The sequence below is a fragment of the Tamandua tetradactyla genome, chromosome 5 (genome assembly GCF_023851605.1).
Source record: "Tamandua tetradactyla isolate mTamTet1 chromosome 5, mTamTet1.pri, whole genome shotgun sequence".
In the NCBI taxonomy this organism is placed as follows: domain Eukaryota; kingdom Metazoa; phylum Chordata; class Mammalia; order Pilosa; family Myrmecophagidae; genus Tamandua; species Tamandua tetradactyla.
Window position 1 is genome coordinate 99,198,418 of NC_135331.1, and position 487,587 is coordinate 99,686,004.

The 487,587-nt window shown below is 43.5% G+C and overlaps 10 protein-coding genes, 1 non-coding gene and 2 pseudogenes across 25 annotated transcripts; 6 read left to right on the top strand and 7 right to left on the bottom strand.

The window, feature by feature from the left end:
* Nucleotides 1–50,835: 50,835 nt before the first annotated feature.
* Nucleotides 50,836–97,228, bottom strand: TFEB (transcription factor EB). 3 transcript variants are annotated; one of them, XM_077161772.1, is made up of 10 exons: nt 73,608–77,220; nt 71,899–73,240; nt 57,382–57,592; nt 57,045–57,299; nt 56,468–56,548; nt 54,444–54,564; nt 54,289–54,345; nt 53,687–53,762; nt 52,993–53,140; nt 50,836–51,988 (listed from the first exon to the last, which is right to left on the bottom strand). In XM_077161772.1, exons 2-10 carry the CDS (start codon nt 71,907–71,909, stop codon nt 51,509–51,511), a joined length of 1,440 nt encoding a protein of 479 aa, XP_077017887.1. In that variant the 5' UTR covers nt 71,910–73,240; nt 73,608–77,220; the 3' UTR covers nt 50,836–51,508. The 3 variants fall into 3 exon arrangements, with proteins under 3 accessions (XP_077017887.1, XP_077017888.1, XP_077017889.1); XM_077161773.1 differs by lacking the exons at nt 71,899–73,240; nt 73,608–77,220 and adding an exon at nt 96,992–97,228; XM_077161774.1 differs by lacking the exons at nt 71,899–73,240; nt 73,608–77,220 and adding an exon at nt 84,718–90,923.
* Nucleotides 97,229–98,573: 1,345 nt separating this feature from the next.
* PGC (progastricsin) lies at nt 98,574–106,846 on the bottom strand. Its single transcript, XM_077159220.1, has 9 exons — nt 106,739–106,846; nt 104,638–104,788; nt 104,190–104,307; nt 103,153–103,271; nt 102,605–102,804; nt 101,457–101,582; nt 100,582–100,729; nt 99,707–99,805; nt 98,574–98,999 (listed from the first exon to the last, which is right to left on the bottom strand). Exons 1-9 carry the CDS (start codon nt 106,810–106,812, stop codon nt 98,847–98,849), a joined length of 1,188 nt encoding a protein of 395 aa, XP_077015335.1. The 5' UTR covers nt 106,813–106,846; the 3' UTR covers nt 98,574–98,846.
* Nucleotides 106,847–127,292: 20,446 nt separating this feature from the next.
* On the bottom strand, nt 127,293–136,706 carry FRS3 (fibroblast growth factor receptor substrate 3). The gene is made up of 7 exons (XM_077161775.1): nt 136,628–136,706; nt 134,344–134,476; nt 133,261–133,349; nt 132,144–132,330; nt 129,929–130,090; nt 128,914–129,071; nt 127,293–128,650 (listed from the first exon to the last, which is right to left on the bottom strand). The coding sequence occupies exons 3-7, from the start codon at nt 133,324–133,326 to the stop codon at nt 127,736–127,738; spliced, it is 1,488 nt and encodes a 495-aa protein (XP_077017890.1). The 5' UTR covers nt 133,327–133,349; nt 134,344–134,476; nt 136,628–136,706; the 3' UTR covers nt 127,293–127,735.
* Nucleotides 136,707–137,542: 836 nt separating this feature from the next.
* On the top strand, nt 137,543–143,504 carry PRICKLE4 (prickle planar cell polarity protein 4). Its single transcript, XM_077161797.1, is given in 9 exon segments — nt 137,543–137,731; nt 138,229–138,265; nt 139,520–139,663; nt 140,168–140,218; nt 140,220–140,264; nt 140,994–141,116; nt 141,419–141,622; nt 142,223–142,427; nt 142,901–143,504. Coding segments are annotated over 7 exon segments (1,134 nt in total). The 5' UTR covers nt 137,543–137,731; nt 138,229–138,265; nt 139,520–139,531; the 3' UTR covers nt 143,275–143,504.
* Nucleotides 143,505–143,697: 193 nt separating this feature from the next.
* On the top strand, nt 143,698–144,857 carry TOMM6 (translocase of outer mitochondrial membrane 6). The gene is made up of 3 exons (XM_077161796.1): nt 143,698–143,937; nt 144,302–144,402; nt 144,546–144,857. The coding sequence occupies exons 1-2, from the start codon at nt 143,810–143,812 to the stop codon at nt 144,396–144,398; spliced, it is 225 nt and encodes a 74-aa protein (XP_077017911.1). The 5' UTR covers nt 143,698–143,809; the 3' UTR covers nt 144,399–144,402; nt 144,546–144,857.
* Nucleotides 144,858–150,925: 6,068 nt separating this feature from the next.
* USP49 (ubiquitin specific peptidase 49) lies at nt 150,926–173,490 on the bottom strand. The gene is made up of 5 exons (XM_077161776.1): nt 172,135–173,490; nt 170,576–170,780; nt 152,962–153,070; nt 152,288–152,493; nt 150,926–151,294 (listed from the first exon to the last, which is right to left on the bottom strand). The coding sequence occupies exons 1-5, from the start codon at nt 173,488–173,490 to the stop codon at nt 151,104–151,106; spliced, it is 2,067 nt and encodes a 688-aa protein (XP_077017891.1). The 3' UTR covers nt 150,926–151,103.
* Nucleotides 173,491–226,177: 52,687 nt separating this feature from the next.
* Nucleotides 226,178–227,113, top strand: LOC143684638 (WD repeat-containing protein 20 pseudogene; annotated as a pseudogene).
* Nucleotides 227,114–240,224: 13,111 nt separating this feature from the next.
* MED20 (mediator complex subunit 20) lies at nt 240,225–322,907 on the bottom strand. 4 transcript variants are annotated; one of them, XM_077161791.1, is made up of 5 exons: nt 322,690–322,903; nt 320,045–320,199; nt 312,934–313,187; nt 289,010–289,091; nt 240,284–240,302 (listed from the first exon to the last, which is right to left on the bottom strand). In XM_077161791.1, the coding sequence occupies exons 1-4, from the start codon at nt 322,701–322,703 to the stop codon at nt 289,020–289,022; spliced, it is 495 nt and encodes a 164-aa protein (XP_077017906.1). In that variant the 5' UTR covers nt 322,704–322,903; the 3' UTR covers nt 240,284–240,302; nt 289,010–289,019. The 4 variants fall into 4 exon arrangements, with proteins under 4 accessions (XP_077017907.1, XP_077017906.1, XP_077017905.1 ...); XM_077161792.1 differs by lacking the exon at nt 289,010–289,091 and having other exon boundaries at nt 240,225–240,302; XM_077161790.1 differs by lacking the exons at nt 240,284–240,302; nt 289,010–289,091 and adding an exon at nt 310,599–311,233 and having other exon boundaries at nt 322,690–322,907.
* BYSL (bystin like) lies at nt 305,756–333,492 on the top strand. Of its 2 annotated transcripts, none has more exons than XM_077161778.1 (7): nt 305,756–305,843; nt 326,940–327,102; nt 330,344–330,482; nt 330,725–330,858; nt 331,445–331,605; nt 331,801–331,903; nt 332,466–333,492. In XM_077161778.1, the coding sequence occupies exons 1-7, from the start codon at nt 305,771–305,773 to the stop codon at nt 332,809–332,811; spliced, it is 1,119 nt and encodes a 372-aa protein (XP_077017893.1). In that variant the 5' UTR covers nt 305,756–305,770; the 3' UTR covers nt 332,812–333,492. The 2 variants fall into 2 exon arrangements, with proteins under 2 accessions (XP_077017893.1, XP_077017892.1); XM_077161777.1 differs by lacking the exon at nt 305,756–305,843 and adding an exon at nt 322,907–323,520.
* CCND3 (cyclin D3) lies at nt 333,458–437,216 on the bottom strand. 5 transcript variants are annotated; one of them, XM_077161786.1, is made up of 6 exons: nt 437,108–437,216; nt 386,820–386,983; nt 339,651–339,866; nt 336,603–336,762; nt 335,914–336,050; nt 333,458–335,443 (listed from the first exon to the last, which is right to left on the bottom strand). In XM_077161786.1, the coding sequence occupies exons 2-6, from the start codon at nt 386,838–386,840 to the stop codon at nt 335,276–335,278; spliced, it is 702 nt and encodes a 233-aa protein (XP_077017901.1). In that variant the 5' UTR covers nt 386,841–386,983; nt 437,108–437,216; the 3' UTR covers nt 333,458–335,275. The 5 variants fall into 5 exon arrangements, with proteins under 5 accessions (XP_077017901.1, XP_077017903.1, XP_077017902.1 ...); XM_077161788.1 differs by lacking the exon at nt 339,651–339,866; XM_077161787.1 differs by lacking the exon at nt 386,820–386,983 and having other exon boundaries at nt 437,108–437,212.
* Nucleotides 362,195–362,266, top strand: TRNAK-UUU (transfer RNA lysine (anticodon UUU)). Its single transcript has one exon. It is a non-coding gene; the product is annotated as a tRNA-Lys (tRNA).
* On the bottom strand, nt 370,307–384,047 carry LOC143684646 (small ribosomal subunit protein eS12 pseudogene; annotated as a pseudogene).
* Nucleotides 437,217–438,554: 1,338 nt separating the features above from the next.
* Nucleotides 438,555–487,334, top strand: TAF8 (TATA-box binding protein associated factor 8). Of its 5 annotated transcripts, none has more exons than XM_077161779.1 (9): nt 438,555–438,618; nt 439,383–439,539; nt 442,210–442,308; nt 442,616–442,678; nt 450,797–450,921; nt 463,557–463,704; nt 466,038–466,180; nt 473,241–473,380; nt 483,851–486,853. In XM_077161779.1, the coding sequence occupies exons 1-9, from the start codon at nt 438,574–438,576 to the stop codon at nt 483,891–483,893; spliced, it is 963 nt and encodes a 320-aa protein (XP_077017894.1). In that variant the 5' UTR covers nt 438,555–438,573; the 3' UTR covers nt 483,894–486,853. The 5 variants fall into 5 exon arrangements, with proteins under 5 accessions (XP_077017894.1, XP_077017895.1, XP_077017896.1 ...); XM_077161780.1 differs by lacking the exon at nt 483,851–486,853 and adding an exon at nt 473,933–476,095; XM_077161782.1 differs by having other exon boundaries at nt 438,568–438,659; nt 483,851–487,334.
* The last annotated feature ends 253 nt before the right edge of the window (nt 487,335–487,587 follow it).

Below are 487,587 nucleotides of genomic sequence, written 5' to 3' on the forward strand. Positions count from 1 at the left end.
CAGGAAAGGATGTTGAATTTTGTCAAATGCCTTTTCTGCATCAATCGAGATGATCATGTGATTTTTCTGCTTTGATTTGTTGATATGGTGTATGACCATTAATTGATTTTCTTATATTGAACCATTTTTGCATACCTGGGATGAATCCTACTTGGTCATGGTATATAATTCTTTTAATGTGCTGCTGGATTCAATTTGCAAGAATTTTGTTGAGTTTTCCATTTATATTCATAAGAGAGATTGGTCTGTAGTTTTCTTTTTTTGTAATATCTTTGTCTGGCTTTGGTATGAGGGTGATGTTAGCTTCGTAGAATGAGTTAGGTAGCCTTCCCTTCTCTTCAATTTTTTTTTTTTAACGTGGGCAGGCACCGGAAATCGAACCCAGGTCCTCGGGCATGGCAGGCAAGCACTCTTACCTGCTGAGCCACCGTGGCCTGCCCTTCAATTTTTTTTTAAGACTTTGATCAGGATTGGTACAAATTTATTCTTGAATGTCTGGTAGAATTCACATGTGAAGCCATCTGGTCCTGGACTTTTCTTTTTGGGAAGCTTCTTAATGACTGATTCAATTTCTTTACTTGTGATTGGTTTGTTGAGGTCGTCTATTTCTTCTTGAGTCAGTGTTGGTTGTTCATGCCTTTCTAGGAAGATGTTCATTTCATCTACATTGTCGAGTTTATTAGTGTAAAGTTGTTCATAGTATTCTCTCATTACTTCCTTTATTTCTGTGCGGTCAGTGGTTATGTCTCTTCTTCCATTTCTGATTTTATTTATTTGGATCCTCTCTCTTCTTCTTTTTGTCAACCTTGCTAAGGGTCCATCAATCTTACTGATTTTTTCTTAGAACCAATTTCTGGTTTTGTTAATTTTCTTGATTGTTTTCATGTTCTCAATTTCATTTCTTTTTGCTCTAATCTTCATTATTTCTTTCCTTTTGCTTGCTTTGGGGTTAGTTTGCTGTTCTTTCTCTAGTTCTTCCAAGTGGACAGTTAATTCCTCGATTTTTGCTCTTTCTTCTTTTTTGATATAGGCATTTAGGGCAATAAATTTCCCTCTTAGCACTGCCTTTGCTGTATCCCATAAATTTTGATGTGTTTTCATTTTCATTTGCCTTGAGTTATTTACTGATTTCTCTTGTAACTTCTTCCTTGACCCACTGGTTGTTTAAGAGTGTGTTGTTGAACCTCTATATATTTGTGAATTTTCTGGTGCTCTGCCTATTATTGATTTCCAACTTCATTCCTTTATGATCTGAGAAAGTGTTTTGTATGAGTTCAATCTTTTTAAATTTATTGAGACTTGCTTTGTGACCTAGCATATGGTCTATCCTTGAGAATGAGCCATGAGCACTTGAGAAAAAGGTATATCCTGCTGTTGTGGGGTGTAATGTTCTATAAGTGTCTGTTAACTCTAGCTCATTTATTGTATTATTCAAATTCTGTTTCTTTATTGATCCTCTGTCTAGATGTTCTGTCCGTTGATGAGAGTGATGAATTGAAGCCTCCAACTATTATGATAGATGTGTCTATTTCTCTTTTCAGTGTTTGCATCATGTATTTTGGTGCATTCTAGCTCGGTGTATAAATATTTATGATTATTATGCCTTCTTGTTGAATTATTCCTTTTATGAATACATAGCATCCTTCTTTGTCTCTTTTAATTGTTTTGTATTTGAAGTCTAATTTGTTGGATATTAGTATAGCTAGTTCTGCTCTTTTCTGGTTGTTATTTGCATGAAATATCTTTTCCCAACCTTTCACTTTCAACGTATGTTTATCCGTGGGTCTAAGATGTGTTTCCTGTAGACAGCTGTTCTAGTTTGCTAGCTGCCAGAATGCAATATACCAGAAACAGAATGGCTTTTAAAAGGGAGAATTTAATGAGTTGCTAGTTTACAGTTCTAAGGCTGAGAAAATGTCCCAATTATAACAAGTCTATAGAAATGTCCAATCAAAGGCATCCAGGGAAAGATACCTTGGTTCAAGAAGACCGATGAAGTTCAGGGTCTCTCTCTCAAGTGAGAAGGCACATGATGAACACAGTCAGGGCTTCTCTCTCAGCTGGAGGGCACATAGTGAACATGGCATCATCTGCTAGCTTACTCTCCTGGCTTCCTGTTTCATGAAGCTCCCCGGGAGGCATTTTCCTTCTTCATCTCCAAAGGTTGCTGGTTCGTGGACTCTCTGCATCTCATGGCTACATCATTCTGCTCTCTCTGAATCTCTCATTCTCCTTTTATAGGACTTCATAAACTAATCAAAACCCACTCAAATGGGTGGAGACATGTCATCCCCTAATCCAGCTTAACAACCATTCTTAACTAAATCACATCAACCAGGGAGATGACCTCATTACAGTTTCAAATATACAGTATTGCATAGGAAGTATTCTACCTTTAAGAAATGGGATTTATATTAAAACATAGCTTTTCTTAGGGGGCATACTTCCTTTCAAACCAGCACAACAGCATATAGATGGGTCCTGTTTTTTAATCCATTCTGCCAGTCTGTGTCTTTTGATTGAGGAGTTTAATCCATTAACATTTAATGTTATTACTGTATAGGCAGTACTTTCTTCTACCATTTTGCCTTTTGGATTTTATATGTCATATCTACTTTTCCTTCTTTTTATCTTGACTGATAGTCTTCATTTCTGCACTCTTCTCCACACCTCTCTGTCCTGTCTTTTTGTATCTGACTCTAGTGCTCCCTTTAGTATTTCTTTCAGAGCTGGTCTCTTAGTCACAAATTCTCTCAGTGATTTTTTTGTGTGTGTCTGAAAATGTTTTAATTTTGCCCTCATTTTTTGAAGGACAATTTTGCTGGATATAGAATTCTTGGTTGGCAGTTTTCCTCTTTTAGTAATTTAAATATATCGACCCACTGTCTTCTCACCTCCATGGTTTCTGTTGAGAAATTTACACACAGTCTTATTGGGCATCCCTTCTATGTGATGGATTGCTTTTCTCTTGCTGCTTTCAAGATCCTCTCTTTCTCTTTGACATCTGATGTTCTGATTAGTAAGTGTCTTGGGGTATATCTGTTTGGATCTGTTCTGTTTGTGGTACGCTGCACTTCTTGGATCTGTAAATTTAAGTCTTTCATAAGAGTTGGGAAATTTTCAGTGATAATTTCCTCCATTAGTTTTTCTCCTCCTTTTCCCTTCTCTTCTCCTTCTGAAACAACCACGGCACGTATATTCGTGCACTTCATATTGTCATTCAGTTCCCTGAGTCCCTGCTCATATTTTTCCATTCTTTTCCCTTTATTTTCTTTTACTTGTCAGATTTCAGATGTCCCATCCTCCAGTTCACTAATCCTATCTTCTGCCTTTTGAAATCTGATGTTGTAGGTTTCCATTGTTCTTTTTTCATCTCTTCTACTGTGCCTTTCATTCCCATAAGTTCTGTGATTTGTTTCTTCAGACTTTCAATTTCATCTTTTTGTTCATTCCTTGCCTTCTTTATATCCTCCTTCAATTCACTGATTTGATTTTTGATGAGGTTTTCCATGTCTGTTTGAACATTCTGAATCAATTGTTTGAAATCCTGTATCTCATTTGAATTGTTGGTTTGTTCCTTTAACTGGGCCATATCCTCAGTTTTCCTAGTATGATTTGTTATTTTTTGCTGACATCTAGGCATTTAATTACCTTAATTAGTTTATTCTGGAGATTGCTTTCACTTCTTTTACCTAGTCTTTTCTTGCTGGATAACTTTGTTGTCTATCTGTTCTTTGACATTCAGTTCAGCTTATTCTGGACCTCTGGCTTAGGTTTTCTTTAACAGATCAGATTTTTTCAGTTCTTGTTTTCTTGTTACTTGTCCTGCCTGCATGGTGTTCCCTGCCCCCCACCTTTCATAGGGTCTACTTAGGCATAATAGACCCCAGCCAGATTTTCCCAGACCAAACCAGTCTCCTGTTAGGAGGAAAGAGTCACCTGCATCAGTTTTCCCTGAGGGTGAGACCCAGAAGATTGAAAGTCTTTCCTATGAAGCCTCTGGGCTCTCCATTTTTCCTGTCCTGACCAGTATATGGCACTTGTCTGCTTGCAGGTCCCACCAGCATACGGTGATGTGGTACCTTTAAGTTCAGCAGACTCTTCCTGCTGGGGGTGTGGTGGAGGCAGAGGAGAGGTTGTAGGCTGGCTTTAATCGCTTCAAATTTCAGGACCCTGGGGTCTGAACTCCTTGAGGGAGGGAATCCACCTGAGCTGGGCCCCACCCTTCTCCTGGGGAAGGCACAGGCTCCGGACAAACACTCAAACAAGCTTATTTCTGGCTATGCCTGGGGGAGTGAAGCCCGAAAAGCCTTGCAGCTGTATCCAAAGAGCAGTCAAGCCGTAGAAATACAGCCACCAAAACGAAAGAGAAAATTCCTTCTCAGATTGAGATGCTGGTGATTGGTGAGGGAGAGCGGGGAGGGGTATGATATGTATGAATTTTTTTCTGTTGTCTTTTTATTTCTTTTTCTGAATTGATACAAATGTTCTAAGGGATGATCATGATGATGAATATGCAACTGTGTGATGATGTTGTGAGTTGCTGATTGTGTATGTAGAATGGAATGATCATATGTTAAGAATGTTTTTGTGCTTAAATATTTTTTAAAAATTAATTAAAAAAAATTTTTTTTAATCCTTTCCATAGCAGGACCCCCATTCCTTGGGCTTGCCAATCAAGAGCTTAAGTTGGGTTCCAGGTCAAGATGGCGACTTAACTATGTGCACGTTTTAGTTCATCTTCCAGAACAACTACTGAATAACCAGAAACAGTACAGAACAGCTCTTGGGGCCATGTCAGTGACCAGACACATAGTGTACCCCAGTCTGGACCAGTTGGACCGGCTGCAAGCACCCCCCCAAACCGTGAGTTCCCAAAGCTGCAGCGGCCAGTGCCCCTTCCCCACAGGCCGCTTCCCAGAGGGGAAAGGAAAGAACTTTACCAACAGCAGGGACTGGGCACAATCAAACACCAATTGTGGAACTAATTAACAAATTCTGACTACTAAAAATAGGCCCCCAGCTTAGGTGAACCTGATCAAAGCGGAGGTTGCTCATTTTTGCCCCGGTGCCAAGGAGGCAGGACTGACAGAAAAAGGGGGGAAAAAAAGAAGGAAACAGAGGTTTTTGTGGCTGTGTATCTACAAAGGCCTGACTGCCTCTGGATACAGCGGCAGGCCTTTTCAGGCTGCAACTGCTCCAGGCATAGGCAGAAGTGAGCTCTTTTGGGGGCTTGTCTGGAGCCTGTGCCTTCCCCAGGGGAGGGGTGAAGCCCAACTCAGGTGGAATCCCTCCATCAAGGAATTCAGACCCCAGGGCTTGGTAATTTGAAGCCATTAAAACCAGCCTACAACCTCTCCTCTGTCTCCACCATGCCCCCAGCAGGGAGAGTCTGCCAAATTTAAAGGTACTGCATCATCTTATGCTGGCGGGACCTGCAGTCAGACAAGCACCACACACAGGGCAGGATAAGAAAAACAGAGTCCAGAGATTTCACAGGAAAGTCTTTCAACCTGCTGGGTCTCACCCCCAGGGAAAACCAATGCAGGTGACTCTTTCCTCCTGATAGGAGGCCAGTTTGGTCTGGGAAAATCTGGCTGGGGTCTATAATATCTAAGTAGATCCTCCTAAGTGTGTGTGTGTGTGGGGGGGGAAGGCACCACACAAGCAGGGCAAGAAACAAGAAAACGAGAACTGAAAAATTCTCCTCTGTTAAACAAAACTTAAGCTAAAGGTCCAGATAAAACTGAACGAAATGTCAAAGAACAGATAGACAACAAATTCATCCAGCAAGAAAACCCTAGATAAAAGAAGTGAAAGCAACCTCCAGAATAAACTAATTAAGGTAATTAAATGCCTAGATGACAACAAAAAATAAAAAATCACACTAGGAAAATTGAAGATATGGCCCAGTCAAAGGAACAAACCAACACTTCAAATGACATACAGGAGCTGAAACAATTAATTCAGAATGTATGAACAGACATGGAAAACCTCATCAAAAACCAAATCAATGAATTGAGGGAGGATATAAAGAAGGCAAGGAAAGAACAAAAAGAAGAAACTGAAAGTCTGAAAAAACAAATCACAGAACTTATGGGAATGAAAGACACAGTAGAAGAGATGAAAAAACCAATGGGAACCTACAATGGTAGATTTCGAGAGACAGAACATAGGATTTCAAAACTGGAGGATGAAACATCTGAAATCTGACAAGAAACAGACTATAGGAAAAATATGAGCAGGGACTCAGGGAATTGAAAGGCAATATGAAGCGCACGAATATACGTGTTGTGGGTGTCCCAGAAGGAGAAGGGAAGGGGAAAGGAGGAGAAAAACTAATGGAGGAAATTATCACTGAAAATTTCCCAACTCTTATGAAAGACTTAAAATTACAGATCCAAGAAGTGCAGCATACCCAAAAGAGAATAGATCCAAATAGACATACTCCAAGACATTTAATAATCAGAATGTCAGAAGTCAAAGAGAAAGAGAGGATCTTGAAAGCAGCAAGAGAAAAGCAATCCATCACATACAAGGGAAGCCCAATAAGACTATGCGCAGATCTCTCAGCAGAAACCATGGAGGCGAGAAGACAGTGGGATAATATATTTAAATTATTAAAAGAGAAAAACTGCCAACCAAGAATTCTATATCCAGCAAAACTGTCCTGCAAAAATGAGGGAGAAATTAAAACATTTTCAGACAAAAAATCACTGAGAGAATTTGTGACCAAGAGACCAGCTCTGCAAGAAATACTAAAGGGAACACTAGAGACAGATACGAAGACAGAAGAGAGAGGTGTGGAGAAGAGTGTAGAAAGGAAGACTATGAGTAAAGGTAAAAAGAGGGAAAATTAGATATAACATATAAAATCCAGAAGGCAAAATAGTAGAAGAAAATACTACCCATGCAGTAATAACACTGAATGTTAATAGTTTAAACTCTCCAATCAAAAGACATAGTCTGGCAGAATGGATTAAAAAACAGGACCCATCTATATGCTGTCTCTACTCAAAGGACACAAGGCCAAGGACACAAATGGACATTTACACACCAATGTTTATAGCAGCATTATTAACAATTACCAAGAGATGGAAACAGCCAAAATGTCCATCAACAGACAGTTGACTAAACAAACTGTAACATTTACATAAGATGGAATATTATGCAGCTGTAAGACAGAACAAAGTTATGAAGTATGTAACAATATGAATGGACCTTAAGGACATTATGCTGAGTGTGATTAGCCAGAAACAAAAGGACAAATACTGTATGGTCTCACTGATATGAACTGACATTAGTGAATAAACTTGGAATATTTCCTTGGTAACAGAGACCATCAGGAGATAGAAATAGGGTGAGATATTGGGTAATTGGAGCTGATGGGATACAGATTGTACAACAGGACTGAATATAAAAACTCAGAATGGACAGCACAATACTACCTAACTGTAATGTAATTATGTTAAAACACTGAATGAAGCTGCATGTGAGAATGTTAGAGGAAGGAGGGCTGGGGACACAAATGAAATCAGAAAGAAAGATAGATGGTAAAGATCGAGATGGTATAATCTAGGAATGCCTAGAGTGTATAATAATAGTGAAATGTACAATGTACAAATTTTAAAAATGTTTTTGCATGAGGAAGAACAAAGGAATGTCATTATTGCAGGGTGCTGAAAATAGATGATAATTAATACCTTAAAATGTCACCTTATGTGTGAGACTAAAGCAAAAAATGTTTAATTGTTACAAAATTTGTATTTTGACTAGAGCATTTCCTAATATAACTCATGTAGATAGTTTGATTGAATGTCATAAGTACTTGGAATCTCAGGTAGGACATGAGATTTTGTTGGTTTGTCCAGAGTGATGAACCGATGAATCCCAGAGTGATTTGATCAGTGACTGGAAAAGTATTTGCAAGCCCCCTTCGGGGAATGGTGAGAGTGGGGAGAAATTCAACTTCCCCAAGTTGAATTCTTGATATTCTCACAAGCAGTGTGGACAACCAAAGCTATAGGCTGAGCCCCCAGTCTTGGGGTTTGTTCACATGAAACTTAACCCCACAAAGGATAGGTCAAGTCTACTTAAAATTTAGGCCTAAGAGTCACCCCCAAGAGAGCCTCTTTTTTTTTTTTTTTTTTTTTTTTTAAAGACAGAGAGAAGGAAGGAAGGATAGAAGGAAGGAAGAAAGGGAAACATTTTTAAACATTTTCTTGTTTTATTGTATTCTGTTTCTCCGTTTTTGTTACATGGGCTGGGGCCGGGAATCGAACCGAGGTCCTCCGGCATAGCAGGCAAGCACTTTGCCCGCTGAGCCACCGCGGCCCGCCCCGAGAGCCTCTTTTGTTGCTCAGATGTGGCCTCTCTCTCCAGCCAACATGATGAGCAGTCTCTCCACCCTCCCCCTCTCTGCATGGGACATGACTCCCAGGGATGTGGACCTTCCTGGCAATGTGGAACAGAGATCCTGGAATGAGCTGAGACTTAGCATCAAGGGACTGAGAAAAACCCTAGAATGAGCTGAGAATTAACCTCAAGGGATTGAGAGAACCTTCTCGACCAAAAGGGGGAAGAGTAAAATGAGACAAAGTGTCAATGACTGAGAGATTCCAAACAGAGTCGAGAGGTTATCCTGGAGGTTATTCTTACGCATTAAGTAGATATCACCTTGTTGTTCAAGATGTAGTGGAGAGGCTGGAGGGAATTGCCTGAAAATGTAGTGCTGTGTTCCAGTAGCCATGTTTCTTGATGATGATTGAACAATGATATAGCTTTCACAATGAGACTCTGTGAATGTGAAAACCTTATGTCTGATGCTCCTTTTAGCTACTATATCAACAGAATAGTAGAACATATGGAACAAAAATAAATGATAGGGGGAACAAATGTTAAAATAAATTTAGTTTGAAAAAAAAAAAAGAGCTTAAGTTGGTATGTTACTCTGTGCATCTCCAGGTCCTATTTGCCTCCTCCTTTCCTTCAGGGTCCACACCTTTCTAAATCCAAAAAAATCTTTTTTTTTTTCTTTTTCCAGAAGCCCTGCCCCCTTTGCACCATGGCAAAAACCAGGGGACCTCTGCTTTTACTCAAGGTTCAGCTGAGCTGGGGGCGTATTTTTAGTAGTCAGAATTTGTTAATTAATTGTTAAATTGGTGTTTGGTTGGACTCAGCCCCTGCTGCTGGTAAAGTCTCTTTCCTTTCCCCTCTGGGAAGCAGCCTGTGGGGAAGGGGCACCGGCCACCACGGCTTGGGGAACTCATGGTTCTGGGGGGGGCTCACAGCCAGTCCAGCTGGTCCAGACTGGAGTACGCTGTGTGTCTAGTCACTGACGTGGCCCCAGCAGTTGTTCTGTTCTGTTCCTGACTATTTATTAGTTGCTCTGAAGGACGAACTAAATCCCACACCTCACAAAGCCACCATCTTGGTCCCGACCTGAGGAGAAGGATCTTGCCGGAAAGAAGAGGGACCTAATATTTAGTGAATAAATACTATGTTTGCTAACTAGTGCTGTATAACAAGTGAACCCAAAGCTTAATAGCTTAAAACAATGATGAACATTTATTATTTTACATAGTTTCTGTAGGTAGGGTATTTGGACACAGCTTAGCTGGGTGGTTCTGGTTCAGGGTCTCCCACAAGAATGCAGGCAATCTCAAATGGCCGGCAAGTTGGTGCTGGCTGTTAGCAGAAGGCCTCAGTTCCTTAATTACGTATACCTCATCAGGGGGCTGCTGGAATGTACTTACAACATGGCAACTGACTTCCCCCAGAACAAGTGACCCAAGAGAGAAAGGTAGAAGCCACGGTGTCTTTTGTGAGCTAGCCTTGGAGTCATACAACTTCATCTTTCTGCATTACTCAGGACAGCCCTGTTCAGGGTGGAGGAGAGCTACACAGGGCAGGATTACCTGAATACAGGAGGCAAGAATCACTGGAAACCATCTTGGAAGCCGGCTACATTATTTACTATGAAACTAGGCTCCAGAACCTATTTTATCTTCACTCGTTCATTGTTAGAAATTCATTAAATATCTACAAAATACCAGTCCCCCTCAGTTCTCAGCACCTGCATGGTAGAAATCATTGTCCCTATTTTACAGATGAGGAAATTATGTTGGGAAACTTAACTTGTCAGGATGTTCCCTCCAGTGTGGCACAGAGCCAAGCCTGGGACCCAAGTTTTCTGGCTTCAATGCGAGAACATGTTTTATCTCCTCATGCCTCTTCTGAGAAACCAGGCTGTGCCTTGCACTGTGAGTTAAAGGTCCTGGATTCTGCCCCAGGCTCTCTGCTAACCTGCTGAGACACTCTGGGCAGTCACTGACTGTAGCAGACAATGTTGTCTGCCAGCCTGTGTACATGAGGATGGTAACTGCTGTGAGCCTTTTTCTCTCCTAAGTAAAAAAGTCTGGAGATGGCTGTACAGGGCTGAAATAACTGCTTTGCCCCCTGAGGTTCTCAGAGCCCCAGATCCCTTCCACTCACTGCTCTGCATGGCCCTTGTTTTCCTGGTTCTAAATGGTGGTATCCACAATTCCAGGCAGCAGGTTGAGGAAAGAACAGAAAAGAGAGCAAAGGGCTCTTACCAGATGTTCCTGAAATAAGATTCCCAGAAGCCATTGTGTGAAACTTTTGCTAACTGCCCATTGGCCAGAAGCTAATTATATGAATTACATGGTCACAATCACTTGCAAAGGAGTCTGAAGAATGTAAGCTTTATTCTGGTGGCCAGTAAAAAATTAAAATTCCATTGTTATGAAAGAAATGAAGAATGGATACTGGGAGGCAGCTAGCCATCTCAACTCTCCTACCCCACAATCTTTCACTTCTGTTAAAAAGAATTTTAACAGACCCCTGACTTAGTTCAAGCCCCTTCCAGCAGCCATGAGCTTCCAGGAGGGCAGGTCCTAGCTCCAGGGGCTGAATCATGATTGCTGTAGACCAGTTGCAGTGGGTTCATTCCTCTTGCCAGTGATTGGTTTAAGAATGGGCATGTGACACCATCCTGGACAGTGAGACATGAAGGCAAGGCTCCAGAGGGCTTCTAGGACGTGAGGTCAGGGTGTTCCTGCTCCTGCCCTACGACTTTGTCTGCCGTAACTTAGACTGAAATAGCCTTCATGGAACTATGAGGGGAGCCAGTCAAGAGGTCAAGACAAGCCTCAATATTCCAGAGTGGAAAAAAAGTAAAATATCTGTTCCTTATGACATCACTGAGTCACAGGATTAACCACCCTAGAATCACACTACCTCTGAACTTCCTGTTGCATGGAAATTATTATTTAAGCTGCTTTAATTGTTTTTTTCTATTATTTATAGTTAAAAACGTCCTGATGGGGTGCATGGGTGGTTCAGTAGTAAAATGCTCACTTTCCATGCAGGAGACCCGGGTTTTATTCCCAGACCATGCACCCAAAACAACAAAAAAATCCTGATGGATCTACCTCTCTTCTCTTGGCATTAGTTTCTGTTTCAGAGGAATGAAGGGGATGCGTCAAAGTCTCACTTACCTGGTTAGGAAGCCAAAGAGCCAGAAGCTGGTGACAGAAATCCTATGCAAACAAATTTAGGCAAAAAAGGAATTTATTGGCTTTCATAGCTGGAAGGAACACTGTGGTATTTGTAAAATTAAAGAGCCTCAGGAACCAGGATGGGAGTTGGAGACCTCGTGCCACCATGATTCTCTCTCCTTCCTTCTCTTTCATCTCTGGGTCTCCCTCTGTGTTGGCCTTGATGTCTCCTATTGCAAACAGATCTTTCTCCACATTGGTGGATGGACAGAGAGCAACCCCAGTGGGAAAACTGCATGGTTTGTCAATCCCAGGACAAGAATCTGGATCACATGTCCATCTCTTGGAACAAACACTGTTTCCAAAAGCATTAGACATGCTCATTGCTCAGACCTGGGTCATCTGCTTACCCATAGGGGAGGGGACTGTGGTCATTGAGAGCCTCGTGAGAACCACCTGGAGAGGAAGAGGGATGGTTCTGTAAGTGCAGGGATTACTGTTTCAGAAGCAGCAGGGAAAGGTTGCTAGGAAGAAACAATGAAAACAGATGCTTAAGACATTCCCCGCTCCTCCTACCTATCACCCCAAGAAAAAGGGCCCCAAGTGATTTCTTCTGCTAAAAGTTGCCATGCATTTTGCCATGTACATTAAGTGAAAACAACTCCACTGTCCTGGAAAGGGCTATCCATTAAAAAACTCTAGGGGAGCACCATTCACAGTGATTCTTTGTTGCAGCAGTGTGGCAGCCCTGAACTTGATCATGCCTGATTGGCCCAGGGATGAAATGTGCCTGAGCAGTAAAGGAAGTCAGCCACCTCTTGGGGGTCTTGGCTTAAAACTCTGGCCAAAAGGGATGCTCTTTATTTGGATAATGGCTCTATCAGTCAGGACCAATTAGGAAAATTTCAAATTGGGTGTGGGGCAAGGGAGAGTAGGGGGCTAACAGGGAATGAGTTACATGGGTTATAGAAGAACTGAGAGGCCAAATAGGATGGTGAGGCACCCCAGAGATTGGCAACCCCAAGAAAAGAGCAAGAGGAAACAGGAGGAATGGTATTATCAGAGTCCAGAAGCCAAGGCCATCTGGAAGGAACTAGCACTACAGCAGGGGCTACCTAGCAGAGGCTAGGACCATGGACGAGGGCTGTCTAGGGGAGCTGGAACTACAGAGGAGGCACAGCTGCTTCTGGAATGGCCACTTAAGGCAAAGAGAGAGGGAGAGAAATACCCTGTCTTCTCTCTTCTTTCTGTCTTACAACCTCCCTTCAGTGGCCCCATTGTCTGCATTCAGATAGAAACCAACCAACACAGGAGCCTCTTCTCTGTGAAAGAGCAGAGCAGAGGAAGGGCAAGGAATGGCTCTAAGTACAAATAGGCAAATGACAAACACAGTGGCCAGATGACCCGTCAGATCCTCTCCCTTGAGAAGGGTGAAGACTGCCAGAGGTAATTTTCATACAGCCTGCTGACATCCCAGTGCTGGGAACTCAGAACCCCTGAATGACTATGCATCTGTGTCTGCATGTTCTTGAGTGCCCTGTGGTGAACCCTCATCCTCTGAAAGGTCCTTCCCCATATACCTTCTCAGCCTGACATCCTTTGGTTCTGGGAGACTGGCTCCTACTTCCTCCAGACCCAGCTTGAGCTGGCAAAGTTGCTGCCAAGGACAAAGCAGCCAACTGTCCAGAAGAGAAGTCAGAAAGCACCACGTGGAGATGAGGAGGACAAGCCAGTGGGAAGCAGGTATCAGGGGCAGAAGAGACAGATGCCTCCTAACCCTACCACCACAGCTGCCACCACACTACAGGAAGTACTTTGAACTGAATGAAAATGAAAACACAACAGATAATTTTGTAACATGGAGCTAAAACAATACTTAGAGGGAAATATATACCACCAAACACCTTCATTAGATCAGAAGAAGGGTTTCTAATCAATGATTAAAACTTCCACCTAAAAAAGCTAGGAAAAGAAAAGCAAATGAAACCCAAGTAAGCAGAATAAAAGAAGTAATAAAAATCAGAGCAGAACTCAGTGAAATAGAGAACAGGAAAATAATCAAGAAAATGAATGAAACCAAAGGCTGATTCTTTGAGAAAAATCAGTAAATTTGATAAACTTCTAGTCAGTCCCAAATTACCAGTATCAAAAGTTAGAGAGGAACATAACTAAAGATTCTGCAGCTATTAAAAGGACTACCAAGGAATATTATGAACAGCTTCATTCAAATAAAGTCGACATCTTAGATGAAATAGACCAATTCCTTGAAAGAAACTACGTAACTCATTTAAGAGATAACCTGAATACCTCTATGTCTGTTAAACAATTTGTAGATAGAAACCTTCCCACAGAGGAAACTCCAGGCCTAAATGATGTCACTACTGAATTCTACCAAGCATTTCAGGAAGAATGAATTCCAATTTTACACAAAGTCTTCCAGAATATTGAAGAGAAAGGAATACTTTTCAGGTCAATATATGAGGTCATCATTACTCTGATACCAAAACCAAAGATCTTGAAACAACAAGATCTACAGACCAATATTCCTCATTGAACATTGGTGTGAAAATTATAGCACAATTATAGCTAAATAATTCCAATCATACATAAAAACAATAATACATCATGACAAAGTAGAGTTTATCCCAGGAATGTAAGGGTGGTTGAAACAAGAAAAAATCAATCATTGTGCAAATGTTCTAAAAAGTGATCATGGTGATGAATACACAACTATGTGATGATATTGTGAGCCAATGATTGTACACCATGTATAGAATGTGTGTGTGTGTGTGTATAGAATAAAGGGAATACCATATAATCATCCTCAGTAGACACAGAAAAAGCATTCGTCAAAATCCAACATGCAACAACTATTCCTAATGAAACTCTAGCAAAGTAGGAATAAAAGGGAACTTCCTCAAACTGTTAAATAGCTTCTGTAAAAAACTGCAGGTAACCTAATAACTAATTATAAAGAACTACGTGTTTTCCCCCTAAGGTCAGAAACAAGGGAGAAATGTTTGCTTTCAATACTTCTATGCAACATTTTACTGGATGTTCTACCCAGTGCAAAAAGAAGGAAGAAGAGAAGGAGGGAGGGTAGGAGGAAGGAAGGAAGGGAGAGCGTACAGATTGAAAGGAAGACCCCACCGCAATCCCACACACACAAGGCACTCACATATGCATCCGTGCCACACACCCCACTCTGCCTTGCACGTGAGCAAATCCCCACCATGGCAGTCGCACACGCACACACCCACATCCCGCTCCCCCACCCCACCTCCACACTCCGTGCCTCTAGCCTGTGCACCTCGAACCCCTGACCCATGCCACGATGTCCCCAACCCCCTTTGAACCGCTCCTATGTGCACTTCTGCCCCACACCTGTACATATCCATGTCCTGGACACCCACCCACCCATGCAAGTGTGCACCCTGTGTCCTGACCTCTGCACCTTGATCCCCATGACCCCTGCTTTTTAAACATACACTGCACCCATGCCATGCCCTCCCACTCCACCCCCGCACCCATGCCATGCCCTCCCACACATCACCCGTCCTGCAGCCTACAACTTCCCAGCCCCCCCGTCCATTTCCTGCTGTACCCTGTCTCTGTGTCCCCCATGTTGTGCCCTACCCCTGTGCTTCGAGGCCTGCCTGACCTGTACCCCATCCCTATGGCCCCCATGTCTCTGCCTGTGCTCCTGGGCACCAGCATAGCACCCACGACTAGCCCTGCTTTGTGCCCCACCTCTGTGCTACTGTGCCCCCCTCCACACCCTGCCCTACTCCCATCCCATAATTAAAATCCTCACACTAATGAAGGAAATCAGATTCTAAAGTAACCCTATCAAGATAATTACATGCCTCAAAGGCAACAGAAAATCACAAAGCATATGAAGATGACAGACAGATAGAGCCCAACCTAATGACCAAATTAAAACAGTGAAGGAGACACAGACTTTGGAACAACTAATCAAGATGTTCATATAACTCTACTAAATAAATTGATGGGATAGCTAATGACATAAAGGAGATCAAGAAGACACTAAAGGAGCATAAATAAGAATTTGAAAGAATAAATAAAAAATAGCAAACTTCACAGACATAAAAGATGCTGTAAACCAAATAAAAATATATACTAGAGACACACAACAGCAGATTTGAAGAGGCAGATGAAAGAATAAGGGAATTAGAGGATGGGACAATTGATTTCAAATGAATAAAAGAACAAATGGCAAATGAGATGAAAGATTTTGAATTGGATCTCAGGGAAATGATGGACAACAAGAAGCACGCAAATAGGAGAATCATCAATGTCCCAGAAGAAGAAGAGAAGAGTAAAGGGCTAGGAAGATTAGTTGAGGAGATAATGAAGGAAAAAAACTTCCCAACCCTTATAAAAAGACATAAATGTGCAACTCAAAGAATCCCAACAAACGCTAAATAGAATAAATCCAAATAGGCCTCCTCCGAGACACATACTAATCAGTCAGTCAAATGTTGAAAAGAAGCAGAAAATCCTGAAACCAGCAAGAGAAGAGCAATCTACTACATACAAGGGAAACCACGTAACTGAATTTGGACTACTCAACAGGCACCATAGAGGTGAAAAGGCAGTAGTTTAATGTATTTAAGATCCTGAAAGAAAAACTTGCAGCCAAGAATTCTGTACCCAGCCAAACCGTCCTTAAAAAGTGAAGGACAGGCATTTTGCATATGAGGAAACTGAGGTTCAAGACTCTTGAGTGATGGAACCAAAGACTGATCTCAGCTCTGTGTGACAGTAAAACCCCTGGGATAGAATTTTGGCCTGAGATGCCTACCAACTTGTCTGGCAGTGTGTGCTGCCTGCCCAGCCTTGCCAGGTGATAGGAAACAGCACTTAAACACGTGGAGACTCAGAGAAATAAAGGTGTTCTTTCCCTCTGAAAGGAAGGCCAAAGCTGTAGTGAGCCCAGATAAGCAGGTTTCCATGTAGCCAGTATGGAGCCAGGGCCTGGAAGGGCTACCTTGGATTCCATAAAGCCAGTTGAGGCGTGACCTCTGAGCCCTGTCAGGGTAGGGGACAGCGAGCCAGGGCATCTCACTGAAGTACTGCTGAATGACCCCTCTGACCTGTAGATGGACACGCGACAACAAGGCTCTTTTATTCCCAGCTGCAGCAGCACCACTGCTGAGCACCTCCCCCCCCCCCCAACCTTACACCAAGTTGTACTCAGAGCCTGTACAGATGCTGGGGTTTCTAACATCACATTCGTTCTCAGACAGTAGCTATGAGACTGTGTAATTCTACATTCTCCAGGAAGTAAAACGCCTCTATGCAACAGGTGGATCCCAAACTAAAATGCCAGGCCATCTCCATAGTCTGCTTCCCGGCATCCTAACAAGTGAATTCATATCCAACTTTTTATCTTTCAACACAAAAGGGTCTTACTTTTATAAGGAGCCTAAAGTTGCACAAAGTTGCTACATTGCCTGTAATAATTCTGATTTGTGCATATAAGAATGATGTGCGCAGAACACACATTTATATTTTTATTTGTATTAACTCTCTTATTCTGAAATAATTTCAAACTTACAGGACAGTTGCCAAAATAATATAAAACCCATACCATCTATGCATCCATCTTTTTTATCTTTACTCCTCTCTTCTTCTGGGACACCAGTGATTCTTATGTTTATGCGTTGTTTTGTCTATCATTTCCCTGAGTTCCCATTCTGTTTTTTCCATCTTTTTTTGCCATTTGCTGTTTTGAGTCTTCGAAGTCAATTATCCCATCCTCTGTATCACTTATTCTTTCTTCTGTCTCTTCAAATCTGGTGTTAAGTGCCTCTAGTATGTTTTTTTTTTTTTTGCATTTTTAATTGGAGATTGATTTTTTTTATTAATTAACAGAAAAAAAGAAACTAACCCAACATTTAGAAATCATACCATTCTACATATGCAATCAGTAATTCTTAACATCATCACATAGATGCATGATCATCGTTTCTTAGTACATTTGCATCGGTTTAGAGGAACTAGCAACACAACAGAAAAAGATATAGAATGTTAATATAGAGAAAAAAATAAACGTAATAATAATAGTAAAAAACAAACAAACAAACAAACAAAAAAAACCTATAGCTCAGATGCAGCTTCATTCAGTGTTTTAACATGATTACTTTACAATTAGGTATTATTGTGCTGTCCATTTTTGAGTTTTTGTATCTAGTCCCGTTGCACAGTCTGTATCCCTTCAGCTCCAATTACCCATTATCTTACCCTGTTTCTAACTCCTGCTGGACTCTGTTACCAATGACATATTCCAAGTTTATTCTCGAATGTCAGTTCACATCAGTGGGACCATACAGTATTTGTCCTTTAGTTTTTGGCTATACTCACTCAGCATAATGTTCTCTAGGTCCATCCATGTTATTACATGCTTCATAAGTTTATCCTGTCTTAAAGCTGCATAATATTCCATCGTATGTATATACCACAGTTTGTTTAGCCACTCATCTGTTGATGGACATTTTGGCTGTTTCCATTTCTTTGCAATTGTAAATAACGCTGCTATAAACATTGGTGTGCAAATGTCCGTTTGTGTCTTTGCCCTTAAGTCCTTTCAGTAGATACCCAGAAATGGTATTGCTGGGTCGTATGGCAATTCTATATTCAGCTTTTTGAGGAACCGCCAAACTGCCTTCCACAGTGGTTGCACCATTTGACATTCACACCAACAGTGGATAAGTGTGCCTCTTTCTCCGCATCCTCTCCAGCACTTGTCATTTTCTGTTTTGTTGATAATGGCCATTCTGGTGGGTGTGAGATGATATCTCATTGTGGTTTTGATTTGCATTTCTCTAATGGCCAGGGACATTGAGCATCTCTTCTTGTGCCTTTTGGCCATTTGTATTTCCTCTTCTGAGAGGTGTCTGTTCAAGTCTTTTTCCCATTTTGTAATTGGGTTGGTTGCCTTTTTGTTGTTGTTGAGTTGAACAATCTCTTTATAAATTCTGGATACTAGACCTTTATCTGATATATTATTTCCAAATATTGTCTCCCATTGTGTAGGCTGTCTTTCTACTTTCTTGATGAAGTTCTTTGATGCACAAAAGTGTTTAATTTTGAGGAGCTCCCATTTATTTATTTCCTTCTTCAGTGCTCTTGCTTTAGGTTTAAGGTCCATAAAACCGCCTCCAATTGTAAGTTTCATAAGATATCTCCCTACATTTTCCTCTAACTGTTTTATGGTCTTAGACCTAATGTTTAGATCTTTGATCCATTTTGAGTTAACTTTTTTTTTTTTTTTTTATTAACGGAAAGAAAAAAAAAAAAGAAATTAACACAACATTTAGAAATCATACCATTCTACATATGCACTCAGTAATTCTTAACATCATCACATAGATGCATGATCATTGTTTCTTAGTACATTTGCATCGGTTTAGAGGAACTAGCAACACAACAGAAAAAGATATAAAATGTTAATATAAAGAAAAGAAATAAAAGTAGTAATAATAGTAAAAAACAACAACAACAAACAAACCAACAAGCAAACAAAAACAAAAAAAACCCTATAGCTCAGATGCAGCTTCATTCAGTATTTTAACATGATTACTTTACAATTAGGTATTATTGTGCTGTCCATTTTTGAGTTTTTGTATCTAGTCCTGTTGCACAGTCTGTATCCCTTCAGCTTCAATTACCCATTGTCTTACCCTGTTTCTAACTCCTGCTGAACTCTGTTACCAATGACATATTTCAAGTTTATTCTCGAATGTCCGTTCACATCAGTGGGACCATACAGTATTTGTCCTTTAGTTTTTGGCTGGATTCACTCAGCATAATATTCTCTAGGTCCATCCATGTTATTACATGGTTCATAAGTTTATCTTGTCTTAAAGCTGCATAATATTCCATCGTATGTATATACCACAGTTTGTTTAGCCACTCTTCTGTTGATGAAGATTTTGGCTGTTTCCATCTCTTTGCAATTGTAAATAACGCTGCTATAAACATTGGTGTGCAAATGTCCGTTTGTGTCTTTGCCCTTAAGTCCTTTGAGTAGATACCTAGCAATGGTATTGCTGGGTCGTATGGCAATTCTATATTCAGCTTTTTGAGGAACCGCCAAACTGCCTTCCACAGTGGTTGCACCCTTTGACATTCCCACCAACAGTGGATAAGTGTGCCTCTTTCTCCGCATCCTCTCCAGCACTTGTCATTTTCTGTTTTGTTGATAATGGTCATTCTGGTGGGTGTGAGATGATATCTCATTGTGGTTTTGATTTGCATTTCTCTAATGGCCAGGGACATTGAGCATCTCTTCATGTGCCTCTTGGCCATCGTATTTCTTCTTCTGGTAGGTGTCTGTTTAAGTCTTTTTCCCATTTTGTAATTGGGTTGGCTGTCTTTTTGTTGTTGAGTTGAACAATCTCTTTATAAATTCTGGATACTAGACCTTTATCTGATATGTCGTTTCCAAATATTGTCTCCCATTGTGTAGGCTGTCTTTCTACTTTCTTGATGAAGTTCTTTGATGCACAAAAGTGTTTAATTTTGAGGAGCTCCCATTTATTTATTTTCTTCTTCAGTGCTCTTGCTTTAGGTTTAAGGTCCATAAAACCACCTCCAATTGTAAGTTTCATAAGATATCTCCCTACATTTTCCTCTAACTGTTTTATGGTCTTAGACCTAATGTTTAGATCTTTGATCCATTTTGAGTTAACTTTTGTATAGGGTGTGAGATACGGGTCTTCTTTCATTCTTTTGCATATGGATATCCAGTTCTCTAGGCACCATTTATTGAAGAGACTGCTCTGTCCCAGGTGAGTTGGCTTGACTGCCTTATCAAAGATCAAATGTCCATAGATGAGAGGGTCTATATCTGAGCACTCTATTCGATTCCATTGGTCGATATATCTATCTTTATGCCAATACCATGCTGTTTTGACCACTGTGGCTTCATAATATGCTTTAAAGTCAGACAGCGCAAGACCTCCAGCTTCGTTTTTTTTCCTCAAGATGTTTTTAGCAATTCGGGGCACCCTGCCCTTCCAGATAAATTTGCTTATTGGTTTTTCTATTTCTGAAAAATAAGTTGTTGGGATTTTGATTAGTATTGCATTGAATCTGTAAATCAATTTAGGTAGGATTGACATCTTAACTATATTTAGTCTTCCAATCCATGAACACGGTATGCCCTTCCATCTATTTAGGTCTTCTGTGATTTCTTTTAACAGTTTTTTGTAGTTTTCTTTATATAGGTTTTTTGTCTCTTTAGTTAAATTTATTCCTAGGTATTTTATTCTTTTAGTTGCAATTGTAAATGGGATTCGTTTCTTGATTTCCCCCTCAGCTTGTTCATTGCTAGTGTATAGAAATGCTACAGATTTTTGAATGTTGATCTTGTAACCTGCTACTTTGCTGTACTCATTTATTAGCTCTAGTAGTTTTGTTGTGGATTTTTCCGGGTTTTCGACGTATAGTATCATATCGTCTGCAAACAGTGATAGTTTTACTTCTTCCTTTCCAATTTCGATGCCTCTAGTATGTTTTTTATTTGGTCAGCAGAGTATTTAATTTCCACTATTTTTCTATTTATTCATTCAAATTCTTGTTTATGCTCTTCTCCTGTCTTCTTGATCACCTTTATGTCATTTGCTATCCCACTTATTTTATTAAGTAGAGTTGTATGAACATCTTTGATTAGTTGTTCCAACGTCTGTGTCCCTCTGGTGTTTTAATTTGGTCATTAGGCCAGGCTATATCTGTCTGCATTGTGATATGCTTAGTGATCTTCTGCTGTCTTCATCACATATAAATATCTTGGTTGATTTACTTTGGGAATTGATTTCTTTCAGTAGTCTAAGGCCTTGTGTTTGCTAGATGGTTGTACAGCAGGGAGCAGGGCATAGGGTGGAGCACTCAGAATGGTGATTTGTTTCAGGGTAGGTATGGGCGCAGGTTGGGGATGTTATGCTGATGCTTGTGAACATCAGCACCCAGAAGCCAGGAAGGATGTAGCTGTGTGGGTGCAGTGGTCTGGGGGTCGCAACCCTGGTGTGTGCTGGTCTAAGGGGCCCTTTGTGTGCATGCATAGAGTGGTGGCAGCAGGTCAGCATTACGCCTTTGTGGATTGGAGGCAGATGTGACCCGGCTGCTCAGGTCAGCACTTTCTCAGAGCTGGGAAGTGAGGCTGACGGCTGTGCGCATGCACAGTTCTAGGGCTTCTGTAAAGTGCGGTTCCTAGAGCTGAATGACGTGATTGGGGGCCCATGCACATGCGTGGGCCTGAGAGTGCCATAAATGGATGCGCTGAGCTCAGGAAGGTGGGGTGAGATTGTGTGACACTGTGGGCATGGGCAGGGGTAGCCTAGGTATGGAGGTTAGTACCTGCAACCTTTATGCACTGGCAACAGCCTGCAGGGAACAGGGAGGGGGAGGTAGTGCTCAGGAGGGGTGCAGGAGAGGTGGGTTGGGGTGCACTTGGGGTGAGGGTGGGGGGAAGGTGCATGCAGTGGGGGCTGGGGGAGAAGTGGCGCCTGGAGCACGAGGAATGGAAGCAGGCAATGGGGTTCAGGTGCATGGGATGTGGGGTGAGTCGCTGGTCATGGGGCTGTGCTGGTGTCGGTAGTGTGCCCAGGGAACATGGCCTGGCTTACTTCCTAGTCCTGAGTTCCCATCCATGCACTCCACGCCAGGCTCCAGCTTTCTGCCTCTCAGTTCCTCGGCCTCTGCAACCAGAGTTGTCGCATGTGGTGCAGAAGGCTCTCCCAGGTCAGCTGCACTCCTGAATTGCCGCCTCAGTAGTCCTCCTGTCCCTTCTCTAACTTTTCCAAGGAACAGAGCTAATCTCGAGCTACTGTAGCCAGCCATCTTCCCAGAAGTCTCTAAATAATGCACTCTTAAACAACCAGTGGGTCAAAGAAAAATTGCTAGAGAAACCAGTAACTATCTGGAGATGAAGGAAAATGAGAATATGATATATCAGAACTTATGGGATACAGTAAAAGGCAGTGCTGAGAGGGAAATTTATTACCATAAATGCCAATATTAAAAAAGAAGATAACAAAAAGTGAGGACTTAACTGCTCACTTGGAGGAACTAGAGAAAGAACAGTAAACTAACCCCAAAGCAAATAGAAGAAGAAAAATAATGATTAAGGTAGAATTAAATGAATTTGAGAACAAAAGAACAATAGAAAATCAATAAAACCAGGAGTTGGTTCTTTGAGTAAATCAGTAAAATCAGTGAACTCCTAGCTAGGCTGACGAAGAAAAAAAGAGGATGCAAATAAACAAAATCAGAAATTAGATGGGGGTCATTAACATAGACCCTGAAGAAATTTTTAAAATCGTAAGAGGGTATTCTAGTTTGCTAACTGCCAGAATGCAATATACCTGAATCAGCTGGCTTTTAAAAAGGGGAATTTAATAAGTTGCTAGTTTACAATTCTAAGGCCAAGAAAATGTCCCAATTACAACAAGCCTATAGAAATGTCCACTCAAAGGCATCCAGGAAAAGATACCTTGATTCAAGAAGGCCGATGAAGTTCAGGGTTTCTTTCTCAAGTGAGAAGGCACATAACGAACACAGTCAGAATTTCTCTCTCATCTGGAAAGGCACATGGTGAACATGACATCATCTGCTAGCTTCTTCTCCTGGCTTCCTGTTTCATGAAGTTCTCTGGGAGGTGTTTTCCTTCTTTATCTCCAAAGGTCACTGGCTGGTGGACTCTACTTCATGGTGCTACAGCATTCTCTGCTCTCTCTGAATCTCCTTCATTCTCTAAAATGTTTCCTCTTTTATAAGACTCCAGAAACTAATCAAGACCTACCCAAATGGGTGGAGACATGTCGTCACCTAATCCAGCTTAACAACCCCTCTTGATTAAATCACATCTCCAGGAAGATGATCTGATTACAGTTTCAAACACAGAGTATTGAATAGGGATTATTCTGCCTTTATGAAATGGGATTTAGATTAAAACATGGCTTTTCTAGGAGACATACATCCTTTCAAACCAGCACAGAGGGTACTGTGAACATACACCAACAAATAGACAACTTAGATGAAATTGGCAAATTCCTAGAAACAGACAAACAAGCTATGCTGACTCAAGAAGAAATAGAAGATCTCAACAAACCAATCATAAGCAAAGAGATTAAATCAGTAATCAAAAATCTTCCTACTGTTTAAGTGACTGAAAGATTTCAAACAGAGTCTACAGGTTATCCTGGAAGTTATTTTCATGCATTATATCGATATCCCTTTTTAGTTTGGCGTATTGGAGTGGCTAGGGGCAGGTTCCTGAAGCTGTTGAGCTGTGTTCTGGTAGCCTTGATTCTTGAAGACGATTGTATAACTATATAGCTCTTACAGCGTGACTGTGTGATTGTAAAAACCTTGTGTCTGAAGCTCCTTTTATCCAGGGTATGGACAGATGAGTAAAAACAGTAAGGAAAATAAATAAATAAATAAATAACAGGGAGGCATAAAGTAGATTGAAATACTAGTGGTCAATAAGAGGGAAGGGTAAGAGGTATGGTATATATGAGTTTTTTCTTTTTATTTCTTTTTCTGGAGTGATGCAAATGTTCTAAAAATGATCATTGTGATAAAAAAAAAGATCATTGTGATGAATGCACAACTAATGGTGATATTGTGAGCCACTGATTATATACTTTGAATGGACTATATGTGTGTGAAGATATCTCAATAAAAATGCATTAAAAAACACCTTCCTACAAAGAAAAACCCAGGGCCAGATGGCTTCACAGGGCATTTTTATTAAACATTCCAAAAAGAACTAACGCCAATCCTGCCCAAACTCTTCCAGAAATTTGAGGAGAACGGAACATTACCTGACTCATTTTATGAAGCTGTATTAGTTAGGGTTCTCTAGAGAAACAGAACCAACAGGGAACACTTGCAAATATAAAATTTATGAAAGTGTCTCATGTGACCGTAGGAACGCAGAGTCCAAAATCCACAGGCAGGCTGCGAAGCCGATGACTCCAATGGATGGCCTGGATGAACTCCACAGGAGAGGCTCACCAGCCAAAGCAGGAATGCAACCTGTCTCCTCTGAGTCCTCCTTAAAAGACTTCCCATGATTGGATTTAGCATCACTAATTGCAGAAGACACTCCCCTTTGGCTGATTACAAATGGAATCAGCTGTGGATGTAGCTGACGTGATCATGACCTAATCCTATGAAATGTCCTCATTGCAACAGACAGGCCAGCGCTTGCCCAATCAGATGAACAGGTACCACAACTTGGTCAAGTTGACACCTGTCCCTAACCATGACAGAAGCTAACATCACTTTAATACCAAAACCAGGTAAAGATGCTATAAGAAAGGAAAACTACAGGCCAATCTCCTTAATGAATATAGATACAGAAATTCTCAACAAAATACTAGCAAATCAAATCAAATGGTACATTAAAAGAATTATATACCACGACCAAGTGAGGTTTATACCACAAATGCAAGGATGGTTCAAAACAAGAAAATCATTAAATCAATCAATGTAATAGAGCATGTTAACAAATTGAAAGAAAAAAAAATCACCCGATCATCTCAATTGATACTAAAAAAGCATTTGACAAAATTCAGCACCCTTTTCTGATAAAAACACTCCAAGAGGTAGGAATCAAAGGTAACTTCCTCAATATGATAAAGGATATATATGTAAAAACCCATAGCCAGCATCGTACTCCGTGGTGAGAGACTGAAAGCCTTCCCCCTAAGATCAGGAATGAGTCAAGGATGCCCTCTGTCACCACTATTATTCAACATTGTGCTCGAAGTTCTAGCTAAAGCAATCAGGCAGGAAAAAGAAATAAAAGGCATCCAAATCAGAAAGGAAGAAATAAAACTTTTGTTATTTGCAGATGACATGATACTATACTTGAAAAATCCTCAGAAATCTATGACAGAGCTTCTTGAGCTAATAAAGAAATTCAGCAAAGTGGCAGGATATAAGATTAATGTGCAGAAATCAGTAATGTTTCTGTACACAAGCAATGACCTAACTGAGGAGACAATTCCATTCAAAATAAATTCATTCAAAATAGCAACTAAAAGAATCAGGTATTTAGGAATAAACTTAACTAGGGATGTAAAGGACCTATACATAGAAAACTACATAACGTTGTTAAAATAAATCAAAGAAGATCTAAATAGATGGAAAGACATCTCCTGCTCTTGGATTGGAAGGTTAAATGTAGTTAAGATGTCAGTTGTACCCAAATTGATCCACAGATTCAACACAATGGCAACCAAATTTCTAAACAACCTACTTTGAAGTCTTGGAAAAGCTAAGTTATCAAATTCATTTGGAAGGGAAAAAGACCTCAAATAGCTAGAAGTATCCTTAAAAAGAGAACACAGTGGGAGGATTAACACTTCCTAATTTTAAAGCCTATTATAAAACCACAGTGATTAAAACAGCATGGTTCTGGCACAAAGATAAAAGTATTGACCAGTGGAATTGAATCGAGAGTGTGGAAATAGACCACCAAGTCTATGATCAACTGATCTTTGACAAGGCCCCCAAATCCACCGCCCTTTGACAAAATAATATTTTCAATAAATGGGCATAGGAGAACTGGATATTAATAGCCAAAAGAAAGAGGACCCTTACCTTACACCATATACAAAAATTAACTCAAAATGGATTAAAGACCTAAATATAAGAGCCAGTATCATAAAACTCCTAGAAGAAAATATAAGGAAACATCTTCAAGATCTAGTCATAGGAGGTAGCATCCTAAACTTTACACAAACAATTTAAAAAAATAGATAAATGAGAACTCCTTGAAATCAAATGCTTTTTTTTTTCGCATGGTCAGGCACCAGGCATCAAACCCGGGTCTCCAGCATGACAGGTGAGAACTCTACCTTCTGAGCCACATGGGCCACCCAAAATCAAATGCATTTGTACTTCAAAAAACTTTGTCAAAAAAGCAAAGAGGCAGCCACCCAATGGGAGAAAATATTTGGAAATCACATATTGGATGAAGGTTAGTATGTATACATAAAGAAATCAAACAACTCAACAACAGAAGAATAAACAATTATAAAATGCTAGAGATACGAATAGACATTTTACTGAAGAGTGAATACAGATGGCAAAAAAGATCACATGAAGAGATGCTCATTTTAGTTAGCTATAAGGGAAATGTAGATGAAGGTTACAATGAGATAACACCTCACATCTATAAGAATGTCTACCATTAAACAAACAGGAAGCTACAAATGTTGGAGAGGATGTGAAGAAATTGGGTCACTTATGCACTGTTGGTGGGAATATATAATGGTACAGCCGCTATGGACAATAGTTTGGTAGTTCCGTGGAAAACTAAATATCGAGTTGCCCTATAACCCAGCAATACCACTACTCGGTATATACCAAGATGAGCTGAAAGCAGTGACACAAAAAGATATTTTCACACTGATATTAATAGCAGCATTATTTACAATTACCAAAAGATGGAATGCAATCCAAGTGTTCATCAACAGGTGAGTGGATAAACAAAATGATCTATACATACAAGGGAATATTATGCGGCAGTAAGATGAAATGACATCCTGAAGCATATGCCGATATGAATGAACTTTGGGAACATAACAAATGCCAGGTGAAATAAACCAGACACCAAAGGATAGATACTGTATGATTTTGCTTTTATAACCTTGGTAAAGGTAAGCTCAGAGGCTTATAATATAGAATATAGGGAACCTAGAGATATACAGAAGCTAGAGATGGGTGAACAGTTAGCTAATGAGGTTGAACTTAAATGTAAGGGAATGGATAAAAGTGAAGGTGGTTCATTAGTGGGTCTATAAATGATATTGCCATATTGAAAGGGGTTGAATGGAGCCATGTATTCCACCGATTAACACTATAAATATAACAAAGTTCTTGCTTGAACTACTTCAAAGGTATGAATCTTGTACAAAGAGTTTATAATATTGGGGTATAAGGGGAAAACTACAGTTGCATACTATGGGCTGTGTTTAACAGGAAGACATCAACAGTACCACAGCTATACCAGGGATAAATAATGTGGGGGAGGACAAGAGTTAAGGGGAGGTTTGGACTTTCTGTTTGGTGAAGATGTGTTTATTGGTTATTTTTCTCTTCGGAACAGTGAAGATTGTCTAAAATTAAGAGTGTTGATGATTATAAACACTTGGTGACGATAATATGAGACATGGACTATTGACTTTGGACATTATACGTGATGCCCAATGGATGGAGGTGGCTGAAGGATATACTGACTAAGAAGTAGAATGGTAGTGTATGCTTATGATCAAATATTGTGCTGTACAGAAAAGAACGAAGTCATGAGACATGCAACATTGTGAATGAACCTGTGGGACATTAAGTGATGCAAACTAAAGCCAGAAACAAAAGAGCAAATGTTGTATGGTCTCATTTAGAAAATACTTATAAGAAAATTGGGACCTAGATTGTGAGCTCTTATAACAGTCACATTTAGTCCGGATCTATAATTGTTATTTCTAGATTTTGAGAGCCTATGCTATATATGTATAACCTGGTATTTCCCTGGAACTTTGGGTACCTGTGTGTCACCTAAGGCTCAGAGCAGGAGTTCTGCAGTTCTGAAGGTTAGCATTGTCACATATGACAATTGAAAAAAAGGTCAGGCTTCAGTTAGAGATAAGAACGAAGCCAATTGGGGTGGGACTAAAGTAAGTCAGAATACAGGGGTAAGGAGGACATTGTCTATATTTTAAAACTTCATCTACTCTATGAGACCAAAGGAAGAGAGGTTTATTTTGTCCAAAACCTAAATTTTTTATAATACGTAATCTAACTCAACCATTCTGAATAGATCATTTTAACAACCCAAACACAGGGACCCCAGAATGGGAATGAGTGCTTGTAATTCTGTATAGCTTAATGTAATGCCAAGATACATCCCAGAGTATGTTGAGCAGATAATTTAAAAATATTGGCTTGCTTTTGTGAAGCTTATTTATGAAGTGGAGAAGCTAAGCCTACCTATAGTTAAGACTTAGAGTTACTTCCAGAGGACCTCTTTTGTTGCCCAGATGTGGCCTCTCTGTCTCTCTCTAAGCCCAACTCTGCAAGTAAAATCATTACCCTCCTCTGTACATGGGACAAGATATCCAGGAGTGAATGTCTCCCTGGCAACATGGGATATGACTCCCAGGGCTGAACCTGGCCCTGGCACCATGAGATTGACACTGCCTTCCTGACCAAATAGGGGGAAAGAATTGTAACAAAGAAGGCATCAGTGGCTGAGAGAGTTCAAAGGCTACTCTTATGCAAGCTTCAGCTAGATATTGCTATTCATCATGGTTTGCCAAACTCCAATAAAACTAGTCCTGCCAACACTAAAGAACACCTAGGGCTTTATCTGAGATTCTACAAAGGTTCCAGGTACTGTGATTACTTTCCAGAAACCTGCAACTCCCAGATGGGTTGCTAGGCCAGATAAGTCCTGAAGCCCAGAGGAGCCATGCGGGGAGCAGGTCCCGCTAGGCTAGCGAGGGTGCACTCTTCCTGCCGAGGGGGCTCAGGGAGTAGAACCACCAGGCGCAGAGGGTGCTCGAGCCGAGGGTCTGGGTTGGAGGCGCGCGCGCAGGGGACCACTGCGGGTCTGAAGGACTGGAGGCCGAGTCAATTAAGGCATGAAGCGAGGTAGCTTTATTGTTGGTAGACGCTTATGCCAGGGCCGCCAGTAGCTAAAGACCACGAGGCTCGATGAGCCCCGGATTATATACAGTTTGAGGAGAGGCGGAGTTAGGGCGTGGACTCCAGGGGAGGGTAGCCAATCACACAGGGAAGACGGATGAGTGACTGTGACGTCTGTAGGCACCATAGAGATGCTGTTCCTGAGTGTGCCCGTAGCAGCGGATGTTGGGCAGGTGGAGGACTAAGGAGAAGGCCAATAGGATTAGAGAGACAAGGCTGCGTCATCACTAGTCGCCGGTGAGGCTTGTAATTCAGAGGTTTAGAAGAACTGGATGTGCCAAAATGGCGAGGGAGGGAGAGAAAGAGACTAAGCTACCAGGCCAAGAATAAAATTATGCCACAATTCCTCTCTTTTTCGTTTTTAAAGAACACACTTGTGTGACAAGTGGCGGGCATGAACCTTTGCTGGGAGGGGTAGGGATGAGATTCCCCTTGCACGTGAGGCTCAGAATTTCAGGGAAAAGGTATGTGCTGAGCCGACCCTTATGCAAATCTCATGTGCCCCAGAAGAGCCAGAGGAGGTCTATCAGAGTGACCCTCTTCTGCGATCCTTGCGTCGCACCCAGCGGTGCCCATCTGGTGGACCCAGATGCACGTACTCTGGTAACATGCAGCCCCCGTGGGGGAGTGTGAGGAGTGTGGGCAGGCGATGACTGTTATAGCCTAGGGAAAACAGGAGAGACTAGTCCTCCACTGTCCCCGGCCCGAGGGTGATCAGTCCTCAGGCGAAGCTAGGCCTGCGAGTCAAACCTGGGCTTGTCTGTGTTCCTCCATAGAACAGTCTGGGCGAGTAGGCTGAACATAACAGCAGCCAGAACTTGGGCCTCAGCTCGAGACCGGCGACAGAGAATGAGCAGCCTAGAAATGAGAAATGTTAAGGAGCAATAATGAGAATTCCATTGGAAAGGTAGGGTTGTTGGTTGCGAGGGTGAGCAACGTTAGCCAACCATACCTGCGCCTGCTGCCGGTTGTTTGCATAAGAGAAAGGGTTATGAAGTTTTAGAGTTGCTAGAGCAAGAAGTTTTTAGTTATGTGGTGGAGATCCAGTCTCGTAAGTTGAGATGGGGCATGGAACGGTTAACCGGGACAGGAGTAACACAGATGTTAGTGAAGGGGTACCGCCCATCGCAAACAGAGGAGGCAAGTTCAAAAAGGGGCTTCTACATTTAGGGCAATTAAGTCTATATGCTGTTGTAAATTGAACACAGCACTATGCATTAGATGGTTGATATTTTCTTGCGTCTCCAGAGCTTGAGAGGTTGTTTGGGTCACGTTGAGGAGGGTCTCCGCAGTGACAGAGGTTTGAGTGAGGGCCACGGCGGCAACAGTACTGGCTGCTATAGCGGCGGCGATGGCGGCGGCGATGGGGCTACGTGTCGCGCTGGGCAAGTTGTCACTGGATTCCTAGAAACAAGGCTTAAAAAGAGAACTTATTTTATGCAATCACGGGGAGCTTAAATGAACTCCCCTTTCAAACGCATGTAATGAATGTGAGCGATCTCCCTTCCGGTGGCTTGGCCCCCGTGTCTCTCGGGTCAGGCTGATTAGGACACTCCCGAGCAAAATGTCCAGACTCACCGCACCGATAACATTCATTAGTAGCTCTAAGTGCGAGTGCTAGGGAGTCAGCAAGGTCTCTTGCGGAAGGATTAATGTTAGAACAAGCAAGTACCCAGTCAGAGATGGACTTTTCTCTAACGCCTGCTAGCGCTTGTCTGAAGATGGGACGGGCTCCCTCAAATATAAGTTCCTTAGCCAGTGCATCTTGCCCCTGATGATTATGTATTTTGTTTCTGCAAGCCTCTTGTACCCTAGAGACAAAGGAGGCGAAATCCTCGTCTGTTTTCTGAATTAACTTGGTAATTTGTTCTGGCCTGGAGGCTGAACAACTGCGGAAGGCCTGCATGGCTACTTCTCACAACTGAACCCAAAACCCATACGGGGCAGCGGTATAGACCGCTGGGTCGAAGTACTGACCGCTCCCGAGGAAAGACTCGAGAGGGATGCCGAGGCCCGGGGGCCCTCCTGGGTAATCTATTTGTCGAGCAGCCCGCTCGGCCTCTGAGTTGAAGTGCGCCTTCCAATCAACATACTGGCCTGGGGTGAGAATAGCTCTGGCTAGAGTTGTCCAGTCGTGAGGTGTATTAAGCTGCGTGGACATTTCCTCTAGCAGGTGGGTCACGTATGGACTCGCAAACCCGTCTTCCTTGACCGCTTTGCACAGTTGCTTGATTGCCTCTGCACTGTGAGGATACCAAGCAAGTGGGCGCTGCTGCGTCGGCTGGAGATTCATAGGGAAGCATCCAACCATGGGCGGCGGGAGGGGCCGCTGGGGCTCAGTAGGCCATGCCGCTGCAACGGACTGAACAGGTGGGCTACCAGGCCAGACTGGGCCGGCGGCCGTGGCCCCGGAGTCACAAAATGGTGGATGGGTCTCACAAAATGGCGGATTGGGCTCCTCCCCCTTAGAAAATGGCGGAGGAGGGGCATAAGATGGCGGACCAGGCTCCTCCCCTGTGAGAGGAGGGGCCGAGGAAGTGTTGTTCCACTTTTTTAACTCCGGAGGAGGCGGAAGTGGGTTGGGAGGGAGTGAGTTACAAGATGGCTCCTGGCCACTCCCTTTCGGGAGGGCGGGGTAGAGGTTCTTCCTGTTGCTTTGTTCTTTACTCGAGGAAGAAGCCGGAAGGCCGCCATTTGTATCCCTCAGAGGATCTACCTCTAGCCGATTATTAAGCTGATCGAGCAGCGACTCGGCGACCGAGTCTGACTCAGAATCGGAGCCGTCAGTCTCCGCGGCCATCGCCCGGGCCGGGCAGCCGTCTGTTGGCGGTGAGGAGCCCTGAAGGCAGGAGCGAATGGTAACGAGAGTGAGGAGCAACCCCGGAGGGAAACGCTTACCCTCGTGCTCCATTTTGTCCATTACTCTAGCAATTAGCTGATCATAAGTATCTGTACTCCACAGGTGGCAAGTAACTAGCCACGGGTTAAAAGGAAGCAGGAGATTCCAATAAACCTGCAGCTGCTTAACAGAGACTTTACACTTATGAGTGTCTAAGAGTGCCGCTAGGGCACGGACCTGTGGTGCCTGCTGCCGAGTAATTCTGCTACCCATGTTAACCAAAATTTAGTGAGACAACTAGCCACTCCGGTTAGGGCCTAGGACTTCCTTTGGAGTTTATTTGGGTGGCTAGTGCCGGGGGGCGCTTACCTCCGACGAGGTCCTAGGGTGCGCTGGGGTCCGATGGGCAGACAAAGAGGGTCCCTGTTCGGGCGCCAGCTGCGGGGAGCAGGTCCCGCTAGGCTAGCGAGGGTGCACTCTTCCTGCCGAGGGGGCTCAGGGAGTAGAACCGCCAGGCGCAGAGGGGGCTCGAGCCGAGGGTCTGGGTCGGAGGCGCGCGCGCAGGGGACCACTGCGGGTCTGAAGGACTGGAGGCCGAGTCAATTAAGGCATGAAGCAAGGTAGCTTTATTGTTGGTAGACGCTTATGCCAGGGCCGCCAGTAGCTAAAGACCACGAGGCTCGATGAGCCCCGGATTATATACAGTTTGAGGAGAGGCGGAGTTAGGGCGTGGACTCCAGGGGAGGGTAGCCAATCACACAGGGAGGACGGATGAGTGACTGTGACGTCTGTAGGCACCATAGAGATGCTGTTCCTGAGTGTGCTTGTAGCAGCGGATGTTGGGCAGGTGGAGGACTAAGGAGAAGGCCAATAGGATTAGAGAGACAAGGCTGCGTCATCACTAGTCACCGGTGAGGCTTTTAATTCAGAGGTTTAGAAGAACCAGACGTGCCAAAATGGCGAGGGAGGGAGAGAAAGAGACTAAGCTACCAGGCCAAGAATAAAATTATGCCACAGAGCCAGCCTCTCCAGAACATCAGCTAGTTCCATCCCCCTATCCCATATTATCAACAGCCCTTTTCCAACATGAAAAAGTTAGAATAGGCATAGCCCAAATACCCCTACAGATTGGGAGAAAGAGCAAAGGAGAAGGTAGAGTTACAATGGAGAAGATGGGGTTTAACAAATGAGTGTAACTCCTAAATCATTATATTGATATTTCTTTTGTTCTCCAGTGTCTTGAAGAGGCCAGAAGGGAAAACCTAAAATTGAAGAACTGTAATCTGTGCTGTTCTAGTTTGCTAGCTGCCGGAATGCAATGTACCAGAAACAGAATGGCTTTTAAAAAGGGGAATTTAACTAGTTGTTAGTTCACAGTTCTAAGGCCAAGAAAATGTCCCAATTAAAACAAGTCTATAGAAATGTCCAATCAAAGGCATCCAGGGAAAGATACCTTGGTTCAAGAAGGCCGATGATGTTCAAGGCTTCTCTCTCAGCTGGAAGGGCACATGGCTAACACGGGGTCATCTGCTAGCTTTCTCTCCTGGCTTTCTGTTTCATGAAGCTCCCTGGGAAGTATTTTCCTTCTTCATCTCCAAAGGTCGCTGCTTCTGGTGGCTATTCATTCTCGCTCTCTCAGAAATCTCTCTCATTCTCCAAAATGTTTCCTCTTTTATAGGACTTCAGAAAGTAATCAAGACCCACCCAAATGAGTGGAGTGGCGCCTCCAGCTAATCCAGTTTAACAACCACTCTTGATTAAATCACATCTTCAGGGAGATGATCTAATTACAGTCTCAAACCTACAATATTGAATAGGGATTAGAAGAAACAGCTATTTTAACAAAATGGGATTAGGATTAAAACATGGTTTTTCTAGGGTACATACATCATTTCAAACCAACACACATACCAAACTCTGAAATCTGTTCTATAACAGGTTGTTGCAGTGTGCTTTGAAATTTATTGCTTTTCATGTTTCTTGAAGATGATTGTATAATGATATAGCTTTTGCAATGTGACTGGGTGATTGTGAAAACCTTGTGTCTGATGCTCCTTTTATCTACCTTATCGACAGATGAGTAAAACAAATGGATTAAAAATAAATAAATAATAGGAGGAACAAATGTTAAAATAAATTTAGTAGATTGAAATACTAGTGATCAATGAAAGGGAGGGGTAAGGGGTATGGTGTGTATAAATTTTTTTCTGTTTTCTTTTTATTTCTTTTTCTGAATCGATACAAATGTTCTAAGAAGTAATCATGATGATGAATATACAACTATGTGATGACAAAAAAACTTTATTGCTTTTCTTGTATATATGTTATTTTTCACAATTAAAAAAAAGACAAGAGAAGAAGGGGGTGCAAGAGTAGTTCAGTGGTAGAGTTCTCACCTGCCATGCAGGAGACCTGGGTTCGATTCACTGCCCATGCTTCCCCCACCCCTTAAAAAAAAAGAAAATTCAACAAATGGTGCTGCAATATGGGATAGTCAAATGGGAAAAGAATAAAATGTGACCCCCACCACACAAATACAAAAATAAAATAAAATAAAATTGAAAGGAAGATGGCATGATCTACTAAGTAGAAAATCCTATAAAATCTACAAAAAAGCTACTAGAACCAATAAGAGTTTAACAAGGTTTCAGGATACAAGCTCAATATACGAAAATAAGTTGTCTCTACAAACTAGTAACAAATGATCAAAAATTGGAATAAAAAACATTTACAATAGTGTCAAAAAAACTATGAAATTGTGATAAGTCAGACAAAGGATACTTAAGACTGGTACACTGAAAACATTAAAAACACTGCTAAGAGAAATTAAAGAAGATCTAAATAAATGAAAAGCTTCTGTGTTCATGAATCAGAAAACTCAGTATTGTTAAAATGTCAATTCTCCCAAAAGTGATTCAGTGCAGAGGAGAGAGCTCAGAGCACCCAGCTCTTTTTCTGGGCAAACCCCCACGACAGAGAAAAATCTAAATGTTCTGATGATGTCTTTCTTCCCCAAATTTCATCCTGATGGAATTACTGGCCAGTAATTACCTAGCAAATTAGAGAATCTACCAGAACCCCAATTAGTTACCTGAGGACATAATTGGTCCCTAATTAGAAAAAGTTGTCAAATGGGAACAATTATCTGTTCTCTGTTTTCATTTCCTCCTCTCTTCAAGTCAAAGCTCTTGCTTCCCGTCCCCCACTGGACCCTTCTGCTCCCCCTGCTCCTGAGGGGGTGGTTAGCATGGACGAGGGGGAGGGGCTCCTGTCAGGTCTCCACCCGCAGCACCAGCACTGGGAACCTCTCCATGTACCCCAGGGGCTGCGAGTCCCATGCAGCGTGGGTGGCCCTCAGCGCGGTTTTCTGATAGCCTGTTCAATCCCACTGTTCTCGCTCACTGAACAGTAGTTTCCCTGCTGGCATTTCTCTCTCTGCCTCCACCTGGTCCAGGGCCCAGCATCCAGAAAATGCCCAGAAACGACTACTGAAAGAAAAATGACTCCAGCCGAGGGCCTGATGTGATATTGCTAAGTGTCCCTACCCACACACAGGGTCAGGGGCCCATTGCAGGACCCTCGGTTACCGCACCCAGAAAAGCCATCCTGCCCTACCCAAGCTGTCCACAACTGGGCAGCAGAGGCCTGGCTGGAAGCAGGATCTCAGCCAGCTTATGCTGCTCAGAAATTGGAGACATCCCTTCTGGATTGAGAGATCAGAGAAAACTTCATGGAGCAGCTGGCATTTGCTTTGGGAAATTTAGAGCTGAAAGGAAAAGCCAACAGAAGTAACAGCGGAGGTTCAGAAATGGGGCAGCCCAGGGCATGTGAGGAGGCTGCTATGGCTGAATTATTGGGGGTATACAGGGAAGCAGCCAAAGACGAGGCTGGGAGATAGTCATAAGCCTTGAAGAACATCCAACGAGTGTGGGTTTCCTTGTGTTAGTATTCAGGAAGCATCCAGAGCTTTTGACAGTGAAGAGCTCCCTGAAAGTTGAAGCTGGAGTTGATGTCTATGACTGAATAGAGAGGGAGAGATGAAAATGAGAGAAAGGAGGTATGAAGTGGCTGTAAAGGGTGGTAATGGAACTTCAGCAAGGAGGCTGTCGGGCAGGGGTGACAGCATGGCCGAGGAGTGGATCCACCAAATGCCTTAGCAATTTCATTTCCAGGAATTTACACTAAAGTAATTACCCAAGATGTGCTTGAAGGTTTTATGTTCAAGGATGTCCATCATGGTGTTTTAATAGTAAAAAGAGTAAGGAATTAAACGTTCCTACCTGGGAAATCCCTATTACTCTCTCAAACATTAGGAACTCCCAAGTTAATAGGCCAAGCCCTTGATCTTGAGGCTTGCTTTTATAAAACTTATTTCTTAGTGGAGAAGCTAAACCTACTTATGCCTGTTCTAGTTTGCTAGCTACCAGAATGCAATATGCCAGAAACAGAATGGCTTTTAAAAAGGGGAATTTAATAAGTTGCTAGTTTATAGTTCTAAGGCCAAATAAAGTCTCAGTTAAAACAAGTCTATAGAAATGTCCAATCTAAGGCATCCAGGGAAAGATACCTTGGTTCAAGAAGGCCAATGAAGTTCAGGGTTTCTTTCTCAAGTGACTTCGCACATAGCAAACACAGTCACAGTTTCTCTCTCAGCTGGAAGGGCACATGGTGAACACGGCATCATCTGCTTTCTCTCCTGGCTTCTTGTTTCATGAAGCTCCCCGGGAGGCGTTTTTCTTCTTCATTTCCAAAGGTCGCTGGCTGATGATGCTTCGTGTTGCTGCAGCATTCTCTGCTCTCGCTGAATCTCCTTCATTCTCCAAAGTGTTCCCTCTTTTATAGGACTCCAGAAACTAATCAAGACCCACCCAAATGGGTGGAAACATGATATCACCTAACCCAGCTTAACAACCACTCTTGATTTGGTTACATCTCCAGAGAGATGATCTAATTACATACAGTATTGAATAGGGATATTCTGCCTTTACAAAATGGGATTTTGATTAAAACATGGCTTTTCTAGGGGACATACATCCTTTCAAACCAGCACAATGCCTAAGAGTTACTTCCAGAAAACTTCTTTTGTTGCTCATATGTGGCCTCTCTCTCTCTCTCTCTCTAAGCCCAACTGTGCAAGTAAAATCATTACCCTTCCCCCTACATGGGACATGACATCCAGGGTAAAACTCTCCCTGGCAACGTGGGACATGACTCCCAGGAATGAACCTGTCCTTGGTACCATGGGATCAACAATGCCCTCCTGACCAAAACGGGGAAAGAAATGTAACAAAATAAGGTATCAGTGGCTAAGAGATTTCAAATAGAGTTGAGAGGCTATTTGGGAGGTTACTCTTACACACGCTTCAGCTAGATATTGCGAAATGCCATGGTATGCTAAGCCCCAACCAACGGTATTCTGTACACCCTAAGGAATACACAGGGGTCTATCTGAGATGCTATAAAAGTTTCACTCACGAAGTTTATTTTTCAGAAACTCACTAAGTTAATGTTTCAGATGGTTCCTAGGCCAGATAAGCCCTGAAACCCAGAGTTACCAGTCTCTCCAAGAGCATCAAGCAATTGTATCCCCCTCCCCCATAATGCTAACACCCCTTTTCAACATGAAGAACTTAGATTGCTCATTGCCCAAATATCTCTAAGGATTGGGAGAATGATCAAAGGAGAAGGAGGAGTTGTAACAGAGAAGACAGGATTTAACAAATGAGTGTGATTGCTGAATCATTATATTGTATTTCTTTTTAGTTCTGTGTCTTAGAGCAGCTAGAAGGAAATACCTTAAATTGTTGAACTGTAACCCACACCATGCATTGAAATTTGTTCTGTAACTACTTGTTTAAAATGAACTTTGAAATTTATTGCTTTTTTGTGTATATTTCACAATAAAAATGTAAAAAAAAAAAGAAGAAGGAAAACATAATGTCAAGTGAAAGAAGCTAGTCACAAAAGACTACAAATTGTATCATTCTTTTAGTATGAAATGTCCCAAAGAGGCAAATTTATATAGAGAGAAAATGAGTCGTTGCCTGGGGTGGAGGTGGGGAGCTGGGAGGAAATGGGGAGTGATTACTAACGGGACAGGGTGTTTTTGTGGGTGGTGATGGTAGCACAATGCTGTAAGTATACTAAAAACCATTGAATTGTATGTTTTCAATGGGTGAACTGTCTGATATGTAAATTATGACTCAATAAAACTTATTTTAAAAAGAGATAAGAAGCAACTCCAAATGCCCAACTTCTCATTTAATTGTATTCCATATCCACGTGCTGAGTGCAGCCATGTTTTCATTCATTCACCAATGAGTGTGTCCAGTCTGTGAAAGTTCAAGAATAACGTTTATGATTTATGCACATCTGTGGGTTTCTTAAGTCAATACAAAGTTTAAAAACAAGGGAAAGTCTTTTTAAATGGTGTAGAATATCAAAAACATGAAAAAAGTTCATGATGCAATGTTAAACAAAAACAACAGATCATTAAACAATATGTTTACAGTTTAATCTTTTTTAAATTCATCTGCAAAAAAAAAAACAGAAGTAGTTCTTTCTTGAGTGGATTTGGGAGTTTTTTTTTTATCTCTTTTGTGTTCTTCTGTATTTTCCAAATGCTCTACAATGAACATGTATTAACCTCTTTATTCAGAAAAGGAGAAGAAATGTTATTAAAAATTGAACAGGGCCACAAAAATTTGTACATGAAGGTTCATAGAAGCACTATTCATAATAGCTAACAAGTAGAAACAATCCAAATATCCATCAACCAACGAACAGATATGCAAAATATGGTATAGCTATACAATGGAATATTACTGAGTCATGAAAAAGAATGGGGGTTGTAGGGGTGGTTCAATGGTAGAATGCTTGCCTTCCATGCAGGTTTGATTTCCGGATCATGCACCTAAAATTTTTTAAAAAATTAAAAATTAAAAAAAATGAATGAGGTACTTTTGCATACCACAATGTGGATGGACCTCAGAAGCATCGTGCTAAGTGAAAGAAGTCAGTCATGAAGGACCACAAATTGTATGCTCCATTTATATGATATGTCCAGAATGGGCAAATCCATGGAGACAAAGTAGATTAGTGGTTGCTTAGGTCTGGGTGGGAGGAGACAATGGGGAGTGACTGCTTCATGGGTATTTGGGGGTGATGAAACTGTTCTAAAATTAGTTTATGGTAAAGGAATGATCAAAATAGGAATGTTTACATTTTCTTTGTGTTTTTTGGTATTTAAAAAAATTTTTTTTAATAAAAGTAAAATAGATTATGGTGATGGTTGCACAACTCTGTAAATATACTAAAAACCATTCAATTGTATACTTTAAACAGGTGAACTTTAGTTTGTAAATTATATCTCAATAAAGCTGTTAAAAATTTTTAAGAGGGCAAAGAGAAGTTCTGGGCATGGGAATTCTGTGCACTGTAAGGGGAGTGGTTTCTATGTCCTGCAATAGGAGAAGGCACCTCTATGTGGCAGGGGACAGGAGGGCCCTCAGGTGGCAGCTGGCTGGGAACTGAAGGGTGAGTAGGAAAACCCACCAAGTGTGACACTCCAAAGACTGGTGCATTCTCTGAGGACAGCCAGGCAGATGGGGTCCCCCTGCCTGGCATGGCACAGAGACTGCTCTACCAGGAATCTCCTGTCCGCAAGAGGGTAGCAAGTATTGCTTTGCACCCAGTCACCGGGCCAGGTCATGGCTAAGTAATAGAGAAAGGGGGTGGTGCCCAGGTGAGAGGCAGACAAGAGAGAAATAACCAGCAGCAGCAATAGAGAGTTCTGCCAAGGCTGGGGCCAGAGCCCTAAGCAGAGTTACAGAGCCTTTGTCCCTCTCCCTCTGGACTTTTGTCCTTGTACCTCCAAGGCGGGAAGCCAGGGAAATGCAAGGGAAACTCTGGGTGGGGAGCAGAGGAGGCAAAGGTAAAGAAAGAAACACTCACTGGTCACCTTCTTTGTGCCCAGCACACCAAGTATCTTGCTTAATTTAAGCCACACAAAAGGCATGACAGCAGATTTGTTCGTTCACTCATTCAACAAATACTAATTGAGCACCTACTAAGTGCTAGGCACTGAGGATGGAACAACAGAGAGTGCTATCTGAATGGAGGTTTTGTTCTCAAGGTGGGAGGCAGGCCACAAGCAAATATGTCAATATAGAATATGTCAGATAGTCATAATTGTTACAAAGGAACAGGGGCAGAGTGTGGGGTGCTATTTTATACAGGGTGATCAGAGAAATCCCCTCTGATGGAAGGTGACGTTTGAGCAGGACCTGAATGAATTGAGGAGGTGAGCCTCATGGATACTGGGGGGAAGGAAGCTTTCCAAGCACGGGGAACAGAAAGGGCAAAGGCCCCCAGGCAGGGTCCTGCTTGGCTACTCTTTGCTGTGCACTTGCCTTCCATGTCATGAATTTTCGCAGCAGGTCTTGGAGTCTGACAGTCCTGGGTTTGAATCCCAGCTCTGCCACTTAAGTGGCTATGTGATCTTAAGCAAATTACTTGACCTCTCTGGGCCTCATATTCCTCACCTTCCTCTGTGTTAGCAGCTGAAATTACCCTAAAGAAGGTGGAGAAAATGGGGCGCAATGCCTTCAGAGTCACCTTCCACAGGAGTTGGGCAGGTGCATCATCACCCTGGGGTAAGCGGATAAGCCCTGCTCCAGATCCCAGCACCCCTTGTGGCGGTAGAGGACCTCAGGGCAGAGGGTTCCAGAATCTCCAAGACCACTCACCAGTGGGGGTGAGGCTGAGGGGCAGTAAGTTACTTGTCCCTCCTAGCATCTGCCTCCCTACCCACATCTGAACATCCATTCTAGAAGCTTCAGCATGAGGGTCTTTCAGGGTACTCAGAAAAGGAGACTAATAAAACCTTAATTGACACTGCAGTAATTAGCTTCTTAATTACACGGAACCACATGATTAACCATGCAGCTGATACTAATTGTTCATTAGGAAGGAGCCTCCCCTCTCCCCCTCCCCTTTCTAGGATCTCTCAGCGGAGGGACCTGAAGGGTCCATCTAGCAGGTGGCACCCCATCCCCAGCCTGGCCTGAGCCTGAACCAATCTTCTAGGGAGTCAGCCTAGAGTCGTTTAAAAGGCCTGGGCCTGAAGTCAGAGACCCTCTCAGGATTAATAGTAGAAGTAATAACAGCTTCTACCAGCTCGAGACCCTTCTACTGGGATCCCTGCAGCCTTGCTCCTTCACAGCCTGGCCTGGATCAGAACTGGTGTGTGTACTCTGGAGCCCCAAATTCTGCCTCCTTGGGGTACGCAGAGCCCGGGGCAGGCCCAGCTTGAGAGTGAGAGGAGAGGGAACAGAATTCATGGAAGGCCACTTTATGCCTGTCACCTCCCACAGCTTAGTCTATTGGATCTCCCAATACCCAAAGAGACAGGTTTTTCCCAATGGCCATTCTGCCTCCTGCGGAATTCCCCTGATCCCAGAATGTTGGAGCAGGCCCCTGAGGGAACAGGAGCGGGCCGCCTGGGTTCAGATCCCAAGCTGTGTGACATTGGGAGAGTTACTCAACCTCTCTGTAATTCAGTTTCCTCATCTGTAATGTAGGGATCATAACAGAACCCCCATCTTAGGCACATGGTGAGGAGCAGATGAGTTAATTCATGAATATCCTTAGACCAGTGTCTGGCAAGAAACAAGTGCTTTACAAGGACACTCTTACTCTTGCCTGTAACAGGGGTTGCTCGAACCTCTAGGAGGGCGTCTTGAGATTTGGGGTCCCTAGCCCACTCCATCGTGCAGTCTCAGAGGCCACTCTGAGACACTTTCACCTTCCTTGTCCTCAGGAGGTCACCTCCCCCTCCCTCTTCCCCTCCCCCAGTTCTGCTCTGGGATGTGACCTCTGTTTCAACCCCGTAGCCAGTCTGTTCTGGTTCCGGAGCAGGCCCTCTAGGTGGCCAGGTCCCCTCTGGTGATGGCTCCCAGACTCCCCAGCCCATCGTGCCAGTGGCGTGGGAAGGAAGGGGCCACACCCTGCCTACAGATCGGGGGATCATACTCTTGCTTCTCCCAGGACAGTTCTAGTTTTCACCTGTTGTCCTGGTGTCATTACTAAGAGCGCTCCTTCTACTCAAAATACATTCTGATTTGAATAATAAATTATATGGTCCCTCATCGGACATCCCCAGGGCCCAGGTCTTTGACTGATGTAATATATGGCAATCCCCAGGGATCTTGGGAGGTCGGGCTATCCCCCACTGAGAAAAGAGGGAAACAAAGGCATGGGGAGATGGATGGAGGACTTCCCCATGTACCCACCGCAAGGAAGGTGAGGAATGGAGATTCTAACCCACACCCAGGGGCTTTTGAATCCCATGCCCCTTCTCCATCTGCCTCACCATGCCCCTTTCTCTGTGCTGGCAAGAGGGTGCTACAAGAGAAGGGTGTGTGGGACGAGGACAGTCAGAGGTTACTTGGGGGGAGTGGAAAGGGTCTATATGTGGGAAATGTGGCCTCCAAGTTGGGCCCTGGCATGGGTAGGGTTGGAGCACATGGGGTCTAGGGAAAGGAAGTTCAGGCAAAGAGATTGACATGAGCAAAGGTATGGCTCGGGGGGTGGGGGTGGGGGTGGGGGTGGGGGTGGGGGTGGGGGGCAGTGTTCCCAGGGCAGCCACTCTGTGTCTACAGTAAAGGCTGGGTGGGGTGAGGGTGGACGGGTACCCAAATGGATTAGGGACTAGGGAGAGGGAAGAAGCTGAACTCTATGGCTGGGGGTAAGGGTATCCCAAGAAGTAACAGGTGAGGTATTCCCTCATTCATATTGCCCCTGGCCCACGGGATTTGAGGTGTGCAGGTGCTTGAACTGAGAGCTTCATGGAGCATGGGACATTTACGTTGGTTGAGTATTGAAAAATCCACTGCAAGCGGTAACAGCCTTTGCAAAACAATTTTTTTTTTAAAACTGTGCTTTCTTTAAGGAATGGTGAGTAGAACAGCTTGTCAGACACTGGGGCAGTTTGATGGAGTAATGGGATGTGAGGCCCAAAAGGGGATATGGTGGCCTCTTTGAGGGGGTCCTTGAATGCCAGGTAAGCAGCTTATAACTTATTAATGAGGCCCCAGGGGAACCTCAGGAGGGTTTGAGCTGGACTCGGGGAAGATGGGGAGGTGGCGGGCTTGGGAGCTGGCCTGAGAGGGAGGCACAGCAGGGTGGGGAGAGCAGGCCGAGGTGGGTCAGAGGTTGCTGACACTTCCTGCCTGGGGTCCAGCAGTAGGGAGGCCCAGCCTCTGAGATGCCGTGATGCTACCTTCAGGGTGCGGTGGGCAGAGATTTGCCCACTATCCCCTTGCCACATCCTCCTCCAGCTCCCCACGACCTCCTCCTTTCCAGAGAGCCCAGCCTGGTTTCCAGGGCTGAGATGCTCGAGATGACCTGCCTTTTCCCTAATTGGGTCAGGCCCCAGTGCAGGGGATGGAGAGAAGCAAAGCTGCCCAGTTCCCTCCCCTGCCCCAGCACACTGCTGGCAATGCCAGCCACTCCCATCTCCCTTCCCCACCCAGAGCCCTGCAATTAGGTCAGCACACCCCTTCCAGATGCTTACCCCCTCTCATTATCTGGAAGCTGTTACAGTGTAACAAGGAAAGCCCTCTGGGTGTGTGTCCCCATCTGTTGCTCTATTTTTAACACACACTGCTCATCCCACCTGCAATCTTCCTCTTATCTAAACCCTCCCTGTCCTTGGACAGGTCACCAAGATTCTCTGCACCTTTTCCTCCTCTTCTGTCATCTGGGGTTAACAGAGAAGACTCACAGGGACAATTCATGTGAAGCACTGAGTAAGTACTCAATAAATGTGGCTACAGTGCTTCTTCCAGGCCCAGCCCAAATCCTTCTTCCTCCAGGAAGCCGTCCTTGACCACCCCAGCCACAGACGGGCACATCCTCCTCTGCCTTCCACTGCCTTCTCCTGGGTGTTTGCCATACCCTACCATATTTTCTTGGTCATAGATATGTACCTGGCCCCACATTTGTTTGGGGCTTACTACGTGTCAGGCACTGTGCTAAGTGCTTTAAATCTGTTAACTCATTTAATCCTCACAGCAGCCTTACGAGGTAGGTACACTATTACTATCCCCATTTTACAGAGAGGTTAAGTGATTTACCCAAGGTCACACAGCAAGTAAAGTAATGGACCCAGGCCAAGAACCCAGACAGTCTAACTCCAAAGTCCATGCATTTAACCTCTACTCTGAACATGGGTTTGATAAACATTTGGGCGCAGACAGCAGAATATACACATGACAAGTATCCATGGGCTTGTGTGAAGTTTCAAAGTTTACTGGTACAGATACTGGATGATACACAAGTGCTATGCATGTATGTTCACAGTGTGTGTGCAGTGTAGTGCAGAGATGTATCAACAGGTTGAGGGTTTGTATGTACAGAGAGACCCCACAGGTATAAAAGGTATGTGCACACGTGTGTAAAGTATGTAAGGGGTTTGTAGGAGGGCACGCCACACTCCTGTGTGTGTCTGTCGTTCTGCCTTAACAACAGTTACATGCTGGAATGGGAAGTAAAGCAGGACTTTTCCCCCCTTCTTTAGAAATTCAGATGCTGAGACCTAGAGAGGCCATATGAATAGTTTGCCGTGTTGCCCAGGGCTTCTTTTTCCAATATACACTGAGCACTGTGTGTGCATGGAGTGTGGACATTGTGTGACCAGTCCTGTACGCACATATGTGTATGTGTATGCATGTGAAGCACACGTATGCATATGGGTGCCAGTGTGCACAGGTGCATACCTGCAAGGTGCACTCTTATGTGCATTTGAGCGCACAGAGGCTATTTGTGCCCAGTATGAGGAATCTGCATGTAAACGCATGCATGCATATGTGTTTGTACGCTGAGAGCTAGTGTACATATGCCCCTACACATAAGAGAAAATGTGATGGGTAGAAAGATTGCAAAGTAGAACAGACCCGAATCCCAGTCCTGCCTCTGCCACTTACTAGCCTGTGACCTTGGACAAGTCACTTATCTTCCACACTCAGTTTCTGTATCATACATTGAGAACACTAGTCCCTACTGCAGTAGAGATGCAGGGGGACTGAAGGTAATAAACGTGAAGCACAGTAGGTGCAGAATTATTTATGAATGTGTTTGTATGTATGCACGTGTGTGGGTGTGTACATGAAGCGTGTGTTCACAGAAGGTATAGGTGTGCACGGTGTGGGAAGCACAGTGGGTGAGCATGTGTGTGTGCCCGTGCTGTGTGTGCACCCTGTGTGCCTGTGCCCAGATGTGGAAGTGAATGTGTGTGTGTGGCATGTGGGGAGGCATAATGAGTGAGCCCGTTTGTGTACGTGTATGTGTGCACCCAGGTATGGAAGCGATTAGGGCAGGGCGGAGATCCATAATGGGTGTGCCCATTTGTGTGCTCCATGCGTGTGCTCTTTTGCACACCGCACATACAGGACTGGCATGGAGGTGCTGTAACCCCAGGCCTCTCATTCTGCGTGGGGCTGGTGTTGAGGGGCCTGGTTAGGCCAAAGGGGTTATCTCCAGCTGTCAGCCCCTTGGTGGGTGGGGGGTGCCTCCGCCGACAGTGATGGAGCCCCCGCTCACCCACCAGGCCTGCCAAAATACAGTGAGACAGGGTGTAATTACTGGCACTTACCGCGGCCATTACCCCCCTCGCAGCCGCGCGTGACACACGACCCGTCAGCTCGGTGTTCGCACCATTAAGGGGCCTCATTAGCATCCTGGCTCAGAAGCAAAATTACCCTCACTGCTCATTTCAAGATGTCATCAATTTTAATTTAGGGCCCAAAGATAGTACAATGGGAAGGCCCTCCCTGGCCCACCGCACACAGAGAGAGGAGAGGGTGGGGGAGGGGACTGGAGTGGGTAACCAGGGTGGAGGGGGGTCATTGAGGGAGAAGAGGGACAGAGACAAGGAGAGGAAAGAGGGAGCTGAGTGAGGAGGGAAGAGAATGCTGTTCTCCTCTCCAGAGCCAGAAAGGTTCCCCGGCTGGGGCCTCCGCTGGCACCCACTAGGGAGAGAAAAGGAATTGAGTGCACAGCTGGGCGCAGGGCCCTGACCCACCCACACTCTCATGGGCTATCAGGAGGCTAGTGTCTGGAGCCAAATGCTGTGCCTAGCATGTCCTTTCAGTTATTCCTTTAATCCCTGCAACGACGTTAGGAGGTATAGATCATGCATATATATCCCTTTACAGGTGAGGAAACTGAGGCATGGAGAGGCTCCATCACACAGAAAACACTGGCAGGGCTGACATTCAAATGCAAGCCTGTTTGGCTTCTGCTCTCTGCCTTCCTGAACCCAGAACCCGTGGCCTTGTGGCACAGCCGTCCATTCGCTTTGCCTGGGCCCTTGGGCAGGGGCAGGGGGCGGCCACTCCCCCAGCATCACCGACTGCCAGGCCCAACGAGAACCTGCACATGCCACGTTCCTCAGGCCTCTGCACCAGTTATGCTCTGGGCCACCGCGCTCTTCCCTCACTCCTTGTCAGCTGGTCCCTCATGCTGCAGCCCCTTTCTCTAAACCCCATGCCGTATCATCATTGCTTCTCTACCTCACTTGTGTGTCTCCCCTGCCCCCATCCTGCACCTGGGACCAGCTCATAGAGAGCAGAGGTTGGCTCTTATCCACCCAAGTCTCCCCAGCACCCAACTTGGGACCTGCTCAAAGCGGTGACCACACCACCCCATCCAGTCTTCCTGCCTTCAGGTTGAGGTGAGGACTCCCGTCTGAGTGGAAAGGGACCACAGAGGTCTCTCCACGTTACCTTCCGTTGTTCTGATGAGCAGCTGAGGCCCAAGAGGTGGGCAGGGCTCAAGAAGGGCTATTTCTGTTTCTCTGTGCTGGCACAAATGTTTGTTGAATGAATGAGTGAACACGTGAAGAGCACCTCTACTCAACGCATTTTCAGGTCTCTCCAGAGACAAAATCTTAGCTATTGCTTCATCAGCCCTCGTAACTTATCAACTGCAACTTATCAACACTCCTGGGTTATTTTTTTATTTGAAAGCAGAGCCTTAAAAAGTCTCGGAAAAAGGGAGCTCCACAGGTCTCTAGCAAATGGGAAAGATCTTCCAGGAGGCCTGATTTGGGAAATGGGGGAAGCCTTATTTCCAGCCAGCTCTGCAACCCGGTTCTGCCTAACTCACAGTGGGGTTGGGGCCAGGTTCCTGACCCCATGAGCCTCAGTTTCTCTAAGTATAAAGGAGGAGGCCATAATCCAAGTCTCAACTCTCCAGGCTGCCACATGAGCCTCAGTGATGTTGCAGCAGGGGAGGGCCCGGCCTGGGGTGGGGGCTGGTGGAGGCACCTGGCTTACCAGAGGCCGAGCGAGAGGGAAGGACACTGCCAGTCTCTGTGCCTGCCCTCAGCCTGGCCAGGTCCTCCTACCTCCTGCCCGCCCCCTTGGCCCCCACAGCCCCTCCAGCTCTCTGGCTACCACTGTGGAGAGGAGAGGGACGGGCCCCCAGCCCGAGCCCCACGACAGGGTCCTTGCTGGCGGCAGGCACCGCTCCCTGGGCTCACAGAAGATGGATCGCTCCCTTAATCACTCTGGAAAAGAACCCCAAGCCGATATAATATTATAATTAATTAATTCACTAAAAAGGTATTAAATTTCTCTCCCCCCTGTGGATATTATCTGAATTCATTGACCTTTAGAAAAATCACCCTCTAATTGTAACCAGGTCCAAAAGCATTTGCAGCCCGTCCCTTTTACATTAATAATATCTTCCCAGACTCGGCTCAGGCTGCTTAAATATTGTATAAATTCCACTGCCCCCCTCGGAAAGGAGTGAGCAAAGAAAAAAGATGAGGCTGGAGGAGCCTGAGGGGGGATGGTGGCTGGACCCCAGAGAGGTGAGTATCCTGGGAGGCGAGGGGCGGGAGGTGAATTGGAAGGGCGCTTGGTACTCCAGCTGACATGTGGGGGGGGGGCGGAGGGGATAGGCTCAAGGGCAGGGGAGGGGGGTGGGAGCTAGAGTGCTAAATTTGGGGTTCATGCTTTAGGGGCTATGTCTGTTTATGGGGAGAAGATCCATAGTGTGAGGCAGATTCTCATCGATGGCCCCTAAATCTCGGCTTTAAAGGAACAGCTGGTGAAGGAAACTTGCAAAATTCTGAGCAGGACCCTCTGAGCTCCTGTTTCCCCTTTCCCAGGCCTCCCCTCCAGTCTGTGTCCCACAGATGGTGCTGCGGGCCCTGGGGTGCGGTGGACATGCACGACTCCCCAGCACTGAGGAGGTAGGTGTAAATCTGCTCCTGGCCTTCTGCCCTGACCCCCAGGAGGGGGAATGCCCCGGAGCAGGCACGGAAAGCCAGCTTCTTGGGTGTGCACCCAGTAAGCATGTCCAGGCTTACTCTGCAAGCCTGGGGTCCCGACTACCTCACTGAACCAGGAAGCCAGAGGCTGGCAGCTGATGGGGAAAGACAGACGGACGCAGGAATGGGAGCTGAGGATGGCTGGGTCAGGGGCTGGATGCCCTGCACCCCCCAGCCTCACTGCCTCCTCTAGCTGTGGCTTTGGGCCTCACATGGGACCCAGGCAAGCTGCAGCTACTCGTCCCCCCCCCCCCGCCTAGCTTGGTCCGCCTTTCCCAGACTAAGCACACTTTTCAGACTTTTGTTCATTCTCAAGACCTGGGGGTCCCCTCAGAGAAATGAGGGGGTTGGCACATTCATCCTGCTTTCACACCAGCCCACTTACCCACTCTACCTTTTTAAAAATAATGTCCCCCCATGGACTTGACACCTGGAAAGGTGTTGTCTACCAAATGCGGAGCGTGGATGACGACGAATGCATTTAACCAGAGCTGTTCATGACCACCAGCCAGGTGCTGGCAACCTGACTCCTTTGGGTTGAGCAAGCCAGTCTCAGACACAAAAACACTCTGGTAGCTTGTTGAAATGCTGGAGGTAGCACCTGTTCCTGCCTTAACCAAACCCGTAGGACAGCAGGACCCCCAGGGTGCAAACCACCGCAGCAGGCAGTCTAGAATGTACAATGAAGCTGAGACTCCCAGCCCCTCCCTCGCCCTGTCCTGGCTTGTGGTGCCCTCTTGTGGCAGAATTCCACTCACACCCTCAGTCCTGCCCAGCCCAGGCTGGGAGTCGGGGCTGGAGGAATCCAGGGGCAAGCAGCCAGCAGGCAGATGGAGGGAGGATAAGGGTGGACCTGAGGGGCTGAGTAAAAGGGCAGGCAGGCAGCCAGCTTTTCTCTCCAGGCAGCCATGGAGAGAAACCCAAGGGTGAAGGGAAAGACCCAGGGAGATACACTCAATCCCAAGTGGCCAAGTGGGATGGAGAGAGACTGCCTGAAGGACAGGCTTTAGGAATTCCCAGACACACACACACACACACACACACACACACACTCACACTCACTCACTCACACTCTCTCTCTCTCTCTCTCTCTCTCTTCCCAGTGCAGCCCCAGCCTGGCCTGCCAAGTGTCTCCCAGATAAAGTCCAAAGCTTGCCCCAAGAGGGGCGCAGAGGGGGCTTCCCAGCATTGGGACAGGCCCCCCAACTGGAGGGAGGCACCAGAACCAGGCTGGCTCAGGCTCCCAAGGTCACCCTCCGCTCCCTGGGACCTTGAGATTAATCCTGCAGCCTCCCCAGCCCAGCCGCCAGCAGCGCCTACACTGCCTGGCCCCCTTTCCTTCCTTCCCCTCGCACATTAATTGCTTCAACATTGATTTGATCTCCCAATCTGCACAGAGGAAATTGCCCTCTTAGCCATTTTCATCAGTAGTTTTTTAGACCCCTTTGGCCTCTCTGGGCCCTGCGTTGGGGTGTGGGGTCGGGGTGCCATTTTGCTCTCTGTCTGAAGAGACACCTGGGTGAAGCCTCCCTCCTGGGGCTAAGCAGAGGCTGTCAGTACCGCACAGCCCCTAGCCCATTTCCCTATCCTGAGTGAGGATAAAACCCCAGAATTTTGGAGCAGCGGCCCTTGGGAACTGCTGGGTGCTGGAAGATTGACGGCCAGAGAGAGGAAAGGATTTTCCCGGGCCTCATTGCCAGGCAGTGCCAAAGCAGGGAGTAGGCCACGCCCCTGACACCGACTCAGCGTGCTGGGTTCCAGCCTCCTCCCAAACTAGCTGGCGTGGTCCCCTCTCTCCCCTATCCTATGGGACATGGCCTCAGTTATCAGGAAGCTCTCCTGCTGGAAACCCTAAGGCAGAGAGCAGGGGGCTGGACTTACTGCCACCCAGCACCCACCTCGACCTTCTCCTGCTCGGTCTCAGCCCACCTACGGACGGGCAAGCATCTGGAGTGGTCGTCATTAGAACTGCTGGTGGGGCACAGGAGCCCCCACTCCGAGCCAGGGGTAGCTTGAACCAAAGGTGCCCAAGAGAAGCAGCGAAGGTGGTTCTTAAGCGACCCACCTCACCCGCACAGGCAGACGGCCGCAGGCCACGGTTGGTGTGGGACCAGCATGGCTACAGCGCCATCTCGTGGCCATGGGGAGGGACAACACCCCCATCAGCGCCCAAGGCCCATAAGCAAGGCTATGTCTCCAGCTTCCAGGGCAGGCCTGGGGAGTTGGGGCAGGGGATGGACCTGGTGATAGATTTATTTCCTTCGGCCACCGCCCCCCCCATCCTGACCCCTAGCAGGGTACAAACTCAGAATCAAGAAAAGAACCCATTGGGTTGAATCCCCCCCGTTTTCCTATCAACCCTAGACCCACTCCAAAGAGACAGGACAAGAGGGTACAAAGCACAGTGTTTACTAAAGGCACAAAGTGGGAAGCCTGGAGGGAGCTGCTCTTCCAGCAGCGACCTCGCACTCTGCCCCGATCCCAGCCCTTCCCTCTCTTCTAACCACCCCCCATTCTCACACCACCTGGCGGAGAGCTGTTAGCACCAAAGGGGGGTATGGCGCCCCACCTGTGGGAGGGGGGAGTCCCAGCTGGGGGGCAGGCTTATTGCCATCTGAATCCCAGAAAGACAGGTCTGGGCACCCAGTCGCTGCCTCAGAAAAGGAGCTTCCAAATCCCTCTTCTCCAACACACCCTCCTTGGTGGGGGTCAGGGAAGGACATCCAAGCCAGAAAAACAGAACCCCCAGGACCTCTTCTTACCTCTAGCACAACCCGTCCTCTCCCTTCCCCTCTTGATTTTGCACCTCTGGGAGCCAGGCTGAAGGCCTATTTCTGCCCACGCCCTCCCAGAGAGCTGCCTGGGAGGCACCGAGAGGGGGCCTTCTCCTGACCCCATAGGCTGCCAACAGGCACTAAGTCCAAACAGGGGTGACGGGAAGAAGTGAGGCAGGGCAGGTGGCTACTTCTCACATACAAGTGCAGCCTTGAAGGATGGGAGGAAGTCCCCTGGTTCTCCTAGCCCCCAAGCTTGCCCCTGCTCCCCAGCATGGGGGGGCAGCCAGGGTCACAGGACATCACCCTCCTCCATGCTGAAGCTGCTCCGGCGGCTGCTGGCCTTGGAAGCCTCAGGGGACATGGTAGAGAAGAGGGGGTCAGAGGCCAGTGGTAGCAGTGAGTCATCCAATAGCATGAGGTCCAGATCCTTTTTGGACAGGCCGGGGAACGGGGAGCCATGCTCTGGCCCCATGGGTTCTGAGTAGCCTGGGGGCCCCTCGTCGCCCCCGCCCCCAAAGCTCAGGCTGTGGCTGAAGTCCAGGTGGTGGAATGGGGAAGGTGGCTGGGCCGGTGGGGGCGGTGGGGCCTGGGGGGGCAGAGCTGGGAGCGGCTCAGGGTCGGGAACCTCAGCCCCCAGCAGCAGAGCCTCCCCCGGGCCCTCCTCACTGGGCAGCTCCTGCTTCACCACCTGCTGGGCCAGCTCGGCCATGTTCATGCCTGATGGGGAGGTGGTCGGTAGGCCGTGCACGCGCGCCTGCATCTCCAGCTCCTGCAGGTGGAACAGGAAAAGGGCTGGGGGCACATACACGCGGGTGCCAGCAGTCAGGCCACCCACCTCGCAGACTCAGATCACAGGCCTTGCCCTTCCCTTGTGGCATCTGAGCCCCAGAATGTCTCAGCTGGAAGAAAGCATAGGGTAGCTCTAAGGTCTAGAATCATTTCAAACTGAGTTACAACTCATTAGTGAGTTGTGAAACCACTGCATTGAGTCTTGACTAGCTCCCGCTTTCTTTTTCCATTGAAATAGACTTGCCCAAACAAGACTAGAATAGAAACTACCAGAATGCACAGCACCTATTAAGGATGAGTGTTCTATCATGAAACTTTGATTTCATTTGTGTGTGTGTGTGTGTGCACATGAGTGCTGGATTGTAATGTAAATTGCATTACCTCTCATGAGAAATAATCAAAAAAAGTTTAAAAAGCTGCAGTCCAACACCCCTTGTATAGAGAACCAGCCTCAGATTCAAAGAGGAAAAAGCCCCTCAACACAGAGCCAAGACTAGAACCTGGGGCTCCAGCTAGTAGGATTAACTCTCTGAAGCCTTTGTTCTTTAGCTTGCTCCTATGGTGGTTCTTAGTGTCACCCACCAAATATTTCCAGCCCTCTGCCTTCTAGGTACATGGGAGGTTTGCATTTTCCTGCTCCTTTGAGATTAGGTTTAGGTGTATACTTGACTAAAAAAATGTGAGAAGTGACATGTCACTTCCAGTGGAAGTTTTAAGAGCCAGCCTTAGATGTACCTGTCCATCAGCCTGGATCCCAGAATGAGGGTCTCACTGATATTTGTTGTTTAAAGTACTGACATGTGGGGACTGTTTGTTACTGCAGCATAACATAGCTCATCCTGACTGATACATCCCCCTTCCTCATGAGCATCCTTCCCATGTCTGTAGTTCCAGAAAGGTAAAAGCACTGGCCCCTGGAGTCAGAAGCCAGATTGGGAGTCAGCAATCAGAGCTACCCAAGAGGTCAAAGTTCAGGGGCCAGACCTGAATGCGGAGCCAGAGCTGCTTGTTGGTCATCTCCAGGCGCCGAGAGTGGTTCTCAAGCTCCCTTGACTTCTGCAGGTCCTTCTGCATCCTCCGGATGTAATCAACAGAGGCCTTGAGGATGGTGCCCTTGTTCCAGCGCACGTCCCTGCAGCAGGCCGGGCAGAGTCAGAGACGCAGGCTCCGAGGAGTGGCCAAGCACTTGTCATGCACTAAGGCAGTGGCAATTAAAGCCCTGGCCTGGCCACCCCCATTTGTGGAGAGGATGATCTCAGACTACACAGAACAGGTCCTTCCAGGCAACTTCTGTAGCTGCCACCCACCTCAGTCATTCCATGGAACCAAGTGATAAGGAGCAGCCTCCTACCTGAGGTCTCCTACTTGGGTGGCCCAAATCTTGGCTCACACTGCAGCTATTCCTGGACTTCCTCCTGCCTCTCCACCAATCCAAACTTGCCCAGCCTGACTCCTCCTCCCCAAAGTGAGGGATTCCAGCCCCACTTCCTGAGCATCTGCCACACTGTCTTGAACCTTTCTGATTTAGAAGAGGGAAGGACCTTCTTGTTTTAGGATGATAAGCTCCTGAAAGGCTAGCAATCAAGGGATTCTCTTCCCATCCCTTCCCTCTAGCAACTAGCAGGGAGGTAGGTGTAGATAGTACTGCAGGCTGCCCTTCCCCCGAATCTCAGCTTACAGGTCGTTGGCCTTGGGGATCAGCATTCCCAGCTCCTTGATGCGGTCATTGATGTTGAACCTCCGTCTCCTTTCAACTAAAGGTAAAAGACTCTCGGGAGGGAGTCATTAGAAGGAGGGGACGCCACCCGGGGAGAAGGGCCCAGCCTACAAAGAGGGGCCTCAGTGGCAACCTGCAGCTTAGCTTTAGCCCTTCTGGGAAGTAATGGGTGACCCATGGGCTGGGTGGGGCGGGGAGGGAACAGAGTCAGCCCCGAGCCAGCTGGCAGCACAGCAAAGGAGACAGCCTTGGGACCCTGCCCCTTCCACAGGACCCCAGCTGTGACTTCATGAATCTGATAAATTCCTCCACCCTAATAAGTCCTAGGGACTTATACCATCCCAGAAACCCCTCCTCCACATCCCTTCTAAAGAGGACTGGTGGTGAGTGGGCTGAACCTACCCAGCCATACCCCTGGGAGAATTTAAGGAATCTACAAGGGACTTGGTCTTAGGTAGGGGAAGCTTTCCTAGAATTTGTGCTGGTCAAGGAAGAGCTTTCTAGGCAGCCCAGGTGAGAGGGAGAGGGAAGGAAGGAGGGAGAGGGAGCTGGGTGAGACTCACTCAGGTTGTGATTGTCTTTTTTCTGCCTTTCCTTGGCCAGGGCCCGACTCTCAGCATCTGCAAGCCAGGGGAGGAGAAGAGAGAAGCTGAGAGGGAGGGAGGAAGGGAGGGAAGAGTGGGGAGGCGGGGGACTCAGTGAGGAATGGCGGTAGTACCTGTGAGCTCTCGCTTCTGGGTCAGGTCAGCAGGGCAGGAACTGCTGGTGACACCCACCAGGGAGGGTGTGACCTGGGGGTCACTGCTGTACACATTGAGGTGGCTGCTGGACAGGGGCAGCTGTAGGGTGAAGCAGGGAGGGCAACCTCGTGTGCAGCCCCTTCCACAAGGGGACCCCTCCCTAAGGCCCATCGTCTCAGCAGCCGGGTCCAGGGCCATCTGGAAAAAGCTGCGCCGATGTCTCCCAGTCTCAGTCTAGGTTTTTAGGGCTCTGCAGCTAGCCCCAGGAGCACCAGGATTCCCCCTGAGCACTCGCTCCCAGCAGCTGAGACTGAGAATCTGCCGAGTCCAGAGCTGAACAAGACACAGCCCCTGCCCTCAGGAGCTACTGAAGAGAATTATCAACCAAGATAAATGCAGAGATAAGATTACACTCCAGGCATTAGGGAAACCCAGGGGAGGGGCACCGAATCCATTCTGGAGTTTCTGGAAGGTTTCCTAGAGGACATGGGACTGGAACCGAATCCTGAGCAGAGATGCGAGGAAGGCACCGCAGGCTGGCATGAGTAACAAAGGGGAAGCTGGACAGGACGCGGCAGTTATGAGCAGCCCAAGGCTCTGGAGGGGGTAGTGATGGGGCGGGAGGGTGCCTGGGCCCTGAGTGCCGTGTTTCACCTGCAAAGACTCTGGGCTCTGGGAATGGGCAGCCAGCGCGGACTTAAGCAGAAGCCTAACAGGGACAGATCTGCGTTCTGGGAAGGTCTCCCCAGCTTATTCACAGAGGCAAGCACAGTAAGTGGCTGACCCCCAAATTTACATTTGGGGGTCAGCCACTTACTGTACAGACACTCCACAGTGCTGTACAGACACTCCACAGTGTACACAGGAACTACTAAAGGGGCCAGAGACCCCTCCTGCCCCATCACTGCCTACCCTGTGGAACCTTGGGCTGCTGGTAACCGCTGCATCCTGTCCAGCTTCCCCTTCTCTACTCGTGCCAGCCCCCTTCCTGACATCCCTGCTCACGCCCTCCCTTCCTCCCCCGCCCTCAGTGCCCCAGTTGGCTGCAGGTTTCAGACCCAACTGGTCCTGGCCAGCTCCTGCCAAGTGACTCGGCAATGTCACCAAGGCAGTGGGGATAAGGGGGTGAGTCCCCACAGCAAGAACTGGGGCTTCCCCTTGGTGGCATGGGCGGGGGGGGGGGGGGTAGGGAGTGGAGGGAGGGGGTGGGGCAGGATCTGGGCTTCAGGCTCAGCAGGTGGGACCCAGGAGGGAAAGGAGTAAGCAGCTGAGGTTCAGGACCTCAAAAGGGGTGGGGGTGGGGGTGCAGCAACCACTCTACCTGCCCAGGGTGAACAGTTGTCAGCGTGTATAGAGCATGCCTGCAGTTTCTTGCCTCATCTAATCTTCCCCATAATTCCTGGGTAGATAGCATCACCCCCATTTTGTAGCTGAGAAAGCTAAGACTCAGAGTGGTTGAGGGACTTCCCAAGCCCAGGTCCTTTCCACCCACCACTTCACCGCTGCCCAGGAGAGCCAGGAGGCTGCCAGAGGGAGGGTCCAGTGGTTGGAGAACGAGGTCAGCCCTTGTCACTAACCACGATTCTGCTCACTGAACCTGGGCTCCCTAAAGAAACTGGTCCTGCAGACACATTGTGCCATTTATGCCCCAGGCAATTGCTCCCAGGCTGGAATGCTCTCCCCACCTCTCCTCTGCTCAGGCCAACACCACGCCCCCTCCCTGAGGAAGCCCTCCCTGACTTTGCTAGTGACTCCTCGCCCCACCCCTGTGAGCGCACACTCAGGCTGAGGCACGTCTTCTTTCCCAACGGGCAATTCTGCTTGGCCCTGGGCCCTGTCACATTGTTTGGTGAAGGCAACTCTCATCTCTGCAGCACGATGCTGGTTCTGCCAGGGCGAGGACCCTGTCTCTAGCTCTCTCTCCAGGCTCAGCGCCACTGCAGGCCTTTGTCCCTCCCCCTCAGCCCAACACACCCACACGCCCCAACCCAGCCGGCAGTACCGTGTTAGGCATTTGAATTTCAGGATTGATGTAGCCCAGGACATCATCCAGACGCATGATGTTGTCGATGACATCATCAAACTGGAAGGAGAAAAAGTCCGTCTTGGGAGGGAGGCTCCTCTGGGAGAAGGCAGGAGGAAGGGGCACTGGGACAACCAGGGAGCTGGAGGGACCATGGATCCCATCTCGCCCAGTGCATTCGTATGGGCTTGGAGGAAACAGGCTCAGAGAAGGGATTTGCCGCTCAGGGAGTTTCCTTCACACACCCCTGCCTGGCACGGCTTTGTGGACACGCTGGCCTGCTTGCACGCGTCTCCTCTTTACCCCTAGCGGAGCTTTCAAAAGCGGGGATGGTGTTTCCCCTGTGAGATGGAGTTCCCTGAGGGCAGGGCCAGGTCTCCCCAGCAGGCTGGGGTTCCCTGAGAACAGGGGCTTGTGTCTCCCTCCTGAGCTGGGACTACCTGAGGGCAGAGCTGTCTCCCCCCTTAGACTAAGGGTTCCATGAGGGCAGCGCCCCTGCCTCTGCCATTGGACTAGGAGTCCCAGGAGCAGAGCCACAGGCCAGCCCCTCACTCACCTCCCTCTCGGGGTTCGAGCCGATGTGCAGCATGGCCATGGGGCTGTTGGGAGCGCTGTTACCGGCAGAGGACGGCAGCACGTGTCCGGCTCGCACCCCCGGGGAGGCAGCGGGCGGGGGCTTTGGGGAGCCCTGGGCAGGGCTGATGTGGGCGGCAAACTTGTTCCCGTAGGTCTCTGACAGGTACTCCCGCACCTTTTGGTCTCGGGACTGCTGCAGGTGGTAGGAGGTGGGATTCTCTAGATAGGACTGCACCTGCGAAGGGGGAGAAGACAAGGGCTCTAGGGAGCCGGAGACCACTGGGGATAGGGAGGGCCCAGACCGCAGCAGCCCCTACCTTCAGCACCTCCCCCGGCACAGGGGGTGCAGACTGGAAGTGGACAGGCGTGTTGATGGCTGAGGTGGGCGGCGCCCCCATCTGCTGCTGCTGCATGTAGTGCACGGCGGCCTGCTGCTGCATGCGCTCCCGCTGCTCCTCCTGCTGCGCCTGCTCCCGCATCAGCTGCATGCGCAGCCCGATGCGTGAGGCCATGGCGGCGGCTGGCTCCCTGAGGACAAGGGCGGCGATGAGGCCCTCATGCTCCTCAAAGCGCCGGGTCTCGGCAGCGCACACCCACTGTACAGGAGGGGACACTGAGGCCCTGCCGGGGGAGGGATCTGCCCAAGGTTATTGGGCAAGTGTATGAAGGGCTGAGGCTTGAAATATCCAAGTTTCCTGGCTCCTGGGTCAGAAATAGAGACTCCCTCTTCTTTGAATGAAGAAGATTTCACTCCATCAGCCCCCAAAGGCTTGGGTGCGTTCTCTGCTCCCCCCTTTCTCTCCTGATGCTGTTGGGTTTCACCTCAGATACATCCTCCACGGCTGCCACTTCTGCTGCCGCTGGCGTGGGCCCACCCTCTGTCCCGTCTTTTCTGGACCCCGAACGAGCCTCCTCAGGGTCAGACTCCCTCCTGCTGTCTTTTCGTACAACTCTGCTCTCAGTTCAATAACTACAGGGATCCTGTAAAAACTTAAGTCAGATCATGTCCCACGTCGGCCCAGAACCCTCCTGGGCACCCAGCCCACTTAGGATAAAAGCTGATATCCCCACGACGGCGTGAAAGGCCCTCTGTGATGTGCCCCACCCCTCCTGACCCCTCTCCTCCTGCCTCCCTCTCATTCCTTGTGCTCCAGCCATACCAGCCTTTGCACCTCCTGAGACGTGCCAGGCTCCCACCTCAGGGCCTTTTCCACTCGCCGCTCCCACTGCCCTCCCCCTACATACCATCCCCTTCTTAGAGAGACCTTTCAGGGCCATCCTATTTAAGTTGCACCCCCATGCCCCTCCCCTCCTTTGTTTTTCTCTGCATCACTCATCACCATCTTAAATGCTCCACATTTTTACTTAGTGATTTCACTCATTGTCTATCTCTTCCCCACCAGCACCACACACTCCCCTGAGGGCAAGCATCGTCTGCTGTGTTCACTACAGTGCCCGCAGCCTCTAGCCCAGTGCCTGGCATGTAGGAGATGCCCAAATGAAGGTGTGAAGAGAATGAAAATTATTTATGAGCCAGGCTGGGGATACTGCAGTGAGTCAAGTATAGTCCCTGAGCTCATGGCATCCGCAGTCTAGTAAAAGAGAAACGCAAGTCCACAGGCATTTATGACCCTGTGTGCAGACGTCTGCTCCCTGGCACCCAGTCCTGCCAGGGCCCAGGGTGGGCTTCCCGTCACCCAGAACGTAGCCCTGATCTTCCATGGGTCTTAGTGAGACAGATGGAACTCAGGCCTCCAAGCTAGCAGGAAGGTGGGAAGAGAAACCAAAATGAATCTGGTAATGGGGTCTACTCTGTCCCTAGTTCACTGAGTGACCCCAGGCAAGTCCCTTCCCTTAGCTGAGCCTCAATCCCCCCATGAGCAAAATGAAAGGGTTGGACAGTGTGAATTCTAAGATCCCTCCCAGCTGGTATGGTCTGAGACTCCCTGAGAGGAATAGGGCGCCTAAGGGTGCCCCCGACTCCCCAGGGATCCAGGCAGGGGCTGGAGGGGCCTGTCTGGGAAATAATGGTATTGCAAGAGACTGTGGAGCTGGACAGATGGGGGCTTGAATCCAGTTCAGCCACTTATTTATTGCCCATTTATTTTGGGCAAGTCACCTAACCAGTTTCACTTTCCCCATCTGTAAATGGTTTCTACTGCAGAAGGCTGGTGAGAGCACGAGATGAAAATAACACGTCTGCACACTGCATGGCACATGGAAGGCTGAGGTGGTGGGTAATGGACAAGAGCACAGTTGGCAGAGGGCAGAGTTATATCCCAGGTCCTAAAAGTCAGCCCCAGGCCTCTGGAGGTAGCAAAGGAAAGCACACTAGGCTGACAGAATCTGCCTAACGCCAGACAGCAGACCAAGTCAGCATTAGCACAAGGTACTGGCAAATATTCAGTGAATCATAGACACAATAACGTGCATTTATCTGCATACTTAGTGTGTGCTGGGCACTGTTCCAAGCAATTTAACCCCAAATGGCCCTGTGAGATATTTTATTATTTTCCTTTTACAGAGGAGAAACAAAGGCAGAGAGGTTGGGCCTCTGGCAGGAGGCACAGAGCCTGGGCCCAGTCTCAGGCAGTCTGGCTCCAGGGCCCACGCTCTGGTAGGTTCTGGGCCCACCATGGCTCCACGCAGAGCTGGGAAGGAGCTTGTCCCAGGGCCACCAATGGTCAGGAGGGTGCCCGACCCTCCTGACCCCCCAACCCAGGCTCCTTCCACAGCCGCAGGCGGCTTCCTCCCCAAGGGGGAAACACCATCCAGCCTCGAGTGTGAGTATTTAATGGCCCTCCCTCACCTTCCTTCCCCCCTCATCATCCCCCCTAGGCCATGAATTAGAGAAGGGGCTCCCTCAGCCCCAGGGGTCTCTCTGCCCAGTTCCCAACAGGGCAGTCCACAGAGAGAAAGGAGCAAGACACCCACTCACCCTGTCCTCCACCCTGCAGCAGGGACGCAGCTGCAACCTCCCCCCTTGCCTCCGCCCATCCCCTTCCCTGTGGCTCCTACAGAGGGCCATCCCTGTCTTTGCCCCCACCCCCGCTGCCCACCACGAGCAGCAGCCCTCCCCGGCTCTCACTCCAGCCTGCTGGTCCTGCTCCCCTCGCAGCTGCATCCCCTGCACACTCACACATCCTCCCCCTTGGGAACAATCTGGCTTCAGATGGGCCTGGGCTGGGGGAGGGGAGGCACTGGGCCTGGCAGTGCCAGCCGGCCTGGGGAGGGCTGGGGGAGAAGGAGCCTCTTGTTTCTCTGACAAAGGGCCAGGCGCCTGGGCCGGGCGGGGCTGACTTTGCCATGAGGAGAACCTGTGCTAGGCCCAGTTCAGCCTCTCACGGGCTGGGCCATCCTGCAGAGGTCATGTCCCTCCTCCCAGCCTCAATTTCCTCATTTGTAAAATGGACACGGGAATCCTTCTACCACCCACTCGAGGGCCATGGGACCCTCCCAGGGTGGGGGTGGGATGGGGGATGTTGGAGAATTATGACCAGGGAGGCTTCTGTGTGTCAGAGTGTCAGGAGCCTTATGCCCGGGCCTTGTCCTCGCATGGAGGGTGTCTAGGGACAGGACCGAATGAGTCCCTACACCCCACACCCCCTCCCAAAGCTGCTGCTTCCAGCAAAGTCCCAGCCTTCTCCCCCCAGCCCCTGGCCCCATCCTGGTGGCTGTGAGCATGGCCTGGGTGAGGTGGGTGTATGGGGTTAAGGCAGGGGCTTGAGGGGATCAAGGATAGATGGGGATGGTCAGGAATTCTCCTCCCCCCTCAAATACACTTGCTCTCTCTCAAAGTCTGAGGGGCCACTCCAACCTCCCCAAACAGCCACTCTGGCGAGGAAGAATTAAGAGGAAAAACATGGGAAAACCAAAATGTCCCTTGGCCCCCCAGCCCTGTGCACCTCTACACCCAGCAAGCCTGGAAAGGGTCCACCACACACCCATGCGGTGAATACCAGGAGCTGCCAGTGTCTGCTTCCCCTGGAGAACCGTCTCCCCTGATCCCCTCAGCCAGAGACTGGCAGGTCACACATCATCTTGAAGGAACCAGGCCTGACACCCCAGGGAATTCCTGCCCCTCCTCAAGCCCATGGAAAACTTCAGCCAAGGCAACCAACAACCTCCCACCTGGACCTGCACCCCGGGAAGCCACTGGCCGCCTTCTACTGCTGTCTGCTGGGCCCTAGCACCTGAATCTGGGTTCTAGCTTAATTGTGAGGAAAATGAGCTTTGTGGCCCAACAGATGCAGGCTGAGGCCCCCTGCTCTGCCTGGGTCTGGCTGGGTGACTTTGCGAAAGTCACTTAACCTCTTAATGCCTCAGTTTCCTCTTCTTTAAAGTGGGGCTAACAACAGTACCTGCCTGATGGCATTGTCGTGAGGATTCAGGGAGACAGTAAGTCAGACTTACTAGCAGGGCCTGAGGCATTCGAAAGGGGTGGATGCTGGTCTTCCCTTGGAAACGGTGGGCTCCTCTGGTCAGAGCCAGAGCTGGTCTCTTGTTAGCCTGCAAGTGGCCCTCTCCCCTCAGTCATTTACACCTCAACACAAATCTCTCCTGATGGGAGATCTGGACAGGGGGTGGCAGGGAGGGACAGGATGGAATCGCTGGACTCCATAGGGAAGAGGCACAGAACAGGAAAGGCTCAGATGGTGGACAGAAGATCTCCAAGAGCACTGGGTGGGAAAAGCCACTGCAGAACAAAATGGACAGCCCAAGCCCATCTGGGTGATAATGGCTAAATGCATAGAAAAAGACCAGAAGGTTCCTGATACCAGTAGCTAAACACTTACTCAACACTTGTAAGGGTCAGGGCTGGTCTATGGATGCTTCAAACATTAATGCATCTATTTCTCATAAGAACCTTAGGAGAAAGGTACAATTATCCCCATTTTCCAGGAGGAAACTGAGGCACAGAGAGGCTAGACAATGTGTGCAAAATTGCACATCTGATAAGTAGCAAGATGGAGAGTTGATTCGGGTAATCTGGTTCCAGAGCCCTCCCCTCCCCCATTCTGGGCCCCCCCACAACACACCAAACTTCAGTTACCTCTGGGGAGGGGAAGGGAGGGGAAAGGAGTAGTGAAGCAGGGGGTGGTAAGAAGGGCTTTTTATAGTTTTTCATTCCACTTATGTAGCACTTAACCCTTACAGTGTGAACATGGGCTACCTGTGTGATTCTTTTCATACAGGGGATAAAAGAAGCAGGGCAGCTTCTAGGAGGCTGTGAGGGAACTAACTTGCTTCCAGTCCTGCCAAAAGGTGGATCACAGAGGGGTAGAAATGTCCCCAGCGCCACCTGGAATCCAACCCACACCCTGCCTCGGTCAGTGCAGTGGTTGTTGGGCCACCCACCGACCCCAGGTAAGGGCACTGAGTGACCACCAGATGCAAGGGGCCAGGGTTAGAGGCCACATGCCAGTGGGAGCTGGAGGGCCAGGATCCAGCACCCAGGGCCCAGCTCAGTTTCCACTATGGCTCCAGACAGGAGCCTTCAGAGGGTGTGATCTCCACACCATGCCCCTCAGACTGCTTTTAGCCAGGCTGGTCCTTCAGTTGCTTGCCTGAGCTCCCTTGGGGTTTCTGTACCTTCCAGGGAATTCTTTAAAAATTAGAGCAGGAAGTGACTATGCACATACCCCATAGCCCAGCAACACCACTTCTAAGTATATGCCCAACAGAAAAGATCCATGCGCTCCAAGGACACGTACTAGAATGTTCATAGCCGAACTATGCATAGCAACCCAAAACTGGGAAATACCAAATACCCATCAACAGGAAAATGGAGAAGGGAACTGTGGTACATCCATACCCTGGAGTGCTGCTCAGCAATGGGAGTGAACAGATATTGCCACATGCACGGCCCAAGGTGCCTCTCACAGACACACTGTTGATAAAAGAAACCAGGCACAAAAGTAGAGAGAGACTGATCTATGTGCATAAGCCTTAAAACAGGCAAAATGAATTTACCATGTTAGAAGTTGGGATCACACCACAAGGGCAGCTTCGGGTTGTTCTGTAACTGGGGGTGGTGGTGGTGACATGAGCGTGTCTAACTTATGAAAATTCATCCAGCTCACAATTTGTACTCTTTTCTGTGTATGTATTACACTTTCATTTAAAAATTACGTAAGAGTTAAGGTAGACCTTAAATAATTTGAAAGAAAAGTTAAGTAAATTACCCATCTCCCTCAAAGTGTGGCTATGACTTTAAAATGCCTTTGATTCTAGGCAGACCCAACACAAGTGCCAGAGGAGAGCTTGGAACAACCTCTTTGGAAAAGCAATTTGGCAACATATGTCAAAAGCCTTAAAAATACTCACTAGCCCAAGTAAAGAAATCCTAAATTCAAAAAAGGCTTTTACACATGAAAATACATAGTTATTTATAGAGAGAAAAATCAGAAATAATCTCAATCTCCAGCAATAGGATGATTACATATATTATGGTGCATCTCTCGTGATGGAACTCTGTGTTTCCAATAAAAACACTGGGGACATGTCAAATGACACAAAATAGGACATAAAATTGCACATAAAATGTGAGCATGACTATGTAAAAATATGTGTAGAAAAACCTCTTGAGGAGAAATATACAAAAAATGTTAATAACGTCTTTGGATGATGAAATCATAAGTGGGTTTTTTTTTTCTCCTGTTTACCTTTTAGAATGTTGTTCTTTTTCTACAACAAATGTGTATATCTTTCTAATTGGAAAAAATATTTTATACTAATCACTAATGCTTATGGCATCCTTACTACATACCAAGCACTGCACAAAGCACCTGATTTAATTATCACCAGTACTTCAGAGCGGGAGAATCATCACTGCTGCTTCTTTCCAGGTAAAGAAGCAAAGGCACAGAGAGGCTAGCATTTGCCAAAAGCCACAGAGCCGATGAGTGGTGAAGCTGGACTCTGTAGTCTCGCTCCACTGCCCTACCTTAGGGCTTGGAGATCGGCCTCTGTCCTGCAGCTGGGGGTGAAGGTCACATTTTCTTTTCGCGATTCCCACTGAAGAAGCTCCTCTACCATCAAGGGCTTTCGGCACCTGATCTCTTCCGTGCAGCCCAGAGACCAGAGGGTGCCTGGGATGACAGAACAGTCTGGAATCCACAAATACAGAAACAGAAAAAATTCTGCCCTTCCTTAAAGGACAGAGATGATTTCCTGCATTCCCAGAAAAACACATGTCTGGCAGCTGAAACAACAAAGGGTGCAAGCCCAGCAGCCGGCATGGCTGTTTAAGACATTTATTGAGTTCTGTGCCTCTGTGGTTGGAAGTTTTCTTCTCATCCAGGGCCTTACAAACGGTCGGTTGTGCAGGAGCTGCCCTGTCGTGGCAGCCAGGAAATCAAACTGACCACAGAGGAAGGGCTCGCCAGCAGGTACCCAGGCTGCTGGAAGCAAGGGGAGGACCCCGCGACCTCCTAGGTAACCTTTCTGCTTTGGGAAGGGAAGAAAGGGGAAGATTCCAGGTTTGGACTTTGTTTTGTCTTCTCTGAGCTCTGTCTGGCAGGAGAGGTGCCAGAGGAAGGCCTGACAAACTAGGAGACGGAGCAAGAACGTCTGTTTCATTCCCAAGCCTTAGGACAAGGCTGTTCCAAATCTCTGAGACAGTCACGGGTCCCTGCAGCGCCCCAGGGGATGGGGAGGGGAGGCGGAGGGCAGAGCATCAGTTATGAACACAGCAGAGCTAAGGTGGGAGGTATCATAAGATTCCCGGAGGTATCATAAGATTCCCGGAGGTATCATAAGATTCATCTAGCAGTCCTGCCCACAGAATCTACGGAAAGGGCAGAGGGCTTGACATCAGAATGTTTAGGATTGAATCCCTGCCTTGGGCCTGACTTGAGGTCTGGGCCAGGCCACAGGCTCCCCAGCTGCCAAGCGGGGCTTACCAGCCTGGGCCACCTCTCCCACAGAGCCACTGTGACCTGGGTTGGGATGCTGGCTGTGGAGGCCCTCGGCAAGGGTGGAAGTGTGAGCAGAGGGGAGAAGCCACCATTCCGGTCATTGTCCAGTGTTGCTTTGTCTACTCTGACTTAGGAACTTCCCTGGACAAGTCCCTTCTCTCTGCTCCTCTTAGGTTCCTTTCAGGAAAAGGAGCTCATCTATGTATGGAAGCGTGAGTGCACTTTCACATGCACACACACCCACGCACACAGGCCCCCAGCTGGGCAGAGCAGCCCAGTGGTGACCCCAGCCTTGGCCTCTCCTTACTGTCCAGGGGCAGGAAGGCCTCGATCAGCTTTTCCTATCACTAGCACTCCCTTTGTTCCGTCTCCAAAAGACTTTCTTCCCCAAAGCTTGTATATCATGCAATTTATTACAGTTTGTTTCCCAAACTTTTAAAATCACAAATAGGGGGTGGATCCGCTTGAGATAAGTGTTCCCCTCGCCGACTAACGCTGTAAGGAAGCAACCAGACAGAAGAAGCCCACGCAGTGCCGTTCAAGGTCAGGTGAGACCGAGTCACGGGGATGGGGTGGGGGGGGCAAGCCGGAAGCTCCGTCTGTGGGCAGGTCCTGGAGGGAACTTTCCAGGGGGCTGGAAACATTCTCCCTCTTGATCTAGGTGGTGGTTACACAGGGGGATAAGCCCTACACTTCCAATCCATGCATGCTGCTGCAGTAAATTATCTCTTCATAAAAAGGAGAAAAGCCAAGGTTGATGAAATAAAAGTTTCAGAAGTGTGCTATCACTGACCTTCCTGCTCCCCACAGCAAGGGCCCTGCACAACTTATCATAGGAGTGTGACTTCTGGCAGCCGCTTTTCAGTACTGGAGGTAGCCGGAGGGCCCCACTTTTACTTTTCATCATCTCTGGTATTTACGGTGAGTCAAATCATATAACAACCCACGTTATTGAGTACCCTTTACTCAGCATCTCCAATGTGCTAAGTATTCTACCTTGTCATTATGTCTTCAGGACGCAAAGACATATTGCGTATTATTATTCCCACTTTATAGATGAGGAAGTCGAGGCTTGGAAAGTGGGACGGGCACAGTGCTCATCAGTGCAGCGGAATGCATCCCATCCCACCAGCTAAGCACCGCTGGCTCCGGGTCTGCTGCAGGGCCAGGGTGGGGGCAGAGAGCAGGGGCTTGTTTACAAATCTCTGAGCACCCGCAGGAGGAGGGGAGGAGGCAGAGGAAGGGGGTGGGGAAGGGCAGCAACATTAGCTTCTGGCCTGCTGAGCCGGCCTCCACTTCCCACAGCTCAGGCCCATCGGCCCCTATCCCAGCTCACACCCCACAGGAAAGGGTGGGAGCTGGCACCTCCTGGCTGGCCGGCCTGCTGCCCAGGGCAAAGCAAGGCAATTGTGCAGGGAGAGGACAGCTTCAAAGGCAAGTCCAGACCAGAGAGGCGCCCTGTCCTGTCCTTGGCGTGAGGCCTGCCCCAGGAGGAGTGCCACTGGGCATTGCAGGGCAGGGGGGCCATGGGGAGAAGCCAGGAAGGCCCTGTGGAGTGTTCCACCCTTGTGTGTGATCTCATGGACAAGGGGCTCCAGCCACTGCAGACCCCACCCGCCTCACACACACACACTCACACGCACACATGCGTGTTGCCAAATCCCTTGCCCTGCTCTTTGCACTCAAAGATCCTTTTTAGCGGGCAGCCTCCTTCCGGGGGCAGGGATAAGGGGACTGAAACCCCTCATTCTCTTGTTCCCCGGAACCCTTCTCTTTAGTGTCCTGCTGTGTCCACACTGCTTCATCCCTGGTCATTTTCTGAACACCCACCACTCTTCCCAGCTACAAGGAAGCTTCCAGGGACATAAGCCTTCTTCTTAGAAGGTCTGATCCCACCATCACACATCCCAGAACAAAATGCAGGGCCCTCAGGTACGGCTTGTCAGACGACCCCACACCTGTTGGATTATCTCTGCTCCTTCTCAGCAGAACCCCCAGAGTCCTACTGTCCACAGGTGCTGCCTGTCCTAAGCCTGTGACCATCAGAACTCATTCACCCTCACGACCCCTCACGGACAGTCACCTCTTTGGCAGATGAGAAAAACTGAGACTCCAAATGGTTAAGCGATTTGCCCACCATCGCGCTGCACAAGCACGGTGAGGTAGGGGCTCGACCCCAGGCCTCTCATGTGGCCTCAGGTGTGTGGCCACCACCTGCTCCCCGCCAGATGAGGAATGTGGGGCCCCACAGGGTATGCCCTTCAAATGGATGGATTATCGTCCCCCTCATTCCCAGCACGGCCCCCTTGCCTCACCCTCCTTTCTCTCTGTGAATCCTGCAGGTCTCAGGGCACTACGGCCCCCAGCCCTCCCAGATGCCCCAGGATGCAGGCTGGGCACCACCCACAGATACTGTCTTCTGCTAAACAGTCAGGGTGGCCCCATGCCCAGGAGTCCCAGAGAGACAATGTACCTGGATCTCACTGAGGCAGCTAACATGGCCAAGAGAGGGTCTCAGGGGGATTATATCAAGCCAGTTGGACAGAAGTGTGATTACGTGGGACAGAGGTCTGGCATTCGACCATGGCATGGTGTGTGTGGCAGGGGCCCAGGGCGGGCATATCCTGCTCATAGATGGCATGTCAGACAGGAACCAGGCCTGAAGGGTGAGAGAAGGGTTCCAAGTGCCCACAAGCACCAACTGACCTACCCTGGCCGATCCCCTCCTCTGCTCCCTCTGCCCGTTGAGCGAAGAGCGGCTAAGTGTGTATGGATGGGACACCAGCCCATACGGTCACTCAGGAACGCCCGTGTCCAGAAAAGATGAGGCCCTCGTGAATTCAGGGCCTGACAGCTTCGACCCTCTGGGATGATTCAGCTCTGAAAGGTGTCCTCAGCCCCAGCGAAGAAGCCTCCGGGACTGGCCCAGGGCCAGAGCGGGATTGGGAGACGGGAATTCGGGAATTCGGCTGTAGCACCGCCCCGCTGGGTGACCCAGGCAGGTCCCGCTCCCTCTCTGGGCCTTGGAGCCCTCGTTCCCTGTAGGGGCTGCATGGGACCTCTCTCAGGCCCCTTCCTGCTCCGCGCGGGAGGCCGAGGGCTCAGGCAGCGTGGACACATCCAAGGCTCGGACCCGTGGAGTGGGTGCTCGAGGTGGGAGGGGGAGGGCGCGTTTTTCACTCTCACTTCTGTTGCTGCTTCCACACTCAGGAGTCCCTCCCCACCAGAGCTGGGGCAGCCTTAGGGACCCAGCCTTTCCTTTTCCATAACTGGGCCTCTTCCGCTGGCTGCTAGGGGCAGGGAGGGCAGGCTGACTCCTGTGGGAGACGACAGGGAACCGCCAGGCACACGTGGCCGGGCACATAGAGCAGCTTTCCGGATCCCAGCCTCAGGAACTCGGGCCAGGCCCCTCCCAGCTACCCAGAAGGCTGCTATGGGATCTCAGGGTCCCAGTTCCCACCCCAAAGCCCTGAGCCCCAGCCCCTGCCCTCGGCCCAGGTCCTCAGAGCAACTGACCGGCCAGTGCTGGCCCGGCCCCTGCTCCTTGGAGGCGTCCTCCCCTCCGCCGGCCGCCCCCCTCCCACCCCTGCCATGCTTCGCCTGCTGTGAATTAACTCCCACTGCCTGGTTTCATTTTAAGAGTTTAATCTGCCTCTGAGTACTCTGGAAACAACCACTTCATAACTAAATGTCCAGGCTTTGCTAAATAAAAGACTGTGTAGGAGGAAAGGGGGACCGGAAGGAAGGAAAACACCTATGAGCCTGAACAATTGCATCACGTTCACAGAAGGTGGTGGCCTATTGTCTGCCGATGACAAATCAACCGGCATTAATAATTATATGTACTGGGCGCTTCCCCTATGCCAGGCATTGTTCTGAATGGATGTGTATTACTAATTTAATACTCAAAACAACCCCTTCCCCACCCCACGAAGACGGTACTAAATTGCCCCTATTTTATAGGCACAGAGAGGCTGGAAACTTGCCCAAGATCACACAGCTGGTAGGTAGTGGAGCTGGGGCTTGAATACAAGGGACTTAGTCTAGAGTCTGCACACCCAATCCCCGGCCACAGAGGCTCAAGAATGCACTGGGTACTGCAGGGTGCTGGGTACACACCGAGGGTCTGGAAAGGGCCTTGGAGGACAGGCAGGGGTGATGAAGCCCACAGCAGAGGGTCCCACTCGGCTCTTGCCAACTCCAGACCATTCCCCATTCAGTCCCTTCTTCCCCGCAAGGCAGTCCCAAGAACCACCCAGCCTCCCCCGGAAGTTCCTGACAGCCGCATTTGACCCCCCACTGCCCCCCACTCCCCTCCGCCCAGATTACTCTCATTTGTGAAAAGACAGTTAAGTTCAGTGGATACTAACAGACCAGAGTCCAAATCTGATGTTGTCACTTACCTACGGAATGACCTGGGGCAGGTTCTTAAACACTCAGAGCCTCAGTTTCCCCATCTTTAAAATGGGGTGACAGTAATGCTACTTTCCTCAGAGCAGGTGAGTGGCTCAAGCAAGATGAAGTGTGTGACATGCCTGGTCCCCAGGAATGTTCCAGGAGTGTCAGTCCCCTCTTGGGTGACAACTCTTAATCTGGTGTGGCATTAATCAGGAAAGGGTCCACCAGATTCCCTGCAAGCCTATTAGAAATGCAGAATCTCGGGCCCCAGCCCACCTGAATCAGAATCTGCATTTCAACAAGACCTCCGGGTGTTTTCATTTGTGGTTCTAGGGGCCTGGTTACCTGGCTCCAGGCATGAGAACTGGTGACAGGTGGGAGGAGACAGCAGAGAGGTGAAGGTCCAAGGTAGAAAAAGATCCTCAGGGAACAGGCAGGGCCCTTCTGAGCCCCACAGTTAACGTGAGCAAACAGCCCTGGCCCTCAGAGCCTAGGACCAAAGCGGGAGACCCCCAGGCCAGCACCCCACTCTGCTGGCTCACTCAGAGCTTGGGCTTCGGCCGGGACTGGAGGTGGAAATAGTCAAGGTCTGTGGGGAAATTGCCGGAAGCTGGTATGGTTTGGGAAACCAAAGCAGACAGGCCATGTGAGACACCCACTCACACACACGCACACACATCACACAACAATTCACACACACAAACACACACACCATCACATGCCACCCATCCTGGGCTTGCCTGCCCGAAGAACAGCTCCAGCAGAGAGCAGGCAGCCGTGGGCCCCAGGGGTGTCCCTGTGCACACAGGCCTGTGTGCGCCACAGGAGGTCGCGCGTGCTGCTGTCTTCTGCCCCAAAGCAGACCTAGGGGCCCACTCTCTCCTGCGGCTTTCCTCTCACCCTCCCTTTCACCTGCTTCAACCCCATATCTATCCAAATCAATCTGAGCAATCAGAAAGCCAAGTCCTGCTCACCTGAGGTTGGCAAAGACCCAACTTTCAATTGTCACCTACAATGTGCCTGGTGAAGCCATCTCACCCCTAGCACCAGCTCACACCAAACAATAATAGCAAAGGCCACCCTCTCCCCTATGGTATGGCTTCGGGAGAGATGGGCTCAGCTCTCACCTCTCTACCCCTACTGACCTCTTTTACCACAATGGGCTGGGCTACTAGGGTCCCCCAGATTCATACGGGCTCAAAAAAAAAAAAGGAAACCTAAAACACAGGGCCAGAACCCCAAGTGGGACTAGAATGCCCAAGAAAGAAGCATCAGCAGGAGGGTCAGCTGGGGCCAGAGGGTGTGTGATTTCACAGGGTTCTGGAAAGGCCCTCAGCCCCAAAATATCTTCCCTCTGGGTCTGGAAATCCCTCTCAACCCCCTGAGATTCACAGCCGGGAGCGCTTCCACCCGAAGCCCTCATCAGCTCACTCTCCTGGGAGAGGCAGCTGACAGCTGGGCTGAGAGTGGCGAAAGGTAGGGCAGGGGGGAGGGTGGGTGCCAGGGCCAGATGGGAGGTGCTGACAGCCAGTGACCCTCATCTTGCCAGGGCTACCTGCCCGCGAACTCCCACCCAAGAGGGGGCACTCTGGCCCTCCCAACACCCCCAGAGGGTTGATCCCCAAGAAACCAGAACCTCTTGACCAGGGAGGCAGTGTCCAGCAAAGGGGGAAGCTTTAAGCAGCCCCCTCCCATACAGGCCAGGGGAAATCAAGTCCTGCCCCAGTGGTCCCGTTGAGGAAGCCAAAGTGCTGGACCCAGGAAGGGGTGGGAGGGAGCCCTGAAAGAAGGGAGGTAGGGGGCGGGCAGGAGGGGGAATTAACCAGCTTCCAAAATAGCACAGTTGGTTCTGCCTCGCTTCACCCTGCGCAACGTCTGGCAGCTTCTGCTTTCGGTCTGACTCACGCCTGGTGGGGGCAGAACAGAGTGGCTGATGCGGACAGAGGCCACTGGGCTACCAGGAGCAGTGGCCCAGGAACTCCCTTCGCTGCATACAGCTATCCTGCCGGGCCGGGCTTCTGGATCCGGTCAACAGGGGCATGTCCCTGCGCAACTGGTCCGCATCTAGCTGAGCTCCAGGGAACTCCTTTCCTGGGCCCTAGCCCAGCCTCAGCCCACCCAGGGTTTCCCAGTGGTGCTGGGTACTGCAGACTCTGCACCCAGCTTTGTTCCCTCTGGGTAAAGGAGGACCTGCCTCCCCATGAAGGAAGCCAGAGGATCCCCTCCCCACCCCACCCCCAGAGGAGAAACAACGCTGCAGCAACGCTCCCACCCCCGGCACAGTCTGGGTGAGCCACCCTCCACCTCCCTGCCCCCTGCCCCACATGCAGGGATGAGAGGTAAACAAAGACCTTACTCTCAAAATTCGCACACAGACACATTCACCCCATTTTTTTCCTGGGTCTAAACCCCACAAGCACTTTGCCCTTAGCAGGACAGTGAGAGGAATTAAGGGCCCTGGAGCTGATTTTGCAGTTACTCCAAGTAAGAGTGTCCCAGCTCTCCCCCTTTCATTACCTTCCACCCATCTTTTCTCTGTGTCCTTCTGCTGTCCCCAGCTCCAAGGCTCGGAGCTGCTCCTCTTTCCCCTGCAGGGGTGAGCCTCAGGCAGGCAGGCCTGCAGCAGCTGCCTTCTCTCTCCTCCCTGGATTGAAGATGCTTCAGCTCAAACATGAGAGTCGGAAGGAAATACTCACCATAACCCCACCTTTCAACCCGGGTACAAATCCTCTCCTTTCCCCTCCCCAGCCCTTGCCCCCAACACACTTGCCCCAAATAACTGAAGCGGGGGTGGAGACGCAATCGGTGCTCGCCCCGGCAAGGACAGCACTGCCTGCAGGTGGGGAATGGATGCTGCTAGCAGGTAGGGGAAGAAGGTCAAAGGTAAGGAGGCGGGCCAGCCTGGGCAGACACCACTCCGTCCCCCGCCGCCCCTAGACACACACCCGGACCAAATCTGGTTTGGAAGTGAAAACATCAAGGGGAAAGGCTGCGGGCGGCGGCTAGAGAGATGAGTCAAAGTGCTTTTGGCATGCCTCCGGGTCGCCAAATATGGGCCTTGGGGCTTTCAGGGTGAATCCACTGGCCAGAACCCAGCATCTGCCCCATCCTTGTCTTGCATCTTTTCCCCTCCGTCCCCCATACCAGAAGACCTCACCTACACACCACTGCCATCTTTTCCCACTCCCTTGGCCCCATGAGGCATGAGACCTGTAGTGTGGAGCTGGGAGGTGTGGGGGATGGGAGAAGAAGTCTAGAGGGAGGAGGCCGCTTTCCAGGAATCAGATATTAGGCAGAACCTTCAGCAGGGACACAGAAGTGTGCCCTTGAACAAATGGACACACAGCCTACCGCCCTGTGAACACACACACACAGGGAGGGCACTAGCAGGCTCAGTTTCTGATTGACTAAAAGGCAGCCATGTGGCAGCCTACATGGCCCCAGTAGGGGAAGAGGCAGGAGCAGGAAAAGAAAGGAAAAGGAACTCAGGAAGCGTCCTATAATAACAGCCTCAGGATGCTGGAGTGGGAGGGGACTCGAAGGTGGCTCCAGGCCATGTGCCACCAGGCAGGTCTGTACGTTCTTCTAGGAGAAGAAGCAGCGCACAGAAGTCGGCTGGCTTCGAGTCAGGCAGGAAAGGTCTAGCCAGTGTCTGGCAAATGGTAAGCACCCCATTCATGTCTGGTCCCTTCCCTCTGCTGAGGGCTCTTAAAAGGATTCTGACAGCTTCCTCTTTTAATCCTCAGCACCTGGCACATCGCAGGCACTCCTTAAATCTCAACTAAATTCAGTGGATGTGATCCTGATGACTGGTTGCAGTGGGAAGGGTCTTCTCGGTGCAGCTGGGAGGTGGCAGCTTCTTGGGCATAGAAAGGCAGCTGTGAGAAGAGGGCTTGACAAAAGGCATACTCCAGGGGACTGGCCAGACCGCCAGCCCGGGGTGGTGAGCACAGAGGCCGTCAGTGCCCCAGCCATGACCCTGTATGGCCACAGTCCTGAGCCTGCTCACCAACTGGGCACTTCCAGCTACCAGCACCTGCATCTCAGCCCGTGGGCTTGCTCCTGCCATCAGAGCCAGCAGTTAGCTGCCCGACCCTAACAAAGACTGATGGGAATTGATGAATATATATTTCCCAATTCTCTTACCCTGCCCCCAAGGGATAGCTCTAAAGCATATTCCATAGAGGTCCCAGTGGGATTGAGCCTCAGGTGCCCACAGCAGTTACCTGCTCACTAATGGACATTTTCTTGGCTTCCTTCCGTTCCCTGTGTCACTTCCCCACTCCACTACTGGTGCTTCCTGGGGTAACTTCCCGAGTAGACTTCTTGCATTCACATCCTTTTACAGCCAATTGGCCCAAAAAGGCAGTTGTAAGCCAAAACTGAATGGCCAACTCTAAAGCTTGGACAGGAAGGCCAATAAAAGGGGCAGAGAAAAATGGGGAGTTGGCCACGCTGTGGGGAAGCTGGAGGCAGGGATACAGGAGCCCAATCACTGGGAGAAGACTGGCCAAGCTGGGTGCAACAGTTAAGCATGTACTGGAACTTTCCTCCTGTAGGAAGGCAAGACTGCCCTCAGAAGCAGAGTTGAGAAGGTGGAAGAAAGAAACAAGGATGTGCCAGGGTTGCAAGTCATGTGGAGAAGAAATCACCACACAGATTTAGGTTACTGGTGGCAAATGCTAAAATGGACTAGAAGCTCAGCATTGCCTCCCAGCCCAGGCTGCTCCTAGGATAGAACTACAGAACTCCAGCATTCCAGAACCTTAGCACGTTTGTTCATTCAAATAACACAGCTATCATGTTCCACATGCAGAAACAGGCACTGAGTGCCCATTAGAGCTGACACTAAGAGCATGCCTGTGGAGGCAGGTGGAGCTGATTCCTAGGTATGTCACTCACTAGCTGTGTGACCTTGAGCAACTTACTTACCTCTCAGTATCCTCAGATGTAAAATGAGGATAACCATGCCCATCTTTGAAAGTTGTTAGAAAGATGAAACGTAAAGCATCTACACACTGCTTGGCACAGGCTATGTACTCAAAAAATATTTGATGGATGTTTGGCTGAATGGGTATAATGGCTGGCTGCTGGCTGGCTGCCCAGATGGGTGCATGAATGGATGAATGAAGGATGCTGGATGGATATAATGATGGACAGACAGACAGATGGATGATGGGTGCATGTATACATGGATATGTATGTTAGATGTTAGAAAAGGAGATAGTAGCTGTTTGCAAAGAGCTCACAGTCTGGTTCAATATCACTTTCTGGTACATTTATAAGCAATAAAAAGGGATACCCACGGCCCCCCTAATTTACCTGTTATGTAAATCTGTGTTTCCATTTACCAGGTTGACAAATACAAAGTAAATCCCTTCTAATGAGCCTTAGCAACATTACTGGGGAGAGCTGTTCCTGAAAGATGCAGAGGGCTGTGTCCAAACAGGGAGACAGAGATGAATAAGACAGTCCCTGCCCTCAAGGTACTTGCTGCCAAGAAAAAGTATCATTACCCGATATTACATATTGTAGTACTTCTCCTACTCTGACTAATTCCACTATTACTACCACTAATAAAACTGTATTGAGCCCTTACCATTTGTCAGGGACCGTTCCTAAGAGTCTTACCAAGAATTAATTCATTTGACCTTCCAACAACACTGTGAAGTGGGAACTATTCGTGTACCCATTTTGCAAGTGAGAAACTGGACACAGGAAAGTTCCACTGTCTGGTTTTCCCAGCTAGAGGCAAAGATCCCCAAGGGCTGTCTTTTGGCCTCTCCCCTCAGGGCCTCCCCGCCACGTTGCACACATGCCAGGCTCAAAGTGCCCACTTTGGAGGCCTTTGGTGAATATGCGTTGGCTGGCTGAGGCGGGGAGAGGGGATGGTATAAACGGAGGAGGTGAACCCATGCAGAATGGGGAAGGAAACAAGGCTCCAGGAAGAGGTAAAAAGGGAGCTGACCTCGGTGTCCCCTTCTAGCTTCTCCACCTGTCCCCATGGCCCAGGCCTGGCATTTCACAATCTTATGGTCACTGCAGAAAGCCCTATTCCTTTGCAAAGAGGCTGAGTGGTGCTAATGGAAGGAGCCAGGCCTTGTACCCAGGAGGGTCAGTGGCAGAGGAGGGTGGGCCCGGGGAGAGGAGAGGAGCCGTCAACTCCCACCAGGCCGGGCGCGTGGAGTGAGCTGGGTGCGGGCAGTGAGGGGTAGGGTAGACTCCAGAAGAGCCGTGTCTGGGGCCTGGGCACGTCGCAGCCTAGCACAGGGCTGGCCCTCAGCAGGCTCACCCGGCCTCAGAGGTCTCTTCGGGCAGGGAAACCTGAGGCGACGGGGCAGCTCAGGCTTGACTCTCAGAATAGAAGCAACAGGAGACCTCATCACTCCACACTTGCCCTGGGGGGGGCACAGCTGGAGAAGGCAGACTTCCCAGCCAGCCTGTGGAGCACACAGAAAGGAGGTGGGGGTTCCCCAGCCCTGGCCACACCTCACCTCTACATCCCTTTGCCCTCCCAGAGGCATAAGGGATATACAGTGCAGACAGCACAGGGAAACTGAGGCACAGACCTGCCCTGCCTGCTCCAGACACCAACATTGCCCTTGAAGATTAAACATACATCTCGCAAGCAATCAGGGATGCTAGACCCTACCATTTCTTCATCCTCTTTCACCCTGGGGACACACGCTTTCCGGAAAGGGGCCTCCCTCACTTCCCAAGATTGGGCTGTGGAAAGAAGGGGCCCTGCCTTTCCTTGAGCCCCTGCCCTGGAGGTCAGGCAAGAAGCACAATAAATGGTTCAGAGCATGGACTCCTGACCCAAGGCTGCCTGGGTTTGAACCCCAGCTCTGCCACGAACTAGCTAAATGATTCTCTATGCCTCAGTTTCCTCATCTGTGAACTGGGAATGCTTCCTGCTCCTGAATCTCACAGCTGACAGGAAAACCACATTTATTTATTTGGCTTTTCCCATATCTGAAAGGTCCCAGTCCCTTCACTCGGGACACGGGCACCCTAACCACCAATCCTCCTTCATCCTCCTCACGGGGGGCCCTGACGGGGGGTGCTGAGATGTTGACGGAGCCACGGCTGTTGACAAAGCTGGTGCCAGGCCCACGTTGGGCACAGAGCCCGGGCACACAAAGGGGCTGTGTGTGCGCCGGGCATTAGCTGGAGCGGAGCTGGGCAGGACGGCATCTGGGGTCAGGCCAGGAATTCAATTCCCTGGAGAGAGCCTCCCACTCCTCCCGGGCAGCACAGCCCTGTCCAGGGCGAGCCCTGGGAGTGGAATGGCTACGTGCCCTGATGGGAACTGGGGGAATGGGGACCCCTGAGTCCAGCCGCCCGGCTGGGCTACCCGCTTGTGAGGCTGTTTCGGACACGTTACATAATCTGGGCTACAGCCTCCTCAGGGGGCAAAGGGAGGGCAGTGTCTGCAGCGGCAGGGAAAGGCGCAAGAGAAGTTTGGCTGCCAGCTCTTCCCCAAACCGAGGACCCCACCTCCCCAGCTTTGGGCCAGGGCCCGGCACTCAGCACAGGCATTCTGAGGCACCCACGGTTCTGGTCACCCTGCCTGCATCAGGACCCTGGGGTGCCTGAAGAAAGCTGGCTCACTCCCCAGGGGGATGAGTCACCAGCCACAGCAGTCGGGACGGCGGGTAGACAGTGGGCAGGTGCAGCCTCTCCTCTGCCCTCGCCGGCAGGTCCTTCCGAGCTGGAAAACCACTGAGTCTGAGGCTGGCACCGGCTCTGATCCCAGCAACACAACCCGGATCTCAGAGCGCCAAGTCCTCAGGTCCAGCACCCTCCTAGTCCCCACACTGACTCCCTTGGCTGCAAGTGTAGACCCTCTGCAAACCTCCCCCCCACAGCCCCCCACCCCCACCCCCGCTGTCAGACCACAGCCAGAGGCAGCCCCTTACCCCTGAGGGAGAAACGGGGTCTGAGGCAAGGAAGAGGCGGAGAACACGGGCGCCTGGTGAGCAGGAAGGACGAGGAGAGAGCCAGGCCACCTCCACCTCAGACTCAGGCCTGGGCTTGGGGGCCACAATGGGGAGGGACCCCTCTGCATGAATCACTTTCTGTTCTCCTCAGAGCCCAGCAAACACCGGCCACAGAGGACAACTGCCCCGCTCGCTCCCTCGTGCTCAAGTCTGCGTTCACACCCCCTCACACCCACTCCTAAGGACACCAATGTGTGCCCCCACGGGCTACCGCCCACACTCCCAGCAGGTCACAGAGAGGAGGCATGGCAGCAGCCCTAGCCCAGTGGACACAGTCGGGGGGCCCCTTCTGCTCGCCCCTACAGGCCCCACCTCTGAGCCCAGCACCCTGGAGTAGGCCCAGACGGCGCCAGGCCTTGGAGCACCTCAGCAACCAGGGCTGGTGGCTGGTCGAGCAGAGGACCTTCCGGGGCCAAGCCCGCTTTACCAAGCTCTCCACGTGTGCATGTGTGTGTGTGTGTGTGTGTGTGTGTGTGTGTGTGTGTGTGTGAGGTGGGGAGAGGTGGGGGTGTCAATCTGCTTGCCCTGAGAACAGTGAGAGCTGGAAGGGACCTTCTGAAGCAGAGCCCATCAGCCACATTTTACAGATGAGCAAACTGAGGCTCTGATTTGAGGAAGTGTCTTTGTTTGAGGTTATGAGCAAGAACAAGGCTGAAGCTGGACCCAGGGCTGGGTAGCTTAAAGTCAGTCAGACAAGGCATGGGATGAAGCCACAGGGTGGGGGTGCCAGTTAAGAAGGGGGGAAAGGGGAGGGGCGGAGATTTGCAACCACACCTGAAATTACACTTTTCCAGGATGCCGTACCGTTGCCATCTCATTCATTCTTTTCAAGTATCTCTTGAGCACCTCTCAGAAGCTAGCGCTGTGGTCAAGTGCACTTCCGCCCAGTCTGTACCCCTGGTCCTGTGAGACCTTGACTCTGAGATGGAGCATTTGTCTTCAGGGCACCCATATTGGCAGGCAGGCAGCGAGGCAGGCAGTGAGGCAGGCAGCCCTGGAACCTCTACCCCAGAGGACCAGCCTGGCCTCTCCCAGGGACGCAGCCCCCACAGTGCCCCTACACCACCCCCAGCATCCTGCTGGCATCCTGTGCCCGCAGGACACGAGAGTCCCCCCACCGGCCCCCCAACCTCCCACGGCCAACGCCGGGTCAGAGGCACACAGAACTCCAGGTGAGCCTGGGAAATCACCCACCAAACTGACGTTGTTTTCAGCCGCATAACCTTGATTTGTAAAACAGGAGAACATGACCAAGCTGTGAAGGGAGGGGGCAGGACCCCAACCACCTGCCTTCAGCTGGGAAACCCTCCCCCCACGCTCCCGGGTGCTCCCCAAGGCACCTTCTGGGGTCCTGAGGAAGAGTCTGAGAACCACATTTCCCTCCAGCCTCACCGTGTTACGGAAGCCCAGGGGAAGTACCCGACTTGCACAGGACCACACAGCTCAACAGGAGCTGGACGACAAGCCCCTGCCCCTCCCAACTTCCGAGCCAAGGTCTTCCCAGACTCCCAAGTCAATGAGACCCCATCCCTTTCATGGGACAGGAACACAGCGGCCCCCCGCCCCCCCAAAAAGCACATGGATTCAGCTCCTGACAAGAACCCACACTGAGACTGTGTGATTGCGAAAACCTTGTGTCTGATGCTCCTTTTATCTACCTTATCAACAGACGAGTAAAACATATAGAATAAAAACAAATAATAGGGGGAACAAATGTTAAAATAAATATAGTAGGTTGAAATGCTAGTGATCAATGAAAGGGAGGGGTAAGGGGTATGGTGTGTATGAAATTTGTTCTGTTGTCTTTTCATTTCTTTTTCTGAATTGATGCAAATGTTCTAAGAAATAATCATGATGATGAATCTGCAACTATGTGATGATATTGTGAACTACTGATTATATACATAGATCGGAACGATCATATGTTAAGAATGTTTTTGTTAGTTGTTATATATATTTTTTTAATTAAAAAGAAAAAAAGAACCCAGCACTGAGCAAAGTGCCCCCCACCCCCCACCCTCAACCCCACATCATCTGCTTTAGTTCTCAATAATCACCCTACAGCCTGGATATTTAATCTCAGTTTTGTAAGTAAAGAAAGGGATGTTCAGAAAGGTTAAGTGACTCATGCAGTGTCACCCAATCAGTGAGTGGCAAAGCCCAGACTCCAGCTCACCTGTGTTTACTCCAAAATCATGCTCTTGACAGCCCGCGACGGCCTTGCAAAAGTCCCCACCATCATGATTGCCGGCCTGGGTGTAAGGCTCCCTCTGGTTCTCCGACCCGACTCGCCCCAGCACCCTGGCACACACAGAGCCCCTCCTTAATAATAATAACAATACCACCTCCCTATAACAGAGCGCACTTCATACGTTATTAACTTACTCCATCCTCGCAACATTATGCTCCCATTCCCATTTCACAAATGAGGAGAAGGAGGCACAGAGAGGTTAGGTAACTCATCCAAGGTCATACAGCTAGGAAGTAGCAAAGCCAGAACTCAGCTCCAGGCAGTCCGGCTCTAGAGCCTGCTCCCCCAGCCACTGTGCTACACTCCCTCTCTATAATGACTGAGGCCCCTCTTTTAGTGCTGCTATAAAAAGTGCCCTAGATTGGGGCCTGAATCTCTCCCTTGAGAGACCGCTCTCTACAGGGGTCAGAGGCTGAATGGAACCCCTGAGGGTTGGACCTGGGAACGCCTACCTGGTGGGCATCCTCAGCCCATGTTCTCCAGCTGGATGGCAACACCCATCCCACCCACCCCCACGGGAGCGGGAGCTGGAAGGATGAGCTCCTGGGAAAGATATCGAGCCCAAGCATGGCTAGGACGTCTACTGCATGCCCAGCTTCAAATTGTGGCAAGTGCAGAAAGTAGAAAACTCTGTCCTTGCTCTCCTGCCAGAGGCTCCAGTCCCCAGAAATGCCCAGAGAGGGTGTCCCTGCCACCCCCACCATCTTCACTACTGGCTGCACCAGATGTTGGTGACACTTAGAAACGGGGCTAAAAATAGACTCTACACCGTGTCAGTGCTAAGAATAGTTCGGGCAAACAGCCCGCTGGGAGAGGACACTCACTGCCAGGGAGGCACCACCCCCTCCACCTCCCACCCCAGCCTGGCCCACCCCTGGGCTTTCACACGGAGCCCCCCACAGCCAGCAGAGGGCCTGGGGTACTTATACCCCCACTGTCCATGCGGACAGAGAGGTCGGCATGCCCACGTGTGCTGTCCTCACACAGGCCAGGGGGCTGGTCACCCTCCCCAAGGGGGGTAAAGGCATGGGCAGGAGTGCTTTACTGGGGCACCATGCACTTGAGTTCCTTTCTCAACTCAAACACCGAGGCCCAGCAGGAAACGGGGATAATCGTGCCCTAGGTCCCCTCATCTCGGGTCTCTCCCCTGCAGTCTTCCAGACTGACCTCTACCATGTGGGTGATGGGGGCAGGGGGGCAGAGTCCAGGGAGGGGACATTCGCGTCCCTGCTCAAGGCCTCCCTCAGCACCCGCCCCGGGTTTTGACCCCATCCGATCCTCTCCCTGTGTCACACTGGGACCCAGCGAGACTGGGGGGCCAAGCCTAGGGTCCCACAGCTGATTACTGGGGTGGGCTGCAGAAATGAAGATATTGGTGCCATTTTCTGTGCCCTTTTCATATATGAAGCACATCACAGCCATCATCTCATAATTCTCATGACAACCCTTTGAGGGAGACACTGCTGTTAGGCCCTTTTCACAGGGGAAGAAACTAATGACCAGAGAGTAAGTCACCAACTTTCTAAATGCTCAGCATTTTACTATGTTATCGCATGTCATCCTCATCATCACTCTAGAAGGTAGGGACTACTGTTATCCCCATTTTACACGTAAAGAAACTGAGGCCCACAGTAGATGGCGCAGATGGAATTCAAAGGTCCAAGGTCACAGAGCAGCCTGGATCCAAAACTCACGTCTTCAAGGCTGTAAAACCTTGGGTGAGAAGCTTAACCTTGCTATGCCTCAGTTTTCTCATTGCTTATTAAAAGCCCAGCTTATTAGATTACTGTATTATTATGAAGATTAAATTTGCAAATATACAAAAAGTATTTAACCCAGCGCCTGGCACACAGTAGCTGCTCATTAAGTATTACCCATCATTATCCACTACATTCCACAGCGGAAACCCAGGCCTGCAGCTGTGTGCTCTGAGCGCAGCAGGCTGGGCACGACCCAGGGCTCCCTAGAAATCAGGCCTCTGCCAATCAGATCTAGGACAATCCCCCCACCCCACTCTACTTGGCAATAGTGACCCCCAAACTGGGGCTCCTAGAGTAGTCCATACAGAGTGGGACTTGGAGGTTGGGGATCCCAGACCTGGGCCAGACCTGGGTCTCATCCTCTGAGGCCCCTAAAGGCAGTCTCCACCCCACCCACCCACCCCCGCCGCAGCCTGCATAATAGGTCCTGGGTTTCTGCCCCCACTTCCCGCACTGCTCCTACAACACCAGGCCACAGGTGGGTTCTCCAGCCATGCAGCTGATGTCCTCATGACCTTCCCCAGCCTTAGAAACAACAATGATAACCCATGTAGAGCTCTCCACAGTAAAGTCACAGGATGGCATCACACCCAGGCTGCGCAGCTCAGGGGTTAGCACACCCACTTTACAGGTGAAGAAAGTGAGGTATCAACTGGGCCAAAGACCTCTGGCCCTGGGTCCAGGCTCAGGGCTGAGAGCCATGTCCCAGCCAGCCCAGGCCCACCATGGCTGAGGCAGCAGAGAGGAGGAGAAGGTTCAGGAGACCCCCAGGGGCCTAGGGGAAGGGAGGAAACAGCTGAGCCATGCCCCCTGACCCTCACCCACAGTGACTGTAGATCCTGCACGCCTGGAAAGAGGCACCGATGACCCTGAGTCTTCCTCCATCCCACCCCACCCCCGGCCAGGGGAAATGGGCACAGCCCTCACCCAGTGCCCTGAGACAACCTCACCCAACCCCCCCCCCCCAGTCTGCCTAGCACAGACACCTCCCTGCAGGCTGGTCCTGCAGCCCTCTCCCACCAGGGAGACCCCACCTCTCAAGGTGGCTTTTCAGTTCCCAGACCCCAGACCCAACCATTTGCCCCCAGGCACTGTCACCTCTCACTATCTCCCCCAACACTCTGTCATCAATGGGAAGCCCTCCCTGACCCAGTCCTCTGCCTCTGCTGACCCCACCACACCCACCTCACAAAGACCCAGGCTCCCCAGACACCTTGCTAAGAATTGGGCTGGACTCTCCAGCCAGACCATTGGGTCTGCCAGGGACTTGCACTCTGAGCCCAGCCTGTGGGGCTGGGTCTTGCACCCAGTAGGTGCGCTATGAACACTGCGTAGGAGAGAAATAATCTCCAAGGCAATGGACCCCAATATTTTTAGCATGACTCACAGAAGAAAATGTGTTTTGCATTTCAACCCAGTACACACAAAGGTACACAACACACACAAATTTTTAAATAAAAAAGCAAAGGTTGTACAAAACAACACAGATAGTATGATGCGCTTGGGATGTTTCCTATTCTATTCTTTTCATTTTTAAAAAATGTTCATTGAGACACACTAAATTGGCTTCATGGCCAGAGTGGGGTCCAGTTAGTGGCCCTGACTCACCTTTTGAAAAAACCATTCCTCCACGGACATCTAGGCAGCCCGACTCCCTGCCTGGTGCTTGGCCCTCTCTACAATACGGGTGCCTGACAGAGGCATTCATTTACCAGGCACTGCCTCCGGGCTAGGCCCACCCCCCACACCCAACATTTTACTATGGTTAGCTCACGTTCTCTTTGCCATCACCCTAGGAGGTAGGGTCTGTTGTTATCTCCATTTTACAGGTAAGGAAACTGAGGCCCAAGGTCACATAGTAAATGGCCCAGATGGAATTCAAACCCAGGTGTATCAGAATCTAGAGCTGCATTCCTAACCACTGTACCATACCAGGTGAGTGGTCCTCAGCCCCTCTCTTAAATACCTCACTGGTAGGAAGCTCACTTCCCAAGAAAGTGTGCTCCAACTTCAACTACTAAAAAGCCATTCCCTATATTAACTGAATTCTTTCTATTTGTTGGCTACTAGATTGGCCATGGAACAGGGAGAAAGCAGGGCTTCAGGGGCTGCAGACCAACACTCACAACCCCCAGACAGGTCCTGCTCTCGCCTCCCCACCCACTTCCTCCAGCTGACCCCCAGGAAGGGGCTGGGCTGTGGGTGGGGATCTGCCTGAGTACCGGAAGCTGACGGTCCCTTACTCACATCACTGCCTGGGGCCGGGCACCTGTCTACTCTGCACCCCCGTTTCCCCATCTGTGAAATGGGATTGTAATGGTATCCACCCCAAAAAGGTGAAGATCCAAGGAGCTGATCCAGGTAAAGTACTTGGCACAGCACCTTGCACAGAGTCAGGCTTGGTAAACATGAGCCACGGCGATTACTTCCAGTTCCAACTCAATCCCCCACCATCTATAATGATCACCATCAACCCTGAGAGACTTTTTTTTTTTTTTTTTTGCATGGGCAGGCACTAGGAATCGAACCTGGGTCTCCAGCACAGCAGGCAAGAAGTCTGCCTGCTGAGCTACCTTGGCCCACCCCCTGGGCAGCTTTTTGCCATTTGCACAGAAACCTATTTACTCTCAGCGAAAATGGTGATCCCTGCAGGGTGCTTACTTACACTGGGGTGCCAGGCGCTGTTCTGATTAAGACTCTTAATTCACATAATGAACCCATGAGGTGGGCACTATAATCGTCTCCTCCATTTTACAGATGAGAAAACAGGGGCACGAAGACGGTAAGGGATTTGCTGGACCACACAGCTGGAGAGCGGCAGGGCTGAGATTCAAATCCAGGCGGACCTGCCCAGCGCGCAGGTGCTCTCGGAACTCGCTGCAGCCAGGCTGGCAACGTGCTGAGCTCACCACGCCCATCACCTTTTCACCAGAGGCCTGCCGCATCCCCATGAGATGTGTGCTATCTTACAGAGGAGGAAACCGAGGCGCAGAGTGCTGTGCTAAGTGGCCCAGCATGGCTCTGTCGGGCAGGGGCGGGGCTGGACACCAGGTTCGACCGACTCTGGATTCCCCATTCTTTGCACCATCGGGCTCTTTTCAGAGCCTCCCTGGGCCCCCTGCTTCCCCGGCTCCCCCTATCTGCTCCCACCCCTGTCTGTGCTCTGTGCCTCCCTCCACCCCTCCTCTAAGGACATTCCCACCCAAGCCCATGGTGCCAGTGCAGCCTGAGCAACTGTGACCCATCACCCACCTCCTTGAAGGTACACGCACACACACACACACATGCATGCAAATACATGTGTGCGCACACACTCTCATACCTGGGAGAGGGTGGCCCCCTGGAAGGAACCTCCTGGTGTGTTCAGACCATCTGGGGGCCAGAGCCCCGGGCAGCGACCCTGCCCCAGCTCAGGCACCAGTTTCCTCATTTTCCCCCAGCACTGTTTCTCACCCAGCCCCCTGCAGCCTTGGCCTGAGAGGAAGTTGCACAATCCCCCAGGAGCTGCAAAAGTGGCCAAGAATTACTCACTGCACAAAGGGAACCGCATGCCCGAAAGGGCCCCTCCACCCCCCGCCACAGGCTACCCAACACCGACGGGAGCCTGCTTCCAATCTCGCCAACCCAGGGCTCCAGGCCACCTGCTTTGCTCCTTCTCCCTCCCAGACTGGGCCACTCGCAGCCAGGCCCCTGCCCAACACATACATGAACCACACTGCCCCAGGGAAATGAAGGGACAAGAATTTTGCTGAAGTCAGGATCCTACCAGGTGCAGCATGGACCTAACCCTGATCCCTGCATCCTGCTGGTGCCTCCTGGAGAGACACACCTCCTAGCCAGAAGCCCGCAGCTCACTGCTCTTCCCACCGACCACCCACCCCCGCCTCCGCGCTGGGCCTCCCCAGGGCTTCCAGGCACCCAGTCTGCAGCCTCCCTGTAGCCCACCACCTTGAAAAGGACCCTGAGACCATGCCTGCCCCTACGAAGCTCTGCAAAGATCCCAGCCACCACGAAGGTGTGGGTGTAGAGAAAAAACATACAAAAAATTCCCATATATCACCCTATTATTAACACCTTGCATTGGTGTGGTACATTTGTTACAACTGAGGAAAGCACATTTTAATAACTGTACTAGTAACTATAGGCCATGGTTTAACTGAGGGTTCACTGTTTGTGTCGTGCAGTTCTACGGATTTTTCTTTTAATTTTTATTCTAGTAACATATATACAACCTAAGTTTTCCCCCTTCTAACCACATGCAAAACTATAATTCGGTGCAGCTAATGACATTCACAACGGTGTGCTAGCATCACTACCATCCATTACCAAAACTTCTCCATCCTCCCAACTGGAAATTCCGTACATTTTAAAATTTAACTCTCTATTCCCTACCCCCACCCCATACATTTTTCACTTGTGGGAAACTGCTTTCACTGTACATGCAATTTCAGAGGTTCCTCAGCCCCCAAAGTACTTCTCTAACAATCTGTCAGAGAGATTTGACATTTCACTTGGTGGTTTTTTTCTTCCGGCTATGGGATTCCTGTCTTTGATAGTAAATACTCTTGGTCAAGAAAGACAGGCACTCACTAAGTTGTTATCAGTCATCTATACCTCAGGGTGGATGGGTCTATTGGGCCTTTTCCAGAAAGCATCTTTCAGAAGAGGAGAGTACAGTAGAGAGACGATTAGATGGCCTTGGCCTCTGGGGGAGTGGGGATGGGGGGGTGGAGATGACACTGAGGTGAGGAGAGCCCCAGCACGGGAAGATTAGAGGCCCAGCAAGGATTGACCAGACTCCAGCCCAGCCCTGGACCCTCCCTGGGATGCCAAACTCTATACAAAAGGTGAGTAGGAAGTGGCCTGGGCATGCAGAGCCCCAAGGATGACCTCTGGCTCCCACCCCTCATTGCGGTGGACTAGCAATGGGGCCCCCGATAAGGAGCGTGATAAGTGCCTCTTATCACCCATGCAACCTTGGACTCCCACCCAACAAAGGACAAAGTCAGAAATGGTTTTGCCTGGGCCCCCCAGAGGCTCCCCCAGAGAGTCCCTCATTTCTGCAGCCCTCATCAAAAGGCAGGGGCCCTCAGGGCCGTTCCCCCACCAGCACCACCACAGCACTCTGAGGCCCAAAGCAGCAAGAACCAGGGCGGAGACTCACAGCTGATCACCTGACACCTGCAGCTGAGCGGCCAGGAGCCCAGGCAAGGGGGAGGGGCCGCTGCGGGAAAGCCCTCCCTCCCCTAGAACACAGTGGTCACAAGGCAGGAGTACCCCCCCAAAATGCCTGCACACCTACCATCTCCCCTATCGTGACAACAGCCCCAGGAAGGAGAAGGGGCAGCAACTCTTGCCAAATTTCAGATGAAGAGAGAGGCCCAGAGAGTTAAGTGACTCCCCTTTAAGTTCATACAGCTAGTGCAGGCAAACCTCCGTGTCCTGGCTCTTTTCCTAGATTCGGGTTTCTCAACCTTGATACCACTGGTATTTGAGGCCACATAATTCTTTGTTGTGGGGGCTGTCCTGCGCATTGTAGGATGTTGGATGCCAGTAGTACTCCCCTAGTTGTGACAACCAAAAAACTGTCTCCAGACATTGTCAATGTCCCCTGGGGGCAAAATTGCCCCGATTGAAAACTACTGCCCTAAAAGCTCCCTAAAGACTGGCATCTGCCAATTCTAAACTGAAGAGTATCTGCTGCGGAGAGTCTTCCCTTCTTTCTTGCCAGATGTGCCACTGTGGTCTCAGTGCCTCTGGGCAGGGGTGTCCCATTGTAAACACTACTGCTTGGGGAGGGTCTCTTCCCAAGATCAAATAAATACCACCCTTCTGCCTCCAAGCTTGGCATTCATTATCACAGTTCTAGTTCAACTATTTTAATCACAAAATTCTATCAGTAAAAAATTTTGAGCACCACCACATATACTTGTTTCCTCATCAACAGCAAGAACATATTATGCATGTAGCAAATATATGCACAAATAGGTCCTATTAAAAAAGACCAGAAGGCCTGGCACCGTGGGATCAACAACTGTATGCCGACCAAGAGGGGGAAAAGAAGTGTAACTAATAAGTATCAGCAGCAGAGAGTTCAAAAAGAGTCGAGAGGCTACTCTGGAGGCCACTCTTATGCAAGCTTCAGGTAGACATTGCCACCTATCATAACTTGCCAACCCCCAACCATATTCCAGCCAATCCTAAAGAACATCTAGGGCAATACATAAGATTCTACAAAGGTTCCATGCACTGGAGTAACTTTCCAGAAACCTACAACCTCCAGATGGGTCCCTGGACCAGATAAGTTCTGAAACCTAGAGGGCTCAGCCTCTTCAGAACATCAGCTAGTTCCAGCTCCCTACCCCATATCAGTGACAGCCCCTTCCAACATGAAAAAGTTAGGATGGGCATAGCCCAAACACCCCTGAAGAGAGGGATGGAAAGATCAAAGGTGATGGTGGAGCTACACAGAGAAGGCAGGGCTTAACAAACGAATATGACTGCTGAATCATTAAACTGATCTTTTAGTCTCCAGTATCTTAGAGCAGCCAGAAGTAAAAACCCAAAATTGTGGAATTGTAACCCATATCAAACTCTGAAACTTGTTCTACAACTAATTGTTGTACTGTGCTTTGAAATTTACTGCTTTTTTGCATATATGTTATTTTTCACATAAAAGAGGGGAAAAGTTATATGATGATAAAAATACATTTATTCCTTCTAGCCTCCTATATTCTGGAGCAGCTAGAAGGAAAAATCTGAGAGGATGGTATGGTAGCCCATGACAAACTCTGGGGGGATCTATCCTGTAACTTATACTTGTTGAAGAGGGCTTTGAAAACGATTGCTTTTATCTTTCTTTGCTTTGTATATATGTTATATTATACAATAAAAAAAGTCTAAAATAAAAGACCAGAAGGGTAAATTACACCCGTGATAAAATACCGTCACACCTTCGCCATTGTGGCAGATATTAAACAGGCTAACAACAGCAGGTGTTGGTGAGGCTGTGGAGCAACGGGAGTTGCTAGTGAAGAGGGAACTGGTACAATCACCTAAAAAATATCTACTAAGGTTGAAATATGCACCGCATACCCAGGGCTGTGACAATTTACTCATGAGTACATAGATGCTGGAGAAATGTATACACCAAAGAGGTAGAAAAAAAAAAGCACTGGGGTGCGGGGATAAGGACGTTCCTACACTATCGTTTTGGAGTAACCCAAAATGGAAAGCATCCCAAATGTCCGGGAGACGGAGGATGGATACCACACGGTGGCCTGTTCACACAGTGGAAAACTAAACAGCAGTGAAAATGAGCTTGCTACGGTTATATCCAGTGACATGGACAAATCTCCCAAATACACTGCCGAGTGGGAAACACATGACATAAAAGTTCCTTCTGTCTGAAACTCAAAATCAGGTGAAAGTGAACTCGGCTGGTAAGGGATGCAGGCGTGGATGGTTACATTACAGAGAAAAGCAAGGAGCTGACTGTCATAAAAAGGCCAGGGTCGACACCTCTGGGGGGTTATGACTGAGGTGGGGTACGCAGGTTGACTCCGGGATGCAGGCTACATTCTACTTCATCTCGATGGTGCTGACTTGTACACAAATGTTTATGCTCTGACTGTGGGGTTGGAAAATGTGTGTCTTGTGTCTGATACTCCTTTTATCCAGGGTATGGACAGATAAGTAATAAAAAAAATGGATAAAAATAAATAAATAATAGTGGAGACAAAGGATAAAATAAATTGGGTAGATGGAAATATAGTGGTCAACGAGAGGGAGGGGTAAGGGGTATGGGGTGTATGAGTTTTTTCTTTTTTCTTTTTATCGTTTTTCTGGAGTGATGCAAATATTCTAAGGATGATCATGGTGATGAATACACAGCTACATGATGATGCTGTGAGCCACTGATTGCACACCATGTGTGACTGTATGTGTGTGAAGGTTTATCAATAAAAATATATATTTTTAAATGGTTAGGCTCCTTTCAGTAATTATGTCATATTGCACAATAAAAGGTGGGGAGAGGAACAGATGAGAGAAAAACAAACAGAAATGGAAGCTCTGACATTTTCTTCCCTTACCTGGTCATGAAAACCAGTATGACTAGGCCAGGAAAATGAGATGAAGACCTAAAGTTAGTCACAGGCCTAGAGCATCGGGGGTTGCCTGCGGGGGCCTCCCAGCTGGCCCCGGTGGCTGACTGCTCTCAGCCCCCAGAAGCTGGTCACCGTGGCCCCTTTCATCTCCCACTCCCGCCCAGCGTGTCCCAGGCCCGACGCGGCCCTTCCTGGCCAAGGACAGGTGCTGCACCAGGCTGTGCACCTTCATATCTACCCCACCCCACCCTGGGCCGTTCCTTGGGGTCCTTGGCAGTGGGAAGGCAGCGGTGTGAAGGTGGGGGGGACCTTTGTCATCCTCTGAATACACCAAAAGGAGGAAAGAGGCAGAAAAAAAAGAAAGAACTAGGGTGGTGAGGAGGGGGGCAGAGAGCAGGAGAGGAAGGTACAGACATATCGAGGGCTAACGTTCCAGATGTTGTAGAACTGGGGAGGGGGTTAGAGGGATGTGGGGAAGGTGGGACAGGGACAGGACTGAAGGTGCTGGAGGGTGGGGGAGCAGATGCCCTGCCCCTTGATCCCGGGCCCAAGTTTCAGGGCTCAGTACCAGGCAGGCAGGTCCAAAGAGACCTGAGTTGCTGGGCCTGATGTGGCAGCCCACACCCCTGGCCCCAGGCTTCCCAACGGCTGGTGGGTGGCTCAGTGGCCTCTTCTTGCATCCAGCACCCTGGGGTCCTCCCACTCTATCCAGGAAGGAAGACTCCTGGGCCTGCAGAGGTGACCCCAGGTGAATGGACCTAAGAAATGGTGCCCACTCTGGGGCCTAAACCCCTCACTGTAAAGATCTCCAGGCTGGCATGAGCTCTTTTGTGAAAAAATTTCTCCCAACCAAAGAATGTTCCTTAGAGCAAAGGGCTACATGTCTTCACACTTGTGTTCAACATGAAGGAAATAGAAGTAGTGGTCTGGCTTCCAGCCCATCCTGGTAGGCCAGTCCAATGCTAGGCACAGAGGAGGCGGCCCCGAAGTGCTTGCTGGCTGGAATGGCACCGAGGCATGGGGTGTGTGGAGAGGCTCCCTCACCATCCCTGGGCCTCGGTCCCCTCCTCTGGGCAATGCGGGGGGAGCCTCAACGTCCAAAGCCCCTCCCAACCCGCAGCTCAGAATCAGTCCTCAGACTAAGTCAGCCAGATCCGCCCCAACCTGGGCAGCTGAGAGCAAGCCTGGCCAGAGCCTGGGAGGGGACGAGCATGGCAGGGGGTAGACAGTATAGTGTGTCACCTCCTGGCCACCCTGCACCCCTTGGGGACTGGGGGGACTGAGGCAGCTGCTGTCCCCAGACCAATTATAAACAAGGCAGAGGACAGGCTGTGACTTCCCTTGGCAAACAGGAGAAAACAAACCAGAGCCCCACCCCACAGACCTACTGGTAGACCCGGGGGGACGGGGAGGGAGGTGTTGTACACTGGGGGTGCTGGCAACCTCTCTGTGGGAAGGAACGGGCCATGAGCCCCAAGCCAAGAGGGGCTGGGCCTGGAGCACTGGCCGGGGTGGGGGTGGGGGTGCGCAGAGAGGCGGGGAGGAGGGAGGGGACAGGGTGGAGCTCAGGACCTGAGCTGTGTCCAAGCTCCCCGGGTATTAGATGGTGAAGTACCTGCAGGGTAGAGAACCTGGTACAGCGTTTTTGTGCGCTCACTTCCGGGCATATGTGGGGGCTTGATTCATGTTCATTCATCCATTCCACAAAGACTTACTGACCACCCCCCTACATACCAGGCACTCTTCTAGGGCCTTGGGTCCAGCATCGAACAAAACAGAAAAAGCCCCTGCCCCCAGGTGCTAACATTCCAAGGTGACCTTCAGCTGCTGACTGACGAGTGACCTCTGAGCTCATCCCACCCCCAATCGACGCGGCCAAAGGACTTGCCCCACCTTTTCTCACCTCCGACCAGGCTTCACTCCAACTCCCCCAGCTGCCCAGGGAGACTTCACCCCAACCTCAGGCTGCCAGCCCCGAGGCGCTCCCCTCTATCTGTGGCCAGCAAGGCCCGGGACCACTGGGACGTCCCCAAGCCCACAGCCCCCTAAACATCGCACGTCTGGGAGAAAAGGAGAAGGGGACGGCTTCTTTTTGTGCATGTTTTATCATTTTTATTATTAACTAGGAATTCAAACACTTTCACGTGAAGGGAAAGGAAAGCAATGGGACGGACCTTTCAAAACCCAAAGGGGGCGGGAGGGGCACATCGGACACCTCCACCTTATTCCAACAATGCTACTCGGGCTCCCGGCAGCGGTGTAGGAGCTTTAGACCCTGCCATGTGCTCTGACGACTCAGGGTTAGCGTGGTCCCTCTCTGCCCACCTCAGCCTGTCTTAATCAAGCAGTAAATATCTCCTAAGCGCTTGTCCCAGAGACCGGGATGCAGGACTACAGGGTTGAACAGCGGTGACGTCACCAGGAGGTGGGGGAAGGGGCCGGAGCAGGGCGGCGGGAAAGACGGATTGCACAGGACCTGGGGAAACCAGGTGGTCTCCCAAGTGGTCCCTGCCCCTGGCCTCGGGTCCTGGCTTCATAAAGGAGATGGGCCTGACAGGCCCAAAGCAACCAGAGCCGCCACGGAAACAGAAAGGTCCAGCCTGGGTAGCTGCAAAGCAGCAGGCCCTGCAGGCGGGGCTGCCCACTAAGAACGCGTCACACACGCTAGTTCTCGGGCCCTCTTCCACAGTTACCACGTCAGAACTCCAGGGCTGGGGCCTGCACCCCACTTTAACAGCTCCTCCATGTGATGCACAATCAAATTTGAGAACCACCAGAGAAAAAGCAGTGGAATCCCCTGTGACTTTTTTTAACACAGCAGCCTGGGCCCCTCCCCCAGAGATTCGGCTGCAACTGCATTTGTTCACAAGCTCCCCAGGTGGTCCTAACCTACAGCAGGGCAGGAGTGAGATGACACAGTCCCCTAGTGTCTTGGGAAACCTTCCTTGATGGGGGGAAGGCCTGGCCATAGGGAGGGGCGCAGGAGAGAGGACCAGCAGGGACCAGGGCTGGGAGGAGGGAACATGTGCCACAGATTTCTGGATAGAGTCTCTTGGAATTCCTGCATTAAGCCCTGTGGCATCACATCTTACCCCGGGCCCGCCCCCATGTGGATAAGAGCCGGCAAGTTGGCCTGCCCCAAGAAAGCTGGGGGTGGGTGGGGATGATCAGAACTCATTTCTCCTCTCCCTTATGCCCACAGTTGAGAGCCAGGAAAGAAAACTGGGGACGACCTTGCCTGTGGCTGCCCTTGGCGGCTGCCCTCTGCTCTCATCCACCATCCCACTGCGAAGTACTTCCTGTGAGTGCTGATAAATCCCAGTGCCTGCCCTATCACTGGGATTTTATCTCTGCCCTCTGTGAGAATCCAGCCAAAAGGGATGGTGTCTCTGGTGTATGATGGAAGAGGAGCAGGCAGCAGGAGGGCAGGGGAGAGCCACAGGCCGGGGGTGGGTGGGCGGTAATTGTCCAGGCCAGAAGCTGCTCAAGGAATCCCAAAGGGCAAGACAGGGGTGGTGGAGACACTGCACGCCCATAGCAGGGGCTATGGTTACGTCCCCCAAAACACTGCCTGGCTGCTCTGCCAGGGCCAGACCTGAGTAAAGCCTAAGCCAGTGGACTTCATTAATCTCCAACTTTTCTCTGCACCCATCCTTTCTGAAGCGTCACTCATCCTGGTGCGTTTACCAAAGGTCTATACGAAACACTTACATTGAAGGGAGCCCCACACATGATCTAGATTCAAAACTAGGGAAACTGAGGTCCAGAGAGAAGCAGGGACCTATACCAACCACAGGTGGATCAGAAGGAACATGGGGTCTCCTGATCCCTGGTCCATTACTCTTGTCACAACCTTAGCTGCTGTCCCACTCTCATCCATCCATTCCCCCACAGCCTTCTCCACATCTGATTACACAAGTGCCTGCTGAGGGGTTCACTGCTAAACTAATGGATATGAAGTCCAGGGCACCTCCCCTTCCTGGGTCATCTGAGGTCTCCAAGAAGACCCAGGAAGCTCTGTCTGAAACCAGTCTCTAATCCTGGCCAGTCAGGACAGGTTCTCACCAGGGGTCCTTTGATCACCCCAGTTGGCAGCTTAGGAGAGAGGCCAGGAGATAGGCGTGGTCTCTGGCTAGGGACCTCACTAAGTTCTCATCCTTACTCATAGCAGGGAACCCTACATAGCAAAAGAAGGTCCCTCAGCCTTCTTTCTCCGCCTTTTGAGACAATTCCTGAGAAACCCAGAATTGGTCTTTCTTAGGGATTGAGAACGTGGACTTTTGGTGTCAGTTGGGCCTGTGTTAGAATTTCAGTCCTGCCACTTCCAGGCTGTGTGACTTTAGGCAACTTGCTTAACTTCTCTGAATCAATATAATGAAGTGATCAGTGAAATGGTCAGTATAATTAAAACAATAATTCCTATCTCACTCTAAAGAGTAAATGTGCATAAAAAAATTATAAAGAGTAAACATGGCAACTATAGTTAGTAACTGAATTTTTATTGTATTATTCTATTATAGCATAAAGAAAACAGAATATTCTATTATATAGGGTGTTACTGTTATACTCTCACGACACCCAAACATACAGTTCACATATACACACATGTACACACAAGCTCACATCAATCACGCAAACCTCACACCGATACACAAGCAGTCAACAACCCTCCTCCAATACTCCTATACTTACCGCCTCCCAGGCACCGCTGCACAGCCTTAATCCTCACAACCACCCTGTGAGGTAAGGGTGTTTTTCCTCTTCCCCCTTTCAGATGAGGATACAGACATTATACGTAGACACTCTCGCTGCATTCTGGGATGTGGACATTTCTGGCAGCTCTAGGAACCCTGAGCTCTCCCCCTCCGTATCTGCGGAGGCCAACCTGATTTCCACGGTCATAGCCAGGGCAGCCCCGAGCCGGGCCCCTGTGCTGACTGCCCTCCATCCCCAGGACAAAGGCCCAAGCTGGTTTTCATGCCAGCTGCAATCGGGGAAACCCCTGTTGCCGGCAGAAACTAAGTTGACTTTGAAAAGACAGAAGCCAGGAGGTGAGAGGGGGTGGCCGGTGCTAAGTAACTCTATAAACTCTGGCTAATGATGCAATTACAGCTGTAAACAGAGCCCCAGGAGGGTAGCAGGGCCAGAGCTAGACCCTCAGTGGGCAGCCCGGCCTGAGTGTTGGGAGACCCCAACCACCTACTTTCCAGCTTCCAGGAACAGAAAGCTTGACTGGCAGTGGATGTGGGTGCTGGGCACTCCTACCCACCACCCATCCCCAGCCTGGGACCCTGGAAGGGCTCCTCCCTGCCCTGGCACATCTCCTGCCCCACTCTGAATGTGAGTCACTTGGCCATCAGCCCTTAGAGGCCCTGCTGGCTCTCCCTGGATTCAGTGCTTACCTGGGGGTATGTTCTCTGCCCCACCCCCTGCACCCCTTCCTTGGAACCGGGAACCAGGAGACCTGCAGTTCCCATTTGGCTCCACCTCCAAGAGCTGAGCTGAGAACAAAATAGCACTGGAACTTTACCAGGCCTGGTAAACTGTAAGCACTGTTGGTCCCTCCAATAGAAGCACAGCACAGAGTCATCCCAAACAGACCCACCCTTCATTTACTCCCTCTGATTCCTCAGCTCTCCACAGTCCTGGCAGCCAGGGAGTAGACAGTAAGGAGGCCAAGGGAGTTGCGATTTTTTCCCCTGGGCTGGGGCTGGGGAAACTGAGGCACAATAAAACTACACTCTCTAGCTACCAGGCAGGGCTCCCAAAGCAGCCAACCCTTCCCTTTCCTCTGCCTCTTACCATAGGCCTATAATACCTCTACTGCTGACTCCCAACCAGGCTGTGAGCAACCTGAGAGCAGAGCCCAGGGGCTGTCTCCAGGCCGTGCCCAGAGAAAGCCTCCAAGAGTACCTGCTAAGGAGCCAAGGACTGCGTTCTGGTAGCATCTACATCTGGCTGCCCGAGAAGCCCCAGGCCCTGGGACAGAAACCAAAGACCAGGCCCCAATGCCCACCCACCCAGGAGGGCCAGGTCTTAGCCAGCAGAATCTCCACCAGGGTAGGTACAGAGGCCCCCACACCCCAGCGCTGTCACTGGAGCCTGTACCGGCCTTGTCCCCTTCCTGGATCGACTAAGCACCCCCTCACTCGGGTTGGAGGCTGGGAGGTAACTAACTGACACTTCTCAAGCGAGGGCTGAGCCCAAGCACTAAGCTCAAGTTTTGTCCAGACAGACGGACGAGAGGGCTAGGGGGCTGGGGCTGACGTGGATAGGGTAAGGACCGCGGGTGAGAGGCTGGCGGGAAGTGGAGTGGGGGCGAGCCTTGGGAGCAGAGACTCGCTAAGACGAGCCCCGCCCCGGGCGCCCTCCCTTCCTCCCCCAGGACGCGGGGCCGGGGCGCGCCAGGCGACTGCGGCGCGAACCTGCTCGCGCAGCCCGGAGCAGCTTGGGGCAGCCGTGCGTGAAGCCAGAACCCTGAGTTGGGAGGGGGCGAGAGGCGGGGACCTGGCTGGCATCTGTCCGCTCCCTTCGAGGAGGCGGGCGCAAGCGCCGCGGCGGGATGGCTGATCCGAGTACTGGGGTGGGGGGGGAAGGGGTGCAGATTCGGGGGGCGGGACAGCCTGGTGTTGGGCGGTGCAGACTGCGGAGAGGGGGAGAGAAAGCGTATTTTCCGGGATTCGGAATCGAGAGCCGGGGGACGAGGGCGGGAGGGGGATGGGCCAGTTGCTTGGGGCTTTGATGAGAGCAAAAAGAGAGTACACTTCGGGGTTTAGGGTTCCCTAGGGCGATGGGATAATGCGAGGGGGAGAAAAAGTCTGCGCTCAGGAACACCCGGGGACGACAACGGGGGGAGCTCCTAAGAGACCGAGGGCAGGAAGGGACGCGAAGGGAAGGAGGATGGTACTTCCACCCGCCCCCTGCCCAGCAGCCCAGCCCCCGGGGCGTGGCGCCGCTCTGGTCCTCCCACTCCCCGGGACCATCCAGGCGGGGCCTGTCCCGGCCGGACTCGGCCCCCGCACACCGCCCCTACTCCTCACCCCCTCCCCCGCATCAACCGCCCAGCCGCGTCCGGTGGCTGGGGGGGCGGGGGCGCCGGGCCCACGCTTCTCAAACTTCTTGCAAGTTCACTCCCACGCCTCCCGCCCCTTCGACTCACAGCTCCAGGGTCGGGAAGGCCCATACCCGCCCCGGCCCCTCCCGCCCGGTTACATAAGGTCGGAGAGAAGCCGCCCCCGGCCCAGGCCTCCAAGGAACAGCTGGAGGGGTTCTTGGGCTCGGGGCGCAGCGACGTTCCCGGCACGCGCGGGGCGCCCGGGACTGGGCTGTCGGCGGGGCGGGTGGCGGAGCAGAGCCTACGGTCTCACTGCCATCTCCACTCCGCACCCCCCACCCACCTGTCTCTGGGACCCACAGGATGGAGACAGGGGAATCTGGGTCGGGGGTCTCGGGCCCTCCGCGCGCCCAGCTTCTCCCGGCTCTTCTCACCTCGCTGTGAAGGTCAATCTGTCCGCCTCCCGCACCCTGCGGCTCTGGCAACTTGTCCAAGTTCAGGTGCCCGGCCCACGAGCTGCGCCTGCCACCCGCTCCTGAGCTCCTCCGGTTCCGCGCCACACGGGCACCCGTCCCGTCCGACCTTCCCGCCGCCGCCGTGGCCACCGCTCCCTGCGTCCCGCCAGCGGCCGCCGCCTCGGCTGTCACCAAGCCCCGCGCCCGGCGCCCTGGCTCCGGCTGTCACTCCGCGCCCACTTCCCGCCGCGCCCGGCAGAGGGCAGCACCCACCCCCGCGGCCCCGCCCCAGCCCGCCCACCGCCGGCCCGCCACGGCGCTCGCCGGGAGGCGTAGTCCGCGCTGCGGCCGCGCTAGGCACGCCGGGACTTGCGGGCCACGACCTGCGGGGTCTCGGTGTCTGACTCGGAACCTTGGTTCCGCTTCGTTCCTGCATCTTTTGCAGGTTTCCTTTCTCTCTCAGTTAGTGATATGCCAGACCAGGGCTCACTGCAATACTCCCTGTGGCCTGTCTGACCCCATGGAGGGGCCTGCAGGAGGCTGTCTTTCCAAAAGTCTAGGAAATACGTCAAGTCCCAGATGGTGTGCCCTTACCAATAGAAACTCCTGCGCGGCAAACCCCAGTTGCCCCCCTGGTTTGAAGTGGGATACAGGACCTGGATCTCAGAAGTTATACTCTTTTGCCTGATCCTGACTTAAAGAGTAAGGTTGGGGTCAGCCTGGTGGACGCAGGATGTAATACAACTGTAGAATGGGCTCGTGCCCCTACCCGCATTACATGCCCTCCCTTACACCCCTTCCCGCCTAGCCCCTTCAGCCTGAATTCTCTGGTACCTCCCCGCGGCTGGGTGGAATTTTTCTGATCTCCTTCCTTGTCACCTTTCCCTTTTCGGAGTCTCAGGGTGCTGGGTCGTCATTCTCCCAGCTTTTCCCTACACCCTGTGGCCCCAGGTTTCTGGCTTAGGAGGCCTCTAAGGAGAACAGGGATAAAGTCTAGAGGGCAGGACTTCTTGCTGAGCTGGTTACAGCAGGTGGGCTTGAGTTCCATGTGATTCAAGAAGCTATCCCTTCTTGAAGGAGGCCAGCCCTGGGACCTAGGGTTCCCCTCAGCTCAGCCCAGGCCTTCTGAAGTCCTGTTGGAGATGGGTTCTGGCACACCCTCCGCCCTTCAGGACCATGGGATGTTGCACGTGTGCAGAGGCATCCGTGCTCTCCTAAGGAAACTCCTTGTCCATGCATAATTAGCAAGTGGGGAGACTGAGACCTAGAGTTGGGATGTGTCAGACTCCTGGTGGCACTGCTAGTGGGTGTGTGTGGGGGGCCCAAGGTCACCAAGTTAGTTCAGGTGCTAGTTTGGTAAATTTGGTCAGTGGGGCATTTCAGTTTTTAGAGTAGGGCCTTATGCCTCATCATAAAAGAATGGCCCCTAGATGCCACTACCACTGTCTTCCATCTCCAGAGGGAAGCTGTGAACAGACTCTAAGCCCTAAGGGCCCAAGAGTCCATCCCTTAGCCCTATGATGCCCATTCCTCTTAGAATCTCAGTGAGCCATCAAGAAACCTTTCAGCCACTCAGAGAGAACACTGTTCATCAGAGGCAAATTTGTCCCTGACCGTCACTCTCCTCATTCCCTGAAGTCTAGAGCTGCCTTATAAACCACAACCCTCCAAAAACAACAGGCTGGCCAACATGGAGAAAAATGATTTATTGTTAGAGAAGGTCCAGAGTCCAAAAAGGGAAGGCTGAATCCAGAGAGGAAGCTTAGTGAGAACCCGGGGGTGGGGGTAGGTGGGCAGAGGGGAAGAAGGGAGCCCAGGTATCCAGACAGTGAGTCTAGGCGGCAGTGGCAAAACCCACCCTGTTGTTGCCCATATCGTAGACGGAATAGTAGGACCTGAGGAAGACGTCCCCGAGGATCCACAGGGGCTGGCCATTCTGGGAGGGCAAGTAGGTGGCCTGCAGCCCCACGGTGCAGTAGGCATTGCTCTGCTCAACACAAAAGGGTGGCACTCATTCATTCATTCACACACGAACCGGACATTGCTCAGCCCTGAGTCCCAGACAGGGGCATGAATGCAGGACGAATGAACCAGGGACTCTGCCCTTGGGGGCTCACAAGCCAGCCAAGCTACCAGAGCAGGGGCTGGTGGGAGGGAATTTCTAGAATGGGTGAATTCAGCCTGCTGTAGCCTTCTGTGGGACGCGCTTTCCCCAAGGTGGGAAACTTCTCCTCTCCCAGGTCTCCCTCCTGCTCCCAATTTTGAAGCAGTTCTGCATGGCAGTAACCCTTTAGTGCCAGAACAACTTGGACTGAAGTCCCAGCTTCACCCTGACCAGCTGTGTAACTTGAGCCTCTCTGAACCTCCAAATTTTCAATCGTAAAATAGAAACAAGTATCTCCCTCATTGAACGTGAGAATTAAGCGAAGTGCTTCACACAGTGGCTGGCTCATAATAAATGTTCATCAAAAAGCCCAGTGCCTCTCCCCACTAATTAATAAAATAATTAATAACAGACGAGGCTTGTCAATTTCAAGCCTAGTACCTGATAAGAATCGATGAGTGGGGGAATAAATCAGTGCTTTGAGGAGTTGGCCGACAGCACGAGGGAAGGAGCCCTCTGACTCTCGCCCTGCCCCTTCCTCCCGCACCCAGCAAGCCCTTGCTGGCTCAGCCTAAAGAAGCAGGACTCACGCTGAGGATGTAGGCGGAGGGCGGCAGAGGGAACTGGACGCCATTGATGATGAAGGTGAGAGTTGGCAGGTTCTGAATGTTGTCACAGCTCACGGTGTACTGCGGAGAGGGGCAGAAGCCAGATTACCTCATCATCCACCTAGGAGTACCCCCCAACTGCGGCAGCTCAGCCTCCTGGTTGCAGGATGGGGCCTCCAAGGCCTGCTTTTGGACTGAAGGGAGTAGTGAAGTTCTGTCCAAATATGTCGGGCATTCCACATATAAACTCACATGCAGTGGGTGGGGTCTGGGGAAACCCGAAAATCTCCCTCACTGCAAAAACATTACTTTTGCTCGAATTTCCTCCATGACAGAGTGAATCTCTCTGCCCTTTCTCTGCAAGTTTCCTTTTAAAACACACAGATCTGTAGGAAGAGTAGCCCATCAGTCTTCCAAGGTTAGCAGGAATGTGTTAATGATGCAAACCCTTTCCTGGGCACAGGAGACGGGGGGTGGCAAGGGAGCCTGGCCCTTTAGAGGTGAGGGGGATCTGGAAGAATAGGGCTACCCACATGCCAGTTATTTTGTTTTTACCCCAAAACCTGACATGTGTTTCATCTGTTTTGTGTGTGACTGCAGCTCAAAAGAAAGTCTTTGCCTGGTGGTGACTCCCCATTCCCCCTCAGCGCAGACATCTGGCCCTACCAGAACCAGTCTCCAGCCCCCCTTCCTGCCCCCAGCCCCAGACTCCCCCAAAGCCCTCTCCTCCACTGTTTTGGGGTTGTTAGCGACATGGGGTCAAGAGTTATCTGTTTCCATGCTCCCTGGAGAAACCGCAGTTGCCTCTGGTCTGGCCTCTTGTGGGGAAGAGGTGTACACCCCCCCCCCATACCCACCTGTCCATACTGGTCCTGCTGGGCCCCAATGTCCTGCAGGAAGGCACTCAGGTACTGCTGGGGCACAGTGAGCAGAGAGGTGCCTGTGTCCACGATGGCCTGGCAGCCCTGGGAGCACCAGCCGGAGGCCTGGCCGCCGATGAGGAACCTGGCGGGTGAGAGGAGCAGCCTCAACACCCCACCGGCTCAGGGCAGCCGGGGCCTGGGCTCCCCCCACCCACGGAGGGAAAGACAGCTACAGCCACAGAATCCGAGTGCCCCGCAGGAAGAGAGGGACCCTGCAGAGGATGATCCAGCCATCCCCACTGCCTCACTCCACGCCAGAGTCTACCCAAGGCCTCCTAAATGGCCATGGGATCCTCTTTTTAAGAGGTGGCTCAGTGGCAGAGTTCTCGCCTGCTATGCTGGAGACCCGGGTTCGATTCCCGGTACCTGCCCATGCAGAAAAAAAATGAACAAAATTTTAAAATAAAGTTTAAAAAAGTCCCCAGGCAGGTGCTAGAAATATTGAAAGCCGGGGTCACAGATTTGCTGTAAGTACCTTGAGCACATTAGCTCCACCCCCACCCCCACCCCCCACCCCCCGCCTGCCAAGCACCACGATTTCCAATCTGTAAACCCAAGTAATAGGGCTGCAGGGTCTCTAACAATCGGAGTTTCCCGCTCCTCTGTATGCTGTCCCCACCCCACCGCTCCCCTCCGGGCTGAGCGGGGCCTTGACACTCCAGCAGAGGGCAGCCGCTGCTTTGTGGGGCAGGCGCGGGAGGTCCTCGGCCCTCACCCACCCAGGGCTGCCTGATACATGTGTGACAGGGAGCACTTGGAAGCCTGCACCAAGGATGCGCCGCCTTCCCAGGGTCCCACCGCAGACTCACTCCTCAATGGCAATCTGCCAGTAGAGCTCCTGGGTGACGGGGGCCCAGTAGATCTCGCCCGTGTACAGGCTGGTGTCTACTCCTCCAAAAATGACTTCTCCCCCGTTCTCGGAGCTCTGCTGGCTGCTGGAGACACAGGAAAGGGCAGGTCAGCGAGGGGCTGTGGGATAAAGACTTCCTGCTGGAGCAAAACATCCCCTCTCTGGTTCTAGACTAGGGGCTCCCCGAGGGCAGGGCTGGGTCTCCCCTAAGATTGGGACTCCCTGGTCTCAGAATTCCCAGTGCCTCAGGATACCAAACGATGCTGCCCCCTAAAATCCCGCCTCTGTAGGAGCTGCTGGCTGGCTGGCCTCCTGATCCAGCCCTCCTCCGCCTCGTCTTGCCTCTGGTGAACGCATCACAGGGAGACCCATGGGATATGAAGGGAGGTAGGTGAAGTGGGAAGGACATGTGTCATTTGTTTCAGAGGCCCCCCGCCCCTATACCCCATTGCCGAATCTGAATGTGGAACTGTGTAGAGTGTCTGAAGGCTGCAGAGTAATAGTAAACAGGGGCAGAGAGTAAGTCAGCAACGTTAGTCATAGGGTAATGTGGAGAGTCAGATTCTAGTGATGGAACCACAGATAGTAGGTGCAAACTGTGACAGGCCCATGGGCACTAAGTGGCGGCTTGTGTTTGCTGGCAATGATAACAATTTGTTCGGAGTTCACAGCGGACCTAGACCAGAAGACTCCAGGGCCTGGCTAGAACAACAGATCAAAGGAGATGTTGCAAAAGATTACTGCACAAAAAAGGTGTACAGCGAGAAAACACTCGGTCAGAAGGAAGTGAGTGAACCAGGCCCTGGGCAAGAGATCGATCCAAGAGGTCCTGGAATCTAAGCAATGAAAAGCAAAGCCTGAAGTGGGGAGAGATTCTGTTGTGGCCAAAGAAAAGTCTGAGTGGGCTGGGGATAGATGAGGGGAGGTGGACAGGTGGGGGTGCCTGGGGGGAGGTGGCCAGGAGCCCCAGAGGGAAGGCCCTGGGGACAAAAGTGGCCAAAGCCAGATGCCTGCTGGGAGGTCTCCCAACCCCGGAGCACGAGCCTTGGTGGTCCAGGGCTGTAGGGGAAGTGGGCCAGGCGCGGGGACAGGTGGGCGGTGCCTCACTTGCTGAGGTAGAAGCTGAAGACGGGGCTGGTGAGAGCATTCTCCTGCAGCATGCCCTGCAGGGCTGTGGTGGCTCCACCCACGGCCAGGGATGGGTAGGCCATGCCCATGATGCCGTCAAACTGTGCGTAGATGAAGTTGGTGCCCGGCTCATTCTCGCTCAAGCCGAACTCCTGGTTGGGGACCTGGATGCTCTGGACCTGGAGGGGCACAGGGAGGGGGATGTGGGGGAGGTGAGGAGGCCCCTTCTTCTCCCGTCCCCCTCACCTCTGCTCCTTCCTTGCAAAAGCCACCTTCTCTTCCCAGAAGCCTCCCCTGATGGCCGCAGCACTGCCCCACACCCTCCTACTCGCCCTTCTCTGTGCACCCCAGGCTTTACGCTCCTTAAGGGGAAAGGAGCATGTCTGCCCCAATTATCAGGGCGTCCTAGTGTCTGGCAAAGGTTGCCCTCAATGGGTGTGAGTTGAGTAAATGAATGAGCCCCTGAAGTGCTAGCTTCCTGTCCCCTACAGTAGAGCATGTGTGTTCTCCCGTCAGCACCCACTCACAGTCAGGGTGTCATAGCCGAAGAAGCCAGAGAGGCTGCCGCTGCCGTACTGCACGGAGAAGGTCTGCCCATTGGTGGAATAGGTGGAGGACTGGCTGGGGTTGAAGCGGTTATGGCTGGCTGCAGCGGGAGGAGGACACAGGAAGGTCAGGCTGGCAAGTGGAGGACTGCTCACCTCTGCCTGTCAGCCTGTGCTCCTCTGCCAACCCTGGTCAGCAAGTCAGAGACGGGAGTGGCAGCTGGGGCACCCCACGTCGGAAGGCCCATGGGAGCTGGCCAGTCTTGGCCCCACAGCCCGCTCTGACTTACAGAATCTTCGGCTGCCCCAGGGCTTGGCCTCCCTATGGGCAGGGTAGCATAGAATCCATTTCCGGATCCCCGACCCCTAGCAGAGGGCCTGGCACACAGCGATGCCGAGGAACTGCTCGTTAGATGTAGGAATGAATGAACCTCCTGGGCATGCCAGCCCTGCACTCCCCCCACCTTCACCCCATCAAGAAGCTGGCCACCCATCATTGTGAGATAACCAGTGAGGGACCCCTGAGACTAGAGGTGTTGGGACCCAAGCCCCAAAGCTTTAGGGGAGCCAGCACAGCCTAAAGGAAGTCTTAAGTCACTTGTCTTCCAGTGTGACTATAGGACAGGACTACTTCCTGTATTTTTCTCACATGTCACTTGGAGGCACTCAGTGAGAACTTAGTAACTGGTGGGGTGGAGGGAAGTGGAATGCTGTAGACTTGAGTGGGTGGAATGGAGTGGGCATCATTCACACAGAATGGAACGGCATCACCCAGTGACTAGAGTGGAGTAGAATGGAAAAAAGCGGCATGGCGTGCAGGGTGGGGCAGAGCTGACCAAGGGATGCATTTTGGTGAGCAGAGAAAGCAAACCTGAGGTGTCCCGTGATCTTGGACAAGTCCCTGGTCCTCTCCAGGGCTGAAGCTCCCTGCTGCAACCCCTTGATGAAGTTGGGCCCATCCCCAAGGGAGGCCATCCCCTGCCCTGCCTGCCCCCTCCCCTGCCCAGCCCAGCACTCACTGCAGGCCTGGCTCTGGCAGTAAACAGACGGCACCCACAGGTTGGAGGAGCCGGTGTCGAAGAGGACCAGGAAGTTCTGGGGTGGGGTTCCGATGCTGATCTCACCAAAGTAGGAAGACTGGAGGGACAGGGGCAGCTATTAGTTCTGGAGGGATCCCAGGGCCCAGCCTCATCCATGGATGCAGCAGGAAAGACTCAAGCCCCTGGCCTAGAGCCCGCACCAGCAGCAGGAGCCCGAGGCTTCCCTCCCAGAGCCCAGGGACCGTCAGTCCGTGCCTGCCCAGGGCAGCAGCGAAGGTCTCTGCAGGCTCGGCTGCCAGGTCAGCTCAGGCCTCTCCCCGTGCTCTGCCCGTGGACAGATAGATGAGAGAAGGGAGCAGGCCACGGGACAGGGAAGGGGCGCTGCCTGTGGCGGCGGGGACGGGCAGCCCGCAGGGCCAGCACTCACGTCCATGTACGCCATAGGGTCGTAGACCACGCTGTAGTCGCCGAAGCGGTACTTCTGGGCAGGGTCGTAGTTGTGGTGCTTCAGGAACTCCTGAAGCAAGCCCTTCTCCTTCATGACGTCACGGGCCGACTTTAATTTCTTCAGGGAGACTCTGCAGAGACCAGTGTCAGGGCGGGTCCGCCCTCCTCCCCGCAGCGCTCCTGAGGGCCGCAGCTGTGTCTCTCTCCATCTCTAACCGTGTGCCTCCGCCTCCCTGCCGTCCCCTCTCTGTGCCCGTGTGTGTGTGTGTGTGTGTGTGTGTGTGCCTGTGTGTGTGTATGTGTGCCTGTGGGTGTGGGTGTGGGTGTGTGTGCCTGTGTGTATGTGTGCCTGTGTGTGTGTGTGTCTGTGTGTGTGTGCCTGTGTGTGTGTGCCTGTGTGTGTGCCTGTGTGTGTGTGCCTGTGTGTGTGCCTGTGTGTGTGTGCCTGTGTGTATGTGTGTCTGTGTGTATGTGTGCCTGTGTGTGTGTGTGCCTGTGTGTGTGCCTGTGTGTTTGTGTGCCTGTGTGTGTGTGCCTGTGTGTGTGTACCTGTGTGTGTGTGTGCCTGTGTGTATGTGTGCCTGTGTGTATGTGCCTGTGTGTGTGCGTGGGTGTGGGTGTGTGTGCCTGTGTGTGTGTGTGCCTGTGTGTGTGTGCCTGTGTGTGTGCGTGGGTGTGGGTGTGTGTGCCTGTGTGTGTGTGCCTGTATGTATGTGTGCCTGTGTGTGTGTGTGTCTCTTTCTTCTCCTCTCTTTCTCTTTAAAACTCCTCCCTAGGGCTTGCTCCCCGATTCAGGAAATGATGAACTTCACCCAGGCATGTCTCCACCTCATCTCCAGTGTCCCCCCCCAACACCATCCGGGCCCTCCACTCTCAAATATTCCATAAATTCCTTCCAGGAAGGAGAGAGAGCCTTCAGGCAGTGGCCTTCTCAGGACCTGTGTGTGTGTGTGTGTGTGTGATATTTTTATAAAGCTTTTCAAAGATGGTGGCAAAGTTCTCCCCAAAGAGAGTCCCCTCTTCTGGTGGGCCCTTAGGTCCCCGGCACCAGTGGAACAAGACAGGGCGTGGCACAGCAGGGACCAGCCCCGGGCCGACGCTGGACACGGTTCCAGTCCTGCTCTTCTGCTAACTGCACAGACTGGGCCAGCCCCGCCGCCGGGACTGCGGGCAAGCTGGGTTTTGAGCCCTAATCGGTTTGGGAGTTGGAACTCACGAAGCGCAGTTTCTGCCTGTGCCGCCATCCATTCATTCCCCCCTCGGTCATCCTTCTCCCAGACCTGCCTGCTGCCAGGCCCCATGGGGCCCACCAGGCCCTAGAATTCCTGCTCCTGTCACTTCTTTCCCCATCTTAAGCCCTATTCCCTCAGACCCCTGCCTCCTCCATTAATTTTCTGCTAAACCCATTCATACGGAGACGTGAAGGCTGACAGTAGCTTTGTGCTAACCACCTCTACAGGATCTGCATATTAGAAGTTTCTGAGTGGAGCCAGCCCTCAGCCCCAGGAATCACCGTGAGGGTGGCATAGCAGGCAATGCTGCTGCTGCCTCTGCCACTGGGTGCCTTCCTGATGTCCCCTGAACCTTGCCACTCGCTTCCTCACGGGTGGTGGCCTCGCTCCCCTCTGACACCTCAGCATTTAAAGGTTTGCACTTACTGGGGTTTCTGCCGAGATGTTTTTAGCATCTACCAGCGTGACCAATTAAACTTTTGGACCCCTATAGAGATTTCTAGAAAGTTCCATATTCAGAAATAACTGTTCCCTTCTCTAGGAAGAAACCACATCCTCCAGTCTGGGTCTCCTGTGGTTTCTGCATCTCTGTTTTGGTCCATCTTTTCTCATCAGTTGAGGGAATTGACTGTGCCTCTCCCTTTGCCTGGAAGCTTCCTGAAGGAAGGAGTGGCGTCTCCTGCCACCTCTGAGTCCTATCTAACACCAGGAAAGGGGGTCCTCTGTGCCCCATGGAGAGTAGTACCTGGGATTGGGTGTCCCCTGGCCGAGCAGCCCCTTGCTGGGTTCCAGGCCCCCACCCAGGCTCCCTGCTCCCTGCATCCCCCAGCAGCCCACACCCACACTCACTTGGCCACTTTAGCCTCCAAGAGCTGGAGGCAGACCAAAGTCACCACCATCCACTTCATGATGCCGGTGCCCATCTTGCCACAGAGGAAAAGCCACTCGGAGTTCTGCAGTCGCAGTGGAGTGAATGAAGGTCTGAGCTTTCCTTCTTCCTTTATACCCTGGGGATCTACCCCAGTCCCTGCTTCCCTGCTCTGGGCAAGCATGACCCCAACCCCTGGTGTACCCTGTGCTCCGGGTAGCAATTGTTTTTGTGTATTTTTCCCCACGAAGGCTGGCTGCCAAGGACATTTCATCTTACTGACTTTTTAATATAAGCAGCTGAGGCCAGAGGGTGCAAGTGATAGGAGAGAACAAAGGTTTGGTAAGATGGAGCGCCAAAGATTACTCTTTACCGGGAAACCAGGAGCATGCTGGGGGCCTCTCTGAGGTGAGGGACGGAAAGCTGTGTGTGGTGGGCACGAGCGTGTGCATTGTAAGATGTTTCGCAGCATCCCTGCCCTCTGTCCTCTAGAAGTCAGCAGAAGTCCCCCCACCAGGTGTGACAACCAAGAACGTCTCCAGGAATCACAAAATGTCCCCCGGGAGGGCAAAATCACTGAGACCTGCTGGTCTAGTGGTGATGCACTCAGAAGTCTGACTCGAGTCCTGCTCCTCAGCAGCCCCAAACCCTCGAAAGATGGCATAAGGGGTGTCTGGGAAAGACGGGTTCAGTCACTGGATGATGGCGGTGGTGTGGGTGGTGCTGGTGGTGGAACTGGGGTGCCAGTGGCTGAAGTTGGAGCTATTTGGGGTGACTTGGGAGGGTTTCAAGACAAAAGGGGGCAGCTAGAGAAATTTTTATCATAATTTTTTTATTCAATACGTGTTCAGTACACATCCGTAGTGGCCGCTGCACCGGCTCCAGGTAAGGTGCGGGAATGCCAAAAGGCCGGGGACAGGCGCGTGAGAAGAGGGGACACACCTGCTCCTTGCTCTGTTCTTCACTGTCTCTCTTTTCTTGCCCCTAACCCCCCCCCGTCCCTCCAATGTCCTCCTCCCAAACGCTGTCTGCCCTTTTTCCTGACCCCGAGTCTGATTTATCCTATCCATCCATCCCTCATCTCCAAGTTGTCCCTGCTTCCCAGCTGCCAGCTTCGTGGTGCCTGAGGCGGCCTGGAGCTGGCCCAGCACTCACTCCCTGGCACAGGAGAGCTCTCCATTTCGGGGTGAGTGGAAAAAGTCCCCCATGCCAACACCCTCTCAGTCACCTCATACCCTGCACTCAGGGCTCCAAACAGATTGGTCAAGCCCTCAGGCCCCAGGCGGAAGGCTAGGTCCAGGCCTGCCAAACACCGATATCATCCGGCCAGTGGGGGATTTTCCACTCTGGCTTCAGCCACCCCTGCCCGGCCAGAGCCCTGGGTCTCCCCCACTGTAGGTTGAGGGAAGGGGGCAGGGGGCTAGAGCCTGGCCTGGCCTGGCACAGAGTGGGAGGTACCTGCCTGATTGTGCCTCGAAGCCAAGTCGGCTCCCATTCCTTCCTCCCTGCAGCCCCCAGAGACACATCGGACTGGGGGGCAGAAGGCAGGGGAGGGAGTGCCTGGGTGGAGGGATCCCCAGACTTGGGAGAATAGACAAAAGACATTGATAGGATCCTAGGGAACTTGCCACGTCTTGTGAATATAGCAGGATTTCATGGGATCCATAGAGTGAAACCTACCAGACTCCCGAGCATGGGCCTCCAGGGACCCTTTCCTCCTCCAACAGCTGCCAGGCTAACCTTTCCCAGACCCCAGGCACCAACATCCCTTCTGGGTGTCCCCAGCCTGGTGCATCAAGCCAGGGCGTCCCTGTGGCTGCCGGGCCCTTGGGGTCTGCAGCCCCTGCCTTCCCAACCTGATCTGCCGGGACCTCAGTCAGTCTCCCCAGGTCCCCCAAGGCTACTTCTGTCCCAGGCCTGCCCCCTCGCCACCCTGTCCCCCAACACCTGGAAAGCCCCACTTTTCACTCTTGCGCTTGTTCAAGTTCTGCCTGTCTTTCAAGGCCTCTCCTCCTAGAGCCAGGGACCCACAAAATCCAAGGATGGCTTAGAAGTCATCCAGATTTACTTCCTACTGAGTTTATCTTCTGTCCTGCACCCTGCACACCCCCTGCACACCCCCTGCACACCCCCTGCATACCCTATGCACACCTTGCACACCCTGCAATGCCCTACACACACCCTGCACACACCTTGCACACACACACCCTGCGTGCACCCTGCACACACCTGCGCACGCCCTACACACACCGTGCACATGCCCTGCGCACACCTTGCGCAACCCTGCGCACACCCTGCGCACCCCCTGCGCACACTTGCACACACACAAAGCAGCATTGTCGGCCTTTGGCGCCGGACCTCACGCTGCCTAGGACTCCTCTCCAGGTGTTTCCTGAGTCTGTGACCTCTCCGCATGTTCTAGAGGTTCCTGGAGAGCAGAGACAGACTGGTCCGGCGTGCAGGAAGTCCTGGTGGTGCTGTGGGATTGCTGTCAGTGGCACTGAGTTATGGCATCCATACTCCATTGTCCTGAGGCTCTGACAGCCGCCCCATGCCCCAGAGGGATCTTGTCAAAATCTAGGGCCTGGGATCCCAGGAAGGAGTCTTTCCCTTCATCTCCCCCTAACCTCCTTATTCACCCCCTGCCACCAAACTTAGCAAAGACTCCCTGTGGTTAACAAAAAAAAAAAAAAACAAAGCAGAGCCCGACTCATCACCCTGGCATCCAGGACGCCCTTGATCTGGCCCTTCCAGGGTTCCCAGGCCCCAGCTTCTGTGACCTACACACACACTCTGTCCTCTACCCATGGTCACCGCCTTATTTTCTCCTGTATTTTCCAACCTCCAGGCCTTTATCCTCCTCTCTACCTTCAAAATATCCTCACCCTTCAGATGCCACTGTCCCCTGGGAGGACAAAATCACTGAGACCTGCTGGTCTAGTGGTGATGCACCCAGAAGTCTGACTCAGGTCCTGCTCCTCAGCAGCCCCAAACCCTCGAAAGATGGCATAAGGGGTGTCTGGGAATGACAGGTTCAGTCGCTGGATGATGGCGGTGGTGTGGGTGGTGCTGGTGGTGGAACTGGGGTGCCAGTGGCTGAGGTTGGAGCTACTCGGGGCGGCTTGGGAGGGTTTCAAGATGAAAAGGGGCAGCTAGAGAAATTTTTATCATAATTTTTTTATTCAATACGTGTTCAGTACACATCCGTAGTGGCCGCTGCACCGGCTCCAGGTAAGGTGCGGGAATGCCAAAAGGCCGGGGACAGGCGCATGAGAAGAGGGGACACACCTGCTCCTTGCTCTGTTCTTCACTGTCTCTCTTCTCTTGCCCCTAACCCCCCCCGTCCCTCCAATGTCCTCCTCCCAAACGCTGTCTGCCCTTTTTCCTGACCCTGAGTCTGATTTATCCTATCCATCCATCCCTCATCTCCAAGTTGTCCCTGCTTCCCAGCTGCCAGCTTCGTGATGCTTCTCACTGTTGTGCCCACCTACATTCACAGGGGGTCCTGTTGTGGAGGACTTTGCTTTCCCTCCTTTATCATGTTCCTTTCATACCATCTTATACTCCAAAGTCTCTTGCCCCAAATCTTACAGCCTGTAGCTGAAAGAAGTCTCTTCTTCCATATGAGTCCTAAGCAGCTCATTCATCATCCAGAGGGCCACAAAGGTGAAATTGGGAGTGTGTCTAGAAACGATGGCAGTTACGTAGCATGTGCACCACCACCGCTCATGCTCTACCCGGGGCAGACATGGCTCAGTGATCACGTCACTCTTCCCTCGGTGCTTAGATGTGACTTCAGAGTCCTCCCAATCCAGTGTTCTACGCAGCCGTCCACCTCGATGAGGAAATGACAATCCCCAGGCTCTTTAATGGAGGGGTTTTGTTTTGTTTAAATTCTGGATATCAAATTTCTTCCAAAATTCTACCCACAGCACCACTTAAAAAAATCAAGGCAACTTGAAAAGGCAACTGTTTGCACTGCTCGGAATTATCTTCTGGCTCTTATTGTACACAGTTAGATTTTCACATAGCTGTAATCAGTGTGTAAATGCAATTTCTGTTGTGTTTTCGTATTTTAGGCTTACTGTATATACGCATTTCCACGTGCTGATAGGGCCTCCTTCTTATCACTCTCAGGGGCTGCACAGAGCTCTATCATCTTGGTACCTGGGATTACTTAGCCCTGTTCATTTGGGCTGTTTCCAGCTTCTCACTGCTATCAATAGCATTTGGACTCACAAACTAAAAATTATCCAAAGGAGGAGATCAAGGCTGCCTGTTATCAGAGGCATGCAAGCAGAGGCTAAAGGCAAATGGGGTTCTTGCAGTGGGTGGGCCAGGAATCCGCAATCCCTTTGTATTCTAACCCTGAAATTGGTTCACAGAATTGAAAGGTCTCACTTCAGTTTGCAGTAAACTTTAAATCTTTCACAGATGTCTATATGCAATAGTTGTTGTCTTGGTCTTATAGTTTTTCCCTTAAATATTGTATGTTGTATTTTGTATATACAGCAGTAGCTCAGACTAATCCAATGGGGTCATACTGGTCCTGAGATTTACCTTTTAGCTTTTTCTTTGCCGTTATTTTAGTTGCAAAAATAGTACCAAGAGTTCTCGTATACCTTTCATTGAAGCTTCCCCTAATGTTAACATCTTATTAAACCCTAGGACAGTCATCAAACCCAGGAACTTAATCCTGATATAATTAGCCAATCTACAGATCTTATTTGAATTTTGCCAGTTTCCCCACTAATGTACTCTTTCTGGTCTAAGATCCAATTTAGGTTGGCATGTTTCATCTAGTTTTCCTATCTTCTTAGTCTCCAGTGTGACAGTTCCTCAGTCTTTCTTTATTTCTTATGACCTTGCTACTTTTAAGGAGTTCAGACCACTTGTTTTGTAGAGTGGTCCTCGATTTAGGTTAATCTGATGTTTTCTGATGATCAGATTAGAAGTTGCCACGAAGGTGGCACCCTTCTCAGTGCTGTCATATCAGAGGGTACATGATGTCACTGTGCCTTTTTACTGGTGATTCAACCTTGATTGCTTGGTTAAGGTGGGGTCTACCAGTTTTCTTTGCTGAGAAATTACTATCTTTCCTTGGTAATTAGTAAGTATCTTCTGGGGAGCGACTTCAAGGCAATGCAAAGGTCTTTTCTTATTCTCTTACCCATGAATTTTAACAGCTGTTAGTTGCTCTTTTCTGCAGCAATCATTACTGTTATATTTGCCTAGTGATGATTTTTCTATTTCCACCATGCCTTCTACATTTATTTAGTGAATTCTACGGTCTGGAATAGCCAGACTCAAGGTTTTAGAATGGCCTCTTCCTCCTGTGCTAAAATATCCCCTACATTGAGGGTATACCAGGCATGCTTTCTCATGCACACCTCGTGGTGATCCAGCAAGAGAAGTTATCTTACCCCCATTTTATGGAGAAGTCCATTTTATCCATCTGTCTCTAATACTGGAAATAGAGCTGCGTATGTATAAACGGATAAATAGACTGTTTTTTTTCCCCTCTGATCTATTGGTGACTGTACCTTTGGTGGCAGACTGGAGACTCAGAGGGGTGGGAGTTCCTTAGACCAGGGAGAGAGGCAGAGCCAATCTACACAGCAGTGGTCCAGCTCAGCCTGTTGTTACTCATGTCATAGATGGCATGTTACGCCCTCAGGAGGACACGGTCAGGGACCTACCCTCCAAAGGCAGGTTTGTGGTCTGGAATCCCATGAAGCATCTGTCCACACTGACCCGAAGGAATAGGAGTGAGGCAGTCAGCAGGCAAGTCTTACTGGGTTCAGGAATGAACCTTAGCTCTGAAGTCAAATCCCAGCCTACCTTTGGCTAGCTGTGTGACCTTGGGCAGGTCACTTAACCTCTCTGAGCTTCAGTTTCCTCATCACCAAGGTGCGGGCTAAGAGATACATGACCCAGCGGTGAACTCTGCATGCTGAATAGGAATTAGGCAGGTGAAGAAAGAGAAAAGAACATTCCTGCCAGATGGAACAGCACATGCCTGAGGGGCAGAGGTAGGGAAGATGAATGAGGAAGGCCAGTGGGGCTGGACAGTAGGAGAGAGGGGGTCCTGCAGAGGGAGGCAGAGGCTCAACCATCCAAAGCCGAGGCCTTGAGGCTTTGTTGCCCACAACCCACAGTGAGAAATATATGTTACACCATAACCCTATACTCTTGTACATATATTAATTAAAACAAAACCTAACATCCCCTCCCCCAATAAAAAAGGTCTCACCCATTGTATATGAGATGCACTCCACTATTTTCTATTCTACTCTATTCTATTCAATCTGTTTCTAAAGTGCTGGTTTCAATCAACTAAATTAACTTTTAATGGGGTATGGGCTAGAGTTTGAAGAACACTGACCTGCCCGATATTGAGCGCACACACTTGTGTGCACTGACACACACACACACACTCACATCACACACAATCTTGCACTCTCAGCTGTCATTTCACACGTAAGTGATTGTTGATTGGAGTACTCGAAGAGAGCAGGGTGGAGTCTCCTTCTTCCTCTGTGTTCCCCACATAATCAAGAGGAGGGCCAAAGGTGAGGGAGAAGGGCGCTCACCCTGGTTTTGGACTTCACTCTGCACCCTGGATAAACGGGCCAGCCGGTGAGTAGGAAGTCCCAAGTCTCAGGTGTAAGAAGAGACTGAGCATCATCTGGGGACTTACGATGGTACCCACCCCGGGTCGTCATGAAGATTCACAGAACAAATGTGCATAAAGCCCTTAGCGCGGGGCCCGGCAGCCAGGCCCGACTAAGTGTGTCAGAGCAGGTGCCCCGCACGGTTCTAAATGCTTTATGTCTACCAGCCCGTGTAATCGTGTAGTGACCTTCCGAAGTAAATACTGTATTGTCACTATTTTATAGATGAGGAAATAGAGGCTCGGAGAACATAAGTGACTTGCCTGTCACAAAACTTGTAAATGGCAGAGCAAGTATTCCAACGCAGGAGGCGGGGCTTAACATGACACGTGCTGCCTTTCAGAAATCTGTGGATAAACGGTGGTTCCTGGTGTGATTTTTGTGGAAGAGGTTGATTAAATGATCCCTTAAGGTCTTTTCCAAATCCAGTACTGCAAACTAGATCCTCTCCCTGTTGCCCCCTCCTCCCCTCCCCAGGTAAGAAGAGAGAAGGAGACCGAGGGTCCAGCAGGGGGACGCTGATGCTGCAGGTGATAGTGGGCAGGTCTGGCCACTGCTGCAGCTGGTAACATACCGGAGAAACTATCAGGGACACAGAGATAGGTGGTCAGAATCTGCTCCCTCTGGGCTCCTATGCTACCCAAGCAGGCCCAGGAGAAAGGTAGGCAATCCCACAGCTCGGAAATCCATCCTGCACTGAAGTCCTTCCCGTCCTGTTCCTCAACCTCCCAACCCTTTCTTCTGCACTGCACCCACATTAATGCCCCAGTGGGGACACTAAGATGGAGTCTAAGCAGCTGGGGCCTTTTGGACATAAATATCTGGAAAGGGCTGTTACAAGGGGAGACTTTAAGGGAGATGGGTGTGGGGATGGGGACAGGGTAGGGCCAGCTCTTTGCAGCCAGCACGAAGCTGCTGAGGGGGAAGTGACATGCAAATCCGCAGAGGTCAGATTGGGACACCTACCTCTCCTTAGCTGCTCCCAGGACCCCAAACATCAGCTGAGGGAAGCTCTAGGGGACAGTGAGGAGGGAGGTGCCCGTGTCCACAATGGCCAGGTAGTGGCCTGGCTCCTATGGACAACGTGAGGAAGAACTCGTTAGAGGGTGTCCCCAGAGGTCATGCTGTCCGTCCCCCGGCCTCCTCGCAGCCTCTCGCCGCCTCCCCATGCTGTCCCCAGGTCTGGGCTGGGAAAAGCCCTGTATTCTTCCCCAAGGAAACCCTCCAGTCCACCTCACTTGGTGGGAGGATGGGATTTGGGTCCACCCACCCCTGGAAGTCCAGCTGCCGACACCCTGGGCAACCACGGGGCCCCCATAGGCGTCACAGGTGTACAGCTGGCTGCTCATGCCCCAAAGGGAATGCCTCACAGTGTTGACATCCGGTTGGCTGCAGACAAAGATGCAGTCAGACTCAAGAGGCGACAGCTGCAGAGTGACAGGTCCCCATTCCCTGGAGCCTACTCTCTGAGTCGACTCATCAGACCTGACCCCGCTTTGTGATCCTATCCCCAACAGAAGGGGCATTGTTTCTTCTTTTGGCAGTGGCGGGGAGCCGGTGTATGGGCTGGGAATCGAACCCGGGTCTCCCGCATGGCAGGCAAGCATTCTCCTGTGGAACCACCCACTCAGCCAGGAGCATTCTTGACACTAATTTTTTTTTACATGGGCAGGCACCGGGAAGCAAACCCGGGTCCTCTGGCATGGCAGGCAAGCATTCTTGCCTGCTGAGCCACCATGGCCCAACACTAATTTTTTATCAAGTGCCAGGCAGTGGCCAAGTCCTCCATTTTCTCTCAGCAACCCTAAGAGGCGGGTACTATGGTTATCCCCATTGCACAGAAGGTGACACTAAGCCAGGTTAAGCCACTTGTCCAAGGTCACACACCTGAGAAGCAGAAGAACTGAGATTCAGACTCATCTCTCTGATTCCAAAGCCCATGCTTTTAAACAGCCAAATAAGCTGCCCCTGGCTGGAGCTTGATACAGTCATGGCCAGGTGTCAGCTGAACTTCAGGGTGTGGGAACAACCCAGACGCCTAGCAGTAGATGAATGGATTACAAAATGGGGTATATACATGCAACGGAATATTATTCAGACATAAAAATGAAGGAAGTTCTGATAAACGCTTCAACGTGGAGGATCCTGGAAAACATTATGCTGAGTGAGATAAGCCAGACACCAAAGAATGACTATTATATGATTCCACTTAAATATCTAGAATTAGCAAATTCCTACAGACAGAAAGTAGATTACAGGTTACCAGGGGCTGGAGGGAGGGGAAATGGGGAGTTACCACTTAATGGGCGCAGGATTTCTGTTTGGAGTGGTGAAAAGGTTTTAGTAATGGAAGGTGGTAATGGTAGCACAACATCATAAAATAATTAATGCCGCAGAACTGCACACTTAATAATGGTTAAAAGAATAAATTTTATGTTTTATGATGTTACCCACTATTAGAAACCACCACAACAAAACAAAACAACTCAGAGGGTGCCTGACTCAGAAAGGCTTGCGCTAGAAGTCAACAGATGTCCCACTGCCGCCTTGTGAGTGTGGGGGAAGGACAGTGGCAAAGAACCTCCTTGCAACTGCCAGGGACAGAGGGGAGGGGTGGGAAGATAATACTAACACGGGCCACCATTTAACGAGAGTTTACCATGTGCCCAGCTGTGGTGGGACTGTTTTATGGGTATTTCAATTCTCCCAACAGCTCAAGCTGGGAGGCACTGTGTTTTATCGGTTTTACATAGATAAGAAAACTGAGGCTCAGAGAGGTTATGTATCTTCCCTAGGTCACACAGCAACAAGTGGCAGTGCAAGGATTCTAACCTTGTGCTAAGTCTGTTTCTCCATACCTGCTGCCACCTTACCCTGACCCCACTGCCAGTGTCCCTCTCTGAGAAGGACGTGCAGCACCTGGTGTGGCCTTGTGCTCCTCCTGATCTCTTGCACCCACACAGTCCTGGCTTCTGGCCGATTCTCCATAAGCCCCACCCAGTGACGGACTGACCACTTGAGGGGCAGAAGAGGAAGCTCCTGGGCAGCAGGAGTCCTCTCCCTGGTGAGATAGAAGCTGGCTGCCTGCTCTGGGACCAGGTTCTGCTTAGAGAGGCTGTCTGTGCCCGTGGCTGCCCCAGCCGCAGAGGCCCCATGTACCACCCATGTGGGTGCTTTCAAAGGTGCTGTCCAGCTCCATCTGGCTCAGGCCAAACTCCTGGTGGGCGGTGGCTCAGGAGGGCCGGGGCCCAGCAGCCTCCCTCAGCAGGCTTTGGGGTGACCTAGATGCCCAGCGCTCTCCTGCCCTGGCCGGTTGCCCTCCACCCATGGCCAGGTCCACCGAGGCCCAGGGCTCCGGTGAGACTCTCCAGTGCAGGGAGAAGGGGCCCCGGAGGAGCAGGAGGGAATCCATGGGGTGGGAAGTGTGTGTGCCTGACTGATGGGAGCGGTGTAAGGTCTCTGGTCAGGACTCCGTGCCTTCCCTTCCTCCTCCTCTGGTCCCTGCAGTAACTCAAACCCAACTCCAGACCAGGGCATGGGGGGGCCCTGTGCTCCCTTCAAATGCTGCCGTGAGAGCCACATGGGCGCCTTTGGCATCCCCCGCCTGGGGCCCTTCCTTTCACCTCTGCCACTTCCAGTTCTGATGACTCTTCCCACCTTGCCTCCTCCGTGAAGCCCTCCTGGAATGCCCTCCAAGGGTCCCCTTCTCAGATTCCACAGAGGATAGCCTGGAAAATGGACTGCATGGCTCTGAGTTACCCCATCTCTATTGTTACTCAGACTTGCCTGTCTGAAGAGATTGGGAGGGCAAGAACACTGCCTTTTTCTTGTCCGTGCTTTATTTCTACAGCTCCCGTGAGGAAGGGACTGTTCCCCAACCCCCAGCTCTGGGCGCCGTCCTCATGACTGGGCTCTCCCCTTCTCTGGGCTTGTGTGGGCACCCTAGTCAGCTGGCCTTTCACACTACCCAGAGGGCGCCCACAAGCTGGCCAGGCCTAGGTCAAAGAGGATCCTGAAGTTCTGAGGGGCTCCCTGTGCCCATCTCTGAGGAAGGAAGCTCAGTCGCTGAAGAAGAGTTGGGCCCCAGGTCTTGGTGACCAGAAGCCTCTTGCTGTGCCCTCCAGCAACCCCCGAGGGCCTGGCTCTGAGCCTTACAGAAGACCTCCCTCTGTCTTGAGTCTTTGTGGTACCTGCCATTAGACTAGGGCTCCCTGAGAGCGAGGGCTGTGTCTTCCCCGCAGACTGGAGCAGCGCTCCTCTCTCGTACCTATGTAGTTGGTTGGCCAAGGTCTCATGGCCGATGGAGTGGTTGAGATCCTCGCTGGCCAGGGCAGGTCACAGGTCTTCAGGAGGTCCGAGAATAGCCCCTTCTCTCGCGGTGACTGCTGCAAACTCTTGCGTTTGTTCAGGGGACCCTGGGAGGGCGGGGGTGTAGGGGTTCGGTTGATTTCACTCCTAATCTACTCAGAGTCTGGTTCCCTAGCTGAGATTAGCCTGGCCGGGGCTGATGTGGGTCAGCCTCGCTGCCTTATTTCTGTTAGTCTCCTCGTGGCTGCCATCTGCAAGGCATTCAGAGGAGAGCCAGGGCTGGGCCTGAGGGGTAAGAGAGGAGGAAGTCTGCACTGCCCAAGGGTGGGTCTGCAGCCGGGAAGGAAGGGACTCGAACTTTGCTGGCTTTCAAGACCAGGCTTGGGGACACAACCTCTCCTCCCTTGACATGTCTGCCGGTGCCCCCCGCCCTCCAGACCATCCCCTAGAGACGCACCTTGGCAGCCCTTTCACAGGACTGGGGAAGCCGATGGGGGCGAGAAGCAGCCACTTGCCCACGGTCAGCTTCCACCTCTTCAGCCAGGCTGTCCCGAGCTGGGCAGGGAGACCCCACCTCAGCCCCAGTGGTGAGCCCTGGAAGCAGCGGTTCAGGGTGGGGTGTAGCTTTGTTGGCGAAGGGATGGGAAAGCAGGCCTAGGGGTGGGGGAGGAGACCCAGATGGGAGGAAGAGGGGCAATGGGGGGCTGGGGGACTCTGGATAGGATTGTTATGGCAGGACCCTAGAGAGAGGCCCCTGGGGAAAGGCTGGGCTCCCCATGTGCCCTCAAGTCTGGCGAGTGTGATGCCCTTGGACTGGGCGAGTGCATGGGGCTCAGAAACCATGTGTGTGATGCCAGGTACAGGGTGGCATGGAGGCCCTGGGATGGCAACCAGGACAGGAGTCTAATGCCAAGGCCTCCCACCCTGGTTTCCGCTTCCCCCGACCCCGCATGCGGCACACGTCCAATCGGAGGGCACAAGGCCTTTCTGTCTGTGTGTCTGGTTCCATTAGAGGGCCGTGACGCTAACCTGGCAGATTCTGATGAAGATTTCTTTTTTTTTTAAATACAATTGACTAGAATAGAAAACCCCAGAGTGCAGTTAAGCTAATAAGGCTCCATATTAATTGGTGAGCCTTTGCTCCATGTTGTGTATGCATGTGTCCTGTGTTGTGAGGTGAACTGCTTAAAGGACCTGCTCTTACACACGCGCAAACATACATGCACATACAGGTCCGAATTGCATATTTCAGATCTAGCCCATGGGCTGCATGCAAGCTCCCACTCCCCCCAAGAGGCGTCTGTGCGTGTTTCCATGTGCAGACCCGTGGTTACTAAGCTGAGCGGGAAAACTTCCCATAGCCTTCCACGTTCTCTCCCTCAATCTCCCCTCGCCTTTGCCCTTCTCTTTCCTCCTCCATGTTGTCCTCCCCCATCTCCTTTCCCTGCCGCTCCTCCCCTGGAGAGCACAGGCAGCCTCACTGGGCCTCTGCCACTCTAAACCCTCCATGAGAGGCAGCTCAGGGCCTCCCCACATCCCCACATCTGGGTCTGGAGCAGTGAAAGCAGCCAGACGACGACTGCATTACTCAAAGCAGAGATGAAGACAAACAATCTCACTTTAGCACGAGATACTTGGTGTCGGCCCAGCCCAGACGTCCCTGCTTGGGGGATCACCCTGGGATCCGCACGGTCCCTCCAGCTCCCCCTGTGAGTGGCCCTCTCGGCATGGGGGCAGGGAACTTCCAGGGACGCCCTCCCATCTTGACCAGTCTCCCCTTTAAGCCCCCAGGCCTGTCCTAGGGAGCTAGAGGCTGGGCTCCCCTGCCCCGTGTACCCCCCAGGCCCATGGGAGCTGGTGGGAGCGTCAGGAAGGCAGAGGCAGCAAGAGAGGACAGGGGCATCAAGGAACTGAGAAATCCTTCTTGATCGAAAGGGGAAAGAGAGAAATGAGACAAAATAAAGTCTCAGTGGCTGAGAGATTTCAGAGTCGAGAGATTATCCTGAAGGTTATTCTTATACGATATATAAATATCACCTTTTTAGTTTATGGTGTGTTGGAGTGGCTGGAGGGAAGCACCTGAAACAGTAGCGCTGTGTTCCAGTAGCCTTGATTCTTGAAGACGATTGTAGAAAAATATAACTTTTACAGTATATCAGTGTGATTGTGAAAACCTTGTGTCTGATGCTCCTTTTATCCAGGGTATATATGGACAGATGAGTAAAAAAATATGGATAATAAATAAATATATAAATAATAAGAGGAATAAGGGTAAAATAAACTGGGTAGATGGAAATATTAGTGGTCAGTGAGAGGGAGGGGAAGGTATTTGGGATGTATGGGTTTTTTCTCTTTTCTTTCTTTTTCTGGAGTGATGCAAATGTTCTAAAAGTGATCATGGCGGTGAATACACAACTATGTGATAATGTTGTGAGCCACTGATTGTATACTTTCGATGGACTGTATGGTAAGTGAAGTTATCGCAATAAAAATGTATTTAACTATATATATATATATATATAGTATTTTATTTTTTAAAGAGAGAGAGGCCAGGAGGGAAGGGGCATTTGGACCAAGCTGAACTTGAGCACAGACTGGGAGGGCCCGTGGGGAGGGCTGGGGGTGTGAGGATTGGGGGGCGGAAAGTCTCAGGCAAATCAAAGGCCCGAAAATCTAATCATCAGGCGGTGGATAAGGAGAGGAACGGGACCTGTTCCAAAGCCCCAAACTAAACAGTGATAACGGGCCCGCCAGGCACGCCCCTCTCCCCCTGGGCCCTACAGCCTCTAGTCGGGCCTTTGTTGGACATGGGGAAGCCCCAGGCCTGAGGAGCCAGGCAGAGCCTGCTCAGCCCCCAGCCTATGGAGGGTGGGCTCTGGGGAGGTGTGTCGGCGAGTGGCGGCGTGAGGCTGCCAGCCTTCCTCTGTGCTCAGGACTCCTCGGGGGAACACCTGAGGCGAGATGGGGACAGCAGCCCTGGGAGGGACGTCCCCTGGCAGATGTGGGCAGCCATACCACCTGTCCCCAGCATCTTGCGGTCCGGAGGGGCTGGCCCCCCGGGTGTATCATATGATGTGGGAAACCGAGGCCTGGAGGAAAGGCGGGACCCAAAGACCTGGGACCCTTCCCATCGCTCTCCTGCCTGGGGATCGCCTTTTGCAGATTCTGAGGGTGTCTGGAGGAATCTGGGCAGCTTCTACCCACTCTGGCTGATGGGCCCTGCTTTCTGCCAAGTCCTGGAACCCCTCCCCCACCCATCCTCCCGGATTCCAGATCATCAGGGCTGTTGTCCTGGGGCCCCAGGAGGATTACAGTGGGCCTCCCCTTTGTACCCTTCGCAGGAACTTTCTTGGCAGGAGAGGACGTCACCACTGATCAGTCATCAGTCATCACTGACTTGTTCTCCGGGGAGTCTCAGACTCACATCAGCCCTACTCTCTCTGGGTGGGCCTCTCTTTGATACCCCTTCCCAGGTGGCACTGCTACCTCGTCTCCTGAAGCCCCAGGGGTGTGATGGCCTCTGCTCAGAACCTTCCAATAGCTTCTGATTGCTCCTAGAATAAAATCTGATGGCCTCCCCTGGCCCATAAGTGGCCTTCCCTTCCCCTTCCCCCTGTGCCCTCAGCCCAGCTATTCTCCTCTCCTTTACCCCACTCCAGCCTTGAACCCACCAAGCGCTCCTCCCTGCAGGGCCTTTGCACTTGCTGTTCCCTCTACCTGGCACTTCCTCCCCTGGGCTCTTCAGCCAGCCTTCTTCTCGGCACTCACATCTCCTCTCCAGTGTCAGCTCCCCAGACAGGGCTTCCCTGCTTTGTCCTTCCCCAACCTGCAATCACATGGACCCCTTTTACATTTTTTTCAGAGAAGTGCTCTTTCTTTAAATAATTAAACTAATTAATGAAATGTGTTAATTTAATTAATTTACCGGCCAATCATCTTCACCCTCAGAAGATGTAAATTCACGAGGGCAGGGACCTAGCCACCTGTAGGCACCTTGCCCTGCTGTGTCCATAAAATGTTGCTATCTCTGCCTTCCCCACCCATCCCCAATCCAGCCCCTCCAACCCGGCATCCCATCCGCTGGTCTCTCCACAGCCCAGTCCTTCCCCTCCCCAACCTCCCATCCCCACCCCGACACAACTCCTCTGGGTCATACTCTCCTTTTCTTGCCCAAATCCTTCTCCTCGGCCTTCAGGGCCCACCCCCTTCAGGAAGCTTCTCCACATCACTCAGCTGTTGCTGTGACTACCAGAATCAAGCTAAGCTGGGGCTCTGTGCCAAACACGCACTGAGTACTCACGTGTGTTTTCGTTTTTAACTTTTCCTACAAAATTACAAGGCAAGTGTTATTAGTCTCCCTTAATAGAGGAAGAAACAGGTTCAGAGACAGGTGTGCCCTGCCCCAGGTCACACAGCTATGAAATGGCAGGAGCACGTGTTCCATAATTCTCATTTCTCTGAGGGGTCTGTGAGCCCCGGGGAGCTGGGGCTTTGTCAGGACTCAGCAGGCACAACCTGGATTTTCCATTCTGGACCCGCTGTTTCCAAAGTTTGCCTGGAAAATGAAGGCCACTCTATTTGGGTGCCCGGGCACCCTGCTCCATCCTGATATATGAATACGCTGGTAAGTTCCTCAGGGCCCTTAACCCAGGAGGAGAAGAGGCCAGCAGCTGTCCACTGGGGCCACAGACACAAGGCACCCCGAGAAACCTGGTAGCTGTTCTCCACTCACTGCCCAGCGCCGCCCCCTCACACACACACAACCCCTCTTTCCCGGCTGCTCTCAGCCCTCCCCAGCCTGGGCATCTCACAGTCAAAGGTCAAGATTAGAAATGTAATCGCATTTACATTCTTTTCCTCAGAGTGTCAGGACCTCCCACTTCCCCACCTCCTTCCCCCCACGCCTGGTCCCAGCCATACCCTTTCCGGGCCCCTCTCGCCCAGAAGGGAACCGGGCCAGGCTGAAGGGGGAAGGGTGGAGGGCAACAAGGAGGGACCCCCAAGGGACCACACCTCCAGCCAAAGGGGCGGGGAAGAGGGAGGGGTCCTCTGAGAAACACCCCTTTCATCAGCAGCCACCAGGGTGGGGCTAAGATGCCCCCCCCCCCGCACTACTCATTAACTCAATCATTAGATTAATAATCCTGTAAGTATGAGCATAATGACTGCTAACATCTGGGGTGGGAGCGACGCCCGCACACGCCTGCCCTCCCCAGCCGCTCTCTCCAGGTGGGGGTTGCAAGACAAAAATGTCCATCCCCAGAGAAACCTGGGCCCAGAAGGAGAGAGACCAGGAGAAGGACCCACCAGGCGAGCAAGAGAAGACACTGCAGACATCAGGAGGCTTCTTCTCAACCACCTGGGGTTCAGATCAAAGCCTCCAGAAGAGCTAGGCTGAGGGCACCAATTCTGTACCCTGAATCCTCATGATCCCCACCCTCGCCCCCCAATCTCCTGCCTTTAGTCTCCCTCCCCCTGAGTGTTCACAGTGAGAGCTGGAATCTCCGAATTCCAGGGACAGACCCAGATCAACAGGATGAAACTCAACTGAACGGATGGACAATTTGGACCTTGGTGTATAATCCAAGGGCTCCGGTATGAAATGAGGTGTGGGCTGAGGAGTGCCGTGGGCATGTCCGCGGGCATCGTTGTTTTAGGTCTGCTTTCAGGTTCCAGGAGCCAGCGGATCAGTGAAATGGACGCTATGTGGGGCTGCATTCGTAGTAGAATAACACCCAGAACAAGGAAGGTGTTGTTGGGCTGAAGTGGCCACTCACACTTGGACGTGGCACTCGGTCCTGGGTCAAACTAGAGCGCAGAGGGGCGGATGCCTTGTTACGCCAGAGAAAAACTGTCTTCAAGTGACATCAATACTAGCTGTTTATTAAGCACTATAAAAGGGGTCAGTTGCTGTGGTATGTGCTGGGAAGGCATTCTCTTACTTAATCCTCGCAATTCCATGTGGGAGGGAATGCTACCACCCCTATGTGGCATAGGGATTTGGGGCATAAAAACGCCCCGTTGTCACAGGTCATGATGCCAAATTTCAAAAGTGCACTGGCAGACAAGACTTAGCTGTGTGTGGCTCCGACGGCAGGATTAGAAGCCAACGGGAGCACGTGCTTGTGAGGTGGCAAGCTCCCTATCCCTGGATGTGTTTGAGCAAAGACTGGATACCCATCTCCAGGAGTCCTGTGGAAGGGATCCCCAACGAGTCCGAGCCCAGGTGACTGGCTGGCTCTGAGATCCAACCCCAGACTCTGAGCTGCTGTGAAGACAGAGCCGTCAGGGGCCCGCGCAGACTCCCCCTCACCCTGCCTCAGCACTGGCCACCTCAGGCCTCCCGCCGCTTTTCTGGGGGACCAGGAACCCCTTATAACCCCCCTCCACCTTTGAGTTTGACTCCCCTTTGGGACATTGGTCAGAGAGCACCTCAGTGCTGACCCCGAGAGAGCTTCCTTTGAGGCCAAGATGCCCCTCAGGACGGGGAGACGGGGTCAGGCCAGGCGAGGCCTCTTCCTGCGCTCCCGCCCCGGCCCCTCCCTTCACAGAATGGAAGCCACTCCTGGAGAACGGGAGGACAGCAGGCTGGGTTGGGGCTGGGTTGGTGCCATGGGCATCGGGCAGGCCTGAGGTGGGGGGGTGCGCTCACCTAGGAGTTACCTTCTGCCCCCAGCCCCCATGGAGGGCCCTGGCTTGGAATTCAAAGGGATTCCTGAGTGGGAATGCTGGAACGTGGCTCCTTGCTGTGACCTTGGCCTACTACTGCAGTGGTAGGGGCTCCCGACGCACTGTCTCCGCAGCCCACCTAGGGCAGCCAGGCCCCTTCAGGCCAGCCTGGGAAAGACACAGCACTGGTATTCCAACCCTGTCACAAGCACTAATTAACTTCACCGCCTGGGGCAAGTCGCTTCACCTCTTGGCCTGTTTCCTCCCCTGCACAGCGGTGATAACAATCCCGCCAGTGTGGTCTGGATGAGATAACTAGTTTCTAAGGCCCTATGGAAAGCTCCGACTGCCCCTCCGTGTTTATACCATTGTGCAGCGCTATCATTACCAAGGGGTCGGCTTGGGGAGGGCCCCTCCTTGTCTGACCTGAAATGTCACTCCAGAACAGGATGCTGGGTCCTGTCCTTTCCTGAGGGCAGCCCAGGGGCTGGGTAGGGCCTGTTACTAAAGGAGAGAACTAAGCACTCAGCAGAAATTCCCTGATGTTGGTGATAATCTGTGGATGAGGATGGTGATGGAAACTGATTCCATCTGCATGGCACTCCCTGATGTTGGCAGCAAAAGCTCCAACACAGGAGCAGGAGTTGCCCTCCTGGGCATGGCTCCCACCCACCCCTTCCCACCAGGAAAGCCATCTGCTCATACCCTCCCCTCCCCACCAGAGGAAAATTCCTGCTACAGGCCTGGTGGGTCAGAGACAGTGACCTGGGAAGGGACAGGGGAAGGTTGGGACCTGCCCTGGGCTGGGCTCCAATTCCTGGGATGTGTCCCTTAGACTCCCCCACCTCCCAGAAATATGCACATGGAGGCAATTATGACCTGCCCTATGGGGGAATTCAGGGGAAACAGGTCCAGATCTGGTGACTCCAGAGAATGAAGGTAACTGCTCCTTCTTGCGTTGTTCAGCAAAGGAGCAGCAGTAAGCCTGAGGTCTCGGGACTGGAGTTGCAACTTCTCTTTGATTTTTAGCTCAGGCACAGCTGGGTTATTAATACAGCCTGCCCAGATCTACTTTCCAAAGTGGTGTCACTTTCATTGGCTACTTCTCACAACTACCTCCGTGTTTTTCAAGTGCAAAAACGGAGGTCCATTTTTAGTGACCAAATGCTCAAGATAATGGAAATGGTGGCTGAATCAGGGCCAGAACGTGGGTCTCTCGACTCAAGCCCATGGCTACCCTGTACCAGTGCCTGTCCGTTAGTAAGGAGGAGCCTGAGCTGGCCGGCAAATCGCAGGCATGGCCAGGTCCCCTGGGTCCCCCATCATGACTGTCTTGTTTGGACACACCATCCCTCCAGCCTGCAGAAGCCAAAAGGAGGAGCAGAGATCGGTGCAAGGAGGGCATCCAAAGGGCAGAATGGAACATTCTGGTTAAGTAGCAGAGACAGTGCAATGTCTTCCTACCGTGGTGTGGAAAAGCAAATGCAATGAATCCAGCTGGTAACAAATGATGTCACTGGCCCAGAGATCAAAAAGGAAGCAAAAGGGAGAAAGTTTGGATGCAAGCTTTGGGGTTTCTAGCACCCGTACCCTAGGATTTTGTTGGGTCCTAAATGAGGGGCCTTTCTCATTTGTGGCCTCTCCTGGCTAACCATTTTGTTAATAGTTAACACCCAAGGTCAGGGGGTCCTGGAAGCTGGTCAGTCCAAGCCCACTCAGGGGAGGGGGGCTCTAGGAACTGAGGCTCTGGGCAGTGGTGTTCTGGACAGCAGGATTGGGGGAGGATTGGGTGGGGTAAGTCCCACCCCGGCCTGCTTACTTGGTGGGGAGGATAGTTTGTGCTTGTTCCACAGGGTAAGGGACCATGGCCCAAACAGTGACTAGAGGTAAGAAGGCTTGTCCCTAAATCTTGGATAAAACCCCCTCCCACTCCTCACCCAGACTCTGAGTGACCTATCACAGAAACGGGATTTTCTATGATTAGTTGTAAGGGGGTTGTGATAGAATTGAAGGAAGGGAAGCTGGGAAAGGTCAGAGGATAGGCGGCCTCAGGACCAGGAAGAGGGGTCCCACAACAAGACAGCACTGGGGCAGGTGACTGTGCCCTGCCCCAGGTATGCTCTGGGTTTCCAGGAGTGTTCTGGGGGTGGTGGCTCTGTTAGGGCCCTACCATTAGGGTAAGGTAGGAGGCACCCCAAAGAGTCCCTTCCTGGGGGACAATTCTCTGGGAAAGTCACATTGTACAAGACAGATTATATAGCTATACATCACACTGTTTTTTTTTTCCTATTGCTGTATCTGGGCTTTTGCTAAAACCCTGTTTAAAGGTTCTAGCCCTGACCCAGCCATGCTGGGGAGCTGGAAAAGGATTCAGTGTTCACCTTTGGGCCAAGTGTGAAAGAAATGCAGCAACCCCTGGGACCAGCGGGTGGCAGAAGGGAGAACCAGGGGGGTTCCAGAGAAGATGACTCTTGCCTAGCCACTTCCTCCTACCCAGTGCCAAACTCAGAGGACCAGGACTTTTCTCATTAAACATTGTCCCAGCTGTCCTCTTTGCCAGCTTACTTAGACAGAACATCCATCCCTGGCAACTTTAAGGTCTGGGCTTGGGCCTCACAGAGGAGAGAAAGACACCATCACAGAATTACCACAGAAAACAAACCTGCCCCAAATTTCCCAGAATAACTCCCCCAATTCTTTTTTTTCTAACATGGGCAGGTACCGGGAAACGAACCCAGGTCTCCTGCATGGCAGGTGAGAACTCTGCTTGCTGAGCTGCTGTCGCACTACCCCACCTCCCTAATTCTTATAAGCCTCCTCTACTCTCACCCTGGAACCATGCCAGAAAAGATTTTATATAAGAAGGAGACATCATCCACCAAGCCAGAATTTAAAAATAATTATAATATTAATAATAAATATGTTAAATTACATTTAAAACAATAAATAGAAAAATAAACTGATAAATAAAATCAACAGGTACAAAATGTTTCAAAATTTCAACCAAAAACACACACACAGGTAGACAACAGACAAGACGATGGACATCACGGGAGGCTGCTAAATGCAATCATGGGAACCTTTCGTGCTTTACATCTTGGCTCCCTCCTTGCCTGGTCACCCTCTTCTATACCCAACTTGGAGACCAGGATGCTCGGTGGCTGACATCTTTGGGGATTCCAACTAGCTCCGGGAAGCATTTGGTCCCACCCCAGAGCCCTTCTGCCAAGCGACCCTGAGCCCTGGGGTGGCTGGGTTCAGAGGGCAGGAGTGTGGGGTGGCGACTGGGCTGCAGTGGGGTGATGGGGGGCGAGGACCAGGATGTCCCTACAGAGGCAGGTCGGTACTGTTGTGCCGTGTTTTCCTGGCAGTGCCATCATCTCGGGGTAGAGCCCTCTGCAGGTTGGACATGGCCACGGTCTTTTTGAGGTCGATCACGGCATAGGAGTCTGAGCTGCGGGCAGGGTGGGTAGTGGGCACAGGGGTGCGGGGGACTGAAGGGTTCTGGGGCCCCTTGGGGCAGTCTCCACCCCAGCCCTTCAGCTCCACCTGGATGTAGTTGAGCTGCCTTGGGGGCTCAGGGCCCGGCCGGCGGAAATCGAAGTTGAAGACCCGTGGGGACCCGCGGCGGCGGGTCAGTGGCACAGGGAAGCTACCATGGCTGCGAATGGTGGCCCGGGTGCTGGTGGGCTTCTGCAGGGGGGTTTCATCCTCCTCACCATCAGGGAAGCCATTGGAGGAGGGTGTGAGCCCGTCCCTTGAGTCCCCATCATCGCCGACCTCCTCCCCCAGTTGCTGGGCTTGGCTCTCCCACAAAGGGGGCAGGGAGGGCAGGTTCTCATAGTGCAGCAGGGCAGCCCGGCGGTGGGTAAGGCCATTCCAGCCCGGCTCCTCTGGGCTCAGTCTCCAGCCGGCCCCTCGCCGCAGCCCCCCACCGATGTTCTCATAGGCGCATTTGGGCTGGGCAGGGCACTCGGAGGGGCCCTCGTTGTTGTTGTGGTGGTGGGCAGGGTCATGCAGGCTGGGACAGAGGCCCTGGCACTTCATCATGTGCTGCCGAGCAGGGGTAGGGCCTAACACGAACTTCACCTGGCCCGGCTGCAAGAAAACTTGTGGGTCCCGCTGGTCCAGGGCCCTGGCCTCTGGGAGGAAGGGTGCCTGACCCTCAGGTAGGGTCTGCAGGCAGTGCCGGCTCCTACGGTGGTCATCCTCACTGGCTGGCGTGTTGACATAGGTGTGGGACTGGGGCCGAGGGGGTAGAGAGGGAAGAGTCCAAGTAAAGCAAGGAGGGTCCAGGGGCAGGGAGTGGGGAGAGAACAGAAGGGTCAGGATGAGAGAAGAGAAGCACAGGGAGGAGAAACTCCTCCAAACCTTCCAAGGAAGCTGCCTCCCTTTGTGGGGAAAGGGACCCTTCTAAACTTTTGTCCCCTCCCCCATGATCTCTATTGGGATCCTGTTCCCTCATCCCCAACCACAAGTCAGGGGTAGGGCAGCTGCTTGCTCACCTGTTCATCGGGGGCAATGAGGGCATGGGTGGACTCTTCTCCAAGTGAAGGGTGTTGCAGACTGCTTGCTGAGGGACGCTGGGGAGCTGAGAACCTCAGGCCCTCACCTGGGCAGCCGGGGAAGCCGTTGGAGAAGCTAGAGACAGTGTAGCCTAGAGCTGAGCACAGAGGACACAAGTCCACGTGAGAGGCACTTAAACTGTCTGACAACCACTTGTAACTGTGTGTGTGTACCCTGGGACTCTTCCAGTTGGGGGGAGACACTCCAAGGCCCTCCAAGAGGGTGCTGAAGGTTAGCCTCAACTGAACTTGACGCTCCCATTATCCTTCACCTCCTCTCTTCCTTCAAATCCTGCCCTTTCCTTCAAAGGTTGGCCTTAAACCTCACCACCTCCATAACATTCTTACCTAAAACATCTAGGACTCACCTATTTATTCACAAGACTGTTCCTTTGCCTTATTCTGCCTCTGCCAGTGAATTCCAGAGGAGGTTGTCAAAAGCAAGGGCAGTGTTTTCTATTTCTTCTGACCCCCACAGTTAATGGAGTACAGAACCCAGAGTAGGTTCTCAGTAAGGACTCAGTGAATGAACAAACAGAAAATGTGAAAATGTCTTCAGAAACCAGTCATAGCCAGAGATGCCTGGATCAGCAGCCAGGAAGTGTATATGGGTATGACCCAGTAGACAGCAGGAAGCAAAGAAGCCCCAGACTGCTGTTTCCATGGAAACCCAGCGTCATCTTATTTGCTCCCCAACCATCAGTCAATACAAGGCCCAGGACTCCACAGCCTCAGCTTGAGTGACTGGATTGGCCCAGACCAGGACTTTTCCAATCCCAAGAGTGGTTCTGATGATGGATGACTGCCCTAGAAGAAGGCTCAGACTGCACACCCTCACGTGCCTGCTTGACTCTCGTACCCCTAAGACCTCTGCTTCCTAAGTCTATGCATATATGTGTATGTGTGTGTGTGTGCCTGTGTGTCCTGGGGAAACCAGGATGGGAGTCTAATTCACCATTGGGAGGCTGGGGGGCCCGAGGGAGGTCGAGCTCAGCAGGGTGGCTGTTGCGGGTAATGATGACGGGCTCCTCCATCACACTGATGCTGTTGCACTGCATCAGGTCCTGAAGGAGGTTGAAGATTTCCTCAGCCCGGGAGCACTTGAATGCAAATATCCCTGAAAGAGAAGAGGAGGAAACGATGCCCCTTTGATCCTGTGCCCAGTAAGCAAGGATGCAGAGCTCAACAGACACACCAAGCTCAGGAGATTCCATGAACTGTGCTTCCCTAGCTCCAGGCAGAGTTCTCCTCATCCTAAGCCCTCTTCCCAGTAGCACCTCAGAATCTCTTACCATCATCTTAAATTCTAATGCTGAAGCTTCTTAACCTTCTGAGGCTAAATCATTTTAATAAGAGTGTGCGTGTACAGGGAGGAGGGAAAGAGAAGTAAGCAGCAAAGAAGAAAAGGCTAATACTAGATGAGTGACTATTATAGCTTCACATGCCGCCCCATCTTCCTCTGCTCACCACTCACTGGTCCCTGGAAAAGTGAGACACACCTAGGGTACCAGCCCTCAGCTCCATGGCCACCAGACTCTAAGCTCTTTGAGGCCAGGAAAGTCTGACCTATTCATGGTCTGTTCAGTGTCTGACCACAGAGTAAATGCCTAGTATGGGGGTCCCTGGACACTAGTGCAAAAAAGAAGAAAGTTTGGACAGACAATCCCAAGGACAAATATGATGAGGCAATTGTATGGCTCCTCAGTGCAGCCGACCTTAGAATCCTTCAAATTCTGATGCTGCTTCTTCAAGTCCCTGGGGATGGCACGACTGGGCTGAAGACCTGTGACACAGGGGCTCCAAAGATGCCCTTGGAGTGTTGGGCCAGCCTGGGATTCCATACTCTTCTCTGCAAAAGTGGGAGCTGGGCCTCGGGGAAGGCTACTTGGGGCGTACATATGCACAGATCCATAACAAAGATAAATCATCTAGGCCGAGGTATGGGATTACTGTGGTGTGCAGGCATGGGAAAAAAAGGATACAGATTAAGAGAAAGGACTATTCTGTCAAGGCTAGGAAAGGCTGGGAAAGCCTGGAGTTTAAGAACTCTTGTGGGGTTCTAGGGCAGCCCCTCTGTGAGCCCATGTGTACATCAACCACCACCAGAAGCAGGGACACCTTCCTCCCCTCACCCAGCACTAACTCCCTCTGCCTTATGAGTTCCAAGGGTAGGATTCATGGAGGGGGTGGCTCCTCTAGCAGACACAATTTCAGAGACTCTATGTTTTTATTGGTAGCCTCATCAGAAAAGCCATTTATTCCATCTCTACACAAGCATAACCTCAAACTGCTTTTGAGCCAGGCAGAATCCCTTTTACAGAACTATGTTTAGATTCCCAGAGATAAGCCCAGACCATGCCACCCTTTCCAAGAGCCAAGACTTGACCTCATAGAACACTCCCACAAGTCAGTCCCTGACCTCTGGATGAGGGGAATGAGGGAGGAAAAGAGAACACATCATACCCCGGTGCCCACAGGGGACAAAGATTCACCCCCTGAGGGTTATTCTGCACATTAGGGACCTGAGAGCTCCTCCCCAGATCTACTGTTCTCTAGTCGCCCAGCACCACAGCAGCCAGAACCTTCCACCAGACCTTCTGGTATTCCTGAGGCCCAAGGAGTCTGGCCTGGGATCTCAGAAGAAAGCCTGCTCCTACTCAGGGGGCAACAGGGATGCTTGAAACTGGAGCAGCAGAGGCAGGGAAGAGTAGCCTGCTTTTTTTTTGCATGGGCAGGCAAAAAAGAGAATCGGGAATAGAAGCAGGTCTCCAGCACAGCGAGTGAGAACTCTACCTGCTGAGCCACTGTGGCCCGCCCAACTTGCTTGCTTTTGCCAGGCAGCTCCAGCCTGGGAACACTGGCTCTTTCCTATGGGCTGTAGAGTAAATACAGTCAGATGGAAAGGGACCTAGGCCAGGGCTGTAATGACTGAAAAGAAAGAGCATCAGCCTAGGAATCCATTTAATTCTGCAATTGACAGGCAGTGTGTCCTTAGTCAGAACACTTACCCCATCTGGGCAACACTTGCCAAGTCTGTTGGCGGGTTAAGGCACATTCTCAAATTCTGTAACAGACGTCACCACAGTTTCTTGAGCTATGTCTTGCAGACCCTGTGCCTGTCCAAGGTGCAAAGGAACCTATTCCAGGGTGCGGTAGATGCTGGTACTCACCCTGGCCTGTCTGACATCGACGGCCACTCTCGAAGGAGAAGAGGTTGGAGTCGTAGCCATAGCGCCGCAGGCAGAGGTAGGGCCAACGCACAGCCTCCCGCCGATGCAGGTGAAGCACCAGCTCGCTCTGTGTGAGTTCCATCACCCCAGAGCCCAGCTCCACCCCCTCGTCATCTACATTTGTCACCTTGGGGGAAGACATAGGACAGAAGGATTCATGAGTGAGCCCAACGAGAGAGCGCGACTGGGTTCCTGAAATATAAGAAATAGGATGATGCAGGGCTAGAGCTGGGGGATGAGGGGCTCAAATGACTGCTCTGATGAAGGCCACACGATTAGTAGGGGCATGCAAAGCACTGTCACTGACCCACTGCAGTTCTCTGGGCAAATCACTGTTCTCATTTAGACAGTGGGGGCAGGGGTGGTTAGAGGACCTCTGAGGTCAGATGGTTACATAACCAAGGCTATATGACCTTGGGCCCTCCATGGCTTAGTGTCCGAGGACCAGATGTCAACCAGGTTCAGTTCTAAGTTAAAAATCTTAAGACCCATGGGGCTGTCAAGCCCAAGGCTGAACAGATACCTATCACCATCCGCACTTTTCCCAACTATATGACCTTGCTGAGGGCTCCCTCTTCTGGTGGGCAGGAAAAAACCCTCTGCCTCAACATGCCCTAGGGTGGGGGTGGGGCTCCCCCACAGGTAGGTAAGAGCGGTATACAGGTCCAATGGGTCTGGTCTTAGCTTCCCAAAGCAAACAGCACTGTGCTAAGCCTTGCTTTAAATACTCAATACATATCAACTCACAAATAGACATTTGTCCTTTAGTCCAAAAATGTTATATGTGAAGTTACAAAGACACACTGATAGGAATGAATGTTGTAAAAGCACAATTTTGCTACTATGTTATGACATTTCGCCCTCCTTGGTGACACCAACAGCCTAAAATCAGCAGTGGCCTGGGCCATCTAAGAGGCTGTGAGTGTGAGAAGGATTAACAAGTCCACAACCTTAGTCTGCCTTTTACCTTCTCCAAGGAGGCTGAAGCAGCTCGACTGCATGGGGCCTGAGCCCAGAGGCCATGTAGGGAAGACGGAGAGGAAGGGGCTGGAAGTACCTTGAACTTGGTGGGGTGGTTGTCTGGGACGCTGTCTCTGGTCAGGCAACTGCAGCAGCTCCCCATGGTGTCAGAGCAGCCAGCCTGCCCTAAGGAAAAGTACAAGGTACAGGAAGATCATCAAGGTCAGCTCCAAAAGCCTTGCCCCAGGGAACTCTGGCAGAGCCAGCTCATTGTGATCACCTGTTTTCTCCAAGGGGCTGTAGGACATAGTCCCCCCTCCCCTCAGGGAATTTACACTTTCAATCCAGGGCCAGACACACACTGGATAAACATTCATTCAAGTTAGAACGTGTTAAGGATTAATGCTGATAAGGGGATGGAGAGAGCTTGATCTGGCCCAGAGGTATACAGGATTCTGACCTGTGTAATATTAGGGAATGGAAACCTAGGCAGCAAAGATAAAAGCAGTGATCCAGAAGAAATTATTTGCATCAGAAAAAGATGGTAGCAGCCCAGGCCCTCATCCAGGTTCAGCAAAGACATTGTAATTTCGGAATGCCAAACACTCTGGCCTGTACTTTTTCCCTTTTTTCCCCTCATCTTTATCCATTCCACATCATTCGTGTTCACTCTTTTCCTCCTCCACCACCATCCCAATATCCATCTCAAATTTACGTTTTGGGGTTCTCTTCAAATGAGGTATTATATTATGGACACAAAGATACATGCAGAGGATTAAACATTCAAAACCGAGCACGATTTTATAACCTTGATTTAGCATTTATTCATTAAAAATATATATTGCATGTGTCCACCTTCGTCCAAAGCAGAAACCAGGAGCTTTACTGTTGGATTTTTCCCTCCAGGATTATTGTACTCAGATTATATATTACAGGCCTGTGCCAAGGATGGAGAGGAACCACTCAGGCTTGAGTGACTTAAGGGAGCAAGCAAATGCAGGAACTGATCTCAACCAGAAGTTAAAGTGTTGCAACTTGATGCAACACATGAGTCTGTAAGGTCAGAGTCTTTCTAGAACTCTTGCTGAATATGCAAAGCCTTGAACAAGACGTGGTCTGTAACTTACAGTCCTCCTAACTGGTGAAACTCCAGAAAACTGGCTCCTATAGCAGCTCTTACCTCACCCAGGCCATTGGGAAGCTGACCATGGGGAAGGATCCCCAATTTACTCCCTCTGTCCTTGGTATGGCATCATGGCAAGTAGTCTGCAGAGAAGTTACCAGGATCCCTCTGGGACATGCCTGGGGCTCACCTAGCACAGGAGACAGAGAACAGAGGTTGGTGGAAACCTTCCATTCTCACTCCTAATTGTAAATGATATTGGTCTCCTGTCAGTCTTACTTGGGTATCTGTTCCAGGTCCTAATTGGACAGAAACAAGGAAGAAAGATCAAGAGCAGTAGGACTACAAATTCCAAACACAGTCCATGAGAAGTGTCAGTGAATTTGAGGTCTAAGGCAGCCCAAGACTTTTTTTGGGGGGTGGGGTGGGGAGGGTGCAGTACATGGTCCGGGCATCGAACCCAGGTCTACCACATGAAACCAAGACTTTTAAAAAATCACTTCTAGACCCCCTCTGAATCCTGTTAAAACCAACACCAAAAACACCACTTTACCTTTGCAGAGAACTTGAACTCTACAGAGCTTTATCAAAAGGACACTAAAATATGTTGGAAAGAAGACTGGTATAAGACTCAGGAAACCAATATTCTACTCTATTTTGTTTTACAAAGTATCTGGGAGATTGTCAAATCAATCCCCTGCCCCCACCCTCCCACCCATGGCCTTAGGTTTTACAAATGAAACATCTGTAAACCATTGGAGCTTCCAGCTTAAATGACTTTCCTTTTTTAGAACATGCTCCAACTAGCTCACATTTGGGAGATTGATAGACTTTCTGTTCCCCAAGCACTGACAGCACTAAAATTTTAACATAATGCTAATAATAAACAAACAATTTCAGGGCAATCTTATCCCCAAGCAGACACATCAACAAGCCAGGATCCTGGAGATCTTTTTTTTTTTTTTTCCAAGTTCAACAAATTTAATATTTATACAGAATGTTCTGGGTTTTTGTTTTTGTTTTGTTTTTTCACTTTAGAAATTTTTAATTTTTTTTTTAATTGTGGTAAAATATATATAATAAAATCATTTTAACCAATTTAAGTGAACCATTCTTTGACTCTTGACTCTTGAAATTTCCATCACTACCTATTTCCAGACTATTTTCATCATCCTAAACCAAAACATATTCATTTAGCAATAACTCCCCTACCCACTACTAACACCCTTGTTAAGCATTACTCAGCTTTTTGTCTCTGTGAATTTTGCTTATTCTAAGTATTTCATGGAAAATTATTTCTCTGCTTCATCTTTCTGTGTCTACCCCAACTCAATTTTTTGTTTCTCCCTAATCTACTGCTCTTTTATGCATGCTTACACCCAAAATTGGGGGTTTATAGAAAGAAACAGACATGCTTATCTCTACTTTTTCTCAAGCTCTCCCCTCAGTCTGAAAACCTCTTCCCCCACCCTGCCTGCATCTGGTCTACTGAGATCCCTGAAATCCCATTCTCCTGCCCTGGCCTAAGAACATCAGTTCCCAGGGCCTCTTCTGCCCTGAATCCTTGAACAACTTCCCAGAAAAAAGGGTCCCCACTTTCTTGGTCCGGTTTATTCTCTGGAAAGAGGAAGCTGGCCCAGGAAAGTATGCATACTCTAGAGGTAGGTGACTGAAAAAATATTGGGGATGAAGCCATCAAAAGGAAATTCGGGGGTGAAACCAAGAACCGTATGTGTACCCTTTCCTTCTTCCTATCTCTTCTTCATAAGACATCAGGACATATCCTCAGATAGCTCAATGAGGGGGATTACATTGGACATTACTGGGATAGGGGGCTCTGGTCCGGGATATGTGTAATGGGGGGGGTGGCAGTTAAAAGGGTTTAGGGGGACTCAAGATGTATGAAAGGGCTTCGGAGAATGTGGGCAAGAGTTTTGGATTTGGGTTTAATGCAAGAAGAATGTGAGTCGGGGGTGTGTGAGTACGAAGGATCAGAGAAATTTCAGGACGGTGGGAGGACCTGGCATCGAGGTGAGAGTGGTGGACTTGTGGCCTTATCCGGGGAATTTCAGAATGAGTGAGGGGTTACGTGGGACTTCAGGAGATGTGAAAGCGTGCCGGGGGGCCGCGATTTTCTGGGGGAGTGGGCGGCAGATTTAGGTTGTTGGGTTGTCAGGAGAATTTGTGGACACAGGGAAGGAATGGGAGAAGTCAGGGCCGCGCGTCGTCCCTGGATCCGCCGCCCGCCCGCCCGGGGCTTCCTAGGAAGGGAGCGGAGATTGCGACGCGGCACGGCCTCAGTAGAGTCGCCTCGTCCCCGCCCCGCTGCACCCCGACTCACATCGCCCCTCGGCCCGGGCGGCGCCGGGCCCCGCTCCCGGGTCCCGCTGCAGCAGCCGCCGCCCGCCCGGAGCATAGGCCTCCCTGCCCCGCCCCGCGCCCGCGGGGTCGGAGGTCACCCGGCAGCACCAACGAGATGCCGCGGACCCCTGACAGGAGTTGCGGCGACGCAGCCTAGAAGGTCCCTTTGGAGGACTTTGAAGTCGGGAGCAGGGAGGATGCGCCGACGCCAGAGGGCGCTCGGGGCCAGCGGCTAAGCAAGCCTTGACGGAACGGGGCGGAGCCTGGGAGGGGCGGAGTCCGGAGGCGGCGCTTAGGAAACCAGAGGGTGGGGGTACTCTGCGGTACAGGAAGGCGCTGGGGATGTGGGGGGTTACAAAAACACAAAAAAAGAGGGGAGGATACAGTAGGGACAGAGGAGTGGAGCGCTGGGATAGAGACCTAGGAAAGGGGCTGAGAGGAGAATGGGCAGAGGGACGGATAGAAAACAAGCGGGAAGACACTGAGAAAAGGAACTGAGGGCTTAGAGAGAGGGAAGGGGCTAGGAGGTCAGAGGGAGGGTCTCCGGGGACCCAGGCACACCCGAGGGCAGGGGCCGCAGGAGTGGGAGGGCGTTCCAGCGAGCGGCTGAGAATCCCGCATCACCGCGGCTCGCGGGTGTCTGCTTGGCGCCCACGGGGGCGCGCGGTCCCCGCCCTAAACCCGTGGCAGGGGGCGGTGGAGTCTCTTTTTGCCACCCGAGACCCACGAATACTTTCCCTTCAGTTTACAGCTCCACACCCCTCCCTGAGCATTCCCTCTCTTCCAGCCTGGGAGGGGCGGGCGCGTCGGGGCCACAGGGGGCGTGGAAGAGGAAGGGCCGCGCTACCCCGGCGGGCAGAGGCGGGCGCTGAGGCCCGGGGGCGGGGACGGGGTGAGGGTCCAGACCGCAGGATCTGTCAGAGTTGCCTGGACACCGGTGGGCCGCGCGGATGAGACCCCCGGCGGAGTGTCTATTCCCTCCCCCAAACTCTCAGCAGCCAGACTGGGAACCCCAGCCATCGTGGGAGCCACACCGCGTTCTCGCCCGGGAAAAGCTGGGGATCTGTCTAGAGGGCAGAGGAAGGTACTCGTTGAGACTCGGCTGTTCCCCCGCCTGTTCCCACGCTCCCGGGAAATTCTAGTGTCGTCTCCTCCCCAGTCCCCAGGACCTCTAAGGCTCCGCCCTCTAAGGCAGGTGTGGGTTGGGCAAGTGGAGCTCCTGAGCTATTTGCACGTGCGCAGGGCGGTGGGAGGAGGAGGTGAATTCTGAAGGGTTCTGACCAGTTAGTAAGATGGGCTCAAGTGCTAAGTGGAGGTGGCTTTAGGTGGATCTGGGGGGATGGAAGGATAGTGGGTAAGGGGCTGTTTTCTGAGCGATGTTTCTGGGTGGAAAGTTCCATGTAAACTAGAGCTAACTTGGAAGAGAGGGTACAAGTCCCCTTTGGAACCACAGATCTCACCCAGCCCCTCCTCTGTCCTTCTAAGCATGCCTCCGCTGCCTTGGGCAGTGGTGGTGCTGCTTAGGGCAGTGGCTACTTCTGGCTCTGCATGTGAACAGTCCATCCCGGCCTCTTTCCACAGGAAACCAGACCAGTGAGACAGAACAGGAAGGAAGCAGGTGAGTGTGGAGCCAGGAAGGAGGGTTGGGTGGCACACAACATCCCATCCCCTGTGGGGGACTGAAGGGAGGCTTAGGGCTTGGAAACAATATCACTGACATGCCCAGACACTGGTCCCAACCCCAAAGCTGGGTCTTATGGAGGTGAAGAATTTGGTGGTGACCTTCCTTGTGCCCAGCTCTCAGAGGCAGCCTCCTCCTACAGCCTTCTAATGTGACCTTGAGCAAATTAATTAACCTCCAATTTTTTATAACTGTAAAATGGGATAGTAGAAACTACCTCATAGGCCTATTAGGAGGATGGATTGTATTATATAAAGTGCTAGAATAGTCCTTGAAACAGATTAAATGTTATAGAAAAGTTTTTTCTGTTTTTCTCCCCCCCCACCCCCGGACAGCTGGGTATATTTTCCAGAGCTCTGGCCCCATTCTGCCTGGTCTCATTTCTGTCTTCCCCACTAGACTGGGAACTCCTTGTAGGCAGGTCCATGTCTTCTCTACCTCAGTAGTCAACGCCTCCTTACAGGTACTGTGGCATATCAGGGCTTGCCAGTGGAGGACTAAAGAAATGAGTTTAGAGTTATTGCTATAATGGCAAATAGAAGCACAAGATTCTCCTCTGTCCTCAAGGACCTTATAGACTACACCAGGTGCTGAGAGAGGCAAAGAGAGAAATATTACTTGCTAAATCTTGGGGAACTGGCTGTTCTTGCTTCTGGAACATTAGGGAAAGGAGAGCTGGTATGAGCAGAGATGTTGAGGAGGGCTTCCTGTGAGGTAGTCCTTTAACCAAGTCCAAACCTATAGATGTAAAACTGGTTCCTGTGTAGGAAACACTGAAGAAGCAAGCTTCTGCGGTGGTGAGTGCATGATGAGGAGTGGTGGGAGATAAGGCTGAGGAGGTGGGAAGGAAGGGCCAGCCAGGCTGCAAGCTCACCAGAAAGGCAAAATACCTTCTCTTTTCACTGTGGGCCTCTTTTTTCTTCATTTTAATCTTGGAAACTCTGGAGTAGAAAGGCCTGGCTTCAAGACCTGGCTCTGCCACTTATTAGCTACATGACCCTGAGCATACCAATTATGCTCACTGAGCCTCAAGTTTGGTCATCTGTAAAACTGCTGATAACAAACAATACTAACTCACTCATCTGGTTGTTGGAAAGATTGAATGAGGTAATACATGTAGAGCGTTTAGCATTGCTTAGCATATTATAAGGGCCCAATAAATGGGAGGTGTTCATTATTGTCTTTGGGCAGACCTCGCCACCAATGTCACAACTGAACTCAGGCTGGCCCCATCAAGGGGAGAGACTCATTCCCAGGGAGCTGGGCCGACAAGCCAACTCAGTCAGTGACTCAGGCCACCAGCCAGAGGAGGACCCAGAGGACACCTCTGCTCAAGTAGTAAGAGCCATGCCCTTCCCTCTGGACCAACATGCCGTTTTTCCTTTGGACCTCCTTCCCTACCCACCAACTGGGAGGGAGTTTGCCTTTGTGCCCAATCTCTTCTGGCCCTTTTCTCTTTTCAAGAATCCCTGTCCCTGCAGTCCCCTCAAGGCATGGGAGTTTGATTTTAAACTCTCTTACAAGAATGCACATTACCTCCTAAGTGGTCTTGATCTGTAAAAGCAGACCTGGAGGGATAGAAGACTTTGGCTGCAAGGAGTGAAGGGGATAGTTTCAGGCCTAAGAAAGGAAGATGTTTTGGGGTGTGGGGACTTCCCAACCTCCCTCAAGTCAGACAGGAGTGGGTCCTATCTTACCCTCTGTGAGGATCTTAAAGGAGGACCCTCTAAATGGCATGGGAGAGGACTTAGATGTTTTAGATGGGAGAAAAGGTGTCTATTAGGAGGGAAGGATGCAAAAACCTCACTCCACCTCTGCCCTTCTGCCTTGTCTCCTCAGGATCCTGCAGTGTTGGGCTGAGGGCCCCTTCATGGAGACACCAAATGGCCTTGGGCTTCGGGCCCTCCTGCAGCAGCTTCCTCCCCAGGACAATGATGTGGGTCTCTCTTTCCCCAACTTCTCTCTCTCTTCCCACTCTTCCTCTTTCTTGCTCACTCTCAACTTACTGTGAAAAGAACCTTGGTTCAGAATTCAGGGGACATGGGTTTAAGGCCGAGCTATGCCACAAATTGGAGAGTCACCCCTGTCCCAGCCTGACTTTCCACATCTACATAATGGGTACAATATTACCTGTTCTGCCCACCATCATGCTTGAGGATCAGATGAGAAAATGGATATGAATGAGTTTTGAAACTGACAATGGAATGTACAAATGTAGAGAGTATGGTTGTTGTTAAGTATTTATTGAGTCCCCATGTGTGTCCAATGTAAGGGCTTACAATTCAGTTGGGGAGGCAAGACAGGAGTATATGAAATAATTAGAGAAAACACAAGAACAGAAAGTGATAATGAGCTATAGCTCATTGGGAGCAAAAACTTAAATACATGGTAGCAGGGCTAAGTGCTGTGGGGCTGTCAGAACCAGAATAATGACTTCCTGGGAGAAGTGAGGCTGAAGTTCAGGAAGTGAGACTGAGGTAGGTTTACTGGAGCTTCTTTTCCCTCTTTTCCTCTCCTCCACAATGCCTTTCTATGCTGTTATCTCCGGCACCTCCCTGAGGTTTTACAACCTTCCTCTGACCCAGCAGTAAGTGTCCTTGTCCAGTGAAACTTTAGTTCTGCCTGCTGGGACTCTCCCAGTTACCCTAGAGACTTGTTTCTGCAGGAGCGCTATTGCCTGGCCCTTGGGGAGGAGGAGCTGGCAGGGCTGCGGCGGAGGCGAGAGGCTCTGGGACAGGGGGTGGCATGCCTGGTGCCTCCGAAGCTCAAAGGATACACCTGTGAAAAGGTATGGAGTCCTCCACACACACTTTCTCTTTCCTCCATTCTTTGATCTTTCACATCTGCAGAAGGGGTTATCTCCTGGGACTCGCATGGAGAAAGGGGATATAGGGATTGGCTGTTTGGCTTAACTTTAGGAGAAAGTGAAACCAAGATTGGGGTTTCTTGGTGGAACCTGCAGTGGGTATGGGCTTGCTGGGGTATCTGGAGAAGAATTAGGTTTTAGTTGAGTTGGAGGTTTGGATATGCCAAGCAGAAAGCCGGAGGGGTGGTGTCAACTTTAACCCGCCCTGCACCTGGGTCCAACAGTGCAAGGAACGGCTGAGGTCCGGCGAGTACGCAGTGTTCGCAGCCCTGGCTGGGGAGCGGCGCGGTTGGCACCAGCCTTGCTTTGCCTGTCAGGCCTGTGGCCAGGCCCTGATAAACTTCATCTACTTCTACCACGATGGGCGTCTCTACTGCGGCCGTCATCACGCCAAGCTGCTGCGACCACGTTGCCCGGCTTGCAACCAGGTACAGCCCTGAGGAGGGGGACTTGGGGAGCTCTGCCCAGGTCCAACCTGGTAAGATGTAAGGAAACACCTTCCTGGGCCGCAACCTCTCCCAAGTACTGAGGAGTGGGGTAAGAAAAACTGCAACCCACTTGGAAGCTTTGTTCCCTGTGCTGTAACTTGAACTCTAGGGATATGAGAACAGCTGCCTTTATTTGAACCTTCCCCCATCTCAAGCAGAGTCCCCCAGATTTTCTTGGACTCCGAATTTCTCCGGAGCAGGGACTCCGTCCAGCTTTTCTTGGCAAGTCAGGTGCCCAGCGCTGTGCCTAATCATGTTAGGGGTTCCTTAATATCAGCCTAAGAAGCAGCGAGAGCCCTGGGAGGGAGTTCAGGTGGCCAGGGTCGGGAGTTCAGGTGGCCAGGGTCGCATTTTGGGCTGTGCCACCAGCTAACTGGACTATTCTAGATTAGCGAAGCGGTCCTCCCTGAGTGGTTGGAGAGATCAAATGGGAATGTCTGTAGACGTGCTTAAGCGTTAACTGAGTATAAGGCGTAGTTATTGGATGAATGAATGCGTGAATGAATGAACGAATGAACCGTTCCCCTCTCCCTCTCCCAGCTGATCTTCTCCCAGCGCTGCATCGAGGCGGAGGGGCGGCGCTGGCATGTGAACCACTTCTGCTGCCAGGATTGCGACGGGCCCTTGGGTGGGGGACGTTATGCCCTGCCCGGGGGCGGCCCCTGTTGCCCCTGCTGCTTCAACTGCCGCTACTCGGATGAGGGCTTCAGCCCGGGCCCGACCCTGGAAGGAAGGGCGCCCCTAGGTAAGGAAGGAGAAGGTGTAGATCAAACGGGTAGAGGGCGGCGCTTGGGCTGGGCTGAAGAGTGGGTTTTCCAGGCTGGGACCCGCGCCCCTGTCCACGCCGACCCGTTTCTCCAGCAGCACTCACGTCCCCACCGCACCCCCCAGACCCGAGCCTCGGGGCCCGCAGCTCTCACCGCGCATCCCTGGCCGGAGAGCTCCAAGGGCCTCCCGAACCTGCTCGGCGCCTGTCCCGGGTGCGGCGCCGGATTTGGTCCCGGGCGGGGTATGCTGCCGCCCTCTGCTGGGCTGAGGCGGGGAGGAAAAGGGAAGCCCAAGGGGCGACTTGCCGCGGTGGCGGCGCGCTTGGCCAAGGGGCGGGGCGGGAGGCTGGGCTCCGACCGCGTCTGGCTGCAGTGGGATGCCCCACCCCCAGCTCTGGGAGAGGGAGACTCCGGGTTCTGAGATGGGCGCTTCTGACTCCGCCCGGAACAGGGGAGGCGGGGCTCGACCGGGTTGAAGGAAGGGACCGCGTCTCGTTGAATGCTGTGACCGTCTTCCGAGCAGCTCTTCTTCCCGCTGTTGCTGTCTCCAGCCTGAAGACCCAGGGACGGCGGTCTGGATCCAGCCCCAAGCAGGAGTGGCGAGCTGGGGATGTGATGGAGGAACCCGAAGAGTGGGCGCAGAGTCTATTAGAGATGCCCTCTGATCCCAAGGAGGACGCCCTCTGCCCCACCAGTTCCTCCTCCTCTAACTCGGTACCAGAGGGCTTTTTCTTAGGACAGCGCCTTCCTTGGCCTGGGGAGACCACCGTCAGCTGCCAAGCTGGGGACCGCGACACCTCCGGGAAGTCATGCATCATTTGCTAGTGGCGCAGCCCGGGGGTGGGAGAACTATAAGGCGGGAAAACGAAGTTCTCTTTCTCCTATAAAAATCTGAGACTGAACGCACTCAAGCATACGTCTGGAGGTGATAAGTTTGGGATGCTCTCCTTCAGCCCAACTCAAACTATGACTTTTGCTGGAGACTTTGTCGGGGAACTCCATTCTCAATGCTTCGCGTCCCCAGCTGAGCCATCACCCACCCCCACAGGCTAGGACAGCCCTATTCTCCCGCCCTTCCTCCTGAGCCAATGAAGAGACTAAATAAGAATGACGAACGGCTGGAGGGCCGGAGGGGGCGGGACGTGGAGCCCATAGCAGAGCAAGGTGGAGAGGGACTGTGCCTCTCCCCTTGTAGAACCAAAGCTTCCGCGTCTCGGTTTTTCTGGGGCAACCGCCCAAACTCGGTAACAGCGCCCCCTGCTTGGAAGTCGCTCGCGGAAGTACCAGGCCGGAAGTTGCGTATTGGTTGCGCCAATACGGTGCGACGTGCTTGGCCTATGTGGAGCGCAAAGGTGCTACTATGGCTTCCAGCGGCGTCGGCGTGGGTATTGCGGGCTCGGCAAATGAAACTCCTGAAATCCCGGACAATGTAGGAGATTGGCTTCGGGGCGTCTACCGCTTTGCCACTGATAGGAATGATTTCCGGAGGTAACCGAGACCGGGGTGCTTGGTCCTTCTGTGCTCGTATGCACTTCCTCTGTAGTCCTTCTTCCCCGAAGCTGTCCCCAATTTTCTTTATTCCCAGCCTTGCTAACATCGTGACCGCTAAGTGGTTCTGATTGTAATTTGCTGAGATCCTTGATTGGGAGTTCCCGTAGACAAAATCGATCTTTTCTATCTCGAGACTTGAGAGAATTTCACTCCGACCAGGGGGCGGGGGAGGGGAGGTGCCAACACATAAGCTTTTCAGCCTTGGACGACTGTCTAGGTGGGTTTTTTTTTTTTTTTTTCCCCTTAACTAAGGACAAGCGACTCAGTGACCATAGATTAATGGAATACGTTCCTTTTCCAGGAACTTGATTCTCAATTTGGGACTTTTTGCTGCGGGAGTTTGGCTGGCCAGGAACTTAAGTGACATTGATCTAATGGCACCCCAGGCGGGGGTCTAGCAAAGTAAGTAAGCAATTAACCACGCTGTCCTGCGTGTCTTCAGCCGCAACTAAATGTTTCTAGATTGCAAGGGACTCGGTACCTCATTAATTTCCCTTCAATGTTTTTACAGTTCTAATTCCTCCCTTTCTCATCTCTGGTTGCAGACACATGGAACCCCTATGCTGTACTCCAGGAGCCTTCCAAAAACAGCTTCCAATTCTGTGATCAGCTTCTGTGGAAACTTAAGTTTGCCTTAGATGGGCACCTTTCCTTCCTTGTCTGGTTTTCTTTTTCTTGAGTCCACTCAGAATGTCATTCCCTGGTCAGCAGTTAGGCTTCAGCTAAAGTATTAACCTCTGTTCTGTAAAGTTCTGTATATAGTTCCTAAGTTTCTACAAGGGGTGCTCTTTCCTCTTGTTCTGAAGAATAACCTAATCGTATTTTACAAATATTTGAATAAAGTCTGCACACAAAGACAGCCATTTTATTTTTTTAATATGAAACTTTAGCTTACAAAAACAAGGTGTAAAAAGTCAAGATTTACAAAAATCATAAAAACATAATTTGTACCTCACACTCAAAAAACAAAGGAGCAAGCCTTAAACATGAATTTCAATGGAGGTGGCTTGCTTCATTTTAAGAGGGTGGGAAAAAAAGGAAACTAACCACCATATATTGATGTTAACATAAGATGTGGCTTTTTCTTAAGGAATTTCCATTTTGAGCAGTACTGGGGGAAGAAGCCATTTTAGGTGTTGCATAGCATTTTAGTGTATCAGGTGGGTTTTCCAGGCACCAAAGAAGCATTGTTGCTATAATAGAGCGGGATTTGATGGCACAAAAGTATAGTTATTTGCAGATGGGGGCAAGGTGTAAGTATACCTGGGCAGTGGGCACTAATGTGACACTGCTTGACAAAGCTGTTTTCACAAGGAAATAGATGTTTTCTGATCCCCAGATTGATGGTAGTGCCACTGTCCAGGAGCTTTGGGTTCTTTGGAAATGGAATAAGGAAGTAGCACAGACGGATTCATGTAGTCTTAGAAATGGAGATAAGAGTAGATCTGTTTGATTCAAAGTGTCTGCTTCTCTGCCCTCTTCATAGATGGGTGTAAATTTGATGATATCCTTTGTCCCCAAATGGGTTCCCCATGGCAATTTTTAAAAACACGGCTTTTGTGTGCCAAGCTCCTATGGACGCGTTTCGGGATTTAAGGACATGCATTGGAAAGGAGAGTCAGTAGAACTGTATCACCGTGGTCTGATAGAATTTTTTTTGTAGCTGACAGATGTTGTCTCTAGCAATCTATTCATGAAAGGTAAACAAAATAGCCTCCCCCCCCTTTTTTTGGTTTATGGATACTGCTGGTTTAAATCTCATTAAGCTGTTTGAGAATTAGAGTTTTTAATATGTTAAGAAACAAAATAAAGCACCATTTTCTTGTGATTATTATTAATCAGATAGGTCCTATCTGATAGGGGGAAGGAACCTTGAACTTGTGTGAATTCAAGTCTCTGGCTGATTTATCGAGAGGCCAGGGTCCTTTAGTGCTTATACTGGGACCACAGATACTCTGACAAGTTTGTAAATTATTGATGGTTAAGAAGAAGGGTTACATACATAAGAGCAAAGCTCAGGCCTAATGCCATTACCCTCCACAGGGTAATATTAAAGTCAGGAGGAAGCTTAAGCAAGAAACCATATATCCTTAAAGTCTACTACAAGATCTGCTCATAATTGTGAAAAGTTCTATTTGATAAAAATTTCCAAAGATGAAAATAAAAATCCAGCAAGAATTAAGACATGGTAGCTTCCCAAAGCAAAATTCAAATTTCACTCAAAATTTAGTGTTTTAGCTTCAAGTAGTAATGTTTACTGTTGATTTTAAAACCATAATTCTGTTTAGGTAGTTTCATTTAAACCGGTTTAATTCCTCATAGTTCTAAGAATTTACCAAATAACAGCTAACAAATATGCAGTTTACAAAAATTTTGATGAAAATAATTTTGCAAGTGGAAGTGTTGGCTTTCACCATTGCCAACACTTAACATTCTCTCTAAGGAAATCAATTTTACATCATATCACACTTGATAGCCCTGGCTAGTTAACACATAGTACTATAACAAAATCTTAAACTAGCTTCTGACTTTAAGTGGAAACATGCCAAAAAGTATGGAAAGAGGCCACAAAAATGACCACTTAAGCTTAAATAGTATAGTAACTAAAATGTATTTAGACCCATAATGTAATATATGGGTTGAACAAGTACACAGTGGTTAAAGTCAAAGCCCTAGACCAAGAGAATGGTTAAATATGTAATATAAACTAAACTCACAGCCATATTTAGAAGGCGCTTTTTAGTTTTAGTGCTGACCTTAAAAAGAATTTGAACCATTAGAGAAATGCTTACTTACCTGGTAAAACAACTAAATGGCCATGGAAGGGCCTAAAGATACACCCTTCTTGCCAGCTACTAGGCTGAGGGACTGAATTATCAAGTGTACTTCAAGTAGTGAGCCTTTTAAAAACCCTTTGGTGTGAAGTATCATGAGCTCAGTGGAAACCTTTAAGTTGGTATAAAAGAAACATGCAGGTGAGAAGACTGGGTCACAGCACCTCCTTTAACACTTTCTGCTTTATCACCCTTTAACACCATCCCAGCTGGTATCTGCCAGGGAAAAGGACTCAGGGGCTGGGACATGGTCTTTGAGCCTTCTCTTGCATTATTCCCTTTGCATACTACACAGTGCGCTGGCTGACCTTACGATCTAAAGGTTCACATATGGAAGATTGTTTTCTATACTGCTTCCTCAAGTTTTCTAAAACAACTTCAGAACTAATGAAAGTACCACTTCAGGAGGAACCATTGTTTGCTTCTAACATAAATTACCCAGCATTAGTCATTGTTTGGATAAAAACTAAAAGACCTATTCTGAACATTTGTGCTCTCCAACCAGCCGGAAAAACAACCCTTCCACTCACAAGATAATAATAACCCCAGGATCCTAATAGGGACAGTATGTGCTTAGAAAGAGGTAGCCCTAACAGCTTGATTTGAAAAGGTGCCAGTTAATGTTTGGAACAAAATAGGGGCAGTGAGAAAGAATGGGGTTCATAGTCTGCTGTGAAAAGCAGTCATTTGATGAATAATCACAAATACAAAGATTTTGGACATTATAGTAAATTTCAGAATTTGCTCATAAGAATAATTTGCAGTCACACACAAAATATGAAATGCTTTTAAAAAGTCTGTGATACCAAATGTCCTTTAAACACTACACAATGCCATTTGTTACTTGAAATAACAAGAAGAGATCCTTTCCCTAAATCTTTTCAGTCCCATGCAAACCATAACTGGGTACAAGGCACCAAATTTTATGAATTGTATAAAATAGTTCACAAAGCTTTATCAATGAGTAAAACAAATTCCATTTCTTCCCCCTTACCCATCCACCCACCTCCCACCCACTACCCCCCAATCAAGTTCTCGTTCTGCACTACTGTGGACCTCCTGTGGGCTTACACTGGGGCAAGGTCAAGGCTATGCCCCATTGCCAGCCAATCCACCTCAGTGGTTCTTCCCTTGCACTTGGATGGAGCTGTAAGCATAGCAAGAGTAGGGAACACATACAATCATTGACTCTAGAAGCCTTGCCATTAAAAACAAAAATAAACTCTGCTATTGAGTCCATAGGACACATTAACACTTCTACAGCTTTCAATTTTTTCGTGACATTTTAAGAGACATCTGGAAATTTCTTACGGCGGCCTCAGCCTGAGAGGGGCTGGATCAAAGCTGGCAAGAGCCCTGCTTGGCTGCTAAAGGCATTCCTAGTTTTTTCTTTTAACACTAGAATGGATGCTCATCTCACAAGCAACCACAAGTATGAGGGTCAAGCTAGAATGAGGTAAAAATTCTTTTTGAGGGCCAGGGTGCATTCATCTGGCCTGGCTACAGCAGAAAGTAAACACACCAGCCAAATACAAAGAGTTCCCGGAACTGGACTCATTATCTACTGGCCCTGGGAGAGAAACAGGCTTGTAAGGTTACACTTAGGACATCTTGAGATCTTAGTTTGATTCTGCAGCATCTAGTCAACTTCTACCTGGTTCTTATTTCCTTCACTTTAGAATGTTTCAATTTTAAGTAATATGCAACTGAAAAATTCATCTACTTCTAAGATGTAAATATATCAAAGGCAAAGGGGTATTTCCCTCACAGTAGCCACTGGCTTAGGTAGCAGGGAACTCTGTAATAAAAATCCCGTTAAATATTAACTTCTCAACAGCAGCTAGTGCTGATGCCTCCAGGTACCTGAGTGGCACTCAGAATTGCAGTGGGCACCTTAATGAGTAGGTAGCTCAGTGGGGACTCTGATATTGGTTTCTACTAGAACTCATTTTAAATGATCTTATTAATTGAACTCATTTTAAATGGTCTTATTAATTTGATACATAGGTGCTCTGCTAAGTTAAGCACTCATTTTACACAGTCCTTAATTTGCTTTATAATCTTCATAATATTTGGTATAACTATTCTTAAAGATTAAATTTGGAGAACTTTTAATTTTCCATTAAATGTTTATTTTTATTAATAACAATTTCTCCCTGGACAGCCTGAGGGATGAAGTAGATGTTCTGTTAGTTCTTTTCCATCTCATAAGTTCTTTTTCTAGAAATAAATATAAGATTCAATAAAAGATGAGGCACAATTTACATTTTCCTTTTTTTTTTTTTTGTAACTCTCCTTAGTTTTTGAGTTAATGGGATTTTCTGTCACCACAAAAAGTCTTCACCAATCACGCTGCCTTAAAATATGGATCTAGAGAGTACAACTTCACATCAGAGCCTCTGGCAGCATCAGCTGTGACACTTTAAAACAGTGTCTAGAAGAGGGTGAGCCTGGGGCAAAGCCTATACACAGAAGCCTGCAGTAGACGATATACACCAGAGAGCATAAAAAATGCCATACGCTATTGCTTCCAAATAAAAGCTAAATATTACAGAAACCTCACAGTGTTGGAAAAAGCAAGTTTAATTTAAAATATAGTCACTCCCCTCTTCCCTATCAGGGTAAGCCATTTTCTGTCTGAATTTTCTCCTTGTTTTAGGGCCTTCTGGCAGGTCCTATGGGGGAGTTCATCTCAGAAGTGGTCAATAGCAAATGCTACAGATCTGCTTGGGAAACATGGCTCAACAGCACAGCCAAAGTACTGTCTTCATTGTTTTGCCTCTTTCCCCATTCCCACCCCCCCCACAAACTCCCTTCCACATCTACTCCCTTCAACTGACAATTATACTTCCACCTGAATTTAAATATGAATATGATATACTCAGTCAAAAGATGAGCATTCATAGTTACAGGCTGAGGCTCACAGCAGCAACCACTACAATGAGAATTACTGTTTGCCATTCACTTTCACTGGGAAGTCTAGAAGAATTGAGAAGGTAAATTCAGTGGTGCCTAATGGGTAGGAAGGTTTCCAACTGGGCAATTTCATTCCATTTAGAAACCGATCCAATTTTTTAAAAAGGATATATTTTACTAGCATCGGGGTTGGACTGAGTGTGGGTGGGTAAAGACAGTGGGATTATCAGATTTGGGTGGAAACAGGTCGGGGCCATCAATTACAAACTATTCAGACATGTAGGTGGCAGATTCCTAAGCAATTCCCATGCCCTAAGAAAACAAGCTCACAAGCCTGGTGGTAAACAGGAATGTTCTAGCTCTTCAAATGCAGGAAAAGAAGCTGTAGGCTAAGAAGCTGCATATTGCACCATGTTGAAAATTGGTGACAGGCATTCAGATAAACTCTGCCTACCCCCAACTGAGTTCTGCGGGGGGGGGGGGGGGGGGGGGGGGGGGGACCCTCAAGACAGTTGACCCAAGGACCAATTTAAACCATACCAAATGCTTGGCCTGTACCTGAACCAGGATTTGCTTCAGAACTGGGGTAGGTGCCAGTAGTGCCCTTTGACCCAACATGCAACAAACACTGGGCACTAGACTATTGCTTTCCCATATGAACTGACCCTTGTGCAGGTCATACCAGTATCAGGAGAAGTGTGGAGTGATTAAATCATAGCAGCAGCTAGGGAGGGTATGACACTTGTAAAACCTCCCATTTTGCATGGGAAAACTGGTTCCATGCATCTTTCTCCTTTCTTTAACTGTTATCCCCTAAAAAAAGGAAGTGTGCACATTTTCAATTCTCAAGGGTTACTTCCTTTGTGGAAACAAATCCTTAGACTTTACCCCCACCCCTATCCCCAATCCTACCAGCAAGCTGCCAGCCCAGGGCTGCACACTGTGGACTCCCTTTGTTCAAGGCTGCTGACTTCTGACAGTTCTTTTGATGCTGCCAGGAGGTTCTGACTAGCAGGGGAATCATGTTATGGAGAGAAAAGGTGGTTGGATATATATGATCAATTTACTCCCTCTTTACTCTATCCAGGTCCCTCTATATTCACTAGCAACTTTATAAAAAAAAAAATCCTTTTGATTTTTTTTTTTTTTATGAAAGGAGGGGATTTCCGAATCCATTCAAAAGAAAGTGACTACAACTTTTATGATAGGCATGAATCACCTGGCACCTTCTCTCGATCCAGTAAGGCAAACCTAGTGATCTGTTCCTGCAGTAAGCCTTATTTCCCATAAGAGGAAAGATGTTTGGACACCAGTAGTTTAAAAACAAGCCAGTCCTTGATACATGCCTCCCATTCAGGGGAATGTCCGTGGTCTGCCCTCATCGATGTTGCTGGACTGCACCTGAGCTTGGAGTTGGGTTTCTGAGAGTCTTGCATTGCCCTGTACTGTTCTTTGAGTATAAAAAAGGATGTAGGCCTGGGTTTTGCACACTTCTTCCACACTGCATACATTCAGCTTTGAGTCATTGCAGTGAACCCAAAAACCTAGGAAACCAAAGGAGAGAAAGAGAGAAAATGACTTACACATTTTCAATCAGCAGGCAAAACCAGGAAATGAAGAAAGGGGCAGAGGAGTTCTGCATATAGCCAATCTTTGATTATGTTGGTGGAAGAGACAAACAAAACCAACAGAATCTCTAAGACTTCCCTGTAACCACTGTCTTTAACCCCCTTCCTACAAAACCCCACCACAATAGTGCTTACAATACTGACTGGCTATAATTTCTGTCCTTTGTTTTACTCAGGATCCTTCATTGCCCATTAGGTATTCTACAAAGACATCCAGGAAATTGGGGATTAAGAAATGGGAAGACAAGGAGGAGGAGAGGGGAAATGAAAATACAGGGGAGTGATAAAGGATGGTTTATAAGGAATAAAAATTATTTGCTTACTGGCTGTTGCTGCCCAATGGACTGAGGGGTTCGAGATCTGTATACTGTTGAAAATACATCTGCAGCCCACCTGCCTCAGTGCAGTAGCTGGGAGGCTCTTCTCTGGATAAGGAGGACTGAAAATTCCTTTGGAGGGGGGGTACTCTTGTTTCCTGCAATTCCCATGGTGCCCAGAACTCAGTAAATGCCCTCAGCTTTATTATGAGTTGAGGATAATGGAATTAATTCAGTATCTTATGATGTTAAATTGGTATTATTTCCTCTTAACTAAGAAGGAAACTGAGGTCTGCAATAGAAGTATTAATAACAAGAACGATAACCTCCAACAGTGATTAAGCAATCAGTATGGCTAGGACTGCTCTAAACACTTTTACATGTGTCAGCTCTTCTAATTCTTAGACAACCTTATGTTGTTACTTATATCCAAAATTTGAATCCAATGTTTGTAATTCTTTCCACTAGATTTTAATGAATGTAATTTCCCTCTGCAGATGACCCATGGGATTGAAATAAAAGAAAAGCAATAAAATGTGGACAAATGAACCCTTTTCCGTGTCACCCACCCCACAGAGTAAAGCGCACGCACCTCCCTCTGTGTTGTAGCAATAGGCTGTATAGTGTCCTGAGCCAAACCCTTTCCCGTGATGCATGACCACTGCGGAGAGATCATAGGCAAAGGTCTCTTTGTCAAGAGAGGAGAGCATGTCCCTGCAGCAGTAAGGTTCCATGGTTAATACCTGGTCAAAGACGACATGGACCCCAATCTTCTCTCGATGATTACGGCCAGACCACCTAGAACATGGATTTAAACTTTTTACTAGTTAAACTGGCATATGTGATCAAAGCAGGGAACTAAGAAAACCTAACCTTCCAGTTTTAGTTTTTTCATCAGTAAAATGGTAGTAATCATTGTCCACATAATCTGAAGCTAGAAATCCTTAAACAAAAGAGTCAGTAAAATCTTTTGTGATCTACCACCTGCCCTTTTCACAGATTATATTAAACCTTCTCCTGGAGATGAATTTACATTATGTCTAATTGAGGCTACAAAAACTTCACTCAGTGCAGGCTAGCCAATTAAAAAGGGGTCCAGCTGGGAACTGGGCATGAAACATTTAATCTTCATGGAAAGAGCAAGGTCCCTTTAAGGCAATAGGCTTCCCCCTCCCAACACCAAAGAAGACATTTGCCCTCACCAAAGCCTTTGAACAGTTATTCCCATAGCTCACAGTCTACTTGGGACTCCCAGAGCAAGCTCACCTGAATCTTTTAAGATGCAGCCGGAGGACCTGAGGTAGTCTGTAGATCATTAACTGCTTTCTAGCTTCACTCAGAACAAGGGGTTTTGGATTGGATTTTCGTCGTTTGCCTATATGGTTTGGGAAGGTATAAGACATAGAATGTCAGGAGTATCATTCTTTTCTAGCTATGGCAGAGACAATAATGTGCCACTCAATATGCATTCTCCTTAAATTCTCAGTATTATTTGGGTCAGCAAGGTGAACCTCTGTAAATACTGCATTTCCCAGCCTCGCATGCTTGCATGGTGTAGCCAAAGAAGTTCTGGCTAATGTGATGAAAGAAATTATTGTGTGGCATTCTTGATATGGCTGCTTAAAGAAAGCTGATTCATTGTAAGGTGCATCCTTTGTCCCTCTACTGTCTGCAACTAGAACTCTTGGACCATGAGGTAACCTTAAGGATGGAAGTCATGCAGTAGGACAGTAAGGCAGAAAAACAGAGGTTGTGTTCCTGATGGCCATGTAGCTGCCATGCCAGCCCTGAATGTCCTTCATTCTTCTTTATTTTTTAAACAGCTTTATTGAAATTTAATTCACATATGATACAATTCACCCATTTAGAGCATACAATTCATGTTTTTAGTATATTCACAGAGTTGTGTAACCATCATCACAATTGATTTTAGAACATTTCCTTACCTCAAAAAGGAACCCCATGGGGGGACATTATGTGATACAAAATAAGCCAGAAACAAAAGAGCAAATATTGTATGGTCTCTTTTAAAAAATTATTAGAAATTTGCAGCCTGGATTGTAAGCTCTTATAGCAGTCACATTTAGTCCAGAGCTGTAATTGTTATATCTAGATTTTCAGAGGCTATGCTATATATATGTATAACCTGGTTGTGTTATACCTAAGACTTCAGAGTAGGAGTTCTGCAGGTCTGAAAGTCAGCATTGCCACATATAACAACTTTTAAAGAAACTGAAAACAAGATCAGGCTTCAGTTAGAGATACGAACAAAGCCAGTCAGGGTGATTAAGTAAATCAGAATACAGGGTTTACCTACCAATGAGACCAAAGGAAGAGAGGTTTATTTTGTTCCAAACCTAAATTTTCTGTAGCATATGATCTAACTCAACCTCTCTGGATAGATCATTTATTTTTTGTTTTATTTTTCTTAGTTCATACAAGAATTTATTTATATTTGTTGTGTTAATCGGTGGGACCTAAAGGTCTATACAATCATGTTTACCTTCAATATGGCATTTATAGACCCACTAGTGAATCATCTTCACTCCTATCTATTCCCTTACATTTGAGTTCAACCACATTAGCTAATCATTCACCCATCTCTAGCTTCTATGTATCTCTAAGTCCCCTATATTCTCTATTACAAGCCTCTGATTTTACGGTTACCATGGTCATAAAAGTGAAGTCATATAGTATCTATCCTTTTGTGTCTGGCTTATTTCACTCAGGAATACATTCTTAAGGCTCATCCATCTTGTCATGTGCTTCAGGACATCATTTGATAGATCATTTAAACAACCCAAACATATGGAGCTCAGAATGGGAATGTGAGCTTGTAATTCTGTGCAGCTTAATGTAATGCCTGGATACATCCCAGAGTATGTTTGAACTGATAATTAAAAAGTATTGGGACTTCCGGGACAAGATGGTAGCTTAGCAGTGTGTGCATTTTAGTTCGTCCTCCAGGACAACTACTAAATAACCAGAAACAGTACAGAATAGCTCCTGGGGCCATGTAGTGACCGGACACACAGCATACCCCAGTCTGGACCAGCTGGACTGGCTGTGAGCACCCCCAGAACGGTGAGTTCCCCAAGCCGTGGCGGCCGGCACCCTTCCCCCACAGGCTGCTTCCCAGAAGGGAAGGAGACTTCACCAGCAGGATGGGCTGAGACTAACCAAATGCCAATTGTGGAATTAATTAACAAATTCTGACTGCTAAAAATAGGCCCCCAGCTCAGGTGAACCTGGTCAAAGCGGAGGTCGCTCATTTTTGTGCTGGCACCAAGGCCGTAGGGCTGACAGAAAAAGAAAAAAAAAAAAAGAAACAGAGGTTTTTGTGGCTGTGTTTCTACAAAGGCTTCACTGCATTTGGATACAGTGGCAGGACTTTTCAGGCTGGCAGGAACCAGGCATAGGCAGAAACAAGCTCCTCTGAGGGCTTGTCTGGAGCCTGTGCCATCCCCAGGGGAGGGGTGAAGCCCAACCCAGGTGGAATCCTTCCCTCAAGGAATTCAGACCCCAGGGCTTGGCGATTTGAAGCCATTAAAACCAGCCTACAACTTCTCCTCTGTCTCCATCACGCCCCCAGCAGGGAGAGTCTGCCAAAGTTAAAGGTGCCGCATCATCTTATGCTGGTAGGACTTGCAGGCAGACAAGTGCCACATACTGGGCAGGATAAGAAAAACAGAGTCCAGAGACTTCACAGGAAAGTCTTTCAGTCTGCTGGGTCTCACCATCAGGGAAAACTGATGCAGGTGACTCTTTCCTCCTGATAGGAGGACAGCTTGGTCTGTGGAAATACGGCTGGGGTCTATAATACCTATGCAGACCCTCCTAAGGCGGGGGGGGGGGGGGGGTGGGGGGGGGTGGGGGGTGGGGTGGGGGTGGGGGTGGGGGTGGGGGTGGGTTTAGGAACCATACAAGCAGGGAAAGAAACAAGAAATCAAGAACTGAAAAATTCTCCTCTGTTAAACAAAACCTAAGCTAGAGATCCAGAAAAAGCTGCGCTGAATGTCAAAGAACAGACAGAAGACAAATTCATCCAGCAAGAAAACCCTAGGTAAAAGAAGTGAAAGCAATCTCCAGAATAAACTAATTAAGGTAATTAAATGCCTAAATGCCAGCAAAAAATAACAAATCACACTAGGAAAATTGAAGTTATGGCCCAGTCAAAGGAACAAACCAGAATCTCAATGAGATACAGGAGCTGAAACAATTAATGCAGAATATACAACAGACATGGAAAATTTAATCAAAAACCAAATCAATGAATTGAGGGAGGATAGAAATAAGACAAGGAATGAACAAAAAGAAACAATCAAAAGTCTGAAAAAACAAATCACAGAACTTAAGGGAATGAAAGGCACAGTAGAAGAGATGAAGAAAACAGTGGAAACCTGCAATGGTAGATTTTGAGAGGCACAACATAGGATTAGTGAACTGGAGGACGGAATATATGGAATGCAACAAAAAAAAGAAAATATAGGGGAAAAAATGGAAAAATATGAACAGGGACTCAGGGAACTGAATGACAACATGAAGTGCACGAATATACATGTTGTGGGTGTCCCAGAAAGAGAAGAAAAGGGAAAACGATGAGAAAAACTAATGGAGAAATTATCACTGAAAATTTCCCAACTCTTATGAAAGACTTAAAATTACAGATCCAAGAAGTGCAGAATACTCCAAACAGAATAGATCCAAATAGACGTACTCTAAGACATTTACTAATCAGAATGTCAGGAGTCAAAGAGAAAGAGAGAATCCTGAAAGCAGCAAGAGAAAAGCAATCCATCACATAAAAAGGAAACCCAATAAGACTATGCGTAGATTTCTTAGCAGAAACCATGGAGGCAAGAAAACCGTGGGATGATATATTTAAATTATTAAAAGAGAAAAACTGCCAACCAAGAATTCTATATTCAGAAAATTGTCCTTCAAAAATGAGGGAGAAATTAAAACATTTTCAGACAAAAAAATCACTGAGAGAATTTGTGACCAAGAGACCAGCTCTGCAAGAAATACTAGAGGGAGCACTAGAGATAGATACAAAAAGACAGAAGAGAGAGGTGTGGAGAAAGGAAGACTATGAGTAAAGGTAAAAAAAAAAAGGAAAATTTGATATGACATATAAAATCCAAAAGGCAAAATGGTAGAAGAAAGTACTACCCGTGCAGTAATAACACTAAATGTTAACGGATTAAACTCCCCAATCAGAAGACATAGACTGGCAGAATGGATTAAAAAACAGGACCCTTGGGCGGGCCGCGGTGGCTCAGCGGGCAAGAGTGCTTGCCTGCCATGCCGGAGGACCCCGGTTCGATTCCCGGCCCCAGCCCATGTAAAAAACAAACAAACAAAATATAATAAAAAATAAGAAAATGTTTAAAGATGTTTCCCTTTCTTCCTCCCTTCCTTCCTTCTATCCTTCCTTCCTTCTCTGTCTTTCTTTAAAAAAAAAAAAAAAACAGGACCCATCTATATGCTGTCTCTACTCAAAGGGCATGAGGGCAAGGACACAAAAGGATATTTGCACACCAATGTTTATAGCAGCATTATTTACAATTACCAAGAGATGGAAACAGCCAAAAGGTCCATCAACAGACAGGTGGCTAAACAAACTGTGGCATATACATATGATGGAATATTACGCAGCTGTGAGACAGAATAAAGTTATGAAGTATGTAACAACATGGATGGACCTTAATTACATTATGCTGAGTGAGATTAGCGAAAAACAAAAGGACAAATACTGTATGGTCTCACTGATATGAACTGACATTAGTGAATAAACTTGGAATATTTCACTGGTGACAGAGACCATGAGGAAATAGAAACAGGGTAAGATATTGGGTAATTGGAGCTGAAGGGATACAGATTGTGCAACAGGCCTGAATACAAAAACTCAGAAATGGACAGCACAATACTACCTAACTGTAACACAATTATGTTAAAACACTGAATGAAGCTGAATGTGAGAATGATAGAGGGAGGAGGGCTGGAGGCATAAATCACAAAGAAAGATAGACGACAAAGATTGAGATGGTATAATCTAGAAATACCTAGAGTGTAAAATGATAGTGACAAAATGCACAAATTAAAAAAATGTTTTTGCACGAGGAAGAACAAAGGAATGTCATTACTGCAGAGCGCTGAAAATAGATGATAGTTAATATTTTAAAATTTCACCTTACATGTGAGACTAAAGCAAAAAATGGTTATTTGGTACAAAATTTATATTTTGACTAGTGCATTTCCTAATATAACTTATGCAGATAGCTTGACTGAACACCATAAGTACTTGGAATCTCAGGCAGGACAAGAGATTTTTTTGGTTTGTCCAGAGTGATGCCCCGATGAATCCCAGAGTGACTTGATCAATGAGTGGAAAAGTATTTGCAAAGTCCCTTTCAGAGAATGATGAGAGTGGGGGAAAATTCAACCTGCCCAAGTTGAATTCTTGATATTCTCACAAGCAGTGTGGACAACCAAAGCTACTGGCTGAGCCCCCAGTCTTGGGGTTTCTCATATGAAACTTAACCGCACAAAGGATAGGTCAAGTCTATTTAAAATTAGGCCTAAGAGTCACCCCCAAGAGAACCTCTTTTGTTGCTCACATGTGGCCTCTCTCTCCAGCCAACACAACAAGCAAACTCACCACCCTCCCCCGTCTACGTGGGACATGACTCCTAGGGGTGTGGACCTTCCTGGCAATGTGGGACAGAAATCCTAGAATGAGCTGAGACGCAGCATCAAGGGATTGAGAAAACCTTCTCGACTAAAAGGAGGAAGAGTGAAATGAGACAAGTGTCAATGGCTGAGAGATTCCAAACAGAGTCGAGAGGTTATCCTAGAGGTTATTATGCATTAAGTAGCTATCACCTTGTTATCCAAGATGTCATGGAGAGGCTGGAGGGAACTACCTGACAATGTAGAGCTGTGTTCCAGTAGCCATGTTTCCTGATGATGATTGTATAATGATATAGCTTTCACAATGTGACTGTGTGATTGTGAAAACCTTGTGTCCGATGTTCCTTTTATCTACCTCATCAATAGACGAGCAGAACAAATGGAATAAAAATAAATAATAGGGGGACCGAATGTTGAAATAAATTTGGTTTGAAAAGCTAGTGATTAATGAAAGGGAGGCGTGAGGGGTATGGTATGTATAGTTTTTTTTCTGTTTTCATTTTATTTCTTTTTCTGAATTGATGCAAATATTCTAAGAAATTATCATGATGATGAATATGCAAGTATGTGATAATATTGTGAATTACTGATTATATATGCAGAACGGAATGATCATATGTTAAGAACGTTTGTGTTTCTTCTCATTTTTTTTAATTTAAAAATTAATAAAAAATAATTTAAAAAATGAGTGTGTTTTTGAGCCTCCACATATTTGTAAATTTTCTGGCACACTGCCTATTATTGATTTCCAGCTTCATTCCTTTATGATCTGATTAAGTGTTTTGTATGATTTCAATCTTTTTATATTTGTTGAGACTTGCTTTGTGACCCAGTATATGGTCTATCCTTGAGAATGATCCATGAAGCACTTGAGTATAAGGTATATCCTGCTGTTGTGGGGTGTAATGTTCTATAAATATCTGTTAAATCTAGCTCATTAATTGTATTATTCAAATTCTGTTTCTTTACTGATCCTCTGTCTAGATGTTCTGTCCATTGATGAGAGTGGGGAATTGAAGTCTCCAACTATTACGGTAGATGTGTCTATTTCCCTTTTCAATGTTTGCCTCATGTATTTTGCAGCATTCTGGCTTGGTTCATAAATATTTATGATTGTTATATCTTCTTGTTGAATTGTTCCTTTTATTAATTTATAGTGTCCTTCTTTGTCTCTTTTAACTGTTTTGCATTTGAAGTGTAATTTGTTGGATATTAGTATGGCTATTCCTGCTCTTTTCTGATTGTTATTTGCGTGAAACATCTTTTCCCAACCTCGCACTCTCAACCTATGTTTATCCTTGGGTCTAAGATGTGTTTCCTGTAGACAGCATATAGATGGGTCTTGATTTTTAATCCATTCTGCCAGTCTATGTCTTTTTGTTTTTTTAAATCAAGCATACTTTATTGTATCATCCTTCTTCTATTTTACAATTGCCTTTTTTTATTAATTAAAAAAAATAACTAACACAACATTTAGAAATCATTCCATTCTACATATACAGTCAGTAATTCTTAATATCATCACATAGATGCATATTCATCGTTTCTTAGTACATCTGCATCGATTCAGAAAAAGAAATAGAAAGGCAACAGAAAAAGAAATAAAACGATAATAGAGAGAAAAAAATAAAAATTAAAAAATTAAAAAAATAAATAAATAAAATAAAATAAAAACTATACCTCAGATGCAGCTTCATTCAGTGTTTTAACATAATTACATTACAATTAGGTAGTATTGTGCCTTCCATTTCTGAGTTTTTGTATCCAGTCCTGTTGCACAGTCTGTATCCCTTCAGCTCCAATTACCCATTATCTTACCCTATTTCTATCTCCTGATGGTCTCTGTTACCAATGACATATTCCAAGATTATTCTCTAATGTCGGTTCACATCAGTGGGACCATACAGTATTCGTCCTTTAGTTTTTGGCTAGTCTCACTCAGCATAATGTTCTCTAGGTCCATACATGTTATTACATGCTTCATAAGTTTATTCTGTCTTAAAGCTGCATAATATTCCATCGTATGTATATACCACAGTTTGTTTAGCCACTCGTCTGTTGATGGACATTTAGGCTGTTTCCATCTCTTTGCAATTGTAAATAATGCTGCTGTAAACATTGATGTGCAAATATCCGTTTGTGTCTTTGCCCTTAAGTCCTCTGAGTAGATACCTAGCAATGGTATTGCTGGGTCGTATGGCAATTCTATATTCAGCTTTTTGAGGAACCGCCAAACTGCCTTCCACAGTGGTTGCACCATTTGACATTCCCACCAACAGTGGATAAGTGTGCCTCTTTCTCCGCATCCTCTCCAGCACTTGTCATTTTCTGTTTTGTTGATAATGGCCATTCTGGTGGGTGTGAGATGATATCTCATTGTGGTTTTGATTTGCATTTCTCTAATGGCCAGGGACATTGAGCATCTCTTCATGTGCCTTTTGGCCATTTGTATTTCCTCTTCTGAGAGGTGTCTGTTCAAATCTTTTTCCCATTTTGTAATTGGATTGGCTGTCTTTTTGTTATTGAGTTGAACAATCGCTTTATAAATTCTGGATACTAGACTTTTATCTGTCGTTTCCAAATATTGTCTCCCATTGTGTAGGCTGTCTTTCTACTTTCTTGATGAAGTTCTTTGATGCACAAAAGTATTTAATTTTGAGGAGCTCCCATTTATTTATTTATTTATTCAGTGCTCTTGCTTTAGGTTTAAGGTCCATAAAACCGCCTCCAATTGTAAGATTCATGAGATATCTCCCTACATTTTCCTCTAACTGTTTTATGGTCTTAGACCTAATGTTTAGATCTTTGATCCATTTTGAGTTAACTTTTGTATAGGGTGTGAGATACGGGTCCTCTTTCATTCTTTTGCATATGGACATCCAGTTCTCTAGGCACCATTTATTGAAGAGACTGTTCTGTCCCAGGTGAGTTGGCTTGACTGCTTTATCAAAGATCAAATGTCCATAGATGAGAGGGTCTATATCTGGGCACTCTATTCGATTGCATTGGTTGATATATCTATCTTTATGCCAGTACCATGCTGTTTTGACCACTGTGGCTTCATAATATGCCTTAAAGTCAGGCAGCGTGAGACCTCTAGCTTCCTTTTTTTTCCTCAAGATACTTTTAGCAATTCGGGGCACCCTGCCCTTCCAGATAAATTTGCTTATTGGTTTTTCTATTTCTGAAAAATAAGTTGTTGGGATTTAGATTGGTATTGTTTTGAATCTGTAAATCAATTTAGGTAGAATTGACATCTTAACTATATTTAGTCTTCCAATCCATGAACACGGTATGCCCTTCCATCTATTTAGGTCTTCTGTGATTTCTTTTAACAGTTTTTTGTAGTTTTCTTTGTATAGGTCTTTTGTCTCTTTAGGTAAATTTATTCCTATGTATTTTATTCTTTTAGTTGCAATTGTAAATGGAATTTGTTTCTTGATTTCCCCCTCAGCTTGTTCATTGCTAGTGTATAGAAACACTACAGATTTCAGTCTACGTCTTTTGATTGGGGAGTTCAATCCATTAACATTTAGTGTTATTACTGTACGAGTAATACTTTCTTCTACCATTTTGCCTTTTGGATTATATAAGTCATATCTAATTTTTCTTCCTTTTACCTTTACTGATAATCTTCATTTCTACACCCATACCTCTCTCTCCTGTCTTTTTGTATATGCCTGTGGTGCTCCCTTCAGTATTTCTTGCTGAGCTGGTCCCTTGGTCACAAATTCTCTCAGTGATTGTTTGTCTGAAAATGTTTTAATTTCTCCCTCATTTTTGAAGGACAATTTTGCTGGATATAGAATTCTTGGTTGGTAGTTTTTCTCTTTTAGTAATTTATATATATCATCCCACTGTCTTCTCACCTCCATGGTTTCTGCTGAGAAATCTACACATAGTCTTTATTGGGCTTCCCTTTTATGTGATGGATTGCTTTTCTCCTGCTGCTTTCAAGATTCTCTCTTTCTCTTTGACCTCTGGCATTCTGTTTAGTAAGTGTCTTGGAGTACGTCTATTTGGATCTATTCTGTTTGGAGTATGCTGCACTTCTTGGATCTGTAATTTTAAGTCTTTCATAAGAGTTGGGAAATTTTCAGTGATAATTTCCTCTGTTAGTTTTTCTCTTCCCTTTCCCTTCTCTTCTCCTTCTGGGACACCCACAACATGTCTATTCATGCGCTTCATGTTGTCATTCAATTCCCTGAGTCCCTGCTCATATTTTTCCATTCTTTTCCCTATATTATCTTTTGCTTGTCGGATCAGAAGCTCTGTCCTCCAGTTCATTAATCCTATCTTTTGCCTCTTGAAATCTGACATTATAGGTATCCATTGTTTTCTCTATCACTTCTACTGTGCCTTTCATTCCCATAAGTTCTGTGATTTGGTTTTTTTCAGACATTTGATTTCTTCTTTTTGTTCATTCCTTGCCTTCCCTCAATTTATTGATTTGATTTTTGATGAGGTTTTCCATGTCTGTTGGAACATTCTGAATTAATTGTTTTAGCTCCTGTATCTCATTTGAATTGCTGGTTTGTTCCATTGACTGGGCCGTATCTTCAGTTTTCCTAGCGTGGTTTATTATTTTTTGCTGGCATCTAGGCATTTAATTACCTTAATTAGTTTATTCTGGAGATTGTTTTCACCTCTTTAGTCTTTTCTTGCTGGATGACTTTGTTGTCTGTCTGTTCTTTGACATTCAGTTCAGCTTATTCTGGACCACTAGCTTAGTTTCGTTGAACAGAGCAGAATTTTTCAGTTCTTGTTTTCTTGTTTCTTATACTGCCTGTTGGTGGCTTCCCCCCTCCAACTCTTAGGAGGGTCTACTTAGGTATCATAGACCCCAGCCAGAATTTCCCAGACCAAACTGGCCTTCTATCAGGAGGAAAGAGTCACCTGTGTCAGTTTTCCTTGAAGGTGAGAACCAGGAGGCTGAAAAACTTTCCTGTGAAGTCTCTGGACTCTGTTTTTCCTATCCTGACCAGTATGTGGTGCTTGTCTGCCTGCAGGTCCCACCAGCATAAGGTCATGTGGTACCCTTAACTTTGGCAGACTCTCCCTGCTGGGGTCATGGTGGAGACAGAGGAGAGGTTGCAGGGTGGCTTTAATGCCTTCAAATTTCCAAACCCTGGGGCCTGAATTCTTTGAGGGAGTGCATCTACCTGAACTGGGCCCCACCCCTCTCCTGGGGAAGGCACAGGCTACAGACAAGTTCTCCCATAAGCTAGTTTCTTCCTATGCCTGGGGCAGTTGCAGTCTGAGAAGCCCTGCCACTGTATCCAAAGGCAGTTCAGTCTTTGTAGAAACACACCCACAAGAAAAAAAAGAAAGAGAAAAATCCTTCTCAGAGCAGGATCCCGTTCCTCAGGTTTACCAATCAAGAGCATAAGCTAGTATGTTGCTTTGTGTAGCTTCAGATGCTATGTGCCCCCTCCTTTCCTTCAGAGCCCAGACCCTTTCAAGCATTATGTGCTATCCAATCCGAAAAACCTGTTTCTTGTTTTCTTTTTCTGTTAGCCCTGCCCCCTCAGCGCTGGGGCAAAAATCAGCAACCTCCGCTTTGACCAGGTTCAGCTGAGTTGGGGGCTGATTTTTGGCAGTCAGAATTTGTGAATTAATTCCACAATTGAAGCTTTATTGCGCTCAGCCCCTGTTGCTGGTAAAGTCCCTTTCCTTTTCCCTCTGGGAAGCAGCTGTGGGGGAGGGGCACTGGCCATGGCAGCTTGGGCAACTCACGGTTCTGGGGGGCTTGCAGCCAGTCCAGACTGGGGTACGCTGTGTGTCCAGTCACTGACATGGCCCCAGGAGTTGTTCTGTACTGTTCCCGGGTATTTAGTAGCTGTTCTGGAAGACTAACTAAATCCCACACCTCGCTAAGCTGCCATCTTGGCACCCTCTAAGGGTTCTTTATATGTAGGCTCGCAACTTAAATTATCACACACCATTATATAACTTAAAGGGCATTTATTTTGCTTTGTGAGGCCTAATTCTTTTTCCTCTTCACAGATAACTGTATGCTACTGGACATATCATTTAAACTGCTGAACTTCAGTTTCCTCACCAGTAAAATGGGGTTAATACACATATTTCAGGTTTAGGAAGAAGAGGATTAATAAATACTGAGCACTTTTTTTTGGGGGGGGGGTGGCTTGCGCATGGGCTGGGAATCAATCCTGGGTCTTCCATCTGGCAGCTGAGAATTCTACCACCGAACTACCTGTACACCCCCCGAAAATACTTACTTGGAATGATTTGTTTGTGGCATATACAAACATTTAGAAAGGAAATTCTGCTACTGCTGTATTATTATACTGTACCTGGTTCTTGGAACATGTTTCCTGGATAAAAATACAGTGTTAGCCAAGCAGGCCAAGGCTGACAGGTGGGCTAAAGTCCCCCAATCCTAAGCAGAACCAGTCCTCACACTCCAGTTTGTTTCTGAAGCTACTGATTGGGGAGGCAATGCATTTCTACATGTCAGCAAATAAATAATGGAAATAAAGGTCTTTTTTTTTCTGTTCTACATATATAATCAGTAATTCTCAATAGCATCACATAGTTGTATATTCTTCATTTCTTAGAACATTTGCATCAGCTCAGAAAAAGAAATAAAGACAACCGAAAAAGAAATAAAACGATAACAGAAAAAAAAAAAGATTATACATACCACACCCCTTACCCCTCGCTTTCATTGATCACTAGCATTTCAAACTAAATTTAGGAAATAAAGTTCTTATAATTTCCATCAGAAGCCTTCTCTATAACTATGTACTGATAACTGCTCTATTATATTAAGTAAATTGGGGAATGGATGGGAATATAAAATCAGTCATACACTGTGGTGCCGGCTGATTATCTGTGAGCTGTTGATATCATGGTCTCAGTGTTCCAAGAGCTTGGCTTCTGATTCCAGCCCCTGTCAGTTTGTACCACTCACAAAAAGTAGCAAATCGCAGGCAAATGATACATCACAGAGTTTTCTATGTAACAGAACGTGAAGCTGTTACTTCTCAGGATAGACTGCAGCAGAATGCATGTGCCATAGCAGAAGCTTTTACCAGGGCTGGCAGGCATATATGGGGGCATGATTAGAAATAATTCAAAGGGGGATCTGTTCTGGCCTTATTTTACATTCCTAGTCAATAGGTGATTAAAAAAATTTTTAAAAAACATAACAGATAAACACATTCTCACCATACAATCATTCCATTCTTGGTATATAAGCAAAAACTCACATTATCATCACATAATTGTATATTCATCACCATGATCACCTCTCAGAACATTTGCATCAAGCCAGAAAAAGAAATAAAAAGAAAAAAATTCGTACATACCATACCCCCTCCCCTCACCAATCACCAGCATTTCAATCTACTGTTTATTTTAACATTTGTTCCCCTTTTTATTTATTTTTAATCATATGTTTTACTCATCTGTTGATAAGGTACATAAAAGGAGCATCAGATCAAGGTTTTCACAATCACACAGTTACATTGCAAAAGTTACATCATTATACAATCATTTCAAGAAATATGGCTACTGGAATACAGCCCTACATTTTCAGGTATTTCCCTCCAGCCTCTCCATTATACCTTAACTAAAAAGGTGATCTCTTTTTGTGTTGGTTTGAGTCTGTGGTGGACCCCAGAAAAGCCATATCCTTTAATCCTCATTCAGTATTGCTGGGTAGGAGCATTTTGATTGTTCCCATGGAGTAGTAGCTTTTGATTAGGTGATTTCCATGGAGGTATGTCTCCACTCATTGAAGGTGGAGGTGCTTACTGGAATCCTTTAAAAGAGGAAACATTTTGGAGAAAGTCCCTTTTGTAAAGCCACAAGAGAGCCAGCAGATGCCGCCATGTTTGCCATGTGCCCTTTTGGCTGAGAGAGAAGCATTGAAGTCATCAGCCTTCTTGAACCAAGGCATATTTCCCTGGATGCCTTAGATTGGACATTTCTATAGTCTTGTTTTAAATGGGACATTTTCTTAGCCTTAGAACTGTAAACTAGCAATTTATTAAATTCCCTTTTTTAAAAGCCATTCTGTTTCTGGTATATTGTATTCCGGCAGCTAGTCACATCGCAAAAGCTATATCATTATATAATCATTTCAAGAAATATGGCTACTGGAACACAGCTCTACATTTTCAAGCACTTCTCTCCAGCCTCTCCATTACACCTTAACTAAAAAGGTGCTATCTTTTTAATGTGCAAGAATAACCTCCAGGATAACCTCTTGACTCTGTTTGGAATCTCTCAGCCATTGACACTTTGTCTCATTTCACTCTTCTTCCTTTTGGTCAAGAAGATTTTCTAAATCCCTTGATGCTGAGTCCCAGCTCATTCTAGGATTTCTGTCCCACGTTGCCAGGAAGGTCCACACCCCTGGGAGTCATGTCCCACGTAGAGAGGGGGAGGGCTGTGAGTTTACTTCATGTGTTGGCTGAGAGAGAGAGAGGCCACATCTGAACAACAAAAGAGGTTCTTTAGAGGTGACTCTCAGGCCTAATTTTAAGTAAGCTTAGCCTATCCTTTGTGGGGATAAGTTTCACATGAACAAACCCCAAGACTGAGGGCTCAGCCTATTGCTCTGGTCGTCCTCACTGCTTGTGAGATTATCAGGAATTCTCCACTTGGAAAGTTGAATTTTTCCCTTTCTCACCATTCCCCCAAGGGTACTTTGCAGATACTTTTTTATTCACTGTTTAAATTACTCTGGGATTTATCAGGGTGTGACTCTGGACAAACATACAAACTCTCATGCCCTACTCAATCTTCCATGTATTTATGGTGTTCAATTATGCTGTCCACATGAGTTATATTGGGAAATGCACTAGTCAAAATATAAATTTTGTACCAAATAAATATTTTTTGCTTTAGCCTCACATGTAAGTTAAAGTTTTAAAATATGAATTATTGTCTATTTTCAACACCCTTCAGTACTGACATTCCTTTGTTCTTCCTCATGCAAAAACATTTTTAAATTTGTACATTTAGTCACTGTGCGGGATTGAAAGGATCTATGTATCCTAGAAAAGCCATGTTTTAATCCTATTCCCATTTTGTAGAGGCAGCTGTTTCTTCTAATCTGTATTCAGTACTGTATGCTTGAATCTGTAATTAGATCATCTCCTTGGAGATGTGACTTAATCAAGAGCGGCTGATGAGCTGGATTAGGTGGAGATGTGTCTCCACCCATTCGGGTGGGTCTTGATTAGTTGACTGGAATCCTATAAAAGAGGAAACAGTTTGGAGAAAGTGGGAGATTGTGAGAGAGCAGAATGACATAGCCATGAGAAGCAGAGTCCACCAGCCAGCAACCTTTGGAGATGAAGAAGGAAAACGCCTCCCAGGCAGCTTCATGAAAAGAAGCCAGAAGAAAAAGCTAGCAGAAGATGTCGTGTTCGCCACATGCCTTTCCAGATGAGAGAGAAACCCTGACCCCGTTCATCATGTGCCTTCTCACTTGAGAGAGAGACCCTGAACTTTATCGACCTTCTTGAACCAAGGTATCTTTCCCTGGATGCCTCAGATTGGACATTTCTATAGACTTGTTTTCATTGGGACATTTTCTCAGCCTTAGAACTGTAAATTACCAACTTATTAAATTCCCATTTTTAAAAGTCATTCTGCTTCTAGTATATTATATTCCAGGAGCTAGCAAACTAGAACAGTCACTATTACTATACACTCCAGGCATTCCTAGATTATACAATAGGTGATTTTTGAAAATTACTGTTCTGCCTAGGAACCCTGGCAATGACTGCCACCCTCAGTAGAGGGAGTGTGTGAGCTAAGACAAAGACAATATAGAATCCAGCTTTGTTTCCTTAAAATGAAATTCACAAAGAAAAATAAATCACTGATTCAACTGAGAATGTTCAGTTCTGTCTCTATTTGATTACGCTGATACACAGAAAGATGAAAGCTGACAGTTTTGAAACTTCAGAATAGACCAGCGTGTATCTTGTCCCTTCATCATAGCTTTCCTTACCCTGTCCATTATTTGTATTTGCTTAGAGAAATCCTGATAAATTAGCATATTTGTCACCAGAAGAACAATCTTTTTGTACAAAAATAAAAGTATTCACCTAATATTATCATGTATCTGAGAATGATGGAGATAAAGCTGCTAACATATTTGTGTTCATTACAAGTAGAAAGCCTTATGAATCACTAGTCTAAAAAAAAAAGGCCAGCTATAGCTCTAATACAATAATTTAACTCACCTGCCTATATATCTCAATATGGAACAGGACAGGTGGGTCTACAATTAATCAGGTAGAGCATTTCAGAGTTTTTTTAAGATGGAAGAACGGTATCAAACATGCCATTTGATTTTTGTCCTGATCCTTCAAAAAGCGTAACAGGTTTCCCATAATTTTGTACGTTTAAAAAACAAATGCAAATATATTAAGTTTCAAAACTGTGTAGTCCAAACTATTATACGGTGGCAAATTGACTTCTAGTTCTCTGTGCAAGCCTTTAGTTGTATTTGTTGTTTTCAAATCTTTATTTTGCCATAAAAACCAAAGATGAGCTTCCAAGTATTTGCATTTCTTCTGTCCATGATAGGTTAGCAGAAGCATTAAGCATTAGTATAGCAAGACAGAAGGGCCCTGCATGGGATGGTCTTGTAACATATGGAAAGATTTTCACTTTAAAATTAAAACCATGATAGAGGAGACGTACTTCTGTGTTAGTTAGATTCAGTTGTCAACTTGGCCAGGTGAGCATACCTAATCTTGTTGCTGCGGACATAAGCAAACGGTATGTGAACCTCATCTGTTGCCAATTACATCTGCAGTCGGCTAGGAGGCGTGTCTGCTGCAATGAGTGACATTTGACTTAATTGGCTGGTGCTTAAATGAGAGAACACAACATAGCACAGCCTAAGCAGCTCGCCATTCCTCATCTCAGCACTTGCAGCTCAGCCCAGGCCTTTGGAGATGCAGAGAGAAGTCACCCCGGGGAAAGTTGTTGGAACCCAGGGGCCTGGAGAGAAGACCAGCAGAGACCATCCTGTGCCTTCCACGTAAGAAAGAACCTCAGTGGAAAGTTAGCTGCCTTTCCTCTGAAGAACCAACAAAATAAATCCCCTTTTATTAAAAGCCAATCCGTCTCTGGTGTATTGCATTCCGGCAGCTAGCAAACTAGAATAACTTCCTTCTGACTTTCTCTGAAATGTGAACCTTTCAGCAACATGAAGGGAAACAAAAACAAAAACAAAAGAAAACTCAGAAAATATCCATGAAGCTGCCCTGAGAGATACACCTTAAGATTTGTTTTTTGATGTCATTGTACCAATCTTTAGCATTGCTTCCAACAGACTTTAGTATCTACCAAATCAGTATTAAACCATGCTTTTCTGATATTGTAGCTTGCAAACAGGCTATACCACCTGATTTAGATTAAATAAATACAAACTAAATACCAGACTGTATATTCGTGGATTTAAGCAGCACCCCTGCAGCATCAGGAGACTAAGTACTAACATTCTTACAGGAGGAATCAAATGAGGCACAACTCCTAGTTTTGTTTTCTTTTTTAAATATATAAGGTCCTGCAGCAGCCTGGAGTTGTATGTACCCCCAGAAAAACATGTTCTTAAACTTAATCCATTCCTGTGGTGTACACCCATTGTAAATAGAATCTTTTAATTAAGTTACTCCATTAAAGTGTAGCCCACCTCAGTCGGGATGAGACTTAATCCTATTACTGAAGCCCTTTATAAGCAGAATGAAATTCAGACAGAAAAAGCCACAGGAAGCAAGAAGCTGAAATTCAATAGAAACCAGAAGAGAATGGAGAGGCCAGGAGAGGATGCCATGTGACACAGGAACCAAGGACCAAGGATCGCTGGCAACCAGCCTGGGAACACCAGTATTTGGGAAGAAAGCACCACCTTGATGACACCTTGATTTATATTTTCTCTTAGCTTCAAAACTGTGAGTGAATAAATTCCTATTGTTTAAACTGACTCACTGAATGGCATTTTCTTGAGCAGCTGAAGAACCTAAAACAGGTCTATATGCTTGTTTTCAGTAAAATTGGAGAAAAAGACCTTCTTTAAAAGGTGTTTTAGAATTACTCAGTGTTATTTTTTCCTAAAGGGGCAAAAGAAGCATTTTAAACTGGTACACCAGATGCACACCCTCATCCCCCCCATTCTCCATACAGCACTCACTGTTACACTGGTCACAAGCGTAGATTCTCCCTTCCAGGGCTTCTGTCTCTGTGAACTTGGCCAGCATCTCAGTGAGCAAGCACTCGTTCTGATTCAAAGGGACAAACCCCTTTTCTATGCAGTGGTAACGTTCAGGAAATTCCAGGGACAGATCCCAAAAGGGTTCAATGGTATTGGATTTGTAATTGCATGATATACATGTGACCTAAAATGAAAAGATTTACAAGTTATTAGCTTCCATGCTTTCCACGTATGTTTTCACTCACTTTTTTACAAGACACCTAACTTGACCAAACTGGGTATATAGTTTTTTAAAAATAATATAAAAATAATAAACATAACTTTAATGAAAAGAATCAGAGACTATTCACCTCTGGCATACATTTTAAACTATTTAATGTAGGCTTGAATTGGAAAACCATACAGCATAAAAATCATCATCTATCCCTTTCTTCTTCCTCTCTTCTCCCAAAGTGTGCTTTACCTACCATTCAATGCTGCAGTGGTACTTACTGCATGTTCCCACGGAATTATTAAAGGAATCAGCCCTAGATGGAGAATTTGCAGGTCACTGTGTGCTTCTCTCACCCAAACACTCTTCTTCCTGACTCTGCACCTTCCACCCAACTTCCAACTTGCCCTCCTTTTTGCCCTTTTTCCTTGCACGTCCCTACACTGTTCTCTGTGACTGCAGAGCTTCAGGACACTGTGTGATTAAATCTATTCTCCCACTATAACCTTCCCAGAATGCACCTTTCTTCCTAAGACCCCTTACGGGTGGAAGAAGAGGTGATAAATGCTCTCCTTTTACATTAAAAAGCCAAAAGCCTAAATACAATTTCTGTTCCCAACCCACTCATCTTTCTTTATAAAACTCTAAAAACTAAGACACAAACATCAGTAACATAGTGCAGAAGTTTCACCTGAATCTCTTAAGTTGACCCCCTTCTCCCCCGCTTTTTTTACAATAAAAATTCTCTTTCTGCCTATGCTCACAAGGCCTTATCTAGGAATCTTTGCTTATGTCTCTAGCCAGCTAAAAATCCACGAAATGAAAAGTAATGGAAATAGGAAGGAGGCTTGCTCAAGCCTTTGGCATCCTTTCAGCCATCTCCCTTCCTTTTATGTAAAGAATGCTTATGAAGACCTGGGAAGGAAGAATCCTGTTTGAAACTACTTTGGAGCCAGAGTTACAGGCAAACTATGGTCAAATTCCTAAAACTGATCAAAGGATGGCCTGCTAACGACAGATATTTAACAATGAAAATATTATATATTACTCATATTGTCATTAAAAGCTAAAGACATTCATTGAGAATGAAGCGACATGGCAAATTAAACTAAAAATATGGACAGAAAGAGCCAGGAAGCAAGCTTATCAACAGTGCTATTACAATGTGCAGTACAATGGCCATCCTCACATATGCACAATGATAGAAAATATTGGCCATCCTAATTAATAATCCTGAAGGAAGGCACTCACAAGGCAGTCCAAACTCTAACATACAAACCTCTCTATCAATGGGCAGAGATGGGATGAAGGTGAGGCATACACCTACCTGACTGAGTAGCTTCCCATGAAATATAGTATTCACCACCTTTAAGACCTGTTTGGTGAGCTTCCTCTGGGAGAAGGGGATGAGGAACCGGTGAGTGGTCCCTTCTGACTCGAGCTCCTGCTGGACCTTGTGCAGCAGCTCACAAAGAAATTCCTGTGCATCCTGCTGGTCGTATCCACGGAAGGCAGGGATCAGGCTCCACACAGAGTGAAGCATAGCAAAGGGTGACACCAGGGCCCACTTTCCAGACCACATGACTCGGAAAAGGGTATGCAGTTCATGACAGAGGGAAATGTGCTTTGAGTTTGGCTCCTTGTTCTGGATGAGTTCTAGGCTTCTGTTGATGGAGGCCCCACCGTTCAAGCAGAGGCCCTCCGGGTCACACCACTCGGCCCTGTCTCTCCTCGTGGGTACTTCAGAGGCAGAGCTACTGGTTGGCTTGTCAGAGAGCTGAGCCTTCCCATTGGTCGCTTTGGGAAACAGATGGTCCGTTTTCGACGAGTCAAGATTCAAAAAACATTCTCGGAACTTCCGGAGGTGGCTGAGGACCTGGAGGATGGAGTTCATGTAGCAGGTGTTTCCCAGGTTCCGGAGGCCCGTGACGCCCGGAGTCATGGCCGGCTTGCCACGCTGCTTGAATTGACCGCCAACTGTTTTCCTTGAGGTAGGGAGGGTGGCAGGGCGCCTCTCGGCCTTGGCCAAGTCTCGGGACGCGTGCAGGAGCAGCCGTGCGCTCTTGCGTGGAGGGGCGCTGGCCAGCTCCTCCAGCAGCCGCCGCTTCACTTCGCGCCTCCGCAGCCGCGCCTCCTCCTTCTTGCGCTCCAGTGCCTCCTCCTGCCGCTGTTGCTCCAACTTTGCCTGGCCCCGGGAGCTCTTCTCGAACCATATCCGCAGCGTCTTGGCCAGTAGGCGCTGGCGCCGGTACCACAGAGCCGTCAGCATCTGCGGCTGTCCCTGAGGAGTGCACTGCAGCTGGACCAGGTCCTCTCCGGAAGCCATGGACCGCAGCGTCCGCCCGCGTCTCATCAGCTCGTCCTGCTTCTGGCCCCTGACCGCCAAGAGGGAGCTTCTCAGCAGCTTCAGGTCACCCTCCGGGTTATCATTTAGCACGTAGTCCTTGCACAGATAACAGAACACATAGAGATCCCGGACTTCCATGGCTAGAGGGTGTCCAGTCTCTTCAAAGTGTTTAAGAGCATGATCCTCAATGTACCGGCCGCAGGCCACGTGGGAGCACTTCAGACAAGCCCACACGGACTCGGTGGTGGTGCACTCCATGCAGCACCATTTCTGAGGGTTCAGGATGGAGTGGTCCTGGGCCAGTCGTAACCGCCCTACATGTTTGCATCTATCCATGTCTTATAGAAGTCTCCACTCTTTTAACCTAGCATGAGAGAGCCCCCCCAAAAGAAAAAAGAACAAAATATCTTTCAGCAAAATATTTTCTAAGAAAAAGGCTTTTAATTGTATTTTCAACTCTAGACTCACTGGTTGTCAGTTCAAAATTAGTTCCTTGGAAAGGAAGTTCATAAAAATGCAAAAAAGGGGGACAAAATTGGTATAAAGACTGAGAATTACAGAACAACAATTAAATTCCTTAAAAAGGAAAATAAAATACTATATGGGGGGGCCTTTCCCTAAGCACTAATTTGAAACTTTAAGTTTTCTAAGCCTGTTTTAATTCTTGAATATTGGCTAATTTTTATGTGAAGCTGATTTGTATTCCTTAGGAAATGTCTTTATTCATATTTCACATTGCACTCATTTGGTCATCAAGGGAAGGAAACTTGTATTCTGAACTTTCTCTGTACTGATGATGTCCTGGAAGTGAAAGCCTCTGTATCTCATTACTGATCACGACCCTGGTTATGTGGAGAAACAGGCAGGGGAGAGGAAAGAGAAGAGAAACCCAGATGGTGTTTCAAGTACCAGTAGGAGAGATGAAGAGCCTTTAATAAAAAGGCAATCTTAGGTTGATTTCCATGTATTCTGAAGTGGAGAGAACAGGATAAGGTAATGATAAGAAAGAGAAAGCCCTCCTCAGTACCAACCATCATTTTTATTTTCTTGAGTTCAAAAGACCTGAGGAGGTAGACCACAAGCCTCTTTTTGAAAAGAACATTTATATCTTGTAGAATTGCTGGGAAATTTTTCACCTTCTTTACTGAAAGGATAGATGAGTAAAGAATTAAATAAATCTCTTGAGATCAGAGGTAGAATGGCTACTGGAATTACAGTATTTAATCAAATTACTCAGAAAGAAAAAAGCAACAAAATTTTCTGTATGACATGTGAAAATGCTTTTTCAAAAACAGTAGTATAACACATATTGAGCATTTTTTCTTCCTAACACTGCTTTTTAAATATTAATTGTCAGGGAAGCTTAGTGGGCAAATTCTCAGAGGAAAAGAAGCTAGCCAATTATTTTAAATAAAATTTTTATTCTTTGGAATTCTGACAGGTTTTTTTTCGGAACCAGGATATAAAATTCGCTAAAGGTAATTAATTTCTGTTATAAAGTCGACTTCTTTTACCTCTACTTCTTTTCTACTTTCCTTTCCATTTCTGTGAATAAATGCAGTTTCATGGTTATGGTGTCACCAAGAGAAGTTCTGAATTCAATGCACTGTGAGTAGCCCCTTTAGTTCGTTTCTTGGTTCCAGATACCCTCTTTAGCCTAGTCCTATCGCCCAAACCCACAAAAAATTAAACCTCAGAATCCTCCCCATTTGTTACACCCATTCCAGATGACACACACAGGCCAGGTCCCTATGTAAAGAAACCCGCAAATCATATAAAGGAAAGCAACTTAAATTATCCTCAATCAAGTTGGATCATGTTTTTCTTTGAGTGCTATGAGAATTTAGTTTCTATTGTGTTATTTTTCTAGTTATTGACTTGTTAAGTGCCCTTTAAGTCATTTCTCTGTATGTATTTAGCCACTTCCTAAATAGATATAATCTTCTTTAGAGAGGAGATCATGATTTTATTTTTCTTTATTCATGTATAATGCTGAAACTTGTAGGAACTTGATTTTTGGTGGTCAAAACTGTTCTGTTATAATTACCCTCCTATTACAGCCTGCAAGGTGCGGAAATACCATTTCTGTTTACTTTTCTTAGGGCATGGCCAGGTGAAAACATGCATATATTAAAACGATGAAATGGTAAATAAAAGCACTTTCTTTTTGTTATTCAATACCAACTGAAAGTACAAGTTGGATATATACAATGCTCATAACTATTTACTGAGAACACAAAAGAGAGTGAGTTCATTTTTCTTAATGAAGGAACTAAGAAAAAAAAATAGAGGCAATTCCTAAGTTTCTCGCTAATTTAATATTTTTCCAAATATAGTCCCTGAACCAGCTACCAGCATCAGAATTCCTTGGGGATATTTGTTATATATACAGATTTCCTGGTTACCATGGTAGACCTGAGAAGTTAGAGTCTGCGGTGGGACCTAAAATCTGCATTTTAAATAAGCTCTACAAATGATTCTTTTGCACACTGGAACCTTAGAAATATTGCACTTATGTGGAATGAAAAACTTCTCATAGAAATCAAAACAGGAATTTTATTTCTCAAATTCTTTTACTAAGACCAACACTGTCCAATATAATTTTCTGTGATGATAAAAATGTTCCTTATTTCTGCTATCTAATACTGTAGTCACTAGACATGTGACTTTTTTTGACATGTGACTTTAAAAAAATATATTTTTATTGAGATATCTTCACACACACATAGTCCATCCAAAGTTTATAATCAATGGTTTATAATCATTATCATCACATAGTTGTGTATTCATCACCGTTATCATTTTTAGAAAATCTGCATCACTCCAGAAAAAGATATAAAAAGAATAAAGAAAAATTCATACATCCCATCACATTTGACTCTTAAGCATTTGAAATTCTCAGTGAGGCTGGGAATTTAACTTTTCATTTAATTTTAATTAATTAAAATACAAAATTAAATAGCCACATGTGGCTAGAGGCTATGGTATTAGACAGAACAGGCAAACACACCAGGACAGGTATCTTTAGCTCATTCAGGTTTTCTTTTTCTTTCTTTCAAAAAATTTAGCATGCACTGAGTCATATCTTTGAAACTCAAAAACCTAATGCTTGGAAAATCTCTATTTTAGCCAATAGGAGTCTTGATGAGTCTTCAGAAATTTAATTGCTATCAAGATCTTATTGCATGAAATATAGCACATCTTCAAATCCTACAGAGAGTATTTCTTTGAACAGGAAAACAACAACACAACACCCAGAACACAGAGGCCTTACAAAATCAACTCCTGTGCTTGGAAAAATTTGCTGGAACAACCAAAAGCTAATATGGAAAAACACTAAAAAACCATTCCACACCCTCTCCATGGAGAGCTGTCAAGTAGAAAGGGCACTCTGGAAATTCTTTCCCCCAATTTCATTTTCTGATTTATAAATCTGCTGAGCACACACATCCTTTCCTGCACAGCCCTTTTCCCATTACAAATCTGTCATGGCAACTCACTAACCTGCCATATGGCAGAGTAAATCCATTCAAGAAAACACAGGGCTACTTTGCACCTCACTACACTGGATTTAAGCAATGCAGACCAGCTTCTTTTAGAGGGAAAACACATCTTACCAGGAACTGGAAATCACTCAAAAGTAACACAAAAGAAAAAAGCCACCTTAACCAACATACACAATAGAGAGTGAGAAAAACACAAACCCAAGCATACTAGGTTCAAGAAAGACCATGCATTTAACTGAATTCTCTCAAACTTACTCTGATCACTTTACTTCAGAACAAGACCGAACACCCACTGGCAGAAAGAGGAATTCTATTTTACATTTTTCTGGTATGTATAGCTTTTCCTTCATATTCCCAAAGGTCACAATGATCCTAACGTTTCCACTTAACACACACGTGACAAGTACAAAATATCCAAAACAGATATACTTGTAGCTTAGTTGGGAAAGAACCAGATGTGCTGTCACAGTTCTACAGCAAATTGATCAGCAACTTTAAATAAATGTTCTACATATCTTGGACTGATCTGCATATGGGGAATGTAAACTTGACAAAATATTAGCTTTTGTTTTTAAAATCTGAATCAACTGAAGCTAAAACCATAATCAATATTTAAAAATTTTTTACTATAGATAAAGTCACTAAATATTAAGTTAAGACAAAATCTATTCTACTCTTGCCTGTGTTCTGATGAGGAATTTCTAGATGTATCACATTTTTAAATTTCTCCACATGAGATGACTGAACATTATAATCATCCTTCAAAAATCTATAGCTTGAAAATATGATTTGTCTCTGAATTGGACTATTCTAATTATCCTCAAATAACAGATTTCTTAGCAGAGATCCTAAATACATTACTGTATCACCAGAAATTAAATTTGGGGGGGAACAAATAAACAAAAACAAAATAGGAAAAAAATAAAGACAATCTACTTTAGGGAGATTTTCATTTCTTCTCTCATTGTACTGATTTCTTTACAGTTCTTAACTAATGACCGCTGAATACTCCTGCCTGGTCTCAGTGAGACCAAATGACATAAATTCCAGCTTGAGCGAGAGTAGACACTATGGTAACATGCTGACAGCCTTCATTTACATAAAAGAATGCTAATTATGCAGTAGCATTGACATCTGTGATTCCACTCACTGCCATATGCGAAAGCTCTGGGTATTTTAACCCTTCATCTTACTGAATGCACTCAGAATTACCTCTACCACAAAACCTGTAAGGACTGCTTGAAGAAACAGTGAATACATTTTTACAAATAGCAAGTATTACAAATAAAGTTTGTTTTCTGCTAACATTTTGTTTCCAAAGGATAGGTAATATATAACAATATCAACAAATAATTAATAAAAAGATAAAAGCAGGGTAGAAATCATATTAAGATAGTTAATAAACCAAAAGGAAAGAGTGCTACATTCTAGACTATCATGTAGGACTTTAAAGGGTATACTATAATGAAACTAGCCTTATGAATTTTTACATTATAGCTAAGACTATAACAAAAAGTAGGGGAAGAGACTGAGAAGGGGATGGTTAGAGAAACAAACTTCAGAAATCCTTTTCTAAGGGACAGTAGTAGGGGGTAGGGGAAAATGGTGGAATGTGTAGATGTCCGTTCCCTTTCATCACCATTCTCCCTGAATGTGGAGATGGGTGAGAGATAACCTAGGGGTCAGGACACAGCTCAGGAAACTCGGGAAAGGAGTTCTGAAGCTTTGACTAAATGTGTTCTTAAGCATTCTGACCATGAAAGCTAAAACATACCCTTACAGCAGCAGCTTGGCCAAATGCGATGGCATGCTGATATGTTGGGCATGTGGAGCCCCTTGAGAGGTGTGCTTTCACTCATTTGTCAGCAGTAATAAAGTGCTAATATTCAAGAAAGAGCTTTTATTGTGGGTTACAGCAGATTTAAGGTTAGACCAGCAGGCAATGTCACTCTCACTTGCATTAGGATCTACCTTCCTCTGTGAGAAGGGAGTAGAGAATTGGACCCAACACACAACTCTGATTTGCCCATGGGATGGGGCCAAACCTGCCATCCTGCAGGGCAAGGACAAAGATAGAACAACTGGCACAGTACTAATGCCTTGCTTCACACTGATATCAACTTCTCTAACCATAGTTAGAGCCCAAACTGAGTCAAAGCCCTCTGTAGGTTCATTCTTTGCTCTTTTGTTTTCTTCTACAGCTACATGTGCTTAAGTCTCTTTTGTCTGGAGAAAGTGAGATGCAGACAGACAGAGAGACACAAGTTTGCCCTGCCTTGGGGTTATTTGTAATGCTATTTTTAGGCTCTTTGTCCTTCCTATGTCTACTTTATTTCTGGCACGAATAATATATAACTTCATCTTTCTTACAACTTACTTGTTAATACTTCTATTTAATGTAAACTATTTTTTTAGAGGTCACTAGCAGTTTCTTTATAGCTAAATTCATTAGCTTTTTTCTCAGTCCCCATCCACCTTTATCTTGCATAATGCTACTGAATACCCATTCCTCCACAATTGTTACTATTCCCTTCTGGTCTTCTTATGTAGTAATTACACCTTCTCTGTTTGCATATGTTTTATTCCTCAAAATGTAAGCGTTCCTTAAGGAAAGTGATTTAATCTATTCCTGTAACTTCAAGGATCATCTCCATACAGCAGAATCAATGTATTTTAATTCCCACAAATACTTTAAAAAAAACAGTCTACTGAGATAAATTTTACATACCATAAAATTCAATCATTTAAAGTATACAACTCAATAGCTTTTAGTATATTCAGAGTCCTACAAATACTCTAAATATAAATAAAGTCTTACCATTTTTTTGGTAGAGACTCAGGCTCAGATTGAATTTTCACATGCTGATACCTCCATTATGACATAGACTACAATTGATAATATTGCATGATGAAGTGACTGAATTTGTTTTAAGTTTTTTGTTCAATGGCAATAATCATCACACGCTGAGCTATATATCCTGTTTAATCCAGGTTTCCTGGTTATCAAGATTTATTAAGATGACTGATGGGGGTTAAGGAGATGCGATCTATGGAACAAAGCTAAGGGAGCTGGATTTCAAGGAAGCAAACTTTTTTTTTAGTTAGAGCGGTTGTAGTTTTAAAGAAAAATTACACAGAAGGGATCAAGCTTTTTGATTCATTAATCTAGTACTCTTGTCGAAGAGGTCTGTGTCTGTAACTTAACCCCTTTTCAGGAGGATAGTGGATGGGGACAAAGTGGCCAAAAGGAGATTGCTTATATTAAATTCAAGGAAATTCTGAATACACTGGGAGAAAACAACCCCCAATCACCCCCGCACCCCACCCCCACCACACACACAGACACTCTCTTAGTTAGAAATGTCACCTCTGACTCTATGCAGAGAAGGAGTAGCCAAGAGTGGAAGAGAACCAGGTTGGATGGGTAAGGATTAAGCAGGTTTGCTTCAGGGTTTAGGAGTTTGTACTGCTTCCAAATGAAAGGGGCTCCCTGTATCAGGGGAGCCATCTACAGTGCTGACTCAGACAGGTGCTGCATACATTTTGAGCTGACCCAGGATCCTGTCCCCTGATCTATCCCACTGCTCAGGCCCTAATCAAAAGGATTCCCCTTACCAACCTGGGTAATCTGCTCTGTCTACACCCTGGTTGGCTATCGCAACTTCCTATGAATCCCAATGTATGGCCACATCAACAGAAGAAAGATGTCACTCACAAGGCAGGATGTTACTTAAGCCGAGAAAAAATTATCCTCTGCAACAGCAACCTGAACAGTTAATCTGCTACTTCTTCTTGTTGAAGATGTGCATTGTGCTCTGCCTTCAGCCATACTGGATGCTAGGGCCCACTGACACATAAGCAGACCAGCTCTATCATGTGAGGCAGAAATCCACTTCAGCACATGTGCAAATGGGCAAGAAACTGCACAATACGAACTACTTTCCTTTGTTTTATTATGCTTGAGACTACCATATTGGTATTAAGATTTTCCCTGAAGTAAAAGGGAAAAAAAAGTTTACATAGGAATGATTTTCCTTTAAAAATACTAAAAAATTGTGTGTGTGTGTGTGTGTATGTGCTTTTGAAATGGAACAGTCAGTCAACTGGGTAGAGGAGCCAGAAACAAGGCTAGCTTCATATAATAAACCCTGGAACAGCAGATGCATTTCTATAAGAAGGTACTAAGGGTATCTACACAATATAATCTGTAAGGGGAAAACGAGAAGGTCCTCAAAAGTGTTTTTGAATAAATTTAGATTGAAATGCTAGTGATCAATGAAAGGGAGGGTTAAGGGGTATGGTATGTATGAATTTTTTTCTGTTGTCTTTTTATTTATTTTTCTGAACTGATGCAAATGTTCTAAGAAATGATCATGATGATGAATATGCAACTATGTAATGATATTGTGAATTACTGATTATATATGTGGAATGGAATGATCATAAGTTAAGAATGTTTGCATTTGTTTGCTATTATATATATATTTTTTTATTTAAAAATTAAAAAAAAAATCAGTTGAAAGGATAGGTAGGCTAAACCTACTTACTTAAACTTAGGCCTAACAGTCACCCCCAAGAGACTCTTCTTCTTTTTTTTTTTTTTTAATTTTTTTTTATTAATCAAAAAAAGAAAAGAAATTAACACAACATTTAGAAATCATTCCATTCTACACATGCACTCAGTAATTCTTAGTATCATCACATAGATGTATGATCATCATTTCTTAGTACATTTGCATTGATTTAGGAAAAGAACTAGCAAAACAGCAGAAAAAAGATATAGAATGTTAATATAGAGAAGAGAATTAAAATAATAATACTAATAAAAATATATATATATATAAAAAAAGGAAAAAGAAAAAAACAAAAACAAAAGATACAAACAAACAAACAAACAAAAAACTATATTTCAGGTGTAGCTTCATTCAGTGTTCCAACATAGTTACATTACACTTAGGTATTATTGTGCTGTCCATTTTTGAGTTTTTGTATCTAGTCCTGTTGCACAGTCTGTATCCCTTCAGCTCCAATTACCCATTATCTTACCCTGTTCCTAACTCCTGCTGGTCTCTGTTACCAATGATATATTCCAAGCTGATTCTCGAAAGTCGGTTCACATCAGTGGGACCATACAGTATTTGTCCTTTAGTTTTTGGCTAGACTCACTCAGCATAATGTTCTCTAGGTCCATCCATGTTATTACATGCTTCATAAGTTTAGTCTGTCTTAAAGCTGCATAATATTCCATCGTAGGTATACGCCACAGTTTGTTTAGCCACTTGTCTGTTGATGGACATTTTGGCTGTTTCCATCTCTTTGCAATTGTAGATAATGCTGCTATAAACACTGGTGTGCAAATGTCCATCTGTGTCTTTGCCCTTAAGTCCTTTGAGTAGATACCTAGCAGTGGTATTGCTGGGTCGTAATCCATTCTGCCATTCTATGTCTTTTGATTGGGAAATTCAGTCCATTAACTTTTAGTGTTATTACTATTTGGATAATATTTTCCTCTACCATTTTGGCTTTTGTATTATATATATCATATCTGATTTTCCTTCTTTCTACACTTTACTCCATACCTCTCTCTTCTGTCTTTTCGTATCCGACTCTAGTGCTCCCTTTAGTATTTCTTGCAGAGCTGGTCTCTTGGTCACAAATTCTCTCAGTGACTTTTTGTCTATAAATGTTTTAATTTCTCCTTCATTTTTGAAGGACAATTTTGCTGGATATAGGAGTCTTGGTTGGCAGTTTTTCTCTTTTAGTAATTTAAATATATCATCCCACTGTCTTCTAGCTTCCATGGTTTCTGCTGAGACATCTACACATAGTCTTATTGGGTTTCCCTTGTATGTGACAGATTGTTTTTCTCTTGCTGCTTTCAAGATCCTCTCTTTCTCTTTGACCTCTGACATTCTAACTAGTAAGTGTCTTGGAGAACGCCTATTTGGGTCTATTCTCTTTGGGGTGCGCTGCACTTCTTGGATCTGCAAATTTAGGTCTTTCATAAGAGTTGGGAAGTTTTCAGTGATAATTTCTTCCATTAGTTTTTCTCCTCCTTTTCCCTTCTCTTCTCCTTCTGGGACACCCACAACACGTATATTTGTGCGCTTCATATTGTCATTCAGTTCCCTGATCCCCTGCTCAAGTTTTTCCATTCTTTTCCCTATAGTTTCTGTTTCTTTTTGGAATTCAGATGTTCCATCCTCCAGTTCACTAATTGTAGCTTCTGTCTCTTTAGATCTACCATTGTAGGTATCCATTGTTTTTTCCATTTTTTCTTCTTTGTCCTTCACTCCCATAAGTTCTGTGATTTGTTTTTTCAGATTGTCTATTTCTTCTTTTTGTTCAGCCCACATCTTCTTCATGTCCTCCCTCAATTTATTGATTTGGTTTTTGAAGAGTTTTTCCATTTCTGTTCGTATATTCAGCATTAGTTGTCTCAGCTCCTGTATCTCATTTGAACTATTGGTTTGTTCCTTTGACTGGGCCATATCTTCAATTTTCCGAGCGTCATCCATTATTTTCTGCTGGTGTCTGGGCATTTGATCAGATTTCCCTGGGTGTGGGACCCGGCTGGTTGAAAGGTTTTTCTGTGAACTCTCTGGGCTGTTTTTCTTTTCCTGCCCAGTAGGTGGCGCTCGTCTGTCTGCGGGGCCCACCAGTAAAAGATGCTGTGGCTCCTTTAACTTGCCAATCCGAATCTCGCAGTCGGCCTGGAAAGCACGCGTGGAGGGGGGGGTCGCTGGCCACTACGGCTTGTGGGAGTGCCGGTCCTAATTGCCCAGCTGGCCCGAGACGCCAAGTGTGGTGGGAGGGCCCCGCTATCCAATGTTCCCAGTCAAACTGGGGAGCCACGTGCGTGGAGGGGACCCCAGTCGCCAGCCGCCCCGGCCAGGAAAACGCGCACCCCTCGGGTATCTCACCACAGTGGATTCTCCCTGCCCATTCAGCCATTCCAGAATGGGGTACGCTGTCTTTTTGGTCTCTGTCGTGGCTCCGGGAGCTGTTTCGTATTGTTTCTGTTTCTTTAGTTGCTGTTCTGGAGGAGGAACTAAGACCCGCGTGTCTTACTAAGCCGCCATCTTCTCCGGAAGTCACCCCTACTATTGCTTTCATCAGAAACCTCAGTCATCTACTTCATCTTCTTCAGATCTTCTTCATCTTCTTCTTTCAATCAATCCCTTGTGCTTCATACAGATCCTTTCACTGTACCTCCAGCTCCTCCATGATCCAATGCGGGTCCCCTTGACCACCCCCACGGCCAGGACCGCGCGAGTGGATGCAGCGTCTCAGCCTCCGGGCGAACAAGGAAGGGCCGCGGCGGCTGCGGCTCCGACGCCGGTGTTGCGGGCCGGGAACCTGGGATCCCCAGAATTAGTTTTGATTGAATAAACTATTTGCTACAGCATGATAGGCAAACGATTTAAAGGAAGGAAAATACAACTTCCCCATCTTCCTTCTTTCATGCCCCCATCTAGCCTTTGTACATTGCTTTTTCTACAAGATCAGCTGCCTTGACTGTCAGCAGCAGGAATGGCCCCCAAGAGACTCTTCTGTTGCTCAGATGTGGCCTCTCTCTCTCTCTTAGCCAACATGACAAGCAAACTCACTGCCCTCCCCCTCTCTATGTAGGACATGACTCCCAGGAGTGTGGACCTTCCTGGCAATGTAGGACAGAAATCCTAGAATGAGCTGGGACTCAGCACCAAGAGACTGAGAAAACCTTCTCGACCAAAAGGGGGAAGAGCAAAATGAGACAAAATAAAGTGTCAATGGCTGAGAGATTCCAAACAGAGCCCAGAGGTTATCCTGGAGGTTATTCTTATGCATTAAATAGATATCACCTCTTTAGTTAAGGTGTAATGGAGAGGCTGGAGGGAACTGCCTGAAAATGTAGAGCTGAGCTCTAGGAGCCATGTTTCTTGAAGATGATTGTATAATGATATAGCTTTCGTAATGTGACTGTGTGATTGTGAAAACCTTGGGTCTGATGCTCCTTTTATCTACCTTATTGACAGATGAGTAAAATAAATGGATTAAAAATAAATAAATAATAGGGGGAACAAATGTTAAAATAAATTTAGTAGATTGAAAAAAAATATATATATATAATACTGGAAAGCTATTTTTAAAATTGATCTTTAATAGTTATATCAAATGTAAAGCATTAAAAAATATAAAGTAAAAAAAAAAATCAGTTGCAAACATGGAAAAAAAAATGTTTTTGGCTTGCTTGTTGTTTTGTTTTACCATGATCTTCCTGATAAGCTAGTGACAAAGCAAGGTCCAAACTAAAGCTTCCTTGTGCTACTCTACTGCCACATGAATAAACTGTTGCTAACACTGACAGAATCAGGATTTTATCCTCTAAAAATAAGACCACAGGAAAAATCATGGTTTGTCCCGGCAGTGTGCTGCCCAAACATCATGTTCTCTACAGCACCCAAGCAGTCAATCATCAAAAATGTATACATATGTATATACATATGTTAAAGTGTATATATTTGTCAAATCTTCTTGTTTTGTACACTTTAAATCTGTGCAGTTTATTGTATGTAAATTACACTTCAATACAGTTGTTAACAATATCACTCATACAACATACATACATATAAACAATTTGCCCCTAAAGAAATAACAGATCTAGGTAACAGTTCCTTAAACTATTAGGTGAAAGTTGACAGGAAACTTTAGAATGGATGAATAAGGCTGTCAACATCTGACTCTACTGATGAATTTTATACTAAATGTACAATCATTCATCGTAAGTCTCCTAATATAATGCAATAAGAGGGTCAAAGCAACATCATCAATAAAGTATCTTGTTAAAAGAACTGAACCTGAGTCTAATGAAGCCTTTGGATCTCACTTCCAAGTAACAGGAAATATGGAAGATAGGAACATGTCACCACAAACCTGCATAGCCAAATAAGAATGTGGCAAATGCTATAAGATCAAAGATCTGGGATTCTTTAATAAACACTAAGGATGAAAAAAAAGGGGGATGGGTGCATCTGCTATAGATTATGGAAACTTAAGAGACATATTAATCAAATGCAATGTATGGTTCTCTTTTAGAAATTGATTTGAACAAACCAACTATAAAACGACACTTTTGAGATAACTTTGAAAAGTTTTAAATATTGTCTGTCTCTAGCTACATGACTAGTTTGGTGGGGGTATTTTTTTTTAAATTTAAAAACAGCTTTATAGAGGTATAATTGACATAATAAACCATGAATCTTTGAAGTGTATAACTTGATAAGCTTTGACATATGGCACACACTTGTGAATTATCACAATCAAAATAATGAACACGTCATTTTTCCCAAGTTTCCTCATGCCTCTTTGTAATCCATCTCTCCAGCCCCATTCCCTATCACCCCAACCAAGTCCACAACTGAAGAAATCTGAACAGAGACTATATATTAGATGACATTAAATAATTATTAGTTTGATGTGACAATGATACTATGGTTGTATTTTTTTAGTCCTTATGTTAGGGATATCTCTTAAGTATTTATTGGTGAAACAGTATGATGCATAGAATCTACTTTAAAACAGGCCAGGAGAAAAAAATAACAGACAAACAGATGATACAAGATTGGCAAAACCTTAACTGTTGAAGCTGGGTACAATGGGGTTCATTATACTATTCTCTTTATAGGCATGTATGCTTGAAAATCCCATAAAAATATATTTTAAGACAAAAAGCCAAACAACATATTTTCTGATAGTAAGAGAAAATCCTGGGAGACCCTTGCACCTGTACAGCCACATCCTCCCCACCACTGGTCGCTCACGCCCACAAGCACCAGCTTTGCATCCCCAACCTGCGCCTATACCTGTGCTGCAATGCATCACCGCACTTTTATGCTTTGCCCTACGCCTTGCATTCTGCTCCACACCATTCCGCAAACACAAGGCTTTAGACAACTGAAGGAAATCAGATTTCAAAGTAAACCAATCAAGATATTTACATGCCAGGAAGACAGCAAAAGATCACTAAGAATATCATGATGCAGACAGATACAGCTCAGTCTTTATGACCAAATTAAAACACCAGAGGAGACACAAACATTGGAACAACTAATCAAAGATGTTCAAAACTTTACTAAATAAAATAAATGGGATGACTAATGACATAAAGGAGATCAAGAAGACAACTAGAAGAGCATAAAAAGGAATTTGAAAGAATAAAGAGAAAAATAGCTAATATCACAGAGATTAAAGACTGTTGAACAAATAAAAAACATACTAGAGACACATAACAGCAGATTTGAAGAGGCAGAAGAAAGACTCAGCAAACTAGAGGACAGGACAACTGATTTTGAACACACAAAGCAGCAAATGGCAAAGAAGATGGAAAAATTTGAATTGGATCTTAGGGAAATGATGGAACAAAGAGCACAAATAGAAGAATCATTGGTCTTTCAGGAGGAGAAGAGAAGAGAAGAAAGGGCAAGGAAGATTAGTTGAGGATATAATAGGGGAAAATTCCCCAATCCTTATAAAGGACATAAATATGCAAGTCAAAGAAGCTCAACAAACCCCAAACAGAATAAATCCAAATAGGCCTTCCCCAAGACACATACTAATCAGTCTGTCAAATGTTGAAGAGAAGCAGAAAACCCTGAAAACGGCAAGAAAAAAACAATCTACTACCTACAAAGGTAACCACATAAGACTGAGTTCAGACTACTTAACTGGCATCATGGAGGCGAGAAGGCAGTGGTATGATATATTTAAGATCCTGAAAGAGAAAGACTTCCAGCTAAGAATTCTGTACCCAGCCAAAATTGTCCTTTAAAACCGAGGGAGAGATTAAAATTTTCAGACAAACAAATCCTGAAAGAATCTGTCAACAAGAGACTGGATCTACAAGAAATACTAAAGGGAGTTCTGCCAGTTTAAAAAAAAAAAAGACAAGAGAGAAAATCCTGGGATACAAATCATTCACAAATTAGACAAATTATGAGACAACCTTCATTTGTATCATTTTACCATCCTTCCAAATTTTTTTAAATGCATCTTTCCCACCCCCCACTCCCACCCTACCAAATCAAAGCAGTGTGATTAGTCTTGGCAGTCTTAGTCACAGAGGCTGCCTGCACCGTCATTTCTGTCTCGGTCTCAAGTCCCCTACTTCAGACTTAGGTGGCAACACCTCTGCAGCTCCTCAAAATTTCTTCTAATAACTTTACCAGATTTTTAATCACAAAAATGTCACGAGTATCCCTGTTTTTTTTTGGAAGCACAAAGCCACTTTTATTCAGTCTGTTGAAATGCCTTTGCTTAGTCTGATGTTTCCTTCTTTCTGAAACTTCCTCCGTTATTAGGAAAGGAAAACCCCTATTTTTTTTCCCTCAATTTTGCTCCCTCTCTAACTCCAATCATGCAGGTGGGCAAGAATTCATCCTTTTCCTTTCCAAGCTTCACTACAGTCTCAGTAAACAACAGCACAAAAATTCTATTTAAAAAAATCTATTTTTTTTCTTTTGACCAGTCAAATAAAAGTTACTCCCAGTCCACATGATGTTTGATGAAGAAATATTTCATGACAGTTCCAATATCATATTTGCAAACACCAATAAACTGACTGTTTTCCAGCTGGGACTGTGGAATATATTTTCTCACAAAGAAACAATGCTATGGCAGGAACTTGTCCAGTTATAAAAACCTACTGAATCCATGATGTAGCTATAGTATAGTTCTAGAAGACCAGCGCTACCACTGTGGACACTAACTACCAAATGAAGCTATGCTATTTTACATTTTTTCTCTGAGAAAATTAATTCAACGTTTCAATTTGTGATGCTAAAAATTGCTTTCCCAGCTGTAGCCCAGGCAGTGAAATTGGGAATCTCCCTTCTCCTACTTTCTCTACATGGCTGAAGAGGGCTTTCCACACATGCCATTTGTATGGAAGACACATCTAAAAGCTAGAAACTGCCTGCAGAGAAAAAAGGGAACAATTTATGTGAATAGAAAATAAATCTGACTAGAACCTACAAATGGATCCAGTGTTGGTTGTTTCAATGGCTGTTCTAAGAAATGGGAACCTGTCTTCCTGATGTCCTGTTTCTTAAAATGATAGTATGTTTAGTCCTGTGCCTTCTCCAACAATATACCAAAGCATATCCCTCAGGACTGAGGTCCATTTTGCATGAATGGAGACAATTTTTTTTTTTTTGGTGGGGGATGGGGGGCGGTCAAGGTCCAGGAATTGGACCAGGGTCTCCTGCATGGAAGATGAGCATTCTACCACTGAACCACCCATGCACCCCTAGAGACACAATTTTTAAGCACTTTAAGGGCAAAGAAGACAAAGACAAATGTCCAAAGAAAAGGGACCAAATACAAAGGGGTGTAAGTGCATTCAAAAGAAAGAAAACTGGAAAGTACAAAGAGAACTCTCGGGCACTTCAAAAGGAACAGGTTAAACTAATTTAAAAATTGACCATACAACAGAAACTACCCAGCTGTTTTTTTTTTTTTTCGTAAAGGCAGACTTGTGTATAGTAATAATTCATAATACAGTGTATGAAAATAACACATGAATATATTGTGATGATATAATATACTATTATGAGTTTATATAATATACTAGAAGGACAAGAAACTGATAATATGCCTTGTGGAGGGAAACTGGTGGTTGAGATTTAAAGGAGACTCAGTCATCAGCCTTTGTACTTTTTGAAAAAAAATCATGTGCTACCTATTTTTTAAAAAGCTATGGTACTGAGGAAACACAATGTTTCAACATTCTTAAAAAATCCAGGCATCAACAAGATGACTGAAGATAAGCACAGAACATACTGAGCTTATTATATTTTCATTAGGAAATAAGATTTAGAGACAGGCAGTCAGATATTACTTATAGTGTATGGAAAACCTAAAGAATTATATTATTGTACCACTAATCATTGCAATTATAGAGAAGGGGCTCCTTTACCCCTTCTCTATAAGCTAAGATCTGGCAAAGTGTAAATGTCTTCAGTTTATTACAGACTGTCATTAAAGCAGAGCCTCAGTCGGTCAAGTGTCAATCATTTGAAATTTCCTATCAACCAAGGTGCTGAGGTAATTCCTACTCTACTTCCCTAGGGGCCATTATGGAAAACTGTTCAAAGAAGTGAATTTACTGGCACAGTCTTTCTTTTCCCTAACTCTCAACAGATCTTCCTTTCTTAATGGGACAGCTCCCAGTGCTATTCCAGTTTACTGGTCAGCCAAATGTATCCTTTAACACCCAACTAACCTCTCCAGAGAACTGTGACTGTGTGTGTTTGAGGACAAGAAGGTAATCAGCTGAATAGTGGAACACAAGCCCCTAAAAGCATTCCAAGGGCAAGAGGTATGCTACAACGGACAGTATTCCTAATATTGTATCATGAATTATTAGTCTATAAAACTACGGAGCAGTAATATGTCACAGAATTCTTCTGATGGAGAATCAAATGAAATAAATTCCATGTAACAGCTCTGTGAAAAGTCAACTCTAGACAACTTTGTCAGCCTTGTTTCTGAGAACAGAGACTCCTACATCCAGTTATTTTTGCCTTGATAGGGCCTAAAGTAGGGCTGACTAACTGAACAGCTTACAGTAACTGATTCCCTGGTCAGATAATTTCATCCAATAACGCATTTATAAGATATTCTTTAAACAGGAAATCAGAGGATACTTTTACATTTGAAATGATAAAAATAGTATCCCAATGTTTTAGGTATCTTTTCAGAGTAAACTGAAAGGTTTTTCTAATATCTATTTTTCTTAGGTCTTTAAAACCAACATAGTGCAAGATAGTAAAAGTCCAGTTAAGATGTTAAAAGCAAACCTAGATAAAAAAAAGAAAAGCAAACCTAGAGCATCATAAAATATAGCTGAATTAAATGAAGATAATCAGTTTCAGCTCACTTTCCAATGTCCATACCTACAGGTCCAAAAGAATGTGCTGCACGGCAAAAATATAGAAGGGGCCTTCTTTCAAATAAGGGACAGAAGGCATTTCAAAGATGTGAACTGTGTGTGAACCCACATCTCATATAAGAATAAAGCAGAAGTACTTTTGGGAACGCAACTATAGTGAGAGGGCATAGGAGGTGAGAGGACCAAGCCCTAACTCATGTAAGAATAAAACAGGCTCATAAAATGAGGGCCAGTGCACACCCTGGCAATGAACTTCATGTAGTTTAAATCCCACAGATCTCAGCCATCCTATTTTAAAATATCAACCCTCTTGGCCTGCCAGTGAGTCCCACAGTTTGGATTAAGATACCGAAGTTCCCATTAAAGTCAAATATATAATTTTACAAGAGAAACACATTAAGCCAGTCAACTGCTAATAACTAGATTCATTTAGTATAGTAGGAAGTGGAAAGCAGAGCTCTGAGGAATACTGTACAGATAAATGTTGACAGTGAGAAAGAGATTAAAGAGGGAGAGAAAAGTATAAATCATTGCCTGAGACCCACAGTTGGAAGACCTGAGCAGTTAAGAGGCAACAGACACTAAGGAGGGAGGTCACTAAAATAAAGATATGAGAACACAAAAAATAAACCTCACTGAGGTCATAATTTTTTCTAGCTTCCTTCCCATGTTGCTGATGCTGTACATACTCATCAAATTATAATATCAGTGAGATATATTTTTAACAAAAACTAAATAATGAAAGGATGTATATATGTATGTATATGTATATATATATATAATATGTATCGATTTTTTTGACACCAAACAAGAAATTTCATTATCTTGAATGTTGGTACATAATGAATAATAAACTTCATTAGAGGAGAAAACAGATATAGAGGTGGATTTCTGGGCAAGTTTAAAACTTCTAGAGGTTGATGGCACATTGTTTATAAAATCTTTTTCTTAGTACAAGGTTTATGTCCTTTTACTTGACAATTTCTATTAACAGTTCTTATAATATGAAGCTCAAAGTATTTTGCTTGTCAGTTAAATGAAAAATAGAGAGGGAGAAATCAGAAAATTTCCCTGGAATATGAGTATTTGAAATTGTTTTTGTACTTTAATGTACATTTTGAAACAAGATTAAAATATCTTAATTTTTGCCTTTTAAAACGGTCATAACAAAGGATTCTCTTGATTTACAAATCATAGTAGCTTTACAAACGATTGAGATACATGTACAAACAAAACATCAGATGCTCTCAGAAACACATTTTAAGATACAGCAATTATTTTATTTTGGGTTTGCTCTTTTATGGGTTTGTTGTGATACTGAAGAAAACTCTATCTTACACTAGTTTAATCTTAGATAACTACAGCTTGTATAGATCACAAAGTTGGAATCAAAGTTTTCCTAGGCCTCCAGTACAAATAACTCAAAGACATCTTGTATCCTAAGTGGAGATTTTGCTTATTTTTTCCTCTTTATATAGTTAGTATCAATGAGCTCTTTGTTGGCAGTCTGTCTTGGTCATGACTTATTCTTATAAAATCACTCCTTACAGTGAAGCAAATATGAAAGATATTTTCCCCAGTACAAGGAAAATAATCCGGATCAATGACAAAGTCAAAGGTATAGGTGGTCTGACATTCTTGGAACAGGTTTCAACAGTCCTAGGATTTTTCTTCCTTTTCTTTCTTAAAGATTCCCTTCCTTTCCCACTACTGGGCAATCACTGCCCTATTCTCTTCTATTCTCCATCTGTGGAAGGTCACTCTTGCCACACATGACGTTGATCTGTAAGTCACTGCTCTCTTCATACACTTTGGACAGCATGGGCATTTTCGACATCTTATAAGCAGCTCAACCTCTTGAAAAGCCTTTTCAGCAAGATCATAAGTATAGCTTTTAATAGGTACAAATAACTAGAAAAGTAATTTTTCTAAAATCAAACTTTTAGTAGAGAACAATGTGTTGTCTGAGCCTGACTTCACAGTAAATTTCGATTATTACTTTAAAATTAATGATCACTAACAATAAGGGTAAATACTGAGTAATTAGCTCCCCTTAATAGTGTGACCATATTATAATTTAGCTATCCATTTTCCTATAAAAGGACCTATGGACTGCTTCCAGTGTTTTACTATTAACAGTGCTGCTGTATATATTCTTTTATAGTTTCTTGGTGCACATTGCAAGAAATTCCCAAGTGTATATATTTAGGAGTGAAACTGATGGATCATAAATGTGTGAAAGTTCATCTTTATAAGAATATGTCAAATTATTTTTCCAAGTGAGTACAGGAATTTACACTTACACTAGAAATGTGTAAGAACTCCCAATGATGCACATACCCTCCAGATATTGGTATTTTGCCAATTTACTTTGTGAAACAGAATTTCATTGGGGTCTTTTTTGTACTTCCCAGATTAATAATGAAACCTAGCATCATTTCATATGTTTATAGACCATGGCACTTCCTTTTCCAAACACTGCTATTTGTTATTTAACTTTCCTTTCAAATAATCAACACCAAAATCTTCTGTCATCTACATTTCCTTATGAAAGACATTATTTTACATTTACTATATCAAAAAAAAAAAAAAAGAAGAACTAATTTGTTTAAAGCCAGGACAAAGGTCTCCATTCTATCACCTAACTCAGTTATAGTAAACTTTCAGGACATCACCACTACACCTAACACTGAGATAAGAACTTAACAGAACTAATAAGATCTAAGTTACTATGAAGGAATTATCAATAAGAAACATAAGAATAGACATTACATATTCCAAAAGACCAATCAACAGACCTCTAAGGGACCATCTACAGCATTACTAATTCTAAGAGGCCAACCTAAAAGTTTACCAGCAAATAATGGGTAGCTGTATTTAGGATTTCTCCAAATAGAACACAGATAAATTTGGCTAGGGCTGAACTTTTCAATATTTTTATATTTAACTTGGTTTTTAAATAAAATCACCTATCATTTATGGGACATTTACTACCTCCAGGCGCTGTTCTCAAAGCTTAAAATTATGTGATTTAACTTCATTCTTTTAAACTTTTTAATTGTATAGTATGACATATATACAAAGCAAAGAAATAAAAAAGCAATAGTTTTCAAAGCACTCTTTGACAAAATTGCAGAACAGATCCCAGAGTTTGTCATGGACTACCATACAATCCACTCAGGTTTTTCCTTATAGCTACTCTGGAATATAGGAAGCTAGAAGGCTTAAATATTTTTTTATCATCACAATTGACTTTTTTCCTTCCTTTTTTTTGTGAAAAATTACATATATACAAAAAAGCAACAGATTTCAAAGCACAACCCCATAGTTAGTTGCAGAACATATTTCAGAGTTTGACACGGGTTACAATTCCACAATTTTAGGTTTTTACTTCTAGCTGCTCTAAGATACTGGAGACTAAAAGAGACATCAATTTAATGATTCAGCATTCATATTCATCTGTTAAATACTATCTTCACTGTATAACTCCACCATCACCTTTGATCTTTCCATCCCTCTCTTTAGGGGTGTTTGGGCTATGGCCATTCTAACTTTTTCATATTGGAAGGATCTGTCACTAATAAGGGGTAGGGAGATGGAATTATCTGATGTTCTGGAGAGGCTGGGCTCTCTAGGTTTTCATCTGGACCAGGGACACATCTGGAGGTTGGAGAAAAGTTACTCTTTTCAGAAACCGACAACCTTGTGGAATTTTATATGTTGCCCTCGGTGTTCTTTAGGATTGGCTGGAATGGTCTGGTTTGGGGTTTTAACTTCATTTTAAACAGAATAAACTGGCTCAGAGAGGTAAAGAAATCTCTCCAAGCTCATATTACTGCTATACAGTTGGGCTGCGATATAAATTTCAAAACTGGCTCTTAACTAAATGCAACTGACCTCTGTCAAAATATAAAACACTTGTAATCTGGTGGATGTGAAATGATATCTCATTGTTTTAATTTGGATTTTCTTGATTACTAGAGAAAGGTTGAACATCTTTTCATATGTCTATTGGCCATTTTGTATTCTCTTCTTAATTATAACCTATGCCTGTATCTTGGTTGGGCTGCTTACCTTCTATTAAACGATTTAGAGTTCTTCATATATTCTGGAACAAGGCTTCTGCCAGTTAGCTGTGTTGTAAATATCCTTTTTCAGTTGGTAGCTTGTCTTTGTTTAAAGTGTCTTTTGTCATTCATATGATTTACAGTTAATTCGTATTTAATAATCCTTAAAGTTTATAATTTTGTTTATAAATTCCTTTCTTAGCCCAAGGTAATACAGATATTTTCTTATAGTTTCCTTTAAAAGTTTTAACGTTTATACTTAGGTTGTTAACACATCTGGATTTTGTTATAGCTCTAAATGCTTACATTATTAAAAAAAACATGCCAAAACTAGAGAAAGAAGCACAAAGATTCCTAAAGTGAGCAAAAGGAAGGAAATAATAAAGATTAGAAGTAGAGATAAATGAAATAGAGAATAGAAAACAATAGAGAGAATCAACGAAAACAAAAGTTGGTTCTTTGCACTCCTGCCAATCCTAAAAAAATACCTAGGACATTATATAAGATTATACATAGGTTCCATGCACTAGGGTAACTTTACAGAAAATTACAACCTCTAGATGGGTCCCAGGACCAGACAAGTCCTGAAATGCAGACAGGGCAGCTGCTCCAGAACATTAACTAGTCCCATCTCCTTATCCCATATTTTCAACAGTCCCTTCCAACATGAAAAGTTTAGAATGGGCATCACTCAAATACCCCTAAAGAGTGGGAGAAAGATCAAAGCAATGGTGGAATTATACAGAGAAGGTAGAGTTTAACAAATGAGAATGAGTGCTGAATCATTATGTTGATATTCATTTTAGTCTCAAGAACCTTACAGCAGCTAGAAGTAAAAATCTAAAATTGTGAAACTGTAACACATACCAAACTCTGAAATCTGTTCTACAACTAATTGTTGCAATGTACTTTGAAATTTATTGTTTTTTGTATATATGTCATTTTTCACACAAAAAGAAGAAGTATAATAGAGAAGACAGGAATTAACAAATGAGTATGACTTGAATCATTATATTGATACTTCTTTTGTTCTCCAGTGTCTGGGAGCAGCTAGAAGAAAAAACGAAAAATCGTGAAACTGTAATCCATACCAAACTTTAAAATCTGTTCTATAACTACTTGTTAAAATGTATTTGGAAATCTATAGCTTTTTTGTATATATGTCATATTTCACAATAAACAAAACATTAAAAAAAAAGTTGGTTCTTTGAAAAGAACAATAAAATTAACAAACCTTTAGCTAGAATGACAAAGAAAAAAGGGAGAGAACACAAATAGCTAAACTCAGGAATGATAGGGGACACTACTACTGACCCTAAAGAAACGAAAATTTCTGAAGCTATGAAAATCAGCAGTACCCCATACAGGAACTGTTTAGAAAGTTGAAAAAGTGATGAGACATTGAGTAGAGATATGAATGAAGCTGATCTGGATAGGACTAAGTTTTATCAGAAGACCGGGTAAAGGATGATATCGTCCATATTTTAAATTTTCAACTTCTATGTGAGACTAAAGGGAGAGAGGTTTATTTGGAAAAAAATTTGTATTTTTGATAGTACATTTCCTAATTTAATTTGTATGGTCCGTATTAACTTGTATTGAACACCATAAGTACATGGAATCCTGAATACGGCATGAGATTTTATTGGTTTGTCCAGGTTAGTGTGATGCTGCTATAAATCCCACAGTGATGTGAACAGTAAATAAAGAAGTATTTGCAAAGTCCCCTGAGTGGAATGGGGAGAAAGGGGGAAGATTCAACTTCCCCATTTGGAGAACTTCTGACCCTCTCGCAAGCAGTGGGGACAATCAATAGGCTGAGCCCTCAATCTTGGTGTTCACCCCTATGAAACTTATTCCTGCAAAGGCAGGCTAAGCCTACTTAAAATTAGGCCTAAGAGCCACCCCTAGAGAACCTCTTTTGTTGCTCAGATATGAACTCTTTCTCTCTCTAAGCTGACACAGCAAGTGAACCCACTGCCCTCTCCCGCTACATGAGACATGACATCCAGGGGTGTAAATCTCCCTGGCAACGTGGGACAGAAACTCCAGGATGAGCTGGGACCTGGTATTAAGAGACTGAGAAAACCTTCTTGACCAAGAAGGGGAAGAGAGTTATGAGGAAAAATAAAGTGTCAGTGGCCGAGAGATTTCAAACTGAGTCAAGGGGTTACCCTAGAGGTTATTCTTACCCATTACATATATATCCCTTTTCGGTTTATGGTGTACTTGAGTGGCTAAAGGGAAGTACCTGAAACTGTAGAGCTGTGTTCCAGTAGCCTTGTTTCTTGAAGATGATTATATAATGATATAGCTTTTACAATGTGACTGTGTGGTTGTGAAAACCTTGTGTCTGATGCTCCCTTTATCTAGGGTATGGACAGATGAGTTAACAATATGGATAAAAAATAAATAATAGGAAAAAAGGTTAAAATAAATTGGTTAGATGGAAATACTAGTGGTCAATGAGAGAAGGGGTAAGGGGTATGGTATGTATGAGTTTTTTTCTTTTTCTGGAGTGATGCAAATGTTCTAAAAAATGATCATGTTGATGAATACACAACTATGTGATGATATTGTGAGCCACTGATTGTACACCATGTATGGAATATTTGTATGTTAAGAATGTTTGTGTTTGTATGTTATTTTATCAATAAAAATATTTTTAAAGAAGAAACAAAAGGATTATAAGAGGATATTAACAATTGTACAACAATAAATTAGATAACCTAGATGAAACTGAAAAATTCCTAGAAACAGAGAAATTACCTAAACTGACTAAAGATTTAGGAAATCTCAGCAGACCAATAACAAGTAGAGATCAAATTAGCACTCAAAAACATCCCAACAAAGAAAAGGCCAGAACCAGATGGCTTCACTGATGAACTTACCAAACATTCAGAGAAGAATTAATGAATCCTTCTCAAACTCTTCCAAAAATTTGAAGAGGAGGGAACACTTTCTAACTCATCCTATGAGGCCAACATCACTCTAATACCAATTAAATAAAATCCCATAAGAAAAAGAAATCACATATCAATAGCCATTATGAATATAGATGTGAAAATATTTAACAAAATATCAGTAAACAAATTCCAGCACACCTAAAGAGGATTATGTATCACAACCAAGTGGAATTTACTCTAGTATGCAAGGGTGGCTCAATATAAGAAAATCAATTAATATCATACACCACATTATCTTGTGAAAGATTACATTAACCTCAAATAATATAATGGGTAGGTTTCTCTTCTTATCTCTACTAAGAAAGAGTTGATTTTTCCGTAGTTTATCTATTCCATGGAGACCTGATAAACTTACCTGTAAAGCTGTGTCTTCTACATATTCTTCAGGATTGTTTTAGTGGTTTAGCTAAGTTCAGAGTAAGACCCATCTATCCACCCCACTGACCAGAGGGCTAAAAGCCTTGAGAAAGTTTGTCTTGGTAATCTACTGTCCAGCAATTCAAATCTTGGAAAGTGGTATGAAGGACCAATGCCAAACGGCAAACAGATTTTTCTTTTCTTTTTTTTTTTTTTGCATGGGCAGGCACCAGGAATGAAACCTGGGTCTCCAGCATGACAGGTAAGAACTCTGCCTGCTGACCCACTGTGGCCCACCCCAATAGCTTTTTATATATTGGCGCTACTTGTACAGGATGATTTATACTTAGAGTATTGTATGCACCTGTGAACAAGACATGCCTATATTATCACTATAAAAAGTGGTGCTATTCAATCGGAACTCTCTTCATTGCTGGGGGTGATGCAAACTGGTACAGCCACTTTGGAAGACAGTCTGCTAGTTTCTTACAAAGCTAAATACAGGTTTACCATATGATCCAGTAATTGAACGCCTAGGTATTGACCTAAAGGAGTTAAAAACCTATATTTACATAAAAAACTGCACATGCAAAAATTTTTTTTTAATAAAACAAATAAAAATAAAAACCTGCACATGAATGTTTAAAGCAGCTTTATTGATAATTGCTCAAAATTGGAAGCAACTAAGATACCCTTCCAATAGATGAAAGGATAAACAAATTGTGGTGTATACATACAATGAAATATTATTCAGTGGTAAAAAGAAATGAGCTACTGAGCCATGACAAAACATGGAGGAAACTGAACATGCCTATTGCTAGGTGAAAGAAGCCAAACTGAAAAGGCTACATACTGTATATATAATTCCAACACTGTGGAAAAGGCAAAATTACTGAGACAGTAAAAAGATCAGTGGTTGCTATGGGTTCAGGGGGATGGGGAGGAAGGATGACTAGGTGCAGGAGAGGGCAATTTGAGGGCAGTGAAAGTAGTCTATATGATACTGTAATGGTGGATACATGACAGTATGCATGTGAATAATATATGAATATTATACATACAAAGAGTGAAGCATAATGTAAACCAGGGACTTTAGTAACCAAAAATCTGTCAAAATTGTTTAATCAATTATAACATATACCACACAATTCCAAGACTTTATTAATAGGTAAAACTATGGTGGGGAGTGGTTGGCTTTTTAGTGTGTTAAATCCTGCTAGAATGCAATTTACAAAAAATGGGACAACTTTTAAAACAGAAATTTATTAAGTTACAAGTTTACAGTTCTAAGGCTATAAAAATGTGCAAGGTAAGGCATATAGAGAAAGATACTTTCACTCAAGAAAGGCTGATATCTGTCACATGGGGAGGCATGTGGCTGGCTTCTGCTGGCCCTTTTTCCCAGTTTCACTGCTTCCAGTTTCTGATGCCAGTGGTTTCCTCTCTAAGCACCTGTGGGCCTTCACTGAGCTCCTCCAGAATACAGCTCTGGGTTTTTGGCTTGCTCAGCATTTATTGGGAAGGCATATGGCGACATCTGCTGGGCTCTCCTTCTCCAAAGGTTCATATCTAGGTCTCTGCTCTGCTGTCAGCACTCTGAGCATCTCCAAATGTCTGTGTCTTTATTGACTCTGAACCCAATATTCTCCAAGCATCTGAGCTTCCTCCTAAACGTTTCCCTTTTTAAAGGACTCCAGTAAACTAATGAAGACCTACTTTGAGTGGGCAGAGTCATATCTCCATCTAATAAAAAGGTCACACCCACAACTGAGGGTGTCACATCTCCATGAAAACAACCTGGGCCAGTTTCAATCTATGAGAGGTCCCCAGAAAAGCCATGTCCTTTAATACTCTTCAATATTGCTGGCTGGGAGCTTTTTGATTGTTCTCATAGAGGTCTGACTCACCCAATTGTGGGTATTAACTTTTCATTAGAGGGAGTTGTGACTCCACCCATTACAGGGGTGCCTTGACTGGAATCTTTTAAAAGAGGAAATATTTTAGAAAGAGTCTCTTTTAAAAGCCAGGAGAACCACAGAGCCCATGCAGCCAGAGACTTTTGGAGATACAGAAGGAAAATGCTTCAGGGGGAACGTCATGAAAGAAGCCTGGAGAGAAAGCTAGCAGATGCTGCCATGTTTCCCATGTGCCTCTCCAGTTGAGAAACTCTGAACTTCATTGGCCTTTGTTGAGTGAAGGTAACCTCCTGCTGGTGCTTTAATTTGGATATTTTTATAGATTTGCATTAATTGGGACATTTTTATGGCCTTAGAATGGTAAACTAGCAACTTAACAAATCCCCCATTTATAAGCTATTCCAGGAGAGGAGACAAGATGATGGCTTCGCCAGGTGTGGGATTTAGTTCGTCCTCCAGAGCAGCCAATATATAGCCAGAAACAGTACAGAACAACTGCTGGGGCCATGTTAGTGACTGGACACACAGCGTACCCCAGTCTGGACCAGCTGGACCGGCTGCGAGCCCCGACAGAACCATGAGTTCCCCAAGCCTCAGTGGCCGGCGCCCCTCCCCCACACACTGCTTCCCAGAAGGGAAAGGAAAGAGACTTTACTAGCAGCAGGGACTGAGCCCAACCAAACACCAATTGTGGAATTAATTAACAAATTCTGACTACTAAAAATAGGCCCCCAGTTCATCTGAACCTTGAGGAAAAGAGGACGTTGCTGGGTTTTGCTCCGGAGCAGAGGGGGCAGGGCTGACAAAAATGAGAAAGGAAAAAAAACAGGTATTTTTGGATCTGAAAAGTTCTGGGCCCTGTAGGAAAGGAGGGGGCACATAGGACCTGGAGATACAGAGAGCAATGTACCATCTTAAGCCCTAGATAGATAAACCCGAGGAACAGCGTTCTGCTATGAAAAGGACTTTTTCTTTTCTCTTTTGTTGCTGTGTTTCTATGGATTTGATTACTCTTTGGATACAGCTGCAAGGCTTCTCGGGCTCCACTGCCCCAGGCATAGGCAGAAACAGGGCTGTCTGAGACCTCCTCTGGAGCCTGTGCCTTCCCCAGGAGAGGGGTGGGGCCAAGCTCAGGTGGCATCCCTCCCTCAAGGAATTCAGTCCCCAGCGTCTGGAAAAGGGAAGCGATTAAAGCCAGCCTACAACCTCTCCTCTGTCTTCACCACGCCCCCAGCAGGGAGAGTCGGCTGAAGAGAAAGGTAATGCATCACCTTATGCTGGTGGGACCAGTAGGCAGAAAAGCACCACATACTGGGCAGGATAGGAAAAACACAGAGTCCAGAGACTACACAGGAAAACTTCTTAATCTGCTGGGTCTCACCATCAGTGAAAACTGACAAAGATGACTCTTTCATCCTGAGAGGAGACCAGTTTGGTCTGGGAAACTCTGACTGGGGTCTATACTACCTAAGTAGACCCTCCTAAGGGGTGGGAGAAAGGCACCACACAGGCAGGGCAAGAAACACAAAAAACAAGAACTGAAAAATTCTGATTAAACAAAACCTAAACTGAAGGACTAGAATAAACTGGACTGAATGTCAAAGAACAGATAGACAACAAAGTCATCCAGCAAGAAAATCCCAGGGGGAAAAAAAGTGAAAACAATCTCCAGAATAAACTAATTAAGGTAATTAAATGCCCAGATGCCAGCAAAAAACAATGAATCACACTAGGAAAACTGAAGAAATGGCCCAGTCAAAGGAACACATCAACAATTCAAATGAGATACAGGAGCTGAAACAATTAATTCAGAATGTTCGAACAGACATGGAAAAGCTCATCAAAAATCAAATCAATGAACTGAAGGAGAATATAAAGAAGGCAAGGAATGAACAAAAAGAAGAAATCGAAAATCTGAAAAAAACAAATCACAGAACTTATGGGAATGAAAGGCACAGGAGAAGAGATGAAGAAAACAATGGAAACCTACAATGTCAGATTTCAAGAGGCAGAAGATAGGATTAGTGAACTGGAGGATGGGATATCTGAAATCCAACAATCAAAAGAAAATATAGGGAAAAGAATGGAAAAATATGAGCAGGGACTCAGGGAATTGAATGGCAACATGAAGCACACAAATAGACATGTTGCGGGTGCTCCAAAAGGAGAAGAGAAGGGAAAAGTAGGAGAAAAACTAATGGAGGAAATTATCACTGAAAATTTCCCAACTCTTATGAAAGACTTAAAATTAGAGATCCAAGAAGCGCAGCGTACACCAAAGAGAATAGATCCAAACAGAAGTACTCCAAGACACTTACTAAACAGAATGTCAGAGGTCAAAGAGAAAAAGAGAATCTTGAAAGCAGCAAGAGAAAAACAATCCATCACATACAAGGGAAGCCCAATAAGACTACATGTAGCTTTCTCAGCAGAAACAACGGAGGTGAGAAGACAGTGGGATGACATATTTAAGATACTAAAAGAGAGAAACTGCCAACCAAGAATTCTTTATCCAGCAAAATTGTCCTTCAGAAATGAGCAGGAAATTAAAACATTTGCAGACAAAAATTCACTGAAGAGAATCTGTGACCAAGAGACCGACTGCAAGAAATACTAAAGGGAGCACCAGAAACAGATAAGAAAAGGCAGGAGAAAGAGGTGTGGAGAACAGAATAGCTATGAAAACTATCAGTAAAGGTAAAATGAAGAAAAATTTGATATGACATATAAAATTCAAAAGGCAAAATGGTAGAAGAAAGTACTGCCCGTACAGTAATAACACTAATGGATTAAACTCCCCAATCAAAAGACATAGACTGGCAGAATGGATTAAAAAATAGGACCCATCTATATGCTATCTACAGGAAACGCATCTTAGACCCAAGGATAAACATAGGCAGAAAGTGAAAGGTTGGGAAAAGATATTCCATGCAAATAATAATCAGAAAAGAGCAGGAGCAGCCATACTAATATCCAACAAATTAGACGTCAAATGCAAAACAGTTAAAAGAGACAAAGAAGGACACTATATATGAATAAAAGGAACAATTCAACAGGAAGACATAACAATCATAAATATTTATGCACCGAGCCAGAATGCTGCAAAATACATGAGGCAAACACTGAAAAGAGAAATAGACACATCAACCATAATAGTTGGAGACTTCAATTCCCCACTCTTATCAATGGACAGAACATCTAGACAGAGGATCAATAAAGAAACAGAGAATATGAATAATACAATAAATGAGCTAGACTTATCAGACATATATAGAACATTACATCCCACAACAGCAGGATACACCTTTCTCTAAAGTGCTCATGGATTATTTTCAAGGATAGAACATATGCTGGGTCACAAAGCAAGTCTCAATAAATTTAAAAAGACTGAAATCATACAAAACACTTTCTCAGACCATAAAGGAATGAAGATGTAAATCAATAATAGGCAGAGTGCCAGAAAATTCACAAATATGTGGAGGCTCAACAATACACTCTTAAACAACTAGCGGGTCAAGGAAGAAATGACAAGAGAAATCAGTAAATATCTCAAGGCAAATGAAAATGAAAACATAACGTATCAAAATTCATGGGATGCACCAAAGGCAGTGCTAAGGGGGAAATTTATTGCTGTAAATGTCTATATCAAAAAAGAAGAGCAAAAACGAGGAATTAACTGTCTACTTGGAAGAACTAGAGAAAGAACAGCAAATTAACCCCAAAGCAAGCAAAAGGAAAGAAATAATGAAGATTAGAGTGGAAATAAATGAAATTTAGAACATGAAAACAATCAAGAAAATCAACAAAACCAGAAGCTGGTTCTATGAGAAAATCAATAAAATGATGGATGCTTAGCAAGGCTGACAAAAAAGAAGAAGAGAGAGGATGCAAATAAATAAAATCAGAAATGGAAGAGGAGACGTAACCACTGACCCCACAGAAATAAAGGAAGTAATGAGAGGATACTATGAACAACTTTATGTTAATAAATTCAACAATGTAGATGAAATGGACAACTTCCTAGAAAGGCTTGAACAATCATCATTGACTCAAGAAGAAATAAACAACCTCAACAAACCAATCACAAGTAAAGAAAATGAATCAGTCATTAAGAAGTTCCCCAAAAAGAAAAGTCCAGTACCAGATGGCTTCACATGTGAATTCTACCAAACATTCAAGAAGGAATTAATACCAATCCTCCTCAAACGCTTCAAAAAAACCAAAGAGGAGGGAAAGCTACCTAACTCAGTCTACGAAGCCAACATCACCCTAATACCAAAGCCAAAGATATTACAAGAAAAGAAAACACAGGCCAATCTCTCTAATGAATATAGATGTAAAAATCCTCAACAAAATTCTTGCAAATCGAATCCAGCAGCACATTAAAAAAATTATACACCATGACCAAGTAGGATTCATCCCTAGTATGCAAGGATGGCTCAACATAAGAAAATTAATGTCATACACTGTATCAACAAATCAAAGTAGAAAAACCACATGATCATCTCGATCAATGCAGAAAAGGCATTTGACAAAATTCAACATCCTTTCTTGTTGAAAACACTTCAAACGATAGGAATAGAAGGGAACTTTCTCAACGTGATAAAGGGAATATATGAAAAACCCACAGCTAGCATCATCCTCAAGTGGGAAAAACGGAAAACTTTCCCCCTAAGATCAGGAACAAGACAAGGATGTCCACTATCACCATTGTTATTCAACACTGTGTTGAAAGTTCTAGCCAGAGCAATTAGACAAGAAAAAGAAGGTATCAAAATTGGAAAGGAAGAAGTAAAACTCCCACTGTTTGCAGATGATATGATAGTATATGTAGAAAACCCTGAAAAAACCCACAGCAAAACTATTAGAGCTAATAATGAGTACAGCAAAGTGGCAGGTAACAAGATCAACACTAAAAAATCTGTAGTGTTTCTATACACTAGTAATGAACAATCTGAGGGGGAAATCAAGAAAAAAATTCCATTTACAATTACAACCAAAAGAATAAAATCTTTAGGAATAAACTTAACTAAAGATAAAAAAGACCTATACAGGGCGGGCCACAGTGGCTCAGTGGCAGAGTTCTTGCCTGCCATGCAGGAGACCTGGGTTCGGTTCCCAGTGCCTGCCCATGTAATAAAAAAATAAAATAAAAATCACACATACACACACACACAAAAAGACCTATACAAAGAAAACTACAATAAATTGTCAAAACAAATCACAGAAGACCTAACTAAATAAATGGAAGGGCATACTGTGTTCATGGATTGGAAGACTTAATATAATTAAGCTGTCAATTCTACCTAAATTGATTTACAGATTCAATGCAATACCAATTAAAATCTTAAAAACTTGCTTTTCAGAAACAGAAAAACCAATAACCAAATTTATCTGGAAGGGCAGGGTGTTTTTAGATAGCTAAAAGTATCTATCCTGAGAAAGAAAAATGAAATTGGAGGCCTCATGCTACCTGACTTAAAGGCACATTATGAAGCTACAGTGGTCAAAACTGCATGGTACTGGCATAAAGATAGATATACTGACCAATGGAATTGAATAGAGTGTTCGGATATAGACCTTCTCATCCATGGACAACTGATCTTTGATAAGGCAGTCAAGCCAACTCACCTGGGACAGAACAGTCTCTTCAATAAATGGTGCCTAGAGAACTGGATATCCATATGCAAAAGAATGAAAGAGGATCCATATCTCACACTCCATACAAAAATTAACTCAAAATGGATCAAAGACTTAAACATTAGATCTAAGACCATAAAACTGTTAGAAGAAAATGTCGGGAGATATCTTATAAGTTTTACAATAGGAGGCGGTTTCCTAGACCTTACACCCAAAGCAAGAGCACTGAAGAAAGAAAGAAAGAAATGGGAACTCTTCAAAATTTAACACCTTTATCCATCAAAGAACTTCGTCAAGAAATTAAAAAGACAGCTTACATAATGGGAGACAATATTTGGAAACAAATCAGATAAAGGTCTAGTATCCAGAATATATAAAGAGATTGTTCAACTCGATAACAGAAAGACAGACAACCCAATTATAAAATGGGCAAAAGCTTGAACAGACACTTCTCAGAAGAGGAAACACAAATGTCCAAAAGGCACATGAAAAGATGCTCAACTTTCCTGGCTATTAGGAAAATGCAAATCAAAACCACAATGAGTATCATCTCACACCTACCGGAATGGCCATTATCAAGAAAACAGAAAACGACAAGTGCTGGAGAGGACGTGGAGAAAGAGGCACACTTATCCATTGTTGGTGGGAATCTCAAATGGTACAACCGCTGTGGAAGGCAGTTTGACAGTTTGTCAGGAAGCTAAATATAGAATTGCCATATGACCCGGCAATACCATTGTCAGGTATCTACTCGGAGGACATGAAGGCAAGGACACAAGTGGACATTTGCACACCAATGTTTATAACAGCATTATTTACAATTGTGAAGAGATGGAAACAGCCAAAATGTCCATCAACAGACAAGGGCTAAACAAACAAACAGTGGTATATACATTCACTGGAATATTATGTAGCCATAAGACAGAATAAAGTTATGAAGTATGTAACAACATGGATGGACCTTAAGGACATTATGCTGAGTGAGATTAGCCAGAAACAAAAGGACATACACTGTATGATCTCACTGATATAAACTGACATTAGTGAATAAACTTGGAGAATTTTACTGGCAACAGAGACCATCAGGAGACAGAAATAGGGTAAGATATTGGGTAATTGGAGCTGAAGGGATACAGATTGTGCAACAGGACTAATTGTAAAAACTCAGAAAAGGATAGCACAATACTACCTAACTGTAATACAATTATGTTAAAACACTGAATGAAGCTGAATGTAAGAATGATAGAGGGAGGAGGAATGGGGGCACAAATGAAATCAGAAAGAAAGATAGATGATAAATACTGAGATGGTATAATATAGGAATGCCTAGATTGTATAATGATAGTGACCAAATGTACAAATTTTAAAAATTGGTTTTTTGCATGAGGAAGAACATAGGAATATCATTACCGCAGGATGTTGAAAACTGATAGTAACTAGTATTTTAAAATTTTAACCTACGTGTGAGACTAAAGCAAGAAATGTTTATTTGGTACAAAATTTATATTTTGACTACTGCATTTCCTAATATAACTTATGTAGACAGCTTAATTGAACACTATAAGTACATGAGTAGGAACCTTGAGTAGGACATGAGATTTTGTTGGTTTGTCCAGAGTGATGCCCCGATAAATCCCAGAGTGATTTGAACAGTGAATAAAAAAGTATTCACAAAGTCCCTTCGGGGGAATGCTGAGAAAGGGGGAATATTCAACTTCCCCAAGTTGAATTCTTGATATTCTCACAAACAGTGTGGACAACCAAAGCAATAGGCTGAGCCCTCAATCTTGGTGTTTGTTCATATGAAACTTAACCCCACAAAGGATAGGCCTTAAAATTAGGCCTAAGAGTCACCCCCAAGAGAACCTCTTTTTTTGCTCAGATGTGGCCTCTCTCTCCAGCCAACACAACAAGGAAACTCACCACCCTCCCTCTCTCTACGTGGGACATGACTCCCAGGGGTGTGGACCTTCCTGACAACATGGGACAGAAATCCTAGAATGAGCTGAGACTCAGCATCAAGGGATTGAGAAAACATTCTCGATCAAAAGGGGGAAGAGTGAAATGAGACAAAGTGTCAATGGCACAGAGATTCCAATCAGAGTCGAGAGGTTACCCTGGAGGTATTCTTACGCACTAAATAGATATCACCTTGTTAGTCAACATGTAATGGAGAGGCTGGAGGAAACTGCCTGAAAATGTAGAGCTGTGTTCCAGTAGCCATGTTTCTTGAAGATGATTGTATAATGATATAGCTTTCGCAATGTGACTGTGTGATTGTGAAAACCTTGTGTCTGATGCTCCTTTTATCTACCTTGTCAACAGACGAGTAAAACATATGGAATAAAAATAAATAATAGGGGGAACTGGGCGGGCCGCGGTGGCTCAGCGGGCAAAGTGCTTGCCTGCTATGCCGGAGGACCTCGGTTCGATTCCCGGCCCCACCCCATGTAACAAAAACGGAGAAACAGAATACAATAAAACAAGAAAATGTTTGAAAATGTTTCCCTTTCCTCCTTCCTTCCTTCCTTCTATCCTTCCTTCCTTCTCTCTGTCTTTCCTTTAAAAAAAAAAAAATAAATAAAAAAAAAAAAAATAAATAATAGGGGGAACAAATGTTAAAATAAACTTAGATTCAAATGCTAGTGATCAATGGAGGGGTAAGGGGTATGGTACGTATAAATTTTTTTCAGCTGTCTTTTTAATTCTTTTTCTGAATTGATGCAAATGTTCTAAGAAATGATCATGATGATGAATATGCAACTACGTGATGATATTGTAAATTACTGATTATATATGTAGAATGGAATGATCATATGTTAAGAATGTTTGTGTTTCTTGTCATAATTTTTAAAAAATTTAAAAATCAGTAAAAAAAAAAAAAAAAAAAAGATGTAATGGAGAGGCTGGAGGGAACTGCCTGAAAATGTAGAGAGGTGTTCCAGTAGCCATGTTTCTTGAAGATGATTGTATAATGATATAGTTTTCACAATGTGACTCTGTGATTGTGAAAACTTTGTGTCTGATGCTTCTTTTATCTACCTTATCAACAGATGAGTAAAACATACGGAATAAAAATAAATAATAGGGGGAACAAATGTTAAAATAAACTTAGATTCAAATGCTAGTGATCAATGAAAGGGAGGGGTAAGGGGTATGGTATATGTGAATTTTTTTCTGTTGTCTTTATTTCTTTTTCTGAACTGATGCAAATGTTCTAAGAAATGATCATGATGATGAATATGCAACTATGTGATAATATTGTGAATTACTGATTATATATGTAGAACAGAATGATCATATGTTAAGAATGTTTCTTTCTTGTCAGATTTTTTCTAAACTTTAAAAATTAATAAAAAAAAAAAAAGCTGTTCCATTTCTGGTATATCATATTCTGGCAGCTAGCAAACTAGAATACAATCCAAAATTTCTACACTCAACAATAAGTCTGCCCTCACAAGATTGGATTAAGAAAGAAAACTTGGCTTTTCAGGGGTATATAACAATTTCAAACCAGCACAATTGGGGTATGTAGGAGTTTTGTACTTTCTGTGCAATTTTTCTATAAACCTAAAACTGCTCTAAAAATAAAATTTATTATTAAAAAAAGACATGTTGCCAAAAAAGAAATGTTAGACTGGACAACCAAAAAAAAAAAAAAAGAAGTAGCATTATTAATTTGGAAATAAATTAATCATTTATTGTCATGTTAAATCCTGTGAACACTGAAATTTACACATTAAAAATTTTAAAAACCGGGGGTGCAAGGGTAGTTCAGTGGTAGAATTCTTGCCTGCTACGTGGGAGACCCAGGTTCATTTCCTAGTCCATGCACTTCCCCAAAAAACAAAGAAGCAAATGAAAGAAAAACAAATAAGAAAGTCAACAAATGGTGCTGCAATAATGGGATACTCTCATAGAAAAAAAATGAAATGCGACCCCCACCATTCAGCATACAAAAAAAAATCTGTATTATAAACCCCAAACAACAAAACTACACAACAACCACCTTTAGTGCTTGCCACCACCCATATGATAAAGTTCAATTCCTTAGTCACATTTTAAAAATATTCTACGATCTGACCCCAAACTAGTGTCTAACCTCCTTCTTCCTTTCTTCACATGCAAACAACCAGCTAGACTGGTCTACTCACCACTTCCTCAAAAGTACTGAGAATACCCACTTTCTTAGAGTGCTAATCTTCTCTCACATATCCAATTTCTAATCCTTCAAAGCACAGAGTAGGTCCCATCTCCACAGAGCTTTTCCTGACCACTCCACAGCATAGTGAGTCTCTCCCTCAAAAATAAACAATTGCCCCAACCCATACTCCCAAGTTCCTAAATGCAAAGGCAGTACCATTTTTTACTGCTTCCCACCCAGGGATTCTGGTATAGAGGAAAACTAAGAACTTGATCCCAAATCTTTTCTGGACAGCTTTTACTTGTGATTGTTACCAGTCAATTTCTCATCCTAGGTGGAGCTCCTCTACCTTGATAGATAAACTGAAATGCTTTTCTTTAAGCAGAAGTAATTATCTTCTGGAGTTCTGTGATGACTGCTTACTTAACCTATTCTTTCCCAGTTCCAGCTTCTTGGCAGGGTACTTTAAAGGACTGCTAGGCTTCCCTAGCTATATATGTATCTACTGGCAAATGCTTAAAGAGAACTGGCTTCCTAAACAGATCATACACATAGTGTGTTCCTTGCAAAAAGAGAAAACAAGTATTGTAAGGATGTCATTTTTGATAGTTCCCAAAAATGTGACATATTTAAAATAAGTTTATTTCTTCTCACCAGAAACTCAGTGTTATTATGAGGACTGTGTTCACAGATATCGGCTTCCTGATGCCAGTGGTTTCCTCTTTAAGCATGTGTGGGCCTTCACTTAGCTCCTCCGGGATACAACTCTGGGTTCTGGCTTAATTTAGTCAACAAATATTTACTGAGAGTCCACTGGTGAGGTGCCAAGCACTGAAAGAGGATTAGACAATATCACAAAATCTCAATTAAGTAAAATGATTAATTTCTTTGATGTCTTAAAACACTAGAATGCATAGAATTCAATATTTCTTTTATTTTTTTGTGATTGAGGATCTTGTGATACTTTCAGCTACCTTTCCTGTTTTTTGTTTTGTTTTGTTGTTGCCTTTGACTTGAATTCTAAACGAAAAATTGAGAACCATATTTATGGGAGTAATTTTTGTTATTTACTGAATTTAAGATATCTCTTCATTACTGCTCACAGCTGAAAGATTAATAATTTGGGATTATTATAGAAGATGATAAAATGTTTAAGCACTACCATGCAACATTATTCCAATGGCTTCTTCCATACTCCAGCAATATAAAATTTTGAAAAGTGACTTCAGTTTGAAATTCAAAACAAAATGCAAAAAATTCTAGCTGAAACACCTACTATTCTGGTTTCCCAGCTGCTAAAACAATTACCATATGATGGGGCTGGCTTAACAATAGGAATTTATTGGCTTCCAATTTCAGAGGCTAGAAGGCTTGCTTCTTCTCAGAGTTGGTATTTTCTGGCTGGTTGGCAATCTTTGGGGTTCCTTGGCTTTTCTATCACATGGTAACCATATGAAGTTTCTTCTGAAGTTTTTTCTTCCAGGTTCTGTTGAATTCTGGTTTCTGGCTTGCTAACTTTACCTTATCTTTCTGTATCCAATTACCTTTGCTTACAAGGACTTCATTCATATTGGAATAAGGCCCATCCCCATTCACTCTGGATACACTTAACTAATAATATCTTCCAAGTTCCTACTTACAAATGAATTCACACCCACATGACCAGGGGTTGGGACTTGAACCTGCCTTTTGTGGAGGACTTGATTCAATCTCCTATACATACCAAGGCTTCTTTCTAGTCCTTTCTGGTAGGAGGATAATGAGCAAGAATTCTTTTTTTTTAATTAGAGAAGTTGTGGGTCTACAGAAAATTCATGCATAAAATATAGGGTTCCCATATTCTATCTACCCCTTATTATTATTTCTTAATATTTATTTAATATTTTTATTGACATCTTCGCACACATATATTCCATACATGGTGTACAATCAGTGGCTCACAATATCATTATATAGATGTATATTCATAACCATGATCAATTCTGCATCACTCCAGAAAAAGATATAAAAGGAAAAGAAAAAGAAAAAACCTCACACGTCATACCCTTTATCCCTCCCTCTCATTGACCACTAGTATTTCCATCCACACAATTTATTTTACCCCTCATCCCCCCATTATTTATTTTTTATCCATATTTTTTTACTTATCTTTTATCCATACCCTGGATAAAAGGAGCATCAGACACATGCTTTTCACAATCACACTGCAAAGTTATATCTTTTTACAATTATCTGCAAGAATTAAGGCTATTTGAACATAGTTCAACAACTTCCGATACTCTCCTCCAGTCACTCCAACACACCATAAACTAAAAAGGGTTATTTATATAATCCATAAGAATAACTTCCAAATCTACCCCTTTATTAACATCTTGCATTGGTGTGGTACATTTCTTATAACTGATGAAAGCACATTTTTACAATTGTACTATTAATTATAGTACATGGTTTAACCTATACTTTATTTTGTTGTCCAGTTCCATGAATTAAAAAAAAATTTTTAAATATTCCCTTTTAACCACATTCAAATATATAATTCACAGCATTAATTATTTTCACAAAGTTGGGCTACTATCCCCCACCATCCATTACCATGGGCAAAAATTCTTTATAACTGCCATATTCCCAAGATGAGACTAGGTTCAAATAAGGCATTAAGTGAACAAAATTATCACACTGTGTTTGTAAGGAAAATATAAGAAATTGTAGCAAGATTTACAAACCCCAGTAAGGGCCAAGTGATGAAGACTGAGCTAGCAATAGATCTGGAAAACCCATTATTAATCTAGCCTAGGCAATTCAGTATCTGACTTGAAATGGGTCTTGGCAGTGTCTCCTAAAAAGTGTTGTTGAATTAATTCTGCCCTTTTGGCAAAATAGTGCTTATGATGCTAAAATGAGCATAGAACTAGAAAAATGTGTTAAGTGCATTAGTAGGTCCACTGACATATCAACAAACAGTGCTTCAAATTCAAGATGTTCACATATTGGAATAGTTAAGCATACTGAAGCAAGCATGCCTATCACTAGGAAGAATTCAAAGTGAATTCAACTAAAGGAAATTTGTCCTATCTTAGGAATTCATGAGTTCCTCTGTAATTTTTGGCATACTTAGGTCTTCAATGCCCTTGAGATGTCTGACTCACAATTCTTAGTACATAGCTACAAGTTCATTCCTCTGACTCCTACACTTGATTTCACTTTATCATGACATTGGACTTTGTCTAAGGCAGCTCCCATGCTGTTGAGAAAATGGAAACAGCAGTTATACAGCAAAAGTGGTTGGTAAAGTACACCAAGTATCAGGTATTTTTCACAATTTCTCTAGTACTAAAATAACTTGTTTTATTCTTGTTTTATAAATGAGGAAAGCCTGAGGCTTAGAGAAGTTAAATAACTTCCTCGAGAACACACAACTAGAAAAGAGCTGAATCAGGCCTCAAACTTAGAACTGCCTATCTCCAACTTTTGTAATATTTCGCTATATTCAGGAAATAAGAAATATAAACAGGAAGGGAAAATATTGTAACAGTAATAGTGGGGAAAGGGTGGCAAAGGAAAGAAGAAAGTGGTGGTGATTCTTGGGGAGATGTGCCATTCTGACCCTAAACCACTACTGAAGTCTATAATCCGAGTCTCGGCTTACCATGAAGAGGTGACTTTTGGCTGCAGATCATGACTCACTGAGATACTTACTTGGGATCTCACAGACTAGCAAAGGGTTAATAATTCTTTTTGGATTGGTGGATGAGTACATAGAAGGATGATAACACATTCAGCATGCAAGGGAGGCTTCAGTCAACCTAAAGAAATGCTCATTCCCTTAACATTTCCATTACACATAATGTTTGTAATGCAGGATTTCAACTTCAGAATTCTGAAGAGCCTGAAATGCAGTCAGGAAGCCAACTTGGATTCAATTTAATTTTGCTAGGTTACTCAAAGGTGGAAGATAGGAGGCACTGGACTGTAAATGCACTGTTGTTTTAAGAACCAGAGAATGCAAGATAACAAAACATCCTCAAAAGAAGTTTCTGGGCAATGTAAATTGTATAGGCAGGAAGGAAGTTAACAAAAGTAGGCAGAGTGGCTGGCAAGCAGATTAGAGAGAAGATATTCCCTTTGGCTCACAAAGAATAATAAGTATTTCTTCACGCCTAAAGGCCTTCAAATTAAAACAACAACAAAATATCCTTGATCAATAAATATACAGTGTGTCTTGTAAAAACCAAAAATCTTACATTTTCTTTTCTTACTATTTCCTTGAGTAGCACCATCATTTCTCCACTTAATCAAGACTGTAAAGTTCCGTTTCATCCTTGACTTCTTTGTCTTAACCTACTGTACACCCCCACATTAAGCCAGACGCTACAAATCTTAAAAATTCGCGATTCACATTAGAAAATAATTTCTACTAATCTTATCTAAACATATAATCACCCCCCTCCAATAATACTTGCTCTAAAAATGTCCATGGCTCCTCACTATCCTCTGTTTTACATTAAAGACTTTTTACCATATGGCCCCTTATCCTCTTCTCCAACTATTTCTGAGTTTTCCCCATAGGAGCCCTGAACTATTGTAGAAGACAAACTAAATTACTCAATTCTGTGTCCCAAACACACTGAACACCTTCTTGCCTTCTTATCTTTGCTCATACCATCTCCCTCTAGGAAGGTCCTTCATATTCCCTTCTGCTTATATCTTCATTCACTAAAAATATGAATATCTAATAGGCATTTTGTTGGCTGTGAAAATATTATGGTAAAACATAAACAGGCCCTGCCTTCAATGAGTTTAACTTCTAGAGAAGCTATTTCTTCCTTCAATTCTAGGTTCAAAACCTATCTACTTATGAAGCCTTACTGTAAGCTATTATTACATTTATAGGTTGAACACTTATTACAATCTACCAAATACTGGTACTTTTAATTTATAAATCATGTCTGCATAACCAACCAGACAGTAAGTTATTTCAGGGAAGCTACCATTTCTTCATCTCTCCAAAGTATTTTTAAGCAAAATACTTAAAAAAAAAAAAAGGACTAAAATATTGGTTCAATGCAAACAAGATCTGTGGTGACCTCAGAGTTTACAATCTCTCATGAATGATGTGAACTGAATGCAGAGAACCAGAATAGGTAACGCCATCTCAAAGTGCCAAGACAAACACTAAAAGCCTTACTAAGAAGCAGAGTAAACTAAAGTTTAACTAGTATTTCCTGAATATGTTTTAATTGATATACTCTCAAATTTGGAGTTCATTCTACCCTCAAGGTAATTTATTTGAACCCAAATAGGATTTAAACCCACCAGTCTAGATGAATGACTTTCTGAAACACTAATGTTCAGAAGAATGATTTCACTGGTCAGGGTAATTCGCATCTGGTTTATTCTTGGAAAATACTGTTCTTCATTAAGAGATTACATCTCTCCAGCATTCCTGAAATAAACCTTAAGTATTCTCTCACTCCTGATGATGATAGTAGAGAGTTTCTTCTAATGATGACAGATAGTGTTTAGGCTGGTGTGGTGTATGTGTATTTTACAAATCCATTAAATCCAAAAAATCTGGGAACCACTGTTTTAAAGTCCTCCTAGAACAAAGCCCTGGAAAACCTTTTTTAACCTTATGTTTCTATGATTCTAAATGTCATAGTTCTCCAGAGAAGGGCTTCTTATGATAATTTCCAGCAATGGTGTTGGGCTCTTATGGTATATATATATATATATATATTATATAGTTACATACCATGTAATCATCCAAAGTATTCAATCAATGCTTCACAATATCCACATATAGCTGTGCATTTGTCATCATAATCAACTTTTATTTTTATTTTTTGTGAAAAATAACATATATACAAAAAAGCAATACATTTCAAAGCACATCACAACAATTTAGTTGTAGAACAGATTTCAGAGTTTAGTATGGGGTACAATTTCAGATTTTCACTTCTAGTTGCTCTAAAACACTGGAGACTGAAAGAACTATCAATATAATGATTTAGCAATCATACTCATTTGTTAAACCCTATCTTCTCTGTATAACTGCACTATCACTTTTGATCTTTTTTTCCACTCATTAGGGGTATTTGGGATATGCCCATTCTAACTTTTTCATGTTGGAAGGAGCTGTTGATAATATGGGATAGGGGGATAGAACTAGTCAATGTTCTGGAAAGGCTGGGCCCTCTGCATTTCAGGACTTATCTGGTCCAGGGACCCATTTGGAGGTTGTAGGTTTCTGGCATATATTGTTCTTTTATATAGCACTATTTCCTCACTAAAAAGTACTTTCATACTTTTATTATTTCATTTTTTCCTCCCTACCTCTCTGTAAAATAGTTATGGTAGATATATTTAATCTTTCATTTACAAATAAGCTGAGAGGCAGAAGTATAATGTGTCATTTAAAAGACCTAGGCAAGCTGCATGGGTTGGAATTTCAGCTCTGTCTTTATTGTGTATGTATATGACCTTGGTCAAATAATCTCTCTGGGTCTGTTTTCCTCATGGTTAAATGGAAACAATAATAGTTTCTACTCATAGGATTGTTGTGAGAATTAAACTGCGTAATATTTGTAAAATGTTACAGCAATGCCTGGCACGAAATTACAGCTCAAGAAATGATAGTTATTCTATACAGTGATCCTCTGACTTGCATTAGATCACAAGCTGACACTGTTAAAAAAGCTGGGACTGGTTTGATCCCTGCTGAAATCCTTCTACTAGGCCTTATAAATTTGCCATCGTACTGGTCAAATTTTATAAACGGAATTTCTGGGCTCTTATTAGTCACCTCTTCAAGTAAAACAACTGCTTAATTCCACCTAACTGGATCCTGCCAAGTTAATTCTGGAAGTTTATTTACAAAATTTTAAACTATCTTCTCTCAGACTCCTTTCTTGCTTTTACAACTAGAAATAACACACTAAAGGCTTTAGGAACTTGTAAACATTAATAAGCTCTAACACTTCAGCCACCTCTCTCTCATGTATGTTTTCTGAAATTCACTGTTTTGCATTCCCAAGTAGCTGCCGGTGATGAGCTAAACAGAGATAACTCAAGCAGGAGAGGCAAAAGAAACGCTTTGAAAACACTAAAGCACAACTTCAAATGATAAAGCACTGCTGGGGACTCAGAGAAATCAGTGGTAGATAAACCCAGGAAGTAGATGAACACCTGGAGTATTTCTTTCACAGGAAGGATTACAGGTGCAAACTATGCCAAACTCAGTACACAGAGTCTGCAGTTACAAATCATGGACTAGTGTGAACAGCTGGTTGGTCTCCACTGGCTAGATAGCAATTAATGGTCAGTGGCTGTCATCTTTAACTACAAAGGGCAGGGTGCAGCTCTGTACATCTAATTTTTCAATTGATTATTTCTCTCAATGCTAAAGTGACAGTTGGCCCCGAGGTATATTTACCCATCTGCCTAAAAAAATAAAAATAGAAAGAACCATATACAAAGGGAAACACACACAAAAGGCTTTTAAAAATTGTATTGAGCCATATGATACGTTATCTCCTTCTAACCCCTTTGTACTCTACAATAAGAAAGCCCTTAAAATCTGGGAATTCAGGTTAATTAGCTAAGTTTTTAATGAAGCCTGAATAATTTTTTTTAAAACCCTGGATATCCACTCCTCCTCTACAGGGTCATGTGATTCAACAGAAAATGAATCCAGCCCCAGCTCCAGAGGCAGGTCCTGCATATTGTAGGCCAATTTGTGCGCTGCATTCCCTAGCACAAACCGGTCCAGCAGTGGACATGTGGCCAAGGCTGGCCATCAGATTAAAGGGCATAATCCGCGCGAATGGAAAGGTTCTCTTTTTTTTCCAGCTAATTAGAACTAGAATGCAAGTGGTGAGACTGCACCTGGCAGCCAGCTTAACTTCCAGTTATATGAGACAATAAATTTCCTTATTGTTAAAGCCAAAACAAATGAACAAAAACCCTAGACATCTGAGAATGTATGTTTGGTGGATATGGAATGTGTGTAAATAAAATAAAACAAAATATAGATATCCAAAGGCCAAAAATGCTGGCCCATTCATGACATTAATACTCATACACCCAAAACACAACTGGAAGGAAATGTAGGGAATAAAACAAATCTCTAACACCACCATAGCTCAGTAGGCCCAAAGAGATATACCTTGGGCATAGGGGCTAATTGATTTTTGAATTTTCTCATAATATTCTCATAGTTTCTTTTCTCTGGGCAGCCACCACAGACAAATAAGAGCACATCCTATGGATTCATGCAGAACTGAGTCTGAATCCTAGCTCCTCCTATACATAATCAAAGCTGCTGTGAAAATAAAGGAAGAAAATGTAAGAAAAGCATACTTTTTGTACACTATAAATTAATGTTAATAATTAAATGTTATTTTTGTGGTGGATTTTTACAGTTTACAACTCTTTCATTATTATTTTTTCACTTTTGTTTATTTATTGTGAAATATAACTGTATTTGTTTGTTAAGCTGCCAGAATGCAATATATCAGAAATGGAAACACTTTTAAAAAGGGAATTTATCTGATGTCCCGATATATCCCAGAGTAATTTGGGCAGGGAATAAAAACGATTGCAAAGTCTCCTTGGGGACTAGGGATAAAGGAGAAAATATTGAACTTCCCCATCTGGGGAATTCCTGATATTCTCACAAGCAAGGGGACAAACAAATCAACTGGCTAAACCCCCGATCTGGGGGCTCACCCCTATGAAACGTAATCTGACAAAAGAGATACTGAGCCTACATATAATTATACCTAAGAGTCATCCCCAAGAGAACCTCTTTTGTTGCTCAGATGTGGCCTCTCTAAGCCAACTCTGCAAGTGAACTCACTGCCTTCCATCCCTACATGGGACATGACTCCCAGAGGTGTAGTTCTCCCTGGCAACGTGGGACAGAAATCCCAGGATAAGCTGGGACCCAGCATCATGTGACTGAGAAAGCCTTCTTGACCAAAACGGAGAAGAGAGAAATAAGACCAAAAAAGTGGCTGAGAGATTTCAGAATCAAGAGGTTATTCTTATGTACTATATAAATATCCCTTGTTAGTTTATGGTGTATTGGAGTGGGTGGAGGGGAAGTATCTGAAACTGTAGAGCTGTATTCCAGTAGCCCTGACTCTTGAAGACAACTGTTTAACTATATAGCTTTTATAATATGACCATGTGATTGTGAAAACCTTATGTCTGATGCTCCTTTTATCCAGGGTATGGCAGATGAGTAAGAAAATAACGATAAAACATAAATAATGGGGGGGAGGTAATAAACAGTAAAAAGTTGGGTAGATGGAAATACTAGTAGTCAATGAGAGGGAGGAGTAAGGGGTATGGGATGTATGAGTTTTTTCTTTTTCTGGAATGGTACAAATGTTCTAGGGATAATCATGGTGACGAATACACAACTATGTGATGATGTTGTGAGCCACTGATAATATACCATGCATGACTGCATGTGTGAAGATTTCTCAATAAAAATATTTTTTAGAAAATTTTTAAAGGGGTATTTAATAAGTTGCAAGTTTATACTACTAAGCCTATAAAAATCCCAAACTAAGGCATCCATGGAAAGATACCTTAATTCAAGGAAGGCCAATGGGTCCGGAACACCTCTGTTATCTGAGAAGTCATGTGGCTGGCAACTGCTGGTCCCTGGCTCCTGGGCTCTGTTGCTTTCATCCTCTGTTCCTGTGGGGGTTCCTCACTTTGCTTCTCTGAGGCTGGCTTTAATCTCTTGGCTTCCCTTGGCTCTCTTCAGGTTCTGGCTTGCTTAACATCTCATGGGACAGTACATGGCAACATCTGCTGGAGTCCAAGCATCTCCAAATATCTGTGTCTCTCTTCTCCCAGTTTCAACACCTGTGTCAGCTCTGCTCTGAGCTCTCTTTAAAATGTTTCCTCTTTTAAAGGACTCCAGTAAACTAATTAAGACACATCTGGAATGGGTGGGGTCACATCTCCATCCAATCAAAAGGTCACACCAACAATGGGGCATGCCAGATATCTGTGGAGACAATCTAATCAAGTTTCCAACCTGGAGTACCAAATCAAGATTAAAAGAAATGGCTGCCCCAACAAGACTGAATCAGGATTAAAATATGGCTTATCTGGGAACATAATAGCTTCAAATCACCACAATAATGTATACAAAAAAGAAAAACATTTCAGAGTACACTGCAAGAAGTAATTGTACATTTCAAAGGATAGGAATAGAAGGGAACCTCCTCAACGCGATAAAGGGAATGTATGAAAAACCCACAGCTAACATCATCCTCAACGGGGAAAGAGTTTTCCCTCTAATACTGGGAACAAGACAAGGATGCCCACTGTCACCACTGTTATTCAATATTGTGCTGGAAGTTCTAGTCAGAGCAATTAGAGGAGAAAAAAAAAAAGGCATCCAAATTGGAAAGGAAGAAGTAAAACTCTCACTGTTTGCAGCTGAAATATTATATGTCAAATATAATATATGTCCTGAAAAATCTACAGCAAAGCTACTAGAGCTAATAAATGAGTATAGCAAAGTAGCAGGGTACAAGATCAATGCCCCAAAATAAGTAATGTTTCTATATACTAGTGATGAGCTATCTGAGGAGGAAATCAAGAAAAAAATTGATTGTTATTGTTCACGAAAAAAAGGGAAAAAAAGCCGATTATGATGATAAAAAAAGTATTTAAGCCCTCTAGACTCCTATATTGTGGAGCAACTAGAAGAAAAAATATGAAAGGATCAAATGGTAGCCCATGACAAACTCTAAGATCTATCCTGAAACCACTTTTTGTAGAGTGCTTTGAAAACTATTGCTTTTTAATCTCTTTGCTTTGTATAAATGTTATACTATACAATAAAAAAAGTTTTAAAAAATAGGTAAATTGGATCTCTTCAAAATTAAACACTGTTGTGCATCAAAGAACTTTGTCAGGGAAGTAAAAAGGCAGCTTATGCAATGGGGGAAAATATTTGGAAATCACATATCAGATAAGGGCTTAGTATCCAGAATATATAAAAAGATTATTTAATGCAACAACAAAAAGACAACCCAATTAAAAAATGGGCAAAAACCATGAACAGATACTTCTCAGAAAAGGAAATACAAATGGCCAAAAGACACAACAAGAGATGCTCAACTCCACTGGCTATTAGGGAAATGTAAATCAAAACCACAATAAGAAATCATCTGACAACCACTAAAATGGCCATTATAAAAAAAAAAATTTTAAATAAAAGAAAATGACAAGGGCTGGAGAGGATGTGGAGAAAGATGCACATTTATCCACTGTTGGCGGGAATGTAAAATGGTACAACCGTTCTGGAAGACAGTTTGGTGGGTCCTCGAGAAGCTAAGTATAGTATAGCCGTATTGTCCAGCAATCCCATTATTAGGTATATATTCAGAGGAACTGAAGGCAAGGACACAAACAGACATTTGCATATTGATATTTAAAGCATCACTATTTACAGTTGTCAAGAGATAGAAACATCCCAAATGTTCATCAATAGATGAGTAGCGAAACAAGCTGTGGTATATACATATGATGGAATATTATGCAGCTGTAAGACAGAATTAAGTCATGAAGGATGTAACAACATGGATGGACCTTGAGGACAATATGCTGAGTGAAATTAGCCAGAAACAAAAGGACAAATACTTTATGGTGTCACTAATATGAACTAACATCAATGAGTGAACTTTTAGAGTAAAAGTTAAGGTTATCAGGAGATGGTAAGCAGGAAGAGATTGAGCATTTGGTGCTGAAGGAATACAGATTGTGCAATAGGACTGATTGTAAAAATTAATAAATGGATAGCACAATACTATCTGATTGCAGTGCAATAATAAAAGTATACTGAATGAAGCTGAATGTGGGTATGATTGAGGGAGAAGGGCTGGGGGCACATATGAAACCAGAAGGATAGACAGAAGATAAATACTGAGATAGTATAACTTAGGAATATCTAGAGTGGACAATCATGGTGATCAAATGCACAAACATAAGAGCATTTTTGCATGAAGGAGAACAAATGAATGATAACATTCAAGGTGTTGAAAATGGATGATATACAGGAAAAAGTACAATCAATGCAAGTCAGGGTATACAGTGAACAGCAACCCTGTGAAATGCTTCCACCGAATGAAACAAAGGCATTATGCCCAAACTAAAGGTCAAAAGGTGGTAGTGGGTTTTGATGATGACTGAATAATGATATAGCTTTCACAATGTGACTGTGTGATTATGAAAACCTTGTGTCTGATGCTCCTTTAACTACCTTGTCAACAGACGAAGAGAACATATGGAATAAAAATAAATAATGGGGGAACAAATGTTAAAATAAATTTAGTTTGAAATGCTAGTGATCAATGAAAGGGATTGGTAAGGGGTATGGTATATATAATCTTTTTTTTTTCTGTTTTCGTTCTGTTTCTTTTTCTGTTGTCTTTTTATTTGTTTTTCTGAATTGATGCAAATGTTCTAAGAAAATGATCATGATGATGAATACGCAACTATATTATGATATTGTGAATTACTGATTATATATGTAGAACAGAATGATCATATGTTAAGAATGTTTTTGTTCGTTTGTTGTTAAATTTTTTTAATTCAATAAATAAAATTTAAAAAAATAGAAAGCATATACATATTTCTGTCCGTTTAATTTCAGAAAAGATTATGCCCAATGCTGTAAACAAGAATGCAAATATAAATAATAAAGTTAGTACTATAAATTTCTTAATTAGTTTTAAAAAATGGCTTTGGTTAACAGTATGCATCAGCAAATGCCATTGTTTTACTAAGTGTATTATTGACTACAGAGAGCTTAATAAAAATATTAAAATAAAAAATTAAAAAATAGAAAAAAAGGTGGCAGTGGGGCAGAGGGGGAGGGGTATGGATTTTTGTGAAAGAAAAGGATTATGGTGTCGAAGGTGTGTCTATTCACTTTGGTTAGATTGTATGAAGTGTGAATAAAACCGTTTAAGAATGAACAGAGAGAAAGAAATCCTAGAGAAAATGCAGAGAAAGAGATATACCTATTCACTGTGGGTAGGGAAACTGAGAGGTGCAGTCCCTTGGAGGGGAGTGTGCTGGTTCCACAGGAGGCTACAGGTGGGCTTGCCATATGATCCTGAAACCCCACTGCTCAGTATATACCTGGAAGAACTGAGTGTGGGACAAGAATGAACATTTGCACACTGATGCTTGTGGCGCCAGTGCTTGTGATTTGCAGTGGATGGACACGGCCTAAGTTAAACAAAACGACTGAGGGAAGGAAGGGGGGACTATGGTATATACATACAATGGACTATTGAGCAGCCACAAGAAGGAATTAACTTTGAGGTATGCAACTAGGTGAACGAATCTTAAGGACTTTATGTTGAATAAAATGTCAGAAACAAAAAGAACAATATTATCATGCTTTACTCACAAGAACTAATCACAATATAAAACTTGGTGAATTGAATTCAAGAGCATGGGTTATCAGAACACCGCCACCATAAACACCAGTGTATCAAATGTTCATTCGTGTCCCTACTCTCAGTTCCTCCAGAAACTATGACCTTTTGATAGAGCTATCTCAGGTGTGACAACCTCATTCTGGATAGGTCTTAATCCTGTTACTATAGTACTTTATAAATGGAATGTATACAGAGAGAGAGGGAGAAAGCAAGAGAGAAAGCCATAGAATCAAGAAGCTGAAAGCAAGAGAAAAAAAGGGAGAGACCAGAAGATACCACTAAGTGCCTTGCCAAATGGTAGAGGAGTCAAGGATCATTGCCTACTGTCTTTGGGAAGAAAGCATCACCTTGATGATGTCTTAATTTAGATATTCTTCTCAGCCTTAAAACCGTAAGCTAGGTAGGGAGATGTGGAATTCAATTAGTTTTCTAGGCTATCTATAAATAGCTAAGAATTGTCTCGAACAACTATTTGGGGGACTTCTGTGACACACATATCAGTCTAGACGAGGTAGAGGGCCGAGATCACAGCACAGAACTGTAAGTCAGTCTTCCAAACTGTATAGGCTGGTGCCCCTCCCCCAATGGCCCAGCAGGCTGTTTTGAAGGCACTTCCCCATGGAGAAAAGCAGCAGTCTCTACTAGGTGCAAGGCAAGAAGAGCTCAAGCAAGCTCCAACTGTGGATTTAATTAATTTGGACTGCTGAATACAAGCTCCAAGCACAGATAAACCCAGAACAAGCACAAATGGAACCCAGAGGTCTTCTCTAGGAGAGAGGAGGCAGGGCTAACAAAAAACAAAACAGAGGCTTTTGGAGTCTGCTGAGCTTAGAATATGGGAAAAGGGTTGTGTTACAAGAAGAGAGGGACACAGAGCAGGGTACCAACTCTGGCTCTTGACTGGCAAACTCTGTGAGCTGGAGACTAGCTCTGAAAAGGATGTTTTTTTCTATTTCCTTTTATTAATATATAACTTTTTAACAACACATTAAAGAAAGCTGTAGGCATTTTCAATTGCCAGGCAAGGGTGGATTTAAGGTATGTCTGAGAGACAAAGTAACTAGTCAGGTAAAGGAGATAATTCACTAAAGGGCATATCTTCCCCCCAAAAGGAGGGGGGAGAGCCCAGCAAAAGTGGCAACTCTCATTCAGAGAATTTAGACTCCAGGAGCCGGAAAACAGAAACAGTTTAAGCCCACCTTCCACCTCAGCCTCCCTCTCAACCATACCCCTGGCAGGGACAGGGTCTGCTGAGAATTAAAGGCACCACACAACTTTACACTGATGTGGAGCTGAGGGCTAACAAGTGCTACCTCCTGGGCAGGATAGGAAAACACAGAATCAAGAGGCTTTGTAGGAAAGACTGACAACCTGCCAGGTTTCATCTGTACGGTAACTTGATACTGATTATACTCTATACCTGAGATCTTGTCTGGGAAAATCTGTTTGGGATTGATCGCATCTGGGGAGATCCTCCTTGAAGAAAAGATCCCTTACAGCTGAGTAAGAACAAGGAAAACAAGAGCTGAAAATTCTGATCAGTTAAATAGAAGCTATACTAGAGGGTCTTGAATAAACTGAACTGAATGTTAAAGAACAGAGAGAGAACAAAGCCAACCAACAAGAAAATCCTAGGTAAAAGAGAGAAAACTGCCTCCAGAATAAACTAATCAAGGAATCAAGATGTCTAGGCAAAAAATCACAAGTCATACTAGGAAGCACAGAGATATGGTCCTGTAAAAGGAACAAACTAACACTTCAAACAAGATACTGGAGTTGAAAGAACTAATTAAGAATTCTTCTAAATCAAATCAGTGAGTTGAAAGAAGGTATTGCAAAAGAGAAGAAGGATACACAACAGAAGAGATGAAAAACAATGGAGACATTCAACCGCAGATTTGAAGAGAAAGAAGAAAGGATTAGTGAACTAAAGTTTAAGACATTTGAAATCCTACACACAAAAGAACAGATAAGGAAAAGAATGTTAAAATATAAGCAGGTTCTAAGGGAATTAAATGACATGCTTGTGATATGTGTCCCAGAAGAAGGGAAAAGGAACAGAAAGAATAATGGGGGAAATAATCACTGAAAATTTCCCAGCTCTTACGAAAGACATAAAATTATAGATCTAAGAAGCACAATATAACCTACACAGAACAGATCCTAACAGAACTACTTCAAGACACCGACTAATCAGATTGTCAAATGTGAAAGACAAAGAGAATTCTGAAAGCAGCAAGAGAAAAGTGATTCTTTACATACAAGGGAAGCTCAATAAAATTATGTGTAGATTTCTCAGCAGAAACCATGGTGGCAAGGAGGCAATGGTATGATATATTTAAAATTCTAAAAGAGAAAAACTGCCAACTAAGAATTCTATATCCAGCAAAACTGTGCTTCAAAAATGAAGGGGAGGCTTTCCAAGATGGCAACAGAGGAAGGGTGAAAGGAGATTAAGACTCAATTCACCACCCAGAAAGGCTGCTGACTTGAGTAAACCAATAGATAAAAGGATCAACAAAGGAACACAGCCTACTTGTCATGATTTCAACTACCTTAACAGCCACAGCAGAAAGCATCCCTCTCCTCAGGGACTTTTCTGCAGGCCAAGTCCAACTTATAGACCCAATCAAAAAAAGAAACTAGCAACTACTTAATGAGGAAAGACTAATAGACAAGTCTCAAGTAACCTATGTCAAGTGGGTTCCTGGTTCAGAAAGCCTTTTCCTAGTAGCAAATTCAAGTGGGAACATGTACTTGTATAGCGTGGAGTGCACCTGTGGCATCACAGCCCCCCACTACCAGCTTCTGAAACAGGGCAAGAGCTTTGCTGTGCACACTTGCGAGAGCAAATCCACATGGAACCCTCTCCTTAAATGAACAGTGCACGAGGGGGCCCTCAACGAGTTTGCTTTCACCACGAGGGGGCCCTTAATGAATTTGCTTTCTCCCCAAATGGCAAGTTCTTAGCATGCATGAGCCAGGATGGGTTTCTGTGGGTGTACAACTTCGACTCAACAGACCACACGGTACAATGAAGAGCCAATTTGGAGGCTTGCTGTGTGTGCTAGAACCCAGATGGCAAGTACATTGTGACAGGTGGGGAGGACAACCTGGTGACAGTCTGGTCTTTTGTAGACTGCTGAGTGATAGCAAGAGGCCATGAGCACAAATCTTGGGTCAGTATTGTGGCATTTGACCCCTACACCACTAGTGTAGAAGAAAGCAACCCCATGGAGTTTAGCGGCAGTGACGAGGACTTTCAGGACCTTCGACATTTTGGCAGAGATCGGGCAAATAGCACACAGTCTCGGTTATCCAAATGGAACTCTACAGACAGTCATCCTGCAAGCGTTACGCATCGGTTTGGCCCAGTGGGCCAGGATACGCAGCTCTGTTTACGGGACCTTATAGAAGACATCCTGTTCCCCCATCAAACTCTCTCAAGAGCAAGGACACACACCAATGTTATGAATGTCACAAGTCCTCCTGCCAGAAGCAATGGGAACAGTGTCATGGCCCCAGGGAGCCCCATCCCCCTCCTCTCCTGCGGTCCAACAACCTTCCACATTCTGCAATCTCGAATGCTGACAGCAAAAGCAGTGTCATGGATGGGGCCATTGTTTCTGGGGTCAGCAAATTTGCAACATTCTCACTACATGACCGGAAGGAAAGACACCATGAGAAAGATCACAAGTGAAACCATAGCATGGGACACATTTCTAGCAAGAGCAGTGACAAACTGAACCTAATTACCAAAACCAAAACGGACCCAGCTAAAACCTTGGGAACACCATTCTGTCCTCAAATGGAAGATGTTCCCTTATTCCCTTGTTACACTGATCTGTAAAAAGATAGCACATTAAAGACTGTATTAATTTTTCTTGAAGACTGTATAGTCACTGTTTGTTGCACATGGGGAAGGCCTGGTAAAGTGGTAAGTTTTAATCCTTAATGCTGCACCAGATCGACAACTTAACTAGGTAGTGACTGTTTTTCTTGTGGGAGGGGTGGGGTGTACAATGAACGTGAATGACACTTCTCCTACTTAATGTAAATCTAAATGCATCAGAGGTGTAATTTTGGATACTGCATGCCATGTAATTCTAAATCATTTGATAATTCACCTTAGGGTGTTTAAAAAAGTATATAATCAAACGAACTGCCAGCCAAGACAGTCATCCTACTGGGAGTATAAAGAGTCCCAAAGTTAGTGCTCCTGTATTAGACCATTTCAATTTTAGGAAAATCATGCCAGTGTGGGGAAACAATGACTTAAAATGCTAAAAGTTAAAATTTATGCTTTAACTGGGATATTTTTGCTTAACTACTCAATTAGAATATTGTACACCTGATCAGAGGGTGTGTTCAGTACAAACGGCCATTAACTGTCATTTATAATCCAATTTTTTATCTTAATCATAAAATGCTTAGGTATCTATGAAATTTAACTTTAGGAACAAAGATTTCAGCAGGGTTGATTGATATTATTTTTACATTGTTCTGGTAATCCACAGAAAGAGAAGAGCCTTAATTTTTAAAACTCATTTTATTCATTCTATGACAATCAAAGTTGTTTAATAAACATCTTTTCTCAAAGAAAAAAAATGAAGGGGAGATTAAAATATTTTCAGATAATCACTGAGAGAATTTGTGACTAAAAGAACAACTCTGCAAGAAATACTAAAGGGAGCACTGCAGGCAGGTAGAAAAAGACAGGAGAGGGAGGTTTGGAGAAGAATATAGAAATGAAGATTAGCAGTAAGGGTACAAAGAGAGAAAAAAATAAGATATGACATATAAAATGCAAAAGAAAAAATAGAAGAAAGTACTGCCTTTGCAGTAGTAACTTTAAATGTTAATGGATTAAACTCCCCAATCAAAAGACACAGACTGGCAGAATGGATTAAAAATCAGGAGCCATCTATATGATGTCTACAAGAGATTTCCTTTAGACCCAAGGACAAAAGTAGGTTGAAAGTGAAAGAGAAAGACTAGGGGCATGCACAAAACCAGAAGGAAAGATAAAGGATAAAAAAACTGGGACTGTACAACTTAGCAAAACCTTAAGTGGACAATGATGGTGATTAAAAGTACAAATATAAGTTTTTATGTGATGGAGAACAAATGAACATCAATCAATCATTCATTTGTTCCTTTAACATTACAAGGTACCAAAAATGGGATGGTACATGGACAAAATACAATCGATGAAGACTAGGGTATGCAGTTAGCAGTAACATTGTAATATACTTTCATTAAATGTAACAAAGGCAATACCAAAGCTAAATGTCACTAAGAGGGGAATATAAGGGAGGGGTATGGGATTCTTCCTGTTGTTTCTCCTTTTTTATTTATTTATTCTTTTTTTCCCCTACTTCTTTCTTTGCAGAAGAAATACAAATGTTCTCATATACACTGGTGATGAATGCATAACTATGTGGTTACACCATCAGCCATTGGCTGCACACTTAGGATGGGTTGAATGGTGTGTGACTAAAACTGTTTAAAAAATAAACAGAAAGATACAAGTGTCAGAGAAAATGTGGAGAGAGAGATGTACCTATCCACTGTTGGTAGGAAGTAGAATAGTATAGCCCCTCTGGAGGGAAGTGCGGTGGTTCAACAGGAGACTAAGTATAGGGTTGGCATATGATCATGCCACCCCATTATTCGGTATATAATTGGAAGAAATGAAAGCAGATACATGAATGGATATTTCTACATTGGTGTTTATGGCAGTAGTATTCATGATCTGCAATGGACTGAGGTAGCCTAAGTGTACATCGACAGATGAATGGAAGGGCAAACTGGTGTACTGAGTAGCTGCAAGAGGAATGAAGTTATGAGGCATGCAACTAGGTGAAAAAACCTTGAGAACAGTATGGCTGAGCATTTTAATTTGTTAAGCTGCCAGCTGCAATATACTAGAAATGGAATGGCTTTTAAAATGGGAATTTAATAAGTTACAGTTTACAGTTCTAATGCCAAGAAAATATCCAACTAAGTCATCAACAAGAGGCTACCTTCACTCAAGAAAGGCTGATGCTATCCAGAACACCTTTGTCAGCTAGGAATGCATATGGCTGGCATCTGCCAATCCCTTGCTCCTGGGCTCTGTTACTTTCAGATCTGCTTTCTATAGGGGTTCCTCACTTGGCATCTGTGGGCCTTCACTTAGCTCCTCCAGGACACAACTCTGTGTTCTGGCTTGCTTAGCATCTCATGGGAAGGCATATGGCGACATCTGCTGGGCCGTGCAACTCCAAATGTCTGGGTCTTGTGTCAGCTCTATCAGCTCTGAAGCAACAGTTCGAGCATCTGCATCAGCTCTGAGGTTTCTTCAAAATGCTTCCCCTTTTAAATGACTCAGTAAACTAATCCAGACCCACTTTGAATGAGTGGGGTCACATCTCCACCTAATCAAAAGGTTAGATTTTGATCAACCTTTGGACACACCACATCTCTGTGGAGATACTCTAATCAAAAGTTTCTGACCAACAGTACGGAATCCGGATTAAAAGAAATGGCTGCCCACAAGATTGGACAGGATTAAAACATATTTTTTCTGAGGTACATAATAATTTCAAACTGGCACACTGAGTGAAATAAGCCAGAAACAAAAAGACATATTGTAAGGACTCACTAATACGGAAAAAATCTAATGTGCAAATTCTGAGAATTGAATTTGATAGCATAAGTTAGCAGGAGATAGAATGTGGGCAGAGATTGGGCAATCAATGATTAAGGAATACAAAATGTTCAATAAGGCTTAACTGTAAAGGTTTCTAGATTGTAAGCTTACAGCAGTCACATCTATTCCCAAATGTTAAACTGTTATTCCTAAATTCTGTGAAGTTGAGCTTTGTGTATAACCTGGTTGTTCATTGGAGAGCTTTGGATATCTGTGTGACACCTGAGACTGAGAGAGTTTTGCAGCTCTGAAAGTCAGTATTACCCCCAAAGAATACCCCAAACCATTAAAGACGCAGAAAAAAAGATCAGGCTTCAATTAGTAATATAAATAAAGCCAATCTGTCTAGGATTAAGGTCAATCAGAATACAGGGTAAAGGATGATATTGACTATTTTAAGCCTTCAATCTCTGTGAGAGAACAAAGGAAGAGATGTTTATATGGTACAAAGTTTATATTTTCTATAGTAGACTATCTAATTTAACCTGTATTGTCAGTTTATTCAAAGAATGTAATTACATGCAAACTTGAATAGGGAATGAGATTTTATTTTGTACATGTTAATGTAATATCCCAATACATTCAAGAGTAATTTGGGAAGAAAATAAAAATGTATTTGCAAAGTTCCCTTGAGGGACTGAGGTAGGGGGTATGGGATGTTTGGGGCTTTCTTTTTAATTTTCATTTCTATTTCTGGAATAATGAAAATTTTCTAAAATTGATGATGATGAAGAATGAACAACTAGGTAATGATATTGTGAGTCATTAATTGTATACTTTGGATGGATTATATGGTGTGTGAATATATCTCAATAAAATTGCATATTTGGGTGGATGATGATGGCACAGTGGCAAAGTTTTTGCCTGCTGTGCCGGAGGCTCAGGTTCGATTCTCAGTGCCTGTCCAAGAAAAAAAAAAAAGACTGATTTTAAAAAAAAATGTGCTTTCAGCAGTGTGACAGTGGCTCAGTGGGAGAATTCTCACCTGCCATGCCAGAAACCCAGGTTCAATTCCCAGTGCCAGCCCTTGCAAAAAAAAAAAAGGGTAAAAAGGTGCTTTCATCAATCTTAACAAATGTTCCACACCAATGCAAGCTGTAAATAATAGGGTGATAAATGACAATCCTATATTTTATGTGTGATTGTTCTATAAACCTACAACTTCTCTAATAAAGAAAAAAACTAGAATAAAATTTAACATTAGTTTTTTTTTTTTTTGTTAGGTTTCATGAAAAAACTGACACTGACTTTGAATACAAGCAAGATTAAATCTTCTGGACAGCAACACAAGATGGCAGCCACCACAGGCTCAGACAATTTTTTTTCTTTTTATTTATTTATTTATTTATTTATTTATTTTTTTATTAATTAACGGAAAAAAGAAAAAAAAGAAATTAACCCAACATTTAGAAATCATACCATTCTACATATGCAATCAGTAATTCTTAACGTCATCACATAGATGCATGATCATCGTTTTTAGTACATTTGCATCGGTTTAGAAGAACTAGCAACACAACAGAAAAAGATATAGAATGTTAATACACAGAAAAAAAATAAAAGTAACAATAATAGTAAAAACAAAAAAAAACAAAAAAAACAACCAGACAGACAAAAACAAACAAAAAACAAAACAAAACAACAACAACAACAAAAACCTATAGCTCAGATGCAGCTTCATTCAGTGTTTTAACATGATTACTTTACAATTAGGTATTATTGTGTTGTCCATTTTAGAGTTTTTGTATCTAGTCCTGCTGCACAGTCTGTATCCCTTCAGCTCCAATTACCCATTATCTTATCCTGTTTCTAACTCCTGCTGGACTCTGTTACCAATGACATATTCCAAGTTTATTCTCGAATGTCCGTTCACATCAGTGGGACCATACAGTATTTGTCTTTTAGTTTTTGGCTAGACTCACTCAGCATAATGTTCTCTAGGTCCATCCATGTTATTACATGCTTCATAAGTTTATCCTGTCTTAAAGCTGCATAATATTCCATCGTATGTATATACCACAGTTTGTTTAGCCACTCATCTGTTGATGGACATTTTGGCTGTTTCCATCTCTTTGCAATTGTAAATAACGCTGCTATAAACATTGGTGTGCAAATGTCCGTTTGTGTCTTTGCCCTTAAGTCCTTTGAGTAGATTCCCAGCAATGGTAGTGCTGGGTCGTATGGCAATTCTATATTCAGCTTTTTGAGGAACCGCCAAACGGCCTCCCACAGTGGTTGCACCATTTGACATTCCCACCAACAGTGGATAAGTGTGCCTCTTTCTCCGCATCCTCTCCAGCACTTGTCATTTTCTGTTTTGTTGATAATGGCCATTCTGGTGGGTGTGAGATGATATCTCATTGTGGTTTTGATTTGCATTTCTCTAATGGCCAGGGACATTGAGCATCTCTTCATGTGCCTTTTGGCCATTTGTATTTCCTCTTCTGGTAGGTGTCTGTTCAAGTCTTCTTCCCATTTTGTAATTGGGTTGGCTGTCTTTTTGTTGTTGAGATGAACAATCTCTTTATAAATTCGGGATACTAGACCTTTATCTGATATGTCATTTCCAAATATTGTCTCCCATTGTGTAGGCTGTCTTTCTACTTTCTTGATGAAGTTCTTTGATGCACAAAAGTGTTTAATTTTGAGGAGCTCCGATTTATTTATCTCCTTCTTCAGTGCTCTTGCTTTAGGTTTAAGGTCCATAAAACCGCCTTCAATTGTAAGTTTCATAAGATATCTCCCTACATTTTCCTCTAACTGTTTTATGGTCTTAGACCTAATGTTTAGATCTTTGATCCATTTTGAGTTAACTTTTGTATAGGGTGTGAGATATGGGTCCTCTTTCATTCTTTTGCATATGGACATCCAGTTCTCTAGGCACCATTTATTGAAGAGACTGTTCTGTCCCAGGTGAGTTGGCTTGACTGCCTTATCAAAGATCAAATGTCCATAGATGAGAGGGTCTATATCTGAGCACTCTATTCGATTCCATTGGTCGATATATCTATCTTTATGCCAGTACCATGCTGTTTTGACCACTGTGGCTTCATAATATGCCTTAAAGTCAGGCAGCGCGAGACCTCCAGCTTCGTTTTTTTTCCTCAAGATGTTTTTAGCAATTCGGGGCACCCTGCCCTTCCAGATAAATTTGCTTATTGGTTTTTCTATTTCTGAAAAATCAGTTGTTGGGATTTTGATTGGTATTGCATTGAATCTGTAAATCAATTTAGGTAGGATTGACATCTTAACTATATTTAGTCTTCCAATCCATGAACACGGTATGCCCTTCCATCTATTTAGGTCTTCTGTGATTTCTTTTAACAGTTTTTTGTAGTTTTCTTTATATAGTTTTTTTGTCTCTTTAGTTAAATTTATTCCTAGGTGTTTTATTCTTTTAGTTGCAATTGTAAATGGGATTCGTTTCTTGATTTCCCCCTCAGCTTGTTCATTACTACTGTATAGAAATGCTACAGATTTTTGAATGTTGATCTTGTAACCTGCTACTTTGCTGTACTCATTTATTAGCTCTAGTAGTTTTGTTGTGGATTTTTCCGGGTTTTCGACGTATAGTATCATATCATCTGCAAACAGTGATAGTTTTACTTCTTCCTTTCCAATTTTGATGCCTTGTATTTCTTTTTCTTGTCTCATTGCTCTGGCTAGAACCTCCAACACAATGTTGAATAATAGTGGTGATAGTGGACATCCTTGTCTTGTTCCTGATCTTAGGGGGAAAGTTTTCAATTTTTCCCCATTGAGGATGATATTAGCTGTGGGTTTTTCATATATTCCCTCTATCATTTTAAGGAAGTTCCCTTGTATTCCTATCTTTTGAAGTGTTTTCAACAGGAAAGGATGTTGAATCTTGTCAAATGCCTTCTCTGCATCAATTGAGATGATCATGTGATTTTTCTGCTTTGATTTGTTGATATGGTGTATTACATTAATTGATTTTCTTATGCTGAACCATCCTTGCATACCTGGGATGAATCCTACTTGGTCATGATGTATAATTCTTTTAATGTGTTGTTGGATACGATTTGCTAGAATTTTATTGAGGATTTTTGCGTCTATATTCATTAGAGAGATTGGTCTATAGTTTTCTTTTTTTGTAATATCTTTGCCTGGTTTTGGTATGAGGGTGGTGATGTTGGCTTCATAGAATGAATTAGGCAGTTTTCCCTCCACTTCAATTTTTTTGAAGAGTTTGAGGAGAGTTGGTACTAATTCTTTCTGGAATGTTTGGTAGAATTCACATGTGAAGCCGTTTGGTCCTGGACTTTTCTTTTTAGGAAGCTTTTGGATGACTAATTCAATTTCTTTACTTGTGATTGGTTTGTTGAGGTCATCTATGTCTTCTTGAGTGAAAGCTGGTTGTTCATGTCCTTCCAGGAACCCGTCCATTTCATCTAAATTGTTGTATTTATTAGCATCAAGTTGTTCATAGCATCCTGTTATTACCTCCTTTATTCTGTGAGGTCAGTAGTTATGTCTCCTCTTCCATTTCTGATCTTATTTATTTGCATCCTCTCTCTTCTTCTTTTTGTCAATCTTGCTAAGGGCCCATCAATCTTATTGATTTTCTCATAGAACCAACTTCTGGTCTTATTGATTTTCTCTATTGTTTTCATGTTTTCAATTTCATTTATTTCTGCTCTAATCTTTGTTATTTCTTTCCTTTTGCTTGCTTTGGGATTAGTTTGCTGTTCTTTCTCCAATTCTTCCAAGTGGACAGTTAATTCTTGCATTTTTGCCTTTTCTTCTTTTCTGATATAGGCATTTAGGGCAATAAATTTCCCTCTTAGCACTGCCTGTGCTGTGTCCCATAAGTTTTGATATGTTGTGTTTTCATTTGCATTCGCCTCGAGGTATTTACTAATTTCTCTTGCAACTTCTTCTTTCACCCACTTGTTGTTTAAGAGTGTGTTGTTGAGCCTCCACATATTTGTGGATTTTCTGGCCCTCTGCGTATTATTGATTTCCAACTTCAGTCCTTTATGATCCGAGAAAGTGTTGTGTATGATTTCAATCTTTTTAAATTTGTTAAGACTTGCTTTGTGACCTATATGGTCACAAAGCATATGGTCTATCTTTGAGAATGATCCATGAGCACTTGAGAAAAAGGTGTTTCCTGCTGTTGTGGGATGTAATGTCCTATAAATGTCTGTTAAGTTTAGCTCATTTATAGTAATATTCAGATTCTCTATTTCTTTATTGATCCTCTGTCTAGATGTTCTGTCCATTGATGAGAGTGGTGAATTGAAGTCTCCAACTATTATGGTATATGTGTCTATTTCCCTTTTCAGTGTTTGCAGTGTATTCCTCACGTATTTTGGGGCATTCTGGTTCGGCGCGTAAATATTTATGATTGTTATGTCTTCTTGTTGAATTTTTCCTTTTATTAGTAGATTGTGTCCTTCTTTGTCTCTTTTCACTGTTTTACATTTGAAGTCTAATTTGTTGGATATTAGTATAGCTACTCCTGCTCTTTTCTGGTTGTTATTTGCATGAAATATCATTTCCCTACCTTTCACTTTCAACCTATGTTTATCTTTGGGTCTAAGATGTGTTTCCTGTAGACAGCGTATAGAAGGATCCTGTTTTTTAATCCATTCTGCCAGTCTGTGTCTTTTGATTGGGGAATTCAGTCCATTAACATTTAGTGTTATTACTGTGTGTATAATATTTTCCTCTACCATTTTGCCTTTTGTATTATATATATCATATCTGACTTTCCTTCTTTCTGCACTCTTCTCCATACCTCTCTCTTCTGTCTTTTCGTATCTGACTCTAGTGCTCCCTTTAGTATTTCTTGCAGAGCTGGTCTCTTGGTCACAAATTCTCACAGTGACTTTTTGTCTGAGAATGTTTTAATTTCTCCCTCATTTTTGAAGGACAATTTTGCTGGATATAGGAGTCTTGGTTGGCATTTTTTCTCTTTTAGTAAATTAAATATATCATCGCACTCTCTTCTAGCCTCCATGGTTTCTGCTGAGTAATCTACACATAGTCTTATTGGGTTTCCCTTGTATGTGATGGATTGTTTTTCTCTTGCTGCTTTCAAGATCCTCTCTTTCTCTTTGACCTCTGGCATTCTAACTAGTAAGTGTCTTGGAGAGCGCCTATTTGGGTCTAATCTCTTTGGGGTGTGCTGTACTTCTTGGATCTGTAATTTTAGGTCTTTCATAAGAGTTGGGAAGTTTTCAGTGATAATTTCTTCCATTAGTTTTTCTCCTCCTTTTCCCTTCTCTTCTCCTTCTGGGACACCCACAACACGTATGTTTGTGCGGTTCATATTGTCCTTGAGTTCCCTGATACCCTGTTCAAATTTTTCCATTTTTTCCCGATAGTTTCTGTTTCTTTTTGGAATTCAGATGTTCCATCCTCCAAATCACTAATTCTAGCTTCTGTCTCTTTAAATCTATCATTGTAGGTATCCATTGTTTTTTCCATCTTTTCTACTTTATCCTTCACTTCCATAAGTTCTGCGATTTCTTTTTTCAGTTTTTCTATTTCTTCTTTTTGTTCAGCCCATGTCTTCTTCATGTCCTCCCTCAGTTTATCGATTTCGTTTTTGAAGGGGTTTTCCATTTCTGTTCGTATATTCAGCATTAGTTGTCTCAGCTCCTGTATCTCATTTGAACTATTGGTTTGTTCCTTTGACTGGGCCATATTTTCAGTTTTTTGAGCATGATCCGTTATCTTCTGCTAGCGTCTGGGCATTTAGTCAGATTTCCCTGGGTGCTGGACCCAACAATTTGGAAGATTTTTCTGTGAAATCTCTGGGATCTGTTTTTCTTATCCTGCCCAGTAGGTGGCGCTCGTGGCACACGTTTGTCTGCGGGTCCCACCAGTAAAAGGTGCTGTGGGTCCTTTAACTTTGGAAAACTCTCGCCGTCAGGGAGGTTCGTCAGCCAAAGTGGCTTGGAAGTGTGCCAGCCGGCCCAGGGTCCGAACGCGGGGAGGGTCGCCGGCTGCAGCAGCCCGGGAGAGCGCCTCTCCGAATTTCCTAGTCGGCCCCGGGTGCCAAGCATGGTGGGAGGGCGCCAGCCGCCGCGGCCCGCTCGGGAGAGTGCACCGTTTCCAGGGAGTCACGTCTTTGGAAGGGCCCCACCGCCGTCACCGTTCTCCGTGGCCTGGGGATTTCCGATCCAATTCTCTCAGTTGGTCTGGGGGGCTGCGCGTGGTGTGGGCACCAGCCGCCGCGGCTTGAGGGGACTGCCTGTCCAATTCTCCCAGCTGGCCCGGGAAGGGGGAAGGGAGGAACTCTGGCCGCTTGCCGCCCTGCCCGGTGAAGCCCGCACCCCTCGGCGATCTCACCAGAGCGGGTTTTCTCAGCCAGTCAGCCGTTCCAGGATGGGGTATGCTGTCTTTTTTATCTCTGTTGTGGCTCTGGGAGCTGTTCTGTATCGTTTCTACTCCCCTAGTAGCTGTTCTGGAGGCGGAACTAAGATCCGCGCGTCTTACTAAGCCGCCATCTACTCCGGAAGTCTTATCCTGTGTACCTTAATGTAATGCCTAGATACATCCTTGAATGTATTAAGCAGATAACCAAAAAGTATTGGCAAAGTTCCAGTCCGTTCCTCTCTACCACTTTGACGCACATTACGGAATAAAGTCGGTTCAGACAATTTTTGAAAACCAAATATACAACCTTAAAATAGAATGTGGATCTAAATACCCAGAAGCACCCACCTTTGTAAGACCTGTAACAAAAAACAATACTGAGTGGTGGACCAAGATGATACTGTGAGCCACTGATTATACACTATGTATGGAATGTTTGCATGTTAAGAATGTTTGTGTTTGTACATTGTTTTATCAATAAAAACATATTTTTTAAAAAGCCCCTGAAAGGGTCGCCATACTATGAGAACTCTGTTTTAAAATATATGTATAGTAAGAGCCATAACTTTGATCAACTATGGAAGAAATCCTCAGATAAACATGGGAAGGGGTAAAAATTCCTTTCTTCCAATGAAGAAAGGAAAGTGGAAAACACCACTAATTCCATTCACGGAGGTCACGACATTTTTATCAACGTGCTTGTTGTTACTTTAAATGCGACTTACTCTTTGTACTTTACCATATTTTAACAGGTGAGAGACATGCTTTTCTCAGAGAAGACACATGCCAGAACAAAAACCATGTACCATAACTCCTTCCGGGTCCTATATAAATGTTAGTTGTTAACTTACATTTACTTTTTGAATATCACCTATAAAGAGACATTCTAAGACCAGTAAGCCCCTTTCTCCTGGCTTTTCTTTTCTTGCACAACTTTTTGCTGTCATTCAAATATTATTTAACAGGACAAAAGAGCAATTTCCAATTACTAATTAGTTCTAAATTGCCACACAGTTCAATCTCTGGCTGTGTGTTTCTATACATAGCAGCTAAATAAGTAATCTACAAATCAACTCACTCTGACCCTTTCTAAACATGTGCTGTTCTTTAGCTAATTTAGATTTCTGTCTACTACAGACAATTGGTTATGAAGCAAAACAGCTGTATTCAGATAAGTATAGTCAAAACAAAAAAATATTTAGCGAGTCATCTCACATCATCTTTCCCATATTTAAGGAGATACACAACTTAAAATTCTTCTTGTCACAGGTAAGCAAAAATCGTTTAGTTATGCTGGCTACTTCAGGAGACATCTGGCTTTAGTGTCTTACTTAAATTCACACCCACTTTAACAAACCGTGCAAAAGACTTTAGGCCACCACCTTTGTCAATAGCTCAGACTCTGGAGCATAGGGCCTAGGTTTGAATCCTGAAGTTGCCACTTGCAATGTGATTTTTGGCAAAGTTACTTAATCTGTGCCTCAGATTTCTCAGCTGTAAAATGAAGATAACAGTATCAACTCATAAATGGAAGACAGGATTAAATGAGATAATGAATAATTGAGTCAACACTTGAAAACCTGACACAAAATAAATATTCAGCAAATGTTAACTTTCATTTTTATAAATTAGTTTTAAAAGAACCTCACAATGGTCATAGCAGATAGAATAGACCATAATAATCTAATAGAGTAAACTTAAAACAGTCTTCTTCCTTCTTTCCTGCATCATCTTAGAAAGTGCTTACAAGCCATAGAAAAGACATCAAAGAAAAATGAAACTCAAGAAGACTTGTCCTTCAAACAGACTGAAGGAATCTTAACTGAAAATATGACAGCTATCTAGAAGCAAGAGAATCATGCATCTTGATTTGACATGGAAACAAACTTTACAGGCAAGATGAAATGATTAGAGACAGAAAATGGTTATTTAATCATAAGTATCTGTAAGCAGCATATATACCTTAAGAAATGGAGTAATATTCTGGCAGCATGATCTAAGAGAAATGAAGCATGAAACCAAAGAGAAAACATTCTTGAGAAAAATGCAAACATCCTAACCATCAGGGTTAATCTTATCCAAGATGGTTTAATTCTTTGAATGTATCAGAAAAAGATTCATCTGAGGATGGTTGCTACATAAAAATGGTAACTGGGATACACAGGATAACACTTAATGAACACTTACTATGTTCCAGGCATTATTCTAAGTTTTTTTCCATGGATTAACTAATCCTAAACATTGCTACTGAGCTAGGCAATTCTTTACAATTGAGGAATTGAGGCACAGAGAGATTAACTTGTTCAATGTCAATTCAGTAGTGGTTTATCAAAAATTGTCCAGCTCCAGAGCCCATGTTTTAATATTTATCAAAATATTGATAAATACACATGATAGAATTATACTGATTACCTCTAGGAGGGAGCTAAGATTCAAGTGGAGGGTTTTGGTTAATTACAATTTTGAATAATTGACAATAAGAATATATGGTTGTTACTTATGTAATTAAAAAAAAATGTTTACATTCCATAACCTGAGTCAAACGTTTCTTGGACTTTCTGTGGAATTTTGTTTGATTACTACCTGACGCACAATCTGTACTTGCTCAAATTAATAGGATTACCATTATGAAGCTAACATTACAGCAGCTGACAGTTTCTGGAGAGAGAGGAGGGGTGATTACCCTTGACAGGTCATGACAGACATAGTTTCTGTCCAATCACCAGTAAGCTTCAAACCTACCCTAGACATGGTTTTAGTACATTTGCTGGTCTCTAGATCCTACCTTTATCTTCAAATGTAGCTGTACTCCCTCCTAGCTTAATTCATAGTTACTAAAAAAAATCACAAGGGTGAGAAGGAAGAAGGTGGTGGGAGTTCAGAATAGGGATAAGGCAAAGAACAGTTATTGATCATTCACCCCAATAGTATTTCAACCTTGGCCACCTTTTGCACATTGGCCATGCACAAAACTGAAGTTATGAATATTTTCATTAATAACTTTTTATTATAGTTTTCTTTCTTACCCATTAAATAAATTTTTCCCATCTTCATCCATATTATTCCAGAGTCATTGGTTAGGTTTCTTCTTCTTTATTACCTAAGGGGAAAAACAATCTGTAAGATCAGACTAACACATGGCAAGAGAAAAGCCATTGCATGTATTTTATTCACAAATTCAAAGAAAAAAAGGACCAGTATTACAATGTAGTTGATTAAACTCCCTATAAATCCTTTAAAATAATGGAAAATAATAAAGCAAAACCATTCAATCATTTATAGGCTGGCTGTAAGTAGAATTAAAAGGTTTACTTCCTGAACAAAGACATTTCTATATGTTTCAGGTTTTAATGATTAGTATATTATCTTTGCTTAGTTCATTTCCTGACCTGAAACTGTCAGAAAAAAATTCATACTAACTGTGATTATGTCCCCCAATTTAGATGTATTCTTACTGTTAATCTACTCCCCTGTGGGTGTGAAACCATTGTCACTAGGCCTTTTGAAGATGTTGTTTTTAGTTAAGATGTAGTCAACCGAACCAAGGTAGGTCTTAATCTGGATTGCTGGAGGCCTCATTAGAAGAAGGCCACAGACAGGGAGAGATAGGAAGTTAGTGGGAAAGGAGGAACATTGCCATGTGATGGGAAAGCCAAAGAGCCCTAAGGACTGCCTACAGTCAGCACCAGAACATGAGTCTTGGGGATAAAAGCGACCTTGTCAATATTTACATTTTGGACTTTTAATCTCAAAACTGTGAGCCAATAAATTCCCAAACCACTGTGTGATTTTTGTCATAGCAGTCTGGCAAACTAAGACAGTAACAAAAATACTCAAGGATCAAATGCTAAAATTATTTTTGCAGAACTGAAATATTTAATAATGAAAGACAGTATCATTTGGGACAGACAGGTTCATAACATTTAGGTGAGCAGCAGGCTTCTTTAAAGCACAATAAGTCCTATTCACAAGAATATTACATTGTCAATGACATCTAGTGTGCTGGTTTGAAAGGATGCATGTACCCTTGAAAAGCCATGTTTTAATCAAAATCCCATTTCGTAAAGGCAGAATAATCCCTATTCAATACTATATGTTTGAATCTGTAATTAGATCATCTCCCTGGAGATGTAACCCAATCAAGAGTGGTTGTTAAACTGGATTAGGTGATGACATATCTCCACCAATTTGGGTGGGTCTTGATTGGTTTACTGGAGTCCTATAAAAGAGGAAACATTTTGGAGAATGAGGGATTCAGAGAGAGCAGAGAATGCTGCAGCATCATGAACCAGAGAGTCCATCAGGCAGTGCTTTGGAGATAAAGAAGGAAGACACCTCCCAGGGAGCTTCATGAAACACGAAGCCAGGAGAGAAAGCTAGCAGATGACACTGTGGTTGCCATATGCCCACCATGTGCCCTTCCAGCTGAAGGAGAAACCATGACTGTGTTCATCATGTGCCTTCTCAGATGAAAGAGAGACCCTGAACTTCATTGGCCTTCTTGAACCAAGGTATCTTTCCCTGGATACCTTTGATTGGACATTTCTATAGACTTGCTTTAATTGGGACATTATCTTGGCCTTAGAACTGTAAACTAGCAGTTTACAGTTAATAAATTCCCCTTTTTAAAAGCCATTCCGTTTCTGTTATATTGCATTCAGGCAGGTAGCAAACTAGAACATCTAGATAACTAGAGATTTGGATAAAGTACACTATAATCATTTCTTAGGTTTTTGACACCTTATTCAGGAAGCAGGACTCAACAGTTTGAGATTGGTACACTGTCAGCTGCCATGTAGTAAGATGAAAATTTCTCTTATTTTGTCATCCTAATAGCTAACACAAGAATTCCTCTAGGAATGAACTTTCGTTGTGAAAATATGTTTCCTCAAGGGCCCCCCACACCTCATGACCAGTCCCTTTGTGGTGTGGTTCCCTGAAGAATGGCTATCAAGACCACAAGGAGAAAGGGAAACTGCTGTGCATTAAACAAGGGGAAGACTGTTATTTTACATTTGAAAGGATGAGAGAGAATGATAAGGAGAAAGGAACAGAAAAAAAGGAGAGTTAGTACAATGGAGCAAAGCTTGAATTAGGTGGGGGTGAAGCTCTCAGGTCAAGGTCAGAAAACACTTTAAGAATAGGGATACGTTATGGGGAAGTAATTTAAATTAATACAATCAAAGGCTCACCTCATCTCTATTTTGTCCCCTTTCTTCAGTTAGATATACTAAACCCAAAAATTTTAAGGGCCTTTCTGAAAATCAGAGATGCTAAGTTTCACATCTGGGTGTACCATGGTACAAAATTAGATGTATGAGTAAAGAAAACAGAGCCCAGGGGACAGGAGAGGCTGCAAGATCATAAAAACAAGAAAAGGCACAAATTTTTTTTAGGAAGAGCTTAGAATTCTACATATTCTGGTATGGGAGTCTGACGCAATCTTACCTAGGCTGAGAAGGCTAACCTAGCATTATATGGTAGGGGTTTCATATTCACAAAATGTCTCTTTCCTAACCAAAGGATTCCCAATATAAGAACACCAAAAGAAGTTAAGATACGAAAACTATTAAAAAGTCTCCAGACATTCAAATATTCTACAGACATTCATATATCTAGGATTTAAACTATTATAATGTACTTTTGAAGGGGAGGGATGAAGAATCAAAGACATATAAAATAAATCACTGCATTAGGCACAAACCAAAAAATGTAGATGACATCCCTTTAACTGAGCATTAGAAATAAAGTACCCAACAATCAGGAAAGTGTATTCCAAGCTTACCTATTAGTGAAACATGCTGAAACGTCAGGTTTTCTGGTGTCATGAAAGGCAAGAGTGTGGGATTTGGAGTAAAAGAGATCAGTTATTATCATCATGGTGTATTAGTATGAGACCTTGTGCAAAGTTACTTAACTTCTCTGAGCCTGTTTTTATCATCTAATTTATAGTACTGATGTGAGAATTAAATGAGAATGTAGTTAAAATGCAATTTTTTTCCTAGGTATATACCCAAAAGAATGAATAGTAGGTATTCAATCAAATATTTGCACAAAGAATATTCAGGACAGCACCATTTATAGCAATGAAGTCTGAAACAATTAGTATAGTAAGGATATAGTCCTCCAAAAAGAGGTCTGGCCTTTATTACGGGACCTGGGAAGTAACTTCTACAATCTTGGATTTCCTATGATAGAGTGTCTTTGTTATTCATTGTGGGCCCCAGACCACACCTGAGAATATACGTGAACTGGATGACTCAGGGTAGGGCTGGCCATACTAGAAAGACTAATTCTGTGATTGGAATGTGGGGTTTTGAGCTACATCATATCAGTCTGACCTCCTATCAACCTGACCTCTGAGAGGGGAGTGGGCTGCAGACTGAGCTCAATCACGCGGCACTGATTTAATCACGCTTACATAACTTAAGCTGAATGACATCTCTGGACACAGAAGTTAGGAGAGTTTTCCCAGTTGGTAATACACTTCGATGTGCCAGAAGAGTGATGTGTCCTGATTCCACAGAGAAAAGACATGGAAGTTTGGCATTTGAGAATCTCCCAGACCTCACCTTAAGCACCTCTTCTTTTGGTTTCTTATTTCTATTATTTTTGCTATAATAAAACTGACATGGTGATCATAGCACTTGCCTGAACTCTGTGAGTTGCTCTAGAGGATCTCGAACTTGAGGGGAGTGGGAATGCCAGAATTTGTAGCCAGTTGGTCAGAAGTGGGAATGGCCTGAGAACCACCAAACTTGTGGTTGATGTATGAAGTAAAGACAATCTTATAGAGGACCATACCCTCAAACTGTGGAGTCTGATCTAATATGGGTAGTTAGAGACAGATTTGCTTTATAGTTGGTGTCAATAGTTAATGCACAACTCAAATGTCTATCAAAAGATGGACATAATGTGACATATCCATACAATGGAATATTATTCAGGTATAAAAAATAAATGAAATATTGAATATGCTACAGTGTGGATGAACCTCAATAACATGATGCTAAATGAAAGAAAATAGACATAAAAGGTCACATATAATATGATTCCATTTATATGAAATATCCCAAAGTATACAAATCCAGAGACAAAAAGCAGACTAATGGTTATTAGGGAAAAGGGGAGGAAGAAATGGTTTGTTTAATGGACAGGGGTTTTCTTTTGGGGTGATGAAATGTTTTGGAACTACAGGTGATGGTTGCACAATATTGTGAATATTTTAAGTGCCAGTGAATTGTATGCTTTAAAATGTTTAATTTTATGATATGTAAATTTCATCAAAAAGAAAAAAGGGGTAGAAAAATAATGATGTAGCCCCTATGGAAAGCTGTCTGGCAGTCCATCAAACAAATAAACAGTTACCAGCAACTTTACTCCTAGATACATGTCTAAGAGAAGTGAATACATATTTCCACACAAAAACTTATATATAAATGTCTGTAGCAGTATTATTCATAAAATCAAAAGGTGGGGTATGCAGGCGATTCAGTGGTAGAATGCAATGCAGAAGACCCGGGTCCAATTCCCAGCCCAGGCATACGCCCCTCAAAAACCAAAACAACCCAAATACTATGAACTGATGAACAGACTAACCAAATGTGATATATCCATACAGTGAAGTAGTACTCAGTCAGAAAAGGAATGAAATACTGATAAATGCTACAACCTGGATGAACCTTGAAAATTTCAGACTAAATGAAAGAAGACAGTCATAAAAGACCACATAGTATATAATGGCATTTTATGAAATGTTCAGAATAGGCAAATCTATAGAGAAAGAAAGTAGATGAGTACTTGCTTATGGCTGGGAGAACAGTGAAGTTAGGGAGATGATAGTAAAAAGGCAGTTTCTTTTTAAAGGTGATGAAAATGTTCTAAAATTGACTATGGTAATGGTTGCACATTTCTGTGCATATATATTTGTGAATATATTAAAAAAACAATGAATTTTATACTTTAAAAGGGTGAATTGTTTATTATGTAAATTATATCTAGATTAAAAAAAAAAAAAGAAAACCCAAATGCATCTACAACTAGGTAAGGAAACCTCCTATAAAATTTTAAAGGGACTACATTATATTTCTCTTGGCAGCTGTGCTGGTTTGAATTTGTAGACCCCAGAAAAGCCATATCCTTTAATCCTCATTCAGTATTGCTGGGTGGGAGTTTTTAAATATCCATGGAGACATGACCCACCCAGTTGTGGGTGGTAACTTTTGATTAGATGATTTCCATGAGGTGTGTCTCTACCCATTCAAGGTAGGGTTGCCTACTGGAGACCTTTAACAGGTTCAGAACCATTCTGGAAAGAGCTACAGAGCCTTATGTGTAGCCAGAGACCTTGGGAGCTTCATGGAACAAGAAGCCTGGGGTGAAAGTTTGCAGATATCACCATGTTCCTCTCCAGTTGAGCGAGAAACCTGGAACTTCATTGGCCTTTCCTGAGTGAAGGTAACCTCTTTTTGGTGCCTTAATTTGGACAGTTTTATAGACTTGCTTTAATTGGGACATTTCCAGTCTTAGAACTGTAAACTAGCAACTTAATAAATCTTCCCTTTTAAAAGCCAATCTGTTTCTGGTATATTGCATTCTGGCAGCTAGCAAACTAGAACAGCAGCTAAATTAGGAACCCCAGAGTAGACTCGTGAGAACAGAGCTAGACTAGTTATCAGGAAACCTGGTTACAGTCCATACTCTGCTGCTGATGAGCTATGTAAGCTCAAGTACCAGTCAAATTTTAAATTTCTAAAATTCTGTATATATTGCCCAGAGTAAGAACAATGCAAAAAGAAATATATAATGTATAACATTTCAGGGGCCAGCAGAGACTTTACTGTTATTTCCAAGTTATTAGTTTACCATGGGTTTAACCCATTAATGGCTCTGAACAATGGATTTAAATTCAAATTCTGGGCGGCTCTGAACAATGGCTTTAAGTTCAAATTCAGGGCTTCCACATGGAAACTGCAAAATAGATTTAGGAGTTCTTGTGAACACACAGATGCCAGGACTGCACTTACACACTTTTGACAGTAGAATAATTTTGGTGGTAATACTGCTGTCCATTTGCCAATGAATTAATACTTTCTTATAAGCTGTTTATTAAAGTATTTTTCACCATTAAAGAAAAATGCAATCCAGGGGTTAGTATGTGATAAAGTACACTTGGACTAGTAACAAGGCTATGAGCTCCTGTGAACAGGGATTCTTTTTATTCCTCTTCAAGTCCTGTAGACATAGCACAGTACACGGTACAAAGGAAGTATTAATATAAATTGTTTGTTGAATGAATCACTGACTAGAGGACCCCACTTACAAATTATCTCAAATTTTATTTCCTGGGCAATATTCTGTCTAGCATTTATAAAGTACCTATTTTCAATTAAAAATTTCACATGGCATTTACCACTGCATACTGTAAGTTTATCATCTTTTCACATGTATATATATTTATATATGTTTAAAATACTTTAATGATAAAACAACATGCAAAACATTCTTTTTTTTTTTAGCTTAACCATAGGCATATTTAAATAAAGAATCCATTAAATCATTGTAAAGCCTGTGTTTTACATAACTAATTTAAAATTAAGGCAACAGGGCGGGCCATAGTGGCTCAGCAGGAAGAGTTCTCGCGTGCCATGCTGGAGACCCGGGTTCGATTCCCAGTGCCTGCCCATGTTAAAAAAAAAAAAAATTAAAGCAACAAAGAAAAAATCCACAAATTCATACAGCAAAGTTCTAAGTATTAAACACTAACTTAGATATCGTTTGATCAGCTGTCAAAACGGTGAACATTCTCAAAATATCAAGTAGAAAGTTCTTACAAATATCTGCATTGCTATATAATGACCCATGTTACTAAATATTTTCTTGATTTCAGGAAAAATATGAAGATAGAAATATTTTTACAATTAACATATGGACATCTTAACCACCTAAAATGGATATCTTAGCTTATCCATAGGCATATTAAAAATTATATATATATCTAAGTAATCATCGTAAAGCCTGTTTGTATAACATGTTTCATAAACCAATTTAAAATTATAGTAATGAAGGAAAAAAATCTATAAATACAGATATCAGAGTTATTTGAATTCTAAATATTAAACAGTATGTTAAATGCCATTTGATTAACTTTCAAAACTGTGTGTGTGTTCCCAGAGGTGTAAACCTTCCTGGCAATGTGCGACAGAAATTCTAGGATGAGCTGGGACTCGGCATCAAGGAATTGAGAAAATCTAGACTAAAAGGGGGAAGAGAGAAATGAGACAAAATAAAGTGTCAGTGACTGAAAAAGTTCAAGCAGAGACGAGAGGTTATCCTGGAGGTTATTCTTACACATTATATAGATATCCGCTTTTTAATTTATGGTGTATTAGAGTGCCTAGAGAGAAGCACCTGAAACTGTAGAGCTGTGCTCCAGTAGCCATGTTTCTTGATGATGATTATATAATGATATAGCTTTTGCAATGTGACTGTGTGATTATAAAAACCTTGTATCTGATGCTCCTTTTATCTACAGTATGAACAGATGGGTAAAAATATGGCTAAGAAATAAACAAACAATAGGAGGAACAATAGTTAAAATAGAGCAGACTGAAATACTAGTGGTCATTGAGAGGGAGGGGTAAGGGGTATGGCATGTATGAGTTTTTTTCTTTTTCTTTTTTATTTATTTTGCTGGAGAGACACAAATGTTCAAAAAGATGATCATGGTGGTGAATACACAACTATGTGACGATATTGTGAACCACTGATTTTAACCATGTCAAGAATGTTTGTGTGTCAAGAATGTTTGTATATTTGTTGCTTACAATACAAATATTTTTTTAAAAACTGTGCATTCTCAAAATATCAAGTAAAAAGTTATTACAAATATCAACTTTGATATAGTAGTGAGCTATGTTACTAAATATTTCCAAATTTTTTATTTCAGGAATTTAATATTACTATAACTGCCAATAGTTTTTTTCAATAGTTTTTGTTTTAACTTTTTGTGTTGTAAAATATAGCATATATATATACACACACAAAGAAAAAAAAGGAGAAAAAGCAACAATTTTCAAAGCACACCCCAACAAGCAGCTACAGAACAGTTCTGAGTCTGTCATAGGCCACCATGCCCTCCTTACAGATTTCTCCTTCTAGCCGCTCCAAAACACTGGTGGCCTTATCAGAGTCATAATAACGGAATCATACAGTATCTGTCCTTCAGTGTCTGACTTATTTCACTCAGCGTTATGTCCTTTAGATTCATCCACATTGTGATATGTTTCAGAACATCACTGTCTAAATGCTGCATAATATTCCATCATACATTTTGTTTATCCACTCGTCTGTTGATGGCCACCTGGACTGTTTCCATCACTTGGCAAATGTGAACACTGCTGCTATGAGCATCAAATCCTCTGGTTTTGGTATTGGTACCAATACTGAGTATTGGTATTGACAGATCATAGGGCAACTCAGTATTTAGTTATCTGAGGAATCGCCAAACAGATTACCACAGCAGCTGAAACATTTTACCTTCCCACCAACAGTGAATAAGTGTTCCAATTTCTCTGCATCCTCTCCAATATTTATAGTTTCTTGTTTGTTTAATAGCAGCCATTCTTATAGGTGTGAGATGATATCTCATTGTCGTCTTAATTTGCATTTCCCTTATAGCCAATGAAGATGAGCAGAGCTTCACGTGCCAACTGTATTTGCTCTTCAGAAAAGTACCTATTCATTTCCTCTGCCCAATTTATAATTGGGTTGTTCTTTTATTGGTGTGCATTATACTTTCTTCATGTACACAGGATATCAAGCTTTGATCTGATATGTGGTTTCCAAATATTTTCTCCCATTGAGTTGGCTGTCTCTTCATCTTTTTAAATAAAGTACTTTGAGGCACAGAACCTCTTGATGTTAAAGAGTTCCCATCTATATTTTCTTTCACAGCTTGTGCTTTAGGTGTAAAGTTTAAGAAGCTGCCTCCTATCACTAGATATTGAAGATGTTTCTCTACATTTGCTTCAAGAAGTTTTATGTTACTGGCTCTTACTGTTCTAGTTTGCTAGCTGCTGGAATGCAACACACCAGAGATGGATTGGCTTTTAATAAAAGGGGATTTATTTAGCTAAAAATGTACAGTTCTTCAGAGGAAAGGCACTAACTTTCAACTGAGGTTATTTCTTATATGTGAAGGCACAGGGTGATCTCTGTTGACCTTCTCTCCAGGCCTCTGGGTTCCAACAACTTTCCCCGGGGTCATTTCTTTCTGCATCTCCAAAGGCCTGGGCTGAGCTGCAAGTAGTGCTCAGATGAGGTATGCTGAGCTGCTTGGGCTGTGCTAGGTTGTGCTCTCTCGTTTAAGCATCCAGCCAATTAAGTCAAACATCATTCACTGCCGCAGGCATGCCTCCTAGCCAACTGCAGATGTAATCAGTAAGAGATGAAGTTCACATGCCATTGGCTCATGTCCGCAACAATAGAACTGGGCACCTTCACCTGGCCAAGTTGACACCTGAATCTAACTACCACACTTACATTTAGGTTTTTGGTCCATTTTCAATTAATTTTTGTATAGGGTGTAAGGTGGGAGTCCTCTTTCATTCTTTTGGCTATTGAAATCCAGTTTCTCCTATGTCCATTTATTGAAAAGACTATTCTGTCCCAATTCAGTGGATCTGGGGGCCTTATAAAAGATCAAATATCCCTAAATTTGGTGGTCAATCTCTGTACTCTCGATTATACTCCACTGGCCAGTCATTCTGTCTTTGTGCCAGTACCATGCTGCTTTGACCACTGTGGCTTTATAGTAAACTTTAAAGTCAGGAAATGAGAGCCCTCCCAGTTCACTCTTCTTTTTTTAGGATATTTTTAGTTATTTGAGGTCTGTTTCCCTTCCACATAAATTTGATAACCAGTTTTACTAAGTAGGTTGGTTGGAATTTTTATTGGTATTGCATTGAATCTGTAGATCAGTTTGGGTTGAACTGACATATTGACAATATTCAACCTTCCTATCCAGGAACATGGAAAATCTTTCCATCTATCTAGGTCATTTTTTATTTCTTTTAGCAATGTTTTGTAATTTTCTGTGTATAAGTCCTTGACATCCCTGATTAGGCTTATTCCTAGATATTAATTCTTCTAGTCATCTTTTGAATGGAATTTTTTCCTTAGTTGTCACCTCAGATAGGTCACTGCTTGTGTACAGAAACATTACTGATTTTTGTACATTAGTCTTGTATCCTGCCACTTTGTTGAACTTGTTTATTAGTTCAAGTAGTTTAAAGATTTCTGAGGATTTTCTAAGTATAGGAACATGTCACCTGCAAATAATGAAAGTTTACTTCTTCCTTTTCTTTTGGATGCCTTTTATTTCTTTCTCCTAATTACTCCAACTAGAACTTCTAATACAATCACATATATTTTTATTAAAACAAGACATATATTGTTTAAGCTTTTTTAAACAAAAATTACTTAGGATCAATACAAAGATGTATAAGATAAGCGATTCAGAGTTTCAGACTGAAATACAGTCAACCTCTTACCTTAGCAATTTAGTTGCCAAAAAATGCCTTCATGCTAGTTAGGAGCAAAAGGCTTTAGGAAATACTGACTACCTAATATCTAATAAGACAGCAACCTAATTTATAAGCAGTATAGAAGCATGTGAGAGCATGACCTTGGGCACTCACTAACATCTTGGGACCTCTAATTTCTCCTCTCTAAAAGGACAGAAAACCAGCTCTCCTCCCGTCCAACAATCCTGGATAGATCAAATAAGATGTGCATGTAAGTGCATTTGGCAAGAGCTGTACATATGTTTCCTGTTACCAAGGAAAGCAGACACTTTAAATAATTTTTCTGGTGAGAAAAAAAGCATTCAAACATTATGTTGAATGGTATTCAAACATTCCAGGGCCTTGGGGGCAGGCTGGGATAAAAGAACCTGATCAGTCAGGTAGTATTCAAGAATCCTAAAATGTGCTTGATATCTGGGTCTTTATTTTAGTTAAATAACATCCTGGTCTTAACTGACAGCTTATAAATACTAAGGGGCACAAGATCCTAGGTGAGAAAATTAAAAAATAAAATGGTCTAAAAGCAATAGCATAATTTGCTGGCATTCTCCTCAGTCATCCAAGTTAAATAAATACAAATAAAACTAATACCATATCCCTTTTCGTTTGCAAAGCAGCAGTCAGCCAAAAATTACCTTCTATATAATATACCCAAGAGATGCTATTTCACCACTCTTCTTAAATTCTGCTTTTTATACTCCTCATATAGAACAGTATGAATTGCTAGAGTTCAGTGCACCAGCATACTTGAAACCATTTTAAAAACATTAATTCTGACACTACCAAGCACTTTTTATAAAAAACCATACAACAATTTTGTCAGCACAGAGCCACAATTTTAATGAGGGGACCTTTATAAACGTTTATTATATTCCTAATAGATACCATGCTGTGTGAAGCATAGTCATATACATTTGCTCAGTTCTCACAATGAGGTAGGTGCCAGCGGCATTTTACAGATGAAACAATGGAGGCTTAAGTTGGTTAATGAATAACTGGCCCAGAATCATACAGCAAAGGAAAAGCAGCACCTAGGCGCAAGACAACTGCTTTGAATGTGTGTAATTCCAGTGACTGCACACCAATGGCAAAGCACATGAGGTTTATTTAAACAAAGTTATGTGCCCATGATAAAGCTTTGTTGAAAGTTAGCAATATACCAAAGCACTTTATGTTCCTTGTTTGAGATGATCCTGAACGGCGACTCTGTATTCCTTCTATAGAAACAGTTTATAACTTTAAAATTCAAACTAGGGCGGGCCACGGTGGCTCAGCAGGTAAGAGTGCTTGCCTGCCATGCCCGAGGACCCGGGTTCGATTCCCGGTGCCTGCCCATGTTAAAAAAAAAAAAAAATTCAAACTAAAAATTTGTTACTACTGCTAGCTATCCTCAAAGAAAAACAAAGAGAATTCACTAAATAGTTGACAATAACTTTGAAAAAGAAGCTACCTCTTGGAGATCATATCTAAACAATTACCCAAAATTACTTGTTTCTTACAAACTTGAATATATTTTAAATAAAAATTCTGAGGGACTATGTAAAAATACACTTCCTCATATCATAATTCTTCCTTTAAAAATGAAAACAAGTTAATGCTACCCTAAAATTTCAACTATAGAATAAACCTAAATGACATTTCTGGTTTTCCAGGAAATTTCCATTAAAAAAGCCAAGATTTATAAAATAAACATTTTGGAAGGGCTCTGAAATGGTTAACAATAAACATATTTTTAAAAGTTTATAAAGGTTTAAACTGATGGATTACATATTTGTGCCAGGCAATGAGAAGTTAGGAGTATTTGGACAAGCTCTAAGACCTGGATAGCTTTACAACTTAATGGTCCTAGCAAGAATAATACAGGGCTTGATGGTTACATTGTTATTTTCTTAGATTATTCAAAAATGCAAAATAAATGCAATCTTAAATTATAAAATTATACATCAAATTATAAAATATTACCATAGTTAGATATAGCGGTTAAGAGATCAGATTTAGGAGCCAGATTGGTTGGATGAGAATCCAAGCAGTGTCAAGTGATTAGCTACGTAAACTCTCTGTGCCTCAGTTTCTTCATCTATTTCATACAGTTGTTGGGGAGTTAGGCGTAAAGTGCTCAGAAGAGTCCATGGGATGGTGTAAGTGCTAAATGTATGTTAGTTATTATTACCTGTGAAAAACAATGACACATACATGTAAAAAGCCTTAAGGCCTTTCATTATTAAGCAAAATTGCTTTCAAGTTTGGAATTTAAAACTTGATTAAGAAAAGCAAAATCCTAACTTTCTTGATAATAATCAGAATAGTAGTTACTTAGACTAGAGCATAGGGAGGAACACATAGAGAACTTTCACTTTTAAAGGATGGTTATAAGCTTTTGTTTTACTAGTTTTCAAAGCATATATACATATTAAAGCACATTTCACATATATCATATATTTTAGTAAAAAAATAAATAAAAATTGGCCTCATGCAGGCATACAATGGTATGAATGAACCTGTGTGACATTTGATGATACAAAATAAGCCAGAAACGAAAGAACAATTATTGTATGGTCGCCATTATAAAATGCTTATAAGAGAACAGGGCCTATAAGCTCTTATAGCAGACACACTGAGTCTGGAGCAGGGATTGTTACTTATAGATTTTGAGAGGATGTTTTATATAGCTATAACCTGGTATTAAGAGATAAGACCAAAGCTAATCAGGTCAGGATTAAGGTAATTCAGAACACAGGGGTAAGGAAGACATTGTCTATATTTTATAATCGTACCTACTCCTTGAGACCAAAGGAGGAAAGGTTCATTTTGTCTGTAGCCTAAATCTTCTATAGCACATAATCTAACTCAACCTGTCTGGAGAGCTCATTTGAACAACTGAAAACGGGGCCCAGAATAAGAATGAGGGCCTTTAATTCTGTATAGCTTAATGTAATGCCTGGATATATCCTAGAATATGCTAAGCACATAATCATAATGTATTGGCAAAGTCCCTTGAGAAATGGGAGAAAAAATATGGAACCATTAAACTTTACCATCAGGAAATCCCCTGGTACTGTGTCAAACATTAGGGACACCCAAATCAATAGGCGAAGCCCTTGATCTTGAGGCTTACTCTTATGACGCTTATGTGGGTAGCGGAGATGCTTAGCCTATCTACAAGTCGGCCTAAGAGTTACTTCTAGAGGTCCTCATTTGTTGCTCAGATGTGGCCTCTCTCTAAGCTAACTCCGTAAGTGAAATCACTGCCCTCCCTCCTATGTGGTACATGACATCCAGGGGTGAATGTCTTCCCGGCGGCATGGGAGATAACTACCAGGGATGAGTTCAGCCCTGGTACCGTGGGATCAACAATTCCATTCTGACCAACAGGGGGGAACGAAGTGTAACTAATAAAGTATCAGAGGCTGACAGAGTTCAAATAGAATCGAGAGGCTACTCTGGAGGTCACTCTTATCCAAACTTATTCCAGCCAATCCTAAAGAACACCTAGGGCAATATATAAGATTCTACAAAGGTTCCATGCACTAGGGTAACTTTCCAAAAACCTACAACCTCCAGATGGGTCCCTGGACCAGATGAATCCTGGAACGTAGAAAGGCCTCTCCAGAACATCAGGTAGTTCCATCTCCCTACCACATATTAGTGACAGACCCTTCCAACATGAAAAAGTTAAAATGACCATAGCCCAAATACCCCCCTAAAGAGTGGGAAAGAAAGATCAAAGGTGATGGTGAAGTTATACGGAGAAGGTAGGGTTTAACAAATGAATATGACTGCTAAATCATTAAATTGATATCTCTTTAAGTCTCCAGTATATTAGAGCAGCTACAAGCAAAATCCTAAAATTGTGGAATTGTAACCCATGCCAAACTCTGAAATCTGTTCTACAACTAATTGTGGTGCTGTGCTTTGAAATGTATTGTTTTTGTATATACGTTATTTTTCACAAAAAAGAAAAATAAGTCGATTGTGATGATAAAAAAATATTTATTTCTTCTACCCTCCTATATGCTGGAACAGCTAGAAGGAAAAATCTGAGAGGATGGTATGGTAGCCCATGAGAAACTGTGGGATCTGTTCTGTAACTACTTATTGAAAAGTGCTTTGAAAAGTATTGTTCTTTTCCTATCTTTGCTTTGTATATATGTTATATTATACAATTAAAAAGTTAAAAAAACATTGGCCTCATGCAGATCAAGATGGCTGAATAAAACACTTCAGGGCTTTGCCCACCTCCCCAAAGAAGCTTTGAAAAACCAGCAACAACTGGCAGAAACAACTTTTTCAAAGCTCCAGAAAACAAAGGACTGTAGTAATACGGGAGTGCCACAATCAAGAAAAAGGCTACTTAAAAGTCTGGCACACTGGTTGGCCCCTTCTCCACCACTCACCTGTGCTCCCAATGCAAGCAGTTCCAGGGGAAGCAGAGTAATCCCCATGCACATACTGGGAGCATGTATGTCTAGCCCAATCTGTCTGGTGATGGCCTGAGGGCCTAGCCATCCTAGAACTTGCCCATGACTTGCTCTGCATGTAAAAGGCAGATGATCAAGCTCTCCTATAGAAGGCCTTGAGAGAACAGTCAAGTCGCGCTAACTCAAGGAAGGGATTGCTGGCAACAGGATGTATAGTGTAGTGCTCAGGACTCTTAGGAAACTATTGCATAAGGAATAAGGGACATTTGGAACCTTGTAAACAGGGGAATTACTAGGGGCACTTGTTAATGTCCAAGACAAGAGGCATGTGCAGAAAGGACCTGAGAGGCCCCTATGCTTTGGACTAGAGCTATTCTCCAAATTCATTGCATGGATAAGCCCTGAAGGAAGAGTACTTATACAAGTCAATCTACAAAGACACATGTTTTCTTCTTCTTTCTTTTTTGTTAGCTCCAGGCATTCAAGAAAAGCTCTGTCCTAATGCTAGCTGGATGCAAGCTTAAGGAACAGACACATTAGAGTTTAAATTCTTGTGATCACACATTAAAATATCAAAATGTCCCGAGTTCAACACAAGGAAACAGGAAGCAATGGCCCTGGCAAAGAAAAAAATCGGAGCATTAGAAACTACCAATAAGGAGGACCAGATCTGGGACATATCAAAGACTTAAAAGATGGCCCTAAATATGCTCATAGAGCCAAAAGAAAACACGGGCAAAGAATTAATGGAAATCAGGAAGATAACCGATGAACATGAAGAGAATATCAACAGAAGAGATGGGAATTATGAAAACAGACCAAACAGATGAAGACCACAGTAACAGAAATTAAAAACTTCCTAGAGGGTTCAACAACAGATCAGAGCTGGCAGAAGAAAAAATCAGAGAACTTGAAGATAAGTACAGCTGAAATCATCCAATGTGAGAAGACAGAAGAATAAAGAAAAATTAACAAAGCCTGAGAATCCCTGAAGAAGAAGAAAAGGGCAGAGAGAATATTGAAACAAATAATATTCAAACAAATTTAACAAAAGACAAGAATATACAAATCCAAGATACTCAAAGAACTCCAAACAGGATAACCCAAACAGGATAACACTGTGGCATACTATAAGTAAACTGGAGAACGCAAAAAATCAGAGAGAATCTTGAAATCCACATGACAGAAGCAACATGTCACGTACAAGGACGCCTCAGAAAGATTATGTGCCAATTTCTCACTGGAAACCATGGTGGCAAGAAGGCAGTGGGAAAGCTTCTTTTCCAACAAATTCACTTTCCAGATAAGGGAGCAGCAGACCCCTTAGCTTCCAAACAAGAACAGCCTTTCTCCACTTCACTTCCAGCTGTCATTTATAGTCACCAATGTAAGACAAAGGAAGGAGCAGAACCCTTTCTTTGAAGTACCTCCTAATCAAAAAGGGAAATCATATCATCCACCAGGAATCTGTTAAATACCTGATATATACCCCAAGAGATGCTAGCACCTACAGAGGAACACAGAATAATAATTAAAGACGAGACTCCCTAAACATCTGTGTAAGTGAATACATGATACACAGAGGATATGAAAAGGCAATTCACAGAAGGAAAACAGCTAGTTAGAATATTTGAAGAAATGCTCAGACTCACTAGTAATTAGAAAATACAAATTAAAATGAAACACTACTAAATGACAAAAATTAGAAATGTGGACACTACTCCGTGTTGGTGAGGTTATGGGAATGCAATGCTTCTGGGTATAAATTGATACAGCCTTACAGTTACTCCTGGGTCTACATCCCAGAGAAATTCTCCAACACACTCATAATGGATGTGTACAAGACTGTTATTGGTAGCACTGTTTATGGTATCCTAGGTACCAATCGCTATGGGAATGGATACACACCACAGAATAGATGCTGCAGTTAGAGTAATTAGCAAAACATATATCCAACAAAATACATAGATCTTAACACATAGTGCTGAGTGTAAAAAGTAAAAACCAAAGTTAAGATCATGCAGTATTTTGATGCAAATGGTTTAAGAAATAATTTTGATGATGAATATACAACTATGTGATGATATTGTGAGTTACTGATTATATAACAAGAATGCAATAATCATATGGTAAGAATATTTGTGATTGTATGTGGTTATGCATCATAAATTTAAAAAATATATTTTTTTTTTTTTTTTTTTAAAGACAGAGAAGGAAGGAAGGATAGAAGGAAGGAAAGGAGGAAGAAAGGGAAACATCTTTAAACATTTTCTTATTTTATTATATTTTGTTTGTTTGTTTGTTTTTTACATGGGCTGGGGCCGGGAATCGAACCGGGGTCCTCCGGCATGGCAGGCAAGCACTCTTGCCCGCTGAGCCACCGCGGCCCGCCCTTAAAAAATATTTTAAAAAATAAAATAAAATGGTAAAAAAAGATCACACAGTATGTTTACAGGGAGAATTTTATAGCTAGATTCTACAACAGTATGGTTAAATAAGCACTTTTGTAACTAAAGATAACATATATAAAAAACTCACTTAGTAGTTTACAAAGATGCACACAGTATCAAGAACATGTATTAGACACACCAGAGAGGGTGTCTGTGGGGTGGGAGAGAAAAATGGGCATGGGAATTGCGGTTGAACAAGAGGCTTTTATAGACCAATGCTAGACCATATCTAAATCAGGGCATATAAAGTCCAAACTTAAAGAAATAGTTTTTATTTATATATACATTAATTTTTTATTGTATATATACAATAAAATTTTATTTTATTCTTTATATAAAAAATTTTAATTTAAAATTACTGAACACCTCTTAAGTGCCAAGCAATGCACTTAAATATAAATATTTTTTGTTGTTTCTGTTGAAGAATTATGTTTTACCTCAAAAAGATATGTTTTAACTAGAAGTGAAAGGGAAATATAACTTACATTAAAATATATGTACTATATAACAAAAATCTCATCCTTAAAATAATTTCATAAAACTTGTTTCATCAAATATAATTATACTTTTTCTCTAAATAACAGCAAGTAAAAACACAAAAAGAGATCTAAAGTCCTACTAATTTTATATTGCTACATCTCAGTCCACACATAAACACCATTCTTACGGCTTTCAGTGGTAAAACAATTACTTTTTTGGGGGAAAAATACTACTATATTTTGTCTACGTAATTTTCTCCCACCACAGATTTCTGTTTTCTGAAAGAATTCACAAGCAGACTGCTGGGTGTCAATGTAGGTGTTGTAGCTAATATGCTCATTATATCACACTGCTAACAAAATCTGATTAACACATTCAGGGCAAAGTGACATATCTATTCCACATCCAATGAGCATAACAAAATGACATTTCCCAAAAAATAACCTGTTCCTCCCCCGTTTTAATGTCTCATAATGAAATGCCACAAGCCCCCAATGTTAACAGTCTATACAATCATATGGGTAAAGAAAACAAACTTATAGGCCATCACATGCCTATAAGGCTCTAAAATTGCAACACTTCAGTATTTTAGATTTTGATACCGTTACTAGGCAGGAGGATCAAAGATGACAAATAGGAACAATTGGATCAACCATCAATGCCACCAAAAAAACTCTAGCTACATGATCTGATAGTAGGGTAAGCAGAATCATCACCATACACAATGGGAGTGGCCAGAGAGAAGTACCTGAAATTGATGAACTGTGTTCTGAAGCCTTGATTCTTTTTTTTTAAAACTTTTTTTGTTGTATGATACAGCATATATACAAAGCAAAGAAATAAAAAGCACCAGCTTTCAAAGCACTCCAACAAGTAGTTACAGAACAGATCCCAGAGTTTGTTGTGTATGAGCCTCTCAGATACTTCCTTATAGTTACTCCAGAATATAGGAGGCTAGAAGGCTTAAATATTTTATCACCACAATTGACTTTTTTTCTTTCTTTTTTGTGAAAAATAACAGATATACAAAAAAGCAGTCAATTTCCAAGCAGCACCACAATTAGTTGTAGAACATAATCCAGAGTTTGACATGGGTTACAATTCCACAATTTTAGGTTTTTTACTTCTAGCTGCCCTAAGATACCGGGGAATAAAAGAAATACCAATTTAATGATTCAGCAATTATATTGATTTGCTAAATCCAAATTTCTCTGTATAATTCCACCATCACCTTTGATCTTTCTATCCCTCTCTTTAGGGGTGTTTGGGCTATGACCATTCTAATTTTTCATGTTGGAAGGGTCTGTCACTAATACAGGGTCAGAAGATGGAATTATCTGAGGTTCTGGAGAGGCTAGGCCCTCCAGGTTTCAAGACTTATCTGGTCCAGGGACCCATCTGGAGGTGTATAGGTTTCTGGAAAGTTATTCTAGTGTATGGAAACCTTGTGGAATCTTATATATTGCCCTAGGTGTTCTTGAGGATTTGTAGCCTTGATTCTTGAAGAAGACTATATAACTATACAGCTTTTACTGTGTGACTGTGTGACTGTGAAAACCTTGTATCTGATACTCCTTCTATACAGGATTAAGGACAGAGGAGTGGGGGAAAAAGGGATAAAAAATAAGGGGAAGGATAAAGGGTAAAGGATAAATAATAGGGGAAGATAAAGGGTAAAAATTGGGGAGACTGAAATACTGTGAGTTAATGATGGGGAGGAGTAAAGGGTATGGTATGTATGAGTTTGTTTTTGTTTTTTTCATTTTATTTCTGTTTCTGGAAGGATGCAAATATTCTAAAAATGATAATGGTGAAGAATACACAACTATGTGATGATATTGTGAGTAACTGATTGTACAATATTGCTGGACTGTACGTGTGTGGATATTTCTCAATAACAATATTTAAAAAAAAGAAAGAAAGAAGGGGTAAGGAGGGTTTCTCTCCAATGGGTTTCAGATGGAGCACAGCCTTGCAGACTGTACAGACTTTGCAGACTTACAGATTTTAGATTTCCAGGTTCCAGAACTGAGACAATAAATTTCTATTCTTTTAAGCCAAAAAAAAAAACCCCACAAAAATTTTATAGTTTATACTTAAAATATACCAAATCACTGTTATAAATATTTTATGTATTTAATTTACTTCTTACAAAAACCCAATGGATGAGATATTTATTATCTCCATTTCACAGAACACCTTTGAAATCAAATGCAGTCTCTTTATCACACTGTCTTTATAATCTCTACCAAATGACTTAATTTCTACTTCACCCTTCCTTTCTGCCATTCTAAGCCTCATTTCTGACTCAAAATCTTTATTTGACTAACATATTTCATATAAATTCTCTCCTCTGGCCAACCCCTCTTTCTCCTTCCTAAAGAATTATTAACCTTTTTATTTTCTATAGTTATATAGTATTTAATTTTAACATCTCTCCCACAAAATGAAATACCCCAATCCCAGTCCTTATGTTTTACAAAAATAGGAACAAACTCTACAGATTGTTCTAGAACATGACTTTTTCTAACTTAATAACGGACATCGTTCCATGAGCAAATAGAGATCTGCATCCTTAAAAGGTGAAGTGCTCTACCATTGTGTGGACCTATCCCAAATTATTTAACCAGTCCCTTACTGATGGACATCATTGATACTTTTTTGTTTTGTTTTTGCTATAACTAAAAATGCTGTAAAGAATAGCTTTGTACTTATTATGTAGCAGAGAAGCTTAGCCTACCTATAGGTAAGCCTAAGAGTCATGTCCAGAGGACCTCTCTTGTTGCTCAGATGTGGACCCTCTCCCTCTAAGCTCAAATCTGCAAGTGAAACCATTGCCCTGCCTGCTATGTGGGACATAACATTCAGGAGTGAAAGACTGCCTGTCAGTGTGAGAGTAGACTCCCAGGGATAAGTCCAGCCCTGGCACTGTGGAATCAACAATGCCATCCTAACCAAGAGGGCAAAAAGAAGTGTAATTAATAAAGTATCAGTGGCTGGGAGACTTCAGATAGAGTCAAGCAGCTACTCTGGAGGTCACTCTTACACAGGCTTCAGCTAGACATTGCTACCTATCATAACTTGCCAACCCGCAACCAAACCAGTCCTGTCAATACTAAAGTATACCTAGGGTATTAAGATTCCACAAAGGTTCAATACACTAGTGTAACTTTCCAGAAACCTGTAACCCCCAGATGGGTCCCTAGACCAGGTAAGTCCTGAAACGCAGAAGGGCCAGCCTCTCCAGGACGTCAACTAATTCCAACCCCCCATCCCATATTACTGACAGTCCCTTACAACATGAAAAAGTTAGAATGGCTATAACACAAACATTCTTAAAGAGTGGGATAAAGATCAACGGTAATGATAGTCATACAGAAAAGGTCAGGTTTAACAAATGAGCATGATTGCTGAATCATTATATTGGCATTCCTCTTAGTCTCCAGTACCTTACAGCAAATAGAAGTAAAAACCTAAAAGTGTGGAATTGTAAACCATACCAAACTCTGAATTCTCTTCTACAATTAATTGTTGTGATGCACTTTGAAATTTATCAATTTTTTGTATATGCTATTTATCACAAAAAAAAAAGGAAAAAGAGAAGGAATATAACAGAAGATAGGATTTAACAAATGACTGCTGAATCATTATACTGATATTTCTTTTGGTTTACAGTATCTTGGAGCAGTTAGAAGAAAAAATGAAAAACTGTGGAACTGTAACCCATACCAACCTTTAAAATCTGTTCTATGGAGAGGGGGCCAAGATGGCAGCTTAGCAAGATGTGGGATTTAGTTTGTCCTCCAGAGGAGCTAATAAATAGCCAGGAACAGTATAGAACAACTGCTGGGCAACATCAGTGACCAGACACACACCGTACTCCACTCTGGACCAGCTGGACCAGCTGAAAGTCCAACCAGAACCATGAGTTCCCCAAGCCATGGCGGTGCCCTTCCCCCACAGGCTGCTTCCCATGGGGGAAAGGAAAGAGACTTGACCAGCAGCAGGGGCTGAGGGCAACCAAACTCCAATTGTGGAATTAATTAACAAATTCTGATTACTAAAAATAGGGCCCCAGCTCTTTCTCCGCCAGTGGTGCTCCCGCCGCCATCCAGCCCTCCTCTTCCCCCTTCTCCGCCGGCGCTCCCGCCGCCATCTAGCCGTCCTCTTCCTCTTTCTCCGCCGGCGGTGCTCCCGCCGCCATCTAGCCCTCATCTTCCCCCTTCTCCGCCGGCACTCCCGCCGCCATTCCCGCTGCCATCTAGGCCTCCTCTTCCTCTTTCTCCAACGGCAGCGCTCCAGCTGTCATCTTGCCCTTCTCTTTCCCCTTCTGCTCCGGCGGCGTTCCATCCGACGTCTTACCCTTCCCTTTCTCCTCCTACTCCAGCGGCTCTCCAACCATCACCGTGCCCTCTTCCGCCTTCACCGGCTCCTCCGCCACCATCCTTGCCACCCTCACCTTTCATCCTCCAGAGCAGCTACTAGGGGAGGAGGAACAATAAAGAACAGCTTCCAGATCCATGACAGAGAGAAAAACGACAGCGTACCCCATCCTGGAATGGCTGACTATCTGGGAGAACCAGCTCCGGTGAGATCGCCCAGGGGCATGGGCTTTCCTGGGCAGGTCGGCAAGCGGTCGGAGACCCTCCCTTCCTCCTTCCCGTGCCAGCTGGGAGAATTGGGCTGGCGGTCCCCTCAAGCCGCGGCGGCTGGCGCCCCCACCACGCAAGGCCCCCCGGAACAACTGAGAAAACTGGATCGGAAATCCCCAGACCACGGAGAACGGTGACCGGGGGGGGTTCCTTCCAAACACGTGACTCCCCGGTCTGGCTGGGAACGGTGCACTCTCCCGGGCTGCGGCAGCTGGAGCCCTCCCGCCACGCTTGGTGCCCCGGACCGACTAGGAAATTCGGACGGGCGCTCTCCCGGGCTGCGGCGGCCGGCGACCCTCCCCATGCTCGGACCCCCGGGCCGGCTGGCACTCTTCCAAGCCGCTTCGGCTGGCAAACCTCCCCCACAGCGAGAGTTTTTCACAGTTAAAGGACCCACAGCATCTTTTACTGGTGGGACCCGCAGACAAACGTGTGCCCAAAGCGCCACCTACTGGGCAGGATAAGAAAAACAGATCCAAGAGATTTCATAGAAAAATCTTTCAACCTGTTGGGTCCAACTCCCAGGGAAATCTGACTAAATGCCCAGACGCCAGCAGAAGATAACGGATCACGCCCAGAAAATTGAAAATATGGCACAGTCAAAAGATCAAAGCAATAGTTCAAATGCGATACAGGAGCTGAGACAACTAATGCTGAATATACGAACAGAAATGGAAAACCTCTTCAAAAACGAAATCGATAAATTGAGGGAGGACATGAAGAAGACATGGGCTGAAAAAAAAGAAGAAATAGAAAAACTGAAAAAACAAATCACAGAACTTATGGAAGTGAAGGATAAAGTAGAAAAGATGGAAAAAACAATGGATACCTACAATGATAGATTTAAAGAGACAGAAGATAGAAATAGTGATTTGGAGGATGGAACATCTGAATTCCAAAAAGAAACAGAAACTATAGGGAAAAGAATGGAAAAATTTGAACAGGGTATCAGGGAACTGAATGACAATATGAAGCGCACAAATATATGTGTTGTGGGTGTCCCAGAAGGAGAAGAGAAGGGAAAAGGAGGAGAAAAACTAATGGAAGAAATTATCACTGAAAATTTCCCAACTCTTATGAAAGACCTAAAATTACAGATCCAAGAAGTGCAGCGGACCCCAAAGAAATTAGACCCAAATAGGCGTTCTCCAAGACACTTATTAGTTAGAATGTCAGAGGTCAAAGAGAAACAGAGGATCTTGAAAGCAGCAAAAGAAAAACAATCCATCACATACAAGGGAAACCCAATAACACTATGTGTAGATTTCTCAGCAGAAACCATGGAAGCCAGAAGACAGTGGGATGATATCTTTAAATTACTAAAAGAGAAAAACTGCCAACCGAGACTCCTATATCCAGCAAAATTGTCCTTCAAAAATGAGGGAGAAATTAAAACATTCTCAGACAAAAAGTCACTGAGAGAATTTGTGACCAAGAGACCAGCTCTGCAAGAAATACTAAAGGGAGCACTAGAGTCAGATACGAAAAGACAGAAGAGAGAGGTATGGAGAAGAGTGCAGAAAGAAGGAAAGTCAGATATGATATATATAATACAAAAGGCAAAATGGTAGAGGAAAATATTATACAAACAGTAATAAACGCTAAATGTTAATGGACTGAATTCCCCAATCAAAACACACAGACTGGCAGAATGGATTAAAAAACAGGATCCTTCTATATGCTGTCTACAGGAAACACATCTTAGACCCAAAGATAAACATAGGTTGAAAGTGAAAGGTTGGGAAAAGATATTTCATGCAAATAGCAACCAGAAAAGAGCAGGAGTGGCTATACTAATATGCAACAAATTAGACTTCAAATGTAAAACAGTGAAAAGAGACAAAGAAGGACACAATCTACTAATAAAAGGAAAAATTCAACAAGAAGACATAACAATCATAAATATTTACGCGCCGAACCAGAATGCCCCAAAATACGTGAGGAATACACTGCAAACACTGAAAAGGGAAATAGACACATATACCATAATAGTTGGAGACTTCAATTCACCACTCTCATCAATGGACAGAACATCTAGACAGAGGATCAATAAAGAAATAGAGAATCTGAATATTACTATAAATGAGCTAGACTTAACAGACATTTATAGGACATTACATCCCACAACAGCAGGAAACACCTTTTTCTCAAGTGCTCATGGATCATTCTCAAAGATAGACCATATGCTTTGTGACCATATAGGTCACAAAGCAAGTCTTAACAAATTTAAAAAGATTGAAATCATACACAACACTTTCTCGGATCATAAAGGACTGAAGTTGGAAATCAATAATACGCAGAGGGCCAGAAAATCCACAAATATGTGGAGGCTCAACAACACACTCTTAAACAACAAGTGGGTCAAAGAAGAAATTGCAAGAGAAATTAGTAAATACCTTGAGGCGAATGAAAATGAAAACACAACATGTCAAAACTTATGGGACACAGCAAAGGCAGTGCTAAGAGGGAAATTTATTGCCCTAAATGCCTATATCAGAAAAGAAGAAAAGGCAAAAATGCAGGAATTAACTGTCCACTTGGAAGAACTGGAGAAAGAACAGCAAACTAATCCCAAAGCAAGCAAAAGGAAAGAAATAACAAAGATTAGAGCAGAAATAAATGAAATTGAAAACATGAAAACAACAGAGAAAATCAATAAGACCAGAAGTTGGTTCTATGAGAAAATCAATAAGATTGATGGGCCCTTAGCAAGATTGACAAAAAGAAGAGAGAGGATGCAAATAAATAAGATCAGAAATGGAAGAGGAGACATAACTACTGACCTCACAGAATAAAGGAGGTAATAACAGGATGCTATGAACAACTTGATGCTAATAAATACAACAATTTAGATGAAATGGACGGGTTCCTGGAAAGACATGAACAACCAACTTTGACTCAAGAAGACACAGATGACCTCAACAAACCAATCACAAGTAAAGAAATTGAATTAGTCATCCAAAAGCTTCCTAAAAAGAAAAGTCCAGGACCAAACGGCTTCACATGTGAATTCTACCAAACATTCCAGAAAGAATTAGTACCAACTCTCCTCAAACTCTTCAAAAAAATTGAAGTGGAGGGAAAACTGCCTAATTAATTCTATGAAGCCAACATCACCACCCTCATACCAAAACCAGGCAAAGATATTACAAAAAAAGAAAACTATAGACCAATCTCTCTAATGAATATAGATGCAAAAATCCTCAATAAAATTCTAGCAAATCGTATCCAACAACACATTAAAAGAATTATACATCATGACCAAGTAGATTCATCCCAGGTATGCAAGGATGGTTCAACATAAGAAAATCAATTAATGTAATACACCATATCAACAAATCAAAGCAGAAAAATCACATGATCATCTCAATTGATGCAGAGAAGGCATTTGACAAGATTCAACATCCTTTCCTGTTGAAAACACTTCAAAAGATAGGAATACAAGGGAACTTCCTTAAAATGATAGAGGGAATATATGAAAAACCCACAGCTAATATCATCCTCAATGGGGAAAAATTGAAAACTTTCCCCCTAAGATCAGGAACAAGACAAGGATGTCCACTATCACCACTATTATTCAACATTGTGTTGGAGGTTCTAGCCAGAGCAATGAGACAAGAAAAAGAAATACAAGGCATCAAAATTGGAAAGGAAGAAGTAAAACTATCACTGTTTGCAGATGATATGATACTATACGTCGAAAACCCGGAAAAAACCACAACAAAACTACTAGAGCTAATAAATGAGTACAGCAAAGTAGCAGGTTACAAGATCAACATTCAAAAATCTGTAGCATTACTATACACTAGTAATGAACAAGCTGAGGGGGAAATCAAGAAACGAATCCCATTTACAATTGCAACTAAAAGAATAAAACACCTAGGAATAAATTTAACTAAAGAGACAAAAAAACTATATAAAGAAAACTACAAAAAACTGTTAAAAGAAATCACAGAAGACCTAAATAGATGGAAGGGCATACCGTGTTCATGGATTGGAAGACTAAATATAGTTAAGATGTCAATCCTACCTAAATTGATTTACAGATTCAATGCAATACCAATCAAAATCCCAACAACTGATTTTTCAGAAATAGAAAAACCAATAAGCAAATTTATCTGGAAGGGCAGGGTGCCCCGAATTGCTAAAAACATCTTGAGGAAAAAAAACGAAGCTGGAGGTCTCGCGCTGCCTGACTTTAAGGCATATTATGAAGCCACAGTGGTCAAAACAGCATGGTACTGGCATAAAGATAGATATATCGACCAATGGAATCGAATAGAGTGCTCAGATATAGACCCTCTCATCTATGGACATTTGATCTTTGATAAGGCAGTCAAGCCAACTCACCTGGGACAGAACAGTCTCTTCAATAAATGGTGCCAAGAGAACTGGATGTTCATATGCAAAAGAATGAAAGAGGAATCATATCTCACACCCTATACAAAAGTTAACTCAAAATGGATCAAAGATCTAAACATTAGGTCTAAGACCATAAAACAGTTAGAGGAAAATGTTGGGAGATATCTTATGGATCTTACAACTGGAGGCGGTTTTATGGACCTTAAACCTAAAGCAAGAACACTGAAGAAGGAAATAAATAAATGGGAGCTCCTCAAAATTAAACACTTTTGTGCATCAAGGAACTTCATCAAGAAAGTAGAAAGACAGCCTACACAATGGGAGACAATATTTGGAAATGATATATTAGATAAAGGTCTAGTATCCAGAATTTATAAAGAGATTGTTCATCTCAACAACAAAAAGACAGCCAACCCAATTACAAAATGGAAAAAAGACTTGAACAGACACCTATCAGAAGAGGAAATACAAATGGCCAAAAGGCACATGAAGAGATGCTCAATGTCCCTGGCCATTAGAGAAATGCAAATCAAAACCACAATGAGATATCATCTCACACCCACCAGAATGGCCATTATCAACAAAACAGAAAATGACAAGTGCTGGAGAGGATGCGGAGAAAGAGGCACACTTATCCACTGTTGGTGGGAATGTCAAAGGGTGCAACCACTGTGGAAGGCAGTTTGGCGGTTCCTCAAAAAGCTGAATATAGAATTGCCGTACGACCCAGCACTACCATTGCTGGGAATCTACTCAAAGGACTTAAGGGCAAAGACACAAACGGACATTTGCACACCAATGTTTATAGCAGCGTTATTTACAATTGCAAAGAGATGGAAACAGCCGAAATCTCCATCAACAGAAGAGTGGCTAAACAAACTGTGGTATATACATACGATGGAATACTATGCAGCTTTAAGACAGGATAAACTTATGAAGCATGTAATAACATGAATGGACCTAGAGAACATTATGCTGAGTGAGTCTAGCCAAAAACTAAAGGACAAATACTGTATGGTCCCACCGATGTGAACGAACATTCGAGAATAAACTTGGAATATGTCATTGGTAACAGAGTCCAGCAGGAGTTAGAAACAGGATAAGATAATGGGTAATTGGAGCTGAAGGGATACAGACTGTGCAGCAGGACTAGATACAAAAACTCTAAAATGGACAACACAATAATACCTAATTGTAAAGTAATCATGTTAAAACACTGAATGAAGCTGCACCTGAGCTACAGGTTTTTTTGTTTGTTTTTACTATTATTATTACTTTTATTTCTTTTCTCTATATTAACATTCTATATCTTTTTCTGTTGTGTTGCTAGTTCATCTAAACCGATGCAAATGTACTAAGAAACGATGATCATGCATCTATGTGATGATGTTAAGAATTACTGATTGCATATGTAGAATGGTATGATTTCTAAATGTTGGGTTAATTTCTTTTTTTCCGTTGATTAATAAAAAAAAATTATAAAAAAAAAATAGGGCCCCAGTAAGGAATAAAATAAATTAGGTAGATTGAAATACTAGTGGTCAATGAAAGGGAGGGGTAAGGGGTATAGGATGTATGACTTTTTTCCTTTTTCTTTTTATTTCTTTTTCTGGAGTGATGCAAATATTCTAAAAATGACTGTGGTGATGAATACACAACTTTGAGATGATATTGTGAGCCATTGCGTGTATACCATGTATGAACTGTACGTGTGTGAAGATTTGTCAATAAAAACATTAAAAAAAATAGGCCCCCAGCTCAGCTGAACTTTTAGTAAAAGTGGAGGTTGCTGGTTTTGGCTGTGGCACAGAGGGGGCAGGGATGATGGAAAAAAAACCAAAAACAAAAACAGAAAATAGAGGTGTTTTTGGATTTGAAAAGGTCTGGGCCCTGAAAGAAAGGAGGTGGCACCTAGGACCTGGAGATGCACAGAGTAATGTACCAACTTAAGCTCTTAATTGGCAAACCTGAGGAACGGGGATCCTGCACTGAAAAGGAATTTTCTCTTTCGTTTTGGCGGATGTTTCTACGGCTTGATTGCTCTTTGGATGCAGCTACAAGGCTTCTCTGACTCCACAGCCCCAGGAATAGGCAGAATTAAGTTTGTTTGAGTGTTTGTCTGGAGCCTGTGCCTACCCAGGAGAGGGTTGGGGCCCGGCTTAGGTGGAACCCTTCCTAAAGGAATTCAGACCCCAGGGTCTGGAAAAGTGAAGCAACTAAAACCAGCCTACTTGGCCAACACAGCAAGCACTCACTGACCTCCCCTTCTCTGCATGGGACATGACTCCCAGGGGTGTGGACCTTCCTGGCAACGTGGGACAGAAATCCTAGAATGAGCTACAACTCAACATCAAGGGATTGAGTAAATATTCTCGACCAAAAGGGGGAAGAGCAAAATGAGACAAAATAAGGTGTCAATGGATGAGAGATTCCAAACAGAGTGAAGAGGTTATCCTGGAGGTTATTCTTATGAATTGAATAGATATCACCTGTTTAGTTACGGTGTAATGAAGAGGCTGGAAGGAACTGCCTGAAAATGTGGAGCTGTGCTCTGGTGGACACGTTTCTTGAAGATAATTGTATGATGATATGGCTGTCGCAGCGTGACTGTGTGGTTGAGAGAGCCTTGTGTCTGATGCTCCTTTTGTCTACCTTATTGACAGGACAAGTAAAACATATGGATTAAAAATAAATAATACGGAGAACAAATATTAAAATAAATTTAGTAGATTGAAATGCTGGTGATGGGTGAAGGGGAGGGGTAAGGGGTATGGTACGTATGGATTATTTTCCGTTTTCTTTTTATTACTTTTTCTGAATTGATGCAGATGTTCTAAGAAATGATCATGATGATGAACATACAACTATGTGATGATAGTGTGAGTTACTGATTATATAACAAGAACGGAATGATCATATGATATGAATTTTTGTGTCTGTATATGGTAACGTAACATAAATAATAAACAAACAAACAAACAAACAAACCAGCCTACAACCTCTCCTCTGTCTTCACCACACCCCTGGCAGGGAGTCTGCTGAAGTTAAAGGTACCACATCACTTTATGCTGGTGGGAGACAGGCACCACATACTGGGCAGGATAGGAAAAAAGGAGAACCCTGAGGCTTCATAGGAAAGCCTTTCAATCGGCTGGAAATCACCAACAGGGAAAACTGACGCAAGTGACTCTTTTCTTCAGAGAAGAGGCCAGTTTGCTCTGAGAAAATCTGTCTGGGGTCTATGATACCTCAGTAAGCCCTCCTAAGTGGGGTGGGAGGCACCATACAGGCATGGCAAGAAACAAGAAAACCAGAACTGAAAAATTCTGATCTGTTAAACAAAACCTAAGCTAGAGGTCCAGAATAGATAGACAACAAAGTCATCCAGCAAGAAAATCCTACGTAAAAAAAAAAAAGGAAAAACAATCTCCAGAATAAACTAATTAAGGTAATTAAATGCCTAGATGCCAGCAAAAAATAATGAACTATACTAGAAAAACTGAAGATACAGCCCAGTCAAAGGAACACATCAATAATCCAAATGAGATACAGAAGTTGAAACAATTAATTCAGAATGTTTGAACAGACATGGAAAACCTCATCAAAAATCAAATCAATGAATTGAGGGAGGATATAAAGAAGGCAAGGAATGAACAAAAAGAAGAAATCGAAAGTCTGAAAAAACAAATCACAGAAATTATGGGAATGAAAGGCACAGTAGAAGGGATGTAAAAAACAATGAAACCTACAATGCCAGCTTTCAAGAGGCAGAAGATAGGATTAGTGAACTGGAGGACGGACATCTGATATTTGACAAGCAAAAGAAAATATAGGGAAAAGAGTAGAAAAATATGAGCAGGGTCTCAGGGAACTGAATGACAACATGAAGCACATGAACATACGTGTTTTGGTGGTCCCAGAAGGAGAAGAGAAAGGAAAAGAAGGAGAAAAACTAATGGAGGAAATTATCACTGAAAATTTCTTATGAAAGTTGAAATTACAGATCCAAGAAGTGCAGCATACCCCAAACAGAATAGATTCAAATAGACATACTCCAAGACATTTACTAATCAGAATGTCTGAGGTCAAAGAGAAAGAGAGAATCTTGACAGCAGCAAGAGAAAAGCAATCCATCACATATAAAGTAAGCCCAATAAAGACTATGTGTAGATTACTGAGCAGAAACCATGAAGGCGAGAAGACAGTGGGATGATGTATTTAAATTGCTAAAAGAGAAAAAACACCAATCAAGAATTATAGATCCAGCAAAACTGTCCTTCAAAATGAGGAGAAATTAAAACATTTTCAGACAAAAAAATCACTGGGAGAATTTGTGACCAAGAGACCAGCTCTGTAGGAAATATTAAAGGGAGCATTAGAGACAGATGTGAAAAGACAGGAGAGAGAGGTGTGGAGAAGAGTATAGAAATGAAGATTATCAGCAAAGGTAAAAACAAGAAAAAGTAGATATGACATATAAAATCCAAAAGGCAAAATGGTAGAAAAAGTATGGCCTGTATAGTAATAACACCAATGTACTGGATTACACTCCCCAATCAAAAGATCTAGGCTGGCAGAATGGATTAAAAAACAGGACCCATCTGTATGTGTCTACAGGAAATGCATCTTAGACCCAAGGATAAACACAGGTTGAAAGTAAAAGGTTGGGAAAAGATATTTCATGTAAATAACAATCAGAAAAGAGCAGGAGTAGCTATACCAATGTCCAATAAATTAGACTTCAAATGTAAAATAGTTAAAAGAGACAAAGAAGGACACTATGTATTAATAAAAGGAGAAATTCAACAAGAAGACATAACAATCATAAATATTTATGAACCAAGCCAAAATGCTGCAAAATACATAAGGCAAACACCGAAAACACTGAAAAGAGAAATAGACACATCTACCGTAATAGTTGGAGACTTCAATTCCCCACTCTCATCAATGGACAGAACATCTAGACAGAGCATCAATAAAGAAACAGAGAATTTGAATAATACAATTAATGAGCTAGATTTAACAGATATTTGTAGAACATTACACCCCACAACAGCAGGATATACCTTTTTCTCACATGCTTCATGGATCATTCTCAAGGACAGACAATATGCTGGGTCACAAAGCAAGTCTCAACAAATATAAAAAGATTGAAATCATATAAAACACTTTCTCAGACCATAAAGGAATGAAGATGGAAATCAATAATAGACAGAGTGCCAGAAAATTCACAAATATGTGGAGGCTCAACAACACACTCTTAAACAACCAGTGGGTCAAGGAAGAAACTACAAGAGAAATCAGTAAATATCTCGAGGCAAATGAAAACGAAAACACAACATATCTAAATTTATGGGTGCAGCAAAGGCAGTGCTGAGAGGGAAATTTATTGCCCTAAATGCCTATATCAAAAAAGAAAAAAGAGCAAAAATCATGGAATTAACCGTCTACGTGGAAAAAGAACAGCAAACTAACCCTAAAGCAAGGAAAAGGAAAGAAATAATGAAGATTAGAGCAGAAATAAATGAAATTGAGAACATGAAAACAATTGAGAAAATCAACAAAACCAGAAACTGGTTCTATGAAAAAATCAGTAAGATTGATGGACCCTTAGCAAGGTTGACAAAAAGAAGAAGAGGATCCAAATAAATAAAATCAGAAATGGAAGAGAAGACATAACCACTGACTCCACAGAAATAAAGGAAGTAATAACAGGATACTATGAACAACTTTATGCTAATAAATACAACAATGTAGATGAAATGGACAACTTTCTAGAAAGGCAAGAACAACCAACTTTGACTCAAGAAGAAATAGAAACCTCAACAAACCAATCACAAGTAAAGAAATTGAATCAGTCATTAAGAAGCTCCCCAAAAAGAAAAGTCCAGGATCAGATGGCTTCATAGGTGAATTCTACCAAACATTCAAGAAAGAATTAGTACCAATCCTGCTCAAACTCTTCAGAAAAATAGAAGAGGAGGGAACGCTAGATAAGTCAGTCTACGAAGCCAATATCACCCTCATACCAAAGCCAGACAAAGATATTACAAAAAAATAAAACATAGAACAATCTTTCTCATGAATATAGATGCAAAAATCCTCAACAAATTCTTGCAAATCGAATCCAGCAGCATATTAAAAGAATTATACACCATGACCAAGTAGGATTCATCCCAGGAATGCAAGGATGGTTCAACATAAGAAAAGCAATTAATGCAATACACCATATCAACAAATCAAAGCAGAAAAACCACATGATCATCTCAATTGATGCAGAAAAAGCATTTGACAAAATTCAACATCATTTCCTGTTGAAAACACTTCAAAGGATAGGAATAGAAGATAACTTCCTCAACATGATAAAGAGAATATATGAAAACCCCATAGCTAGCATCATCCTCAAGTGGAAAAAACTGAAAACTTTCCCCCTAAGATCAGGAACAAGCCAAGGATGTCCACTATCACCATTGTTATTCAACACTCTGTTGGAAGTCCAAGCTAGAGCAATTAGACAAGAAAAATAAATATGAGGCATCAAAATTGGAAAGGAAGAAGTAAAACTCTCACTGTTTGCAGATGATATGATACTATATGTTGAAAACACTGAAAAAATCCACAGCAAAACTACTAGAGCTAATAAATATGTACAGCAAAGTGGCAGGTAACAAGATCAACACTCAAAAATCTGTAGTGTATATCTTATTCTGGAACTCAAGAGCTTGATCACTGAATTTGGCAATTTTTATCATCCAGATGCCGCTGTAGTTGGACAGTGTCCAGGTGCATGCTCCTGGTGGAAAGACAAAGAAATAACAACAATGGCAGCAATTAAGGTCACAGAAATTAAGTAATGGGAAACCAATGAGGAGTTCTGCATAATTTTTTTTAATAAATAAAGTGAAACTTGGTTGGTGGGAAGAGTGTTCATGGGTAGTCCACACCCTTTTCTTTTTTTGATGCTGATAAGATTAAAATAGGGGGGCGGGCCACGGTGGCTCAGCAGGCAGAATGCTCACCTGCCATGCCAGAGGACCCGGGTTCAATTCCCGGTGCCTGCCCATGTTAAAAAAAAAATTAAAATTAAAATAGGGGAAAAATACTATATGTTGCACGGACAGCTTTTTGGAAAATTTAGCACATCAAAAATTTTCCAGGCTCTCTATCTTGACTCATGCTTGAGTTGTCATGTGCCTTATGTGCTTTGAAATCTTTGATTATTGGAAGCTTTACCAAATATTCAGAAGAAGTTCATTTACTCTGCTTTCTAGATATCTTAAACATTTCAGTTTATAAGACAAAAGGTTATTGATAGCATTGCTTCTAAATGCTGCAGATCTACAGCCATTATCACTTCAAAGAGGTTAGAATGAGGGAATATTTTTTCTTGTTAAAATAGTTCCTATTTCTGTAGAAACTTCTTTTTAAGACTGAACTATGATGGATGAGCAATCATAATTCATGTACACAGTTCTTTTTTTTATCAACTGCAGTTCATTGTCATGCAATTCTACTAAAGACATTAAAAATGCAGCAAGCTTATAAAGTTCTATTTTCTAAAAGAAACAGGAAGCATTTTCATCTTTATTAATGTACTTTTGGTTATGCAAATGCTTCAATGATATAAACATTTATGTCCCCTATAAATCTGGTCAGAAATCTCTTTTGATTTTGTTGGTTAAGTTATACAGTCTATAGTAGGATAGATGAAGTACTGAGTACAGTGGTCCAAAGTAAGATGAAAGACAAATAAAATTCTGGATCTTAAAAGAAACTGGTTTATGCATGAAACGTTTTGTACCTTCCTCTAATATTAATACAAAGTCCTTGTAAAATGACAGAAAAAGAACCAGTGTTGAATCATGCTGTATATTCGATCATTTTGCGTTATTCTAGATTGCTAAATGTGTCCTTTCCAAGAAGTTTAATTGAATTACTGTACATTTGCTGTCATACATGACAGTTGTGTCATTGTTAGAGATTTCAGTAATTAAAATGGGAAACAGAAGCTTAAGTTATTTTCCTTATTATCAAAACTATGTTCCTTGGAACCACATTATCATGATCGTTTTTGTGCTTTTGTACATTGGATGTCTTAAGATGAGTACAGTTTAGGGGATCCCTTCTAATTACAGGAAGGTACTGTTTTCCTCAACACTGTGATCTGATCTGTGATGACCCGTACTATACACTATTGTACATGGCTAACAAGTCAATTGCAAACAAACTGAATGTACAAATCTTAGTGCTGGTGCTGAAATCTCTTCAGAAGAATCATCATAATTTACAAGTTTACAGGCATCAAGTGTCAATCAAAACTGAAGATGAAACACTAATGAATGATGAATTCTCATGCTTTAGGTGTACTCCCTTTTCAGTTGTATTTTTTTCAGTTCTTTGCTATTTTTATTGTACTGTTTCGTTTAAATTTCCTACACGCTTTGTGCAATTGAAATAAAATTGCAATATAAAAAAAATCTGTAGTGTTTCTATACACTACTAATGAACAATCTGAGGGGGAAATCATGAAAAAAAAGTCCATTTACAATTGCAACCAAAAGAATAAAATATTTAGGAATAAATTTAACTAAAGAGTCAAAAGACCTATACAGAGAAAACTATAAAAAATTCTTAAGAAATCAGATGACCTAAATAAATGGAAGAGCATACCGTGTTCATGGATGGAAGACTAAATATAGTTAAGATGACAATTCTACCCACATTGTATACAAATTCAATGCAATACCAATTAAAATCCCAAAAACTTACTGTTCAGAAATGAAAAACCAATAACCAAATTTATCTGGAATAGCAGGGTGCGCCGAATAACTAAAAGTATTCTGAGAAGGAAAAATGAAGTCGGAGGTCTCATGTTACCTGATTTTAACGCATGTTATGAAGCTACAGTGGTCAAAACAGCATGGTACTGGCATAAAGATAGACACGGTGAAAATGGAATCGAACAGAGTGTTCAGTTAAAGACCCTCTCATATATGGACAACTGATCTTTGATAAGGCAATCAAGTCAACTCACCTGGGACAGAACAGTCTCTTCAATTAATGGTGCCTCCAAAAATAGATATCCACATGCAAAAGAATGAAAGAGGAACCATATCTCATACCCTATACAAAAATTAACTCAAAATGGATCAAAGACCTAAACATTTGATCTAAGACCATAAAACTGTTAGAAGAAAATGTAGGGAAATATCTTATAAATCTTATAACAGGAGGAGGTTTTTTAGACCTTACACCCAAAGCACGAGCATTGAAGGAAGAAATAAATGAATGGGAACTCCTCAAAATTAAACATTTTTTGAGTAAAAAAGTATTTGCAAAGTCCCCATGGGGGAATGGTGAAAAAGGGGGAAAATTCAACTTCCCCAAGAGGAGAATTCTTGATATTCTCACAAGCAGTGGGGACAACCAAAGCAATAGGCTGAGTCCCAAAACTTGGGGTTTGTTCATATGAAACTTAACCTCACAAAGGATAGGTCAAGCCTACTTAAAATTAGGCCTAAGAGTCACCCCCAAGAGAACCTCTTTTATTGCTCAGATGTGGCCTCTCTCTCCAGCCAACACGACAAGCAAACTCACCATCCCACCTCTGTCTACATGGGACATGACCTTCCAAGGGTGTGGACCTTCCTGGCAACATGGGACAGAAATCCTAGAATGAGCCGGGACTCAGCATCAAGGGACTGAGAAAACTTTCTCAACCAAAAGGGGGAAGAGTCAAATGAGGCAAAATAAAGTGTCAATGGCTGAGAGATTCCAAACAGAATCTAGAGGTTATCCTGGAAGTTATTCTTACGCATTAAATAGATATCACCTTGTTAGTCAAGATGTAATGGAGAGGCTGGAGGGAACTGCCTGAAAATATAGAGCTGTGTTCTAATAGCCATGTGTCTTGAAGATGATTGTATAATGATATAGCTTTCACAATCTGACTGTGTGATTGTGAAAACCTTGTGTCTGGTGCTCTTTTTATCTACCTTATCAACAGATGAGTAAAACACATGGAATAAAAATAAATAATGGGGGAACAAATGTTAAAATAAACTTAGATTCAAACGCTAGTGATCAATGGAGGGGTAAGGGGTATGGTATGTATAAATTTTTTTCAGTTGTCTTTTTATTTCTTTTTCTGAATTGATACAAATGTTCTAAGAAATGATCATGATGATGAATATGCAACTATCTGATGATATTGTGAATTACTGATTATATATGTAGAACGGAATGATCATAAGAATGTTTGCGTTTATTATATTTTTTTAAAAAATTTAAAAATTAAAAAAAAAAAGACTACAATTAAGCAGAGGTTGAGGACAAGCCAGGAGCCAAAAAAAAAAAGTATTCGGAAATTTATTGTTTTTTTGTATATATATTTCACAATAAAAAAAATTTAAAAAAAAGAATAGCTTTGTACTCATTATTCATGTAAGTGAATGAATATATCTGTAGGGAAAATTCCTAGAAGTAAAAAATGCTGGGTCACAGATATATACATTTTAAATTCTGGCAGATACTGCCTAATTTACTACCAAGAAAGTTAACATTCCTGCCAATCTTGTCTGAGAAAAGTCCAACTTCCCTACATTCTCACCTCGTACTATCATCAATTTTTAATCTTTGTCAATCTGATAGGTGAAAAGTGGTTCTTATATCTTACTTTATATTTATTTATATGATTAGGATTACTGACTTTATAGCTTAAACAGACTTTGAATTTATTAGTAGGTGTAGGCTGAGCTGAACTGCCTATAGAGAAAAAAACTCAAGAAACAGATTAATAGCATAAGTGGGGAAAATAGTAATATTAAATCATTTGGGATTTTAGCACAGAAAATACAATGTCATCCACAAATAAGTGTGATTTCTTTATTAAAGCACATTTACCCTTCACTTGAAATACTTTAACAGTTCAAGTTATGCCATACATTTGAGACATTGTTTCTTTTAAAAGAGTATATTTGGTTCTAAAATCATATATTCACTTCCTCGTCTTCATTTACAACTCCTCTCTTGACCAGTCCACTTTGATATATTCCACTTTTACACGTGATCTGACCTTTGACCTGTTTCAGGTGTTAAGGTACAAGAGTGAAATTAGTGTTTAATCATGAACATCTAGCATAATTAAGACACTTGATATAGGTGGTTGTATTAGAACACAAAAAAGGGAAAATAAGAGAAGGTAATGTAAGTAATGTCTATCCACATCCATAAGCATTCTGATTTATAAAAAAAAAACAGAAAACCTTTTTAATACTGTACCACATACTCTATACATGTCTTCTGTTCATGGCTTCTGCTTGTGAAAACTGATCTGCTGTCAAAGATTAGTTGTCTGAAGTCCCCTTGAGGGAATGGTGAGAGAGGAGGAAATTCAACTTCCCCAAATGGAGAATTCTTGATATTCTCACAAGCAGTGGTCACAACCAAAGCAACAGGCTGAATCCCAAATCTTGAGGTTTGTTCATATCAACTTAACCCCACAAAGGACAGGCGAAGCCTACTTAAAATTAGGCATAATATAAAGATAGATAAATTGACCAATGGAATCAAATAGAGTGTTCAGATATAGACCCTCTCATCTATGGACAATTGATCTTTGATAAGGAAGTCAAGCCAACACACCTGGGACAGAACAGTCTCTTCAATAAATGGTACCTGGAGAACTGGATATCCATATGCAAAAGAATGAAAGAGGACCCATATCTCATAATCTATACAAAAGTTAACTCAAAATGGATCAAAGATCTAAACATTAGGTCTAAGACCATAAAACAGTTGGAAGAAAATGTAGGAAAATATCTTTTAAGTCTTACACTTGGAGGAAGTTTTATAGACCTCACACCCAAAGCAAAAGCATTGAAGAAAGAAAGAAATGGGAATTCCTCAAAATTAAACACTTTTGCGCATCAAAGAACTTCATCAAGAAAGTAAAAAGACAGCCTACACAATGGGAGACAATATTTGGAAATGACATATCAGATAAAGGTCTAGTATCCAGAATTTATAAAGAGATTGTTCAACCTAACAACAAAAAGACAGCCAATCCAATTACAAAATGGGAAAAAGACTTGAACAGACACTTCTCAGAAGAGGAAATACAAATGTCAAAAAGGCACATGAAGAGATGCTCAACGTCCCTGTCCATTAGAGAAATGCAAATCAAAACCACAATGAGATATCATCTCACACCCACCAGAATGGCCACTATCAACAAAACAGAAAATGACAAGTGCTGGAGAGGATGTGGAGAAAGAGGCACACTTATCCACTGTTGGTGGGAATGTCAAATGGTGCAACCACTGTGGAAGGCAGTTTGGTGGTTCCTCAAAAAGCTGAATATAGAATTGCCATATGACCCGGCAATACCATTGCTAGGTATCTACTCAGAGGACATAAGGGCAAAGACACAAACGGATATTTGCACACCAATGTTTATAGCAGCATTATTTACAATTGGAAGGAGATGGAAACAGCCAAACTGTTCATCAACAGACGAGTGGCTAAACAAACTGTGGTATGTACATAAGATGGAATATTATGCAACTTTAAGACAGAATAAAGTTATGAAGTATGCAACAACATGTATGGACCTTGAGAACATTATGCAGAGTGAAATAAGCCAAAAATAAAAGGACAAATACTATATGGTCTCACTGATAAAAACTAACATTAATGAATAAACTTGGAATATTTCGCTGGTAACAGAGACCATCAGGAGATAGAAATAGGGTAAGATATTGGGTAATTGGAGCTGAAGGGATACAGATTGTGCAACAGGACTGAATATAAAAACTCAGAAATGGACAGCACAATACTACATAACTGTGACACAATTATGTTAAAACACTGAATGAAGCTGCATGTGAGAATGATAGAGGGAGGAGGCTGGGGGCATAAATGAAATCAGAAAGAAAGATAGATGTTAAAGATTGAGATGGTATAATCTAGGAATGCCTAGAGTGTATAACAAAAGTGAGTAAATGTACAAATTTTACAAATATTTGTGCATGAGGAAGAACAAAGGAACGTCATTACTGCAGGGTGCTGAAAATAGATGGTAATTAGTATTTTAAGATTTCACCTTATGTGAGACTAAAGCAAAAAATGTTTATTTGTTACAAAATTTATATTTTGACTAGTACATTTCCTAATATAAGTTATGTACATAGCTTGATTGAACATCATAAGTACACGGAACCTTGTGTAGGACATGAGATTTTGTTGGTTTGTCCAGAGTGATGCCCCGATGAATCCCAGAGTGATTCGATCAGTGACTGGAAAAGTATTTGCAATGGAGAGAATGGTGAGAACGGGGAGAAATTCAATTTCCCCAAGTTGAATTCTTGATATTCTCACAAGCAGTATGGACAACCAAAGCTATAGGCTGAGCCCCCAGTCTTGGGGTTTGTTCACACGAAACTTAACCCCACAATGGATAGGTCAAGCCTACATAAAATTTAGGCCTAAGAGTCATCTCCGAGAGAGCCTCTTTTGTTGCTCAGATGTGGCCTCTCTCTTCAGCCAACACAACAAGCAAACTCACCACCCTCTCCCTGTCTACATGGGACATGACTCCCAGGGGTGTGGACCTTCCTGGCAACGTGGAACAGAAATCCTCGAATGAGCTGAGACTCAGCATTAAGGGATTGAGAAAAACCATAGAATGAGCTGAGACTCAGCATCAACGGACTGAGAAAACCTTCTCGACCAAAAGGGGGAAGAGGAAATGAGACGAAGTTTCAATGGCTGAGAGATTCCAAACAGAGTCAAGAGGTTATCCTGGAGGTTATTCTTACGCATTAAGTAGATATCACCTTGTTATCCAAGATGTAATGGAGAGGCTGGAGGGAACTGCCTGAAAATGTAGAGCTGTGTTCCAGTAGCCATGTTTCTTGATGATGATTGTATAATGATACAGCTTTCACAATGTGACTGTGTGATTGAGAAAACCTTGTGTCTGATGCTCCTTTTATCTACCTTGCCAACAGACAAGCAGAACATATGGAATAAAAATAAATAATAGGGGGAACAAATGTTAAAATAAATTTAGTTTAAATGCTAGTGATCAATGAAAGCGAGGGGTAAGGGGTATGGCATGTATAATCTTTTTTCTTTTTCTGTTTTCATTTTATTTTTTTCTGTTGTCTCTTTATTTCTTTTTCCGAATTGTTGCAAATGTTCTAAGAAATGATGAATATGCAACTAAGGGTTGATATTGTGAATTACTGATTATATATGTAGAACGGAATGATCATGTGTTAATGTTTTAGTTCAGTTGTTAAATTTTTTAAATTAATAAATACATAAATTTATTTCAAAAAAAGAAGAATTAGGCCTAAGAGTCACCCCCAAGAGAACCTCTTTTGTTGCTCATATGTGGCCTCTCTCTCTCACCCAACACGACAAGCAAACTCAATGCCTCCCCTTTTCTACGTGGGACATGACTCCCAGTTGTGTGGACCTTCCTGGCAACGTGGGACAGAAATCCTAGAAGGAGCTGGGACTCAGCATCAAGGGACTGAGAAAACCTTCTCGACCAAAAGTGGGAAGAGAGAAATGAGACAAAATAAAGTGTCAGTGCCTGAGAGATTCCAAACAGAGTCAAGAGGTTATCCTGGAAGTTATTCTTATGCATTAAATAGATATCACCTCTTTAGTTAAGGCATAACAGAGAGGCTGAAGGGAACTGCCTGAAAATGAAGAGCTGGGTTCCAGTTGCCATGTTTCTTGAAGATGATTGCATAATGATAAAGTTTTCAGAAGGTGGCAGTGTGATTCTGAAAACCTTGTTTCTGTTGCTTCTTTTATCTACCTTATGGACAGATGAGTAAAACATATGGATTAAAAGTAAATAAATAATAGGGGGAAACAAATGTTAAAATAAATTTAGTAGACTGAAATGCTACTGATCAATGAAAGGGAGGTATGGTATGTATGAATTTTTTTCTGTTTTTATTTCTTTTTCTGAACTGATGCAAATGTTCTAAGAAATGATCATGATTATGAATACACAAGTATGTGATGGAAAAAGAACGTTCATATTGTATGTTGATTGGTTTTATTAATAAAAAATTTTAAAAAAAGATTAGTTGCCTGGTTAAATTGGTAATAGCAATGAAGGGTCAACTGAGTCATTTACACATTTTCTTATCTAAATTTCTTTGTGGCCAATCACCAGGTAACAGTATTTGTTAGGGATTATCTAACAAATTTCACATGGACTCTTGACACCATTATCCTATTTAGTTAGTATCCACAATTATATCAACTGCAGAAATAAGAACCACATTCTATCTGGTTTTATTGAAACGTTTGGGCTAAAAACGAATAAAGCAATAAATCTCTCTTCATCCCTTCTTTATCTAAAATTTACAGTCATCACAAAAACAAAATGATCCTTAAGACTTTATTTCAAAGTTAAAAGTTCTTGCTACTTTAATATACTCACATGGTCCATCTGAGGGCACACATGAGAGATACTATACATTATCTTTCTCATTTCAGTGACTGAAAAGACAAGGGAAAGACACACAAAAGGAGGTAGGAAAGAGCACAGCACGGATGTGACACAGTGCATCACCAGGCTATAAATTATCTTTTGGTCACTCACGGCTGCACTTGGAAAAAGCTGATGCAAAAGTAGGGCTTATCCTTCCTTTGGAGGGCTATGTGTCATATAAAAGCATCTTCCTCACTATCAACAGTGCTGTCCTCCTATCCTTCACCTAATTTGTGCAGCAAAAAAAGTACTGCCAGGATCTAAGGACAATGACAAGAAGTTCTGTATTCTGATAATGAGCGGGAGCAGTGAAAAGCCCACCTTTCTGAGCTCCAAACTATGTCAGGTCACCTTGTTAAACCTCCCCATATCACACAATGCTAGAGTGAAGGTAAGGGAAAGAGTAGAAAAATTCAATGTTGAATCAAGGATGGTAGCTTTAGTTTACAGGAGGTCATCCTTACTTGAATAAGGTGTAGGAGCCCAGGGTTAAAACAAGACCTGCAGGTTTTGTTGGGAGCAGCTGGCCTCAGGATGCCGGCAGTAAACTGTGGAGATTGTTATGTAGAGCAGTCTGGGAGGAAGAGAATGTTTACCCCAAATGGTTAAGTTAAGTATGAAGGAAGAGAGCACTGAAAAATAAGCTCTCTGTTCTTTCAAGAAATGCATGCATGCCTTTTGTCACCCTGCAGTATTTAAGCAGGATCTGGATAAGAATAAAGTTGTCTGATGTCTGATGTAAAGTTAAGCTTCAGACCCCCTGAACCCATCTGTGTCTGTCTTTCTTTTCTTCCTTTCTTTCTCTCTTTCTCATCATTCCTTAATATCCTTTGAGCTCTGTTTCAATAGGAAGCAACAATAAGGGAGTAGGAGGAAAGGCAAATCCAAAACACTAAACATTTATAAAATCACAACACAAAAATGAATTTTATATCTGATTCTTCTGATGTGCTAAACAACATCTGCCCCCAATCATTTGTCAGCCCTGGCTCCATGGAAAGCACAGAGTTGCAGGCATTTTCACACAATAAGGCTGGAAGAGTTGCTACTGGAGTGCAAATTACTAATTAGCTCAATAGAAGACAAAGAGATAAAATAACTGTCATAGAATGCTGTTTACAACTTGACACATTATAAAAACACATCATAAAAATCTTAGCTGCAAGATTTGTTAACATGTAAATGGCAAAGAAACAGTGTTATAGTCTTTATAAACTGCCCATATCTCAGAAATAATGCATGACTGGAGAATCCTCTCCAAATAATTTGTAATTTTCTCATCCTTATGAAAGCAAAGTGATTTCAATTATTTACAATCAGCTTTAATAAGGAGCTATATTTCATAGCATTGATGATCATTTAAAAGAAAGGGGCTAAATAAGGCTTGCCAACCCCCGACCAACATCATTCCTGTTAACCCTAAAGAACACCCAGAGCTCTATCCAAGATTCTACAAAGGTTGCACGCACTAAGTTTACTTTTCAGAAATCTAAAACCTTCAGATGGTTCCTATGCCAGGTAAGTCCTGAAACTCAGAGGTACCAGTCTCTTCAAGAACATCAGCCAGTTTCATCTTCCTATCCCATGTTGTTGAAACCCATTTTCAACATGAAAAAAAGTTAGAGAATGGGCATAATCCAAATATGGCTAAAGATTGGGAGAAGGATCAAAGGAGGAGAACGAGTTATAACAGAGAAGTTAGGATTTAACAAACGAATATGACTACTGAATCATTATGTTGAATTTTGTGTTTAGTCTCCAATGTCTTAGAGTAGCTAGAAGGGAAAACATGAAATTGGGCAACTGTAACCTATACCAAAATTTGAAATCTGTTCCATAACTACTTGTTAAAATGTACTTTGTAATTTATTGCTTTTTTGTATGTTATATTTCACAATAAAAAATGTTTAAAAAAATAGAGCTGAGAGGCTACTCTGGAGGTCACTCTTACACTAGCTTCAGTTAGAAATGGCTACCTATCACAACTTGCCAAACGCCAACCAAAACCATTCCAGCCAATCCTAAAGAATACCTAGGACATTATATAAGATTCTACAAAAGTTCCAGGCACTAGGATAACTTTCCAGAAACCTGCAACCTCCAGATGGATCCCTGGACCAGATAAGTTCTGAAATGCAGAAAGGCCTCTCCAGGACATCAACGAGTTCCATCCCCCATCCCATATTACTGATAGCCCCTCCCAATACGAAAAAGTTAGAATGAGCATAGTCCAAATACCCATAAAGAGTTAGAGAAAGATCAAAGGTGATGGGGGGAGTTACACAGAGAAGGTCAGGTTTAATAAATGAGTATAAGTGCTGAATCAGTATGTTGATATGTCTTTTAGTCTCCAGTACCTGAGAGCAACTAGAAATAAAAACCTACAAATGTGGAACTGTCACCCATACCAAACTCTGAAATCTGTTCTACAACTAATTGTTACAATGTACTTTGAAATTTATTGTTGTTTTGTATATGTTATTTTCCACAAAAAAGAAAAAAAGAGAGAAGGAAGAGTATTATAAGAAGATAGGATTTAACAAATGAGTATAACTGCTGAATCAATATACTGATATTTCTTTTGTTCTTCAGTGTTTTGGAGCAGCAAGAAGAAAAAATGAAAAATCGTGGAACTGTAACCCATACCAAACTTTAACATCTGTTGTATAACTACTTGTTAAAATGTACTTGGAAATTTTTTTTAAAAAAAAAAAGAAAGATGAAGAAGTCCACAAGTGCTGAATTTTACATTTATCAGAGCACAGTTAATATACTTTATTCAGGAGGTCATACCTTTATCAAATGAATAAACTTATTATTTTAATAAAGATCAGGGATGAGCTGGAAGATGGCAAGGGGAGTCAGTTTAATACCTCTATATGACAACAACTGGAAAGACTCCCAAAATTTAGGCTTACATTTTTGGAGAGGTAATAGAATGTTAAAATATTTATGTTTATCCCCGCACTAGTAGGTAAACCCATTTATATTAACTCCAACCAATGCTCTTAAGACAGTACAACTCCTTGAAGCCACATAAGGATCACCTAAATATTTCTTAGCCATGGTGCTGAAAGGCCCTGTGGCTCCTGTTTCTCTCACATCATAATCACTCATACATTATCAACCCCTAGCACTGCACGAACACCCACCCCTGGAGGCACCCATCTGAAAAGTTAATAATGACAGAGTCCTTGCTGAAGAGGGATGGGCCTATAAACTAGTTGTTCACAGAATCTTACTCAGAATGTACTGAAGACAACAGGCCAGAAACTACAGTCCACTGTAAATTAACTCTTGAGATTCTTTTGCTTCAAGTGTTTGACTAAGCTCCAAGACATACCAACTTTCTGATATACTCAAAACATTCCTCTCCTTTTTTAAGGCCTTTCTAGGCATTTCTTCAAGTTTACTTGTTTTAAAATACTCAAGTAAATCCCAGAGTGATTTGATCAGTGAGTGGAAAATATTTGCAAAGTCCCCTTCAGGGAATGGTAAGAATGGGGGAAAATTCAACCTCCCCAAGTTGAATCCTTGATATTCTCACAAGCAGTGTGGACAATCACAGCTATAGGCTGAGCCCCCAGTCTTGGGGTTTGTTCATATGAAACTCAACCCCACAAAGGATAGGTCAAGCCTACTTAAAATTAGGTCTAAGAGTCACCCCCAAGGTAGAACCTCTTTTGCTGCTCAGATGTGGCCTTTCTCTCCAGCCACCACAACAAGCAAACTCACCACCCTCCCCCTGTCTACATGGTACATGACTCCCAGAGGTGTGGAACTTCCTGGCAACGTGGGACAGAAATCCTAGAATGAGCTGAGATTCAGCATTAAGGGATTGAGAAAAACCCTAGATGAAAGGGAGGAGTAAGGGGTATGGTGTGTATGATTTCTTTTCTGTTTTCGTTTTATTTTTCTGTTGTCTTTTTATTTCTTTTTCTGAATTAATGCAAATGTTCTAAGAAATAATCATGACAATGAATATGCAACTATGTGATGATATTGTGAATTACTGATTATATATGTAGAACGGAATGATCACTATTTGTGTTTCCTGTAATTTTTTCTTAAAAATTAATTAAAAAATTAAAAAAAGTGTTTTAAAAATTAAAAAAAAAAAGAAAAACCCAAGAATGAGCTGAGACTCAGCATCAAGGGACTGAGAAAAACCTTCTTGACCAAAAGGGGGAAGAGTGAAATGAGACAAAGTGTCAATGGCTGAGAGATTCCAAACAGAGTTGACAGGTTATCCTGGAGGTTATTCTTACTCATTAAGTAGATATCACCTTGTTATCCAAGATGTAATGGAGAGGCTGGAGGGAACTGCCTGAAAATGTAGAGCTGTGTTCCAGTAGCCATGTTTCTTCAAGATGATTGTATAATGATACAGCTTTCACAATGTGACTGTGTGATTGTGAAAACCTTGTGTCTGATGCACCTTTTATCTACCTTGTCAACAGTCGAGTAGAACATATGGAATAAAAATAAGGAATGGGGGAACGAATGTTAAAATAAATTTAGTTTGAAATGCTAGTGATCAATGAAAGGGAGGGGTAAGGGGTATGGTATGTATAATTTTTTTTTCTGTTTTCGTGTTCTGTTTTTTGTTTTTTTTTTAATTTTGTTTTTACATGGGCAGGCACCGGGAATCGAACCCAGGTCCTCTGGCATGGCAGGCAAGCATTTTTGCCTGCTAAGCCACCATGGCCCACCCTGTTTTCGTTTTATTTTTCTGTTGTCTATTTCTTTTTCTGAATTGATGCAAATGTTCTAAGAAATGATCATAATGATGAATATGCAATTATGTGATGATATTGTGAATTACTGATTATATATGTAGAACGGAATGATCATATATTAAGAATGTTTGTGTTTCTTTCTTGTATTTATTTTAATTTAAAAATTCATAAAAAAGTAAATAAATAAAATCTTATACCAAAATAAAAAAATTCTATCCCTTGCAAAAAAAAAAAAAAATACTCAAGTGAGAGAAAATGATAAAGCAAATGGGGCAAAATGAAAACAACTGGTGAATTTGAGTAAGAGTATATGGGAGTTCCTTGGAACATTTTTACAAATTTTCTGTAAATTTGAAAATTATAATAAAATTAAAAAACAACAAAAAGCAGAGTTAACAATAGAGACTCCCTCACAGAGCTGTTTTGAGTGCAAACAATTCATGTATTTAGTTCATGGTAGGCAATTAGGAAACTAAGAAATTGTTAGATATCTTAAAAAATGAGTGGTCAATTTGTTATTTGACCAACTTAAAGCATGAGTAAATATACTTACTATATTACGAGGCATGCATAAAAAGACACTAAAACAAGTGTCTAAACATTTTGCTTATGGATATCTGCACTGAAATTTAAGTTCTATTTTTCCTCCTCAATAGACAGTAATATCACAACTGCAAATGGATTATGGCATATACCAAATCCAGGGCTGTTTTCTAGCTAAATTGGGAGAAAGACAGCCATTAATCTGCAATTCAGTAAGGCATTTTTTATTGATTTTGGTTTGTTTTGTTTTATAAATACAATTTTGGAATGAAAAAATAGCAGCATTTAAGAAACTTGATGTGATCTTTAAATGTAACCCTTACAGTGTCTGCACCAGGTTCTACCTTTAGAAAGGAAGTGAGAAAAGGTTACTAACAGAACCCCAGAGATAACATAAATACTGGCAAACAAGACCCATTATAAAATGAAAGGGTAAAATTCTACCTTACGAATTGAAATAAAAGTCAAAAGTTTCATTAGATATCATTATTTTTACTAAAAGATTACAACTATCAGGTACACGGATGGTTCAATGGTAGAACACGCAACTTCCATGTGGGAGATCCAGGTTTGATTCCCGGACCATGCACTCAAAAACAAAAAAGAAAGAAAAAGAAAAAGATTAACAACTATCAAACTGTCTGAGTAAAACCTTGGTCAGTCAAATCACTTCATCTCAAGTAGCCTCTATTTTATCATATGTAAAATGATAAGAATAAGAGTGTCCACCTCATAAGTTTATTTATTGTGAGGAGTAAAAGAGTTAAAATTTACAAAGCACTTTTAGAACTTTCTGGCACAAAAGCACTATATATGGGTTAGCTACTATTACTAAGTTTAAGAAGGACTATGGTCTCTTCAATAATATGCTAGCAGTTAGCTTTTAGAAAAAAATTGAGAATGGAAACAAATACAAATAAAGCAGTAAGTGAGTACTGGTTAGATAGAAGGTAGACTTTCCTGATAAGGAAAATAATTAAATGCTGGAAAATCTTATCTACAAAGGTTGCCATATTACCTCTGAAGATTTTTTAAAACCGGATAAATTTTTATCTACCTGGGATGATTTAAGTGGGATATTGACTGAAGTTGCAGGATAAACTAGAGGTCCTTTCAAGGTCTCTTCCCATCCAAAGAATCTACAATTAATCAGAAAAACATTCAATAATGTGCAACCTACTCACTCATATCTGAAAACATAAACTTAAAAGATATTTTAAGTATGTATGTTTTTCAAAAGTTATATTGGGTAAAATTCTACTCAAGGAACAAATGGACATAAGGCTTAAATTTATCATGGAAGTCCATATTGAAAAAATAGTATTATTATTTGAACTAAAAGATTATCAATTTCCAAACAGTTTTAGAACTATTGACTGAGAAACAATAACTTATGTTGAGAATCTGACTTAGCACACTTTGGCAGAATTCAGTAACAAAAGGCAAGATCCAATCTTGGCTGATCTTACAGTTTACATTTTCTTCTTCAACAATATCAAATAAGCCTAAAATAATTTACATATAGATATCAAGTATAAAACAATTACTTTATTAAAACGGCAAGATCATACACGGAGTACAGCTTACTACTAAAGCCAACCCAAGCACATCTTAAAAGGAAGCGAATGTGTACGCACATACACAAAAACAGGTGCCTCAGATCAAAGTTATTCTTCATCTTGAAAGTTAAGAACAGACTAATCCTCTTGAAACTTAGAAGGAAAAATAGTAAAATTTTAAAACCTTCTGTGCTACATGAATCTAGTCAAATTGAATGGTTGCATACCAGAATCCAGGAAATAAACCATGAGCGAAATCTTATACTACTAACAGTAGCTGAATCCAGTAAGATTTAAGATTCTAAATTATTCATATGTATTAACAATCGATGATTCTGATACCCATATATCAAAATACAATCATTGCAAACTGGTACAAATCCCAAAGAACTAATCTTCGCAATTTATATAAACAGTATTAATTCAAGATTTACACAAGTTGGAAAAAAAAAGTTTATTTATGTATCAGAACATATACTAATGAAATAAACCCAAATAAGATTCTCAAGAACAGTGTGCATTTTTTCTTAAGTAAATTATGTAATATTTTGGCACCAAATTGCACCATAAATAATCATTCATATTTTTAGTTAAATGTAAAAGCTTCAGAACGAAAACCATCAAAACAAAATACTCAGCAAGAATAACCTAACTTTGTTTCAAATTTCTTATCTTGCTTTTAACTTCCAAAAGTATCTTAAAAATCAAAAGCTACAGAAAATATTAACATGTCTTTCTTTATTCAAAACCACAAAACAAGGAAGGGAGTGGAGCTGTCCAAGGCTCCAGTTGCAATGATATCCTCTAGAGTTTTTAATGGTAAAAATTGCTCAGAAATTCATTATTTAACATAAAAGATAAGTCAACCACTCTAATATTCTCCCCTTTTTTATTCCATTTTGTTAAGCGGGTGAGCTACTCCAGTATGAAACGTCCCACACAAAGCTTAAGGCAGCTTAGTAACTCAAAGCCATCCAAGCCCTGATATAAACCTATGCCCTAGGAAACTTCCCCCGTTGTTGATTATTTGCCTTTCTCTGAAATGATTTCTCAATATTCTCCAGCCACTGAAAAACAATTAAGCACAAACCTGGTTGACTAAGCGAAACAAAAAGACTTTCATCTCTATCCCAAAAACACTGCACTTTCCATTGAAAAGAAAATGCTGCCCCTGTGCTTGCAGGATAACATTGCTCAATACCAACACAATCACACTAGAGGCACAGCCACACTAAGATACAACCCATTTTCCCATGATCACAACACTAAAGAAATGAAGGGATTTTCAGCACCCAGAGATGAAGTTTTATCATTCATACAAGAACTAAGTCAAATCAAAATGAGTCTCATTTTTTCAAAGCGTACATGAAACTAGAAATCAAAAGCAATGAAAAATGGAAGCAGATTCAAGACTCCTTGAAGAGAAAAAGGTTTCTGGAATTTCCTACTTTAGAGACAAAGGGAGTAACAGTTTCAATACACAGTTCTCTTCTCAACAAAGAATTCCTTTCCCACACATACACACCCCCACCTCCATCCTTACTTTTTAGTTTTCACCCCTATCTCTAGCTCCCCTTTCACTCACCATGGTTCCTCCTTTTCTGCACCAAACAATCTCCACACTTGATCCTACACTTACAGCTTGTGTCCTGACCGTTCCAGACTTTCTGGATCATCTTCCCACAATGTGCACATTTGGTTCACACCCCTGTGCAGTCCACCCAGTTCTACATCCATCAGGACTTCTCTATCCTCCCTTAATTCCATTCTCTTCCCTTACTCCCCCCATCTCCTCCTTTAAATTCTGGGGCCCATCTCTTCCTTGTTCCTTTCAACCTCTGCTTTTAGCCCTGTCTCTCCACCTCACTGTTTTTACCTTGGATCTTGCTAGACCTCTTCAATTCGTGTAATTCCCCAGTTATCCTTGTCCCAGACCGCCATCACTTTTTACACCCTTATCTATTCTCCTTTAAGCTTTTCTAGTCCCCCAATGCTCGCATTAACGTCGCATCTCTCACCGCTATTTCCTTTCACTCTTTCCACAACGCATAATTCCTCACTCCGCCAGGTTCTAGTTCAGTATCTAATTCACCCTCCCTCACTTTCCGAAATTTACACCCATTGCCCACCCTCTAACCCATACCTTTCTCAGACCCTCGCCAGCAGTTCCCAACCCACTGTCGGTCCTTCAGCTCATCTTGCTCTGCACTATTTCACATCCTTGTCACGTCTGGCTCTTAATCACTCTCTTCCCTACTCCCAACTATAACCCAGTTCTGCCCCTCCTTGCCTTCCACTTCCAACTTACCCCAGTACCACCCGCCCCCAAATCATCCCTTACAAAGCTTTCCCCTTCAAATCCCTGCTCTTACACCTAACCCCAGGTTCTCTCCTCCCCAGCCCTGGTCCTCCTAACCTCATTCCCTGCCCGGCTTCCTTAACACCCACCGTGGCTTTTGACTCCCTCCTACCTCCTAAGCTGGCCTTTTCTCACTCCTTTCCCCGGCTTCTAACCCTTTCTCCTCTTAATCCTCCTCATCTCATTCTCAGCCCCGTTCCCCCCGGCCGCCCCCAAATCTCCCCTTGCCTCTCCCTTCAAGGCTTTTACCCTAAACCCGGTGGTCGCCCACCCCGCCAAAATAAAGCGCCCGCGCGCCCAGACTCGCAGCTCTCGCCTCCCGCCGGCCCCAGCCCGGGGCGCCCCAAGCTCGCCCGCGCCGCGGTCCCGCCCCCTACCGCCGCTCCTCCCGCCCGCGAGGCGCGCGCCGCCTTTGTCGCCCCTCACCCGGTGTGTGTGGATTTTGCTTCTTTAAAGGGGAGGGTTAGCGTGCCGGAGACTCCAGTTCCCGCCTCCGAGTCTCAGAATGGGCTCCCCTGGCCGTCGCCGCCTCCCCGGTCCCCGTCCCCCAGCCCCTGGCGCTACCCCCTTTACTGCCTCCCCATCTCCTCCGCCCCCTCCCTCGGCCCCCCTCTATTTACCGCCATCATCAGCACGCGCGAGCTGTCACCAGGGCGCGAGACAACCGAACACGACCCCGCCCACTGCCAGCCGATTGGCCCACCCGCCCGAGCCCCGCCCCTCCTGCCCCGCATTGCGCCAACGGCGCAGCGCTGGGCCGCGACCCCGGCACTAAACTGCCTCTCCGAGATTTCGCGCCTTGGGCGCAAAGTTTAGGGTCAGCCACAAACGCGTAGCCGATTTGAGCCTGGCGTAAGAGAAGGCGGCGTAGAGGGGCTTTGTGAATCGCAGCTCGAAGTTTGGTTGAAGCACAGGAGGTAAATAGGAGATTTCCAGACAAAGAAACTCTTAAAGGTACGGGGCTTATGTCTGTCCCTCCTCCTTAAAGGGCCAAGGACTCTTCCGAGCCCGTCTCCGCCCCCTTCTCCTGTGCCTTCCATCCTGGGTAAGAGAAAAGGAATTTTACGTTTACTTCCCGGCACTCTTTTTGGGGCACCTTTAACATCTCTCTTCACTGCGAAGGGGGTAGAGTCTTTCTCACTATCCTGCTTTTGTCTTGTTCTGTTAAAATACTAAGTTATTTTAAATTGTGTAGTTCCTAAAGAAGCAGTCTCAAAACCGTAGGGTTTCCAGAGGCAGCGTTTGTAGAAGTTACTATTGGCTCCCAGATGGACAAACACGTGTCCGGCTTTCGCCAGTGATGACCCAGGCCGGGTTCAGCTGTTTTGTGGGAAAAAAGGTAAAAAGTCAGCTTATCGTGAGGTTTGGGAAATAAATCAGACTGAGGTGGCAGTACCCCCTAGGACTTTCAGTAGAGTGGATATGAAGCCCTTAGGAAAACTAAACAGCCGCTATTCAAGTCTTCTCTGCCTCAGAAAAGGCTTCCTTCCTGAGTTTTGTCCTTACAAAGCTTGCGGTGGAGTGACATTACCCAAAATAAGAGTAACGCTGTTACATCACCCAACACAAGGGCAAGGCAGGAAAAAGCTTAAATTTAAACGTAAGGGCAAGTACAAGAAAGAAGAAAAACAAAAATCCCATGCATTCAGTTTCCCTGGCTCAAGGCTAAACACCTGTAAATATAAACTAGGAAGCACAAATGACAGAGGGAAAAATAGGAAGGCAGAAGCAGGATGTGCATATGTAAGCATAAAATCACAATGCCTGGAGCCAAGCGTAATTAGCTGTGAAAGGATTTCAAAGGCAATTAAACTTGGACATTTTAAAGAGGTTTGATGGAAGGAGAGGCTCTGAAGGTTTTTTTGATCAGGATTTGTCATGTGGTTCAAAGAGCTCAGAGTAAGATCCAGAGTTTAGCCCTCCCTTTGTCATGTATCACTTTTAACATAATTCTCAATTAGTACATTGTAACTGCTTACTTATCTATTTTCTCTTCTCTTCTTCCTCAACCCCCAATAAAAATCTTGGAGACTAAAACTGTATCTCATGCTCCCTGAACATAATGTCTGACATATGCTTTTCTTGAATGTTTCATACTGAGTGAAGGATTTTGGAGCCACTTAAGAATTCTCATGGAAGGGGGGCTCTCTGAATAGCAATCGGGATTGGGGGTGAGGATGGTGGGGAAGACTTCCAGTATTGTGACAAGCATGTATGAGATCAGCAGCTTCCAAAGTGTGGCCTATAGCCAATACTATTTTCATAATAATACTTAATACTAAGTCATTGTTTGCCTTTGTGACTGTGATGACATTTACACTGATGATGCTAAAGGAAGAACACTTAAAATTACTGGTGCCGGACTTCCTGGAAGATGGCGGCTTAGTAAGACGCGCGGATCTTAGTTTCTTCTCCAGGACACCTACTAGGGGAGTAGAAACGATACAGAAAGCGCCCAAAGCCACAACAGAGATAAAAAAGACAGCGTACCCCATCCTGGAATGGCTGGCTGGCTGAGAGAAGCAGCTCGGGTGAGATCGCCGAGGCGCGCGGGCCTTACCGGGCGGGGTGGCAAGCGGCCGGAGTTACTCCCTTCCCCCTTCCCGGGCCGGCTGGGAGAATTGGAGAGGTGGTCCCCTGAAACCAAGGCGACTGGCGCCCACACCACGCGCAGCCCCCGGACCAACTGAGAGAATTGGATCGGAAACCCCCAGGCCGCGGAGAACGGTGACCCCGTGACTGCCGGGGAACGTGCACTCTCTCGGGCGGGCCGCTGCCGCTGGCGCCCTCCCGCCATGCGTGTTGCCCAGGGCTGACTAGGAAATTCGGACGGGCTCTTTCCCTGGCTGCGGTGACCAGCAACCCTCCCTGCGTTCGGACCCCGGACCGGCTCAAGCCGCTTCGGCTAGCGAACCCCCAGGACGACGAGAGTTTTCCAAAGTTTAAGGTCCCACAGCACCTTTTACTGGTGGGACCCGCAGACAAACGTGTGCCACGAGCGCCACCTACTGGGCAGGATAAGAAAAACAGAACCCAGAGATTTCACAGAAAAATATTACAACCTTGCTGGGTCCAACACCAAGAGAAATCTGAATAAATGCCCAGACACCAGCAGCAGAAGATAACTGTCCACGCTCAAAAGATTGAGAATATGGCTCAGTCAAAGGAACAAACCAATAGCTCAAATGAGACACAAGAGCTGAGACAACTAATGCTGAATATACCAACAGAAATGGAAAACCTCTTCAAAAATGAAATCGATAAATTGAGGGAGGACATGAAGAGGACATGGGCTGAACATAAAGAAGAAATAGAAAAACTGAAAAAACAAATCGCAGAACTTATGGAAGTGAAGGATAAAGTAGCAAACATAGAAAAAATAATGGATAGCTACAATGATAGATTTAAAGAGACAGAAGATAGAATTAGTGATTTGGAGGATGGAACATCTGAATTCCAAAAAGAAACAGAAACTATAGGGAAAAGAATGGAAAAATTTGAACAGGGTATCAGGGAACTCAAGGACAATATGAACCGCACAAACATACGTGTTGTGGGTGTCCCAGAAGGAGAAGAGAAGGGAAAAGGAGGAGAAAAACTAATGGAAGAAATTATCACTGAAAATTTCCCAACTCTTATGAAAGACCTAAAATTACAGATCCAAGAAGTGCAGCGCACCCCAAAGAGATTAGACCCAAATAGGCGTTCTCCAAGACACTTACTAGTTAGAATGTCAGAGGTCAAAGAGAAAGAGAAGATCTTGAAAGCAGCAAGAGAAAAACAATCCATTACATACAAGGGAAACCCAATAAGACTTTGTGTAGATTTCTCAGCAGAAACCATGGAAGCTAGAAGACAGTGGGATGATATATTTAAAATACTAAAAGAGAAAAACTGCCAACCAAGACTCCTATATCCAGCAAAATTATCCTTCAAAAATGAGGGAGAAATTAAAACATTCTCAGACAAAAAGTCACTGAAAGAATTTGTGACCAAGAGACCAGCTCTGCAAGAAATACTAAAGGGAGCACTAGAGTCAGATACAAAAAGACAGAAGAGAGAGATATGGAAAAGAGTGTAGAAAGAAGGAAAATCAGATATGATATATATAATACAAAAGGCAAAATGTTAGAGGAAAATATTATCCAAACAGTAATAACACTAAATGTCAATGGACTGAATTCCCCAATCAAAAGACATAGATTGGCAGAATGGATTAAAAAACAGGATCCTTCTATATGCTGTCTACAGGAAACACATCTTAGACCCAAAGATAAACATAGGTTGAAAGTGAAAGGTTGGGAAAAGATATTTCATGCAAATAACAACCAGAAAAGAGCAGGAGTGGCTATACTAATATCCAACAAATTAGACTTCAAATGTAAAACAGTTAAAAGAGACAAAGAAGGACACTATATACTAATAAAAGGAACAATTAAACAAGAAGACATAACAATCATAAATATTTACGCACCGAATCTGAATGCCCCAAAATACGTGAGGAATATACTGCAAACACTGAAAAGGGAAATAGACTCATATACCATAATAGTTGGAGACTTCAACTCACCACTCTCATCAAGGGACAGAACATCTAGACAGAGGATCAACAAAGAAATAGAGAATCTGAATATTACTATAAATGAACTAGACTTAATAGACATTTATAGGACATTACATCCCACAACAGCAGGATACACCTTTTTCTCAAGTGCTCATGGATCATTCTCAAAGATAGACCATATGCTGGGTCACAAAGCAAGTCTTAACAAATTTAAAAAGATTGAAATCTTACACAACACTTTCTCGGACCATAAAGGAATGATGTTGGAAATCAATAATAGGCAGAGTGCCAGAAAATTCACAAATACGTGGAGGCTCAACAACACACTCCTAAACAACGACTGGGTCAAAGAAGAAATTGCAAGAGAAATTAGCAAATACCTCGAGGCGAATGAAAATGAAAACACAACATATCAAAACTTATGGGACGCAGCAAAGGCAGTGCTAAGAGGGAAATTTATTGCTCTAAATGCCTATATCAGAAAAGAAGAAAAGGCAAAAATTCAGGAATTAACTATCCATTTGGAAGAACTGGAGAAAGAATAGCAAGCTAACCCCAAAGCAAAAGGAAAGAAGCAAGCAAAAGGAAAGAAATAACAAAGATTAGAGCAGAAATAAATGAAATTGAAAACATGAAAACAATAGAGAAAATCAATAAGGCCAGAAGTTGGTTCTATGAGAAAATCAATAAGATTGATGGGCCCTTAGCAAGATTGACAAAAAGAAGAAGAGAGAGGATGCAAATAAATAAGATCAGAAATGGAAGAGGAGACATAACTACTGACCTCACAGAAATAAAGGAGGTAATAACAGGATACTATGAACAACTTTACGCTAATAAATACAACAATTTAGAGGAAATGGACGGGTTCCTGGAAAGACATGAACAACCAACTTTGACTCAAGAAGACATAGATGACCTCAACAAACCAATCACAAGTAAAGAAATTGAATTAGTCATTCAAAAGCTTCCTAAAAAGAAAAGCCCAGGACCAGATGGCTTCACATGTGAATTCTACCAAACGTTCCAGAAAGAATTAGTACCAATTCTCTTCAAACTCTTCAAAAAAATCGAAGTGGAGGGAAAAGTACCTAATTCATTCTATGAAGCCAACATCACCCTCATACCAAAACCAGGCAAAGATATTACAAAAAAAGAAAACTACAGACCAATCTCTCTAATGAATACAGATGCAAAAATCCTCAATAAAATTCTAGCAAATCGTATCCAACAACACATTAAAAGAATTATACATCATGACCAAGTAGGATTCATCCCAGGTATGCAAGGATGGTTCAACATAAGAAAATCAATTAATGTAATACACCATATCAACAAATCAAAGCAGAAAAATCACATGATCATCTCAATTGATGCAGAGAAGGCATTCGACAAGATTCAACATCCTTTCCTGTTGAAAACACTTCAAAAGATAGGAATACAAGGGAACTTCCTTAAAATGATAGAGGGAATATATGAAAAACCCACAGCTAATATCATCCTCAATGGGGAAAAATTGAAAACTTTCCCCCTAAGATCAGGAACAAGACAAGGATGTCCACTATCACCACTATTATTCAACATTGTGTTGGAGGTTCTAGCCAGAGCAATTAGACAAGAAAAAGAAATACAAGGCATCAAAATTGGAAAGGAAGAAGTAAAACTATCACTGTTTGCAGACGATATGATACTATATGTCGAAAACCCGGAAAAATCCACAACAAAACTACTAGAGCTAATAAATGAGTACAGCAAAGTAGCAGGTTACAAGATCAACATTCAAAAATCTGTAGCATTTCTATACACTAGTAATGAACAAGCTGAGGGGGAAATCAAGAAACGAATCCCATTTACAATTGCAACTAAAAGAATAAAACACCTAGGAATAAATTTAACTAAAGAGACAAAAAACCTATATAAAGAAAACTACAAAAAACTGCTAAAAGAAATCACAGAAGACCTAAATAGATGGAAGGGCATACCGTGTTCATGGATTGGAAGACTAAATATAGTTAAGATGTCAATCCTACCTAAATTGATTTACAGATTCAATGCAATACCAATCAAAATCCCAACAACTTATTTTTCAGAAATAGAAAAACCAATAAGCAAATTTATCTGGAAGGGCAGGGTGCCCCGAACTGCTAAAAACATCTTGAGGAAAAAAAACGAAGCTGGAGGTCTCGCGCTGCCTGACTTTAAGGCATATTATGAAGCCACAGTGGTCAAAACAGCATGGTATTGGCATAAAGATAGATATATCGACCAATGGAATCGAATAGAGTGCTCAGATATAGACCCTCTCATCTATGGACATTTGATCTTTGATAAGGCAGTCAAGCCAACTCACCTGGGACAGAACAGTCTCTTCAATAAATGGTGCCTAGAGAACTGGATGTCCATATGCAAAAGAATGAAAGAGGACCCATCTCTCACACCCTATACAAAAGTTAACTCAAAATGGATCAAAGATCTAAACATTAGGTCTAAGACCATAAAACAGTTAGAGGAAAATGTTGGGAGATATCTTATGGATCTTACAACTGGAGGCGGTTTTATGGACCTTAAACCTAAAGCAAGAGCACTGAAGAAGGAAATAAATAAATGGGAACTCCTCAAAATTAAACACTTTTGTGCATCAAAGAACTTCATCAAGAAAGTAGAAAGACAGCCTTCACAATGGGAGACAATATTTGGAAATGATATATCAGATAAAGGTCTAGTATCCAGAATTTATAAAGAGATTGGTCATCTCAACAACAAAAAGACAGCCAACCCAATTACAAAATGGGAAAAAGACTTGAACAGACACCTCTCAGAAGAGGAAATACGGATGGCCAAGAGGCACATGAAGAGATGCTCAATGTCCCTGGCCATTAGAGAAATGCAAATCAAAACCACAATGAGATATCATCTCACACCCACCAGAATGGCCATTATCAACAAAACAGAAAATGACAAGTGCTGGAGAGGATGCGGAGAAAGAGGCACACTTATCAACTGTTGGTGGGAATGTCAAAGGGTGCAACCACTGTGGAAGGCAGTTTGGCGGTTCCTCAAAAAGCTGAATATAGAATTGCCATACGACCCAGCAATACCATTGCTAGGTATCTACTCAAAGGACTTAAGGGCAAAGACACAAACGGACATTTGCACACCAATGTTTATAGCAGCATTATTTACAATTGCAAAGAGATGGAAACAGCCAAAATCTCCATCAACAGAAGAGTGGCTAAACAAACTGTGGTATATACATACGATGGAATATTATGCAGCTTTAAGACAAGATAAACTTATGAACCATGTAATAACATGGATGGACCTAGAGAATATTATGCTGAGTGAATCCAGCCAAAAACTAAAGGACAAATACTGTATGGTCCCACTGATGTGAACGGACATTCGAGAATAAACTTGAAATATGTCATTGGTAACAGAGTTCAGCAGGAGTTAGAAACAGGGTAAGACAATGGGTAATTGAAGCTGAAGGGATACAGACTGTGCAACAGGACTAGATACAAAAACTCAAAAATGGACAGCACAATAATACCTAATTGTAAAGTAATCATGTTAAAACACTGAATGAAGCTGCATCTGAGCTATAGGTTTTTGTTTTGTTTTGTGTTGTTTTGTTTTGATTTTACTATTATTACTTTTATTTTTTTCTCTATATTAACATTCTATATCTTTTTCGGTTATGTTGCTAGTTCTTCTAAACCAATGCAAATGTACTAAGAAATGATGATCATGCATCTATGTGATGATGTTAAGAATTAATGATTGCATGTGTAGAATGGTATGATCTCTAAATGTTGGGTTAATTTCTTTTTTTCTGTTAATTGAAAAAAAAAAAAAGAGAAGGGATAATTGGAGATGAAGGGATACAGACTGTACAACGGGACTGGATATAAAAACTCAGAAATGGACAGCACAATACTACCCAATTGTAATGCAATTATGTTAAAACACTGAATGAAGCTGCATGTGAGGTATAGGTTTTTTGTTTTTGTTTTTTTTGTTTTTTTTTTCTTTCTATTATTGTTTTAATTCTTATTCTGTTGTCTTTTTATTTCTTTTTCTAAATCGATGCAAATGTACTAAGAAATGATGAATATGCAACTATGTGATGTTATTAAGAATTACTGATTGTACATGTACATTGAAATGATTTCTAATTGTTTTGTTAATTCTTTTTTTAATTAATAAAAAAAAAAAAGAGTGAAAAAAAAAAAAAAAAAAAAAAAGAATTGGTGATTGCATGTGTAGAATGGTATGATCTCTAAATGTTGGGTTAATTTCTTTTTTTCCGTTAATTAAAAAAAAAAAAAAGAGAAGGGATAATTGGAGCTGAAGGGATACAGACTGAACAACGGGACTGGATATAAAAACTCAGAAATGGACAGCACAATACTACCCAATTGTAATGCAATTATGTTAAAACACTGAATGAAGCTGCATGTGAGGTATAGGTTTTTTGTTTTTGTTTTTTTTGTTTTTTTTTCTTTTTCTATTATTGTTTTAATTCTTATTCTGTTGTCTTTTTATTTCTTTTTCTAAATTGATGCAAATGTACTAAGAAATGATGAATATGCAACTATGTGATGTTATTAAGAATTACTGATTGTACATGTAGATTGGAATGATTTCTAATTGTTTTGTTAATTCTTTTTTTAATTAATAAAAAAAAAAAAATTACTGGTGCCTTATCACAAATCAAGGCATTAACACCAAATTGTACCAATACTCATGGTATTCACCACTGCCACCCATTCACTGTAAAACATAACACCTGTTTCACTTTAAGTCCTTGATACAACACTAAAAATTACTGATGTCATTAAATACCAACCCTTCAATACACATTTTTAAAATATTGTATGTGCTGAAATGAAGTATCCATAAGGTACTTCTGTACCTTACTTAAGTAAAACGGTTGTCTTGAGGAAAAGCCCTTGTGCGATTGTTTGAGTTTTGAGCTGCTTTTTTCATAGAATACCATTTTTTTCTTGAAATCTATAATGGTTAAACTACAGTTATACAGGCTTGGGTATTTGGTAGACATTTCCTGGTAATAAACAAAGTGAACCTGACAGTATTTATTAGCAATGATAAAATTCAGGCTTTCAAGCAAAAATTAGAATTTTTTAAAACTTGGGCCTGACATTGTGAACTTGATAGCATTCCAAGTGAGACTGGTGGTGATTTTTTGATAATTGTATAATGAAATGTGTCAACATTTGGAAGATATGCAATACTTTCCAAATGACCAATATATGATGCCACAAAATCATGAATAGGTAAAGATCCATTCAAACTGAGAGACTGATGAATGTTAATATAAATCAGTACAAGAAGTCCATTGATAGTTCAAGACTCCACATTGCAACTAACCTTTTTTGAGTTTGGATATAGTATCAAAGAATATCCACAATTATCTGAAAAGGACTAAATATATTCCACCCCTTTTCCAACCACACATTTGTGTGAGGTTGGATTTTCTTCATATTCTTAAACTAAAACAACTTATTACAAAAGATTGAATGCAAAAGTAGATATGAAAATCTAGCTGTCTTCTACTAAGCCAAACATTCAAGATATTTGAAAGAATATAAAACCAAACCATTCTTTCCACTAAATTATTTTGTTCTGAAAAACTTATTTTTCATTAAGAATATTTTATTTACATTAACATGTGATAGGCTTATTATCTTAAATGAATTAGCAAATATCTAATTTTTTTCATCTGAAGTTTTAATAATGTAAATATCAATAGACATAATCTACATAAACAAAAGCTCTTGGGGAGACTCAGTACATTTTAAGAGCATCAAGGGGTCCCAAGACAAAACAGTTTGAGAACCATGTATGAGAGGAAGGCAGAAGAGGAAGAAGGCTATTTATTTTTAGGTAATTCAAATAGGAACAAGCCATGTGGGATGGCTAACAAAAAGGTTAGCTTTCGGGTTAACAGTGGAAGTGGTTCATCAATGAGAGATGAGAAAAAGAATCAGGAATACTGAAATATCATTAAAGATACAAATGTTTATGAGTGCAATCATAATATGCATGGCATTTAAAAATAACTTTGGAACAAGCTTGGCTTAGTCTTGGGGGAGTAAGAGGAATTGGGATGGAATTGTTACACATAAAAAATATACTCATTTTCTCTACATTATTTCTTAGCCCAGCCTCTTTTCATTTAGGTTGTAGGAGAACAAGTAAAATACTATGAATAAGTATTAAGAACATATTTCCATGACCCAGAGACGGTTTATAACAACTGCTTACTGATCTGGTTACAAAAAAATATACTTTCAATTACAAAAACACCCTTTGCACTGAGGGAGAATTTCAACCTGTCACCAATCAACAAAGACTCCATAACTTCAAACATCAGAACCAAACACCAAAACCAAAACAACAACAAAAAACAAACACCATTCTGACCTACAGAACTGTGAGTTAGTTAATGAGTGCTGTTTTAAATTTAAAACAAACCAAAACAAAGAAAAAGCACCAATACATTCAGAACCATTAAAAAGACCTAAGAGTACAAATGGCATTTTCTTCCCTACTAACACTTCTACTTTGAACCTTTCAAGAACCCCGTGAAGTAGGGAAACTAGGCACTGTTATTCCCACTTTACAGATGAGATCCAGAGAGGCCAACATGACTGAAGTTACAAGCAAGTTAGGGACAGTGCTATGGCTATCTGCCCCTAGATAAGTGATCTTTCCTCTCTAAACAGCTGTCTTAGGATACCCATCACCTCCATATCTCTAGCCTTGCCTTTTCTACACACAAAAAGTTTCAAATTTCAAATTCTGGCTTTGCAACAATGTATGATATATAAATGTGGCCCCTAAATTCTCTTTTTTTTTAAAGCCTCCAAACAAAATTCAGTAGAATTCATACCAACTTTAAAAACAGGTCAGGTTTTAGTAATGGGTGGTTGTGATAGTAGCACAACATTGTGAAGCAATTAACAGCACTGAAATATATATCTGAGTATGATTAAAAGGGAAAATGTTAGATTGTATATCTGACAACAATAAAAATTTTTAATATTTAATGTTTTTCTTTCTTTTTCGGGAGTGATAAAAGTGTTCTAAAAAATGATCATGGTGATGAATATACTACTATGTGATGATACTGTGAGCCATTGATTGTGCACCATGTATGGAATGTTTGTAAAGAATGTTTGTGCTAATACTACCTAACTGTAATACAATTATGTTAAAACACTGAATGAAGCTGAATGTGAGAATGATAGAGGGAGGAGGGCTGGGGGCACAAATGAAACCAGAAAAAAAGATAGACAATAAAGACTGAAATGGTATAAAATGCCTAGAGTGTATAATGATAGTGACCAAATGTACAAATTTAAAAAATGTTTTTGCGTGAGGAAGAACAAAGGAATGTCATTACTGCAGAGTGCTGAAAATAGATGGTAATTAATATTTTTAAATTTTAACTTATGTGTGAGACTAAAGCAAAAAATGTTTATTTGGTACAAAATTTATATTTTGACTAGTGTATTTCCTAATATAACTTACGTAGACAGCTTAATTGAACACCATAAGTACATGGAACCTTGAGTAGGACATGAGATTTTGTTGGTTTGTCCAGAGTGATGCCCCAATAAATTCCAGAGTGATTTGAACAGTGAATAAAAAAGTATTTGCAAAGTCCCCTTTGGGGAATGTTGAGAAGGGGGGGAAATTCAACTTCCCCAAGTTGAATTCTTGATATTCTCACAAGCAGTGCGGACAACCAAAGCTATAGGCTAAGCCCCCAATCTTGGTGTTTGTTCATATGAAACTTAACCCCACAAAGGATAGGCCTTAAAATTAGGCCTAAGAGTCACCCCCAAGAGACCCTCTTTTGTTGCTCAGATGTGGCCTCTCTCTCCAACCAACCCAACAAGCAAACTCACCACCCTTCCCCTGTCTACGTGCAACATGACTCCCAGGAATGTGGACCTTCTTGGCAATGTGGGACAGAAATCCTAGAATGAGCTGAGACTCAGCATCAAGGGATTGAGAAAACTCCTAGAATGAGCTGAGACTCAGCATCAAGGGATTGAGAAAACCCCTAGAATGAGCTGAGACTCAGCATCAAGGGATTGAGAAAACCTTCTCGACCAAAAGGGGGAAGAGTGAAATGAGACAAAATATTTTAAGTGTCAATGGCTGAGAGATTCCAAACAGAGTGGAGAGGTTATCCTGGAGGTTCTTCTTATGCATTAAATAGATATCACCTTGTTAGTCAAGATGTAATGGAGAGGCTGGAGGGAACTGCCTGAAAATGTAGAGCTGTGTTCCAGTAGCCATGTTTCCTCAAGATAATTGTATAATGATATAGCTTTCACAATGTGACTGTGTGATTGTGAAAACCTTGTGACTGAACATATGGAATAAAAATAAAGAATGGGAGAACAAATGTTAAAATAAATTTAGTTTGAAATGCTAGTGATCAATGAAAGGGAGGGGTAAGGTGTATGGTATGTACAATTTTTTTTCTGTTTTCTTTTCCTGAATAGATGCAAATGTTCCAAGAAATGATCATGATGATGAATATGCAACTATGTGATGATATTGTGAATTACTGATTATATATGTAGAACAGAATGATCAAAAGTTAAGAATGTTTGCGTTTGGTATTTTTTGGTATTTAAGAAAATTAATAAAAAAACAATGGTACTATACTATACAAACAATGAACCCTATGTTAAACCATGACTTTAATTAATAACACAATTATAAAAATGTACCATCATCAATTGTAACAGTGTTCCACACCAATGCAGGGTGGTGGTGGGGTGGAATGTGGGGATCTTGAGTTTTATGCATGATTATTCTGTAAACTCACAATTTTCTCTAATAAAAAAACAAACAAAAAACAAAAATACATGTCTATCCTACCAGATGGAGTAGGGGTATTTCAGAACATAAAACAGAGAATGCAAGAAAATTAGGAATCATTGCCTTAACAGTTCCAATAACCTTTTTTTTACCTGCTAATTTCACCACAGAGGCGAAGAACTATTTCTCTGCCTCATCAATCACCTCAATCTGAAAAATGAATATATACTCATTATGCCAAATTCCATTACAAGAGAATAATTTTCAGATCCCATGGAGTGTGTCATAATGAAAGAGTAACTCCTGGGGCCACAAAGCTATAAAGAATGCATCATACATATTTACTCCCCATGTTTAAAAGGTTGTGTGTGTGTGTGTGTGTGTGTGTGTGTGTGTGTAGAGACAAAAGGAAAAAGGGGAACTTATAGGAAAGATAAGAGCATGAATATTCTTCATTTTTCCAGAAACTGAATGAAAGGTCTGAAGGACTTGAGAACGAAGGTGGAAAATCCCTTGAATAGGAACCAGATATGGGGTCCAAAAGGTAGGGGAACGTTTTGCTCACAAAAGGCCAGCCAGACATATTTCAAACGTACATTAACTTTGTCATTCCCTTCAGGCCCTGTTCTCCTTTCAGAGAGATATTTTTGGGGGGATGCTAGATCTTTTAAACAGTTTAAAGAAACATAAATCCTATTCCCAAAACTACACATATACACAAAATTCTTGTCCAGGTTTCTGGACAACTTAGGCCTCTTGAGGCTTCCCTAAGCAATCCACACCTACAGGTAAAAAGAGTCCCTGCTTTATAGTCAGAGTCCTCTAATTCTCCAGTATGAACATAGAGTAAATTCCCCCCAGTAAACTCAATATTGTATGCAGTCTCCACAATCTGAGGAGGGAAAGAACAGTTTTGTTTCTCCCCAGTTAATGAGAAAAGAATAGAGATTAAATTAACAGGGAAAGGATTTCTGTAGGTGAGGCCAAGGCAAGGACATGGAGGGATAAAGTAAAGGAGATTCAATTATTGAATGATGGTCAAACTAGGTGACCCTAAGGGTCACTTCTAACTGAAGAGAAGCATTAGGAGTGCTCTTTGTTAGAGACTCACCTGGGAGGACAGCCTTGCCCCCAAGTGATGGCTCATAGGCCAAAGACAGCAAACCCCCATAATAGGCCCAAGTTTGCAATACAACTGATTTCAGCCATTCTATACAGAAATAGGGACCAGGTGCCTGCACCCTAACTGCAACAAATATGGGAGGGAGGCTGTGGTGAAGGAAAGGCAGTATTAAGAGTTAAAGGTTTGGGCTTGGAAACAGCAGGGTCACATATCAGTCCTTCCTTGCTCTGTATCTACTTTGAGTGTCCTCAAAATTGCCCAGCCCTTTCCTCTGGCTAACTGTATACTTGTATTTTTAGGAGTCTCAATTTTTGATACCTGTAAGAGGTAAGAGGTGCTTAAGAACTTCCAATAATTCCCCATACCCTCCAGGATTAGCAGAGAAAAATCTTACTGCCTTACCTTGAAGCGTCAGGAATGAATACTGGGCACACTGGTTTGGGGTAGATCTGGTGGCAGGGAGGATTGATCAGTCTCCAGGTATTTCAGTGGAGCAAGGCCACCAATAGATGGGGTGGGTAACGTGACTACCTATTACTCGATTTCCTGCTCAGGCTCAAGATGTGAAGCAAGTTAGCAGGAGGCAGCATGGGATCAGGGGTACAGAGAATCAGAAGAGTAGAGCAGAGGAGGAACCATCAAGATACAGGAAGCAGACTAGACCCAAAGTAGGATGCCAGGCTTCCCAAAATTCTAATATTTGCTTTCTGTCACCACAGTTTTTTCCATTTGCATATATCATGTGTACTACAACTTAACAGTTCCCTTTAAATGGATTCTTTTTTAAAAAAATGTACTCTCCTCCTAAGGAATAAAATGATACTACATTCTTCTCTAATATATATTAGAATGAGACCTAAGTACTGATATAAAAGTGTTTTCCACATTCCACCTAAAATCACGTAGCATCCCAGATGTCACACCCTGGCATGAGTTTTGGGCCTGAAGTTTGGTCCTGACTCCACGCTCGTCTTTCTATATGACCCCTCTGGGAGCCACAGCCTCCCTATCTTATGGTGAAAGAGAACTAGGTACTAGATAAGCTCTAGAGCTTCCCTGCAGAGTTCTGGCAGTCAAGGTCAAAAGATTTCTACATGACTCTGGCAAAACCGCCCACCAAGATGGCATACTAGCAGGACTCTAGCAGTTTCCCAGCATCTGCTTTTTGGGCATACCTAAGGTAGAGAAAGATATAAAGTACCTTGAACCAGAAGGAGGGGGAAGGAAGATAGTCTAGTATTAGATTTAAACCAAAAATTATAGCATCTCCATTTACTTAGCTGAGCTTGAGGTTTTATCATTTATAAAATGGGATAATCATGACCTTTTTTCTTAAATATATTTATTTATACAAATGGTACTCAACTTTCATTCAACCTAAACTTGCAAACATTATACACTGACAACCCCAAACTATTCATGAAAGTTCCATTCAGACAAAGCAGAAAAACATTTGAGCCCCACACACCAGTAAACAGTCCAGTTTTGGCAGTGTCGCTAGTGAAGCTGTGAACGTTTATTTAAGAAAAGCATAAGCGTTACTTGCCCTTTTAGTGATAAATTTCCTATAATTGACACAAAGGACAAAGAGAAAAAAATACCCAGAGTGGCAGTCCTTAAGCTGGACTTAAAACTGGTCAAAATTGTGTTCAAGGAATGATCAAAAGTTAAGAATGTTTGCGTTTGTTTGGTGTTTTTTGGTATTTTAAAAAACTAAAAAAAATTTTTTTTTAATTGTGTTCAAATGTAAGAATATTTTGGATGATTATATAGTATGTGAATATCTCAATTTAAAAAAAATCCTTAAAAATATGTAGGGGAAAAGAACAAAAATGAAGAACTCATGAAACGCTGGAAATCAATCAGCCATGACTGCCTGAAAGGGCAGTTAGGGATCTTGTTATAGCTTTTAGGAAAACAGAGCCCCTCCTCATAATGTATATGTTCAGAGTCCATATTTACCACACTCAGCTTTAATATATTTTCAGGCACATATTATGTTCAAAACCTTGCCTAAAAATATGGCTGTCAACCCATCCTTCCATCAATGAATATATATTTGCCACTTCAATAAAGAAAGTATACATCCCCTCCCTTTGAAACTGGTCCAGTCTCATGACTTGCTTTAAATGCAGCTTTATTGACATTCTGGGCCCAAATGTTAAGACTGGAATTTTCTGTTTTTTACCTCTTGGAAGCTAGCCATCAAACAACTTCATATCAAGATGAATGCGTATAAATTTCATATGGAAAAGGGTCTTGACTCATAGCTTACCCAAAATATCAAAATCTATTTAGGATGGATTGCTGATCTCAATATGAAATGTAAAATAAACCTTTCAGAAGAAAACTATAAAGTCTTTGTAACCTCAGAGAAAACAAGGTTTGTTTTTAAACACAACCCAAAAATGCAGTAGGCCATAAAAAAGGCCGTGTAAAAGATAAGATACCATAATAGTTATTCAAGCCTCAGCTAACTGTTAAGTTGAATGCAGCCTCACTCAGCCTATACCACATAGAAAAATCACCTAGCTGAGCCCATTCAATGCACAGAATTATGAAATTTAGTAAATCATTGTTTCAAGACAACAATGATCTTGCCAATATGCTGTTTCATTCCATGAAAGATTTGAAGCAGCCTACAGCAAATGCAAATAGATTAATCTGGCAAGAGCAAATATAAGTCACAAGGTCAAAAACATAAGACCTGTGCATTTTAGTGTGTATGAATTATATCTAAAATAGACCCTAATTTAAAAAAGCAAAAACAAACCAAAAAACAGGAGAAAATGAGAATGAAAAATGCAGATAACAGATCCTTGTCACTTATGAAACTAAACTTCCTGACAGCCAAAACTAAAAGGAAACAAACAATATCTAATTATTGTTGCCCATAATGAGAAAACATGTTCCTTCCTTAGTAGAGGAAAAGCTCCTTCTGAACACTTATATCTGATAACTTCTCTTTAAATGCCTTCAATGAGGCACAGAATCGTTGATAACAAAACTATAGTGCATACATTAGCAGGTTTCCTAAGATCATCTCTGACAGAGTATCTTTTTTTTTTTATTCTTGGTTGGCAGGTTTTTTTTCATTAAATTTTTTTATTAATTTAAAATTTTTTTTAAAAAATATGACAAGAAACACAAACATTCCTAACTTATGATCATTCCATTCTACATATATGATCTGACAGAGTATCTTAATGTTAGTCTGGCTAACATTGTTAGAGGGAGGGGAGCTGCCAGCAATGTGGGGCAAGCAGCACATTTTTCAAATGAGGAAAAACTGCTCAGTAAAGCCATGAAGCATGGTACAAGTGTCAGGATCAACTCTTATGATAAGTGTGAGAAGTGAAAAGCCTTGGTGCAGATATTGGCTTTGAAGGCTGAGACTTAGGCAAACAATACAGAATTGACTTCAAATGTGACTAATTCAACTCAACTGGAAATAGCTCTGGGGTCAGTACTTACCCCAATTCAATTCATGAACAAATGCCTTAATTATATGAAATTAACTGCCAAATAATAGCGAGGAGTATTTGGGGCACATCCATTGAGCTCCATATGTAGCAGAGTCCACTAACTGCCTAGCATCCATATTCCCCTTCATCTTTTAGTCACAGAACCCCCTGAGTTTTAACTGAGCCCATGCCCACTCAGATAAGAGGTTACATTTTCCAGCATCCCCTTCTGCAAGGTTTAGACACAGTGATTTGAGCAACCCAGGACATATCCTTTAAAAAAAAGATTCCCTTTCTCCAATGGAATGCAGACATGGAACTGGTGAGTCTGATCTGACCTGGCAGATAAGGCCAACATCCTAGGGGACAAGACAGAAGGAACCCAAGTTTCTGGATGACCTGATAGAGTTCAATTTTGCCCTGGGCCACCTGCCTACCTCAGAACCATTAGATAAGAGAAAAATAAACTTCTATTCACTATGAGTCATTGTACTTTTGGTTCGCTTTGTTACAGGGATTAGCCTGTGTCTTAACATAATTCGCAACAGAATGGGAAAAAGGTCAGAGAAGCTGTGAGTTGAAATAAGTCAGGCAATATCCTAGGAAAGTCAATTAACAACACACTTCAGCAAACATCAGAAAATGACCACCTTCAAACAAGTTCTGCCTTCTATCCCATCTCCAGGACAAAAGCCCAGCCACATCCTTTGAGTAAAAGAAAGACGCCTTTATTAGAACACAGCCCGAACACAAGATGCAGCCTGTCCACATGTAGAGCTAAGTCAAATCCTCAATCGCTGGCAATATAGACTGCTCTTCCCACCAACTAGCTAGGCAGGGACACCCCTGTCCTATCTTTTTCCCTAAAGCAGGAGAGGGTCAAACTTTTACACTCTTCACAATTACTATTCACAAAGGCAGGCCAAATCTGGAAAGGTTGGTATGAGACAGCTGTTGGGGGGTAGGGGCGGGGGTGTGACAGTCAGGGGAAGAGAGTCCAGAGCCCAGAACAAAAGCCACTGCTAAGAACTGGAGGAGAAAGAAAAGCCTCCGTGTCTGCCCTATGTTTCTGGGGTCTAGGAGCCTGAGGATGTACCACCTCCTCCTCCTGTGGACAGAAGCCATCAGCCACTAACGAATCCCAGCTACCGGCACCTGCTGCTGCTTGCGGATCTTGTTGAAGAGTTCCATGTATTGGATCATGGTATCTGCTGGGCTATAGACTGCATCGTGTCTATTCCCAAACACTGCAGGAGCCCCTGGAGTATGGGTGCCTAGAAAAGTCTGTAGGAACTCTAGAAGCAAGCTCCAGCAGTCACTGGCTACCACACAGGGGCCATACTCCACCTGAGGGCCAAAAGAACAGAGAATGAGCATTAAGGCAAAGAAAAGTCTCCTGCTTCTCTTGTACCTTATGCCCCCTCTCCCATCCTCCCAACTCTAGGCCAAACACACACACACCTTCTAGCACAGTGTTGATCCATAAGAAATACTCAACTCAAACATCAGGGATTAGATACACCCAGCACAATTCCCTTTAGACATCTGGACACTTTCATTTGGGGGTTGTGCCAACCCATAGCCCGTACCATAAGACCCAGAGGTAGTTCTTGAATTTTCTCGACCTGTGTAGTCCCTGATATGCTGGGTGAAGATTTAAGGAAAATTCTGAGAGAAAACGGAGGAAGAGAAGGTGAAAGGAAGAAGGGAGGGGGAAAGTAAAAAATGGGAGACAGAGCGCATACATTAGAGACAGAGACGGAGAGAGAAAGAATGTGTGCATACACATACACGCATTAAGGGATCAGAAGGAGGCAGAGTTCACCCACATGCCTACAACTCTCTTCAAGACTAAACATTCCTCCCGGGCTCTGCTCCTAAGACTAAGGATAAACATCACAGCTTTTCTCATTCCTCTCTCCTAATTTTTCATTGGAGAGATGGCTGGGAAAATTATTGGTAATCATGAAGAAAAACAAGCAAAGAAACAGCAGGGGTGTGTTTGTACTATGAGGCTGGAAATGTGAAAGATAAACAAATAGTGGGTCCTCAGTGGGTCTCAGCAAGTGCATGATGTGTCACAAGCTGTAAAGGATTACAAAACTGTGGCTCCAGAGATTCCTGGAGTTTGAGCAGTAACTACCACTAATGCCCTTTTCTCTGCCTGTGATCCATCCCTCCTAGGTCTCAACTATCTTCACATCTCTACATTTTAAGTCCCTACTTAAATGCAACTCCTCCTGAAGCACCACAATCCCCGGCATCAGCAGTGATCTGACTGGTCTCTTAATCTCAGAGTAATCTGTGACTCTTTTATGCCATTTTTTACAGACTAATTTTAAATACAGTTTATGTGTTTCAGCCTTGCTTCTCTTATTAAATAATAAACTTTCAAAAGGCAGGTCCTGTAGCATGCTTATGTTTTAATCTGACACAGTGCTGGGCACATGGTAGATTGTAGACCATCACTGATCCCAAAACCAGCTATTGCTACACTCCCTCTGTGCCATTTGCAATACATTCAAAAATGTTAACACATTCATACACATAAATGCTTTCTATAATGTAAGAAAGCAGATAGCAAATTAAAAGAAAAGGTATATCTTTGCTATGCAACGACTAAAACTTGTCTTAAAGCATACTAAGCAGAACTATAAGGACACATGATTTAAGGTCCATCTGCCAAAAACTAACTCCAGCACAAGTATGTCCTGGACTGCTCCAGTCTTTCTTACAATGGTGACTGCTCCTTCCACAGCATAATTCACCTGCTTCCTCTGACTATGTCTTCCCTTCTCCAGAAAGCCAGACTTACCTAAGCTTTCTACTTGCTGTGAACGTGGCTTCCCATTTCCCCTCCTAGGGTAGACAGTCCCTGCATCATTAAAGAAAGAGTAAAAATATATAGGATAGGGAGCGCAGAAGCTCTGGAGATAAAGATCAGGAAGGCAGATCTGTTTGAACTCAGAGAGACTTGGAAATCTTCAGAATCCTTTGCTGAGCAGCCTCTTCAGCATATCCCTGCTCCTATTTCACCAAGTTCTTACCTCTACAGAGATCCCCCGGGCGCTGGGCCCCATTGTGACTGTGCCTACTTTCACTAGGAAGTCACAATACTGGTAACGGGTGCCCCGGGTCTCAATCTTGCTGGCCTTGGCACTCTGGAAAAAGCCCTTGAGCTTCACCATGAGCACATCAAAGTTGGTATCAGCAATAAGACAAGGTCCATTCTCAAAGAGGGCAAAACAGCTCAAAGGGTACTCAGAGTTGTGCATCACATACATCAGCTTCCCGGTCTGACCTGCAAGGGACAGAGAACCTGTTCATCATCAAGACCTTTGTCAGCAAACCCAGAATAGAGTCAAATGTGTGGACCAAGGCCAGGTAGCAATCTAGCATCAACAGCATTCTTTGGGTGGAAAGGAGGTGGAATCCCTGTACTAACAGGCTTTTCCAGAAAAGAACAGCAAGTAAAGCAGCATGCGGTAAACCCAGCCCTTAGTGTACTCTATTAAAAAAAAAAAAAGTGAGGGTATTCTGGGGGTTGCTCTTATGCAAGCTTCATCATCGAGAAGCTTCATTGAGAAGCTGGTTGCCATGGTGTCCCAAGCCCAAACCAAAAGTGTCATCGAGAAGCTGGTTGCCATGGTGTGCCAAGCCCAAACCAAAAGTGTTCCTATAAACCCTAAAGAATAAGGCTCTATCTGGGACTCTATAAAAGTCTCACTCACTAAGCTTATTTTTCAGAAACTATAACCTCCAGATGGTTCCTAGGCCAGATAAGCCCTAAACTCAGAGTTACCAATCTCTACAAAAACATCAACCAGCTGCATCCTCCCTACCCCATAATGTAAATACATCCCTTTCCAAAACGAAGAAGTTAGAACTGCCATTGCCCAAATACCCCTAAAGACTGGAAGGAGGATCAAAAGAGAAGGAGGGGTTGTAACAAAGAAGACAGGATTTAACAAATGAGTATGACTACTGAACCACTATATTGATATTTCTTTTTAGTCTCCAGTGTCTTAGAGCAGCTAAAAAAAAGTACCTGAAATGCTCAAACCCATAACATATTTTGACGTTTGTTCTAAAACTACTTATTAAAATATACTTTGAAATTTATCACTTTTTTTGTATGTTATGTTATATTTTACAACAAAAAATGTTAAAAAAAGACCCAGGTTCAATTCCCGGAGCCTGCCCATGCTGAAAAAAAAAAAAAGTGAGGAGTACATAGGAAATGTCAATAGTAGAGATAATGGCTTGATTCTTAGGTTATCTGGTGAGCTCACAAATGAATGCTTAACTTTGGATGTCAAGAATCCATATCATTTAAATATATATCTTATATGACATGATAAGTAAGGTAAAATGAAATGAAATATAATAAAAATAACATCATTTAGGCATGCCAAATGATGTGGTTGTTCTGTCTTCTATTCATTCTTCCTTACTTACCTTGGCTTCCTCCTCTTAGAGACGTAGGAAATGGTTCCACAGTAGGGGAGGGTCTGAGCATGAGTCTGGAAAACTAAGCCAGAGCCCAGCAGTACTAACTCTTGTCTACCATGCCTCAAGAAGTTTGGATTTCCTCCTGAAAGCAATGGCAAACCCTTAGAGAATTTTAAGAAGTCTAGCAGATTTAGGAAGCAGCACACTACAGCAGAAAGAACTCAGGATCTGGGATCCAAAGATTTAGTTTCAAACCCCAATTCATCCCTTTCATTCTCTATGAGTTTTTTCATTGATTTTACTTCTTATTGTAATATAGTAGGAGGAGGGGATTCTATACATATTCAGTTAAGCGGAAAAGGGAAGTCAAGAAATGGAAAGCCAGATCCCTTCCTGATACACAAGAGGTAATGGATAGATTACCACAATTTCAAATATTTAAGTTCTTTATCCCCAACATTGTCCTAGGATTTAAGAAACACAGAAGTAAAGGACATAGCCCCTGACCTCAAGAAGCTGACAATCTCACTAGAGAAAGACACTAAAAAATTTTAAAAAGAACAAAAGACCACAAAATAAAACAAAAATAATTACATGGAATACACCACATTCTAGGCAGAGATAAGTGGAAAAGAGTTAGGAGACAGACCTGGAGGGGGACAGAAACATTAGTTACTTCCTTAAACAGGTATCCGCTCTGCTGCCACTTCTGGAAAAAACAGATTCTATAGTCTATAGATCCCTCCAACTCGACTCCTTGCTGCCAATTCATATCTTTCACCTTCTTCTAAATCCAGTTCAATCCTAAACAAACAAACAAACAAAAAACCCCACAGCCATCCAAAGATCTTTCATCATTCCGTGCTCATGTCTACTCTTTGTAATGACATACTTAATTTTGTGCCACTTGAAAATACTTTAAACGTTTAATTTTTTTCTAATGAAAGTAGCACTTCCAGTTTTTTATAGACAAACTATTTTCTTATCTGCACAACCTTGTGAAACAAGCAGAACCAGTGTTACCCCTTTCACAGAGGAGGAAAATGAAGCTGAAAGAAGTGACTTAATCTAAGTAGTTCTCAAAGTGTAGGTTCCAGAGTAGCAGCAGCACTACCAACAGCACCACCACGACCAGGAAACTTGTTAGAAATGCAAATTTTCAGGCCCTAAGGCAGACCTACTGAGTCAGAAACTCTGGGGATGGGGCTCAGAAATCTAGGTGTTAACAAGCACTCTAGGTGATGCTGGTCAAGTATAAGAACCACAGATCTGAAAGCACAAAGCCAATTCTCACAAGCCAGCGGGGACAACCAATGCAATCGGCCAAGCCCTTGATCTTGGGGTTTGCACCTAGGTTAAGGCGAATAGGCTAAGCTGATTTAAAATTAGGCCTAAGAATGGTAAGTCATATTTTAAAACTTTATGTGTGAGACTAAAGAAAAAATGTTTTATTTGGTACAAAATTTATTATTTTGACTAGTGCATTTCCTAATATAACTTATACGGAAAGTTTAATTGAACACCATAAGCACATGGAACATTGAATAGGGCATGAGATTTTGTAGGTTTATCCAGTGTGATGCCCTGATAAATCCCAGAGTGATTTAAACAGTGAATAAACAGTATTTACAAAGTCCCCTTGGGGGAATGGTGAGAAAGGGGGAAAATTCAACATCCCCATTCGGAGAATTCCTGACATCCTCGCAAGCAGTGGGGATAACCAAATCAATACAGGTTGAAACCTCAATCTTGGGGTTTGTTCAAATGAAACTTATCCCTGCAAAGGATAGACTAAGCCTACTTAAAATGAGGCTTAAGAGTCACGCCCAACCTTGGTTGCGTTTTTAAAAATAGTTCCATGGATGAGGTCATTGATTCCACAGCAAGTGGCTGCCTGACAAATATTTGTGAATGATGATGATAATATGGAGTATAAAAATGATGACTGTCAGAACTAGCAAGCACTCAACAAGTACTTTAGCCCAGAACTAGTTTGAGAGTATTAGGGGAAAGGAGGACAGGATATGAAAAAGTCTAGCAGTTCCTCACTCACAGCAGAACAATAAATTTAGAATGATTAAAAAAGAAAAAAAAAAGAGTGACCCCCAGAGAACCTCTTTCGTTGCTCAGATGTGACCTATCTCTCTCTCAGCCAACAGGAAAGCAAACTCATTGCCCTCCCCCTTCCTACGTGGGACATGACTCTCAGGGGTGTAAACCTCCCTGGCAACACAGGACAGAAATCCTAGAATGAGCTGGGACTCAGCATCAAGGGATTGAGAAAACCTTTTCAACTGAAAGAGGGAAGAGAGAAATGAGACAAAATAAAGTGTCAATGGCTGAGAGATTTCAAACAGAGTCGAGAGGTTATCCTGGAGGTTATTCTTATGCATTATATAGATATTACCTTTTTAGTTAAGGTATATTGATTGGAGAGGCTGGTGGGAACTGCCTGAAAATGTGGAGCTGTGTTTCAGTAGCCATGTCTCTTGATGATGACTGAATAATGATATAGCTTTCACATTGTGACTGTGTGATTGTGAAAACCTTGTATCTAATGCTCCTTTTATCTACGGTATAGACAGATGAGTAAAACATATGGATTAAAAATAAATAATGGGGGAACAAATGTTAAAATAAATTTAGTAGATCGAAATGCTAGTGATCAATGAAAGGGAGTGGTAAGGGGTATAGAAAAAAAGTAGGGGAAACAAAGGCTAAAATATATTGGGTAAATGGAAATACTAGTAGTCAATGAGAGGGAAAGGTAAGGGGAATGGTATGTATGAGTTTTTTTCTTTTTTCTTTTTATTTCTGTTTCTAAATTGATGCAAATGTTCTAAATTTATTTTTTCTTTTTATTTCTGTTTCTAAATTGATGCAAATGTTCTAAGAAATGGTGATGAATATACAACTATGTGATGATATTGTGAGTTATTAATTATATACCAAGAATGGAATGATCATATGGTAAGAATATTCGTGTTTGTATGTTGTTATGTTTTTAAAAAATTAAAAAATTTAAAAAAAATGTTTGCATGTTTGTTTAAGGTTTGACAATAAGAAAAAAAAAGTCAAGGCTACTGGAACACAACTCAACATTTTCAAGTACTTCCCTCCACCCACTCCAATACACCATAAACTAAAAAGGGATATCTATATAATGCATAAGAATAACCTCCAGGAAAACCACTCGACCCTGTTTGAAATCTCTCAGCCATGGAAAATCTCATTTCTCTCTTCCATCAATAAGGCTTTCTAACCCTGGATTCTGGGTCCTGGCTCATGCCAGAATTTCTGTCCCATGTTGCCAGGGAGATTTACACCCCTAGGAGGCATGTCCCACATGGGAGGGAGGGCAATGAGCTCACCTGCTAAGCTGGCTTTGAGAGAGAGGCCACATCTGAGCAACAAAAGAGGTTCTCTAGGGGTGACTCTTAGGCCTAAATTTAAGTAGGCTTAGCCTATCCTTTGCAGGAGTAAGTTTCATAGGGGTGAACCCCAAGATCAAGGGCTCAGCCTACTGATTTGGTTGTCCCCACTGCTTGCTAGAATATCAGACATTCTCCAAATGGGGAAATCAAGCACTGGATTTTAAGACTTAACCTTATGAAACTTATTTCTGTTAGGGAGAAGCTAAGACTACCCATACAAAGTCTAAGAGTTGCTTCCAGGAAGCCTCTTTGTTGCTTAGATGTAGCCTCCCTCTAAGCCCAACACAGAACAAAAATCATTACCCTCTCCTCTATGTGGGACATGGCATCCAGGGATAAAAGTCTCACTGGCAAATGGGAAAGTTGAATATTTCCTTCTTTCTCCCCAGCCCCCCAAGGGGATTTTGCAAATCTTCTTTAATCACTGTCCAAATTACTCTGGGATATACTGGGGTATCACTCTAACCTGAACAAACCAATAAAATATCACACCCTATTCAAGATTCCATGTACTTATTTTTGTTCAACTAAACTGACTATACGAGTTAAATTAGGAAATGACCTACCCAAAATATAAATTTTGTGCCAACTAAGCATCTCACCCTCTAGTTTCACACAGATGTTGAAGTTTTAAAATATGGATGATATCATCCTTTACCCTGTATTCTGATATACCTTAGTCCTACCCAGATCAGCTTCACTCATATCTCTACTCAAAGTATGATCAATTTTTCAGCTTTTCAAACAGTTCCCACGTGGGGTACTACTGACTTTCAAAGCTTCAGAGCTCTAACTTTGTGACTCAATGTTTACTGCTCTTTCCATTCTATCTCACAACCTGCCACAAATGTCCTCTATCTCCCCAAATAGACTGTAATTTCCTTAAAAATAAGGGTCCAATCAGCAAAACAGGGGCCATACCAGGTAGATTAACTAGAAGTAGTATGCCACCTTATATCTATAAGCAAATGTCTTATTTTCCAAATGCTTTCATAACTATTATCGCTTTTGATTCTTATATATTTCCAGTTGAAGGCAAAACAAACATTGCAATTCCACCACTGATGAAAGCCTGTACAGCTATCAGCTCCAATTTATTAAATGACAACCTCAGTTGAAAGTGTTTTGCATATATTAACTTATTTAATTGCTACAATAATACTAGGAGATAAGTACTTTAACTGTCTTCATTTTATACATTAGAAGAATCCAAGACATATTGGGAAGATCCAAAAACAAAGACCACAATAGGTAGTTTCAACAGAGGGAATTTATCATAGGGAACAAAATACAGGGATTGGAAGGACCGAAAAAGTAAAAAGTATGGTATGGCAACCCAGAGAACAGCAATACAGGAAGCCACAACCATCTATGGGCTGCAGGGAAAATGAGAAGATGTGCTGTTACTAGCCAGGAAGTGGGGTTACCTAGCAGAAGCTAGAGCCAAGGAGACATGGTTAGGGCCAGGGACACCGTCCAAAGCATAAGGAAAGGAAGGCAAATACTTGTGGTCTCCCTTTCTGCAATCTTCTTCCTGTGCCTTAGACTGCAGGAGATGTCAGGGAATGAATCTACAAGGAAATAGGCAAATCACTGGAATAGGAACAGCCACAGATGGGTTATGGGACTTATTTAAAGTTGTACATTTATTAAGTGGCAGAGTTGGGACTTAGGGGCCTGGTTCCACAACCCTACTTTTAGTAGCCGGGTTGTGAAATCATCTAAGAATGTATATATTTAGCAAGTTACCGCTAGGGCCAAAACTAAGAAAACTCAGGTTCCCTAACTCATATTCAAAGATCCTCTTTCCCTCCCTGCCAGCACAATTACCATCCACACTCCAGTCAATGTGATACATTTAAGACAAAAGCTGATTCATTGGTCAATGTCAATGTTACACTAATATGGCCAAAGCCACTGGCTAGGTGAGGGAAACAGAAAGCCTTTAGGCAGAAAGTACAAAAAGAAAAAATTATAAAGACTTCTGAGCCTAAAAAAAGGGATCTTTTTCAAATTTTTAAGTGGATAAGGTTCATTTGGGGAACAAGTAACCCAGGTGATGCTGATGCAATTGGTCAATGATCAATTCTTTAAAAGAAACAATGTTTTAAAAGTTCCCAAAAAGAAAACAAAATAGCTCCAGTCTAACAGATGAAGAAACAACAACTTAAAGAATTCAGAAACACAACTAGATCAGAAAGACTTTAGTGAACATGAATGTCCATCAACGCCAAGCCAGGTTGCAGCCATCCTACAGTGCAATCCCACTGACCTTGGCTGCCAAGGGTGGAAGCCGCCGTATGGTAGGTCTCACAGTCCACACAAAATGTTCCTTGTTTCTCTGCTCCAAGCATCTCCAATTTCCGGGTGAGGAGCTCCACAGTCTGCTGGACACTCTTGCCCTCAGCCACAGGCATCTGGGACACACTGGAAGGAAAAGGACCAAATCATTAGCATCCAGAAACACACATGCACTAGTATAGCCATTCAACAAGCCAACTGCTCACTCACAGCATCACAAGTCATCAGGAGTTACTTTAGAGACCACTCCACTCACGTGACTCTTAATTTTAAAGATGAAGAAACAGAGGCCCACAGTCTCTGAGAGTTCCTCTAGGAACTACAGCACAGGTTTCAGGACTCATGTACCAGTACAGTGAACTTCCCATCACACCAACATCTACTGATGTTAACTGTGCCATCATGCAAGAGATGTTAGGCTGAGTATTCAATAACACTGAATCACATAAAACAAGAGATTCCCTTAGTAATTTTTTTCAGTTCTAAATATATCAAGGAGAAAGTCTCAATTTGATTTAGTACTTTTTTCTTTTTTTTTTTTTTTACATGGGCAGGCACCAGGAATCGAACCCGGGTCCTCTGGCATGGCAGGCAAGCATCCTTGCCTGCTGAGCCACCGTGGCCAGCCCGATTTAGTACATTTTTACTAACTCTAACACTTTCAACTTATGTTCTTCAGTAGAGTAACAATTAGCCACATCTGGCTATTTAAATTAATAAAACAAATTAAATGAAATATTCAGCTCCTCAGTAGCACTGCCCAGATTTCAGGGGATCAATAGCCACAAGTGCATAGTGGAAAATGTTGATATGGAAAATTTCTATCATCTCAGAAAGTTCTATTTGACAGCCTTGAACAAACAGAAAGCAGAGTTCAAATTTATAATCTTTGGGAGTGGGAGGCAGTGGCATCTACAAGAATTTAATAATGCAGGAAAACGAAACATGTTATTTCCAAGATTTCCTTCTACTTGAGGGTGAGTGAAACTGGCTTCCCCTTTAGAGTAATAGATAACAAGTACCTACCATGTGCCAGACAGTGTACTTCAGGTGAATTAACTCTAAAATGGGGACTTCAGATGAATTAACTCTTCCAGTCCTCACAACAACCCTATAAGAGGTGTTATTATTTATCTCCTTGCTGCAAATGAGTAAACTGAGGTACAGAGAGGTTAACTAATGAGCCCAAGGTCAGACATTCTCTCTAAGGATGTAGTTGCCTGTTAAATAACATTTAAAGGAATAAACTTAAAAGAAAACATTAGTACCTAATAGTATAGCTGGTAACTAGCTATGGCAAAAATCATGAAGACAATCATATGCCTGTACTTTGGTAGACAATGCATTACTTTATGATCAATCGATTAAACGAAGCTAATAAGTTAGAGTCCTACTGCCGCTAAAAATTGTCACTACTATCTCTCAGAAAAAGCACGGTTATATAATAGTGATGTGACTTAATTTTACACAGAAGAGGATCCTAAAAACTAATGCTACAAGGATAAGTTCTAAGATTCTGAAAAAGTTGGAAAAAGATAGAAAGCACAACAGATAGAAAGGCCTTTCTCTCTGGATGCTTTCTCTTTTGAAAGACCAGGGGTTTCCAGGATTTCAAGCCTCTGTGCTGTGAACTTTTTATTCCCATCACTCACATATCTCCCTAACACCAGAGGACTCGAAGATCCTCTCGAAGGTCTACCGTGAGAAGCTAGGGCACAATCAGACAATCCTGTAAGAGCCTGAGTTACAAGAAAAAGCATTTCCCACAGGTTGTTATATGAGAAGTCAAGAGCCACTAACTTCGGATATCCCAGTCCCCAGTTCTCTCTGACAGGAAAGATGTGCACACCTGAAGACATTTTTTTTTAATGTCCTGAAACCTAACATTTTGTAACTAACACCTCCAAAATATTAGACCCACGCCTTTCCCTATCACCTTGCCTTCTTCCAACTGTGGCTTATAACATGTTAGAGAGAGAAAGCCCATAGAAAGTAGAACCTTGTAATTTAACATAGCAGGAAACAGGTCCTGTGAAGAGGTGAAGCAACTGCAACTCCATCTCCTAATTTCTAATAGTTTATTTTATATAATGGCCAATGTAGAACCAAACACTTTTTGTGGCTGTAGGGAGGGGCAAGAGAGACCTAAAAAAAAAAAAAAAAAGGCATTCTACTCGTTGCCTGACCACCACTTTCTTCAGCCCTGCTTGCGGACGGGTCCTGGTGCGGATATCCTATCCCCAAAGCTGAAGTACTCCTAGCAGTACCATAACATAAGGTGCAGGAAAATGTACGAAGAAAAAAGGAAAGGAGGTACACAACCACTGATAGGCTCCTAGGATTAAAAACTCCTACCTGCCCCCCCCCCCCCCAAAAAAAATCTTACCTGCTGCCTTCCAGGAGAAAGGAGCTTATCTCCGAAGAAACAGACCCCGAGAACCTGCAACCTTCGCGGGATCCCCTCACCCATATAACCCAGGGGCATTTTGTTCAGTTCCCTCAGGGTGTCGGAGAACCCCGGTCCCGCTACACCTCTCGGTCCAGTCAGGCTCCAAGGGCAACTTCATGATCCCAAAACCCGTCTCACAAAATCCCAAGTGGTCTGTGCAGTCTTACCAAGTCACTCCCATGGTGTCGGATGAGAGGGTGGCAGATTCAAACAGCTGAAACGCGGTGCTCTCCGACCGCCCACATTAAATGAAGCCCCCAAAAGTAAGCTTCGGTCGAGGGAGAAGGCACCGGAAGTTATATAAAAACAAAGCGTCCCATGGATGCGCCAGGAGGGTACAGAGACGTGCTTGGGCGCTCTCACCGTGACGTATGCAGAGACGTCACGCAGCCCAGTGACAGCTTCAGGCTTGGAAGTATGGACGTCCTATTTGGCTGGATACCCAGACTTGGATCTGCGATGCTTGGAAAGCATGGTTCGAACTGCCACCACTTACAGCAGTCATCGTTAAATGCAAAGAATTTATTCAGGATTTGAATTTATTCAGGGCCCGTGCGAACTTTTAGGGAGTGGAGTTGGGTGTCGCTGACGGCATTTCTGTCCTCCAATCACTCGGGGGCGCTGTGCTCTCCGCGCGGCCTGGTAGGCTTTGGAAGTTCACTGCACAAGCGCACTCTCGGCTGCTCGCCTCTGTCCCCACGTGTGAAGGTTCGCGGCCACTTTTTCGAGAAAAATGCCCAAATTCAAGGCGGCCCGGGGAGCCGGGGGTCAAGGAAAACTTGCGCCCCTGGCCGAGCAGATCCTAGCTGGGGACGCAGTGCGGGCCGGGACCCGGGAAAAGCGGCGGAGCCGCGGCACCGGAGAAGAGGAAGAGTATGTGGGGCCCCGACTGACCCGACGAATTTTGCAGCAAGCGAGGCAGCAGCAGGAGGAGCTGGAGGCCGAGCATGGCGCTGGGGAAAGGCCCATGGGGCCGAGGGAGCGCACCGCGCGGCTGGGTGAGCGGCCGGGAATGGGGTGCGAGGGAGAGAGTGGATACTTGGATGAATGGCTGAAAGGTGTCCGTCAGGGGAGAAGCTTGGAGTTTTGAAAAAAGTGCCCATATTACGCTCTTTAGAAAGTAATGGGATGGGAGACCGAGCCCTGAAGCGGATTTAAGGTGGTCCAACCCCACCTCAACCCACCCCTGCCCACTCCTAGTTTTAGGCAGTAAGATTCTAGGGGTCCTAGGCGCCCCTAAAATTAGGCCAGCGGGATGTGATCGCTCATTATCCATTAAATTGTCCTGGTATTTATCCACTTGCTCCATAAGTGTTTATAAGGAAGTTTGGATAATTTGGGTACAGAAACGAACAAGTTTGACACTGTCCTTTCCCCTAAAGCCAATCTGACCTCTCTACTACTTTCTGCGCTTGCTCTCTCCACTCCACCCCACCCAGCCATATAGCTTCATTGTTCCTTGAAGTTGGCAGATTAGGGCCTTTTCCCTGGTTGTTCTCTCTGCCTAGCATGTTCAGTTCCTATACACCTGCAGGCTTACTTGCTTAATTCTTCACCTTTTCAAAGAGGACTTTTCTGACCACTCTATTTAAAATTCCAGTACCCACATTCCAGTTTCAACAGTCCTAGCAGCGCTCCTTTGTCTCATTTTTTTTTTCCATTCCAGTTGTCTTCTTTTGACCCAGTGTATTGATTTGTTATGTTTATTTATGATCTGTGTCCCCCAGTTAAAATGTACCAGAGATTCTACGAGGACAGAAATTTGTTTCTCTTGTTCACTGATGTATTCCCAGTATCCTGAACAGTGCCCTACATATAGGAGGCATCAATGTTTGCTGAATGAATTGATTAAAGAAGGATGGTGAGGTACATAGGAGCTTTTGTAGACCTGGAGGCCATACCAAGATTTAAAGCTATCTAACATTGATCAGACCAAATGTGTGGTTCCAGAAGTTTAGATTGGCTGTAGAGTAGAGAATTTGTTGAAAGAAAGCAAGGTCAGTAGCATGGAGACTAGTTAAGGGATTGGTGAATGAATCTAGCAAGAAATGATGCTGGTCTAGGTTTAGAAAGGGCTGTGAAGGATTTGAGAGATACTCCATGAGGTAGAATCGAATAGGACTTCGTAATTGATTGGGTTTGCAGGCTGAGAATATGGACAAGGCAGGGCTGGGAGGTAGTCACCACAGTAAGTGGTGCAGTCTTGGGGAAAAGAATGAGTTCACTTGGTGACAGATGAAGTGCCTGGGTCATCTAAGGAGGGTACAGGAGAAGCCTGGAGTTAGCATCTGGATCTAAGAAGAAAGTATGGATTTGGAAGTTGTTGACATGTGAGAACAAAATATTTGTGTATTCCCCCTCCCCCCACCCTAATTTTAGTTCTTTCATCACACAATGCTCTGTTCTTAATGATCTGTTCCTATGTAGTATTTTCTCTCCTCGATTGGATTAGTACCCCTCCTCCCAGATGCCCACCAACCTCTAGTCTTCAAAAAATCAGTTACTCAAATTGGTTGTTGGATTGAAATAACTCCACTGCCTCACCTCTTAAGACTCTCCACAGTCTGGCTTCAATTTACCATTGTAGCCCTATTTCTTGCCACTACCTAACACAATCGAATCAGTCCCACGTTGCCAGGAAGGTCCACACCCCTGGGATTCATGTCCCACGCAGAGAGGGGGAGGGTGGTGAGACTGCTCGTCATGTTGGCTGGAGGGAGAGGCCACATCTGAGCAACAAAAGAGGCTCTCTTGGGGGTGACTCTTAGGCCTAAATTTTAAGTAGACTTGACCTATCCTTTGTGTGGGGTTAAGTTTCATATGAACAAACCCCAAGACTGGGGGCTCAGGCTACAGCTTTGGTTGTCCACACTGCTTGTGAGAAGATCAAAAATTCGACTTGGGGAGGTTGAATTTCTCCCTGCTCTCACCATTCCCCGAAGGGGGCTTGAAAATACTTTTCCACTCACTGATCAAATCACTCTGGGATTCATCGGGGCATCACTCTGGACAAACCAACAAAATCTCACATCCTACCTGAGATTCCAAGTACTTATGACGTTCAATCAAACTATCTACATAAGTTATATTAGGAAATGCTCTAGTCAAGATATAAATTTTGTAACAAATAAACATTTTTTGCTTTAGTCTCACACGTAAAGTGACATTTTAAAATATTAATTACCATCTATTTTCAGCACCCTGCAATAATGACATTCCTTTATTCTTCCTCATGCAAAAACATTTTTAAAATTTGTACATTGTACATTTCACTATTGTTATACACTCTAGGCATTCCTAGATTATACTATCTCAATCTTTAACATCTATCTTTCTTTCTGATTTCATTTATGTCCCCAGCCCTCCTCCCTCTATCATTTCCACATGCAGCTTCATTCAGTGTTTTAACATAATTATATTATAGTTAGCTAGTATTGTGCTGTCCATTTCTAAGTTTTTGTATCCAGTCCTGTTGCAAAGTCTGTATCCCTTCAGCTCCAATTACCCAATATCTTACCCTATTTCTATCTCCTGATGATCTCTGTTGCCAAAGACATATTCCAAGTTTATTCACTAATGCAGTTCATATCAGTGAGACCATACAGTATTTGTCCTTTAGTTTTTGGCTAGTCTCACTCAGCATAATGTTTTCAAGGTCCATCCATGTTGTTACATACTTCATAAGTTTATTCATTTAAAATCATGTTTTCTGATTCTTTTTCTTTTTTCGCATGGGCAGGCACCGGGAATCAAACCCGGGTCTCCAGCATGGCAGGCGAGAACTCTGCCATTGAGCCACTGTGGCCCACCCATCTAACAGACACTCTTGTAACAAAGTTCCATTTGCTAGTGTCGTCTGTCAGGTCTGGAACACCCTCCTCCAGCTCCCGTACTGCCTGTCCAGAGAGCCTGATTGTCCTCAGTATTCACCTAAATGTCTATGGTATACTGTCTCTACTACTCATTTTGGCATATGATCAAGCTTTCCTGTGCATGTCAAAGAATACGGACTCTATACCCAGATTTCCTTCCCTAGGCAGATTAACTTTTCTGTGCTTCTGTGTGTCCGTCTGCAACTGGATATAATAATAGTACCTATTTCTTAGGGTTCTGAAGGTTAACCAGGTAACATATGTACAGTGTTTAGAGCAGTTCTTGCTACATAACTGGGTATGTTGTGCTAAATACTATTTATTGGTGTCACTATCTCATTGTTTCATGTGTGTGCTTTTTTTCTTCTCAAGCAAGATTGTAAGCCCCTAGGGACAGGAAGATAGTATGTGCATCGTCTGTTCCACTGCACTCATCTATATTTCTTATAAGCACTTGTGAGGCTTATAATAGATAGTGTCAAATTTATTCTACATCCTTTGCCCTCTCCTTGCTATGCCCATCCATCTCTTCTCCCATTTTCTAGGTCCAGGAGTGCCACAGGATAGATCGGATGATGAGGATGAGGAATGGCCCACCCTGGAGAAGGCTGCCACAATGACAGGGGTGAGCCACCATGCCGAAGTGGATGTGGACCCTGAAGACGAGCGTGCCATTGAGATGTTCATGAACAAGAACCCTCCTGTTAGGTGGGTCTGGCACATCCTTGGATTTGGGATAGTGGATCCTGGAGGTGGATTCTCACAGGGAAACAAATGCCCTGGTGACTTTTGATTCCCTATCTTTGGAAAGGGCCTGACATTCCCAGGTGTGAGGGACGACTTTAACAAAACTGGTCCATCTTCAAAGGGAATGACCTAGATTTGGAATACATCGTCCCTCTCTGTGCACCTGTTCTGCAACTGTCCCAGCTAGTTGGGAAATTTCTCTGGGGAGTTATGTCCCATTGCATTTGGTCTTGGTATGCTCAGTTTTCTTAGTGGTGAGCTCAGTTTTCTTGAACAAATTTCTGTTATATCTTGAGTTTCATTAAACCCAGGATTTTTCAGCTTCAGCCCTATTGGCATTTGGGCCAAACTATTACTTGTTGTGAGGGCTGTCCTGTGCAACATAAAATGTTTAGCAGCATCCATGAGCTCTACCCACTAGGTACCAGTAGCCACCTTCCTCCTGATCACAACAACCAAAAATGTCTCTATACATTGCCAAATGTTCCCTGTGAGGGCAAAATTGCTCCCTACCATAAACTACTGTTTTATTCCTATTTATAATAAATGCTGGCTGCAAAACATATGGGTGTTTAGGCTGCCTCTGGTCAAACTCCTAAGCCACCTAAGCCCATGGATCTTGGCTTTAGGGTTGGGGGTGCAGACTGTCTAGGATAAAGCCTTTCAAATACTTCATTAAGACCCTATGATGTTAACATGAAGATGTCCTTGGTTCTTCAGGCTGCTTGAGGGTAATCTGTTTCTCATTAGTAGATCTCTCATAGTGTGAAAAGGCAGGGAGGCTAAACAATAAGCTCTGTGGCAGCTTATTTGAGAGGACAGAATGAAGAAACGAGCCCCTCTTCCTGGAATGAGGCTGAGCAGGTCAAATATAATCACAAAGTCTATGTATTTGGGTTTGTGCATTTGTTCCATTAGAAAGCCTCTCACATTCTCACTCAACACCTTATAACACCTACTTCAGAGATAATTCTAATGAGCTTAGCAAAATGGTATTCCAACTTGAGGTAAGAAAAGGAAGCAATTAGGAACAGGGATTCCTGATAGTCTTGAGAAAGAACAACTAATATCTTCAGAAAGCAGATGTGGACCATACAAACTTAGCAGTCACAGGCCATTTGATTTAGGGGCACATTGTAGTGTGGTGTCAAGTACCTGAACTTTAGAATCTGGGTGTCCAGGGTTTGAATCTTTCTCCCCACTTGATGGCTGTGAGACCTTGAATTGAGTTATCAGCTTTTTTGAGTGTCAGTTCCCATGTCTGTATAAGGGGGATAATAATACCTCCAATAAGTGTTGCCTGGACTATATGAGAAGGTATCTGGAAAGTCTAAAACAGTGCCTGATGTTGAATTGGATCCTCAGAAAACAGGTGTAGGTTTTATTTTATTGTATTTTATTTTTTTACAGTTTTAGTCACACACCATGCAATCCATCCTAAGTGTATAATCAGAGGTTTCTGGTATAATCACCTAGTTATGCATTTACCACCACAGTCTATATGAGAACATTCCCATTTCTTCCAAAAAGAAAGAAGAGAAAAAATCCCATACCCCTCCCTTGTGTCCCCTCTTATTTACATTTAGTTTTGGTATATTGCCTTGGTTACATTAATGAAGAATATGACATGGTTACTGATAACTCTAGAACTTAGTTTGCATTAATTGTATTTTTTCCATATAACATCCCATTTTTAACTCCTTGTATTAGTGAAATACATTCGTTCTGGTTCATGAAAAAACTTTCTGTTTATACAATTTCCACTTCATTGTCCATTCTAGGTTATAATAAGTTAAACAGTCCCAGTTTTATCCACTAGCTTACCTTCTGGTAACATACATGACTCAGCCTTCCTTTTTTCAACCTTACTTACATTCAGCTTTGTTAAGTGGTACTTACAGTATTGTGCTATACTCACACAGTATTGTGATAACCATTTTCAAATCTTTACAATTAACCTTTCTGAATATTCTATATTCCTTAAGTATCAATTTCCTAATCTCTGCCCTCTATCTTCTGATAACCTGTGCTAATTGAAATCTCAGAGTTTGTTCATTATATAGTTAGTTCATACTAGTGAGAGTTTGAGGTGTTTGTCCTTTTGTTTCTGGCTTATTTTGAGAAACCAGTTTTAATTACACTTTAGCAGCCTCTGAGGACACCATTTTACCAGAGCCATTGTAATGATAATTATGAACCTTTAAGATAAGATTATGTTTGATGGGGTGGGCCACAGTGGCTCAGCAGGCAAGAATGCTTGCCTGTCCTGTCAGAGGACCCGGTTAGATTCCCGGTGCCTGCCCATGAGAAAAAAAAAAAAAGATTATGTTTGATGTACTCTGTTTAAGGAACCCAAGAAGAAATTTTAGAAATATTTCCAAGATAAATTTTTTTTTAATTTTTTTTTTTTTTAATTAACGGAAAGAAAGAAAAAAAAGAAAAAGAAAAAAAAAATTAACACAACATTTAGAAATCATACCGTTCTACATATGCACTCAGTAATTCTTAACATCATCACATAGATGCATGATCATCGTTTCTTAGTACATTTGCATCGGTTTAGAGGAACTAGCAATCCAAGATAAATTTAAATGGCGGCAAGTTTATGGTATAGTCTCCCCTGTGACCCCAGCTACTTGAAAATTTTTGGTATGCATAATGAGATATGTCTGGCATTTTGGAGTGGTCAGACCAGGATTTTGTAATTGGACAGTACTCAGCATATTGCCAGTATGTGATGGATGTGTTTGAAGCAGGCAAACTTAACTATGCACTTCCTATGTCTAATAGTTCCAGATAACGTATATATATTAACTCATTTAACCTTACATTAACACTATGAGGTAAGCTCTGTTATTATCCATTTTACAGATGAGATAATTGAGGCATTGAGAGGTAAAGAATCATACCCAAGGTTATATAGGGAGGAGAAGAGCCAGAATTTGAGTCTGGGCAGTTTGTATCCAGGTTCTTACCTCCCATGACAGCCAGCTTTGTCCTAAGTTGAATGACTTTCAGGTCGTTTGTGCTCTGTAGTGATTCTGTGGTGGGTGGGTGGGCACGCCCAGACTAGGGCAGGAGCTGCACATTCCCATAGAATCCCAGGTTTGACAGAACTCAGGGATTGCATGGGGAGTCTAGAGCTTCCTGGAATGAGACCACAGCATCTTCTCGCCCACCCCTCCTCTTCCCGGCCTTCTAGGCGCACCCTGGCTGACATCATCATGGAAAAGCTGACTGAGAAGCAGACAGAGGTTGAAACAGTCATGTCAGAGATATCGGGCTTCCCCATGCCCCAGCTGGACCCTCGGGTTCTGGAAGTCTACAGAGGGGTCCGGGAGGTAAGAGCTGAGAGGGTAGCCATGATGAAATGATACCCTTGCAGAGGCTTTGGCTTCCCACTAAGACTGTATTAGTTGCTTAACTCTCTCGTCTCAGTTACGTCATCTGTAAAATGAAGGTAATAACGGTACCTCCTTTTAGGGTTGTTGTGAGTTAAATTATGAAAAGCACTTAGACAAGCACCTGGCACACAGCAAGCACTGTTTATGCTAGATTATGATTCTATCTCTCTCACCCCCAGGTGTTATCTAAGTACCGCAGTGGCAAACTGCCCAAAGCATTTAAAATCATCCCTGCACTCTCCAACTGGGAGCAAATCCTTTATGTCACAGAGCCTGAGGCCTGGACTGCAGCTGCCATGTACCAAGCCACCAGGTAGAGTTGAAAGGGGCCAGAATGGCATTGAGTCTGCAGGTGAGAGCTGGGTATGGGAAGTACAGGCTTTCCCTGTTCCCTGTCTTCGCTATTGCATTTTAACTTCCCCTCCACAGCCCTCTTTTTTGTTTCTTTATATCAACGTTTTCTCAGCTTTTTCTGTTGCATTTTTTGGGCTAAAACCCTGTGGGGAATCCCAGGAGAGGTTTTATGGGACTTAGCTACAACCTTGGAGTGTCAAGAGTGGCATCGGGATCCAAGGCTCCCAAGTGTTCTTGGGTCCCTTGTGGCCAGCATGGTAGCAAGGACCTATGGCAGGAAGGGAAAGATGCGTAGCTGAGTAGCCATCAGTTCAGAGATGCTCTGGCTCTCCCAAAGGCAGACAGTACCCACTCTGTTTTGGTTGCATCATATTACCTCCTTTCCCGTTGCCTCTCTAATCCGACTTGAGTGTTGTATGTACATAGCTCATATGCAATCCCCTCACTGACAGAATATCTTATGTGAAAGTATTTTGCTTCCATGTGCCATTCACAGTGGTGTTTAAAAGGCCAGGTGACCTAGAAACATCCCCATCCCCCACTAGGATTTTCGCCTCTAACCTGAAAGAACGCATGGCCCAGCGCTTCTACAACCTTGTCCTGCTTCCCCGGGTACGAGATGACATTGCTGAATACAAACGACTCAACTTTCACCTCTACATGGCACTCAAAAAGGCCCTCTTCAAGCCTGGCGCCTGGTTCAAAGGTGGGAGCTGGGAGGCAGGGAAGAACGGAAGGAAGGGTCTGGAGCTCCTGCAGCAAAAACAGCAGGCCTGACTTGTAAATGACTGTCTCTGGGACCAGGTTCTGGTGACAGTCCTGGGAAAGGGGAATTACTTCCTGCTCTACCCCCTTCTTCTTACCCTGGGCTCAAAGTAACCACCCCTTTGACCCTCCCCAGGGATCCTGATCCCACTGTGCGAGTCAGGCACCTGTACCCTGAGGGAAGCTATCATCGTGGGTAGCATCATCACCAAGTGCTCCATCCCTGTGTTGCATTCCAGGTAGTGTTGCTGGGAGGTGGAGGAGAACTGGCCAATGAATATCCAGACAGTAGAATCGGCAGGACTTGGGAAGTGGAAAGTGGGGTAAGGAAGGAGCTAAGAATAGCACTGGATTTACAGCTTGTTTAAGCCAGTGGTTGTTTAAGCCAGTGGCGGGGGTGCTATCATTACTTCACTAGAATGTAAGTTCATGTGAATAGGATCTCAGTGCCTGGCATAGAATGGGTGTTCAATAAATGAATGAATAAATGAGGAACACAGGTTAGGGGTGGAGATGTTGTAACATTTGGACATATTTTAGTCAGATACTGAACAAGAGTTTTGAGCCAAAGGTAGGAATTGGGTATACAGCCACATAAAGATGGTAATTGTAGTTAAAGCAGTATGATAAGATTGGGTAATTGAGAGGAGGCCTGAGATGGCCCCCTTAGGAATACTACACTGTAAGGGCCAGTAGAGAAGGAGGGGAAGAGGCAGAAAGCACAGAGAGAGGGAGAAATAGGATTCTCCCTCCAACATTTCCCCCACCACTAAACTTGCCCCTGCCTCCCTCTTCCTCTAGTGCAGCCATGCTGAAAATTGCCGAGATGGAATACAGCGGTGCCAACAGCATCTTCCTCCGACTGCTGCTAGACAAGAAGTACGCACTGCCCTATCGGGTGCTGGACGCCCTGGTCTTTCATTTCCTGGGGTTCCGGACAGAGAAGCGCAAACTCCCCGTGCTCTGGCACCAGTGCCTCCTGACCTTGGTCCAGCGTTACAAGGCAGATCTGGCCACGGATCAGAAAGAGGCACTCCTGGAACTGCTCCGGCTACAGCCCCATCCACAACTGTCCCCTGAGATCAGGCGTGAGCTCCAGAGTGCAGTCCCCCGAGATGTGGAAGACGTCCCCGTTAGCATGGACTGAGGAAACAGATACCTGTCCTGGCCCAAATGATACTGTTGGTGGCTAAAAATGACACCGAGTCTTTATAGCCTGAAGATTCGGATCAGGGCAGGGAAGGTCATAGGGACGTCTGTGACTCCCTATCCTGGATAGGGAGAACTGAGGGTCTGGCTGACTCTTCTTCTGTTCTAGGTCTTCATCCCTACTCAGTTCTGAGACCTGACTAGAGATTCGACTCCCCACTCCCAGGCTGGGGCTTGGATAAGTATTTTCTCTGAGACTAGTCACTGGGATGAGGATAAAAACAAAAGACAAGGTATTTATTGCACTCTGTGCTTTGGTGTAGTCCGTGGAGTTCTTTCTGCCTTCCCTCTTTAAGGTAGAGATGGGAATTCTTCCCTATTCCTGTTTCAGGAGTGGAGTCTGAACCAGTTTACATAGGACCCCATTTGTTCTATAAGTTTGTTTCTTCAGGCTGTACCCACCCTGTTCATGCCCAGAGGGCAAATTCTCTACCTTCCCCAGCACCAGCTACCTTGGTAGAATGCCACCAACCAGGAGGGGGTTGTTCCAAAGACTCAGATCTCAGCTGTGCTTGAAACAGCTCCAGGAGAAATCCCCTCCTCAAGGAAAGTGGAGATACATAGGCAAGAAAGGTCAAAGAATATTCACTGTCCATAAATAAAAGTTTATTTTGTAACAGCCACACCCATTCATTTACATGTTGCTTATGGCTTTCATGCTACAGCTGGGAGAACTGAGCACAATCCTGCTATAGCCCTTGTAACTTGCTTTTGAAAGTGAATTTGTTCTAACCTGATTATTATACTTGGGAATAGTTTGGTCATAACACAAATTTCATGTTTGATAATGTGCAGTTTTGTCTTTGATAAACACCAGGTGAACAGACAACTGCACCAGTTGGACTGAGCAGAGTGCACAAAACACACATTTCAAACACTCAACAGCTATCTCAGTTCACCACATGCATTTGGAGCCACGCCCATCCATATCTGGTACTGTAACTTTCCTTCTGATTTCAGATGATCCACTTCCATAAGTAAACCTCAGGTGTCTTCCAAGATAATGGGCCATATTTTTTGTAGTAGTTGGGTTTATGTGTAAAACTGCTAGTTTCCTTTAAAAAAAATGTCATGACTACAGTTTTGAGTTTTGTGCCTCAAGCCCCATTTTCCCCATAAGCCCTATTTAGACTACATGGTTTTGCAGAGTACAGTGATTTTTTTTTGGAGTGCATATTGCATTATAGCAGAACTGCCTATATTTGGGGTAGAGACCATACAGTCCAGTGTCTGTAGCCCAGCCCTTTATGAACAAAGCTTGCCATGCCAACCTTGGCTTAAGACCTTTATCTCAGTACATTCTAGAAATAGGTTTTTATCCACACCACCATCCATTTCAAGGAGCCAAGGCCAATTTTATTCCAGAATCTTTTTATTAAGGTAACATGATGGTCCTGGGCCACCAGCCTGGACCTTGTGGCCATAGGAAAGACCTGTGTCAGCAGGGCTTGCCTCCCTCTCCAGACAGCAGGTTCAGCCACCTTCAGGGCATCCCTGCTTCATCCTCCCCACTGTTGAAGGAGCAGAGGGCCAAAGGGAGAGGAGGAGGGCATGGCCCCACCCCAGACCGTAGCAGCTCCTTGGCCACAAAGATTCTCTAGCCAGCAGCAGAGGGGAGGGGAACCAGCAACCACCAGGGTTACCACCACTTATGGGATATACAAACCCCACCACACGCTCTTACAGTTGTATACAAAGCAAATTAATAAATTAACACAACTCTTTCTTCAGCACCGACCCCTCTCAATCACACGGGAGAAGCTGAGCAGAAAGCATAGCAAGGAGGAATTTGTTGGTCTGGTCTGAGGCCTAGGCCCCTCTCCAGGAGCAGCTGTGAGCACAGATTATGCAGGTGCTTCCAAAGTGTGGTGAGAGGAGCCATCCAGACTACCCCTCCCAAAGATCAGAATGTCTGAAATCTCCTCTTTGGAAGGAAATCCAAATGCAGTAACCCTAGAAGGGACAACACCTTTCAAAGGCACTGGAACATTTTGGCAGTTGAGAACTTGAGTGCCCCGGTGAGAGAGGGGCCTCAAAAAGGAATGCTGGTGCATTTTTTTACTTGCTTCAGTTTTGTCCTTGACCAGCCTGGACCACCTCTAGCTAGAGTAAGGGAAAAGAGCTGGCCAGAGGCAAAAGGGTAAGAGGGGATAGGCCGGGAAGGAGAAGCCTGACTTGCTACCCAAACACAGCTGGTCTGGCCCCTTAGTGCACAATGCAGGGATAGGAAGGACCTGGCCCCTTTGGCTTTGCAATGAGCAAGTAAGAGCCCCCTCAGGCTTCAAACATAGGTGGTGTGCTTCAATCCTGGAGAGTAGAGATAGGGATGGGGGGGGGGGGGGTGGGCAGGGCAGTGTCCCTTCCTCTGCTCATGGTGGCCACTTCAGGGGCCCTTTCCAGAGCTACAGGTGGATAGCTGTGACATCTGTGGGAGTGCTGGTCTGGCTGGGTCCTTGGCTGCTGGAGCCCCTGGGGGCTTTGGGCACTGGGCTGGTGCTGGGCTGGGCAGCTTCTCTGAGGCTCTCTCTCAGTGCAGCTTCGATCTGCTCCTGACAAGCCCGCAGGCAGTCCTGGGGACATGGAACAGTAAGGAACTGCTGGGTAAAGCAGGGGAAGGTTCACTTCCCTCCCCCCAGAATATCAGGCAGCAGGTGCAGGGGAAGGACACCTCCCAGTGCACAGGGAAGTTTGGGGAGGTTAGGCTACAGCCCAACCCCAGGAACCGACCTTTAATTCTCAGAAACTGGCAAGAGGATGTGGCAAGAGGGTGTGAGAGCAGCCTTGCATCCGATACCAAGTCCTCCACCCCCATTCCAACACATCACTTTGCAAGAAAGGGCACCCAAGGGCAGGGCCCTTTACCCCACCCAAAACACTTGGTCTTCTTCAAGTCAGGAGATAAAAGGCCCCAGAAGCCCCAGTGCTTAAGAGCCTGAAACCAGAAGTCAGGACAAGGTTGGATGACCCCCTCTGCTGGAGCCTCATGGAATAGCACTGTTTCACAAGTAGACCAGCTGCCACCCAACTTCCCAGCACTCACCACTTCAGTGCCTGTGATCCCTGCCAGCAGCTCTGTGAGCTCGTCGCCAGATATGGAACAGGCACCCAGGCCTTGCACCGCGGCCCCAATGCTGCCTGTTGCGATCATGGACGGCGGGTACATAGCAAAGGTATAATCTTGAGAAAAGGAAGAGGGAACCATGAGACAAGGATTTCCTATTCCTCAGAAAGTGCCAAGCAGCATAAATAGGGCAAGGAACATGGAAAAGCACAGCAGTGAGTGGTGTAAGACATCAGCAAAGGAGGAAAGCAGGAAGGGGCCTCTTATCCTAGACAGATCAGGGCTAACACTAGACTTCCTTAGGTCAAGGGTGGTCCATAGGTTGTCCTGGCCGGGGCTCAGGGAATGAATGAGACCCTCCCTGGTGTAGAAACACAACTTAGAAGTAAACCTGGGTTCTGCTCCCATCTCACTATGAGACCTTGGGCAAGTTATAGCTCCTCTGTAAGCCCTCAGTCTCCTACAAAAAGAGGAGATTTCATATAAAATCTGTGAACCTTACATTTCCCATTATTTTCTGCTGTTTTTCTCTAATGAGTCTAGGAGTCATTGACGATATAATTTTCACAAATGAATTTTGAGAGGCATATAAACTGGAAACTCCTAATTACCCTTGTAAGTCTTTTGATTTTTTTTTTATTTGACAAAAATGAATGCAGGGTACTTACCTGTAGCACAGAGGGCCAAGAAGGTCTGGGCATGCTTTTTGACCAAGGCCTGCCGGTCACGAGGCAGAGAGAGGCGGTGCAGAATCAGAGCCAGGAAATCATGGGCAATCACAGCAGCCAGGTCCCACTTGAGTTTCCCCAGGACCAGCACCTCCCAATCCTGGGGTTTGAGGGAGAGGTTAAGGTCAGTGTCTGAAGCAGGGAAGCAGAGGGAGCCCATCAAACATTTGAAGCACCAGACTCCAGTTCTGCTTCTGAGCTTAAGGACTGGCATTGCAGGGGCGATGATTCGGAACAGGGAACAGCTGGAGGCATTTGCTTTAGGCAGCCAGTGATCATTTACTAGGTGTCAGCACTAAGGGCTTTACATGGACTCTTTTTTTTTTGGCATGGGCAGGCACTGGGAATCAAACCCAGGTCTCTGGCATGGCAGGCAAAAATTCTGCCACTGAGCCACTGTTGAACTGCCCTATCTCTTTTAATCCTGTTTGGTTATCTTTGTGGGGGGCTAATCATCCAGGTCCTCTAATTTCATTCAGGGCTCCAAGCACTTCCACAGCAAGAGCTGAGATCACCGCTAGCCCCTCTTTCAACTCTGTGTCCCAGCCAGGTCCATATCCTCTTGAAGAAACAGGAATGGGCACGAGGCCACATCTCCTGTGAAAGAGCCACTCAGCCTCTCCTGAGTTCCTCAAAGGGGAGGTTGCCCAATACAACCCACATCCCCTTGGTGGGACACTGGGGGTGGGCCCCAGGGTATAGTACCCCACCCTGCCCCCTTGAACAGGAACCCAGAGAGTGCTCATTGTCACTTGAGCTCCAAGAGGAGAGGCAGAGGCCAAGCCAGACAGGACAGTCTAGATGATCCCTGAGGGACCAAACCTTATCCCCACCTACCCAAGCCTAGGTCCTAGACTAAGGCTGGGAACCCCACCCCAATCCGCTCATCTGGGTTCCTAGCTCAGGCCCCATTTCCGACTTGCAAATATGAGGATTTCTTCATTGTTTTATCTCAGGAAGGAACTCATGTGTTTGACCCTTTACTGAGGCAGAAATGACAACCCCACCCAACCTCTTCCAGGCCCCCAGCCACAGCTGTTCTCCTCTTGGCCTCAGCCTAGATATCATCCTCCCAAATCAGCCCCAAGGCCTCCACAGCACCTCACAGAAAACATCCTGCCCTCAAGTGAGAAGTTGGGCAAAGAAGGTAGGATTCTACTCCCGAGCACGTCCCAATGGCCAAACTCCTAACTCAGGAATAAACAGAAAACACCCAAGGAAACAGCTGGTAGGCAACTTGGAATGGTTGCCTATGTGATCCTGGGTGAGGGACAGTAGACACCTGCCTATAGCAGAGGCAATCCCTGAGGATCCCAGCCCTCGCATGGCAGAGAACATAGCCCTGGGAGCACATAGCTGCAGTGGCTGGCAGCTTCCCTTATATCCTAGCCTTCCAGGCAACTGGTGTAGCTAGAAAAACCCAGATTCTAAACTCACCCACTTCAAAGCAATGCTGAGGCAGAACAATTCCCTCCTCTGGACCTCCTACCTTTTCTGCTGCACAAGGATTTGGACTGACTGGAGTTCTCTGAGGTCCCTTCCAACACTAACCTTCTAGGAAGTTGTCTGCATACTCCACCACCAGCTCAGAGGGAATGAGGCAAGAGTGCTTTTTGACGGTTCTGAAAAACTCCGCTCACAGAAACATACGCACCATCCCAGACTTCTCACGAAAGGAAGTCTTCTACCTTCCAGTCCAAGCCCTCCAAACATCTTGCTTGCTGGCCCTGGAAACCAGCTCCACCTCCAGACTTGCCAAAAACTACCAGATTCATCACAAAGAGCTGTGGGGCCTCCCAGATTCCTGACTCTGGCCTCCTACTCCCATCTCTGAGAGCTACTTGGCAGGAAGAATCCTGTTCCTCGACTCACAAACTCACAGCAGTCAGAGGCCCCAGTACCCTGGCTTCCCAGCCAGCCAATCACAGCAGCCTGCATGCTGCCCTCCTCCCTGGGAGATGGGGCCCAGAGACTTCTCTCAGGGTCAGGAGACTTGGGAGGCCAGGAGCAAGGAGGAGGATGGTGCCAGCTCACCCACCCTCTCCTCGAAGCCCCCCAGGAAATGATCTACAACACACCCTAAATAACCTCTTCCAGGTTCAAGCAGCTCCTTCTCCTTGTCCCCAGGCTCAGTAGGAAAAAACGGGGTGACTCCCCTGCCTTGCCTTAGGAGGAGTGCAACCTAAGTTCCCAGCAAGAGGCCCAGGGAGCCACTTCCCAAACCACAGGGGTGACAGCAGCTCCCCACAGGGTTATGAAAGAGCTTGGTCAGAGTGAGCAGGCTGGGGAGGGGGCATCATTATCACATCGGAAGCAGCTGCAACTCAGCTCCCTGTCTGTCCCTCCGCCCAGGCCTCTGGCTAAGGGGAAAGGGGGAGATGTTTCCACCAGGCCCAAAGCAGCTGCTCAAGCTCCTCGGAATGAAGGCACGGAATGGAGGGTTAGGAAGGAAGTCTTTTCTGGAATATAAGGGGAAGGAAAAAGGGTGGCATGAAGCATCTCAGCCCCTCCTCAGAGCAATCAGGGTCTGGCTTTAATCTGCTCTGGAAGGCTTTTCTATCACAAAGCCCACATAGGGATGAAGACTGTATCAAGGCAGCGCCCCCACCCCCTGCCACCGAAGCACATTCCACTCCCCCACTCCAGCGGTGGTGTGCAAGCATACCTTTCTGCTGCCAATAAATAACCCACGGGGGCTGTGTAAACCCAGAGGCAGAGTACTAGGGTCTGAAGACACGCATTTATTCGTTGCTATCTAGGGGAAAGACCAGAAAAGAGTGGCGCCCCCTGGAGGTCAGGAGGAGGAGGGTTTGTTCACGCTGACAGCTCAAGCCATTATCCACTGCCTCATCTCTCTTTGCCACTGGGATTCCTTTCAAAAATTAGCCGCGGTTTGCCTCAAAGACTTTGCTCCCTTCCTAAAGAGGTCTTTGCTTTCCTTTTCCTGGGAAGGTACCCGGAGAGGGGGTGGGAGCGGAGGTTACCCACCCGCAGTTGGCGGGGAGAGACGGAGTGGTCAGTGTAGATGCACAGTTTTTCGATGGTCAGGGGCGTGGTCTCACGCAGTTTGGAGGCCAGCAGCATGCAGACCGCACCCAGGAGCTGCAACTGCGCCTTACAGGTAGGGACGCAGGACAAGTAGCGATCCAGGTAGTTCATGGCCAGGGGGAAGACTTCCTCCTCACAACGCTGCTCCTCACATACCTGGGGGAGGGCGCACAGTCACTTCTAGGGCAGGGACGAGGGGAAGGCAGCAGCACTATGGGGGAGGGGCGCTGGTGGAATGGGGAGCAAAAATGGACGGGGGGATAAAGTACATACACACTCCACAAGGTGACCCCCGCCCCGCTTCCTCTGCGTGGCCTCCTCCTTCTAGCCCCCGAGGAGAGAGGCAAGAGGAGAGCCCTTCGTTCAGTCGGTCTCTTTCCAATAATTCCAAAATGAGGATCCCCTCCCCCACAGCGAGAGGGAACGGAAGAGGCACCCATGGTAGCCGGGGAGCTAGGACCTTCCCCCAATTACCATCACCCACTGCACACACCCAAAGGGAAGGGAGGCGACTCCCCCACTTTTCATTTCCCTGACGGCCGGAACAGTGCGCGCACCACCCCCACCGCCTTCCCCGCCAGAACCCCGCGACAAGACACAGGAACCGGCTCTGGGGCGGGGGCGGACGTGTCCTGAGTTTTCCAGACTCGCTCTCCTGAGAAGCGGGGGAGGGAGAGAAGCAGAAAAAGGCCGGAGGGGAGAGGATGGCCCTTGTCCCGCTTTCCCGGCCCGAAGACAGAAGGGTTAGGGTGCCAAGGGACTGGAAGGCAGTGTCGGAAGGAATCGATCATAGTTGAGGAAGGGAAGGGAACACCACGTAGGTAGTCAGCTAGGTGCCCAAGTGAAACGCTAGGCCCCAGAGGTCTGGGTCGCCGAAGCATCTTGCTGATTGTTGTTGGGACCGAGATGCCCCAACAGGGCGGCCCCGGGATGTCCGGAGTCCGGGGTGCGGGGGAGGGGTGGGCCTGTCCCGAAGATACCTCCAGCATCCAGTATGCCAGCATCTTCCGCATGTGCGGCTTGATCTCCCTCTGAACGCACTGGAAGTAGGAGGCGCGGGGCACGTAGCGCTCCTCCAGGCGGAGCAAGCTCTGCAGGACACGCTGGTCCCCCAGAAGCCGCGGGTCCGGCCCGGCCCGGGGCGCGTGACGGGTGCCTTCGCAGCACAGCAGCTCCATTCTCCGGCAGCACGCAGGCGAGGCGGGAGTGCGGGCTGGTAAGCCAGAGCGCAAGCGGCCGGCAGAAGAGCGCGGGGCGCGGGTCTGGCGCTGGCGCTGGCGCTGGCAGTGAGCTGCGGAGCCCCAGCCCGCGCGCCGCTTGCGCGCGCGCGCGCCTCTTCCCTGACAGGCGCCCCGCCCCTCGCGACGATGTAGCAACCGAGGAATGCTCAGTCGTCGCAACGTTCCAAGAGGCGGGGCCGCCGGCGCCCCAGAAGGAAAGGCCGGCAGGGCTCTTGCCCCTCCCCCGCTTGGGCGGCCGCATTGACTTCCGGGCCCTCCTGGAAAGAACTTTCTGGGAGGTGGGACTTTTCCCACCAACCCGGGCCTTCCTTTTTTGCTTCTCCGACTCTAATCGCCAATGAAAGAACTTTTCTCCAAAGGTTACTCATTCATTCATGTATTCATTCATCAAACCCTACCTCACCGACTGCATGCTCTAGGAAATCTAATAGCTAGTTCTTACTGAACGCTGTTTTAAGCACTTATGTAATAACGTATTAAATCTTCATAAAAAAACTGTAAGGTAGTACACTTATAGATTAGAAAACTGAGACACAGAGAAGTTATCAAGTCATACAGTCAGTCTGTGACAGAGCTAAGGTTGGAAAGCTGGCCCTCTGACTCCAGAATCTGCTCTGCACCACTGCTGCTCACGCTTTGGTCCCCAGAGCAGCAGTAACAGTAGCAGCAGTAGCAAATCACCTGGGAACTAGATAAAATGCAGACTCTCAGCCCCCACCTCTGCCCTACTGAATCAGAACTTGCATTTTAACAAAATCCCCAGGTAATTCCTATACCGAGTGAAGTGAGAGAAAGTTGGTCTGAATCAGCTCATTACAAAAACACAACAGGGTGGAAAGACTTCGATTCAAGGTCTCACTTGTCATTAAGTTGGCTGTGTGGCCTTGGACAAGCCCTCATACTCAACCTTAGTTAATTTCCCTTTTGGGGAAAACGTGGGCAGAGGAAACAGATCCTCACCGAGGGAGTTTTTGGTTCAGACTTTATAAAACCTGACAGTTGCCATTTCTTTTCCACCTCCCAAACCTGGGATACTTTGTTGTGTTCTCCCAAGCTGGATTCCACAGGACCAAGAGGCAAACCACAGGCCCCCAGTAATGCTCCAAATGAGAGAAGTTCTTGGGGATCCCTGCCTTTCCTGGGGACCCTCACACTTAGGAAACACTGAGGAAGTGAGTTATTAGAGATATGACACTGTATAGAAGAGGCATATTCTATCTATGCTAAGCATTTTCTCAGTGAATTGTTCTTTTCTATATAATAAAGTTTGTTGTATTTTTCATATCATGGAAATATTCATTTGCATTGTAGAAAATTTAGAAGATAAATAATAATCACTTGTAATTTCACTGCCCAGAAATAATCCTTTAAAATGTTTATTTTTATAATCTTTGTTCTAGGAATAAATACACACAGATTTACAAAAATGGCATCATCACAAACTGCTTTGTAAATTAATATTTTCATTTAAAATTTACCATTAACACTTTTCCATGCCAGTAAGAAGTAAAAAGCATCATTTTTAATGGCCACATAGAATTCCACTGGGTGAATGCATCATGATGTGTTTTACCAAACAGGTATGTGCATTGTTGGAAATTTAAGCTTTCTCCTTCTTCCCTATTAGAAAAAAAACCCAAACTAAAACATTTCTGTAATAATATCTTTGTGCACACTCATGATTATTTCTAGAAGTGGATTAATTTCTAGAAGTGGAATTTCTCAATCTAAGGTTATGAAACATGCTAAGGCTTTTGATACAATTCTTATTACCAAATTTCCCTCCTGAAAGGCTGAACCAATCCACTCTCACCAACACTGGGTGCAGGCATACCTCAAGAGATATTGCGGGTTCTGTTCTAGACCACCGCAATGAGACAAATATTGCAATAAAGTGAGTCATAAATTTTTTGGTTTCCCAGTGCATATAAAAGTTATGTTTAAACTAAGCTATAGTGTATTAAGTGTGCAAAAGTATTATGTCTAAAAAAACAATATGCATACCTTAACTAAAATGTGACAGAGACGCAAAGCGAGCACATGGCATTGGAAAAATGTCACCAATAGACTCACTTGACATGGGATTGCCACAAATTTCAATTTGTAAAAAACGGAGTATCTGTGAAGTACAATAAAGTGAAGTGCAATAAAACAAGGTATTCCAGGGTATCTATAAAATGTCTTTGCCAACTGAAGAGATGAAAAGCAGCTTTGTTATTAGTAGTAATAAATATATTTTGACATTATTAGACTTTATACTTTTTATGTAAATTAATTATTCATGTCCTTTGCTCATTCTTTTATGGGGATACTTCTTGTTTTCTTATTGATTTATATGTGCCGATTACATTTCAAGACTATTAACTCTTTTCATATTTTTTTCTTTATCATATGCCTTGCAATTTTTTTTTTAGTTCTTTGTTTATCATTCTTCTTCTTTTTTTTTTTTTGCTAGAAAACAAGTGAGTTGTGCTCATTTTTTTTTTTTTTGCCAGGCACCATATTTTATTTTATTTATTTATTTTTATTAATTAACGGAAAAAAAAAAGAAATTAACCCAACATTTAGAAATCATACCATTCTACATATGCAATCAGTAATTCTTAACATCATCACATAGATGCATGATCATCGTTTCTTAGTACATTTGCATCGGTTTAGAAGAACTAGCGACACACCAGACAAAGATATAGAATGTTAATATAGAGAAAAGAAATAAAAGTAATAATAATAGTAAAAAACAAAAAACAAAAAAACAAAAAAACAAACAAAAAAACGAACAAACAAACAAACTAACTAAACCTATAGCTCAGATGCAGCTTCATTCAGTGTTTTAACATGATTACTTTACAATTAGGTATTATTGTGTTGTCCATTTTTGAGTTTTTGTATCTAGTCCTGTTGCACAGTCTGTATCTCTTCAGCTCCAATTACCCATTATCTTACCCTGTTTCTACCTCCTGCTGGACTCTGTTACCAATGACATATTCCAAGTTTATTCTCGAATGTCCGTTCACGTCAGTGGGACCATACAGTATTTGTCCTTTAGTTTTTGGCTGGACTCACTCAGCATAATGTTCTCTAGGTCCATCCATGTTATTACATGCTTCATAAGTTTATCCTGTCTTAAAGCTGCATAATATTCCATCGTATGTATATACCACAGTTTGTTTAGCCATTCTTCTGTTGATGGACATTTTGGCTGTTTCCATCTCTTTGCAATTGTAAATAACGCTGCTATAAACATTGGTGTGCAAATGTCCGTTTGTGTCTTTGCCCTTAAGTCCTTTGAGTAGATACCCAGCAATGGTATTGCTTGGTCGTACGGCAATTCTATATTCAGCTTTTTGAGGAACCGCCAAACTGCCTTCCACAGTGGTTGCACCATTTGACATTCCCACCAACAGTTGATAAGTGTGCCTCTTTCTCCGCATCCTCTCCAGCACTTGTCATTTTCTGTTTTGTTGATAATGGCCATTCTGGTGGGTGTGAGATGATATCTCATTGTGGTTTTGATTTGCATTTCTCTAATGGCCAGGGACACTGAGCATCTCTTCATGTGCCTTTTGGCCATTTGTATTTCCTCTTCTGGTAGGTGTCTGTTCAAGTCTTTTTCCCATTTTGTAATTGGGTTGGCTGTCTTTTTGTTGTTGAGTTGAACAATCTCTTTATAAATTCTGGATACTAGACCTTTATCTGATATGCCATTTCCAAATATTATCTCCCATTGTGTAGGCTGTCTTTCTACTTTCTTGATGAAGTTCTTTGATGCACAAAAGTGTTTAATTTTGAGGAGCTCCCATTTATTTATTTCCTTCCTCAGTGCTCTTGCTTTAGGTTTAAGGTCCATAAAACTGCCTCCAATTTTAAGTTTCGTAAGATATCTCCCTACATTTTCCTCTAACTGTTTTATGGTCTTAGACCTAATGTTTAGATCTTTGATCCATTTTGAATTAACTTTTGTATAGGGTGTGACATTCTTCTTTTTTTTTATGTTGTGTGGCTGGGGTCACATTTTATTCTTTTTCCATGTGAGTATCCCATTATTGCAGGACCATTTGTTAAATTTGTTTTTGTTTTTTTTGGAAGTACATGGGCCAGGAATTGAACCCGAGTCTCCCACATGGCAGCTGAGGATTCTACCACTGAACCACCCTTGCACCTCCTTGTCATTCATTTTTAGTTCATGGTGGGACTTCTTTTGTTAACAAATAGAAGATTTTTATTTCTATTCTTCAAGTCTGGAATGAGGCCCTAAACTGCATATTCAGAAATACATATAAAAGAGTTTTTGCTTTTACATATGTAAAGCTTTACCTATACTTATTTAGTGTATCGTATTAAGTGGAACTCTAGCTTTATTTTTCTCAAATGATTAGTCCGCATGTCTCACGGCACTGATTTGACTGTTCTTTATCTCACTCATTACACAGTCTGGGCCTGGTTCTTGCATTTTAGATGATGCTTTATTTTGGTCCTTCATGGTCAGACTTTTACTGGAATTTGACCCTCGAATTCTTGCCTCTTTTGTCTAAGAAACCTCATTTGGTCTTTACCCCAATATAAGGCACAAAGGTGCTAAGGAAGATGCGAAAAGCTCATTCCTCTGAAATAACTACTGCCCTCCAATTCTGGAGAACTGACCTCAACTTGACAGCAAGAAGGATGTAAGTATATGGGAGGCCCAGTTCGATTCCCAGCCCATGTACTCCCTGCCCCCCACCTCCAAAAAAAAAAGGGATGTAAGTAAGATAGCAGAGAAGACTCCAATAAGACAATGATATGGGAAAGAAGAAAGAGTAGCAGAATCTCCTCTGCAGACTATTAACAATAAGGCAGGGAAAAAAACCACAGGGCAGGTCCTCTCCTTGCCCTCCCCATCTCCTCAACCTCCCCTCCACCATTGGTTGCCCCATTTTTTCTCCCTGAAGTATCCTCTCTGCTCAATCTATTTATCATCCTTCAAGGCCCAGGCAGGGTCCTACCTCCTCCAGGAAGCCTTCCCAGAGCAGTCTAGCTACAGGAATTAACCCCTCTGGCCTTCAGACTCCTGCAGGAGTCTGCCCTGGCTCTAGATGTGCTTTCTCTCCCCAGCCAGAGGATGAGCTCCTGGACAGGGAAAGACAATCCATATGTATTAAGATCCAACTTTGTGCCAGGCACCAGACAAGGTGTTTACAACCCATCATTTCATTTCACTCACCCGACACCCCTCTTAGATTGTTTTCAGATGGGAAAACTGAGGTTTAATGGATTAAGTGATTTACTAAAGGCCTATTTAGCTTCTCCAAAACCACACCCTTTATAATGCTATACTGCCCTCCCTGAAGGACAGGACGATGTCCTAAATGCCTATGTCTTCTCTACAGGTCTAGCATTGTACTGTGACCACCAGCAAGAACAGCAGGCTTTTCTGTTGTGCTTACTGTATTCCAGGTTGTGTACATACCTGATATGCAGGAAATCATTTCATCTTCATAATACCCTTATAAGAAATATACTATTATTGTCCACCCCTCACCCCCACTCCCAGAAAGGGACACCAATATTCAGAGTGGCTAAGTAACCTGCCCAAAGTCACACAGCTAGTAAGTGGTAGAGGTAGGCTTCAACCCATGGTTGAGACCATGCTCTTAACCACTTCACTCTACTGCCTCATGCTATTATTCCACAACTGTGTATTAATTTAATTGAGGGAGAGGCACATAAAGGCCACCGAGTCCTGGAAGCTTGGGTGTGTCTTTATACTCTGGGAAAGGGAGCTCCTGGGGGGCAGAGCTTTTTGAGGGACACCTTTGCCCCACCCCTAGCTGGGACTGCCATGCCTCAAGCTGGGCTCTCATCCTAGAGTCCAGGGTCCAAGGAGCTGGCCAGCCACAAACCGGCTCCCCACTGAGGAGGGAGGTGAGCCCAACCCAGGAAAAGGGCAGAGGAGATCCTGGGATATTGGCTGCTCTGCCTGTGAACTTTACCAATTACCTCCACCTCAAAGGAATAAGGCCTTCTCTTGTTTTTCAGTTGTTTTTTTTTTTTTTCCTAAAAGAAGAAAAAGACAAAACAATCATCAAGGCCAAAATGTCAAGGAGTTTCTTCCTCAAGTGCATTTAATTAGTAAAAGTTACTTGCTGAAATGTCACCTTAAAGGAAGGCTGAAAATGGAATGTCACCGGCCAGATGAGAAGCCCCAAGCAGGAAGGATACAATGCTTCCTTCCTCCCTTTTTGGCTTCTCCCACTTCTCTTCATTACTGAAAGTCCCCAACTGAGAGCCAAAGGGGTGCACAAAGTGATGGGTGAAATTCATTACCCCACAGCCTACAATCCAAGGCTCAGTTACCTTCAGCCCCATTGAGATGGTAGGTAGAACCAAGCCTTAGGGCTGGTGGGGTTGTGGAGAGCCATTCTCATCCCCTAAACAGGGTGGTGGACAAGACTCGAGAGTCAGGCTGCTTCAGTTCAAAGGCTGGCTCCACACCTTAGGACTTAAAGGCAGTTTTGGAAACTATCTCTTTCTGTCGTGGCTTTCTCTCCTGTTCAGTGGGGATAACAAAAGCCCTGGCCCCATACAAGTGTTTTGAGGACTAAATGAGGCAATGTGTAGAAAACATCTCACCCATGCCTGGTATTAGTTTCTGTTATTTTTTTATTTTTTGCATGGGCAGGCACCAGGAATCCAACCCGGGTCTCTGCCTGCTGAGCCACCGTGGCCTGCCCTCTGTTATCATTTATTCCCTTTCTCAGGAAGTTCTCTGTCCATTATGGAAATGAACCCAGAACCTCTTAGAGAAAAGCAAAAGTTTGAGTGGCAGAAGCTCTACCCCTGGCATGGCAGCTCGAGCCAACCTAGATAACCCAGCTCACAGTGTGAAATGCACGGTCCAGGGTGGTGATGAACACTGCAGGGCCCAGGTCCATACCCTCTGACACTCTGCCCTCACTAGCTGTGTGACTTTGGGGGAGTTTCATGGCCTCTCTGGGCCTCAATTTCCTTTTGTGAAAATGGAGATAGTAGTAGCACCTCCCTCATAGAGTAGTTGTGAGGATGAAATGGGCTAATAGTGTAAAATGCCTAGAACAGAGCCTGGCACACAATAAGCCCTTTCAAAAAGTTGTGACTATGGTAGTTAAAAGCATGAATTTCTTAATCTTTAAGAAAGACTATTCAGGATGATAAATGTAATTCAATGGATGTGAAGATCACTAGAAAATAAACATCCCAGGGATTACTACTGTGGTGGAGAATATTTGGTAATTATTTTTGCTTAAAAAAAGGTGAAGAGCGGGCAAGCCCTGGTGGCTCAGCAGACAGAGTTTTTGCCTGCCATGCTAGAGACCGGGGTTCGATTCCTGGTGCCTGCCCATGCAAACAAACAAACAAACAAAAAGGTGAAGAAGAGTTGCAGTTGATGAAACAACTAGTGGTTGGATACCAAAAGTGGTTGAATACATCATTATTGGATTTCCTACGTTTCTGAGAATTGGAAAACTTTTATATGAGTACAATCTGTCCCAACTTTTTAACTCTAAAGAATTTCAAACCTACAGAAAAGCTGTAAGAATTGTACACTGAACACTGACATGCCTGTCACCTAAATCCATGTGTTCTATTGAACCATATGAGATTCACAGACATCGTGACTCCTCATCCCGAGACACCTCAGCCTGGGTCTCCTATGAACACAGTAGCCTCCCATACAACCACTGTTGTCACACTTAGAAAATTAAACACCAATACAATACCACACACAATCTAAATGCCAACTTCTCCAATTGTTCCAATAATGACCTTCCAAAATGACTTGTTTTTCTTCTCGACCCCAGATCCAATCAAGAATCATGTTTGCATTTAGTTCCCCTAACTCCTTCATCTCCTTTAATCTAGAACAATTCCTGAGATTTTCTTTTTTAAGTCTTAGATAATAATGATATTTTTGAAAGCTGGTTGTTTTACACAATGTGCCTCAATTTGGATTTATCTGATTGTTTTCTTATGATAAGATGCAGATTAAATATTTTTGGTAGAGATACCACAGTGATGTTGCATCTAAATACATATTTCATATTTTTAAAATCATATATTATATCAAACTGAGCATAATTTAATATTTTTCTATGAGGCTGCAGGAGACACTACAGAGCTTATAGTATTCCAGGTCACTATTTGGAGCATCTGTTATACCCCTCAAAATTGTTTTGTCCATTCTTATGGGTAAAAACTGTTTCAGCACCCTTTCACGATATATATTGAATACCTGATTAATAAACTATATCTACTTGCTTATCTATTACGTACATTATAGAAAATACTAAGAAATGTTAAAAAGATAAGGCAAAAATAAATACAAATAGAAATTCTCTTATTTTCTTCTCACACTACAGAGTTCACCATTATTTATTATCCAGCTCCCGAGACAGGCTTGACCATTGATCAGGAAGGAAACTATTTCCCATTGAGTCTGGACAGGCCTTAAAAATCTCCACAATATAGCTTTCTAGGCAACACTACCAAATCAGAGCTGGCATGGGAGTTGGCCTGTTTTCCTTCTGTCTTATGTAGGAGGTTGCCTTCTCAGCAATTCCTTATGGCTGTCCAACAGGCATCTGAAACTCAACTTCTCCAAAACTGAGAAGCTAGTCACCACCCCCTGCCCCACCCCCCAGTAGACCTCCTGTCAATGGCTTCCCCATCTCAGCACATGGCAACTCCATCCTTCCAATCGCTCAGGCCAAACAAACATCATGTCATCCTGACTCCTCTCTCTCAGATCCCACATCCATCTATCAGTAAACATCTACCTTCACAGAGGATCTACTTTCAAAACATCTCCAGAATCTAACCTCTTTATCAACTCCACCTTTACCTCCCTGGTCCAAACGCAACCAGTCCCCCACATCCAATCCCCCACATCCAATCCATTATCCATTTCTAAATCCAAAATGCGTCTCCAATCCTCTCCCTTTCTCTATTTCCACTGCCACCACCCTGGTCCAAGTTGCATCATCTGTGACCTGGATTCCAGTGGTCACTTCCTGCAGAGTGTCCCTGACCCACCCCTCGTCCCCATTCCAGCCTGGTCTCAACACAGTCCTCCTCTCATGACTCTCCATTTCACTCAGAGCAACTGCGGAAATCCTCAGGATACCCACAAGGCCCATATGACCTGCCCTCCCTACCCCATCTCCCACTAATCGCTGCTCTCTCTCACTCGCTTTGCTTCAGCCACACTGCTCCTGGAACATACCAGACACATGTTCTCTCTGCATGTGCTATTCTGTCTGCCTGGAAGGTTCCAATCCTGGATAGTCACCTGGCCTACTCCCTTGTTTTAGGTTTTAACTCACAAGTCGCATTCCTCACATAGTCTCTCCTGGTCAGTCCCTCCAGATTTTTAACATGAATCCCCAAACCTGACACTTCTGTGCCCTTTCGCTGCTTTATTTTTCTGCTACCACTAATCACTAACCAATTATATTTTCAACTTACATACTCTGTTTTCAGTTTGTCCTTTTTACTATCATGACCAAAACGAAGCTCCTTGAGAGCAAGGACTATTTTTCTTTTGCTATATCCCCAGGATGGTACTTGGTTCATAGCAGGTGTTCAATAAATCTTTTCTGAATTAATGAATGCATGGAACAAACTGGGTGTAGAGAAAACACCAGCATAAGACATATGATAAATGGCAACTCACATGTGGTAAGGGACCAAGTCGGAAGGGCAGTGGCTGGCATACAAGATAGCACCTGCCCATCCAAAGTAAGGAGGCGCTGCTTAACTCTAGCCTTTTGCGCCCTGTTGTAATGAGTGTTGCCATATATGCCTTTTGTTTCCCAGAGAAATACTTATTAAAATATAAAATCCCCACTACTTCAATTTAGACTGAAATTTAAAACAAAAACAAAACTCAACCACACACCATGTTCTATTGGCTGCACCTGAGCATGGGGACCTGTTTGCCATCTCTAGCTTGTTAGCTGCTTGTATAACGAAACCTCAGATATGGACTTCTGTGCTTTTCAAGTGTCTCCTCATAAAATTAGAACATAACCCGCATATTTACATGTTTGCTTCCCCCCCTACCCCCCACTTCCTGACTGTCTGGATTCTAAATAAATGAGGTTTCCTCCCTATTATCCTGCTTGAGGCACCACTTTCACAGCTAAGGCTGAGGGGAGTATTTGGATTTCAGGTGTGGATGAGTCATCTGCTATAGTCACCTCCTCTCAGCCAGGAGGTGGGGATGCCACCATTCCTCACTCTAGGGACAAGACAGCTTTGGCATGGGCTTAGCACAGTGGTTATGTAAGTGAGCCCTGGAATTGGGTTGATGCAACATTGCCATTTGCCAGCTGTGTGATCTTGGGCAGGTTACTTAACTTTTCTGTCTTCCAGGCTTCTCATCTGCAAAATGGGTATAGTAATAGCATCTCTCTCTGAAGGTAGCTGAAAGAGTTAATATGGGAAAGCACCTACAACAACACTAGATCCATACAAATGCCCAGTAAAGGTAGCTGTGACAGTTAACAATCCACATTTAGCAAATGCCTTCCTCGCCCTGGACCTCAGAAAGGCTTTAGGATGCATGGGCCACGCTGGACATAGGTCAAAGACCTAAAGCTTTTCTTTTAAGACCTTACAGTCTAAAATGAATGACTGTGATGACCCTGAATAACAGAGAAATCCTGGAATGTCATTAGGTCATAAGTCTTTTATTGGCTATTTGCAGCACACACCAGGGGAAGGTAAGGTGGTTTTTGTGTGAAGGGAAGGATGGGCTGCATTGTGTAAGGGTGGGAGGGGGGGAAGTAGGGGGTGCCTAGAAAGTTTAGGCAGTGGAGTCTGGAGTGGTGCATCCCAAATGAGGCACAGCTGCTCATGATGGCATGTCAGGAATTTTAGTTTATAATAATAATTACAGATTACATTTGTTCAGCACTTTCTCTGAGCCAGGCACTTAGAGTTTTATGTTTGCTTATTTAATCCTTACAAAAATTATGTGCCATGTAGGTGTTATTATTCCCTTCATATCACAGGTGGGAAAATGGAGAAACAAAGAGGTTAGGTAACTCACCCACTGCCATAGAGCTTGCAAGTTATCATCTTAGTTTGCGGTCCCCAGAAGCAGATACTGAGACAAGGATTCAAGTGAAGTAGTTTAGTTGGGAGGTGATTCCAGAAAACACCTGAAGGAGAGAAGGTAATAGGACAGGAAGGAAGGAAGCAGGAAAAAGGTGCATCACTTGAGTAAGTTAGCTCTGTGGGCAACTAGAGCTCAATCCAGCTGCAGAGCCCTGGGAGACAACGAGGAGCACGTGCCTCGGGGTCACTGCACCCTCGGGAAGGGGGAGCCCAGACATTGGTCCACTCATTCCCGACAGCCATTGGTTGGAGGTTGCTGGGGGATGGGGGTGGGAGGTGATTCTCCCACATGTCCAGCCTCCCTGGTAGCTGGCACAATGGACTCTGATAGCCAGAACAAGCCCTCAGGCAAAGTCACAATGTTGGCAGAGGTGGAGGTGGAGGTGGGGCTGGGGCACTCAGGAAAGTAAGTGCCCAGGAGACCTGGGTGGAGCCCCAACTGAATTTGCTACATTGGCCCAGCTGGGATTCGAAGCCACGCAGTCAGGCTCCAGAGTGCAAGCTCTAAGCCCGAATAAATATTTCTAAATAGGTTTGTGTTCGTTTTAAAGTAATATATATTAACTAGTACATCAAACCTGGGATTTTATCAAGTTTCATTTAAAAATAAATGTATTTAATGTTTAAAAATAGAGCATAAGTAGCAGAGAAAGTACATGGATGTGGCAGTCATGAGGGCAGCATGTGAATGATAGACACTTAGGAATTCATAGTAGAGGGATAAGAGGGTAGGACTTTGAATCTCAAGACCTCGGCTGGAATCCCAGGTCCTAGCTCTGCCCCAACTACGTACAACTGGGCAAGCACTTTAGCTCCCCCAGCCTGTTTCCCTGGGCATAGAAAGGGGATAACAAGAGCTGAAACTACCTAGAGGGTAGTTCTGAGGACCAGATGGCCTAATCTGTGAGTTAGAAAGCACTTGTGAAGCTGTGCAATGCTACCCAAGGAATCCCATGGAGAACCAGCAGGAATGAGGACTCCTGTGACCCACAGACACTCACCATTCCCACCCGGCTGCTTCCCTGCAAACACAACAGAGGTTTTCTTTAGGTAGCACGTGGAGGTGTGTTTCCGGGGAGGCCAGGCATTCCTTTTGACTCAAAGGTCAAATCTAAGTGACTCCAGACCAAATCATGATAATACCAAGACTTGTTTAGGAATGGGCACTTGCCATAATACTGGTCAAAAAGGTGGAAATGTAAGATTGCTAAGGGACTTCAAAAACGGGGTGCAAGACAAAAACAGATTCTTCCCTAACGCTGGGCAGAGCTGTGTGACAGTGAGAACGGACTAAGTTAGGCTAATTATTGAATGCTTACTACGTGCCGAGCACTACTCTTAGTTAAAAAAAAAAAAAACTAATTCATTTAATCCATATAATAATATATTTCTGAGATCAAGTATCATTACCACCCCACTTTACAGTGAGGTTAAGCAGTTTACCCAAGACTATGGGATTTGGAGCCACTTTTGACCCAAGAACCCACACTCTTAACCACTGTGCTAATTGTGATGCCTGGAGCACCTGCAGCCTCATACAACTATGAGAGAAGGAGCTGACACCTGAGAATGACAGAACTGAAAGATCAAAACAAATTTCTTTCCTTGGTGATGCTATTGAGCTGCTGAATAAACTGACCCTGGAGTTACCTACCGCTGGGCTTTTTGTGATGTGTGAGATGCTGGGCTTTTTGTGATGTGTGAGATAATACATTTCCTTATTATCTGAGCTACTTACACTCACGTCACGTAAGAAGTTCTTTTCTCTACTATTACTACGTAAGAAGTTCTTTTCTCTACTATTACTACGTGATAGGACAATCTTCAATAGCAAAAGGCAGAATTCTACCAAACATTTAAGAAAGAAGCAATTTCAATCTACACAAACTCTTTCCAAGAATATAAAAACAGGGTTCACCTTCCAAATCAGTTTTAATGTAACTTTGATTCCAAAACTCAGTGAGAACAGTACATGAAAATTATACTTCTGAACATAGAAGCAAAAGTCCTAAGCACAAAATTAGCAAACTGATTCCAGCAATATATAAAAAGGGTAATATTTTATGATTAAGTTGAGTTTATGTAAAACTGCATGGTTAATTTATTATTCTTTTAAAAAATCATAATATAATTCATCACACTAATGGATTAAAGGGAAAATTCTATGATCACATCAACAGATGCAGGAAAAGCATTTGATAAAATTCCATATCCATTCACAATAAGAAAAATTCTTGGCAAAATAAGGATGGAGGAATTTCCTTAATCCAGTATGGAGCATCTACTAAGACTGCCCAGAAAATATCTTACTTAGTGGGGATATATCAAAAGTAAACCAGGCAACAGACTGAGCCTCAGCCTGGCACAGTGACACCTCATCTGGGGGCTGTGGGGATGCCTGGGGCTGGCTGCTCTCTGTTCATGAGCCAGCTAACCAACACATCACCCTCTTGTGTTTTGTTTTTGTTCTTCCATTATACAAATAAATGTTTATTGTAAAAAATTAAAACAATGTATTTTTTGAAGTGGGGGGAGAAAAAAGCAAGCCAGGCAAAGTTCTAAACATACCAAGCCAGTGCGCAGAACTTCTAGATCCTTAACAAAGGCTGGGAAAGACCAAGAGGTGCTGATTCCTCCGTGGTCAACCTGGCCAGTCCCTTACTGGGTCCAGCAAGACACCTGTCCCTGATGTTCTAAAAGCAGGCTTCCCACCCTTTTTTCAACTTGTGTATTTTTATGAATAGAGTCTTCGTACTTTAAACCCTGATGCCATCTTGGATTTCTTCCTTTCTTTGGCTCCCTCTATCCTATCCGTTGACCGGTCTTCCCATTCCTCTACTAGACTTGCAGCAAATTTCTCAAAATTTGCCATCAGAGAAAATCCTTTACAGAAACGAAGAGAGAATGCATCTCTCCAAGGAAGCTGGTAGCAAAATCTAAAATTCCCCTCTGCTAACTGGAAATTTACTGGAAGTCTAATATTCAGCCTTAGAAATGTATATAATTTTGGATTCTGGTCCATATATAGCCATAGTTGTTTTAATACAAATATCATGGTTTAAATTACTTATGGTTAAGGAAAATTGAACTCTACAGAAGCCTCGTATATCATATGGCTGGTAGAAGGAGTTTCCATGGGGGTTTTCAAACCCTACTTGAACAGGTGGGGCTACATTATTACCCTGAAAGCCTCCCTTGGAGCCTCCCAGTATTCATCTAAACTTCTACTTCAATCCAGATCAATGGCCCAGAGCCATCAGATTAATCTTTCTCAGACACTCCTTTCATCTCCAGTCCAAGGCCCTGCTTATCAGGTGAAATTTAAAAATCAACCGGCCTAGCTTTCAAAGTTCTCCAGAGAGGCCCCAGCCCCCCTATCCAATTTTATCTCAGCCCCAGCACTCCAGTCCATCTCAGGGCCTTATCGCCCACCACTGGCATCCTCCACCTTTCTCCAAATTCTTCCCCCTCCCTCAAGGCCTCGCTCCTAGCCTACTTCTTCCACGAAGCCCCCAGGGTTGCAAGATTTAAAGATCAGGAAAATTCAGAGCTGGAAGGATCAATGATGCCCTGGAGGGAGCTGGTTTGCCCAAGGGCACTCAACTGGTTAGTGGTTGTCTTCAAGTATTCTCTTTGTTTCCTGTGACTAAATCCTGTTTCCCAAAAAGATTGGAAACTCCTGGGGGCAGAAACCATATTTTTTATCCCCAAATTGCACAAAGATATGTGTTTTTAATTCCTGCCTCCTTGCTCAGGCAATTATCCTTCTTAGAATGTCTTTTCTCCACTTTTTTCAGCCAGTCACACTGGCAAAATCCAGTTTAGGATCCAATTCCTCCAGTTGTAGGTTATTTCCTTTTTCCTTTTTTTTTTTTTTTTTTTTTTTTGGTGAGGTAAGCAGTACTGTCCCTATCAGCCTGTTTATTCCTTCTTTCTTTTTATTTTATTAGCATACTATATAATCAACCCAAGTATACAATGAATGGGTCACAGTACCATCATATAGTTGTGCATTCATCACCACAATTTTTAGAACATTTTCTTTACTTAAAAAAAAAGAACACTCAAAACATCCCATACCCTTTTCCACTAACCCCATTATTTATTTATTTATTTATTTATTTATTTTTACTTCATTTTCTTACTCATGTGCCCATACACTGGATAAAGGAAGTGTTAGTCACCAGTTTTTTAAATCACACGGTCACACCGTAAAAGCTGTATAGTTACACAATCATCATGAAGAATCAAGACTACTCAATTACAATTCAACAGTTTCGGATATTTCCTTCTAGCTATTCTAATACACTAAAAACTGAAAAGGAATATCTATATACTGCATAAGAGTAGCCTCCAGAATGACCTCTCCATCTTATTTTAAATCTCTTAGCCACGGAAACTTTGTTTCATTCTTTTCCCCCTTTTGGTCAAGATGGATTTCTCAATCCCCAGATGCCAGGGACAGGCTCATCCCTGGGAATCATGTCCACATACGGGGTACTTTCTCATTTTTAACTTGTCTTTAGCGTTGTTACAACACTGGGCGAAAAATATTTACATTCTTAGAAAAGACCCTTACTGCCTCTGAAACCAAGCCAGGTGACTTGTTCTATTTTGCTTGTTTGTTTTGTTTTTTACATTGGCTCATTCATCCTGGATTCCACAGGTCTTTATTGAGACCCTCTAAAATGCAAGATACACCTGGGGCCAGTAATAATACAAAGACAAATCAGACAATCCTCTTATAGAATACAATCATCTGAGGAAAATAAATGTGCTTGATTTTTTTCTTAATAATTTACCTTTTCTTAATTCTTTAAGTCACAAGTATGTGAAGTTTTGGGCTTTGACTCATCATGTGGCCAGAAAGTTCCCTGACCTGGTGTAATTATTAACAGTGTACGCTTTCTCACTCTCAAATGTCTCCCAGTTTATAAGTGTTCATGAGGATGTGGAGGGGTCAGTACCAGTCAGTATGCATGGCTGGTAGAAATGCAAAATGGGGAATAGAATGATCATTAAAAAAAAAAAAAGAAATGTAAAATGGTATATAATCACTTTGGGAATTCCTTAAAATGTTAAACACAATTACCATAGGACCCAGTAATTCTGCTCCTAAGTATATAGACGAGAGAAATAAAAACATATGTCCATGCAAAAACTTGCACACAGATTTTCCTAGCAGCGTTACTCATAATAGTCAAAAAGTGAAAACAACCCAAATATCCATCATTGCAATACAATGGCATATCATTCAGCCATAAAAAAGTACGAAGTATGATCCATGGTACAACATGGATGAAACTTGAAAACATTATGTCAAGTGAAAGCCAATCACAAAAGATCATATGATCCCATTTATATTAATGCCCAGAATAGACACATCTATAGAGCCAGAAAATAGATTAGAGTTTGCCTAGGGCTGGGGGTGGCAGCAATGGGGAGTAACTGCTAATGGTACAGAGTTTCTCTTTGGGGTGATGAAAACGAAATGTTCTAAAATTAGATTATGACAATATTGCATAACTCTGTAAATATAACTTAAAACCATTGAATTGTGCATTTTAAAAATGTATCTTTATTGAGATATCTTCACACACATACAGTCCATCCAAAGTATACAATTGATGGCTCATAATATTATCAAAAAGTTGTGAATCATCACCATGATCATTTTTTGAACATTTGCATCACTCCAGAGAAAGGAATAAAAAGAAAAAAGAAAAACCCATACATCCCATACCCCTTACTCTGCCCTCTCACTGACCAGTAGTATTGCAATCTACCCAAGTTATTTTACCCCTTATCCCACCCCATTTATTTATTTATTTTCCTTATTTTCTTTACTCATCTATCCATACTGCAGATAAAGGGAGCATCAGCCATAGGTTTCACAACCACGGTCACATTATAAAAGCTATATAGTTATACAGACATCTTTAAGAATCAAAGGGTACTAGAGCACAGTTCTACAGTTTCAGGTATTTTCTTCTAGCTATTCTAATACACTAAAAACTAAAAAGGGATATCTATATAATGCATAAGAATAGCCTCTCGACTCTGTTTGAAATCTCTCAGCCACTGAAACTTTGTCTCATTTCTCTCCACTCCTTTGGTCAAGAAGGCTTTCTCCATCCCATGATGCCGGATCCCAGCTCATCCCCGGGAGTTCTGTCCTACATTGCCAGGGAGATTTACACCCCTGGGAGTCATGTCCCACACGTAGGGGTGAGGGCAGTAAGTTCACCTGCCAAGTTGGCTTTGAGAGAAAGGCCACATCTGAGCAATGAAAGAGATTATCTGGGGGTGACTCTTAGGTATTATTATAAGTAGGGTTAGCTTTTCCTTTGCAGGAATAAGTTTCATAGAGGCGAACCCCAAGATTGAGGGCTTGGCCTATTGCATTGGTTGTCCCCACTGCTTGTGAGAATATCAGGAATTTCCATGGGGAGGTTGAATATTTCCTCTTTTCTCCCCAGTTTCCCAAGGGGACTTTGCAAATACTTTTTATTCTCTTCCCAAATTACTCTGGGATGTATTGGGGCATCACACTAACCTGAACAAACCAACAAGATCTATTCAAGATTCCGTGTAATTTTGGTGTTCAAATCAACAGATCATACAAGTTAAATTAGATAGTGTGTACCAAAAATATAAATTCTGCTCCAAATAAACATCTCTTCCTTTGTTTTCACACAGCAGTTGAAGTTTTAAAATAAAAACCATATCATCCTTTACCCGTAGTCCTGTCCAGATTAGCTTCACTTATATCTCTAGTTGAAGTCTGATCACTTTTTCAGCTTTTTAAACAGTTCCTATATAGGGTATTGTTGACTTTCATAGCCTCAGAGTTTTAACTCTGAGTCTCAGGTGTCACACAAATACCTGAAGTTCCAGGGAATGACCAGGTTATACACACATAGCTCAGTATCTCAGAATTTAGAACTGGCAGTTGTGACTCCAGAGTAGATGTGACTGCTATAAGAGTTTACAATCTAGGAAACATGCCTTAATCTGATAACCTGTGCTCTCAATTTCAGTTCTCCGAGTTTATATATTATAGTTAGCCCATATGAGTGAGGCATGATAATATCTGTCCTTTTGTTTCTGACATGTAATTCAGTGTTCTGTCCTCAAGGTTTATTCACCTAGTTGCATGCCTCACAGAATTGTGCACTTTAAATGGATGAATTCTATGGTACGTAAATTATATGTCAATAAAACTTTTTATTGAAGTATTTCAGTTTAGATAATTAATTATAAGATCACCTTCTATCTAGAGAGGCCTTATTGTGAGTGACTGAGAACACAGGGGCTTTCAATCCCATCTCTGTCATTTATTCATTGTGTGACATAGGGGAAATTATTCCCTCATCTCCAAAATACAGTAGTAATGCCTATCTCAGAGGGTTGTTGTAATGTAAGAAAAATAATTCATGAAAAATTCTGGGAGCCCCCATCACCCATGTTGAAAGGGCTCAACTTCTAGTAGATATTTATACTGGCAAAAGTCGGACACAGAATGGATGGATGGATGGAAGGGAGGGAGGGAGAGAGGGAGCCTGGAACAACAAGACTCAGACAGCAGATTATATCCATACCATGCATGAGACAAGATGTTCCCCTTCATAAAGGTAACTCCAAACCAAAGGCAAAGCAGTGGCCTAAGTTCCCCACTATTACCTGTTTTCCCTGCTCGGCCATTTAGAATCTCCCGCTTTCCTCCCTGCCTCTGGGTTCTAAGCCCCACAATGCAGAGACCTAGGCTGAGCTTCCTGGGGAAAAGTCAGGATCTCCACACTCGAGAGTTTCCTCCGCAGCCGTGGACACGGATGAAGTCCACATAAACAAGGTGAGGCTGACCAGAGAACCCTGGTCCCCTCGTGTCTCTGAGGAGATAACTCAGACCATCCAGCACTGCGCTCCCCATGGGTGTGTCCTCCTTCCTCACCCACCCTCAGATGCTGAGGTGTGTCCAGCAATCCTGCCATGCCTGAATTAAAACACTCCTGGCTTTCTCCAGCCTTCCCCAACTCTCCTCCTTACCTTAGCACCCTCCCTGGCTCCTTGTCCTCCATCTGCCTTCAGAACCACAAACACCTTCCAGGGCTTAAACCAAAGTGGTCCTTGTCTCTTCTCACACACACACCTCAGAAACCTCATTTTGCTTCTGCAGCCTCAGCTTTCACAGTTTTCCAGCTCTAACCTCCCCCCACAAACTCCTAAAACACACCCTCACCTGGATCCACACAAGTGTCTCACATTCAAGATGCTCAAATTTTTTGTCCTTTCAAGATGCTCAAATTCTGTCCTTCCTTGTTTGCATTATATGTTAGTTAACCATGATCCATTGTGTCGCCAAAGCTAAAAATGTTCACATCTTCTTCCTCAGATGTTATAGCTTCAACAGCTGCCACATCAACCCATGAAAAGGTCCTGTCATCTCCACCTCCAAAATGTCTGGGATCTGGCCTCTTCCCTCCACTCCATGCTCAGGTGCTCTCATCTAACACTGGACTGACTCAGTGACCTTCCTCGTCAATGGTCTCGCTGCCTCCATTCTCCCTCTGCAACCCATGCTCCCCACGACCGCCCGGGCAGTCTTCCACAAACTTCAGGAATACACAAGTGCTTCCTTTGTGTCTTAAAACCTCAAAACTCCCACGGTCTACAGGATAAAATCTAGACCTTTTATCTGAAATGGACATTCAAAGCCTGCCATTCAAAAAAAAGAGAAAGTTGTCATGATCTGACCCCACATTCTCCCTCCAGCCTTATCTTCCCTTCTGCATGCCCCTGGACCCACCCCACCCCAAAATCCAACCCCTCCAGCACCTATACTTCCTGCTCCACTGAATGGCCCAGCAATGATCCTTCTGCTCAGTGCACACATATCTTTCTGCTAAAACTCTTCCCCCATCTCTAGCTTTTTTGAAATTCTCCATGTCCTTCAAGGTCGGCTCAAATAATACTTCTTGGAAGATGCTTGCCTCAATTCCTCCTGCTGAAGTTTGAAGGAAAGTGTGAGGTGAGACAGAGTGACTGCCCACAGAGATCGCCTTGATTACTGGCCAATGCATATATCAGGGTCTAGTCTTCAGCTTTGCAGAAGGAACAGCGTGATTTTTGAACACTGCCCCCAAAATAGACATAATCTAACTGTCTCTAATGGAGGCCACAGAAACTGACACACAGTACAGAAAATTGAGCCACCAAATAAACCTAAATAATCAAGTGAGTCAATCAGCCCATGCTCTCCTTGGAGTGGGCATGGGAAGCCAAATCTAATCAGGTATCTGCCTGGCAAACATGGAGTCAGTCTGCCCTCAGCGAAGGCAGCCATTGTGTCCCATGAATCAGTATAAGGTAATGGTTAACACTATGGGTCAAGAGTTGTAGAGCTTGAGCCGCTGTGGAAAACAGTTTGGTGGTTCCTCAAAAAAGATAAACATAGAATACCATATGACCTAACAATTCCATTCCTAGGTATATAACCCAAAGAATTGAAAACAGGGAATAGCACTATCCACGATGGTCAATAAGTGGAAATAGCCCAAATGTCCATCAAGATGAATGGACAAATTGTGGTATACACGTAACAATGGAATATTATTCATCCATAAAAAGGAATGAAGCACTGCTAAATGCTACAAAAGAGATGAATCCCCAGAAATTTACACTAAGTGAAAGCAGCCAGATACAAAAGGTCATGTATGATATGATTCCATTAATGTGGAATATCCAGAATAGATAAATAAATAGAGAAGAAACACAGACTGATGGTTGCTAAGGGCTTGGGGGAGGGGGGAATGGGGAGAAATTGCTTAATGGGCACGGGGTTTACTTTGGAGTGATGGAAATATTTTGGAACCAGGTAGAGATGGTAGTTGCACAACTTTGTGATGTACTAAATGCCACTGAAATGTTCACTTCAAGATGGCTAAATGGGGCAGGCCATAGTGGCTCAGCAGGCAGAATTCTCACCTGCCATGCCGGAGACCCAGGTTCAATTCCCAGTGCCTGCCCAGGCAAAATTTAAAAAGAACAGAAAGAAAAACAAACAAAATGGCTAAATGACCTTCCTCCAAATGGTCTCTCTGGGGTGCACAGGTAGTTCAGTGGTTAGAATGCCCGCCTTTTGTGCAGGAGACCCGGGTTCGATTCCCGGACCATGCACTCAAAAAAAAAAAAATAACAACAACAAAAAAAATGGTCTCTCTGCCTTCATCCCCCCTCTATAACCCATGCTCCCCACAACTGCCTGAGCAGTCTTCCACAAACTTCAGGAATGCCCAATGCTTCCTTTGCTTCTCAAAACCTCAAAACTCCCATAGCTAAAGGATTCTATGAATTTCACCTCAATAAATTAAAAAATGAAAGGATTAAATTTTTTTAAAGACTTCTAAAGCCTGGGTTTGAAACCCAGCTCTGTCCCTTCATGTATTTGAACAACCTCCCTATGCTCTTGGTTTCCCGGTCAGGCAAACGGGGTTAATGGCCCTGGTCCCTTTTGCCACGCCTGTTTCCTCTGCTGGATACTCTTCCCTCCATACCTATGTGGCTCCCTTTCCTTGGGGCTCTGCTCAGTTTTCACTTTTGCAGAGGGAGCTCCCTGACCTTTCTGGATAAAACAGGACAGACATCCCCCCACTCCAACACTCCCCATCCTCCATATCTTGCCATATCCCAGTGCCTGGAACAGGCCTGGCCAGAGGGACGTGTCCAATAAATATTAATAAATAAATATCAGAAGAATGGATGAATGAAGCATACCTACCCCATGGAGCCATTGTAAAGATGCATTTAGAACTGTGCTTGGTCTGCACTAAAACTCAGAAGAGCCTCCTACTGACAGCCTGCCACAGATCAGGTGTGCCAAGATGCCCAAAGAGTCAGGGGCCTCGGGGAGGGGGTTAGTCTTGTCTGGTGGGTGGAAGCAGAGGCCTCGGGGTAGGGGCGTGCCCCAGCGTGTGTGTGCCCGCGGTCTCCTCTCTGGGGAGGCTTAGGGATGCTGCTTGATGCGGCCTGAGCTGCATCTTGGGTGGGGGAAAGTCAGCAGGAGGCAGCGTGGTGTGGGAACAGGGCATGTGCGGCCGGCGTGCGGTTCAGCAAAGGTAGGAGGAGAGGAGGGAAGCAGGAGGGTGGCAGGGGAGAGGGCAGGGCAGGAGGGCAGAGCTGAGAGCGAAGAACCTTTCAGCTGAGGTGCACATTGAATTTGTATCCCGAAGGAAATGGACACGTGCATTTGGGGTTGGGGAGACAGCAGCTAAGAGGTGCTGGTAGTAACTAGTGAGAAATTCTGAGGCCAGCTAGTGACAAATGAAGAAAGCTAGGGGCAGAATCAGGAACTTGGTGGCCATCTGATGGAGGCAGGGACTAGGTTTCTTGGCCTTGGCAACTTGATGAAAGGTTATTTTTATTTCCTCTGATGAGGAGCCGTGATGACAGAACATATTTGGGGCAAGGATTCTCTATTTTGAGGTAACTTCAGGCAGTCAAGGGTGGGCCCACGTTAGGTGACTACAGTAAGTAGGTATAATTTACAGCCTTCTTAATTGGAATGCCAGTTGTCTATATTTAACTTCATAATAATCCTTTAATGTAGGCCTTATTTTTCCATTTCACAGGTAGAAACAAATTAAAATATAACACGAGGTAACGTCTAAGTCCACATCTGCAAACCCCTGTTTTGTCCTCGCCCACCTCTGTCCTAGGCACGTGCAGCTGAGCCCCAGGCGTGGACGCTGCCACCTAGAGAATTTAGGAAGAGTGGAATGCAGAAAACACCAAATTTTCAGGGGTTGGAGGAGAACGATGGGCTTTCGAAGGAAGCAGAAACAGCCACACAGGTGAGGAGGGAAAAGGACCAGAGGACGGGCCGGGAAGCCCAGGGAAAGAGTTAATACTGGATTACGCAGCGGCCAGGGGGGTCTATCAGGCCCGGACCTTCTCCCTCAGCCAGCCGAGGCCAAAGCACTCTCTACCCTCTCAGGCTGACACATTCTTTCTTTAGATATGTTAATAGAGGCCATTGGGTGAAGGTCAGGCCTTTCCGGGTTTGGGAGCCTTTGTGTCTCTTTAAATCAGTTTGCATATCTTGGCTTTGATCCCTTTTGTATCCATTCTATAGTTTACATCTGAGTGGACCATCTTCATTTCAGTGTATGGCGGGGTGGGGGGGAGTGGGGGGTGGGTTTTCCCCCACTGACCTCCTGCAGTGTAGGGTAGAGCAAGATAAATAAGGCCTTTAGGCTCAGGCCTTGGACCTAGATTAACATACTAGCTCTGCAGGGTGACCTTGGCCAAACTACTTGAACTTCAGTGTTCTTACCTGTGAAATGGGGATCATTTAAACTGCCTTGTAGGGATCTTTCTGAGGGTAAGATAAAAGATACCCACTACGTGCAGCCTCCAGTGTGTGCTATTATTGTGTGGCCTCCACTTACTGCTTAGCTTCAAGCCATAGTCACCTGGTGAGCTCGTTATGAATTATGAGGCCCCTGTTCCATTCCCAGCCTAAATCACAACCTCTACCGGTGGGCCCAGCCTCTGTATGTTTACCACGTCCCCCAGGTGATTCTGAAACACACCCAGGCCTATAAACCACAGACCCAGCCTTCTAGCCGGGAATTACTCCTATCTTCCCCTGTTGTCTGTACATCTTCTTACCAAATGTATCACAGTCTACCACAGTCGGCCAGTAACCTGTCTCTTAGTAGGCATATCTCTCTCACCCACTGATTAGAAATTCTCACCCTCCTCCCTCCTCAACTGGATGTGGTTATTCCCAAATCAACAGTCTGTTGAGTCACCTCTCTTCACCCATTACAATAATCTCATTTTCTGACAGCGATCCACGCTTTCTAACTTACTGTCACTCAGTCATTTATAGTTGCCCCCTTAAATCCTCCACAGTATGAAAAATAGAATTCATGCAAATTCTGGGGTGAGCCTAGAACAATGGAAAGAGAAATATAGCACAAGTTCACCCAGGTTTCCTCCAGGTATTAATAACCACCCCAGAATTAATAATAATAGCCAGTTATATAGGAATTACTTTGTATTAACCATAGTTCTAAATGCATCACATATATGGATTATGTTAATCCTCACATTAATTATTTCCACTTTACAAATGAGGAAAGTGAGGCACAGAGAAGTTAAGCGACTTGTCCAATGTCACACAGCTAGTAAATTGTGGAGCCAGAATTTGAACCCAGATAATATGGGACTATACAAAGAGACTAAGGCTGGACAGGCCCTGACAACCTGGAATGAGAGACTTTACCAAAGAGAAAGGCCTGATGCTTTCCCCAGGCCCAGTGAAGAGTCAGTAGGAGGAGGGAGTAATGTAACCAAGAAATTAGGATTTTAAGGGATGATTTTGATTACTGAATCATTATATAGATATTCCTTTTTGCTTTTTGGTATATTGGAATAGACAGAGGGAAATACCTGAAATCTCTAAATTGTAATCCAGCTGCCTTGATCGCTGATAATGATGGTATAGCCTTTATCTTCCACCCCATGAATATAAAAACCTTGTGATTAATCTTCATTTTATTCCCAGTTACCCAGCTTTTCCACTTTAGAGTGTTGTCATCACTGAAGACAGCCCCTAATGTTTATTAATGAAGGGTCTTATGTCAGCCCAGCACCAACCCACCCAAGTCCAAAGTTATCTTGAGAACCGAGACTGGATCTAACCAAAATGGGCCTGCCTGACATGCACAGTAGCTTAGACTTTACTCTACAAATCACCTACACCTCATTATAGTACTAAAAACCCCACCCCATCATCAGCTGCCATTTTCTTACATACGTTCTGTGACTAAACATGTAATCAATCTGCACACGATCAATAAATATTAGATCACCTCTAATTGCATCATCTGGGACGCTGTGCTCATTATCCCAAACCCTACCCATCTTTTTCTCTAATAAAACGATCAGAATTACTGCAGTTCGGGGAGACAGATTTTGGGCTGCTGGGTCATCTGCTCTCGACTACACGCCTAACAATAAACTTTCTCTCTTTGAAACCCCGGTGTCTCAGGAATTGGTTATTGAGCGGGCAGGGCAAAGAATCCATGGCCTTTGCCTGGTAACAGTAAGCCTTCTTGACCTGGGGTCAAGGCTGACCTCAGGCCTAAGGCTTCCTGGATTCCATGGCAAAGGAGTGGCATGAAAGGGAAATTCCTTCAGGAAAAGAAAACATTTTTCACGTTGCTTTTTTTCTTTTTTTAATCTCATCTCTGATTTCAGACCCACCTTTGTTTCGCTGAGTCAAAAAGGACGTTTTGCAAGGGGAGTGAGCGTCAACTCTCCACCCCCACGGCCTCGGGGCCACTAAGTCTGGATGGGCGTCCGGGCGGCCCCGCTCCCCACCCCAGGAAGGCTGCCCGCCAGACCACTCCTTTCCTGCCCGGTTCTAAAAAGGAGTTTGCCAAGAGGAAGCAGGTTCCACGGCTCATCTTCTCCGTTTTGCCCTGAGTCTCTTCTATAAATAAATACGAACATTAAGGAGGGCTTGGATGAAAAATCAGGTAATTCAACAAACATGTACTCATTCCCTACTGAAGGCTTTGGAATTTGACATCCCTGGATTTGACTCCCAGCTCTGTCAAGTGATGGAACCTCGGTTTCTTCGCCCATAAAATGGGGGCAACTGGTCTTTAGCCCACAAGCTGGAGGTGAGGACCAAATGAGGTAAAAGATACAGAGTTCTTGGCACAGCGTGGACACTCCCTAGTTGGTAACTCCTGTGTCCTGGGCACTGTGCTGGGCTGGAAAGCAAAGATGAATATATCTCGGCCCTCCAGGAACTCACAGTCCAGTGGGAGGGGAAAGAGCCGTCACGAATTCATATGAGGGGATGACTTAGAATAGAGACCGGCTCCCAAGGCTAAGGACAGGGGGAGGAAGAGAGCAGCAGCAGGGCGGCCCATATCAGGCTGTTCCTGCTAGAGTCTCCAGTCAAGGCTTCTCAGACAGGAATCTGCAGGGGATCACCTGTTAAAATGCAGCTTCTGATTGGGTTCCGTGTGATTTCTCACCAGCTCCCACAGCAGCTGAGGGTTCATGGGTTACACTTTTGAGTAATGAAGGGTCACCTACATCCAGGAAGCTGTCCTTGTTCCCAGACTTTGCTATTAACTTTATGTCCATTTTAGGGTCATCTGCGACAAAGTGACTTATAGTACCTGTTGACTATGCAGCTACTTGAGCCCCTCCCCAAGCCCCCAAATCAAGTCTCACGTATGCACCTAGTGAGTCTAAGGCCTGCTAATGTCCATATTCTTTTTTTTTTTTAATTTTTACTGATAAAACAACATACAAGCACATACATTGTTAACATACAAACATTCCATACATGGTGTACAATCAATGGCTCACAATAACAATATCATCACATAGCTGTATATTCATTACATGATCATTTTTTAGAATATTTGCATCACTCCAGAAAAAAATAAAAAGAGAAAAGAAAAAAACTCATAGATACTGTACCCCTTACCCCTCTCTCTCATTGCCCACTAGTATTTCCATCTACCCAATATATTTTTCCTTAATGTTAACATTTGTTCCCTTATTATTTATTTTTTTGATCATATATCTTATTCATCTGTCCATACTGTAGATAAAAGGGACATCAGAGACAAGGTTTTCACAATCAGTCACATTATGAAAGCCTAATCATTATACAATTATCTTCAAGAAGCACAACCACTGGAACACAGCTCTACAGTTTCAGGCATTTCCCTCTAGCCCACTACACCTTAAACTAAAAAGGGGATATCTATATAATACGTAAGAATAGCCTCCAGGATAATGTCTTGACTCTGTTTGAAGTCTCTCAGCCAATGACACTTTATATATTGTCTCATTTCTCTCTTCCCCCTTTCAGTTGAGAAGGTTTTCTCAATCCCTTTATGCTGAGTCCTAGCTCATTCTAGGATTTCTGTTCCACGTTGCCAGGGAGGTTTACACCCCTGAGTCATGTCCCACGTAGAGAGCGGGAGGGCAGTGAGTTTGCTTGCCATGTTTATTGATAATGTCTGTATTCTTTTTTTTTTATAATAAAAAAATTTTTTTAAACGTAACAATATACAAACACGAACATTCTTACCATATGATCATTCCATTCCAGGTATATAATCAATAACTCACAATATTATCACATAGTTGTATATTCATCACCATGATCATTTCTTAGAACATTTGCATCAATTCAGAAAAAGAAAAAAGAAAAAAATTCATATATATCATACCCTTTACCCCTCCCTGTCATTGATTGCTAGTATTTCCATCTACCCAATATATTTTAGCCTTTGTTTCCCCTATTTTTTTCTATACCCCTTATCACTCCCTTTCATTGATCTCTAGCATTTCAATCTACTAAATTTATTTTAACATTTGTTTCCACTATTATTCATTTATTTTTAATCCATATGTTTTACTCATCTGTCCATACCATAGATAAAAGGAGCATCAGACACAAGGTTTTCACAATCACACAGTCACATTATGAAAGTCTTATCATTATACAATCATCTTCAAGAAACAAGGCTACTGGAACACAGCTCTACAGTTTCAAGCATTTCCCTCCAGCCTACTACACCTTAAACTAAAAAGGGGATGTCTATATAATGCGTAAGAATAGCCTCCAGGATAACCTCTTGACTCTCAGATTTTGAAATCTCTCAGCCCCTGACACTTTATTTTGTCTCATTTCTCTCTTCCCCCTTTCAGTTGGGAAGGCTTTCTCAATCCCTTGATGCTGAGTCCCAGCTCATTCTAGGATTTCTGTCTCATGTTGCCAGGGAGGGTCATACCCCTGGGAGTCATGTCCCACGTTGAGATGGGGAGGGCGGTGAGCTGACTTGCCATGTGGGCTGATAATGTCTGTATTCTTGAAGGGCGTTATTTATTCGCCAGCTCCAGCCTTCCACTTTCCAGGCCAAATCTTTCCAAATGCAACAAATGCTTTCACATCTGGTATTTTGTAACGAGTTCGTTTAAAAGGTCATAGGTTTATGAAAAAGGAGTTTAATCATGAGTCTTTTATGAATGTAAACCATCTTCATTCCATGTTAAGTGGTAAGAGCACGTAAGCTGTACTGGAAAAGATGAACTTTTCTTGCTGATTTGACCCAAAATACTGATATCAACGAAGATAACACTTAACTGATAACAAATGGGGTAAGAAGTGTTGCCAATTCAAAGATTATTTTAGATTGACTCACTGCACCAGAAAACATGAAATGTTTTATAATCTTATAGCTCATAAATGAAAGAAACTGGATGGAGGTTTCCCCAAATTTGACAACAATTTCTAATATTTATATGACATTACCAACTATGAGTTGTGAAGATTAAATAAACTTTTCTAAACTATTAATAGTTATAAAAATTTCCAGTCGATCATGTTAGAGAAACACTGAGTTATCTTTTTTGTTTTCTCTATGGAAAATCTTACAAAATCATTGTCATATGAAAATGCAATTATAGAGGATGCAGCCAAAAGACAGAGTTAAAAAGCACAATGGAGCAGTGTCAGACAGCTAATATAAATTTTGCTGTTTTTCTGGATTTTGCAATATCTATGATATGTTTGAACTTTTCAATTTTCTTAATATGTTGAGATTTCATTCAAAATCTAAATAAATATTCACTTTTGTATCTATTTACCTTTGTATTTGTGATTTCGTATTGTTTTTCTGTAAGAGCGGCCCACAAATTGTATAAGCTTCAGACCCTACAAAACTCATGTCTGCCCTGGGTAGATGGGGAAGCACAAGAGCTTTGGTGTCAGATCTGGGTTTAAATTGCCTACATCTTGCTAGCTGTGTGTCCTCAGACAAGTTATTTAACCTCTCTGAACCTCAGTCTTCTCCTCTATCTAAATATGGAGTGGTAATAACTATCTTGTAAGTTTTGCCTGGAGGATTAAGGAGATGCTGTATGTAAAGTGACTATTATTATGTGACCATCCCAATGACTTTGTGGCAAAGAGACAATCGAGACAGAGAAAGGTTTATTTGAGGGTACACAGCAAAGGGATGTCATAGAAAGAATCTGGATTTCAACTTTATATGTTAACAATCTTACTTCCTCTTGATCTCTCACCCCTTTCAAGACAGGATATAAAAACCACTCCTGTATTATCCCTGGCCCCAACTAAATCTAACCCATCCTTCACTCCTTACTGGCCAGGCCATAGAGCCACCTCCTCCACCACAATCCGCCTCCACATGGGGAAAGTGAAATGAGCACCCCTCTGACAATGTCTATGAGAAATAATGAATCAGATGAAATTAAGAAATACTTCAGCCTTTTGTTGAAATCATATATTTGGTTACCAGTTTTGAGTTCTCTTTTTTTCCACCAACTCAAACCACCCCAAGATTCTCCTCCTCTTTCCACAAACTTGCAACCGGTTTCATTACAAGCTTTATGTCATTTCCATTCTCACTTATATAACATAAATATTTATAACCCCTACTGTGTGGTAAAGAAACTGAGGCTCAGAGAGGTGAAGTACCTTGCCTAGATATGAGTGCCCAGGCTCTTAGGCACTGGGACATGTTGCCGTGTACTATGTATTCTCTCATATATTTTCCTTCGTAGTAGAACTGGTAATTAGGTGTGTGCTGGAGTGGGGAGCGAAGACCAGAAGATCCTTGTGACTTCACACTCCCCTTGACCCCTAGCACTGCTAAAAAGTATTCCTGTTTCCCTCAAACCTGCCCTACTGGTTCATGCTTTTGCTCCTGAGGTTTACTGCCCGGTGGATCTATCAGCCATCTGCCGCTCCAGGAGCCACAGAGTGGGGGAGAGAAGACACTGGTGCTAATCTGGTTGGGCCCCCATCTTTCCCTTAGACAATTCAGTTGATCTCTGTGGACTTCATTTGCCACAACTTAAAGACAAAGTAAAAAGAGGTACTCCAGGATCCTTTGCAGTTCCTACATTCCATAAGTGAGCCCATCCTGTAAACGCAGAATGCAGGCCATTGAATATGTTCTTTATGATCTTCTGAAGTCTTTCTGCAGACCCAGAGTCTTCTGTCATATGGTGGTGCATCATGAAGTTTGCAAAGGATACATGGTGGTGATTAGAACATGGCCGTGGACTTAAGAAAGCTTCATAGCTACATGGTCTTGGGCAAGTTTTCAACGTCTTGAAGCTTCCTTCCTTCCTCTGTAAAATGGTATGGTTGCACAGCGGTCCATCACATAGGGTTGCTACGCAGATAAAAGAGATGGGGGCTAGGAAATGGCTGGCACCACGCTGAGCGATGATGGAGACCGTTACGGTCAGAAGTGGGTGCGGGGCCCTGGGGCCTCCTTGTCTGTTTTTGACCAGGGATGCTGAAGCTTAGGGGGAACTTTGAAAGAGGACTGAACTGGAGAGGGGCAGAAGGAATAAAAGACATGGGAGAGACAGATGATGTGACCACAGATGGCTGAGTGTGGCTGAGATGGAGAAGAGCACTGTCTTACCATCTGCCCAGCCCCACCCACATATACGTGGGCAATGTCAATGAGATGTTGGACTGGAAAACATCAGGAAATACTAAAATAGCAAAAGCGGGAATTACAGATTTTCTAAAATGCATCCCAAATTTTCTATCTCAGTAGGAAAACCCAAATCCTTGGACTTCGGCATCAGCCTGCTCTTCCCTTCTTTCCACACTGGCACCATTCCTAACCAGAATGTCATTCTGCATTCAAGTGGTCAACTCAAAAGCCCCAATTCTTCTAGCCTCTGAAAACTTAGGGCATCTGTCCTAAGTCCATTAAAACAAACAAAGTGATATATCAAATAAATCCACACAGTATTTCTCTCTTTTTAATGCAATCTGAACAATTACTTAGAATAGTGAAAAAACTAAAAAAAGCTAAATGTCCAACAACAGATGATTCACTAAATAAATTGCAATCTTCTAATAGAATATTACACTATACCAGAACATTGTACTATATTATAACATTATACTTCTGTACCATTATACTATGGTATTATATATTGTGATAGACTATTAAAAGCAGCCGTGGGTGTTGAACAGAGTGGTGGGAAGCTCAGAAGGTGAACTGAACTGGGCTGCATTCCCAGAACCATTGCACACTAACTGGATGACCCGGGCAAGTCTCTCTCTACCTTAGTTGTGCATCAGAAAAATGGCAATAATGATATAAAGAGTTCTGGCTTCGTGATCAGACTTCTTGCCTGGTTTAAAGCCTGGTCATGTCACTTTCTAATAGCTGCCCACCTTGGACAGGTTAATTAAGGCTTCTCTGTTCCTTACGTTCCTCATCTATAAACTGGGGACAATAATAAGTTTATCACACAGGGATGGTTTGTGTGAGAATTAAATAATTAAATAAGATAATATATGTAAAAACCCATAGAACAGTGCCCTGCACAACAGATGTAATACTCTCATCCTCCTCTCCCTACCCAGCCTAACAGCCCCCTAAACTGTTTCTAAATATAAATGCAAATCCAAGACACTTAGAGCACACGACCTTGGAAAGGAATAGCAGAGCTACTCCAGGTGCACCTCACCAACAGGCACCCGGTTAGGGTGGGCTCCCCGGAGGGGGTGTCCCAAGTAAGAGCTGGCTAACCAAGCGCTAAGCCTCTCCCCGCAAACAGGAGTGGCTGGGGGTTGTTGGGGTCACTTTTATCAGGTAGAAAAACAACAGCCGGAGCTCAGGGTGCGGTGAGCCATGTGGCGGTATGCCCCGCCTGGAGAACCTGCAGAGGGCTTCTGGAGGAGGGTCCTGCGTGCCCCGCCTTACTCAACAACAGCCCCACTCAGCCGGCGTCACAGAGAGGCAGCCACCTGTTGAACCACAGCAGGACTCAGTTCCCATCTTGGTTCTTCCTCTGGGTAAACCCACCATTAACAATCTAACTCTGAAAAGGGGTGGGCATGGTGGCCAATCTGGTATTTCTTTTGAGCCTAACTGTCAGTTTCCCACAGCTCTGGGCTTCCGAGAGTTTATACACATGTGATCCCATTTGAAAGATAATCATAATTTACATGTATACACAGTTTGCATGTGTACAGTGCTTTAGTGTTTTAGAAAGCGCTTTCTCCCCCACTTACTGATTTTCGTCTTCACAAGAACAGGGAACTGCCAGTTGGAGAATCTCCAGGAAAAGATGAGGCCAATGGAGATACAGGGCCATTGCCTGTGGAGGTGAGCCCTGAGGCCACATGGGTGCTGTGACCTCAGCAAGGGCACCCCAGGCCTGGGTCCACCACCTCAGCCTCACAGACTCTAAAATACACCTTGCCAACATGTCCAGAAGGGTCCCGGCTCCTAGGGTGGACTCAAGGTAACCAGCACCCAAAAAAGCTGCATACCCCACACTGCCAAGGGTAAACCAATAGTGGGGAAACAGAGCCATGGGGCAACAGGACAGTGGTACCTGAGGCCTCTGGCTGGAACGTTCCCTCCCTGCAGGCCCTTCCTCCTGGGGTGACCAGAGGGGTGAATCAGAAGGGGGCTTGGTGGACGAAGCACTGGAACTAAGGGAGGCAGCCAAAAGTTTCCAGTGTTAGGGGTCAGGGCCAGGATTGGTGATGTTTCCACTATAGGGGAAATCGCCAGGCCAGACCACCTTTCTGCTCGGTGACCTTTGCTTTTTTTTTTTTAATTTCCTCAAAGTATCCAGGGTTAACTGACCTTTCTTCATCGATTTGTTAAATTTCCAGGCTGGTGACAAGTATGCCTCCATGGTCTGGAAGCCATGTGTCTCTTTAAGGACCTTTGCCCTTCTCTGTTCCATTCATTCTGTTTGGATCACACTGTTTATCTTTTAGAGTCTGATTCTTCTTTTCAGCTTCTGGGTAGAGGTGAGGGTACAGCTTCTGTACGTTCCAGATAATATTTTTATATATGAGGAAATTGAGGCTCTGAGTACAAAACTGTCTCTTGCATATAAAGTATATCAGGCTGTAAGCATCTGGGAGCGCCTCCCCATCCAGCTCCTTCAGCATATGCCTGCTAATTAGAATGTCTGGATGCTGGAGAATGTTCGGGGCCACAGGGCAGCTAGCCTTAAAAGGGACTGACTCACTGCATGTGGAGAACTGTACAATCATTGCAGTGGCAGAGCTGTGCTGATCTGTTCACGTCTGTACCCAATCCCCCATCCAAAAGCTCACATTTGCAAAATGACTCACTGGGAAGAGAGGTCCAGCCTGTGACCGTGAAATGAGAGAATTTCAGGTCTGAAAGGGAGTCCAAGGCAACTAATTCAGCCTAACCCACAATGCTAGTTCGCAGAAATTTACATTTCAAAGACCAATAAAATTTCCCCCAAAATTTTAGAGACCAAAAATTAAGGTTGTTACCAAGTAAGGTTATTAGGGAAAAAACCTATGGTCTATATATATCATAGTTCATAAAATAAAGAATAACCTGAACATTAATCCCTTAAAAAGAGTTCAAAATAAGGGACTGTATTTTAAATAGAATAGATTTAGTTTTATTCAATACTCACTATATCCTCTGATGAAAACTAATTTGGAATCACAGTCCTGTACCATCCCCTCAAATGGTCCAGGCAGCCCTTGTATGAACTGCTTTACTGATGGGAGGCCACTGTTTACAGGACAGCCCCACCTTTTTAAAAAAACTACTCTACTTGCTGAGATTTTTAAAAATGTATAATCCATAAATATATTCTTCTTATAAAAAATCAAAATGTTAGGGCTAATACTTCAGTAACCTTTGTCTGTCCATCCCACTCCACTCAATATTCTGCATTTTGTTTTCTTGCTCAGTAGAACCTTATTGATATAAAAAGATCTACTTAATTCACATGGTACCCAGCATTCCACTTCAGTGTCATCCTGTCTTCCCCTATTGAACGGACATTTTGGGTTATTTCTCTTTTTTCTTCCCTTTCAAACAATACTGTAATAAGCAGGCATGTGCATAACTCTTTAAGTATATGTTAACAAGTTTTTCTCCAGGAGAGATACTGAGTAGTAGCAAATGATTGGATCATGGGATATGGGCAATTTTACTTTTAACAGATAACTTCCATATTGCCTTCTAAAGTAGCTGAACAATTGTCAAAATTTTGTTTGTTTTAGTTCGTTTTAAATGGTGAGTCCAACTCCATCTTCCTCTCTCTCCCACTCAGGGAGGCAAGTGCTGTCTTATGCGGCCCCTCTCCACGTAAATCCTCTCCTGTGTGAAAAGGTGAGACGAACTCAGCAAACCAACGGCTTTTCTTAAATGGCAGGCCATTAAAGTCGCTCCAGGTCTTCTACTTCTTGGTTTCTTTCTCCCCCTGAGAGCTGAGGAACCACAGGAGAGGAAACTGGTAGCGTGGAGATAAATGCACTCTCGCGAGCTTGGCACAGGACAGCTCTGGGAGATGCTTTTGGGAAGCAGGCAGATCCTACGAGAGCCCTCATCTAATCAGTTCCAGGCAGGATAATCCACCCTCAGAACCACTAGAATAAGAGCTAATATATATTGAGTCCCTACTCTGAACAGTGCACCGTTCTAAGTGGTTAACTTCACAGTCAGTCATTCATTCTCTAGAACAACCATTTGGGGTAGATTCAATTATTTTCTCATTTACAGATAAAAAAAAAATAAAGCACAGATAGTTGGCCCAATAAATAACCAAGCTAGGATTCAAACTCCAGCAGCCTGATTCCAGAAGCCATCCTCTTACTCCAAGCTTGTTCGTGGTAAGGCTTTCTTACACACCCAACAAAAAGACAACAAGTACACATCCCACTTCCCTCCTCCTCCCCCAGCCCCTGCCCTAGTTCACCCTCTCCTTTCCTTCCTACTGGGTTACTGCAGTGACTCACACCCATCCAATCTACTCCCTCCTCCAATTCTGCAGGCATCTGTTAATTTAAAAAACTTATTCTCAGTATAAAAGTAATGTTCCGTTAAAGAAAATTTGGAAAATATGGAAAAGTAGAAAGAAGAGAAAAAAAATCCTATCTATATTTTTAACAACCATGAAACAATTTCTGCTAACAGATTAATAATGTACTTTATTGTCTTTTGAAAATATACATACATGAGGTTTGTTTTGTTTTTGTTTTTTCTTTTGCACATAAGGCCTTTTTTTGGACACATGAGATTTTCTTAACTTGGTTCTAATCATACAACATTTTTACTGAAAATTATCTCACAAGAATTTACAATGTTATTAAACATAAAACATAAAATTAAATGCTATCATATCAGTTATTACTCGAAAATCTCCACTGGCTCCCTCCATGACTGTCAAATACATTTCAAATTCCTTAGTTTGGCATTCAAGACCCTCTAGGATTTGCTCCACCAGCCCATCTTATGTCACTTTTTTTTTTTATTAAAAAACTTTTTTTAATCCTCTCGACCAAAAGGGGGAAGAGTGAAATGAGACAAAGTGTCAATGGCTGAGAGATCCCAAACAGAGTCAAGAGGTTATCCTGGAGGTTATTCTTATGCATTAAGTAGATATCACCTTGTTATCCAAGAGCAAATGGAGAGGCTGGAGGGAACTGCCTGAAAATGTAGAGCTGTGTTCTCGATAGGATTGTATAATGGTGTAGCTTTCACAGTGTGACTGTGGGATTGTGAAAACCTTGTGTCTGATGCTCCTTTTATCTCCTTGTCAACAGATGCGCAGAACATATGGAATAAAAATAAATAATAGGGGGAACAAATGTTAAATTTAGTTTGAAATGCTAATGATCAACAAAAGGGAGGAGTAAGAAGCATGGTGTGTATGGTTTTTCTTTCTGTTTTCGTTTTATTTTTCTGTTGTCTTTTTATTTCTTTTTCTGAATTGATGCAAATGTTCTAAGAACTGATCATGATGATGAATATGCAACTATGTGATGCTATTGTGAATTATTGATTATATATGTAGAATGGAATGATCACATATTAAGAATGTGTTTCTTTCCTGTAATTTTTTTAAAAAATTAATTAAAAAATTTTTAAAAATTTTTAAACACAACAATATACAAAAATGAACATTCTTACCATATGATCATTCCATTCTTGGTATGTAATCAATAACTCACCGTATCATCACATAGTTGTATATTCATCACTCTGGACAAACCTACAAAATCTCATATCCTACTCAAGGTTCCATGGACTTATGGTGTTCAATTGAGCTGTCCACATAAGTTATATTAGGAAATGCACTAGTCAAATTATAAATTTTATACCAAATAAACATTTTTTGCTTAGTCTTATAAGTTAAATTTAGTTTTAAAATATGAATTACCATCTATTTTCAACACCCTGCAGTAATGACATTCCTTTGTTCTTCCTCATGCAAAAACATTTTTTAATTTGTACATTTAGTCACTATCATTGTACTTATGTCACATTTTCCGTACCCTGGTCTTGAGCCCCATACACATTTCTACCTAATGGGATCTCCACCATCTGAACACTTCCTGCTCTTTTCCCACACTTCCTGGGCCTTTGCTGACACACATGTCCTAGATTTTAGAGGCAAACTCTATTTTGATTGGTCTGTGATAAAATTAAATTCTTATTTCCCTTCCTAAATTTACCCCTCCCACCCACACCCCTATTCCAGGCTCTATCATTATTTGATAAGGGCAAAAATCTTTGACTCTTCTCTTTCTCACTCGGCCCACAAAAACCCATCAGAAAGTCCAATGGGCTTTACCTTTGACTATGTGTCATGAAACCAAACACTTTTTAGCATCTTCACCGTGATCTCTCACATTTAAGCCACCTGCATTTCTCACGTGGGCTAACCCTATCTGGCCTTCCCCGTCCAATCTGGCCTCCATGAAAACTATTTCCAATACAGAAGTGAAAGGATCCTTTTAAAAGGTAAATCAGCATCTTCAAGACCTCGTGATAGGAGGTAGCTTCTTGAACTTTACAACTAAAGTACAAGCAATGAAAGAAAAAATTGATAAGTGGGAACTCCTCAGAATAAAAGCTTCTGCTCTCAAAGGAGTTAGTGAAAAAGATGAAGAGGCAGCCAATTCAATGGAAGACAATATTTGGTAACCATATATCAGATAAAGGTTTGATATCCTGTATATATAAAGAAATTATACAACTTAACAAAAAATCAAACAACCCAATTATAAAATGGACAAAAGATATGAATAGACAGTTTTCCAAAGAGCAAATACAAATAGCAGAAAAAGCACATGAAGAGATGCTCATCTTCATTAGCTATAAGGGAAATGCAAATTAAAATTACAATGAGCTATCTCACACCTGTAAGAATGGTTGCTGTTAAACAAACAGCAAACCACAAATGCTGGGAGAGGATGTGGAGAAATTGAAACACTTACTCACTGCTGATGGGAATGTATAATGGTACATTATACATTCTGTGTGTACAACTGTGGAAAACAGTTTGGCTGTTCCTTAGAAAACTAAATATCGAGCAGTGCTGCAACCTGGCAATACCAATATTAGGCATATACCAAGAAGAGGTGAAAGCAGTGACACGAACAGACATTTTAAACTGATGCTCAGAGCAGCACTATTCCTAACTAGCAAAAGATTAAAACAATCCAAGTGTCCATCAACCGACGAGTGGATGGACAAAATGTGGTATATACATATGATGGAATATTATGCAACAGTAAGACAAAGTGAGGTCCTGAAGCATATAACAGCACGGATGAGCCCAGAGGATATAATGCTGAGTGAAATGAGTCAGACACACAAGGATAAATAAAGATGATTTCATTATTATGACTGGTAAAAAGAGCAAACTTCAAATCATATGGCTCAGGAAAAAAATCTGTACTCATTTATAGCAATGAACCAAATGTTGCATCTCTGCAGCTAGAGTATGCAAATGACTTCACAAGCAATGGCTTCCAAATATGTCACATTTTTAACATTCTAACATCATATAAAGATTTTTTTAAAAAAGGTAAATCAGAACCTTGAAGACATCATGTTGAGTGGAAATATCAGACAGATGGGCAGATGTTATATGATTCCACTTATATGAAATAGCTGGAATATGCAGATTAAGAGAGACAGAAAATAGAGTACAGATTAACAGGAGTGGGAGAGGAGGAGTGATAGGGTACATGGTTTCTATTAGTGGTGATGGGCAAGTTCTGGTAATGGGCGGTGGGTGGTGAGGTAGCAGTATATGTGAATGTAATTAATCCCACTGAATGGTCTGCTTAGGAGTGGTTGAGATGGGAAAGTTTATATTGCATCTGTTTCCACAATAAAAAAAAAAAAAGGCAGTAAAGAGACAATTACAATTAAATGCAAAATATGGTCCTGGACTGGATTTAATAATATAGGTGAAAATGCCCAAAAGGACATCATCGGGACATACGAAAAAACTGGAATATAGACTGTGAGCATTATATCAATGTTAAATTGCTTAAACTTGGTAACTATATTTAAGGTGGTTACATAAGTAAATACACTTGTTCTTAGGGAAAGTACATGGAAATATGAAGTGTTCAAGGAGTATGTTTAGAAAACAGATATACAGGCAAATGGACGGGCAGACACAGATAAATGGATAGATGTATAGAATGATATGACAGATGTGGTGAAATGTTAAAAGTTGGTGGATCTGGGCATCTGGTTGGGGAGTAAGCTGGAGTTCTCATTATGGGTTCTGTATTATTTATGTAACTGTCCTGTAACTTTGAAATTATTTCAAAATGAAAAGTTGAAAAATAAGTGTTAGAGACCCAGTTAAAAAAAAAAAAAAGGTAAAGCGCAGCAAACCATTTCTTGCTTTACGAGTGTCCAGTGCTTTCCCACCATCACATTTAGAGCAAATCCTAAATGCTAGGCCCTGGCTATCTCTTTGACCTCATTTCTTACCATTCCCACCTTCATTTACCCCTTAGATGTACTTCTAAGAAGCAAGCCACACTTGCTTCTTAGAAGTACCTCAAGCTCACCAATGCATTCATGTTTTAACACTTTTTCTGCCTGGAAAGCTCTTCCTCTAGGCTGTGCTATCTGATACAGTGGCCACGTGTGCCTACAGAGCCCACAAAATGTGTTGGTCTGAATTGAAATGTGCTTGTGAATATAAAATGCACACTGGATTTCGAAGAGTAAATTAAAAAAAATAATAAAAAAAAGGAAAAGCTTTCACTGATAATTTTTAAACTGATCATAGGATGAAACGATAATATTTTGGATATATTATATTAGGTTAAATACATTATTAAAATTAATTTCACCTGTTTCTTTTTTAGTGTTTGAAACACTGCTAATAGAATATTTTAAATCACATTTGTGGGTCATGTTGTATTTCTATTGGACAGAGCTGCCCTAGACCACTGGTTCTTTACCCTGCTTGTACACTGGAATCATTTGAGGGATTTAAAATAAAAAAGACTCCTGGGTTCTACATCCAGTGATTTGCATTTAATCGTTCTGGAGTGTTGCCTGGGCACTGGGATTTTTAAAGCTCCCCAAGGTGATTCTAACTTCCCTGAAGCAGCATTTGTGCTCTAGAACCCAATTAAAAATGGCGCCACCATGCTCTGTGCCCAGACCACACTTTACCTTTCTTCATAATTTGTTCATTGTCAGCCATTATATTTTATATGTATTTGTATATTTTCTGACACCCCCATCAGAATGAAAGCTCTCCAAGGGGCAGAGAGCTGTCTTGTTCCCCGCACTATCTCCAACACCTGGAACAATGCAGTGTGAGAAGGTGCTTAGTAAATACTTGTGAATACTCAGGACAGGGACCCATGAAGGTGAGGGACCAACCTGCTGGAAGGAGCCACCGACCATCCAGCTCGCCACTTCTCAGAAGCCATCTAAACAACTGCCATGTGCTCACCAATATCCCTCGCTACTAACATCTTATCTCCATAATGCAAATTTGATATTTTTGGAAAAGAATAAGCATCTGAACAATAGGCATCAAAAAAAGTTTTAAAAATACTCATTTTCTTCTAGGAATCTAGTCTAAGCAAGCCAGGGAAGAATCCAAATATTTACAGATACTTGGACAGTTATCCCAAGATTATTAGAACTTTTAAAGATATGGAAAAATGCTCACTATATTAAGTCAGAAAAAACGTGGAAACAATGCCAAATACAGAAGGGAATTCCAACTCTATTAAAGCATCCATGCACGGACTGGGCACTGCCGTGTGCTATCTCTGGATCTGGTGCTTGTGCTCATCTCATGACACCTGTGATGTGTGGCCTAGAAGGAAATACTCTAAAATATTGGTCATCTCTACAGGTGGGATGATGGATGACATCAAATTTTTCTTTAAAAATGCTATGACTCCTACAATGACATATTGTATTTCTGTAATCAGAGAAAAAGTGAAAAATACTTTAAATCTCACAAACGACTGTGGCATGTGACCTGCAACAATTTATGAATAATTATCAAGGCCTTTAAAATATTTAAACCATGCATAAAAAATGTTTGTAAAAATTCATAGCATCGTTTCCCGGACCATGGACCCCCCCCCAAAAAAAATTAAAAATTCATAACAAACCATTAACAATGGTCAACTGTGTGGAGTGTCCAGGAGAAGGGGGTGATGGGAAACTTTTACTTCTTTGACATTTCTATAGAAGTTTTATTTAGTTATTTAACCATAAGCATTGCTTCTTTCTTTCTTTCTTTCTTTTTCCTTCTTTCAGAATTATTAAAGGAGAAAAATATCAAACCCTTGATCTAGGAATCCTTCCTCTAAAAATCTATTCTGAAAATCTTGTGGTACTGATACATTTAAGCACCTTGACTATGGTAGTAGTTACACAAAGCTACATGTTATTAAAATGTACAGAGCTACACACACACATATACACACACGTATACGAGTAAGTGTCTAAGGGATGAAATCTAAATAAATTCCATGGATTGCACCAATGTCAATTTCTTGGCCATGATATTGAACTATAGGTTATGCAAAATGTTAACATTGGGGGAGGCTGGGTGAAGGGTACATGGGCCCGCCTTACATGTTTCTTTGAATCTTCCTGTGAATCTATAAATATTTCAAAATAAGTTTTTAAAAAATCTATCCTAAAAGAATTCCAAATTAAAAAAGAATCATGCAAAAGGTTGCACAAAGGTTTATTTATAATAGCAAATATTTTCTAACAACCATACAGTCTAAGGAAAGTGTCTATATAAATTATGTCCCAGGACTTCTCAGTTATATTTATGAGGCATTTAGAAAAAGCAGGGCAAGTGCTGAGAAGTTGAAAAGAGCAGTATATATAATTGTATGAACAGAAAGACAAAACCATGTATTGCAGAAAGAATAGGAAGATGATATACTGAAATGTTAGCCTTGGGTTTTACATTTGTCTTGGGTTTTACATTTTGTTTTCATAAATGTGTATTTTCTTTATTGTAAAACGCATTAAAGAAGACTTAAAAATACAGAAAAGCAGAGAGAACAGAACTTACCCATAATCCTATCATCCTGAGATAATAGAGATCACTTTGAATGACTGTGCGTGATTTTCTTTTCTTTCTGTGTTATAGTATTTGTAGAAAATCCAATTTTTTTTTTTGAGAGCCAAATTCTTATTTGTTTATTTCTTGCAGTTGAAATATTCTTCATTGACATCCTTGGCCTGAGATTCTCTGCTGTCAAACTCAACAACCTCAACACAACTGCAACCAACCACTTAATGGCGTTTTCCTTCTCTGCTGATTTTACAGAGACATATCTATTCCCTTAGTTTCTTGTTGTCAGCAACCATAGCTAGGTTGATTTTGTGTCCATTACAAACAGTCACCACCAATTTGACAACACATAGACTCATCACAGTTGGATGCAAGCACTCAGAAATGGGCCTGGTACTTCTCTATGGCTTTGGCAGCTTGCAGATTCCACATTCCATGTGCCAGGCCACTGTGGGCAAGGATGGTCTTCAGCACCTCTGGTAAAGCAGTGTCACGCCTCCAGCAGCTCTGCCGCAGAGCCTTCCTCTGCCATGCTGGTGGGGTATGTGGAGCCAAATCTTGACTTCACCCCAGTCTTGTCTCCACCCAACCTCAACATGGCAGGGAAAGAGCTCCAATATACTGATAAAAAGGTCATCATGACGCTGTGTTTGTTGGTTCTTTGTCACTCTGGATCAATGAATATTGTCTAAAATTGAGAGCGCTGCTGATTGTATAACCAAGTGAGGATACCGGTCTGTTTATTTTGCACATTATCCATGATGCCCAATGGATGGAGGGAGCCGAAGGGTACAAAATAATGGAGAAGCAAACTGTGATATATTTATATGATAGAATATGGTGTGGCTACAAAAAGGAAGGATGTCAAAAGGCATGCAACAAACTGAATAAACCTTGGGGACAATGTATTGTGCAAAATAAGTCAGAAACAAAAGAACAAATATGCTAAGGTCTCTTTCAAAAAATACTTATAAGAAAATTGGAGCCTAGATCGTAAACCCTTATAGCAGCCACACATAATCTGAAGTTGTAAATGTATTTCTAGATACTGAGACACTGAGCTATATGCATATCAGCTGGTATTTCCCTGGAACTTTGAATAACTCTGTGACACCTAAGTCCCAAAAATGGAGTGCTGCAGCCCTGAAAGTTGGCATAACTATAGACAATAACAGTCAAAATAACCAAAAAAGAGATCAGGCCTCAATTAAAGTTAAAAACAAAGCCAGTCTGGCTGGGACAGAACATAGGCTAAAAGATGATAGTGTGTGTACTCTAGACCTTCACCTGCTGCGTGAGACCACAGGCAGAGAGGTTTATTATGTCTAGATCCTACATTTTCTGTAACACACAATCTAAATCCGGACAGCTCATTTAAACAAACCCAAATCCTGGAGGCCTTGTAATTCTGTGCAGCTGAATGTAATACCAAGATAAATCTCAGACGATGGTGGGCTGATAATTAAAAGTATTGGTAGAGTCCCTTGAGGGTCTGAAATATATATATATATATATATATATATATATATATATATATATATATATATATATATATATATATATATAGTATATATTAAATATATATACATAAACTTTCCCATCTGGGAAACCCTGGGTACCCTCTCTACCATTGAGGACTCCCCTGAAAACAGGCCAAGACCTTGATTTTTTTAATTAAAAAAATTTTTTTTAAATACCAAAAAACACCGAACGCAAACATTCTTATTTTGATCATTCCATTCTACATATATAATCAGTAATTCACAATATCATCACATAGTTGCATATTCATCATCATGATCATTTCTTAGAACATTTGCATCTATTCAGAAAAAGAAATAAAACGAAAACAGAAAAAAACTCATACATACCAGACCCTTCCCTTTCATTGATCACTAGCATTTCAAACTAAATTTATTTTAACATTTGTTCCCCTATTATTTATTTTTATTCCATATGTTCTACTCGTCTGTTGACAAGGTAGATAAAAGGAGCATCAGACACAAGGTTTCCACAATCACACAGTCACACTGTGAAAGCTTTATCATTATACAATTATCTCCAAGAAACATGGCTACTGGAACACAGCTCCACATTTTCAGTCAAGCCCTTGATTTTGAGGCTTGCCCTTATGAAACTTTTCTGTACGAGAAAAGCTAAGACTACCCATAATGAGGCCTAAGAGTTGCTTCCAGGAAACCCTTGTTACTCAGATGCAGTCTCTTTCTCTCTAAGCCCAACTCTACAAGAAAAATCATTACCCTCCCCGCTATGTGGGACATGACATTTAGGGGTGAAAGTCTCCCTGACAACATGTGGCGTGACTTCCAGGGATGAGTCTGGTCCTGGCACTGTGGGATCGACAACATCTTCCTGACCAAAAAAGGGAAAAGAAGTGTAATAAAACAAGGCATCAGTGGCTAAGAGATTAAATTGAGTCAAGAGGCTATTCTGGAGGCTACTCTTATGCAAGCCTTAGTTACACAGTGCTAATTGCCTTGGTCTGCTAAACCTCAACCAACATCACTTCAGTTGATTCTTTTTTTTTTTTCCTTTTTATCCAAAGACAAGGTCTAACTTTAATAACAAACACCCAAAGTTATAACATTTTACCTTTACCAACTATTTATGTAGGCACAAATATGGAGTCTAAATTTTAAACTATACAGTTAACGCCTGTTGACACTTAAGAACATCTAGGACTTGAGCTGAGACTCTATAAAGGTTTCGTGCACTCAGTTTGCTTTCCTGGAATCTATCATTTCTGGAGGTTGCCTTGGCTAGATAAATCTCAAAACCCAGAGGGATCAGCCTCTCCAAAATTATCAACTAATCACATCCCCTTATTCTTAGTGTCAACATTCCTTCTCAACATGAAAAAGTCCAAACGGGCATTGCCTAAAGATCCCTATAGATTGGGAGAAGGATTAAAGGAGAAGGAGGAGGTATAACAGAGAAGATAGGATTTAACAAATGCGTATGATTGCTGCATCACTATATTAATATTCTTTCCAGGCTCCAGTGTTTTGGCACAACTAGAAGGAAAAATTTGAGATGGTAGTATAGTAGCCCATGACAAACTCTGGGATCTGTTCTGTAACTACTTGTTGAAGTGTGCTTTGAAAATTATTGCTTTTTCTTTCTTTGCTTTGTATATACGTTATATTTTACAATTAAAAAATGTTTAAAAAAAAAAAAAAGGTCACCATGAACCTCTTCATAGAAGCGTCCCAAACCTCCAATGTGAATTAATCTCTCATGCCTGTCTACACTCTAGTTTGTGTCTCTTTTACCACTAAGCATAGTTTATTTTGCACACTTATTAATTGCGCCCTTGCATTTATTTCCCTCACTCCCTGAACGGAAGGACAACTCTTACTCATTTTTATATCCTGTCCCCATCCCCTAGCACAGTGCTCAATTAGAAATTTATTGATCCCACGTCTCTGCCACGTTCCCCTCCCTCCTTCCTCGCCCTCCCCAGCCACCACGAGGGATGTGCAGAGAGGATCTGTCTTGTTTTAGGGGAGGCAGATGGCCTGAATCTCTCTCCCTGCCCTCTGGCTTGGATGCTGCCCCATCTCTCCCTCCCACAGGCCGGGATGTGAAGGGTAGGGCATGCGCTCCAGAAGGCCCTTGTCAAAATGCACCTTTGTGTGAAGCAGGAAACTTTGCACTAGCTCCAAGCAGTAATTCCAGAGAAATCAGTTTATCAGATTAATTAAAAAGGAAGAGCAGGACCAAAACACGCAAGAAGCAGGGACTGAGCTAGGGGAGCCCACACTTCAGAGGCTATTAAAATAAATGCCACTTACTTTACCAACAGCTTGAGGCTAAAATGTAAGCTCAAAGCCAAGAGCATGCGGAGAAACCTACCACCAAGAAAAGCGCTGTGGACCATGGGGATTAGACACTGCCCGCTCTGGGGCCCCTTCTAGTCCATCACTCAGATTTCAGGTGACCATTTTTCTCCTGTCTTTAATGATGACAATATTCACAATTAAAGATGTACCAGCTCCGGTCTATGCTTTTTACTATATTAATTCACTTAATCCTAAAAAATTATTGCTCTCCCATTTAACAGGTACAAAAACAGGCACAAACTTTTTTTAAAAAATTAAGTCCTCCCATCCTTAATGACATATTAAAAAACTCCCTTCTCTCTCTCCCTGTCAGACACACCCAAGAGTCGAGCTTAATTTAGCCTTACAAATAACTTCTAAGCTCTACCAACATCCAGAGCTGATGGAATGCCTGCATTAAAAAAAATATAATAATGGGTTCCTACCTTATGCCCTGGTCTAGCCATTGGTCTAGGTGCCACATCGGGTTATTTTGGCTGGCAGAATTAGTAACGTGAACAAGATGGCAGAAGGAATTTGCAGGTCCCCTCCAACAGGAAGTGAATACCTGGGACCACTTAAGCGATTCCCTCTCCTCCATGGTCCAGGCCTATGTATGAAGAGCAGAAAAAATAATATAAGTCAAGAGGGGCTGGTGTCAAAGATGTCTCTAAGGCAGCTAAGGCTGAGACCAGTTAGATGCCCACCAATCTCCTTTCCTCCGCCCGAGTACTCCGGAAAACTACAATTGCCAGTTTCCCTTGAAGCCAGGCTGGGGCCATGGCATTAGGTTCTTGCCAGTGGAATGCGGTAGCCCCCTCAGACCTGGCAGACCTCAGACTCTTATCTAATCAGGGAGTAGGAAGCTGGAGGAGCTAATAAAGGGCTTCCAGGCCCCGGACACTGAGTTGTTGCCAGATGGAAAGAGCCTGGATTCTTGAAGTTATGCAGTGAAGAAAGCTTTTGTATAACCCCGTCTGTGTGCTGGTGCTGGGGGAATAATCGATGATGGTTCTAGTAAATTTGGCAGAAATGGGGAAATGAGCTTCTTCTGACCTTCAGGGAAGCTTTCCCTGACTCAGTCACCCTCCTTCCCACGGGGCTCACCTCTCCCTACAGGACCTTCTGCAGAACCTGTAAGAATCTCTTCAACAACACTCCTAGTGGATGATTTATAGGTCAGCCTTCCTTTAGACCATGAGCTCCTTGAGGGCAGGGCTGAACATAACACCTGCTACTTAGGTGCTCAAGAAGCCAAAACTATTTTGGTGGAAGAAAGGATGAAGAATTTAGTTTGGGACAGAATGTTTTAAAGTGATGGTAGAATACTAAGCTTTGGAAGCCATACACTGTTAAGTGGTAATAACAACGACATGCAAAATACAGCTTTCAACATAATTCCACATACCTTATTTCATTTGATTCTCAAAACATGGTGACATGGGATGGGCAAGGCAAGTATTTTACACCCAACTGAAAGACGAGGAAACTAAGACTCCAGGATACAATCAGGACTAGAGTGGACGTCTTATGGCTTTCAGCCCAGTCCTCATTAAAAGCATAGGCAGAGGGCGGGTAATGGTGGCGCATGGCAGAGCTCTCACCTGCCATGCCAGAGACCCAGGTTCGATTCCTGGTGCCTGCCCATGGCAAAAAAAAAAAAAAAGCGTAAGTAGAGAGTGAGAGAAAGATCAAAGATGATGATGGAGTTTGACAGAGAAGGTAGGATTTAACAAATGAGTATGATTGCTGAATCATTATATTGATATTTCTTTTAGACTCTTTTAGTCTTAGAGCAGCCAGAAGTAAAAACCTAAAATTGTAGAACTGTAACTCATACCAAACTCTGAAATCTGTTATGCAACTAATTGTTGTGATGTGCTTTGAAATTTATTGCTTTTTTGTATACATGTTGCTTTTCACAAAAAAGAAAAAAATATATATTTCTAGCCTCCAGTGTTTTGGAGCAGCTAGAAGGAAAAATCTGACACAGTGGAATGGCAACCCATAACAAACTCTGAAACCTGTTCTGTAACTACTTGTTGAAAAGTACTCTAAAAATCATTGCTTTTTTTTCTTTGTATATATATAATATTTAACAATAAAGAACTTTTTAAAAAAGCATAGGAATATGTAGGCTGAAAGTAAAATTATGGGAAAAGCATATAAATAAATACTAACAGAAAGGAGGCTGAAAGCTGATGCCAAATATTAACATTAGACAAAATAGGCACGAAGGGAAAAAGCATTATAAGAGATAAAGAGACAAATAGATAGCACAATGCTACTTAACTGTAACACAATAATGTTAGAACTCCGAATGAAGCTGAATGTGAGAATGATAGAGGGAGGAGGCCCTGGGGGCACAAAGGAAATCAGAAGGAAAGATAGACGATAAAGACTGAGATAGTATAATCTAGGAATGCCTAGAGAGTATAATGATAGTGACTAAATGTACAAATTAAAAAATGTTTTTGCATGAGGAAAAACAAAGGAATGTCAATATTGGAGGGTGTTGGAAATAGATGGTAATTCATATTTTAAAACTTTAGCTTATGCATGAGAGACTAAAGCAAAAAAATGTTTATTTGGTACAAAATTTTTAAAAAATGAGTCACTGATGATTTTACATTTTGCTATAATAAAATTTACAGTTTGATACAATAATAATTCTAAATTTGCATATCCAGAATAAAGGCACAAAATATTTTTAAAAGTAAACTAGGTAAAACTACAAGGAGAAACCAATAAATTCACCATTGGAGGGAGGAGATTTTAATACAACTTTTTATAGTAATTGACAGATCAAGGAGGCAAAAATCAGAGAGTGCTCAGAAAATCTGAATGGTGCTATTAATAAGCTTATTGAAATAAACACTTAAGAATATATATTCTTTTCAAGCATACAAATAATAATTCACTAAATTTACCATAGATGAAGCCGTAAAGCAAGTCATAAAACATTTTTAAAAAATCAGTGTCATAAAGACTACATTACGCAACCATAATGCAATTAGGTTAGAAATCAGCAATAACAACAATAAAAAATCCCATACATGTAGGAATTTTAAAACATACTTCCAAATAACTTACAGGTCAAAGAAAAAACTTGTAATGGAAATGTTTTTAAATTAGCATTAAACTAATAATGAAATACTATATATTAAAACTAACAGAATTCTTACACTAACACCCTGATATTCCATTCCTAGATATCTACCCAGAAAAAACGAAAATTTATATCTACAAGTCTTATATAAGAATGTTCAATAGGCTGAGCACTCGATCTTGGGGTCTGCCCCATGAAACTTATTCCTGCAAAGGATAGGCTAAGCCTACGTACAATTATGCTTAAGAGTCACCCCTAGAGAACCTCTTTTGTTGCTCAGATGTGGCCTCTCTCTAAGTCAACTCAGCAGGTAAACTCACTGCACTCCCCTCTACATGGGACATGACTCTCGGGGTGTAAATCTCCCTGACAATGCATGACAGAAATTCCAGGATGAGTCAGGACCTGGTATCATGGGACTGAGAAAACCTTCTTGACCAAAAGAAGGAAGAGAGGAATGAGACAAAATAAAGTTTCAGTGGCTGAAAGATTTCAAACAGAGTCAAGAGGTTATCCTGGAGGTTATTCTTATGCATTATATAGATATCCCTTTTTAGTTTATGGTGTATTGGAGTGGCTAGAGGGAAACTGTTGTGTTCCAGTAGCCTTGATTCTTGAAGATGATTGTATAACGATAAAGCTTTTATAATGTGACTGTGTGATTATGAAAACCTTGTGTCTGTTGCTCCTTTTATCCAGGGTATTGACAAATGAGTAAAAAAAAGGATTAAAAAATATGTAAATAGTGGGGGGGTAAATGGTAAAAAATTGGGTAGATTGAAATACTTACTAGTGGTCAATGAGAGTGAGGGCTAAGGGGTATGAGATATATGAGGGCTTTTTTACTTCTTTTTTTGGAGTGATGCAAATGTTTTAAAAATGATCATGATGATGAATACACAACTATGTGATGATACTGGGAGTCACTGATTGTATGCCATGTATGGACTGTATGTGTGTGAAGATTTGTCAATAAAAATATGTTTTAAATGTCCATAGGTGCTTTACTGCTAATAGCCAAAAACTGTAAATAAACCAAACATTCCTCAGCAGGAGAACAGATGAAAAAATAGTATATATCCATACAATGGAATGCTACTGGGCAATAAAAATAACAAATTACTGATATATACAACATACCAAGTGAAAGAAGCTGGACATAAAAGAAATGATATTGCATGATTCCATTAAGATGAAGTTCTATACAAGCATAGTTCTAATGCAGGTTACCCTTTGGTGGTGGAAGAGGGACTGATCCAAAATGGACCCCCAGAACTTTTCGGGATGATGGAAATGTCATATGTCTTGATTTGGGTGATGGCAACGTGAATGTTTACACTTGTCAAAACTCATTGAATTGAGTTGTATACTTAAGATATGTGCATTTTATCATAGGTATATTCAATAATAAAATAAAACAACTTTATAGGATGTAGCTAAAACAACACTTATAAGGAACTTGTATTAGTTAGGGTTCTCTAGAGAAACAGAATCAACAGGGAACACTTGCAAATATAAAATTTATGAAAGTGTCTCACGTGACCGTAGGAACACAGAGTCCAAAATCCACAGGGCAGGCTGCGAAGCCGATGACTCCAATGGATGGCCTGGACGAACTCCACAGGAGAGGCTCACCAGCCAAAGCAGGAATGGAACCTGTCTCCTCTGAGTCCTCCTTAAAAGGCTTCCCATGACTGCATTTAGCATCACTAATTCCAGAAGACACTCCCCTTTGGCTGATTACAAATGGAATCAGCTGTGGATATAGCTGACGTGATCATGACCTAATCCCATGAAATGTCCTCATTGCAACAGACAGGCCAGCGCTTGCCCAATCAGATGAACAGGTAACACAACTTGGCCAAGTTGACACCTGTCCCTAACCATGACAGTCCACCCCTTGTCAACTTGGCACCTATATATATATATATATCACCTTAGACCATACTTAATTTCCAAATGAAAACAAATAAGCACACATCTTTTCTTTTACCTGACAATACTCAACTGTCCTGCATATAACTGGAAACACATTAAATCTCTCCAGAATAGGGTGCAAATCCTTGGGCAACATTCATTCTTAAACTTGATATCTTACAACTTAAATAGTATAACACAAACAAAACAGCATTATAGTCCTCATTTCTGTAACTGATCACGTGGTCGAAGTTCATATTTATCACTACCTTCTTCCACTACCCATTCCCTTTCCCCTCAGCAAGCACTTCAGCTGGCCGTGGTTCTTTGCCTGATGGGGTAACCCAAACTTTCATTCCTGAAGTCTCAGAGCCATTAGTGGTCCTGCCTGGATTGTGTTGTTGCAGTTTTCCATTGATTTTAATCACAGGGCATGGTAGTACTAATAGACGCCCCAGGGGATCTCCTATATTCCAAGAGAACTCTTCTTTACCTCCATTATGTAGTTGCAGTCCTACTTCCTTCTGATAGTCAGGGTCAATTACCCCAGACAATAATGTAATCCCCTTCTTGGTGTGTTGATCCAGAGGCATAAGTAGCCCAAAGTGGCCAGGTGGCAATCTTAACTTCCAGTTCAGTGGTATCACTGTTGTTTCTCCTGGAGAAAGCACACCTCGTTTTGAAACTAAAACCTGCAAACCAGCAGAACTCAGGGTAGCAGGGACAGGAAGCAAAAATTTTCTGAGTGGATCACTAGGAGTAATAGTGAGTGGCACCACACCCATTTCCACCCCTTGGTTCCTGGACCCATGGATCCTGGCTATGGGAGAAACAGCACCATACAGCGGACGCTGATTCAGAGCATACACAGCTTCCTGGAGAACATTACCCCAGCCTTTCAAGTTTTTGCCACCTAGTTGGCACCGTAATTGAGTTTTCCAAAGGCCATTCCACCGTTCTATCAATCCAGCTGCTTCTGGATGACGGGGAACATGGTAAGACCAGAGAATTCCATGAGCATGTGCCCATTCCTGCACTTCATTTGCTGTGAAGTGTGTTCCTTGATCCGAAGCAATGCTATGTGGAATACCATGACGATGGATAAGGCATTCTGTAAACCCACAGATGGTAGTTTTGGCAGAAGCATTGCGTGCAGGGAAAGCAAACCCATATCCAGAGTATGTGTCTATTCCAGTTAGAACAAATCGCTGCCCCTTCCATGAAGGGAGTGGTCCAATGTAATCAACCTGCCACCATGTAGCTGGCTGGTCACCTCGGGGAATGGTGCCATATTGGGGGCTGAGTGTGGGTCTCTGCTGCTGGCAGATTGGGCACTCAGCAGTGGCTGTAGCCAGGTCAGCCTTGGTGAGTGGAAGTCCATGTTGCTGAGCCCATGCATAACCTCCATCCCTACCACCATGACCACTTTATTCATGAGCCCATTGGGCAATAACAGGAGTTGCTGGGGAAAGAGGCTGACTGGTATCCATAGAACGGGTCATCTTATCCACTTGATTATTAAAATCTTCCTCTGCTGAAGTCACTCTCTGGTGTGCATTCACATGGGACACAAATATCTTCATGTTTTTTGCCCACTCAGAAAGGTCTATCCACATACTTCTTCCCCAGACCTCTTTGTCACCAATTTTCCAATTGTGGTCTTTCCAAGTCCCTGACCATCCAGCCAAACCATTAGCAACAGCCCATGAGTCAGTATACAAACGCACCTCTGGCCAGTTTTCCTTCCAAGCAAAATGAACAACCAGGTGCACTGCTCGAAGTTCTGCCCACTGGGAGGATTTCCCCTCACCACTGTCCTTCAAGGACACCTCAGAAAGGGGTTGTAATGCTGCAGCTGTCCACTTTCGGGTGGTACCTGCATATCGTGCTGAACCATCTGTAAACCAGGCCCGAGTTTTCTCTTCCTCGGTCAATTCACTGTAAGGAACTCCCCAAGGGGCCATAGCTCTGGTCTGGGAAAGAGAAGGTAATGTGGCAGCAGGAGTGGAAACCATGGGCATTTGTGCCACTTCTTCATGTAACTTACTTGTGCCTTCAGGACCTGCTCTGGCTCTATCTCGTATATACCATTTCCACTTTACAATAGAGTGCTGCTGTGCATGCCCAACTTTATGGCTTGGTGGGTCAGACAACACCCAACTCATGATAGGCAACTCAGGTCTCATGGTAACTTGGTGGCCCATGGTTAAGCGTTCAGTCTCTACTAAGACCCAGTAGCAGGCCAAAAGCTGTTTCTCAAAAGGAGAGTAGTTATCTGCAGCAGATGGTAAGGCTTTGCTCCAAAATCCTAAGGGTCTGCGTTGTGATTCTCCTATAGGGGCCTGCCAAAGGCTCCAGACAGCATCTCTATTTGCCACTGACACTTCCAGCACCATTGGATCTGCTGGATCATATGGCCCAAGTGGTAGAGCAGCTTGCACAGCAGCCTGGACCTGTCGCAGAGCCTCCTGTTGTTCAGGTCCCCACTCAAAATTAGCAGCTTTTCTGGTCACTCGATAAATGGGCTGGAGTAGCACACCCAAATGAGGAATATGTTGTCGCCAAAATCCAAAAAGACCCACTAGGCGTTGTGCCTCTTTTTTGGTTGTGGGAGGGGCCAGATGCAGCAATTTATCCTTCACCTTAGAAGGGATATCTCGACATGCCCCACACCACTGGACACCTAGAAATTTTACTGAGGTGGAAGGCCCCTGTATTTTTGTTGGATTTATCTCCCATCCTCTGACACGCAAATGCCTTACCAGTAAATCTAGAGTAGTTGCTACTTCTTGCTCACTAGGTCCAATCAACATGATATCATCAATATAATGGACCAGTGTGATGTCTTGTGGGAGGGAGAAACGATCAAGGTCTCTGCGAACAAGATTATGACATAGGGCTGGAGAGTTGATATACCCCTGAGGTAGGACAGTGAAAGTATATTGCTGACCTTGCCAGCTGAAAGCAAACTGTTTCTGGTGGTCCTTACTAATAGCTATTGAGAAAAAAGCACTTGCCAGATCAATAGCTGCATACCAGGTACCAGGGGATGTATTGATTTGCTCAAGCAATGATACTACATCTGGAACAGCAGCTGCAATTGGAGTTACCACCTGGTTGAGTTTACGATAATCCACTGTCATTCTCCAAGACCCATCTGTTTTCTGCACAGGCCAAATAGGAGAGTTGAACGGGGATGTGGTGGGAATCACCACCCCTGCATCTTTCAAGTCCTTAAGAGTGGCAGTAATCTCTGCAATCCCTCCAGGAATACGGTATTGCTTTTGATTTACTATTTTGCTTGGTAGGGGCAGTTCTAGTGGCTTCCACTTGGCCTTTCCCACCATAATAGCCCTCACTGCATGAGTTAGAGAACCAACGTGGGGATTCTGCCAGTTGCTCAGTATGTCTATGCCAATTATACATTCCGGAATTGGGGAAATAACTACAGGATGGGTCCGGGGGCCCACTGGACCCACTGTGAGACGAACCTGAGCTAAAACTCCATTGATCACCTGGCCTCCATAAGCCCCCACTCTGACTGGTGGTCCAGAGTGACGTTTTGGGTCCCCTGGAATTAATGTCACTTCTGAACCAGTGTCTAATAATCCCCGAAATATCTGATCATTTCCTTTTCCCCAATGCACAGTTACCCTGGTAAAAGGCCGTCGGTCTCCTTGGGGAAGACTTTGAGGAAGGTTAACAGTATAAATTTGTGGCAGTGTAACAGGTTTCTCCCCCATAGGGACCTGGCCTCCCCTTCATTCAAGGGGCTCAGGGTCTGTAAACTGTTTCAAGTCTGGAAATTGATTAAGGGGCCGCGACTCTGTGTTTTTGTAATTCAGGTTAGACTTCTGTTCCCTTGACCTAGAACTCTTTTGTTTATACAGCTCCAACAAGAATTTAGTAGACTGCCCTTCTATTGTATTTCTAGGCACCCCATGATTTACTAGCCAATGCCACAAATCTCTGCGTGTCATATAATTTTGATGCCTCCTTTGAGTTTGTTGTCTATTATAATACCCGCGCCTACCCTGTCTTTGGTGATTAAGTGCTGCCACCTGGCTTCTGCCAACTCGGGATCCTGTCATCCCCATTGTGTTTAAGGATTCCAGCTCAGTGACAGCAGTTCCTACAGTAATATCTGACCTACAGAGAAGTGCAACCACAGAGCTCTTGAGGGATGATGGTGCTAGTCTCACAAACTTATTTCTCACTGTTCTGGTAAAAGGTGCATCCTCTGGACATTCCTGGGGTGTAAGAGCAGGCTTTGCATGATAAATCCACTCTAACATCCCAATCTCTCTAAGCTTCTGGATCCCCTCATCTACATTATACCAGGGCAGTTCTGGCATTTCAACCTCAGGTAATGTTGGCCACCTTTTGATCCATGTTTCAACCAACCACCCAAACAAGCTGTTAACACCTTTTCTAACTGCTCTAGCTAAAACATTGAATGCAGAATCTCTGCTTAGTGGGCCCATATCAATAAATTCAGCCTGATCCAGCCTTATGTTCCTCCCACCATTATCCCACACTCTTAAAATCCATTGCCACACATATTCCCCTGATTTCTGTCTATATAAATTGGAAAACTCACACAGTTCTTTTGGAGTATAACGTACCTCCTCATGTGTGATACTTTGTACCCTAGGGGCCTGTTGGGACTTTAGTCTAGTTATAGGTCTAGAAGAAATGAGGGGTGGTGGGGGTGGGTCATGAAAAGAATTAGAAATATCTTCCAAGCCATTTGGTTCAGGGCTTTCATTTGCAGTTTCATCTGATGAAACAGGATTAATAACTCTAGGGCTAATCCCTTCAGGAGGAGGTTGGGTGGCCAATTCCTCAAGGCAGGCTGGAGGTGGGGCGGCTATGTCCTCAGGGCAGACTATTACAGGGTTATCTAAAGAAGGCTCAGCATGGTCTAGGGTTTCAACCTCACCCCCAACATCATTATCAATCCATATGTCACCATCCCATTTTTCAGGGTCCCACTCCTTTCCAATCAATGCCCTCACTTTAACGGCAGACACCATGCAAGACTGAGAATTCAGTTTACGTTGTAAAGTTGCTACTCTAACAATAAGATTCTGAGTCTGATTTTCAGAGATCTCAAGTCTACGGCTACAGGAAATAAAATTTTCCTTCAGGATACTCATGGAAACCTCTACATCTTTCAGACGGCACTTAAGCTTCTTGTTTGAAGCCTTAAGCCCATCCCTTTCACCCTTTAATGTAGACAGTGTATCTAACAACAACCAACCAACATCTCTATAACTCTTATTTCTACAAAACTCTGTAAAGGTGTCAAAAACATTATTCCCCAGAGTCTGGCTTCGTACAAGCGAAGCATTAGGAGAATCGAATGATGATATTTTGACTATCTCCTTTGCCAACTCAGTCCATGGATTGGGAGTGTCATTCTGATTACGGGAATCAGAGTCCTTAGTGTCTCTGAGCCCAGTCAGAGTAGAAAACCATTCATAAAAACCCATTTTTAAGATTCTGTTCCTTAAGAACCACTCCTGGTACCAAGATGTATTAGTTAGGGTTCTCTAGAGAAACAGAATCAACAGGGAACACTTGCAAATATAAAATTTATGAAAGCGTCTCACATGACCATAGGAACGCAGAGTCCAAAATCCACAGGGCAGGCTGCGAAGCCGATGACTCCAATGGATGGCCTGGACAAACTCCACAGGAGAGGCTCACCAGCCAAAGCAGGAATGGAACCTGTCTCCTCTGAGTCCTCCTTAAAAGGCTTCCCATGATTGCATTTAGCATCACTAATTCCAGAAGACACTCCCCTTTGGCTGATTACAAATGGAATCAGCTGTGGATATAGCTGACGTGATCATGACCTAATCCTATGAAATGTCCTCATTGCAACAGACAGGCCAGCGCTTGCCCAATCAGATGAACAGGTACCACAACTTGGCCAAGTTGACACCTGTCCCTAACCATGACAGAACTATATGACCTTATGTGCATATATATTTCTAAAAGGATTCAACATGAATAAATCAACTATAGAGCTTAATTAGTTAAAGGAAAAGCAGAATAAATCCTAAGAAAGGAGAAAGAAGAAGACTAAAGGACAAAAATTAATAAGACAGGTCTTTCAGGAAGATGGCTGAATACAGTAGCTCGAGATTAGCCTCACTCCACAGAAAAGTTAGAGAAGGAACAGGAGGGCAACTGAGGCAGTGATTCGGGAGTGCAGCTGACCTGGGAGAGCCTTCAGCACCACATGGGACACCCCTGGTTGCAGAGGCTGAGGAGCTGAGAGGCAGAAAGATGGAGCCTGGCGCATAGGTGCAGAGCCCACGGGAGTGCATGGACGGGAGCCAGTGGCTAGGAAGTAATGCAGGCCACATTCCTTGCGCGCGCTACCCTCACCAGTGCCGTCCAGTGACCAGCGACTCATCCCATACCCCATATGCCTGAACCCCATCACCTACTCCCATTCCCCGTGCTCCAGATGCCCCATCCCACCGACCCCCAGTGCACGTACTTGCCCCCCACCCCCACCCCAAGTGCGGCCCAACCCACCTCTCCTGCACCCCTCCCAAGTACTATCTCCCGCTCCCTGTTCCCTGCAGAATGTTGCCAGTGCATAAAGGCTGCAGGCACTAACCTCCATACCCAGACTACCCCTGCCCCCCCCCCGCCCATAGTGTTGTACAGCCTCACCCCGCCCCCCCTGAGCGCTGAGCATCAGTTTATGACACTCACAGGCCCACACATGCACATTGGCCCCCAATCATGACATTCAGCTCTGGGAACTTCACTTTAAAGCAGTCCTAGAACTGTGTATGTGCATGGCCCTAAGCCACACTTTCCAGCTATGAGAAAGTGCTGACCTGCACAACCAGGTCATAACTGCCCCAATCCACGAAGGCATAATGCTGACCTGCTGTCACAGCTCTACATATGCACACAAAGGGCCCCATGTCTTGGACCAGCACACACCAGGGATATGCCCCCCCAGACTGGTGCACCCGCACAGCTAAATCCTCCCTGATTGCTGGGTGCCGACGTTCACAAGCATCAGTGTAATATCCCCAACGTGCACCTATACCTGCCCTGAAACAAATCACCACAGTTGGGGTTGTACCCCATACCCTGCTCCCTGCTCTACAACCATCCCACAAACACAAGGCTTCTAGTCTACTGAAAGAAATCAACTCCCAAAGCAAATCAATCAAGATATTTACATGCCACAAAGACAGCAGAAGATCACTAAGCATATCACAATGCAGACAGATATAGCCCTGCCTAATGACCAAATTAAAACACCAGAGGAGATACAGACGCTGGAACAACTAATCAAAGATGTTCATACAACTCTACTTAATAAAATAAGTGGGATGGCAAATGACATAAAGGAAATCAAGAAGACAGTAAAAGAGCATAAAGAGGAATTTGAAAGAATAAATAGAAAATTAGCAGCTATCACAGAGATTAAAGACTCTGTCGACCAAATAAAAAATATATTAGAGGCACACAACATGAGATTTGAAGAGACAGAAGAAAGAATAAGTGATATAGAGGACAGGACAACTGACCTCGAAGACTCAAAGCAGCAAGTGTCAAAAAAGATGGAAAATTTTGAATTGGATCTCAGGGGAATACTAGACAAAACAACGTGCACAAATATAAGAATCATTGGAGTCCCAGAAGGAGAAGAGAGGAGTAAAGGGCTAGGAAGAGTAGTTGAGAATATAATGGGAGAAAATGTCCCAACCCTCATAAAGGACATAAATATACAAGTCAAAGAAGCCCAAGGGACTCCAAACAGAATAAATCCAAATAGGCCTTCCCCAAGACACATACTAATCAGTATCCCAAATGTTGAAGATAAGCAGAAAATCCTGAAAGTGGTAAGAGAAAAACAATCTACTACATACAAGGGGAACCAAATAAGACTGAATTTACACTACTCAACTAGCACCCTGGAGGTGAGAAGGCAGTGGTATGATATATTCAAGATCCTGAAAGAGAAAGACTTCCAGCCAAGAATTCTGTACCTAGCCAAACTGTACTTCAAAACTGAGGGAGAGATTAAAGTTTTCACAGGCAAAGAAGTCCGGAAAGAATTTGTCAACAAGAGACCAGTCCTATAAGAAATACTAAAAGGAGTTCTGCTGGCTGACAAAAAAACAAAAAAAAACAACAACAACAACAAAAAAAAAAAAACAGGAGAGGGATGTCTGGAAGAAGGCACAGAATTGAAGAGTACCACTAAGGGTAATTTAAAGAATACAAAGAGAAAGAGGGAAAATAGTGTATAGATTTGACAAATAAAATTAAAAAGATAAGATGGTAGATTCAAGAAACACATTTTCAGTAATAACTCTGAATGTTAACAGACTAAATTTACCATTTAAAAGATACAGATTGGCAGAATGGATTAAGGAACATAATCCAGCTATATGCTGCTTACAAGAGACTCATTTTAGACACAAGGATACAAATAGATTGAACGTGAAAGGATGGAAAAAGATTTTCCATGCAAGCTGTAACCAAAAGAAAGCAGGAGTAGCTATACTAACATTGGACAAAATAGACTTTAAATGTAAAGACATCATAAGAGACAAAGAAGGACATTATATACTAATTAAAGGGTCAATTCACCAAAAAGATATAACAATCATAAATGTTTATGTTCCCAATCAAGGCACTCCAAAGTACATGAGACAGACATTGGTAAAACTGAAGGGAGTGATAGATGTTTCAACAATAATAGTAGGAGACTTCAATACACCACTCTCCTCTATAGATAGAACAACAGACAGAATATCAACAAGGAAATAGAGAAGTTAAATAACTTGATAAATGAATTAGACGTAACAGACATATGTAGGTCATTGCACCACAAAGCACAAGGATATACATTCTTCTCTAGTGCTCCAGGATAGATCATATGCTGGGGCACAAAACATGTCTTTATAAGTTTAAAAACATTGAAATTATTCAAAGCACTTTTTCTGATCACAATGGGATGAAGCTGGATTTGCATAACCACCAAAGAACAAGAACATTCACAAATATATGGAGATTAAATAGCACACTCTTAAACAACCAGTGAGTCAAAGAAGAAATTGCTTGAGAAATCAGGAGCCATCTGGAGATGAATGAAAATGAGACTACAACTTATCAGAACTTATGAGATGCAGCAAAGGCTGAGCTGAGAGGGAAATTTATTGCCCTAAATGCCTATATTAAAAAACAAGAAAGAGCAAAAATCGAGGACTTAACAACACACCTGGAGGAATTTGAAAAAGAACAGCAAACTAACTCCAAAGCCAATAGAAGAAGAGAAATAACAAAGATTAAAGCAACGTTAAATGAATAGGAGAACAAAAGAACAATAGAAAGAATCAATAAAGCCAAAAGTTGGTTCTTTGAGAAACTCAATAAAATTGATGGGCCACTAGCAAGACTGACAAAGAAAAAAGGAGAGAATGCAAATAAAAAAATCAGAAATGAGAAGGGGTGTGTTACCACAGACCCTGAAGAAATAAAAGAAATCATAAGAGGATACTCTGAACAACTATATGCCAACAAACTAGACAACTTAAGAAAAATGGACAAATTCCTGGAGACACAAACAAGCTACAATGACTCAGGAAGAAATAGAAGATCTCAACAAACCAATCACAAGTAACGAGATTCGATCAGTCATCAAAAATCTTCTTACAGAGAAAAACCCAGGGCCAGATGGCTTCACAGCGGAGTTTTAGCAAACATTCCAAAAAGAACTAACACCAATCCTGCTCAAACTTTTCCAAAAAACTGAGGAAAAAGGAACCTAACTCATTTAATGAAGTTAATATCACTAATGATGCTATAAGAACGGAAAGCTATAGGCCAATCAACCTAATGAACATAGATGCAAAAATTCTCAATAAAACATTAGCAAATCGAATCCAACAACACATTAAAAGAATTACACACCATGACCAAGTGGGGTTTATACCAGGAATGCAAGGATGGTTCAATACAAGAAAATCAATGAATGTAATGCAGCACATTAACAAATTGAAAGGGAAATATCACATGATCATCTCAATTGATGCTGAAAGAGCATTCGACAAAATTCAGCATCCTTTTCTGATAAAAACACTCCAAAATATAGGAATCAAAGGTAATTATCTCAATATGATAAAGGGCATATATGAAAAATTAATAGCAAGCATCATACTCAATGGAGAGAGACTGAAAGCTTTCCCCCTAAGATCAGGAACAAGACAAGGATGCCCACTGTCACCACTATTATTCAACATTGTGCTAGAAGTTCTAGCTAGAGCAACCAGGCAGAACAAAGAAATAAAAGGTATCCAAATTGGAATAAAACTCTCATTACTCGCAGATGACATGATACTATACTTGCAAGGTCCTGAGAAATCTACAGCAAAGTTACTTGAGCTAATAAACAAATTCAGCAAGGTGGCGATATATAAAATTAATGTGCAAAAATAAGTAACATTTTTATACACAAGCAATGACCTAGCTGAGGAGTCAGTTAAGGAAAAAATTCCATTCAAAATAGCAACTAAAAGAATCAAATACTTAGGAATGAACTTAACTGGGGATGTAAAGAACTTGTACACAGAAAATAATATTGCTAAAAGTAATCAAAGAAGATGTAAGTAGGTGGAAAGACATTCCCTGCTCATGGATAGGAAGGCTAAGTATAGTTAAGATGTCAATTCTCCCCAAATTGAGCTACAGATTCAACACAGTACCAATCAAAATTCCAACAACTTACTTTGAAGATTTAGAAAAGCTAATTACCAAATTCATCTGGAAGGGAAAGAGACCCCAAATAGCTAAAACTCATCCTTAAAAAGAAGAACGAAGTTGGAGGATAAACACTCTCTGACTTTAAAACCTATTATAAAGCCACAATGATCAAAACAGCATAGTACTGGCACAAAGATAGCTCATTTTCATTGGCTATAAAAGAAATGCAGCTCAAGACTACAATGAGATACAATCTCACACCTGTAAGAATGGCTATTATTAAACAAACAGGAAACTATAAATGTTAGAGGGGATGTAGAGAAACTGGGACCCTTATGCATTGCTGGTGGGAATGATAATGGTAGAGCCACTATGGAAGACTGTTTGGCAGTTTCTTAGGAAACTAAATATTGAGTTGCCCTATGACCCAGCAATAGCACTACTTGGTATATACCCAGAAGAGCTGAAAGCAATGACACAAACAGACATTTGCACACCGATGTTCACAGCAGCATTATTCATAATCACCAAAAGATGCAAACAAACCAAATGCCCATCAACAGATGAGTAGATCAACAAAACGTGGTATATACATACAACGGAATATTATGCAGCAGTAAGACAAAATGACATCTTGAAGCACATGACAAGACGGATGAGGCTTGAGGACATAATGCTGAGTGAAATTAGCCAGACACAAAAGGACAGATACTGTAAGATTCCATGTTTATGACCAGTATAAAGGTATAATCAGAGGCTTATAATACAGAACATGGGGGGCTTAGAGATATATAGAAGCTAGAGATGGGTGAACTATTAGCTAATGAGGTTGAACTCTGGTGTAAGGGAATGGATAGGAGTGAAGGTAGTTCTCCAGTGGATCTATAAGTAATATTACCATGTTGAAGATGAACAAGATTCAAAGGGGTTGTATACACCTATGTGTCCCACTGATCAACACTAGAAATATGAATGAATTCTCACAAGAATTACTTCAAAGATATGATTCTTGTACAAAGATGTTTAAGTCCAGGGTACAGGGGGAAAACTGCTTTGCATGCTATGACCTATGTTCAAAAGGAAACCATCAGTACTACCACAGCAACACCAGAGGTAATTAATGGGGGAAGAGACGAGAGTTAAGAGGAGCTTTAGATTTCCTATCTGATGAGGGTGTGCGTATTGGTTTTCCTTCTCTTGGGAACAATGAAATTATCTAAAATTGAGAATGTGTGTATCTAAAATTGAGAATGTTGATAGACTGTGGACTTTGGGTCCTCTATATGACGCCCAATGAATGCAGGTGTCTGAGGGATGCACTGATGGAGAAGTAGATTGGCGAACGATGGTGTATACTTATGAACGAAGGTTGTGCTGCTATAAAAAGGAACAAAGTCGTGGGGCATGCAACGATGTGAATGAACATTTGGGACATTTGGTGAGATAAACTAGAAACAAAAGAACAAGAATGGTACGGTCACCTTTAGAAAATGCTTATAAGAAAACAGGGGCCTAGATTGTAAGCTTTTAGAGCACATACATTAAGTCCAGAGTGATGATTATTATTTCTGAATTTTGAGAGGCTGTTTTATATATATAACCTGATATCTAGAGAGAAGAACGAAGCTGAACAGGTTGGGGTTAAAATAACAGAGGGGTAAGGAAGACAGTGTCTATATTTTAGATCCACACATATTCTTTGAGACCAATGGAAGAAAGGTTTATTTTGGTCTGGAACTGAAATTTTGTGTACTGCATAATCTAATTCAACCTATCTGTATAGCTCATTTGAGTAACTGAAACACAGGGAGCATAGAATAAGAAAGAGGTCCTTTAATCCTGTATAGATTATTGAAATGCCTGGATACATCCTAGAGTATATTAAGAAGACAATCAAAAAGTATCGGCAGGGCGGTATAACAGTGGCTCAGCAGGCAGAATTTTCTCCTGCCATGCCAGAGACCTGGGTTCATTTCCCAGTGCATGTCCATGCAGGAAAAAAAAAAAAAAAGTATTGGCAAAGTCCCCTGAAGGATGGAAGAAAGAATATGGAACTATTAAACCTTACCATCATGGAATCCCCTAATACTGTGTCAAACTTTAGGACACCTAAATCAATAGGGCATGCCCTCGATCATGAGGCTTACTCCTGTGAAGTCTATGTAGGTAGTAGAGAAGTTTAGACTACCTATAGGCATGCCTAGGAGTTACTTCTGGAGGACCTCTGTTGTTGCTCAGATGTGACCTCACTCTCTCTAAGCCCAACTCTGCAAGTGAAATCATTGCCCTCCCTTCTACATGGGGAATGACATCCAGGGGTGAAAGTCTCCCTGACAATGTGGGAGATGACCCCCAGGGATGAATCCAGACCTGGCACCATGGGATCAACAATTCCATCCTGACCAAAAGGGAGAAAAGAAGTGTAATTAATACAGTATCAGTGGCAGATAGAGTTCAAATAGAGTCAAGAGGCTACTCTGGAGGTTGCTCTTACACAAGCTTCAGGTAGACCTTGCTACCTATCATAACCTGCCAACCTCCAACCAGGACCATTGCAGCCAATCCTGAAGAACACCTAGGGCAATATATAAGGTTCCACAAGGGTTCCAGGCACTAGAGTAACTTTCCAGAAACCTACATCCTCCAGATGAGTCCCTGGACCAGATAAGTCCTGAATCCTAGCCTAACCTCTCCAGAACATCAGATAGTGCCATCTCCCTACCCCATATTAGTGACATACCCTTCCAGTATGAAAAATTAAGAATTTTCATAGCTCAAAATCCCTAAAGAGATGGATGGAAAGATCAAAGGTGATGGTGCAGGTATACAGAGGAGATGGGATCCTTTTTTTAAATATAACAACATACAAACATATGGAACATTCTTATGATCATTCCATTTCAGGTATATAATCAATAACTCACAATATCATCACATAGTTGTATATTCATCACCATGATCATTTCTTAGAACATCTGCATCAATTCAGAAAAAGAAATGAAAAGAAAAAAACTCATACATACCATACCCCTTACCCCTCCCTCTCATTGACTGCTAGTATTTCCATCTACCCAATATATTCCAGCCTTTGTTTCCCCTAATTTTTTTCTATACCCCTTTCTACTTCCTTTCATTGATCATTCATTAGCATTTCAACAGGTGATAGCATTTAACAAATGAATATGAATGTTGAATCATTAAATTGATATCTCTTTTAGTCTCCAGTATCTTAGAGCAGCTAGAAGTAAAAACCTAAAATTGTGAAATTGTAACCCACGTCAAACTCTGAAATATGTTCTACAACTAATTGTAGTGCTGTTCTTTGAAATTTATAGCTTTTTTGTATATATGTTTTTTTCACAAAAAAAAAAGAAGGAAAAAGAGTCTATTGTGATGATTAAAAAAATATTTGAGCCCTCTAGCCTCCTATATTCTAGAGCAGCTAGAAGGAAAAATCTGAGATGATAGTATGGTAGCCCATGAAAACTCTGGGATGTGTCTTGTAACCACTTGTTGAAGAGTGCTTTGAAAACTATTGCTTTTTAATGTCTTTGCTTTGTATATATGTTAGACTATACAATAAAAAAAAGCTTTAAAAAAATTAGTAAGATAGAAAACGAATGAAGAGTAGAGAGAACCAGAACACCAGTAGTTGAAAGGATAGCCAACGTAACTTGGCACTGGCAGAGGCAAACCAGGGTCAGTAATTTAAAATCTTCCTACAAAGATGATACCAGGCTGAAAACGTTTTACAGGAATGTTCTACTAAACATTCAAGGGAGTGCCAATTCCAATTTTATGCCACCTTCTCTAAAGATTAGAAAAGGAAGAAACAGTCCCAACTCATTCAATGAGGCTAGTACAACCTTAATTGCAAAGCAGCCAAGTATAAAAAGAGAAATAAAAATTACAGGTTAATATCACTATGGGAATAGATGCTGATGTCCTGTTTAAAATACCAGCAGCCAGGGCAGGGGGTGTGTGCAAATGCAGTGCAGTGGTACAATTCTCGCCTGCCATCTGGGAGACCCGGGTTTGATTTCCGGCCCATGCACTCCCCCAAACAAACAAGCAAACAAAAACCAAACAAATGCTGCTGTAATAAGGGGGTGCTCACATGGAAAAAGAATGAAATTTGACTCCCACCATACAGCATGCAATATATGTATATATATTTTGTATATAAATGTATATAAATAAGCCAAATCCAGTAGTATATGAAAAAAGATAATACATTGTATCCTAATTAAAGTTCTCCTAGAAATGCAAAGACAGCTTAACATTCAAAAATTTATGTCATTTTAATAGTATAATATAAATAACAGGGAACTCTCTTAACTACTTAAACAGCATCTCTCAAAAACCTAAAGCCATCATTATTAGTAGGTGGAAAAATTTAGAAGCATTTCCTGTATTTTTTTTCATTTCCTATTTTTATTTACTTAATTTTTGAAGCATTTCCTTTAAATTCAGAAACAGGTCAAGGATGCCTGCTGTCCCTGCTTCTTCTGACATTATAGTGGAGATTATAGTAAAAGTAGAAAGAAAAGAAAAGTGAATTAAAGCATAGCATTTCAAAGAAATGAAAATATCACTCTTGATGATTTGGTGTGGATAGGACCCCCAAATCTATAAATTATTAAAATTAATTAGGAAAATGACAAAATTAACAAAATTCAGAGTATCTCAGTGAGGCCTGTTAGAGGGATGGCACAGGAAGAGGCACACAGGAAACTTCCATGGGGTTGGGGATGTCCTATTTCTTAAGTTGCAGGGTGGGTATATAATGGGGTTAATTTTATCATACTAAGATTAATCTTATAATCATTTATACAAAATGGCATTTATACGCTTTTGTATTTACTTCATAATTCAATTAGAATTTAAAAATAAAATGTGCATTTTCTTTCTAGATTATACATCTAGGAATTGTTTAATGCTTTTACAATGAAAACATAAAATGTCTATATTTGGGGAAAAAAAAAACTCAAAGCCAATGAAGGGAGGCTGGAATTTAGGGAAGGCTTTGATGGATGGGTTGGTGGGTAGCAGTGAGGCTGGGTTAATCAGGCCGAGTCCCAACTCAAGTCAGGACAAGGGCTTAGTCAAGGGCTGAGAAGCCACTGGTCTATTTGGAGGAAAGACCAATGGCAGTGACCTTAAGAGGGCAGTTTTTATAGACTGATGGGAGGTGGAGCCCAAAGGCAGGGGGTTAAACCATGAATGAATAAATAGCAAAAAACTGGAAGCCACCCAAAGCCCTAACAATCAGGGCCTGGCTAAGCAACCATAGCACCATTCAGGGAAGAAATGATGTTGTGTCCATACATAGACCGGCTTACAAAATTAAGTGACGTAAAAAAATGTCAGGACACAAAATAGCATTTGTGCAGATTACAATTATGAAAGGACATGTGTGTGCAGAGAGGATTAGAAAGGCTTCCACACGATCACCAAGCCATGCTTATGGCTGCTCTTTAAATATATGCGATTTTCCCTCCTTGTTGGAATGCTGTCGATGGGCAAAGAAAAAAGTATACTATTTCTTTAAAGTAAAGAGTGGCTGTTGAAGAAATGGAGGCAGCAGGTGAAGGCCACTCAGTGCGGAGAAGTGACAGTGGTGGGAAGGAATGAGATGACACAGCAGCTGGAGGAGCATGGACGGCTTAGGGTGGCAGCTGGAAGTCGGGGAGCCAGGGGCTGCCAGGGGCAGGGCAGAAGAAAGGGGGAAGGCTGTTCTGTTTCCTCTATTGCCTATATTTCTATCGGATTTGGGACTTTTTTTTTTTTTTTTAGTTTAAAAAAATACTCCTTTTAACAAATTCAAACAGTTCAGAAATGTATTTTTTTTTAAAAAAAGCAAAAGACACCCCCACCTCCACCTCTTACCCCCTAACAATTCAGGGCACTGCACAGCTGTCCAGAGCTGCACCATTTTCTTTTATTTGCAGTTCATTGGCTTTTAAACAAGACTTTTTTGTTGTTGAGGTAGCATAGACATATATTATAAAATTTGTCATTTTAACCCTTTATAAGTGCACAATTCAGCGACATTTCTTCATCACCTTTACAATGTTGTGCTACAATCCCCACCTTCTACTACAAAACTGTTTCATCACCCAAACCAGAAATTCTGTACCTTTTAAGAAATAACTCCCTATGCCTACTCACTGCCCTAGTTTCTGGTAACCTCTATTCTACTTTCTGTCTTTGTGAATTTGCTTATTCCGAATATTTTGTATAAGTGGAACCATACAATATTTGTCATTTTGTGTGTGGCTTTTTTCACTTAGCAAAATGTTTTCAGGATTTATCCACGTCATTGCGTGTATCAGAGCTTCATTCCTTTTAATGGCTGGGTCATATCCCCTTATGGATCTATTACATTTTATTTTCCCATTCATCTGTCGATGGACACTTGGGTTGTTTCCACTTTCTGGCCACTGTGAATATTGCTGCCATGAGTGTTGGTCTGAGTTCATTGGCTTTTAATTACAAAGTGATATAGGCTTGTTCAAACACAGGATTAGGGAAAGTAAGTGGTGAAGTCTCCCCCTCTCCAAAGCTAACTACTATTGGAATTCTGGAAAGGGTCCTTCCAGACTTTTTGTCTGTGGTACAGGTAAATATTTACATATATATTAATAGCTTTGCATTGCTTACTTTTACAAAAGCAGGACCCTTCCCTACCTACAGTTGAGCAGTTTCACTCATGGTGAATCCTTCCCAAATCACTACGTAGAGATAACCCTCCTACTTGTGAACAGCTGCCAAATGTTCCATAGCATATAGCTGAAACTTAACTTTAAAGACCAGGAGGACATCTCTCCCTGCAAAGGGTAGGAAAGGAGATATAGCAACAAAAGATTCTGGATGGGGGAACTGCCTGGAGGTCTGGCCATGTCTGTGGAGAATAAGTCAGATAAGGTCTTCTTTCCACCCTCTTCCCTTAAGCCTATCGGATTTAGCAAAGCCACAGAGAACAGTAAGGAGGGAAAGTTGTGATTTGAGCCTAAGTGATAAGGCCCTGGCTGGGGGCCCCAACTTCCCAGAGGGACCAGTTCTTCCCCTAGCCCTGGCTGGGCGGGTCCCACTTATCAGAGGCCTAATGGGAGAGCAGGGGTTGTCAAAAGTGTGGGCCCTACACCATCAGACACTTTAGAAATGCGAGTTCTTGGGTCCCAGCCCAGTCCTACTGAATCTGAATGTCTGGGGGTGGAACTCAGCAATCAGTTTATGGAGGGGGCGATGCTGATGTCAGCTTACTTCTAGAACCTTTGTTCTGGAATGTGGACTTGAGGGTAAGTCCCTCTGTTCCTTCACTCAGGCCCATCCTCCTCGGAGAGGAGGAGTCAGCCCTGAAGGAGATGGGCTGAATAACTTCATAACTGGTCCTCTCCTGTGGGCTTAGAAGCAGAGTCCTCGGAACAGCCCCTCCTAGGCCACCACTTCCATCTCTCCACCTCCCCCACCCACAAAAAAGCATTGCTTTCCACATGCCCTTAACGGTGTCCTCTCCCAGCTTTAAAGGGCCTTCTCCCCTGGGGTGCTGCCCTTTGCAGGATGGAGGGCTGAGAGGGAGGAAATGGGATGTGGCTTCTGTGGGGCTGGGCTGGGCTGGGCTGGGGTGGGGTGGGGAGAGAACTGGAAGGAGGGGGGAGGAAAGGAGAGGAACGTCCTCATTTCACCCAGCTGCTCGGCCTGCACCTGTTCAGCTGAGGCAGGAGGAAAGACAACCAGCCCGACAGTAAATGAAACGCAGCCCCACCCCATTCTAGAGGGGCCCTCTCCCACACTGCTGTAGATCCGGGGGTAACTGACAGGAAAACTGTGAATGAGTTCAGGTGGCCTAGGGGCCGGGGGCGGGGGCGGGGGGGACAGCTGGGCTCCTCTGTGGGTGGAGCAACTGTCTTCTGTTACTCTTAGGCTCCCAGAGCTTCAGGCAAGGGGTGGGGGTGTGGGAGGAAGAGCGGGGTGGGGCGGGGTGGCGGGGAGTTGGGTGGGTCTGAAACCTACTCTGGGAACCTGCCACTTTCCCTCTTCTGTGAGTCGCACATCAGTGCAGAGAGGGAAGCTTGAGTAGAAACAGTCACCCTTGCAGACTAAGGAGGCTTCCCCGTTTTAAGCCCCATGTTAATCTTCCCTGTTTTAAGCCCCACGCTATTCCACAACATTCTTTAGCTGCTCTATGGGCAGTAGAGTTTCCTCTTGTTCTGTCCTGCATGGAAACGGGATGCAGCAGTACATCCGAGCAATCAGCTGGTCCACCCGTCCCATCGATCATTTCATAAGCATCTAATGAGGGCTTTCCACATTGATTCTTCAACTTTAGTTGCATAAGAATCACTGGGAAGTTTATTTATAAGTCAGGGACTAGGTCTCTCCACCAGAGATGTTGATTCAGGAGGTCTGGAGTGGGGCCCAAGTTGTGTATTTTTGACACGCTCCTCAGATGCTGATACATTTGTCACCCTGGGCCCCAGGCTGAGAAATGGAGGCTCTGGTATAAGGCACAAGGGACCAGATGATGAGGGGAAGGGAGGAGGCAATGCATCTGAGGATCTGAAACCTCCCCTGAGCACTGAAGATGCAGTTGACACCAGTGCACCACCCCAGAGGACACTGCCAAGCCCTCTACTCCCAAATGCAGAAAGCAAATACCGATCAGTGTGGGGCAGAGAGGCGGTCACAGACTTAGAGAATCTCAGGGGGGAGGCCTCCGCAGCAGGGTCCCTTCCACAGCAAAATGCAAAGATGCAGAGTGAGGAGGAACAAAATCAAGAAAATGTCATAGAATTAGCAGCCACTGCTCGTTTCTGGTTGTGAGATGTTGAGCAAGTTAACCCTTCTGTGGCTTCTCCATGTGCTCATCTGTAAAATGGAACTCATGGTAGTCCCTATCAAAACAGGGTTAAAAGGGTGCTGTGTGTGAAGGGTTTAGAATAGTGCCTGGCACAGAATAGGCGCTAAGTGATTGAAAGTTGTCATCATCATTGTTAGGAAGGAGAGGAGCCCTAGTTGGCAGTGGGGAGTGGACAGGACAGGAACACAACTGTAACGATGGGAGAAAGAACTGTCCCCTTGGATTTTATCTGATGAACCACATGGGACCACTGTGGCTCCCTGAACAAGGAAATTATACTTGATGAATAACATAAAGTAACTTGAGGGTTCATATCAAAACCTACTCCTGATCTTGGCTCATTTTCATAAGACTTAACTTAGAAGTTCTTGGGGGGTTATGCAAGGACAGTGGGGGGTGCGAGGGTAGTTCAGTGGTAGAATTCTCCCCTGCCATGCAGGAGACCTGGGTTCGATTTCTGGCCCATGCACTTCCCAAACAAACAAGCAAACAAACCAACAAAAACAAACAAACAAAAAATTCAACAAATGGTACTGCACTAACGGGATACTCACAAGGAAAAACAATATGTGACTCCGCCATACAGCATTCAAAAAAAAAAAAAAAAGAGTTCTTTGCCCACTCTTCTAAAATGTCAATGGCATGAAAGACAAAGGAAAAGTAAAGAACCATTTCAGGTCAAAAGAGACTTACAGAGACATGACAACTGAAAACAAGGTGTCATCTGGGCCTTTTGTTGCTATACAGCATATCATTGGGATTATTGTGAAACTTGAATGAAGTCTGTAGGTTAGACACTAATACTGTATCGATATTAATTTCCTGGGTTTTAAATAAATCATTCTACTGGGGTTATGGAAGAAGGGATATTCTTTTAGGAATACACAATAAAATATTTAGGGGTAAAGAGGCATCATGTCTGCAACTTTCATTCAAACAGTTAATTAAAATGTATATATACTGGATAAATAGAGTGAGCAAATACAATCAAATGTTACAATGGGAGAACCTAGGTGAAGACAATCTAGGAATTTTTTGTACAATTCTTGCAACTTTTCTCTAAGTCTGAGAAATTAGTCAAAACTAAAAGTTGAAAGAAAAAAAATCCATTATCCAGATCTGTGGCTCTCTCTGAACTTGCACTAACCCTCTGAAATTTCTGGAGCCCAGACGTGGACCCATCTGAAGTGACAAATACAGGCAGTCTACAAACTTCTGATTTCTACATGTTGGGATTCTACTTGTGCCCTTGGTGAGCATTAGCTTTTAAAATGAACAGCATTAGCTTTTCACGGAAAATCCTTTTCTCTTCTTCTCATGTGTACTATGACCTGGAACTGAAAGGAGCCATACATATTATATATTCTGAGTTTCCACCAGATTCATTATCCCCTCATTAATGGACTAAGACAAGTGAACAAGCAAGTACTTTATGAACACTTCCGGAAACGGAAACCTTGTCTTCTCTCACAGCCCATTCCATTACCACTCAGCTATGACTATTAGAAAATTCCTTGGCTTTCTGTGCTGAAACCTACTTCCTGGAGCCTCTACCTACCGATCCTGGTTCTGTGTTTTGGGTGCCGTTACAGGACTCCTGTGGCCTTAGTCAATCTCCTCTGAACAAGTTCCAGTTTGTCAGTGTCCCTATATTTAAATGTCCCACCCTATTTAAAACTCCAAACTGGCCCCCTCCTCAGTACCATCCCCCTTAACTTCTTTATTGTTTTGTGTTGCCCATAGTGTGTAGCACCTCTTTATAAGCTTTATATATAATTTTGCTTATTCATTTTGTGTATTGCTTTTTCTCTGTCCTACCAGCCCTGCCCACTGCTATGCAAAGGAAGGAATTTTTACCTGTTTTGTTCACCTGTTTTTACCTGTTTTGTTCACCAAGTACATAAAACAATGTCTAGCACATAGTAGATACTCAACAGATTTTGCTGGATGAATGAAAGGACTTCTCTGCTCTGGACCGAGAAATGTATGTGACACCAAGACAAATAAGACACAAAGGTGCCAGGTGATCACATGCAAAGTCTCTGGTAAAAATGGGGAACAGGATACACTTCCCTTCCTCTAGAATGGCATCCATCAATCAACTCTCTCAGTGTACAGTCTTTCAACCATCAAAAAAAGAAAACACAAATACCATTAATAGCTCAATTTTCAAAAAATATTTAATGGCATATAGAAATGCTCATTCTGTACACACACTAGGTCAGTGAGGAAAAGAAGGGATGCAAACTTTAATATAGTGCATGATCCTGATGATAGGAAAACAGCTAACTATACAAACCAAGACTGGAAAGAGCATACCAAAATATCATTATTTCTGAGTAGAGGGATAATGGTTCATTTCCATATTCTTTATATTTTTCAAAGTTCCTTCAGCAAGCAAATATTGCATTTATAGTAGGAAAATTCAATATATATTGGTACATTTGTCATTGTTATTGTAACATCATCTGTACCACTCAGCTATACCCATCCTAAGAACATGAGAACCTCAGATGAATATCTTCTCGAAATTGACCCAGCCCTCAAAAAGCTTCCAGTCTAGTTAATATCAGTAATGAACAAACACACAATCATTTGAATGCTATGACAGCCTATGAGGAAGGTATTATTGTTATCTCCATATTACAGATAAAGAAACTAAGGGTTCAGAAGGTTGAAGTACCTTGCTCAAGGTCATACATCTAGCCAGGATTTCGAACCCAGGCAGTTGGTTGCAGGATGGCTTCTTTTCACTGCCCTGCCATGCTATATAAACCTAAACTAGCTCTGCCCAATTAATGGTGGCAAAACAATGGGTGGTGGCAAGGAATCTAATGCAGAGGGATGGCAGTTACCATTTACCGAATGAGTATAACGTACCAGGTGCTTGACATACGTTACCTCATTTAGTTCTTGCCTTGGTAAGTGATCTTATTTTCATACCCATGGTATAAAAGAGGAAACTGAGACACAGGCAGAGGTTTGAATCTCCGCTTCAAGCTCATTAACCTTTCTATCCTTCAGTTTCCTTCCCTATAACACAGGGATAATAATAGTTCTTATCTCATTGGCTGTTGGAAATTATTAAGTAAGAATAGAGATACAAAACACTTATCACAGTGCCTGGTGTATGTTAAATGCTTGATAAGTGTTCGTTGTTGCTACCATTTTTATTGATTCCGAAGTTCACAGTCTTTCTACAACAACATATTCACTTGCTAACTGAGCAAAGGAGAGTAATTAATTCTCACTCTGCCATCAGGAAATGTCTGATGAATGAATGGAGTTGCGGAAGGGGTGCCACCTGAAGGGGCCCTAGCAGAGCAGCTTTTCATCAGGCAGAAGAGGGCAAAGGCACACCCTGCAAACACGAAGGGGCACGGTCTGTTGCCAGCCTGGCTCTCCCCCATGCTGCACCCTGCTATTCCCCGGGGGTGGCTGTCCACCTCTGTTCCTCACTTCCGCCTTCCAGTGCTCCCGCCCGCCTCTGTCCGGGTCCCTGGCCTCAGCTGTCTCTGTAATCAGGGCCCCACAGCCTCTCCTGCAGAGGGTGGGAGCCCCTGGCACCGGGGCCTGGGTGGGCCCCTGATAAACAGCTGGAGCCCTTGTCCACAGGATCTGTCATCTCCAAAGGAAAAGCAGAAACCAACCACCAGAGCCAGGGTGGATGGCTGATAGGAGTCACAGAGATGCTGGCAGCCCCTCCACTCTGTCCTCCATCGTCCACCATACTGTCCTTCTAGACTCGGCGCAAATGTCCCCTTCTCCGCAAAGCCCTCGCTGACCACAAGTCCCTCCCCACAAGCTCCCACTGCACCCAGCACAGTGGCCATTACTGCTTTCACACACTGAGTGGAAACTTTCCGCTCAGACCAGTCTGTCAGCTCCCGAAGGCAGGCATTTTTCCCACAGCCAAGCCCAGAACAAGAGTTTAGGAAACGCCTGTGGGAATTATGCAAGGGTTGAGTAAAATATGGATACAGTATCACACAGGCATTAAAAAAATGTATGTACTGACACAGAAAGAACTGTTAAAATGTTTTGGAAAATATCGATTTAAGATGTTAACTTTAAGCTCCATGGTAACTACAAGGAAAATGCCAGAGACTATGCAAGTTAATATTGAAAAATTATAGACTGAGTTTTATAGCGATGTTAAACTGCTTGAACTTGTTAACTGTACTTAACGTAGTTACGTAAGTGAATAGCCTTGTTTTCAGGAAATGCACATAGCAACCTACACTCAAGTGTTCAGAAAATGGATTGATAGATCAATTTTTTAAATGTTATGAAAAAAAGAGAAATACAAAAGTGGGCACACAAAATGATACTCATTTTGTAAAAAGAAAAATGACTGCATATAAATGGTATTCTTTGATCCTGTTTTAAAAGAATAAAACTAGGAGTGTATGTGTGCAGAAAAAAAGATTCAGAGGGACACATACCAACCGTTAACACTGGTTTTCCCTAAGGAATAGGATTTGAGGGGTGGGGTGGAATTTACCCTTTTATTTTCTCCTTGTCTGTAATGAGTTTTTATAATGAGAAAGTTTACTTTTACAATTACAATTATTTACTATTAAATTAATTTGAAAAAAACAAATATAAAAATTAGCAACTATTTAAGTAATTGTATTTGTAATTATTTGAATAATAGAGACACAAGACTAGAAGGAAATGCCCTAGCTGTAAACCAGGGCTGTCATTGAATGGTAAGAACTATGGGTGATAGTTCTAACTTGTTCCCTATTTGTCTACATCATCCAAATTTCCTATAATGAGCAAGTATTCATGGTTCTAAAAAATCTTAAAAATAAAGATGATAAAAGAATGAATGAATGCATGACTTCCCCCTGCCCATCTCCACTTTGTATCTACAACTGATCCATCAGGCAGGAGATTTGGGGCTGTCTTTCCAGCCTCCCTTGTTCCACTGGAATGATCACGTCCCCAACAGGCCTTATTCATAGCAGTGCAGGACCCAAACTCCATCCACAGTGCCTTCCCCAGAGCCGGACCCCAGGGTAGGGGGCTGCAGCAGGGTCCCCTGCCCAGGTCTGAATGAGCATAGAAAGGGTGGGGCTGGGGAAGAGAAGTAAGAGTAGATGGAAAACAAACAATCGTTTTGTTACCACTTCCTCTGGGGGCCCAGTCATGGTTTTAACGGTGTGCAGCAGGCACTTAAGTGTGGCACGTGCACAGATCCACATAGACACACAAAGATCTATTTATTTACTTCCTTTGGGAGGGGTAAATAAAGATTAGGTCAAAACAGGCTCCCCCAAACCGCCAAGGGATCTCCCCAGGTGTCGACATGGCACTTGGCCTTGAGAAGTCACAGGTGGCTGCCTGCTCATGTCCCCCCCCACCTCAACTTTGCACATGTGTGGGTCTGGTTCAACAGAGTGGCCTCGTGTGCAGTGGGGAGTAGGGAAGGGGGGAGGGGGCCAGGGCCAGGCTTCCACTCCCCTCCTGCAGCATGGGAGGGCAGGACCTCTGCTCACAACCCCACCCCACTCCCCACCCGGGAGATACACACAAGAGTCAACCAGAGGTAGGGGGCAGGCAACTGGCCCAAGAGCTGGTGCGGGGTGCAGGAGCCCCCTGCTGGGTGAGGCAGCCACCCTTAGGATGACAAAACTTGGCAGGGATAAGGGGAGGTCCTCTGGGCAGCAGCTATACACTGATTGATGGGGAGGTATTTCAATATTGTAACAACCGGGGGGGCGGTACCTGTGAATATGTCTGCATTCATCCATCCATCCCCCATCCACCATTTACCCAACATCTGCTAAATTCAAAATCCCACAGTGAAAATCAGGAAGAGGGAATACAGATGGGGGCTTGCCCTCCCATTGACCACCTTAGGTGCAGAGATGAGGGCACATAACTCTGAAGATTTTATTTACTTGGTTTTTTATTAGACCTAGATTCCTGATTGGGGCCCCAAACTCTTTTTTTTTTCTCCCAAGTTATATATACATATATTTAAATAATTTTTTTTATTGTGAAATGTAACATATACGAAAAAGTGATGAAGTTCCAAGTACATTTTAACAAGTAGTTACAGAACAGATTTCAAAGTTTGGCATAAGTTACAGTTCCACAATTCCAGGTTTTTCTTTCTAGCTGCTCCAAGACATTAGAGATTAAGCAGAAATATCAATATAATGATTCAGTAGGCCTATTCTTTCGTTAAATTCTATCTTCTCTGTTTAATTCCTCCTTCTCCTTTGATCTTTCTCCCAATCTTTAGGAATATTTGGGCCATGCCCATTCTAACTTTTTCATGTTGAAAAAGGGTGTTGATCATATGGGATAGGGGGACGGAACTGGTTGATGTTCTTGGAGAGGCTGGCACCTCTGTGTTTCAGGACTTATCTGGGCTAGGAAATACCTGGAGGATTTAGATTTCTGAAAACTAAACTTAATGCAAGCAACTTTTGTAGGATCTCAGCTAGAACACTTAGGGTTAAGAGAAACAATGTTGGTTTGGGGTTTGGCAAACCATGACAATTGACAATATCTAGCTGAAGCTTACCTAAAAGTTGCCTCCAGAACAGCCTCTCAACTCCATTAATGACTCAACCATTAATGACTCATTTTGTTACACTTCTTTTCCCACTTTTGGTCCGGAAAGCATTGTTGATCCCACGGGCCAGGGCCAGGCTTATCCCTGGACGTCATGTAGTGGGGAGGATAATGCTTTTCCTTGCAGAGTTGGGCTTAAAGAAGAGAGGCACCACATCTGAGCAACAAAAGAGGTTTTCTGGAAGTAACTCTTAGGCATAATTATAGGTAGGCTTAGCTTCTCCACTACAGAAATAAGTTTCCCAAAAGCAAGCCTCAAGATCAAGGGCTTGGCCTATTAACTTGGGAGTCCCTGTCATTTACAAAAGTATCAGGGGTTTCCATGTGGTAAAGTTTAATAGTTCTATATTTTTCCTCCAGTCCTTCAGTGGACTTTGCCAATACTTTTTAATCATCTGCCCAACATAATCTGAGATGTTTCCGGGTATTACATTAAGCTACTCAGAATTAAAAGCCTTCATTTGGGGCCTAAAACTTGTTGCCCACATTTCCATCTCAGCCCCCCCTCAGCGATCCCACGGGCACTTTGCAGCAGCAGCAGGAGAACAGGAGGCTGCTCAGAAGTCCAGGTAGGAAGTGAGCAGGGCCAGAACCAAGCCTGAGAGAATAAAGACAGAGATTACACGGGAGAGGCTGATACCTACTGACAGGGTCCAGCACATGCTGTGAGATGAAACAGGGAGCCAGGACAGGGCTCTAGGGAGACGTGGGCTCAGTACCCCTCTTCCTGGACTAGCTGAGGAAATGGCAAGGCCAAGAGAGGCCCAGGAAACCAAATCCCAGGGACCGAAGTCCTCACAAAGGAAGTGTCTCCACACAGATCTCCACTTTCCACCCCACACATTTTCTGGAGTAAAGAGAGTGCAGTTGGTGAACTAGGGCCCCAGGCAATAGGAGGGAGAGAACCCAGCAGCAGAATCCATCCAAACTGGAGCACCAAAGGGACTGCTGCAGTTGGAGGGGGTGAGAGAGGACATTTCTCCTACGTTCAGATGTGAAGTTACGAACCTTACGGATGAAGTAAAATCAGATTCCACGCTTGGTGAGGGGGAAAGAAGTGAAACTGCAGCGCCAACGCCTGCCCACAGCCCTCCTGTCAGCCCCCCAGCCCACACTGCGCACTGTCCTCCCCAAGAGGCTCTGAGATGAGGCTCTGACACTGGCCTTCATGGGTTCCCTTTGGATCTTCTGAGCTCTGAGCCACAGGATGGCTTTCTCACAGCTGTGACAGCCTCGTCTGTCCTTCCCAAGTGGTAGAGAGAAAAAACAGGGAAAACTGAGGGCTTACAAGTTCCCTGTGGCAAGGGCCGTGCCCATCTTGTTTTTAACTCTTTCCCCCGCACTGAACACAGCACCTGCTGCATCCATGGTAGGTGATAAACACTGACTGGATGAGAGAACAAATGAACAACTCAGCACTGCCCACTGGCCTCCAATCACCTGGGCATTCCCATCTGTGGAGAGGAGGTCTGCTTCTCTCACTTCTGACAAATCTCGATCTTCCTGCCTCTCTGCTCCCTTTCTGTGGGTCTCTGAGAGGGGCCTGGAGCTCTGGAACTCTCTGCCTCTCTCTCTCACCCTCAGTGCCTCCACCTCCTGATGTTAAGATGATCACAGGTGACACTTTCGCCGGCCACAGGGAGGTGGGGGAGGAGACCCTCTCTTTCCTACATGAGAATGGCAGCACCTCCCCTCAGCAGTGAGCTGGGGCTCCTCGGTGAACCCCACATTGACCCCAGTGCTCCAGGATAAAGGCTGCGGAAGGACCTCCGTGGAGCATCATGTCAGGGCGAGAGAGACTCCAGTCCCCACCCTGGAGCAAGAGGAGGGAGTCTGGGGAGAGGGTATCCACCGGGGGCCCTGGCACTCTGCCCCAAGGCCTCCCCCAGAGAGACGCCCACCTGACAGCACCCTTCCCCTCCGAGGCTGCGCATCCTCCCCATGCCACATGGGCTCCCCTGGTCTCTTCCCATCAAGACCTTATGATAAACATTGCTAATTACCCCCAAACCATTTCCCCTTCTTGTACCTTTCGTGTTAGAAGCCCCAAGATGTACGTCTCCCAGACTCCCTGGCAGCAAAGCGTGGCAGGTTACTAACCTGTGGCCAGTAAGAAGAGTGACCTGGCAGTGTTGAGGTCACGTCTCTAAAAGGAAGGGTGATGCCTTCTCCCTCTCTCTCTTCTCTTCCCTCCCATTGGCTGGACTATGGACCCAGGAGACACGGTGGTATGTTATCTTCAGCTCCCCAGGGCATGGGGGGTGATGCCATAGGAGCTTGGGTCCCCAACGCTGTCAAGAGGTCAGATCAGCCCAGACCTGGATAGGTCAGATGTAGGTGAGAAACTTTTGCTTGGCCTAAGCCACCAATTTTTGTATGTCTGTTGCCTACAGCCTAACCTCCCTATGCCTATCTCCATCTGTGTTTGTCTGCGGGGCCACTGACGGGCAGAGGTGTGGGAGAGGGGCCTTCCTCCCCCACCATGTCCTCAGCCCTCTGGGTAGCTGAGACAGCCCCAAACCCAACCCCCCCCCCCGCCCCCAGTTAATGCAATATTGGGCAGGAAGTGAGGGTCTCCCTCCCTCACATGTACAATGCATTCACCCCTCAAACTGACCGTTTCTCAAACTGTTTCCCTTGGTCTTGAGAAAGGGCCCAGGGAACCACTGCGCCTTGTCAGGCCAACCCCGTCCTACGGGGAAGCTGTGCAAGAAGCAGAAAACACGTGGGCTTCAGATCTGAGCCCAGGTTTCCTTCGACGGCACTGTCACCCTGGGCAAATCTCCCTGTCTCTGCAAGCCTCAGATTCTTCCTTTATAAAATGTGGATGCAATCATCATTTGCAGGTTTGTGGAAAGAATTTGAGGTTACATGTTAGTGAAGGTCCCAGCAGCGTGCCTGGCACCCAGGAGGCACTCACTAAACCATGGCTACTATTAGCACAGGGATAGGATGGGGAAATTGAGGACATGATGGAGGAGAGATGTAAACGAAGCTCCCTGGTGGAGATTGGCGGGGAAGGCGTTGGAGAGAGAAACTGCAGCCATAAAGAGGAAGAGAAAAGGCAGAGTTGGACATAACACCAGGGAAGATGGAGGGCTCGGCGCTGGCCACACTGGGTGAGGGTGGGGCCGGAGGACACAGCTGTGCAGCCGTCAGCTGCCTCCAGCTCATGTCATTTTTGGACGCATCTCTCTGTGCCTCCAGCCCAGTTCCTCTGCCTGGGTTTGCCACCCTCGCCGCCACCACCACGGTTGCCTCACTGTCAGCTGCTGTTTCTCACCTCATCTTCCTTCCTGCCTCTGATATGGCAGAAAAGGGGATGGGAGCAGCTGCCCTGTCCAGCAACCTCCCTACACCCATAGGCTGGAGCTGCCCAGGGTGGTGGTGACGAGCTTGGGCTCTAGAGACAGACAGCCTGGGTTTCCTTCCCAGCTCTAGCACTGAAGAACTGGGGGATCTCTGCAAGTTGTGATTCATCTAAAGCTTTGCCTTCCTCACCTGTATAGCAGGGAATCGTACTGAGAGGAATGAATGGGATCCTCTGTGCTAAGTGCCTAGCACAGCATCTGGCAGATAGCATGCAGTCAACAAACGCTAGTCCATCTCTGCACTGGCTTCCTGGGCGTGCGACCTGTGCCATCACACTGGGGCCCATGCTTGAAGGTCCCCACGTTGGTTTAATGCTGTTGTCATCCTCATGGTGAAATTCTTAATTTTTGAGCAAGGGGCCCTGAAAATGAGGTAGCCAGCCCTGGCTATTATTAGCCCACATTTACTAGGCTTGGCTATAGAACGTGGTGGCCAGGGGGTGGCTCTACAAGGGAGGAGATGCCAGTAGCCGTGTGGGAGATATGGGCCATTATTGGCCTTGGGGTGAGTTGAGAGATGTGACAAGGACTAAAAGGGTAGTGAGACCTTCATACACACTCCCACCAGGCATGGGTGGGGTCATGGTGGCCTCCCTGTGTCAGGCCGGCCAATGGGCAGCACCTGGGGCCACCACTCCTCACCAAGGTCAAAGGTGCTCCACCTACCTGAGGGCAAACACCCACCCATCTGCTGCCTGGATCTGACCCTCTGTACGCCCACGATGGAGGTCATGTACAACTCAGGAGAACAGAACTCAGCTACAACTCAGTTACATCCACAGAGCCCCTCTGCCTTCAGGACGTGGAGGCAGGACATGGGGGGAACCAGGGCTGCCCTGGAAGCCCCTCAGGGCCCAGGTCCAGCTGAGTCTCACAGCTTGGGTTGGAACTGGCATGTGGGTGGCACAGAAGAAGGGGTGTTAATTACTACTCGTAGTGGCCGAAGGGGGTGCCCAGACCCAGGAGGTGGGTAATGTTGACTCCGTCTCCCCCTCAGATTTTGAATCCCAAGTTAGCATGTCTAGAAAGGAGTCTGAGGTGTTGTGTTTGGGGCAGTGGCATGAACCCTCAGGAGATATGGAGGCCTGCAGGAGGTTCCCTGGAGCTGGGGTACCCCTGAGCACCGTAATGAGGAATGGCAGCTAGGGTAAGAGCTGAGCAGATGCTTGCAGACCCAGGCATCAGCCCCCCACCCCCACCCCACATTGCTCCAGGTCCTGCTTGGCTTCCCCAGACTCGCCACCACAGCCTAGCCCTCTTCTCAGCCCAGGCCTTCCTGGAGTGGCCCAGGGGAGCATCTGAGGGTGGCCCAGCCTGGTAGGTGGAGCCTGGCCCTAGAAGAGGCCCCTCTACATCCGCGTCCGGCCACCTGTCCTGAATTCTCACTCCATTCCAGACAGCTGGAGAGGGCCTCTGGCTGGGGAGAAAGGGGGAGTGGATACAAGGATGGGACGTGGGGTTCTAAGAGAGCCAAGGCCGGAGGGGAGGCCCTTCTAACGGATGGGGATGCGGGGTATACATTTACGGGAGGAGGCACTTGGGAGAAGTGGGAATTGGGGGTGGGATCAGAGATGGAATGTGGAGTGCATTCTCCTGGGCGCACAGCTGTTTATTTTGATCTACCCCGTCAGCTGCTGCATATTCCTTATCTTGGGGCTCAATCTAGGCTTCCCCTCCTTCTCTGAACAGGGGAAGGCAGAAACGGTGGGAGACATTCCTGCTCCCACCACTGCTCCAGGCTGCTAAATAGGACAAGGAGAAAGCAGCCCTCAAAAGGAAATACCTACGGTGGGCCACGGTGGCTTAGCAGTCAGAGCGCTCGCCTGCCATGCCGGAGACTCCGGTTCGATTCCCGGACCATGCACCCCACCCCCAAAGAAGGGAAATGCCTGCCCCATGCTTCAGACCCACTTTCTACCCCTCCATGGTAGGTAACTGGGGTCTTGAAAGTAAGCATTTAACCCCTCACCTGGTTTCATCCACCCCTAACCACCACAACACCTTGTGTTGGTCACCCCAGTGTTCCCTAGATAATTTCACAGTTTTACTAGTGCCAAAGGGATTAAGAATAGTGCTGGTTTACTGGAGAACTTGGGGCAGAGGCAGCTGTCACCTCCCAGCCCACACCAGGCTCTCCTCTGGGGTCGTCACACTCTACTCCCATCAAGTTTAAACTTGGCACATACTGGCTCCAGCAAGATGCTACAATAATACGAAGGCTGATTTTCCATATACGTATGGAAACATCTCGTGACTTGTTTTGTATTTTTCATGTTATTACAGTACGAGAACATTTGGAAAAAGTAGAAAAACAAAATCAACCATAGTCCTACCACTCAAAACATTTGGGTATATCTCCTTATAATCTTTTCTCTATGCATGTGTACAAATATGGCATATGTACAATTTTGCATTCTTATTTTTTCCTTAACATTACCACATAAGTGATTTTCCTGTTAACATATATTTTTTGCAATTGACATTCTTAATGGCTGCATACCATTCCATTTCTAGATACACCTATAATTTGCTTAGCCATGATATAATGGGAGCTTTTTTAGTTGTTCCAACTTTAGTTCTGTATATAACAATGTCTTTGATGAAAATCATCATAGACAGAATTTTTTCTATGTTTAGAATTATCTGTTTACAAAAGAGTCTTGAATGTGGAATTACTAAGTCACAAGGTTAGACAGAAGATCTAGGAGGCACTTGATTTTTTTTGGGGGGGGCGCATGCTCCAGGAAGAGGCATTTGATATTGATATCCATCATCAAACTCTTTCTAAAGGAGAGTTTACCACATGACAAAACCACCCACAGGACACGAACACATTCATTTAGACTCACTGTTGTATAATGACACCCTTTACTATTGTGTGCTTTTATGTGCCTAATTCATGTTACTTTTCGTAGGCTTTTTTTCACTTTTTTATTTTTGGGGGGGAAACTCCCTGTCCCCTATGGTAAATCCAGGAGCCAGCCTGCCTGAGCTCTACTAACTGAAGCTGGAGGGCAATTCCCACCAGGCACAGCTGGGTAGGGTCAGCTGGTCCCTTCAACCTGGAGTTCTCGCTCCCAGCCCTTGGGCCCTTGGTCAGTTTCTGCGGGTTTCAAAACCTGGTTCTCCAGACTTCCTGTTGAGTTTAGGAGTTCCCGACCTTCTTCCAATAAAGCCACTTTGCCTTTGCTGGACAGTCAGTTTCATTATTAACTGAACCTTGAAAATCCTGATGCCTCCTCAACTCAGTGTTTTTCAAATTGCAACTCAGGATGCTTCACTGGTTCTTGAAATCATGAAGCTTAGTCACAACCAGTATTTAAAAAAATGACATAAAAGAATAGAATTAAAAAGATAATATACAACAGGACTGAATATAAAAACTCAGAAATGGACAGTACAATACTACCTAACTGTAATACAATTATGTTAAAACATTGAATGAAGCTGCATGTGAGAATGATAGGGGGAGGAGGGCTGGGGATATAAACGAAATCAGAAAGAAAGATAGATGTTAAAGATTGAGATGGTATAACCTAGGAATGCCTAGAGTGTATATAATAATAGTGACTAAATGTACAAATTAAAAAAATTTTTTGCATAAGGAAGAACAAAGGAATGTCATTACTGCAGGTTGCTGAAAATAGATGGTAATTAACATTTTAAAATCTCACCTTATGTGTGAGACCAAAGCAAAAAATGTTTATTTGCTACAAAATTTATATTTTGACTAGTGCATTTCCTAATATAACTTATGTAGATAGTTTGATTGAACACCATAGTACTTGGAATCTCAGGTAGGACAAGAGATTTTGTTGGTTTGCCCAGAGTGATGCCCCAGTGAACCCCAGAGTGCTTCGATAAGTGAGTGGAAAAGTATTTGCAAAGCCCCCTTGGGTGAATGATGAGAACGGGGAGAAATTCAACTTCCCCAAGCTGAATTCTTGATATTCTCACAAGCAGTGTGGACAACCAAAGCTATAGGCTGAGCCCCCAGTCTTAGGGTTTATTCATATGAAACTTAACCCCACAAAGGATAGGTTAAGTCTACTTAAAATTAGGCCTAAGAGTCACCCCCAAGAGACCCTCTTTTGTTGCTCAGATGTGGCCTCTCTCTCCAGCCAACACAACAAGCAAACTCACCACCCTCTCCCTGTCTACATGGGACATGACTCCCAGGGGTGTGGACCTTCCTGGCAACGTGGGACAGAAATCCTAGAATGAGCTGAGACTCAGCATCAAGGAATCGAGAAAAACCCTAGAATGAGCTGAAACTGAGCATCAAGAAATTGAGAAAACCTTCTCGACCAAAAGGGGGAAGAGTGAAATAAGACAAAGGGTCAATGGCTGAGAGATTCCAAACAGTCAAGAGGTTGTCCTGGAGGTTATTCTTACGCACCGAGTAGATATCACCTTGTTATTCAAGATGTAAGGGAGAGGCTGGAGGGAACTGCCTGAAAATGGAGCTGTGTTCCAGTAGCCATGTTTCTTGAAGATGACTGAATAATGATATAGCTTTCACAGTGTGACTGTGTGATTGTGAAAACCTTGATCTACCTTGTCAACAGACGAGTAGAACATATGGAATAAAAATAAATAATAGGGAGAACAAATGTTAAAATAAAAAAAAAAAAGGTAATATAAAAAATGCAGCATCTGGGGGTCTGGGGCCAGGGAGAGGAATGAATAGTGAAATCCTCTGTATGATACTGTAATATGGACGCATAACATTATGCATTTGCCCAAACCCAGATAACTGCAGGACACAAAGAGCTAACCCTGATGGAAGCTGTGGGCTTTAGTCAATGATAATGTATCAATATTGGTTCACCAATTGTAACAAATGTGCGCTCACCAATGCTAGATGTTAATACTATCTTAACATTAAGGTATTATTATTATCTTAATATTGATTATATCTTAATTATATAAGTGTGAGGCGGTATATGGGTACTCTCTATACCTTCTACATAGTTTTTCTATAAACTTAAAACTGCTTTATAAAATAGTCTGTTAAAGACATTTGCAAACCAACATTCAAAGTGGCATTATTCACAATAGGCAAAAGATGGAAACAGTCCAAGTGTCCATCAACAGATGAATGGATAAACAAAATGTAGTATAGACATCCCATGGAATATTATGCAGCAGTAAGAAGGAATGAGGTCCTGAAGCCCAGACAACATGGATGAACCTTGAGACATAACGCTGAGTGAAATAAGTTAGACACAAAAGGACAGATATTGTATGATTTCACTAATATGAACTAACTAGAATATGTAAACTCAAAGAGTCCTAAAATGTATTATATAGGGTATCTAGAGGTTGACAGATGCTAGAGAAAGGGGAGCAGTTACCTAATAGGTACAGAATTGTTAAGGAGATTGAACTTAGATGTTTAGAAATGGATAGAGGTGAGGATACCTCATTATTGGGATTATAAGTAATAATGCTATATTGTAGATGAATTTGATTGAAAAGGATTATTTAGAGTCATGTTTGTCACCAATTAACACTATAAATATAAACAAGGTCTTACATGAACTAGTGCAACTGTACAACACCTGTACAAAGAGTTAATAATAGAGCGGTATATGGGGAAAAATTACCTATTGCAAGCTACAAACTATAACAGTAACACCTTAATATTCTTTCATCAACAGTAACAGGTGTGCCACGTCAACAACCAGGCGGGGGAGAGAGGGGGAGGAGATGATAAGGGGTATGGGACGTTTTGGGTTTTGTGTGTGTGTGTCTAACTGATATTTTTCATTTTGGATCACTGAAAATGGTCTAAAATTGAGCGTGAAGATCGCACAACGAGGTGATGGTACTGAGAGGCATGGATTGTACACTATGGATGGAATACATGGTATGTGAACATATCTCAATAAAATTAAAAAAGGAGTGTTAAAAAAGGGGCATCATCTGTAGTAAGGATAAGTATTGTCTTATGAAATTATTGTTTTATATGTATATATGTATACATGTAAATGTGTTTGCATGTATGTGTGTAAAATAGGTCGTCAAGAAAACATTTGTAGTTGTGAAAAACATTGCCTAATTGGACTTGAGTTACCTAAGAATAATGAACAAGCAGTCTCTATAGATGTTTTTTATATTTCTCCCCACCTTTTCATTACCTAGCAAAATGCACTTCCTTGCCAACAGAAACTGTATATTTGAAGGTCCATCCACTACTCATGCCTATAGACACTTTCCCCTCTTAATTAACGATACTTAATGGTAACGGACACCTTTTCCTTCTGATTTTTAAATTTCTGTTACTGCTATTAGCATCCTGCCAGTCACCCAGGCTGAAGAAATTTAGGATGTCCTTGATGACTCTCATTCATTCATGTTCTGAGCACACAGAGACAGACATGAGAGGAAAGCAGCCAACTACAGCCCAGCGCAGCATACTTCCTGGAAGAAGTGTGCGTGGTGCCCGACGAGGGTGGCACAGAGCAACTTCGCAGGGCAGCTGATGCCTCATAGCTTCCTTTCCAAAGAATGACTAAGTTTGTTGTTTTTACCTTCAAAATCCTTTACCAAATCACCCCCTTGTTTCCATTTCTACCGTCGTCACCTTAGTTTCAATCCTTTTTATAGTTTGTGTAGATTCCCTCTCTTGCCAATTCTATTATTCTACTGCTGCCCTAGAAACTTCCTAAAACAGCTCTGATTATGCCACTACCTTGCTCAGAAGTATTCAATGGCTCCCTATTACCTGCTGAATAAAGTGGAAACTTGCCAGTCCAACACTCTCAATGTGGCTTCTTCACCACTGCCCCAAATCTTCTTTCCAGTTTCATGTCCCACCAGACAAGCTGTTCTCTAGACCAGATCATCAGCAAGTTTCTCTCTTTCCCAACTACAGATCTGTATGAGGTGGATTTTCTTCCTCTACAACAACTAAAACAACATATTGCAACAGACTGATGCAGAAGCAGTTCATAAGAATCCAGCTGTCTCCTATTAAGCCAGATATTAAAGAGATTTGCAAAAATGTCAAACAAGGCCATACTTCGCTCTCAATTTTTCTGTTATTTTTAAAAATATGTTATTTATATTAACATGCAATGACTCTCATTGTCATTTTAAAGGAATTCATAATTTAAAAACATTCTTGTTTTAAATTTTGTATTAGCAATTAAATATTGATAGATACAATCTATAAGAACAAAAGCTCTTTGGGGTCTTTTAGGGTGGGGGCTTTTGAGGGTGTAAACAGTTCCTGAGACCAAAAGCATTTGAGAACTGCCGCCAGAAGTCTGATGTGCAGATGCCTACGGGACCTCTAAAATGCCCTAGTGTCTCCATTCTTTTCCCCGACTCACATTTTACCTCTCGGCCCTGCTGTATTGCTGGATTTTTTAAACCATTAAAAAACAATAAGAAATGGTCAAATTAAGAATAATTATTGCTAGAGGAACAATACATGATGAGAAATAGCCATAAATTATTTTTTTAAAAGTCAGTAATAATTCAGAAAAAGAAGTAATTCCAATAATTGTCATAAAAGTAAGAATAGAAAAATGATTTCTATATTGTGGCTTTCCATAAAAACCTAGAACAGTAGGAAAAATAAAAAGGCACAACAGCAGTCGCCATTTAAAATTGCTACTGAGTAATTTCTCATCAAGTCCACTCCTCTTCTATTTTCCCAAACGCTGCCTCTGAGAAAAAATTCCTGGTTAACCTGTCCTAAAGCAACTGCTCCTTCTTCCAGATTGCCACAGCTTGGAACCTTTCTGGTGGCATGGCTCGCCTGCGGGATGGGGCTAGGGTAGACTGCACACTCAAGTGCTAACGGTGCACATTTAACATTCACAAATTCAATGCTATCTACTGGAGAAGACACCAATCAACAATAGAAACTTACATACTTTTTATACAAAATGTGGTCCTTTAACCCAAGTTCAACCTAACGCTCAACCAAAGACTCAGCCATATGTTGCAATGATGGAGGGAAAACTAGCTATACTGTAGATTTCTTAGAGATAGGAAAGAATACCCAAATCATGTACACTATTCTTGTGAACAATCTAAGGAGGCTTCCATAGTAATTCTGATAGATACACACAAGCAAGCATGTATATGTGTGTGCACTTTGTATTTTTGTGTTTTGTGTTTACACTGACCTTGAACCCAAGCATAAAACGTGGCTCCACTATATCTGTGGAATAGACAAGGGAAGGGTTCTAAGTCCTCTGAGACTCATGGATGTTGGATGACTATATGACATGGGTGAGCCCGGGAGTCCTAGACCTATGCAGTCCTGTTCTCTGGACAGGGTATGGCATCGACCCTGGGCAGGGGAGCTGCCCATTTCTGGGTGTGTAGCTGGTGCCCCACTTGCAAGCCAAGATCACTGATTCAGGACTGGTACCCAGCCTAATCATCAACTCCAGAAGCACGCCCACAGCCACAGCCCTGGTGCTACACTCCTACCATAGCCTGGGCCTTGGGGGAGAGAAAGGAAGGGAAAGTGAGCATTGCAGTGGGAGATGGAGGAAAGGCTTGTTTGCACCATCACCACCGCTGAAGCGATATGGTCAGGCTGATTCATACAGGGCTCTCCAGACATGTCAGGCTCAGCCCCACCTAGCAGAGCTCACATTCACCACCACCCACTATTGCTTCCTGGGTTGTGTATGACATCTGACCTGCACACTGGGGCGGGGCAGGCATCCTTGCTCCTTTCCCTCCATCTTGCTTGACTGTGCAGACAACCTGAAGCCCCACCAAGAGTACTGAAGGATCCAGGAAGCTCTGGGCTTACCCAGGGAGATTTGCATGAAGGCCATCACAACTCCACACACGCACACTGGTAGTATAAAATACAACCCTCAAACACGGAGGCGGGTCAGGGGCCTGCCAGCCTGCTCTGTCTGCCCTGAGAGAGACCGTATCTCAACAGGGGACCTGGTGTCTTCTCACACTCCCCGGGATAGATGGGTGCATATGTGCACACATACACACACACACACACACACACACACACACACAATGTGCAGGAGAAGTCTGACTCAGGACAGAATTCTTTCAGCCGCCAGGCTCTGCAAACTGACAAGCTGTAAGACCCTGGACAAGTTACTTAATCTCTGCGCCTCAGTTTCTTCGTCTGTAATATAAAGAAACTTCATAGAATTCTTGTAATGAGAAATGAGCTAATAAATATACATATTTATAAATATAAACACACACACATATATAAATAAGTATATATATATATATATTATATGTAGGCACTGGAATGGTACCTGGCACATGGAAGTGTGGTATAAAAATAAGCTATTTTTACTAGCAACATCTTCATCACTGCCACATAACCGGGAAGAAATGCGTGTTCAGAGAAACGCACACCACAGATTCCCACAGAACGCGGAGAGTGAGTCCCAGAAGCTGTGTCAGAAAAAATCAGGGAAAAAGCACCAGGAGAGAAGGGCTTTGTGAGGACCGCCCAGGAGCCCCCGGACTCATACCAAGTGGTTGCAGAGAGGGTGGTTTGGATTAGAACACAAGAGGCTGGGGAAGGGTGGGAAAAGACTCGGTTTGGGTTTCTTATAAGAAGAGAGTTGGGCCTTCACACACACTCAGAGGGGAGAATGGCGGGTGACGACTGAGGCGGAGGATGCCGGGGCCGCCAGCCAGCCGCAGCCAGGAGGAGGCAGGGGACGGACTCTTCCCTACACACTCCACAGGAGGCATGGCCCTGCTGGCACCTTCATCTCAGACTTCTAGCCTTCTGAGAGAAAATAGGTTTCTGCTGTTCGAAGCCAGAAGAAGGAGAAGGAGGAGAAGACGATAACTTTGTTTCTTTGGAAACCCTTAAGAGGCCTCAGAGAAAAACTCAGCCAGGTCCTAGAGGTAGAGGTAGAGTCTGGAAGAAACGAGAACATTCTACTCCTTGGCCTACACTCAGCCACTGGGATATCTGAGAGCTTGTAACCCCAAGATCCTCTCTCATTGTGATGAAAATATATGCCACATTGGAATGGGCTTCAAGTTTGTGGTTCTATAGAAGACACTACTTACAGGGAATACAGCACTCTTCCCCTCCACAATTCAAAGACAAAGTGATATAGACTTGCCAGACAGGAATAAACTTTCTCGTGGATCTTATGCACAGCTGACTCCTTTGCACCCAGGAGAGCTTAAAAAACAGGAGCACAGAGGGGCATGGGTGGTTCGGTGGCAGAATGCTTGCCTTCCATGGAGACCCGGGTTTGATTCCCAAATCATGCACCAAAAAGAGAAACAAAAATAGGAGCACAAGGCAGATTTTGTGGGTAGCAGAAAGAAGCCTCCCTGGAGCAGGCAGACACTGGCCCCCTGCGCCCATCCTCCCGGCCCCCTCCTCCTCCCACAGCCTCTAACACCTCCAGCTGGAACCCAAGTTGGGCTCTTCCTCCCAAGCCCTGCATCTGTCTGAGGCCCCTGCTCTAGCTTCCTTTCCCAGAACTCGAGGACCCCAGGGGAGGGGGCAGGGAGAAGCAGCCGGGAGGCAGGAGAACAAGAAAGGGAGGGGAGAGGCGGCTGGAGCACACAGAGCTGGGGCCAGATCTGGGAGTTTCTGGGACAGCCCCAAGTCGAATCATTCTGTCCAACTATCTGACCACAGACCAGATCCTGTAAGCCTATTTTTATTTTAGAAAATAGGGTGAAATGAAACCATAGATGGAATGGTGAAGAAAGAAACCGACACTGTTCCTTTCTTTGCGAACAGCTCCCACGCCCACCCCAGGGAGCTCAGGCTGGGAGGTGATCGTGATGATGACATGACAACAGTGAGCGTGTGACCTCCCCGGCACTTCGCGTAGGTTATCTCACGAGCCTGGTGGAGACCATGGACTCTGAAGCCAGGCAGCCTCAGCCCCTTACTCTCTGCGCAACCTCGCCGCACCTCAGCTTCCTCATCCATAAAGGGAGAATACTAGTACCTCCCTCACAGGACTGTTGTGAGGACACACAAAAAGGTAACCATTATAAAGGACTTGAATGTCTGGCATATAGTAGGCATTCAACTAATATTAGCCATTTTTAATCCTCACGATGACTCATAATGTAGGCTACAGTTATGCCCATTTTACAGAAGAGAAACCACAACTTCACGTAGCCAGTAAGGAGTAAGCACTCAAACCGGGGTGGTTTGTCTGCTGAGCACAGGCTCTCAGCCTCTCCGTGAGAAACAGCACAGCTTAGTGGTCATGTGCCCAAACTTTACAGCCAAATGGCCTAGTTGGGCTCCCAGCTCAGTCACTGACTGGTTGTGTGAACTGAACGAAGCAAGCTACTTAACTTCTCAGTGCCTCAGTTTACTCATCTGTAAAAATGGGCTGCTGCCTCATAAGGCTGTAGGTGTGCAGGGGTGGGGGTGGGCATTATGTGAGTCTCTAAGTGTCGAGCGTTTGGAACATCATTAGTCGCAGCCTCGTTCTCTAGGCCTGCCTTCCACACGCCTTCTGGCTGCAGCGCTTTTAATTGCATTCTCCCAGTCCCAGCTCACCCTGAGCCCTGCCCGCGGTGTGTCCAGAGGCTCCGACGACGGAGAAGCAAGTCGATCTGGGCCAACAAACAAGACCCCAGCAGCCCTTCTCCTCCACCTCCTTTCGAAAGGCACTGCCTCAGCTCCCGCTCTCTCACCTTAGGGGTGGCTGCCTTGGGGGAATTTCAGCCAAGGTGGGAGAACTGGTCAGGCCACTGGGGGCAAAGAGTTTCAGAAAGGTGGGGTTTTTGAGGCCCCTAAGGGAGATGACAATGGACTCTGTGCCTTCTGAAAGTGCAGGACAGCCCAGGAGGCTCTGTGTACCCTGCCATGCTGGCGAGGCTGCTGGCCCTGCTCTCTGTTTCGGACACGCAGGGTGGGCCAGGGAGTGGAAGGAGAAGGTGTGGGAGAAGGGAGGATGCCCCATGGCAGAGGCCTGCACGTTCTGTCCTGCGCCAGGAGGAGACATAACAGCAGGAGCGACTCTCTGGCCACGACATGTAGGCAGTGTGGGCGGGGTGGGGGAGAGGGCCCGAGACCAGCTAGCTGTAGACGGACCAGGTGGCGCTCTTCACCCGACCCGATCCAGACACCCCAAGCCATGACTGGGCAACAGCCCCCCCTGGTGGGCAGAGGAGGGAACCGCCATGGGTCCTAAGGGAAGGGAGCAGAGGGCCTACAAGAAAAGGGGGAGCTGGTGAATAATCATAATAGTGGTTTAGAGGTGGAAGAGGCTTTGAGGTCATCTCGTTTGCAGAAGGCCTCCTACAGCATCTGTTCAAGACTCATATAGATGGAGAACTCACTTCATCAGGAGGGGGTTAGGCGATTATTTGCTGGAAAAGTTCTTAGGCTCTTTGGAAATCTGCCTCCCTGAAATTACCAGCAGTCCCCCCACCCAGGGGGCTTCCCAGGGCAACTTCTCAAATATCTGAAATACAGATGTAATATCCCTCCTAAAACCTCTCCCCACTTACTTCAATCTTCCAAAGTTTGATTCCAGCCTTTCACAAATTGCATCTTTTCCGGACTTGATTATACTTTTTAAAAACATATTAACTTTTCTTAGTTTAGAAACATTCCATTTCACCTTCAGTTTTTTCTTCTTGAGAGCATGGACCCAGGAAACCCCTTCCAATTCTATCCCCAAGCCATCCCCTCCCCACACTAGCAGCGTCATTTTAAAAATCTCTTTGGATCTCAAGTTCCCTATAGTTCAGGACCTATTATGTTAAGGAAGTCAATTCTCCAATTTGGGAGTTCATTTAGAAATCAAGAGCCCAGACTTTGAAATCAGATAGATCTTTGTTCAAATCTATAATAGGCCACTTACTAGCTGTGTGACTTTGAACAAATTTCCCAGCACTTCTGAGCCTTGATTTCCTCCTCAACTATAAACTGGGAATAAAGGTATTTGCTACCTGGGGTTCTGATGAATACCAAATGAGATAATGCAAGTAAAACCCTTAGCACAGCTCCAAAGTAGCCATTTTAGCCACATTCCTCGGAACTTAAGGACTGTGTGTGGGGGTGGGGGGCGGTCTTTGAGGAAGAGAAAGATGGAGGGGGGTCTTTGAGGAAGAGAAAGATGGAGGGGCAGCGAGGAGGAAAAGAGACTTTCTAGAGTTACTCTGCTTTTCCTAACCAGCACGAATCCCAGGTGAAATGCAGCAAATCGTAACTTGTTCCTATTTCATTTCCAGGGTTGTCCCTGGCCACCTACTGTGATAGGGGTGGGGACAGGATCTGGGGCCTCTTTGAAACTCTGAAGGTTTAAAATTTAAATGCCTCTGAGGGCAAGATAAACACACCTACTGCTCAGCAGGGAAAGGGAAACTTGGCAGAGGCCGCAGAACTTTCCCCACCCCCAACCCCCCCCTAAACTTCCTCTTGTGGTTTCTCAAGAGAACAACCTGTTCCCCACTGTCAAGTGAGCCCCTGGAGCAGGGGGCTGGGGCTGCACCCATTCTAAGACTGAGAGTGGAAGGTATGTGTGTCAGGTAGTGAAGCAACAGCCCGCAGGCTGTGCGGTTCTGAAGGTTCACAGCCTGGCTACCTGTAATCTCATGGTGGCCACCCTCTCCCCTGTTCACACCTCTCCCCTGCTCACACCTCTCCCCTGCTCACACCTCTCCCCTGCTCACACCTCTCCCCTCCACGCCCTCCAGGGTCAACATTTCCTTCTCAGCACACACCTGAATGAGGTGATTTGACTGCAGGCAGAGAGGGACCACCTTAGGGCCCCCCAGACCCAGGCAGGGGGGCCCCTTATGAGAAACCTAGAGTTGCAGAAAGGTGAAGAGAAAATGGCTGGAACCCGTGGCACCTCTGCCCCGTGGTCTGGCTCACATCATGGGCATTTTCCCAGCCTGCCTGGAAGGGATGGGAGCAGCTACACAGATGCACCTTTGGGATGCAGCAGCTGTGGGGAAGAGACCATGTAAGCCTCAAGGTTGCTCCTACTCCTTGAACATCTTCCCCTCACTCAGCTATCAAGGTGGACTGTTCCTCTTGGAATCTAGAATATGAAGGTCTCTGCTATTCTTTTAAGATGACCAACACAGGTATCTTGGCTCCTCACATCCCTAGATTTGGGCATATTACTTTCATGTCAAGAAGTTCTTGCACCTAACCTTGACTTCTCTGGGGTTATTTACATTCCTCCTTCCTTTTGGTGAGTGAGGATTATACAGGGAAACAAAATACACACAGGGGTGTCAAGAAAAGTATATCGGCTCAGTGCAGTCCCCCCAGGCCTATTCAAGGTGGGTTGGAGCTCCCTGTAAACAGTACAAGCACCCGAACTCAGCTATCAGACTGCTGCTCACACTCCTCTGCAGCACCCCAAGATTGGAGGACCATGGACTCCCCTTAAGTAACTCCTAAGTCTTTGGCTCAAGTGCATCTTCTATGTGGTCAGTTAAGGAGGCAGCTGAGCCAAGTGGTTAAGAACAGGACATTCCAAGTCAAGTGACTGGGGTTTAAATCCCAGATCTTCCATTTCTTTCCCGCATCTTCCTTCAGAAGATTACTTATTCCCTCTGTGCCTGAGTTCCCTCCTCTATAAGGTGCGCCTTCCTCTTAGGTCTGTAAGGAGGATGAAATGAGATACTATACCTAAAGCACTTAGAAGAGTGCTTGACAGTGCCATATAAGCATGAGCTAGGATTCTGAGCCTCCCAGGGAAAGGAAGCAGGAAGGAGAAGGCATCAGGGCTATGGTGGGCAGGACTGGTCACAGACTGGGATCCTACTGGAATTCTCAGAGGCTCTCTTAACTCTCAACTTCAGGAGAGCGCGGGGAGAGGCTCTGACTTGTTTACCACTGTATCCCCAACACCTAGCCTGTATGGGCACATAGTATGGCCACAACAAATAGGTAATGAATGAATTAATAAACTCAAAGAAGTCCAGGAATGGAAAGGGCAGAAGAATCTGTAGGTAAGCAATGGGAGATCCAGTTCTCCTCACACATGTCTGGTCCCAAGTGAACTGAGGTGGTGGGCGTGAGGCAAGGATTTGCTGGAGGAACTAGTCCCAATATCCAGGGATGGGGAGCAGGTGCCCAGGATGCTGTGGGTTGTCTCCTCACTCCCAGGTGCACCCTCCCAGCTGAACTGCACCGTGGTGCTAGAAATTCCTGGGTTCTTGGGAATCAGCTCAGAAACTTGTCTTTCCCAGCATTCACCAACTTCATTCCTGCCTCATTCATGCCTAGGCAGTGAGTTAAAGAGAGCAGGACCTCTGCCTCTCTGGTCCCCATTTCACCCCAGTGCCAGCACCACCATGTTGAGTACAGCTCTGTAGAAAGCTTAAGTTCCCCCCCAAACTTCCACCACTTCTCTGCCTGGAGAACGATTCATTCTTCAGAATCCATCCCAAAGGTCCTCTTCTCTCTGAGGCTTACCCCAGCCACCCTTACCAGAGACCCTGGCCGCTTATCTTTTTTTTTTTTTTTTCCGTTCAGTGTACTGGCACCTTATCTCTTGTTCTGCAACCCACACTGGCCATGGATGAAAAATATTTTGCACTCTCAGCACCCCACACAATGCCAGTCATACAACAGGTGCCCAGTCAATGTTTGCAAATGAACAAATTAATGCTCCCTTAGTAACCACAACCAGTATCTTCAATGTTTCCTCAAAAAACAAGCGTTTCTTCAAAGACACATAGGAGGCTGAGACCATCACTTGTCCAAACATCAAATACGATAGAAGAACGAACACTGTGGGGTCCCTGCACCGAGTCCTGACCTCTGACCTCCCTCCCTTAGCCCTGGCTGACCTGAACACTCCAAGCTCCTGCCCACACCTGTCTCTAAGGTCTGAAGAGCCGGGTCAGCCCAGTGAAGCCACTGGCCTTGCACACCAGCTTATGGGGAGGCTGCGGACACAGAGAGAACTGGGGCGCGAGGTTCCGGCTCACATCAGCGGCTTCGTTCGACCCGGTGCAGAAAAGCTGCCACAGAGGGAAAGTGAGCCGAGCTTTGGGGACCAGCGGTGAGGTGACGAGGTGCGGTAGCTCATAACCCACCCATCTCCGACCCACTGTTCGGGGTCTCCAGCCTGAGTTTCCGGGCTCCAGCGAAGGGGCGCAAAGCTGACAACCCAGTCCATCCTGGCTTCTCCAGCCCCCCAAGCCTACCTCTTTGGCATGTGAGCCCCTCGGGGCACGGACAGTGGCCCAAACGTTCTCTCCCGCAGCCTCTGGCTTCTGTCTTTGGGGAGGGGGCGTCGCATACACCCGCCGCGGGGCAGAACACGCGCCCCTCCCCCCAGGCGCCCAAACAAAACCAGTCTCCACCCCCGCAGGGGCGGCATGTTTACAAAGTCCGCACCGCGCCGCGGATCCAGAGTTTAAAGCCGGGCAGGAAGTGGGGAGGAGAGGGCGGGGGAGACAAAGGGGCTGGGTGCTTTGCTCGTCCCCCTTCCCCCATTCCCCCCTTGCGCCGCGGGGTGGCTCATCCGGCGCCGCGCACCCCCGCCCCACGTGCCGGAGGTGAGGGGGCTCCACCGAGTCAGGTGTGGGCGGCAGGGCAGGCGCCGCTCAGCTTTCCAGACTTCTGCCTTCTGGGCGTTCGCGACTGATCTCCACGCGCTATCCAGGAAATCAACGACATTAAGCGCTATTTCTAACTATACGCCAGGCACTGTGACCAACCCTTTCTGTGTATTATCCCTTTCCTGGTGTCCCAGTTTTCCAGAATGGGAAACCGAGGCACAGCGGGCTTAGATAGTGCCCGGAGTCCCACAGCTGGTACGTGTACAAACCCAGCGTCTGCGCCCTGCCAGGTACCCTGCAATCCCGAATGAATAAGGCGCGGTGTAGTCGCTGCCGGAGGATCCCCCCAGCATCGCGGGGCTGATGGGCGAATAAACAAAATCCACAGGCAGCCGCGTGGACGCAACTCTCTGGGAATGGGTGATCTAGGCACGGGGCTTCGCGCCGAGGGCGCCTCCCGGAATTTGCTCTCTCCCTCCACCACCACCCCACCCGCCACCTCGCAAATACTTGCGGATTAATCGAGGGTAAGAAGGCAGAGGAATGCAATGGGTGAACCTAGACTAGGGGGGCGTTAGGCTCTACTTCCAAGTAAGCCCCTGATGGACTGCAGGGCCGTCGGGTTCTTCATGTACAAAACCATAAGTTTGTACGTTCCCCATCTTACACGGTCAGGAGAATCACCTGGGAGCTTAAGAATACAGATTCCCAGGTCCCTTCCCCAGAGGGCCAGTCTTTGGGGCTCGGTTGCGCCCAGCCAGGTGTTACTAATAATCAAACGAGTTTGGAAAACTGCTAGAATAGACGAACTCCTGGCTCGTTCCAGGGTCTGCTCTTTAGAGAAACGGTTTAATATTGAAATAGGTTTCTTTTAACTCAGGAAACTGAGGGCGAATTTTCCTGGCCTATTCTCAGGCCCAGTGGAGCCCCATGAACCCTTTGCTCCAGAAAGATCACGTGTGTCAGGGGCATCAGACTGAACCTTGGCCAGTCCCTACTTCCAAAAGCCCAGAGGGGAGCGCGCCGCCCCGCCCCCTGGTCACCCCTCCCCGCCACGCGACTACAAGTCCCATCCCGCCCTGCGCTCACGCACACCACGCAGGAGCAAGATGGCCGACACGGCGGCTTCGGCCGGGGCCGGCGGCTCCGGAACGGTAAGAGCAGAAGGCGTAAAGTCGAAGCCGAGAGAATTTAGGTATTCCTTAACTCCCCCTTGGCCTGAGCAACAAGCTCATACCCAGGAATTTAACCCACTGTAAGCTCCGAGTGGCGGTGAGTCTTTCGGGCCGTACGGCCCCCCCCTCCTGGAGACTTGGCGGCGGCCATCTGAGTTGGTAGACCTGTGTCCTGATTGGTTCGTTCCCTTTTGGTGTGGTTAGGAACCCGGAACACTGTCTGATTGGTCCGAAGAGGCCGTTTTCGCCTTCTTATTGGCTAACCGAAGTTGGAAGGGATTCCTGTTTCAAAATATTTAGCTTCCCTGCCTTTCCTTTGCTCTCCTCTCCTAAGCATCATGTAGTGGTGGTGTTTTAGTTTTCATTGTTAGTGAAGTGGCATAGGATGGAAGGAAAAGAGAGAGGCTTCTTTTTTCTAGGAGATGACTTGAATTCAATCCCATCCTGTGTTTCCTCAGTTGTGTATATTGATACTCTGCCAAAGGAGAAAGTAAAAGAGCCATTTTGTGTTATTGAAATTGTTAGGTAGGCGAGGCTCTCTATATTTGGAGGCTTTTGGGTGCTCACTTATTACTCAGTTTTCAATTTCTATAAGTCCAAACACCCGGGGCTATTACATTTTGAATACCTATAAATAAGTATTTAGCAAAGAACTATTGCTTACCATAGACTGTGTGTAAACTGTGTGATAGCATCTCTCAAGTTCCGTGGTTGAAAATCTGTCTCTGTGGGCTGGTTCACAGAGATCAGGAAGTAAACAGTCCACTAACCCTGCTGATAACTACCATCTGGCTCGGAGGCGAACCCTGCAAGTGGTTGTGAGCTCCTTATTGACGGAGGCAGGATTTGAAAGTGCCGAGAAAGCATCAGTGGAAACATTGACAGAGATGCTGCAGAGCTGTGAGTATTGGGAAACAAGAAACTTTATATTCTATGCTCTGTATTTTGATAATGTTAAGAGAGGATTTAAGAAAGAGAAGAGCATAGTAAAGTGATCTGCAGACTCTAGAATCAGGTAGACCTAGGTATAAATCACCACTCTAATGATAGCTTAATAGCTTGAGTAAGTCACAACACCTGAACCTCAGTTTCCTCATTTGCAAAATGGGATACTGCACCTCACAGAGTCATGAAGAGCAATGAGATAATATATAAAAAGCACTACATGTGGCTAATATTACCACTGTAAATAAATCTTACAGTTGGGGAGCCAAGACAAATTCCTATAAAATGAATGCCACCACATTATATAATCAAATGCTTTATTGTATAATACAAAGAATGAGGATGAATGAGTTTTATAGACTGGAAAAAACACTTTAGAAAGGAAATGTCTTAAGGTTTAGAAATTTGGTATGGTCTCACATAGGCTCTTTTGCATGTACAATGTAGTTTCTTGTTGGGAACTTTTTTGGGGAGGGGGCTTACAGGAGAGGAATGTTTAAGATCTTTTCTTTAGGGGTCAGCACCTATGAAAGGAAGTGGGAGAAAGCATGTTTGGGTAGAGGAAGAAGTTGAACTATAGTGAAGGCCCAACAATGACTTGGCCAACTCAACGTGTTGCTTTACAGCAATTATTGTCCCTTCAGAGTGTCTAACATCAGCCAAAAGATCCCTGCTCTAGTAGCTCAGTCAGTAGAAGCAGGCTGCCCCAGGATAATCTCAGGTGAGGTGGCTCTCTACAGCTGATGTTTGGAACTTTTAGAATACCAAATGTTTTCCTAAAGCAGTAATCTCAAACTTTTTGGTCTCAGGACCTCTTTAGATTCTTAAATATTGAGGATCTCAAGGAACTTTTTTATATGTGGCTTTATATATAGATGGATATTTGCCATATTAGAAAATAAAACTGGGAAATTTAAATGAAACTGAGAAAATTTTAAAACATAAGACTATACAGGCACACATTCTGTTATCTGTCAGAGCCAGGACATCCTCATAGAGTTCTATAGCCTCTGGAAAACTCTGTAAGAGAGAATGAGAGTGAAAAAGGCATATAAAGTTATAATTTTTTTTTTTTTTTTTTTGCATGGACAGGCACTGGGAATTGAACCCAGGTCTCCAGCTTGGCAGGCAAGAATTCTGCCACTGAGCCGCTGTTGCACCGCCCTGAAGTTTTAACTTTATTGTAAAAATACATAAACCTTGTGGATTTCTAAAAAGATTTTGGGGACTTCCAGGGGTTCCCAGACCATACTTTGAGAAACTTTGTCATGAAGAAATGGATTAATAGTTCCCAACAAACAAAAATTCAGTTCTTAAAAAGATCTTGGAAAATATCATGTTAAGTGAAATAAGCCAAACACAAAAGAAAAAATATTATATGATCTCACAGATATGAAGTAGTTAGAATATGCAAATTTATAGAATCTTAAGTTAGAATACAGGTTACCAGAGATGGGGAAATGGAGAGTTAATGCTTAATGGTTACAAAATTTCTGCTTGGGGTGATGAAAAAGTTTTGGTAATGGGTGATAGTTATGGTAGCACAACGTTATGAATGTAACAAACATCACTGAATTGGGTATTTGAAAGTGGTGAAAATGGGAAATTTTAGGTTGTATATATTCTATTAACGTTAAGAAAACACACACAATAATCAACTTAGAACTGTACAACATAGAGTGAGCGAGTGAGCCCTAATGTAAACTATGAACTATAGTTTATAGTATAATTATGATAGTATTGTTTTTCAGTTGTAACAAAGGTACGATACTAATGCAAAATGCTATTAATAGGGAAAACTGTGTAGGGGGAGGGGTGTGTTGGAACTCTGTATTCTCTGCATGATTTTTCTGTAAACCTACAACTGCTCTAATTTTTTAAAAATGGGGGGGGGATCATCTGATCTTGCAATTTAAAGTTTAGAGACCTTCATAGTGAGGCAGTTCTTTCTCATACCACTGAACAAGAGACCTTTTCTCTCAGAGGAAATGGTTGCCAGTGAAGGGGATGGAGGTGAATAGTTGGAAAGTTATGAGTATTAGAGCAAAAAAGGCTTGGAAATAGTATAAATGTTCACTCTTTTAGCTGAAGGAGTACCAAGGATGGATGGATTAAGTTGAGGACTTGCCTAAAACTTGGGCACTTCCATTTTATCAAACCCCTCGACCAGCAGCTCCTTACCCCTTGGGGGCCCTTTTGTGCAACTAATGAAAGCCTTATTCCCCTGGTTTGCTTTTATCTTGAAGAGAGTTATCAAGAGAGGGTTCTTCTGAGCCCATTTAAAAGACCTTCTAACTCCCTGTTAGGGGTTCAGCAGAGTTGGGAGTTTAAACCATTTCTCTACAATATTGTTTCTCTTTCCGTGTTCAGTATCCAATGATACTGTATCCCAGAAAAAGGCAGTTTTTTGTGTGTAAAATTCAGCACAATTTAAGAGTATTCATATCTCTCTTTCATCTCCAAAGCTCTTTCATGGAGCCCAGATTCATAAACTCCATTTTAGATACTTTCCCCTTTCTCCTAAAGGTCTTTAGCATGAATATTAATTATAGATAAGCTTCTGGCGAAATAAACAGAAACTTGCCCACCAGTGAATAAGACTTTATGCTTTTGGTCCCTTCCTAGACATTTCTGAAATTGGGAGGAGTGCCAAGTCTTACTGTGAGCACACGGCCAGGACTCAGCCCACACTGTCGGATATCGTGGTTACACTTGTTGAGATGGGTGAGTGTACTTCCAGTTTCCAGTTCTTCAATGCAACTGAAGTGGAGTTACGAGAGCTGAAGGAACCCCAGGAGTCAGCCAGATCTGCTCAGTGGTTTTAGATCCACTCTTGTTCCCCTGGTTTGCTTTTATCTTAAAGAGAGTTATCAAGAGAGGGTTCTTCTGAGCCCATTTAAAAGACCTTCTAACTCCCTGTTAGGGGTTCAGCAGAGTTGGGAGTTTAAACCATTTCTCTACAATATTGTTTCTCTTTCCATGTTCGGTATCCAATGATCTGGACTGTGAATTTTGTCTTCCTGTCTCTTAGGTTTCAATGTGGACACCCTCCCTGCTTATGCCAAACGGTCTCAGAGGATGGTCATCACTGCCCGTAAGTGACTTTGAACTGAGGTACTCAGTAGGTACTCATTTAATGCTTGTGAAATTAATTTCATTGAATGGAGCAGAGATGGGTGTGGTAGTTGCTTCCTTCTTAGGGTCTCCTTTCTGTTTTTCAGGGATACCCTACAGTATAATCTTTATGTGGGATAAATAGGATTAGAATGTAATGTTCAGTCACTAGAGAGGCATACTATCTCTGAGATGTTGCATACTATCTCATGCTTTAGCCCCAGAAGAGTAGCTGATGCTGCTTGAAAAATGTAGAAGTTCTTGTTTTTCCTTAGGTCAGGAGTCAGTAAACTATGACCTGTTTGCCAAATCAGGCTTGCCACCTGCTTTTGTTAATAAAGCTCTATTGGAACACAGCCACGCTCCTTCACTTTCTTATTATACATCATTGCTTTTGTGCTCTGAACAGCAGAGGTGAGTAGCTGTGACAGAGACTGTATGACCTGTAAAGCCTAAAATATTTGCTATCTGACTCTTTACATAAAAAGTTTGCTGTACTTACCTTAGATAAAACTGAATGCAGTGAGCTGAGCATGGTGTGACTGGTTTGGATTTGTAGGACCTGGGGAGAATTGGCTTAATTTTTTTTTAAATTTATTTATTAATTAAAAAATAAAAAAAACAATATACATAATCAGTAATTCACAATATCATCACTTAGTTGCATATTCATCATTTCTTAGAACATTTGTATCAATTCAGAAAAAGAAATAAAAAGACAATAGAAAAAGAAATAAAACGAACACAGGAAAGAAAAAAAAAGATTATACCTACCATACCCCTTACCCCTTGCTTTCATTGATCACTAGCATTTAAACTAAATTTATTTTAGCATTTGTTCCCCCTATTGTTTATTTTTATTCCATATGTTCTACTCCTTTGTTAACAAGGTATATAAAAGGAGCATCAGACACAAGGTTTTCACAATCACACAGTCACATTGTGACAGCTGTATCATTATTCAGTCCTCCTCAAGAAACAGGCTACTGGAACACAGCTCTACATTTTCAGGCAGTTCCCTCCAGCCTCTCCATTACATCTTAAATAACAAGGTGATATCTACTCAGTACATAAGAATAACCTCCAGGATAACCTCTCGACTCTGTTTGGAATCTCTCAGCCATTGACACTTTGTCTCATTTCCCTCTTCCCCGTTTTGGTCAAGAAGGTTTTCTCATTCCCTTGATGCTAAGTCTCAGCTCATTCTACGAGCAAAATATTTCAACTTTATTCACTAATGTCAGTTCATATCAGTGAGACCACACAGTATTTGTCCTTTAGTTTTTGGCTAGTCTCACTCTGCATAATGTTCTCAAGGTCCATCCATGTTGTTACATACTTCATAAGTTTATTCTGTCTTAAAGCTCCATAATATTCCATCATATGTATATACCACAGTTTGTTTAGCCACTCGTCTGTTGATGGACATTTTGGCTGTTTCCATCTAGCTGCAGTTGTAAATAATGCTGCTATAAGCATCGGTGTGCAAATGTCCGTTTATGTCTTTGCCCTTAAGTCCTCTGAGTAGATACCTAGCAATGGTATTGCTGGGTCATATGGCAATTCTGTATTCAGCTTTTTGAGGAACCGCCAAACTGCCTTCCACAATGGTTGCACCATTTGACATTCCCACCAACAGTGAATAAGTGTGCCTCTTTCTCCACATCCTCTCCAGCACTTGTCATTTTCTGTTTTGTTGATAATGGCCATTCTGGTGGGTGTGAGATGATATCTCATTGTGGTTTTGATTTGCATTTCTCTAATGGACAGGGAAGTTGAACATCTCTTCATGTGCCTTTTTGCCATTTGTATTTCTTCTTCTGAGAAGTGTCTGTTCAAGTCTTTTTCCCATTTTGTAATTGGATTGGCTGTCTTTTTCTTGTTGAGTTGAACAATCTCTTTATAAATTCTGGATACTAGACTTTATCTGATGTGTCATTTCCAAATATTGTCTCCCATTGTGTAGGCTGTCTTTTTACTTTCTTGATGAAGTTCTTTGATGCACAAAAGTGTTTAATTTTGAGGAGTTCCCATTTCTTTCTTTCTTTCTTCAGTGCTCTTGCTTTGGGTGTAAGGTCTATAAAACCGCCTCCAAGTATAAGATTTATAAGATATTTCCCTGCATTTTCCTCTAACTGTTTTATGGTCTTAGACCTGATGTTTAGATCTTTGATCCATTTTGAGTTAACTTTTGTATAGGGTGTGAGATATGGTGGGTCCTCTTTCATTCTTTTGCATGTGGATATCCAGTTCTCTAGGCACCATTTATTGAAGAGACTGTTCTGTCCCAGGTGAGTTGGCTTGACTGCCTTATCAAAGATCAAATGTCCATAGATGAGAGGGTCTATATCTGAACACTGTATTCGATTCCATTGGTCGATATATCTATCTTTATGCCAGTACCATGCTGTTTTGACCACTGTGGCTTCATAATATGCCTTAAAGTCAGGAAGCTTGAGACCTCCAGCTTTGTTTTTTTTCCTCATGATACTTTTAGCAATTTGGGGCACCCTGCCCTTCCAGATAAATTTGCTTATTGATTTTTCTATTTCTGAAAAGTAAGTTGTTGGGATTTTAATTGGTATTGCGTTGAATCTGTAAATCAATTTAGGTAGAATTGACATCTTAACTATATTTAGTCTTCCAATCCATGAACACGGTATACCCTTCCATCTATTTAGGTCCTCTGTGATTTCTTTTAACAGTTTCTTGTAGTTTTCTTTGTATAGGTCTTTTGTCTCTTTAGTTAAATTTATTCCTCAGTATTTTATTCTTGTAGTTGCAGTTGTAAATGGAATTCGTTTCTTGATTCCCCCTCAGATTGTTCATTGTTAGTGTATAGAAACACTACAGTTTTTTGAGTGTTGATCTTGTAACCTGCCACTTTGCTGTACTCGTTTATTAGCTCTAGTAGTTTTGCTGTGGATTTTTCAGGGTTTTCGACATATAGTATCATATCATCTGCAAATGGTGATAGTTTTACTTCTTCCTTTCCAATCTGATGCCTTGTATTTCTTTTTCTTGTCTAATTGCTCTGGCTAGAACTTCCAACACAATGTTGAAAACAGTGGTGATAGTGGACATCCTTGACTTGTTCCTGATCTCAGGGGGAAATTTTCAGTTTTTCCCCATTGAGGACGATATTAGCTGTGGGTTTTTCATATATTCCCTTTATCATTTTAAGGTAATTCCCTTGTATTCCTATCCTTTGAAGTGTTTTCAACAGGAAAGGATGTTAAATTTTGTCAAATGCCTTCTCTGCCTCAATTGAGATGATCATGTGATTTTTCTGCTTTGATTTGTTGATATGATGTATTACATTAATTGATTTTCTTACGTTGAACCATTCTTGCATACCTGGGATGAATCCTACTTGGTCATGATGTATAATTCTTTTAATGTGTTGCTGGATTTGATTTGCTAGAATTTTGTTGAGGATTTTTGCATCTATATTCATTAGAGAGATTGGTCTGTAGTTTTCTTTTTTTGTAATATCTTTGCCTGGTTTTGGTATGAGGGTGATGTTGGTTTCATAGAATGAATTAGGTAGCTTTCCCTCCACTTCAATTTTTTTGAAGAGTTTGAGCAGGATTGGTACTTATTCTTTCTGGAATGTTTGGTAGAATTCACATGTGAAGCCGTCTGGTCCTGGACTTTTCTTTTTAGGAAGCTTTTGAACGACTGATTCAATTTCTTTACTTGTGATTGGTTTGTTGAGATCATCTATTTCATCTTGAGTCAAAGTTGGTTGTTCATGCCTTTCTAGGAAGTTGTCCATTTCATCTACATTGTTGTATTTATTGGCATAAAGTTGTTCATAGTATCCTGTTATTACTACCATTATTTCTGTTGGGTCAGTGGTTATGTCTCCTCTTCCATTTCTGATCTTATTTATTTGCATCCTCTCTCTTCTTTTTGTCAATCTTGCTAAGGGCCCATCAATCTTATTGATTTTCTCATAGAACCAACTTCTGGTTTTATTGATTTTCTCAGTTGTTTTCATGTTCTCAATTTCATTTATTTCTGCTCTAATCTTTGTTATTTCTTTCCTTTCGCTTGCTTTGGGGTTAGTTTGCTGTTCTTTCTCCAGTTCTTCCAAGTGGACAGTTAATTCCCGAATTTTTGCCCTTTCTTCTTTTTTGATATAGGCATTTAGGGCAATAAATTTCTCTCATAGCACTGCCTTTGCTGCATCTCATAAGTTTTGATATGTTGTGTTTTCATTTTCATTTGCCTCGAGATATTTACTGATTTCTCTTGTAATTTCTTCTTTGACCCACTGGTTGTTTAAGAGTGTGTGGTTGAGCCTCCACATATTTGTGAATTTTCTGGTGCTTTGCCTATTATTGATTTCCAACTTCATTCCCTTATGATCTGAGAAAGTGTTTTGTATGATTTCAGTCTTTTTAAATTTGTTGAGACTTGCTTTGTGACCCAGCATATGGTCTATCTTTGAGAATGATCCATGAGCACTTGAGAAAAATGTGTATCCTGCTGTTGTGGGGTGTAATGTCCTTAAATGTCTGTTGGGTCTAGCTCATTTACTGTAATATTCAAATTCTCTGTTTCTTTATTGATCCTCTGTCTAGATGTTCTGTCCATTGATGAGAGTGGGGAATTGAAGTCTCCCAACTATTATGGTAGATGTGTCTATTTCCCTTTTCAGTGTTTGCAGTGTTTGCCTCATGTATTTTGGGGCATTCTGGTTCGGTGCATAAATATTTATGATTGTTATGTCTTCATGTTGAATTGTTCCTTCTATTAGTACATAGTATCCTTCTTTGTCTCTTTTAACTGTTTTACATTTGAAGTCTAATTTGTTGGATATTAGTATAGCTACTCCTGCTCTTTTATGGTTGTTATTTGCATGAAATATCTTTTCCCAACCTTTCACTTTCAACCTGTGTTTATCTTTGGGTCTAAGATGTGTTTCCTGCAGACAGCATGTAGAAGGATCCTGTTTTTTAATCCTTTCTGCCAGTCTGTGTCTTTTGATTGGGGAGGTCAGTCCATTAACATTTAGTGTTATTACTGTTTGGGTAGTACTTTCCTCTACCATTTTGCCTTTTGTATTTTATATGTCATATCTAATTTTCCTTCTTTCTACACTCTTCTCCACACCTCTCTCTTCTGTCTTTTCGTATCTGTCTCTAGTGCTCCCTTTAGTATTTCTTGCAGAGCTGGTCTCTTGGTCACAAATTCTCTCAGTGATTTTTGTCAGAAAATATTTTAATTTCTCCCTCATTTTTGAAGGACAATTTTGCTGGGTATAGAATTCTTGGTTGGCAGTTTTTCTCTTTTAGTAATTTAAATATATCATCCCACTGTCTTCTCGCCTCCATGGTTTCTGCTGAGAAATCTACACAGTCTTATTGGGTTTCCCTTGTATGTGATGGATTGGTTTTCTGTTGCTGCTTTCACGATCCTCTCTTTCTCTTTGAGCTCTGACATTCTGACTAGTAAGTGTCTTGGAGAACATCTATTTGCATCTTTTCTCTTTGGGGTATGCTGCACTTCTTGTATCTGTAATTTTAGGTCTTTCATAAGAGTTGGGAAATTTTCAGTGATAATTTCTTCCATTAGTTTTTCTCCTCCTTTTCCCTTCTCTTCTCCTTCCGGGACACCCACAACATGTATATTTGTGCGCTTCATATTATCCTTCAGTTCCCTGAGTCCCTGCTCATATTTTTCCATTTTTTTCCCTATAGTTTCTGTATCTTGTTGGGTTTCAGATGTTCCGTCCTCCAGTTCACAAATCCTACCCTCTGTCTCTTGAAATCTACCATTGTAGGTTTCCATTGTTTTTTTCATCTCTACTGTACCTTTCATCCCCATAAGTTCCGTGATTTGTTTTTTCGGACTTTCCATTTCTTCTTTTTGTTCATTCCTTGCCTTCTTCATATCCTCCCTCAGTTCATTGATTTGGTTTTTGATGAGGTTTTCCATGTCTGTTCGTACATTCTGAATTAGTTATTTCAGCTCTTGTATCTCATTTGAACTATGAGATACAAGAGCTGAAATATGGCCCTTTGACTGGGCCATATCTTCAATTTTCCTGGTGTGATTTGTTATTTTTTGTTGGCGTCTAGACATTTAGTTACCTTAATTAGTTTATTCTGGAGATTGCTTTCACTTCTGTTACCTAGGGTTTTCTTGCTAGATGAATTTATTGTCTATCTGTTCTTTGACCTTCAGTTCAACTTTTTCCAGGCCTCTAGCTTAGGTTTTGTTTAACAGACAATACTTTTTCAGTTCTTGTTTTCTTGTTTCTTGCCTTGCTTGTATGGTGCCTTTTCCCTCCCCACCCTTAGGAGGGTCTACATAGGTATTATAGACTCCAGCCGGGTTTTCCCGGACTAAACTGGCCTCCTCTCAGTCAACTGTGTCAGTTTTCCCTGAGGGTGAGACCCAGCAGGTTATAAGACTTTCCTGTGAAGTCTCTGGGCTCTGCCTACGGGTCGCACCAGCAAAAGATGTTGCAGCGCTTTTAACCTTGGAAGACTCTCCCTGCTGGGGGCATGGTGGAGACGGAGAGGTTGTAGGCTGGTTTTAATGGCTTCAAATTGCCAAGCCCTGGGGTCTGAATTCCCTGAGAGAGGGATTCCACCTGAGTTGGGCTTCACCCCTCCCCTGGGGAAGGCACAGGTGGGAGACAGCCCTGAAAGCAGCCCGTTTCTACCTATGCCTGGGGCAGTTGCAGCCTGAGAAGTCCCGCTGCTGAATCCAGAGGCTGCCAAGTCTCCATAGTAACGCAGCCACTAAAACCTCCCTTTCCTCCCCTTTCCTCTTTTTCTGTGAGCCCAATGAGCAAACTCTGCCTTGACCAGGTTTAGAGTCTCTTTTCTTTCCCTCTGGGAAGCTGCCCGTGGGGGAGGGGCGCCAGGCGCTGAGTCTTGGGGACCTCACAGTTTTGGGGAAGCTTGTAGCCGGTCCAGCTGGTCCAGACTAGGGTACACTGTGTGTCTGTTCACTGACGTGGCTCCGGGAGCTGTTCTGTACTGTTTCTGGTTATTTAGTAGTTGTTCTGGAGGATGAACTAAAACGTGCACATTGCTAAGCCGCCATCTTGGCCCCTCCAAATTGGCTTAATTTTTAAAAATTTTTTAATTTTTTAAAAAATATAACAACAAACAAATGCAAACATTCATAACTTATGATCATCCCGTTCAACATATATAATCAGTAATTCATGATATCATCACGTAGTTGCATATTCATCATCATGATCATTTCTTAGAACATTTGCATTAATGCAGAAAAAAGAAATAAAAAGACAACAGAAAAAAATTCATACATACCATACCCCTTACCCCTGCCTTTCATTGATCACTAGCATTTCAATCAAAATTTATTTTAACATTTGTTCCCCCTATTTATTTTTATTCCATATGTTCTACTTGTCTGCTGACAAGGTAGATAAAAGGAGCATCAGACACAAGATTTTCACAATCACACAGTCAGATTGCGAAAGCTATATCATTATACAATCATCTTCAAGAAACATGGCTACTGGAACATAGCTCTACATTTTCAGGCAGTTCCCTCCAGCCTTTCCATTACATCTTGACTAACAAGGTGATATTTATTTAATGTGTAAGAATAACCTCCAGGTGAATTTTTTAAATTGCTCTTTTCATACTGGTATCTTTTTCAGAGCTTCTCTTTCAAGGTAGCAGTGGAAGGTGCCATTTTCAATCTCTTGTCATCTTTTGCCCACACTAACATTCCCTGGCTCACATGTATCTTTGTCATCTGGGGTCTGTGGAAAAAGGAGAATTAACAGCCTGTCTGTTTTCTTTAGTTTCTTGGCATACTCTCACATGTTGTTGGCATTGTAACAGCTACTGCCCCCCCGCCCCCCAAAAGAGTCAAGCAGACAGGTTGCTGTGGATGGGAATGTCAACTGAGGGCATTGCAGGGTGATCTTTTTAGGCCCTTAAGCCATTAAAGGCCTTTTACTGATAGAAATAGAAGGTGCCTGTTGTTGAGAACATTGGAATCCAGCATTTACTCTGGGAAAAGATGGATGTGGACAGAGACCGCGAGCTGTAGAAACTGGGGCCTTGGGTGAGTAGTAACCGGTGTGACTCTGTTGCAGCTCCAGTGACCAATCAGCCTGTGACTCCCAAGGCTCTCACTGCAGGGCAGAACCGACCCCACCCACCGCATATTCCCAGCCACTTTCCTGAGTTTCCTGATCCTCACACCTACATCAAAACTCCGGTGAGTGATGAAGCTGCAGTGGGACTGGGACAGACACAGAGCACAGAGTCACTTCCTTCCAACTGTCAGACTGGAACCCAAAAAGTTTGGTTGGTAAAATGGGTGTTCAGAACTTAGGAAGTCTTTCACCATTGAGAAACAATTTGTAAATGAGAATTATGTCCTCATTTTTGCTGACAAAAGTATAGTTAGCAAAAAAATTGAAGTGGGCCCCAATTGTGCCTGTTCCACCAAAACAAAAAAATTCATAGCCACATAGAAAGACTGGAAGGATGTTTTATAAAATGTTCATGATAATTCTTATTGAATGGTCAAATTGCAGGTAATTGTTGTTTTATGTATGCTTTTCTGGATTTTCCAAATTTTCCACTATGGAAAAGAGTTATTTTTGAAGTCGGTGAGAAATGGTCACTTGAATAATTCTCAGTAATACCATGAAATAGAAGTTAGAATAACTCTGAGTTCTAGGTCTGAATAAAGACAAGTTGAGTTGGCCTCCGTGGTTCTCATGTGATTTGATTTGCTAAGGAGCAGTTTCACCTTCACTTGAAGGCACAGTATGCAGAGGAAGCATGCTCCATACTCTTCATTTTCCCCATTGCCACACCAGGGTGTGATGTAAATCTAGCTGTTGTGCAGGCTGTTAGGGCAAGTCCCCTGGCACATATCTCCACACCTCATGATACTCGGGGGACATGAGGTGTCACTGGCTACCCACTGTTACCACACAGTTGTCACCCTTGATCAGTAGTCTCTTAAGCTTTGGAGAGTATCCCTGTCAATATTCACATTGAGTACATACTCCAGTATAAGTTTACTTATCTGGATATTATAATGCCACTCTGTATGAAAATAATGTGCATTAGAAGATAATCGCATCATTATTAAAGGTACAGGAAACTTACTAGCTCCTTTTTAGTGGCAGCTATGTGATTGCCCCTGCTTTTTGTGTTTTGAAGTTTTGGTTTACTACTTGGTGGAATAATTGGGAGGTCTGATTCTGAGATAAATTTCTTTTTTTTTCTTTTTTTTTGGTATGTGGACTGGTAATCTAACGCAGGTCTCTCACATGGCAGGCGAGTGTACTACCACTAAACCACTGGGATCATTTTATTTTGATCCTTAATTTTTTTTTTTGGCTTTTAAAAAGGGAGAATTTAATGAGTTACAAGTTTACAGTTTTAAGGCCGAGACAATATCCCAATTAAAACAAGTCTATAGAAATGTCCAATCAAAGGCATCCAGGGAAAGATACCTTGGTTCAAGAAGGCTGATGAAGTTCAGGGTTTCTCTCTCAAGTGAGAGGGCACATGGCGAACACAGTCAGGGCTTCTCTCTTGGCTGGAAGGGCACATGGCGAATACAGCGTCATCTGCTAGCTTTCTCTCTTGGCTTCCGGTTTCATGAAGCTCCCCAGGAGGCGTTTTCCTTCTTCATCTCCAAAGGTTGCTGGCTCGTGGACTCTCTGCATCTCGTGGCTACGTCGTTCTGCTCTCTCTGAATCTCTCATTCTTCAAAATATTTCCTCTTTTATCGGACTTCAGAAACTAATCAAGACCCACTCAAATGGGTGGAGACATGTCATCCCTTAATCCAGTTTAACAACCACTCTTGACTAAATCACATCAACCAGGGACTGTTGATCTCATTACAGTTTCAAATGAGATCATTACAGTAATGATCTCATTACAGTTTCAAATATACAGTATTGAATAGAGATTATTCTACCTTTATGAAATGGGATTTATATTAAAACATGGCTTTTTGACTTCTGGAGAAGATGGCGGCTTAGTAAGATGCGCGGGTCTTAGTTCCTCCTCCAGAACAGCAACTAAAGAAACAGAAACAATACGAAACAGCTCCCAGAGCCACGAGAGAGACCAAAAAGACAGCATACCCCATTCTGGAACGGCTGAACGGGCAGGGAGAATCCACTGCGGTGAGATACCGGAGGGGCGCGCGCTTCCCCGGGCCGGGGCGGCTGGCAACCGGGGTCCCTTCCACACACGTGGCTTCCCGGTCCGACTGGGAACGTGGGATAGCGGGGCCCTCCCGCCACGCTTGGCGTCTCGGGCCAGCTGGGCAATTTGGACCAGCACTCCCCCAAGACGCGGTGGCCGGCGATCCCCCCCTCCACGCGCGGTTTCCCGGGCCGACTGCGAGATTAGGATTGGCAAGTTAAAGGAGCCACAGCATCTTTTACTGGTGGGACCCGCAGACAGATGAGCGCCACGAGTGCCACCTACTGGGCAGGAAAAGAAAAACAGCCCAGAGATTTCACAGAAAAACCTTTCAACCAGCCGAGTCCCACACCCAGGGAAATCTGATCAAATGCCCAGACACCAGCAGAAAATAACGGATCACGCTTGGAAAATTGAAGATATGGCCCAGTCAAAGGAACAAACCAATAGTTCAAATGAGATACAGGAGCTGAGACAACTAATGCTGAGTATACAAACAGAAATGGAAAACCTCTTCAAAAACCAAATCAATAAATTGAGGGAGGACATGAAGAAGATATGGGCTGAACAAAAAGAAGAAATAGAAAATCTGAAAAAACAAATCACAGAACTTATGGGAGTGAAGGAGAAAGTAGAAAAGATGGAAAAAACAATGGATACCTACAATGGTAGATTTAAAGAGACAGAAGCTACAATTAGTGAACTGGAGGATGGAACATCTGAAATCCAAAAAGAAACAGAAACTATAGGGAAAAGAATGGAAAAATTTGAACAGGGGATCAGGGAACTGAATGACAATATGAAGCACACAAATATACGTGTTGTGGATGTCCAGAAGGAGAAGAGAAGGGAAAAGGAGGAGAAAAACTAATGGAAGAAATTATCACTGAAAATTTCCCAACTCTTATGAAAGACCTAAAATTACAGATCCAAGAAGTGCAGCGCACCCCAAAGAGAAGAGACCCAAATAGGCGTTCTCCAAGACACTTACTAGTTAGAATGTCAGAGGTCAAAGAGAAAGAGAGGATCTTGAAAGCAGCAAGAGAAAAACAATCTGTCGCATATAAGGGAAACCCAATAAGACTATGTGTAGATTTCTCAGCAGAAACCATGGAAGCTAGAAGACAGTGGGATGATTAAATTACTAAAAGAGAAAAACTGCCAACCAAGACTTCTATATCCAGCAAAATTATCCTTCAAAAATGAAGGAGAAATTAAAACATTTATAGACAAAAAGTCACTGAGAGAATTTGTGACCAAGAGACCAGCTCTGCAAGAAATACTAAAGGGAGCACTAGAGTCAGATACGAAAAGACAGAAGAGAGAGGTATGGAGTAAAGTGTAGAAATAAGGAAAATCAGATAGGATATATATAATACAAAAGCCAAAATGGTAGAGGAAAATATTATCCAAACAGTAATAACACTAAAAGTTAATGGATTGAATTCCCCAATCAAAAGACATAGAATGGCAGAATGGATTCAGCTTTAAGACAAGATAAACTTATGAACCATGTAATAACATGGATGGACCTAGAGAATATTATGTTGAGTGAATCCAGCCAAAAACTAAAGGACAAATACTGTATGGTCCCACTGATGTGAACGGACATTCGAGAATAAACTTGAAATATGTCATTGGTAACAGAGTTCAGCAGGAGTTAGAAACAGGGTAAGATAATGGGTAATTGAAGCTGAAGGGATACAGACTGTGCAACAGGACTAGATACAAAAACTCAAAAATGGACAGCAAAATAATACCTAATTGTAAAGTAATCATGTTAAAACACTGAATGAAGCTGCATCTGAGCTATAGGTTTTTGTTTTGTTTTGTTTTGTTTTGTTTTGATTTTACTATTATTACTTTTATTTTTTTCTCTATATTAACATTCTATATCTTTTTCGGTTATGTTGCTAGATCTTCTAAACCAATGCAAATGTACTAAGAAATGATGATCATGCATCTATGTGATGATGTTAAGAATTAATGATTGCATGTGTAGAATGGTATGATCTCTAAATGTTGGGTTAATTTCTTTTTTTCCGTTAATTAAAAAAAAAAAAAAAAGAGAAGGGATAATTGGAGATGAAGGGATACAGACTGTACAACGGGACTGGATATAAAAACTCAGAAATGGACAGCACAATACTACCCAATTGTAATGCAATTATATTAAAACACTGAATGAAGCTGAAAAAAAAAAAAAAAAAAAAAAAAAAGACATAGACTGGCAGAATGGATTACGACCCAGCAATACCACTGCTAGGTATCTACTCAAAGGACTTAAGGGCAAAGACACAGACGGACATTTGCACACCAGTGTTTATAGCAGCATTATTTACAATTGCAAAGAGATGGAAACAGCCAAAATGTCCATCAACAGATGAGTGGCTAAACAAACTGTGGTGTATACATATGATGGAATATTATGGAGCTTTAGGACAGACTAAACTTATGAAGCATGTAATAACATGGATGGACCTAGAGAACATTATGCTGAGTGAGTCTAGCCCAAAACTAAAGGACAAATACTGTATGGTCCCACTGATGTGAACCGACATTCGAGAATCAACTTGGAATATATCATTGGTAACAGAGACCAGCAGGAGTTAGAAACAGGGTAAGATAATGGGTAATTGGAGCTGAAGGGATACAGACTGTGCAACAGGACTAGATACAAAAACTCAGAAATGGACAGCACAATAATACCTAATTGTAATGTAACTATGTTAAAACACTGAATGAAGCTGCACCTGAACTATAGTTTTTTGTTTGTTTGTTTGTTTGTATCTTTTGTTTTTGTTTTTTTCTTTTTCCTTTTTATATATATATATATATTTGTTTTTTTAATTTTTTTATTAATCAAAAAAAAGAAAAGAAATTAACACAACATTTAGAAATCATTCCATTCTACAAATGCACTCAGTAATTCTTAGTATCATCACATAGATGTATGATCATCATTTCTTAGTACATTTGCATCGATTTAGGAAAAGAACTAGCAAAACAGCAGAAAAAAATATAGAATGTTAATATAGAGAAGAGAATTAAAATAATAATACTAATAATATATATATATATATAAAAAGGAAAAAGAAAAAAAACAAAAACAAAAGATACAAACACACAAACAAACAAACAAAAAACCATATTTCAGGTGCAACTTCATTCAGTGTTCCAACATAGTTACATTACACTTAGGTATTATTGTGCTGTCCATTTTTGAGTTTTTGTATCTAGTCCTGTTGCACAGTCTGTATCCCTTCAACTCCAATTACCCATTATCTTACCCTGTTTCTAACTCCTGCTGGTCTCTGTTACCAATGATATATTCCAAGCTGATTCTCAAATGTCGGTTCACATCAGTGGGACCTTACAGTATTTGTCCTTTAGTTTTGGGCTAGACTCACTCAGCATAATGTTCTCTAGGTCCATCCATGTTATTACATGCTTCATAAGTTTAGTCTGTCTTAAAGCTGCATAATATTCCATCGTAGGTATATGCCACAGTTTGTTTAGCCACTCGTCTGTTGATGAACATTTTGGCTGTTTCCATCTCTTTGCAATTGTAGATAATGCTGCTATAAACACTGGTGTGCAAATGTCCGTCTGTGTCTTTGCCCTTAAGTCCCTTGAGTAGATACCTAGCAGTGGTATTGCTGGGTCGTAATCCATTCTGCCATTCTATGTCTTTTGATTGGGAAATTCAGTCCATTAACTTTTAGTATTATTACTGTTTGGATAATATTTTCCTCTACCATTTTGGCTTTTGTATTATATATATCATATCTGATTTTCCTTCTTTCTACACTTTACTCCATACCTCTCTCTTCTGTCTTTTCGTATCTGACTCTAATGCTCCCTTTAGTATTTCTTGCAGAGCTGGTCTCTTGGTCACAAATTCTCTCAGTGACTTTTTGTCTATAAATGTTTTAATTTCTCCTTCATTTTTGAAGGACAATTTTGCTGGATATAGGAGTCTTGGTTGGCAGTTTTTCTCTTTTAGTAATTTAAATATATCATCCCACTGTCTTCTAGCTTCCATGGTTTCTGCTGAGAAATCTACACATAGTCTTATTGGGTTTCCCTTGTATGTGACAGATTGTTTTTCTCTTGCTGCTTTCAAGATCCTCTCTTTCTCTTTGACCTCTGACATTCTAACTAGTAAGTGTCTTGGAGAACGCCTATTTGGGTCTATTCTCTTTGGGGTGCGCTGCACTTCTTGGATCTGTAAATTTAGGTCTTTCATAAGAGTTGGGAAATTTTCAGTGATCATTTCTTCCATTAGTTTTTCTCCTCCTTTTCCCTTCTCTTCTCCTTCTGGGACACCCACAACACGTATATTTGTGCGCTTCATATTGTCATTCAGTTCCCTGATCCCCTGCTCAAGTTTTTCCATTCTTTTCCCTATAGTTTCTGTTTCTTTTTGGAATTCAGATGTTCCATCCTCCAGTTCACTAATTGTAGCTTCTGTCTCTTTAGATCTACCATTGTAGGTATCCATTGTTTGTTCCATTTTTTCTTCTTTGTCTTTCACTCCCATACATTCTGTGATTTGTTTTTTCAGATTTTCTATTTCTTCTTTTTGTTCAGCCCATATCTTCTTCATGTCCTCCCTCAATTTATTGATTTGGTTTTTGAAGAATTTTTCCATTTCTGTTCGTATATTCAGCATTAGTTGTCTCAGCTCCTGTATCTCATTTGAACTATTGGTTTATTCCTTTGACTGGGCCATATCTTCAATTTTCCGAGCGTCATCCATTATTTTCTGCTGGTGTCTGGGCATTTGATCAGATTTCCCTGGGTGTGGGACCCAGCTGGTTGAAAGCTTTTTCTGTGACATCTCTGGGCTCTGTTTTTCTTTTCCTGCCCAGTAGGTGGCGCTTGTGGCGCTCGTCTGTCTGCACGGCAGTCAGCCCTGGAAACTGCGCGTGGAGGGCGGGGGGTGTCGCCCGTCGCCCTGGCTTGGGAGAGTGCCGGTCCTAATTGCCCAGCTGGCCCGAAACGCCAAGTGTGACGGGAGGGCCCCGCTATCCAACGTTCCCAGTCAGACCGGGGAGCCACGTGCGTGGAGGGGACCCCAGTCGCCAGCCGCCCCGGCCCGGAAAACGCGCGCCCCTCGGGTAGCTCACCGCAGCAGATTCTCCCTGCCCGTTCAGCTGTTCCAGAATGGGGTACGCTGTCTTTTTGGTCTCTGTCGTGACTCCGGGAGCTGTTTCGTATTGTTTCTGTTTCTTTAGTTGCTTTTCTGGAGGAGGAACTAAGACCCGCGCGTTTTACTAAGCCACCATCTTCTCCGGAAGTCCCCTATATATATATATTTTTTATTATTATTATTATTTTAATTTTCTTCTCTATATTAACATTCTATATCTTTTTCTGCTGTTTTGCTAGTTCTTTTCCTAAATCGATGCAAATGTACTAAGAAATGATGATCATACATCTGTGTGATAATACTAAGAATTACTGAGTGCATATGTAGAATGGAATGATTCCTAAATGTTGTGTTAATTTCTTTTCTTTTTTTTAATTAATAAAAAAAAAAAAAACATGGCTTTTCTTAGGGGACATACTTCCTTTCAAACCAGCACATTCCACCCTCTGGCCCCTAAAAAAGACATGTTTTTCCCATATACAAAATACATTAATTTAAACCTTTCAGTAGCAATACAATGAAGTACAAAATTAGAGACAGTATAAAATCTCATCAAGTCAGTTACAGGCATGGTCTGTCCTAAGGCAAAATTCTCTCTATTTGCTCTGGACCTTTGGAAACTCATAACAAGTTATTTGCTGCCAATATACAAAGGAGGAGCTATCATAGGATACATATACACATTTCCATAGGGAGGAAGGAACGCAGGGGTCACCGAACCTATACAGTTTTGAAAACCTGCAGGGCAAAGTCCATTAAATTTCAGAGTCTGAGAATCATTTATCCTCGGGGCTTTAGAAAGTGACAGTCCCACCCTTTCCAAAGGCCTGCTCAGAAGCCTGCCTCTCTTCAAACGCAACCTTGGGGGATATTGGGGAGATTACCTTTTCTTGGCTCCACCCTCTCCAAGCATTGGGGCTGCACCCGGGCTCTCTGCCATCTCCGGGGCACACGCTCAACCCCTCCATGTGGTGGCAGCCAGTCTCTCCCCAAACCCCAAGGAATGTGCTTCACCCCCTCCAAGACCTGAGGCGGCATGACTCTTCCACTGCAACCAGGTGGACGGCCCATTCTCTGCCTTTGGGGCAAACTCACCCTCTCCATGGGCTTGGGTGGGTCTGCTCTCCTGGCCTGAGGCTTCTTGACTTCAGACCTCAGCCTCCATGGTTTTGCCTCTGAAGTTATTTTTCCTCCAATGTGTCCCTTCTCTGAACTCCCCAGTCCAGACTGGCAGCAGCTCTATTTATACAGGTCCCACAGCACTCTCACTGGCTTTCTATGCAGTAGCCTTGGATCATGCCCATCAGACATAAGGAGTTTCCACAAATCCTTCCTGGATAACTCCATGTCCGATCCTGACTTTCTCTGAAATGGCTGACTGGTTCCACATTTGGCCAAGACCTCATGTGGGGCACTATTCTCTGGGGTCTCCCTTCCTGGAGGCCCAGAATTTTCCAGAACTTCAATTTCTGGTTTCTTTGTACCCAAGAGTTCGGTTCTCAATTTATCTCTTTCCTGTCGCATTTCACTATAAGCTGTGAAGAGAAACCAAGCTGCACTTTCTACATTTAACTTGGAGATCTCCTCTGCTAAATATCCAAGTTCATGGCTTTTAAAATCTGCCTTCCAGCCAAAGCCACTAGTCAACTTTGCCAGGTTATCTACCATTTTAAAACAAGGATCGCTTTCCTTCCAGTTTGCAAAAACACATGCCTCATTTCTGTCTAAGGCCTCATCAGAAGTATCTTTAGAGTCCACATTTCTACCAAGATTCTCTTCAAAACATTCTAGGCCTTCTCTACCAAGCTTCTCACAACTCTTCCAGACTCCTCCCCTTATCCATCCAAAAAGCCATTCCAGCATGTTTGGTATTTGCAAACTGCAGCAGCAGCACCCCATTCTCCGGTACCAAAATCTGTTCTAGTTTGCTAGCTGTTGGAATGCACTATTACCAGAAACGGAACGGCTTTTAAAAAGGGAGAATTTAATGAGTTGCAAATTTACAGTTCTAAGGCCGAGAAAATGTCCCAATTAAAACAAGTCTATAGAAATGTCCAATCAAAGGCATCCAGGGAAAGATACCTTGGTTCAAGAAGGCCGATGAAGTTCAGGGTTTCTCTCTCAAGTGAGAGGGCAGATGGTGAACACAGTCAGGGCTTCTCTCTTGGCTGGAAGGGCACATGGCGAATACAGCGTCATCTGCTAGCTTTCTCTCCTGGCTTCCAGTTTCATGAAGCTCCCCGGGAGGTGTTTTCCTTGTTCATCTCCAAAGGTTGCTGGCTCATGGACTCTCTGCATCTCGTGGCTACATCGTTCTGCTCTCTCTGAATCTCTTGATCCTTAATTTTAATGGTTCTCATAGTTGAAAAGGGTACATCGCAAAGATATGTTGCCCTTAATAAATCACAAAATTAATTTTTTCATTCTCATCTACCATGTATGTAAGATCTTGTTGAAATTTTCTCTTAAATTTCCAGCTTCTTGATTGTCAACAGTTGTCTTAAAAAAAGTTGTAAGATTCTTTTGTGTTTTAATTCTTTTAACAAATCTGTTCAAAGTCCACTCAACTTATTCATTTTGGCAAGATTTTAAATATGTTGGAAAATTCTGTTTCTATGTGTAAGTGTAGACTTCATATAAGTAGCACACTTAAATTGACTGTGACAAGAGGATGCACGGGTAGTTCAGTGGTTAGAATGCCCACCTTTCATACGGGAGACCCAGGTTCAATTCCTGGACCATGCACCCCCCCACACACCCCCAAAAAAGGAGCTTCAGTTAACTGTGAGAGCATGAGAATGGAAATGTTTCCAAGTGCCTCTTTTTTCAAAAATATTTTTTAATTTAATTTAATTTTAATTAATTTATTTATTAAAAAATAAAACAATATACATAATCAGTAATTTGCAATATCATCACTTAGTTGCATGTTCATCATTTCTTAGAACATTTGCATCAATTCAGTAAAAGAAATAAAAAGACAATAGAAAAAGAAATAAAACGAACACAGGAAAGAAAAAAAAAAGATTATACCTACCGTACCCCTTACCCTCGCTTTCATTGATCACTAACATTTCAAACTAAATTTATTTTAGCATTTGTTTCCCCTATTATTTATTTTTATTCCATATGTTCTACTCATTTGTTGACAAGGTAGATGAAAGGAGCATCAGACACAAGGTTGTCACAATCACACAGTCACACTGTGAAAGCTATATCATTGTTCAATCATCATCAAGAAACATGGCTACTGGAACACAGCTCTGCATTTTCAGGCACTTCCCTCCAGCCTCTCCATTATGTCTTGAATAATAAGGTGATATCTGCTTAATGCGTAAGAATAACCTCCAGGATAACCTCTGGACTGTGTTTGGAGTCTCTCAGCCATTGACACTTTGTCTCATTTCACTCTTCCCCCTTTTGGTTGAGAAGGTTTTCTCAATCCCTTGATGCTGAGTCTCAGCTCATTCTAGGATTTCTGTTCCATGTTGCCAGGAAGGTCCACGCCTCTGGGAGTCATGTCTCACATAGACAGGGGGAAGGTGGTGAGTTTGCTTGTTGTGTTGGCTGGAGAGAGAGGCTACATCTGAGCAACAAAAGAGGTTCTCTTGGAGGTGACTCTTAAGCCTAATTTTAAGTAGGCTTGACCTATCCTTTGTGGGGTTAAGTTTAATATGAACAAACCCCAAGACTGGGGGCTCAGCCTATAGCTTTGGTTGTCCCCGTGTGCCTCTTTTTAAAGTCCTTATCAAGAAGAATGGTTACTTTCTTCATTTTTAAAGTGTCATCTTCCCCATTACAATTTTAAATGTTTTGACTAGCTTCTCATTCTGATTAGATTCCAGTTGTTTTTCACTCCATAATGGGATTGCCAAAGAGCTCATAATTAGGAGGAGGAGGTCAGAGCTGCCATTTTCTTGCTTGCTCATGCTTATGTTAATAGCTTCAGTCTGTATTTCTTTGAGGGAATCTTTTCCAACAGCGTTTTCATTTTGTGAAGGTTGGTTGAAGAAAACAAGGTGGTTATAATTTGTAAGTCCACTGAACCAGCCTCTCACATGTATTGCAGGATGTCATATGACACTGATGGGACCAGGGAGTCCTTGTTAGGGCTTTCACAACTTGGAGGATCCCCACTCTCCCTTCTTTACACCCTAGACCAGCTTCACAGGGGCTGAATAAAATAGCATTACCCTTGTTAATGGTAGTTATGTTTTAAAAAAAATTTTTTTTAATTTATTTTATTCAGGGGCTGAATAAAATAACATTACCCTTGTTAATGGTAGTTATGTTTTTCCTTTTTGCCCTTCACTTCCCTTTGGGGATCTCTGCGTTAAATAACGATAATGGATCATTTTAAAGGCTGGAAAGATACAGTAAGAACAAGGCAGGGAAAGTCCCCTTCGTGAGAACAGGGGAAAATTCAACCTCCCCAAGTTGAATTCTTGATATTCTCGCAAGCAGTGTGGACAACCAAAGCTATAGGCTGAGCCAGTCTTGGGGTTTGTTCATATGAAACAACCCCACAAAGGATAGGTCAAGCCTACTTAAAATTAGGCCTAAGAGTCACCCCCAAGAGAACCTCTTTTGTTGCTCAGATGTGGCCTCTCTCTCCAGCCAACACAACAAGCAAACTCACCACCCTCCCCCTGTCTACGTGGGACGTGACTCCCAGGGGTGTGGACCTTCCTGGCAATGTGAGACCAAGATCCTAGAATGAGCTGAGATTCAGCATCAAGGGGTTGAAAAAAACTCTAGAATGAACTGAGACCCAGCATCAAGGGATTAAGAAAACCTTGACTGAAAGGGGGAAGAGTAAAATGAGGCAAAATAAAGTGTCAATGGCTGAGAGATCCCAAATAGAGTCGAGAGGTTATCCTGGAGATTATTCTTATGCATTAAGTAGATATCACCCTGTTAACCAAGATGTATTGGAGAGGCTGGAGGGAACTGCCTGAAAATGTAAGGCTGTGTTCCAGTAGCCATGTTTCTTGAAGATGATTGTATAATGATATCGCTTTCACAGTGTGACTGTGTGATTGTGACAACCTTGTGTCTGATGCTCCTTTTATCTACCTTGCCAACAAACGAGTAGAACATATGGAATAAAAATAAATAATAAGGGGAACAAATGTTAAAATAAATTTAGTTTGAAAGGCTAGTGATCAATGAAAGGGGGTTACGGGGTATGGTATGCATAATTTTTTTCTCTGTTTTCGTTTTATTTTTCTATTGTCTTTTTATTTCTTTTTCTGAATTGATACAAATGTTCTAAGAAATGATCATGATGATGAATATACAACTATGTGATGATATTATGAATTACTGATTATATATGTAGAATGGAATGAGCATATCTTAATGTTTGTGTCACTTTCTTGTAATTTTTTTTAATTCATTAAAAAAATTAAACTAAAACTCAACCAAAAAAAAAAAAAAAAAAGAACAAAGCAGGGACTCAAAAAGAGCAGTATGATACCTTGGTATTACCCTAGCATCCTTTGCTGTTCTCGTTTTAGACGTACCGCGAGCCGGTGTCAGACTACCAGGTCCTGCGGGAGAAGGCTGCATCCCAGAGGCGCGATGTGGAGCGGGCACTCACCCGTTTTATGGCCAAGACAGGCGAGACCCAGAGTCTTTTCAAAGATGATGTCAGCACATTTCCATGTGAGAATTGCTCCTGTCTGTGGCCCCTGTCTTGTCATTTGAGATAATCACATCATCTTCCCTTTTGGCAATGCTAGGAAAAAACGATGAATAAGCTTTTGTTCTTGTGTCAGGTGAAGTTTGTTCTCAGTTTTCTGGCTCCTCTTATCCAGGTCTTAAGCCCATCCCTAAGTGATTACTCCAAATTAGTATTGATCTCTCTTGGGATGGCTGCATGAGGTACATTGAGTTTAGTTAATCTGAAGGCTGAGCCCTGGCATCAGAGACTTTTCCAGTACAAGCGGCAGCCCAGTAGAAGGTATGCTGGCATCAGGAGGCAGGGTCAGTTAGAGAACATCTACCAGATTTTGCCTTCCCAATGTCCTTTCACGTGTACCATCTCATTTAATTTCTGATCTCAGCATCACCATTTGGCTGAACAACCAAGTTATTTCATCTCCAGAGGCCTCAGGTTGTTGTTGTTTGCATGGGCAGGCACTGGGAATCGAATCTGGGTCTCTGGCATGGCAGGTGAGAATTCTGCCACCTAAGTCAACGTCACATCACCCAAAAACTCAATTTAAAGATCCAATATTAAGTTGTTTGTCTTTTTTTTTTTTTTTTGGCATAGGCACTCTCCGGGAATCGAACCCAGGTCTTCGGCACAGCAGGCAAGAGTTCTGCCACTGAGCCACAGTTGCACCACCCAAGGCCTCAGTTTTTTGTTTTTTGTTTTTAAATATCAAAAAACACATAACAAACGCAAACATTCCTCTTTTGATCATTCCGTTCTACATATATAATCAGTAATTCACAATATCATCACATAGTTGCAAATTCATCATCATAATCATTTCTTGGAACATTTGCATCTATTCAGAAAAAGAAATAAAACAAAAACAGAAAAAAAAATTTTTATACATACCATACCCCTTACCCCTCCCTTTCATTCATCGCTAGCATTTCAAACTAAGTTTATTTTAACATTTGTTCCCCCTGTTACTTATTTTTATTCCATATGTTCTACACGTCTGTTGACAAGGTAGATAAAAGGAGCATCAGACACAAGGTTTTCACAATCACACAGTCACACTGTGAAAGCTATTTCATTATTCAATCATCATCAAGAAACATGGCTACTGGAACACAGCGCTATGTTTTCAGGCAGTTCCCTCCAACCTTTCCATTACATCTTGAATAACAAGGTGATAACTATATAATGCATAAGAATAACCTCCAGGATAACCTCTTGACTCTGTTTGGAGTCTCTCAGCCATTGACACTTTGTCTCATTTCACTCTTCCCCCTTTTGGTCGAGAAGGTTTTCTCAATCCCTTGATGCCAAGTCTCAACATTCTAGGATTTCTGTCCGACGTTAAGGCCTCAGTTTTTAAAAGGCAAATGAGGGAGATTGGTTTTGGTAATTTATTCATTCACCAAAGTCCTATTAAATGCCTGCTGTATGCATGGCTCTGGAATAATTGCAGCTAACGGTCATTGAGTGGCAAACACTATGCTGATCATTTCCCATGCGGTATCCCTTTCAAGGCACTCATGAGCCTGTGAATTAGAAACTAAATATCACCACCACAATAGGAAGTCAAGGCTTTTAAAGAAGAGAAGTGAAATACTTTGCCCAAGGTCACACAGCTAGTAGATAGTATTTCCAAACTAGTTCTTTCTGACTACAGAACTCCACATCTTACCCACATTAAAAATAATCTTAGAGTATCTGCCAACAATAGCACTGTACCATAGAAGTATATAGAGAGACTTTTCTTTAGTTTAAAATTTTTTTTAATCAATTATTTTTTCTGTCATCTTCATTACTGTTTAAAAGAAATGGAACTCTCCTTTACTTGAAGTGTTCTGTAGCTCAGTGGACATACTTACAAGTCCAGAATTTGGACTTGAGTCCTTCAGTCTGAGGGCATCACTATCCATGTTCTAGAAATGAGGTTTAGAGAGGTCAGCTTGACCTTGGATACAAGATCACAAAGCTGATGTATTGTTAGGGCTTAGTCCCAGTTCTTTCTGATTTCAGTTGTATTTGCAAAAAGTATGAGCTGTGAAATCATACTGTCTGAGTTTGAATTACGCTCTGCTACTTTCTGCATATTTGAGGAAGTTACTTCACTTAACCTCTTCATGCCTCAGATTCCTTATCTGTACAGTGGGGATTAAAGATAACGTGTGTGAAATCCAGGGGACATTCTGTGACCCATAGTAAGTGTTCAGAGCATGTTAGCCAGTATTGTTATTTGGCACTGCTCACTGATTTCTTGTAAGGCTCTAGGCCTCTTGTGAGGACTCCATGACAGTTCAGTAGTTGTGCCTCTTTTCCATTCCCCCAGTGATTGCTGCCAGGCCTTTCACCATTCCCTACCTGACAGCTCTTCTTCCATCTGAGCTGGAGATGCAACAAATGGAAGAGACAGATTCTTCAGAGCAGGATGAGCAGACAGACACAGAGAACCTCCCTCTTCATATCAGCACGGTAGGTCCTATCTTCTGCCTGTTTTAGAGAACTCTCCAAACTAGCCCATCCAGCCCTTAGTCTGTCACCCTGAGAATTGGATATGACCTGCCCCAGGCTTTTATTTATCTGGCTTTTCATTAAGGGCTTGCCTGATGGACTCTGGTGATCCAGATGTAATCTGATCTCTAGAGTGCTGTCTCTCCTGAGGATTCACTCATTCATTCAACAAATACTTAATGAGCACCTGCCAAGGCCAGGCACAGTTCCAGGTGCTGGGGAATCAGTAGGAAATAAAATACACAAAGCTCTCTGCCCTTGTGGCACTTAGGAAAAATAAGAAATTAAATGATCAAATGTGTATGTGGGTGGTGAGGTGGAGAGATGGGATGTAGTTTTTGGTAGGGTGGCTTGAGCACACCTTACTGCAAGGGTTGATAGTTCAGTAAAGACGTGAAGGGAACAAGGCTTGCAGATATCTGGAGATAGAATATTCCAGTTAGAGGGGATAGCAGGTGCAAAGGCCCTGAGGTGGGAAGTTCCCTGTTGTATTGAAGGACAACAAGGCCACCAGGGTGGCTAGAATGGTATATATAAGGGGAGAGTAGTAGGAGATGAGCTCAGAGAGCTCGTGGGGACATCAGACCTTACACGGTCTTAAAGGTTGTATTAAACGCTTTGGCTTTAATCAGTAAGAGGGCAGCCATGGGAGGTGTTGCACAGAGGAGAGTCCGGATCTGACTTAGGTTTTAACAGCATCAGTCTGGTTGCAGTGTTGAGAAGAGACTATAGGAGGGCAGAGATAGAAACAGGGAGACCAGTTAGGAGGCTATTGCAGTAACTATGTGAGTGATGGTGGTAGGAGCAAAGATCATGAAATGTCAGATTTTAGATTATTTTAGAGCAGAGCCATTTGGATTAGTTGATAGGAGTGGATGGAGATTGATGGAAAGAGAGAGTCAAAGATAAATGTGAGGGTTTTGCTTGAATAACAGGAAAGATAGAGTTGCCTTCAGCCAAGAGAGGGAAGACTGGGTGGGCTAGGTATGGGAGAAAGTCAGAAGTTCAGGTGTAGACTTGAGAAGTTTGAGATGCCTGTTAGACACCGGCATGGTGATGTTGGGTAGAGAGTTGGCTACACAAGGTATAGTTTGAGGAGTAGTTTGGGCCAGAGGTACAAATTTGGGTGTTGTCAGCATTTAAAACTGTGGATTAGATTAACCTCTCCCAGGGAGTGAGTGAGTATATAAAGGGAAGAGCTTACAAGGGCTGAGCCCTGGGGTATTCTTTTTAGAGTTCAGAGAGAATGGGAAGGAAAAGCCAGAGAGGTGGGAGGAGAACCTGGAGAGGGTGGTATCCGGGAAGGTGAAGAGAGTGTCAGGGAGAGAAGAGTGATCAGCTGTGTCAGAGGCTGCAGTTGCCTCCAGAAACAGGAGGGTTGGGAATTTGACTGTGAGATTTGGCAATGTGAAGGTAATTTATGATCTTGTTAAGAGCAGTTTCAGTAAGTAATGTGAGCAAGACCTGGAGTGGGTTCAGATGAGAGAGATTGTGGCCAGTGAGTATAGACTCATGTCGTCCAATACAGTAGCCACAAACCACATGTAGCTATTTTAATTTAAATTAATTAAAATTAAAATTAAATTTAGTTCCTTAGTCATACTAGCCATTTCAAGTGCTGTATATGGCTAGTGGCTACGATACTGGATAGAGCAAATATTGAACGTTTCTTTCATCATAGAAAGTTCTACTGAACAGTGCTAGTATAGACAATAGTTTCAAGGAATTTTGCTTTTAAGGGATGGGAAGAAATAGAGTGGTAAATAGAAGAGGGAAATGAAAGAATTTAAAGAGAAGGGATTTTTTGTTTTATTCTTAAGATAAATAATATGTTTTTATGATGATAGGAATGGTCTATCATCCTAAATGAGATGATAGATCAACTAGAGAAGGAAAACTTGATGCAGGAAAGAGAGAAGAATTTTGGAGCAATGTCTTTTGGCAGATGAGAGGGGCTGGGGTCTAGTGCCCAAATGGAGGCTCTTGCTCAGATTACTTACCCCTGTCTCAGGGATAGGGGAGAGAGTTTGTGGGTACAGAGACAGGCAGATGCAAAAACATACTCATTGAAGTTTGTAGACTTTCTTTTCTGGTTACTGATGTGTCATTTTCAGTGAGTAAAAGGATAAGACCTACTCTTGTTCCCACATCTTGGGAGAAAATACCAAGTAGAGTCTCAGAAATGCTGGAAGCTCTAAAGCCTTTTAGGCTTAAAGTACTTGATAGGTTACTATATTCATCCATCCTTTAAGATTGGTCTTGCTCTTTTTTTGGCATGGGCAGGCACCAGAAATCGAACCTGGGTCTCTGGCATGGCAGGCGAGTATTTTACCTGCTGAGCCACCATGGCCCTGGCCTTGCTTTTAAGCAAGGATGGCTTTGTGGTTGTAGTGGGTTGCATACTCTTCGTGGATACAATGTACCAAATACAGCCAGTGGCTTCAGTTTGCAGGTAGAGAATGCCAGTGCCATCTCTGTTGTCTGCTGAAGGGCTTCTTTGCTTGAAAACACATTCCTTTAATGATGAACAATTCCTTTCAGAATTAGGGTCAGGAGCCCATGGCTTTAAAGAAAGTAGAGGAAATAGTTATTCTGCACTTCTGTTTTGGACTCTGCTGCTTTGGGCTGGGATATGGTGAGTTGACACCTTGTGAGAAGGGCTTCAGCAAATTTATCATTTAGCATCACCATACATCTGTTAGTACAGCGCAGTTTCAAGGGCTTGCAGATGTGTTCTCAAACCATCCAGATATCAGCATAAGGTAAGGTCATTACCCTTCCTGAATATGACACATCAGTAACCAGAAGAGAAAGTAAAGTGGCTGCCTGAGGACTTCTAGTTACCCAGAGATTGAATCAGATTTATAGACTGCAAAGAATAGAGAAATCTGGCCTTGGAGTCAGATTGGCCTGGCCTCAATCCAAATATGTGACTTTGGTTGCATTATTTAACTTGTGAGTCTGTTTCCTCTCAAGTACGACTAGGAATAGGAAAACTGACCTCAAGAAGGTGTGTGGTGAGGAGTGGCTGAGTTAAAATGAGATAAGACAACTCAGATGCCTGGCACATGGCAGCACGTGCCACCCACTGTTTCTTCTCCTGCATTTTTGTGCTGTACAACCACACCCTCTTCTGTTAAAAGCCTTCAGGAAAAGGATTCCAGGAACAATTTATATTCAGTCAATTGGACTTAAAAATGTTTTTAATGTAATTTTGTTGAACTGGCAAATGTAATCATATGTTTCAAAATTCAGAATGTACAAAAAGATGTATTGTGACGGTTCTTCCTCCCATCCCTGTTCCCCATCGTCTACTTTTCAGCCGCAAAACAACCGGTGCCACCAGTCTCTTGTGTATCCTTCTAGAGACATTGTTTTTTGTTGTTGTTTTAAATCAAATAGTAGCAAATCACAAACAGGTCTCCCTGGCTTTCTTCCCTTATGGTTATATCTTGGCAGTCATTCCATATTTGTATTTGAGGAGCTTCCATTCCATTGAATTAATGTAACAGTTTAACTAGTCCCCTGGGGACATTTAGGTTGTTTTCCGTCTTTAGCCTTTATAGACATTGGTACAGCAGTTAACTAACTGGTATTTTAAATTATTCTTATCAGTTGATAACAGCATATCTCTCAAGAACTATTGCTAGATAACTCTTTGTTTGACCTGGTTCTAGTTTCTCTGTGTATTTGAATGAACATAAAGGAACTATTCATATTAAATTAGTGTACTGTAGAACTTTTCCCCCTCATACATTGCCTTCTGCAGGAAATCCAGTTGCCCCAAAATGTGACTCTCTAATGACATGCACCATTCATTCACTCAACAAGTATTTATTTAGCACCTGGTAAAGGAGCCAGACACTGTTCTGGCTGCTTAGAATACAGCAGTGAGCAAAACCTAGATTTTGTCAGTGGAAGAATGACAATAATAGTAATATGTAAATAAATCATTAAGTACTATATTAAAGATGAGAGTGCTATAGGAAAAGAAACAGAATAGGGGCAGATCCAGACTCGGTTTTCAACAGAGTGCTCAGGACAGACATCACTAAGAAGGTGACTTTTGAACAGAGGCATGGAGGAGGTGAGGGAGTGAGCGTGCCAATGTGTGGGGAAGAGTGTGCTGGCAGAGGGAACAGACGGGGCAAAGCCCTGAGAAACAGGTGCATATGGCTGTGACCGAGGAAGAGAGGGGGAGTGGGAGGGGTCAGAGCTCGTAGGGTCTTTTAGGCTGTTGTAAGAACTGGTTTTTAAGTTGAGTTGTTGGAGGGTGTGGAGCAGTGTAGGGAAACATCTAAACTTTTTAAAGGGTCACTGTGATTGCTGTGATGAATAAAGACTACAGAGGGAAGGCAGAAGTAGGGAGATGAGTTAGGAAGCTATTACAGTAATTTAGGCAAGAGACAATGGTGGGGACTCCCAAGGTGGTAGGTGGAAATAATCAGATTCTTCGTGTTTTGAAGGTCAAGCCAAGAGGATTTCCTCACAGGTGGAATGTAGGGTGTGAGAGAAAGGAAAGAACCTAGGATGACTGCAGGGTCTGGCTGAATACCCAGGGAGACTCAGGGAGCTGCTGCACAAGGAAGGCTGAGCCCAGTTTTAGTTTGAGGTGCCTACTTGACAAGTAAGTGGAGATGTTAACCAAACAGTTGGCTCTACAAGCCTGGAGAACAAGAGGGCGGCGAGGTCTAGAGGTGTACATTTGGTAGCTGTTGGCCTAGAAACGATATTGCAAGTGGTGAGGCTGGATGCAGGTATCCAGATGTGGGTGGAGTTAGTTGGAGCTGTCATAGGTGTTGTCTGAATCTGGCCTTTTCGGGCTCAGAGACGTTCATGACAGAACGTTCTGCTGTCCCTGATGGCTACAAGAAAGTGGCATTTTTGGAAGCTGTACTTGGGGGGAGAGGAGGCTGTTGTCTCAGCCTCGTGTCACTGTGGGTGAGCAGCTCCTCCCCCAGGCCTCCCATCACAGCCTTCCAGTCACCGTGCAGTGGTTCCAGGCCTAGGTTTTCAGCACCTCAGGCTGTGTCACCTCCACATTATCTCAGAAAACACTTAAAGGCACAGTTGAAGTGAATTTCCAGTAACTTTGAAGACAAGACATTTATCATAGAAAAATGATAAGGGGGATTGGTGGACTGAGTGTGTGGGGTATTACTAAATCAGGTCACTGAGAACTTCAGAAAGATTGGGAGCCACATACCCGAGGCAGGTCTAGTGTGGGCAGACCCTGTGCGTATCTTGGGGCACTCGCTTTCAGTAGAGGGTGCAGGGTCTGAAATGCTGTCCGTCGCCTCGTGGGCCCACCACGCGCGAGGGAGAGCGGCCTCCACCCGCCCTCTGCCAACCGTGCGCTGCTGTGGTTGAGGTCAGGGGGTGCGTCTTTGAGTTGCAGAACCGGCATCTGCAGCAACTTCTTCACCTGGTGGAACCCTTGGACTGTCACCAGGGGGCACAGCCCAACCTTTTTTCATCTTCTCCACTTAGGCCTGAGCTTCTAGCTCAAGTGTTGAGCGTGATCCTCTCCACTCCACTCCTGGCTCGCCCCCCCAAAGGGAAAACAGCTCTGCTCAGTTTACGGAGCTTGGAGAGTATAAATGAGAAAAGGAGAATTGAATCACCTATATTTTCAGAACCAGTGTCTACAATTTCAACATCATAATTTTTTCCATGTCTGTATACGTTGTGTTTTTAAAAAATTTTAACTGGGATCATACTGAATATATATGACCTTATATGCTTTTCTCCAAAGTCACTTTTCCTCAGAAAACAAATAATAAAAAGCTTGATGTTTTCATGATTACTTGGTAATTATATCTATGGATATATGTTCTAATTTATCCATTTTCCTTTTGAACATTTAGGTTCTCGGTTTTTTGCTTTTATAAATAATGTCATAATGAAAATCCTTGCTCATCAGTGTATCTGAAAGTCAGTATTTTACTAGAATATGCTCATAAGTAGGATTGTTCCCAGAAGTGTGAACATTTTAAAGTGTCAGTATGCTTGGGGAAATAGGACTGATCCTCATTTGTTCCCCATTGTATTCCTTGTGCGCCACAGTGCGTGGCACACAGTAAGAGCTCAGGAAATCTCTTCTCACTGAATAAATGACTGAATGTTGCTGAATTACTTTCCAGAAAAGTTGTTCCACTTTCCACTCCCACTGTTTTCTCCCTGTGTGTGGGAGTACTTTTTGACCTTCTTAATGGGTTATAATGAGTCTGCTCTGAGGAACACCTTGAGTAGTTGTTGATAGCATTTTGTAGATGCCCGTCCCGTGGAGGCATCTCTTCTCCTTCCTCCTTTCCTCTCTTTACTTCTTCCTTCCTTTGCTTTCCTATCCCTTTTCCTACTTTCTCTCCCTTTTGTCATGTCTGAGCCCTGGACCAGTGGCTCTTAAGCCTAACTATACATCAGATTCAGCTAGCAGGCTACTTAAAAAGACAGACTTTCTGGAGACCTGGCACCTATAGTCTCTGCTTTGCTTGGTGAGAACCCTCAGGACTGGAAAAGTTCTGACCTTTTCCGAGGAATGTTTGTCAACACCATGTTGCAAGAACCAGAAATTTGAGGATTTGGAGGAAATCTGTTATGATTTATATTAGCTTTCATCCAGGAGATACCCTAAACAAATGATTTGTTCTGGCTTGTACCTCTCAGTCCTCCAGGGCATAAAGGGTCATTTCCCTTCTTCTTAACTTTCCCACAGAGCTGGGTATTTCTCCTTGAGGCATCTGAATTTTAGTCCCTGTCTCCAGTGCCCTGTCATGAGGTCCACAGCTTTGAGCTTTGTGCTGTGCTGTGTCAGAACTGTTGGTCTCACCTTCTCCTAATAGCCAGTTGCTTGCTGCCTGGGCCTCTTTTTCTCGTGCAGAGATGGGCACATTGGAAAGAAGGTGGTCTCTGGGCTTCTGATTTTGCAGCAAAATGATGCTAATAGTAGTTCTTATCATGGGCATTTGATCGCTGTCCTTATGCCATTGGTGTTTTGTTTTATTTTGGCTTTTGCTCAAAGGATGATTCTGGAGCAGAGAAGGAGAACACCTCTGTCCTGCAACAGAACCCCTCCTTGTCAGGAAACCGGAACGGGGAGGAGAGCATTATCGATAACCCGTATCTGCGACCTGTGAAGAAACCCAAGATCCGCAGGAAGAAGTGAGTTGGAAGCTGGGTTCCGGAGAGGCTGCTCTGACCGACTGAGGTTGTCTTTCTTGATCCTTGGCCCAAAAGAGGTTCATCAGTGGGTGTGAACCTCATGGTAAACTACTCTGGTGAGAGGAAATATTTTCTCTTCTCTCCTTTCTTGGCTCCTGTATGCACCTGCAACCAGGGATCAAACCCAGCCCTGGAGTTGTTCCCCCTAGAAAGACATCAGGAGTGCTCCCTACCAGGCAGGCTCCATGGATTGCTGTCTTTGGAGGTCCCTCTTGTGAGCTGAAAAAGCAACCTGGTTTATACAGGGATGCAGACACCACCCTCCTGGGGAATTAAAGAGAGAAATAGAGGGTGGCCTTCTCATGGCCCAGCTGAGGCCGCTGGGATGTGACTGGGGCATGACCATAATGACAAACTTTATATTAAAATGACTTATTTTCACTGAATGTTTGCATTGAGGAAGATAAGAGGGTAACAATTACACTTTCTTAATCAACCAGTCCATACTATGGGGCAAAGGGGCAGCCAGTGACTTCATTTTTTTTATCACAGGACTTGATTTCTTTGAAACCTAGAAGACCAAGGAAGGTGGCAGAAAAGAAAGGGTTTTTTTGCCTGTTTGCTTACTGCTGGAAAGACTGTTTGCCCAGTTTGTATTTCAGGATATCTGGACTCTTTTATTGACTCTTAAGTGATTTGTGGCACCAGTTTTTTAATCTCAGTATCTCATTCTTATTTTACTCCTCATCTGGACTACAAGTGTCCTGTTGAGCTGGTTGAAAATGACTTTGCCCTCCCCCACCTTGGTGGGAACAGGAAACAGACAAGCTGCAGCTGGCTGAAAGGCACGTGATAGCTTTGATCTGGAGCCTCCCGAGTCCGGAGCTGTGGGCAGATAAGTTAATTTACAGGAGAACGATTTGCACGGAAGGACACTACAGCTTCTCTCAGCATTTGAAGAAAGCTCCCTGAAACGGGGCCACACTATCCTCCTGAGAGATTTATCATATATGATCCCTCTGCAGAATGTATGCTTGGGGACTACCAAGTCCTGCCCCATTCTGGGAAAAGAGCTTTTCTCTGATGAGGGCCCAGAACTTATATGGGCCCTCATATGTTATGCTGTTGATGATGAAGGAGCCATAGATTTTTAAACAACAGAAACTGAATTTGATGGAGTGGATGGAGAGGCAGGCTTGGTCTTGTGTTTTGAAAGCTGAGAAACCTGGCTGGTCTCCTGGAAAGCTGGTGTGGACGGAGGGTCCTGTTCCCACTTTATGGTCGAGGTGGGCTGAGAGTAGGTAAATGTACTTCAAGCAGCAGTCTGCGTCTTTACAACCTTTTAGCCTCCTAGGTAGAGAAGACTCTATATTCTGATATGCTCTACAAACCGGAAGACAGGCTTTTAAGGAGAATGTGGGAAAGCTGATATCTTTTGGTTGGTCTTGGAAGGAAGAAATTTTAAAACCAAGTATAAAGAAGAAAACTGCCAACAGTACCTAAAAGTTTAACAACAGGATAAACAAGGAGTTTCCTGGGTCCGAATCCTGTGGTCCATATTGAGAATTTTATTTTAACTTTACTTATATGTCCACTTGGCTTCCACAGTCATCTCTTAATCTTCCATCTTGGTGAATTTGAAAACTGGAAAACCTTGGTGACTTGACAGTGGGCACCCTGTTCCCTTGGCCTCATTTTTCTATAGCGCTTCATCCCTTTGCCGAGAAGGAAAAGAGCTGCTTGTCGATAACTGAAGAGAGGATGCTCGTGAGAAAAGTGGATTCCCCAACTTTAGACCAATTATGAACTTTTCAGGTTTGTAATGACCTGAAACTCTTCCAGTTGAAAACCCTTAGAGTGCGGCAACCCCCATGGACGTGGTGATGGGCCTCTGCTGACCCTTCAGGATTTAGGTTCTGGTTCTTGGTGATTCTTGGCCTAGTGAGTTTAAATATAGGCCCAGGTTGAGCCATGACAGATTCAGGGCTGAAATCTTCCCAGATTTCTGTTTTCACTGCTCTCGGAAGCAGTTGTCCCAGCCATTTCTGCAGTTGCTCATTCGTGGTTGTTCTCCAGAACAAACACTCATTGAATGCCGGTGTGCTGAGAGGGGTGGTGGGACTGGGGAAAGGGTTGCCATTTCTGCTGTGGGGATTTCAGAGACTGTCCTGGTATAGTTCTGATCCAGATGAGAGACACTGCAAAGTGGTTAGACAACTTAGAACATTGATCTGAAGTAGTTGTAGTATAAAAACTGTGCATAATTCTTGATGTATATTGATAAATTTCTATTTTTTATAACTTTGGGGTTTTTTTTTGGGGGGGGGGGAGTAGTGAACAGAGCCAGATTAAAAATGTGATTTATGAACACATAATAAAAATTCATAATAAAAACTTTGTAAATGAAACAGAATTACGAGCTTCAGACTTAATTTGTGCCCAGAAATTGCAGTGATGAGTAAGGCTGTAGACAGCCCTTTTCTTGGACTACATACTCTGAGAACTTTTTAAACCTTTTTATTTTGGAAAATTTCAAATACATACAAAATTAGAGAGGAAACCATATGAGCCCCTATACACCCATCCATCAGCGTTAAGTTATCAGCATCTTGTGAATTCTCTTTTATCTATTTGCCCCACTTTTTTCCCTTTATTTCCTGCTCTGGAGTCTTTTTGAAATTAACATTCCTAGATGCATGTCATTTAATCTGTAAATATGTCACTGTGTGTCTCTAAAAGTCCTTTTTTTTTTTTTTTTTTACTTTTCATTTTGAAATAATTAGATTCATAGGAAGCTGCAAAAAAACATGCAGGGAGATCCTCTGTACCCTTGCCCCATTTCCCCAGTGGTAACATCTTGTCTATCCATGGCATGTATCAGAACCAGTAAGTTAGCATTGGTCCTATTCACAGAGCTTACTTTCGATTTCACCACTTTTACATGATAGCTCTGTTCAGTCTCGTCACGCGTGTAGATCCATGTGACTGCCTCCACAAGCAAGATACACAGCGGTTCCACCCCACAAGGCTCCCCTGTGCCTTCTCTTTGTAACCGCATCCACCTTTCTGTCCCTAACCCTTGGCAACCACTACTCTGTTCTCCAGGTCTATAATTGTATTTAAAGAATGTTTTATAAATTGAATCATTTATATAACAACAACAAAAAAAGTCTTTTGACATTGGCTTTTTTTTTTAACTTTTTAAATTGTATAATTTAACATATGTACAAAGCAAAGAAAGAAAAAAGCGGTAGTTTCCAAAGCACTCTTAAACCAGTAGATACAGGACAGATCCCAGAGTTTCTCATGGGCTACCATACCATCCTCTTGGATTTTTCCTTATAGCTGCTCCAGAATATAGGAGGCTAGAAGAAATAAATATTTTTTTAAATTGTCACAATCAACTTTTTTTTTTGGGGGGGGAAAAATCACACATACAAAAAGGCAATAAATTTCAAAGCACCGCACCACAATTAGTTGTAGACAGATTTCAGAGTTTGACATGGGTTACAGTTGTACAATTTTAGGTTTTCTAGCTGCTCTAAGATACTGGAGTGAAAAGAAATATCAATTTAATGATTCAGCAATCATATTCATTTGTTAAATCCTATCTTCTCCATGTAACTCTGCCATCATCTTTGATCTTTCCATCCCTCTCTTTAGGGGTATTTGGGCTATGTCCATTCTATGTCTTTTTCATGTTGGAAGGGGCTGTCAATAATATGGGTAGGGAGATGGAACTAGCTGATGTTTTGGAGAGGCTGGGCCCTCTAGGTTTCAGGACTTACATGAAAATTGTAGGCTTCTGGAAAGTTATTCTAGTGCATGGAACCTTTGTAGAATCTTACATATTGCCCTAGGTATTCTTTAGGATTGGTAGGCGTGGTTTTGGTTGGGGTTTGGCAAGTAGGTAGCAATGTCTAACTGAAGCTTGCATACGAACAACATTCAGAGTAGCCTCTTGACTCTTTTTGAACTCTCTCAGCCACTGATACTTTATTAGTTACACTTCTTTCACCCCTTTTGGTCAGGATGGAATTGTTGATTCCATGGCGCCAGGGCTGGACTCATCCCTGGGAGTCATCTCCCATGCCACCGGGGGGGAGGATAATGATTTCATTTGCAGAGTTGGGCTTAGAGAGATTGAGGCCACATCTGAACAACAAAAGAAGTTCTCCAGAAGTAACTCTTAGCTATACCTATAGGTAGGCTAAGCTTCCCCACTACCTACATATGCTTCACAACAGTAAGCCTCAAGATCAAGGGCTTAGCCTATTGATTTGGGTGTCCCTAAAGTTTGACACAATATTAAGGGATTCTCTGATGGTTAAGTTTGATAGTTCCATATTTTTTCTCCCATCCCTCAAGGGATTTTGCCAATACTTTTTTGTTTGTCTGCTTAATATATTCTAGGACGTACTTGGGCATTACATTAAGCTCTACAGGATTAAAGGCACTCTTTCTTATTTTGGGCTCCTTGTGCTTCAGTTGTTCAAGTGAGCTATCCAGATAGGCTGTGTTAGATTATGTGCTACAGAAAATTTAAGTTCCAGACAAATAAACCTTTCTTCCTTTGGCCTAAAAGAGTGTTGTGTGATGGCCTAAAAGAGTGTTGTGTGATTCTAAAATATAGACAATTTTAGAATTCCTCACCCTTGTGTTCTGAATTACTTTAACCTAATTTAATCAGCTTCTTATCTCTAAATACCAGGATATATATATATATATAAAACAGCCTCTCGAAATCCAGAAATAATAATTACCACTCTGGACTAACTATGTATGCTGTAAGAGCTTATATTAACATTGGCTTTTTTTCACTTTAATTTCCTTGAGATTCCTCCAGGTTGTTATGTGTATCAATAGTTCTTTTATTTTTACTTCTGAGTAGTATTTCATGGTACAGGTGAAGGTGCAGGTGAATTGCTTCCAGTTTGGAGTTATAAATAAAGCTGCTATGAACAGTTGTTTACAGGTTTTTGTGTAAACGTAAGTTTTCTTTTCTCCCTGATAAATACCAAAGAATTGCTGGGCCCTCTGGTGACTGCATGCTTAGTTTTAAAAGAAAGTACCAAACTTTTCCAGTGTGGCTTTCCATTTTGCATTCCCAATAGCAATATATGAGTAATCCAGTTTTTCTACATCCTTACCAGTATTTGCTGTTATTTTTTATTTGAGCCATTCTGGTAGATACGTAGTGTTACTTTGTTGTTTTATTTTGCATTTCCCTAATGGCTAATGATGTTGAACATCTCTTCATGTGCTTAGTTGCCATCTGTGAATCCTCTTCAGTGAAATGTCTGTACATATCTTTTGCCCATTTTCTAATTGGATTGTTGTTTGAGGTCTCTCTATATATTATAGATACAAAAACCTTGTCAGATTTATGTTTTGCAAATATTTTCTCCTACTTTGTAGCTTGTCTTTTTATCCTCCTAACAGGGTCTTTTGCAGAACAAAAGTTTTTAATTTTGATGACGTCCAATTTATCAGTTTTTCTTTTTATGGAGTGTGCTTTTGGTGTCAAGTCTGAAACCTCTTTGCCAAGCTGTAGGTTCTGAAGATTTTCTTGTGTTTTTTTCTAGAATTTTTACAGTTTTATGTTTGTTTTACATTTCAGTCTGTGATCCATTTTTGAGCTTTAAATCATTTTGTTTGTTTCTTTTTTTTTTTTTTTTTTGCCTATAGATGTCCAGTTGGTCCAGCACCATTTGAAAAGGCTACCCTTCCTCTGTCGAGTTATTTTTGTACGTTGGGCGTATCCATATGAACTGATAGGCTTTTTTCATATAACCACCATGTCATCACACTTAACGATTTCATAATATCCCTTTATACCCAGTCCATATTCACATTTCTCCAGATGTCCCAAAGCTTTGTGTTTTTGTTTCTTTTTTTGTTTTTGACAGCTGGATTGTTTGAATCAGAATCAAATTTGAATCCACACAGTGCTTTCTGTGTTCATGTCTCTTGAGTCTCTAACTGCCCCCCTGGGATTTGTTAATGAGCAGGTGGTCCAGCCATTTCCCCTTCCCTGGCTACCCACCTGCAGCAGGCCCAGTCCCTGCCTGGCGTGGGGAGTGAGAGAAACCTGCAGCCGCTTTTCCTTTGTTTCTGACCGTAAGGCAGTTAAATGATAATCAGTGGAGTTAATGTGAAAGACTAGTAACAAAATGGCCTCCTTTAGGAAGACAAGAGTACAAGGAACTGGCATTGCAGGGCTGTGTTTTACTGGAACCCTGAAATTACTTTACTTACAGGCCATGGGTCAGTAAAACAAAGTTTGATGACGTGTATTTAAAGCTGCACAACTTACTAGCTGTGAGATCTTGAGCAAATCACTTCCAAATCAGTTTCTATAAATTGGGGTAGTTATAGAAATTAATTATGGTTTCTTGTCGAGAGGATCTAATGAGAAATGTCTTTATATTTTATTAACGATAATGTTAATTCATTGCCAGACCTTTTTTTTTCTGTTCTGTTGCTTTTAAAATGATAAATAATGGCTAATACTAATTGAGAACTTACTCTTGCTAGTCACCGTTCTGAGTATTTTACGTGTATTCATTCATTTAATCCTCACAGTTACCTCAAAAGTAGTTAGTCTTCCTGTCCCCATTTGCCGTTGAGAGCCCTGAGGTTCTGTTTGTTTGCAGTATGTTTGGCTGCCGCATAGCATAGCTGCAGTCCCAGCCACATGGTGTGCTCTTGAGCTGGATGGCTATCATCTAGCCTAAATTTGGGAGATTTATCACCATGGAAAGAGAAAGAATGGATTTGGGAGATGTTCTAGTTTGCTAGCTGCCAGAATGCAACACACCAGAGACGGACTGGCTTTTAATAAAAGGGGATTTATTTTGTTCTTCAGAGGAAAGGCAGCTAACTTTTCACCGAGATTCTTTCTTATGTGGGAAGGCACAGGATGGTCTCTGCTGGCCTTCTCTCCAGGCCCCTGGGTTCCAACAACTTTCCCTGGGGTGACTTCTTTCTGCATCTCCAAAGGCCTGGTCTGAGCTGCGAGTGCTCAGATGAGGTATGCCGAGCTGCTTAGGCTGTGCTACGTTGTGCTCTCATTTAAGCACCAGCCAATTAAGTCAAACATCGTTCGTTGCAGCAGGCATGCCTCCTAGCCGACTGCAGATGTAATCAGCAACAGATGAGGTTCATGTACCATTGGCTCATGTCCACAGCAACAGAACTAGGCACGTTCACCTGGCCAAGTTGACAACTGAATCTAACTACCACAGGAGACAATCTGCAGTCTCTGCCATAAATGGGGCTTGGAGTGTGTGCTCAGGATCTCCCTGGAACTGACACTGAACTACATGACCTGGCCCCTTGGGCTCTCCCAACCTGTCCCAGAGACCGATAGTCAGGTGCTTGCCCCAGCTTTCGCCTCTGCCAAGGGACTGTGTTGGCTGTTCCTTCCTTCTTCAATTGTCCCTTTGGCCTCCGTGACACTCCCTTTCTCATTATTCTACCTCTTGGCCTTCCTTTTCTCTGGTTCTTCCCCTACCCACCCAACTGTGGATGGTCCCAAAACACTCTGTCTCTGCTTATATGAGGATATGATTTATCTGCCTCTCTATCTTCAGCCATTACCTCCCCATGAGTCCTCAGCATCCAAGTGGTAGTTTCTTCTCCACTGAGCTGTGTGGTTATGCTTTCAAAGGAGTTGGCCTGATTCAAAGTTTTTGTCTTTCTTCTCAAATCCCTTCTACTCCCCAGCTTTCCCACTTAAGACAGAAGTTAGAAACACTGATGATAATGGCAGCCAGTCTTTGATGCTGACCTTGGGCCCGGACCACAAGCTTTATGAGCAGTTTCTCATTTTCCCAATAAACCAGGCTAAATACTCTGGAATCTGGCTGTCTCTTCTTTCCCTTCACCCAAACAGCTGCAGCATTCTCCTACATTTTCCCCCAGGCTCCCTGCTCTTCCCCAACCCAACCTGCCTTCCAGGCTCCTCTTCTGTGAGACCTAATTTTTGTCATTTCTCCTGCTGTAGCAGGACTTAGTTCCTCCCTGCTGCTTTTCACTCCAAGTTCACACTGCCCAACTTGATGTTTGAGGTCCTCTGCCAATCGAGTATTTGGTTTTGACTTTTTTCTAACTCTTTCTTTGATTTATTCAACAAGTTTGAATCTAGTACTTTCTATATATACCAGGCACTGGGCCAGGCTCTAAGGATACAGTGGTGAATGAGACAGACAAGGTCCCTGCCACCAAGGAATTCATTGCTGTGGGAAGACATAGAAAACAAAACCAGAATCCTTATGGATTGTGGAAAAGTGTCGAGAAGGACATAGGCAGGTATCTTTCTCCCTTGAGGAGAGAAAGCCTTTTTCATCACTGTTGCATCCTAGTGCTTCACTGGAGCTCTTCCTGTCGCCTAGACTCTCGCCCATCCTTACAGCCTCCAGGTCCCTCTGCAGGCTATGTTGATCCTTCCCTTCTTCATTCGCTCATATACCAAACATTTGTTGTGCTCCTACTAGCCACAGGAGCTGATCCAGATGTTGGGATACAGGGAAGAGTTTAACAAAGTTCCTACCTGCTCAGAGCTTGTGAACTAGTTAGGGATAGATAACTCACAAACAACAGATATGTAATATCAGGTAGTGAACTCAGGTCCTGAAAGGAAGGCAATAGCACACTCAGGTCGGATCATTGGAAGAAAGTTTAATAAAGGTTCACCTCCAATGGTGAAGACCAGGTATAGGAGATCTCAAGGGGTTAGTGTAGTACCTGGGGAGGGGAAGAAACTCTTACCCAAACCTGGAGAGAGGCCCAGGTGAAGAGGCCTCTGGTCCAGGGGCCCAGTCAGCACGCAGCAGCCCTGCAAGGTGGGAGCTGGGAATGGATACCTGACCTCACCCTCCTCACACCCTCCCTCCTTCCTTCCAGGCTCCTGCCTGTTTTCCAAGGGTACAGGGCAGTTGATGCTGGTAAGGCCTGGCAGCCTCCTGGGGCACAATGCGAAATGGGGAAAGATGAGAATGAATGGATCTGGAAGGGTAAATGAAAGAAGTGATGGCTCCACAGTATGGCAGTGGAAGGAACTGGGTGCTGCGGGGATGGTGTTTTAGAAAGGGTGGAGAAGGACAGCTCTCTTCCAGGGCACCCTGCATGCATCGGGGCCGTCGTGTAGACGCGCTTTCCGAGGGGTGGGAGCAGCAGGTGGTGCTCTGAGGCGGGAGTGTGTGCGGACCTGGTGGGGGAGAGGCCAGGCATCCTGGAGTGGGATGAAAGGGGGACGGACAGGGAGAAGCAAGGGTCATATTGGGCCTGAGTAAGGACTTTGGAAGTTAGTCCATGAGAGCAACAGGAGTCTTTAGCCTGTGAAGGGGTCACCCTGGCTGCTGGGCAATGGTATCCTGGCCGTTGGAGGTGTGAGAGACGCTGTTTCTCTTAGGGTCGGTTCCACTTAGTTTGGCATTCGCCATACCCAGTTCAACAGCGGCAGGGGTGGGGGTGGTGGACAGCCAGCCACCCTAGAACTGCTGGGATATTAGTCCCGGCCCCTAACAGCCACACAACCGTCAGCAAAGCCGGAGTGTGACAGCTGCAGACAGAGCCCTGCAGGGAGGCACTGGAAGGGAATCCACGCACAGCTCTCCCTTCCCCAGGGCATTAGCAACGTAGTCAGGGAGACCAGATAAATACACAGGAACTGTTTTAACGTCACTTACCAAAAAAGATAAGAACAGCTGTCAATAGAGGGTTGGACTTAAAGGAGTGATGCTTGTGCCGAGGCCCCAGTGGGGTGGGGTGTGCAAGTGGAGCTTCCTGGAAGAGGTGAGTGGGACAAGATAAGGGCCTGAGATGGCCCGAGGGGAGGCGGGAGGGCAGGTGAGGTGGGGCATTGACTGACACTGCACAAGAGGCCTGGGCCACTGGAGGAGGAGGCACCCCAGGAAGCAAGGCACAGCCCCTGGGGCTCCTGTGCGGCTCTCCCAATCTCATCCCTTTTGAGCTAATTTGACGTCTACTTGTAACCAGACTTCTCCCTTGTAAAGCCAGCACTGGCCCTCAGCTGGTAACCAGACTTCTCCCTTGTAAAGCCAGCACTGACCCTCAGCTGGTACCCTGCCGCCCTCTGAGTGAGGCAGGTGGGCTTGGGAACACACCAGGGTTGCCCTGGGAAAGGGGTCGCATGAACTGGGGGCTTCCCTCACTGGTCTCTGGCGGGTCTTTCCCGTGGAGGCTGGGTGGGGACCTGGGTTGGGAAACAGGGGAGCTAGCGATGAACTTCAGGGGGCTTTGAAATAGAAAGGCAGGATCTTCAGAGGTCATAGGAGCCATTTTGTAAGTACAAGAGGAGTGAGCTGAGCCTTGTCAGTTTTCTGCCATAATAGAAGAGCCCTCAGGCCTCTAAACCTAATTCTTTTTGTTTTGGTCTTTGTAATGCACTCATTTAGAAATTTTCCTGAGCCACTAATAGTGGGTTTATCATTCTGTTTTACTCAGGCTCATCCTGAAACAAGTTTTTAATTCTCTGAACGCCACTTGATAGTGCCCAGGTGCAAGCAGGGGCAGCTGGCTTGAGGGTAAAGCTTTGCCATGGACACTCTCAGCTCTGGAAACAAATTTAAGGTATTTTTCCTCTTCTTGGAGCTTGTGGCTTACCCTGATCTTTATTTTATTACTACCTTTCTTTTTCCTTATTTATTAAAAAGTCATTTTACTTAATTTTGAATAGGTAATATATGTACACAGTATAGAACTTAAAAGCTAAAACAGGATGTAAGTAATAACTAAGCATCTCCTTCTTCCCTGTTCCCCAGCCTCTCAGTTCCCCTCCCTGGGAGGCTACCATGTATTGTAATCAATATTATCTAAGATACTGAATACTCTCTGCATAAGATGTAAATGCATAAGATGTATATATTTTCTCCCCTTTTTAAACATGGTGGATACTACATAAGCTGTCCACGTATTTTGTTTTGTTTTTATTTTTTGGTGTGTCTTTGGTGATGGTTCCATGTCATTAATAAAGAGCTTTTTCATTCTGTCTCATGGCTGCATGACATTCCATTGTGTGGCTGTGCTGTCACTTATTTAACCCATTCCTAGTTGATGGTAGTTTCCAACCTTTTGCTGTTTCTAACACTGATGCAACAAATAGCTTTGTGCATTTATCATTTCACTTTCTGTGCCTATTTCACTTAGACAGATGCTACGCAGTCCTTCTCAGAAGATGTACCAATTTACATTCCCACCTGAGTGTCCATTTTCTTACATTCTTGCCACCTCAGTGTGTCTTGAAACTTGTTGAACTTTGCCGGTGTGAGAGGTGAAAAATACGTCCTTTCATTTGGGTGGGCTTGAGTGCCTTTTCCTATTCCTTTTATCGTGACAGGCAGGAGTTTATCAGACAGGTTGCTCCCTTCACAGAGAAGGGAGCACAGACTTCCCTCCAGGCTGGTACTTCAGGAAAAGCATTCTAGGCTGGTGACATTTGAACTAAACCATGAAGTTGGCCAAGTCAGGCAAAGGAAGGAAGGACGGACATTCCAGGCCGAAAAAGCAGCTGGCAGGTGAGGGGTGCGGCTCGGGCTCAGTGCGGAAATGCAGGCTGAAGGTGGCCGCCGGGGCCTCACGGAGGAGCAGGGCCCGGGTGCAGATGAGAATCCAAGCTGTAATTGGGGACAAATTCATTTACTGAGCCCTTGCCATGTGCCAGACACTGTGCTGAGCACTTTACGTAGATTAGCTCTTTAATCCTTACACTAACCCATTGAGGGAGGTACAGTTATTATCCCCATTTCCATGTGTGTCATCTTATTTACTAATAGTACTATTATTTTTAGTGCTTAACAGAAGAGGAAACAGGTTTAGTAACTTTTTCAAGGTCACAAGGCTCCTCAGTGGCATAGCTGGGCTTTGAGCCCTGTGCTCTCCTAACCCTGCACCCGCCCACTGCCCCTGGAGAGCAGCAGGCCAGAAGTGGGCTCATTTACTGCATGGGTGGGTGGTTTTGCCTCTGCCCAACCCGAAAGGGTGCAGAGCCTTCCATTGGGAGCAAAAGCTATTCTAAGACACCAGGTCCCCTCCCGGCATGCAACCCATGATACCAGTTTCTGTGCTATCTTCCCAGATATCTTGTGTGTATCAAGCAAATACAGATATACACATTTTTTCCTTTTTTTTTGCAAATGGTAGCATAACGTATACTCTCTTTTGCACTTGCTTTTTTACTGCCTCTTGGAGATCATTCCATGTTGGTACATTTGTTTTCATGGCTGTGGAGCATCCCACTGCAGGTCATACAATTTATCACAAGTTCTCTATTTGGAGATATTCAAAATATTTCCAACAAATGATGAAGCAATGACATGATGCGATTTTGCTGGTGTATCTGTAGCCTAACTCCCTAGAGGGGAAGCTCCTAGTCCATAGTATATGTGCTTAACATCTCGGTAGCTCCTGTCAAATGCCCTCCATAAGAGTTGTCCCAGTTTAACCTCTCACCAGGAAGAAAGAGCCTGTTTCTCCCCACCCAGCCAACACAATGTGTGATCAAACTTCGAATCTTTTCCCAATCTAAGTGAAAAAGGGTCTTTCAGGGTAGCTTTAGTCTGCCTTTCTGTTATGACTGAGGTGAGTCTTTCCATGGTGTGAATTTAAAATACAGAGTCCACAGTGCTACTGCCTGGCTGAGGAGAGAGCCAAGATGTTTTCCCTAACACAGCTCGCTCCACAGTCCGTGAAGCACTGTGGAATTGTCCAGGTGCAGGCGTGTGTGTGGGAAATGAGCATCTCCTTCTGAAACTGTATTCTCGGGGTGAGGGGGAAGCCATATAAAACCTCATAGCTGTGTCCCCCCCATGGGCATGACCCCCTCCTCAATGCCAGAAGCTACCCCCTTCCATCATCACCCTCCACTGAAAATCAAGATAGAGCAAGCAATTTCCTAATATAACTTATATGGACAGGTTAATTGAACAACACAAGTACATGGAACTTTGAATAGGACATGAGATTTTGTAGGTTTGTCCAGTGTGATGCCCTGGTAAACCCCCAGAGTGATTTGATCAGTGAATAAAGAAATATTTGCAAAGTCCCCTTGGGGGAATGGCAAGAAAGGGGGAAAATTCAACTTCCTCCAAAATTTGGGAAATTCCTGATATTCTCACAAGCAGTGGGGACAACCAAATCAATAGGCCAACCCCTCAGTCTTGGGGTTTGTTCATATCAAACTTATCCCTGCAAAGGATAGGCTAAGCCTACTTAAAATTAGGCCTGAGAAAAACCCTAGAATGAGCTGAGAATTAACATCAAGGGATTGAGAGAACCTTCTCGACCAAAGGGGGAAGAGTGAAATGAGACTAAGTGTCAACGGCTGAGAGATTCCAAACAGAGTCGAGAGGTTATCCTGGAGGTTATTCTTACACATTAAGTAGATATCACCTTGTTCAAGATGTAGTGGAGAGGCTGGAGGGAACTGCCTGAAAATGTAGAGCTGTGTTCCAGTAGCCATGTTTCTTGATGATGATTGAACAATGATATAGCTTTCACAATGTGACTGTGTGATTGTGAAAACCTTGTGTCTGATGTTCCTTTTATCTATAGTGTGGACAGATGAGTAAAACATACGGATTAAAAATAAATGAATAATAGGGGGAACAAATGTTAAAATAAATTGAGTAGATTGAAATACTAGTGATCAATGAAAGGGAGTATAGAAAAAAAGAAAATACCACTTTATTTCTAAGTAGTATTGAAAAAAAAATAGGGGAAACAAAGGTTGAAATATATTGGGTAGATGAAAATGCTCGTGGTCAGTGAGAGGGAGGGGCAAGGGGTATGGTATGTATGAGTTTTTTCCTTTGTTCTTTTTATTTCTTTTTCTGAAGTGATACAAATGTTCTAAAAAATGATCATGGTGATGAATATACAACTATGTGATGATATTGTGAGCCATTGATTGTGCACCATATATAGAATGTATGTTAAGAATGTTTGTCTTTGTATGTTATATTGATTTGTCAATTAAGAAAAAGATTAAAAAAGCAAAATTCAAGATTGTTTTGGATAGCAGAATTACAGATTTTTCTTTATATGTTGTTTTCTAAATTATTACAAAAAGAGTGTTTTTTCCTTGAAAATAACGAAGAAATGTTTTTTTCATTTATATATATTTAAAAAAAAAAAGATAAGAGCAAGCAAAGCCCTTCTTCCCCCTTCTCCATGTTCCTCGAACC

Bases quoted from the DNA above. Each gene is read 5' to 3' on its own strand.
- TFEB (XM_077161772.1), bottom strand. The intron at 56,549-57,044 runs GTGAGTGAGGGG...TTCTCCTTCCAG, and splicing joins GCTCGAACCCCGAGAGGGAG to TTTGATGATGTCATCGACAA. The intron at 53,141-53,686 runs GTAAGCTGAGAT...GGCCTGCTGCAG, and splicing joins ATCCCCAAGGCCAACGACCT to GGACGTGCGCTGGAACAAGG.
- BYSL (XM_077161777.1), top strand. From the start codon at position 323,256: ATGCCCAAATTCAAGGCGGCCCGGGGAGCCGGGGGTCAAGGAAAACTT. The intron at 323,521-326,939 runs GTGAGCGGCCGG...CCCATTTTCTAG, and splicing joins GGAGCGCACCGCGCGGCTGG to GTCCAGGAGTGCCACAGGAT. The intron at 331,606-331,800 runs GTGGGAGCTGGG...GACCCTCCCCAG, and splicing joins GCCTGGCGCCTGGTTCAAAG to GGATCCTGATCCCACTGTGC.
- TOMM6 (XM_077161796.1), top strand. From the start codon at position 143,810: ATGGCTTCCAGCGGCGTCGGCGTGGGTATTGCGGGCTCGGCAAATGAA. The intron at 143,938-144,301 runs GTAACCGAGACC...TTCCTTTTCCAG, and splicing joins GATAGGAATGATTTCCGGAG to GAACTTGATTCTCAATTTGG.
- TAF8 (XM_077161779.1), top strand. From the start codon at position 438,574: ATGGCCGACACGGCGGCTTCGGCCGGGGCCGGCGGCTCCGGAACG. The intron at 463,705-466,037 runs GTGAGAATTGCT...CCATTCCCCCAG, and splicing joins TGATGTCAGCACATTTCCAT to TGATTGCTGCCAGGCCTTTC. The intron at 466,181-473,240 runs GTAGGTCCTATC...TTTTGCTCAAAG, and splicing joins TCCCTCTTCATATCAGCACG to GATGATTCTGGAGCAGAGAA.
- FRS3 (XM_077161775.1), bottom strand. From the start codon at position 133,326: ATGGGGAGCTGCTGCAGTTGCCTGACCAGAGACAGCGTCCCAGACAAC. The intron at 132,331-133,260 runs GTACTTCCAGCC...TCTTCCCCCAAG, and splicing joins ACCACCCCACCAAGTTCAAG to GTGACAAATGTAGATGACGA. The intron at 130,091-132,143 runs GTGAGTACCAGC...CTTCTCTTTCAG, and splicing joins TCGATGTCAGACAGGCCAGG to GGATATTTGCATTCAAGTGC.
- USP49 (XM_077161776.1), bottom strand. From the start codon at position 173,490: ATGGATAGATGCAAACATGTAGGGCGGTTACGACTGGCCCAGGACCAC. The intron at 153,071-170,575 runs GTGAGTGCTGTA...CAAACCATATAG, and splicing joins CGCTTGTGACCAGTGTAACA to GCAAACGACGAAAATCCAAT. The intron at 151,295-152,287 runs GTGCGTGCGCTT...TTGGTTTCCTAG, and splicing joins TTGCTACAACACAGAGGGAG to GTTTTTGGGTTCACTGCAAT.
- PGC (XM_077159220.1), bottom strand. From the start codon at position 106,812: ATGGGCACCGGCATCATGAAGTGGATGGTGGTGACTTTGGTCTGCCTC. The intron at 102,805-103,152 runs GTGAGTGGGTGC...GTGCCCCTCCAG, and splicing joins TCGGCTATGACACCCTGACT to GTCCAGAGCATCCAGGTCCC. The intron at 99,806-100,581 runs GTGGGTATGGGG...CCCTCTCCGCAG, and splicing joins AGCAGGACCAGTATGGACAG to TACACCGTGAGCTGTGACAA.
- CCND3 (XM_077161785.1), bottom strand. From the start codon at position 340,888: ATGGAGCTGCTGTGCTGCGAAGGCACCCGTCACGCGCCCCGGGCCGGG. The intron at 336,763-339,650 runs GTGGGTAACCTC...CTCAAACCCCAG, and splicing joins TCTCTCCCCGCCAACTGCGG to GATTGGGAGGTGCTGGTCCT. The intron at 336,051-336,602 runs GTAAGTACCCTG...CCTTTTCTCAAG, and splicing joins CTTGGCCCTCTGTGCTACAG to ATTATACCTTTGCTATGTAC.
- MED20 (XM_077161790.1), bottom strand. The intron at 313,188-320,044 runs GTCAGTGGGATT...TGTCCCTTGCAG, and splicing joins TTCCACCCTTGGCAGCCAAG to GTCAGACCGGGAAGCTGATG. The intron at 311,234-312,933 runs GTAAGAACTTGG...TTTGGCCCTCAG, and splicing joins CCCGGGGGATCTCTGTAGAG to GTGGAGTATGGCCCCTGTGT.